At 46.0% G+C, this 576716-nt stretch overlaps 2 protein-coding genes across 2 annotated transcripts; one reads left to right on the top strand and one right to left on the bottom strand.

Moving 5' to 3' along the window:
• Positions 1 to 46213: 46213 nt before the first annotated feature.
• Positions 46214 to 81682, bottom strand: HNRNPU (heterogeneous nuclear ribonucleoprotein U). Its single transcript, XM_078648803.1, has 14 exons — positions 80835 to 81682; positions 80270 to 80381; positions 80108 to 80181; positions 76402 to 76541; positions 75414 to 75513; positions 74862 to 74974; positions 74302 to 74565; positions 54192 to 54311; positions 53873 to 54001; positions 53453 to 53621; positions 52836 to 53120; positions 52170 to 52387; positions 46990 to 47064; positions 46214 to 46578 (listed from the first exon to the last, which is right to left on the bottom strand). The coding sequence occupies exons 1-14, from the start codon at positions 81328 to 81330 to the stop codon at positions 46525 to 46527; spliced, it is 2349 nt and encodes a 782-aa protein (XP_078504929.1). The 5' UTR covers positions 81331 to 81682; the 3' UTR covers positions 46214 to 46524.
• Positions 81683 to 176866: 95184 nt separating this feature from the next.
• On the top strand, positions 176867 to 562174 carry DRC8 (dynein regulatory complex subunit 8). Its single transcript, XM_078648802.1, has 7 exons — positions 176867 to 177000; positions 304952 to 305036; positions 473366 to 473438; positions 551311 to 551390; positions 558633 to 558675; positions 558763 to 558829; positions 561881 to 562174. The coding sequence occupies exons 1-7, from the start codon at positions 176976 to 176978 to the stop codon at positions 561994 to 561996; spliced, it is 489 nt and encodes a 162-aa protein (XP_078504928.1). The 5' UTR covers positions 176867 to 176975; the 3' UTR covers positions 561997 to 562174.
• The last annotated feature ends 14542 nt before the right edge of the window (positions 562175 to 576716 follow it).

Below are 576716 nucleotides of genomic sequence, written 5' to 3'. Positions count from 1 at the left end.
CCGTTCCTGCGCCGAAGAACGGCGACCCGACGGTGAGCGTTGGCCCCTCGACGTCGAACTGCGCTTCCTCGATGGCGAACGCCTGTCCCTCGACGGCGAACGCTTCCGCCTCGACGGCGACCTCCATCGCCTCGACGTCGATCGCCTTGACGGCTTCCTGTGCCTCCACGGCGATCTCGTCCTCGACGGCGATCTCTTGCGCCTCGACGGCGATCGCCCCCTCGACGCCGAGGATCCCCTCGACGATGTTCTTCTCCTTTTCGCCAACGGCGAACGGCGGTGTCGCCACGACGGCGAGCGCCGACGCCGGGCCACCCGTCGACGCCGACGAGGACGACAACGAAACCGTCACCGGTGATGTCGACGGCGGTCTGTTCAGATCCCTCGACGTCGAACGTCGACGCTGCTTCGACCCAGAGCCCTGGGGAGACGGGGAACAGACTGTAGTCATCCCTCTCAACGCCGTAGTCGGTGCAATCGATGCCGACGGAGAATGGGGACGCTTGCTGGACTTCCTGCCTCTGGGGAGCCCCCCAGAGGCCTCAGCACTGGCAGATGGAACCTGCCCAGACCCACCTCGTGCTTGCTGTCTTCTCTCCTCCATGCCTTGGAGCCTGATCTTCTTTCTGTCTCTCAGGGTCCTGGTGGTAAATCCCTGGCAGATCTCACACTCATCAGGGTTATGAGAGGAGGGAAGGCAGAGGATACACACTTCATGTGGGTCAGTCATGGCCTTCTTCCTGGAACACTCCGGGCATTTGTCTAATAATGCAGGCATATTCGACAAAAAGACTGCCCCAAAAGCACACCAAAGAAGAATTAAACAAAGTACCAAAAAACACTTGAAAAAGTGAGAAATCACAAAAATAAATCCCAAAAGGGAGAGCTCAATGCTCCAGGGTCCTGCTAGCAGGAGCCGTAAAAAAGAACTGAAAGTAAAAGGGACCTGCAGTGCATTCTGGGATACTGTGAAGTTCTGGAAGGTTCTCTTAAAGGCACAGTACCCTGTTTCGAGCCACATAATGGCAGCCTATGGGCTTGTCTGTCCAGGTTTTTCTCTCTATCATTCCAGAGGGTTTTTGCTGTTAAAGCAAGGGAAATCTGGACAGGCTTTGCTGTTTGTGGATTTTTGGTGGAATTTCTAGTGGAAGTACTGGACAGTGTAGCCTGTGGATATAGGCTGCATTATCTGTCTTTAGATTCTCTCTTAAGTGTCTGTGCAGTTCTGCATTTTTCGACACCTTAAGAGATTTTTTTTTTTATTGCTCCGGGGTCCACGCACATGGGCGGGACTATTCACTAGATTATGACTATACACAGAGATCCCCTACTACAGAACCACTACTTCTGTAACGGTGGTCACTCTGCATGATGTGTGGTCTGTTGCTCTTGCGACGAGGAAGCCTCCTGTTAGGCCAGTTGGCGTACTGAGCTTGGTGGCCTAGAACGACCAGATTCCTCCCTCCCGTACCCAGTGCTTTAAATGGGCCGGTATTCACCGGTACTGAGTACCGGCACTTCCGATTTTTTTTGCCCACAGTACCGGCACTTCTCTACAGGTGAGAGTACCGGTACCGTGATGTTGTCATTTGCTGCAAGCAGCATGCTTGTCGTTATTATGGGAGTCAGGGGCTCGGGTATAGGTGTGTCATAATAAGAAGTGTAAGCTGTGTATTTCCATTTCCTGCCAATGCCCACAGTCTGTGTGTGAGGCAGGCTTACACCGACGAAATTGAGTTAAGTGTGGTTAACGCCTCATGCAGTATTTTTTTACGAACGCCCTTTGTTTTCTAGACGCTTCTTTTAAACCGCGAGTTGGCGTCAGCGAGTGGTGGTGCGCTTGTGTATTCCGCTTAGTGCTCTATTGTTTACGGGGATAACCTTTCCCTCCTGGGGTCAAAGTCTGCAAAATGGCAGAACTTGTTTCTAGAGCTAGTACAAAAGAAGCTGAACATTGCAGAGTTATTCTGTCTTCTGTTTTATCTTGCCAGTTGGCACAGGCTCCCAGGTGCTGGTAATGGTAAATCATTTTTTTTGTTCATTGACCAGTCACACCAATGCCCACAGTATATCTAAACGGCAGTTTAGTGCTTTTTTCTCTTTCTTCGCCCAACAAAAAATGGATAAAGAAGGGATTACATTGCAATGTTAGCCGAGATATTGTTCTTTGTAATTTGTTTTGGAAGTTTCAACTCATTTGAAAATACAGGGCTATGCATTTATGTTCAACGACATTTTTAAAGTCATTATATTGCCGAGCACGTAAGATGCCATGAAATCTTTTCCATCAATTTTTTGTTGTGTGGGCTTAGAATCGCATTAAATAAATAAATAAATCCACGGCAGGCGCAGGTTAGGTTTCTCCTGCAGGGCAGATTCCGCTCTGCTTCGGAGGAGCATCATGTGCAATCGGTTAAGCGGTTTTATTGCCATAAACGCATTCCTCGTGTGTTTTGACGTGCTGCAACTGGTACGGAAGTCATTAGGTACGATCATATAGTGCTCTGTGCCCCACCCACCTGCCACGCCTCTATTCTAATGAGTACCTGCACTTATTTTTTCCCATTTAAAGCACTGCCCGTGCCTCTTAACACTTTTACCGGCATGGCTCCACCGAGGTACGATGCAGTGAGGGAGGCGCGGTGGAAGAATAGGGGGTGAGAAGCCCGCACACTGCGACTCAGTACAAAGAGACCGCTGAGGATGTTTCTGCTTCTGATACAGACCTCGAACGGCTGGTCCATGGCAGTTAGATGACGGGATCCAGTGCTCGTGTTGGGAAGCCGATTCTAAGGCATCGCCATTCCGGGAAGGCTGCGGATTCCTGCGCTCACCTGGGGGCCCGGCAGCATTGATGTATGTGCTAGAAGCAGCTGTGGAGAGGGCGGGAACAGATGTTACCGGTCCGGAGGAGACTGAGAGCAAGAACATTGGGGAGAGTGGTGGGGTAGCGGCACAGCTTCGGTGTTTAGGCACAGAGTGCTCTCCAGATGAAGATATGTGTGCAGACGGCGATGTTGCTTCCAGCGGGCCCGGCACTGATGCTTTAGATGTAGTAAACATGGATTCGAGGGCAGCGGCTGAGGCTTGTTGGGACAAACATGGAGGTGAGCTTTCTCTCCTAGTGGGGGCTTTGAATGGAAGACGAGCAGGTTCGGTTTCGCCTGATTTACCTGCCGCAGCCATCGTGGTATCAATGGCTACTCTGATGCAGCCAACTGATAGGGCTAGCAGAGGCCAGGAGGGTGTCACACAAATCAATACCTCATCAGTGATGTTTCAACCGGGGGTCATTTCAAGTCCCACGGCCTCGCAGGGAGGTGGCTTTGACGGACAGATGAGCGAAAAGCAAGTATCACTACAGCCTGATCTACAGCAGGAGGGTAAGGGAGAAGAGAATATAGGCATAAAGCTGAACAAAGCAAAGTCACAGAAGGCTCAAGGAAGAAAAAAGAATGTAGGCTATTGTTGGACTTGGCCCTTTTTGGCAGTTTCATCCCTGAACTTTTTGCTTGAAACTCTGACATGGTGGTAGTGGTTTTAGGCCTCTGGGCACTTTAGCACTGTGACCCTGTGTAAAGTGCGTGCGCTCTCTGTGTACGTGTGCTGAGATGGGCCTGCCCTCCCATCGGAATGCATGGGAATAAGTGTGTCCATGGTAATTCCTGGTGTGAGAGTAGCGCCGGGTCGAGTTTAGTATGTGTGAACTCGTGAAAATAAATGCTGCGCAATGGTGTGCGCAGATTTATGATGACTGGTGGAGAAGGGCCACTTTTAAAAGTTGGCATTTCTGTGTGCTGTGTGTCTGCCTGCCTGATGTGAATTGCATGTCTGGCTTGTGAGTGACAGGAGCTGAGAGGTGTGGGTGGCTCCAGGAGGGGCAGGGTGAGTCAGCGCTGAGCTGAATGGGACACCTGGAGTAAGAGTGGTGGGAGGGGTAACAGTGGTGGGAGGGGTAACCCCCTGACTCTGAATAGGGTGGTGCTTCCCTAGTGAATGCTGGCTCTGCTCCCCTGTGGTGTGTCTCATGGCGAGCCCCTACCTAACAATGGGAAAGAGGAGCACTGTCAACAGAGTGCTCCAATTCCCTCCTGAACCAGTTTCTGCAGGTTTCCCAAGCCCTGTGCTGGTGCAGACACAGGAAAAGGGTGTATAAAAGAAGGGGCTGTGACCCCATGATGTGGTTCAGTTCTGTGGTGCTGATCCTGCAGGCGGGGGGTGTTGCTGCTGGGGTCCAGGGGGGCTGCCAGAAGGGCTTGCCTCCCTGGGCCCTGCATTGCCTCTTTGTCCCTAAGGACTTCCAGGACTCTTGTAGCACCTAGCGCCTGGTGAGCGCTACATTCTTCCCAAGGAGAAGAAGCATGATGGCTCCGCAGCGCTGGGCTGCTCGACTTGATGGGGGGAATCCAGGCATGAGGGATTTCCCCGTAATGCCCCAAGCGGCGGAGCCCACCCGCATTTCTACCTGTTCTGGCGGATGCCCACCCCACCAGGATCTTTGACCACAGGGGGAGCCAACCCCGCGTTTCACCGCCACGGCCGATCGGCCTCACAGGAAGTCAGGCAGCGTGATGCCTGATGTGGGGCAGGACTTCCGCTTCCTCGAGGGAAGCCCCGCGCCCACGGAGGAGCCGGCCGGAACCTTGCGGGTTTCGCAGAGGGGACCCGGGTCCCAGGAGGAGACCCGGGTGAAGGGAGACAAGAAAGAGTCCCCGAGGAGCGGGGACACTCCTGAGTGTGCCAGCAGTAAAGCGGGGCTCCCATGAGGATGGGAGAGCCCCGCGGTGGCAGCCACAATGAAGTCCTGACACCCGCCTGGATCAGATCAGAGGAGTCATTCCCGGTGAGAGGCGCCACAAAGAGGGAGCTTCCCCCACCACGAGGCGGAGCGGAGAAGTGCCTACAAGAGCCCAGTGAGTAGGGGCTTCTCCATTGGGTGGTGCCAGTCAAGGCACAGGCTTTTCCTCAGATTCTGAGTGGCCCCGTCTGGTAGCGGGCCGCTCCGATGAGGCATTTAGTGTTTGGGGGCATACCGAGGCACGCTATCGGTGCATGCCCCATTGTTGTTTCCCCAAGGCACTGAGTTGGTGCCTGAGCTGCCCCGCCAGAGAGCGGGCCGCTCCCACGTTGTTGGGCCTGTTTTGGTGTTCAGAGTCCATGTGGCTCCAACGAGGGCACAGTTGTTTTAGGGCCCCAGTGGAGGGTCCCGAGGGCCCGTGCCCATTTGGCCAAAGTTGGTGATGAGCGTCCCTGAGTGGGACAGGAGGGCACAGTGGTGCCATTTGGTGAGAAGTGTGGCTCACTGGTTAGAGGAGGCAGACCCGGACGCTGAGATCAGACCCGGGACCAGGGTTCAATTCCCGACGCGGCAGGGTCTTGAGCCCAAATGTCCACGGACTCGGTAATTCTCGCTTCGGTGCCTACTCGAATCATGGGTTCACCCTCTGCAACTCTGGGCAATAGCTTGCTTAATCTCCACTACAGCCCCCCGCGGCAGGATGCCTGGCTTTCACCTTGGGGATACCCAGTAGGGGCTATCTCACAGGGAAAAACCAGGACGGGTTCCCAATGCAAAGCGCTTTGAGACCTGGCGGTGATATTGCGCTATATAAAAACCTATGCATCCATCCATCCCTCCCAGCTGCCCAGCAAGTAGTGGGCAGCTGCTACCTTTAGGCCAGGGTGCATGGAGGAGTCCTACGAGGGGACCCAGTACATTGGTGCCCGCGCATTGCGCACTTTTTGCTCCAGCTGCAAGTGGTAGCTTAGCGCCCGGACATTCTGGACATAGGGCATTTGAGCCCTGCGAGAATGCCAGTTGGCCTAGGGTCATAGGTAGGTATGGTGGAAGGGAGCAAGGCCCCCAGGTGATGTATGCACCTGGTAGTGGTGTTACCGCGGTGCACTGCTGAGTTCCTGTCGGAGATGTATTATGTACCAAATGTGATGTATGCACCCTGGTTTATGCCTCTAGTGATGGTTATGTTAATGAGTTTCTTACATAATTAGTTTATGTTGGTGAGGCCTAATGTGTTTATGCTTAGCTGATAAGGTTTAGGCCTACTGTGGGTTTGTCTAATGTGATATAATGCTTAGGTCATTATGGTACCAGTAGTTACTGGTTGTGTTTTGCATTTACTTCCCTGCATTCTGATGGTTCTGACCGTGGCCCGTTCCTCTATATAATCCCCTGTGAATACTGCCCGTGCCAGTTGGCACAATGTAAATGTGTGATTATGTTTCTAACGGATTTATGACAATACAAAGGCTATTTTTTTATATAACCATGTGTGGAGTTCTTTTCTAGTGTGCCTAGTGTGTTGCTGCTGTGTGTGTGTGTGTTGCGCAAACGCTTTACACATTGCCTCCGGGATAAGCCTGACTGCTCCTGCCAAGCTACCAAGTGGGTGAGCAGGGGTTATCTTTGGCATGTAACTCCCTTGCCCTGACTAGAGTGGTGGTTTCTGCCTGGCTTTTGCGCAAGCCTTAGTCAACCAGAAATCCCATTTCTAACAGCTATGATAATGATCAAGATAACTTGGCACTTTCTCTCCTCAAGGGGCAAGCTAAGGAAAGTCCTCTGCAGAAATGGGTAACAGCTAAGGGTGAATATAAGGTTGTAGCTTCTCAACAATCTGGCCTGGAGTCTGCAGTATCTCCTGAACCTCCAGAACCATCTGTTTCGAATTTTGAATGTCCCCCAACTAAAGATACTGACCTCGGACTAGTAGACAATACAAGCACCATCCTGGATGGAAAATCGGGCCTTTGGGGCGGAAGGTTTGCCAGGTCCCTCACCAACTGGGGCAAGCTCCGGCTGTAGTAGTCAGCAGGTCTCCATGGGAGAACCCTCCCTAGCTTCTATCTTCCAATTTTAGCAACAACAACGCTCAGAGGCTCAGGAGCATTGCACACAGGTCAAAGCAGATAATGTAGCGATACAGTCTTCATTAAGTGAGGTATCCAGCAAAGTCATAACATGGTCTTCAGAAGTCACTGAACTTCAGCAGCGGGTAGCAGAGACTGAGGAGGTCTGCTCAGCTGCCATAAAATCGATTGGAAGGGCAACTTGTTTAGTTTCAGAATAAAATAGAGGATATGGAGAATAGGCAAAGGCGTAATCTAAAGGTCTTCGGGATAACAGAAGGAAGGGACGGAAATGATCCCAGGAGTTATAAGTTTATTCGAGCAGGCCTTTCTTTATCGGTCAGACTGGGACTCTCAAATTCAAAGAGCTCAGAGACTACCTCTCTTCAGGCGTCAGACGGCCCATGCCCAGGCAAAATCTCTACAGCCCGCCCCATTCTGATATTAATTGGGAATTTTCAGTTACGGCAGGCCATTTTTATGAAGGCACGACTTGCAGCACCAATCGCAGTCGGATCCCTATCTATCTTTGTTGAGCAGACTTCTGTAAGACTATGATGGATAGGCGCCGGAGGCTGCGTCAAATGATTGATCCTCTGAAGGCCATAGGGGCACTGTTTTTTCTACAAGAACCCGCACTGCGTAAAGTCGTGAAAGATGGGCGATCTCAATTTTTCTGTACTGAGCAGGAAGCTTCATTTGCCCTAGATCAATGGAAAGTTTGTACCTTGTATATATACTGTTCGCCCACTCCAAATCGGACTCTTAAGGATGTCTACCTATCTTCTGCTGATTTTCTTCTTCTAGTCCATAGCTCCATATTCTCTTTAAAAAAAAAAAAATCTGTTCCTTTTGTCTCTTTTGTCTACCAAGGGAAAGCTGGTGGTGGGGGGCTCCCAACTGGCTGTCATTTAATGGGCAGTCAAGGATGGGTTGATTCCTTCTCTAAGAATGGATTAGGGGTGGTAGGGCTAGGAGGGGCTCTAAACTCAGGAAAGCGGCTACGGCAAAAGGGTGGGGAAGCAAAACAGAAAGCAATTAGAATTTGATCCAGCAGTAAAACCTATTGTGAAAGAGGGAAGTGTGGTGCACCAAAGTGCGGGGGATGACTGCATTAAATAACTTATCAAGAATGGGTGCTGTAAAAAATGATGTGCTGGATGTTGCAGGTCTTAATCAGAGTAAGAAAAGACTATTAGTAAAAGAAGAACTGAAAGTATTGAAACCACATATATTGGGGCTAATCGAAACACATCTTGCCTATAAAGACCGGACCTTGCTCAAACAGTTGGGGTATGATGTCATTGTTTGCTCGTCACAATCAATCTCAATTTGGGGAATAGCTTTAATGAAGTTAAAAAAAAAACGTGAAAAATAATTTATTGAAAAGCACAGCGGACCTCAAGGGCGGGTGGGTTATTGCCCAGCTGACATTCATGGGATATGAGGCTACTTTCTGCGTAGTGTTTGGCCCTAATACGGATGACCCCAGTATCTTTGATCAATTAAGTCAGGATTTACTAGACTATATGGGTCAGGCACTAGTAAAGGGCGATTTCAACTGTATAATGGATTATAAGATTGATGCTACTAATTCTAGAGCACAGATACGAATGGCTAAAACTCATGTTTCAATCCTTGAATGCATATTACGAGGTTCCTGTGCATATTTTCGCGTCAACCAGAGACTCGTTAAGGGGCCCCGTTTTACGAAGCTGGCTGGAGGTTTTACTGGACTCTGCGCAAGCAGTTTGTTTTTCCGCCTGAGGTATCGGATTGCTCGAGCCCACCTCTTTAAGCACTGGCCAAGCAAGGGACACGGTCAGCAGGCATCTCGTGACTCCACGAGGTGGTTGGGTTCATTGAAGTCAGCCCATGACCCGGCTGAGCTGTGCCACAGAGGTTGGAAAGTTTGTGGGGACTCCAGGAGGAAATTATTTACACAAGAGACAGCGCGCCCTGTTCTGCAGTACACTATTTCCACATGGATTTTATTTTATCAAGCTTCCCCTTGTACCATCTACCCAGAGAAGATGCATTCTGGGAGCTGTAGGACTTACCGTAATGCAGCAGGTGAACAGGCACATGACAGGGGAGGTGCGCCCTTCCAATGAAGGGAGGACTGCAGATTGATTTAAAAATGGAGGCGTGGGGCGGTTTTCAGTGTGGCGGCGGCATCTGAGGAAGACGATTCTGTTGAAATGCATTATGCTCAAATCCGCTTTTCCAATTAAAGGCTTTCTCTTGTGACCCCTGTGGCCCCTTCCTTCTGCTTCGCTGGAGTTTCCAGTGCATATTTTCGCAACAACCAGAAACGCATTAAGGGGCCCCGTTCTACAAAGCTGGCTGGAGGTTTCTCTGGTGTCTGCGCAACCAGTTTGTTTTTCCATCTGAGGTATTGTATTGCTCTAGCCCACCTCTTTAAGCACTGTCCAAGCAAGAGACACTGTCAGCAGGCAGCTCGTGACTCTACAAGGTGGTTGGGTTAATTGAAGTCAGCCCGGCTGAGCAGTTGGAACATTTGTGGGGACTCGAGGAGGCCAGAAGAAAATATTTACACAAGAGACAGCATGCCCTGTTCTGCAGTATAGTATTTTCACATGGATTTTATTTTATCAAGCTTCCCCTCGTACCATCTACCCAGAGAAGATGCATTCTGGGAGCTGTAGGACTTACCGTAATGCAGCAGGTGAACGAGCACATGACAGGGGAGCTGTGACCTTCCAATCAAGGGAGGACTGCAGATTGAATTAAAAACTGAGGCGTGAGGCTGTTTTCAGTGTGGCGGCGGCGGCATCTGATGAACACGATTCTGTCGAAATGCATTATGCCTACATCCGCATTTCCAATTAAAGGCTTTCTCTTGTGACCCCTTCCACCTGCTTCGCTGGAGGTTACTGTGCATAGATTAGTAGATGTGTGAAGGAGTAGTTTCTGTCCTGTAACTCCAATTCTGTAGTAGGGGTATCTCTGTTATAGTCATAATCTAGTGAATAGTCCCGCCAATGTGCGTGGACCCCGGAGCAATCAAAAATAATCTCTTACAGTGTCAAAAAATGCAGAAATGCATAGACACTTAAGAGAGAATTTAAAGACAGATAATGCAGCCAAAAAAAGGCTACACTGTCCAGTACTTCAACTGGAAATTCCACCACAAAATCCACAAAACAGCAAACGCCTGTACAGATTTCCCTTGCTTAACAGCAAAATCCCTCAGGAATGATAGAGAGAAGAATCTGGACAGACAAGCCCCATAGGCTGCCATTATGTGGCCTAAATAGGATACTGTGCCTTTAAGGAACCTTCCAGAACCTTCTCCCACTATCCCAGAATGCATAGCAGGTCCAACTTAGTTTCAGTTCTTTTTGAAGGCGTAAAAAACGCCAGACCTGTAGCATTATGTACCTGAACAAATCTCCACCGGGGAGGAGGGAGGGCGCTTATGACTATAACAGAGATACCCCTACTACAGAACTGGAGTTACAGGACAGAAACTACTCCTTCTGTAGTAGGGGATCTCTGTGTATAGTCATAATCTAGTGAATAGAATGGCATGCCCATCCCCACATCAAGCGGCGGTGGAGAATATGAAATTACGCCACTATTGTGCGAACAAATTCTGCAGCGAAGCCTGCCCAACCTGAGCGTCTGCCCTGGCATCAGTGTCCAGGCAGTAATGCTTAGCAAAGGTATGGACCGACTTCCAAGTGGCCGCCTTGCAGATCTCTGCAAAGGGAACATTACGAAGCATAGCTGTCGTGGCAGCTTTGCCTCTGGTGGAATGAGCCTTAGGTTTACCCCCAAGGTCTTATTAGCTTTGCAGTAACACAATTGTATGCCGGACACAATCCACCTCGAGATGGACTGTTTATAGGTAGCAAGACCTGTCCTGACTGAGCCATAATTAACGAACAATTGGTCTGACCTACGAATATCTTTAGTCTTATCAAGATAAAACTTCAGCACCCTCCTCACATCCAGGGAATGTAAAGACCTTTCCGCTGGAGATGACGGATTCTGAAAGAACGTAGGCAAAGTGATAGTCTGATTGATATGAAAATCAGAAACAACCTTGGGAAGAAATTTAGGGTGAGTACGCATAACAACCTTAGCAGCATGAAATACAGTATAAGGTTCTTGGCAACACAACGCCTGAATCTCACTCACCCTGCGGGCCGATGTAATGGCCACGAGGAACGCCGCCTTCCAGGACAGGTGCTGTAACGAAGCCTTATGAATGGGTTCAAAAGGCTCCTTCATCAATCTGGACAGCACCACATTCAAGTCCTACGAAGGCGAAGGAAGCCTGACAGGAGGGAACACTTTCTTCAAGCCTTCCAAAAAATCTTTGATCACCGGGATCTGGAAGAAGGAAGTCTGTGAAGGGCCTTTCCTGTAGGCAGTCAAAGCAGCCAGATGAACCTTAATGGAATGGACATTAAGGCCCGACTGCGCCAGATGTAGCAGATATGGAAGGATGACATCTTCCTTGCATGTCGTAGGGTCATAGTTCTTAGACTTGCACCAGATGCAAAACCTCTTCCACTTGTAAGCATAAGAAGTCCTAGTGGAAGGTCGCTTAGCCTCCTTCAGTATGTCCATACAATCCTCTGGGAGATTCAGATGGCCATATTGCACTATTTCAGGAGCCATGCCGCCAAACTCAAAGACGAGAGGTTGGGGTGAACCATCCGCCCCCCGAACTTCGTGAGAAGGTCCGGCCTGCACGGTAGCTTCATGTGAGGAAGGAGAGAGCGGTGAAGTAGGTCCGTGAACCACCACTGTCTGGGCCATTCCGGGGCAATCAGAATCATTCTCGCCCTGGATTGGGACAGCTTGATGAGAACCGCCGGAATCAGGGGAATTGGTGGAAAAGCGTACAGAAAGCTGTTCGACCAGTTGATCCATAACGCGTTCCCCAGCGTCCCCGGCTGGTAGTACCTGGAGGCGAAGCCTCGGCATTTGCTGTTTTCGGCGGTGGCGAACAGATCCACGTCTGGAGTACCCCACCTTGCGAAGACTTCTAGTACTTCGTCGTTTATGACCCATTCGTGGTTTTCCTGAATGAGTCTGCTCAGTTCGTCTGCCTGAACATTCTGCACACCTGGCAGATGGGTGGCCGTTATCGACAGTCCTCGAGCCAGAAGCCAGTGCCAGATCGTCTGCGCCTCCTGCGACAGAGTACGCGATCTCGAGCCCCCCTGCTTGTTGAGGTAATACATCGTTGTCGTGTTGTCTGTCTGAACAAGCAGAGAGTTGGTCTGAAAGGACGGGTGAAAAGCCTTCAGTGCCAAGTGCACAGCCCTGAGTTCCAGGAAATTGATGTGGTACGTGGACTCCATCTGGGACCACGTCCCTTGAATTTGTAGGTCTCCGGAGTGCGCTCCCCAGCCCTGGAGAGAAGCATCCGTCACGATAGTCTGTGTGGGAATGTCCTTGTGGAAGGGAACCCCTCTGAGGAGATTCTCCTTCGAGCACCACAACTGCAGAGACTGAAGAGCATGCAGAGACAGTCGTATCTTGTCGTCCCAAGATCCTTTCCTCTGATCCTTCAAGCACTCCTGCAATGGTCTCATGTGCAGCCGTGCGTGTGGCGTGAGGAAGATACAAGAGGCCATCGACCCCAGTAGAGAAGACACCGTCCTCACTGTTGTAGATGGAGCGGTCATAAGAGCCTGAGCCTTCCGAAGGCGTGATAACTGTCTCTCCTCCGAAGGAGACACGCTTGCTGACAGCGTATTGATGGAGGCTCCCAAGTACTGTATGCACTGGACCGGAGTCGGGACAGACTTGGACATGTTGATGTGCAACCCCAGCTTGTTCAAGAGAACGCACGTCTTCTGGAAGTGCGCTTGAGCTTCCGAGCATGCAGAGACAGTCGTATCTTGTCGTCCCAAGATCCTCTCCTCTGGTCCCATTGATCCTCCAAGCACTCCTGCAGCGGTCTCATGTGCAGCCGCGCATGTGGCGTCAGGAAGATACATGAGGCCATCGATCCCAGCAGAGAAGACACCGTCCTCACTGTCGCGGATGGAGTAGACATGAGAGCCTGAGCCTTCCGAAGGAGTGATAAACGTCGCTCTTCCGAAGGAGACACGCTTGCTGACAGCGTATTGATGGAGGCTCCAAAGTACTGGATGCGCTGGACCGGAATCAGGACCGACTTGGACATGTTGATGTGCAACCCCAGCTTGTTCAAGAGAACGCAAGTCTTCTGGAAGTGTGCTTGAGCTTCCGAGAAGGAGGAGGCCTTGATCAACCAATCGTCCAGGTACGGGTAGACAAACACCTTGTTCTTCCGCAGGTGTGCCGCTACCACTGCCATACATTTCGAGAATGTCCTGGGTGCAGACTTCAGCCCGAAGGGCAGCACCGTGTACTGATAGTGATTGGTGCCGACTTGAAAGCGCAGAAACTTCCTGTGTTTGCATGCAATTGGCACGTGGAAGTATGCGTCCTGTAGATCTATGGCACACATCCAATCTCCTCGTTGCAACTGAGGGTAGATCTGATGCAACGACAGCATGCGAAACTTTTCTCTGCGAATCCACTTGTTTGCCTGTCGCAAATCCAGAATGGGCCTGAACTCGTTTTTGTCCTTCTTGCGGACAAGAAAGAACCGAGAGTAAAGACCTCTTCCTCTTTGAGACAGAGGTACGTCTTCTATCGCCCTTTTCCTTAGCAGGATGTCTGCCTCCGCCTGAAGCTCGCGCAGTTGATACTGCGAGCTGACGGGAGGAATCGATGGGGGAGGGCTGGTGAAACGCAGACTGTATCCATTGCAAACAATATTCAGCACCCACTTGTCCTGAGTAATTTTTCTCCACTCTGCCAGAAAAAATTGAACGCTTCCCCCCACCGGAGCGGGTAACGGACGAGGGGGAAGTAACTGCTCAGGGTCGAGACCCGGCCGGGCCCTTGGAAGCGGTAGAGGACTGCTGTCTACCTCTACCCCCCTGGCGTTTCTGGAAGGGCCTCCTGTACTGCTGCTGCTGTTGCTGCTGCTGATGTTGTCCGGCAGACTGCCCCCTTCCACGACCCTGCGACCCGAACCGCCGTTGGAACTGGCGGTAGGGTTTCTTCTCTTTGGGCTTCTCCAAGCCCACCGCCGTCAGGGTCTCTGCCTCGGCCTTCATCCTGGCCATCTCGTCATCCGCGTGTTTTCCGAAGAGTGTATCTCCGGAAAACGGGAGATTCGCCACACGCTGTTGTGCTTCTGGCTTAAGAGACGTCAACCGGAGCCAAGCATGGCGCCTCTGGTTAATCCCGTGGCAGTATCCGTGCGCAGACAGCAAGGAGATATCCGCCGCGGCGCTAATGGCCTGGTTAGAGACCAGCATCCCCTCCTGGACGATCTCCATGAAGTCCTCTTTGCGGTCTCGAGGAACGAGGTCCGCAAACTGCTCCATTGAGTCCCACAGTGCACGGTCGTATCGTCCCAACAACGCCGAGTCACTGGCAGCCTTCATTGACGAGGAGGATGTACCACACGCTTTTCGCCCATCAGAGTCGATCCAGCGGCTCTCCTTGTCCGGAGGCACCGTGGATGCAGGGGAGGTGGCATGAAGCTTCCGGGCCGCTGTCACAATGACCGAATCTGGCGCCGGGTCCTTGCTCAAGAAGGCTGGGTCCGAGTCCGGAGCTGTGTATTTCTTGAGGAGCCTGGAAGGCGCAGACTTCACTACCGCCGGCGTCAGGAAAAGCTGTTCAGCCGGCTCGAGGAGCCCCGGTACCAAAGGCAGTAGGGGGCGAGACATGTGTTTCTTGTGTAACGTCTCAAAGATGACAGAAGTCGAAGGTGTAGGCGCTTCAACTTTGATCCCCAACTTCGCCGCTCCGCGCAGGAGAACCTCTTGGAATGTGCCGATATCGTCTATCGGGGACACCCTAGTCTCCGGCGAATCAGACAGCGTGGGCGAGTAAGAACGGGTCCCAGATGAGCGAGACCTGGACCGACGCCTCCTATGGCGATGCCTGGATCTCAATGAAGATCCGCGTCCACTCCTAGACTTGTCCCGTCTCCCCGAGCGAGACCTCGATCTCTTGGGCCTGGGACGGTCCGCCGGCCTCCCCGGTTCCGGAGTCCTAGGCTTCGGCTTCAATTTAGGAGTCTTCTTCGGCGGCGTCGGAAACTTGGGCATCGACACCGCCCGCGGTGGAACCGGGGGTGGGGGACTCACTGGAAGCGGGGCCTGCGGAGCCGGACGAGCAGGCAATGGAGGGGGGGTCGGAGCCTTCGGAGGCGGACCCCTTGGTAAAGGAGGCAGAGAAGGAGGCGCTGAAGGCTTCTTCGGGGTATATACCTCGGAATATGCCGTTCCCGGCGAGCCATCATCCTGTCCGGATTGTGGGGAGCCCCCCACAGTCCTGGGCCTGTCTTTTCGACCTCCAGACGCCGAAGATCGGTGCCCAGACGGCGAGCCTGGGTCCCTAGACGTCGAGCGGCCCTTCGGCGTCGACCGTTTCTCACTCCTCGACGTCGAACGGTGTCGACGTCTCGACGTCGACCCCGACCAGATGGACGAGCCACGGAATCTCGACGACGGGCGATGGTGCCTCGACGGCGACCTCCTTGGATCGTCTCGACGTCGACCTCTTGGAACGTCTAGACGTTGAATGTCTCGACGTCGACGTCTTCGGCGCCGGAGACTTCTCCCGTCTCGACGGCGGTCTCGACGACGAGGATCCCCTCAACGACTATGTCCTTGACGGCAAACGGCGGTGTCGCCTCGACGGCGAGCGCCGACGCCGGGTCCTCCGATGTCGACCACTCGACGGCGACGACGAGGAGATCGACGGCGGCCGGAACACGTCCCTCGACGTCGACGGGCGACGTTTTCTCAACCCAGAGCCCTGGGGAGACCGGGAACTGGCCGTGGACCTCCCTCTCGACGTCGTGGTCATCGCAACTAACCCAGACGGAGATCTTGGGCGCGGGCTGGACTTCCTGCCCCTAGGGAGCCCCCCAGAGGCCTCAGCATGGGCAGAAGGAGCCCCTCCTGACCCACCTCGTGCCTTTAATCTTCTTTCTTCAAGTCCCTGAAGTCTGATTTTCTCCTGTCCTTCAGGGTCCTTCCAGAGAAGCCTCTACAGATCACACAGTCCTCAGGGATGTGGGAAGAGGGAAGGCAGAGGATACAGACCTCATGGGGGTCTGACTTGGCCTTCTTCCTGGAGCACTCCGGGCATTTGTCAAATAATGCTGGCATTATGGACAATAAAGAAGTGCAGGAACCCAAGAAGAAAGTCACTAAAGTACTTTAAAAGCACCAAAAATCGAATTTAGTGTAAAAACACCAACAAAACCCTTGAAAAGGGAGAGCTCAATGCTCCAGGGTCCTGCTTGCAGGAGCCGGAAAAAAGAACTGAAACTAAGTTGGACCTGCTATGCATTCTGGGATACTGGGAGAAGGTTCTGGAAGGTTCCTTAAAGGCACAGTATCCTATTTAAGCAACATAATGGCAGCCTATGGGGCTTGTCTGTCCAGGTTCTTCTCTCTATCATTCCTGAGGGATTTTGCTGTTAAGCAAGGGAAATCTGTACAGGCTTTGCTGTTTTGTGGATTTTGTGGTGGAATTTCTAGTTGAAGTACTGGACAGTGTAGCCTTTTTTTTGGCTGCATTATCTGTCTTTAAATTCTCTCTTAAGTGTCTATGCATTTCTGCATTTTTTGACACTGTAAGAGAATATTTTTGATTGCTCCGGGGTCCACGCACATGAGCGGGACTATTCACTAGATTATGACTATACACAGAGATCCCCTACTACAGAACTTTGCATCCAGTTGAACGCGGGTACACGCATTATTCAAACCCCCAGAAACATTCTCGAATTGATATATTTGCTCAACAGCAAATCGTCAAAGAAGCTCAACTCGAGGTTTGTCAGAAGATTATCTCGGATCATAATCCCATTATGCGGACTGTTCATGGTACAAAGGATTGGGGTACAAATCGACATCAATTTACTTTTCCACGATATCTGTAAACCAATAAGAGTATCAATCTTATGTCAGAGGGCTACTAAGAGAATTTCTTTGGATTAACCCCTTGTGTGCTCATTACAAGACCAGGCCGTCATGAGTCACAGTTGAGCTGTGCTCATGATGGCCTGGTCTCGTCATAACGGCGCCGCTCCGCCCACGCGCAGTTAATTCCCTGCCTGTGCGGGAGAATTCATCAGTGGACGGGGTTGTGACAAGACCAGGCCATCATGAGCACAGCTCCACCGTGACTCATGACGACCTGGTCTCGTCACGAGCACCGCACTCACCTCCCCCGCACCGTGGGAGAATTAGCGCCGCAGGCAAGGGGTTTATAAAGGATCTGCCTCGCTGATGGTGGTTTGGAATTGCACGAAGGCATATGTCAGAGGAATAAAATTACAGTTTGCTGCACATTAACAGACAAAGCAGTGGCGGGCAGAATGCCTGGAACTTGAGAAACTTCATGATGTGGCAATTCTAACTCTTGGCTCAAGGGGACAGGAGGTTTATCATAGTTTGATATAACAAAAATTGGCATAGCCAATAGGTCTCGCTTTTGGGACCTTGTAAGTATTTAGTTATGCAGCACAATATCCTTGGTGCAACAACATCAACTGTTGCATGGCTAAACACTTATAAGGTCCCAAAGGTGAGACCTATTGGCTATGGCAATGCTTGCGTTAAAATTGACCAGTACAGTATTTAAAATGTAGAAAGCGGAGTGATGGATCATCTGGTCCGTCAAACCGCGAGCAATTACGGTTTGAAAAGGGATCGACTTTACATAAGTGGAAGTAGTATGTTCAGAACTGTGTAGACTTACCACAGGCAAGGGATATTTCAAATTAGGGGGGGAAGCAGAGGTCAGGTAACATACATCTCTGTTATGGCCGTCAGAGATTTGGGCCCTTGCTGTAGAAGACACTACCACGGTGCCCGCACCGTGATTGCACTGAAAAGCAAACATTGGCAAAGCCAATAGGTCTTGCCTATGCCAGATTTATTGGCTTTGTCAGTGTTTTTAGCCATGGTGTACATGGTTGAAAGTAAGAGAAAAAAGTGATATGGCGTGGCCAGTGTTGGCCGCGTTACAGCACTTTCTTTTTAACTTTCAGCCATGCTACACAGCAGCTACGCTGCTATACAACATGGCTAAAAAAAATTGACAAACTGAGTAGATCTTGCGTAGGAGAGAACTATTGGCTTTGCCAGTGCGTGTTAATTTGTGTGTCCATCCCTCTTTTCTGTTACAGTCCAACTCTGGTGATGACTTGTAGCAACATCTCCGAACTTCATCAAGCACTCCTTATAAATTTTAGAACGAGCAATTGTCCTCGTTTTGAGTCTGACGCATTACTATACTCAATGAGAACGTCAATATGCTTTCATTTAGTCACCTCGAAATTGTATGAGAAAAGTAATTGTAACTTTGCATAAACACAGGAACGAACTCCTCCAGACTTCTCGGCATTTGATTAGTCAGCGAGATTATGCAGTACCCAAACGAACCTACTACTGTGTGCTGATAGAACGGATTTAAAAGAAAACTTTTATCAGCTAATTGCATCAGCTCCCAGCAGTCGTCGCTAGAGATGGGAACGTGGTTTCCCAGGAGGCACGCAAGTGTATGCAAGGAAACCAGTTGCAGCCTTTGAAATTTCACATGAAGGGAGACGCACAGAATGGAAGCAAGAGCCTTTTGGCAATCTAAGAGACAGGCAGCCAGAACAGACTCCAAATATTTATATAAATTAGCACTAAGGAAGGAATTTACAGCAGTTGAGTTGAGCAGCATCCTGGAAAAAAGAGGTAGACACATAGCTGCCCCCTGCCGCGTGAGTTGAAGGATTATTTTTTTTAAAATATATTTTTATTGCAGAATCAGGAAGAAACACAACCAACAAACCAACCCAAGCACCAGCGGGTCCCATCATACAGCACTATAGCAATGCAATACACAGCCGATTAGCCCACATCCCGGAGGCTGGGCGGCGCGTCAATGAAGCAGTTCGCTGGAGGTACCTCGGTGCATGCCCTATGCGGGACACGGGTCAAGTGTAGTACTTCGTTTCTGCTTTTATCCCAAAACAACCAACCGTCTCCTCCCCACCCAATCCCAGGTGTGAGTTGAAGGATTAGAGGAGAACTCAGTGGTCCAGCAGCCCTGATGAGGGTCAGTCCGGCGACCCATCCACCAGCTCATGCGTACCCAGAGGAACTCACCTATATCGTTCGGGACATGCACTGGCCACAAGAAACTGAGAGTAGAATGAAAGTCGCAGGCTCCAGTCCAGCTGCGTAACTTTATTGATGTGAACACAACCTTAGTAATGAGAGAGATGTGAGGTACAAGATTAAATGCAAGCCTGAGACAGAATTTGGAAGGCAGCGCGTAACGCACCAGGATGCATGAGGAATATAGTTAGGTTATGGGAAAACGATTAGCAGAAGATAATCGTTATCTTTTTCTGTATTTCAGATGATCGATACACCCAGGAGTACGAGTAACAACCTGTGCGTGCTATTACAAAGCCAGCTCGCATTCAGGTGGTTTCATGGTTTGTTTGGTGCTGCAGATTTTTAATTAAAGCCTTTTGCAGACTTGGAATGATGACAGCTGATTCCTTCAAGTCAAGTGGGCACGCATTTTGTTCACACACACTCCTTGGTTTTCTCTTGTTGCACTCTGGTCTTAAAACGTCCGTGGTTTGAGAGTGGGTATCGCACAGCCATTGAATTAAAACAAAGACTGGTGGAGTAGGCACTGTCATGATGGCTTCCAGCAGAGGTAAATTGTTGTATGTGGATTCTTACCACCCGAGTTTAGAACCAGCTTCAAGTTCTCTAACTGGCAAAACTTGCACATTTTAAGATCTCTTCAGTTCCCTGTCTCTTGGTTCGCTGGTGTGCCAACATTAGAGAGGGATTATGCAGGAGCGTCACCCCACCAGTGAAATTCGAGCACAAAGAAGACCAGCATTGGCCGCACGGCCGGACCGCGAAATGAAATAAGGATAAAGGGTTACACAATTGCCAAGAAACACGCTGCACACAAAAATTGAGTCGGAAAAAGAAATGGGTAGGAGAAAGCATTCACACGCGCTGGATCAAAGAAGCCGCATGCCAGCTGGGGGTAGGGAAACCATTCACGAGCGCTTCATCACATTCACGCATGCTGGATCAAAGAAGCCGCATGCCAGCTGGGGGTAGGGAAAAGAATTCACGAGCGCTTCATCAAATAAGCCTCGACAGCTGGGCACGTCGAGCGCAATCTTGTGCGCGTTCTAGCAAGCTGATCGCCAGCAAAATAGCATTTCCCAGAGCCCTACTAAATGTCTCCCCCAGAGTAGCGCATGCGCTGGCTCAGGCGAGAGCTTAAAAAAGCCTAAAGCTTAATAGGGGCCTGAATGAGCAAGTAGCTGCTAGTTACCAGATGAATAGAATATATATATTATTATGAATACGGTTGGACATATTTTAGCACATCAAATACCTGACAAAAGGGCACAGAATTGCATTGAGCGTATAAGGGGCGATGATGTGCTTTTTATGGATCCTCTTGATATAGTGGAACTATTTTGGCTGTTTTATCAAGAACTATACAGTCAGCCGTCTGGCTTTAATTCTGACATGCTGACCAATTATCTGATCAGAAGTAATCTACCCTGTTTAGATACCTTGCAGGAAGAGATACTTTAACGAGATATAACCCCCGGTGAGATTGAAGAGGCTATTAATGATCTTGCGGTAGGGAAGGCTCCAAGGGACATGCGATACCACCTGAATTCTAGAAGGTGTTTAAAGGTATTCTAATACCGGAATTCAATTATCCTGGGGCTCGACAAACTTTGTAGATGCTTTATAAAATCCTAGGGCTAAGGTTATTGTTGGGGACACAGCTTCTTCACATTTATAATATACAGAGGCACACGTCAGGGATGCCCATCATCCCCCATACTAGTTGCTTTATACATCGAACCATATATCAGACACCTTCTCGGCAACCATAGTATACAACCAATAAAGTTGAAAGTGGAGCTAAAACTCAAGGCATACATTGACGACATTGCAATATTCACTACCAATCCGTTGGCATCACTACAGAGTATATCATGGGAAGCAGAATCATTCAGCTCCTTCTCCGGATACAAGCTTAATCTATCTCCAGCACAAATTATATTAAACTTTCAAGTACCTTTTCAGTCGCCAATGTTTGTCAAGGCGGCTAATTACTTAGGAGTTTGTCTAAGTGGACTCATGGAAGAGATTATCCCACTTAACTATGAGCTACTGCTGAAACATTTAGCTGGGAAATTATGAGCCTGGCATCAATTACCTCTTAACATCTTGGTGCGGTGTAATGTCATCAAGATTAATCTATTACCAAAATGTTTATATCTATTTCGTACTATACCTTTTCGTGTCCGACACTTTTGTTAATAAGGCTCGAAGGCATAATCAGTAGTTTAATCTGGGGACACAGGAGGGCAAGGCGTGCTATAAAGTTTCTTAAACCACAGCAGGGCTCGACGAATCATAAAAAATGCTCTAGACCTGCAGGTCTAGTAAACTACAAAATCTTCTCGACCTAACTTAAATGAACTTGACCTCAAACTCTGAAAACTGAGCAAATGTGACAAGTTAACAAGATTTAAAAGCATTTTTATTGTTCATTTACTTTGTGAGCAATAAAGATGCCTTTAAATCTTCCTATCTTGTCACATTTCCTCTGCTTTCAGAGGCAGAGGTCAAGTTTGTATTCCTACTCGCCAGAAAGGGCGAGTAGGACCTAAAAACAGCTCGTCCTTAATCAATTTAACTCGCAAATGCGAGCGGTCGAGTGAATTTGTCGAGCCCTGCACAGTATAGGCAAGGGTACTTTAACCTACCGCACTTTAAATTATACTTTTGAGCTGTGTTCGCCGGTAGGATACGGAGGCTTTTGACAAGAATTGGGGCTGGCATAACTATGCTTGAATATCAACTAGCACTTAGCCCAGACATCAGATACACACTCCACCGAAGGACAGACCCTAACTACTTCAAAAGATTTTGGTTCACGGATGTAGATCTAATTTGGTGGGAGATAAGCCTTAGGTACTCGCTCCCTATTCTAAACGTGCTTACTCCCTAATGAACAAATTACTTACCTTCAGTAAAGCTTTTTCTGGTAGATACAGTATCTGACTGTGGATTCCTCACCTTGTGAATATCCCCCTTGCGTCAGCAAAGTTCGGAAAATTCTTTGTAGCACGCTGGCGTAGACGACGTCATAGGAGCACGGCATCGCGCGCGACTCCGTCTGACGTCACTGACTCCTTATTAGGCCCACGTCGGCGTGATGACATCAGTTCCGCCCTTTTTTCCGTGCCTTCGAGGCACCCGGACGGACCAATGACAGCAGATATACATATACATAGTGTACAAAGTACATACAACTCAAAACGGCACATAAAGTGCGTAGCAAAGGTATTAAAAAACCAATATATAAACATACATAAAAATCCATAAACTCAGGTATAGCAGAGTGGACGGGGAGGTGGGTGGGTCAATGAGGAATCCACGGCAGATACTGTATCTACCAGAAAAAGCGTTACGGAAGGAAAGTAACTTGTTCTTCTGATAGATACATCTGCCTTGTGGATTCCTCACCTTGTGAATAGAGTCCCACAGCAGTCCCCACTCCCGGAGGAGGGTGTCCACCCTGCTATACCAGGAAATCCTGGAGGACAGAACGCGCGAAGTGGCCATCCCTCCTCACCTCAGTATCTAAGCAGTAGTGCTTCGCGAAAGTGTGGAGGGAGGCCCAAGTCGCGGCTCTGCAAATGTCCTCAACAGGAACACCTCTAGACAAAGCGGATGTTGCAGACTTTGCTCTAGTTGAATGAGCTCTGATACCCTTAGGAGGGTCCTTACCGGCCAGAGAGTAGCAAATCTTGATGCACAGGATTATCCATCTGGAAAGTGTGCGCTTGTGCACCGCTCTGCCCTTTTTGCAGCCAGCAAAACTCACGAAGAGCTGATCATCCACACGATAGTCTCTAGTCCTATCGAGATAGAAACTGACTGCTCTCTTAGGGTCCAAGCGATGAAGCCTCTCCTCCTTGGAAGGGTGAGGGGGAGGATAAAAGGTAGGAAGGGTAATGGATTGTCCTAGATGGAAGGGAGTTACCACCTTAGGAAGAAAAGCAGCCCTGGTCCTGAGAACCATTCTTTCAGCATGAATGGTCAAGAACGGGGCTTGGAACTAAGAGCCTGAAGCTCACTTACCCTCCTTGCCGAGGTAATTGCAACCAAGAAGACCGTTTTAAAAGAAAGAAGCCTCATGGGACACTTGTGTAAGGGTTCGAAGGGAGAACCCATCAAATAGGTTAACACAAGATTCAAATCCCAATGAGGAACAATAAAAGGAGTAGCAGGGAACTTATTAGTGAGACCCTTCAAAAATCTTAAAACCACAGGAGACTTAAAAAGAGAGGGCTGATCCGGCAAACAGAGAAATGCCGATAAAGCCGAAAGATAACCCCTGACTGTAGCAACAGCAAATCCTTGCTGCGCCAGAGAAAGAGCAAACTGTAAATGTCAGACAAATGAGCCTTTAAAGGGTCAACAGCCCTCTCCCCACACCAAGAGACGAATTTAGACCACCTATAAGAATAGATGGACTTAGTGGAGTCACGCCTGGCAGAAAGAATGACATCCACCACATCGTGAGGGAGAGAAAAAGGATTCAGGTTGCCCCGTTCAATCTCCAGGCATGAAGGTGTAATGTCTGGAGGTGGGGGTGTAGAACCTGCCCCTCCATCTGAGAGAGGAGCTCTGCCCTGAAAGGGAGACGGAGCGGCGGGTGAGAGGAGAGGTGGAGAAGATCCGTGTACCACACCCTTCTTGGCCAATCCGGGGCGACCAATATAACTTGGGCCCGGTCTTGGCGAATCTTCCTCAGAACCCGAGGAATCAAAGGTATGGGAGGAAAAGCGTAAAGGAGTTGTGAGCTCCAACTCAACTGAAACGCGTCCCCCAAGGCTCCTTGCATCGGAAACTGGAGACTGCAGCATGACGGGCAGTGAGCATTCTCGTGAGTAGCGAACAGATCCACCCGAGGAGTTCCCCACATCCAAAAGATGTAGCGAACTACCTCTGGATGGAGCCTCCACTCGTGATCGGCCGAGAACTGCCGACTGAGGCTGTCTGCTCGTACGTTCAGAACTCCGGCCAGGTGATTTGCCATCAGACAAATCTGATGGTCCTGAACCCAGGACCAGAGACGCAGAGCCTCACTGCAAAGACACTGCGACCCCACTCCTCCCTGCTTGTTGACATACCCCATCGCGGTCGTATTGTCCGTCAGAACTTGAACTGACTGACCGCGAAGGGAAGGGAGGAAGGCCTTGAGCGCCAGACGTATTGCCCGCAATTCTAAAAGGTTGATGTGAAGTAACCTTTCCTCTGGAGACCAAAGACCCTTGACCTCCAGATCCCCCAGATGAGCACCCCACCCTAAAGTGGATGCATCCGTTATCACCCTGGCCACCGGAGGAGGTAGATGAAAAGTCTTCCCTTGAGACAGATTGCCTTCCACGCTCCACCAAGACAGATCCGCCGCAGTTTCTCTGGAGATCCTGACTGACTCCCTGAGATCTCCGTTGTGCTGATACCACTGCCTGCGGAGGCACCACTGGAGTGCCCTCATGTGCCAGCGTGCATGGTTAACCAGGAGAATGCAAGAAGCCATCAGACCGAGCAGGCGAAGAACCTTCAGGACTAGAACGACCGCTCCATTGCAAAACAAGGGAATAATTTCCTGAATGTCGCGAATCCTTTGAGGAGGAGGGAATGCACGACACACAGTTGTGTCCAGTACAGCACCTATGAACAGGTTGCGCTGGGAGGGCACCAGGTGAGATTTGGGTACATTTATTGAAATACCCAACCTGTGTAACAACTGAGTTGTCTCCTGCAGATGACTGAGCACTGTCTCTGGAGATTCCGCTTTGATCAGCCAATCGTCCAGGTACGGGAATACTGAAACCCCCGACCTTCTGAGATGTGCAGCCACCACAGCCATCACCTTGGTGAAAACTCGAGGCGCAGTAGTAAGCCCAAAAGGAAGGACCGCAAATTGGTAGTGTTGCGATCCCACCGTAAAACGGAGATACTTTCTGTGCGACTTCAGAATAGGGATGTGAAAATACGCATCCTGCAAGTCGATCAACATCATCCAGCCTTCTTCCATCAGCGCTTGAAGAACTTGTGCAAGTGTGAGCATTTTGAACTTCTCCTGTTTGAGATAGAGGTTCAAAACCCTGAGGTCCAGGATCGGACGTAACCTGCCATCCTTTTTGGGAATAAGAAAATACCGGAAGTAGCACCCCTGACCCCTTTCCTGCTCTGGCACCATCTCTATCGCACCTTTTCTGAACAGTGCCAGGACTCCTTCCTGCAGAAGAAGCAGGTGGTCCTCCAAACAATAACCTTGGCAAGGAGGGTAATTGGGAGGGAACTCCTGAAAAGGAAGAGCATACCCATTTTCTACGAGATTGAGAACCCAAAGATCTGATGTAACCGATTCCCAATCCCGTAGAAAATTAGTAAGCCGACCCCCTACAGGACATGCATGACAATGGCGGATCTAGGGCTGCTTTGCTGCTGCGGGTGGGGGATGATTGTTAGAGGAGGAAGTAGAGGAGGAGGAGGCTTGGCGTCCACGAGCACGACTCCTTTGTCTACCTCTGTATGACTTATACAATGGGTTCTGCTGTTGCTGCTGCTGGCCTTGTTTATAGGGACGAAAAGTGGATCTACCAAATTCCCTAAACTTCCTGGTGGTAGAGCCTCTAGCCTGCAGGCCCAAAGACCTTGCCGTCGCCCGGCTATCTTTGAACCTCTCCAAAGCTACATCTGCTTTTTTCCCTAAGAGGCCAGTTCCGTCAAATGGTAAGTCCATTAAAGTAGACTGTACATCTGCTGAAAATTCAGAAGACTTAAGCCATGCGGCCCTTCTTGTGGCAACAGTAGAACCTATTATCCTGGCCACAGAGTCCGCCGTGTCCATGCCACTCTGAATTACCTGGCGGGCCGCTGCCTGAGTATGAGAGACCACTTCATTGAAGTTTTTTCTGTCCTCCTCCGGAAGCTTAGTTGACAATTGTTTCACAGAGTCCATCAAAGCATGAACATATCTCCCCAGCAGGCAAGTAGCATTGGTGGATTTAGGTGCCATGCTAGCAGAGGAGAAAATCTTTTTGGAAGACTGGTCCAAATTTTTAGAGTCTTTATCTGCTGGCACCTGTGGAAAAGAACCTGCAGACCTGTTGGAACAAGCGACCTGCACAACCAGACTTTCCGGAGAAGGATGCGAAGAAAGAAAGTCAGGGTCACCAGGTGCCACCCTATAACGTCTTGCCACCGACCTGGACACCGCAGGTGCAGTCAATGGTCTCTTCCAGACTTCCATTATTGGCTCAGTCAAAGCCTCAGTGAATGGAAGTGTAGGCTCTATAATAGAGGAAGGCGAATGCAAAATCCTCCGTGAGGATGTTAGGCTTGAACTCAACGGTAGGCAAAGACAGATTGAGCAGCTCCGCAGCCTTCTTAATGACAACATGGTAGGGTGCCACGTCCTTAGATGGTGTATCAGAAGCTGATGGCAAACCCCACTCAGGAGAGAGTTCCAGGCCACTAGCACTATGCAGGTCCTCAAAACACTCCCCTTGATCCAGAAGTTCTACTTCCTCTACTTCCGGATCTTCGTACACTTTTTCCTCCAGAAGGCGTTGAGCTCTGCGCCTCGACCACTCCAGACGAACCGAAGTCGTCGGATCCAGTAACGACTCCGACAGAGCCGAAGCCGGCGTCGAACGAGGAGCCGGGACAGCTGGAGGACGAGAATCTCGAACAGGCGCCGTACCACGATCCAATTCTCGAGGTCGCTCCGGAGTCGACGAAGCCGTGCACGGAGTCAATGACCTCGGCGGCGCCTTACCGAGCGAAGGTGTATAAGGCGTCGGCATAAAAGGTGCCGGAGCGTAAGCTTGGGGGACACCCAAGTTAAAAGACAACAGACCCATAGGACCAGCCGGTGCACCAGCGGGGTACATTGCCCTTGAATAAACTCCAAACATGGCATTAAGAAAATGCGAGGGGTCCTGTCCAGGACCAGGAAAGGGAGGGTACGAACCCATCGGCTGCTCCGAAGGAGGCTGCTCCAGCATTGGTTCTTCCTGACCCTCTGGGTTTTCCACCGGAGTCGGTGCCCGAGGAATCTCCACGTCTTCCTCATGCTCCGAAGAATGACGCAAATCCGGATTCGGTTCTTGCTCCGGATCCGGGGAAACCTTACGAGATCGCTCAGGTGAAGGTGACACGAAGTCCTTGTGATGTTTTCGTGATGAAGACTTCCTTGTCTAGATGTTGACCTTGAAGACCTACCAGCTTCTTTTCCTTTCACCTTGGCCAGCAGACGTTTCGCCTCACGTTCTCGTAGAGCCTTAGGGCAGTGGTTCCCAAACTTTTGACTCCTGAGGACCCCCATTGAGTCACCACTGGAAGCCGGGGACCCCCAAGCAATTTGAAGGATTTCAATTTCAAACATTAAAACAGTGATTCAAAAAAGATTAACACACGCGTGCACACAAAACAAATACTCTAATTACTAATGATTTTAGGGGCATATTTACAAACCATGCGAACATCACTTTTTGCGACATTCCCGTGGTGATCGATGCTTTGCCTTATTTACAAGGTAGCGTTAAGCCACTTAACATGGCTTAACGGTGCCTTGTAAATAAGACCCCCTTTCACCCAATGCTTAGCGTGAAAGGGGTGGGCAGTGGGTGTTGCGGTGGGCATTTCCCCTGCAACACCCATTGATTTTGACACTGCCCCCTATTTACAAGGGCAGCGTAAATGGGAGGCAGTGCCAAAATTAAGACCAGGGAAAACCTGGTCTTAACTTGGCAAAACAAGGAGAAGTGCTTTCATTCTCCTTTCATTCTTCTTCTTGGATTGTTTATGTTCTGGAAGGTGACCCTTCCTGCACATCAACAATATTTTAAAAAAAACCATTTCAAGATTGTTTATGTGCAGGAAGGGGAACCTTCCTTTACATAAACAATCTTCCCCTGTTAAGTGTAGCGCCAGCGCAGGGGAAACGTACGGCTGCACCATATTCTTGTAAATATGGTGCAGCCCTGTGTTTCTGAAGTGGCGGAGTGTGTTATTAAGCCAAGGAGGCCAACAACACTCTCCGCCACTTCTGTTGTATTTCATCTTGAAGAATTTGCAAGAAAGCGAAAAAATATAATGGGAAGGTTGGTGCTGCATCTCCGTGACTAACTCTTCAATGGTTGGTTTTATATCGCAGTACAAGGCTCCTGCTCCTGCCAGGGCCAGACTGGAAACCCAAAGCAGCCCTGGCAAATGATTTCAGACCAGTCTCCATATGGTGCACACCAAGTGCAGTGAGTGAGCCTGACCACTACAAAGGGGGCTTTGGGAGGCTCCCAAAAAAATGTAGGAATCAATGGTGCAGTCTACAACACATTTATCATTATATATTGACTTGTATTAGCTTTTAAAGAATAGTAAATGAAGACCTGGCTATGCACCATAATACGACAATCTTTCTGGGGGTTCTTCAATGATTCCCCCACTATCACCCTCCAACAGTAATTCATACGTGTAAATCAGTGTATAGAAAATATAACATAAGGCAAGGGGGACTACAAGGTGTAGAATTCACATGTCATTCATACTGGCAGGCATTTTTAAAGAGTGTTTGGTCTGGAGAAGCACAAACTCAAGATTCAGAACATAACAAAGTGGTTAGCATTGACTTTAACAATAAAAATGTATTTCCACCCAAATAAACCTTTTTAGCAGCATCAGGATAATGAAAGACTAGGGAAAAAACAAGTCACTAGCTTGTACCTTGAAGTTTGCAAGCAGCTGTTTGATGACAGTTTATAGGTGAATATGCTAGATCACAATTGTCACTTATGAACTGCACAGTAACAAAAGAATCTCTCTGACAAAAGCAGTAACCCACTGACCTAATAAATGCATTTAAAATCCTGTTTTTTTTTTTTAAATGCATGGTACACGTTCTTTGCAGTAGGCATATTAACCCTCAGTGCTACATTAGATAAGTCAAAGCTGCCACTGGACAAAACTCTCATCTCTCTCCGGCAAGGACATTCATCACTGGTGTTATTTTGACATTTTTATTGTTCTTTGAAAATTGCTAATTATACCAGATACTTTGCAGTGCTTTTAGAACGGCTGCCTGCGGACCCCCTGGGAATGTGTCAGGGACCCCTGGGGGTCCGCGGACCACAGTTTGGGAAACACTGCCTTAGGGTTCATCTTGAAGCAGGATCGGCAGTTTTTGACATCATGGTCCGAACCAAGACACCACAAACAATCGTCGTGCGGATCGGTAATAGACATCATCCGGGCACACGATCTGCACTGTTTGAACCCCGTCTTCCTCGACGAAGAAAAGACACTCGACAGAGAAACAGTAACACAAAATAGCAACAAGTTACTTTCTAAATCACAGAAGATACCAGAAACTGTTAGCGTCGACGACGCGGAAAAAAGGGAACTAATGTCATCACGCCGACGTGGGCCTAATAAGGAGTCAGTGACGTCAGACGGAGTCGCGCGCAATTCCGTGCTCCTATGACGTCGTCTACGCCAGAGTGCTAAAAAGAATTGTCCGAACGTTGCGGATGCAAGGGGGATATTCACAAGGTGAGGAATCCACAAGGCAGATGTATCTATCAGTAGTTTAAATCCTTTATTTCAAGATATCTTCCATGATTCAGTCATAAAGGCGTGGTTGCAAAAGGGGTTAAATAAGCTTGGTCAACTGTATGATTCGAAATTCTAACTCATCTATACTCTTTATCTAATACAGTTAATCAGAAATAACTTTTGAATGCCTTGAAGGATAGCCTGAGAACCGCTTCAAATTTGGACTCAATTCCTGACAACCGAAGTATCTGTCAGATTCAGGAGGCTCTAGAGATAATGGATCAAGGAGTGGTATCAGTCAACCTCAAGTTACAGCAATTTAAAACTATTTTTATGATCTATAACACATCCAGTCGTATTTTTAAATGGACACTCAAGCTACGGAGAAAGTATTCTGTCCTAAGTGTCATCTTCTAGCTGCTGATCTTACTCATATGCTTGTCGAGTGGCCTAAGATCACAATTTACTGGGATGAGGTGATTTGAACATTAACAGCTCGGCTCGGGTGAGATCTCGGACTAGAAGGAAAAAAAATTAAAAATCTGCTCTTGGGATATAAAGGTCAGGAGAGACATCTTAGCGCCCTACTTACAATTAGAATTGTGTGTGCCAGATTATGCATCACTCGTGCTTGGATTGATTCGTATCCACCAGAGGTAAGCAACTGGTGGGCATCTCTACGATAAATACAGTGAGAACTTGCTTAAAGTTAGGGCCTGGCATTCAGAAATTGAGAAGATCTGGACTCGATTCTAGTGAAGTGATTAAGTCCTGCTGTAAATCTAATTAGTACTATCATGGGCTCTATTCATTTAATAGTTATTCAGTTCACAATTTCAGTCAACTTTTCTTCTTTTCCTCCTTGGAAATGATGTGTCGTTTTTCTCTTTGATCATCATTTATGTATTCTGAATCAGACTGCTGTGTTGAGAAAATAGGATATTCAGGGAAGCAAAGGAGTCTGGACAACCCTAGGAAAAAAATCCCATAAGATTTGTGTTTAAGGTTCAACTGCAACCCTCTCAGGGTGACAAAACCACACTACGGAGAAACTGGGCCACCCTCCCTAGTTCTTATCCAACTTCCTTGGAGTATCTTAGGAATCAGACATGGGAAGGCAGTGTGAGAAGTTGGCCTGGCATATGCTGTCCACTATTCTGGAGGACAGCTTGCACGAGTCCAAACAACCCTTATTGATCATAGGTTTAAGACCTCCTTTATTGAAAGTTATCCTAGTGGTAGCTATGGAGAGCAGCCTTCAGGCTAAGTCTTGAAGGAGTGTAAAGCAGCTTCGTTTACCAGACCTCTTGAATGTCTAAATGAAAAGAGACCCACACAAGATATATATCTAAAATATATGTATTTATTTCTAAACACTCTCTGGTAATCTCTCTCGGAGATTACAGAGCAAAGTACACACTTTAAATGCAATAGAACTTCAGTAAATAGCGTAATATACACTGGGCCCGGGGGGGGGGGGGGGGACCAAACCATAAATTGAGAAAGTAGTATAAGAACCACAACTTGACTAGACACAAGGCTCAGAGCCTGTAGAATCGCTGGGACCACAAGGTAGTGACACAGGGGACCTACGGGGGACACGTGCAGAGTGAGAACACCGCCGAGGGACGCCATTAGCTTCTATGGGGGAAGTCACGGTTCGAAATTTAAAGATTAAGGACACTTAGGAGAGGACTTTGAGCAAACCCCTGCAGACTTAAGGGGTTCAAGGGCCACCACCCAAGGGAGCACCGTAGTACTTGTGTTACCTCACCCAGGGAAGCCTGGTGCATCGGTGTCTAGAATCGTTGTTGATTTCAATGGCAATCTGCAGCAAAGTGCTTTTGTCGCGGAGAAGTGTCTGGTGTGATCCAAGCCTGGATCGAAGATGTGAGGAACCTTAAAGCAGAGGGGACAGTCTGGGTCACTTGCCAGTGACCAGGGGCACGATAGACGAATGCCCACCGATGTTGGGCGGTTCAGGTGTGAAGAGGTGACGCTTGACTGCAGCCACGAGGACCAGGAGGCGTCAACAACAACCAGGAGCTAGATTCGAGTTGTCCCACGAAGGATGTAGAGTGCTGCAGTGTCGGTGCCTGGATTGGACCCAACAAGCCTTGGCGGCAGCAACCCACACAGGAAGCGAAAAGATGGGGAGTTCCCCAGACCTTGCTCGTCCGCACCGAAGCAAGTGGTGGAGAGTCAGGGCACGTCTGGACAACCAGGGAAGCCCAAGGAAAGTCAAAGTTGCCTTCTCAGGGACCCACCAGTCGACAGACCAGGGATCACGAAGGTACCTCGAGCAAAAACACAAAGGGCCGGCTCACGGAACACTTGTGGAGTGTGGGCCAGCAATCTTCGGTGGGAAAGGTGCTTGGGTCTGGGCTACAAGTAACCCAATGCACAGCCTCAAGGAACTTCGAGAAGCTGATGCACTTGCAAATGTGCACGTGTCCAGGGGTTCCGGTTCCACGGTACTCACAAGGGCTGCAGGTCTCAGCTTTGCTGGGGACTCAGGTCGGCCTCAGACAAGTCTGGAAATCCACCTCCTGTGTTGCAAATACTTTGGAGTCCGGCGGGAGCTTCAGAGATGCAAACCAGTTAGATGAGTCTTTGGTGCCTGCCACACAGGGGAGTAACTCCTTTACTCCAAGGGAGATTCTTCAGTCATCCAGCTTTGTGCAGATCGTCAAAATTCCAGGATTCAGTATCAGAGTATCGTCCAGGTGTTATCTAAAGTCCTGTTGCCAGGGGTTCCTATCTTATACCCAAGGAAGTTGTGGGACAAACTCTGGGGACCCACCAATGGGAGGGTTTGGAAAGAGGAGTGGCTACACCAATTTCCTTTGTCCAATTTCACACCAGAGCAGGGGCTGGTAGCCCTGGCAACCGTTTTGAACTGGGCTATGCGCAGACACACCAAATGTGCCCCCAGTGCTGACTTCAAAGCACTCTTGGAGTGCACCCACCCAGCCCCCATACACTAGAGCCTGTTTGGTAGGTGGAGACACCTCCCTGTGACAGAAAACCTATTGTATAGGCCTCCCCTGCCAAGAGGTTATAATGCACATAAGAGTATATGGTCTGGCTGCATCACAGGACAACCCAGGAGAATAAATTCTGATGGGTGCAAAGGGGCCCTGCTCATGCATGGGCACCCTTTCACACAAAACCCAGCACCCTGTCTTCAGAAAGGATAAGGCCTGCCATAGGGGTGACCGATAGGTTTATATGTGTAGTGATTTAAGGTAGATATAGGTAACCTATATCTCAGTAAGGGGTGCATACATCACCTTACCCAGGCTGCAGTAGCAGAACTGTGGTGTCATTTTGGAAAGCTTTCCAGGGGTGGCAGAATACATGCTTCAGCCTCTGGGGTACCTATGCCCTGGGTACATAGTATACCATATACTAGGGACTTATAAGTGTATCCCATAATCCAATCTGGAGTGTACCTAAGCGAGAAAGTAATATGCTACTTACCAGTATGCACCTGTTCTTGGCATGTAGAGCTGCAGAGTTGTACACTTAGCAATAGATCGCCACCTGGTGTTGGGCTCGGATGATTGCAGGTTGTTGTCTTGGAAGAAGTCTTTGTAGTCACAAGATAGGCGACTCCTCCCTTGGACAATACTGCGCATGGTCATAGACTCCATCCTCAGATTGTTTTTCGCCATGATGGGAAATGATGGAGTTAGAAGAAGTAAAGAAAAAGGATGTCCATGCATGTGCATCTAAGTAAGATGAGTACTGGAACGGATACAAGTCCCAGGGAGGCGGGAGGGCGTGTACAACTCTGCAGCTCTACATGCCAAGAACAGATGCATACTGGTAAGTAGCATATTCTGTTCGAGGCATATGAGCTGCAGATTGTACACTTAGCAACGATTGTGCAGCAGTGTCTGAAATAGTGTTTTAAGGACAGCTGGCCACCAGAGTGGTTCATATATGGGGCTCTTGCTTTTATGGTATTTATTTTTTCAGCATTTCCATCGGTATTTATCCATATTTATTTTTTTGCTCTGTATTTATCCATTTTTATTTTGCTTTTCTGTATAAATGAAGCTACAATGGTTACATTTTCACATTTAACTGATAAATGTATTCTCACATTGAAATGTCCAAAAGGTTTCAGCAGTATACAGTGCAATCGCATTTCAAAAAAAACAAAAAAAAACACTTGCATTGTAAAATAGCTCAAAACTGAAGATCTGCACTTAATTTGGAAATTATTGTCTTATTTCATCAGCCCTACATCTCAATCTGTACACCTAGGGACTTGGTCAATATCTTTTCACATGAGTCCAAACTCAAAGCCTCATTTAGTGTCCATTTCCATTTTGTTATACTGAAAATCCCTCAATCATAAAGAAAGATTGATAATTTACAGTTGCTCTGTAACTCAGTTTTGGTCCACTACATCAATGACCTGCTTGTGAAATCTAGGACTGCAGGTTAGATGTGATTGCACTTTTGAACCATCTTGTTCACAATGATCATAAGGTTTCACCTGCAAAAGATGCAGTACTGTGTAAAAAAAAAAAAAGTGATTTAGCTTGGTCATCATATTGGAGAGAAAGGTACATCTCAAAAGACCACATTAATGCTATCTTGAATATGAATCGCCATACCATAGGGAGATGAGGATGTTCTTGGGAATAAATGCCTACTTACTGTTGTCAGTTAATTTCAAACATTTGCCCAACTGATATCACTGCGAGTTAACCTTAATAAAGGCTTCAATGATCCTGTGGCATTTCATGACAAATGTATGATGGCCTTCCATGAATTAAGGGAAAATGTGTGCAACTGACCTGCCCTCAGATTGTCAAATTATGAGTTTTTCCTTTTTCTGCCATAAGAGTAGGGGCATAGTTTGTACTCAAAATCCTGAATGGGTTATGAGAACTGTAGCATATTTTTCTGCTGTGTTGGATCTAGTAACACTAGTTCTTCTAGGTTGTCTGAAGGCATTAGCAGCACATCATTCTGTTAAGATTTTGTTGACCAGCACCCGACCTCAGCACGACAGACAGGTGTCGCGTCATGAGATATGAGCAAATCAAAATGGTCAACTGAAAACATGTTAATCAGGTGTAATTTTCTAAATCCTCCTACGTTGCTACCAGTTTCAGACTGCAATGAAGACAAAAGCAATGACAATTGATCCAGAACATGACTCAATTGCAGTTTTATGCTCCAAGACAAAGAAATTACTCTTGAAATGGCTGATCTGACTTAGTGGATAGTTCTTGTGGGACCATTGTGTAATACTGGTCTATTCCATTTGTGAAATTAATGAAGAAGCATATCTGCCTAACAAATTCAGCAGAGTCAACTGCATTGACAAGCATGTTTTCTTGCAAACGAAATGAATGTAACAATATACACAGAATGACAGCATCAATTTGTGGGGTTTCATCATTTTAGGGAGTTGTGGTCACAAGGGGGCTTTATGACATTTTCTATTACTTCCTTCAGGAATGGTTCTTATATTCTGGATTTGTTGAAAGTAATAAAACCACCAAGAGATTCCAGTGGTCAAGTGAGCATCCCAGAAGGCTGGTGGTCACATTGGAAAATAAATACGCTGATCAAGTGGCAAGTTATTGTGAAATTGAAAATGCACCTGCAAGATCAAATGAGCGATTAACCGTGCATTCATTTTATTTCATAAACTTTTATCCGGTTACCACTTATTTTGCAACCATAAAAAGTACATAGGTAAAACAATCAGTTAAAAAGGAAAATTACAGCGAAATACGAATCAAAAAGTAAAAGTAAATCCACCCAATATGTAAAAGGACAAAAAAGATATTACTAGCAAAATCAAAAGCGGAAAACTATCTTGCATAGAAATAAAGAGTACATGTAAAAGAATTAATCAATCAATCAATCAAGAGCATGACGTATCTTAATACTAGCTTTTAAAAAGGTAGCTATGCACTTTGCAAAATGTACCAAGAGCTGTAAGGAGATAAATGCTGGGTGACACCTGCTTAGGCCAGTTGAGCGAAGGAGTGGTAAGATCCAGGTTTTTCGAGGTAATTTATAAAATATACAAAAGAAAATAATATGAATTGTTGACTGGATGGATACACCGTCACAAGGACAGGTAATGAAGTCATTCAACCAGTTCTGTATTTGAGGAAAGGAAACTAGACGATAAAATGAGTTGAAACGGAATCTTGTCAGAAGATATTTCTCATAGTTGGACAGATAAAACGTCAAATATGGTTGCATACCTTTATCTGTCTGAACTGCACAAACTTGGGAGTTAGAGGGTTTTAAGATCTCAATTGAGCCACAAAGTTCTCTTAGATGACTCAGACAAATCCTTTTTAGCTCCTTTCTCGAGATGTCCTACATGCTGGGTGGGTCATCGAAGAAGGAGCTACGTCCAAGGTCCCTAAAAAAGTTCCCCACATAAACCAGCCATGGAATCCAATCTGTTAAATCCATACAGTCCTTAATCAGAGAACGTGTTAAATGGCACTCAGCTTTTGACCATATTTGGTGCCATAAAAGGATCGGTTGAGATCGTATGGAGTCGGTGATGTAGTCCATGCCTAGCTCATTATGGGAAGCGTAAGTCGGGGCGCTTTGTGGGAGTGCCAGCAGATACTTGACGAACCCATTCTCTATCGTCTGGATTGGATCTATAGGACCATAGCCCCAAACTCCCGCACCATAGGTGGCCACACTGTGGCACTTTGCGTAGTAAATCTTGAGCAGTTCCGTGGGTGCAGGTTTTCCAAGTTTCCTAGAAAAGGAGACCAGAGCCGTTGTTGTTCGCTGGAAGAGAAGTTTTCTACTAGCCGTGGCCTGTCGCCAGCTTAAGGAGTCGTCCACCAATATACCTAAATACAAGTTAGCAGAAGTTTTTTCCAGCCTCGTCTGTTCGACAAAAATTGGTTTGGGATTCTTGACCTTGGGGCCAATATGCATAGTAAAGGTCTTTTTTTATGTTGACTTTGAGGCCAAGAGAACCCATAAAAGAGCAATATTTATTAAGTTGCTTTTGAAGTTGATTCAGTGTCCTGGCAAGGATGACCGAGTCATCTGCATATAGCAGTGTTGGTATTGGGCGGTGGTTTATCTGGGGTAAATCCTGGCTCCCTTCTAGCAAGGCCAGCTCAAGACCGTTGGTGTAAAGATTAAACAGGAAGGGAGCCAGTACATAACCCTGCCTTACCCCCTTTCCGATGGAAAAAGGCGAAAGGTCGCCGTTAACTCCAAATCTGATGCATGCCAGTGCGTCAGAATAAAGTTCTCGAAGGAAAACAATCAGGGCAGGGTCGACCCCAAGGTCCCTAAGGATAGCCCAGAGTTTGCAATGCAGGACACAGTCAAACGCTGCACTGAGGTCAACATAAACGAGAAAGATATTGCCTCCTTTGGCTCCCACATACTTCCCGATCAGAAGGGCAAGATTCAGGGCCTGCTCCACAGTCCCAAGGCCCTTCTGGAAACCATATTGCAGGTCGGTCATGATGTTATTGGTTTGGGCCCAAGCTTGAAGTCGATCCAATACCACCCGACCCGCAACTTTGCCCATGGAGTCCAGAAGGGAGATAGGCCTGTAGCAGGTGGGGTCATTGCGGTTGCCTTTTTTAAAAATGGGGAGCAAGATCGATGTCGACCATGAATCTATCAGCCCAATTGTTGTTGCTGCAGCCAAGACCTGATTAAGAAGTGAAGTGGAGACCACAGTTCAAAGTTGTGAAGGAAAAAGTCCAGCGGAACACCATCCGGCCCAGGTGCTTTGCCGGGTTTAGACGCTTTGAGAGCTTTAGCGACCTCCGCATGGTTGAAGTAGATGTTAATCGGGAAGCTGTTACTCTCCGAGTTACTACCTCCGCTCTGATCTTCCCCAGGGGAAACTACTTGGGAATTCCCAAAGATTTTGGAGAAATAGGAGACCCATTCATCTGCTGTCACTGCAACATCTAAATGCTGCCCCGTCGAAGAGTCAGCCAAGGAGGGAGATCTAATTACTCGCCAAAAGAGGGCGCTGTCTTTTTTATGGCAGCTATCATGTAACTGTGACCAGAGATTTTGCTGGATTTCTCTCCTGCGTTCCACTCTGGCTATGTTGTAAAGTTTCCCGTTAACCGTGCAAGAAACAGAACAAAATGGAGTGAAGGTTCCTTTGAAAGTGAAATTAATGTAAATTGTTGTCCAGTTAAATCCAATACAGCCCTAATTAAGCTAATTGAGGGATCTCCAAGAGGTATCAGAAAATGAACAGTTGTAAGAAGAATATTTGAATTAGTCCTAAATAAAGAAATAGGGTCTCCTGACTCAATGCTACATACCATGACCAATTATTTACACTGCCAAAAACATAAGGGAAGTACAACAAGCACTGTTTGTGCTTGAACGTTCTCATGCTGGTGTTTTTTTATCAAAATAGGTTGATGCTTCCCCTACTCAAGATGTGACCGAATGACAGTTTCCCACACTTGGGTGAATGATTTCCACATTTTAGCCTGTCAACTCGAGTCAAACCTGGAGCTCAATTTAACAAGCATTGGCATAGCCAATATGTCTCATCTTTGGGACCTTATAAGTGTTTAGCCATGCAACAGTTGATGTTGCACCAAGGATATTGTGCTGCATAACCTAATACTTAAAAATCCCAAAGGTGAGACCTTACAGGCTGGCTATTGCTCTCGGATGCGCTACGCCACAGCTACTATCCAATCAAGCGCCAGGATGCAGTGCCTGAGCTGCAGTTCTAGGACGCACAATGTAGCATGCACATTCTAGAAACACTGCTGCTGTACAGGTGTTACTCTACAATACAAAAGTATTTTAATGTTTATAATTCTATACTTCAAGTATTCATTGCAGACAGTATGTTAGAATGTAGCTGATGCCCACTAGGAAGGTCCAGGATATAGCCCAATCTTGTGAGGTGGTACACTGTAGCCACTGCCCTGTGGTATGCTGCCACATAGCCAATGCCCTGTGGTATGCTGCCACATAGCCACTGCAATGTGCTGCGATTCTTGTGTCATGCCAGAAAGAAGCCACTGCCTTGTGATGTGCTGCATTGTAGCACTGTTATGTGATATGCTGTAGAGCAGTCCAGTTCTGTGCTACAAGCACCCACTGATGTGCTACAAGATCCCAGTACCGCTGTGGTTTGCTGTAAGTAGCCCAGTCCTGTGTCTGAGGCGCGCAGAGGGATCAGAGGAGCAGCAAGGACCGGGGGCAGTACTGTGTAGAGAGGAGAGGAGACAGGGGTCTGCAGACGGAAGGCAGCAGAAGTGTGTAAAGGAATGGGACAGTGATGGAGGAGAGGTGCATTGTTCTGTAGAGATATGGGGAGGGGCAGAGGAGTAGGCTATGACCGAAAGGAGAGACGTTTGTAAGTGGAGAACCCTGTTTAAGCTCTCTGCTCCTCTCAAACAAGCATTGGCCGCACGGCCGAAAAAGTAACGCCTCACGGCTGTGAAAGTCATCGCAATCACAGCAAAAGTGATCACACTTTGATTGCAGAGGTGGAGCGAGGCGCACACGATTGTGCGCATAACCGAAAGCTGGTGGCCGACAACAGCCTTTGGAAGCATTTCCAAAAGCCACACTGACTATTTCACAAACCAGCGTATGCGCAGACTCAACAAGACCCAAAAATGACATCCGTAGATTGATTTGTACATCACTTCAGATTGATCAGGCATTCCCGTTGGAGTTCTCGTCCTCCATCATCTGCCAGTGTAAAGATTAATGACACCATTAAAAACAAGCTGGCTAAGTTGTGGGCATCCACTAATTTGAAATGGTATGATTATTATCCTCTAGTTCTCATGAGATTTAGAAGTATCCTAGACTAAAAGACTCAACTTTCGTCCAATGAAGTGTTAAAATGACAGGGCCATAGAGGGAGGGGGAGAAAGAGTATGTGTGTGTGTGTATATATATATATATACACACACATACATACATACACACCATCACAACATATGGCTGTGTAGTTTTGCAGCTTGAAGACTTTCTGGATTCACTATGCTGTGCATTATTCCACCATCTAATGGTTGGGTCCGGAATTGTAGTCTTTTCTCTTTTTTTTCTTTCATGGCCCAGGTGGGCGTCGACATCCCACCATTTGGTGTCTTTCGTGATATCTGCACGGTTCCGGCAGAAGCTCCACCTTTGGTTGCAAGCTTCAGATTCTTTTTCCCCTTCCTCATCTTTCTGGTGGGGGAGGGTGGGTTCACTAGTGAATCCAGAAAGTCTTCAAGCTGCAAAACACTGACAGGTAAGAAACTATACGTTTTGCAGCATGCATCTTTCTGGATTCACTATGCTGTGCATAGACTTTGTAGCGGTTTGTCCTTATTGTGGTGGCTGGGTGGTAGATGAGCACTGGTTTCTGAAAATGTGCTGTAAGATCATCTGTCCCACTTGCACTTCCTTGTGCTTTTGAATTTCCACACAATAGTGCTTTGTGAACGTGTGCACTGAAGACCATGTTGCAGCATGGCAAATATCTTGAATTGCTATTAGCTTGAAACTCAATTGTTGCGCCTTTCTTCTTCGTTGCATGAGCTGCTCCTTCTAACTGTTGCCCAGCTGGTTTGTAGTATGGTTTGTGCAAACCATCGTGCAATGGTATTCTTGGTAACAGGTCATCCCAAGAAACTGCTTGCGAAGGAAACAAAGCTGCTTTGTCTTTCTGCACTCCTTTGTTCTATGTAGTGCATCACTGCCCTTCGGGCGTCCGATGTATGCAGCGCTCTCTCTGTGGAGGGGAACTAGGTATTTGGATTGTTTGGCTGATGTGGAACCGGAACACCACCTTTGGCATGAAGTGTGGGTCTGTTCACATTACAATCCTATCATTGTGTATCTGCAGATAGTGTTCTTGTAGTGTTAGCGCCAGCAACTGAGCATGTGCAGTGAGTGTAACCTTGTGCATGGGCTCGGATGGTGCCTTCATCAATTGTGTCAGTACTACATTGAGGTTCCGTGCTGGCATTCTGTTTGGCAGTGCGATCCTTTTCACCCCTTCGCAAAATCTTTTTACGACTTGGGAGGTGAAGCTCTTTCCCGTTTCTCTAGTATAAACCACAATCGCTGCTAAATGTACTCTTACGGCTGTGTAGCTTAGTTTGCTTTGCAGCAGAAGCGTCGAGTATTTTAGCACGGTTGACACCCTTGTGATTTTTCTTTGCAAATCCTCCTTAATGCACCATTCTGAGAATCTCTTCCACTTTGCTACGTAGCATTTCCTTGTGGTAGGCCTTCTTGCCTCCCTGAGCACTGCCATTGTGCTTGCCGGTGGGTGGGGGGGTGACAGCATGGGGGAGAATATGCAAAGGTCTTTGACCAAATGTCATAGCGCATTCCCTTGAGACCGATGGTCTGGTTGTCTGGAATGCGAAGTGTTGGCATTTTGCAGTGTTGCAAATAGGTCTATTTGCAGTGTACCCCACTTTCAGAATACCTTCTGTAACTCCTGTTGGTTGATCTCCCATTCGTGTGAAGCTGACTTCTGCAGAGTCTGACTGTCTCCACGTTGACCTTCCCAAGGAGATGTATGGCTAGTAGGTTTATCCTTAGTGGAATGGCCCATATCTCCTGTGCTAGCCTAGATAGCCCTACTGACTGTGTCCCTCCCTGCTTGTTGATGTAGACCATGCTTGTGGTGTTGTCTTTTTGGATCAACACCCTGTTTCCGCACAGCTTCTTCTAAAAAGCTTTCAGGGCTAGAAACACTGTCTTTAGTTCCAGGTAGTCGATGAGCTTGATCACATCCTGTTGTGACCATAGCCACCTCACCTTTAGTCTGTTTGCGTGCGCACCCCACCCCAGCTGGGAGGCATCCGTTGTGATGGTCACTGTTGGGAGTTGGTTGGGTGAATGGTTTCCCCGGTGATGTTTTGTTTGTTCCACCACACTATTTCCTGGTGAACTGCATGTGTGACAACCACTAGATCTTCCTAACTTCCTGTTGCTTGTGACCATTGCTGCTGTATCCATTCCTGGAATCGCCTCATGTGTCGAATATGTTGTACTAGGTGAATGCAAGACACCATCATTCCCATCAGCTTGCTCACGGTCTTCACTTGCCCCTTGCAGTAATGAAGTGTTTCCTTCAGTATCACCGAAGTTCTCTTCCTGCTGGGGAAACAATTTGGCCTGTGATTTCTGCCCCTAAGAATATCTTGGTTTGCACTGTTGACGAGATCTCCCAAGCCCAGCTCTTTCAGTGTTAGTCTGACCTGCTGGATGTGTAGTTTGCATTGATCGTACAAACTTGCCTTTACGAGACAGTCAGAGATAGGGGTATACATGCATCTCCTGCCTTCGTAAGTGTGCTGCGACAGCTGCTAGGCATTTTGTAAACAGCCTTGGTGCAGATTTCAGTCTGAATGCCAGTACTGTGAACTGGTAGTGGCTATGGTTGATCACAAACCTTAGGAGCTGATTGATGGGAATGTGCAAGTACGCATCCTTTAAATCTCTAGTAGCCATGAAGTCTCCTTGCTGTATTTGTGGTATTACCTCTTTTAGGAAGGTAATCTTGAATTTGAGTCCTCATGAATTTGTTCAGGAACCTCAGATCTAGGATAGATCTTAGTGTTTCATCCATCTTTGGCACCAGGAAGTAAGTTGAGTAAACCCCCTTGTTCCTTTGGTTTTTCAGTACCACTTCTATTGCCTCCTTGCTGAGCAATTCATGTGCCTCTAGCTGCAAAAGCGAGAACTCCTTTGAGGAGTGTGCCTTTCTTGTTTTTTTATTTGGAGGTTGTCTTTCTAACTATTCAGTATCCGTATATGATGTTTAGGATCAATTTGTCTGATCTGACCTTCCTCCATTCCTGGATGAAGTCTCTTATTTCTCTCCCCCCCACCGATGTGGAGTTAGAGGTACTGTGTCATTGAACATTTGGCACCCTGCAGTGTGGTTAGGGTGGGGACCAGATACAAGGTGGAGTCACTTGGTTGTGGGCTGTTGTCCTCCCCTCTGTCTGCCATGTCCCTTTCCGCACACTCAAAAGGACTTTCCCTGGGGTGGGTACTGCCAGTTCTGCAGCTGACCGTGCTGCTGCTGGCCTGGGTTCTTCCCTTGGTAGCCTTGCTGGAACATTTGGTGCAATGTGGTCAGCACGTTGCCTCCACTTCTCCCACCTGGTCTCCTTGTGGGTGTTACTCTCATCCCCCTGAACTGCAGCACTCCCATGGGCCTTGCTGTTTCATTGTCCTTCTTGAGCTGCGTTAAACTTGTCGTCCACTGGTGTGCCGAACAGTTGCTATCTATTAAGGGGTGTATTTAAGATGTTGCTTTGTACCTCTGGTTTGAATCCTGAAATTCTCAGCCATATTGCCACATTTCTCTCTACCTTTCTGCCCGCGAGATTCATCCTCCTACTCTTGTCTGGAGGAGACTCAGCATTTGTGGGAACATTAGCCATTTTCCTAGCTGTTGCTGCAATTATGGAGTCGGCTGGCACTGACCCCTGGATGTATGCAGGGTCCTTTGAAGAATGTTTGTACTTCTCGGCGCTAGGTGTCACAGCCTTGCATACTGCTGGCTCCTTAAAGGCCTCTTCTTCCCATGTCCAGCACACTAGGAAGCATGGGCAGGAATTGGCTCCTGGTCTGTTTGAAGCAGTTTCCAGGAGGAAACATGCCTTGGGCTTCTCCTCCATTTTCACTGCATAAGTCTGTGCAGCCTTGTGCAGGACCATGTTGTAGAGTGGTGAAGGCCTCAAAGGGTGTCTACGCCCTCTTCCAGCATAGAGATCTTTCCATTCCACATCTTGTGCGTCAGAGGACATGGAGTCCCGGTAGGATTGCAGAGCTTAGTCGCCCCCCCCATTCCTTTGAGGTTTTCTTATGGACCTTGACGACCGTGCAGTCCTCTGGTCCTTCAGTCTCACAGAGATGGAGGTGGCACCTGCATGTGGTGGTTCGCCATGCTCTGCCTCTTCCTTACTCGGAGGGTCTTGGGTGTAAACGCTGAGCAGGTTTCGCAGTCCTCGCTTCTGTGGTCGAGCAGCAGGCAGCGGTTGCAGACTGGGTGCTGGTCCTTTTGGGCGTACTCGCGGTGGCAATTGGTGCAAAACGTGGAACAGTGTTTTGTCCATTCCCGCGCTCAGAGCCCCCTGCGAGCGCATTCTCCGTCGAACGTCTGGGTTTTGTTTGTAAAACTTCTCACTCGTCTCTCAGGGTACCTGACCCGTAGTCCGGTGTAGTTGAAAACTTGATTTGTCGAATATCTTCAATTTTGCGTGAATTACTCTTCCAAAAATCTGGAACTCAGCAACAATCCAGACCCAACTGCAGAAAAAAAAAATCTGAAGATGGCGACCAAAGGTGGGAGCTTCCTCTGGAAGCGCGGCAACGTCACGAAAGACAACAAATAGTGTGGTGAAATCTGACTCATCAGGTGAATTGACACCAGCGTAAGAAAAAGAGTGCCAGCTAAAATAGGAGATAGCATTCTGGTGAAGAAGCATCCCCAATAGAGCGGTCGTGGAACGTTTCAAGTGACCATATCAAGCCGTGCCAGTATTGCACAGTGAATCTAAGCAGCTCACACGAGAAGTGTGAAAATAGCTGATGAAGAGGTGCAGCGTGTATCCAGAGAGATCATGAAAACATTGCAACTGGTGAAGTTGCTTATGATCTTGGTGAAAGTTCAAGTTATCAATTGCAATGCGGATCAGAGTAAAAAACTTTTGCAAAGTCACGAGCACCAGCAAGTAGAATGATTCTCTGATCCGAATACTAGAAAGCTATAGCTGGAAATTCGAGCCACAAGAACCCACACAGGTGACAGTCGGATGACAGGAGTTGCAGATGCTCGGCCAAGTACTAGTTTATCTGTGAGTGAAGACCACTGCAGTAGTTATAAGAAAGATACAAGAGTCATGCCTCATAAGGAGGTGGAAGAGAACTTGTACGAGAAAACACTGGTACAATGAAAGATTAAAATCAGAGAATACCCAAAAGCAGCTGAAATGGTTTCAGAGAATAAGGATAGTGAATTATGTTGCCTAAAGACCAAAAAAAAGAATCCCGATCAGAAAGTTAACTTAACCTGAATGGGTGTATCCCTGAATGGGTGTATCCTACATCTGTCTGAAGAGTTTAATGAGACCTACTACAACTGAACCTATTTTGGATTCCTTTATAAGAACCACCTAGAAATCTTTTTATTTGAAAGTTTTGAACTTCAAAAGAAAGAATTCTGTTGGACACAAGAGTTACTCTAAGTACCGAAAAACGGTTTTGAGAAAGGGACGTTGATCGTTTAAAAAAAATATTAAGGCAATTTGGAGCCCTGAAATGTTGTTCAATAGAAATGGCAACTCGCATACCTACTCACCCATACAATCACTCACACCCACAAACCTCGTCCATACCCATTCGTACACTCAATCACTCCAATCCACTAACCGTACAGCCACACTCTCCAAATAAGATTAAAACCTTGGTTTAAAAAAAAAAAAAACAACGAAGCGTGCCAATTGGAATTCAAATGAACCAAGAAAAAGTACTGATTCAGACCCAAAAGAAACTACTGCTCATAGAACGTACTAATTTTGATGGATGTGCACTTCTCAGAACATATTTTAAGGGGAGAAGTAGAATACTTTTGGGTGAAATAGATTGGCTTGCTGGGTGCAACCAGTATTTTTTGCGCCAGCTTCTGGGGTGCAACCAGTATTTTTTGTACCAGCTTCTGGAGCAGATGCCACCTGATTTGTACCAAGACCTTACAATTAGTTATAATTCTGTTTCGTTACTGGGCTTGCTCCACTAGAAGTATCAGCTATTGGAGAGAAGTATCATCAAGCTCTGCTGGACAATAAACAAGCCCAACCAAGACTTTAGGTTGTACAACTTTAAGCAATGTTTCTGACCCTTCACACTCCCATGCATTTTAAAGACTAAGATTATTGCTACTTAGACGACCAGTTGGGTTTTCCATGCAACAGTAACTTTTGGAAAATGGTGAAAATTCCAAAACTGTGTGATAAAATTATTTTATTGGGAATGCCTAAACTGCTTGTTAAATAGTAGGCATGTACTGCAACATTAAAGAACCAACATGATTTTTTTTAAACTCGATAAATGGGTCACATTTTCATTATTACAACCAGGGTGTCTTAAGCTACAAGCACACAAGGTATACAACCATTTTGGGGATAAATACACAACTATGGTTTAAGATCCCATTAGACAACTCAATTTACAACAACTGTCATTTAATAAGAAACAGGCAGGCAGCCTTTTGTCAGAATCATAGCATACAAATTGAGAAAAAAAAATCCTTCACAAGTTAGAACTGCCACAGTGCTCACACATCACAACCAAGTATATTTAGAGTGCCTCAACCTACACACCACCCTCGCTATTAGCCTGCATTAGTGTTTAGACCGAGCCACTTTATTCTTTAAACTTGCCATGTACTAAAGAGGGGATGGTGTGTATTACTAGTATAGTTCATTTACATTTTTAAAAGGGCCACTACACAATCGCCTACCATCTGGTGACTAGCATACTGTAATTTGCGACAATAGCTCCCGCTGTTCGTTCAATAGATGGGAGTGCTAAATCTCTTAATAAATGACACCAGATACAAAGCAACATTTTTTTTACTTGTGGTAAAAAAATTACATTTTATACAGATAAAATGTAGAACCCTGAAATACTGACACATTCTCTTCCGTGCACAACGCTGAGGTTCTCTTACAAGTTACTTTAAAACGGCAATTAAAAAAATGTACAAAAAAAAAGTAAACTCTGAAGCATCTAAAAAAAAAAAAAAACACGAATAGGAACCCGCAGGCACTTCCTCATGGAATGTTCTTTAAAAAGGACTACTAAAGAAAAGTCGTTTTCTTGTGAAGGATTGTGACATAGGAATCAGTTCATTTTATTTGGGCATTTAGTAATATCCTTGGTGGTATTGCTGACTCCATGGCTTCTGACCCCAGAAATTCTGTATGGAAGAGAGAAAAAAAAAAAATCAATACTCAGCTTTCTTTGGCAAGCCAATAACCAGAACATGTACAAGTTCTAATGGAAGTGTGTTACTTCTACATTTTGACCTCAAGCCCTATAAGGGCAAAATTTAATATTAATTGAGAAATTTTACTAGCAATTAATACAGATGTTGCCTGGTGGAGGAGAAACCCTAGAGTGTAAGAGTTCAGACATGAAGCTGCATACAGTTGGATAAAGTATTTGGTATGACATACATATGCATTTACTGTACTATGCACCCGCTAACAAGCCTTTTTTAGTGAAACCAATATACTAGCATTAGGTTGCTAAATTAACTATGATTTATTATAAAAAAGATTATATATATATATATACACACACACACACACACACACACACAACTTACACCCTGCTGCTGCCACTGATTGTAACCCTGAGATGGATTTTTGTAACCACGGTTATTTCCTCTTCCTCTGTAGTTCTGAAAATGAATAAAAATGTATTTGTGTGACTGTCAGCTTTACAAGAGTTACATAATTGATATTTTAACACCCCCCCCCGCGTCAAACATGCTTACTACTAAACACATTCAGTTGTATACTTACTCCAGTACTTTATGTACAAGCTTTTGAAAACTGTCAGCTGGTTCATAACAATTAAGCCTGCTCATGCAGAAACGGGTTCTTGTAATCTTTACTTTAACAAAATATTACACAACCACTTCCACTAGACAGGTATATATAATAATGAAATAATTTAATTAGAAACTACTGAAGCACCAAATTTTTTTAGCAATTAATGTAGGACCTTTTCCAGAGTTGTGGGTTGACAGAGCAGCAATGTGCGTCTTTAACTGGTTCAGACAATCTACCAGGTGGTCATCCCGGACTTGATATCACAGAATACCGGAATTCTTATGAGTGAAGGTGTATGTATTTACCACCTACAGGGGCAGCCCCATTACCCATATTACCTGAATCAGAGGCAAGGTAAAGACTAGAATCCTAACAAGAGTTAAGTAGTAAATTCCATATAACAAACCACATACAAATATTGAATATAGATGAAATAGAACAAAAACAAACAAGACTCTTAGCAAGTGATACCCCTACACAAATTCTAAAAGATACAAAATGTAATAGGACAATAATATAAAATCAGAAGACAATGGCGCTCTCTAGGTTACACAACAAACCCTAAAGACAAACAGTGTAAACAAACAAGAGGCGGAGGAAAAGGATTACACAAACTAGTTAGACAAAACAAGAAAGAATAGCAAAGATTGAGTCCTCTTCAATCAAGGCTACTGTAGGAGTCTATGGCGTTCGACCACGTTGAACTGGCGTCCAATTGAATACATTTTTCAATCTCCTGATCGAGGAGTCCAAGATCAAATGCTCTGAAAACTGAGTTCCTTCTGATATCACCCCCTGCGAAAATTACCACCACCCAAATCTGGCTCAATCACCTAACAGCATTCAATGTCCGGCCCACCATCGTGGATTCTGCGAAATCCTTAGGTATCACACTTGACGCAAAGCTCAACATGCAACAGCACATTAGCAAAGCAACGAAAGGAGCTAATTTCCAAATCAACACATTGAGGAAACTTAAACCCTTCCTCCCAGCCAAAGACTTCCAAAATGCTGTACAAGCCCTCGCCATCCCACCGCATAGACTATGGAATTGTGACCCTCAGTGGACTCCCTCTAGCAACAACTGCACCCCTAAGAGCCTCCTTGAACGCTGCCGCGAGACTCATTACTGGCTCAAGAAAACACTCTCATATATCCCCTGACCTGAAATCCCTGAAATGGCTGCCCTTTGAAGCCAGAATACAGCTGAAAATTGCTGTTATGACGCACTCGGCCGTACACCACAAGGCACCCAACTACCTCACACAAAAGGTGACTATATCAGGAGGTTCGAGATCCAATAGAAGTACAAAAAATCTACTCCTGAAACCCCGCAGATTCCAGAAGGAAAAAACTTACAAACGCTCCTTCTCAGGAATGGCACCGAGGATCTGGAACGCACTCCCTCCTGAAACCAGGCTTATCTCCTCCACGGCCTTCTTCAAGAAAGAGGTGAAAGCCATGGCTAAGTTCCCCTGAACTTTATTGTTGTTGATCAGAGACTCCGCACCGCTATGGTGTCATTGGCTACCTGATTGTCTAATGCCAAATAATATCATATTCTTCCTGATTGCGATCCTTTTATTCTTCTTGTTTGCCATAATTCTATTATGATTAGTCGATCCTATTATGCTACTCACTAACTACCTATTAGACTATCCACGTTAGCTTGCTGAAACTCTATTTCCCTACCCCTTGTTCTCTGTAACTTTTAGATATTGTCATAAGCCATCCCTTTAGCCTAAACTCTCCTGATTTCTATTGTAGTTGGATCAAAGACTCAGTATCGTCTTATATTATTGTTTATTGATATTTTATCAGCACATGACTAGAATCCGATCAGGATATTGAACTTTATACTGCAGCCAATATTATGTTGCGTTACCCTCCTGCTATCCTCACCCTTGTTTCTGTGAAGCGCTCATATAACTGTAAAGATCTTGTTCGCGCTATATAGAACTGAATAAATAAACATAGTAATAGACTCCAATGGCACGTGGTCCATGAACAATTACGCAATGTAAGATATATATATATATATATATATATATCTATCTCAATATACACTCGAAGATAAAGAGGAATCCAATCCCTCTCCCAAATGGGTCGATTAATGCTTAAACGGTCCCTTTAAAAAGACAGCCGTAACTGCTAAGAACTATGAGCAAGTCATCGCGACGTGAAACCGGAAGTGGAGTATATGGACATGGAAAGTCATGATGAAGGTCACTATTTATGTTAGAGGTACTCAGTAGTTGACGCAATAAAAGGAGAGGTTTGTTGCAAGAACAAAATATATACAAATACATTTATGGAGTAGGTAATAAGGTTTCATTCCACGCACAGAAGCAGCGGATTTCAATTTCAGCGCCCGTGCTACATTACAGCGCGAACTGCATATTTTCTGCACATTGGCAGAACTCCACATAATCTTGCAGTTACATACATATGTAAAGATCTATATACATCTACACCTATATCTCAATATTATAACACATGCTTCTCCAACGAGTAGCTAAGAGCTACATGTAGCTGAGTCAGATACCCATAAGCAGCTCAGCCTACTAAAATAGATATTTGTTTAAATAACTATATTAATACCAAAATTGAAGTGTTTATTTGATACACAATTATTGTATTTTAAGTAATCATGAGCTGGTGATTAGGGAGGCTTTCTACTAAAATTAACTTGGCGCCAGAGATATTCCCCATTGACAAAGCAATTTTACACTCTGCAAAGGAACGATGCCTGATGTACTGGGTGACTACTGCTGGTAATCTAGCATATGGTGGGTACTAATTTAATATTACAACTCTACAAATTAGTAGAGCAGGATTATTTTCATTGAACAAAACTAGCTCTTACTACAGAAAAGGTTGGGGAATGCTACTCGAGTTAATACATTTACGTGAGATTACTTTCGGCACCAAAGCAATTTTGGAATAATTACATTCTTGCAGAAGTGACTAATGTGTCACAACGAGAAAAAGGCGAACATGTAAAGCGATGACCCAAGCCCTACACTAGTTAAGCACAATCATCCACTTTCTAGCCAAAAACACACGTTTATCTACTCCAATACTAAAATGACACCATCTATTAACATTGCTAGAATGGCGGCATTCAGGCCACTCGTGAATTACTAGCAAACAAGTTAAAGTTCCTAAAATATTTTTTTTATTGAATAGAAAGGTGAAATCTGTATTAACAAAAAATGCAAGTGATCTAAAAGATTAGCTTCTAAAAATGCACCTATAATACAATAAGTCTAAATCTTCCCAGACAGCTAGAAATATACAAGGTCAGTGCTCTGCTGAAGAAACCCTTTGCAAACCCGAATGACCACAGCAACTAAAGGTCCATCTTATCTTGCTCCTACCCTTCCCAGTCAAAGGCCTGGTGAAAGATCAACTGCTCTCCGCCCATCTTGAAGAGCACCACTTCCTGGACTCACCCAAGTCAGGGAACTGCAACAACCACAGGACAGTAACACTCCTCATAGCAGTACGACTATATCAGACCTATCATGGACAGGAGAAACCGCTGCACTAATGCTAGATATCTCGGCAGCATGAAACCGTCTCCCTGCCACCCTCATCGCCAGACTTCACAAATCGGAAATTAAAGGGCCAGCCCTAACTTATATCACACCTCCCTTCCTCTTCAACAGGACTCAAAGACCCTCCAGTTTCACTTATGAACACAAGCTAGTCTGGGGAATCCCCCAGGGCTCTCAGTCCAAGCCTGTTTAAAATTTACATAGAACCTCTTGCCCACATAAGAACCTATGACATCAACTCAGTCTTCCAAGCTGATGACCACGGCTCAACCTCTCCCTCACGGAAATGACCACCACCAGAAACTACTTCACTTGCTGCATGTCTGACGTTGCCAACTGGATGGGAAAGAACTGCCTCAAATGCAACATGGACAAAAACAGATCCCGATCCAGAACTCCCCGTGGGATGACTCTTGGTGACTAACCGACTAGAGTCCCAGCCCTCAATAACTAATCACTGGATTAACCACTAGCCTTAAATTCTGGAATAGCTTGCTACTCGCTGCAAAGTACTATGCCTCAGGGATAAGCACTCGATACATTTAAAATATAATACATATTTTTGTACATTAAGACAATTTGCACCGCAAAGCCAGAGAACACTAGCTTTGCAGACCAATTTATCCCTCAACTAACACTGGTTTTCCATTCAGAAGATACAAAAGTAGGAGTAGCTAGCTATTCAAGCCTGGTCCTAAATTCCTTAGCCACTCAGCCCTTTGTTTTTCCGTTAAAAAAAGCTGCAGAAATAACTGGCACCTACAGTCCAATTCACAAACTATGGGCATGGTGCAAGAGCCTACAGCAAATGCCACCATACTCAGAGTAAAAACTAGAGGTCAAGGGTTACATACTGAATGCAAGTGATAGGGAGATTCTAAACCAATAACGTAAGCATGATCTGCCACATTAGTGAAAATCGTAAAACGCGGTACTAGTATAGCAGTGGACGCAAAGGCTTAATAAGCATTGTTGATTTCCCAGCATATAATGGTACCAAATTTAAATGCAGTTTACCCACTATGGGTATGGCACTATACAATTAACCAAAGTTAGGGAAAACGGCACTCTATTGGAGGCCTTTGAACTAGGCATGGGAACAAAGCATTACTGGCCACTGGTGTAATGTAGTAGTTTTAACTAGGAGTGGCTTATGAGGATGATATATCAAGACGTGCAAGAGGAGCAAATATATCTATCCCTGTTCCACTATCATCCATAAATGAATTCTAACATATCCAGTGCATTACCGAGCGACTAATGAGGCAATGATTCTTGTCAGGTATATGTTAAGTTTAGTCAGACACAAATGTTTGTGCAGACTTCAACCTCCAGCTTAAGACGCTTTGTGGACTGTAAAGGGGGCAGTACAATTTTTTTTAGTCCATTACCTGGTTGTAGTTCCCTCTGCTGGGCATTCCTCCGCCTCCTCGGTTGTAGTTTCCTCGACCAGAATATCCACCACCACCTCCACCTCCACCACCTCGGCTAGGGTACACAGGTCCACGAGGGTACGGATACCCAATAGATCCGCCGCCGCCACCACCACCACCACCTCGCTGTGGCAGATTTCCTCGCCGGTTATATCCGCCACCACGGTTACCTGGGACTGATTAATATGGCATTAGGTCAGCATTGCAGGAAGTTTACCTGTATCCAATTTAAAGTAACCGATCTAGCTATTAATGACCGTGTGTGCAAGTAAAATCGTTGTTCCATGAATTGCCAAAACAGTAACCCGCTAAAGAATAAATATGCATCAACTGCCAGGTATGGGAAAATATGCACGTATAACCAGATTAAGTATACCCCTGGCTTCCAACATAAGGTTCTTTTCCTATGCGCACCCACATATCTGTTAACATGCGGTTTCTGTTGTGTTTTCTAACTTTGCTCTCACACCCTAAACAGAAACAGTTAGACCTCAACTTATTCTGATATAAAGTTACAAGTTGAAGACTAGGTCTTAAACGGATTACTTCTATAAACATCCAATTCTTATTAGTGGGAGTATGTTTCACAACTATAAAATCACACTGAACTGTTAAAGTACTTACCACCTCCTCTAAAGTTGCCACGCATATTATACATTCCTCCACCACCTCGTCCTCTATGGCCTTGACCGCCATGACTAGGTCCACCTCCACCTCTGTTGAACGGAGATTTGCCGCCTTTGTTCTTGTTAGTTTTCTTGTTGCCAGTGTTTTGCTTTTTCTCTGGTGGGAGAGACTTCTTGCTTTCTTCTTTATATTCCTCCAAGAGTTTCTGTGCATCTTCCTTTGGCAATTCAACATATATTACTTCATCAAAGCAATCGCCAACTTCAGGAAGAGTGAAGTTACCTAATCGAATGAAGGACGGTAATATGGTTAGCTTATTAGAATCTCTCCACCACCCCAGTGCCTATAGAAGTCAAATTACTAGCTATGGCATTGCTACCTTTCTAGCAAGTAGAAATTACCCAAGAGGTAAGACTTCCTTTTAGGCACGATTATAAACCATTGAAACTGCTTAGTGGGACTGCCACATGCGTGCTTACAACAGCTGATATCGCTGGATCCCAATTCCATCACTGCTCTACCCAATGTCGAAGTTTCTGGTGGCACTTTACACTTCAGTGTATGAGCCAGGTTTAGCAGAATAATGGTTTGTACTTTAGTACAATTATGCACACCTTTCATTTTAAGAACGGCATGTTCAGGAAGATCTTTCCCCTCCACCTCTGCCTTCTTCTGTGTTCTCTGCTTATATTCTTCATCTGTTGGGCATACAACAACTGCTTTGCGTTTGAAGCCTGCAAAGAGGCACATTTTTCTCCTTTGAGCAGCTGCTGACACATTTGTCTGGGGAGGAAAAGAAAGCTTACTGCTTAGCCAGTGACAACAACTTAACACAACTTGTAAGATTTTCATAAACCTAACGTGGCCTTAGCTTACAGACCACATGAAGGCTATTCCCGTAGGGATATACCAATTACTATTTATGTGTCCAACGCAACTTGCGTATGCTTAAACCTCAAATTGCTTATTCTGGCTATAAGAGTATAATTAAAAATGTAACGTTGGCATTAAACATGTACATTTTCTGAAAATACCTGGTCTAGTATGAAGTTCCGCTTCTTACGAGCTGCAATCTCTATAAATTTGCCAAGGCACTGCGGGGCCCTTTGCAGCAATGTATTGAGTTTTCCGGTGCCAGACATTTGTTTTTTGAATCCAGAAACCTGTAAAATTGCATTTTTTGGAAATACACATTATACAGGGTTACAAAAGCATCTGGTCAACACATTCACAGAAGCAGCAGAACGCATCCGAAGCCATTACAGACTGGTGGCAGAGTTCCAAGCGGGATTTATATGCATGAGCTCAGTAAGCAGAAAAGGACAGAATTCATATTAGTGTTTGAAGCCTTACCATCATTTTATCCATAATGGTATTTGTTCCAAGGATGTTGTATTTTCCCGGATTCTCGGTCACATGCTTCGAGACCCATGTACTTTTTCCCGCTCCAGGTAATCCAACAAGCATTATCACCTATCAGAAGCAAACAGTACAATTTCACACGAGGAAACTTATTAAACGCTCCTTTAAACTTGCAGAGGATATTGTTTTTAAAATGCACAATACTTTAGGTTTCGATGCCCCATGGTCTGCATTCTAGACAGCCTCCAAGCAATATTCGGACCAACTGCAGTGGGCTATACAGGGAAGAATCACTTTCCAGCCAATGCGGGCCAGGGTGATGTACTCGCCACAAACTACAATTTAGGAGATCTTTAAAGGAAGGCCCAGTGGTATTTTATGATTTTGTTGGCTGGGGAAGGCATAATCAATGAGGAGTAAGAACCAGACCTCGCCGGGGATCCACACCTTGCATTAACACCCTATGGCATTTTTTTTCAACGTATATAGATAAATGTTATGCCTCTTCTGAGCCCTTACTGATGCATCCCCTCCCGTAACTCTAACATTCATTAATTTCCCTTTGATTAGCTCTCCAATCTAAATTACCTTTAGTGTGCATTAAACTGAACTACATTATAATTAGACCGATTAATAACCGTTACGCCCTGTTTTGTTTAAGCAATTTTTACTCAACATGGTTATTTTCTTAAAAAGATGGCACCAAGGTGCGAAAAGTGCTCCGGGCTTGCTGGGGCATCGCTACACACGGCGATCTGCCCCTGTGAGGCCCACGACGTCCCGGAGAGACAGATCGGGTGAGGTGCACGCGAGGATCGGTGGACCCTGTAACCCCAGAGGAGCGCGGCCCGGGATGAGAGACGAGCACGCGCATGCAGCGGGGCACCAATGAAGAGATCCTGACCTGCAGCTCACGGACGGCACCGGGGGACCTGGGAGCAGGCGGAACAGTGGAGACCGGCACAGCGGACAGAGGGGTGCTGAGGACCGGGCCCTGCATCGCCTGAGCACAGAGGCCCGACAAGAACCCGTGTGGCCCCCACCTCACCGGTCAAAGTGACTGTTTACCTACCAAGGAGAGAGGCCTGGGTGGGAAACGAGGCCGTGACAGCGCCGAGGTATTGAGGGAGGCGGCTTGACCTGCGGCCTGTGAAAGCTACCGTGGCCGCCTGCGGCTGGGGAGGCGGCTGGTCCGTCCCCCCCTGCCTGTTGGCAGGATGGACTAACTTGGGTGTCAAGTAAAGTACAGGCGGCAGAAGAGGTCTAGGGGAGCCCCCGGAGGCATCAACTATCCCTGTGATCAGAGGCCGCAGAGCCAACACTCCCAGGTAGGGCCAGAGCCCGGGCCCTGAACCGGCCAGCCGTGGAGTTGCAGCCTAGGAGGTACTGAAGCTGGTGCAGTCCTGGGACCTGTGGGGGCTGACTCGATTGGCAGACGGTGTAAGGCCCGGCAGGAGATCCGAGCAGGGACATCCCCATATAGTGATGGGCCGTACGAGTGTGGCGCGGAGCATGGCACAAGAGGAGGCCCCATTTGTCTAGTGGGGAATCGCACTGCGCCTAGGGGAACAACCAGAACGCAGGTCTCCAGCGTGGGGCTAGTGAAACTTGTGTCTGGAAATATTCAGAGGTACCGGGAGAAAGACCGTTGGCAGGGCCTGCGAGTTTACAGCCTGCGGCCCTGGGATTTGGGAGCGGCACCATTTTGGATGGGACTGAGGCAGTGTGCCCCAGGAATTTGGAGTTGCACTGCATTGAACGCCTTGAGTGGCCAGGAGCGTCAGGTGTGCTGCTGCTGCGCCCGTCCCACAGCAGCGCTGCAACGGCTGCTGGCTGACAGAGGCGAGAGCGACAGCGCGGCACCTGGCGTAGAAGACTGATGCATTCCCTGGTGCTGTACAGGGTAGGTGCGCTGCAGGCTAACAAAGTCCCAAGAGCCTGTGGGCAATACGGCGCGGTTGGCTCCCTGACAGACGGCGATCACCCAGGAGGGGGTTCCCCTTTGCTGACAGCGCTGCCAAGTGACCGCCACAACAGACCTTCTTGGCACGGAAGAAAGGGAGGGGCCTGGGCTCTGGTGGCTTGCAGCTGATTAAGCTCGCCCTAATCAACGACCGCCTGCGGATGCCAACGGCGCAGCAACTAGTTATGGGCAGGCTGCGGGACAAAGCACAAAATGGGCAGCTGAGGGCTGACAGTTTGGGACCTTCGCTGGGGCGCCAGAGTGGAAGCATGGAGCCCCAAGCGGCAACTCTTGCGGCCAAAATGGAAACTGTGCTGGCAGCGGTGGAACGGATTGGCACCACGCTCGAGCAAACAAAGGAATCCTTAGAGTCAAGGATCGACAGTCATGTCAGACTTCTCCATGCTGATCACCATAAGTTAGCGGAGTCGTTCGCCTTGCAAAACCAGACGCTCCAGGAGATCCACCCTGTGGCGCAAAACCACAGCATAGCGCTTCAAGACACGATTTACCAAGTTCATGCGTGGAAGACTGCATAGAGGATGAGGAAGGACGCTCTTGGCGCAACAAGGTCCGCCTGGTGGGCCTCCCGGAGGGTGAGGAGGGCAGAAACCCGGAGCAGTACGTCGAGACCTGGTTGCGTGACTTCTTGCCCCAGGGGTCCTATCGCCGCAGTTTGTGGTTGAGAGGGCGCAGCAGAGTGCCAGCGCAGAAGCCCAAGCCAGGAGCTCGACCCGACCGTTTTTTCAAACCCAGTGACCAATCAGGACTGAGACATGGTACTCCGCGAAACCAGTAAAGTAGGCGACCTCACTGTGGGAAATGGTCAGGTGATTTTCTTCCCAGACTCCAAAGCAGCAGTTCAGAGACTGAGGAGCACCTACATGGCAGTGAAGCATCAACTGTGGGATCTGGAGTTGCCTTACGCCCCGTCTCGCAGGAGACGACTCGCTTCTTCGATGCCCAATCGGACATTTGGGCCTGGCTAGAGGAAACGGGGCAGTGGAAAGGCCCAAAACCCTCAGGCCCGGAGGATGGTGGCTGGCAGCAGAGGAGATCGAGAAGGTGCAGGCGGAGAGGGGCCTGTTGGGACGCAGGGCCAGGCCCAGTTGCACCCAGCCCGGAGACGATAAGACTGGAACATCAGGAAGCTCTGGAGGCGGTGGCGACCCTTGGGACAGCGAGCAGTCATGGCCGCATGGAGACTCACGGCCGCAGTGACCCGGGAACCAGTGGATCATCTTTGAAGACCAGAGTATGCCAGTGGTGACGCCCCAGACGGCTGACCAGATCATGCGATTCAACGGTGCTGAGTTGTAGCTCTCCATGACTTACAACCATGTGTATATCGCACACTGTTATTCCTTCCACCAGGCCCGCCCTCCTTATATGTTCGCACATTTCAAAAGCATGTGCGAGCTGCGCTTTTGTCAAAGAAATGTAATTCATGTGCGCGACTAAGATGCCTTGCTAGTCGGGGGATAGGACGCGCGGTCGCCTGTTTATATCGCTGTGTCCCACGCCGCTCCTGCGAGATTGACCAATCTATGACACCTCTTGCGAGTACGGGAGGCTTGAGACAGGGGCGTAGAGCAGACTAAATGCTGACCTAACACACACCCCACTAGCCACTGGACTAGCTCTTTACCATTAATGTTCCACTCAAAAGTTTGGACGTATGCCCTTTCGGGGACTCGCCCCATTAGTTGTATTGTTCTAGGTTGTTACTATGTTTAAGTAGCAGCACGCTGATACAATCTCCTTGAACCACGACTCCGGCCCACCCGACGTGACCCCAATGTTTTGCGCTGCAATTACTTACCCAGCCACATGACGCACACTAATGCCGTGACTTGGAACATACGTGGCATGCACACCATCGAAACGCTACTCCATCTTTTCCTACCTGCAGAGGCAGGCAGTGGGGATTGCCCTTCTGCAAGAGACCCACATGACCCAGACAGAGGTTGACAAACTCCGCAGGCGTTGGAGGGGGCGCATTTATGACAATCTTCTCGGCACATGCGCGCGGAACCCTGATCTGGGTGAGGGCGGGCATCCCACTTATATGTGAAGAAACAAAGTTGGATCGAGAGGATAGGGATTCCCTAGTGCGGGGGAAACTGAATGCTCAGGAGGCATTACTAGGATCACTATATGCCCCGAATGTAGATCAGCAATCCTTCCAAGAGCAGATGACCCAGGTCCTCCACCCTTATGTTGGGCTCCCTTGTCGGGGATTTAAACATGGTATTAGACGTGCACCTGGACAAGTCGATGCTCAAAGTGGACTATAAGGTCCTTGCTTAGGTGCTAGCAGTAAGACTGGCGCAGGTGGTCCCGCACTTAATCCACACAGATCAGAACGGGTTTGTCCCAGCAAGATCTACATCATTGAACCTCCGGAGATACTTTAGGGTGGCAGCTGAGGCCGCGCGGAGATACTTTAGGGTGGCAGCTGAGGCCGCGCGGGAGTGGCCCAGGGCAGGATGCCTCATGCTAGATCTAGAGAAGGCGTTTGATTGCCTAGAATGGGGCTACTTATCCGTGGTGTTAGCGAGATACGGGCTAGACGTGGGATCCCTACACATGGTTGGCTTACTTTACAGGAACCCCGTGATTAGGGTGCGATTGGGCCCTTACATTTGGTGGGCCGAGGCACCCGGCAGGGGTGCCCTCTGTCCCCGCTACTGTTCGCACTAGCGATCAAGCCCCTGGCTGTAGCTATACTCTAGGCCCTTGGCGATGGTATCCCGATGGGAGACGCATCCCATCAGGTATTGCTCTATGCGGAGGACCTGCTGGTGTTTGAGAGACGCTTACCCATGCAGCTGGCACAGCTACTGCACACATTTGCTGCCGTCTCTGGGCAAATCCTGCCTTTATGCTTTAAGGGAAGGAACCGAAGACCCGGGATACCATCTCAAGGGTACAAACCATCTCATGGGTACAAGAGTCCAATGGAAAGAGGACACCATCAGATATCTGGGGATACAAATATACTGTAGCCCGGCCAATTTGTTCGACAGGAATCTTGGGAGGGCGGTTGCAGCTATTAGATCGCAGATACGCTTCTGGAGCACAACCCCGCTGACCACCACGTGTAGAGTGGCGCCTGCTAAAATGGTCATGCTTCCCCGCCTCCTGTACTACTTTGCCAGCTTATCGTTATTCATTCCGGCTTCTTTTTTTGCTCTGCTCAATAAGTTATTGCGAGACTTCATATGGGGTACCTCTAGGCAGACTGGCGCTGGCGAAGTGGTTCTTGCCGACGGATCTGGGGGTTTGGCTGCCCCTTGTTTTGAGCACTACTATCTAGCCGAGCAGCTACAATGGGTTGCTCGTTGGCTGGCAGATAGAGGTAGAGATGACAGCCACAGCAATGTCGCCATACCTAGAGAGTATCACCAAACTCTTCCACCCCATCGCAAAGGTCGAACGCCAGGGCACGCTCCTCTTGGAGGTGGCATACAAGTGCTATCGAAGAGCCTTATACCTTGCCCGCGGCACGGTACCTTGCGCGCCTGCCATACCCTTGAGGTCTCGCCTAAAGGTGAGGGGGTGCTCACGTCCTCCATGCTCGTGGAGTGGCGGGAGGCAGACATTCACACGCTCGGCGACTTATATAGGGAAGGGGAGCTCACGGCATGAGACGTTGGTGCCTGAGGAAGGGCTCCCTCCGGGGTGGGGGGTTCTTGATGCAGATCTCTGGTTTGCGGCGTCACTACAGGAGCACGTGGCAATTAGTTTGGACCCCCTTAGAGGCAAGTGGGAGCTGGACCTGGGGCGGTCACTAACAGATAAGGAATGGGAAAAGGTGCGTAAAAGCCTGGGCCGAATCCCCAGAAAGATGCGATTTCGCCAGATTCAGCTCTTTGTTGCTCATACACGTTTTGGAGCTGCCCGGGGCTGGGCACCTATTGGTGAACAGTTTGCGAGCTGTTACTGATCGAACCATACCCTTTGACTGATCAGAGTACATTGTACACCACTTCAAGATATCCCCCAAAGATAAGGTGACATCCCGCTTTCTAGATCCGGGGCTGGTGGTGGCAAAGCGCCTCCTCACAAGGAGTTGGAAGGCGCATGACCCGCCATGTGCACAGGCATGGAACTACTCATTTTGCAGCGTGAATCTTTCTGGATTCACTATGCTGTGCATTATTCCGCGGTCTTGTGGTTGGGTCCGGATTCGTAGTCTTTTCTTTTTTTTTGTAGCCCAGGTGGGCGTCGGCGTCACACCCCCTTGGGTGTATTTCCGGTGACGTCGGCATGCTTCCTGCGGAAGCTCCCACTCTTGGGCGCCATCTTCAGATTCTTTTTTTCCGCGGTCGGGTCTGGATCGTTCCCGTTTGGGCTCCAGACATTTTTGGAGAAAGAAGAAAAGAAAAAAGACAGAAAACACAAGGAGAAGTCATCTGAAGACTCCAGGGGACTTAATCGACGAACAATCAGCAAGGAGAAGGCGTTTTTCATCTAGATCCTCGACGACCGTCGACGAACACGCGACCAGGGAGCCCCTGGACGCTCGATGATTGACAACACGCCGTTCAAGTTCTGCCGTAACTGCCACCACAAGTACGCGCATAAGGACCAGCACCCGGTTTGCAACCTTTGCCTACCGGTGGACCACGAAAGCGGAGACTGCAACGCCTGCTCCGCCTTCTCACGGAAGACCCTCCATGTGAGGGAGAGACAGAGGGTAGCGCACGCCACCCTGCAGGGGAAGGCCCCGACTCCGTCCCTCTACAAACTGGGGATGTCCTCCGAGGAAGAAGACAACGCTGCCGCCGAAGACGACAGCTACACGGTCGTAGAGACCGATTGCACGAAGACTTCTGATAAGGTAGGAGACTCTTCGGCCCCTAATAACCCGAGAGACTCGGAGTCTCGAAAAATCGAGGGCAAGACCCCGAAAGCGCCGACGCCAAAGAAGGCGGCGTCCGCGACTACTCACAGGCCCAGCGGATCTTCCGAGAAGGAGTTCCCGGCGCCGAGAGCTGCTGATCAGCAGAAAACGTCAAAAATCGTCCCCGAAAAGGATCGATCGACGCCGAGGGAGAAAGACCCTAAACTAACGACGGCGACCAGAGAGCCAAAACCCGGTTCGACGGCGAAGACTTCGACACCGAAAAGCTCAGCACCGAAAAGAACGGCTGATCCATCCGACGCGGAAAACGCGGCCGAGATGGAGAAGAAGAGAAGGCGCCTCGAGGCCGAAATGTAGAACATCATGCAGCGGAAGAAAGATTGACGCTAAGATGAAAGCCTTCACGATCCCTCACAAGACCAAGCCACCGGTGGTGGAGGTAGTCGAGGAGGAAGACGAGATCGACGAGGTCGCCGAGGAACAAGACCAGGACGTCGAGGTGGTCAACGACCAAGAAGGGTACGAGAATCCCTACGATAGTTACAACTATGGGGAGGAAGAGGACAGCAGGACTGATGCAGAGTCGGCACCCTCTGACCTACAGGAGGTAGATTACATAGATGTCGACACCGACAGCCCGGAGGAGGCGGTCGACACATACCCCTCGCCGCCGGACGACATCGGGGCCTACAACTCGGTGATAAAATCTGCCGCAGCAGCATTCAAGCTCAAACTCGACGAAGAGAAGCAGAAAGCAGACTTACTTCTAGAGACATTGCTCCCAACACAAACAAGGAGCCAGTACCTTCCAATGCTCAACAGCGTCTTGGCCCAGGGGAAGGAAGCATTCAGGGAACCCGCAACATGCAAGGCAGTAACTCCCAGAACAGAGAAAAAGTACAAACATTCCTCAAAGGACCCAGCCTACATTCAGGGCACGGTCTCCGCAGACTCCATTATCACGGCCACAGCAAGGAAGAGGGCTAACATACCGACTACCTCGGGTCCACCACCGGATAAGGAGAGCAAGAGGATGGATCTGGTGGGCAGAAGTATCGAACGGAATGCCGTGACCCACTGGCGCATGGCTAATTCCAACGCCCTGATAAACAGGCACATGTACCAGATCATGGAGGAGCTGGGGCAGTTGGTGAAGGACCTGCCCCAGGATGCCAAGCAGAAGGCCGCGGCAAATTCTTGCCTTAAGACGGCCCTAGATGGGGCAGACACCGCCAGCAGGCTCATGATGATGGGTGTCACGGAAAGGAGACACGCCTGGCTCAGGATCTCAGGTTTCAAACCGGAGGTGCAACACAGCATCCTGAACACACCGTTCAACGGCGACACGCTTTTCGGAACAGTTGATGAAAAGCTCAGCCAACTAAAGAAAGATAACGAAACAGCAAGATCCATGGGAGCATTGCAGTTCAGAGGCAACAAAAGGGGCACCCCGTCACGGAGGCCCGGCGGGAGAGGTGGAAACCAGCCAGGTACATCACACCAGGCTTTCCAACAAGCGCACCAGGCAGACTCGCAGGCTCAACAGGGGCAGCAGAAGCAGTCCTGGCAGTACCAACAAAAAAGAGGCCAGTCCTTTCGTGGGAGAGGAAATGGACAGAAGAGGGGGACAGGAGCCCGCCTCTAAGTGACTTCAAAAAACTGCGTGCCCGCCCACAAAAAAGATCCTAGGGGGCAGCACGTACAGAGGGGTCAAGACAAACTAGACACTAACAACCACATGACACCGGTGGGAGGAAGATTAAGATTTTACCTCCGAGAGTGGAGAGAAATCACATCAGACAAATGGATCCTCAACATTATCCAATTCGGATACTGCATAGAGTTGGAGGGGAGCCCAACAAGCAGAAAACCAAAAAGAAAAACACAAGCAAGCAGCTGCAGTGTCTTCAGGAGGAGGCAAAGGAACTCCTGCGGCAGCAGGCCATAAGACGGGTACCCTTCAAGGAAAGAAACACAGGAATATACTCAACGTACTTCCTGGTACCAAAGGTAGACTAGACAATGAGACCCATTCTGGACTTACGGTTCCTGAACGAATTCATAAGAACGCAAAAATTCAAAATGACCTCCCTGCAAGAGGTGCTCCCACAATTGCAGACCAGGGACTTCATGGTCACAATAGACCTCAAGGACGCCTACCAGCACATCCCAATGAACAGAAAGCACAAACACATGCTCAGGTTCACCATTGGAGAAAGCCACTACCAGTTCACGACACTGGCCTTCGGGCTAAAATCAGCACCAAGAGTTTTCACAAAGTGTCTCGCAGCGCACCTACGAAGGCAGGGAATACACGTATAACCTTACCTGGACGACTGGCTGGTGAAAGCAAACTCATACCAGAAATGCAAGCAGCACGCACATAGTGACGAGCACGCTCATAAGCCTGGGGTTCTCCATCCATTGGAAGAAATCATCAATGGAGCCGGAACAAGTCAAGATCTTCCTGGGAGCACAGATCAACACCTTACAGGGCAAGGTGTTCCCCAGCGAGAAGAGGGCGAGGGCGCTGGCGAAGGAAACTCTCCTCTACCGGAAGGGACAAACTCGGACAGTGAGGACTGCGAGCAAGATCATGGGCATGATGGCATCATGCATCCACCTGGTACCAAATGTACGACTCCACATGAGACCCATTCAAGAATGGCTACAGGAGCAATGGTCACAAGCTACAGGCGGTTGGGAGGATCTAGTGGTTGTAACGCATGCAGTGCAGAAGGAGATGGCATGGTGGACCATGGAGAACAAACAAGGGGAAAGCCTCCAACGCCAACAGTGACCATCACCACAGACGCATCCCTGAAGGGATGGGGCGCTCACATGGAGGAGCTCAAGGTTAGGGGACTGTGGACGCCAACAGATGCGGCAAAGCACATCAATTACCTAGAACTGAAGACAATCTTCCTTGCACTGAAAGCCTTTGAAACAAGACTGTACAAACACAAGGTGTTGATACAAACAGACAACACCACTGCGATGTTCTACATCAACAAGCAGGGGGGCACACAGTCAGCCCCGCTTTCAACGCTGGCGCAGGAGATATGGAGATGGGCCATCCCTCTCAAGATAGACCTGCTAGCCATACACCTACCAGGGAAGGACAACATACAAGCAGATTGGCTCAGCAGGCAGACATCGGCATCCCACGAGTGGGAGCTCAATGCTCAGGAGACTAGGTACCTGAGACAGATGGGGGACACCATCGGTGGACCCGTTTGACACACGCCAGAATGCAAAATGCCAAAACTTCGCATCCAGGCAGCCCGAGGAGGGGTCACTGGGGAATGCCCTATGGATAGATTGGTCAAGGACATTTGCTTACGCCTTTCCCCCCGATACCACTGATGCAGAGTGCTGAGCAAGTGCAGAGCGAGCAACATGACACTGATACTGGTCGCGCCACAGTGGGCGAGGCAGACATGGTACTCGCAGATCATGGAGATGACAGGGTGCACCCCACAGATTCAGCAGGAGGAAAGACCTACTCCCCATGCAGAACGGGGAGGTACTACATCCAGAGCCAGAGAGCATGAGCCTAGTAGCGTGGCTCCTGAGGACATAGAGTTCGCACATTTGAGACTGCCAGAAAGCACCCCGAGGGTCCTTCGGGAGGCACGAAGGCCCAGCACTCGGAAGTGCTACGTTGCGAAATGGAAAAGATTCACAATATGGTGCAGACAAGAAAGACTTCACAATAAAATGAAGAGGGACTCCACAGTGCCAAGGTACCTGACGCACTTGCTGGAGAAGAACTTAAACTCATCCTCTTTAAGAGTTCACTTGGCAGCGATAGTCGCCTAGACAAGGGGAGAAACGTGCAGGAGTTTCTTCACATCACAGGTGGTGAAGCGATTCCTAGAAGGAGCGAAAAGGATCACACCACCCAAGCGGGTGCCGCCACCTGCATGGAACTTGAACACAGTCCTAACGGAACTCATGAAAGAGCCCTTTGAATCACTTCACAAGGCCTCCCTAAAGATGCTAACTATGAAAACAGCCTTCCTGGTTGCAATAACGTCCTCACGCAGAGTAAGCGAGCTTCATCGCTGACGCTACAAGAACCCTATATACAAATACACAATGATAGGGTTGTGATGAGTACTGACCCACACTTCATGCCGAAGGTGGTATCCAAATTTCACATGAACCAGTCTATACAGATACCGAGTTTTTTCCAAAAACCAACAACTAGCGCAGAGCGAGCTCTGCACACCCTGGACGCCAGAAGGGCAGTCATGCACTACATGGAAAGGACAAAGGGACACAGGAAAACAAAACAGTTCTTTGTGTCATTCGCAAACAGCTTCATGGGAAAAGCAGTAACCAAAAAGACCATTGCACGATGGATCGCACAGACAATTCAACTCTGCCACAAGCGGGCAGGACAAGAGCTGGCAGAGGGGACACGTGCCCACTCCACTAGGAAGAAGGGCGCTACAATAGCCTTCCTGGCTAACACACCCATAGAGGACATATGCCTGGCGGCAACATGGGCTTCGGTGCACACGTTCACGAAGCACTACTGTGTGGATATACAAATGAACAAGGAAGCTCAAGTTGGACAGAAGGTGCTACAGCACATATTTAACACCCAACGCTCATCTTCCACCCAGCCGCCACAGAAATGAGAAACCGCTACAAAATCTATGCACAGCATAGTGAATCCAGAAAGATTCATGCTGCAAAACGAATAGTTTTCTTACCTGTCGGTGTAGTTTTGCAGCTTGAAGATCTTTCTGGATTCACTAGCGAACCCACCCACCTCCGCCAGAAAGATGAGGCTGGAGAGAGAAGAGGTGGTTAACAAAGTGGTAAAATATCACCTAATAGAACATTGCCATTACTTCGGAAACTAAAGAAACACGGAAAAAAAGAACCCGAAGATGGCACCCAAGAGTGGGAGCTTCCGCAGGAAGCATGCCGACGTCACCGGAAATACACCCAAGGGGGTGTGACGCCGACGCCCACCTGGGCTACAAAAAAAGAAAAGACTACGAATCCGGACCCAACCACAAGACCGCGGAATAATGCACAGCATAGTGAATCCAGAGAGATCTTCAAGCTGCAAAACTACACCGACAGGTAAGAAAACTATTCGTTTCAGGCGTGGGCCAGAGCAGAGTGGACCGCCATACGCAGAGGGGAAACTATGGGGCTCAGGAAGGAACCCATAGCGGCACACTGGGAGCGAATGCTTGGTACATTACAACAAACAGACAGGGAGGGAGGCACAGGTGATTGGGGGGTGGAAATCACACGTGGATGCCACAAGCCGCTCTCCTGCCGGGATAGTCAGATATGTTCAACTCCTGCTCCTCTGGGACATAAAGATACACACCAGTGTAGACATTGTCGAGGAGCGCAAGCAAAGGTGGGCAGAGGGTCGGGGCTGGGGAAGTAGTGGGGGGAAGAAAGGGAGTTGGAAGTCTTTGTGAGATAAATAATCATATATCATCCGTTTGCAAGCTAAAGAATAAAGGTCAGCCCTGAACTGCACAGACCATTGAGTGGCCAGCCCTCCGGCTCTTTGGATGGCCTAGGAGTCTTCACGCAGGCAAGCTTTGGTTCAGACTATTTCAGACGAACATCTTATGTATTATTCAGTTCAAAGCTGGTATACTTGTACCATAATGTGTCATGTGCTAATGTACTTACGAAAGTTGTGTATCTGCCATCAAATTTCTATGAGTGACATTTTAATGTAACGAGTGACTTAAATAAAAACAGACGTGGCAAAGAAAAAAAAACAATGGACCATCCCGGCTGCAAAAAGAGGCATGTGGAGCAACCGGGTCAGGCTTAAGGAGGGACTTTGATGCAAATGCTGGTATGGCTGCAACACTGATCGTGTGGGATACAACAAAAGCATACATTTGGGCATTAAGCTCCAATTTACCTTAAAACAAAGCAGGGTTGCATTACAATATGATAATATGCAGGCTATTTCTCAGTTTAAAACATTGCATGCTATGGGGATACTCTAGGGAGGACAGGATGAACAAGCCTTATATCTTAAGCTAATTAGATAAAGATCTCTGCTAGGGCAAAGATAAGATAGCTATTTAAAAAAATGAACTAAAAAAAGCGTTACAATGAGGCTAGGGCAGGGAGAGTTCCGGGCAATCAAATTTCTGACCAGGCAAAAGCCACTACTGAATCTATCAAAAGCATCAATAAGGTTTACTTACTCTCACCATCAGGCCATTATGGAGCATTTTAGTCTGGTTTGATGTAATATATCCGGAGCTGTAGGCTATTCTGTGCAACCTGCATCATGAGGGCCAGGTATCTGTGCTCCAAACAGCTCTTAATATGGATGGATTGGAGGCCACCCTTACCGCCTTGCCTTCGGGCAAAGCAGCAGGCGATGATACCATACCACCAGAGTTCTATAAAGGTGTTCAAGGAGATAAGTCCAGAACTATTCAGGGTGATTAAATATTCAGTGGGTCCCTGCATCTTGGAGTATAACAAATATTGCTGTCTATCTCAAGAAAGGAAAGCTGCCAAAGGATATGGGCTCATTACGACCAATTTCTCAGATTAGTGCTGACACCAAGGTATTCACCAAAATCTGGACCCCACCCTTCTCCTTCCATCGCTCGTCTCAACAGCAAGGCTTTGTGCCATATGAACACAGCAATCGCAGCATTTGAAAGGGCAGAAAAATCTAATACTAGAATAGGTACGATACTATTGGACGCTGAGCAGGCGTTTTAATGCAGAGCATTGGAGTGTGGGCCATGCTAGGGGCTTTTGGTATCAGGGGTGTCGGTTATCTCACCAGAAGCATGCAAAGAGGTGGCAAGACGGCTGCCGGTCACTCGGCTGTGTGAGCTGGCGCTGTGAGCTCTCCGGGCTAATTCCACTCATGCATGTGACCGCTATGAAGGAAAGCGCAGAAGGCAGCGTAAAGTTTAGGTGACATTATCCAAGGTTATGTTTCGGCGATTGACTCCGCTACAGGGAGAACCAATTACAATACGTCTGCCTGCATTGTTCCCAGCTTGGCTTGGTCTCCCTCGGACATCCTGGCATGTGTATATGGCGTATTGGCCCTGAAGGCGCAGCCGAAGATTCTGAAGACCTGCACTGTTACGGCACAGATGGCGAGCCCAGGGAAAGCCCTCAGGAGGCTGCCCGAGGAGCAGACTCCGGTGGTCACAGGAGCTTTGGGTTACATTCAGGCAGCCAGAGCCGGCAAAACAAAGCAGATGCTCCCCTCAATCTACAAGCGGGGAACTTCGGTGAGCGGGGGTCCCGGTAAGCGGCAGCAGGCGGGCTGCTGGGAAAGCGGCAAGTCATAACAAGCTCAACATGATAGCGTGGAGGTTCCCAAGGAAAAGTTTCTCTGTTCCGACTCCGGAGCGGAATGGGTCCCCTCATACTGAGCAGGCTGGGGGCGGTGTATCGGCCAGATAGCGATCTATGGAATTATGGGAGATGCAGTTGACCATTTTTCTGCAGTGCCCATGGGGGACCAGTTAAGTTAACAGAACCTGGAAGCACTTTGCAAGGACCTGTAAGCTAAATTCTTGATCTTCTGCGCTTGCTATACCAATGTCCTTACTGACTGCAGTGGATCGAGTAAAGAGACTGAAGGGGAGATAAATTCTATGCTAGGTCGGATCATACAGGGTCCTTAGACGATGAAGATCACGATAAAGAATGGACGGATGATAGCGATCTAACCGATTGTCAGTTCGGGGAAGAACAAGGGAACTGTTCGAAAATCTATAAGACCTAAACCAATTGATTAAGGGGGGCTTGTATCAAATAAGGTTTCTAGACTAACTGGGATTAGTCGTTCACTACCCAGCCTGGTTCTACCGCCGATGTCTCTAAAGCTTTTGATGCTGCTCAGGGACCACCTGTAGAAATAACACGGTCAACCATATACCAGACCATCATGGCCCATCAGGCAGAGACTCATCAGGAGAGTTCTCGGACAGAGGGGGCGTGTCGCAAGATGCAGAACTCCATCAAGAGAGTGGCCAAAACATGCTCTGATCTAGCCTCTAGAATTGTGGAGGCCGAGGAAAGGATTTCCGCCTTGGAGGAAGACCTGGCAATACAGAAGGGTCTTACAGACATGGTCAAGACACAAAGGGATTACATGATCTGGAAGTTAACGGACCTGGTAAACAGAGCCAGGAGGAACAATTTAAGAATCCTAGGAATTCCGGAAGGCAGTGAGGGGGTCTGATGTTAGTTTGTTGTGGAACTTTCTCTGAAGCATTTACGGACTAAACAGTGGGATTGGCAGTCGGAGGTCCAACAAGCACACGCTTCCCTTTCAAGCAGAAGTCTGGTTCAGTCATGGATAAGCCCCGGGCTATATTGATCTGCCTAAATAACTTTCTAGCTAGGGAGTTTGCAAGTCCAGATGGGAAGAGAGTAGGGAAAGATTGTGAGTTTGTCAGACCAGACTTCTGTCAGGCAACAGTGGAGCAGAGGTGGCAGTTCCCCCAGCTGATAGCAGCATTACAAGCGAAAGGGGCCGAGCTTTTTTGCTTTGTCTATCAAAGTTGAAAATAATCAGGGTCAGACAAGATTTACACTTAGTAACACTCAATCCTGGTTGGCCGTTAATCACCTCAAACTAAATGCTCTGAAAACTGAGTTTCTACTCATCTCACCTCCGGCGAAAATTACCACCACCCAAACCTGGCTCAATAACCTAGCAGCACTCAATGTCCAACCTACCATCGTGGACTCTGCGAAATCCCTAGGCATCACACTCGACGCCAAGCTCAACATGCAACAGCACGTTAGCAAAGCAACAAAACGAGCTAATTTCCAAATCAACACACTGAGGAAACAAACCCTTCCTCCCAGCCAAGGACTTCCAAACGGCTGTACAAGCGTTAGTCATCCCTCGCATAGACTATGGAATTGTGGCCCTCAGCGGACTCCAGTTAGCCACAACAGCACCCCTAAGAGCCTCCCTGAACGCTGCCGCGAGACTCATCACTGGCTCAAGAAAACATTTGCATATATCCCCAGACTTAAAATCTCTAAAATGGCTACCTTTTGAAGCCAGAATACAGCTGAAAATTGCCGTTATGACACATTCGGCCGTGCACCACAAGGCACCCAACTACCTCACTCAAAAGTTGTCTATATCATCAGGTGGCTCGAGATCCAATAGAAGTACAAAAAACCTACTCCTGAAACCTCGTAGATTCCGGAAGGAAAAAAACATACAAGCGCTCCTTTTCAGGAATGGCACCCAGGATCTGGAATGCACTCCCTCCTGAAACCAGGCTTATCTCCTCCACTGCATTCTTTAAGAAAGAGGTGAAAACCATCCTCATGGCCAAGTTCACCTGAACTTTATAGGTGATGGATCAGAGTCTCTGCATCGCTGTGTATTTTTGAACTTTTGATCTCCTGATTGCCTATTGGTACTATATTCTTATTTGATTGTGACACTATTATGCTACTCTCCTACTACCGACCACTATATGATACACTTTAGTTTGTTGAATCACCCTCACGATGCCCCCTTAGAATTTGGTATAAGCCATCCCTACATCCAAAGTTTACCTGAACTCTGTTGTAGCGTCATCAATGATTTTGCGCCGTCTTATACTACTTGTTACCTGGTTGTATATTGGTATGTTCTCTGTACACTACTGTTTTCCTATTATGTTAGTGACTATTATACTGTTTCCTATTAGTTCTGTTCAGTCCTGTTGCACCTACCCCTGTCTCTGTGAAGCGCTCGGATATCTGTAAAGATCTTGTTCGCGCTATATAAAACTTTGAATAAATAAGGGTCTTTCAGGCCCTTCAGACTTTAGTCTGAGCACAGACTCGATGTCTGGCATAGGCACAAAAAAAAGCGTATTACTCCGCCCCTCACAATAAAATGGTGCGGCTGGATTCTTTTTTTTTATGTCTGATCAGCCTTTATCATAACACGGTGATTGTGGAGTATCCGTGGGAGAGGTTGGTTGGAGCCCCTAGACTTTCAAAAGAAAAAAATTTGGATCAGTCTTCGCGGGATCATGACCAAATGGATAGTGGAATTTTTTAATCTAAAGACTGCGTCAGATAGTACACTGTGGGATACCTTTAAAGCCGCGGGGAGAGACAAAGAGCTTCGCAGCCTATCGGTGGAAGACCATTCAGGAACAGATTATGGGCCATGTAGAGCAGTTACGGGTCGCAGAGATTGAGCAGACGCAGAATATCGAGGACGGTGGCTATGGTCAAATCCAAGCTATTGGATTTTTTGGGAAGGACTTGTTTGCAAATATACTCAATATTGTGCGATGTACTAGTGTTTTGGATCAGCATGGCCAGGTTCAGGACACTCAGGAGGGGGTTATGGATGTTTTTGGAAAGTTTTATACGCTGCTCTTTAAGGAAGAGGGCTATGACATCTAGGGAGTCTCTGGTCAAAGGATTCTTGCAGGGTATAGAAACCTCCAAAGTTACAATAGACCAGAATGAAGTTCTCTCAGCCCCAATTGTATGGGAAGAGGTTGAATTGGCCATAAAATGTATGGCTAACAAGAAAGCCAATGGTCCGGATGCTATTCCACTAGAATTTTCTGTTTTTAGGGACGCCCAGAGGGGCAGAATCGTGGAAGCAGACAACCATTGTGCTCTTTAAAAAGAAAGATTCGGCTATGTATTACATCTCAATGGATTAGTCTGGAAGCTCCAACATGCTTTAATTGGAGAGCCAGGATGCTTGCATTGAATAACTTGGAGACATCTGTTTATCTTTCATGGGGGGGAGCGGGGGGGGGGGGGGGGTATCTATTTTGTTTTTTCTCTTCCTTGCATACATACATGCTCGTCATGACCTGTGTTAATGACAATAAAACATTTTTTTAAAGTTTAAAAAAAAACACATAGAGGCACACTGGGGCAGCCAAACATGGTTACCGAGCCACAGGCTTGGTCATCCAGATACCACTGGCACAAAATGAAAACATCTAGTGCAAATAATTCTTGGGACATATTTTCAATTTTGGAGATACAAGTGGAAGGCTTGAACCTTATCACACATGCGACAATTCGGTGATAAATGGGAAAGGAACGGGGTAAGAGAAATGTGACAAATAGGTGGATGCTTTCAGGATTATGACTTGCATCATTGGGGATAAGTTTCTCCCCTGCGCCAGGCATATGGCTGTAAGAGTAAAAAAAAAAAAAAATACATGAGGCGGGGAGGGGGTGGTCGAGGATGGATTATGATAAAGCCTTCAGGCTGAAAATGCAAGCTCACCCAGATATGGAACGGGATGGGATGAGGGAGTGTCTGGGTATATGCAGCTTAAAATGATGCTAACCAGGGAAGCCAGTAACTGGTTGGGGCATGGGGGTGAAGCCATTTAGGGTGGTGGGGGAAAAGGGAGCGAAACACCAACACCAACTGGAAAAGATGCATCAAAATTGTGTCTCAAATACAACATGGACGAGTAAACATGTGGACCAGCATTCACGTTCCGGTATGCGTGTTCCATTTGTGATTTGGGGGAGGGCAGGAGAGAAGACAGGCAGCAGAAGAATGCAGAGATTCAGCTACAACACTCAAGCCCTGGGAGTTTGGGGAGGTGGGCGGTTGGAGTTGGCTAGATTGCCCCGTAAATACCCACAGGCTCAGACAGCTAGCCAATGAGTATGGCAATAAGGAGGATGCAGACATCCGAAAGTACTGGGCAGCACACCTCTCGGCCATTAATCAGGGCATGTACAGTGGTGGAGACGATCGCGGTTATGGGATGGACAGGCTTCTCCCGGGAGGGAATTGAGGCTCCGCTCTACTCCACACATAACAAATATCCCCTCACAGGACTGACAAGGCACTCTGTCCAATTATGGCATTTTGTCAGCCGCACACTGGGGTGGGCAAACAGACTTGATGTTGGCTACCCCGCTCTGGGTTTCCCAAAAATTGGGCACATTGGGACATACAAAGGGGTTACCCAAGTGGGATTGGATAGGGATCTCCCATATAAAAGACCTATGGAGACCCAAGGGAATCGTGACATTTGCTTCACTACAGCAAACGTACGACTTGGCGCACACAGAGTACTTTCGCAATATACAGATCAGACACTCACTCCAGTCAAACATTTCATTTGGAAAGACTCTTGGAGGCCTCCCCTCTAGAGCACTGACTGCTAGATGGCCATCTGCCGGAGAGGGCCATCTCCCTCATATAAATACTCATACACCACACCCCTGACCACACTCAGGAGAAAGTGGGAGACTGGCGGTCTGGAGATTGGCGATGAGGAATGGAGGGAGGCACGCACTTTCCTCCCTTAAGAAAGTAGCGATATCAGCAAAACTAGGCTGATACAATTTAAAATATTGCACCGGACTCGGGCACACGGCTGGTTCTAATGGGCAGAAGCGAGGATGGGCTCTGTGTGGGGAAGTGGGGACGTTCCTTCACATATTATGGGAATGCCCCGTGATACAACACTATTGGAAGCAGGAACACAACTGTATGCGTACTGTCGGAGATGGGGGGCTTGTATTGCGACCCGAAGTGAAGGTGTATCTTGAACATTTGGGAGCCCCCTGACTTGCCCGCAAACGGTAGAATATGGGTGACACCCGGACAGGTAATCCCCATAGCATGTCTATGGGGAGCAGCTGCGTCTCCAAAGGTAAGTGCATGGAAGAACGACATGGACTGCTGCATGTTGCAAGAGAAGACAGTCTGTGTGGCCCGGGGGTGTCCTAGGAAGTGGGGGACAATGTGGTCAAACTAACAAATACCGTGGGAACTTGTGTGAACCCTCTGAGATCCCCTAACGCCGTAATGATCCATGTACCACTACCACCTTATATATGATGATGTATGGGAAAGTATACATGTATAGAAGTCTGCGAATGCAACACTAATGACTGAATCTAGCTGTGTAATGACCACCTTTTTTCTTTTTTGCAAATAAAGTTATTATAAAAAACTGATGCTTGAAGACAGCAGAGCTCTAGTTTCTTACGTCAATTCCCAGCACAGACCAATGACACCATTAAATTCTCTAGGGTAGCAAATATCAGAGCGAAATGCCTATAAAAAGCAAACACCACTTCACAACTATCAGCACAGAAATACCTGCACTGCTGCATAACGAGAACCATGCAAAAATACTGGGAAACTAGGACACAAAAGACCACTAATCAATGTTGATTTCTATTTCAGCTCATCTGTGCCATCCAGTGACAAGAATATTAGTATGAAGTAAGATGTGGCAATTAAAAACAATTCTTACCTCACAGTCTTTCTTACTATCTGGTCCAATGGGCCCGCGGGTGCGCTCTTCCAATGGAACATTCTGGATGAATGTGTATCCTTCAAGAATGGGGAAGTATGGTTCTGCCTTCTGTCCAAAGTTGAACTCAATTGCACAGTTATGGCAAAGGACATGAGGGAAAAGTGGCTCTTGAATGACATCGGCGTCAATTTTGAACGCCACACCCAGGTCCTTACCATTTCTGGTGTAGGAAAGCTCAATTCCGTCATCTCCATCAAAATTCTGTAAAACAGTTATTTATACATGCTTAGGTTATGCATTCAAGGAGACAACTGCAAATATGTACTTGTCAGTATCAATTTGGAAGCAAAACAGCCGATTCCGATCTACTAGGGTGGCGAGTATAACAAAATTGTGCTATATAATGTCAACTAAAACGTAAAGGGGGTCATTCTCGTCCACCTTCGTGGATGCTGAGCCTCCACATCGGTGATTCGAATAATAAAAGCGACCTAACAAACCAAAAGTCAAAAAGTCGCAAGCTAATTTGAAATAGACAATCGTTCACATTAACTTACAACAAAGCATCCGATCACGTCATTTTCATCATACTTCTCGCCATAGTCCTCAGTGGTGCAGTTTATAGTCTTTAGGCCTTTCATTGAGTAACCATAAGAATATTCTTCTTCACCTGCCACACAATAAAAAGTCACGATATTGGTAACTCAACTAACTTTACAGGTGTCAATTATTAACAAATGCTTGCTCACGAGGTACCCCGACCGAAAAAGGTTAGATGGGAGAACTCAAGTACCTAAAAAGGTTTAGGCCCTTGATTATCTCCCTATTAAAGAGAACCAATGGTCTTTTAATGGAAGGAACAAATCTGAGTAAGAAATGCCAATCCCAAGTACAAAAGTTGGCCATCATTCAGGCCATCCGTGTTAAGGCAGATTGCAACCTACAGCCAGAAGTAATGATGCCCTGCCCACCCACCCCCCAACCCCCACACACTATAGCTTACAGAACACGGGTCTATAATAAAGCAATAGCTATAAGTCTGCGATGGCCATTGAGCGACATATGATCACTACATAGAAACACACAGAAATAAGTCACAAATAACTTACCTAGAAGCATTCCACATTTGTTTAAAGACCAGCCAACACGCACTTCGTGTATATCTATATCTTTAGTATACAAGTGTTTAACTGGGATCTTCTCAGTCACCTGGTCAAAAAAATATAAGTAAAGCTTGCTTTAAGTGCAGAATCTGGATTAAATTCAACACTTCACACCATGCCATAAGTTGTCAAAATGGCCCAATCAGCCCCTTAACAGGACGGACGAGATCACCATCCTGATCAGTATCACCCCCGAAACTGATAAAAACGTGCTTAGGTCCCAAAATTATAATATAATTGCCCGCAATCCAGCTGCTGGTTACTCGCGGCAATGGCAAAATGCGAATGATGGCAGCTCCAAAACTCTTCAAAGCAAAGGTAAAACAGCTCATCAGTGGAGCAAGCACGTAGGGGCATTAAAGGATATGCAGAAAACGTGTATGATTGCAAACTGTATATCTACCCTACGCCACAAAGTCAAATCCTCTGGCATGAGTGAGCAATAAGACAAATAATGACAAGTACAGGCCACTCTTTGCCAGTTCAAACATTGCTACTTCACTTCCTTACCACGCAAATACTTACCATGTATAAGTCCGAAAATGAATACAGGCGAAAAAGCACGCATGTCCTCAGAAAGGCGGTAATAAGAGGCCAACTTCAAAGTAGTAGCAGAACTACAAGGTGTATTTTTATATTTGTCGGGTCCTTATACCATAATTGTTCCCAAAACACTAGGCAATTTTACATACCTTAAATGACAAGTATGGTAACAGTGCAATAGCGGCACCGAGTGATCGCGTAATATCCCAGGTACAAAAAGTTGGACAAAACAAACCCGTTGTAATTGCTCCACTATGTGTTGTGCACTGCTCCAAAAGGCATGAAAAAGTGCTTCTACATTAATGCAGCAGACTCCACAGATCACTAACTCAGTCGCTGCGTAGAGCTCCGAGTTAAATATCATTCCACCCAATAAATAAATCAAACTAACCTTCATCTCAAAGCAGACTTTGCCTTTAGAAACTCCATAGGAAGCCCTCCCTCCAGCCCAAAGGAAGGCAAAGCTTTCCATGGTCAGAGAAGAAGCACTTAAGCGATCTCTTGAGATTTTGAAGTGAAGATCACTGTTATCTGTCAAGACAATAAACATGACAGATTATTTGGTCTTAAACCATTCAGATGCCTGGATTATAGTTTACAGAAAGCATCAGTATTTGAAAAGTTCACATGTAACAAGCATATGTCCTAGTAGACTACTGCACAGATTATGCATATTACAGCAAGCAGTCAACAAGGACTGGAACAATCTGATGTTACGCCAACTATGGAATAAAGTAAGTTAGCACAATGTTCGTTTGGTATTCATTGCAACGTTGCTTTTGTGACATTATTGCAAGCGATGTAAAACTTGCAATGCAAATCGGCAAAGTCAGTACATTAAATCTCAAGTGCATTTGATCAAGTAATTTTAAACTGAGCGTATTGGCATTTTGGAAAACGCCTCAATGCAATTAATGGCACACAATGCAATGTGGATGTCAATGGAATATACAAAGCAAGGTCTGAAAAAGGTTGGGAAGTCACTGCAATGTATCCAAGCTTACCATCATATCGTGTTATGAAAATGCACTTTTAGTGCGGTCCCACGCGCAACAAACTACATTACATCACCCAAGACGTGCTCCTGGGTGCAACAACGTTACAGTTGGAACCAACACTATATAGTAGATAAATGCACGCTTCAGTTTAAATCGCAAGACTCATTTGATATTCGTGTCACGGTTAATAAATGCCAACCAGGAATTCATGACCAAGCATAGTAACCTACTGTAGATTTATTTAAGCGTTGAAAACGGGACCAGGACCAATGCCCTGTCAATATTTACTAGGTAGGAAAGGTCCCTATATTTAACTTATTGGCTTTCCAAAAGAAGGACCCAGATCGCACCACCCAATTAAGTGCATTTAAGTGTATTAAAATTGTAAAGTGCTTTGGGTTTCTACTCTGCAATATGGGGTTGCTACCTAGTCTTTTTCAGTATCTAATGCTGACAGATGGGCGCCCTAGAAGTTAAACAAAGTTTAGTTTACAAAATGACATATGCACCAGTTGAAACAAATTGTACTTCCCATAAACCCCAAAACATCAGTTCCGAAACCGTCCTCAAAACAGAAGCCTGGCCCCACACACTATGCGCGAGTCTTTACAATATATTTGCCACTTTTTTGAGTAGGCGATACCGACATTTTCTTCTGAGTACCTATCCAACACGCCCACCCAACCATCCATTGTCATGTTAGGTCCAAGAGTACAGGTGCATATACACACCACAAGCAATGAACATGTGAATGAATAACGCTTGCTACAAGTAAATCAAATGGGCCTTGCACAACTCTGAACTAAGAAATGTTACGGCAACATTAAACGTCATCCAGGGAGTCTAAAGTGCATGAAAGGCAATATCGAAGAAGCTGGCATGACATGCTTCCACTATAATAGACACCGTGTGCAGCTGGTGTCCGCTTCTGACATGATTTAGACCGGCTAACAGGCCGCGATAACCCAGCTACAGGTGGATTATGCTCGGATATCACAGGTCAATCAACAGTAGGTACTTGCATTTGACTTTAACCCCCTGGGCCACAAGATTTGGCTTCGAAAGCGAGGCGGCGTGAGAGGTACGTCGCCCTGTATTTGCAAGCAATCAGGACTCTACAAACAATGCTCATTCAATATATTTCTACACCCCACCGGCAAGCGCGCTAAATACCAGGGATGCTCAAAACGACATTTACATGGGTTTCCCTGCTGAACTGATGCGCCATGCAGCTATTTACTTGAACAAACAATAACATTCAGAAAACTGGTAAGTTATTTACACGTTGCTCACGATGATGAAAGAATCAAAAGGTACCCTGTCATTTCTTCTTAGAAGAACCCTCTTTAAAGGCAACATGTTAAAATGGGTTAGTCCTCAAAATGCAAGAATGAATGTCATTCACATGCAGAATTACATAAGATTATATCGCTGCTTTGATGGGCGTTCATTTTAAGGGATGGGTTTTCATAACATGAATTTAAAAACATGCATGTCTCCCCTGAGATTACGCCATTATTGAACCAAGAGGGAAGTCAGTGATCATGCGAGCACTCTTGATAGTCTAGGACTAGGTTAGTATACATGGAGTTGGGAAGGCGGGACCGATTCAACGTTTTTTGGTTCCACATTATACAATTCATTACAAGTTTGGTATCTCTTCCGTTCTCACTTTACATCATGACTAGTGCTTGTTCTTGGCACCATAAGTTAAAATGTGGATGAAGGCAGAGCCTCAGGACAGGGCCAGAGATTCCAAGAGAATTTCGAGCTAAACCAGATCCAGGCACTTGGCTTGAGCTTTCAGTGGCCTGCCGAGCTCACAAAGGCAATTCACAGGACAAAGGCACAGAAAGTATCACCCAATGTATTGTTTCAGAAATCATGAGACTGGGTGTGCTCTATTACAGTGATAAATCAATGTTTGTTGAATTACAGCCCTGTTATCTTACCAAATACTAGTATTTAGAAAGTGTTTACCCAATAGCAGACAATTAGTCACAGGGTGAGGCCAAGATTAAGAGGTTCCATGGAGTTTATTACACATCTAGGGTACGAGCGGTCCCAATGACACCCGAAGTCTACTCCGACCAAACAAATGTCAATGTGCAATGGAACCGGCAGGGACTACCTTGCAGACCTTTAAAAAATAGCGACTTGAATAATCTACTCAACCTAACTACATGACCTGTAAAGAAACATTTGCTCCATATATAAGAATCTATTCGCATGATCCCCGACTTGCATCTTAGGTAGCTACTAGCAGTCATCAAGGCATGAATGCTTCTCAGCGCCGGTTTAAAAACTCACTTTAATAAATATTACTAAAGCATGATGAGATCCCACGAACATGCAGCTTACACCAAATAAAGTCTCATCAGTTACAAAAATGTGATTTCAAAATTACTGCAATATGTCGTTAAATATCTGTACAGTTCATTTATAAGTCATTTAAATGTTAGAAACAAATCCGGTCATCCTACAGCCCAATTTCACACTCTGTACAGCACTATTGTCAGCTCACTTTACAAAATCCTCTTAACTCTTCAGCAACGTAAGCAGACATTTGACCTCTACCTGAATGCAGAGCAAAGTTGACAAGATACCTAAGATTTAAAGGCATGTAGTGCACATTAACGTGAGAGAACAGAACCCCGGTTCTTCAACCTGCTAGAATGGACCAGTAGGCCCAAAATTAGCTCCCACTGGTCAAAACTGACCCGCAATATAAGTGAGTAGATTTCTCGAAGTCCTTTTCTGACAAAAGAATACACCAAAGATCAAACCAAGTATTATATTGCCACAACTAGAACTATAGACCTCGTGGCTCCTGAGGTTTCCAGAAACGATCGAGAGCATAAGGAGATTGTGAGGCCGAAGATTACTTCACTCCAATAAAAAAAAAAGTTAATTCGTGCGGATACCGTCTAAGTATGCTCCTTATTCAGAGGGCAGTGTAGAAAGAGACCCTCAAAGTACTTCCCCGGCTCACTGTTAAGACATGAACCTAGCTATCTGCACCAGTGTATTCGTTTTGTGATGCTACTTCCTTTCTTAATACTAATAAATTCGGCTACTCGTAAACAAAAACAGACTTACATGCATCGAGAGAAACTGCAGTGTCGTCTAGCTTTTCATCTTCCTCCTCTACTGGTGGCTGTGGTGATTTGGCCCTTAAGTGAAAGTACACAAGATTTAAAATAAAAATAAAACGTGCAACGCACAAAAGGAAAGGCGCTTGTGTTTTTTTATTATCCATACCGACTATACTTGTTTTCCTCGATATACTCATAATATCCACGGCCATGATCTTCACGTGGCCTCTTGACACCCCTCTTCTTGTCGCCCGCCTTCGCGTCGGATTTAGAGTCGCCTGCAAAAAAGTTGGATAACTACTGAGGAATGGTGGTGGAGAGTAACACAAAATATAGCCAAATCAGACTAGTTTCGACTGCGATGTCACAAAGGAGGGGAAAACTGAACTTCATAGTTAACGATCCCTTATAAGCGTCAATAACTCGACACGTTGGTACTGCAGAGGGAGTCCCTAAAATAAACGCATGCATTGCCAGGTCAAGGATGGTAGTTTAAACTTGGCGGTATGAAGAAGAGCCATGTCCACCGCCATAAACACGCCTTCCGGAGACCATGTGCGGTGCACAAAAGCGCGGATACAAAGAGCCCCGCCCTCTATGGCAGCCATTTTCTGCAGCGCCGAACTGGGCGCTCGACTGCAAATGGAGGCGCTGACAGCTGTGTCCCCTCCCCCACTACAGCACCATGCCTACCACCGGCTTATGCACACCATGTATGCCACCGTACTCACCCGCGGTTGCCTGCTCGCTGCCCGCCGCCTTCTTGGTCTCCTTTTTAGCGTCCTTCCCGGAGGCCGAACCGTTTTCACCCTCTTCATCATCGTCCTCGCCCACGGGGATACCTTCGTCTTCCTCCTCTTCCTCGCCCTCCTGAAAGCCCTGGTCATCGCCATTCTCGTCCTCACCGGAGGCCTGAGCTGCGGCGGCGTCCTCTCCTCCTTGTTCCCCCGCATCCTCCTCTTCCTCCATCTCTTCTTCCTCTTCCTCCTCTTCTTCTTCTTCCTCTTCCTCCTCCTCTTCTTCGTCGTCGTCCTCTCCGGGTTTAGTGCTACTCTTGGCCTCCGGCTTAGGCTCGCCCGAGCCTCCGCCGGCCTCCTCCTCGTCCAGAGCAGTTTGCAGGCGTTCCATCAGTTCAGCCTTCAAGCCTTTGTCTGAGAGGTTACGCTTTTTGAGCTCATCTTTAAGCTCGGACACCTTCAGCTTCTTTACGCTAATTGGTGAACTCATTGCACCGCTGGACTGCTGCACCGCGACTGCTCTACCTCTTCAGGTAGCGGCGTGGGAGCCCAAGATGGCGCCACAAAGCTGCTAAGCGCGCTCACTCGGGAGGGGCCGGGCGCGACCAGAGCGACGAACGGTAGCCGATGAAGCACAAAAAAAACGCGAGACCCCGAGAAAAGGTGCACGCGGACAATCGGGGCCACCTGTGGTTGCAGCAGCGCGACAACTCCGAATGCGTCCGGCCCTTCCTGTCCGCGCGCGATAAAGAGGAGAACCGTATCGCGAGCACGCAAGGAAAAGGGTAACCACTCCTAAAGGACGATGTTGCACGTCACTGCGCCGTTACCACGTGACCTGTGTCTTGGCCCCGCCTCCCATCTGTCGTATTCTCTCTACTCTAGGGGACTTTGAGGAAGGCTGCTGGCGGGGTGGTACTAGCATGCAGCGCTGGGCAAAGAAATGCGAAGGGGCTTCAATAGTAAATAATGTAGTGATGGCGAATTAATATTCCATAAGAAGTGTTTCTCTCATGTAACATGTCTGGGGTGTCAATCGTTTATAAAAGCACACAAAGGGTATGGGGTAATGATGACTGCAGCTATTCCCTAATCAGGTTACAGTTGTGTATTTAGCTGCCAGGGATCAGAGATGCAATACCCATACATCCCCTATGGAAGACTCCATTTAAAACAATTTTATACATACAATGATCCAGCACTCCAACAAATAATATAAAATCTTATAACAAACACATTTTCAGGAACAAAGAAATCAGCAGGTCGTAGTGTAACTTCTTTATTCAATGTTCTTTTCTTTAAAAAATACGACACGGGAATCCGGCCGAGACGTTGCTTTCCCACATGGCGCTGTCACACAAATCTGGACTGTTATAGATAAATACTATATCAACACTACATATTGAAGTTTCTCACTGGAGAAAATTGGGGAAAAAAAGGGCCTACTGTTCATATGAAGCCCTGAAGAAGTCCGTATGGACGAAACGCGTTGGCAACCCTGTGTCGTAATTTTTAAAGAAAAGAACATTGAATAAATAAGTTACACTACGACCTGCTGATTTCTTTCTTCCTGAAAATTTGTTTGTTATAAGATTTTATATTATTTGTTGGAGCGCTGGATCATTGTGTGTATAAAAATGGGGTGTCAATCGTCCCCGCATTTTTTTTTTTGCACAACCCTAAGGTATTGAAGCGCTTTACATGAGCACCAGTTACATCACACAAGGAGGCATGTAGTTTGAGTGATTTACCCAGAATCACAGGATGTTGAACCAACACCGAGACTTGAATCTGGTTCCCCATTTTCAAAGTCGGCAACTATGTAGGTTTTAGGCATTCTGTGTTTAGAATGTTGCTTCCCTTGCTGCATCGCAGTTATAGAACATATGTTGCGTCACACAGTAATTAAAATATAGGAATATTGTACACTTATACTATATTGTGGTATACATTTTGTGGATTTCACATAGGTTATGGAGTTCATTGGTAAAGTTCATTTGAGTAACATGCATGCCAATATTTTAGACAAGGAAAGTGGAAGATTTTGAAAAAATAATTGGACAATGTATTTTCCCCATTGACACTTGCTAAAAAAAGCAATTTTCAACATTAAAACACCGCGAGTCTCTCGCCTGAATTGCTTCTATTGGCATGTATTCCTTAATCAACCTCAGTTGCTTACAGTCTCCAAAGACGAGCTGGAAAGTCACTTTGTTCAGTGGTTTGCAGGTAGTCTTCCCAGCCACTGTGTGATTTCGGCTCTTCACCAGGTGACCAGGAGAAGGGAGCCAAAATCGTGTGACACGTGAGTTGGCAGGTTGTTGAAGATAATACGCCAAGTTCTTTATGTAAGTAGTGATCTTTTATTAAAGAGCACAGCAAACGAGGTCCCCATGCCAGCTGACCAAGTCTCCAACTGGCATTCAGAGAATCCTCAATAGAGAACCAAGAATGCGTACAAGCATTCTAGAATATTCAACACTGAAGAAAGATAACATCTTTACAACATACCTTCCTCCATTAGGGAAAAATAGGAAACATATCAAATTAATAATGTACATTGACAACTTATAAGTAAAGAAGGTTAAAAAGTATTACTTGGTAAGAATATTTAAAAATGTAAGATAAGTGGAAAAAACCCACTAGAAACTAACAACAATAATCATTTAAATATGCTGGTGGTCTGCGACACATCAGGATCCTGGAATCAATAGACACAGGAACATACTGTTTGTTTTGTACATTACTAGAATCAGAAGCATCGCCGCCACCAACATTTTGTTTACTGGATGAACTCACAGACGAACTGGAATCTTCACATGTGGAATATATATAGCCACTATTCCCACTGTTAGAAAAAACAAGATGAATAAAATCCTTAGGAACAGTAACATCCTTATAAACAGTATTTTTTTTTGGTATAAAGCCACACGACGAAGGTTCCATTTCTCACCATTAGTTAAAACAATGCAGTGATCATATACTTCTTTTACACAAAATGGACCTTTGAATTTAGATAAACCTCTTGAAATTCTTCCTGACTTTATTTTCACCAAATCTCTTTTTGAGATGCGCGTGGAAACCATAACATTGGCATTAGATGTGTCTGAGGAATTGTAATGATTATAACTCCCATGAGAAACCTACTCTCTAATCCAAGAAGGAGTAAGTTTAGTGCCAGGACATCTTCCACGCATTATTTCAAAAGGTGGCTTTTCATTAATACCATGTACAGTAGTGCGATAAGCCCAGACCATATCACAAACCATGCTTTGATTAAAATTGCCACTGGAGCAAGACATTTGAATTATTCCTGTAACCAGTCTGTTAATTCTCTCACACAAACCATTACTTTGTCTGTTGTATAGCGATGTGTGATGATGTTTGACACCACAATTTGACAAAGATGAACGCATGTTATGAGAAAACAATGTGTGCCATTGTCTGTGACGAGTATGTTGGGGTAGCCTTCCTCCTGGAAAGTGTTTTAAAAAAACTTATGGTTGTGAATTAATTTATCATCTCGCATTAAAACATTTTCACTGATGGGGAAATACTGGCACCCTCCCAGGAGCATATGAATGAAACTCACCAGACATAGCAGGTTTGCTCAGAAACAGAGTGAAATGTATTTTATGGTACCAAAAGCATGCATCATTGCTAATTAGCAAGGAAGAAGTCAGATCTGCCACCTTAGGGGCTCTCAGACCGCTTCTTCCCAGAGTGACAGATTTCTAGGTGTTATATACCTTGAGTAATGCCATATCAGCGGAACTAGAATAAGGCACCAAGCCAAATATGGCTGACATGGATGTGCAATGTCTGCATCATGCAAAACAGCCAGATATGGGCAGACCAGAAAGGCAGGCTCTGCACTGTGTAACACTTGCATATCATGTAGTCAAGACAAGCAAGGAGGGGGCGTGGCTTACGCGCCGGCGTGTGATGGCGCTGCCCGGCTGAGCTCCGTGACAACGCGGGACTCTTTCCAGGCTTCCTGCCGATATACCGCCTACGGACACCGGGAAAAGCTGGTCTTGCACGGCGGAACATGGTCCCCGTGCATTGCGAGCGGAAGCGGCGGTTGAATTTGCTGCTTTGACATCTTTTTGGGCTGCAGCTTCTACTCCGTGATCAGGGACGCGAGCGGCCGCCATTTTGTGATGTCGCGCTCGCGTCCCGTTTTCTGGTGATTTCGGCACTGTCCATGCCCATACATTGCCGCTGAAGATCGCACTCTGCAGAGGTATGTCATAGCTGCTGCAAAATATGTCTCTGCTGCATTTTCTGTGACACTTGGCGCCAGACTCCACCTCAGCTCCTCTGCTGCTACTAGCATTACTTATCGGCTGCCATTTTGAGGAGTTACCTGCGCATTTGATATTTTCCTCCATCTCTGTCACCATTTGCCCTCGGCTGCCTATCGCATACACCACATGGTTTCCATTCCCCATGGACGCTATGCTGCTTGTTCCTACACTTCCGTCCTGGTTGGCTTTTAAGATGTGACCTTTGGATTTTTGTTGCCTCTTGACACCTGTCACGAAGATTGAAGTTGGTGCTTCTCCAGTGTCACCTGATAGCTCGCCCAGGACTTATCTCAACAAGTACTCTTTTCATATATACCTTTAGGGTCTCACAGCTTTTTCTATTTGAATTGACTTCCATTCCTGCGGTCCTCCTAGTCTGCCCCTATATTGGCACCATGTCTCAGGCCGCAGGTCATGCGAAAGCGTCTGTCACCGGTACAAACCCAAAACGCCTCAAGAATGACCCTCCGTCCCCAATTCATACCTCTCAAAACCCAGTGCTGGACTCTATTTTAGAAGAGGTTCGTGGCTTACAACCTTTTATGGTGGCAACAAATGAGAAGCTTAAGCAGATTGAAGACAGATGGGTTGTCATGGAAAACAAAGTCCTACAACTGGAACAACGTATTAGTGATGTCCAAGATGTATCCACAAAAATTCCTATTCTCGAAAAGGAGATACAACAGCTGAAACTTCACACTGAGGACCTTGAAAACCGTAACAGGCGGAACAACCTCCGTATTTATGGTGTACCGGAGTCTCATGGGGAGGGCGACATGGTGACCTTCGTCCGCAAACTCCTATACGAGCTTTTGGGTCTCCAACCAGAATCTGTTCCATTGAACATTCAGCGTGCGCACCGTCTGGGTCGTCCAACGTCCAACCCGACCAAACCCAGAGGTATCATCCTGTTGTTTCTGGAATTCACCGAATTGATGACTGTTCTCAAGGCTGCAAGAGCAAAACGTCGCCTCATATGGTCGGGTCACACCATCTACATATCCCAGGACCTCTCGAATGCTACAAATGCTCGTCGCAAAGAATTCCTTAATCTGCGTCCTCGCATGAGGGATCTCAACATCCAGTATGGAATTCTTCATCCCTGCCTCTGCAAAATAACCCACAATGGCCGTTCCCGCACCTTTGATGATCCTCAGAAGCTCCGTGATTATCTTCTCACCGTCTCTCCACCAACGATGGACACCAATGACTGACACTAACTTTTTTCTAATTGTTGCAATCATTTTTCTAATGTCTTGACGACTGTTGTGGCCTTGTCCCGGTTTCTTTCCTGTCATGTCGTGTTTAAATTTTCCCTTTTTATTGAATATATCTTGCCTATTTTCCCGCGTTTTTCCTTGCTCTGCTGGCTAGGCGCCCGCGTTGGCGTCTCCATGCTTCTGTGGAAAAGTAAATTTTGCCATGTTCTGTGTCCCTACGTGTCATCCATCATATGTTATGTGTGCATGATTAATATGCATATGTTATTTCCCATGTTCGATTAAAAGACGCAATTACAGTTGTGTCCACCTCTAGTATGTCAGTTTCCAGTTCTCGTGAATAATACGAGTATTAGGCCTATGTAAAGTTATGTTGCCACGTTTCTCAGTGTGCACGTTATTTCATTGAAAGTCCCCGTTTCCAGGCCTCAAAAGGGCCTGGACACCAGATTCAGCTCCTGTCTCCTGAAGCCCTCGCTGAGGAGCGACACGGCCCCCACCTGTATCCTCGACCCTTCACTTACTTCCTGCCTCGCAGTGCCCGGTGCAGCCTGGCTCTGCCTCTGAGTCTGCCAAGACTATGTTATGATTCCAGTTATCAGTTCAGCCCTCCTTTCCTGCATTCCTAAAGCTACTGAATCGCATCAATAGTTTCCGTCATTGTCTAGCCTTCAGGGCTCCATGTTAGAGAATACTGTATTTAATGGTCATTTAATATTCTTCATCACGCACTACATGTAGAATAATGCATGCTCCAGTCTTAGAGTCTGTTAGCCTTTCCCCTCTTGATTTCTAGTTTATATCAACATGTTCCCTAAACATCAGATACTAGATAGGGTTTAGGTACATGTCGCTCCGACCCTCCAGACTTCAGTCTCTGCTCCTAGCACAGAGTTCATAGCCCCAGCTTCTCCTAGTAATACGTCATTGCCAGTTTGCGCGCACCACTAGGTTAGAGGTCCCGGCTCCTCAGGTAGCCCCCTCCATGGTTTCCGCCCCATTCATGACATATTCTGTTACGTTTGCATCACATGTCTATGTATACGCCCTGTTACACCTTCTTCTCACCCTTATCTTTCGCGACTGCTACGCGTCACACCTACTGCTCCACCCACTGTTACGCCTATTGCAATGTAATGCTATGTGTTTGCGTTATGTATATATGCTCATGTTTTGTTATTAAAAGTTATCCTTCCCTTGTCCAGATCCTGCCCCCGGCAGCGCTGCCATCCTATTCCTGTGCAGGTTGTCCTGATCCTGTCCTTATGCTGTAATAAACCTGCAAAACTCCCACTACCTCGAATCTTGACTCTTATTTTATTGAGCTATCTGTTATTCATTCATGCACTCAAAAATAGGGTATTATTTATTTATTTACCACATAATGGCGCCCGAATAGGGACCTGCCCTTTCCCCACGCGTCGGTGAAGCCACGCCGACCCCCTGACCCTCTGCAGTCGTGACGGAACTCTCCTGCGCAGTGGCAGATATTTCTGCTCAAGTATCCCTCAGGCCCACGGAGGAGACGGAGGAGGCGGTCCAGCATCCAGACGAGACGGTGGAGGAACGCGGCGAGTCCCGACCAGAGCCCAAGCCAAGAGTCCAAGGTCCGAGGTATCCGGAGGTCCACCCGTAACTGAAGTCCGAAGTCCGAAGTTCGTCGTCCGTCGTCGTAGCAGTCCAGTCCAGTCCGAGGCCTTCCGTTCTTGCTGCCCGGTGAGTACCGTTACTGGGGTGGTATCTAGACAGGGTCAATTTAATTGACTCTGGTCTGTGGGTTGGTGGTACACAGTCCCACAAACGAAGTGTCCACTTCGGTGGATGCGGGTCCTGACGTGTCTCTTTATGAGACCGGTAAGTTTCGTACTGTTTCAGCAGTGCATCTAGTTTCTGTTCTAGTCAGTTCTGTTCTCGAGAAAATTCATGTGTTCTGTTCTCAGTATTTCCAGGTAGTATTCTGTTCGAACTGTTATTTTAAATGTTTTTCATGTATTTCAATGTCGTGGTATGAATGGGGAATAAGTATCGTGTTCATTGTGTATTGTATTGTGTCTAGATTACAGTTCAGTCATGCCCATATTTTCCAAGTTACGTCAGTTAAAAACTAGAAAGGGTCTGCTGGAAGCAGCAGTTCCCGTCCCGCCCAGGGACAGTCCAGGTCACTTTATGTATCAGAAGCATGGCATAAGCGCCATATTGTATCTAGATTTATGGGTAGAGTATACCAAACAGTTAGAAGAAAAGTATAGATGGCCCGTATCGGGTACATGGGATGCTGAGTGCATCATGCGAGTAGAAGAGGCATTATGGAAAAAGAAAGCCAGACAGTCACAGAAAGATGCCATCGAGTTATGGCGCAAAGAAGCTCATAAAAGAACTGAAAAAGAAATCAGAAAATCAGAATTAAGTAGAGAATCCCAAGAGCGAGCCCAAGAAAAAGAATTAATCGAGATAGGTGAACAAGTCAAAACTGAACAGAGAGACAGACAGAGGAATGCCCTTATTAAGGGTATGTACCCTCTTCTTGCCGAGGGCTTGCCAAAAGCGACCCCGGAGGCATCCAGTAATTTTCCGTCACCATTAGTTCCGACCAAGCTACGTCACAAACCGACCGCAGCTGATATTTTTATTTCGTCCTATCTGGACGACACAGTCCCTGAATATGCAAATCCTGTTCGCGCTCCGCCAGTCCCAGTAAATCAGGCACATCCTGCTTCTCCAGACACCGGGGCACCCCATGCAGTACCTGCTACGGTACCCCCGGTCCAGCCAGCATTTCAATTTCCCGCTCCGCCACGAAGAATATCAGTCGACGATTCTAGTCTAGGGGCCGCAGGAGGAGGTCCTCCTCAAACCCCGCCGCCACGCAAGCGTTTATCAGCACTCGAATTACATGCTCAAGCATCACAGCGTACTCCCAAGAGTAATAAGTCTGTTGCAGAAATCAGGCAAGCCCTTGGCGAATGTGCCTATGACCCAGTCCCAGGCGAGAATAATATGGTTTTATATTCAGTACGCGTAAGGAGGGTGACCGAGTATCTAGTCACCCTACCCAATATGAAAGAAGATCTAGACAGAATATATCGTTTCATCCGTACAGGGGATGATCCAGAAAGTATTAGTGATGCCATGTCTCAAAGGAAAGCTGAGATCCAGCGTATGATATTAAAGTTTTTAATTAACTGTCTAATAAGAGAACAAGATTACCCGTCTAAAGATCAGGCTGAAATGAAAACCCTGACAAAGTGGAGTGATAATATAGCCGAGGGTAAGCACAATACCATTAGTGCCATGGAGAGTATGTACAAGAAAATCCGTAGAGAAATCATAAAGATACACGAACAACGTAAAGCAGCACAAGTAAGCGAGAAAGAAAGTAACTCTGATCCTGAAGAGGAAGACGACGAGAATACCGCCAGGATAGCGTATGTAGGAAAATCTAGATTTCCAGATCGCCATTTACGCCTAGAACACAAGTCAATTTTCCATCATTCAGCACCAGAACAAGGTTCCCTAGAACAAGTGTTCCAAGCTACCGATCACATTCTGAAATCACGAATCGGTTACAGTGAATTAAGTACCATGCATGAGCAGGAACTAGCCCGATCAGCAGTCCGATGGATTACTGATTCTACCACTTTTCCAGACGAAATAGTGGCACAAATGTTTCTGAAATTGCCCCCAGCCGAGCAACGACTGGTGGGTATGTATATGATCCAGCACCTCATTACTTTGTATGAGGGTCAGCACTCTGATCCAGGTCCGTTACATGATATCCTGAACGAGTTACTCCAGTATAGATGGAGAGGTCTAGGTACCGATCTAATTAGTGTCATTCTAGAACAGCGTCACAAATATAGAACGTTTCTGAACCCACATTTTGTTCATGTCTCACCCCCAGAAAGTAAACCCTTTTACATAGAAAGACAGAACCCGTTACGAGAAGTGCATCCAGTTAAGACAGAGGACGGTGAAATGCAACGAGTGTTTGTTTACACCCCGATTACAAAGATGGAACTCCTCGAAATGAAGAAATTAATTCCCTGTCATGACAAAGATCCAGCAGGGTTCCATAGAGAATTAAAAGACATGCTCCGTATGGGAGAATACACTTACCCAGATATCATTAAAATGTTAAAGGTCCTGTTGCCCGCAGGGGTGTATGAAAAGCTAAAGGAAAAAGAATGGGAGGTGGGAGAGTTAAAAAGATAGATTGGACAGTTCTAGAAGCAGAAGATAAGTCACGTGTACCAGGTACCGGTCTAGGAGAGAAATGTAAAGAATTACCAGAATTATTGATTCAAGTTTTACCCAGATTATTAACAACGAAAAAGGAAGACTGGGATGCAATCTCAGCCTGTAAACAGAAACAAGAAGAAGACATTAGTGATTTTTATTCTAGGTTTGAAAAATGCTTTAGCATCAATAGTGGCCTCAAGACAAGTAGCGAGTCATACCCTCATCTCTTTGTTACTAAATTAGTCGAGAATTCAAGTCCACAAGTTAAAAATCGAGTTTTGAAAGTCGAAAGTACCTGGCAAGCTAATACCCCGTCCCAGATGCTCCAGATGCTCCAGTACCACCAGAATAGAATCAGGGAAGAGCAAGAACACAAGAGAAAACGTATGAAAGACACGAAAATGAAAGTATTAGTTGCACAATCCGTTCCTCAAGACAGTCAGAAGAGGGGTCCGAATCAAGTCAATCATCCTGCGGCTCCCGTTAAAGGGAACTGCAACTATTGTAAACAGCCAGGTCATTTTATAAACGAGTGTGCAGTTCTGAAACACAACATAGCTACCGGTAAAACAAAAGAAAGACCACGTCCGCCTAGACAAGAGCAAGTTTCACAGACTCCTCAGCCACAGAATGCACAACAGACAGTTACAGTACCGCAGCCTATTGCTGCAACCCAGCATGTCACACAGCAGATGTACCAGTATGCACAGTCTGAGTATCCAGAGTACCAGCAGTATTCATGAAACAGCCTAGAGAGGGAGGTAGGCTTGCCTCTCATCGAGATACCTGTAGATCAAGAAGGTCCCTATGTTCATAGTCAAGTATTAGGGAAAGACAGAAAGTTCTTAATTGATACAGGGGCAAGTAGGACCACAATTAGTCACGCCGAAGTTCCAGGGGCTCCGCTCTCAGGCTCAAGAAATGTTTCCCTTGGATTTTCAGGAAAACCTATCGTAAATGAGATTTCAAAGCCAGTTACTCTAGAAGTAGGTCCATTGTCCCGTACTACTGATCTGTTACTTACTAAGTCATGTCCAGAAAATTTATTAGGCATTAAAACACTGAAAGAGTTAGGTGCAGTTATATGTTGTTCCCCAGAGGGAATACGTATGTTCCTACGTGACTTTAAGGGTCACTATGTTTTACGTGATTTTGATCCCAGATTGTCTAATGTTCCGCAGCATTTATGGGCGCAAGGTCCAACTGATGTAGGGTACATGCAAATCACACCCTATCGTGTGACTCTCAAACCAGGTGTAGTGTTACCACGAATCAGACAGTACAGATTGCCACCTGAGGCTGTAGCAGCCTTATCCAAAATTATTGACGAGCTCATGGCTCAGGGAGTGGTTGTAGAAACTGACTCCAATGTATGTAATTCTCCGATCATTCCAGTCATGAAACGTACTGATCCAAATGCACCCCCAGTATATCGATTAGTGATCGACCTACGAGAACTTAATAAATGTATTATTCCTCAGTACCCAGTTGTCCCAGACATCTCTTCCCTATTGACAGCCATTGATTCCGAAGCCACGTTCTTTACAGTAATCGACCTCAAGAACGCATTTTTTAGTGTTCCTATTCATCCAGACAGCCAGTTTCTTTTCGGATTCTGTTTAAATGGAAGGAGCTATATGTTCACACGCGCTCCTCAAGGTTTCACAGAAAGTCCTAGTATTTACAGTCAAGCACTTAAGAGACAACTTGATAATGTTCACATGCCAACTGACACTGCCCTGCTCCAGTATGTCGATGATCTACTGATCACAGCCCGTTCCGAACGTGACTGCGAGCGAGCGTCACTGACGGCTCTGTATTTCCTAGCCGAGATGGGGCACAAGGTGTCCCCTTCGAAGCTTCAATTCTGTGTCCAGCAAGTGGTCTACTTAGGACACTTACTGTCCAAGAGGGGTAGGCAGTTGACACCAGACCGTATCCAGTTAATAGCGAGTCTTCCTCAGCCCAAGACCCAGAAGGAGGTACGTGCCTTTATCGGCCTTACTTCTTATTGTAGACAATGGATTCCTCAGTATGCATTTCTAGCCAAACCACTGATACAGTTAACGACACAGGAGGCAGCCGCATCGACTGTTCTCCCTTGGACATCTGAACATACACTGAGTTTCCACGAGTTAAAGAAAGCTTTATGCCAAGCTCCAGTTCTAGCCACACCGAACTACAGTAAGCCTTTTACACTTTTTGTCACAGAACGTGAAGGTACAGCATTATCTGTTCTCACACAAGATCAAGCAGGACAAAACAAGCCCTGTGCTTATTTTTCGAGCACATTAGATCCAGTCGCCCAGGCGTTGCCTGCGTGCCTCAAGTCAGTTGCAGCCACAGCACTAGCTATTAGGCAAAGTGATTCCATAGTTTTAGGACACTCCCTGACAGTACAAGTTCCACACTCCGTGGAAGTTCTTTTAAACCGAACACAAACTCAGCACTTGACAATTGCACGTTTAACAGGTTATGAATTGACACTGTTCCAGCCACACATAGAAATCAGACGCTGCAACATTTTAAATCCTGCTACACTGTTACCATCAGTTACTTCGAATCCTGACCCACATGACTGTGTGGAAGTAGTTAACATTATGACAAAGCCAAGACAAGATCTGACAGATATTCCATTACCAGACCCTGACCTGACACTTTATGTGGATGGTTCATGTATGAGAACTAGTACAGGAGAACTAGTCGCCGCGTATGCAGTGACTACTGACACTAAAGTTATTAAAACACACCGTATTGACACTCTGTCCGCTCAAGCAGCAGAGCTAGTTGCTCTGACACAAGCCTGCATACACGCCAAGAACCTGAAAGTTAATATTTACACAGATTCACGCTACGCATTTGGAGTCGTACACGACTTTGGAGTGCTCTGGCAGGAGAGAGGTTTCATGACTTCTCATGGAACCAAGATTCAGCATGGTCTCCTTATTCAAGCTCTGTTAGATGCAATACATTTACCGACATCTATTGCCATCATGAAGTGCAAGGCACACACGAAAGTCACTGACATTATTTCCCAGGGTAACGATCTAGCAGATCGCACAGCCAAGCTTACAGCCCAGACTCCAGACATTCCAGTTAACATGACACATACTCCAGATCCGATTACATGTATGACAGTTAAGGACCCTACTCAAGATGTCATAGATATCCAGTTACATGCTACTCCCGATGAAATCAAGAAATGGTCCGAACAAGGAGGGGTCCAGACAGATCAAGGATGGGTAACGAAGGGTAGAACCACATGGTTTCTCCCCGACTCTATGGTTCAAGTCATTATCAATACCGCACATAGTCCAGCACATTTAGGAGAAAAAGCTATGTTAGATAGTATCCAGAACATTTGGTTCAACAAGCATTTACGAGCTGCAGCTAAGCAGAAAGTCCGTACCTGTATGATATGTTGTCAGTTCAATCCAGGTAAAAGTGTCCCGGTGGAACAAGGTGGTTTCCAGCCCCCTGACCACCCTTTTGAAGTCCTCCAGATGGATTATATTCAGATGGAGCGATGTCGAGGTTTCAAGTATGTCCTTGTAGTTGTATGCGCTTTGTCCAGGTGGACAGAAGCATATCCAGTCCCAGATTACACAGCCGCGACCACTGCCAAGCAGTTGGTTCGTGAATTCTTCCCTCGTTATGGACTCCCTAGAGTCGTATATTCTGATAACGGCCAGCCATTCTCCTCAGAGTTAATGAAGCACGTTTCCCTTTTGTTAGGGTACCAGTGGAAGTTCCATTGTGTACGCCATCCTGAAGCAGCCGGTCTCGTTGAGAGACATAATCAAACCCTGAAAATCCGCATCGCCAAAGTCTGTCAAGAAAAAGGTGTGGACTGGCTAGTAGCTCTGCCAGTTGCTCTATTTTACATGCGCATGGTCGCACATTCCAGATCAGGTCTGTCCCCGTACGAGGTCGTATTCGGCCGCCCCCCAAATATGTGGGGTACTCCTAGACCCCGAAGTATTACCGATGTTTCAAGTAATATGCTGACAGATTACCTAGCTTCCTTGATGTCTGCCCTCAACTCATGTCGTTCACAGGTTGCCGCCGCATTTCCAGACAATACCGAGGTGGCACCGCATGAAATCGTTCCAGGATCCATGGTGATGGTCCGCAACTTTGACAGATCAAGTCCGCTGGAGCCTCGCTGGAAGGAGCCCCGACAAGTCCTCCTCACCACCCGTACAGCCGTGAAGTTGGAAGGACGCAAAGGCTGGGTGCACCTTTCTCATATAAAACTTTTTAATGGACTAAAACCCGTCTTGAAAAACATTTCCCAGGATTTGAAGGATTGCCAAAATATTGTTCTCAAGGACTGTCCCGCAAATGACATTGATTCAAAACCCCCCCCCCTGTTAGAGAAAACTCCGCAGCAGGAGTATAAACAGAAACTCCGGTCTAGTAAATTAAGTCAGCCAGTTTGATTGTCTAAGTCCTCCCCTAGGTGAAACGGTTAGACTGTTTCTGACATGTATAAAATAGACCCCCATAGTGAGAGAGTTAGTCAAAACTCAATCCGATGTATCGTTTTTCTATGTTTCATATTGTTTCTCAGCATTATGATTTCCTGCACCAGTTATGCATTTTATCTGTGTTTCCCAGTTCTTCATGTAAATAAGTCTTCTAATGTTACAGCTGAGCACACGTTTAGTGATCTGCCCCCTCATGAACTCTCTTACCGCCTCGCTATGCGTAATAACTCCTTTATCCGCATGTTACATTACTCACACCAGACCAGCAATGCCACTAATTGTTGGGTATGTGGTCGACTCCCCCCTTTCCAGACACCGAAGGGAGTTCTGCCACTCTTTCCTTATCCTTTTTCACATAATGGTTCGTGTGGGGCATGGTCCACGTTAACGTCATCCTCAACAGATATGTCTTTTCTTAACAGTACATGTTTCCCAGACAAGCAAGGTCTTCCCCACAGAACCGGGTTAGATCTAGAGAATGAAGTTTACAATTTAGGTAATTATTCTTCGAATTTTATGGTCCTGAATGTTCAGTCTGATACTACTCCAGACTTACCTGCTATTTCAGTACTACCAGTCAAAGGCGAATTATGTGTCCGAAATAATGGTTCCATACATGTAGGACATAGTGATTGTACTACTGTTGTCAAGTATAGTGACAGTGGGAAATCTATTTTCAAAGCTTCACGTCATTCATATTTTATTTGTGGTCAGACCGCATATATTCGTCTGCCCCTCGATTGGGAGGGAACCTGTTACATTGCCTTCCTACTGCCACCAGTTTTTCTAGCCCCATCTGATTATCATAGAAACACACGTCTAGTACACATTAGACATAGAAGGGAGTCCCCGATTGTCGATTACACTGAAACTACTCTAGAACAATATACCGATTTCAATAAAGGTTTCTTCTTCTTTATAGGCCCTGTCCAGAATAGTAAGTTAATCCGTAGATTAACAAGAACCCTTGAAGCTGTAGTAAATGAGACTGCCTCTGCTCTAGGTAACCTAACCGAAGAGCAATCTGCTATGAGGTTTGTCGTTTTGCAAAATCGTCTCGTCCTTGACGTCATACTGGCCGATAGGGGCGGGGCCTGTAGAGTCATCGGATCTAGTTGCTGCATTTTCATTCCAAATAATGCGCCGTCTGTCTATTCAGCTATAACCAGACTCCATGAAATTGCCCATCTGATACACCAAGATCCAGGCACCTGGACATGGTCCGGTTGGTTCTGGAATATAATTTCCGCATGGGGATGGAAAATATTGTCCTTTCTAGGTATTGCAGTAGCGATCATATTCAGCTGCTGCCTCTGTATACAATGTGGCCCTGCGATTTGCGGCATTTGTGCTACCTCTTGTATTCCTAGTCCCAAGCCCAGTTCTAAATCCCGTTCCAGGATAATTCGAGATGAGCAAATGATACTGTATGAAATGATAGATGGTATCATGAATATTGATGTTTCCTGATGGAAACGTAGTGACAAGGAGGGAATGTGGAAAAGTAAATTTTGCCATGTTCTGTGTCCCTACGTGTCATCCATCATATGTTATGTGTGCATGATTAATATGCATATGTTATTTCCCATGTTCGATTAAAAGACGCAATTACAGTTGTGTCCACCTCTAGTATGTCAGTTTCCAGTTCTCGTGAATAATACGAGTATTAGGCCTATGTAAAGTTATGTTGCCACGTTTCTCAGTGTGCACGTTATTTCATTGAAAGTCCCCGTTTCCAGGCCTCAAAAGGGCCCGGACACCAGATTCAGCTCCTGTCTCCTGAAGCCCTCGCTGAGGAGCGACACGGCCCCCACCTGTATCCTCGACCCTTCACTTACTTCCTGCCTCGCAGTGCCCGGTGCAGCCTGGCTCTGCCTCTGAGTCTGCCAAGACTATGTTATGATTCCAGTTATCAGTTCAGCCCTCCTTCCCTGCATTCCTAAAGCTACTGAATCGCATCAATAGTTTCCGTCATTGTCTAGCCTTCAGGGCTCCATGTTAGAGAATACTGTATTTAATGGTCATTTAATATTCTTCATCACGCACTACATGTAGAATAATGCATGCTCCAGTCTTAGAGTCTGTTAGCCTTTCCCCTCTTGACTTCTAGTTTATATCAACATGTTCCCTAAACATCAGATACTAGATAGGGTTTAGGTACATGTCGCTCCGACCCTCCAGACTTCAGTCTCTGCTCCTAGCACAGAGTTCATAGCCCCAGCTTCTCCTAGTAATACGTCATTGCCAGTTTGCGCGCACCACTAGGTTAGAGGTCCCGGCTCCTCAGGTAGCCCCCTCCATGGTTTCCGCCCCATTCATGACATATTCTGTTACGTTTGCATCACATGTCTATGTATACGCCCTGTTACACCTTCTTCTCACCCTTATCTTTCGCGACTGCTACGCGTCACACCTACTGCTCCACCCACTGTTACGCCTATTGCAATGTAATGCTATGTGTTTGCGTTATGTATATATGCTCATGTTTTGTTATTAAAAGTTATCCTTCCCTTGTCCAGATCCTGCCCCCGGCAGCGCTGCCATCCTATTCCTGTGCAGGTTGTCCTGATCCTGTCCTTATGCTGTAATAAACCTGCAAAACTCCCACTACCTCGAATCTTGACTCTTATTTTATTGAGCTATCTGTTATTCATTCATGCACTCAAAAATAGGGTATTATTTATTTATTTACCACACTTCCCTTACTTGGTTCTTCTCTTACTTCTCAGGTCTGGTGTTCTTGCCTTGATCTGTTTCTTAGCTGTTTCCTTCTCTTTTCCTCCTTTCTCTTTATTTTCCTTTTCACAGGCCATTGTTGCATATTCCTTGCTCATTCATGTTCAGTTATCTTCTATGTCTCCCCTCTTGTCTTTCTTCTTGTAGTCTCTAGTGTTCCTCATGGTTCTTCTTATTTCGCTATATCAACGGTGTTGTTCCCTCATATTTTGTCTTCCCATTTGTTTCCGATTTATATTGCTAACATGTTGTCTTTCTTGTCTCTCCCATCAGTTCCCTACCTGCAGTGTATTGGACCCAACTGTTACCCTCATCCCATAACTCCCATCATGTGTAACTTCGTAACGTGGAATGTTCGTGGTCTTGGCAACCCAGTTAAGCGTCAAAAGGTATTGTCTCACCTGTCCAAATTGAATGCTCAGATTGCTTTTCTCCAAGAAACCCACTGTACAGATGTTGAATCGCTGAAACTTAAAAGGGCTTGGGTGGGTCAGGTGGTGTTTTCTCCTGCGATTGATAAGAAAGGGGGTGTTGCGATTTTATTCCGTAAAGGTCTCGATGTTCAGATTTTGTCCTCTACATCGGACGATGAGGGTCGTTGGGTTATGTCAAAAGTGTCTATACAAAACAAAACTATGGTGCTCCTCAATATTTATGGTCCTGTCCGTCCTGACCCTAAATTTTGGAATGATATTAAAATCCTCATTTCATCTTTTGATTGCCCTAATATTATCATAGCCGGTGACCTTAACCAATGGTTGGACCCATTCTCAGATAGACTATCCTCCTCCAAATTCCAGCCGGACAAGACTCATAAGGCTTTCCAGTCTGCAATTACCTCCCGCCCTCTGTTTGATGTGTGGAAAACATGTAATCCTGAATCACTCGAATATACATTCTACTCTAGTGTACACCATACCAGGTCCAGAATTGATTATATTATGGCCAGTAAATCTCTTCTCCCTGCTATTCAAAATTCTGAAATTGGTTCTATTTTCCTTTCGGACCATGCACCTGTGTATGCCACTTTTGACCTTTCCCATACTACCACCTCTTTTAATCGCTGGAAATTTAACACTTTCCTTCTCTCTGATTCGGATTTCTTGTCTAAAGTAAAGAGTTTCATTTCTGAGTACTTCTCCCTCAACCTACCCCAAGACACATCAGTCTCAAACAACTGGGATGCTTTTAAAGCTGCACTGCGAGGTTTTACAATTTCCTATGTGTCTAGGAAGAAGAAACTCAACAGGGCCAAATACACTACCCAACTCGCCAACATTAAGACACTAGAACATTCCTACTTCTCTTCCAAGAACCCTGACACCCTCCGTCTCCTTATTAAAGCCAAATCTGAACTTAATCAAATTGCCACAGTTGAAGCTTGCAACACCCTTTTAAAGATCAAATCCAAATTTCATGGGGGTCAGAATAAAGCGGGGAAAATGTTGGCGAATTACCTTAAAATCAAATCTGAACGCAAATCAATTGGCTCAATTCTTAATGAAGACACTAATACGAAGGTATCCTCTGATGAGGATATTGCACAGGTTTTCCATAATTATTATAAACTCTTATATACAGATGACACACGGCCTGGAGATGAGGATCTCTCCCGTTTCTTTGCAGGCCTTCCCCCTCCTCCATCACTTCCTACTGAATTTCTGCAATTAGAAGCTGACATTACCCCTCAGGAAATTCTCAAGGCAATTACCTCCCTTAAGAAAGCAAAAGCTCCTGGTCCAGATGGTCTCCCTATCGAATTTTATGCCAACTTGCATTCCATTTTTGTTCCTCACCTTTTGCAACTTTTTAATTCCTTTATTGCAAATGCCAAAGCATCGGGTTCATTTTTGGATGCCCTTATAATCATCATTCCCAAACCGGACAAGGACCATTCCCTTTGCAAAAATTACCGCCCCATATCCCTTATTAATTACGACTGTAAAATTTTTGCCAAAATCTTAGCTGCCCGTCTAGAATCCCTTATACCTCTATTAATCACAACCGATCAAGTTGGCTTCGTGAAAGGCAGACTTGCTGCAGACAATGCCCGTGTTTTTACCAATATTATTTCCCACAGTAACCGTTTCAAGGCCCCTCTAGCTGCCCTTTCACTAGACGCAGAGAAAGCGTTTGATCGAATTAATTGGAAATTCATGTTTAAGGCGTTACAATGGTTTGGTTTTGGACCCCACTTCATTTCCTTGGTTAGACTCCTTTACTCTGCTCCCCGTGCCAGTGTTTTTGTCAATAATCAATTCTCTAAGTTTTTCCCCTTATCTCGAGGGACAAGACAAGGCTGTCCTCTCTCCCCGTTACTCTTTATTCTGTGTCTTGAACCCTTCCTTATTAAAATCCGCTCCAACCCCCTCATCCAGGGATTCAAACAGTCCTCGATTGAGACAAAAATTTCGGCGTATGCTGATGATGTCTTGGTCTACATGGCCAACCCTGTCTCATCCCTTCCCCCATTCTTAGAAGAGGTCCACCTTTATTCATCTGTCTCTGGCTATAAACTTAATCTCTCCAAAACGGAAGTACTACCCCTTAACTCATCCTGTTATCAATATATGTTTGAATCTACCGACTTTGCATGGTGTCCCTCCAAGATCAAATATTTGGGCATCTGGTTTTCCTCCACCCTGCGTGACACGCTCAAATTGACCTTTACCTCCCTTACTCAAAAACTTCACTCACTCCTCCAAACATGGTCTCCTCTTTTCCTTTCATGGTGGGGGCGTTTAGACACCATCAAAATGATGATCTCTCCCCACATACTATATACTGTTTCCATGCTTCCTATAAAAATTCCTAAATTGTACTTCAATAGACTAAACTCCATCTGCTCTAAATTTCTATGGAACAATAAGCGACCCCGAATTTCCTTACCAAAACTTCTACGCCCTAAATCTGAAGGGGGGGGTTCGCTTCCCTGACTTCCAATCATACCATTCGGCCTTCTTATTAAAACAAGCCTTTTCATTGGCGTTTGATTTTACTGATACCCCATTACCCAGATGGATTGCAGTTGAGAGATCTCTGTTGAAGGATTTCAATTTTCAACAATCCCTTTTTATGTCCAACTGCTCCTTTTTGACACATTATCCTGTGCTGAAATACTCCCATACACTGCTACACAATATTTTTTCAAAAGACTTATCGCCTTTACAAATTTTCCTTTCCTCCAGTATTTGGTACAACAAATATCTTAAATACAAAGGTAAATCTTTCTACTTCAAGTATTGGAAAGAAAAGGATATTATGTTTGTTTACCAATTCTTTTCAGGTTCATCCATTATTTCATTTGATGAAATGCTAACTAAGTTTGACTTATCTGTACAACACCGTTATGAATTTGATATTATTACTAATGCCATTGTGTCTCACTTATCTACCCTCCCTACGTTTGCTATCCTTCCCTCTCTTACTCCTTCCACCCCGCTTTACCCGCTGTTTACTCAGCAAATACCCAAAGCTGCTTTGATTTATAAAATGTTATTGGAGAATGTTGGTCCTAGACCTAAAACTGTTATGGAAGTTGCTTGGGAAACTGATTTCTCTTTATCGTTATCCGTTGATACTTGGGATCGATTATGGTCCAAACTGTTTAAGACTTCGGTTTCGGCCCGTATTACTCAATCACTTTTTTTCATTTACCATAGAGCTTTGTTTACCCCTATAAGCATTACCAAATTCTCCCCTTCCTCCTCTCCCCTTTGTTGGTCTTGTTCATCTCACCCAGGCACACTTAAACACCTTTTATTTGATTGCCCACGAGTTGTCACCTTTTGGGAATCAGTTTGGAAATACTGTATGCGTATTTTTCATTTTTCTGAACCATTTTCATCATTGCATATTTTTTTAGGTTCTGTTTCTGATGTTTTGGACTTACATTCTTATAATGCAAAACTGTTTGACCTATTCGTTGCAACTGCATACAAAGTAATCCTGTCTTGTTGGAAGGATAACTCCAAATTGTCTGTGCAGACATGGTGGAATTTTGTGTGTGATGAGCATAGAATTGCTATTGCTTCTTCTTCTTCTGTCACCTTCAAAATTAAGTCTGATCTTACTTGGCTACCTTTCTCCACCTTCTTATCCTCTTCTCCCCCCCCTTAACCCTCCTTCCTTCATTTCTCTTCCTCTCTTCATCTTTTTCTCTTTTCTTCTTTTTTCTTTTCTTTCTTCTTTCCTCTTTATACGGTTCGCTCCCATTACATGATTTTACTTTACTGTTTCTCTTTCTCTATTTCTCAAAAAAAAAAAAAAAATGTCTTTCATGATTATATCCTACTGACTTTGCGTTATCTTATGTTGTGATATTATGATGTAACATTTTTTTTTCTTTCTGCTCAATAAAACTTTCTTAAACTGAAAAAAAAGACAAGCAAGGAGACCTGTAAGGGTGTACAGAATAGCTTGTTGAAGCTTGTCCAGTCAGGGTCAGATAAGAAGCCATTTTGAGCTCCAGGCCTCATGTTAATGTGATCTTATGTAATCATGAACTCTTTGGAAGTACATGCAAATGAATGTATATGGATATTCATATATATTTTGTAACATTCACCACATATAGATAATTCATCCAGATTTTTAAGAAAGGACGACTAGAGATGTGAGAAGTTGGCCTGATATATAATGTTCACTATTCTAGTGAGCACTCTGTATCAGTCCAAACAACCCTTATTGATGATTGGTTGTAAGTCAACCTTATAGACCAGCTATCCTAGTAGCATGGATACGAGCAGTCTAAGGCTAAGACTCTAGAGGGCGTGTTAAGCCAGCTGTTTTACCATCACATTACCCCTTGAACACCAAGTGAAAGGACACCACACAAGTTGTTATAAAAAAATAAAGTGTATTTATTTATAACAGGACTACCCTGGCTCTTTATGAGACAGGGAGCTAAGCACACAACAAAACTCTTAAAGAAATACTGAAAGTCGCACAATTTACACAAATGCCCGAGGGGCACGAAAAACCATATACACAAGAAGTGGAATGCGAAGTTACTAGCAGGTAAGTAATACTTTTCTAGACTGTAGAAACGCTAGGCCTAAAATGCTGAACCCTTAGATTAGAAGCAGGAGGCCTAGGGACGCCGTGTGCAGAGTGGGAACTCTCACACGTAATGCGGGAACAAGTCTATGGATACTAGCACTTGCAAAGTTACTGTTCTCGGGCGAACCCGACTAGGTGGGTCGAAAACAAGGGTGGATCCGAACACTTAGGGTGTTGGACTATGCTGGAGCACCGGAGTACTCAGTTTACCTAGCCCAGGGGCTGCGGCTGCATAGGGTTCAAGTTGCGTCGGAAACCATCGTTGAAGATCCAGGAGCCTGAAGAAAGAAGTTGCTGGCAGGCGGCCAGTGAAGGAGTTCGTGGTGATCCAAGCCTGCATCAGGGAAGAAGAAACCTGTAAGCAGAGGGGACCAAGTTCTGAATCACTAGCCAGTGATTTAGGTGGGCACCAGGATGGCACCGGACGAAGTCACCTCAGCCAGGTGAGTGGGCGCTGCTGGGCTCTGCAGTCTCTCGGACCAGGAGGCGTTGTCGGCGACCAGGATGGAGGTGCGAGCTGTCCCACGAAGGTACTTGCTGTCGACGTCGCTGGACCCAGGATTGGGGCAACAAGTCTTGGCAAATGCAAGGCCCACGCGGTGGACCTAAAATGGCGTCTTGAGTGGACCAGGAGGGTCCAGGGTACTTCTCTGAAGGAGGGAAGCAAGGGCCAGTCTGGAGCAACCAGACCAGCGGTGTTTGTCGTTAGAGTTCGTCGTCAGAGGGTCACTAGCCAAAGGGCAAGTGACCTGGACAACGCGGTGAGCAGCAAAAAGCAGAAGGGCCCCACGCAGATCTCGTGGATGCAGGGGGGCTGAACTTCGGTGCTGGAGCTGCTCAGGGTCGGGGCTTCTCTTACCCCAAAGCACTCAGTCGAGGGGCACTCGGTGGTCGTGCTGGACAAGCGTCGTGCAGTTCTGAAGATGGCCGGTCCCTCGAGGTCTCGTCGCACCCACGGATCACAGCTGGGCTGATGATGTAGGTTGAGGTCAGAGGTGCCAGGGAAGCCGGTTCTCGTCGTGCTGGAGCAGTCTTGATCCGCAGGAGAGACTGGCAACAAACCGCGATACTTGGTTGGTGCCTGCTGCTGCAGGGTGACTACTCCTTAGTCACAAGGGAGAAATCTTGAGAAGAGTCTTGAGTTCTTCGTGTAGAAGGTCGGTTCAGGATTCAAAGATTGATCTAATTTGGAAGGGGGCCAGTTCCTACCTTTATCCTGCAAAAAGGGGCTGGCACGCGACTAAGTCCTGCCCTATGGGTGGGACTAGGAGGGGGGTGGTTACACCCCTCTCCTTTGGCGGGCTTTCCCCAGATCAGGGGCTGGAGTGCCCCTGGAACTGGTTCAAGCCGCCTATGCACAGTGAGCACCGGGGTGCCACTTGCAGTCACCTTCCTCTAAAGCCCTGCCTACCTAGGATACACAAAATCCTGTCTGGGACGGTGCTGGCACCGCCCCTGGCAGGAAACCCTTTGTCCTTGCCTCCTGGGCTGGGAGGACTCCCAGCAGCAGGAGGGCAGACTTGTGTCTCGGTGGCAGCATCCATTTTGTGGAGCTAAGGCTCTGTCTGACTTTAACCGGGGTTACAGGTTACATACATGTCGTGTCCCTCTAGAAGGGTGGAATGCTAACCCCGTCGCCAGAATTGGCGAGGGGTTAGTATTCCAATTCGTATGACACCTTACTCGACATGTTTTGATAAAGCGATACCAGAGTTGGCATATAACCGCGAGGATTATAATGCACTTAAGAGTATATGGTATGCGATATCATGGAAACGGCTAAGGGATAGATCCCGAAAGCCGCAGACAGGCTCAGCTCATGCCAGAGCAGCATCTCACACGATTCCAAGCACTCTGCCTTCAGGATTGTCAAGGCCTGCAATAGGAGTGACTGATAGGAGATCTGTGTGCCCATTTAGGTTTAGATATAGGAATACTATATCTACAGCAGAGGGTGAGTACACCACTCTGCCCCAGCTGTCAAGCAGCCAGTTGTGTCTGATTTAGTTAGTCAGCCCAGGGGTGGCATAATACATGCTGCAGCCCCTGGGAGACTTCTGGGTGCACCTCAGCCCTGGGTACAGGGACTTGGAGAGGGCCCAGGGCCAATTCAGTACCTGGGTACAATTTGGAGTAGAGAGAACAGCTAGGCTGTGGGTCTGATTAGCAGGCCCACAGCCAGGGAAAGTCGTAAACCAGTGAAGCAAAAAGCAAAAATCTGGGTGATCATAGGATTGCAGACCCTACTCTCCTACATGACCCCCCCCCAAACTGTGGGACAATAAGCTAACCGTGACCAGGTGAGTCTTCTTGCTCTAAGTGGAAATACCTGGAGAGCCCATCAGCATTGCCATGATCAGTACCAGGTCTATGCTCCACTGTAAAATCCATCCCCTGTAGGGAAATGGACCACCTAAGTAGTTTGGGGTTTTCACCCTTCATCTGATTTAGCCATAAGAGGGGCTTGTGGTCGGTCTGAATCTTAAAGTGAGTGCCAAACAAGTATGACCTCAACTTTTTCAGGGCCCACACCACAGCAAAGGCCTCCCTCTCAATAGCTGACCAATTTTTCTCTCTGGGGGTCAGCCTTCTGCTAATAAAAGCAATAGGCTGGTCGTTACCATCAAAATTCAGCTGAGATAGAACAGCTCCCACACCCAATTCAGAAGCATCTGTTTGGACAATGAAGGTCTTGGAGTAATCTGGACTCTTTAGGATAGGTGCTGTGCACATGGCCTGCTTTAGGTCATTGAATGCTTTCTGACAGCTTGCTGTCCACTGAACTTTCTTTGGCATCTTTTTACTTGTCAGGTCATTAAGTGGAGTCACAATGGACCCATAATTCTTGACAAATTTCCTATAGTACCCAGTCAGGCCCAAGAAAGCTCGAACCTGAGTCTGGGTGGTTGGAGGAGCCCAGTCCTTGATGGCCTGTATCTTGCTCTCCAAGGGTTGAACCTGGCCTCCACCTACAAGGTGGCCCAGGTATACAACCTGTGTCTGCCCTATCTGGCACTTGGTGGCCTTGATAGTGAGACCTGCCTTTTGCAGTGCCTCTAACACTTTGCTCAGGTGGACCAGGTGATCCTCCCAGGTGGAACTAAAGACAGCTATATCATCAAGATATGCTGCACAGAAGTCATCCAACCCAGTGAGAACTTGATTCACCAGCCTTTGGAAGGTGGCAGGGGCATTTTTTAAACGAAAGGGCATTACCACAAATTGATAATGCCCACCAGGGGTAGAAAATGCTGTCTTGGGCTTGGCCTCCTCAGCTAACCTGATTTGCCAATACCCAGCTGTCAGGTCAAATGTACTTAAGTAGTTGGCAGAAGCCAATCTATCTATAAGTTCATCTGCTCTTGGTATTGGGTGGGCATCAGTCTTAGTGACTGCATTGAGTCCTCTGTAGTCTACGCAAAACCTCATCTCTTTCTTACCACCCTGGGTGTGAGGCTTTGGCACTAGAACTACTGGGCTAGCCCAAGGGCTATCTGAGGGCTCAATGACTCCCAGCTCCAACATTTTCTGCACTTCTGTCTTGATGCAGTCTCTGACATGATCAGGCTGTCTGTAGATTTTACTCTTGACAGGCAGACTGTCTCCAGTGTCCACTTCATGGGTACACCAATCAGTTTGACTGGGTGTCAGAGAGAACATATGTCTAAAGGATTGCAGAACTTGTCTACAATCCTGTTGCTGATGTTCAGAGAGGCTGCCACAAAAGACAACACCATCTACTGATCCATCATCAGGATTCTGAGTGAGCAGGTCTGGGAGAGGGTCACTCTCTTCCTCCTGTCCCTCATCTGTGGCCATGAGCAAGCTCATGTCCTTCCATTCGACATATGCCTTGAGCCTGTTCACATGGAGCACCCTGAGGGGGCTCCTGGGGGTTCCAAAGTCCACCAGGTAGGTGACCTCTCCCTTTTGCTCAATGATGGTGTGGGGCCCAGACCATTTGTCTTTGAGTGCTGCTGGGGCCACTGGCTCCAGCACCCACACCTTCTGTCCATGCTGGTATACAGTCAGGACAGCCTTCTGGTCATGCCAAGCTTTTTGGAGTTCTTGGCTGGCCTCAAGGTTTTTAGTTGCCTTCTCCATGTATTCAGCCATCCTGGAGCGGAGACCAAGTACATAGTCCACTATGTTGGTTGCAGGCTTTTTGAGAGGTCTCTCCCATCCTTCCTTCACCAAACACAGTGGTCCTCTTACAGGATGCCCATACAGAAGTTCAAAAGGGCTGTAGCCAACCCCCTTCTGTGGGACCTCTCTGTAAGCAAACAAGAGGCAGGGTATCAGGACATCCCATCTACGCCTGAGCTTTTCAGGTAGTCCATGAATCATCCCTTTGAGGGTCCTGTTGAATCTCTCAACAAGCCCATTGCACTGTGGATGATAGGGTGTGGTGAACTTGTAGTTGACACCACATTCCTTCCACATTGCAGTCAGATATCCTGACATGAAGTTTGCACCTCTGTCAGAAACAACCTCCTTAGGGAAGCCCACTCTGGAGAACACTCCAACTAGGGCCCTTGCCACTACAGGTGCTGTAGTGGTCCTAAGTGGAATAGCTTCAGGATACCTGGTGGCATGGTCCACCACCACCAGTATAAACTTGTACCCTGATGCTGTCTGGGGTTCCATTGGACCAACAATGTCAATCCCCACTCTTTCAAAGGGAACCCCCACCACAGGTAGTGGTATGAGGGGGGCCTTTGTTGTGCCACCTGACTTACCACTGGCTTGGCAAGTGACACAGGAGCGACAAAACTCCTTGGTATTCTCACTCATGTGAGGCCAGTGAAAGTGTGAGACAAGCCTGTCACAAGTCTTTGTCTGGCCTAAGTGACCTGCAAGGGGAATCTCATGGGACACGGTGAGAAGGAAACCCCTCTGAGACAAGGGGATGACCAGCCTCCTGGTTGCACCAGGCTTGGGGTCTCTTGACTCAGAGTACAGGAGTCCATCTTCCCAGTATACCCTGTGGGCACCTGTGGCATTCCCTGCAGCCTCAGCAGCAGCCTGCTGTCTGAGGGGTTCAAGGGAAGGGCAGTCTAACTGTGCCTTCCCCACGTCTTCTCTGGAGGGTCCCCCTGAGCCCAGAAACTCAACTTGATCAAGTTCAAGCTCTTTAGGCTCAGTTTCCCTCAGCTCTCTCAGATCAGCCTCCTCAGAGACTTGATCCTCAACCTGGGGCAAGGGGGAAGGCAATGCCTTAACCCTACTGCTCTTCTTCTTGGAAGGTGTCTGGTCCATTCTTCCAGGCTCCAGCACCTGTTCAGTGGGGCATCTTCTGGCCTGTGACCTAGTCACAGCAAGCACATGTGCTGGCAAGCCTAACATTTCCATGTGAGTCCTCTGCTCCACTTCTGACCATAGTGATGACTCCAAATCATTGCCCAACAAACAATCCACTGGGAGGTCTGAACTAACCACAACTTTCTTTTGGCCACTTACCCCTCCCCAGGAGAAAGCAACAATCGCCATACTATGACTGGTAGTGACGTTGCTGGCATTGGTCACCAGGAAATCTGTACCTGGCATGATCTGTCCAGGGTCCACAAAGTTAGGTGTCACCATGGTGACACTGGCACAAGTGTCCCTATAGGCCTGAGCCATTTTGCCATTTATCAAAGGTGTCTGCCTGTATTTGCCCAAAGTATTGGGACTTACATCAGGGGACATATCCATATCCCCTGTACAGACAAGGACAGCCTGAGTGAGTGTGCCAACTAAGTTGTCAGACTCCTCAGTTCCCAAGGTTAACCCAACTAATCCCTTGGGAGGTGCACTACCACTACTGACTGTACTAGGGGGTGCAGTTGCCTTAGGGGCTGTAGTGGCAGGAGTTTGCCCTCCTCTTTTGGTGCACTCACTAAACCAGTGAGACTTACTTTTACAGTACTGGCACCACCTTTTTGACTGGCCTTCTTGAGTCTTCTTTTTCTGCTGTGAAGCCTGACCCCCACCCTCTTTGGTTTGTTGGGGACCTGTTGAAGACTTCTGGTCATTTTGTTCACTCTTGGTATTACCCTTCTGGTCTGCTTTCTTCTGACCACCCTGGTTCTGGTTCTGCTTGATCCTTGTTCTGACCCATTTGTCTGCCTTCTTTCCCAATTCTTGGGGAGAGGTCAGATCTGAATCAACAAGGTGCTGGTGCAACAACTGGTTCTGACAATTATTTAAAATCTGTTCTCTCATCATGAGATTATACAATCCTGTGTAATCAGTAACCTTGCTACCCAGCAACCAGCCCTCCAAAGCCTTAGTGACACAATCCACAAAGTCAGACCAGTCCTGAGACTGAGTTTTCTGGGTGTCTCTGAACAGCAACCTGTACTGCTCAGTGGTTAAACCAAACCCATCAACCAGTGTATTTTTCAGGACCTGGTAATTGTTAGCATCCTCCACTCTTGTAGTGAGGAGCTTATCTCTACCTTTGCCATCAAAGGAGAGCCACAGTATAGCTGCCCACTGACTTTGGGGAATGCCCTGCACAGTGCAGGCCCTCTCCAAAGCAGCCATCCATTTCTGGATGTCATCCCCTTGTTTAAAGGGGGGCACTATCTTTGTCAGGTGTTTAGTATCTAAACCCTTCTCTTTTTCTCTTGGGAGATTGCTGCCACCAGTGGGTACTACCCCACTCATCTGCTGCTCCCTAGCAAAGGCAAGCTTCTCTTTGGCCAGGGCAAGTTCTTCCCTTTCAATCCTCAGATTAGCCTGTCTCATCCTTGCTTCATGCTCTATTCTCTGAGGGGAAGTCAATCTCCTCTGGGGAGAGTTCCTTCTCCTCTGGGAAGAGGCATTAGAGTGCAGAGATCTATTGGAGTCCCTAGAACGAGATCTATCTCTCCTAACTCGAAGGTTAGGCCTCATTAGGGTCAGTACTGGGGGTCCCCCAGATCCTTCCCTAAGTAGGTCTAAGTTGGCCCTAGTAAGTCTGCTGACTAACTCAGACCTCTTGTCTGCCTCATCCCCAGAGAGGTCATCTTGATCCCCCTCCTCAACTCTGTCTTCAGTGTTAAGGAGGTCTGGATCTCCAATGGTACCCTCTAGGGCTGGCATATTCCCATCTAACTGAGAAATCTTTCTCGCATCATATGTCTCTAAGAGACCTATTAGAAAGGGAATGGTGGGGTTAGACCCCTGTTTCAGTTTCCTGGAGGTACACACTTGTCTCATCTCCTGGAAACTGAGAGCTGCATATCTTGACTTGACCTGTGGAGGGTCAATATCCACAAGGGGAGTCTCAGTAGACTCTCCATGGGTAGACATGCTTTTCTAGTGAGGTGTAAGTGGTGCACTTACCTACACTATATGTTTACCTACTGATCCCTTGCTAGAGTTGTAGTTTAGGGTGTGCTAGGCCCTAGGAGCTACAACAGCTGGTTCAGTAGAACTCAGAGTATTCTAAGCTAAGTTATATGTACCTTAGTACTTATGTGATCTTTCAAATGATATTCTTAGGATATGTGTGGTAAAACAACAGCAAGCTCAAATCCCAACCGCTGCTCACCAATGTGAGAAGTTGGCCTGATATATAATGTTCACTATTCTAGTGAGCACTCTGTATCAGTCCAAACAACCCTTATTGATGATTGGTTGTAAGTCAACCTTATAGACCAGCTATCCTAGTAGCATGGATACGAGCAGTCTAAGGCTAAGACTCTAGAGGGCGTGTTAAGCCAGCTGTTTTACCATCACATTACCCCTTGAACACCAAGTGAAAGGACACCACACAAGTTGTTATCAAAAAATAAAGTGTATTTATTTATAACAGGACAACCCTGGCTCTTTATGAGACAGGGAGCTAAGCACACAACAAAACTCTTAAAGAAATACTGAAAGTCGCACAATTTACACAAATGCCCGAGGGGCACGAAAAACCATATACACAAGAAGTGGAATGCGAAGTTACTAGCAGGTAAGTAATACTTTTCTAGACTGTAGAAACGCTAGGCCTACAATGCTGAACCCTTAGATTAGAAGCAGGAGGCCTATGGATACTAGCACTTGCAAAGTTACTGTTCTCGGGCGAACCCGACTAGGTGGGTCGAAAACAAGGGTGGATCCGAACACTTAGGGTGTTGGACTATGCTGGAGCACCGGAGTACTCAGTTTACCTAGCCCAGGGGCTGCGGCTGCATAGGGTTCAAGTTGCGTCGGAAACCCTCGTTGAAGATCCAGGAGCCTGAAGAAAGAAGTTGCTGGCAGGCGGCCAGTGAAGGAGTTCGTGGTGATCCAAGCCTGGATCAGGGAAGAAGAAACCTGTAAGCAGAGGGGACCAAGTTCTGAATCACTAGCCAGTGATTTAGGTGGGCACCAGGATGGCACCGGACGAAGTCACCTCAGCCAGGTGAGTGGGCGCTGCTGGGCTCTGCAGTCTCTCGGACCAGTAGGCGTTGTCGGCGACCAGGATGGAGGTGCGAGCTGTCCCACGAAGGTACTTGCTGTCGACGTCGCTGGACCCAGGATTGGGGCAACAAGTCTTGGCAAATGCAAGGCCCACGCGGTGGACCTAAAATGGCGTCTTGAGTGGACCAGGAGGGTCCAGGGTACTTCTCTGAAGGAGGGAAGCAAGGGCCAGTCTGGAGCAACCAGACCAGCGGTGTTTGTCGTTAGAGTTCGTCGTCAGAGGGTCACTAGCCAACGGGCAAGTGACCTGGACAACACGGTGAGCAGCAAAAAGCAGAAGGGCCCCACGCAGATCTCGTGGATGCAGGGGGGCTGAACTTCGGTGCTGGAGCTGCTCAGGGTCGGGGCTTCTCTTACCCCAAAGCACTCAGTCGAGGGGCACTCGGTGGTCGTGCTGGACAAGCGTCGTGCAGTTCTGAAGATGGCCGGTCCCTCGAGGTCTCGTCGCACCCACGGATCACAGCTGGGCTGATGATGTAGGTTGAGGTCAGAGGTGCCAGGGAAGCCGGTTCTCGTCGTGCTGGAGCAGTCTTGATCCGGAGGAGAGACTGGCAACAAACCGCGATACTTAGTTGGTGCCTGCTGCTGCAGGGTGACTACTCCTTAGTCACAAGGGAGAAATCTTGAGAAGAGTCTTGAGTTCTTCGTGTAGAAGGTCGGTTCAGGATTCAAAGATTGATCTAATTTGGAAGGGGGCCAGTTCCTACCTTTATCCTGCAAAAAGGGGCTGGCACGCGACTAAGTCCTGCCCTATGGGTGGGACTAGGAGGGGGTGGTTACACCCCTCTCCTTTGGCGGGCTTTCCCCAGATCAGGGGCTGGAGTGCCCCTGGAACTGGTTCAAGCCGGCCTATGCACAGTGAGCACCGGGGTGCCACTTGCAGTCACCTTCCTCTAAAGCCCTGCCTACCTAGGATACACAAAATCCTGTCTGGGACGGTGCTGGCACCGCCCCTGGCAGGAAACCCTTTGTCCTTGCTTCCTGGGCTGGGAGGACTCCCAGCAGCAGGAGGGCAGACTTGTGTCTCGGTGGCAGCATCCATTTTGTGGAGCTAAGGCTCTGTCTGACTTTAACCGGGGTTACAGGTTACATACATGTCGTGTCCCTCTAGAAGGGTGGAATGCTAACCCCGTCGCCAGAATTGGCGAGGGGTTAGTATTCCAATTCGTATGACACCTTACTCGACATGTTTTGATAAAGCGATACCAGAGTTGGCATATAACCGCGAGGATTATAATGCACTTAAGAGTATATGGTATGCGATATCATGGAAACGGCTAAGGGATAGATCCCGAAAGCCGCAGACAGGCTCAGCTCATGCCAGAGCACCATCTCACACGATTCCAAGCACTCTGCCTTCAGGATTGTCAAGGCCTGCCATAGGAGTGACTGATAGGAGATCTGTGTGCCCATTTAGGTTTAGATATAGGAATACTATATCTACAGCAGAGGGTGAGTACACCACTCTGCCCCAGCTGTCAAGCAGCCAGTTGTGTCTGATTTAGTTAGTCAGCCCAGGGGTGGCATAATACATGCTGCAGCCCCTGGGAGACTTCTGGGTGCACCTCAGCCCTGGGTACAGGGACTTGGAGAGGGCCCAGGGCCAATTCAGTACCTGGGTACAATTTGGAGTAGAGAGAACAGCTAGGCTGTGGGTCTGATTAGCAGGCCCACAGCCAGGGAAAGTCGTAAACCAGTGAAGCAAAAAGCAAAAATCTGGGTGATCATAGGATTGCAGACCCTACTCTCCTACAGAGATGTCTACGTAACTCTCTCTTCTAGAGCCCAATCTAATAAGGAGAATAACTTCTTTGAGAACATGATCATTGGCCATGGCTTCCCACCATTCTTCACAAGTGAAACTACATTCATTAACCTCTAGAACATCTTGAATAGAGGCAACATATTTCTCATCATTCTCAATGCTAAAAGAGTTATCATCCAGCTCTTCCCACTTAACTGATAGTCTGGAAAGACAATCTGCTTGGATATTTCGCCAACCTTGTATGTGTGAAATTTCATACTGGTAGTCTTGGAGTTTTGAAGCTAACCTAGCTAGTCTTGGAGAAGTCTTGTTCGCACCACCAGGAGATAAGATGTGAACCAACGGTTTGTGAGCAGTTTTTAGCATAAATTTCATTCCCCATAGATAAGAACTGAACACCCCAAGCTGCTGCAAGAGCTTCTTTCTCTATGACAGAATAGTTCTGTTCTGACACAGTAAGTGTGCGTGAAGCAAATGCAATTGTTTGTTCGCCATCACTGTGTTTCTGTGAAAGGACAGCGCCCAAACCAGTGGCACTGGCATCAACCATAAGAACTGATGTGCATTTGGTGTCAAAAGGGGTTAGAACATTCGCCTAAAAAAATTCTTTTTTAATACTCTTAAAAAATTATTTTGATCTGAGCCCCACACAAATTTCGCTCCCTTCTTTAACAAAAGTCTTAGTTGTGCTGTCTTGTCAGAAAAATTCTTTAGGAATTTTGAATAGTATTCTATAAACCCCATGAAAGTTGTTCTTTATCTGATGGACATGGAGCTGAGTGAATGGCTTCCAAAAGATTTTTCTTTGGCTTCACTCCTGAAGCTGTTATTTTGTGACCAAGGTATTCAATTCTTTCAACCAAAAAGGAACATTTGTCCTTGCAAAGGGTCAGACCAGCATCAGAGATTCTGCTGAGAACATTTTCTAATACCGCATAGTGATCTTCAACAGAGTCTCCGAATACCAGAATGTTGTCCTGAAAATAGACTGCCTTGTGAATTCCTCTGAAAATTTCAGTGACCATTCTTTGTAAAAGGCAATCAGCCGAAATCAGGCCAAAGGGAAGACGTGTGAACTGAAAGGTACCCTCTGTAGTTATAAAAGCAGTGAGATGCTTAGATTCATCATGGAGTCTAATCTGGTGATAAGCACTCTTTAGGTCTAATTTTGAGAAGTACTTAGCACCTTGTAGTGTAGTTAACAGCTCGGTTATGTTTGGTAATGGAAAGGTATCTGCCACAACACACTTGTTTAGTGACCATAAATCTACACAAAATCTCAATTTACCGTCCGATTTCTTGGTGATAACCCCCGGAGATACCCAAGAGGATGCCTCCACTGGTTCTATCACACCACTCTGTAGCATCTCGTTTAGCAAAGACTTAACCTGATCTCTCACTGAAAGCGGAATTCTTCGTAGTTTGTGTTGTGTAGGTATACAATTGTCCTTTAGTTGAATAACATATGAATAACCTTTGAGTTCCACCAACTCATCTTTAAACACATCTCTGAACTTTGCTAAAATTTCATCTAAGGACTGGTCATCCACAACCATGACTTGTGAAGGTGCCCTGGGATTGATAATGATGTGCTAGTCATGTTGGTGAACCCAACCTAAAATAGGAGGTCCATCAACAGAGACATAGACCTTACCAAATATAACTCTTTTCTTGAATGTGATGTTAGATTCAAAATAGCCTAAAATGTCTATTGTCTCTCCTTGATACCCCGTTGGATTGATGTCACTCTCTAGTAACACTTTATTGCCCCAATTTTCATGTAAAACAGATTGAGGAATGATGGCGTATCTCGAACCTGTGTCCACCATAAGAGAGACCTCACAACTATCAATTGTGAATTGTGCTTTTGGTCTATTCAGTCTCCTATCATTGTTTACAATAACATCAACATCATCAATTACTAAAAGTTGATCTTTTGGTTTACTAAATTCTCTATTGAAGTCTTCAACCACTGCAACTTTTGGGCGGTTCTTACTTTTACACATTTTTTAAAAGTGACCTAGTCTGCCGCATTTCAAACACTCTTTGTTGAACGCAAAGCAAAATCTTGACTCATCTGTGTGGCCATTGCTACCATAACATGAACAAAGTTTGTTAGTATTCTAGGCTGAAAGACCATTCTTGGTAGAAGAACCTTGTTGCCGAATTCAGTTTTATTCCTTACGACAATCACCGATTCTTCCTCCTCTGAATCACATTCTTCTTTCAAATTGTTCTCAGAAACCTCTGACACTTCCTGTTGAGTACTGGATTTCTTTTGTAATTCTTTCATGCAGCTTTCTGATTCTTCAATTACTTTCGCTAAGTCAATTGCCACTTTTAAAGCGGGATTCTTAGCAGCCCATAGTCGCTCTTGAATCTTTTTGTTGTTTCACTGCACAATTAGTTGATCTCTAGTTAATTCATCACACATAGCACCAAATTTGCACTTGACTGAAAGTTCTCTTAATCGAGCAACAAAGTCATCAATAGATTCTCAGTTTGTTGACGGTGTGTATAGAAATTATAACGATTCATAACTGAGTTCTCTTGCTTTGAAAAACGTGTTTCTAACCTACAAATAGCTTCCTTGTATTCATCAGGTAGAGGCTGACCATTTGCTTGTAGGGCAGGAGGAAGGAATCTGAAGATGCGTTGACCTTCTTTTCCTAAGGTGCTAAGAAGTAGTGCTTTTTTACGCTTCCCTGAAAATTCCTGGCCGTCTAGAGCGGCAAGATAGTTGTCGAAGATGATGATCCAGTCTTCCCATGAAATGGGAGGAGTGCCAAGTTCATTTAAGAAGGGTGGAGGAAGAGTAACTGTTATTTGTTGAGACATGACAAAATGAGGTGTTTTTCCAATTTAAATCAATAGTAAAACTTATTAGAAGCAACATGACTAAACACTCTGTACAAGTGAAAAATATATAAGCTACAATGATTTAAATACAAAACAAACACACTACTTAAATGATAATAAGTGTTGAATTGTCTCGATATTTATGGATGAGTCTGAGAATTTAAAAAATGTAACGCAGAGATGTGTGCATCATGGAGTGAATGGAACACACCAATTGTGGACATAGTTGAAGAGTATTCCAATTTTATAAAATAACATGGAGTGAAAGCTGAGCAGGTGTGCGCATCACCGTAGAGAATAAATGACAGTGTTTCATACAATTACGCCAAGAAATATACAGGTGTGCGCATCACCGTAAACAATTTTTTGAAGCGCTGTTCCCGTTTCCGAAGTTTAAAGCTACTGCCTGTAGCTAGGCAACGGTAAAAACAATAGATCAAAGATGGCCACGAAGACGCTGAATTCCACTGCTGAGGCTTGGAAGGCAGCGTATAGGATGATGGACACTGCGCGATTGCGTGTACACTCAACTAACGTTGCTAGGCAATGTCGCACCAAATGAAACGTGGTAGCCATTCTGGGTGCTAAGCAACAGTGACGTAGGAGAGCTACGCATGCGCCGCTGTTCACTTACAGTTACTTCATGTGACGGGTGACGTCAGCGGGCTCCTCCCAAATATCTTTCGGATAACTCCTCTTACCCGATTGAATGCTGAGGATGATGGAGTCCTGGGTAGACGTGTGGTTACCTCCAATATGAGAAAACAGGAGTGCGAAGTGGATCCGTTATGCGGGCGACGCTCGTAGGCTGTGGCTGGCAGAGTCGGAGGAAATACTTAATTTTCAGTTTTCAGTGATCAGCTGCTCCCTAGATCGTCACCAAAAATTGTTGAAGATGATAAACCAAGCTCTTTAGGTAAGTAGTGATCTTTTATTAAAGAGCACAGCAAACGAGGTCCCCACGCCAGCTGACCAAGTCTCCAACTGGCATTCAGAGAATCCTCAATAGAGAACCAAGAATGCGTACAAGCATTCTAGAATAATCAACACTAAAGAAAGATAACATCTTTACAACACAGGTCTACACCTGGGTGGAGATAAGTGTTAATGATCGAAGCACTTTTATGGCAGTCACTGCAGCTGACAGCAAAGCAAATAAGAAATGTACTTGCCTTAAACTTGACACAAAGCAGTAGGTTCTGAGACAGGAACTAGATATATGTCTAGGGGGGAGGGTGAGTGATGTTATATGGAAATTATGTCCTAAGGTAATAGAAACTGAAACAAGCTTTTTACATTTCTAATTCTGATTGGCTAGCGGAATATGTCTCAGGACGGGGCCAGCCTCAAGCACAACAACAGAGACGAGTAAGAAGGACGTTGAGGTAATGACTGCAGGACTCCAATTTTTGAAATACAGGTTTTGGAAGCTGGCTCTATATATACTATACCAAAGAGAGGTATAGTGTGCACAGAGTCCAGTGGAACCCCAAAGGTAGGCAAAGGTAAAAGTAGATAGCACCCTGCTCTCTATTTGTCGTAGTGTAGTCAAACAGTAAGGCTGTATCAGCGGGAAGTGTTAAGCATTTGTTGTACACACTCAATCAGCAAATGATATCACACACTCAGACTGAACTTCAGACCAATTGGTTTTGTATAAAAATATTCTTTTAGTTATTTTATTTTCTAGAACCAAGCAAGCCTGACACAGGTAAGCAATACATACCTTACAGTAGTAATGCAGTTTGTAAACAGTTTGATTTGCAATTGTATATGCACTTTGATATGATTACAGTAGAGCTACTAGTAATGCAATGCTTTTGATATACTGTACATATACTTGGTATTGGCTTTTTAGTAGAATGTCAAGTAGATTACTTTACAGATTACTTTTCTTACACAGTGCAGTATACCTGGATACAGCACTGGGACATTTCCTGTAAACAGGTAACTAAAAGTGTTTTTGTTATTTAGTTACAGCTTTAAAGGTGTTATCCCATGGAAGAAAATAGTGTTATCTGTTAACAGGTAAGTACTTTGTTGTGGGAGTTGGTACTCTGGGGTAAGACTCAGGGGCCCTCCAGGGTCAAGGATGCACTCTTGTTACACCCTCAGCGGCACTAGGGTGGCCGTGTGCAGAGTGCTGAGGCCCAATGTTATCCAATGAGGGACAGGGGGCCTCCGGTTGGTGGCTGCTGACGAGCAGGCCACTGGGTTATGGGAGCAAAGTTCCTGGACTTAAGGTCAGGGCAAATGGGGTTTTGAGCCAGCACAAAAGATGCAGCCTCAGTGGCACTGGGGCGGCCAGGTGCAGACTGCTGTTTTGGGGCGGGAGCCCAGTAGCTTCGGGGGACCTTCTGGTTTGAGGCTGCGGGCGTCAGCTGGAGGCAGGTCAGGGGTTCCCAGATCCCGGGTCAGGATCACCAGGGAGACCGCCTCTTGGTGTTGGGCCACTCGGGACATGGGCGTCGGGTGCAGAGTGATGCAGACTCACTGACTTTGGCGGACCAGGAGTCTGTTTTTAAACAAATTCGGTGTTCACAGGAGACAGAGTCTTTTCTTTTGAAGGCAGGACAGGTCCTCGGGGTTCATGAGGCTGCTGGCTGCAGGACACACTGGAGTTTTGCTTCTGTAGGTTTGAGGTGGGGACAGGCCGGTAGGCCTGGGGCCATGTCAGTGGGTGTCCTCCTCTTGTAAGCTTCGGCACCACTGTTTGGTCCTTCTTCTTTTCTTCTTCTGGTTTCTTGTCTGAGGAAGCAAGGTGCAGGAGTGCCCCTAAATACTAGATTATGGGGCGTTACAGGTAGGTAAAAAGGTTGGGACAATGGGTCCGTTCCCTGGGGTGGGTTCACCCCCTATTATGCCACCCTCTAGTGGGTGGAGGGCTAAGCCGCACCCTGATTTGCTGGGTCCCCCATCTGCAGGATGGCGGGGACTGAGAGTTGTGCTTCACCTCGCCTGCTCTACCTGAGGGGTGGAGTTGGCAGAGGTGGGCCTCATTAGTTTTTCTCGCCTATTCTCCTGCACAAAGTGGGGGTCAGAACCAGTGGGGACCATTTGCTGAAAGTAGCAAGTGGCCTGGGAAAGCTCACAAAGACGGCAAGCCTTTAAAGCTTCTCCTTCATGGACCCTGACCATCCTGGGTACGAGGCTTGGCACCTCGTCCCAGGATGCGCATTGTTTGAGGCCCCCAAGAGCAGCAGGCTCTCGACCCAGGGGTCCAGAAACATGTCTGGTGGTGGCAGCTGAAAGCAGCCACTCAGCCTGGACACTAGTGGTAGGTCGTGTTTTAGGGGGCATCTCTAAGATGCCCTCTGTGTGTAGTTTTCATTAAATCCCACACTGGCATCAGTGTGGGTTTAATGTGCTGAGAAGTTTGATACCAAACTTCTCAGTTTTCAGTGTAGCCATTATGGTGCTGTGGAGTTCGTAATGACGAAGTAACAGCACCATATACTCTTAATGGCAGCACTGCGCTTACAATGTCTAAGAATGGACTTAGACATTGTAGGGGTACAGGCCTCATGCACCTGTACCCTCATCACTGGTACAGTCCACCCAGCTAGATGGGTGACTGATCCATGCCAGGGCCGTGGGTTGTAGGCATGGTACACAGGGATGTGTGCCATGTCGACTCTCCACTTTGTTCTGCACCAAAATGCATAGCCTGTAAAGGTACAGGGCCTCTAATGGTGGCACAATGAGTGCTGCAGCCCTTATAGGTCTTCCCTGGTCACAGTGCCTTCGGTACCTGTGTTACCATTTACCAGGAGCTGACTTGTGGCCAGAGATGCCAATTGAGTTTTGTTTTCAATGCAGTTATAGGGAAAGAACGTAGGCCCTGGGTATGTGATTGGCAGGAGCCTAGGGCACACTCAGTCAAAACACAGCAGTTCAGCAAAAAGTGGGGGCAACCATGCAGAAAAGGGTTCTTTCTCACAACAGGTCCATAATTTCTCATTAAACACAGCTTTCAGAACATCTTTAGAAATTGCAAGACTAAAATGAACCAGAGAGTGTGCAATTAAACTTTATGATGGTCAGTACTATGGATCATTTATCGATACATATTGCAAACATCTGAAGCTGTCTCTGTGACACTAGTCAGACCCTCCAGCATTTCACGATTTGCAAACAAATCGCGAAATCAGCTGAGGAGCGCTATCATTGAGATATTTCCGTTTTTGGCCGCTAAAAATAGGCCTTCTCAAAATGGTTGCATCTGATTGGCTGTCTAAGCACACGTCACTACGTGATGCCGTACAGCAGTACTTTCTAATTTTCAGATGGTGAGTAAATCAACAAGCCTTGTGGATTCGAGGGGTCGGGACTCAGGAAAGCTCCTGGCTCTGGCGAGACTTTCACATGTGAACGGAGACATAAAAGGGGGAGCTCCTGACATCGAGCCTGAGAGACATTGTCTGTCTCAAGCAAAACGTTGTAATACATCCATCACATCCTCAAACTGGTTTTGTCCAACCCGGAGTGTCCCAATCCAAACATCTTTTTTAAATAGCTTCAGTAATTCTCTCACATTCGCCGGATTGCCATTTGCCAAATATAGAGACTTGCTTCCTAACCCTGAAATTAACAGTAATCAGAAGAAGTCAAAGGTCATGTGTTTTTTGTTGCATGACGTAAACAGGCTACTGGATGAGCATACTGTAAATGAGAGTTTATCTTTCTATGCAAAATTAACGAGGCTTTAACTCTTAAATTGCATATTTGACAAGTCTTGAATTAACTCCACAGGTAGAACTTCTACCTTTTGTTTGAGTCTGTGATGTTTTCGAATCGGAGTCTTCAAGTCAAGGTTTGATGCAAAAGGTTGATAGGCAGGGTCAAAATAAAAGCACAGTGGCCATTCACTTTGTTTATAATGGCCCAACTAAGGAGCAAGAAGGGATTTGAAGAAGGGTCTGTTTATTCATAGATCAAAAACTCTGCTTTCTGCTGTCTATTCTTGAGGTCTCGTGATCAGTTTAATTGTTGAGAAATGAATGTGACGTTCCATAACTTTATTCTAAACTGAAGTAATATTTAGTTGCAAATATGATTTCTAAATGCTTGACCCGGAACACAATATTGAGAGGGGGGACAGGGAGCAGAGTAGAAAGGAGTAGGTCCAAATGCATGACCCATAACCAGGGCCCCTGGAATTATGTGTCATGGGAGGCCCAATTTATGTGGCAAGGTTAACAAAATTATGTGGCAAGAAAATGCAGATTATGCTTCACAATGGGGCACATTTTGTAGTAATATCAGTTCATTTTTGTAATTTTGTAAACATTTTAACACTGTTTAGACAAAGTTGTCACCTCATTATTACTAGTGTAACCCGAAATAATGCAATAAGCAAATGAAAGGTGAAAAGTCTTTGCAAAGTGCCTTTCGCTGCACAGTAACACGTTGCAATATTTTTAGTAAGTTTTGATTAATTTACGGTAAAACTAATTATTTTTGTTAAAATCTGCAACTTATGCAGCAGATGATGGATTATGTGGCAAATGTAGCAAATCCGTAATTAGGCGAAAAATGCAGCAGGCACAGCATCACAAAATTCCATTGGCCTTGTCCACAATAAGGTATAAACTGAACTAATTTTCTATTGTAAGCATTGTTCTAAAATCCTTGATCGATTATTTCATGTTAAAAATAACTGCCAAAGTGAACTTCTCATCTACTTCGGTAATGTTTGGTCACAGTAATGGCTTCAGGAAAATGTTTATTTGATTATTACGTGAACATTAACTCTCTCCTTTTGAAATTACCATTTCACCTTAGTCAATGATTGCAATTAAGCCTTGCCTACTTGACCGCCTATGCTCTCTCTGTTGTAAGATCTTTTGTGGGCTTACCTAGAAAATACAGGGTTTTGGAGCCCTCCCATTGCTTACCATTGGTTGGTTTTCCAGTCACTCTCATTTGCCATCTTCATATTCGTGTCCCAGCTTGTCAATCTAGGTTTTGTGTCCCTCGCTTGGATCATAACCTCTTTACTATCTCTTGATAGGCTAGCCTCCATGCCTCCACTGCTTGCTATTCAAGCACTTCTTTTTTCTTTTGGGTTAGGCACTCTATTGGAGTGCAATGGTGTTCCAGCTGTCACCCTTATGTATTCTCTCCCTGTGCACCCCATGTTGCTCTCTGTCCCCTGTGTCCTTCTCCCCAACCCCACACCATGTTGTGCTCACCCATGTGTACTTCACCCTATTGCTTTTTAGGTCTCGTAGAGAGACCTATTACGGTGTAACCAAAATTTTTAACTAAAGCGGATTTCGGCGAGTGCATGAGTTCTCGTGACCGCGCTTTTATCCGAGCCGCCTGCCTCTGAGAGCTTTAAATTAAAGCCATCTGTCGCTTCCCCAGCGCACTCGGCCTCACTTCTCCTCCCCCTAATTAACACACACTTCTAGCACGGCCGCGAGGCCGTGCTTCAAAGGGATCCGCTCCGGCTTGCCCCACATGGCTGCATGCCCCCCAGAGTGTATGGCTCACGAACTCCTCGAACACTTGACACTTCTGCCCCTGCTTAGTGACGTAGGTTTTACTGGAAATACCCATGTGATTTTTACCAACAGGTAGAGCAACAGGTAGAGCGCAGCACTGCTGAGTCCCGGCCTCTGTCTCATCTCGGACCCCGACCATCGCCAGAGACTCGACCGCTGGCGCACTCACCCGCCTGTCACCTCTGAGTCAGAGCGCACTCTGCTGTCACCGTCCCTGCACTCTCGTCTCAGTATCAGACCTCTCTCACTCTCGTCTCAGTGTGTGTCAGACCTCCCCCCTTACTCTTTGCTCTCATCTCAGTGTCAGACCTCTTTCCCCTCTCACTCTCTGCTCTCTCTTCCCTCACTCTCCGCTCTGTCTCCCCTCTCACTCTCCACTCTCTCTTCCCTCTCTCTGCTCTCTCTCCCCTCTAACTCTCCACTCTCTCTCCCCTCTCACTCTCCACTCTCTCTCCCCTCTCACTCTCCACTCTCTCCTCCCCTCTCTCTCCCCTCTCACTCTCCACTCTCTCTCCCCTCTCACTCTCCGCTCTCTCTCCCCTCTCACTCTCCACTTTCTCTCCCCTCTCCCCTCTCACTCTCCACTCTCTCTTCCCTCTCACTCTCCGCTCTCTCTTCCCTCTCTCCGCTCTCTCTCCCCTGTCTAGGCTGCTCTCTGACTGTCTCCAGTGGCCTCTGTCTGTCTCTGGTCACCCCTCCTCACCATCACACACCCTCACATCCACACACCCTCACCCACCCTCACACCCGCACCCACCCTCACACCCTCACCCACCCACTCATCGTCACCCTCACACCCCCTCACCCTCACACCCCCTCACCCTCACCCACCCTCACACCTCCTCACCATCACATACCCTCACATCCTCTCACCCTCACGCACCCACACACCTTCACACCCTCACCCACCCTCACACCCCTCACCCTCACCCTCACACCCCCTCACCCTCACACCCTCACACCCCCTCACCCTCACACACCCTCACCCTCACACCCCCTCACCCCCCTCACCATCACACACCCTTACCGTCACACCCTCACCCTCAGTCACCCTCACACTCACACCCCCTCACCCTCACACCCTCACCCTCACACCCTCACCCTCACACACCCTCACTCACCCTCACACCCCCTCACCCTCACACCCTCACCCTCACACCCTCACCCACCCTCACTCACCCTCACGACCCTCTCACCCTCACACACCCTCACCCTCACACCCCCTAACCCTCACACACCCTCACTCACCCTCACACACCCTCACCAGCATAGCATAACAAAACCTAGCATAGCATAGCAAAACATAGCATAGCATAACAAAACAAAGCATAGGATAGCAAAACCAAACCTAGCATAACAAAACAAGAAATAGCATAGCAAAACACAACAAAGCATAGCATAGCATAACAAAACACAACAAAACATAGCATAACAAAACATAACAAAGCATAGCAAAACAAAACATAGCATAACACACAACAAAACATATCATAAGATAAAACATAGCATAACATAACAAAACAAAGCATTGCATAACAAAACATAGCAAAACACAAAGCATAGAATAACAAAACACAGCATACATAACAAAACATAGCATAACAAAGCATATCAAAACATAACATAACTTAGCATAACAAAACACAACAAAACATAGCATAACAAAACACAACAAAACATAGCATAACAAAACATAAAGCATAGCAAAACAAAACATAGCATAACACACAACAAAACATATCATAAGATAAAACATAGCATAACATAACAAAACAAAGCATTGCATAACAAAACATAGCAAAACACAAAGCATAGAATAACAAAACACAGCATACATAACAAAACATAGCATAACAAAGCATATCAAAACATAACATAACTTAGCATAACAAAACACAACAAAACATAGCATAACAAAACACAACATAGCATAGCATAACAAAACAAAGCTTAGCATAGCATAACAAAACATAGCATAGCATAGCATTACAAAACATAGCATAACAAAACATAGCATAACAAAACACAACAACACATAGCATAACAAAACATAGCAAAACACAACAAAGCATAGCATAGCATAACAAAACACAACAAAACATAGCATAGCACAACAAAACACAACAAAACATAGCATAACAAAACATAACAAAGCATAGCAAAACAAAGCATAGCATAACAATACACAACAAAACATATAATAAGATAAAACATAGCATAACAAAACAAAGCATTGCATAACAAAACATAGCAAAACACAAAGCATAGTATAACAAAACACAGCATACATAACAAAACATAGCATAACAAAGCATATCAAAACATAACATAACTTAGCATAATAAAACACAACAAAACATAGCATAACAAAACACAACATAACATAGCATAACAAAACACAACATAGCATAGCATAACAAAACAAAGCATAGCATAACAAAACATAGCATAGCATAGCATAACAAAACATAGCATAACAAAATATAGCATAGCAAAACAAAGCATAGCATAATAAAACACAACAAAACATTGCATAGCATAACAAAACATAGCATAGCATAACAAAGCATAGCATAGCAAACCACAACAAAACATAGCATAGCATAAAAAAACAAAGCATAGGATAGCAAAACTAAACATAGCATAGCATTACAAAAAAGCATAGGATAGCAAAACAAACCATAGCATAACATAACATAACATAACAAAACATAGCATAACAAAACACAGCAACACATAGCATAACAAAACATAGCAAAACACAACAAAACAAAACATAGCAAAACACAACAAAACATAGCATAGCATAGCAAAACACAACAAAACATAGCATAGCATAACAAAACAAAGCATAGCAGAGCATAACAAAACAAAGCATAGGATAGCAAAACTAAACATAGCATAGCATTACAAAACCTAGCATAGCATAGCAAAACATAGCATAGCATAACAAAACAAAGCATAGGATAGCAAAACCAAACCTAGCATAACAAAACAAGAAATAGCATAGCAAAACACAACAAAGCATAGCATAGCATAACAAAACACAACAAAACATAGCATAACAAAACATAACAAAGCATAGCAAAACAAAACATAGCATAACACACAACAAAACATATCATAAGATAAAACATAGCATAACATAACAAAACAAAGCATTGCATAACAAAACATAGCAAAACACAAAGCATAGAATAACAAAACACAGCATACATAACAAAACATAGCATAACAAAGCATATCAAAACATAACATAACTTAGCATAACAAAACACAACAAAACATAGCATAACAAAACACAACAAAACATAGCATAACAAAACATAAAGCATAGCAAAACAAAACATAGCATAACACACAACAAAACATATCATAAGATAAAACATAGTATAACATAACAAAACAAAGCATTGCATAACAAAACATAGCAAAACACAAAGCATAGAATAACAAAACACAGCATACATAACAAAACATAGCATAACAAAGCATATCAAAACATAACATAACTTAGCATAACAAAACACAACAAAACATAGCATAACAAAACACAACATAGCATAGCATAACAAAACAAAGCTTAGCATAGCATAACAAAACATAGCATAACATAGCATTACAAAACATAGCATAACAAAACATAGCATAACAAAACACAACAACACATAGCATAACAAAACATAGCAAAACACAACAAAGCATAGCATAACAAAACACAACAAAACATAGCATAGCACAACAAAACACAACAAAACATAGCATAACAAAACATAACAAAGCATAGCAAAACAAAGCATAGCATAACAATACACAACAAAACATATAATAAGATAAAACATAGCATAACAAAACAAAGCATTGCATAACAAAACATAGCAAAACACAAAGCATAGTATAACAAAACACAGCATACATAACAAAACATAGCATAACAAAGCATATCAAAACATAACATAACTTAGCATAACAAAACACAACAAAACATAGCATAACAAAACATAACATAGCATAACAAAACACAACATAGCATAGCATAACAAAACAAAGCATAGCATAACAAAACATAGCATAGCATAGCATAACAAAACATAGCATAACAAAATATAGCATAGCAAAACAAAGCATAGCATAATAAAACACAACAAAACATTGCATAGCATAACAAAACATAGCATAGCATAACAAAGCATAGCATAGCAAACCACAACAAAACATAGCATAACAAAACATAGCATAGCATAAAAAAACAAAGCATAGGATAGCAAAACTAAACATAGCATAGCATTACAAAAAAGCATAGGATAGCAAAACAAACCATAGCATAACATAACATAACAAAACATAGCATAACAAAACACAGCAACACATAGCATAACAAAACATAGCAAAACACAACAAAACAAAACATAGCAAAACACAACAAAACATAGCATAGCATAGCAAAACACAACAAAACATAGCATAGCATAACAAAACAAAGCATAGCAGAGCATAACAAAACAAAGCATAGGATAGCAAAACTAAACATAGCATAGCATTACAAAAAAAAGCATAGGATAGCAAAACAAACCATAGCATAACATAACATAACATAACAAAACATAGCATAACAAAACACAACAACACATAGCATAACAAAACATAGCAAAACACAACAAAACATAGCATAGCATAGCATAACAAAACACAACAAAGCATAGCATAGCATAACAAAACAAAGCATAGCAGAGCATAACAAAACAAAGCATAGGATAGCATATCAAAACAAAGCATAGCAAAACAAAACCGCATAGCATAACAAAACAGCATAGCAAAACAAAGCATAGCATAATAAAACACAACAAAGCATAGCATAGCATAACAAAACATAGCATAACAAAACATAGCATAACAAAGCATAGCAGAGCAAAGCATAGCATAGCATAACAAAACATAGCATAGCATAACAAAGCATAGCCTAGCAAAACACAACAAAACATAGCATAGCATAACAAAACACAACAAAACATAGCATAACAAAAAAAAGCATAGGATAGCAAAACTAAACATAGCATAGCATAACAAAACAAAGCATAGGATAGCAAAACAAAACATAGCATAGCATAACAAATCATAGCATAACATAACAAAACATAGCATAACAAAACACAACAAAACAGCATAGCTGAACAAAACAAAACATAGCATGGCTGAACAAAACATAACAAAACATAATAGCATAGCAAAACACAGCATCGCATACCAACACAACAAAACATAGCATAGCATAACAAAACATAGCATAGCAAAACAAAGCATAGCATAATAAAACACAACAAAACATAGCATAGCATAACAAAGCATAGCAGAGCAAAATATAGCATAGCATAACAAAGCATAGCATAGCATAACAAAACATAGCATAGCATAACATAGCATAGCATAGCAAAACATAGCATAGCATAACAAAACATAGCATAGCATAACAAAACAGCATAGCATAGCATAACAAAACAAAACATAGGATAGCAAAACAAAACATAGCATAGTATACAGCATCACTCAGCACCACCACAGCATCACTCAGTGGCACCACAACATCACTGAGCTCCACCACAGCATCAATCTGTGCAACCATTCAACGACAACTGGTTCAAATATGTTATCTCAATGTTTCAAGCTTTATTACAAATGTAACAAAAAGATGTTAATATTTGACATATGTTCTTGGATTTTCGTCACAATAAAATACACTGAACATAATCTTCACAAATGTTATTTACAAAAGTTTAAGCTATTGCCAACATAAATTTCAATAACTTTTTAAAGTATTAATTAATAAAAAAAATTAAAAAACATTGTTATTTGTAATATCAATACATGTAAGTCACGTAAATACAACACATATTGCATTACAAATGCTATAGGTGTCACATTTGCGAAAGTTATAACTATTGGCATGGTATATGACAAAGCTATTAATTTCGCTATTTTCAAAAACAAAACCTAAATAAAGAATTTGTCATTTACAATACCAATAGCTCAAACTTTCTTAATACGAGACCTATTGCATTGCAAATGCTTGTTTGCCCTTGCTGTCCACGTTGTTCTGTCACATGTTGCTTCTCCTCTCCAACCTTGCCTGCCATGTTACTCTCCACAGCCTCTTCCGTTGGTTCTCCTCCCCACCCCACACTCCATTTTGCTTTCCACGTTCATGCCCTTCTTCTCTCTCGCCTATTGCTTCTCTTCACCACCCCACTCTGTGTTGCTTCCTACCCCTGCATTGCTTCTCCCCTATCTATCCGCACCCTCTGTATTGCTAGAGTTTTTACATTCTCCAGCACTTTAAGCACTTATTGTAACCCTGAATGTATTTTTTATTGAACCTTGTATAATTATATGTAACATCTATATGTTTTTTTTTTTAACACCTGTATATGTTGATGTATGTTTTATGATTAGTGTTTATTGTCATCATATAGTCTAACTTCTGGTCAGTTTCTATATGATTTTTATTATGTCTATTAAAAACATGTTTTTATATAAATTTTATTCGATTGTTCCTTTCACTACTGGGTTTTATTAAATTGTTCACTTATCTAGTGGATGGCCTAGGATTTTTCTACTCACATGTTTGTTACCTTGCCCTAGGAAGCTGTATATTATTACTACCCAGGGGGTCCTTGTTTATCTCATCTACTTGCTTCCATACACCCCAGAATATTTTTCATAAAAATGATTGCTTGCACCATTCAATTGGAGTGCACATGAGTGGTGTACATGCCTACAAAATGATGCAACACTTGTGTCATATCACCACCTTCCCTTTTTTTTTTTAGGTATGCTGCACACCATCAGGGATGTTGTACAACATGGCAAAAAAATACCAGCAAGGTCAAAAGGTCCCAAAGGCGAGACCTATTGGCTTTGTCAAGGCTTGTTTTTACAAAGTGCCTGACTAATACATTTGCTTTCACGAAGCTGAATGTGTTCGCAATACTGAACTCAGTATGTAACACTATTCAATAATACCAGGTAAGATGAGCATATGATCACTTCACCAACATCAGGAACATTTGTTGCTCCAGCCTGTTAATTTTGTCATGATTTTGAAAACCAGAACATAAATTAGCATGCCCCGTCATTCTTTATGGAGTGTCTCCAATTTAAAATACCATTTCAAGTTATATTTTCTTTGGATTTGAATGTTTTCTTGCGTTTCAACATTTAATTAATTGGTCTGTCTATTTTTACACATAACAGAAATACATTTGAATGCACAATCTTTATCATGAACATTGGAGAATTACGTTTTTGTATCTGCGAATTTTGTGAACTTTCTTTGCACCTTTAGACTAGACACATTTTTTTGCAGATTACTGGATGAAGGGCACCTACTATTCTATTAAAAATAGAGCGGCCATCAGACCATCTAGCAAGTATTAACCACTTACTGGCTATTTTTGCAGGAATATCTTAAAGAAGTATTTACACTGTCTCAAGCATATAGATGCCCTTTTCTTGTTTAAGTAAGCTACCGCACAATGAATGTCCTGAACTTGAATTGTACATACAATACTTAATAAGGGTTGTGCCCTTGGGATCTTTAATTACTTGAGGGGAACTATTGGCATTGCTGCTTTTTGGGGTTATTGTCATGTGGTGACATTCTGTGAGCCTTTCCATTTGATTATTTTTTGGATGATATATTTCCATTACTTTTTAGAAGATTGTATCTCTGACTTACTTTGAGGCCTTTCAATCATTTGTTAAACGTTTTGCTAGTTCTCTTGTTTGTGTGGATGTGATGAGTCTTCACATGAGACAATTTCACTTTTATTTCTTACTTTGTGTATTTTAGTTGTCCATAAAGAACATTTTTTTTAACTTTTGATCTTTAGAAATTAGTGGATTAAATGCTTGTCATGTGTCCTCTGGAGAGCATGGGATTTTGAATACCGAAGAATAACATGTATTTTGTTCTGTTAATAATGCTTATGTTTTTAAATCTGTTTTTACATTTATGTAATGATGACTCTCTATATTGTGAAGCAATGAGCAACTGGTTATCAAGGGGACTACAGAGATTGTTAAAGCTGGGGGGGATGTTGCCGTAGCATCTATGATTTTACTTAATACTATCAGTGAAATCAATGGCCTTTGTAAACCAGTTTTCTGAGCAGAGATGAACTCAATATATATTATTTTTTTTAAAGAGGGATGATCTGCCCCAACATTTGAAAGGAATAGATTTTGTTGTGGCTGGGCCCGAGCTCCATGCACCCATGGCAATCCTTTGATCGCAGAGGGAAATATAATGGATAGATCATATAAGTTGCTGTGTCTTGTAGTACAAGACAATTATATTAAACTTAATGGCGCTTTCCTAGAGATTGGCCAGCACAGACTACTTGTGGACATGGCAAGCTGTGGTACGGGTTATGCTGTAAGAACTGACCAAAACCGTGTCTGGTCGTAAAAGTTCTTCATTGAAAATTGCAGGCATATAAGCACGAACCCACGGCAACACAGCAAGCAGGCAGAAGAGTGGAGAGTAACTGACTCTCACTCGTCAACCAGAGGTCCAAGTTCCATGAACCAGAACCCTGAGACAGAAGGGTTCTGAAAGAATTAAAGATACAGAAGCAATAAACACATTTACATAACATACATACCACAATACCCACTGTACCAATAATGTGCCACCCAGCAGGTGTGCAGATCACCGACGTTGGAATGTAACAGAAATGAATACCTGCAGGTAAGGTGTGCCGATCACCGAAGCGTAATAAATGCAATCGAAAATTTTTACGGTTAACAAAAAGGAGAAAGAAATGGCAAAAACAGGTGTGCGGATCACCAAAGCTGCCGCACAGCAGGCGTGCGAATCACCAAAGAAACTGAGTGAGAATAAAGTAAACGGGGTCAGGAAGCTTGACAGCAGGTTCCTCACTCAAGACAGCCCCATACGCGCTATGACAGCATGCACAGTCAATCAGCCAATGAATTCCTAGAAGAAAGGCGTAGCGTGCTGGCTCCCACAGCAGTATGATGACACTAGCTGGAGTGAAGTGAGCGGCTCGATTAAAGACAATGCTCCCACAGGAGCGCGAGGAAGCAGCTCGAGGCAGAACAATGCCGTTCAAGGCCAAGTACGAAGCGCAAGGGCTGGCACATGCAGGCGGCGGTTTGAAGTATGGGGAGAGGAGTTGGCCTAACGGCTAGGGCGGTCGACCTCGAATCTGGGGAACTGGGTTTGAGTGTCGGCAATGACCCTGAACATCCTGTGATTCCAGACAAATCACTTACTCTCCCTGTGCCTAACAAAAATTAATGTGTCCTCGTGTTATGCCAATAATCAAAGAAAATTATTCCCTTTGTGAAATGATTTTAGCCCTACGGTGTCCCACAATGTGTTTCCTCTAATTCACACCTCACTTCTATACACAGGTCACATGGAAAAAACATGGAAAAAACACTATCTCTCTAAACATGTCACCAAAGATCAGAAAGTAGGACCACAAAAAGCACTGTATTATAACAGTAACCAATGATCAATAATTAACTCTAACAGTGTTGTTTACAATTTAACTCTGTTTTATTACAACCATGTGTCAATCATCTTTATAATGTTAAAAACAAGGGATTCGCAGTTGATATCATAAAGTTTTCACAATTTCACAAGCATATATTATCTGGATCCTATTCCTTTAAACAAACCCATCAGACAGTTAAAAACACTAGATTGTTTAACAAAAAATATTTTATATCAACATTTGATGCAAAAAACAGAAATGTGTTGACGCGTTTCGTTGGATCTTGCTTAGTATGCTACACGTTCCTCAGGACAATGCTAAAAACACAATAATCTGTGAATAGAATTAAAACAAAGTGCAAAATGACTAACACATAATGACATAATTTTTTTATATAAATAAAACATTACATACATTGTCAGTGTGAAAACCCTATTTCTGCTGTTTGTAGTAATACTTTCTTTAGAAGGACCAATAGAAAAAGAAAAAGAACGAACAAAGTTTCCATATTTATTCTACAACCTCTCATGCATTCATCCTTCTATGTGAGAATCAGAGCATATTTCAACCCTACAACAGTGCAATTGATAAACCTTATATCATTGCACTGAGATTATGATTATCATTTATTATTATGCTGCCCGCAACTGTCATTCAATTTGCAGTAATTTAATTTATTATTATATGTGCCTACCTTTAATAACAATGTTAGATCCTCCCGCATTCAGTTTGATCAAACGATCCCTCTCTTATTTCTGGAAGGTAAAGCAATTCAAAAAATATAGGGTCTGCCTATTAATTGACTTCATTAATCATTAATTAGAATAATCCTACACTCACCCTAATGTTATTTTAGTGATAAAGTTAAATCCTTGTGTAATGAAACTGCTGCTATGTAAAGAACTCTGATACCCAATTCGGGTCAAGTTTGTGCTATATAAAACTCTGCAAAAAAAATAAAGAAAAAGTACGTAGGAGGCAAATAATTCTTGAAATAAACAAAACGGTCCCACCTGGTTTTCTTGAGAAAAAACATCCAAGGCACACAAAACGATTCCAGGACACAAAGCACAGCCGGTTTGTTCAGGCAACAGGTCCCACAGGAGAACGGAACAATCTTGGTGCAGTCAGAGTTGGGAACAGCTGACCCCACTCCTGGTACCAAAATGCGGTACGGGGTTATGCTGTAAGAACTGATCAAAACCGTTTCTTGCCGTAAAAGTTCTTCATTGAGATTGCAGGCATATAAGCATGAACCCAAGCAACACAGCAAGCAGGCAGACGAGCAGAGAGTAACTGACCCTCACTCGTCAACCAGAGCTCCAAGTGCTATGAACCAGAACCCTGAGACATAAGGGTTCTGAAAGTATTAAAGATACAGAAGCAATAAACAAATTTACATCTCATATAGACCACAACAAGCTTCTAGTGCTGATTGACTACTCTAATATCTAATGAACAGTTTAAAAAACATTTAAGATTTCAACATACTCGTTATGGGTATCAGTGATTACCTCGCCATGATGCTGGCCATTAGGGCACAATACCGAGACAATAGGAAACCAACTGCTGAATTAAACATGGTTTATAATCACACACCCAGGGTTACAATGGCAGATGAAAATATCCAAGTCCTGTTTACAATTAGTATTTATAAAGTTTTAATTACCCAGGATTATATTTGCAATTTTAGAGGGGTACATTTTTGTTGTCCTATTTGAAATCACAAAGCAATCTACGCCCTTTGGAAAACGCTAAAAGCAAAAGATTCCCCTTGGGATGGGTCAATTCAGAATGCCACCTGAAAATAACTGTCCTTAATATGATGCGTCTCAGTTTGATCAATAATAAAAGCGAAGCAGCAAAACAAAAGTCCAATGCAGGGAAAAGAAAATATCATACACTTTTGATAGGAAAGGAACATGATTTTTTTTAAATTTCATTGGAATCAAGTGAAAGAAGCCATATCACAGGCAGGGTAATACTAAAACATTTTTGGGGCTGGTCAATGCAGTTGACTATTTCTACGAGCAACCTGGGAGCACAAGTCAGCAAAGCCAAATGGGTGGGATATATATTACTGATTTATATACAAGTTCCTCCTATCAAGAGATAACTGACCTTAGTGTACAGTTGTCTGAATCTCTACTATACTACAACATCACATGAAATAGGGATTATCACAGACGTAATTGCCAGTATACTAGCCTCCCAGGCAGGTGGTCTGGATTGTCTGCCATATTTAAGGTAGATCCTTTTTGTTGTGCAAGTTTACTCAGCTCATTTTTAGGTCGAGCATTCAAGACCTCTTGTATATACTTTAGTATATACTTATATGTACTTTGTGGGTTCTGGAGATCAGCCCAAGGACTTGTCTCCTTCCACGTAGGGACTTTTTTTCTGTTCAACTGCCTCTATTTAACTGTCTTGATAGAAAACAACCAGTAGAGGTCAGTAAAATACCAGATTTGCTTTCTGCTTGTTCAACTGCCTCTATTTAATTTTCTTGATAGAAAACGACCAGTAGAGGTCAGTAAATACCAGAATTGCTTTTTGCTGAGGGACTTTCTTTTTAAAATGTTTCTGGCAACTGCCTCTATTTAAATTTCTTGATAGAAAACGACCAGCAGAGATCAGTAAACTACCAGAATCACTTTAGCCTTCTCGAGATTCCAGTCCATAGAAATTGTGTTCCACGAGCACCCGTAGACAATAATATTTTTTTCAATCTTGTATTTTCAGTGATATGACCACAGAAGGTCCTGATTTTATATTAAAGACAGAGCTTTGGACTATTTCATTCCCTGCGGAAAGGCAATATTTCTCTCCATGTGTTCTCAGACCTGGCGTGTCATGCAGTTTGGTGCTTACTTTCCCTCCATGTTAAAGAACGGTAGATGTTTCAGCACTCAGGTTAATGTGCTGCATAGCGAAATACATATATGGTCCCAAAGGCAAGACTGATTGCATTGCAAACGCTTGTTTAAGTGGGGTTCATCTAGTGGTAGAAAGGCAGTCGGTGTGAACCTACTAACTGCAGACTGGTTTCTTTACTTGTCACTACCTCAAAGATCTAAGCAAAATCACTTTTAACCCACCTTAAAAATTGGGCATTTACATCAGGAATCATCCCTAGAGAATAGACGGCTTTAGAGAAAACTACTCCACAGTGGATCACTATTTGGCCGTTTAGACGGCAGCAAGGAAGTAAATCCTGTCAACTGGCAAATTATCTGCTGCTTTGCAGACTTCTGAGCCACATTTGATCTGGTCGACTATGAGATACAGTGGAATGAATGAAAGACCTTCAAAATCCCATACAACCTATTATTATTCATGATTCAGCAGTTTCATATGAGAAATTGGGTTCAGGTAGATTTGATTGGACAGGGAACTCAGCAAAAATTCCTGCGCAAAATAGTCTTAGGCAGGGGTGTGTTAAAGCGACCCTCCAATTTAGTCTATTTTTATTTAGCCCAACCACACCACTGTTGGGTTACGGCGTACATTTAATGTACTTATTGCAAATTGTGAAACCAGTAGACATATAATTAATGTAGAAAGGGCTATGGCTTAAATTTTTTCTTAGAGTTTTATGAAGTTTATATGGTTTCCTAATAGAGTTTCATTAGAGCGTGTTAGTGTTTTCAAGTACATAGGTGTAACTTTTTGCAAACTGCTTGGAATGGAATAAACATTGCGGAGTGTTAAAAACCCTGTCAATGGCCAAGCAAATATTCTGAAAAGATTTGATGTATGCTGTGGTGGTTTATCAGTTGATCCACTAATGAAGGCAATTCTTAGTACATTTACTCAGATGCTTTAAGAGCAGAACTACTGTCTTTTGATCAAATAGCACGCTTGATCTATTTGGACTGCATAGGTACCTGGCCCAGTTAAATCACTGGCTAGCAGCAAGCTTATCTGTCTTAGTGCCTTCACAGCAGCAGCAAGCAGTCCTGAGCAGGCAGACACTAAGGACAACTGCATTGCCATTTATTTGCTGTAGCTCCCTGTGCCAGGCCCAGTCTTTACTTATACACAGGGAGCTCAAGAAATAGGTGTGCAAGCACACAACTTTAAAATGCTCAGGCCCTTGCAGAAGAAGCCAGCCTTGGGTCTGGAAAAGATTAGTAATATATCCCCAGAGGCCTCTGGGCAAAGCCTAAGGTATCAACACTGAAATTATGAGTATGTGCAGGAAACCTCTGTAACTTGTGCTGTCCAAGGTCAAGTGCCACCCACGGGTACCCAGAACACAGGGCACAAGTCGAAAGGAAAATAGTGGAAGAGACTGTTTATCGTATGCAATTCACAATGACGTCACTGAAGGTGCCATGCCCTTATAATAATCCTCACTTAAAATATGTATGGCCTATTATACAACTACAACAAATTAACATAACCACAAAGGAATGTGAAAAAAACATGTTTTGGTTTTACTTTTCATATATAGCGTTTGTTTTGGGGTTTTTCCACATATAAATTCGTAACCAAGCTGAGAAAAGACTCATTTAAACACACATGTGAAACTTTGAAATTGCGTTTTTAAACTACATGTAGTAAGTACACAAAATGTGCTGGGTCTATTTTTAAAACACGTATACTTGCTGTTAATGTGCTGGCATTAGTTATCTAGCGTCAAATCACTTCACATTTACAGTTAGGTATGCAACAGAAGGGCTAGCAGTGTGAACGTCTCGGTTCCTTCTCTAAAAAATGATTAAAACATAACCCCTTCGAGGGCCATATTCACAAATAAAGGGGATGCTGCCAGTGGGAAGGTAGATTTAAAAACACCCTGAGGCCTGTTTGTTTACAGGTGTTCGGTATTAGCAAATTCAAGCAGCTTCAGTGCTGGGACACAAGGTAAATACTTCTCAGCATGGGGTTAAGGGGAAGGATGTCCCCTTTCTAAAACGGGTGGGAGACTCTGCACACCTACGTGCACCTCCAAGTTGTATTTGGCAAGCACAACATGTATCCAGGAAGCAGCAAAATACAGCTAAAGCCTCCATTCATTCTGTTCCCAACACTCCACCCTCGATATAGAAGATAGAGGGGATGGCGCCCAGCAAAGTAAAAGTCCAAAATCTAACATGCACTCTGTGAAAGGGTTAATAACACTTGGTAGGAAATAATTACCAACTTTTGCTTGATTCTCCACTTCCCCCAATTTTCACCCTTCCCCCAATTTTCACCCAATCTGCTTTGCTAGATTCAGAAGAATATATGACGTTACAACGAATTCCGTTGCAACGCATGCCTTTACCACGCAGGCGTTACAACGGAATTCGTTTACCACGCATAACATTTACCACAATTACTAGCGTGGTGACGTCATACGTCGTTAAGAGAAAGCGGAAGTTTATTTTCTGTTTTCTCTTAAACGACGCTGATTCCCGACGTGACTTCAGGTGAGTTTCTTTTTTGGGGGGGAGACCCCCCCAAGCCCCCCTTTTTTTACTATTTACCTTTACCACAAATACCTTTACTACAAACCTCGTAGTAAAGGTATGCGTGGTAAAGGCTTTCGTGTTAACCACGCATGCGTTGTACTGCATGCGTGGTTAACGATTTCGTTGTAAAGGCTTCGTTGTAATGGATGTTTCCCGATTCAGAACTCTTTGTGCATTTTACCCCTGCAAAACAGGAGACAAGATCCACTTTAAATATGGTTGAATTTGCTTACCCATAATTGGCTTATGTAACTTTCGTGTAAGGCCATAGTATATGATAAATAAAATACACAAATGGCATGGAAAGTTAAATGCCACTTGTGGACTGCAGCCTTTCTTATGCCATCCCCTAAAGAGGCAGGGAATACATGACTTCAGGACTACCTTGTGTTTGCCAGACTGCTGCAGCCTAAAAGTAGCTTTATAAACCTGTCAAAATAACTATTTTTGACAAACAAGAAACACTGCTTTTACATATTACTAAGACACCCCTAAGTGCGCCTCGTTGCCCACAAGGTAGAGAGCCTGATATTGAAAAGTGGATAATGTGCTGAATTATTATTATTATTATTATTATTATTATTATTATTAATAATGAAAATAGGCATGTTCCTCCAGTGACTAGAACCCAAAAGCTATTTTCACTATAAGGGTGTAGCTGAATACTAGAACATGTCAAATTACAGATTATAAATTTTAATATGTAACTTTGACAGGGGGCAGACCTTACCACCCTTCTGTGGGCAGCACCGCCAAAGAGCTTCCCCAGCCAACCTGCGAAGCACCGGCACCTCCGAGCTCCTACGCCCACCCGAAAACTGCCTGCAGCTGGGGCCCTGATCTCCACAGACCTGGGGGCACATAGCTTGTTCTACTAGGTGGTCTGGAGCAGCAGGCGCGCAACACCCATTGGGCTCACGGGGCTTCAGCCCCCCCGTCGTGTCTGTCAGCCCGAGCGGAGACAGCTTGGCGAGCATCAAATTGCAGCCACACCCGAGTACTTAACAGGTCTTTAAAAGACCATTTAGTTGTAAATGAGGCTTTTGTAGTGTGTTCACCCCTTCCTACAGCCACTTTGTCCGTGGTTGGAAGAATTAGCCCTCCCCAAAATATTTTCCAGCCCAAATTTGGCTCTAGTTGCCCGCCTGGTCTGGAGTGCTGACGACGTTCCAGATGCATTGAGGAGGATTGGAGTCGCCTGTCAAGCTAAGATGGTGGCTCTGATGTGAACGAAGTGGCGCCTACAACTCGCCAGACTGCTACAGCCAGGGCTGCATCGCCCCTGTGGATAGCGGGGAGATAGCTTGCAGTGGGGGCCATCCTCATTCATTGCTCTTTTTTTGCAATGCATCGCGGATCCCGGTGGCTCCGCTTACTGTTGCCGGCACTGGAGTCCGGTGGCCCTGCTTTCTCGCCCGGCGCTAGGCATACCCGAGCAGCCAGGACTGGTCCGCTTAAAGGGTTGGAGGAAGTGCAGGGGCTGGCTGACGGGTGACCACAGAATGAGAAGGGCATTAAGACTGAGGGCACAGCCGTGCTGCATCAGGGGTGATCAAGTCGCCGCCGAGACAAGATGGCTGACCCTAAGAGTTCTTCCCGTGAGGAAGGAATAGATCCATTGGAGCATGGATCCTTGTATGCCAAGCTCACTGCTCTCCCCACATTGGTCGCAGTACCTGAGCAGAAGATGAGGAGACTGCCCTTGGTGGAGTCCACGATTGGCCCTCCCCCCATTTTGTTGGATTGCCTACATCACAGACTTGGTGGCCTCGCCCGCTCGCCTTCGGCGGCATGAGAGCCCGATGGCCCGCTTACTTGTTTCTGCAGATGACTGGCCAAGGATCATCCAGCCAGTGAAGATCTGTAATTCTCGGGGATTCGAGCTATGTGCCGGGCATGGCTGGCGCCTGAATAGCGGCATCAGCATTAAAGTTATATTAGACTCTGGAGCCCAGTGCTTGGGGACCTGCAACACTAGTCCAGTGATGGGGAATTGGGGACCCCACTGGATCTGCTTCTCCCTCCACCTTCCCACCTACTGCACTTGTTTGACATGTATGGCTACCTCCCTTGCCTGGGCACATGGCCAGTATACAATACAGGGCTAAAGAACATACCTGCACAGTGTGGCTGGGGAGGATCTGAGTGTTGCGGGCACCCACCATTGTTCAGTATTCTCTTTTGGATATTATCTGGGAGTACATTTTTTGGGCTGGCAAGACTCTCTCCCCTAAGAACTTTCCGTAACGGAACTGGTTGCCCTTATATAGGGCGTTAGATTATGGCTATTGCCTATTTAAGTCTGGACAGGGTGCACTTTTGTCACAGTCTGAGGAGGGTGATGTGTTTATTTATATGGTTAGTTATGTGTTTCTGTTCCGTTTCTTTCTTTCTGGGTGTGGGCATGGTGGGTGGAGCTGTTGGGAGCAACTGGATGGTGGTGCTGTGGTTGTGCGACTGACAGGGAGAGCGTTTGCACACAGTTCCACACACATTAATGCAGCAATTTCTGACCACATCCGAGTGGTTACCTGCAATGTGCGGAGGCTTAATATGCTGTCAAAGCGGTATACTGTGCTAGCATGCATAAAAAGTAGATAGGAGCAAATAGCTTTTCTACAGGAGACACACTTGACTGACAGTGAGGGCAGGGCTCTTAGGAAGGGGTAGAGGGGGCAACTGTACCACACAGCCTACTCTGCATTTGCATGGGCACCCTGATCTGGATTAGTGCCAAAGTGCCTTTCCAGTTACGTAAAGCTAGGGGGCATTATGTGTTGGTAATGGGAAGATTGGTTGGTAGGGCACTACTGATTGTGTATGCCCCAAATACCGAACATCACGCTTTTCTGGCTGGCCTGACAATCTTGCTCACATCCGTGCTGCATTACCTGAAAATAATTGACAGGGACTGTAATTGTGTGGAGGACCCCCGCCTGGAAAGGTAATACCTTCCAACAACCAACACCTGCCACACAAACCATTTTTATAGCTTTGGTGTCCTCGAACAGTGTGAATTGCCACCCTTGTAGCAGTGTGATGGCTGGTAGTTGTGTAGGTACTGTCACTGGCGGCACAGCAGGTGCAATGTATGGTGCAAGCTGAGGTGACCTCCTGACGAGGGCCCTCGCACTTATTTTGTTGCAAATTAAGCACTGCACACAATACTTCAGATCCGCGATCCATCGGGCTGGGTCGTGTTCTCACAGGTAGAGATTAATGGGGTGTTCACCAAGTATTACCATTGTATGGTGGCTGCAGAGGCGGACATACTGCAGTATATCGCAGACTCACCCTCACTGCCCTGAGCCTCTACACAGGGGAGTGAATAGATGCTGCGATTACTGTACAGAAGGTGAAGGGAGCGATCAAGGAGATGGTACAGGGCAAGCTCCTCGGTTAGACAGGCTCCCCATTGAGTTCTATGCTACATATGTAGGGTCACTTGCCCCATAACTGATGGAAGTCTCTAATGGGGTACTAGCGCAGGGTATGCTCCCCCCATCTCCGCATGATGCAGTAATATTGCCCTTACCCAAAAATGTAATGATGACTCCACCAGGATATCAATTTAAGATGAGAAATTCATTGGAGTAAGCAGGTACATCTGTTTGCTAGCAAGACCACCCTTCAACTGCTTCTCTCACTGACATTCCAAAACGACCAAACGTAAGACAAAGATCTGGGACTGGGAGATTCCTACCGCCGTCTTTCTATTCTCAATGTGGATTACAAGCAAAATACTGGTAACCCGGATTCTACTTCACGTTCGATTGTTGAAACACACGGACCAGACGGGGTTTGTACCTACCTGCAGTGCTATGCCCAATATACTACAATTGATCCAAGTTCTAGATGAAACTTCCCACCGGATTTCCTACTACTAGCAGTGGATAGCCAAAAGGCATTTGGCTCCATCTGCTGGGATTTCCTCTATGCCATCAAGTGCAGGTTGGCTTTAGGCTCCAATTTGTCAAGTGGATGTGTCTGTTATACACGGAGCCGGTGGCAATGGTCGGACAGGGCCTGAGATTTTGGACGCCTACCAGGTCAAGTAGGGTACCACACAGGACTGCCTGCTTTCCCCACAATTAAATGGAGCCGTCAGTGCTGACTATATTGCAGGGGAGACATTATAGGGGGTTGCAGATTGCGACTGACAATCTATATAACTTGTTGCATGGAGACAATTGCACAAGCATCGGGAGGAGTCTGAAGAGGGCACTTGCGCCCCTCTCCACATTTGGGGTGATGTTGGGCCTTTCTGTCAACTGACATAAATCTAGTGCCTCTCGCTATACCCTGGCCTCAAAGAACCACAGAACATGCAGGCCACGCCATCACTGCGTTTTGAGCACACCACCATTAAATACCTGGGCGTGGCGATTTGTAGAACTGTAGAACTATGATTTGAGGGGAATACGGGTAAGGCGCTGACTGCGCTGCGACACTCAGTCCCCTTTTGGAATACCCTCCCCCATCAGTGAGTGGTCTCGAAAATGGTAGTACAGCCGTGCTTTCTATACTTATATTCTGCTCCGCCAGTAGAACTTCCCAGGAGGTTCTTTCGAGAACGAAACAGCATTTTACTAACACTATGTTGGAGCTCATCCAGACATCGAGTAGCCCTGCGGAAGCTGCGGCTCCCGGTGGACAGGGGGGGGGGGGGGAATGGTGGCCCCAGATTTGGAGCTTTACTACCTGGCAGTACAATTGCAATGGGTGTCTAGGTGGTGCGCCTATGTGTGGGAAGCTCTTGGTACAAAATAATGTGGTCTACCGCCCCGGGATCTCCTGACCCGAATCTTGCTGAATCCTACCCCTGCTGTGATGGTACATAACGAGAAAATACTATCTGAACAGCAAGGCATGTTAAGGCCAGGGCACGGTAAAGGACGTGCACCAAAGCCCCTTGTATTTCAGAACTTCCCTTACTGTCCCTTAGATACTGGCCCTCACTGGGGAATTGGGCATGCTTACATGTCTTGACCGAGGTGGGATTCACCATATTAAATGCCCTATACATGGGTGGGTGAACTCCCCCCCCCCCCCCCCCCTGCCCGGAACTACAAGAATCCTATCACCTTCTGGTTGAGTACTTACTTTCATAAGGGGCATTGACCGGCAGGGTGCATGCATGGTGGAGCTCGGAGTCCTCTGAACCTCCGGAACACGAATGCCTTAGTTATTTATTCCTCATAACGGGGAAGATGAGGGCAGTTACCTTTCTTTATAGGACCCTTTTAAAAGGGAACTTGGCAGACTACCCTACACCAGCAGTTGGTGGCAGACATAGTGCCCTCTTGTGATGAAGTGCCTGTAGAAAGATGTTGACCTACACCCCTAAAGTGTGGCACAATGCTAGGTTTAAATTAGTTCACGTTTTTGTTTTGTTGCACAGAGCATATCTTACACTGCTCCAAATGCATGCTCTGTTCCCCTGGGCACCTTCAGCATGCCCCCAATTGGACCTGGGCTGGATCTTGATGGTGGTCTCTGCTGGAGTGAGCCCTGGCCCCTAAGTGCTGTCCATGAGGTACTGGGGGCCATAAAAGTGACCCAGAGAAGCTGCTTGAAAAGCTCTGAAAAGTTGGGACATTAAACGTTTGGATTTCCAAGACCCCTGGAGCTGTTTGTCCACCTCAAGTAATATTCCACTTTATTAAGCTTCTTATGGCCTTAATGAAGTGCCAGGGCAAAATCTTGATTATTATGAATAGATGTATACAGACATGGAAAGGAGGTGATATATTTTATCCCACATGGCCAATGTAGTGCTTATTGGTATGCTTAAGTAGGCATTAAGAGGTCTCAAATCTATGATTAGTCATACAATAGCCTATGGAGCACTTCACATTACCACCTTTTCCATATGGAGCTGTTGGAAAACGAGGCAGCATCTGTGAGGCCTGCACAAATAACATGACACATTTGTCCTTCACTGGGAACCAAACACCCTAGGGCAGCGCCTGACTCTCAGAGGGTAGCGTTGCAGAGCAGTCTGAGGCTTACTCAAGGGAGGTGGTGTGGGCTAGTAATCGCTATTTGCAGGTGTGCAAAACTAACACTCAATAATTGATTGTCCAGTCTGTACTTTGCTTTATAAAAGTAAGAGTACATTTATTAAACACACACACCACTCAATACTATACACCAATTTACAAATATACATAAGCTGATGGAATTACTTTGTGACATTGCATAACCTCTCCACCCCTCCCGCAGGGGGGGGTGGGGTCTAGTACCACCACTCCCGTGTATGCACATCCCAATGCAGTTAATTGGTCTTAACCTGGAGCGAGGGCCCTGCGCACTGGCACCATCCCAGTGGCGACCTCCCCCATTACCTCAACAAGCATTAAACAGGCTACACCTGCCTTGGTGACACATGACCCTGACTGAGCATCTCCTACTGACCATACAGTATGCACCTCTACATCTTAAGGGCTAATAGTCTGGGGTCTTCACCTAAGCGCAACAGCAAGACTACATGTTTACGCACACTTTAGAATGACAGTACTCAGCACATTTGGATATCATTAAAAATGCATTGCAATTACAGCCCCTAAAGGCATCATAGATGATCACAGGATTAAGTTGTAAATACCGTCAAACACCCTAGCAAGAGTGTCTAGCCACTTAAATCCCCTTTGCTTATGACATGACCTTACACCAGTACTTCACATTGAACATCAGTCCCTCTATAAGAAATAACCCTTAATAAATGCATTTCAGTGCAATTACACTCTTCACCTCCAGGGGATGCCCTTCTCCAGACATCACTAACTCAGCCCTTCGCTCCTTGATGCAATTATCAAACCCCCCTCAGCTGAAAAACAAAGTCCCAGCCCAGAAGGTGTTACATGCAGGTTGAGCCTTGGAGCGGTTGATTCCTTTAAATCCCCAAGACACTTGGGGTGGGACTTTTCATCTTCGCGCTGGGGGAGACTGCGTTGCTCCTGGAGCTCACCCGGCACCTTTGCACTCATGTGGTGGTGACCCCGTCCTTCTGGGGCCACCACAAGCAAAGAACATGATGTTATCCTTTGCAGACTGGCCCTGGCCTGCAAGGCATTGTGGGCTTTGTTGCATACTTGATGAGTAGCTCTCCCACCGCTCCGGGGAGAGCCGCGACGTGGGCCTCCGGCTGCTTCTAGGGCCTCGGTGGGGGGCCCGGTCCCACCCGGACCTCAGGTGAGCACAGATGGCTCGGGAAGCCCACCCCGACCGCACCTCCTCTTTTCTGGGGGCCGGTCCCCCCCGGGCCCCTCGCACCGCTGCAGGTCTTCCCTGGGGGGCTCCGGTCCCACCCGGGACCTCCGCTTTCCTCCTTGGTTGGAGGGCAGCCTTGGGAGCCCACCCCCAGTGTCGTGTCCTGGCTCAAGGAAGACAGACACGATTATATATTTTATAAGGAGCTTTATTCACTGCATCCTTCTCTGTCCCTGTCCCTACTCTATCTGGCCCTTTCCTGTCACTGCTCCTCCTCTTCCTCCAACCCCTGGACTCCTCCCATCCCAACTACTAGAACGTGTACATCATCACATCTCCCCCTTTGTTAACAAAATAACTTTAACCATTCCTAATCCATCTCTTCAATCAGTCGCTTTGGCTTGAGTATGTCTCTTCGTGGTCGGAGACGCGTTCCAGCATCTGCAGGCGCATCTTCCTTTGGCCTGTCAAGTCTCAGGGTTGGACTCGGTTGACTCAGTCCGTCAACATCTCGTTGTGCTGACTCCCTATCAAGTGTCTCTTTCATTTTACGGGGAGATTGACTTCTATCAAGTTCATGATTTTCCACTCAGCCCCATGAGTCGGCAGACAGTCTGTTTGGGCCACAGGAATGTGTCTCCATGCATGAGCTCAGATTCAATCCGGTCTTCAAGCATCAGTAATGTTGAATCAGTGACGGACCTGTCCTTGGTCGATCTTTCTGTTGTCTCAACACAAACATCTTTGACCACAGGAGCGCATTCTTGAAAATGTGAGACGTGCATGAACTGCTTGTTCTCCGATTCCACAGTTGTCATGGTTTCTTTTTGCTGTGGGACTACTGATATCTCAGCGCGGTAGTGGCAGTCTGTTCTCCATTGTGACACTTGTTTTTCTAGGCATCCGCTTGTGGTTTCACTTCTTTTACCCATTCGGTCAGGGGCATCAGTGCTCTCGTGTTCCCGGCCCTGCGTTTTGGACGATAGGGCATTGCCTGATAAGACATTGTCTGAACTGAGTGTCCTAGTTCGGTTTTGTGACTCATTTGCGGGCTCTATTTGTCCTATCTGCTCCCACTCGTGTTTGTGAATGTTGAACTCTTTGCGTATGGGGGCATGAGCAAGTACCATTCGCGTCCCCTCTTGTCTTCGTGATGCGGATCCATCTTTGACAACACACCTTGTCTTCTTGACGGAGTGAGGAGACGGTCTTTTCCCACGCCAGTGTATAGTGTCCCATATGATTGTCTTTCTTCTGAAAACCCTTGGAGTCAACCTCGCAAACCCCGTCAGGGGTGACGGTACCCTCCTCAGGTCCGGATATGACTGCAACGGACAGGACAAGTTGCTTGACGGGGTGATCGATTGTTCCGAGCCATCGGCTTGAGATGTGTTGCTTTGGACGGGTGGAACATTTTCTGAGTCCAATGTCCGCTCAGGTGATCGATGCCATGGGGGTTGTCGTAAACTTGATTCCGTTGATCCGAGTGATCGTACTGACATGTCTTTTGAATCAGGGAAGTCTCTTGCTGATTTCCTTCGGGACCCTTCTGTCAAGTGTGTTTTGACTGATATACTTCTTGAACCGGTAGACTGTGACGAACTGCTTTTAGAGTCAGAACTGTCTTTGGGACATTTCTTGTGATACGTCTCTCGACATGTCTTCCACGCTGTTTCCGTGGAAAGATTGTCTGACAACCAAGCGTTTATTTCTTTTGTTCGATCCCAAGGCCTTTTGTCGCTGTCCCTCTCATATAATGTTACTTGTCTCCTCTCAGTTCCCTCATTTTCACGGGTGTCCTGAGTGTGCTTGCCTATCACTTTCTGGTGTCGGAGTGAATCACCCAGTTTTGTGAGGTCTCTTTCTTCTTCTCGCTTGTTGGGGGCCCTGGTGTCTGTGTCCTGGGAGTGGTGTTTTCTTCGGCTACATGTTTCTTCTAACTTGTCTGTGAAGATTGGTGACCCGCGGGTTGCTCGGGTGTGCTTGTGTATCGACTCCCAGAGTTGACATGACTGGTCCGGTGTTCTGTGGCTTGTCTTTCCTTCACACTTGTTGAGCAGGCTGACATCGGTTCCATCCATGTGATCTATCCCACTTGACTCTTCTTCAGAATAGTTTGTACCATTTGTTGAGTGACTCCTTGAAGTTGAATAACTCCCTGAGGTTATGTCGGTGGGGCTGTCATAATCCTGGATCATCCCAGTCTTTTGTCTTCGCGTTGTTGACTCAGAGTATTTCATGTCACTTTGTCTCTCCCGCTGTCTTGTCTCTAGTCTACCTTCGCCCTCCCTCTTTCTGGTTTCGGTTACCGCTTGGATTTTATGCTCTGACATGAGGGATGTCTCCTTTCGCTTATCTTCCTTTCTTGCATTGACATGCGATTCTCTTGACAACTCTCTTGTTTCGGCTCGCTCTCCAGCTGTAGCCCTCCTAATGATTTCCTTTAACGAGAAATGCCTTTGAAGTATCTTGCGCTGTGCGTCTGGTTTTGAACAGCTCTCAATCGCCTGGAGGCGGATCGCTTCCTCATTTGTGAACGTATTGAATTGACAGTATCGTACCAACTTTTGTAACCTCGTTATGAGGTTTGATAATGATTCCCCTGGTTCCCGCCGTGCTGTATTGAAAATGATGCTTTCATGATCGACATCTTCCTTTGTGGTGAAATGAGCACGTATCGTCTTTTTGAGTTTTCTATATGTCCCTGTGTCCTTTGCTGGAAAGGTTCTGATTAGGCGTCGGCCTTCGTGACCCACCAGTTGAAGTAGTAATAGTAGACGTTTGCTATCTCTTCGCTCTCCGGTTACGTCCGGAAATGCATCCAGTGATTCCAACCACCAGTTCCATTTGGGACCCAGACTCTGGTTGCCGGTCTGTGTCACTGGGGGCGGCACTTCAATGCAGGGGTTAGATGTATGTGTTTCTTCTCTCACTAACATGATGGTGGAATGTGGTGGCATGACAATGTCACAGGATTGTTCCCTTTGCTTCCTGTCTTCTTTTGCCGACCCTCCTCGGCCGATAGTCTTTGTTTGGTCATTTTCTTTGATTTTGATAAGATTCGCCGCTCCCGGGTGACTATTGTATGTTGTCTGTTGTATGTATATTGTATGTTGTCCGCCCCTGGCACAACTGTCTCGGTAGGCTTCAGTGAGTTAAGCTTGGATCTCCTGAGGTTAAATGGCCACCATTCAGCTGTACCATGCGCGACGCGTGTCTCTGTGAATTCCCGCGTTCTTTGATGTTGCGTGCTAACTGCAGGTAGCCGGTGTGGCTGTCGCAACGATACATGGCAACGTTGACATCATCTTCTGTCGTTTTGTTCCAGACTAGTGCCGGTTGTCCAGCTACTTGGTTGATGAGGGAAAGCTTCACTGGTGTTTGTTTCTGGTACTATCTTCTGCCCTCTTCGGGGTCCTCTGCACTTCTGCCCTCTTCGGGATCTTTTGCAGGACTGCCCTCTTCCGGGTCTTTCGCAGTACTGCCCTCTTCGGGGTCTTCTGCAGGACTGCCCTCTTCGGGGTCTTTCGCAGGACTGCCCTCTTCGGGGTCTTCTGCAGGACTACCCTCTTCGGGGTCTTTCGCAGGACTGCCCTCTTCGGGGTCTTCTGCACTTCTTGCATTTACTCGTGATTGTTTGTGCCTATTTGCATCATTTGTGCTTGCATGCTTTTGTGTCCATTTATCTTTTGCACTCACCAGTGCTTGTTTGCTTGCATCCGTCACGGCTTGTTTACTGATATAGTCGGGCACTTGCCAACGTTTGTTTACTATTCGCCAATGCTTGTTTGTTGTTTTTACTCTTGACTTGCTCGTGCTTGTTTATCATTTGTTGCTTGCATTTACTTGTGCTTGTTTATTATTCCTTTCTTGCTTTGACATGTGCTTGTTTAGTTTCGACGGTTCATGTGCACCAATGCTTGTTTGTCACTGGAGCGCCTGACCTCAAAATGGCCGCTCCCGAATTGCACAGGGATGTCACTTTAGGCTGCCTGACTCCAAGATGGCCGCTCACTTGAAACTTCCATCCACCACGAGGCTTGAGGCTGCAGTCGATTTCCAGGCTCGCAGGGCTCACACGGCACTCACCGGCAGCCTTCCTGGCAGGCAACAGGTCTCCCTCAGTCTCTCTGGCGCCTCTTGTCCACTTGCACTCTCAGGTAGGCTCGGGGTCAGCTCCCGATTTCTTTTAATTGTCTATATGCCGTTCCTCAAGCATCGGGGGTGAGCTCCGACTTTCGGCAATCTCGGCACGGGGCTTCTAAACTTCCCCACTGCTCTCCTCACCTCTCCAGACGGTCTCAGCCTTCAGGGCTCTTCCGTAAGTCTGGGGTGGGCACCAAGCTTCTTCATTAGCCTCGCACGGCTCCCGGGCTCACTTTCACTTTTGGGCGCCAAACAGCGGCGGGTTTAAAATTTCATTTAGCGCTCGACTGCGCTCCTCTCACACGGCTCCACGCGATCGCTGTATCGCGGAGCTGGGACACTGGCTGCTGGCCTCTTCTTTTGGGCGGCAGTTTCCTCGGGGCACATACGTCGCGACCGCGACTATTCTTCAGACGATGCCCCAGGGACAGGACGCTGTTTCCAGGGTTCTGGGAGAGCAGGCTGCTCATCCCACCCTCGTCGCCAGTTGTCGTGTCCTGGCTCAAGGAAGACAGACACGATTATATATTTTATAAGGAGCTTTATTCACTGCATCCTTCTCTGTCCCTGTCCCTACCCTATCTGGCCCTTTCCTGTCACTGCTCCTCCTCTTCCTCCAACCCCTGGACTCCTCCCATCCCAACTACTAGAACATGTACATCATCACACCCAGCTGCCCCCACTGGCTCCCCGCGCGGCCAGCACTCTTCTGTGCTGCCGCGGGAGCCGGCTGATCCCTTCTGGTCTGCCTGCTCCGGCGGGCAGACGCGAGGACTCCCGCAGTCCTCGCGGGACGTCGGGGGAGTGCGGTGGCACTTGCCCGGCCTCCTCCTCTTCGCTGGGGCCCGGCGATGGCGCTCCCCCCCCATCCTGGCACTTCGGGGCCCAAAGATGGGGTCCCGGGCCCCGCCTCCCATCTTCTTTTCAGGGGGGGCGCGACGGCGCATCCCGCGCCGCCTCCTCACACGGGACCAGGAGTTGGGCTCCTGGGCCCCTGTTCCCGCACCTCTTCACGGGGAGCGCGACGGCGCTCCCCGGCGCAGCTTTCAGCGGGGGCCAGGGTGGGCTCCTGGCACCCCGCGGGGGCAGCATCACAGGGTGCGTGACGGCACACCCCGGCTTTACTTCTTTCGAGGCAGCCACCGGGACCTGACCCACCCCGGGGGCATCTCTGAGACCAGCGGCGGAGCCCCACGCCTTCGCTTTCCAGGTCTCCAAGAGGGTGCATTCTGCAGGGAGCGGTCTTCTCTGGCTCCCTGCGCCAGCCTTTCGCCTGGCTCTCCTCCTGCACCTCTCTTCTCCTTGCGCAGAGGCCACTGCTTCTGCGCACCGGACATGGGATCTTCTTCTGGCGCTGTTAGGGCCAAGGGGGGCAGTCAGGGGGTACCTCCTTCCAACTGCCCATTGCCAGGCTCCAGCACCTTTCGCCTCCACAGACCACACCCCAGAGAGAGCTTCTCTTGCTGTGCAAGTACTTTTTAAAAGTTGAGTAGGGGGCTGGCAGTAAGTCTCTGTGTGTCCTATCAAACAGCGACACATCACTTCCCTGCCCCTGCTCCCTCCTTCTTGTCCAGCCTCTGGGTTTGGTCAAAATGGCGTCGTCCAGTGTCTCTGGCCACATGGCCTCTGAAACCCAACTCCTATCCCCCTCACTGCCTTCACGTAGTTCAGCTTGGTAATTCAGCTTGGTGCCTGGCACCCAGCAACAGCAGTTGATGGATTGTCTTGTAGCTCCACCTATCTTTTCTCCTTGGAGGGAAGATCTTCGCTCTAGGAAGAAAGGTCGTTAATCTAACCTGCCATGGCCAGACCCCAGCCAGGGACTTAGAGAAATATGACATTTCTGGACGACCCAAAAGCAGTACAAATATGACTTTGGACTCTGCAGAATACTCATTTTCACATCCGCTACACTGGACTGTAGTGCGTGTCTGGAATCTGTAGGCTATGTGGAATGCATTTTAGCCATGGGCCCCACATCCCCATAGGGGAATAATGAAGTGAAAACACAGTAAAACACACTGAATTTCCCTGGCATGTTCCTTCCCAGGGTATAAAGCCTATTCCATGTCACCACCCAATTCTGCATAAGTCTTGCCACACCATTCACTCTGTAGCTGCTCTTGGACTGCGCACGCTAGGAATCTCCCCTGCGCAGCCCCTACACGTGTGCACACGCATGTACAACCGTGTCTGCATGTAACCAGCACGGTGTCCCATACTCCAGCTGCTGTGCAGCGGCCTAGTCAAGTCAGGGGTACACCAGTAAAATCTCCATGCAGTCTCCTTCATTATGAGTTCACTGTGGGTGAGTCCCAGATTATGAGGCTCCCCCACAGAAAAAGCTCAACAATTAGGTGCTCAAAAAGCAAAAAATCCGGGCGGCCCATAGTGTCAGAACCACCTTCTCACAGGGGCAAATGTTAGGTCACTCTGTAAGCACTTTTTGTTGTACCCACAGTGACTTGCCCCAAAAAGCTATTTTCACTGTGAAGGACTGTAGCTGTCATATGAGAAAAACTAAAGTTTAGAATAAAATCTTAACTCTGGTTTGGTAAAAGCTACCAGAACAATCCAAACCCTATTATAAATAAAATCCAATTCAATGGTGGAGTCTGATTTTTAATAAGTATTTAGTAAATATGACTTTTAAAAAGTTAAACATTTTCTGCTTGAACCTCCAGCAGGCTGGCCTACTCTCAGATGGCGCTGCCAGTACTTCCCCTTAATGAGGTGTGAAAGCTGCTCCACCAGGAGAAACAATGGCTTTGGCTTTATGGCAGAAGACCTGGTTATGAGGCATATGACATATCAGTTCAGGAAGAGCAGTTGAGGAGGGTTCAGGAACTTCATTATCTTGAAATGGACCAGGGTGAGGTCTGCTCATTCAAAGGTAAGTGTAAAGGCAGACCTGGGGAAGAGAAGCCTTTTATCACCTGGGCTCTCTGTAGCCAGTATGACACCAGCTCAGTGGTTAGGGGACCTGGTCCCACAACCAGTTTGCTGTAGCTGAGGAGGAGGAGGAGAAGGCTTATTTCACTAAACATACCCATGGTTGGCACACAAGCCACCACCAATGGCAGAAAGATAGTGCCACCATGGAATACTTTGCAGAAAGGTAAACAAGAGGTGCTGCAAAAGTGGGATTGGTTGTCCATTGGAACATTTTACTCATTATTTCAGGAGTGTCCAGGAATTACCTCCTCCCACTGGCTACTAAATCAGACAAAAGTGGTACCACGCCCATGGCTATTCAGAACACGTTCTGCACCTGCAGAAGAACAGAGGGAGACTGGACCTGCTGTTTGAGGCTGTTTGGATGCCGGAAGGAATGGGCCGTCCCCCACTTGTACCCAGGAATAAAATGTGTACTCCAGTTGTCAGCTGACTGAAGCTTCAAGAGACCTTTTTCCAGAAGTGTCCAGCTAACCAGTAGCAACTGGACCGGGACTGGATCCTGCTGGTGGCCTCTGCTGAAGTGAGTCCTAGCCCGTAAGCCCTGCTCCTGAGGTCCTGGGAGCCTTATGCGTGACTAAGAGGAGCAGCTCCAGAAAGTCTCAAATGTTAGGCTGTAGCAAATGTTTCGACCTCCGGAGCGTCAGTGGTACATTATGGCAAATGTGTCTGATTTCGAAGGGATACAACTTCATGCCTGCTTTGCTGGAAGATATTGAGCTCCACAAAAAAGAGTAAGGGCCTGATTTAGATCTTGGTCAACAGGTTACTCCGTCACAGCGGTGATGGATATACCGTCCGCTGAAATATGAATCCAATAAAATATAATGGGATTTATATTCTGCGGATGGGATATTCATCACCATTCTGACAAAGTAACTTGTCCGCCAAGATCTATATCAGGCCCTAAGTCTGAAGGTAGACGTCTTGACAGTGTGATCGAGTGAAAAGTATTTAAAGACTTCGCATCTGTGATTTTCAATTCCTCCTACTCTGAGCTTTTCCCGCCTTAACCAATGGCTAAAGCACAACCTGATCCAATGACTATCTGTCTTTGAGAGGACTCTGATTGATACAGTCCGCAACATTCCGCACTGGAGGTTTTCGACTTCCACTTTTGAGTTTAAGCCAGAAGGTAAAGTCTTTGTTGGGATGAACTGGGGCACATCCATTACGACGCAGTGTTTACACCACACTACCATTACAACGCTGGTTTTACAACGCAAGCCATAACCACGACTTGCGCTGGAGGGCGCTCTAGGCTAAGGAATAGTAGATTTACTATTCCAACACCTTCCCTACTGTACGTAGACTGGTGTTGGAATAGTAAATCTTACTATTCCTAAGTCCAGCACCCTACAGCGCAAGTCGTGGTAATTACTTCCGTTGTAAAACCAGCGTTGTAATGGTAGTGCGGTGTAAACACCGTGTTGTATTGACATACAACCGGATGAACTGCTTGGTGTATCCAACATGTGCTCCGTGGCGGGCGGGCGGGCGGCCTGAAATAGTAGCTTGATCCCAGTCAAAAGTGAATAGTGGCTACTGATTAATGCTTTACTTTTTCTTGGCACTTTTTGCCTTAGTTTTTTCAAGTCTCCAGTTCCCCTTATTGGATTTTTGTACCATTTTGCTCATTACATTTTCTCTATTTTTATAAATTGCTTGTGGGATTTGTATTGTGTTATACTTTGACTTTGTTTTTGTTGCTGCAAAATATTTTACACATTTACCTAAGTTAAGCCTGTCAGCTTTGTGCCACAGCCACCAGGAAGTTGAGCCCAGGGTTAAATTATTGATACTCTGTTTCACTCTGACAAGGTTGTGGCTTTATTCCCTGTGGTGGACTCACATTACTTCAATTCATAATCCACATTCTTACACCACTAAATACATTGACTAAGCCAGGAGTTACTTTTATTCCTATCTATCTAATGTGCTTAAAAGCCAAGTAAAATGGATATTTGTTTTGAATGTAACAACATACCACCTGGAAAATACTGTTTGTTATTTTTATGACATTTTATTTCCCCCTACTAGTTATTGAAGGACTTATATAGCTATTCTGAAGCGAAGATCATAATCAACTCCCAAACTGTAGGATCACTACAAATTGGCCAGGGCACTCGACAAGGGCGTCTAATGTCACCAGCGCTCTTTGCATTATTTATAGAGCCTCTTTACTATGACAAGATCCACAAATCAAAGCACTTCAAGCTCAAGCTTTTTGCAGATGACATAATTTTATATCTGGCTGCAGAGAAGAAAAATATCTTGAATGTCTTACATTTTTTTTAAATCTTTTTCAGATTTGGGGGGGTTGGGGGGATTAATCATTCCAAATCCGAGATTTTGCTCTTTAATTGTTCGGACCATTTGATATGCGGAGTCAGGTGTGTACGACCGTCTCAATTAGATATTTAGGGGTATATGTGTAACACGATTCTTCGCACTTATATCAGCTCAATTACGAATCCACAATCTCCAAGGCTAAAAATCTCTTAAAACAGTGGCAGGCCAGAGTTAGAGTGCGATTTGCAGTAAACCTGCTGTTGTGGTCCTTTAACATACTGCTACTATGTATGTATATATACTCCGATATATATGCTGTTGTTTGGCTGAAAAACAATAAAACAGATTTACAAAAAAAACAGTGGCAGGCCTTACCACTCTCTTTGATAGAGAGAATTGCTGTATAGATGTCTTTTTGTTTTTATCTTTTCAAATGTATTTTTAAAGTTTCTTCCAAATTCTTTTACAGTTAGAGCACATATTATGTTTTTGTCTGGCCTGGCAAGAAACTTCGTACAAAACTTGAGACTTTACAGCTATCTATTCAAGAAGGTGGTCTTGCACTTCCCCACTTTAAAAAGTATTATCAGGCAGCGTTTTTTGATTGGTGTACAAGATCAGTCACTAGATGTGACCTCGGAGGCAACTTTCACTTGAAGCAAATGCTTCTAGAATCTGACTCCCAGCTTGTTCCATGTATTAAAATTCCCATGGTCCCTAAGCTTAGCCAATATAAAACACCTCAGATTATTTCTGATAGATTTTTCCAGTTGAAGGGTGAATATCAGTTTATCCCCTTCCATCCTGAAATTTTAATTACACGTAGTGGCGTTATAGGTCCCCACATAAACCAAAAAGATATAACAACTTGGAGAAAGGTGGGGATATATTGCTTTAAGGATTTCCTTATAGAAGGCACAATGAAATCCTGGCATCAAATTAAATTGACTAATCCAGGAACCCCCTCTTCATTACCTTTTTCCTTTTTTCAATTCCAGAATTTCTTAAGCAAATATCAATTCACCCTATATTCTCTCGTAAATCTGATTAGCTTTAACTATTATGTGAAAGAGACCCGAGGGGTAGGAAACTGGTACCCGATTTTGCTGGATCAATTGCATGTAAAAGCTGTTCCACAAGTTCTACAAAAGATTCAAAGTTCTATAGGCTGTAGGGTAGATATGCAAACATGAAGAGCATATAACATCTGGGCGCATAAAGCCATAAGATGGGCCAACTTCGAACGTATGTTTTTTTTTTGCAAGTGGCAACTTTATTATACCCCATCTCGTCTTCATAAAATGTACCCTTCTGTCTCGGGAGCATGCTTTGGATGTAATTGTTACAATGGGGACTTGTTTCATTTTTGCTTTTCATGTCCAGTTTTAATCGAATTTTGAAGCAATCCTTCTATTGGCTTAGCAACAAGCTCCTAATAAACGTAGCCCCTGAACCGGATGTACGTCGTTACAACGCATGCTTTTACAACGCATGCCTTTACGACGCAAGTCTTACAACGCAACTTTATTATACCCCATCTCGTCTTCATAAAATGTACCCTTCTGTCTCGGGAGCATGCTTTGGATGTAATTGTTACAATGGGGACTTGTTTCATTTTTGCTTTTCATGTCCAGTTTTAATCGAATTTTGAAGCAATCCTTCTATTGGCTTAGCAACAAGCTCCTAATAAACGTAGCCCCTGAACCGGATCTACGTCGTTACAACGCATGCTTTTACAACGCATGCCTTTACGACGCAAGTCTTACAACGCAAGTCGTTACAACGACTTGCGTTGGGGGGCGCTGGATAGTGAATAGTTTAATTTACTATTCCAACTCCAGTCCCCGTGGATAGTAGGGAAGGTGTTGGATAGTAAATTAAAACTATTCCCTATCCTAGAGCGCCCCCCAGCGCAAGTCGTTGTAAACGTTGCGTTGTAATGGTTGCGTCGTAAAGGTACTTTGTTGTAAAAGTTGCGTTGTAAACGCTGTTCCCCCCTGAACCGATTACTGTCCTTTTAGGAATTATCGATGCACTTAGAATATCCATTTAACAACAACAGTACATTGTTATTGCATCACTTGTTCCTAAGTCTCTGATCCTGCAAAAATGGAAAATCTCTGAATCCCCAACCTTTTCTCAATGGTCACTTAAGATGTCTCGAATTGAGGAGAAGGAAAAATTATATTCACAAAGAGTAGGAGCTTTAGGCACATTTTTTTAAATCTGGGGTAGGATGTAAGTTTGTGTTTATTAATATCGTTGAAAAGGAAGCCCGGTACAATTAACTGCTAGCAAGGCTATGTTTATATAGGTTTTTATTTAAGTAAAATAGGTGGCTATTTATTATTTTTATGCATATCAATGATATCAGTATTTTGATGAATTGTTTATTTATGTTTGTTTTTACTAACTGCAATAATAAAATTTAAAAAAATACCACCTGGAAGTGTCACATTTAGGATCTCTGATTTATCCATATTAATCTTATACCAATAATCTTTTAATTTCTGGAATTCTGGAGGCGGTTTACTAAAGTAGCAGGAAATGTAGTCAGGAGGGTATTGTCAGCAAAGTATATACCCCAAATATTCCTCTCTTTGCATATTTGACTGGTAAATGGCTCTATACTTAAATCAAATATGAGGTACAAGGGGCGGCCTTGTCTCACAGCTCTTTGCAGTGGTGAAACTACCAAAGTGAATCTGTTCAAGATAATTCTAGATTTGGGATCATGATGATGGGCTAATATCATCTTAATGTATCTCAGTCCCAATCCATAAGCCCTCAGAGAAAAGTGAAAAAAGACGAATCTGTGCAACATCAGGTGACAACAAGACTGACAGAATGTTTTCTTTCTGGCCTTCTCTACCAAATGGGTCACACTTCTCATGTTACCATCTATCCTTGACAATGACGGACTGGTCTGGGTCTATCAAACCGGGAAGCAAATGGTTTAGCATAGTAGTTAAAATGTGTGTGTTTTATTTCGAATCAATATCCGCCCGTACGCTGAGATTGTCTAAAGCGCATGTTACGTGACGAGCTGGGCTCGTCATCAGCGTGCGAGGAGGCTACGCCATGACGAGCCCAGCTCGTCATCAGCATAGAAGGGGTTAATAAGGTAATAGGTTTATAGAAATAACACAGTAATTGATTTTTACCTAGTATGGAAAATTGGGTTGTTGGTTGAGGGGGGAATGAGCTCTTCTCAAGCAACAGCCACAGTCCTTGTCAGGGTGAAGCACAAAAGTCATTAAATTAACCTGTGCTTAACCCTCTGCCGGCTTGGCAAAAAAATCAGTCAGGCTTAACTTAGAGGCAATGTGTAAAGTATTTATGCAGCACATAACAAGTTATAAAGTGAAAACACAACACAAGAAAAATCCCACAGCAATGTGTATGAAGTACACATCTTGCATTGCCAGTCATCGCTGGCGGTCGCTGTAGCACGAAGAGTTGTGTTCACTGGAACTTTGCGTTGGCCGTTGGTACAGGCGACAAGATTATGGCACAAACAGTCCCATTCGCCATCATAAGTAGCCCAAAATGTCAGGATTTCTACTTTGTTTTCAGAGGCGTGGACTCTGAGGCTAACCAGGAGCCCAAGAACCTGGGCGCATCTTGGGGATCAGGGACTCATTTTTGCTTAGGCCATCAGGGCTCAGGCAGGTCCAGTTTGAAGTCCAGGCAGGTCCAGTGCGGCAGGTCAGCTGGGTAGTCACAGGAAGGCCTCTGGAGCTTGCTTTGTCCTTGTAGCTCTTTAGTATCTACCCATCATGTGCTCTTGGGGCGAGAATAATGCCTCTGTAGGCTGCCCACTTCCTCCACACCATGGCATATTTCTGAAGGCAATCCAAGGCCTCATATACTGGGCCCTCTAGATGCATGCATTGATCCAGCCCTTCGCGCCAGGACACTACTGAGAGAGCTTGAGTATCCTTCCAGTGATGGGGTATGTCACGTTTTACACAGATAAAGGCTAACCCCAGCAAAGCCATTGTATATCGATTACTGTCCAGGTCAATATACATATGCAGCTTGGGGTACCTAGGGAACTCCCACCCTAAACCGCACCTCATCATTGACACAACCTCCTCTCAAAACGACTGAAGCACCCCACAATCCCAAACCAAGTGACATAATATCAGCTTAGACACAATGGGGATGCAATCAAGCCCCTCTTCCAGAGCCTAGATATAGTAAAGTAAGTCCGATGTAGGTACTGGAGCTGGATATGGCGGTATTGTAACTCAATGGCTGCTGTTTTAGGTGCTGCCATTGAGTCCCGTCGGCCCGCATCCTCTAAAAGGCCCACATCTACCTCCCACACACCCCAAAGGTGTCAGGGGTATTAACCACCAGGGATTTGTAAATCCAGGATATTTTATGATCCGGCTGTTTGTCCACCAGCAGTTTTGCCACAAGCGGACCATATTCCAGTTGGTCCTTGAGGTTGCTCACATAAGGCAACAACGCATGCCGCAACTGCATATAGCTGAAAACTTTAGCACGATGTAGGTCAAACTCTGCCTGAAGATCCATTAAAGACTTTTTGTCTACGTCGTTCATCATATCTACCAGGTCGAGATATGCCAATCAGATCCCACCGGCAGTAGCTGCTGGCGCTTTTAAAAATCGGTGAGGCATAAAGGTAAATATAAAGTTCAAGGGTGGGGGAGATTGGTGCAAAGAGGATGTGGCCAGGTTCGAGTCTCGGTGTCGGCTCAACATCCTGTGATTCTGGAAAAATCGCGTGGACTCCCAGAGACCACAAAATATGCCCCTGTGTAATGTAACTGCCAACTTGAACTGGTGCTCATGTAAAGTGCTCCAATACCTTCAGGTCGACTTTGAGCTCAATAAAACTCAAAAGGTGCAAATAGGACATGAAGAATTCCTTCATTCTCAAACCTTTTGCAGAAAGACGTAAACCCACCCCGCTGCCAAGAGTAACCTTGCTCTTGACATTGAAAGCCTGATGCGCGCAGGGAGGCATGGATGGGCCTGCACCCTTCTCGATATTACACATTGCCTGCCAACACGTCAAACACGAGTCACAGAACCCCTTCTACATCAGTACAAGTCCATAATGCACAGTTTTCCACTATTTATCCTTTACCTAATACCTGATATTTATACAATAGTCACATAACTGCTATTGGCAAAATTAATATCAGGTTGATGTAATTTGTAACCTGTAACTCGCTGATCCTCTTGTAAAGCATTCTGATACCTCCGGGTCAAGCCAGCGCTATATAAAACTTTGCAAATAAAACATTTTTAAAAGTCTGTATCCGCCTTGCCAATTTTCAAATCTGTTAGCTGCAGCTGACCCCACACAATACATTGTCTAGTTTAGGCACCGAACCTACCGGACTATCTTACAAGCAGACACTGGGCGATTTCTCCTTTATGTCTAATTCCATGTCCGTAGAGATTTACACTTGGCTGTGTTTATGGCTCTATAGTGATGGTGTTTACTTTGGGAAACTGGAAATGCACATTTTTGGATAGAGATGTAACTTAATTCCAGGAGAGCCAGTGTGGTGGGTGTGTGGCTTGGTTTAGGTGGTATGAACAATATTCACAGCTTATCCCCGTAGTTTCCAAAGAAATTTGCCTTCATGGTTGGTTACAATAATAAATAAAGTACCAAGAAAGTTTGGTAACAAGAGTACCAGCACCGGAAATATAGCCTTTCGTCCGTACACGTTAGGTAAAATGAGGACATTAATTTGGATACACTCACGCCTGTTATGGTGCGAAGTGGCAAAGCTGCACTTAAAAGAAGCAAGTATTATAAGTAAGGTTCCCTGTTTTTTAGTTTTTGCTGATTTTTACAGATAAATACAGACAGAAAACATTCATTTTCTTGTTTGTATTTGGTTTAAAATGTGGATATGGTTGCTTTTTGAGTAATTCTAAATACTGTCTGCCATGACTGCCAGGCCAATAGATGTGTGGATTGATAGCTAAGGGGGCTGAAAAAGAAAGGAATGTTAGTAAAGAGGCTTTAACAGCAGTAGATCTGCACATGGGTGATACTGAAATTTTAAATATCTTCACATAAGTGAACTGATATATCTTCTGCGGGTGTTCACAGCATTGAAACCTGGCAGACATTCAAGGATGAGTGCTTATTTATTGGTTAAATAAATGTGGAAATATACACATTTTTCCATAACATCCAAAATAAATATGGATAAATGCAGATAAAATTAGCAAAAAATAAAATGGAAAAATACAGATGGAAATGGCCAAAAAATAAATACCACAAAACTGGGAGCCCTAATTATAAGAGAGGATTCTCGACAGCCGGTGCCTCTCTAAACAATGCAGATCAAGCTAAGATGGAGTCAATTTGGCCGACCGCTCCAGCACTCCCGCCTTCTCAGATCGATGCATGATGTATAACTGGATATGTCACAACTTTCTTGACTTTTACTTTAGAGCCCAACTTGAGCCCACTCCAGCCCCACACATCCTGTTTTTTCAGACAAGACTTTGGTCACAGCCACTAGAACTATGCGACAGGGGAGGACCGAACATATGGCATATGTAGCAACAAAAGGCACATTTTGCAGCTCAATGCGGCACATTTTGTGACTATATCACTGCATTCATTTATATTTTTTACACATGAGCACTATCTAAGCATTGTCATGACTCACTATTCCAAGATCCAGATTGCTTCATATAATCCAATAATATATATCAAAAACAAAAACAGCTACTCACCAGGGCCTAGAAACACACTCTGGGCAGTGGAGACATCACTCATCATGTCACAACACCGCAGCCTGAACTCACTGCTATAAAAACAACCAATCAGTGCCTTGCTCTCATGCTGGTTTTTTCAAATCTTTATTTTTCAGTTTTACAAAACAACACAAAATTAACAAGTCAGCAGACAGACGTTTGCATGATGTAAGGCACAGTACACGTGACACAATGTGATTGTAACACAAATAATTCCAGGGATACAGGACAATCAAAATGCCCAGTTGACAACTAGGTCTCCCACATGTGTGCCATAGAACTCTGTTTTTGCTCATCGTGTTGGGACCACTGTCAGGGTATCAACACATCATCACCCATGACGTAATTGTCCGTTGAGATCGTATCCAAGTCAGGGTCTAGGAGAGAGTCGATCAGGGCCCACCAGTCAGCTAGGTCATCATTCACCTTGTTGTCCTATCTATTGAGTGGGTCTTCTCTGCTGAGGACCATTCCAAAACATTGTTATGCCACAGCACACTTCAGAAGCCTAAAGTATGCATGTCTGGTTTGCCACAGTAACAGACCTGTCTATCCCGACATGCGCACCAGGCTTTAGCTGCTGACAGCAAGATCGACCAAGCACTGTCCTACCCAGACATGGGTAGACATAAAAAATACACAGCGTCTGCGGTAAATAAATAATCTATGGTAATTTTGCATTTTGCAACTGTGACTGCAACAGGGGTGGCTGGGCAATGCTCCCACGCCCTAATGAAGAAACCGCCACTGCCCACAGGTGGAAGTCCAAGAGGGCAGACACCTGAGGGAGGACGATACTGCCCACAGGGGCATCTCGGACATAGGTCTGCCTCCAATCCACTTTGTTTTATTCCACCACAAGGTAAGGACAACCTTAGCCGCAGGAAGGCCCCGTACAACAGGTGGAGCAACAAGGTTTCCCTCATCGCCACTTCTCCAGCGCATAAGTCGAGTCATGCTCTGGGTCAATCCACCACTCATGGACCACCACCAGATGGGCTACACAGTAGCAATTTTGAATGTACGGGGTAGCAATGCCCCCATCATATGTGGATTTATAGCAATTCTGATGGGCTATACAAATGACTTCCCCATCCCACAAGAAACTACACAGAACTGCATTGACTTTCTGCAAAAAGTATTTAGCAAAAGGGAAATTCTGCAGCGTATAAAGCAGGCAATGGCACCATCTTGAATATCGCCAATCTACCCAGCAGGGACAGTGGGAGGGCTGACCAGTATTTCACATCAGCTGTCGCTCTATTGATTTAAGGCTCAACATTCATTGTCCATGGTCTCTGTGGATCTCGAGTGACATCCGCATGGGGTGTGCCCACAAAGAATACAGTAGATTTATGTTCGTTGAAGTGGAGACCTGAAAGCTTACCGAAAGTACGACGGATCTGTTTCAACCATGGCCCGACTTGGTGCAATCACTGAGGTAAATTAAAACATCATCCACTTTGATAGAAAATGATAAGTGAGTGTTTAAATCACAAACAGATTCAGCTAATGTCCAAAGGGAATTTTTTGTTTGATATTTTACTGATTATCTCAGCCCCTTGTGATGATATTAGACAGGGCACGCCCCATTTGTGTTGTTTAACTTTCTAAAAGTGGTATTTTATTTTCAGAAACGTACCTTAAAATCTGTCTTTAACGGAATATACTGGCTGGACATTTGAGAGGGCACTGCTATCAGATAATGAACATGTTGAACATAAGAGAGTTTGGATTAGAGAGTTTTTTGAGAATAACATTGGAAGCGCCCCTTCTGGGATGATGTGGGATGCATTTAAGCCAGCAATGAGAGGGGAGACATTGCAATATAGCCTTACTAAGCAGAAAAAAGGGGCCGCACAAATTAATCATTTTATCAGAAGCTCGCAGATCTAGAAACAGAACTAGTAAGCAAGGTAGCTAAGGGAGAAGATCTTTCCGCAATTTTGATTTCTATTACAGTTATTAAAGCTTGTTTATCTGACTTCAACGCTGAAAAGACAGCAGGGAAATACCAGGCCAAAAGGCAAGACTGCTATGAATTCAGAGAAAATGTTGGTAATTTATTGGCAATCAGGGTCAGGCAACAGGTCGCATTAGGTCATATTGAACGGGTTAAGAACATGAGGGGGGAGGTTGTTACAGACCCTGGGGATATCAGAGAGGCTTTTAGAGAGTTTTATGAGGATTTATACAGCCCCACTTCTTCTGGCACTCTTTTGGAGGAGGATCTTTCAGTATTCCACCCGAGGGGAAAAATATCACCGGAGGAGAGTATACAATTGGGGCTGGCCATCTCGCAAGATGAGTTATTTTGTGCAATTCAATCCTTACCTGCTGGTAAGGCTACCGGCACCGATTGTATCCCTATAGAGTTTTATAAGGTTTTCTCTACAGAGATATGCCAGGCCTTGCTTGGGGTATTTAAAGAGGTTAGGGAGGGAGCTCTACCACCCGGCTCTTGGGGCACAGCTGATATCGTTATATTTTTAAAGAAGGGTTAAGATCCTTTTAGTCTGGGTTCATATAGGCCCATTACGCTGCTTAATAGTGATGCTAAACTATGCTCAAAGATCTTAGCCACCCGGCTGAACTCTGTGATACATCAATTAGTTTCAGTTTGGCAACATGGATTTATACAGGGTAGGAGGACGGAAGATCATGTCAGAAGGCTAATTACACTCTTTGATGCTACTGAAGCCCTCTCCAAGCATATGGGGGTTGCCTTCTTGGATGCAGAGAAGGCATTTGACCGGGTGGCATGGGACTATTTATGGAAGGTCTTGGAGCTTAACGGCCTGGGGGTTTCATTTACTAATGCATTACAGGTTTTGTAAATATACCCCACTGCACGATTAAGATTAATGGGTGAGGTTTCAGCGCCTTTTTTAATTAGAAGGGGGACTAGGCAGGGCTGCCCGTCCTCCCCCTTGCTGTTTGCACTATATATAAACCCCTTTCTTAGGCAGCTAGAGGCCTCGTCTTGCATCATTCCGGTGAGTCTACACGGCTGGAACACCAAGCTCCTGGCCTATGCCGATGATGTGGCTATAATTACCTCTGATCCCGATGGAGCAATGCGAACCATCTAAGATATAGCGGAAGATTTTGGGATCCACTCGGGCTATCTGTTGAATAAAACTAAAACTCAGATCCTAACAAATATATTTGTTCCAGCCTCTGACCCTCGAATCGTTGAGAAAGCTGTCAATTTAGGGGTTTGTATCACAGCAAAGGTTGAGGATATACTTGAGTCAAATATGGCTCCTATCATAAGGAAAATGTAAAATGATCTCCAGCGCTGGGACAATCTGAAGCTGTCAATAAGAGGGAGATGCAATATCATTAAAATGATTGTTCTCCCAAAGCTGTTGTATATTTTTCGCACAATCCCTCTTGAAATACACAATTCTTGGTTTCAATTAATAGCGAGGGAAGTAGCGAGATTTATTTGGTCGTACGGCAGAACAAGGAGAGCTAATGCATTCCTATCTCTCCCAAGGGAGAGAGGGGGATGGGGACTCTCACATTTTAAATTATATTATCTAGCTGCTGGTCTGCAATATTATGGATCTCTCTTCGAAGTTAAAGTTAGAGGTAGAAATGATCCTAGCTATGTCCCCTTAATATTTGAAATCTTGATGGATACTCGGGCTAATGGATGCCTTTTACATTTTTATGAACCTAGTTACTTTGATAAACAAACAGATTCAAGGTTTTAATAGCTTCTTTTCGCAACTGGGCTGGTATAAGGAAAAATTGGGAGTGGGTAGATATAACAGGTATACCCCCCTGATTGGGAATGCCCAGCTCCCTACTGCCCTACAAGATGAGACTTTGGCAAGATGGGGCAGGAGCGGCTTTTTTAGGATCGCTGATTTTTTGGAAGGGGATCACATAGCTTCCTTTGATATAATTTGTGAATGATTTAGCATAGGCCCCATGACTTTTTAAAATATTTACAGTTAAAGGATTTCCTTCTTAAAAAAGCGGGTGGTGCTGCAGGTTTTGGAAAAGTTGCATCAGCTGAATTGCTGACTCATAGTTCGGGTTCCTCTATCTGACAACTTTATAGCTGTCTATTGGAGATAAACATAGGCAAAGATGGCAGGATAAATTAGGGATTTTGGACTCTCGTTTCTTGGAGTCAATCGAATTGGGGAACTCTGTGATGTGTGCAGCCAATTTGAAATCACAACATTTTAAGACCTTGTTTGACTAATACATCACGCCTGGGGAGGTGTGGAAGGAACCCATTGCTTTAGGTGCAAGGCACAGGCTGCGGATATAACACACATCTTTTCCACATGCCCTTGCATTGAGCCACTTGGTCAAGAAATTGCAGGGTTTCTTCAGCTTGTTTTAAAAGAGGAGGTTCCCCTTTCACCACATCTTATGTTATTGGGGGTGAGAAAACCAACAGGGAAGAAGGGAGAAGAGTTGGCTTTTATCGCAATGGCAGTTCTAAGACTTTGTGTTGCCTCTGCCTGGTTGGATCCACAACCTCCCACTTTTCAACAGTGGAAAAGCCGTTTTTCACATATTTATAACTTAGAAAAAGCGCTCTATGAACAGAGAGGAAAAAAGGGCAGGATAAAAGGAAATAAGATTTGGGGTTTGTTTACAAATTGGATTACTCCATTTATCCAGTCAGAATGAACTGTATGGTTATAATTGTTAAAAAAGGCTGTGCCTATATCTGTATTTTATCCCTTTATTGTTTTAGCTCTGCTTGCTATAAAAGCCAATCGCAAATGTCTTAAATCTTTTTTTAAAAATATCCTATTGCCTGTATATAGACCTCATGCTGTCTGGGGTTTTATCCTAGTATTTGGTTTTAGCTGATAATGGTATTTATATACTATATATAGACACTTATCCACTGTATTACAAGTATGGAGAATTTAAGCCTCAGCTGTACTTTCTGTTGTGATGAAATAAAAATTTGAAATATAAAAAAAAAAATCTGTCTTTAACATTAAAGAAGGCTACCCTCAATGTTAATTAGCCGTGCTATACAATGCATCTGAATTAGATTCTGGATTGGAGTTTGGGTTAAGAGATTGTATAACGCGTACAACATCAAAGTCTATCATGGGGGCACCCAAAAGCTCAATGTGCATTGTGGGAGTTCGGAGAGGTTTACCGCTTCAAAATAATTTCTTTCATTCTGTGCGGAGCAAGAGTCCACAAAGTACAGCTCTACATAAAATGTGTGACACTCTTCTACCTTATCCTTTCTTCCATAAAGTTTGTTCCTGTACGAGATAAAATTTCCTTGACCTACAGCATTTCTGTTTTTCGTCTAAGTCGTCAATCAGGCTTGTGCCACTTTATTGCTGACTTCATAACATTACCTTTCAAGGTGTAGGGTGGCTAATATTTCTTCGTTGTTGCAAATTGTTTTTAGTTGACCCTTCAGGTGTCATTTGTCGAAGGTGTTTGAGTATTGCAAACACGTGTAATCCTGTTCTACACTTTTAAGTTTCCTCCCAAATATCTGTATTTTCAGGGTTTGCATCCTATCAAGCTCTGCCATCATGGCAAAAACGTCCTAATAGTACAGCTCTAAATGCATCCTATATTCCCTGTGGTCCATTTTCATTAAGTATTAATATTCTTTAATTTCCCCGGAATTTGATTTTGGAGCAGTGTGGGATGGAGCTGCTATTTCCTCCGTTTTAGTTAATCCTGTTGCAGGTCCAGCTGAATCTTTGCTTGTTGTATTCATAGGATTGTTAGACCTGTAAGCTTTAGGGTGACATTCCTCCCAACTTTTTGCAGTCACTATCCTATTTTTCCTAATTTTATATGTTTGCCTTGGGGCTCTGTCCACCTTGCCACTGCTAAACAGTGCTATAGTGTCTGTGCTCACTTCCTAAATATGGTAACATTTACTTACACCTGATTGCCATATTTAACTTACTTATAAGTCCCTAGTTAAGTGGTTGTTAAAATGATGACATGCACACACAGGCCACTCCTGTGAAAAGATACATCATTTTTTCATCACCAGCAAACCTGTCCGTCTACAGGAGCGTTTCTCTGGAATTGGGGGACACGTTGCAGCACGGCCTGCGCTATATTCCCTTGACCTGGCCTCTCAGCGGGTCGACACATCTGGTGTTTGAAAGGTTGAGAGAAAGCAGAAGATATCTGACAAATCCCTTCGGCCTGGAAATGGGAGTTTGGACTCTGCAGAATACTCATTTTCACATCTGCTACACTGCTACACTGGACATTAGTGCGTGTCTGGAATCTATAGGGTTTGTGGAAGTCATTTTAGCCATGGGCCCCCCATCTCCATAGGGAAATAATGAAGTGAAAAGACAGTAAGACACACTGACTTTCCCTGGCATGTTCCTTTCCAGTGTATAAAGCCTATTCCATGTCACCACCCAATTCTGCCTAAGTCCTGCCACACCATTCACTCTGTAGCTGCTCCTGGACTGCGCACGCTAGGAATCTCCCCTGCGCAGCCCCTACACATGTGCACATGCATGTACACCCGTGTCTGCATGTAACCAGCACGGTGTCCCATACTCCAGCTGCTGCGCAGCGGCCTAGTCAAGCCAGGGGTACACCAGTAAAATCTCCATGCACTCTCCTTCATTATGAGTTCACTGAGGGTGAGTCCCAGATTATGAGGCTCCCCCACAGTAAAAGCTCAACAATTATGTGCTCAAAAAGTGAAAAATCCGGGCGGCTCATAGTGTCAGAACCACCTTCTAACATATGTATGTATATATATATATATATATATATATATATATATATATATATATATATATATATATATATATATATATCAAACACACAGTTCTTGGCGTGCTCAAGCCGCTTTACCAGCGGGCTCACGGCGGGGTCGCTGCCCCCTCAAAATTGCTCACACTCCTGGTGCAGATAGTTCGTGTTACAATGGAAAGACCAGAACCGGAGCCCAAATATCTTTCAGTGCTATATTTATTGGCACACGGATAAACAAACCCTACGCGTTTCGAAGCGTTAAGCTTCTTGCTCACGGGTACATTTGTTAAAGCGACCATTCTATTTAAAGTGACAGATTTCAAAACATTTGGTGCACGTGATTACAATGACATAGAAGAGTTACTCTGTAGCGACTGCAATTCAAATTATTTTAGCAATGTTGCTTTTCAGAGAATAAATAATATCTTCTCAGTTCTCACTCTCAAAAAATAAATAAGGCTGACAGCGTTCATTATATATATATATATCCTCGTGTTTTTTGTCCCAATAAAGTACGCTCTCAGTAAAAGATCTATAATCCAAGGGTGTTTATTCCAAGAAACTTGGTATAAACACCCTTGGATTATAGATCTCACCACGCGACGTTTTTACTGAGAGCGTACTTTATTGGGCCAAAAAACACGAGGATTGATTATCGGCGTGATCCGCCGAGAGTGTACGCCAATTCCCTTGGGGCCACAGGAAGTCAGAAGGAGCGACTTGTTGTATATATATATATATGTGTATATATATATATATATATATATATATATATATATATTACCTACTGGCGGTCGCCAGTAGGTAGTTATAGTTAGGATCGTTTTCCATAGGAAATCCGCAACATTCTATTGGGAATAACTTTGGCGCCGAATGAGGGATCTGCCTGTAATTTTCCTTAACTTTGCCTCGCTGCGCTCCGCTCCTTCCCTGAAAGTTTCGGGGGGATCCGTCAAGCGGGGGCCGAGATAAAAGGGGGGTCCCAAAACATGTTTTCCCCATGTTAATTTCCATAGGGCGGTTGGACTCACTTTTAGCCCGAACGGCTGAATGGATTTCCACCAAACTTGGCAAAATTGTAGGGACTGGTACCCCGATGTGCCTTTGCTATGTCTCAAGATATATGCTCCAGTGGTTTTTACGAAAATTAACTTTGAAAAAATATATATTGGGCTACATTGGGCTATATATATGTTAGAGCCCAAATGTAGCCCAATGTAGCCCAAAGATGGCCACCAGAGACAAAAAAAACAAATGTAGCCCAAATATCAGCCAGATGTAGCCCAACTATAGCCCAATGACAGAATGTCCCAGAGTGTTCTAAAGAACAACTAGAGCACTAACAGTCTTACTTATGACAAAAGTATGGCACACCTGAAGTCATCTTGATTGGAATAAAGTGTTAACACTTAAAACATTTAATTTGCAAAGGAACAAAATGAGGGGGTTCATTTTGCCATAGAAATTATGATTAGTGCTGAAGAAAGAAAAATTAGGGCACATTTTGGGTGACTTCTCAAATCCTCTTATATTTCATTAAAAAAATTCTGATATGCAGTCTTCCAAGATGGCCACCAGAGACAAAAGAGCCCAAATGTAGCCCAAATATCAGCCAGATGTAGCCCAACTATAGCCCAATGACAGAATGTCCCAGAGTGTTCTAAAGAACAACTAGAACGCTAACAGTCTTACTTATGACAAAAGTATGGCACACCTGAAGTCATCTTGATTGGAATAAAGTGGTAACACTTAATACATTTAATTTGAAAAGGAACAAAATGAGGGGTTTCAATTTGCCATAGAAATTTTATATAAAAAAACGTCTTAACTGCAATCTTGGCAATAGACAAGACGAATCCAATGCTGGTGCAATATTTTTATTGAAGCCCAAACACCACACCGACCTTAACGCGTTTCAGCCCACAAAGGGCCTTGATCACATGACATATATATATATTACCTACTGGCGGTCGCCAGTAGGTAGTTATAGTTAGGATCGTTTTCCATAGGAAATCCGCAACATTCTATTGGGAATAACTTTGGCGCCGAATGAGGGATCTGCCTGTAATTTTCCTTAACTTTGCCTCTCTGCGCTCCGCTCCTTCCCTGAAAGTTTCGGGGGGATCCGTCAAGCGGGGGCCGAGATAAAAGGGGGGTCCCAAAACGTGTTTTCCCCATGTTAATTTCCATAGGGTGGTTGGACTCACTTTTAGCCCGAACGGCTGAATGGATTTCCACCAAACTTGGCAAAAACTTTAGGGACTGGGACCCCGATGTGCTTTTGCTATGTCTCAAGATATATGCTCCAGTGGTTTTTACGAAAATTAACTTTGAAAAAATATATATTGGGCTACATTGGGCTATATATATGTTAGAACCCAAATGTAGCCCAATGTAGCCCAATGTAGCCCAAAGATGGCCACCAGAGACAAAAAAAAAACAAATGTAGCCCAAATATCAGCCAGATGTAGCCCAACTATAGCCCAATGACAGAATGTCCCAGAGTGTTCTAAAGAACAACTAGAGCGCTAACAGTCTTACTTATGACAAAAGTATGGCACACCTGAAGTCATCTTGATTGGAATAAAGTGTTAACACTTAAAACATTTAATTTGCAAAGGAACAAAATGAGGGGGTTCATTTTGCCATAGAAATTATGATTAGTGCTGAACAAAGAAAAATTAGGGCACATTTTGAGTGACTTCTCAAATCCTCTTATATTTCATTAAAAAAATTCTGATATGCAGTCTCCCAAGATGGCCACCAGAGACAAAAGAGCCCAAATGTAGCCCAAATATCAGCCAGATGTAGCCCAACTATAGCCCAATGACAGAATGTCCCAGAGTGTTCTAGAGAACAACTAGAACGCTAACAGTCTTACTTACGACAAAAGTATGGCACACCTGAAGTCATCTTGATTGGAATAAAGTGGTAACACTTAATACATTTAATTTATAAAGGAACAAAATGAGGGGTTTCATTTTGCCATAGAAATTTTATATATATATATATATATATATATATATATATATATATAAAAATTCACTGAAAAAACCATAGGTTATAGACCATATATAGTTAGGAATTAGCATTTAAAAAACCTTATTTTACTCACACAAAACCATTGAAATTCCATATATAGTTAGTTGTACTAACTATATATCGCGCACCCGCAATCCACTGCTGATGATGTCACATATTACATCATTCATGACATGGTCAGTGACATCACTGATGACATCACTGATGACATCTCAAATGACATCACTGATGACATCACTGATGACATCTCAAATGACATCACTGATGACATCATCTAGTGTCTGTGTGTTTTTGTAAAGTTTAAATATGTTTTACATATTGAAGAATGAGTGGATGTATGGAAGACTGAGTGTGTGTGTGGCTGGCTGGGAGGTGTGTGACTCTGTGCATATCAATGTGTACTTGTATCAGTGATTGTATAAGAGAGTAAGTATGTGTTAGTATATGTGTGAAAAGTATGGTGTTCTGTGTTTAACTGTATAGATGAGGAAATCGAAGTGTGATTGATTCTTCACAGGACTGACTAGGTGTATGAGTGCATATGATAGTGTTGTAATAATGAGTGACTGTATGTATGAGTGATTGTATGGGTGAATGAGTGAATGTGTGTGTAGACGTAGGAATCAGTGAGTGCGTATGTAGTAACTGGTATTGGTGTGTCATGATGTCATCAGTGATGTCATTTGAGATGTCATCAGTGATGTCATTTGAGATGTCATCAGTGATGTCATCAGTGATGTCACTGAAGTATGGTGTTCTGTGTTTAACTGTATAGATGAGGAAATGGAAGTGTGATTGATTCTTTACAGGACTGACTAGGTGTGTGAGTAACTCCATGGATGAGTGGCAGTGTGTGAGTGTCTGCATAGGTGTATGAGTGCATATGATAGTGTTGTAATAATGAGTGACTGTATGTATAAAGTAAAGTAAAGTCCACATTTGTAAAGCGCACAATCACCCGTAAGGGTCTCTAGGCGCTGGGAGTGATTGTATGGGTGAATGAGTGAATGTGTGTGTAGACGTAGGAATCAGTGAGTGCGTATGTAGTAACTGGTATTGGTGTGTCATGATGTCATCAATGATGTCATTTGAGATGTCATCAGTGATGTCATCAGTGATGTCATTTGAGATGTCATCAGTGATGTCATCAGTGATGTCACTGACCATGTCATGAATGATGTAATATGTGACATCATCAGCAGTGGATTGCGGGTGCGCGATATATAGTTAGTACAACTAACTATATATGGAATTTCAATGGTTTTGTGTGAGTAAAATAAGGTTTTTTAAATGCTAATTCCTAACTATATATGGTCTATAACCTATGGTTTTTTCAGTGAATTTTCAAGGTTTTGTAAATGCTAATTCCTAACTATATATGGTCTATAACCTATGGTTTTTTCAGTGAATTTCATAGGTTTTTTAATAGCAAATCTTTATAAAAATAATACATTTTAAATCTAATTTTATATTTTATAATTTTTTTATTTTTTTTTAATATTATTTTTAGTGCGCTCCCGGGGCGCGGACAGGTGAACGTACGGGTAAGCGCAATCTTGCGGCGTGCCCCAGGGCGCGTACTAATGCGCGTCCCGGAAGCGCTATTGCCGAGAACGAAAACAACATTGTGACGTATCGCGTAGCCGCCACGCATTGCGTCATAAGACACGTATCGCGTAGCCGCGAGATGCGTCTTATGACGCACCGCGTAAGCGCACCCGGAAGCGCATACGATCGCGCAACGTAAGCGCCCCGATGCGCTTACGATACACGCCCGGGACGCGCCCCGGGGCGCGTAGCGTAAGCGCGTCAAACCATGTGACTTTAAAATAACACTTTTCATTGGTTCAGAACTTTTTTTTTTCCAAATTGTGTGAAACCCACCCATTTCTCTCACTATTGCTTTGTACTTGGAGAGAGCAAGAGCTGTTGTGTCTACTCTATCTCCTACTTTTCTGATCTCCAGCAATGGCTGCAAGAGAGTCATCCAGCAGTGATTCAGAGGGATTTTTAGATGAGGACCCTCCTCAGCAAAAGAAAAAAACCCATTTCATCTGGAAATTTTACGAAATCCCAGAAGGACAGAAAAAAGTCAACGCTCCCAAAGTAACATGCAAAATATGTGGGAGTAGTTTATCCAGAGGCAATCCTCTGAAAAAATATAGTTTTGGGAATGCTAATTTGATCCGGCATGTGAAAAGAAGACACCCTAACAACTTTGCCAGGGAGAGTGTCAGAGAGCTGGCACGGAATGTACCCACAGATGGCGGCAGCACCTCCACTGGTGGAGCAACACCTTCGGGACCACCCCGTGGAAGAATGGTCCCTAACATTCAGCCGGTGTTTGCGGGCATCAAATTTTCGTGCACAGATTGTGACGAACTGCTCTGCTATGGGGAGCAGAGTGTTGAACTGATTGCCCTAAAGAAACAGCAACACCGCTGCTCTTCCAGTCCCTAAATGTTCAAATTTTTTTGCTCCTGTTGAGCAGTTTTGGAATCCTTGTTTTTGTTTTTCCCTTGAAAAAAAATCCCCAAAAAATATAAAATTGTTTTAAAAAGTCTAAAAAAATATAAAACAACAAAAACAAAAAAAATATATAAAACAACAAAATCAAAAAAAAAAGTTCTTTTCAGAACTACCTCCAATTTTTAAAAAGAAGATTTTTTTTTTTAAAAGTCTGTCATTTTTAATCTCCATGGTACGCTCCCCCGTACGCTCCCCGGTGCGCGTACCGGGCGCTCACCCCCGCGAAAATCGATTTTTAAAAAAAAATTTTTTTTCACCCGCGGGAGCCTTTTATGGCCCCCACATGAAACCTAGGGGGTCAGGGGGTGTGTACCCTGCCCCCTCTTGCTCATTTCCCCCTTTGATTTTTGCCACCTCTTGTGTCTCAATCCTACCGAGACACAAGATGGCGGCCGCTGCGGACTGTTTCGAATGTTTACAGACACCCGAGAACCAATCAGCTTGCCGTGCGCAAGTCGCGTTGCGCGCCTGGAGCGCTCCCCGGTACGCGTACGGAGGAGCGCTCCAGGCGCGGCTCTAGATATATATCTTTTTTTGAACGTTAATTTCTCAAAATCCACTGTAGCACATATATTGAGACCTACAAAAGGCACATCGGGCTACCAGTCCCTACAATTTTGCCAAGTTTCGTGCAAATCCATTCAGCCTATCGGGCTAAAAGTGAGGCCAACCGCCCTATGGAAAACTCAATGTTAAAAACACGTTTTGGGACCCCCCTTTTTTCTCGGCCCCCCCTTGACGAAACCCCCCCAAATTTTCAGGGGCTGCTCAGAAACAAAATGTTCCATTTTCCTGAAAATTTCAGCCAATTCCGTCTACAAACGCCAAAGTTATTAGACATAGAATTTTCAAAAATCCCATAGGGAAAAAATCCTAACTATATATACCTACTGGCGACCGCCAGTAGGTAATATATATATATATATATATATGTTCACTGAAAAAACCATAGGTTTCACACCAGTTATAGTTAGGAATTAGCATTTAAAAAACCTATTAAATTCACTGAAAAAAACATAGGTTTCACACCAGTTATAGTTAGGTGGAAATTTTACTCGCATAAAACCATTGAAATTCCCACGTTATAGTTAGTTGGACTCACTATAACTTGCGCGTGCAATGCACTGCTGATGACGTCACATATTACATCACTCATGACATGGTCAGTGACATCACTCATGACATCACTGATGACATCTCAAATGACATCACTGATGACATCATCCAGTGAATGTGTATCTTTCTGAAAAATAAATATTTTTTATATATGTATATCTAAAGGTTGATGGAAGAATAAATGGGTAAATAAATGTCTAAATGGATGTTTTTTGTGTAAAATTGATTGGTTAACTGACTTATTAAATGTATCTTAGTGAATACATATATTAGCGAGTAATGTTTAAATATTTAAATATCTGTATCTGTGTCTCACTTTGTGTATAAGGGGCTGCATGGGTTGGTGAGTAGCTACATGAGTGTGTATATGGGTTATTAGTTGTTTTTTTGAGTATCAGTATCAGTGTCTGTATGGTTCGGTGGGGGATATTACTTAGAGCACAGATGCATGAATGAGTGACTCACTATTTGTATGTATTTTGAAGACAGCATGTGTGCAAGACTGTATGGGTGGATGATTGTGTGTATGGGTGGGTTAGTGAGTATGTGTTTTTATAATTGATTGTTTAAGAGAGTAAATATGTTTCAGTTTCTGTAGAAGTATGTTTAGTGGTGTGTATATAGCAGTATAATCAAGTAAATGTTTTTTTGATAGTTTATTTGCATGTGTGAATTTGTGTGTGAGTAACTATATGGATGAGTATTAGTGTGTAACAGGATGTATAGGTGTATGAGTACATATGATGAGTAAGTACATGCATGAGTGACTATATAGAACTGTTGGTGAATGAGTGGATGTGTATGTAGATGTTGGAATTACCTAATAAGTTGTTGTAATTGGTATTGGTTTCTCCTTTTTTAAGAAAATGTTAGTTTCTATTTTTGAATGTGTGTGTCAAAGGTTATTTTATGCTGATAGGAGGTCTGCCACTTTGTCACAAGGATGTTGTCATCAGTGATGTCATTTGAGATGTCATCAGTGATGTCACTGACCATGTCATGTGATGTCATCAGCAGTGCATTGCACGCACAAGTTATAGTGAGTCCAACTAACTATAACGTGGGAATTTCATTGGTTTTATGCGAGTAAAATTTCCACCTAACTATAACTGGTGTGAAACCTATGGTTTTTTCAGTGAATATATATATATATGTATTTAATTGCATAGATGAAAAGACGGTATATGGTTGTCTGTACAAAAAAAAAAAGATCAGTTCTGAAGATTTGGCAAAAAGCTGATGGGCCTCTTACAAATAAAACAAGAGAGAATTCCAGTGACTGCAACTTTAAATATTATATTAAATAGCTCCGCATGTCGGGCCTCTAGGCGCACCGTGCACGTTACCGCTAGGGGAGAGGACTATGGCAATCAGGGCACTGACATGGCCTTATCCTTGGTCCTTATAACTTACTTTCCAGGCGCTGGCCTCTGTCTCGCTGAGTTTGAGCTGTGTCTCCCTTTTTGTGTGAGTTCACATACATGTCCAGAAAGATGCATTCGCTCTGATTTCAAGGCCTGCTCTAGTCTTTAAGGATTAATTTCTTTAAATTCCCAGGAGTCCTCTAAAAAGTTTCTAAAAACTGAACATTGGAAAACAAGCATTGGCATAGCAATAGGTCTTGCATTTTCGAAACTTAAACATATTAGTATTGTAAATGACAATGTCTTTTATTATTGCAGGTTTTTTAAACAAATAAATAAAAGACATTGCCATTTACAATGCCAATAGCTCAAAATGTCGCAAGTACGAAACCCATTGGATTGCAAATGCTTGTGTACCCTTCCTCTTAGTGAAAGGGCCAGTACCATTTACAATACCGATAACTCACACTAGTACAAATGCAATGCAATAGATTCCGCAGTTACAAAAAAGTTAGCTATTGCCATTTTGCATTAGAGCATTTTCTTTGTTTTTTACAAAGGAAAAAAAATTAATTTACAATGCCAATAGCTCAAAATAATGTCATTGCGAGACCTATTGCATTGTAAATGCTTGTTCCTATCTATGGCTGTATAGCTTTTGGGCTCTGAGAGTGTTCTATGCCCACCATGAATGTTCTCACAAAAAGAGATCCTCTGCCGCCTGCTGTCGTGCTATGGTCATACAGGACCATCCTGAGGGCAGTGATCCTGTGGACAGCTCCCCTACGAGCGCCTTACTCTTCTTTAAAGCTCATCTGGAATCTTCCAGAACTCTTGCAGTTACTCGCTTCAGTGGACGTGCACCCCAAACCACTTCCTGCAGGCAGACAATAATTTAATCTAGGCGTTGGCATCCATGCCCGGTTATCACATCTTTGCATTACTTCCATGATGACGACATGCTGGTTGAGCTTGAAGTTTCTATTAATATACAATGCAGGAGATTACTATTTTCAAGTGAGAGTTTAATGCGGGTCACAAGCCTCTCAAATGAAATACATGATTGGATAGGATCATTAATTTGTCGGAGACTAGATACAATTTCCACTTTCCCCATAGTACAGGCCAACTAGCTCTAAAATCTGTGAGATCGTTATTTATACTTGTGCGGACCTGCGGCTGAAAGAGATGATACGGCACCGACACGTACTTTGTCTCATGTAACCGTAGTGTTTTGGAACGTTTCCGCGTTTTAAAAGGCGCGAGGAGACGAACTTGCGCGCGCAGCCACCATATCTATGTTTACACTCGAAGGCTGCGGCTTCCCTTCACCATAGCAACACATTGCTTTCTCCCAGCACACGGCCGCAAAACACAAGCAACATGGCGGACGATAAGGATGTGGCTGGTGAGTGGAAAGCCCCCAAGACAGACTAGTATACTGGAACCGCTTCTGGGTGGGGTGCCAGGGTACTGGGCCTTTCCGGGCATTGGCGTGCCTACTGTCGGTTTGAAATGGGAAGTTTCGGTCTGCAGCTACTGTCCGGTAGCTGGCGATCTCGCCCTATCTGGGGGTTGATCGGTGATTGGCGGCTTTTGATTGCTTTTAGTTCTCGCTTCATCGTTTAAACTGAGGAAGAGTTGGTGTGGCGCGAGACCATAACACTGGCACTGGAAAAGTGCGAATAGTAAGCACTCCCAACGACTTTTCAGTTTAATTTCCCATAGATACTTTGATTATGTAGGTAGCAGCGTTGTCCGTTTGAGGGCCGAAAACTCGAACTGAATGTATAGGAGTGCAGTTTTATTTTATTTTATTTAATGCGATTTTAAGTAGCGCGAACTTTACCCGAAGGTGTCAGAGCGCTTTACATAAGAACCAGTTGCAAAACATAAGGACTTAGGATTACATGCATTACATAAAAGATACAAACAGAAAAAATTGCACATGTACAAGATGTAAAGTCACACAAGGAAGAGATACAAACCGAAAGAAAAATTGCAAATGTGCAAGTAGTAAAGTCACTGAAGGAAGAGATACAAATGGATATACTCTAAGAGTCACATAGGAATGGTAGAGAGTACAAAGTTCTAATGCAAACACTAGTGAGTAGAGGTATCTATATACATATATATATACAAATAGTAGATTTTCTCAGGTCAAGACCCAAAAAAAATAAAAATCAGGAGAGCAGAGTTCCATTAAGTGGGGTTGGAGGGGGGATGCAGTCACAGCACCAAGGGAGGGTGGGAGGGATACAAGGGTATGGAGAAAAGGCAAAACAGAAAAGGGAAGAAACATTTGAGGATCGTCAAGGGGGAAACGAGGAAAAAGGGTAAAGGACGAGGGAATGGACAAGATGGCAGGTCAGGGTCCAGAGAAAAGCGTCCGAGAACAGCAGCAAAATGGGGGCCAGGAAAAAAAAAAAGTAAAGAAGTCCATGAGAGTCCGTGGCGGGACAGGCTGCTCCGATGAAGAGTGTTCTCTCGGGCCTGGGGTGGGTATGTTCCGGAAGGGGCTGCGGCGCGCCAAGCAATATAGGTCGGTACTGGAGGGGAGACACGTCCAGGGCCAAATCGCAGGACCGCCATCACTCACTGCAGTCTCCGGTTTCCACAGGCTCCGGTTTCCAGCCATGGATTACACTGGAGCGGTTCCTCACAGGCTACTCGCCGCAATCACCACTCCTCCCGGTCGGAGGGGGGAGAGCCGCCAGCTCAGACTCCACAGCAGCGAGGCATCTCTGCCGAACCAGCGGCCATGTTGGTAAAAGCTCCGTTGGCGCTCCTCCCAGAAACTCGGGAGGGTGCAAGCAAGCCATCCGTATCGCCCCTGGGGACCGCAATTCGAGGATAAATGGGCGAAATCCTTGAGTAGGGTGACGGTCGGATGGGGAGAGCCCCCAGCCCAAACCCTACAGCAGCGAGGCATCTCAGCCGAATTAAGTTTTATCCGGGAGGGAATGTATGCGAATTTAAAATGTGTTGTAAAAAATCGAGTCTCTTGGAGAGGATGTGGAGTTAACGTCTAGAGCTGCTGACTTTGGAACTAGGGAACCAGTTTGACAGCAGTATTATTTATTTATAGGTAACTTATTTCGATGAGGAATAAGTTAACGCTGACGTGAACGTCTTTTTGTGTGTGGTCAGTGTAAAAAGAAGGGGGATTTTCTGTTTTGCACCCCACCGAAGTGGACCTGCAGTAGTGTAAACGTGCAGAGTCTGCTGAGGTCTGTAAGGTATTGGATTTTGTTTTCAAGTGATGCTTTTGGATTCTAGATCCTTTTGTTCTTCCAAGGATAATAAAATTGGTGTTGCTTATTTATTTGCGTTTTGTTTTATACTTCTGTGATAGAATGATACGCCGTTACCAGACTATGGTGAGTTAATAAAGTGATATTTATTATCAGTAAATAAGTAGGTGAAGCAGGCCCATCAGCTTGCCTCCATGCAGTCCAGCAACAACCGTCAACTGCTGTTCGGCCGAATCTTAGAATTAGAACGCATGTATGCAATCAGATGCTCAAAACGCTCACAACATAACATTCTAATGACAATAGAATTGTAGTACTCAATGAGAAATGCATTCAAGATGACATCATCTCCTCTCCTAAAAATAATAAAATACATGTGTACCAAAAACAAACGTCCAATAATAAATGTACAAAACGTGCGCAAAAGCTATTAATAAATGCACTGCATATAGTAACTAATGACTAATGCACAAAGCATGCATATAAAAAGGATGCATCATCTCTTTTCCTAAAATAAAATAGATATTTTTAGATATCAAATTCCTTTAAATATCCTAGTTTTTTGCCCTCACGACCTCATCTGTTAGTGATGACTACATCATTATGATCGTCAACTTCCTCATCGTTCTGATTATGTTTTAAGGACATGTCCTACTGATTAGGCTCAGCACTTACAGGCTAATCTGAAAAAGCTAAGGAAGGTAACAAATTTACCTCTTCTTGGTGAGACACAACACATAACATCAGTATCCTGTGAAACCTCATTTTGCTGCACAACACCAAAAGGAAATAAGCCATCACCTGGAATTCGCAGTTTCAGCATTATAACATATTTTTGAAAATCACAAAGTGGAATTAAATTCCTCTTGGACTACCGTCCATCAACCAACTGTACAGATGTACGAACGACCCTAACCACTTTTAATGGACCATTAAAATGAAATTCAACTTTAGATTTTCTTGAGCTCATATTTTTTAGCATTGCCCAAGTTCTGATAACAATCTTTTTGTTACTTAACGGTCGAGTCTGATCATTGTTCTTTTTCATTTTGTTCTGTGAATCTTCAACTTTTATTCTGAGTTTATCCAGATCTACATGCTCCTGTACACTTTTAGAGGGTACTTTTCCATCCAACCAAGTAGGCAATAAACCAGTAGGAAAAATCCTACCCCTCAGCAACGAGAAAGGAGTACCCCAGTGACCATGTGAGAAGTATTATGATATGCTCACACTTTATTTCTCTGATATTCCTCAATATCCAGACCACAGGTCACAGCCATTTGTATTCCCTCTTTGAGCAATTTATTAATCCTCTCAATAGCTCCATTGACACGAGGAGGGTATAGTGCCACACAGGGGCGGCTCCTCCATTTGAGCGGAAGAGCATTGCCCCACTTAAAAATCATCACAACGATGAAAAATAAAATGGTAATATATTACCAATTTATTTTTCATCCCGAGCCGAGTGTCAGCACGGGGGTGGGGCCTTTGCTGAGTGACAGAAGCATGTCACTCAGCAGGGAGGAGGGTGGGCTGGGATGGCACTGTTTAAAGTGCGCATGTCTTTTTGGCCAACTGTCTTGCAATGGCCAGCCACACATGCGCACTATAAACATCTCTAATCAAGCTGTCTTAAGACAGCTGGGTTAGAGAAAGCCAAAGCCTCCAGAGCGCTGTGGAGCGCTGAGTGAAGCCGCTCCCACCAATCCAAGGGTTGCTCTCATTCTGTTGAGAGCAGCCATAGGATTGGCTGAGGGAGTTGCTGTGAGAAGTTGGCCTGATATGCAGTGCTCACTATTCTAGTGATCACTATGTATCAGTCCAAACAACCCTTATTGATGATTGGTTGTAAGTCAACCTTATAGACCAGCTATCCTAGTAGCATGGATACGAGCAGTCTAAGGCTAAGACTCTAGAGGGCGTGTTAAGCCAGCTGGTTTACCATCACATTACCCCTTGAACACCAAGTGAAAGGACACCACACAAGTTGTTATGAAAATAAACAGATATTTATTTATAACAAGTCTGCCCTGAACTCTTTATGAGTCAGGGAGCTAAGCACACAACAAAACTCTTACGAAAATACTTTAAGTCGCACAATTTACACAAATGCCCTAGGGGCACGAAAAACCATATAACACAGTAAGTGGAATGCGAACTTGCTAGCAGGTAAGTAGTACTTTTCTAGACTCAGGAATCGCTAGGCCTACAATTCTAAACACTGGGATTAGATGCAGGAGGCCTGTGGACGTCGTGTGCAGAGTGGGAACTCTCACGCGTAAGGCGGGAAAAAGTCTATGGAGGCTAGCAGTTGCAAAGTTACTGTTCTCGGGCGAACCCGACTAGGTGGGTCGAAAACAAGAGTGGATCCGAACACTTAGGGTGTTGGACTATGCTGGAGCACCGGAGTACTCAGGTTACCTAGCCCAGGGGCTGCGGCTGCATAGGGTTGAAGTTACGTCGGAAACCCTCGTTGAAGATCCAGGAACCCGAAGAAAGAGTTGCTGGCAGGCGGCCAGTGAAGAAAGTTCGGAGTGATCCAAGCCCTTTATCAGGGAAGAAGAAACCTATAAGCAGAGGGGACCAAGTTCTGAATCACTAGCCAGTGATTTGAGTGGGCACCAGGATGGCACCGGACGAAGTCACCTCAGCCAGGTGAGTGGGCGCTGCTGGGCTCTGCAGTCTCTCGGACCAGGAGGCGTTGTCGGCGACCAGGATGGAGGTGCGAGCTGTCCCACGAAGGTTCTTGCTGTCGACGTCGCTGGACCCAGGATTGGGTAACAAGTCTTGGCAAATGCAAGGCCCACGCGGTGGACCTAAAATGGCGTCTTGAGTGGACCAGGAGGGTCCAGGGTGCTCCTCTGTTGGAGGGGAGCAAGGGCTAGTCTGGAGCAACCAGACCAGCAGTGTTTGTCGTCGTGGAGCGTCGTGAAGGGGTCACTAGCCAAACGGGCAAGCGACCTGGACAACGCGGTTGGCAGCAAAGAGCAGAAGGGCCCCACGCAGATCTCGTGGATGCAGGGGGGCTGAACTTCGGTGCTGGAGCTGCTCAGGGTCGGGGCTTCTCTTACCCCAAAGCACTCAGTCGAGGGTCACTCGGGAGTCGTGCTGGACAAGCGTCGTACAGTTCTGAAGATGGCCGGTCCCTCGAGGTCTCGTCGCACCCACGGATCACAGCTGGGCTGATGATGTAGGTTGAGGTCAGAGGTGCCAGGGAAGCCGGTTCTCGTCGTGCTGGAGTAGTCTTGATCCGAAGGAGAGACTGGCAACAAACCGCGATGCTTGGTTGGTGCCTGCTGCTGCAGGGTGACTACTCCTTAGTCACAAGGGAGAATCTTGGGAAGAAGTCTTGAGTTCCTTTCGTGGAAAGTAGTTTCAGGATTCAAAGATGATCTGATTTGGAAGGGGGCCAGTTCCTACCTTTATCCTGCAAAAAGGGGCTGGCACGCGACTAAGTCCTGCCCTATGGGTGGGACTAGGAGGGGGGTGGTTACACCCCTCTCCTTTGGCGGGCTTTCCCCAGATCAGGGGCTGGAGTGCCCCTGGAACTGGTTCCAGCCGGCCTATGCACAGTGAGCACCGGGGTGCCACTTGCAGTCACCTTCCTCTAAAGCCCTGCCTACCTAGGATACACAAAATCCTGTCTGGGACGGTGCTGGCACCGCCCCTGGCAGGAAACCCTTTGTCCTTGCCTCCTGGGCTGGGAGGACTCCCAGCAGCAGGAGGGCAGACTTGTGTCTCGGTGGCAGCATCCATTTTGTGGAGCTAAGGCTCTGTCTAACTTTAACCGGGGTTACAGGTTACATACATGTCGTGTCCCTCTAGAAGGGTGGGATGCTAACCCCGTCGCCAGAATTGGCGAGGGGTTAGTATTCCAATTCGTATGACACCTTACTCGACATGTTTTGATAAAGCGATACCAGAGTTGGCACATAACCGCGAGGATTATAATGCACATAAGAGTATATGGTATGCGATATCATGGAAACGGCTAAGGGATGGATCCCGAAAGCCGCAGACAGGCTCAGCTCATGCCAGAGCACTATCTCACACGATTCCAAGCACTCTGCCTTCAGGATTGTTAAGGCCTGCCATAGGAGTGACTGATAGGAGATCTGTGTGTCCATTTTAGGGTTAGATATAGGTATACTATATCTAAAGCAAAGGGTGATTACACCACCTTGCCCCAGCTGTCGTGCAGCCAGTTGTGTCAGATCTGGATGGCCAGCCAGGGGTGGCATAATACATGCTGCAGCCCCTGGTAGGCCCTGGGTACACCTATGCCCTGGGTACCTAAGGTACACTGTACAGGGACTGATAAGGTGACTCAGTATCCAATTAGATATGTACCTAGGGTACATGGAATCCATTTTACAGAGAGAGCAGTAGGCCTGGGGTCCTGAATAGCAGGGCCCCAGGTCAACTAAGTCAGAAAACCAGCAAAACACCAGGCAAAAAGTTGGGGGCAACCATAGTCAGGGATCTACCTTCCTACAGTTGCTGCTTCAGGTCTGGAAAGAAGAAGTCGAGAGCAAGGACTTCGCCGAGTTCAGGTACGTTTTATTTTTTTTAAATACGTAATTTTAAGTGCATGCCCCTTCTTCCCCAATAGATGCCCACTTCCGCTGGTGCCACAGTATAATGTTTTATACCTTTGCCACTGCGAAAAGACTATATTTTTTATGAAACCAGTTGTACACCATTATCAGTTACCAAGTCTAAGGAAAAACCTTTCAAAACAAAGACTTTGCTCAAAAGTTCAATTGCTACTTTTGTGCTTATTTCATGTACACATTCATAATAGACCCTTTTGGTAAAATAATCAGTCAGTACTATCATATACTTAGACCCTTCCGATAATTTAGAAATGGGCCCAGAAAAATCTAATGCCAATTTACTCCATGGGCAGTCTGGAAAAGCAGAAGGCACTAATGGAGATTCCTTCATCTTCCAGTGTGTGTTGGAAAGCAAACATCGGTTTTCCGGTGGAACAAATTTACTACACCTGAATAAAATAATAGATTCTATTATCAGCTGAGATGCCATTTGGCATAAATCTCTCCATAATTGCTTAGGTTGTGGCCAACCCTTGCTAACATAATCAAACACTTTCCACAATATACCATCCTCTGTATACACTTTGTTCCACTGCTCCTCACTAATAGTTCCCTGACATGCATCAACTACATCGATCCCAGCTAATGAGCGTTCAGAATCCAAATACACAGACCCTTTTATTTCTTTCCTCAGAGGTGATCTAGACAAAGTCTGCACTGACATTTGTTCCTCCTTGTATGCATCTGATCTCAAAGTTGTATTCTTGCAATTTTTAGAGAATACGTATCAGTCTGGAGGAAGCTGCAGTCCATCCCTTGTCACCTAGTAGATACAACAAGAGCTTATGGTCGGGGAAACAAAAGAAAATTTGTTCTGCAAACGTATGTCTTATACTTTTCAGTAGACCATGCACACGCTAATGCTTCTCTCTCTATCGTGCTGTGTCTTTTTTCCACCTCTGGGAGTACTCTTGAAGCAGAAAGCTATGATATGTTCCTCTGTGCCCACCCTTTGGCAAATAACTTTCCCCAGTCCTAGCACTTGTGTAGTGTAGTTCCTATAGTTCCAATAGGCTCTGCGCATTGGAATAATATCTTCAGTAGTGTAGACGTAGGACTGAGGTTATCTAGGTCTCTACTGACTATATTAGACTTAAGTTTTTTGCCAGCTAGCTCAGAGTTCACTAGAAACTTTCTCGAATAAGCGAGGAGGAGTTTAACCTCCCTGGATAGACAAGAAGGGATTTAGTTTCTGACAACCATAAATAATGACAACTTTGCTCTCCCTGAATAAGAGTATATCTCTAGAGTCGTGTGAAAACAAAAGACAGCTATTTCACTCAGTCAATAAGTGCGTACTTAGTTTCACCAGTTTGCAGAGAAAAAGAGAGACGGGCGTTTTCAATAAAAGGTGTTATTTATTGAGCAGTCTCTTTCCTCATACAAGAGAAATGAATTGCTACAATTGCAATACTTATAGTTAAGTAAAGTGCATACAGTAAAAGCAGGATTATGAAATAATACTGTAAAAGCATTGATATGGTTTCTTAGCCATATGATACTTTAAAATGGATAACATAGATACATACATATATACATTGACTAATCGTACTCAACTGGTGCTTCTAACTATTTCCTACCCTGGTGTACCTGACCTAAGCCTAATACGTGGGAGGGAGTAAGTAAGTAGCAGTTTAAGTTAAGTTTGTTTTGCCAAGAATCTGACTCAATAATTCTCTGTAAGGGTTTAGTCAGTTCAGTACCTGGGTATTAGGAGGCAGGAGGGCTGGTATCTCTCTCTCAGGACTTGGTATCCCAGTCACCCGCAAGGGTAAGCTGGAAACGCCGGAGGCTGGATTTCTCGGCAAGAGAAAAGACAGCGTCTTTCTCAGCGCGTCAAAAGGGAGGGGCAGCGTCCGTGGGCTCTCGCATCAGCTGGGCTCTTCGGAAGTAGATAGCTGCTCTGCTCCAGGATTACCACCGTGTGTTTGCTTAAGGCAACGTTGGTATATTTATACCTGAAAGGTGCCGGGTTTGACGTAAGGCTGGACATAAGACGTCAATAAAGATGTCACTAAGAACTGGTCGTTCTTACAGTGCTTTACAGGAGTTCTCGGACAAAATCAAAACAAAGCAGTGGGGATTTCCCAGGTTGCTGGAGGCTTGGATTTGTTTAAGAACTCGGTGTGCTTTCTAGGGGGCTGGAGGAATAGGCTTGCTTAATGTGACAGCATGCGCTATGACTGAATTAAGAAAAGGGTTTCTATGCCGTTGTAGGGATATTATTGATTTATAACCGGACAAGGGCAAAGAATAGGAATATTGATTCAGGTACCTAGATAAACACACTACACCCACTCCACGAATTCATGTCCATAATTACTAAACTAAGCAATGGTAAACATATCTAACGGTGCATGTGTATACCGATCCACCCCAAAATACATTATTTCGCATCTGAAATGGCATATGCGAAATACACGAAAAATGAGTATAGGTACTGTACGCTTTCAAGCAGTTTAATCATTCATTAAAAAGGATGCATATATATATCAGCATGAATGATTTGCGAAAATTACACATGAAATGGCTCTTAATACAGAAAAGAAAAGTGCGAGACCATTCCATCACATATAAATACAGTTTATTGTAAATATGCTAGAGGCTGAGGTAATATATTGTCTCTAGAGTTCCTAAAAATAGAAGCTCTGTTCTCTAAGAATAGTTCTACTTTAAGCAGAGGATGAGTGCCAAAAAAAGGTAAATATTTTGGAATCGGGAAAAAAAAAATTTCGTTTTTCAAGGGAAGAAGTCAAAACAGTTCCAAATATTTTCATAGGCTTTTGTTTTTCAAAGCTGAAGGCCAAATTCAGAGTTCAGGGAACGCTGAGTGCTCGTTTGCTTAAAAGTTTATTCTTTTTGTTCAGGGGAGAACATCATTTCAGACAGACTTTCAAAAAAGCAGTTTACCGCTTCAGGTGAAAGTTCGACCAAGTTGGAAAATGCCGCAACTGTGCAGTCATGAGAATGATTGCTATCATCTATGACAGGATCAGCAGTGCTCACAGAGGGTCGTACCTGGTTGATGCTGCTCTCATCTTGCACTTCACTACCCTTCAATCGCAGTGGTGAAGTCTCAACGAATGCCGTCATCAGGATGGGTAACCGCTGGGGACAACACGATGCATGAGCCTTTACTGGACTTAACAAAGTATCTGTATCCAATGGTACTTCTGATTGTAGTGTAAGACAGACCTCTAACACGCATTCTTCTCCACACAGCATACATCTTAACACAGGTAAGCTACAGTTCTGCCAGATGGGTCTGAATGAAAGAAACCAGGTCATATTCAGATCCCTTAGCCGGGCTAATCCAAGGACTTTAGTTATGCGGTCCCGATAGCGTATAGCTAGGATCGTTTCTTCCATTGTTGCTGGAGTCTTGTCTGTGACATGGCTTGCCATAACGAAGCAGGAGTATCAAAAATAAAATGCCTGCTACGAGTCCCAACAGGAGTGGAAGGCCGCCAAAGATCGAATGGACAAAATTAGGAAAGATGCCCAGGACTGCTTTGAAAGGTGTCAAAAGTCCCGAAAAAATTGTCTTAAATACACTCACGATACCATTCGTATGAGAAATGTTTAAGATTTCGTTTAGCATTTCTGCGAAGTGTAAGGGGCAATTTGTTGATAAAAGGTTATGTATCTCTGCCGTTGTCCTTGCAACTTGGAGATCATACGTTTCTTTTGATGACGTCAAGGGCACAGGCGTCTGTAGAAGAACAGACTTCATTCTGGTTAAAGTATCAATTCGAATAGAAGAGATTTTCAAACTGGGCCAAATTTTTCCCTCCCTGTCTGGAGTGTCGTTCGGATACAATACTTGCATACAGCAAGTGACCATGGACGAAACGCTTACTAGATAAGCTTTTCCTGGCACCAAGCCACAACATCTGTGGTCCACTATTAGAATGTAGCTCCCGTTCGAAAGCCGTCTAAAGAATGGCTCTATTCGAGTTGCAGGTGTGCCAAGCTGGTGACATGAAAGGTTATTTGAAGTCCCCTCACAGGCCCCATGTAGATTTATACCCTGACACAGAAGTATACCACTTAGTGATTTTTCACAATTATTACCACTAAGAAATACATTCTGTCCTTTTTCACTATAACGTGTGTGTGTAAGGTAATTTCCATGATGACTTAATGTATCCTTTACCCAACCTTTCATACTGGCCTGCCTGTATATACTTTTGGCAGTATCGAAATTGGAAAGTTGTTATCGGAATAGTTATGATTCCGTGTATTATCCATTCAATGACAGGTCGTTCTGACATTGTCAATGATAATCTCTCAAGTTTTTCAATGCTCAGAATTGTATACTCTGCTCCTTTTTGTGCCAAGCTGATTTGTATATCAGTAAGGTTAAAGATAGAGAACAGTGACGTTGTGTTGATTAAACGCCAAGGCACGTAGCCTGAACGCAGATTTTGTAACGTCCAGCCAAGCTGTACAATAGAACGCAATTGGGACTGACCATGTTGTAACATTAGTAAGTCCTGCTCCATTATATCGATTGCAGATGATACAATACTGTCCAGTGAATATATTCTGGAAGACAGAGTCATTAACCCATTGTTCACAACAGAAAGTGATTTTTCTAAATTAATACGGTCAATTTCCCGTATTTTCTCTGCTGTTTCAATTTGAGTTTCTTTCCAAGCTTCGTTATAAGCTGCATATATAGAGGCCGCTATGAAACGTTTTTGACGCTGTTTGCGTGGTCCAATAATGAAATCACGCAAGTCAGCACCTTCTTTAAGTAAAGTTAAGTGTTGCTTAATTTCTGCCAGTGTGGATGTCTGTAGCCATTCGAGGCAGAGTTTTCCTACACCCGGACGTTGTTACTATCCCTGGATGTTGTCTCTGGGAGTATCTAGGGTCTGGCCTGGTCAATTTGAACCCCTGTATTTTGTTCAGGAATCTATCTTGACAGTTATTTGTGTCTGTGGGCCAGATCAACCATTTTTTCCAATCAGGATGTGTTCTGTTTTGGTTTAAAATATGGGATACGTCTATCTCAACATCTGTAGTGCTATTACTGTCAGGTGTTGGCTTTGGAATAGACGGTTTGTTTAAGTCTTTAATTTTGGCTAGGCCAAGACAGGTTGTTTGTTGAATTGTGTCATTCAAAAATATAATTTGTTCTGGGATCATGCAGGCTCTGAATAATGAATCTATACCTTGCACTTGCCAATCTTTAGTACCCCAGATGGTTTTTGTCTCAATGTTATTTTTCCAAAAATCAAAACCAAATGTATTCATTTTTTCAAAAAAAGTTTCTGAATAGATTAATTTTGTATTTGTCAGCATGGTTTTCATTCCTGTCTTATTTAACAGTTTGAAATAAAATGTTTCTGCTTCACTTGTGTTAAACCCTGAGAAGTATGGGAATTTCTCGTAAAATGTTTTTGAACTACCTTTTGGTGGAGTTGCACAATGTTCCCATTGATTATAATTTAAAACATTTCTAGGTTGAGCAGATTTATGCAAATAATGGTTACCATAGTGGTTGTAGCAGTACATCTGATCATAATTCGATGAACCTTGTAAATAATCATGTTCTGTAAATTTTGCTGACATAACTAAGTCTGACATCATATCATTAATACTTTCAAAATCCCAATCATCAGAGAATGTACCCGGTTTTACAAAGTCACTTAATGAAACCTTAAATTGATGAGGATACTTCAAGAGCTCGACCGGGCCATATATATCGTAATCTGTTTTGTCCCATGCTACCCCACCGGGTATCGGATTGGCTGTGAAGTTTACTGAAGAAAGTTCTCTTTTCTCGATGTGTGAAGACTTGTGTGGCTTTAGGACCAGGTTGATATTCTGGCTTGCTGTGTCCATTGTAACATATTTTCCCTCAATGAAGTGTCCCAAGCATAGCACCATGATGAGCCAAAGCAGGAGGAAAAGTACACCTAGCACCACCCAAAATTCAATCCATGGGGAAATCAGATAGGTTTCTTGTAGTTGATGAAAGAGTTCTTTAGTATTGTCTTTAAAAGTTTTTGTTGTTGTTGGCTGTTCCTCAGGTTCGCTTGGATCCTCAGAAAAGTCATCGAAATTGATGAAGTAGCCTGATGCAGTTCTGTCAATTATTGGAATTGCTTCTGGATTTTCTTTGTTTCATTAGCATAGTCTGTGGCTACATCGTTGTAGACAGGTGTTTCTTGACGAATTGTTGCAATTTGGGTTTCAAGAGGTATAAGTTCCATGGCTTTGTTGCATAGTCCTTGTTGATTCACTGTAGGTTTATCAAATGTGATTAGTCTCTCAGTTTGAACCTCTTGATTTGTAGCAAACTTTGGTGTTCTGCTATTTCTTGGGAGTCCACTTGGCCTACTACTTATTATTGGCCACATGATTGTGGTTTAACCAGGTCGATGGATACAACTCGGTTCTCCTTTTTACCAGCAAGGGGCGGTAGTACAACTGATCTTGTTCCGTTGACAGCTAAGACAGGTACTGCTTTTCTGTAAGAAGGCCCAAATTCCTTCTTCACCGCGATATTCTCTCTGACCAGATCCCCAATCTTTGGAATCCAGACAGGCCTTGCTGGGACAGGTGGTTTCTCTTCAGTGGCTGTTGGCTGTTGTTTCAACTTTATGTTGCTTAGGTCTTTTCTTGTTTCATTCAAGTCCTGTAAAATAGCCAAACGATCTTTGATATCAAAGCATTTTCCTTCTACCACTGAAGTCTGACTATCGAGATCCTGGATATGCATTCTAGTCCCGAACAATAGTTCGTACCGCCTGAAACCTTTTAGAGAATTTCTTGGCAGATTGTCAAGACTACGTTGGACACTTATTAAATGTTTGACCCACCCAAACCCCGAACCTAATACCTTTGCCGTTATAGATTGCTTTATGTCTTGGTTTTTTCTTTCCACCATCCCATTTCCCTCAGGAAGGAAGTGATAAGATTCCCGCAATGCAATGCCCATGCTGGTCATGTCCCCCTCATAAGCTCGAGAGCTAAAAAGCAGGACACTGGTCAGAGTGTAGCATGCCACTTGCGTCTATGCCGCTATAGACTCGCAAATCTTTTATAACAGTTCAGACGTCAGCCGAGAGCTGGGGTCTACATTTTAAGTGAATCTAGTCTTAAATAATATATATTGGGACGCATGTTTCCTGTTTAATCATGCGTATAGATCGCCTTATGCTTTCTATTAGGTGTTCTGGCACTATGTCGGCCGGTTCGCCACTGCGATCTCTGTTGCAGTTTTCACAATTTTTTGCAAATTTGTGATTATCCACGCTCATTCCCGGCCACCAGTATTCTGATTGTAATTCTGTCAGAGATTCCTTGATCTTCTGATGCCTTAGTCCTAATCCCATATGTGCTTCTTGTATTAAGAAGCCTCTCCTGTTCGTGTTTGGAATTACCCTATCCCCCACTCCAGGGATTCGATAAAAGGAACGGAGTTTGCATCGATTATGTATGTATAATTGAGTGGATAGTTGACGGGTAGCGCTGCACAGTCGCCTTTTGATGACGTTTTTACCGCCAGCATCGTTTCCCCGTCTATGTATTTTCCTGAATGTTTTTTGTAGCTACGGAAGCCGGCTTAGTTACTTCCGCTGTGGCTGTCTCAGCCAATGAATTCCCTGAAACGTGAACGCCATCACGCTGATGACTCAGTGTATGTATCACGTGAGTCTTTTGTAGTTTCTTTTGTAAAAGAACTACTTGTTCCCAAAGCGATTTTTGCTTTATTGTGGCACCTGTGTCATCTTTGTAACCGTTTTCAACCCATTTCTGCAAGTTTTCGTTGTATGATTTGACGCAGGAATGCGAATCGCACACTATCAGTGTCGGGAATTCGCGATCGTCAATGTCGAGTGCCATTTTTAAAGCTATTAATTCAGTTTGTTGACCTGAATTGTCTTTTACAGATTGTGACATTGTTACCAGTGGCATCAATTTACGTCCGCGCCACCGGCATTTGACAACCTCGCATGTAGCGTTGTAGGCTTGTTTTCCCCAAACTGAGGGTTCTGCATAACTGTTTGTGTATATTACGCAGGCGTAAAGTTGTATGGGCAGAATGTCGCTAGGCAGAGGATATTCTTTCTCATATGTTAGATATTTCAATTTTTTCATTTCCGGGTCAAAATAGTATTTCACTTTTTCTGTAGCAAGAGAATTTTCCCATTGTATCCATTTTGGATTTAATGCCACGGTAGTTAAATTACATGGGCTTGTTAATGACTCGAAGGCTGATTCTGCTGTTAACACAGTAATCCGTCATCCTTCGGCTTGGGCTCTTTCTTTTGCTACAGCTGTTTGAACCGCAATTACAACTTTTTTCGCAAGACTGAATGTTTTTTCAGCTTGTGAGTACAAGTGTGATTTGTATGCTATTGGTACCTTTTCTCCCTCATTAGAGGTCAGGTATGTGAATCCGCATCTTCCTGGGATGACTCGGATTACAAGGTTGCGTGTGTTATCGCGTGTTTGCAATTTTGTTTTAGCTAACATGTCTGTTTGCAATGATCTCAAAATTTCTGTGTGTTTTTGAGTCCAATTGATTGTTTTAAAATCTGGTTTTATTAGTTCATAGAGAGGTTTAACCCTCTCTGCATAATTTAGAATGTATGTTCTTCCGAAATTCAGGAAACCTAGGATTGATTGTAAGTTTTTCAGCGTTCTTGGTGCTTGGATTACAGCACATTTCTCTAAGAAATTGTCTGCCAGGCTTTTGCCTTCACTTGATAATTCATATCCTAAAAACAGGACAGTTAGATGGGCAATTCGTGACTTTTTAAAGTTGAATTTGTAACCCTCTGCTGCGAACCCAAGTATTATGGTGTTCACTCTTTTCAAGTGAGTATCCAAGTCATCATCTGTTAGATAGATGTCATCAGCATAAGATAATGCCTCATCATCATACATCTGTAGTAACTCTGTTACTCTTGCTGAGAATAATCCTGGGCTGTTCTTGAACCCCTGTGGGAGTCGACAGAATTTTCTGCGAGCCCATTATTGAGAAAGCGGTCAAATACCTGCTTTCAGGTGCTATGTTTTGACAAAAGAATCCATTAGAGATGTCTAATGTTGTTTTGTATTTTTTGCGCACGATGTTATTCATTAGTGCTGCACTATGTGAGTTTTGTACTGCAAACGTTTTGCAACATGAGTTAAGGTGTCTGTAGTCCAAAACTAGACGATATGAATCGTCTGGCTTGGAGACAGGAAACAAAGGATTGTTCATTTGTGAGGTGCATGTTTCAATCACCCCCTGGTATTCAAGTTGATCTAAGATCTCCCTGACCTGTTTCTTAGCTTCTTGCTTAATTGGGTACTGCCTCTGTGCAGTTGGTTGACATTTTAACTGGATTTTGTGAGGAGGAGAGTCCTCATCCCATCCAACATGGTTTTTATATAATGCAGGAGCTTGGGCTACTGCCCACTTTCTTGCAAGTGTATATTTTTTATGAATTGGAATGTGATTTGAGAAGGCAGGCATAATCATTTCTTCTCCATGAGGGCACTCTCTGACAAACTCCGGTGGCCAGTCTTTTTCAGCTAAAAGGATGTCATAGCCTTTTGAGAGGTTATCCCAAAATAGACCCCTTATTTTCCTAGTCTCATCTCCCTCTATACGTAATGTTATTTCGTATATTTTATGAGGTTTGCTAACTCTGGTATCTGCAGTTTCCACCTGAATGTATTCATTTGTGTCCACTGTCTCCAGATGATTCATCAGGATCTTGCGAGCTATGCTCACTTCTGCTGCGCTGTCTAGTATTGTCTGAGCCCACTCTCCGTTTTTCAGCTGTGTCCTCAGGATCCTCGGCATGTTTGATTATTTTAATACTGGCTACCTTCTTTTTTGGAAATTGTAATTTTTTACTTTGATGAGCAGGTTCTTTGTCTTTGGTCTTGACGTGCTCTTCCCTGTGTTCTGACCGTCCTCTTCTTTCTGATTTCTGCGAGGAAGTCTGAAAAGATCGAGAGGGACGTGTATCAATATCTTGATATCTATCAGGTTTCTTCAAATTATCCCTATTTCTAAGGTTGTATCTTTTCTCAGAGGGCTCCCTCTGGGGAGACTTGTGTCCTTGGTCCGGAGATCTTTCTCTCCGCCGAGGAGACTTTCCTCTGGACTGGAATTTTTTTTCTTTGGGAGTGGATTGTTTATTTCCATCCCAGCTCTTCTTTGGAGTGTTTAGATTATTTTTAATAAATATCTTTTCAGGATTTTCAGGTAGTTGGGGTTTTACTGGTTTCCCACCCAAACTATCTCTTCCTAGTTCTTCATAGGATTTTTCTATGATTCTGGCAAGTTCAAATGGTTGTTCTGCTATATCTGTTTCTTTCAATTTCTGACGGATCGCCACAGATGCTGCTTCTCCTTTTATGTTGGATAATAATAAAGCTGAGACCCGCTTGAAGTCTTTCAGTAATTTCATACCCAGAGTTAAAGCAGATTCTGGACCGTATTCGTTTTGAATCTGTCTTAGCACATCGGGTATTACCGCCATGGACGGAACACCATGTGTTTTTGTGTAAATGGAAGCAAAGGCTGTGCCCCAAGTGTCAGAGTCCTCCACGTGTGGTGCGATCCCCATTGGAAGGCAGATAGTCAGAATTCTGTGTTTCTCAGTAGGGGTAGTATCCGGAAACACTGCCTCTATTTGAGTGATTTTTGTGCTAACCAGAATGGAATTTGTTCCCGTTTTATGGGTACTTTACCCAGACATGACTGTATGTTCTGTGGTGTAATTTTGTTTGTGTTCCCCTGATGAGGGGTCAGCTATGGAATGTTAATAGCTGGTTGGACTGTTGAAGTCCGCATTACATATTGGACTAATTGTCTATGTATTTTAATCAGTTGTTTTAGCTGTGCTAAAAGTTCTGGTACTGACATTTTTTCAATGTCGGGATGTGGTGTGTAGCTGGCTAGAACCGGCCACGTTGCTCCTGGTCTACCTAGTGGACCGAGCCTGGTGATGTGATTATTATGTTTTAGGGCGCCTTTAAACCAGAGCAGGTGCTGTTGGTATTTTAATGGGATTTCCACCTCCTCGAAAGGAGTGTAGTCATCCGGTGGTTCCTCTATTTTGTAATAGTGGAATTCATGTGTGACAGCGTTTGCTGCTGGAAAGTTTATCCATGAATAGAATACCTCTGTCTGCCGATATTAATGTGCCTCAATTACGAATATGACTGTACCACCTCTCGATGTTAGTCCATTTTCTATAAGTTTAAGAGTTATAGTTTTTCTTATGTTGACCGGAATGAGTATTGCTTCCGGGTCGGTTTGCAGGAGACTATTGTCATCCTCTAGGAGACGAGCTGCTATTCTAGCTGCCTCCCTATCTTCTTCACCGTCTGACATTTTACTGACAGGAAGGTTTTTTGTTGCAGATCAAGTTTCAAGGAAACAAAGATTAGGTGCACAATATTTTGGAACACTGTATCCTACAACGTTGAATAAACCAAAAACTATACATAGAAATCTCTTCCTACTAAGTTCCGGCGGATTTTAACCTTTGGAACACTCCAGACGTCTTTGGAGTATTTACGGGAGAAAGGGTCTGTGTGAAAAAGCACGACTGAGTTACTCTAACGTCTTGCGTTAGATTTATAGCCTTACCAAACGTTGGGCGCCATGTAGTGTAGTTCCTATAGTCTCAATAGGCTCTGCGCATTGGAATAATATCTTCAGTAGTGTAGACGTAGGACTGAGGTTATCTAGGTCTCTACTGACTATATTAGACTTAATTTTTTTGCCAGCTAGCTCAGAGTTCACTAGAAACTTTCTCGAATAAGCGAGGAGGAGTTTAACCTCCCTGGATAGACAAGAAGGGATTTAGTTTCTGACAACCATAAAACATGACAACTTTGCTCTCCCTGAATAAGAGTATATCTCTAGAGTCGTGTGAAAACAAAAGACAGCTATTTCACTCCGTCAATAAGTGCGTACTTAGTTTCACCAGTTTGCAGAGAAAAAGAGAGACGGGCGTTTTCAATAAAAGGTGTTATTTATTGAGCAGTCTCTTTCCTCATACAAGAGAAATGAATTGCTACAATTGCAATACTTATAGTTAAGTAAAGTGCATACAGTAAAAGCAGGATTATGAAATAATACTGTAAAAGCATTGATATGGTTTCTTAGCCATATGATACTTTAAAATGGATAAAATAGATACATACATATATACATTGACTAATCGTACTCAACTGGTGCTTCTAACTATGCCTACCCCGGTGTACCTGACCTAAGCCTAATACGTGGGAGGGAGTAAGTAAGTAGCAGTTTAAGTTAAGTTTGTTTTGCCAAGAATCTGACTCAAGAATTCTCTGTAAGGGTTTAGTCAGTTCAGTACCTGGGTATTAGAAGGCAGGAGGGCTGGTATCTCTCTCTCAGGACTCGGTATCCCAGTCACCCGCAAGGGTAAGTTGGAAACGCCGGAGGCTGGATTTCTCGGCAAGAGAAAAGACAGCGTCTTTCTCAGCGCGTCAAAAGGGAGGGGCAGCGTCCGTGGGCTCTCGCATCAGCTGGGCTCTTCGGAAGTAGATAGCTGCTCTGCTCCAGAATTACCACTGTGTGTTTGCTTAAGGCAACGTTGGTATATTTATACCTGAAAGGTGCCGGGTTTGACGTAAGGCTGGACATAAGACGTCAATAAAGATGTCACTAAGAACTGGTCGTTCTTACAGTGCTTTACAGGAGTTCTCGGACAAAATCAAAACAAAGCAGCGGGGATTTTCCAGGTTGCTGGAGGCTTGGATTTGTTTAAGAACTCTGTGTGCTTTCTAGGGGGCTGGAGGAATAGGCTTGCTTAATGTGACAGCATGCGCTATGACTGAATTATGAAAAGGGTTTCTATGCCGTTGTAGGGATATTATTGATTTATAACCGGACAAGGGCAAAGAATAGGAATATCGATTCAGGTACCTAGATAAACACACTACACTTGCATCAACAGATATAATACACATAGATCCATTGGGAATGGTTTTCAAAGCAGGTACACATGCAAGTATTTTTTTGATATCCTAAAACACTTTTTTGATCACCTCCACAATTATTTTTTCTTAAAAGTTTTTAAGTGCTCCATGAGAGTTGCATACCCATCACAAATTTTAACATAATAGTCGCTTAAACCAATATATAATTTAAGCTCCTCCTTATTTTGAGGGCACTGTGCATTTCTCATTAGTTCTTACCGCTTCTGATGTTATACAGTGACCTAAATATTCAACAAAAGTGGTTAGAAACATGCACCTATCACGTGATACTGTAATACTACGGTCACTTAGAATAGACAGCACTTTATCTAATATACAACTGTGCTGAGCAATGGTTTCAGCAACAATTGAAATATCATCCTGAAAGGTTTGTACCCCATCCTTAAACAAGCAATAAATTAACTTCTGAAAGACGCTAGTGGCAGGCGCTAGGCTGAATGGTAAACGTAAATACTTAAATGCCCCGAATGGAATAATAAATGTAGTCAGTTAGTGAGATTCTTTCTTCAAAAGCACCTGATGATATGCTGCTTTGAAGTCAATATTACTAAAGTACTTTGCACCACCTAAAGTTGTCAAAACCTCATGTATTTTAAGTAGTGGGTGACAGTTCACAACTATGTTTTTATTAGTCCCTTCCATGCTCATGACGGAACGGTTCCATCATGAGCGTCGGTTGGCCTGTGCTCATGACGGAACCGTTACGTCATGAGCCCGTTGGCTCATTAGAACGCTCAGCACAGCGCGAAAATTTGCGCCGCGCTGAAGCGGTTAAACAAACGCAAATCAGCACGCAAACGATTATTGCCATCTTTTTTTTTGCTATCACCACAGCACTTACCCATTCTGCTGCATTCACAGGTTCTATGATCCAAATGTTTCCTCAACTCTTCCCACATCACGTATTTGGCGCCACTGGTATAACATTCTGCTTAAAAATTATCTCATGCTCCAATCCTTTTACATACAACACCTATTTTATCTGCAAAAACTTGGAGGTATTTGTTCAAAATCACATCCACATCATTCACATTGTCATTCTCTCTTTCCAGTAACACAATAGTAACACTTGTGCCCGGTCCTAACACAATACATAATCTGCCTTAATCAATCCACCCCATAATACCCTTGCCCTTTACACCCTCATAAATTTTGGCTTCAATCATTCTGCCACAAAAATGCAATTCATCCACAAAAAATCCCAATGTCTCAATTTCTGTGTCCCCATAAGCCACAGCTCAAATGTCAGCTTTCTTGAGATGCACATTTTCCCACAAAGATCTAAACATTATTTCAGACAACATTGTGTCAGGTGAACCAGAATCCACCATGATTTACAAATCAACCTTACCAATTTTCACAGGACAATATGGTCCATTCTTGCTAGCAACTTTACAAGCATCCTGGTTCACATCCACTGTCGGAATAGTAGTCGCTGAAATAGTGCCAATTTCCTGTTGCTCAGTATTGCCAGTTTCCTGTTGCTCAACCTCCAGATATGCAACTTATTTTAACTCCACTTCTCATACTCTTACAAACTTTCATAAAGTGTCCCACTTTATTACATTTGTTGCATCTTTTTCCTTGCACTGAACATCTTACATTATTAACCAAATGGTTGCACGAGTCACATGTAAAAGACACGCCACTGCATAACTCTGCATTACTGCTTTTATCTGCATGCTGTACTTTCTATCCACACTTACATTAACACTCTGATTTTTCAGACACACACCATTTTCCAATATTTTAACAGATTTAACTGAACGTTCAATACCATTTGCTATTTTTATTGTATCATCCAGTGTGATATTAGTACAGCATAATAAATGCTATTTTACTTTCTTTATATGGCAGTTCAATACAATTTGATCCCTAATATATTGGTCCACAGAGTTTTCAAATTTGTTTGTACTAGCTAGAATTCTTAGGGCAGGAACATATTTAAACAGATTCTCTAGGGTCTTGTTTACGAGAATAGAAATGGAAACACTCTAGTACATGGGTACTCACAAACTTTCTCTCGGGGGGCCAAATTTACAGTGTGGTTTGTGTCCGAGGGCCCCACTGGTGGGGGCGGGGTCAGTGGGGGAGGGGGCGGGGCTAGAGCAACAAAAAACCCTGTGACAATGAGGTTGAACACAGGTCCCTGCAGCGGACGCCTTCGTCCACTGAGCTACCAGACCCAGCACACACACCTCTCTCTCTGTCTCTGTCTCTGTCTCTGTCTCTGTCTCTGTCTCTGTCTGTCTCTGTCTCTGTCTCTCTCTCTGTCTCTCTCTCTCTCTCTCTCTCTCTCTCTCTCTCTCTGTCTCTGTCTCTCTCTCTCTCTGTCTGTCTCTCTCTCTCTCCCTCCATCCCCCCTCTCTCCTTTCTCTCTCTCTCTCTCTCCCTCCATCCCCCATCTCTTCTCTCTCTCTCTCTCTCTCTCTCTCTCTCTCTATATATATATATATATATATATATATATATATATATATCTGTCTCCCTCTCCCTCCCTGTCTCACTCTGACTGTCTCACTCCCTCTCACTCCCTCTCTCTCTCTCTCCCTCACTCTGACTGTCTTACTCCCCCTCGCTCTCTCCTTCCCTCTCCTCCCCTCTCCTCCCCTCCCCTCTCCTTCCCTCTCCTTCCCTCTCCTTCCCTTTCCCTCCCCTCTCCCTCCCTCTCCCTCCCCTCTCCCTCTCCCTCCCCCTCTCCCTCACCCTTCCCTCACCCTTCCCTCTCCCTTCCCTATCCCTTCCCTCTCACTCCCTTCCCTCTCACTCCCTTCCCTCTCACTCCCTTCCCTCTCACTCCCTTCCCTCTCCCTCACCCACCCTCACCCACCCTCTCCCCTTCCCTCACTCCCCTTCCCTCTCTAACTTCCTCCCATTCCCTCTGCCATCCTCACTCCCCCTCCCTCGCCCCCTCCCTCACTCCCCTTCCCTCACCCCCACAGAGCAACAGACTCTCTCTGAGTGTCTCTGCTGCAACCGCGTGTTTGCAGACACTCTTTAAAAATGTTTTTTTAAAACACGGGTACGATGTCTCAAGTTCCGCGGGCCGCCACGGAAGGTTTGCCGGGCCGTACTATGAGTACCTGTGCTCTAGTACAATACTGGGTTCTTCTGAGAAATGCAGTTATTGTCTCTTTTCAGCTTCAATAAAGACATTCCAGTCACCCGAATCCCCTAAATCCTCACTAGGCGGTTGTATCTCTGGTAAATGGTCAAATATTCTCTGTCCTTCATTCCCTAAACAGTTGAACAGTAGGGCTAGTTTCCTAACCGTGAAATAACCACCAGCGTCTATGGGTGTCAAATAGATTTGAAAAGCCCGGAACCATCTTTTCTATTCCAACACAGGTTTCCCAGGATTCATTAAAGAATGTGGAGGTTGTTGTACGTGTTCTCTACAAGCCATAATGACTTTAATATGTTTTACGATGAGTACAAGAGAAAAAAACGATAAAAAGAATAATAGTGCAGTCAAAAATAATTATCTGTACCTGTTTCCCAAGTTTACTAGAATCAATAACCTAGCAAAGACAGCTACTAAAATTCAACGCAGCCAACGATGCAGTTACTGCACATAGTCAACAGACAATAACTATTTGCAAGCGTTATCTTACCAATGAAGCACACACTGCTGCCAAAATCAGTCCACTCACTCATGCGCTCGTGATAAGCACTTGCACTTCACAGATTGAGCTTAATGTTGTTGCAAAATAAAGCCCGTCAAATGATGTGTAATCCAACGCAAACGTGCACCTAACCAAAGGCCAACAATACTTCTAAACAGGCTCCAAAGTGTTGCGTGCATCTCTCCGTCACTCAAACACTGGGCCGTTGCTGCAGACAGCTGGAGCAGCTGCTCCCAAGATGGCCGCCAGCCAGATGATGTTGCCTGACGTGTCCCAGGCACTGCCAGCCAGATGATGTTGCCTGACGTGTCCCAGGCATTGCCTGGTGCCGGGATCAATGCCCTCCCCCAAAACAGAAATAAAAAGTCTAGGAATATGGCTAGACCAGAACCTCACCTGGGTTTTGAAAGGGGCGTGGTTTCGGCGCCGACCGGGATGGCTGCGTGAGCGAGTTGCTCCGCGCCGTGTCCCGTCTCTTCTCCTGCCAAACGTCGCCCCGTGTCGCCTGGTGGTTGGGAATGTGGATCGGAGGGGCCGCTGACCACCTGGAGAGCGTTTTGACCCTGATCGGTGCTCTGGCTGCTGAGTGCGGGAGGAAGTAGTGCTCGGCTTACTCCGGCGAGCAAACAAAGGAAAGATGGCGGCGCCGGCTGCGCGATAGCTCCGGGAGCGGAGCGGTGAGGGGCACTGGAGCAGCTGCGGGCGCCTGTGGAACCCATGAGCGGCGGCGGGTGGAGCGGTGGCCCTTAGGAGCGGGCCCCGAGTTGCGGAGGAGGTCGGAGGGGGCTTGCCGGCGGGAGGGGGCCCCCCTCCCCCACCCGATCCCTCGGTCAGCGCGAAAGCGGAGCCTGGAATTGCGCTGTGCTGGCGGAGGCACTCCTGAACTGTGTGGCTGCTCGTCCACCGGCCGGCCCGCAGTGGGGGCCGACGGCACACGGAGGTGTGCGGCAAGCAGCTGGGGCGCTGGGAGGGGGACCACCCACGGCGCCTGACCTTCCCGGGCACGAGTAGACACGGCGGTGGCCGTGGGCCCGGACCCTGTCAGGGGTCCCGCCCGGTGGGGGGCAAGGTTACGCTGAACTACCAACGAGGTGCTGGGCCCCACCGTGCATGGTGCTTCACGGAACCAGTGTTGCCAGGAGCAGTGTGTTCCATGTGCCCCGGAACCCAGTTAACTCACTGGCAGCCTCTTCAGGGGCATCTGCTCCCCCTAGCCCTGGTGGGCCCAGCGGACGTTCTGTGAGTGGCTGAGGGCAACGTGGCATGCTCCTCCGAATTGGACACTGTCGGATGACCGGGAGTGGGGTGCTGCTGGTGCCGCGAGTTCCCGCTTGACCTGGGGATTGGTGAGCAGCGCTAGTTGGGACACTCCGCTGAGCGTTTCTGGTGAGCCTGGACATTGTCCGAGGGGAGCAGCTTAAGTGGCTGAATACCTGCACACAATATGGCCGCGCAGGGAAATGGCGCCGCCGAACCGCCTGAACGGGGAAGCCGGGGGCCGGAGGATGTGAGTGGCGGTTTCCCAACGGAGGCCTCAACACAGGAAATGAGGCTAAACCTCCGCCTTGATGCTATCTTGGCCGCGATCACTGCTACGAAGGATGAGCTGCACCAAGATATTGCGCAGGTGGCGTCCGGGCTGGGCCTGCTGAGAGCGGACCACGCCAAGCTCTCTGACCGTGTGAAATCCAACGACCAGCTGCTCCAGGAGCTGAAACCGGCGGTGGTCACGGCGGAGCATAAACTTGACGACGTTATCCGTCGACTGGCGAATCTGGAGCGGCGCACAGAGGACGCGGAAGGACGCAACCGCCGGAACAACGTGCGGGTGGTGGGGCTGCCAGAGAAAATTGAGAAGGGTGATGCAGTGGCCTACTTGGAGGACTGGTTCCGCACAGTGGTGGCGCCGGAGGGCCTCTCCCCCTTCTTCTCCCTGGAAAGAGCGCACAGGGTGCCCGCGAAGCCTCCCCTGGAGGGCCGACCGCCCCGACCGATGGTGGCCAGACTGCTGCACTATAAGGACCGAGATCTGCTGATCCAAAGGGCGAGAGATCGTGGACCCTTCCAGGTGGACAACAGTAAGGTGACGATCTTTCCGGACTATACGCAAGAGGTGCAGAGGAGCAGGGCCTCTTTTCTGTCGGTGAAAAAAGAGCTGAGGGAGGAGGGGGTTCAATACTCCTTGCTTTTTCCGGCCAAGCTGCGGATCATCGTTGATGAGAGGACGCACTTTTTCCAAACGCCTGATGAAGCGTGGTCCTGGCTGGAACTATATCGTGCAGGGACGGATCGGACACACAGGCCCGCCAGAGATCGGGAGCAACCGGTCAGGGTCAGGAAGTCGCAGCGCATCTGCTCCCGGAATAGGCGCCAACGGGCCGAGCGTGAGGCGCAAATGCTGGCAGATAGACGGAGTGCGTTGGAGGCCACGGCGAACATCACAGGCTCACAGCGAGATGACGCCTCCAGGGGCTCGGCTTCGGAGGGCGAAGGTGAAGGTGAGAAGACCGGCGATGAAGACTTGGAGGCGGGGGGAGCGCAGGGGCCGGAGGTTACCCCGCAAACATCGGATGGTATCTTTAATGGGTGATGCTCGTGGTTGCTGAACTTTTTATCAGGCCCGGACGCTCCTGACCTCTTTTGGACTACCAGGTATGGGGCTGCATTAGCAGCGTGGGGCTGTGGGCGCGGGGTGGTTGCTCTGTCGTCCTGGTTCGGTGCTCCATAGTCCTCTTTAGACCCTTAAGGTCTTCTGTGGTGTCGACCACAGATTAGTGTGATGTGTTGGGTGTTTGAGGTTTGGAACGGGGCTGAAGCTGGGTTACTAGGCCCTGTCCTGGGGAGGGGGGGAGTGGGAGTTATGGGATGTGTTTTGAAGGGGTTGTTCAATTGCTGCAATGCGGGTCACATTTCTTGGCGAGCGCCACTGTTGGGATTGATGCTCTATGGGGACGTTACCTAATTTGAAATGTGTCACATGGAATGTCCGAGGAATTCGAACTATGGTTAAGCGCCACAAAGTACATGCCTACTTGGTGAGGCGGGGAGTTCAGATTGCGATGCTTCAAGAGACTCACTTGACACAGCAGGAATGTGAGGCGTTACAGAGGAGGTGGCGGGGTCAGGTGTTTGGCACGACTTACTCAGCATTTGCCAGAGGGGTGTTAATATGGATCAGAGCGGGCACGCCATTCCAAGTCACGAGTCAGAAGATTGATCCGGAGGGTCGTTATGTGGTGGTGGAGGGGAGGCTATGTGGTAGGGAAGTGGTGCTGTGTAACATCTATGCCCCCAACGCTGATCAGGCTCATTTCTTTGAGGGATTGTCGCGCTCACTGGCGTACTATTTGGCGGGCCCTATATTGCTGGCGGGGGATTTTAACTCTATTTCGGATGTGCTGTTGGACAGGTCACACCCGCCTTTGGTAGACTCCCCAGTGCGCAGACTTGCGACTCATAGGCGGGACTGGCAGGTGAGGTGGGGCTTAGTGGATGTATGGCGGGCGCAGCACCCCGAAACTCGAGATTACTCCTACTTCTCAGCACTGCATGATCTGCATGTTCGATTGGATTCGGTGCTGTGTTGTGAGTCTCTGGCGCAGGTGGTGACTCACTCCGAGTACTTGTCTAGAACCATCTCGGACCATAACCCACTGCTGATCTCTGTGCAGTGGCAGTTGGCGAGGTCGGCGATCCCCACGTGGAGACTTCGTCCTGAGACGCTGGAGGACCCGGTGTTCTGTGACACGGTCCGACAGGGTATAGACGACTACTTCACGGTCAATGCTGGGTCGACAGCGACTAGAGCGAGTGAATGGGACGCGATGAAAGTGGTGGTGAGGGGGGTATGTATGGGACGGTTTCTGAATGTGAGGGGGACGGTGCTGAATGACCTTGCAAAGGCGGAGGAAGTGCTGAGAGGGGTGGAACGGCGGCGGCCCGAGAAGCCGGAGCTGCAAGACAGCTTGTTGCGTGCCAAGGAGGTGGTGGCGACTGAGACGGAGAGATTGCGGTGCTATGATTATAGGTTGTATGCGGTGAAAGTGCATGAGGAGCGCGATAAAGTGGGCACGCTCCTTGCGAAGCTGGCTGACCCGAACCCTAGAGGTTGTCCGGTAATGAGTGTGCGACTGGAGGATGGGGAGGTGGTCTATTCGCAGTCAGCGGTCCTGGGGCGCTTTCAATCCTACTACACAGGCCTGTACGCCAGCCACCTCGACGTGGATACCACGGACATTAGCGTTTATTTAGATCAGATACCTTTGCCGGTATTGGATGAGGAGGAAGCCCGGGATCTGGGGGGCCCTGTCACCCTGGCAGAAATCAGAGGGGCGATTAGTCATATGGCGCGGAACAAGACCCCTGGGGTTGATGGGTTGCCGATCGAGTTTTATGCCAAATTTATGGAGGTACTGGCGCCCAGACTGCAGGTTGTGTATGCGGAGGCGAAACAATTGGGGCGGTTGCCTGACTCTATGACGGAGGCGCTGGTTGTGCCCCTGCTGAAGCCGGGCAGGGATGCTTTAGAAGTCTCTTCTTATCGTCCGTTGTCTATGCTGACTGTGGACTATAAGATTTTGAGCCGTATCCTAGCCACCCGGCTCTTACCGCTGATGACCTCGTTGGTACATAGGGATCAAGCGGGGTTTATCCCCTCTAGAAGCACCTCGATGAATATCCGTCGGCTGATTGGGGTCATTGATAGTGCTGCCTTGGCAGATCCAGGCCCGGTAGTGCTGTCGGTTGACATTGAAAAGGCGTTTGATAGCTTGGAATGGGATTATTTAGATGGCGTGCTGTTCAAGTTCGGGGTTGGGGAGGGGTTCCGGAGCTGGACGAGAGTGCTCTATTCCGCGGCTAAGGCGCGGGTGCGGCTGGGGACCTTGGTCTCCTCGGTTTATCCAGTCTGTAGGGGCACGAGGCAGGGCTGCTCGCTATCCCCCCTGCTCTTTGCTCTGGCAATGGAGCCACTAGCGGCACAGGCTAGAACGGGAGTTGTGTTCGACGGCATTGCGCAGGGACTTGACTCGCATTATATATCGTTATATGCCGACGACTTGTTACTATACCTGGCGGACGCTGGAGGGGCTCTAGAGGGCGCGGTGGACATGTTGAGCGGGTTCGGGAGGCTCTCAGGCCTCAGGGTGAACTGGACTAAGACTTGTGTGTTTCCGCTGCGGCAGACCACACTCTGCCCGCAGCTCACGAGGCCGGTGGTGTGGGAACCCTCTTGTTTTATTTACCTGGGAGTGCGCATTTACCATGCCGCGGCGGACCTCCTTGAGGGGAATGTGGGGCGCTGCATTAGGGCGCTGAGAGGCAGTATGGCCTTTTGGGCATCTCTTCCACTGTCTATACTGGGCCGTGTGGCGCTGTTGAAAATGGTGGCACTCCCGAGGCTCCTCTACTATTTTAGAACGCTGCCGGTGTGGATCCCGCAGAGTGTCTTTAGGGAACTGAAGTCGTTGGTGACTGGCTTTCTCTGGGGCCACGGTCGCAGACGGGTGGCATTGACCACCCTGCTGAGGCCCAAGTGTGAGGGAGGGATGGCCGTCCCCGACTACGAGTTGTATTATCTGGCAGCGCAGCTCCAGGTCCTGACGCAGAACGTGGCCAGAGAATTCAGGGGGCCTGAAGAAGGCCGGGGGGTCGGCATTCAGAGGCATGTCTTGTCGTCTATTGTGATGCAGCAGAGGCTGGCCAGTAGGGACCTCACGATGGAGGAATGGACATTCAGATTGTGCTGGAACAGGTACATGAAGAGGGCTGGGAAGCGCCGGCCATACGCCCCGGAGATCCCGTTGGGAATGCTCACTGCCTTGCAGGAGACCTCTATGAAGACGGGGCACTGGCCCCGTTCCAGACCTTACAGGAGCAATATGGCTTGCCGAGTGGAACCTTCTTGCTGCATGCAGCGGTTGTCGCGGCTCTGCAGAAGCATTGGGGGGGCGGATTGGCTGAACCGGAGGTGACGGCGGTGTGCCAATATGTGGTGATGGCAGCGGGCACCGTCAAGGCGGTGACCTGCCTCCACAATAGGATGCTTAACGAAGGTCTGGCCCCGTTAGTTGAGTTGAAGTCGCGCTGGGAGGCCAGCATCGGTAGACAAATCCCGGACGCCGTGTGGGGTCAGGTGCTATACAGGACCTGGAAAGGGACGAGGAACGCGAGATTCCAACAGGTGCATTATTTTGTGATCCATAGGGCATATTTGACACCGGAGAGGCTGCGTCGACACTTCCAGGTGCTGGGTGCCATGTGCCCCCGATGTTTGGAACCTGGGGCGGATCTTGACCACATGCTGTGGGGTTGCCCGAAATTAGGGGACTACTGGTCCGCAGTAGGGGACCTCTTGAATGCTGTCACAGATCGGGAGGTGAACTTTGACATGGCCGCATGCCTGCTTCTTTGGTTCCCGCACACCAAAAAGACCAAGGTTACGAGCAAATTCATTGGGTTGGGTCTGATACTGGCGCAGCGCGAGATCACTTGGCACTGGAAGTCTAAAGAGGGGCCGTCTGTACGGAGGTGGCGGAATGAATTGGTGAAGTGGTCGAGCTGTGAGAGTGTGTTACGAATGCGCCAGGCGACTAGAACCAGTAATGAGAAGAGCTTGGATCTGGCACGGTCCTGGGAGTTGGTGGTGCAGGCATTGAGAGACTACTTGACTGAAGGCGAAGAAACTGATCAGTTGTAGATAGGGATTCCGTGTGACTACTTGCTGGCCAGCACTTCCTGACAGCTGTCACCCTGGAGCAGGAGGAGGATGGTGCAACCCGCATTAGCAGCAGTTGGGGGGAGGGTACTGAGAAGGGATCGTGGGTGGGGGTGGATTGCCGGATAGCGGCACCCTCCCAGAACCGGAGGGCCCAGGAAGGTAGTTGTGATGATTTCGTGATTTGACATTGGAGTGGCCTGGGGTTGGATGGGGAGGGTGGGTGGGTTGTTCTGGGGTAAAAGCAGAAACGAAGCACTACATTTGACCTGTGTCCCGAATAGGGTATGCACCGAGGCACCTCTAGTGCACTGATTCATTGATGCGCCGCCCAGCCTCCGGGATGTGGGCTAATCGGCTGTGTATTGTATTAATGTCGCACTGTGTGCTGGGTGCCATTGGTGCAGGGGTTGACGTGTTGGATGGCTCTAATCCTGATTCTGCAATAAAAATATATTTTTAAAAAAAAGACCAGAACCTCACCTTTAAAACCCAGGCAAGAAAGACGGCTGCCGCGTGCTACGGCCTTCTCAGAATTATTCTGGAGGTCCTCCCCCTCTTACCCTCTTTCGCTAAAAGATTAGTCACCCAGGCCCTCATCCTATCTAGATTAGATTATGGCAATGCCCTCTACTTAGGAGCCCCTAATGAGGTAATCTCAAAACTGCAGGTCATACTGAACTGTGCTGCAAGGTTGCTCACTGATACCACCACTCGTTGCTCAGCAAGACCGGCACTTCGCTCGCTCCACTGGCTCCGTGTACAGCAGAGAGTACATTTCAAAGCCCTTTGCATAGCACACAAGTCCAGCAACGATCATGGGCCACCAATCAACAGGGCGATGATTCTACCGTACAGAGCAAATAGGCCACTCCGCACGAATGAACTCCATCTAGCGACTATTCCCAGGACTAAGAAGGCCAGAAGCGGTGGCAGGCTCTTCTCACTCAACGCCTCCAGACTATGAAATGCCCTCCCACTGCATCTATGGAGTGAACCTAACTACCTGAAATTCCGTAAACAACTGAAGACCTTGCTGTTCATCTAGAGCCCTTCCTCCTCCCACTCGTATCCACACAGCGCTGGGATGCCTCCGGGTGGCCATGCGCTATACAAATAACAATAACAATGTCTTGTTTCCACACACGCCAACAGCCTGACGTGTAATGCAGATTGCCAGGGCCAGATATGTCACAGCAGTGTCTGTAATGAGGAAGCCCACATCTGCAGCAATCTAGACATGAAACTCCTCCAGAGAGCTCTGCGGGAACTCCTCTTAAGTATTCCTACAGGTAGTAAGGATTACCGCAACTGTGACTCGAAAGACTGCTTACTCCAGTGAGCCAATGGGCCACTTCTACTACTCACAATGATCATCGTCATTATGTGGTAGAATGATATGCTATTACCAGACAGTAGTGAGTTAATAAAGCAATATTTATTATCAGCTTGCATCCAAGCCGTCCAGCTCCAACCGTCAACTGCTGTTCGTCCGAATCTTAGAGTTAGAACTCATGTATGCAATCGGATGCCGGTATGCTCACAACATAACATTCTAATGACAAGACAAAAGTAGTATTCAATGACGAATGCATTCAAGGTTACAATAACTTTGCGTACTTGCCAAAAAACACTAGAGTGCTTTACAAGAGAGCATGAAGTAAGTTCTGGGCATCATAAAACAACTTATCAGCTCAGGAAAGCAAGGAACAAACAGTACTATCAGGGACATTATAGTAAGAGAAGTAACTAAGTATCATAGTAAATCAGCAGCAAATAATCAAGAGAGCAGAGAGAACAAACATTTTGTAACAGAAAAGGCGGGTCAAGTCATTGTAGGAAATGCGAGAAACAATTCCATCCCCACTTTAACCAAAGTGTCTCTGAAATAGGATGATTTGGAGCTCCCTTTCGAATGTGAGCAGCCTTGGTGTACTCCCCTGAGAATGTCATCTCATGCAGTATCCTTGCCTGAAAGTTCGGTTCGATCTGGAGGGACCCAGTGTTTCTTGATCTTTGTTGAGTTCAAAAAGTTTCAGTTTTCCAACCAGGTAGGTGCGAGTGGAGTTGTGGAGGTAGGCGCAAGTGGAGTCGTGGAGGACTTTATGAATAATGCATACAGTCTTAAATTGGACTCTTGCATCTATCTAGAGACAGATTCTAGCCATTCTTGCATATGGTGGTTGGAAGCTTTGGGGAGATTAGTAAACATTTAGTTTTGGTTGGATTGAGTTTTAAGTGGTGGTTGGTGGAAGTGTCTTCCAGGGCAGATATCATTAGGTAGATCCTGGTTTCATCTGCATATTGATGATTTCAAATTTCAGATTTTCTCAAACTCTCACCAAGAGGTTCAAGATATAAAGGAAACAGGGTTGTGGAGAAGATAGAACCCTGTGGGACCCTTGTTTTAGGTTGGTTTTGTCTAAGACAGATCTCCCTATTTTCACAATTTGTGAACAGTTCGACAAATAGGAGTCAAATTCCTTTACGACTTTTGCATCCCTGTCCATCCTTTTATTCAGGATGCTAATAAGAGTGTGGTGGTTGAGTGTAATGAAGGGAGCCAAAAGGTACAGGAGCAAGAGTAGACAGGCATTCCCTGAGTCCAGGAGACAGAGAGAGTCATACACAATTTGCAGAAGAGCTGTTTCTGTGCTACAACCCTTCCTGAAGCCAGATCAGAAAACACCAAGGAGGTTTTTTGACTGGATGTGGAGTGATAGCTGAGATGCTTTGTTGCTTTTTAGTACTTTCCCTAAAAAGGAAAGTATTAAAATTAGGCAAAAGGTGTTCTGGTCATTAATGTGGGCATTCGGCTTTTTAAGGATGGGTATGACCTGGTTGATTTTCAGACTGTTGGGGAAAAACATGTTGTTTTATTGAATTCATTAGGGAGATCCAGTATGGTAGCAGCATCTTGGCCATTTCCTTGCTGAGTGAGATAGGGAAATTATCAGAAAGGTGATTAACAGGTTTTACCTTAGTTATAGTTTCACGTAACTCTGACTCCGAGATTGTGTCAGAATGGGTATTCAGACAGAATATCGAGTTAGAAATGTCGACTTACACAAATATCGAGTTGGAACATCATGACACCGAAATATCGACAGCAAGAATATCGTGGTCAAGAATATTGAATTTAAGGTAAGAAATATTGTTTAAAAAAATATAGAAGTCATTATTATTGTTTGCAAAAATATACAGCTAGATTCATCATTATCCCGTTTTGCGAGTCCTTAATAGCGATTCATAAGGAATCGCTATTAAGGACTTGCAAAATGGGATTCATGTAGGAATTGCAAGAAATATTGCGATTCCTACATCTTCCTTATTTGCGATTGCTAATCGCAAATAAGGAATAACTCCCCATTCATTCCTATGGGCCATAGGAATGAATGGGGAGTTATTCCTTATTTGCGATTAGCAATTTGCTAATCGCAAATAAGGATGCGATTTCAAGGGTGCCAGGGGTGTCCAAAGGACACCCTGTAGCACCCCTGAAATGCAAATTTACACAGGTGTTGCGCACACACATGTCCAAAGGACATGTGTGTGTGTAACATGCAACTGAGAAAAATGCACTAAAGTGCTTTTTTCTATTTTTTCGCTATTTAACACGAAGTCAGACTTCGTGGTAAATAGCGCCCAAAAATTGCGAATTCGCAATTTAAAAATGGTTAATGAATTGCATTTAAGGAATCTCAAATAGAGATTCCTTAAATGCAATTCCTCGCAAATATGCGATTTCGCAAATAGCGATTTTTGCATTTGGGATGATGAATCCCAAATGCAAAAATTGCCCTCGCAAAGGGCCAGATTCGCAGAATCTGGCCCTTTGCGAGCCGATTTTTCTTTCATGAATCTAGCTGATAGTTTTTACTTAGTGTTATGTATTTTAGTGTATATTTTTATTATTATGTATTACATTTTTAGTAGTTAACAATTTTATTTTAATTTAATGTAGCATTTTTTTAGTTCCGTTGTGAGTTTATAGGGGAATAGGGTGGGAAGTAATTTAGTTATAATAAATTAGGTTTAAAGTATTTTATTCAGCACATCATACAAGGACCAACTTACATCATCATGGGACATTCTGTTCATGCGGATAGAGCCCCAGCTCCAACTGGAACTGTTAGATGCAGTGTATTGTACCAGTCCCCCATTGCTATACCTGGAATGCAGTGTCACAGTATGAGATAACTTTCCATTTCCAACTCCCCCCCAGGACCCCAACAACCCAACTCCCGGATCCCAACCCCCCCCTCCCCCCTCCCCATTCTACGTCCAGTGCACCAACACTATCCAAGGTGGACACCAAAGCTACCTCCTGCAGGGGAAGTGGGTCTCCCCTCAAGTCACGGGGCTTGTGCTGCTGGGCTCGTGAGCCGCATGAGGCGGAGGTACTTGGGACAGGTAATTTCCTTGAATTCGGTTAGCAGCAAAGAATGAAATGGCTGCCAAAGCTCAGAAAATTGCGTTGTATCCCCCGCCACTGTTAGCGACAACTTCCCCATGCCCAACACATGCCACAATCTATGGAGCCAACCCGTGACAGAGGGTATCGTGGCAGTGCGCCAATGTATCAGGATATTTTGAACTGCTGAGCCCAGCGCAATGGCAATCTGCCTACCCCTACGGGATCTAAGGGGGTACATCAGCCCATTCGGGAGCCCTAGCAAGGTGTAAGCGGGGAAGCGCGGCAGTTCAATGCCAAAATGCGTATCAATGTCGTCCAGCACATCCTTCCAGTACGTTTCCAGGAGTGGGCCCATAGAATGTGTGTAAGTGTACCTCGGTGTCCGCACCCTCTCCAACATGTGGCCTCCTTGCTACGGTCAAATTCGTGAACCCGTTCTGGTGTATAGTACCAATAGGTGGAAACCTTAGTCAATGTGTCAGTGAGACCCATATGGTACGCCGAATGCCTTGCTCTATAGGATATGTTCTCCCATTCCTTAGGGCTCAGTGTCCTCCCCAACTCCCTTTCCCATCGTTCTATCCCCGGGTTATAGAAATGTGTGGACGGAGGTTGTAGTAACTTATAAAAGATCTGTAATCAATTTTGAGTCCGAGGTACGCGTAAGCAGCCACTGTTCATAAGGTAAAAAGCGCCTATCCGCTGTCTCCCTCACCTGCGGCTGAAGAGCCCAGTGACGGGCCTGCATATAGCGGTGCCTTTCAGTCTCAGGAAGTGAAAACTCCTGGCGAAACTGCGTGAAGGTGATCACCCCTTCCTGATCGTACAGATGACACAGGGCTCTACATCCTGCCTGTCTCCAGCATGCAAATGCTCCCCTTTCCATACCTGGGGCGAAGTCTGGATTGTCCACCAGCGGCGTGAGCGGCGACGGGAAGGAGGTGAGGCCGCATGTGGTGGCAGTGGCATCCCAGACCCACAGTGGCACTCTCGTAACAAAGGAGGCGTACAAATTCTTGGGCCGGTGAATCCGGCTAAAAAACGGGACCTCCTGCAAAGGCCGCCCCACCACCGCCCGGTCCTGGAAGAGCCAGTGCTTGTCGGACTCCCACCTACTCCATTCCACGAGGTAACGTAACTGCGCCGCCTGGAAATACCTACGAAAGTCCGGTATCCCCAGCCCTCCCGCCGCAGGGGGCAATAATGAGAGGGTTCTACACATTCTGGGTTTCTTCCCCTGCCAGATAAAGCGCGAAACGTCCGCTTGTAGCTGCGGGATCCACCCAACCGGCGGCTGGAGCGGTAGGGCCCGAAACAGATAAAGCACCTGCGGCAGAACCCTCATTTTAACAGCGGCTATCCTGCCCAACCAGGAAAGGGTGACGCGATTCCAACGGCCCAGTTCCTCCTTGATTTTAGCACCCAGTGCCGTGTAGTTGGCCGACACCATGGCCGGTAAGGTGGGGGCTATCTGGATCCCCAGATAGGGTATCGCCGCCGACGACCAAATCATGGGGAATCGGCCCTGCAGGTAGGTCCTAGTGGCTGGTTCAAGGGAGACATCTAGAGCCACCGACTTCCCCATATTCAGTTTAAACCCCGCGACCGCACCAAAGGAGGCCAGCTCCTCGATGCAGGCCGGTAGGGCCGTCCGGGGCTCGTCAAGCGACAGGATGAGATCGTCAGCGTAGAGGCTTATAGCGTGTGTAAAACCTCCCATCCGCACCCCCGCCACCGCTGGGTTGTCCCGCACCCGTTGGGCGAACGGCTCCATATAAAGAGCAAAGAGCAGGGGCAAGAGTGGACATTCCTGCCTAGTGCCCCTTTCGATGTTAAAGTCCCGAGAGGCGTACCCATTCACGCGAACCACTGCAGTCGGCCGTCTGTAGCAGTTGAAGATCATGGAGCGGAATTTGTCCCCTATGCCCGCCTTCACCAGCACTTGTTCGAAGTAAGGCCAGTGCACTCGGTCGAACGCCTTCTCCGCATCCACCGCTAACATCATTCGTTCCCCCGGGATCCGGGAAGCTTTTTCAAGCAGGTGGACGATCCGTTTTGTGTTGTCAACCGTCTGTCTCCCCGGAACAAAACCGGCCTGATCAGGATCAATAAGACCGGATAAGTGAGGGGCCAGGCGAGCGGCTAGGATCCCCGTGTACAATTTTAGATCAACATTCAGAAGAGATATCGGTCTGTAAGATCCACAGTGCTTCGGGTCTTTCCCGGGTTTGGGAATTACCGTGACGGAAGCCCGTAAAAGATCAGGCGGGATGGCCACCGGTGCAGCAAACGAGTTGAAAAGACTAGTAAGGATAGGGGCCAGCGACGTGCAAAACGTTTTGTAGAAGAGCGTGGTATACCCATCCGGGCCTGGCGCTTTGCCATGTTTAAGCCTGGCGATGGCAGAGATCACCTCTTCTATCCTGATATCCCGGTCCAGGTGTTCCGCCTGCCGGGGGTCCAGGGAGGGCAAGGTGACCGAATCTAAATATGCGGTTACAGCCGGTTCATCCAGCGGCTCCCCAGTGTAGAGATCTTCGTAAAACCTGCGGAAAACGGCCGCGATGTGGGCATCCTCCGTCTCCACCGTCCCCGTAGGGCTAGAGATCTCCTTCACTAGCTGATTCTGGCGTGCCACTCGGAGTCTGTTGGCTAGCAACTTGCCACAACGGTCTCCCCCTGTGTAAAAGGTGTGGCGCAGCCGGAGTGCGGCGTACTCAGCTCGGTCCAAGTCCAGAGCCGCTAGGGCCTTTCTTGCCCCTTTGAGCTGCTGCCATATTCTAGGTGCCCCCGTTCTGCGATGGATCTGTTCAAGCTCGCGGACCTTATCGGTGAGTTCTTCCCTCTTAGCCTGCCTCTCTTTATTTTCGGCCGAGGAGATTGCTAAGAATTCCCCCCTAAGGTGTCGTGTATTTCTATAGGTTCTGAATCAGTCCCCCTATTCCTGACCCTATTCTGGTTAAACTAACTATCAAGTTAACTAACAGTCAGCCCATGAGGCAAGAAAACCCCCATGATGCAGATACCGTTATCTGACGCAGTCACACTACGGCACAGGAACGTGTTATCTGATTAGGTCATAACGCTTGAGATCTAATTAGACAAGCGACATTCCTCCAGCCCCTGATAAGGCATACGACGTTCTCATAACAAATCAAACCTATGACAACCTGGAAAATCCGTGCGGCCATTGTTTTGATTTCACAGAGAACTTTTGCAAAAGAATGTGCTAACGAGCAAGTCGTATGACATCTTTATTGACGTACCTATGTCCATCCTTACGTCAATCTCGGCACCTTTAAGGTATAAATATTGCCGACCTTGCCCTATGCAAAGACACGCGTGGTGACAAGACGGAGCAGCCATACTTGCCGAAGCCGAGAGCAGAAGCAGACCCCGCAGGCAGCAGCCCCGCCTTCCTGACGCGCTGAGAGACGCGCTGCTATCTCAAACCGAGAGACCCAGCACCGGCGCTTCTGGGCAGCCCTCGCAGGCAGCCTGGAATATCGAGAGCAGAGAAAGAGATACCATTCCTCATCCATCCTAAATTCCAGGTACAGAACTGAATAACCCCTCACAGAGAATTCTTTAGTTATTCACTTGGCAAAAACGAACTTAACTTAAACTGTAACTTTCTATTCCCGCCCACGCATTAGACTTAGGTCAGGTACACGGGGTAGGCGTATTTAGAAACACCAGTTGAGTACGTTTAGTCAAATGTATATGTGTATGTAAATATATTTTAATCATTTTAAAACATCATATGGCTCAGAAACCATATCAATGTTTTTACAGTATTATTTTATACTATTGCTTCTAATGTATGCACTTTACTTAACTATAAGTATTGCAATAATATCGATCCATTTCTCTTGTACGAGAAAAGAGACTGATCAATAAATAACACCTTTTTATTGAACACGCCCGTCTCTTCCTTTTCTCTACATTCTGATGAGACTAAGAATGCACGTACTGACTGAGTAAAATAATTGCCTTGTGCTCACACGACTCTTGAGATTGACTCTTGATTAGGGGAGAGCAAAGTTGTCATGTTCTATGGTTGTCAGAAACTAAATCCCTTCTTGTCTAATCAGGGGAGTTAATTCCTTCCTTGAACATTCGAGAAAGTTTCTAGCGAACTCTGAGCTTAGCTGGCAAACCCAAAAATTAAGTCTAGTATCGACAGTAGTAGACCTAGTTAACGTCTGGTCTAGGCCTTTACTGCTGTAGGTACTATTCCAATGCGCAGAGCCTATTGGGAAAATAGGAGCTACACTACATGGCGCCCAACGCGCTTGGAAAGGGCGATAAAACTAACGTAAGACATTTAGAGTAACTCAGTCGTGCTTTCTCACTCAGACCCCTTTTCCCAAATACTCCAAAGACATCTGGAGTGGGTGAAAGGTTATTATATCCTCCAAAACCTCGCAGGAGGGAACTCCTATGTATGGTTCTTGGTCTAGTCAACGTTGAAGGATAAAACAGTTCCAGAATATTGTGCATCTAATCTCTGTTTCCATAAGAAACCTGATCTGCAAACAAACATAATACCATCCTTTCTGTAAAATGGCAGAGAGTGATGATGAAAGAGAGGCAATTAGATTAGCTACTGAAATAGCAGATGCTGATGCTACCATGCAAACAGCAGACCCGGATATAATACTCATCCAGGTCGCCAAAAGGAGATCTATAACCTTAAAACTTATAGAAAATGGACTGACACCTAGAGGTGGCACAGTCATATTCGTAATTGAGGCACACGAATATCGGCAGACAGAGGTATACTATACATGGATACATTTTCCAGCAGCGAATGCTGTAACAAAGTACTTCCACTATTACAAAGTAGAGGAACCTCCTGACATTTACACTCCTTTCGAGGAGGTGGAAGTACCACTCAAATTCCAAGAGCATTTGCTCTTATTTGATGGCGCCCTAAAACATAACAATCACATTACAAGGCTCGGTCCTTTAGGAAGACCAGGAGCAACTTGGCCGGTCCTAGCCGGATACACACCACATCCAGACATCGAAAGAATGCCTGCAGCAGAGCTGTTAATACAGCTAAAACAACTACTAAAAATTCACAGACAATTAGTTCAGTATGTAATGCGGACTTCAACAATTCAGCCAGCGATTAAACTACCACAGCTGACCCCTCACCAGGGGAACACAAATAAAATTACACCACAGAACATCCAATCCTGCCTAGGTAAAGTTCCAGCTAAACGGGAACAAATACCATTCTGGTTGGCACAGAAAATTACCCAAATAGAGGCGGTGTTTCCTGACACCACCCCATTAGAAAAACACAGGATTCTGACTATATGTCTCCCAATGGGAATCGCACCACACATTGAGGACTGTGACACTTGGGGTACAGTCTTTGCTTCCATCTATACAAAAACGCACGGTGTTCCATCCATTTCGGTGATACCAGATGTGCTAAAACAAATTCAAGATGAATACGGTCCAGAACCTGCTTTAACTCTTGGTATGAAATTACTGAAAGACTTCAAGCAGGTCTCGGCTATATTACTAGCCAACATAAAAGGTGAAGCAGCAAACGTGGCGATCCGCCAGAGGTTAAAAGAGACAGATATAGCAGACCAACCAGCTGAAATTGCCAGAATCATAGAAAAATCCTATGAAGAACTAGGCAGAGATAGTCTAGGTGGAATACCAGTAAAACCGCAACTGACTACAAGTCCAGAAAAAATATTTTTTAATAATAATAATTCACCGAAAAAGAACTGGGATGGAAACAAACAATCCAATCCCAAAGAAAAGAAATTCCAGTCCAGAGGAAGGTCTCCTAGGCGAAGAGAGAAATCTCCAAACCCGAGACAAAGATCACCCCAGAGTGAACCCTCTGGGAATAGATATAACCTTAGAAATAGGGATAATATTAAAAAACCTGATAGATATCAAGACATTGATACACGTCCCTCTCAATCTTTTCAGAATTCCTCGCAGAAATCGGAAAGAAGAGGACGATCAGAAGAGCACGCCAAGTCCAAAGACAAGGAACCTGCTCAACTGAAAAAGAAATCACAATTTCCAAAAAAGAAGGTAGCTAGTATCAAGGTAGTTAACAATGCCGAGAATACTGAGGACACAACTGAAAAACGGAGAGTGGGCTCAGACAATGCTAGACAGCGCAGCAGAGGTGAGCATAGCTCGCAAAGTCCTTATGAATCATCTGGAGACAGTGGACACGAATGAATATCTTCAAGTGGAAACTGCAGATACCAGAGTTAGCAAGCCCCACAAGATATACGAGATAAGATTATGTATAGAGGGAGATAAGACTAGGAAAATAAGGGGACTATTTTGGGATAACCTCTCCAAGAGTTATGACATCCTTCTAGCTGAAAAAGACTGGCCACCAGAGTTTGTCAGGGAGTGCCCTCATGGCCAAGAAGTAATTATGCCTGCCTTCTCGAATCAAATCCCGATTCATAAAAAATATACACTTGCTAGAAAGTGGGCAGTGGCCTTAGCACCTGCTTTATATAAGAATCATGTAGGATGGGATGAGGATTCTCCTCCTCACAAAATCCAGTTAAAATCACAACCAACTGCACAAAGGCAGTACCCAACTAAGCAAGAAGCTAAAAAACAAGTAAATGAAATACTAGATCAGCTAGAATACCAGGGGGTGATTGAAACTTGCACCTCACAAATGAACAATCCTTTGTTTCCGGTCTCCAAACCAGACAATTCATACCGTCTAGTTTTGGATTACCGACACCTTAACACATGTTGCAAAACTTTTGCAGTGCAAAACTCACACAGTGCTGCACTAATGAATAACATAGTGCGCAAAAAATACAAAACAACCTTGGACATCTCCAATGGATTCTTTTGTCAAAACATAGCACCAGAGAGCAGATATTTAACAGCTTTCTCAGTAAATGGCACTCAAAAACAATTCTGTCGGTTAGCCCAGGGGTACAAGAACAGCCCGGGGGTATTCTCAGCGAGAGTAACAGAATTACTACAACAATATGATGATGAAGCATTATCTTATGTCGATGACATTTACTTAACAGATGATGACTTGGAGACTCACTTGAAAAGAGTGAACACCATAATACTTGGTTTCGCTGCAGAGGGTTACAAATTCAACTTCAAAAAATCCAGAATTGCCCATCTGAAAATCCAGTACGGAGGATATGAATTATCAAGTATTGCCTGGTTGACAGTCTTTTAAGAACTAGAAGAATTAAAAAATCTAAAATATGAAAAGACGTATCCTCTGCCAATCGACATTCTGCCTCTACGACATTACGCCTGTGTAATCTATACAGACGGACATGCTCAACCCTCCGTTTGGGGAGAACATGCATACAATCCCACATGTGAGATTACAAAAGAAGTGTGGCGCGAAGGTAAACTAAAACCTCTATTAACAAAATCACACTCAGTAGAAACTAATTCAGAAATACAAACTGAAATAATAGCTTTGAAAATGGCGCTAGATAATGCGGATCGCGAATTCCCGACACTTATAGTGTCAGATTCATATTTCTGCGTCAAAGCATATAACAAGGATTTGCAGACATGGATTCAGAACGGTTACAAAGATGACACAGATGCACCAATAAAGCAGAGACTTCTCTGGGAACAAGTAGCTCTTTTGAAAAAAGAACTACCAAAGACTCACGTGACTCACTCACTGAGTCATCAGCGTGATGGCGTTCACGTTGTAGGGAATTCATTGGCTGAAACAGCCGCAGCGGCAGCCAGTAAACCGGCTCCCGTAGATCGAAAAAAGCGTACATTAAAATACATTGACGGCGAAACATTGCTGGCGGTGAAAAGGTCATCAAAAGGCGACTGCTCAGCGTTACCGATCAATTATCCACTCAATTATACATACATAATCGATGCAAACTCCGTCCCTTTTGCTCGAATCCCTGGAGTGGGGGATAGAGTGATTCCAAACATGGACAGGAGACACTTGTTAATCGCAGACGCACACATGGGCGAGGGTCTCAGACACCTTAAATTAAAAGATTCTCTGGAAGAATTACAATCACGGTACTGGTGGCCAGGCATGAGCCTGCACTACACCATGTTTGTAAAAAACTGCCCAAACTGCAACAGAGATCGCAGTGGGGAGAGAAGCAGTTTAATACCTCGTCGTATCAAGGCAGATAATATTACCAACAAAAAGAATGGCTTGCGATTAACATACACAGGCTAGTTCCACTTATAATGTAGATCCACAGCACTCGGCTGACGTCCGGACTGTTATACAAGATTTGCGAGTCTAAATGGCATATACGCTAAGAGCATGCTACGTTCGACCATTTTTTTTTTTCCCTCAGGCAATCCAGCCTGGGGGGGGGAAAGAATGGCCAAATGAGCACAGCCCAGCGGGAATCTTCTCACTTCCTTCCTGAGGGTATGGGATGGTGTAAAGAAAAAACCAAGGCAGAAAGCAATCTATAATGGAAAGGACATTAGGTTCGGGAGCTGGGTGGGTCAAACATCTAATAAGTGTCCAACGTAGTCTAAATAACTTGCCAAGAAATTCTCTGAAGGGATTCAGTCCGTACGAATTATTATTCGGAACTAGGATGTTGATCTCTGACCTTGATAGTCAGACTTCAGTGGTAATAGAAAAGACCTTTGATGTCAAAGACCGTTTGGCTATTTTGCAGGACTTAAACAAAACAAGAAAAGACCTGAGCAACATACAGTTGAAACAACAGCCAACAACCACTGAAGAATCACCACCTGTCCCAGCAAGACCTGTCTGGATTCCAAAAGTCGGGGATCTAGTCAGGGAAAAGATCGCGGTAAAGAAGGAATTTGGGCCTTCTTACAGAAAAGCAGTTCCTGTCTTGTCTGTCAACGGGACAAGATCAGTTGTACTACCGCCACTTGCTGGAAAAAAGGAGAACCGAGTTGTATCCATCGACCTGGTAAAACCACAACATGTGGCCGATAACAAACAGTAGGCCAAGTGGACTCCCAATAAGTAGCAGAACACCAAGGTTTGCTACCAGTACAGAGGTCCTAACAAAGAGGCTCATCACATTCGAAACGCCTAAAGAAGAACAACAAGGACTATGCAACAATGCAATAGAACTCAGACCTCTGAAAACCCAAATAAAGACATTTAGCAGAGACACACCAATCTACAATGAAGTTCCAAGTGAAAATGCAAGAAACAAAAATCCTGAACCAATTGGAACAATTGACAGAACTGCATCTGGTTACTTCATCAACTTCGATGATTCCTCTGAAGGTTTCAGCGAACAAAAGACACAGCCATCATCAAAATCCTTTAAAGACAAAGCTAAGGAACTTTTGAAACAACTGAAAGAAACATATCTGGTTACTCCATGGATTGAATTTTGGGTGGGTTTTGGTGCATTTATCCTCATACTTTGGCTCATCATGGTATTTACCTTGGGACGCTTCATTGAGGGAAAATATGCTAAAATGGACACAGCAAGTCAGAACATCAACTTGGTCCTCAAACCACACACATCTTCACACGTCGAGAAACGAGAACTTTCTTCAGAACTTTCTTCAGCCAACTTCACAGCAATTCCAATACCTGGTGGGGTAGCCTGGGACAACACTGACTATGAAATTTATGGTCCGGTCGAGATCCTGAAATATCCACACCAAATCAAGATCTCCTTGAGTGACTTTGCAAAACCAAACTCATTTGCTGATGATTGGGACTTTGAAAGTATAAACAATATGATGTCTGACTTAGTAATGTCTGCTAAATTTACAAAACATGATTATTTGCAAGGTTCTACAAATTATGATAGTATGTATTGCTATAACCATTATGGTAACCATTTCTTGCATAAATCTGCACAACCTAGAAATGTTTTAAATTATAATCAATGGGAACATTGTGCTACACCTCCAAAAGGGAGCTCTAGAACCGTTTATGACAAATATTCATATTTTTCAGGTTTTAACATAACTAATGCTGAAACATTTTATTACAAATTGTCAAACAAGACAGGGATGAAAACCATGATAACCAACACGAAATTGATATATTCAGATTCATTCTTTGAAAAAATGAATACTTTTGGATTTGATTATTGGGACAAAAATGTTGATTTGAAAAGTGTTTGGGGTACAAAAGAATGGCAAGTACAGGGTATAGAAGCTTTGTTTAGAGCCTGCATGATCCCAGAACAAATGATATTTTTAAATGACACTGTTCAACAAACCACCTGTCTTGGCTTAGCCAAAATCAAAGATTTAAATAACCTGTCTATTCCAAAGCCAACAATGTTTAGCAATAACTCTGATACAGATGAAGAAATAGACATAAGCCATATACTTAACCAAAACAGAACACATCCTGATTGGAAACAATGGTTGATCTGGCCCACAGATACAAATAACTGTCAAGATAGATTCCTGAATAAAACACAGGGTTTCAAAATGACCAGGCCAGACCCTAGATATCCTCAAAGACATCACCCAGGGATAATAACAACCTACAGTGTGGGCAAATTATGCCTTCAATGGCTACAAACTTCCACACTGCCTGAAATTAAGCAACACCTAACTTTACTTACTGATGGTGCTGACTTGCGTGATTTCATACTGGGACCACGCAAACAGCGTCAAAAGCGTTTCATAGCAGCCTCTGTATATGCAGCATACAATGAGGCCTGGAAGGTTACTCAAATTGAAACAGCAGAGAGAATACGAGAAATTGACCGTATCAATTTGGAAAAATCACTTTCTGTAGTGGACAATGGGTTAATGACTCTGTCCTCCAGAATATTTTCATTGGACAGCATTGTGTCTTCAGCAATCGATATATTATCGCAAGACTTACTGTTATTACAACATGGTCAGTCACAATTGCGCTCTATTGTACAGCTTGGCTGGACGTTACAAAATCTGCGTTCAGGCTATGTGCCTTGGCGTTTAATCAACACAACGTCACTATTCCAAATCTTTAACCTTACTGATAGACAAATCGGTATGGCGCAGAAGGGTGCTGATTATACAATCTTGAACATTGAAAAACTAGAAAGATTACCAATGACAATGTCAGAACGACCTGTCAGTGAATGGATAATCCACGGAATCATAAATATTCCAATCTCAACCTTCAGGTTTCAATACTGCCAAAAATATATACAGGCTGGCATGTACGAGAAATTGGGAAAGGGGTACCTTAAAACAACTTGGAACCTGCCCTATTCACATGCATGTGTCAGTAACAAAGGACAGAAAGTGTTTCTTAGTGGCAACAATTGTGCTATGTCACTAAGCGGCACGCTTCTGTGTAACGGTATTAGTTTGCACGGAGCCTGTGAAGGGAATTCATACAACCTTTCATGTCACCAGCAAGGCGCACCTGCAACTGAAATAGAACCATTCTTTCAAAGACTCTATAATGGGAGTTACATTCTTATTGTAGACCGCAGATGTTGTAGTCTTATGCCCGGGACTCCTTATCTAGTCACTACAACGGCGAAGGTCAAGTGCTGTGGACGTTCTTTGTTCCCCAGCTCCTTTCCAGACAGGGAGGCAAGGGCATGGCCCGGTTTGAAAATTACTTCTATTCGAATAGATACTTTAAGCAGAATGAAAACAGTGCTTCTCCAGACGCCTACAAGGCTCACGTCATCTAAAGAAACATATGATCTACAAGTCGCAAGGACGACTGCAGAGATACATACATTACTATCAACCAATTCCCCCGTACATTTCGCGGAAATCCTGAGCGAAATCTTAAATATTTCTGATACCACTGGGGTCTCAAAGGTATTTAAGACAGTATTTTCGATGGCATTAACACCATTCAAAGCCATACTGGGTATTTTTCCAGATTTCGTCCATTCGATTTTTGGCGGACTTCCCCTGATCCTGGGACTAATTGCAGGAATCCTATTCCTAGTCCTTATTTTTCGTTATGGCAACCCATGTCACAGATCAAACTCTCGCGACAATGGAAGATACGATCCTAGCCATTGGATACCGGGACCGGATATCAAAAATCCTGGGACTCTCCCGGCTTAGAGACCTAAACATGACTTGGTTTCTATCATTTCGACCAATGTGGCAAAGGTGTGTTTTACCTGTACTAAGGTGTCTGCTATGCGGAGAAGAATGCGTGTTAGACACCTGTCTGACGCTACAATCGGATGCGCCGGTGGATGCAGATACACTGTTGGTTCCTACCAAGGTTCACGCACTGTGCTGCCCTCAAAGGCTGCCAATTCTGATGACGGCATTCCTGGAATCTTCACCACTACGATTGAAGAGTAGTGAAGTTCAAGATGAAAGCAGCATCGAACAGGTACGACCTTCTGTCAGCAATGCAAATCAGAATGTCAATGGAGACAATCATGCGCATGAATGCATGGTTACCCCTATTTCCGACTTAGTGGAACTTTCCCATGAAGCTGTTGACAGTTTTTTCGAAAGCCTGAATGATATGATGTTCTCTCCAGAACAGAAATAGAGACTTTTGAGTAAACTCGCACACGGCGTTCCCTGAATTCGGCCTTCAACTTTAAAAATAAAGTCACATGAACAATTTCACTCCAGTTCACGGACAGCAATTTTTTAGCAAGCCGCTTAAAATATTTTTCTATATATTTTTTTCCCGGGACATTGATCTTCTGCTTAAAGTAAGAAACTATTCCTAGAGAACTAAGATTTCTATTTTAGATACTTTATATAGACTTTAGCTGCCCGCTGGTATGTTCACAAATATTTTATTATGTGATGAAATGGTCTCGAACTTCCTTTCTGTATAGCCATATTGAGAGCCATTTCATGTGTATTTCTCATATACCAATAAGCAATAATGCATAAAAATGCGTGTTTACTTTTGCATTTAATTCATACCTTAAGTGCATACAATATATATGACTGCAATTTTTCAGTATATTTGAAAATTTCGAAATGCATTTATGTATTTTGGGGTGGTAAGGTATACACTATACTCTATAGTATGTTGTACTATGTTATACTATGCATAGATTAGTAGATATGACCATAGTTAGCGTGGAGTGGGTGTCGTGTATTTCTATAGGTTCTGAATCAGTCCCCCTATTCCTGACCCTATTCTGGTTAAACTAACTATCAAGTTAACTAACAGTCAGCCCATGAGGCAAGAAAACCCCCATGATGCAGATACCGTTATCTGACGCAGTCACACTACGGCACAGGAACGTGTTATCTGATTAGGTCATAACGCTTGAGATCTAATTAGACAAGCGACATTCCTCCAGCCCCTGATAAGGCATACGACGTTCTCATAACAAATCAAACCTATGACAACCTGGAAAATCCGTGCGGCCATTGTTTTGATTTCACAGAGAACTTTTGCAAAAGAATGTGCTAACGAGCAAGTCGTATGACATCTTTATTGACGTACCTATGTCCATCCTTACGTCAATCTCGGCACCTTTAAGGTATAAATATTGCCGACCTTGCCCTATGCAAAGACACGCGTGGTGACAAGACGGAGCAGCCATACTTGCCGAAGCCGAGAGCAGAAGCAGACCCCGCAGGCAGCAGCCCCGCCTTCCTGACGCGCTGAGAGACGCGCTGCTATCTCAAACCGAGAGACCCAGCACCGGCGCTTCTGGGCAGCCCTCGCAGGCAGCCTGGAATATCGAGAGCAGAGAAAGAGATACCATTCCTCATCCATCCTAAATTCCAGGTACAGAACTGAATAACCCCTCACAGAGAATTCTTTAGTTATTCACTTGGCAAAAACAAACTTAACTTAAACTGTAACTTTCTATTCCCGCCCACGCATTAGACTTAGGTCAGGTACACGGGGTAGGCGTATTTAGAAACACCAGTTGAGTACGTTTAGTCAAATGTATATGTGTATGTAAATATATTTTAATCATTTTAAAACATCATATGGCTCAGAAACCATATCAATGTTTTTACAGTATTATTTTATACTATTGCTTCTAATGTATGCACTTTACTTAACTATAAGTATTGCAATAATATCGATCCATTTCTCTTGTACGAGAAAAGAGACTGATCAATAAATAACACCTTTTTATTGAACACGCCCGTCTCTTCCTTTTCTCTACATTCTGATGAGACTAAGAATGCACGTACTGACTGAGTAAAATAATTGCCTTGTGCTCACACGACTCTTGAGATTGACTCTTGATTAGGGGAGAGCAAAGTTGTCATGTTCTATGGTTGTCAGAAACTAAATCCCTTCTTGTCTAATCAGGGGAGTTAATTCCTTCCTTGAACATTCGAGAAAGTTTCTAGCGAACTCTGAGCTTAGCTGGCAAACCCAAAAATTAAGTCTAGTATCGACAGTAGTAGACCTAGTTAACGTCTGGTCTAGGCCTTTACTGCTGTAGGTACTATTCCAATGCGCAGAGCCTATTGGGAAAATAGGAGCTACACTACAAAGGACCGCCTTTAGGGCCGCCCACTGGGTAGCCCGGGTGGTGTCAGAGTTGTCATAGTGCGTCAGGTATTCCCGGATTGCGCCCTCAATACGATCCACCACCACCTTCCTGTGCAGCAGGGTGTCACGTAGGCGCCACGTCCGGGGGGGGAGAGCCGCCGGAGGCAAACTCAACGTGGCATCGACCGGCGCATGATCCGATAGGGACAACACTCCCATGTCCGATCCCGAGACTAGCGCCTGCACCGGAGACGTGACCAGCAGGTGGTCTAGCCTCGCGTACGTCTTGTGTACGTGGGAGTAGTACGAATAGTCTCTGTCTGCGGGGTGCAGATGACGCCAGAGGTCAAGGAGACCCTCCTCCGCCAGCCACTCCTTACAATCTGCTGAGAACTCCCCGACCTGCGGATAGCGCTGTGCCGACCTGCCCGTAGCAGAATCAAAGACCATATTAAAGTCTCCTCCGATAATAACATGCCTACCTTGCGAGGCAGTGATATCCTCAACTGCCGATCGTAGGAAACGTTCCTGTCGTTCATTAGGGCTGTACAGGGATCCAATTGTAAAAATAAGACCCCCGATCCTAAACCGATACGCTAACAGTCTACCCTTCTGTTCGGGAGCTTGTGGAGGACCTCCCCTTTAAAGTGACTGGCCACCAGTATTGCCACCCCCGCCGTCTTAGTGGTGCTGGATGAGAAGAACTGTGATGGGAACTTACGGGAACGCAGCCTATGTGTGTCTTGCGGCAGCAGGTGCGTCTCTTGAAGGAGACATATGTCCGCATGTGTATTCTCAAGGAGAGAGAGCACCGCTCGCCGTTTGACAGGATTGTTCAGACCCCTGACGTTCAGGGTAACTACCTTAAAAGTGTTAGGGGGCATAGAGAAAATTAAGGTAGAAGGCATGTGGAACCCGCCCGTAGAAGGCGGGGCGCGTAGGCGCCCAGAACGGTACCAAAGGCAGCAAGGCTAAGAAGGAAATGTATGTGCGCGTGCAGCTTCCTGGCTCATGCAAACTAAGGTGTGTGACCGTAGCAGAAGAGCAGCGACTGGGTAAGGTGTGTGTGATTAGTACACTGGATTTTCCCTCCCCCTCCCCCCCAACATCCCTTGAACAACCCCCAACTCGTGTCCCCAAACATCTGAAACGAAAACCCCCCTTCCCAACAATCCCCACCTCCCTCCCCCCATGCCCTGCAAGGAGTCCCAAGGTCTCATAGTCCCAGTCCGGTCCTTCAAGAACAAGACCGTGGTCGAATTAAGTAGTGGACGTGCAGCCACCGCATTCCCGCCCGCCCCTCCCCCCCCCCCCCCCCCAGAACCCCCAAACCTGCATCATGGTAAGGCTGTATCCATCTCCCCCGGAGACAACTCAAGCCGTCAGCGCGGCAGTGTTGGTGTTCGTGTCCCTGACTGCCTCCTGCACCGCTCTGGCCATGCCGGACCGGATGGTGGGTGAGTCTGGGCGGGTGGAGGAGGCAGAGGGCCGGCGGTCCGGAATTCGTTGCCAGCCGTCTCTGGTGGAGCGTCTGCGACGCGGCGTTGATGGAGGTTCGTCGGACCCGGTGATGCCCAATACCTCGCAGGTGTCCTGGAGGGAGCGGAGCTGATGTAATGTGCCATTCCAGCGAAAGATAAGTCGGAAAGGGTGCCCCCAAACGTATTGCGTATCATGGCTCCTCAGAAAGTCAGTCGCAATTTTAAATGCTTTACGCTTCTGCAGCGTAATCGTCGATAAGTCTTGGAAGAGTGCGATCGGGTGCCCCCGGAAGTGCAGTGATTGGTGCTTCCCCGCTTCTCGGAGAATTCGCTCCTTAAGCGGGTAGTCCGGCAGGAAGGCTAGGATGTCCGGCGTTGGCGCCGAACCTCGGCGTGCCAGACCTACCCTGTGTGCCCTGTCTATTCTGACGGGAAAGTCCTCCGCTTCTCCCAGTATTTCCCTGAACATGCACTGGAGGTACGCAGCGACGTCTTCCCCTTCCTCTTTGGATGGCACTCCTCGGACTCTGATATTATTTCGGCGGGAACGGTTCTCCCGGTCCTCATTGTGTGCCTGCAAGTCCAATTGTTGATCACGCAGGCGGAGGACTTCCTGCTGCAGATGTTCGATCTCCACGTCTCTGGAGTGACCAGTCTCCTCCATCGTAGCTACTCTTTCACCTAGGTTGTCCACCTCCCTCCGCACCTCTCTGACCTCTCCGGCCATTTCTTGCTTCAGCGTTTGAAAGTCATCTCGTAGGGAGCTGAAGAGCGACTCCAAGAAGGATCTGGTGACCGGTGGTTCTCTGTCCTCAGCCTCCTGCGGTGTCCTCGAAGGGCCCGGGGAATGTTGCCCCTTGTCGGGTTTCGACGACCCTCTACTCAGCATCTCAGGCAACGTTCGGTCGCCCTTCTTGGGTCCTCTGTTGCCAGCCATCCTCGAGGGAACTGAGGCGTGAGCGGTATCGTCCCGCCTGCTGGGCCGCGTCTGAGGGCAGACGTGAAGCAAGTAGAGTCCGAGCAGAGTGGGCACGCCCGTAATCGGTGAGGTTCAGAGCGACTCCCTCTTGTGCCGGGTATAGACCCTCCTTCCGGTAGGCCGTTGGTGGTAAGAGCACCGTGGTTCCCCTCCTCCGCTGCACGGACCCTTCAGGCGATGCCCCGTGGTTTCACCACACTCCCGTGGCCGCACGCGCTGGGACCCTGCGCAGTGCGTCTGCACCAAGTGACCGATTCTCTCCACTTGCCCCTCCAAGGTAGGCAGTGGCGTCGCAGGCCCTGTCGATTGCCAATGGTGATCCACGAAGCACACGTGGAGACGGCTTCTCCACTGTGATGCGGGTTGGCGCGACAGCTGGCGAAATTTGACGTGAACCGGTGCCAAATCGTACCTGGTGGTCAGCGGTTCAGGTCCTCCGCTCTGCCACACGATTCCCGTCTGTCCTCTCTTGGGGGCGAAAGTCAGTGCCTCACTGCTCTGGACCAGGGGAACGGCGGCTCCCGTTGTAGGACGTCCCCCGGTCTCTCGGGAGAGTTGCACTTCCGGAGCGGTCAGTCACGCTCCCCTGATTCATCCGGGACAGTTTCTTGCGTCACCCCCGTTAATGGGCTCAGGGCAGAGGCACAGAGTCTATAGGAGGTGCTGTTGCGGGTCCTCCGCCGTCAGGGCGTCTGCCAGATAGTGTGGAGCGGGGGGTAGTCTCCCCCGACCGCAGGCCACGGCCCCGGAGGTGCCGGGAGGCACACCCGGGAAGCGCCCGGTTCACCCCAGTCGCCCACCGATTCTGGCGCCCACCGCCGCCGCGGGGCCCGAAGCGGGAATGCAAGGGTCCGCTGGGTGGAGCGTCCGGATAGAGCAGCGCCTCGGCCCAGCTCTTCAGGCCTCCGGGCTCCGCACCGGCACGGCCTCCAGGGCCTCCCCTCGCTGCTGTGGACGCTGGAATTCAAACGCGGCGTCCCCGCCGCTCGGGCTTCGTTGTGCCCCTCACCACCAGGAGTGCGACGATGATAAGCTGGCGTCGCTGTCTAGTCTGCGGCAGAGGTCCGGAGCGCCACGTCAGCAGGCCGCGTCCCCGGCCTCGCGTGTCGCCTTCCGGTCCAGCAGGACCACGGGCTGGTGTCGCCTTCCACCGCTGGCGACGGTCTCCCAGCCTTCCAGCGCTTGGGTAGGGCAGTCGCTGCGGGCAATTGGCCGTCCGCTGCTCGGCGACCTCAGCCCCGGTCCGCTCCGGGCTCGGATCGGGTCGCCTCACCGGTTGGCCATCCACGAGGCACACGTAATGGCTGCCGTCTGGGAGTCGCCGCTCCCAGGGGTCCTTCAGGTGTCGTGTGGGAGTCGGGAGGACGCCCCCCAGTGAGCCACCGGAGGTCGCGGGGGTCCGTAAGTGCTCAGGTGCGATCCAGGGGAGAGATCAGTGCTTATTCATGAGTTAGGGGCCTGAGGGTGGAGGAGCTCGCAGTGAACGCGTCCGTTCAGCTCGCCATCTTGGCCACGCCCCCACAATCTGGTTTTAGACCAGCTAATTCTACTGAATCAGTCTTAGCTGTCATCTTTGACGATCTATACCAGACAATTGACAAAGGCACCCTTTATTTAATCTATATGTGAGATTCACCAGTTATAATAAATTAAAGGTTATTTGTTATTCATTAATATGTATTTAATTGAGATTTTATAGTGTTGATTGTGGGAAGTAATTTATGAGTAATTAATTATTCATTAGTTGTTAATTATTAATTAATTGGTAATTAATTATGGTAATTGTGTAATTTCTTTGAGATGCGGGTTGTGGGGTTTATAGGGGTAAAGGGTGGGAAGTGATTTATTTGTAATTAATTATTAATTAGTTGTTAATTATTTGGTAATTAAGTATGGTAATTGGTAATACCTGTTTTTAGGTGCGGGTTGTGGGGTTTATAGGGGTAAAGCGTGGGAAGTAATTGATGTATAATTACTTAATAACTAGTTGATCATTAATATTAATTAATTAATTGATATTTAATTAGGATAATTGTTTTATATTTTGTTGTGTGTGGGTTTTCCTTTCATAGGGTTAAAGGGTGAGGAGTAAATTAATTTTACTTACTTTATAATAAGTTGTTCAATACTATTAGTTTATTAATTGTAAATAAGTTTTAATTGTGTAATTAATTTTTACAGTTTAATTTTAGCTGTGGGTTGGTGGGGATTATAGGGGTAAAGTGTGGGAAGTAAATACATTTTTATGAGTTTTAATTTTTTTTAAATTAATATTTCTTTAATTGGTAATTAATTATGGAAGTACTTAAAAAAATATAGATGTGGGTTGTGAATTGTGTGGTAGTATAGGGTAGGAAATAAAAAAGTAAATTTATGTAATACTTGTTTTGTTTCTAAATAAGTTCTAATTGAAAATATTTATTTGAAAATATTTTTTTATTTAATATATTTGTAGGTATTTGTCATATGTGTTGAACATTATATCTTTTTTATTTTTTTTAATATAAAATGTATTTGTATTTTAATTTGTAACATATTTAGATATATTTTATTTCTTTTGTTTTTTACATATTTTTGTTAATATTTTGTTTGTTTTTAATTTTGAACTGACTGGAATGAGAATATAAATTTTTACTCCTCTCCAAACCAACACTTTCCCTACTGTTGCACTTATTGGAGTGGAAATAGTAAATTGTATCCCGCCACTATCCAACACTTTCCCTACTGTTGCACTCACTGGAGTGGGAATAGTCATTTTTACCACTCCGCTATCCAACAGTTTCTCTACTGTTGTACTCATTGGAGTGGGAATAGTAATTTTACCCCTCCGCCATCCAACACTTTCCCTACTGTTACGGTTATTGAAGTGAGAATAGTAATTTTTACTTCTCCGGCATCCAGCAATTTCCCTACTGTTAGAATTATTGGAGTGGAAATGGTAATTTTTACCCCTCTGCAATCCAACAATTTCACTACTGTTGCACTAACTGGAGTGGGAATAGTAATTTTTACCCCTCCACTATCCAACACTTTTTCTACTGTTGCACTGATTGTAGTGGGAATAGTACATTTTATCATGCCACTATCCAACACTTTCCCTACTGTTGCACTCACTGGAGTTGAAATAGTAATTTTTAGGTTTAAATGTGTTTATTGTTGCAGAGATATCATTAAAAACAAAATATTGGTATTGAAGCCGACTCAGCGTCAACATTCGGCCGATGTCAGCGTTGATGCAACTTATTACGTTAAACAAGAACTCAACTTCCACCATCCCTACCCCCACCTGGGTGCCTGCGATTCATACCTTTATTTTCTTTTTTCTTTAGTCCTCATTTGCCTTCTTTCCACCCTTCTTCTAACGTAACCGACCCTGGGTTCCATACCTCATATACTGGGCAGGAATGGAGAGATAGCACAAAGCGAGGCCTCCCACCAAGATGCCTTCGTATTTGTTCAGGGAGACCTCATCCTCTGTTTAACCATCAACCAATCCCCAAGTCTGTCTGCTTACGCAGAGAAGACTAAAGCCAGCTGAGGCGGATGAAAGGCTTAATCATTGAACCATTTTTTTAAAGAAAAAAAAAAGAAGGAAAAAAATCCAACGATCAACCACACCAAGAGGAAAAGGGATTCGAAAAATCATATCTCTTTCTCGTCTGGTCTGAGGTATCCAACTTAGCAATATATTTCATTGATTTCAGCCAGCCACATTCCATTGGGGGAGCAGGAGATACCTACAGTTTACATATCTCTCTACGCGCCAAAAGTAAAGCATTGAATAGTAACTTTGCACCATCTTTAGTAACCCCACCTTGCAGATCCAGTCTCCCAAATATTATTAGCTTAATGCTTACCTTGATCTGAACTTTCAAGATATTGGACTGACAGTTACTCACGGCCTCCCAGAAAGATTGGATCTTCGAACACCATACTAACACATGAAAATCATCTTCATTTGGACTGCCACACTTTGGACACACCACCACTCCTCCTGACCCAAATTTCGACAGCCTCAGCGGGGTCCAATAAGCCCTGTGCAAGATGAAGAAATAGTTCCTTCTGAGGTAGGCAGGTTTGACTACTTTATAAAGCATAGTCATAGATACTTGTTTTTTTTATTTATTTTAAACTCGACCTTTATTGACATCAGTGAGGTAACACAGCCGGGTGCCTACATCCCATCGGGCCGGCACAGAGGTATATGACATTCCATGCATAAGGTAGTGGGGGATGCGTACACAGCAAGTCGCCTACAACCCAGAGGGCCACCCGCGTTAGGTAGACAATCAAAGCAGACAGCAGTCAATTTAGGTCGCATAGTCCTAGATACTTGCCATTGGTCTTCCAGCGTAGTCTTTGGCAAGCATCTTCCCCCACAAATCTTCAGGTAGCGTGAAAGCACTGCCTTCCATCTCGAGCAGCAACCAATACCAAAATGAAATGTATTTTTTAAACATGGAACTGGACAAAAGCTTTTCCTCAAGCTTATTTAAACCACCTATTTCTTCCCCCAACGCCATATACCAGCTCTGGATCTGAAGAAATTTGAATCTTGAAAACCTAAATCTCGACTCCTGCTCGCACCAGGTCCACGAAACTAGATGTTCATCCGGAAACAGCTGCTTCCACCTTAAAAGACCTGCCTCTTTGAGTGGGCGAGCCAAGAGATCCTTAAACCACACTGGAGAGCCTGGCGCATCCCAATTTGGGGCTGACCCACTAAATTACGAGATCTTTAGCAGTTTTCTAATTCTATACCATGTTTCAGCCATGGATTTTAGCACCTTTAATCTAACTTTCTTAAAATACCTCGGATTGGCAAATGTGAACATAAATCCCACTTCTGCTCCCTCTTCTTCTCTCAACATTTCTTTAAACATCCTACCTATCTCTGTATCTGTTGGGGACTCAAATAACATCCTCCCATTCTTCAAAAGAAATGCCCAAGAATAATATAACAGGTCCGGCAATGCTAAGCCCCCCTTAATCAGTCTACTTCTCAATTTTTTCCAAGAGAGCCGTGGTCATTTGGATGCCCAAATAAATGAACTAATTCCACTTTGCAATTTTATGAACCACTCTTTCCAAAAAATTAAGGGGATTGTTTCAAATTAAAAAGTTATCTTCGGCAAAACGCTCATTTTAACTAAATGTACTCGACCAAATAATGTGAGTGGGAGATGCAACCATCCTCGTAAACACGCAGTAATCTCCTTCTTAACTTTATCGAAGTTCACTTTAGTGAGATCTGCAATATTCTGGTTGACCCTAACCCCCAGGTATCTTATCTCTTTTTTTGCATTCCATCCCAAACTCATTTGTTATATCCAACAGACACCCATTGTTTGTTGTAGGTTTGTTGTGAAAATTAAAATCTCGTCGGCATAAAGCCCAATCTTTTTACTCCAGCCATGAAATTCAAAAGGCTGTATACTCTGACTACTCCTGATTTTTCTAGCCAGGGGTTTAATATAAAGGTCAAACAAAAGTGGGGACAACGGGCAACCCTGCCTAGTTCCCCTCTCAATCTGGAATGGTTGTGTCATTATTCCGTTAACTAACACTCTAGCACTCGGAGCCTTATATAAAGTTTTTTAAATTTTACAGAAATTCACATCCAAATTAAGGCACTTTGCCAATGTCTGCAGGTATAACCAGTTTACACGGTTGAATGCCTTAGCAGCGTCTAACGCTATTACTGCCAGAGGAAGATCGTAAGCCGTGGCCATGTCCATAGATCCTATCGGAGAGTATGTCAGCTCCTTCAGAGTTCTACCTCTAATAAATCCCTTCTGATCCTCATGAATTAATTTAGGGATTACCGTATTTAACCTTACTGCCATCACCCTCGTAAAAAGCTTGTAATCGGCATTTAAAAGAGAAATAGGCCGATAAGATTCTAAATTTTTTAATAACTTGCCAGGCTTTGAGATTAGCGTTATATTAGCTTCTTTCCAAGACTCCGGTAATTCAAAATCAAACAAAAAAGCTGCATTAGAAAGCAGATATTAGCTCACTAGCCAGTGCTTTATAAACCTCCACTGGAAGGCCATCCGGACCCGGCGCAATAGCCTCCTCCAATTCCTCATCAGAGATCTCCTTATTCATGGCCCCCATATCTTCATCTGATAACGGTTCCATACCATCTAATCAGTTTAGCACATCCCCCTCCGTGACAGCCTAGTCCTCCTTATATACTTTTCCAAAATACTCTTGAAAGGCTAAAGCTATTCCACTGCGGTCACTTAAAACCACATCTGACCCTTCCTGACTAATTTCTTTAATCAAGTTTCTGACCTGCTCACTTTTTGCCTTCCAGGTTAGTAGTCTGCTACAGCCCTCCCCATATTCGAAATGTGCCAACTGGCTAGCTTCCCATTTCTCCTTGACTCTTTCCTTTAAAACTCCCGACAAACATACTTTCTGATTCATTATTTCCTCTCTCTCCTTCTCACAGCTTTCCTGACTAACTATAGCTACTTCCAATTCCGGATCTGTTCTTCTAAATCTAAACCTTTTCTGTAATATCTTCGTCTCTTTCCTGCTGCTAATGTCCCCAGCCTACCTCTTAAAAACGGCTTATAAGCATCCCAGACAATCCCTATCTTGCATGTGCCCTGATTTGTCTAAAAACAATCCTTGGTTTCCTCCTTTAGCATTTCTATTGTCTCAGAATCACATAAAATCGTGCGATCCAACCTCCATCTTGAGGTAGCCGTACCTTCCTCTACTCTCACACTTAACAAGATAGCTGAATGGTCTGAAAGATGTACCCCAATATATTCCACCTCTACGACAACATCCTGAATCACACGATCCACCAAAAAATAGTCTGCTACTCCACTGTTTAAAGATCTGTCCAAATTATGGTCCATCACTGTATTGAAATCTCCTGCCAAAATAATCTGGCCAGTAAAACCCAACAATTCATTCTCTAGCTCCTCCAGATGACCAGTGTCATCCTGGTTAGGACCATAGTAACCAACCAATATAATACTGTGCCCATTAATCTTTACGTTAACAATTAACCATCTTCCTAAAGTACTTGAGGCACTCCCTTTAATCGAAATACTCATGCTATGTTTTACTAATACTACTACACCCCTAGTGACTACTGTCTGCCTTGTATACATTGCATGTGCAACCCACCTCTGTGCCTTAAAAATCGCCCTACTCTCCTCTTCCGTCAAGTGTGTCTCTTGTAAAATGATTATTTGTGCTAAACAATCCTTCAAATACTGCATTATTCTCTCCCTCCTACCCCTAACTCGAAGCCCATTCACATTCCACGACAGAATTTTCAACTCTTTAGTACTATTCCCTGCCATCCTCTAACCTCCCCCACACAATACCCCCACCAAAAAAAACAGTGGAAAAAAAGACATTTGAAGTAATTTTTTGTTTATTTTTTCCCCAAACCCCCTCCCTAACTTACCCCTCACCACCCCACCCCTGGAAAACCCTAACCATCCTCCCATGGCTGTGAAGCCCTATGAGTACCCCCTTAGGGTGTGGCTAAAAAATAAATCCCTAACTAAAACCTATTATCCATACCCCTCTTTTTAATTTTTTTAAAATTTTTTTATTTTACTGAATGAATGCAGAGAAATTTACCATCTCTATCCCCTTATGAACCTGCTCTTTCCCCGTCTCTGTCTGCGCTATAAACGTATCCACTTCCTCCACAAAGCGAAAAGAACGTATCTTATTATCTAACATAACTTTGAAAAGGGCTAGAAGCTTTAATTGGATCAAAGCACCTAAATTCCTCAGTGGCTCCATTCTTTTGCTTATCTCCCATTGCCTATTAGACGTTGCCACAGAAAAGTCAAATCTTACTTCAATCCTTACTCTGTCTACTTCAAGAACTTTTTTCTTCAAAGACTTGGCCAAGATTTTTTCTTTCAAAGTATAGGTAAGAAAGTTTACTAAAATCCTCCTGGGTTTGGTTCTATTCGCATTTAACCTAAAGGGGTCCCTATCTATCCTGTGAATGTCTCGGGCCAGCTCTTCTTCTGTTTCTTCCAGCTGGAGTTCTCTTCTTATCAACTGGATCACAAATCCTGTAATATCTCCTCCCTCCTTGCCCTCAGGTAGTTTTAAGAGATTCAAGTTATTACTCTTTTGTTAATTCTCTAACCTTTCAACTCTGTCTTCCTGCTCTCTCTCCCTAGATCGCAGGCCCTCAATCTCTTTCCTGTTAATCTGCACTTCATCTCTAAGATCTTTAACTTCTGCTTCAAGTACAAATGTTCTCCTACTCAGGTCATCGATCTTTTTCTCAACCACTTCACATGCAGAGCGAATATCCTTCTGATTCACCACTGATATCTCAAACCTATCTCGCATTTCTCGAGTCAGGGTAGGAGGGCCGTAAACAGGTTACCTATTGAGGGGGCCCCACACTCAGTATTTACCCCCTGATCTAATTGAACTTCAGTTCGCGCCTTAGTCTGCTCCTCTTCAGTATTCAAAGAATTCTTCCCCTCGTCATGATCTCCCCCTCACATTGCCCTCCTAGTTATCTGAAGGATCCACCTCCGGTGTGATATCCTCAACCTCCCCCATGTCTGTGGCTAAAACTTGAAAGCGATTGGGACTCAATTGCACTGTCCAGTCCCCAAGTTCCCCCTACTTTCAATTTGCCCACCCTCCGTTTGGCTGTTCTGTTGGGACTCTACTGCTTCTATCATAGCGTTATTCCTTAGTACAAGGGTTTTAGGTAGCACCTTGAGACGGGGTCACCTTCACTTTAAGGTCTAAAGATTCCCCTTTTAGCAGTTTATTTTGACCTGCAGAATCACTGCTAGACAAACTACTCTTCACCTTTACCACCTTCTTTTTCACCCCACGTACCTTTTCGCACTTAGATGAAAATTCCCACAACTCAGGACACTCTGCTTTTCCCCCTCTTACCTCACTCCTCAGCGTATATCTGAAAACACCACTAGGTCTCCCCCTATTATTCTTGGGAGCACCAGAGTTTCCTCCCTTCTCTACTCTAAAGCCTGCTTTTCTATACCTGCTCCCCACTCCTGAGCAGGTTGTAATGGGGACTGACCCTGTAAACGTCCCTCCGTTTCCTCGGCCCTCTTAAACTGGTCCTCAGAACTCCTGGCGGTTCCCTCGTTCCCAGCCTCGCTCACCCTCGTACCTCTTCATCCGCTCCCACACCCGCTTCCTCGTAATAGGAGCCTGGCAGCAGCTCGGCGGCCCCGCGTAACACCAACGCCGCTCTGACCCACGGCTGCTCTGCCGGTACAGCCCCTCCCCCTGCCAGCTTCGAAGCTCCGAACGCAGCTATAGGATCTCCTGTGCCACTCTGAACTCGTCCCGAAGTAAGTTTTTGCAGTAAAAACTAACCACTCTAATTTCTCTGCCCTATAACTTTTCCGCTCGCATTACTGAAATCCCGAAAATACAATCACTGCCACACGCCACTGGGACATCCGCAACTCGCCGCTAGCCAGCCACCCTGTTTTCCTGTAAACGTGGTGCGGACTACACGTTATCTGTTACAACTTGAGTGTTTGGGTATTCTGTCAGTCGCAGCAATCTGAGGTATCTAGGACAAGTGATCTCAGTAAACGCCTGTGATAGGAGTGATATGAATGGACGCCAGAGCTCTCCGAATGTGTCTCTATCTGTTCTGGGAACTAGGGAGAGCCTCCCATATACGATGTAACCAGGCTAATTTTGTCTGTATCTTATCCGTGCCCCATAGTTCCAATACGGACTGTTGCACTGCCCTAAGTGCGATAGTTATGTGTCCATCTCTCATTGACTTGAGAGGGTATGTGAGCGTTTTGGGGAGGCTAAAGACAACTTAGGTGGGAAATCTGGGAAGCTGAGTATCTAGGTAGGTGTTAATTTCTGCGAGAATCTCGTCACAGAAGTGTGTTAATTAGGGCATTCCCAAAGGATATGGGGTAGTGTCCCAGTGGATTCCCTGCATCTCCAGCACCTGTCCTCTCGTGCTGGATTAATTTTGCACAAGCGCTGAGGGGCCAGATACCAATATGTTATGATCTGTGTTGCTGTCACTGTACTAGCTGTGTTGGAAGCTGAGTGTCTGGCCCTATAATGGATATGCCACCATGCCTTCTGTGTCAATTCTCGCCCTATCTCTTGTTCCCACCGAACCTGCGCTGTTGATTTTGTCCTGGTTCAGGGCCCACCAGTGTCCTATACAGATCCGAAACTAGGCGCTTGTCCGATTCCTTACTCGGAAGCCATCTCGCAAAGTCGGTTAGACAGCGTTGTGTGGCTGTCTTCGTCTCCTGATCCATTACCCAATGTCTAATTTGAGTGTAGCGGAATTGTTCATCTTCCGGGAGTGTGTAGTCCTTTCTCAAGGTGTCGAACGGGATAAGGCCCTCCGCTTCAAATAGATGACCAATAGATCTACAATCAGATCCTTACCAGGCGTTAAATGCCATTCGGTTCATCCCGGAGTAAAATCCGGGTTTTCTACTATTTGGGTCAGTGGGGATGGGAAGAAAGTGAAACGTTTTGTCACTCCCACTGTGTCCCACATTTTGAGTGTGGGCGCCGTGATCGCCGAAAGGTAAAGCTAGGTGGGTGGTGAGCTTTCTTTAGGAACGGGATCTTCCATAGGGATGTGCCCGCCAAATCCCTATCCATAAATAGCCAGGATTTCTCCCATTCTGAACGTGACCATTATACTAGGTATCTAAGTTGGGCTGTCTGGAAGTACCCTGTGATAAATGGAACCCCTAGTCCCCCACTCCCTAGCTGCGCCAGGTTCGATCGCGTCTCATGCAAGGGCGTCTATTTGCCCACATAAAGGCCTGGAAGGCTCTCTGGAGCGTCTGGAGTACCCCTTTTGGAGGCCACAGGGGCAGTGTCAAGAATATGTAAAAAATCCTAGGTAGAACTCTCATTTTCAGTGCCGCTACTTGTCCTAGCCATGACAGAGTGTACGGTTGACAACAAACTAAGTCTGATTTAACTCTGTTGAGTAAGTCTCGAAAGTTAAGTCTCCTGGATCGTTGCAGTCAGAAGGATCCCTAGGTATGCGCAGTTGGTCGCCAGTTAATTGTGTGGGTTTGAGTAAGAAGTTCTCGGGTTGTGTGGGATACTGTTAAGTTCAATGCCTGGGATTTGGCAATATTTAATCTAAACCAAGAGACTGCTCCAAACCTCTCCACCTCTCTCAAGAAGCTAGAGAATGACTCCTTAGGATTGTCCAGGGAGACGATTGCGTTGTCTGCATATAATGTGATGAGATGTTCTTCTTCTCCAAAACAAATTCCCCTCACTTTGGGGTTGTCTCTCACTCTTTGTGCAAAGGTCTCCATATAGAGCGCAAATAAAAGGGGGGGTAGAGGACAACCCTGAGGTGTACCACGTCTGATTGGAAAACGTTTGGAGGTTCTACCATTCACTTAGACCGAAGCTCTAGGTGTCTCGTAGCCACTTAAAACCCAGGAGCAGAAACTATCCCCTAGCCCAAAATGTCTCGGGACCTCTGTCAGGAGGACCAGTGGACTCTATCAAATGCCTTTTCGGCATCTGTGGAGAAGAGCATCAACTCACGTTGAGAGCGAGAAGCCTTATCTATTAAATGAAGAAGTTGTTTGGTATTATCCGAACACTGTCTGTTGGGAATAAAATCAGATTGATCTGGGGCGACCAGTCCTGCCATATATGGGGCAAGTCGCATTACTATAATTCCTGTAAATAATTTGGCATCCACATTTAGGAGCGAAATAGGGTGGTAGGATCTGCATCTCTGCTTATCTTTATCTGGCTTCTCTATGACAGTGATGGAGGCTTCCAGCATTGACGGTGGGAGTGTCTTTGCTTCATTGATTGCATTAAAAACTTTGATGAGAAGGGGGGCGGGCAAGATAGCCGGGAAACCATCAGGGCCTGGTAATTTGTTAGGCTTTAGTCTCGAGATGGCGGATATCAGCTCCTCCGTCCTGATGCTGTTATTTAGGGAGGCCGCCTGTTCTACCAACAGACTGGTCACTTTGGCCTTTTCCAGATTTCTTGTAATTAACTGAGAAAAACAACCCTGAGCTGAGTGTAGGTTTTTATAGAAGGATCCAAATTGAGTGGCTATAGCTTCGTCACCCTCTATGAGTTCTCCTCTGTCTGATAATAGGGACCCTACAGTGTTCGTTTGACACTGAGTCTTGAGTTTGGTGGCAATAGTCACCCACTTTTATTCCCTCCTAGATAGTAAGCGTGTCTGAGGCGGAGGATCGAGTATTCCGCATAGTTCAAGTCTAAGCTTGCCATTTGCTTCCTTACTGTTTCTAACTGTCGCCACACCCAAGGGCCTCTGTGCAGTGATGGATGCACTCCTATTCCCGGACCTGTTGTTGAAGTTGAGTCCGTTTGTTCCTCCTAAGTTTATTGTCTGCAGCTGAAACTGCTATTAACCCCCCCTAATAACTGCTTTCAAGGCATCTGAAACTATCACTGGCGAGGTCTCCGGTAGATCATTAGACACTAGTTAGTCTTTATTCGCTTTCTTCACCTACTCTATAATGTCGGGCCAGTGAAGAAGCGGATCCCTGAGTCGCCACCTACGTGCCTCCCGGGTTTGTGGTGGGAGAATAAGCTCCAGCACCCCCTCATAGTGATCTGATAAGGCTTGTGGCTCCATATCTACGGAGCGCATTGCTACTTGGACCTCCCTAGAGCCCAAGAAATAATCTAATCGCGTATAGGATCTGCGTGCATGTGATTAATAGGTATAGTCTCGAAAATTGGGGTGGCTTCTCTGCCATACTTGCCCCAGGCCCAGTTCCTGCAGGCATCTGATACCCCCAGAGCTAAGCTCACCAGTTATCCATTGCCACTGAGTAGACCGGTCCATGTCATTGTGAAATACTAAATTTAAGTCCCCTCCAATTATCACCCACTTATCTGGTATAGCCATTACTTCCTCTATTGCTTCTTGTATAAACTGCTCCTGTCTCTCATTTAGGGCATAGATAGATTCAACGAGAATAGTGTGAGAGCGAAGTGTATGCATAGCCCAATGAGGCGGCTCTTTATTTCAACCACTTTCATCCTGATTGTTCCCCGGAAGGAGCGAGAGAACAGAATCACCACCCCAGCTGTTTTCTGAGTGATGGAAGAAAGAACTGTTGGGGGAATGCTCAAGACTTGAGTTTATGCCAGTACCTGCATTGTAAATGTGTTTCTTGCAAAAGGCAAATGTCAGTGCTGGAGTTCTCTAGGTAAGAGAGTATTATTCTTCGCTTGACCGGATTATTGAGACCCTTTACATTGAGGGTCAGGACCCTCAGGGATGGAGTTATGGCTGACATTAACTGGTCCCGGGATGTTTCCCCGATTCTCTTGGATATTCTCCCCCCTGTGCCCACCCCATCCCCGGTACCCAACCCTGAAACAAGTACGCAGCGGCATTCTGACTAGCTAACAGGCACCCGAAAACTATCCCCTGACTAAAAAAACATGAACTGAAAGTCCCTTGATTAGGAATGGGCCATCGGCAGCCATCACCTTACCAGTGGTAGAGTGTTGGAATGGGGTTCAAGCCGTGTCCAACGCTCCGGCCTCACCCGCCACCCTTCTCCCACTGTGTGCTGTGTCACCTCATGCCGGCTCGGTGGTCTCGGTAGCCTCCGCCAGTTTGTCCAGGAGGGCTTTTCTTTCGGATGCCATGACTTCAGGGTCAGGGGCTGAGCCTCGAACGCCCATGGGAGGTCTCCGCCATCTCTATCTGTTGTCCAATCTCTGTTTGCCTGACTGCAGTGTGTGTCAGGGATCCTGCTGAGAATCTATCTGGAGAAGGTCACAAGCTTCTGACAAGGATTTGAGTTGTCTGAGCTGGCACTGCCACTGAAATATCAGGCTTAATGGATAGCCCCAGGAGTACAACACTTTTTTATCTTGGAGTAACGTTGTCACTGGGCTAAACTCTCTCCGTTTCTGGAGTGTGGAGCTTGCTAGGTCTTGAAATAGATGTAAGGACTGACCTTTATATTGTATTGTTGGTGTCTCTTGGGCCTTCCTCAGGATCTTTGAGTGTATAGTTATGGTCGCATGTCAAGATGTCTGCCTGCCAACCCCGATGTATGATAGTACAACGCGATCATTTTGATCGCGGTACTTTACATCGCGGATTTTACAACGCAAGTCGTTACAACGACTTGCGTTGAAGGGCGCAGATTGAGGATTATTATGATTTTCTATTCCAACTCCAGCCCACGTAACAGTAGGGAAGGTGTTGGAATAGAAAATCACAATATTCCTTAACCAAGAGCGCCATCAAGCGCAAGTCGTAGTAATGACTTGCGTTGTAATGGCAGCGTGGTAAAGGTCGAGCGGTGTAAGCACCGCGTTGTAAACGACGTTTACCGCCAAGCCTTTTCTGGGCCTCCACGTCTGACCATGTAGATTCTATACATTTAAATTGCCTCTGCGGACGTGTCTCCAAGTATCTGTGCAAACAGTTCAGCTACGTATGTCTGAATATTCCCTTCTTTGGCTTTTCTAAGGGTTCCTCGGATCCGAATATTATCACATCTAGTTAGATTTTCTAATTCCTCCCTCAGCGCTTGGAGATCCAATTGTTGTTCTGATAGGCAGATGATTTCTTGTTGAAGCTGCTCTATTTCTTCTTCACATGCGATTTCTCGACCTTCTAGGGTGTCCACTCTATCCCCTATATCTGTAACATCATTTCGGATCGCATGCATCTCATTCATGAGATCTTGTTTTACTTGCAGGAGATCTTCTCGTAGACCCGAGAACAAGGCCTCGGGGTAGGGGGGTGTGACTGGCCCCTCTGAGTCTTCAGCCTCGGGAGGCTGCTCTGGGCTCCTTTAACCTCTCCCACCTGGGAGCCACCAGCTTTCACGAAGATATCCTTGATGAAGCCCCCCTGCTTAGCCCTCGCAGATGTCATTGTTCACAGAGTGCAGGAGGCACAAAGGTGAGTTGGTTGTGACGCGTGACGCTCTTTATCTCCAGGTACACCTAACACCGTCATTGTCTGGGTCTCCAGATCTGGCAAGCTCCGACCCCTCCTTCGTTCGTATCCTACGTGTCGCGGCCCAAGACCTTGCTACGATGTGGGTAGGGAGAGCTTATTTCCGTTATGGCGTCTCTGGAAGAACCGCAGCCCGGGCTGCCAAGCACGTGGGACTGATATCCTGGTGTCCTTGGTCTCCCCCCAATTCTCCTCTTTAGGTCTTCACTGGATCCGACCCCTTCCCAGAAGACCCGGTGAGTTGGTGTAGATTCAGCGATCTGCTGGCCTCGAACTGGTGGGAAACAGGCCTCCCCGTTCTTCAATCCGCCACAGCCCTCGTGAGTGTCCACGGCTGTTGTCCAACCAGGGCCTGCTCACCTTTCCACTGTTTAGGACCCCTGCCTGTGTCTGTTTTGTTTCAGTAGGCTCGTCTTCAGCCCCCATCTCTCGGGCTGTCCTGGAGACCTTTCCTAGCCTGTAAGTGGCTTCGCTGTGCTCAAGCTCACCACGCCCGGCCTTCTCCCGCTCTCAATTTTACAAGGGCCTAGTCTCCAGGGGAGCCTTCGTTACATCACCCTGCGAAACGCAGAGAGTCGCCCTAGAGTCCACTGTGCTCCTTATGGTATGGAGACTATCAACACTGTAGGCTTCGGGCCCCGTGAGGTCACAACCTCATTCTTGCTGTGTCCCTGAGCTCCTTGATATGGAATCAGCCCTCCCTAGATGTGGCTGCTGTTAATGGCTCCCTGGGGACCCCGTGTGGTCTTCGGATCTCCCCGTATGGGGGGCTCGGCGGATGTTTCACCTCTGTTGTTTCCCCAGCCCGCTGGGCGAAGATAGCAATACTTTGGCACCCAGCGGCGAGTGGGGCTTGCCACGCAGCCAGCAAGCCGCACCCAGACCTAGCCGGGCCGCTTCGGAAGGCCACATGGGGCATGCTCTTCGCGGTGACCGAGAATGGCCTCCGCACTTGCACCGGCGTCCGCATACCACAGGTGCCTCTCCCCATGGACGAGCATGGCAGGCGGGATGAATTCCCCAGGTGCAGGTGTCTCTTCTCTGTTTCTTGGCTGTCGCAGCCCCAGAGCCACTAGCCCATCGCGGCAGTCAGCCCCCGGCCGTAGACCCACGGAGGCCCCAGACCAGCTTGGAATTGGGCGCTGGCCTCCTCCCACCGAGCTCCACCGCCACTCCCGGCATGCTCACCACAGGCCTCGATGCAGGCTGCTGGCCGGGCCTTGGGCCACTGCTTCTCTCGACCACACCTCACTCCCTGACGCTGCGGGTTTCCCGTATCGTCTGTCGGGGGTACCAGGGACTCCCCGGATTTTCCGCTCTCAATTTCGGGCTGAGGCCCTGTTTTATCAGGGCTGGCAGGGGGAAAACGGCATGATGGAGCAACGGAGAGATACGTCTCACTCTGTCACCATCTTGAACACGGCTCTCTGGAACAGTAATTTTTACCCCTCCGCTATCCAACACTTTCCCTACTGTTACACTCACTGGAGTGGGAATAGTAATTGTGACCTCTCTGCTATCCAACACTTTCCCTACTGTTCCACTCACTGGATGGAAATTGTAATTTTTACCCCTCCGCTATCCAACACTTTCCCTACTGTTAGGAGTGAGAATAGCAATTATTCCCTCTCCACTATCCAACACTTATTGGAGTAAGAATAGTAATTTTCACCCTTCCGCTATCCAACACTTTCCTTACTGTTACACTTACTCGATTAGGAATAGTAATTTTTACCCCTCTGCTGTCCAACACTTTCCCTACTGTTGCACTCACTGGAGTGGGAATAGTCATTTTGCCTCCTCCGCTATCCAACACTTTCCCTACTGTTGCACTCACTGGAGAGGGAAATTTAAGGTTAAAGATTTTTAAATAGTTTAATGTTTTTAAAAAAGATGCAAACAATTTTTGCCGATGTATGGTTGCAGTTGCGAGTTTGATGCAGAGAAATTGTCTCAAGCTAAATTTGGACATAACAGAGGTTTTGCTCTCCGGGAAAGAGACCTCCTTTTGGGATGCATCTTGGTGGCCCTCGGAGCTGGGCAATTTTCCTAAGCCAGTGCAGAAGGCAAGAAACTTGGGAGTCATTTCTGACACCAAATTGTGCTTTTCTGCTCAAAATAATGCAGTGACCTCAGGTATTTTTTTATGCTGCGGACACTCGAAAAATCTCTCCCGTTCATTCCGTTTGACCTACAGAAAATGGTAATGCAGTCTTTGCAGAATGCTGTAGCACGAACTCTGCTGAGGGTTCCCAATTTCATACCAGTCTCTCACCTATTACAAGGCCTTTACTGGTTGCCGGTGGAGAAGAGGATCTCCTTGAAGGTTCTGTGTTTATTGCACAAGGCTCTTTATAGTACCGGTCCGTCTTTTTTGCAAGAGTGGTTCTCTTGGTACACGCCTAGCAGACCCCTTAGATCTAGCTCTGCGCATATCATCATGGTCCCAAGAATTAATAGAGCAAATTGGGGCGAAAGAACGCTTGCATACCAGGGGGGAAAAGCTATGGAACTCCCTGCCTCTTGCACTCTGCTCGCAAACCAACCTGCAGCTTTTTAGAAGGCAGTTGAAGACCTGGCTGTTCCCACTCTAAATAACCAAGTCATCCATGCTATTCCCTTAGCTTGGTGCCCCTTTTCGGGTCTTGATCCGTTCCGTTATTGATATCTATCTATCTATCTATCTATCTATCTATCTATCTATCTATCTATCTATCTATCTATCTATCTATCTATCTATCTATCTATCTATCTATCTATCTATCTATAAGCAGCCTCGAGGTGCAGACCGGATGGTGGGGACTGCTCTGTGTGCCCTCTCCGAGCTGAAGGGCAATTGGTGAGAACATTAATTGCACGGCAGTCCTTGCCGTGGGAGAGGAGCACCATTTCCGAAGGTCGAGTTGCAGACCGGATGGCATGTGGCTTGGAAAGGCTTGGAATGCAAACTGTCTTCGTTCCTCAAGCGTGCAGTCCCATGGCTCAAACAGCTTGCAGTCTCTTGATCCTACCTACTATAGGATGAACAATGCTCTCCCTAGATTTGAATAGTTGTCCCTCTTCTTTGAAGAGTATGGACGGTGGCCCGTTTCGCTGCTGCCCTTTTGGTATTTCAGGGGAAGTTTCCCTACAGTTGGGTTTTGTTATTACATGTTTTTTCCCCCCTTTTTAATGTCTTCCTGACCTTTCATGAGTGCGGAGGGGGGGTAGCCGGGGGAGAGCCGGCGGTGGAGATAATGTGAATGGGTGCTGGACTGCAATTGCGGGGGTGGGGAAGGGGAATATACTGATGTACAATGACGACGAACAAAATATGTACCTGGAATATTAGGGGTATGCACACACCAGCACGCCGTTAGCAGATATACTCATACTTGAAAAGACACCAGGTACACATCGCGCTACTGCAGGAGACACACTTGAACAAGGCGGAGGTGGTCGCACTGTGACGTAGATGGAGGGGCAACTGTATGCTACTGAATACTCCTCGTTTGCCCGGGGAGCGCTAATATGGGTAAAGCCAGGTACTCCCTTTGCGATGACTGAAGTACTAACTGATCCGGAGGGCAGGTATGTGCTGGTGAAGGGCCGCATGGATGGGCAATCTATAGTATTAGCGTCCATATACTCTCCGAATACGGACCATGGGGGCTTCCTGGCACGCGTCTCGGAAAAACTGGCACCCTGGCACGGAGTCCCCTGGGTTCTGGGAGGGGATTACAATACGGTATTAGATCCCGCACTGGACCGCTCGGCCCCGCCTAGGCACGATGCCACGTCTCTAGGAGCCATAAAGGCACTCACCCAGTGGGCGGCACAGTGGGACCTGAGGGATGCATGGCGCGCACATCACCCTAACATTAAGATATACTCCTATTACTCAGGGGCACACTCGTTACATGTCCGCCTGGATAGATATATGGTGTCATCAGAACTGTTACCACACATAACTGACTCACAATATCTTGGCCGAACGCACTCTGACCACAACCCACACACGCTGCTCATAGCCTGGGAGCGTCCCCACCCGCCCATCCCCACGTGGCGCTTACAGCCGGCCCTGCTACTAGACGCCCCCTTCCGCGACTCCCTGCAGGCACGCGTGGCAGATTATTTTACTGACAACTCAGGCACGGCGTCCTCCCCGCAGGTCGAGTGGGACGCCTTCAAGGTGGTGATGAGGGGTCACTGCTTGGGAACACAGGGCGGTATACAGAAACAACTAGAGACCGACCTACGCCAGGTGGAGGCTGAATTGCTCTGCCGGGAACAGGAGGCGGTAGAGGGGACAGACACCGGGCTGGATGAGGCCCGCGCGGAACATGAGATGCTACTAGAACGACTGCGTCACGTTAATTATGCGGCGCACTCGGCGCGGACACACCAATACAGCGACAAACCCGGCAGACTGCTAGCCTGGCTAGTCAGACAAGAGAGCCGTACTGAGCCGATATCAGCCATCCGGACGAACATGGGAGACGTAGTGTACACACAGAGTAAGATACATCAGGCCTTTGTGCAGCATTATCAGGCCCTATACAGATCGCAGCTGAGGGTTTCGCCGGCGACCATAGCTGATTATCTAGAGAACATCCCACTACCGTCCCTTACAGAAGCGCAGAGGGGAGACCTGGGGGCGCCTTTCACGCAGGAGGAGTTGCGTGAGGCTATCTTCGCACTATCCAATGGCAAATCACCGGGCCCAGACGGCCTGCCTGCCGAATTCTTTAAAACCTGCTCAGATACACTGATCCCGGAACTGCTCAAAATGTATAATGCTGCGATAGAGGACTCGGCGCTTCCTGCTACGCTAAATGAAGCTAACCTGGTTTCTCTTTTGAAGCCAGGCAGAGACGGAACCAACATGGGCTCCTACAGGCCCCTGGCTATGTTGAACACCGACTATAAGATCTTCACCTCTTTGCTGGCCCGTCGCCTGGCTACAGAGGTCCCTGCCTTGGTTCATACTGACCAAAATGGTTTCGTGCCAGCGAGAAGCACCTCGCGCAATATCCGCCGTCTCTTCCGTGTCCAGGAAACGGCAGTGTCTCACTGGCCGAGATCGGGTTGTCTGGTTCTGGACCTCGAGAAGGCCTTCGACTCGGTGGAGTGGCCTTACTTGGGGGCAGTGCTGGACAGATTTGACCTAGGTGGCGCGTTCGAGGAAATGGTTGATCTCATCTACCAGCGGCCGAGTGTCAGGGTGCGAACGGGCAGGCTACTCTCTGAGGCGGTGCGGGTGCGCAGAGGCACCCGACAAGGTTGCCCACTGTCGCCCCTACTCTTTTCTCTGGCAATTTAACCCCTGGCAGCGCTACTACGATCGCGGGGGGCGGGATGGGGAATCCCGCTGGCTGATGGTACACATATAGTCTCGCTGTACGCGGACGATTTACTTCTGTACGTACGAGACCTCACAGCAGTGCCAGATGAATTGTCGGATATTTTCCAGACATTCGAAACAGTATCGGGACTCAGGGTCAACTGGGCAAAGTCCGGAGTGTACTCCTTCAGCCATGAAACGCAGGAGTGTGACGTGACCCATGGGGGTGTCAGACTGACCTGGTATCCCACCTCCTTTAAGTATCTTGGAGTGCACATATATAGAGACTTGGAGAACATATTGGAGGGTAACCTGGGACGTGCCATGTCCTCTTTACGTGCACAGATGGCTTTCTGGAAGACACTGCCCCTAAATGTACCAAGCAGGATTGCTCTAACCAAAATGATAGCTTTGCCCAGACTGCTCTATCACTTTGCCAACATCCCGTCCTACGTCCCCGCTAAATTCTTCCGGGACCTGGAATCAATGGTCCGCAGCCTGATCTGGAATGGAGGGCGCCCCCGTGTGGCCCTGACGAAATTATACTCCCCAGCAACAGAAGGTGGACTGGCAGTTCCTAATATGGAACTGTATTATCTGGCTGCGCAGCTGCAATGGGTGACGCACTGGCTGAGTGGCACGCACTTGGATGATACGGCCACCTCTACATATATATGGACACATACACAGATATGCACACTGTTCCATCCCTTGACTAAAGGACCGCGCCCGCTGCACCTACATGTGGCTGTGGCCCGTAAGTGTTTCCTCCGCAGTTTAAAACTGACCCGGGAAGTCAAGCCATATGCCCCTGCGATTCCTCTGTTGGGCACACCCAGGAGAGGCGGAACAGTGACGGCGCGCATTCTAGAGTGTTGGTCGGCGGTTGGAGTGGAGACAATGGGCGACCTTTATGCGGACGGAGCTATGCTTCTATTTGAGGAGCTGGCGGAGGGCACAGGTCTGCAGGCAGGGCAGTTCCTGACCCATGCGACTATACTAAGGGCATACACGGACTCTTGGGGGGATGTTAGGGAGGAGCCGCAGATGCATCATGTAATGCAGTACCTACATGTAATGGGCAACGGTACTCACATCATCCATTGGCTGGCACAGGCTCTCCTCCTACACTCACAGCGGTCCACACAGCCGGCGCGGGACAAGTGGGCGGCTCACCGACGAAGGGAATGGATGGATAAGGAATGGTCCATGATCCTAGCATGCCCTATGAACATCCCGCGCAACACCCGCTTCCGAACCATCCAATTTTACATAATACATCAGGCATACTTGTCGCCAGATAGGATCAACAAATACTTCATGATCAACACCGCTGCCTGTCCCAGATGCGACCTGATAGGCGCGGACATTTTGCACATGCTCTGGAATTGCCACATACTGGGGGGAAGGAACGTCTCTCCTAACGCGCAGCGCTGGCCCTGGGCTACCACACACTTGGGAGGCATGCATACTGGGTCTATATGGCAGACATAAACTAAACAAGACACATGCCAGGTTCTGGGATCTAGGCCTCATTACAGCCAAGCGGTTGATCACTAAACATTGGAAAAAGAAGGAGCCGCCGATCCCTAAGTATTGGTGCGCTTCCTTCACTAACTGGGCTAGGGCGGAAAGCGTGGCTTTACATCGGGAGGAGGTTGCGGGCTTGAGGCAGTTCCCCATTGCGCAGATTTGGGACGGTTTTGTGAGATCCCTCCAGCAAGAAGGTGCGACCAGGGGACTCATACAGGGTCCGCAATGAGCGAGATGACACGGACGGAATAGATGAAGGCACGCTCGGTGAATGAATGGTGTTTCCCCCCCCCCCCCTAGCGACATACACACACTGAGGGCGCTGGTCGTGTGGCGTTTCTAAATCAGTGGGGACTGCCGCCCTCCCAGTTGTTCGGAAAGCTGACACTTATACGCACCACATGTCTGGTACACTAACCAATGGATCGGGTAGACATTCACCTGCAGGCACAATGACGTACAGACCGATTACAGTGTCTTATTGACCGCCCCTCGTGGCGTCATTCCCTTTGATGCACTCTCCCTCCCCTACAACCCCCTCCCCCCCCTCCCATACAACCACCCCCGTTTATATGTTATGGACTCTTACCTCCCACACGTAGTTTGTCAACCAGGAAGCACACACAAACACCGACTTGGACGAGGGGACTGGCGCAGGCCACGTCTCTCTCGCTCTACAGCTACATGACAGACTACAGAGCCACCCGCGCGAGTCGCTACACAATGCTGAGTAGAGACGTACGGTTCGGCTATCCCTCGGTGGGTGAGGCGATTCGAAGCGGAGGTAGGCCGCACATATGTCTCATTTGCATCCGCATTATTGACACGCAGCTGAGATCTGCAAGCAATCTTCCTGGGCTCGGGACACAGGGTTGCTGAAATGTTCTCTGATGATACAGCCGACTAAAGGGGACACACCGATGAGAAATGTCCAGTTTACAGAGTTGAAATGTTTACTCATATTTAATAAAACGAGACGTCCATTATAAATATATTGTACGCAGGGGCACCTATAATGAGAAGGTTATTGTTCATGAAAAGCAAAGTTTGGTAGCCGGTACGCGACTGCATACATGTTACTTGTGCTTCTTTGTATTATACATGCATCCTCAAGTTGCTGCCGGCCCTAAGGGATGTAGGCTAAGCTATATGTACTGCATTGTGGAAAATTAATAAACGTCTTTTAAAAAAAAAAAAAAAAAAAAAAATAGGATGAACAATGCTCTTACAGGACACAGATACAATGAGCCTACTATAGGTTTTTTAAGAAATGGTCACCATCGGAACCACAAGTACCAGCATGCCATAAGGCATTTTCTGGTGTGCCACGCCCACTGTGGGCGGAGTTGTCAACAAAATAAAGATTAAAATTCAGACACCACTGGTGAGCCTTCATTGTTCCTGTGCAGTAGCCCATGAAGAAGAGGCGTTTGCCTCGAAACGCGTCGGCAATAAGGATTTGTGAAATGGATACAAAAAACTGCAAGCAGCCTCGAGGTGCAGACCGGATGGTGGGGACTGCTCTGTGTGCCCTCTCCGAGCTGAAGGGCAATTGGTGAGAACATTAATAGCACGGCAGTCCTTGCCGTGGGAGAGGAGCACCATTTCCGAAGGTCGAGTTGCAGACCGGATGGTATGTGGCTTGGAAAGGCTTGGAATGCAAACTGTCTTCGTTCCTCAAGCGTGCAGTCCCATGGCTCAAACAGCTTGCAGTCTCTTGATCCTACCTACTATAGGATGAACAATGCTCTTACAGGACACAGATACAATGAGCCTACTATAGGTTTTTTAAGAAATGGTCACCATCGGAACCACAAGTACCAGCATGCCATAAGGCATTTTCTGGTGTGCCACGCCCACTGTGGGCGGAGTTGTCAACAAAATAAAGATTAAAATTCAGACAACACTGGTGAGCCTTCATTGTTCCTGTGCAGTAGCCCATGAAGAAGAGGCGTTTGCCTCGAAACGCGTCGGCAATAAGGATTTGTGAAATATATCCATAAAACTGCAAGCAGCCTCGAGGTGCAGACCGGATGGTGGGGACTGCTCTGTGTGCCCTCTCCGAGCTGAAGGGCAATTGGTGAGAATATATATATATATATATATATATATATATATATATATATATATGTTTTATAGAGCGCGAACTTGACCCGTGAGGGTATCAGAGCGCTTTACAGGTTCAAGAGTAATACAGAAAGATCGTTTGACAAAATGATAGCGATAAATCGGGGGGGGGTATACAGAAACCGGGGTCATATGGTAGGCAGGGCGTCAAAGGGGTATGTGCAAGGAGGGAGGGAGGGGGTGAAAAGGTATATAGGAACATTTTCCAGAATAAATGGTCATACATTGACACAGTGATCTTTACAGAGTCAAGGATCATACAATAGCACAGGGTATCACAAAGGTAATCAGTCTCTCGGTGCTTGTGGAGCAGGTTAGCCAAGGAATTTGGCCATGAGGAAGAATTTGGCCTCTTTTTTAAAGCGTGCCAAGGAGTGGATACTTCTAATGTCAGACGGGAAGGCTTCCATATTCTTGGAGAGACCCGGTGAAAGAGTGATTGTAGTTTTTTTTTTTTCTTAAAACGTGCAGGCCGAAGTAGGAAGGTATTTGCCGATCGAGAGTTTCTGCTTCCTCCGGATATTGCGAGCTTCTGTGCAAGATACGCAGGGGATTTGGTGTGTAGGGCCTTGTGCATGATGCATGCCAACTTGAGGTGAATCCTAGCCTCGAGAGGGAGCCAGTTCAACGCTTTCAGGTGGGGGGTGATGTGATCACATTTTCTAGCGCCCGTGAGTAGTCTGGCAGCTGCATTGAGGCAGGCTTTAAAGGGTGCCAGAGTGATCTTGGGTAAACCAGAGAGGGTGGATATATATATACACACACATATATGTATGTATTTATAAATTGTTTTAAAGTAAATATATATATTAGTTAATATGTATGTGTCTAACTTTTTAAAATTTGGTTTGTTATATTTGTTAAAATGTATATTAAATCTACTTTTTTAAATATTAATTTTATTATTTAACATATTTAATATGTATTATTTCATTTTATGTATAAATATAAAAATCGATGTTTTGTACAACTATATTTTTCACATTGATATTTTTGTTCTTACCTGTTTAAGTATTGGAAGTTGATATTTTTGCACTCTATGTTTTTTCATCAACGTTTTTTACTTCTATATTTATTACATCGATATTTTGTCAGTGACCCATCACAATGCAACCAGGGACACTGGGCTTTGCAGGTAAGCGTGCAGTAATCTGGGTAAGTGTATTTTTGCTAAATGATTCCTCAATAGACTACTTTCTTTGCAAAGGAAATTGCAAATTCTTCACACTTTAATATTGGTGTGGAGATTGGGTGAATTTTAGTGGCACCAAGCATGGATCTTTATGGCTAGACTTAGCTTTGAAGATGTTCGATTTGTATTTTCTACTGGCAGCCCTAAGAATAGTAAGGTTTGAGGGTGAGGGTGCTTGTCTGTGGATTTAGGTTGTTGACTCTTTCATCTCAGGGGAGCATTTTCCTTCATTAGGTTACCCATGCATTTGTTGTATTCTTCTGTTGTGGAATTGATGTCCCACTGCGGATCGGGGGTGGAAATGATACCCCAAGCTTTGTTAGCTAGGTTGTTGATGTCCATGTTTTTAGTGTCACAGAATTATGATTTTCTCTGTTTAATAAGCCCAAAGTTATTGAGTGGGCATTAGATAACTTAAAAGGAATTTGCAAGTGGTCATACCAATTCATATGAATCAACGTTCAGTAGTACCCTTGGAAATATTTGCCGAAAATAAGAGACCAGTTTTGTTGTTATCTTCACCCCGGTGAAGATTGAAGTCGCCAAGGAAGATGAGGGGCTCAGAGCTTATCAGTTGCGAAGATATTCATTCAAAGCATTCCGCTGCAAACATGTTGTAATTGCCATGAGGGTGGAAAATGAAGTCCATTCTGACATTGGAGGTCATGCAGCTACTGATTTCAGGAGCTAGGTATTGGAAAGAAGGGAGATTAGCATTTTGAAGTAATTTGCAGTGAAGCATGCACCTATTGATCACTGCTACACCACTTAATCTGATTAGACCTGGTCATAGCTGATGATGCAACAATAATGAGGAGGACAGCGTTCGAAGAGTCATTCAGCCAAGTGTCTGTGAGAACCAGGATATCCAGGTTTAAGTATACAATCGTGCCCGATAGCTCCAGGCAGTGTTTAACTGTGGATCTGCAATTTTGTAGCATCCATTGTAGAGTTGAATGAATGGTCTTGCAGACAGGACAGTTTCGGTGTTTAGTGGGAAACTGAATGTTTTTGGTGAGTTCCTTATTCTTGGCATGATAGGGGTGGTCTATGGTTTTGGATGGTTGATATGGATAAGGTGGATCGAGCTCGGTTATGGGTGGGTTTGATGTATACATAAATGTTCCCATAGCCATTGAGTTGGTTGTAACCTAAGTAGGAATAAAAAAAATAAAAAGTCCTCATACAATGTAAAAACCAGCAAGCCAGTCAGCATAGTGGAAGGTGGGAATGTCACTTTTTTGTATAGACTATTATGGCTGCGAGCAGGCTGAGTAGTAAAACATTTCTTTCTTGGAACCTCAATGGAGTTGGGAGCGTGAAGAAACAAGCAAGGGTGTGTGAATTTTTAAAAAACTCAGACGCTTCAGTCTGTTTACTACAGGAAACCCATTTAGAGACAAAGCTGTGTAAACAAGTTTTTAGTAAGTTAGGTTGGGTAGAAGAGGTACTCTGTTCAGGGCAGACTGGGGTAACAAGGGGGTTAGCCATAATAATAAGAGCCAACAAGGGGATAAAAGTCCGGAAATGGGACACGGACCTGTCCGGGAGATGGTTAGTGGCGGCTTTGCTAATAGATAACGTCCCATATACCTGTGCGGTGTATTATGGTCCCAACGAGGATAATTCCAACTTCCTTCTGAAGCTGGAGGGAAGTCTACTACAGTATAATGCGCCAGTAATATTAGGAGGGGACTTTAACTTGGTTTTTGATAGCATGCTGGATCGTACTTCCAGTGCTAAATATTCTACCCCGAAAAACTCCCTCCGAGTCTTAAGAAATATTATGAAAGACTTTAATATCTTAGACGCTTAGAGAGCAAAGTATGGTGCTGTTAAAGAGTATACCTTCTTCAGCAATAAATATAAACATTATTCAAGAATTGATTATTTTTTGTTAGATCGTTCTTTAATCCCCAACTTAGTGTCAGTAACCCATTCACCGCTAGCTATGTTTATGTTTGTTTTACATGTTTATGTTTTATAAGCTTATATAGCGCTATATCACCCAGGGGTATCTAAGCGCTGTCAGCGGATACACAATATCGGTAAGTACAAAAGCTAGATCACAGAGGTCCCCACGCCTCCTCAAAAAGCACCGTCTTCAGCTTTTTCCTGAATAGCAATAAGTTTGTTTCCTTCCTAAGTTCCGCAGGAAGATGGTTCCATGCCAGAGGGACGGTGCTAGAAAAGGCTCTGCCGCCCTTGGATGTAAGGTTGTACCGAGGGCAGAGTAAGTTACATGCCTCAGCCGACCGGAGGGACCTAGTAGGTAGGTACCTAGAGAGCCGGTCTTTGATGTATTTAGGGGCTCAGCCGTAGATAGCTTTGTGTGCGATGCAGAGACTTTTAAATTTGGTTCTTTGGGCAATGGGCAGCCAGTGTAAGCTGCGGAGTAGGGGCGTAGCACGAGTATGCCTAGGTTTCTTAAAGATAAGCCTGGCCGCATCGTTCATTACGGCCTGTAGTCGGGCCAGAAGGTTGTTTGGGAGGCCATAGTAAAGGGAGTTACCATAATCCAGGCGTGCTAGAATTAAGGCGGATACTGCCAACCTCATTGTGGAGAAAGATAGAAATGAGGAGAGTTTCCGCAGCTGGCGAATCAGACTTACACAAATGCCCACCACAGATGACACCTGCTGGGTCATAGATAGTCGGGCATCAATTTTGATGCCAAGACTTTTAACTGCTGGTGCTGGTGCTGGTGCTGGAAGTGGCCCTAGGTCAGTCGGCCAAAACTGGTCACACCAAGGCTTGGCAGCTGTAGTGATTGCCAAGACTTCAGTTTTGTCTGGATTTATTTTTAGGGAGTTATTCGACATCCAGCTGATTGTAAATTTGAGTATGTTCTGCATTCTCAAATGGGCCTGAGCAGTGTCGTCAATCTGAATCAGAATCTGTGTATCGTCTGCATAATTGTAGACTCTGCAGTCCATCCTATTTAGTGACGCAATCAGTGGCTGCAGGTATATATTGAAGAGTAGTGGTGATAGAGCCGAACCTTGGGGCACGCCACAGGTCAATTTTGATGACTTGGACACAAGGTCGGCAAGCTGCACTCGTTGCGCCCTATCTTCAAGGAAGGATGTCAACCAGGCCAGGGCTGTACCCTGGATCCCCAAGTCCTTTATCCGTGATAGAAGCTGGCAGTGATTAACGGTATCAAATGCCGCGGATAAGTCCAAGAGGATAAGGGCACAAGGTCTTTTATTATCATTTACTATCATTATCACTCTGTGATAGACCTTATTTTGAACTTTAGAATTAAGCCCACTGTGGTCAGATGGACCCTGGACAGAACCCTAATGCTGGAAAATCAGATTTTGTCCAAGGTTAAAGAGAGTATATCCGAGTTCTTTCTTTTCAACATAGGTTCCGGTACAGAACAACTCGTCTGGGATTCCTTCAAAGCGTACTTAAGGGGTATTTTGAGCTCCATGATGTCGTTTAAAAGAAAAACATCAAAGATAAGAGAAACTCAAGACCTCGATGGAATCAAAAAGAAGGAACTGGAGCTGCAGTTAGCAGTCCGGATGGACAGGGAATGTATCCCAAGGCTAGAAAAAGAACTTCTGGATCTCCAATCTCAATTTCAGGCAAGAAGTGATAAAGCCATTAAGGACAGATGGGAGGTCAGCAAAATGAAGAATTTTGAATATGGGGAGAAATGTGGAGCCCTTCTTGCCTGGAAAGCGAGAGCAGAGAAGAGTAGGAACAACATAGACGTATTAATGCATCGAGTATCTGGGACTATGTTAACAGGGGATGAACTGATCAGGGAGGAAGCAAGAGGTTTCTTTAAGGACCTTTACCAAGAGGTCGGAGGCATTGAACTAGAGGCAGTTGACTCTTGACTGGGCCGGATAGATCTGCCCCAACTGCCCGAGGAAGCAAAGAGTTTTCTAACCAATGAGATCACAGAAGGGGACGTGAGGGCGCAACTGAAGAAGATGAGTCGGGGGGAAAGCGGCAGGCCCAGATGGCTTACCATCAGAAGTTTACGAAGACAACCTAGAAGCAATCCTGCCCGTCCTCGTATCACTTTTTAACAGGATTCTTCTTCAGGGGAAAAATACACCTACCTCCTGGCTTGAAGCTACTATTGTATTAATAGCAAAACCAAATAAGGACCCCCAGAGGATAGAATCCTACAGGCCGATTTCTCTTTTGAACTCTGATTTGAAAATATACTCCGGGCTACTAGCCTCCAGGCTAGCAAAAGTCATTAAGGCTATAATTCACCATGATCAGAGAGGCTTCATACCAGGTCGACAGCTGAACGAACTTACCTTTCAGGTACTGGGGGCAATAGATCTCGCTGAAGAAAGGCACCTTCCGCTAACATTAGTAGCAATAGATGCCGCTAAGGCGTTCGACCAGGTAAATTGGATTTTTCTCTGGGAGACCATGGCTAAGCTGGGGTTCCCATCCATGTTTATTGAGGGAATTAAATCCCTATATAAGGATCCTCGTGCCAGAGTCTTGATCAATGGGGGCTTGATGGACTGGTTTAACATCTCCAGAGGCACAAGGCAGGGATGTCCCCTGTCTCCCCTGCTGTTCGATGTCTACATCGAGCCCTTTGTGTGTTCCCTGCGATCAGATCCTAACATCCTGCCCTTCAAAAGGGGGGAAGTTGAACTTAAAACCGCATTATATGCAGATGATCTCCTCCTTTATACCACCAACCCTACAGAATCGATCCCCTTATTATTTAAATTATCTGAAGAATTTGGGAGGGTGTTGGGCTACAAAATAAACAAGGAGAAGAACGAAATCATGAGTTGGAACAATTCCCCCCCAGTACAGGGCGCTAAACAAAAAATGAGGTATTTAGGAATACAGCTTACTCAGAAACTAGCAGATACCGCCAAAACCAGCTGGCAGATGGTAGTAAAGGAAGTCAGTAAGCTACTATCAAGGTGGGTGACTCTCCCTCTGAACATCTATGGAAGAGTGAACCTCATAAAAATGACCATTCTCCCTAAAGTTACCTTCCTCTTTAACAACATACCATTATCTTTTGACCACAAGGACATCGCCAAGCTTCAAGGTAAAATAGGTTCATTCATCTGGGCCACAAAATCTCCCAGAATCGCCTGGAGGATAGGCTTGACTCCTCCTCGCATGGTCGCTTATTTCAGGCAATGTTATCTGACCAGTCACTCAGCTCAGACTTTTTTCATTACAAATTTGGCCATCAAAAATTCTACAAAAAGGTCCGCCTGAAAATTCTGCAGGCTGCGTTAAGAACCTGGCTGTATCTCCGGAAAGTCTTCCAAATTCCCTACTATAATATGCACGCTCCCATCTGGGACTCACCTGGTACCCCCGATTGTCTCTTAGATAGATTGGCAATCCCACTGAGAGAGGCAGGGGTAGTAAAGTGGGCAGATCTTTGCACCAACTCCCAACTGCTGGACTGGGATTCATTAGTTAATTTAACTGGGGGGTCCTTAACAAGATTCAAGTTTTATCAGTTGTCCTCATGGTGGGAGAGACAAGATTGGGGGGTGCAGGAGGAGCCTCAAATCTTAGATCTCATTGATAGAGGTAGTGGCTGGAGACGGGAGGTTGCCTATTGGTACAATACTCTGATTGGGGCAAAAGACATGTTAATGTCCGAGATATTCAATCTTTGGAGTGGTGATATAGTAGGGAACTCTGAGGAGATCAGGAAAATCTGGACTGATGCATTTGTTATATCTCAAAAGACAATTAAACCAGCTAACCTTAGAAGGAATCACCTATTTACAACTTACAGGGTGTATTGGACTCCGGCCAAGCTCTCCAGATTGTCAGCAGAGAGATACAGTTGCCCAAGGTGTAAGCTGGAAGCAGCGGATGTTCTGCATATGTTTTTTGAGTGTCCACAAGTCACTAGTTACTGGAGACAGGTGTGTGATTTTTTGGAAGATGTTTTGTCAACTTCAATCACTTGTAGCCCTAGTTTAATTTTTTTCAGCCTCCCCTCGGGATATCTGCTAAACAATCCAGCCACCCAATTTATCTTCTATGTAATTGTGATTGCAAGGAGAGAAATTTGTAGAGGGTGGAAGTCAGAGGCACCCCCAAAATTCGCAGATTGCCTGAGGAATGTCATGATGATAAGTCAGTCGGACATGCTGTGTGGTGGCGAAAGTGCTTGCAAAGTGTGGTCAGCCTTAAGAACTTGCGCCGAAAGATAACCAATGTCCAATGATTATGCCAGTGGTTATTGGCCTGGTCCTCCCAGGTAAGGTAACGTGTCGAAAGGGGAGTTGGACTAAGAAATAGCCTGCCTCTGGGTGATCTCTGTTTACCTTGCACATTCCATCGAGGGCGGAATCCTAGAAAAATAAGAGTGCAAGTGGCATAGAGTGACACCACTTAGAGGTTATATCTGCTGGTGGCATGTATGAGGACAAAAAAAAAAAAAAAGGAATAAAAAAACACAACTTATGCTGTTACTATTTAAATTTCCAGTATGAGATTACATATAGATAGAGTGCTCCCAGACTTCCATATTTACATTTGTATCAGCTGTGCTAGAAAAACCAATTATTTTCCTCTAGATCAACAGGTCAGGTAACTTAAGTTACTACGGGCCAGATGTAGGTAGGCATTTACCCGTCGGTAACGGCCGAATTTGGACGTTACCGACCGGTAAATGGAATTTGAGATGTAGGGGGCATATTTTTACAGAATCTGTAAATTTACCGATCGGTAAATTTACCGATTCTGTAAAATACCGAATCGGTATTTTTACCGATTCGGCAAATTTGATATGCAGGTGGGACTCTTCTGAGTCCCACAAGCCTTACCGAATCGGTATTTTACCATCAAATTCAATTTGATGGTAAAATACCGATTCCGGTGTGCATGCACATGTGTGCATGCACACCTGTGCCATATGACAGGCACATGGCCTCTGCCACATGGTACCCAAACCTGTTTTGGGGGTGCTAGAGGGTGTCAAAGTGACACCCCCTGCACCCTTGTGAAATTCGGTATTTACCGATTCGGTAAATACCGAATCGGTAATGCCCATTCATTCCTATGGGCTTCAAAGCCCATAGGAATGAATGGGCATTACCGGTCGGTATTTACCGAATCGGTAAATACCGACTTTTACAGATTCGGTAAATCCACATCTGGATTTACCTACATCTCCCTCCTTATATTTTACCGATTCATAAATACCGAATCGGTAAAATTCGGTATTTATGAGTCTGTAAAATATATTTACCTACATCTGGCCCTACATCCGTAAGGCCTGGTTTTCCTAAAGTAAAAGTGAAATATGAATTGTAGGTACGTTTTTAGGTCTGGCATTAACCAGGATCTCTTGCTTTTCCTAAAGTATGATGAATATACTTACATATAGGGCTTTCAGCCACCTCTGTGTATTCATTGGTCTATTTTTGTGTCATTCACATTTTCTTTATGTCCACTTACATCATGGGGCAGTAGGTTAGCCTACTTGAGCCACTGGTTAACAGCACTTTGAATGACTGCATTTTGCTCTCTCACAAGGAGCACAGCCACACACAAGCCAGTCCCCTTCAGTGACAGTGTTTTTGTTTTTAATTTATAATTACTTTAGTGTTGCTATTGTGTTTAGATATCAGGGCTCTTTCGATCAGATTGTGTCAATTTGAAACTGTTCTATATTAAATTATTTTCTTTCTTTCTTTTTCTCCTTTCTTTCTTTTTTTCTTTTTCTACTTTCTCAAAGGCAAGAGGCTTGCAGCCATTGCCAGACTGATTGTCTTTATTTAGGTCTTTCTTAGCCAAGATATTTAGATTTTACTAAATTTATGTGTATAATATAATTACTTATATAGGTTTCAGCCAGACTTCATCCATTAGTCTGTGGTTGATGTCATTCACATTTTTCTTTCACCCACAATAGCATGCATTAAGGGTCAGTGTATCAACCCACTTCACTACTAGTTACAGCATGCTTCCTTTTCACAATAAACACATCCACACACAAAGTAGTTCCCTTTAAACAAGGGAGCACTATGGTAATGTGTTTTTTGTTTTTTTAGACCCCAAAAACGTTTTGCCTGTAGCAAATGTTTTTTCTTCCTGCGATTGATGAGTGTCCGACGTACTCAAGCAATAATGTTTTGCAAACACCATGACAAAACAGAACAAGAATTGCCAGGCCTATTGGATTGGCCAGCGCTTGTTTAGTTTGTCACCATTATTGCGTAACTCATTTTCATCAAGTAGTACAATAATGCTGGCACAGAGTCATACACCTATATGAGGGTGTTTGATATATTTTATTTCTATTTAGAAAACTTTATTTCGGTCAAACGATCATAAAAGTGCAGAGTGTAATACAGATCAAATATAAATGCTTTAAATAAGTAAAAAATAAAATACACAGTAAAATTAATTCAAGGAGAAGTGGAACAGGTTTACAATTGGCGTAGTGAACATACCTCGCTAAAAGCCAAATAGGACAGTGGCAACAATAACCTCCAAAGCCATAGGTACTAACAGGGTCTGCAATGTTTACAATATTCTACTATTGCACAGCTGCTACAGATCATTGGATTCGTCCACAAGTAAAATCTTAAAATTATATAAGTTAAACAAATAAAAACTGTTAAGATCGTCATTATCGCAGTTTCTTTAGCTTCCTTCTGATACCCCACATATGGCCCCAATTCTTGGCAACAGAACAAGCAAGCACTTCTCCCCTATATCGCCAAAATAGCGGGAAAATTGGCTAACCAACAACTCTCCGCTTACATCGAAACCCAACAACTTTTACATCCCACTCAGGCAGGCTTCCGCGCTCTCCATTCCACGGAGTCAGCACTACTCCACTCCACGGAGATGCTACGGAAGCATGTGGATGAAGGTCAAACTGCGGCACTGATTCTTTTGGATCTCAGTGCCGCGTTTGACACAGTGGCACATCACACTCTGCTTCAGCGCCTGAGGGAGGGGGGAGTCGCTGGCAAAGCGTGGCAATGGCTGAAGTCCTTTCTCCTTGGACGTAGTTTCTGCGTGGAGCAGGGGCCCCATAGGTCTAGGGCTATTGCCCTGACCCAGGGAGTCCCGCAAGGCTCCAGCCTGAGCCCCACCTTATTCAACCTCTATGTTGCTCCAGTGGCATTAATCATGGAGAAACATGGGGTTGCTGTGGTGACCTATGCTGACGATACTCAGCTGGTTGTGGCTCTTTCACAGCCAGCAGAGCAGGCAGCTAGTCAGTTTGCATCCTGCCTCCAGGACCTGGCCAATTGGATGTCGAATAACTGTCTCAGATTAAACGGAGACAAGACGGAGGTGCTTATTGTAGGCAAGTCTCCGTCTGTTTAGACTTCCGCATGGTGGCCCAGACTCTGGGCCCTTTACCCCAACCTAAAGATCAGGTCAAGAACTTGGGTATTTGGATGGACTCGAAACTATCCTTCGAGTATCATACTAGACGTGAAGCCGGTACTTGCTTTGGCATTCTCCGTTGTTTGAGAAAGACGCTCGATCTGCTCCTGGTGTCAGCTAGGAGGGCCCTGGTCCATGCCCTGGTTACTTCCAGGCTGGACTACGGGAATGCCTTATATTTGGGAGCTAATGCGAGATGTCTCTAAAGATTGCAACATATCCAAAATGCTGCTGCACGCCTAGTATTGACGCTGCCTAAAAGATCCTCCTCCAAAAAGGCCTTGGGGACGCTACATTGGTTGCCGATCAAACAGCGTGTCCAGTTTAAAATCCTGTGTATTGGCCATCGGATCGCTCATGGGAAGGGCCCCAGCTTCCTGCGGAATCTGCTCAAACTGTATAAACCCACAAGGCTGCTCCGGTCTGAGGGTACTGGGTTAATGTGTATCCCTAAGACCAGCAGGGCCAGGATGGGCGGCAGATCCTTCCGCCTCTTGGTGGCCCGGAGTTGGAACACTCTCCCTCTTAGACTCCGGATGGAGCCGTCGGAAAAAGTTTTTCGCAAGGAACTTAAAACACACTTGTTCCCAAAATATTAAACTCCATTAGCTCGTGAGCTGTACTAGGGATCACTTAGGCCACTGAACAGCGCGGGGACACACTGGCTAGTGTAACCAGGCGCTCTATAAACTCAGTATAAATAAATATAAATAAAGGTCTTGGGTCGGATCTAATAATTTGCAGAGCTTCTCCATAGTTACGTCTCCCTAGCAGCTTGCATATTGGCGTAAGCCACGTAGCTCTTGGGCGTGTATAGGCTGGGCAAGCAAATAATACATTGGCAGGTGATTCAAATCCAGTAACACAGATAGAGCAAAACTGTGATGACGCCGGTATGCTGTGCCAAGAGCTTGTGAGGGAATTCAGGGGGAGCGTGCCAGTTCTGAATTGCATGTATAGTTTCCTGTCGTTGTGTACCTGAATGATATCTAGATCGCTTTCTAAAGAGCTGACTGACTTGAAGGCCATAAACTCCATAGTTAGCCGACCCAACGATGGACTAGTGATTTCAGACTCGGTTACCCAATCCCAATATTGTGCTTTGATTAGTTCTTTTGTAGGGAACGATGTTGGATCCTTGTTTTCCCTAAAGCCCTCTATCCAATAGGTGTTTCACGTTTCTTAGCCAGCTATGGAACTTATCAAGAGAGTTAACTTCCTCAAGAGCAGAGGCATATGAGCACAGTTCGGGAGTGGCCCTGATTCTCTGCCAAACCAGCAGCGGCTGAAATTTAGCCTTGGCTAGGATGGGTTTCAATCACAGATCTAGCCTTAAAGGGAGAAGGGGTGTACTCTGGGGTAACAGTACTAAGCTCCTCAGGAGCTTATTCTCTGATCTAGAGAGGTCGTCTATCTTATCAATAATATAATAGCTGAATTGTCCACAAGTTTATTGCCCTTTCAGGTGCAAGACTGGCATATGAATGATATTTCATTAGGTTAGCTGGCTTTTCAGCGAGAGCTCTGATATGCTACCAACTGTACCAAGCAGTACTAAACTTTCAGTGACTGGTCTGAAATGCCGCTAAGCCTCAATCTGCCTTTCAGAGGCAAATCGTTCCTATGACTGATCCATATCCAGCCTTCCTGCTCTTTTACTGGTGATCTAAGTATATAAGTGACGAATCTTCAGTTCTTTCAATCGTTGAAGGTTAATGCTGCAAATGATAGATTTCTGCTCCATGTCTATCCATCTTTTAGAGGTGATCTGACGGGTGTTTGTAATGCTGCTAAATTGCATTATGTAAAGTGTGATATCTTTAGTCAGTCGGATCCTTTTAGCCAGCTGTACCATTTCTGGTAGCTGTAGTTTTTAATTTTTAATTTTTTTTATAAATGTTGGCTTCAAAGTCTCAGCATGTGAATTCATGTTGCTGAAAAAGCCACACTGGCAATGGGTATCGCGCTTGATGTGGAGCAGTGTGGCAGATATGCGATTGATTGTACCATACTAGCTTTTCCTGGGAAAGTTTGTATATTACCGAGGTTCCGTTGCACCTCTTTATTAAAGGTTAGCACATCACTCCATAGAGAATCCTATTTTGTCTTTGAATTAACTTTGGAATCCCTTCACCAGTTTGGATCAAAATGAAAACATGTGTTGCTGTGTCCCCACTTAATGGTAGTGTTCAGCACTAAATTGCCCCAAACTTGGAGGAAACAGTGTTCAAAATCCAGGCCTTGAGTGTGCTAAACTTGTTTGGTCCACAATGAGCTGCTCAGATTTCATAAGGAGGGTCCAAAAACGTTTCACTTCTGAATGTAGAGTGAGGTTTCCCATAGCAAAGCGTTGATTCTCAAAAAATCTGAAACTGCTGGACTAAAATTAACGAATGCAAAAACAACAGTTGATGGACAGAATGCAGAACAATGTCCTACATTCACCCCAGTACAGAGATCTGGGCCTAAATCCGTCGTTTGTTTGCTCACCATGCCATTCCAGTTTGAACCCAGCCATATGCAAATCAGTCTTTGACCCTGTGACCCATGGGAACAGTCTAGCCCGAACTGCCAAGCCAGGTCCTCCCTGGACTGGAAACAAGCATCCTAAGACCGGTTTCGGGCTTGCAGCCCTCATCAGCCAGTATAGCTTGATTCCAGTGGCATGGAGAACACGGGACTCACGTCTGAGCATACCCGTCCCACTCGGGTGACAAATGCAAAAACAACAGATGATGGACTGAATGCAGAACAATGTCATACATTCACCCCAGTACAGAGGTCTGGGCCTAAATCCATCGTTTTTTTTGCAGTTTGTTCTGTCTGTTCCCATGGGGCACAGGGTCAAGACTGATTTGCATATGGCTGGGTCTAAACTGGGGTGGCGTAGTGGGCAAAAGAACAATGGATTTAACCCAGATCTTTTGACTGGGGAGAATGTTTGCGTTGTCAGCATTATGTCCATCATTTGTTTGCTGTAACACTTTTCGCCCTAAGTGGGATAGGTAGGCCCAGACGTGGGTCCCTTCCTCGCTGTGCCACTGGATTCAAGCTAGCCTGGCTGAAGAAGGGAGAAATACCCAGAAACCGGTCCCAGGATGCTTGTTTCTGGTCCAGGGAGGACCTGGCCTGGCAGTTCGGTCTGGACTGTTCCCATGGGGCACAGGGTCAAGACTGATTTGCATATGGCTGGGTCCAATTTGGGCTGGCGTAGTGGGCAAAAGAACGATGGATTTAACCCAGATCTTTTGACTGGGGGACAATGTTTGCATTGTCAGCATTCCGTCCATCATTTGTTTGCTGTAGGACTAAAATTAACATTTTAACAGCAGACTGGCCTTTCCATCATTTTGTGTCTTTTTTTTTACACTCAATACTCCTCAATCTAGTAGTGCGGGGGTTGAGAAGAAAGCGAGCATAGGCCCAGTTACCAGATATGGCTGTAAGTGTTAACACATGCAAACATACAGCAAAGCATTAACCCACAGAGGTATCTGAGTTGTACGTATGAGAAATGTACATATGTTCTTACTTTCGAAATGACATTCCAGTGCTTAGACTTGACTACCGTGCCCACTGTGCCACTAGAACTAAGCTCCACCTGACTGAAGAGGTTCAAATAGGCTGAAACCAGTTTTGAATTGCTTGTGTTCTGGTTCAGAGAGGATCTAGTTTGGTAGTTCAAGATCGACTGTTCCTCCTGGAGCAGGACCAAGGAGGAGTTGCATATGGTTGGGGCTAAAGTGGCATTGTGTGTGTGTGTGTGTGGGGGGGGGGGCGACATGGACTGGGATGGGCCCGAGTGATCTCCATTGGCTGAAATTGCTTCAAGCACTTCATCCATGACCTTGTTGCGAAATGCATTTATGACACTGGATGACACGAAGTGGAATATAATACACCTTCCCAGTGAACTGCAATAAAAAATTATTGATCACGTTTACAGTGATGACTATGTTTTCACCATGAATCATTTTTACAAGCTTCTTGCCACAATCTTGCCACAATCATAAGACCTCACTTTTGTTTACTGGGCAACTTTGATATTTTTCGTTAATTAAAAATTGGACGTAAAACAGTGACAGTTCATGGTCATGCAAATAGCGATGTTTGCCCAAGAGAGTTCAAAAGTCTCCCTATGATTGGAGCAGCTGCCTTCTCTCGAGAGCGTCTCTCAATAAAAAAACAAAAAACCTTGAGAAAGTCAAGATTGTGAAATGCCTTTTGTTTGTGGAAAGCGCCCTATTTGCGTACCAGTAGATTTCCAGCTTCTGTGTGTTACCATGGATCCTGGTACTAATTTCCCAAGCCTATGTTGTGAGTATTTGTTTATGTGGACTGCGTGGTACATGCATTGTTTCTAAGACCAGAGTAATCGAGGCCTGGGAGATCGATTTTGGGATGCATCTGGCTTGACTGCCCTCAAGATGGAGGTGAGGCTGTTTTCCCAAGCAGTAGAAGTGTATTACTAACATTTCTGAAACTGGAGGAAGGAAACTTAGACACTGAAATGGTGAAAGTGGAGATGAAGCTCCTTTGGAAATTTGTTTAGGCATTTGCTGAGAAGGGCTGTTGGTTAGTCTTCCTGTAGCACTGCTATTTGGAAGACGGTGAGGGTGAATGGAGGGACTGCAGTCTCTTGTTGAAGGTGAAAATGGCCCTTTAGTTGCGGCCAGCCTTTTTTATTTCCCCGGATCACTCTTCTGTGTGACTGATGACAGCCAGGTACAGAAAGCTTACACCGCTTTGTGCTTCTGTTGTCAGTGTTCCAGGCTGGAGGCTACCCTGCTGTGAGAAGCATCACTCTACACAACGGTTGTGTTTGGAGAGCAACCTGGAAAGAACCCTTGAAAGAAATACACCCTATACCTGTTCTGAAAGTGGATCCACATCTATGGTTTGTTGGGAATGTATAAAAGTGGCACCCATTGACCCACTTGCTGTTCCAGTTCCAAGTTCTCTATAACCAATGAAGGGAGTGCTCCACAAAGTACTCAGAGGACTGCTGTGCAACCAGAGCTTCCCGCAGGTGAGGGAACATCACCTGAGTCTATCTCTTGCTGGAAGAAGCTGTTCAACTGGCCCGAAGAGCCAGAAGGCAGACTGTCTGCTAAGAGGGGAAGGAGCTTGCCAATCCTGCGGGAGGAGTGACTGTCCAAGAGGACCCAGATATTGCTAGACACTGGTGTTTGTGGGGTCTGCCAGAGGAGGAGAACAGAAGATGGTGATCTGGTTATCCTGGGTGTCAGTGTGTGCTGGACTCGCTGTTCACTGTTCCAGGTGGAAACTGAGAGAAACGCAGCTTTACTTGCGTTGCTGTGTCCATAATTAATATAGTGGCTTGACCTGTGCCTCTGTGACTAGAATAACTATTCAGACGTGACCTGCGCCGCTGTGAACAGATCGAACATCATGGATTTACATGCGCCGCTGTGACTAGATTGCAGCTGAACTATGCCCAAGAGAAAACAGCCTGCAGCACCTTGCCCACTGAAGTGAGGCCTGTGGGTTATCCTGCTGCCCCTGAAGTACTGTAGGCCTGTGTGTGGGGACGTGGAGACCGGTCTGTTCAGAGGGCAATCTGATGTCTCCAAAGACCTCCTCTGCTCCTACTGCTGCACCGTCGGAACCTGAAGTCTAGAAGAAGCTTTATCAGTGACCTGTTTGCATGCCTTCCAAGAAATGGGTGAGAGGTGGTGTAGAGACCACGCCAGAGGCTCCATGAACTTAGCAAGCTAAGCCTCACTAAGTGAGAATTAACCTTGAACTGTGAGAAACTAAAATGCACTTTCAATATAAAGGTGGTGGCAATCTGCACCGAAGCCTAGGCACGTTTTTGTGGCTTGGGGTACTGCCTGGACCAGAAGGGGAAGACCGAAGGAAAGTAGCGGGTTGAAGCGTAGCTAGCCTGAGCCCTCAGGATACCCAAATTGTGCCATTTCAATATTGTGTGTGTAGCATTTAGTTCTAATTTCCTTTTTGAACATAAAGCACTGGGTTGGACAGTCACTTATTGAACTGCTGTGTGATTGCTGAGTCCGGATCTCTACACTGTCTCCCTTAGAAGGCTGTGTCGTAACACTATCTCTGTCACTGAGAGTCAAGTGCTGAAGCGATTGTACTTGGTCCAGGTTTACACAGTAGGATGGACTTGGCACATCTAGGGCAACTAATCCCACCTCCCACAGTTGAGACTCGGTAGCCCATACTTGCCCCATGGCCCCCCAAATGGAGTCTAGTAAAGCCACATGATGAACAATGTTCTGTGCTCATGTGGTAGAGTGCAATGTGACTGATATGTTCGCAGCCTTAACCCGTTGGCTGCTGCCGTAGGCCATTGGCTGACGGCAGCACTACCTTGCTGGTGCTGCCGTCGGCCAATGGCCGACGCGACCGCGCCCGTTTTTTTAAAACGGCCGCACTGCCGCAAAAAAGTGGAAGCAGCCAACGGGTTAAAAGCACAGTATTCAGAACGGTACTGCACCCTATACCACAGTGTTTATATTTACAGAGGTGTTTTTAAAGTTCAGTTCCGCTTTGGTTTATCAGATTAACGTCTATACATGGTGATCTAAATGTACTCAGATGCTCTTACCGATACATATGTCTAAGGACTCTAAGTTGTTCGAAATTTAGAGACTTACAAAGGAATTCTTCTGCTACCCTTTATAACTCTTAAACTCACCTACCATACAGTTTTTCTCCTTAGAATATTTTAATTCTAAGCACGTCTTTGCCTTTACCTGCACTGACAGTCAATATTACCTGATCTAACATGGCATCATTACATTTAGACATATCGTCCTCAATAAGAAGGGATACTGTTTGCATGGTGTTGTCTAGGAGTATATCCTATAATGGCTGTTGCTTTTTTTAAAATGCATACATTACGTGATGCTGGGGCTTCAAAGCACACAAATATTCTATGTATGTGCTGCAATAAAGCCAAGATTTTCTTTTTGAAAAAGCAATCTCTTAAATGTATTTCACCTCAAAATATATAAACACTTGTAAGCACTAAATTTCAAAAGTTGGGAAAGCACTACAGGAATTCATGACAAGTAAACACTGAAGATCGGAAACCCAAATTATACAGCTTTCTTTGTATAGCATGGATATTTGGCTTGAAGCAGGAAAGTTGCAGGATATAAGCAATTCTCTCCTTTGTCAGGGTGGGTTGCTTCTGGAAGTCTGTGCCAGGCATCCTTTTATGTTTTGTGTCGATCTATTTAAGAATCACTCTATCTAAGTCTCACTCTGACACTCGCATGCTTGCTTCTTTTAATTTTCTACAATTCTCTAACGTGATCAGTACATCTCATACCTTGTTTGAAGTCTCTGCATAGATCAGAGTACTACCAATCGCTCAAAACCACCTTGTTGTTTATATATAGTGTTTACAAAAACAGCATCTGTACACAATTCATTCACCTACATATGCCAAAATGTCTAGGGGTGATAAGAAGATGGTACCATCTCAAAGTTGTAGCCATAAAGTTACACAGCTCTGCTTTCTTAAAAACCGGAAAGATATTTTTTCATCCTAGTCCCCACTACTTTTCTTTACCCTTTGTGTGCCTACATGGAAGTTGTAGCAGTATTGCGTGGCTACTCATTGCTGCCTGTTGTTCCAGTTGTCAAGTATGACATATTTACCTAGACATGACCATGAAACGTGTTGTTGGGGAAAAATACTAAAACTAAGCAGACACATTTGAGATGTTGTCCTCTCCCCCTTATGTAGAGTACATTCACTATACATAGGGCGGACAGGAAATCCACCCACATCCGCCAGACTGACTAATATCCGATATTTTGATATCTTTAGCGTTCCGAGTCACTTTGCTCCTGTGTGTGTTTGAGGTGAACAGGTAAAAATAAAAGTAGTACTTGAGGTAAGGAAACATCTCGTCTTCTTGGCTTGTTGCACGAGGGAACTGGGTTCCCTACATCAAGTCTTTGATCTCACAATTTGGGGTAAATGCATTATTCCCACCTGACAGCCCAGCAGTGATCATGTGGCATTTTCCTGAAAGAAGGAACACTACTGAAGAGTTTCTTGTAGGATGCAAACAGGCCTGTTGTGTGCTGACCTTTTAGAGTTCTAAGTGAAGGTAGGCCCGCCATTGCGTTCTGGGGGCCTACACTGATTCATCCTTGTTGGGTCAAACATTTCCTTGTTCTGCCCGTCCTCTTTCTCTTCTCCTCTTGAACACCCTTCTTGATTTTGTCCTATCATTTTATCTTTCCCTTCTAAATTTTGATATTTTTTCCTTGGGAAAACCTCTGGGCTCTTTAAGAATCCCAAAACACAAGAGGAAGTAGAGAGGTGTTGATAGAATCACCCTCCAATCAGATATGCACAAACAAAAGGATTCTATCAATGTGTGTTCGCTAGAGATTTATTTTTATTTTTATATTGTGGTTCTGTGAATAGTAGGATGATTGACTCTCTCTTAGGGTGGTAAAGATGAGAGCACAATGTGCTTGTTAAAATACCCCTCACACACTAAAAAAATCCAATAGTGTCATGCTTCATCATTGGGGTCTTCCCGTCCCTCTACGGGGCGGGGCGTGCTACGACCTGACGTACTACGCGGGAGCACTAGTGATGTGACAAGGCTATGTGATAGTGCAAGGTGGTAAGTGTCAGTGAAGTGTAGGGACCTAATAATATGTGAGATAAAAACAAAAGCTAAAAATCCTCTGGCTAGTGGAAAAAAACAATTTATTCACTTCCCTAGCTGGGGACGTTAAGAAGGGGGTTTTGGGGTAGAGCGATTAGCTACTACCTGGTCAACATGTTTCGTAAGCAGTCCCCTACTGCTTACTCATCAGGACCTTCTAGTGGCCCCTACAAAGAATTAGCTCAGTTGCTAAGTATAGTAAGCCTGTCGTCCTAAAAACTAGCAGTAAAAATCAACTGTTAGTTTTATGCTTCAGGGCATGAGCTGGCCCAGGGGAAGCGTAAAAACTCAAAATTGATGACCTAAATAGGTCTCTGTAAGGAAAAAGGGAAAAAAAGGGAGAGCACAAATTTTACCATTGTAACTGTGATTCATCTATAGACACGACATATAAGTAGCGCCACAAGTCCCACGGGTCATTCACATTATGCCCATTTCATAAAGAATGTAATTAAAGCTTTATGGACAGAGTGATGGTTCAATCTGCCATCCCCTGCACGTTCGTTTGTGTTCCGAACATATTATTGCCCCATAAAATTAAGGGCGGATTCATAGTAACACACATGCACATTCATAACTCGATGCACCCATCGGCACACACACAGGGTTAAAAAGAGGAATCCGTTATTTGTTTTTTTGTTATTTGATATCACAACCGGTAATATTGCCTTCTATTTCAATGTCATACCCGATAATCTTTAAAAACCCATGACGCACACACAGATTGTTATATAGATTGCCATACATACTGCTGAGGACGTTTTGGTGTGCCCCATGAGCTGACAGTCGATAGGTGTGTCAACGCGGTAATCTGGAAGGGGAGAAAACCGCGCCCATAGCGTCAGAACACACACACACATTGCAATGTTATCCCTGTCTCTTGGACCAGGTGTTTAGAGACGTCTGGCAGGGTCTAGTACTTACAGTGGCCGCGTAAGGATACTACCTTACTTCTATCCGTCCTGCCGCTCTGAAGAGTGCTCGCGTCTGGAGACCGGTGAGTATTTAAGCATCACTGGGCGCCGGGCACGCATTTGGAGACTAGCGCGCTAACCCAAAATGGCCGCCCCCGATGGAACACGGGGTGTGCAAATAACGGAAGTATTTTTTCCATGTCTATTTCGTTGCCCCTTCGATATTTTAACAGAATCAACAATGTTTATAATGATTATAAATCAAAGCCAAGAGGTCCTGCCCGGTGGTTTTATATTAATGGACCCTTATTGCTGATAATGCGAGAGGGTTCGCCCAGGGACCGTTATAGACAAATTGACTGCTGTTAAACGTCCTGAGATGCACAGGGATACTTCTTGGTGGCATTGGTCCTGAATATTTCACAATTTATCTTAAAATTATTTTTATTTGTTTAGTGACCACTGAGTCACATTAGCGGCTCCATACCGGTTATCAAGTGATATCACCAAATAGGACTCTGTTATTGGCAGTTAGAGTTTCATGAAAGCCAGACAATTCTGTCCCCCATGAATCTCTATAGGGTGGATACAGATTGTGTGAGTTGCCCTGGGGGGGGGGGTTTGGGGGTTATGGTTCTTTGGTGTTGGGCGACAGGGGATTAAGATGGTCTACAGCTGACCCCACGGTATTTCATCGTTGAGCCCATGTTTGTTTGACTGGACACGAAAAACCCATCTTTGTTCCTTCTCCAGTAGGTATCTCTCGTGATCAATCTGCTCAATCACTGTCCACGCTATATCCTCAGGTTTGTGCCCACTTTCAAGGAAGTGGTTGGTTAGTTTAGTGCTTGACTTTTTGCACTTGATAGTGCTTTTGTGTTCGCCTATTCTTATTTTTACAGCCCTGCTTGTCATGCCAATATACTCGAGACTGCAAGGGCAGGTGATCATGTAGACGACATTCGAACTGTTACAATTGCTGAAACTTCTCTGCTCCCATGTAGTTCCATTTTTGAAAGTCAGTTTCTTGCTTTTTTTAGTAAGACAGCATACCTTGCAACCACCACAGGGATAGTGTCCTTGTACCATGCTGGAGTTGCCTGATGTATTAGCCTCCTTGGGTCTAGTATGTACCAGTATGTCTCTAACACTTTGAGCTCTTTTATGAGAGAACATGGGTTTAGGAATATCGAGGCCGCCACTGTTCAGAATTTTCCAATTCTTGTTGATGATTTTAGAGACTTGGTCAGAGTTGGTGTTATATGTTGTGATACATATTGGTCTCTGTATATCCACTTTTTTTACTTTCTCTTCGAGTAGGCTCTCTCTGCAGTTGTTCCTGGCTCTTTTATATGCTTGATTGATGATCCTTTTTGGATAGTTCCTCCTTTGTAGCTTCTTTTTTAGATCGTTGGATTGAGTTTTGAAATTGTCAATTTCGGTGCAATTCCTGCGGAGACGCAAGAACTGCCCATAGGGAAGATTGTCCCTCAGATGTCTCGGGTGGAAGCTCTGGTACATTAAAAGGCAGTTCTTAGACGTGCTCTTAAAGTGTGTAGTTGTCATAAGTCTGCCAAGTTTTGGAAAGATATTCAGGTCCAGAAATACCAGGTTAGTGTTGGAAGTGACACTGGTGAATTTGAGGAACTCGTCTTGATAATTTAACCACGTGAGGAACTGCTGAGCAGTCCTCTCATCTCCATCCCAGATGATGAGGATATCATCAATGTACCTCTTCCAGGTCAGGATCTTCGATCTGAAGGGGTTGATGGTATTCAATATTTTTGTTTCCTCAAGGTGGTGAACATAGAGACCAGCTATGCTGGGAGCAAATGTGCTTCCCATGCTGGTCCCATGCTTTTGAAGGTAGAGGGTGCCGTTGTGTTCAAAAAAGTTGTCTTTAAGTGCCAATGAACAGCACTCCATCACCACGTTTCGTGGGGTTTGATACTCCCAGTCATCCGTGAAGAGAACATCCTCAATGATTGCCAGCGTTTCATTGTGGGGCAAGCTGGTGTACAGACTTTCTACATCACAGCTAATTAACAGCTGTGTATTGGGATCAAAAGACACTTCCTCCAGTAGATTTAACACATCCTTGGTATCTCTTAGGTAAGTTGATGTTTTTTGTACCAAGGGTCTCAGAAATGCGTCCGCAAATCTAGAGACTGGTTCAAGGACCGACCCGATCCCCGATACGATAGGTCTTCCTGGGGGATTTTCCAGGTCCTTGTGAATCTTCGGTAAGATGTACAGATAGGGGGTTCTAGGGTTCTTTTGACATAAAAACTCCCCTTCTTTGTTGGTAATCCAATTATGGGACAGTGCCTCTTCAACCATCGTTTTGATTTTGGTAGCTATTCTTTCCGTGGGGTTTGTTGGTAGGATCTCATAGTTCCTTTCATCTTGGAGTAACCTAGCACATTCTCTGTCATATTGTTCTTTGTTCAACAACACGGTGGCACCGCCCTTATCCGCTGGTTTTATGACCACTTCTTTTTTGTTACTCAATTCACGAAGTGCTTGTCGTTCACTATTTGACACAATCTGAAAGATTCTTTTCTGATTGGGGTCAAGGGCTTCAAGATCCTTCATGACAGCCTTCTCGAAAGTCAGAAGTTCGATAGGAAGAGTGTTATTCATAGGCGTGAAGGTGGATCGTGGCCTTAACCCTGTGTCGCCTTGTTCATAGTTGTCTTGTTTGTCTTTGAAAAAGACCTGCAATTTAATTCTCCTTATGAATTCCTAGACCTCTTTACACAAGTGGAACTTGTCCATGTTAGCCGTAGGAACATATCCTAGACCCTTTTCAAGTACACTTAGCTGTGAGGCAGATAGCTCTGTGCCTGTTAGGTTTACAACTAAGCTCATTTCTGGTTCTTCGATGCCCCTGTCATACTCCTTGTTGACACTCTCGCGGCCCCTTCTTCTTCGGGTTCCCAGTGTACGGAGTTGCCTCTCCGGTTCCTCCCTTTGTTCTGTCCTCGGCGTGACCCTAAAAAAGGAGCCGAGTTTTCAAAATACCCATAGTCTTGTTGGTATCCCCATGGTGGGAAGGGGCCGTTGGGGTGTTGAAAAGATGGTGGGCCATATTGTTGGGGAGGGTACATCATTTGCTGGGGGTAGCTGTTCCATCCCCGCATGCCACGTTGATTGGGTCGTCGGAAGTTTCTTCGTGTGCCCTGGTACCTTGGGCTTTTGTTGCCACTTGAATTGGAGCTGCTTGATCCTGCTTCTGACGAATCATCGTTTGAAACATTATCACTCGATGGTTTGTAGTTGTCTTTGATGTAGGGGTAGATCTTTTCTTTGCTCCACCTACTGGTGTCTTTTTTGAGTTTCTCATATTTGCTATCTTTGAGGTTCGTTTCAAAATCATTCAGTGTTTTATTCAGCTCATCCAGATATTTCTTAAGATTGGCTGGGGATTCATAGCTTTTCAGACGTATTTCGATAGCTTGTATTTCTACTTTCAGATCACTCGCTAATCTGCTTGCCGTCTTAATGATCAAGACGATCCAGTCTCGTGTGCATCTCCACGAAATCTTAGACCAATCAATTTTGAAAGTCTTATCCTCCAGAAATATGAATGGTTCATTACGAACCACAAGACCAGCTGGAGCAGTGTTAACCTTAAGGTACTCGGACATGAGTAACCCATGGATAGCAGTTTTAATTTGGGTTCTCCTCAGTTCTTCCAGTTCGTCCCAGTCACTATTCTTAGTGGTGGGGCATCCGGAATTCAACCCTTCAAAGGTTCCTAAGGTAGCCATTAGATTGGAAATCTCATCTTCAGTAAAGGCAAGGCCTAGGTCGGCCATTTTCCTGCCAGAGAAACGGAAACTCCTCTATCCTCCCTATGTGAAAAACCTCGGAGTGCAGAATCACAAAGTGATGTGGGTAGTTGAATCCTTGTTGCCTTCCGCAGCTGCACGCTGCCAGTAATTCCAAAACACAGGAGGAAGTAGAGAGGTGTTGATAGAATCACCCTCCAATCAGATATGCACAAACAAAAGGATTCTATCAATGTGTGTTCGCTAGAGATTTATTTTTATTTTTATATTGTGGTTCTGTGAATAGTAGGATGATTGACTCTCTCTTAGGGTGGTAAAGATGAGAGCACAATGTGCTTGTTAAAATACCCCTCACACACTAAAAAAATCCAATAGTGTCATGCTTCATCATTGGGGTCTTCCCGTCCCTCTACGGGGCGGGGCGTGCTACGACCTGACGAACTACGCGGGAGCACTAGTGATGTGACAAGGCTATGTGATAGTGCAAGGTGGTAAGTGTCAGTGAAGTGTAGGGACCTAATAATATGTGAGATAAAAACAAAAGCTAAAAATCCTCTGGCTAGTGGAAAAAAACAATTTATTCACTTCCCTAGCTGGGGACGTTAAGAAGGGGGTTTTGGGGTAGAGCGATTAGCTACTACCTGGTCAACATGTTTCGTAAGCAGTCCCCTACTGCTTACTCATCAGGACCTTCTAGTGGCCCCTACAAAGAATTAGCTCAGTTGCTAAGTATAGTAAGCCTGTCGTCCTAAAAACTAGCAGTAAAAATCAACTGTTAGTTTTATGCTTCAGGGCATGAGCTGGCCCAGGGGAAGCGTAAAAACTCAAAATTGATGACCTAAATAGGTCTCTGTAAGGAAAAAGGGAAAAAAAGGGAGAGCACAAATTTTACCATTGTAACTGTGATTCATCTATAGACACGACATATAAGTAGCGCCACAAGTCCCACGGGTCATTCACATTATGCCCATTTCATAAAGAATGTAATTAAAGCTTTATGGACAGGGTGATGGTTCAATCTGCCATCCCCTGCACGTTCGTTTGTGTTCCGAACATATTATTGCCCCATAAAATTAAGGGCGGATTCATAGTAACACACATGCACATTCATAACTCGATGCACCCATCGGCACACACACAGGGTTAAAAAGAGGAATCCGTTATTTGTTTTTTTGTTATTTGATATCACAACCGGTAATATTGCCTTCTATTTCAATGTCATACCCGATAATCTTTAAAAACCCATGACGCACACACAGATTGTTATATAGATTGCCATACATACTGCTGAGGACGTTTTGGTGTGCCCCATGAGCTGACAGTCGATAGGTGTGTCAACTCGGTAATCTGGAAGGGGAGAAAACCGCGCCCATAGCGTCAGAACACACACACACATTGCAATGTTATCCCTGTCTCTTGGACCAGGTGTTTAGAGACGTCTGGCAGGGTCTAGTACTTACAGTGGCCGCGTAAGGATACTACCTTACTTCTATCCGTCCTGCCGCTCTGAAGAGTGCTCGCGTCTGGAGACCGGTGAGTATTTAAGCATCACTGGGCGCCGGGCACGCATTTGGAGACTAGCGCGCTAACCCAAAATGGCCGCCCCCGATGGAACACGGGGTGTGCAAATAACGGAAGTATTTTTTCCATGTCTATTTCGTTGCCCCTTCGATATTTTAACAGAATCAACAATGTTTATAATTGTTGGACAGGCCACATGAAGGGCTCGCTCCCTCCCCGCAGGACAGGGCCCGGGCCACCGTCAGCACCATTGCCCGGCCCAGCCGCCATCTTGGACACGGCACCACGCGGCCGCGCGGCCTCAGCCCGACCCCAACCCTGGGCCTGGCCAGGCCCCGACATCCCGGCACCACCCTCCACCCAGGAGGTGAACGGACCACTTGGCAGGTCAATGGGAGTAAGAAGTGTCGATGGCTCTCCCCCGCCAGGTGCCGAGCACCCCCAGCCTCCTCGGGCGCTGGCTCCACCCCCCTGCTGGGTGTCTGGACTCCCTCATCCCAGACCTCCCGACCTCCAAGAGCGAGGGTCCGGACATCAAAGGGCGCCAGACCTATAACTGAGGCCGCCCCAGGACAGGAAGGGAGTTGTATCCTGGAGTCGAGAGACACCGCGACGAACTCATCCTTGACGGACTGCTGGCGCTGCCACAGCCCTGCCTTGTGAACTATTGTCCTGCCTGCTGGCGCTGCCGCGGCCCTCTGCAACCTTCATCCTCGTGGGACCTGCTGGCGCTGCCGCGGCCCTCTGCAACCTTCATCCTCGTGGGACCTGCTGGCGCTGCCGCGGCCCGTTGCAACCTGCATTCTCGTGGGACCTGCTGGCGCTGCCGCGGCCCGTTGTAACCTTCATCCTCGTTGGGACCTGCTGGCGCTGCCGCGGCCCGTTGCCATCTACGACCTCTTCGGGACCTGCCGGCGCTGCCGCGGTCTGACCCATCCGAACACCGAGCTCGAGGATTGTGAGCTATCACCGTTACACCTCCGTACCCGTGGGTACCAAGACTGTCCCGCTACCCCCTTCCCTTACTAGAGACTAGAATTGAGAGGATCATCGTGTCCTGATCGCCTTGTATCGTACCACTCTACTACCAGAAGTGCCTATAAAAGGTGTTACCCTGATCTTTGTGTGGTGTCCATCTGTGGGGGGGAAGTTACCTGTCTGTGCGATCACTGTGCTCGGCCGACCCTCCAGGTCCCCGTCTAACATTGGTGGCTAGCGGCGCGATCCGAACCAACGCGTACCGTACAGACAGTAACTCACCCTACGACTAAAACCACAATGACGACCAAAGAGAGCGGATCGGCGGAGAAGTTCCAGATGGAAAAGCTGGAAGAATACAACCACCGAGAGCTCAAACAATTTTGCATGGACTTAGGCATTGCTACCACCGGGCTAAGCACAAAAGAAGACTTCAAAAACGCCCTAGAGGCCTGGACAGAGACAAATACCGCAACCCCCCGGGACCCCGCAGCCCCGGAAGTCAACACCACCCGGACGGAGGAACGGAGAACAGGCCCTTCCCGTGAAGAGATCCAAGAGCGGGAAAAAAATAGATTACACGAGTTAGACTTGGCACGACTCAGATTAGACGGAGAATTGAAACTGGCGGAACAAAAAATAAACTTAGAACACTTACGGCTCAGAGAAGAGCGAGAGGAAAAACAGAGACAGAGAGACCTTGAAGAAAAAAGACTGGCATACGAGCACGAGTGCAAACTAGCGGAGATAGAAATACGCAAACTGAACAAAAACCTAGGGGTGCCCGAGCAACCGCACTCCCCGGGTCCTACCGAGCAGAAGGTCCACATCCCCAAGGATGTGGTCCGAGAATATCACCGGAACGACGACATACAGCAGTGGTTCAAGGCCTATGAGATTGCCATGACCGCCCACCGGGTCGCTCGAAGTGACTGGGGAGCCGGTCTATGGGGGAGATTCGTCAACGAGGGTCGTGATGCCCTGCTGCAGCTTCCGGACCATCAAATGACGTCCTATGACCACATGAAGGCCGCCCTCCTCAGTCGATATGGGCTTACACCCGAAATGTACCGCCAGAGGTTCCGCAACTGCACCCGGATCCCAGGTACAACGTGGTTGGAATACGTGAACTATTTCAGCCGAGCCTTCGAGGGGTGGATCAAGGGTAACAACGTAACCACTTACGAACAACTCTTCAATCTCATTGTGTGGGAGCACCTCTCCAACAACTGCTTCGTCGAGCTCAGGCAGCACCTCCTCGACAGTAAATTGACTGAACCCCGGCAGCTCGCCACCGAGGCTGACCGGTGGGAGAGCATCCGAGTGGCCCGGAGTGGGCCGAATGAGCAGAACAGAACCAACCAAGGTCATCATCGTCCCCGAGGAGGAGGAGGAGGCCCGGGCCGGGGCAGAGACGCCGTCCCGGCCGCGCCCACTAACGCCACCCCGGCCCCAGCAGGCCGGGGAAACCCCCCGATGCGCCCGGGGTTCCGAGCTAACGTGACGTGTCATCGATGCCAGCGAGTCGGCCACTATGCCAGTGACCCGACCTGCCCGAAGAACCAGGTCCCCGGGCCCCGCCAGATGGCGGCCGCCGCCCTGGGAGAAGAACAAGTCTCCGAAGACACGGAGACCTATGAGTCGGAGCAGTTCGAGTGGGAACCCGCCGCCATGACCCTGGCATGCCTGGGAGGAAGAGACATGGTCCCGCGGACTCCCCTGCCCGCCAACACTCGGAAGTACAGCCAATGGGTGAGCATCAATGGGCGCAAGGCCGAGGCCCTGCGTGACACCGGGGCCAGTGTGACGGCTGTCCGTTGTCACCTGGTGACCCCAGAACAAATCCTACCAAACGTACTTTGCCCCGTCCGATCGGCAGATAACTCGGAGAGCCTGTGTCGGATGGCCTGCGTCCCCTTCGAATGGGGAGGAGTGTCCGGCATGCTGAAAGTAACTGTCCGCGACGATGCCCCCGTGGACTGCCTCCTGGGGAACGATCTCGAGAGCTCCCCGTGGGCCGCTGTAGAAAGAAGAGAGCATCTGGGGATGTTGGGTCTCCCGGACTGGGCGTGCGTAACCACCCGGTCCATGGCCACCCGCACCATCCCTAGACCAGAAGAACCAGAATGGGCAGCACCTCCGCCCTCGATCACTCCAGAAGAAGACTTCCTCCAGACCGACCACCCGGACCCCACCACACAGCCCCCCGAGCTTCCCGACCTGGCTCAGTGGCGTCAAGAAGGGGGGCCCACCCAGGAACAATTCCGGCAGGAGCAAAAGACCTGCCCCTCCCTCGAGGGATTGCGACAGCAAGCGCTCGCCCAGAGCCAAGGAGACACCACCGGGGCCCACTGGGTTTATTGGGACAATGATCTCTTGTACAGCGAGCAGAAAATCGCAGAACTGGGGGCCGGGCGAGTGCTGGTGGTGCCCCTCCACTTCAGAGACTTCCTGTTGAACCTAGCCCATGATGTCCCCCTGGCCGGGCACCTGGGCCAAGACAAGACCTACCACCGCCTGGTGACTCACTTTTTTTGGCCCAAAATGAGAAATGACGTCTCCAACCATTGCCGGTCCTGCCCGACCTGCCAGGCCAGCGGGAAGAGCGGCCGCAAACTCAAGGCACCCCTACAACCATTCCCCGTGGTGACCACCCCGTTCGAAAGGGTGGGAATAGACATTGTGGGGCCCCTGGACCCCCGAACAGCACAGGGGCATCGCTTCATCCTGGTCCTGGTGGACCACGCCACCCGCTACCCTGAGGCGGTCCCCCTCCGTACTATAACAGCCCCAGTAGTGGGTCAAGCCTTGATGGGGATCTTCTCTCGAGTGGGCTTCCCCCGGGAAGTCGTCAGCGACAGGGGTACGAACTTTATTTCAAAGTATATGAAATCCCTCTGGCAGCAGTGCGGAGTCACTTACCGCTTCACCACCCCCTATCACCCCCAGGGGAACGGACTGGTCGAGCGGTTCAACCGCACCCTCAAGGGGATGATCATGGGGCTGGAAGAACCCCTACGCCGCCAGTGGGACGTGCTACTACCGTGCCTCCTCTTCGCCTACCGAGAAGTCCCCCAGAAGTCCCTCGGCTTCAGCCCCTTCGAACTCCTGTACGGACACCCCGTTCGCGGGCCTCTCAGCCTAGTGAAGGAGGAATGGGAAATGGCCCCCCTAAAGACCCCTCCGGACGTCTACAAATACCTCCTGACCCTCCGAAATCAGACCCGGAAATTCAGGGAGATCGCTAAAGCCAATCTGGAGGCCAGTCAGGAGGACATGAAGAAGTGGTACGACCAACATGCCTCCTCCATCGAGTTTGAACCGGGTCAGCAGGTATGGGTGATGTCCCCCATCGAACCGTGCGCCTTGCAAGACAAATGGACGGGGCCCTTCAAGGTGATCGAGCGCAGGAGTCCCGTCACCTATCTCATCGACCTGGAGTCCCCCCGGAACCCCCTCCGGGTCCTCCACGCCAACAGGCTCAAACCCCACTTCATGCGCTGAGCTCAGCCTGCTGATGGCGACCGACAGTGGCACAGAAGGAGACTCCGAGCCCCTCCCTGACCTACTGAGGACTCGGGAAAGAGATGGCTCGGTGGACGGGGTCCGACTCTCCGAGGCCCTGACCCCAGAGCAGCGTCAAGATTGCCGGGCCCTCCTGCTGCCGTTCGCAAACCTGTTCTCCCTCGCACCCGGAGTCACCTCCTGGTGCCTGCACGACGTGGACACCGGGGGACAGTCCTCCTGTCCGACACCGGGCGTACCGAGTACCGGATTGGGTACGTACATGCATCCAAGAAGAAGTCTCCAAGATGCTCGCCCTCGGGGTCATCGAGCCTTCGGACAGTCCCTGGGCCAGCCCGGTCGTCCTGGTCCCCAAGGCCGCGGCACCGGGCACCACGCCGGAGCTCCGATTCTGCATCGACTATCGGGGGCTGAACGCGGTCACCCGAACCGACGCTCACCCTATCCCCCGAGCAGATGAACTAGTCGACCGCATGGGGGCAGCCCGCTACCTAAGCATCTTTGACCTGACAGCGGGCTACTGGCAGATCGGCCTCACCCCCAGGGCCCAAGAACGTTCCGCTTTCTCCACCCCGGACGGGCACTACCATTTCAGAGTGATGCCCTTCGGCATGAAGAACGCTCCAGCCACCTTTCAAAGACTGGTGAACCAGGTATTGGCGGGCCTCGAAGAATTCAGCGCCGCCTACCTGGACAACATCGCGGTATACAGCCGCCACTGGGCCGACCACCTCCACCACCTCAGAGCGGTCCTGCAGGCCCTCCAACAGGCCGGCCTCACCATAAAGGCCAGCAAGTGCCAAATCGGCCAGGGGTCCGTGACCTACCTCGGACACCAAGTGGGGAGCGGTCTGGTGGCCCCCCTCCAACTCAAGGTAGCTGCCATCCAGTCCTGGCAACCCCCCGAAACACAAACAGAGGTCCGAGCCTTCCTGGGGCTCACCGGATACTACCGGCGGTTTGTGAGGGACTATGGCAGCATTGTGGGGCCCCTCACGGAACTCACGTCTAAGAACAACCCAAAACGAGTCAACTGGACTCCCGACTGTCACGCGGCCTTCGAGACGCTGAAGGCCGCCATGTGCACCGCTCCGGTGCTCCAGGCCCCCGACTACAGCCGCGAGTTCATTGTGCAGACCGATGCCTCCGACCATGGTATTGGGGCCGTCCTCTCCCAACTGAACCCCGAAGGAGTGGACCAACCCGTGGCCTTCATCAGCAGACGCCTACTGCCCCGAGAACAGCGCTGGAGCACCATTGAGCGAGAGGCCTTCGCAGTGGTATGGGCCCTCAAGAAGCTCCGGCCGTACCTCTTCGGAACCCATTTCCGGGTACAGACAGATCATCGGCCCCTGCAATGGCTCATGCAGATGCGGGGGGAGAACCCCAAACTATTGCGATGGTCCATCTCCCTGCAGGGGATGGACTTCACTGTGGAGCATCGCCCTGGCCAAGACCACGCCAACGCGGATGGCCTGTCCCGCTTTTTCCGCCTCGACGAGGAAAGTCCCCAAGAAGATGGGTGACTCTCCCCGCCTTCAGCTGGGGGGGACGCATGTTGGACAGGCCACATGAAGGGCTCGCTCCCTCCCCGCAGGACAGGGCCCGGGCCACCGTCAGCACCATTGCCCGGCCCAGCCGCCATCTTGGACACGGCACCACGCGGCCGCGCGGCCTCAGCCCGACCCCAACCCTGGGCCTGGCCAGGCCCCGACATCCCGGCACCACCCTCCACCCAGGAGGTGAACGGACCACTTGGCAGGTCAATGGGAGTAAGAAGTGTCGATGGCTCTCCCCCGCCAGGTGCCGAGCACCCCCAGCCTCCTCGGGCGCTGGCTCCACCCCCCTGCTGGGTGTCTGGACTCCCTCATCCCAGACCTCCCGACCTCCAAGAGCGAGGGTCCGGACATCAAAGGGCGCCAGACCTATAACTGAGGCCGCCCCAGGACAGGAAGGGAGTTGTATCCTGGAGTCGAGAGACACCGCGACGAACTCATCCTTGACGGACTGCTGGCGCTGCCACAGCCCTGCCTTGTGAACTATTGTCCTGCCTGCTGGCGCTGCCGCGGCCCTCTGCAACCTTCATCCTCGTGGGACCTGCTGGCGCTGCCGCGGCCCTCTGCAACCTTCATCCTCGTGGGACCTGCTGGCGCTGCCGCGGCCCGTTGTAACCTTCATCCTCGTGGGACCTGCTGGCGCTGCCGCGGCCCGTTGCAACCTGCATTCTCGTGGGACCTGCTGGCGCTGCCGCGGCCCGTTGTAACCTTCATCCTCGTTGGGACCTGCTGGCGCTGCCGCGGCCCGTTGCCATCTACGACCTCTTCGGGACCTGCCGGCGCTGCCGCGGTCTGACCCATCCGAACACCGAGCTCGAGGATTGTGAGCTATCACCGTTACACCTCCGTACCCGTGGGTACCAAGACTGTCCCGCTACCCCCTTCCCTTACTAGAGACTAGAATTGAGAGGATCATCGTGTCCTGATCGCCTTGTATCGTACCACTCTACTACCAGAAGTGCCTATAAAAGGTGTTACCCTGATCTTTGTGTGGTGTCCATCTGTGGGGGGGAAGTTACCTGTCTGTGCGATCACTGTGCTCGGCCGACCCTCCAGGTCCCCGTCTAACAATAATGATTATAAATCAAAGCCAAGAGGTCCTGCCCGGTGGTTTTATATTAATGGACCCTTATTGCTGATAATGCGAGAGGGTTCGCCCAGGGACCGTTATAGACAAATTGACTGCTGTTAAACGTCCTGAGATGCACAGGGATACTTCTTGGTGGCATTGGTCCTGAATATTTCACAATTTATCTTAAAATTATTTTTATTTGTTTAGTGACCACCGAGTCACATTAGCGGCTCCATACCGGTTATCAAGTGATATCACCAAATAGGACTCTGTTATTGGCAGTTAGAGTTTCATGAAAGCCAGACAATTCTGTCCCCCATGAATCTCTATAGGGTGGATACAGATTGTGTGAGTTGCCCTGGGGAGGGGGGTTTGGGGGTTATGGTTCTTTGGTGTTGGGCGCAGGGGATTAAGATGGTCTACAGCTGACCCCACGGTATTTCATCGTTGAGCCCATGTTTGTTTGACTGGACACGAAAAACCCATCTTTGTTCCTTCTCCAGTAGGTATCTCTCGTGATCAATCTGCTCAATCACTGTCCACGCTATATCCTCAGGTTTGTGCCCACTTTCAAGGAAGTGGTTGGTTAGTTTAGTGCTTGACTTTTTGCACTTGATAGTGCTTTTGTGTTCACCTATTCTTATTTTTACAGCCCTGCTTGTCATGCCAATATACTCGAGACTGCAAGGGCAGGTGATCATGTAGACGACATTCGAACTGTTACAATTGCTGAAACTTCTCTGCTCCCATGTAGTTCCATTTTTGAAAGTCAGTTTCTTGCTTTTTTTAGTAAGACAGCATACCTTGCAACCACCACAGGGATAGTGTCCTTGTACCATGCTGGAGTTGCCTGATGTCTTAGCCTCCTTGGGTCTAGTATGTACCAGTATGTCTCTAACACTTTGAGCTCTTTTATGAGAGAACATGGGTTTAGGAATATCGAGGCCGCCACTGTTCAGAATTTTCCAATTCTTGTTGATGATTTTAGAGACTTGGTCAGAGTTGGTGTTATATGTTGTGATACATATTGGTCTCTGTATATCCACTTTTTTTACTTTCTCTTCGAGTAGGCTCTCTCTGCAGTTGTTCCTGGCTCTTTTATATGCTTGATTGATGATCCTTTTTGGATAGTTCCTCCTTTGTAGCTTCTTTTTTAGATCGTTGGATTGAGTTTTGAAATTGTCAATTTCGGTGCAATTCCTGCGGAGACGCAAGAACTGCCCATAGGGAAGATTGTCCCTCAGATGTCTCGGGTGGAAGCTCTGGTACATTAAAAGGCAGTTCTTAGACGTGCTCTTAAAGTGTGTAGTTGTCATAAGTCTGCCAAGTTTTGGAAAGATATTCAGGTCCAGAAATACCAGGTTAGTGTTGGAAGTGACACTGGTGAATTTGAGGAACTCGTCTTGATAATTTAACCACGTGAGGAACTGCTGAGCAGTCCTCTCATCTCCATCCCAGATGATGAGGATATCATCAATGTACCTCTTCCAGGTCAGGATCTTCGATCTGAAGGGGTTGATGGTATTCAATATTTTTGTTTCCTCAAGGTGGTGAACATAGAGACCAGCTATGCTGGGAGCAAATGTGCTTCCCATGCTGGTCCCATGCTTTTGAAGGTAGAGGGTGCCGTTGTGTTCAAAAAAGTTGTCTTTAAGTGCCAATGAACAGCACTCCATCACCACGTTTCGTGGGGTTTGATACTCCCAGTCATCCGTGAAGAGAACATCCTCAATGATTGCCAGCGTTTCATTGTGGGGCAAGCTGGTGTACAGACTTTCTACATCACAGCTAATTAACAGCTGTGTATTGGGATCAAAAGACACTTCCTCCAGTAGATTTAACACATCCTTGGTATCTCTAAGGTAAGTTGATGTTTTTTGTACCAAGGGTCTCAGAAATGCGTCCGCAAATCTAGAGACTGGTTCAAGGACCGACCCGATCCCCGATACGATAGGTCTTCCTGGGGGATTTTCCAGGTCCTTGTGAATCTTCGGTAAGATGTACAGATAGGGGGTTCTAGGGTTCTTTTGACATAAAAACTCCCCTTCTTTGTTGGTAATCCAATTATGGGACAGTGCCTCTTCAACCATCGTTTTGATTTTGGTAGCTATTCTTTCCGTGGGGTTTGTTGGTAGGATCTCATAGTTCCTTTCATCTTGGAGTAACCTAGCACATTCTCTGTCATATTGTTCTTTGTTCAACAACACGGTGGCACCGCCCTTATCCGCTGGTTTTATGACCACTTCTTTTTTGTTACTCAATTCACGAAGTGCTTGTCGTTCACTATTTGACACATTCTGAAAGATTATTTTCTGATTGGGGTCAAGGGCTTCAAGATCCTTCATGACAGGCTTACTATACTTAGCAACTGAGCTAATTCTTTGTAGGGGCCACTAGAAGGTCCTGATGAGTAAGCAGTAGGGGACTGCTTACGAAACATGTTGACCAGGTAGTAGCTAATCGCTCTACCCCAAAACCCCCTTCTTAACGTCCCCAGCTAGGGAAGTGAATAAATTGTTTTTTTCCACTAGCCAGAGGATTTTTAGCTTTTGTTTTTATCTCACATATTATTAGGTCCCTACACTTCACTGACACTTACCACCTTGCACTATCACATAGCCTTGTCACATCACTAGTGCTCCCGCGTAGTTCGTCAGGTCGTAGCACGCCCCGCCCCGTAGAGGGACGGGAAGACCCCAATGATGAAGCATGACACTATTGGATTTTTTTAGTGTGTGAGGGGTATTTTAACAAGCACATTGTGCTCTCATCTTTACCACCCTAAGAGAGAGTCAATCATCCTACTATTCACAGAACCACAATATAAAAATAAAAATAAATCTCTAGCGAACACACATTGATAGAATCCTTTTGTTTGTGCATATCTGATTGGAGGGTGATTCTATCAACACCTCTCTACTTCCTCCTGTGTTTTGGAATTACTGGCAGCGTGCAGCTGCGGAAGGCAACAAGGATTCAACTACCCACATCACTTTGTGATTCTGCACTCCGAGGTTTTTCACATAGGGAGGATAGAGGAGTTTCCGTTTCTCTGGCAGGAAAATGGCCGACCTAGGCCTTGCCTTTACTGAAGATGAGATTTCCAATCTAATGGCTACCTTAGGAACCTTTGAAGGGTTGAATTCCGGATGCCCCACCACTAAGAATAGTGACTGGGACGAACTGGAAGAACTGAGGAGAACCCAAATTAAAACTGCTATCCATGGGTTACTCATGTCCGAGTACCTTAAGGTTAACACTGCTCCAGCTGGTCTTGTGGTTCGTAATGAACCATTCATATTTCTGGAGGATAAGACTTTCAAAATTGATTGGTCTAAGATTTCGTGGAGATGCACACGAGACTGGATCGTCTTGATCATTAAGACGGCAAGCAGATTAGCGAGTGATCTGAAAGTAGAAATACAAGCTATCGAAATACGTCTGAAAAGCTATGAATCCCCAGCCAATCTTAAGAAATATCTGGATGAGCTGAATAAAACACTGAATGATTTTGAAACGAACCTCAAAGATAGCAAATATGAGAAACTCAAAAAAGACACCAGTAGGTGGAGCAAAGAAAAGATCTACCCCTACATCAAAGACAACTACAAACCATCGAGTGATAATGTTTCAAACGATGATTCGTCAGAAGCAGGATCAAGCAGCTCCAATTCAAGTGGCAACAAAAGCCCAAGGTACCAGGGCACACGAAGAAACTTCCGACGACCCAATCAACGTGGCATGCGGGGATGGAACAGCTACCCCCAGCAAATGATGTACCCTCCCCAACAATATGGCCCACTATCTTTTCAACACCCCAACGGCCCCTTCCCGCCATGGGGATACCAACAAGACTATGGGTATTTTGAAAACTCGGCTCCTTTTTTAGGGTCACGCCGAGGACAGAACAAAGGGAGGAACCGGAGAGGCAACTCCGTACACTGGGAACCCGAAGAAGAAGGGGCCGCGAGAGTGTCAACAAGGAGTATGACAGGGGCATCGAAGAACCAGAAATGAGCTTAGTTGTAAACCTAACAGGCACAGAGCTATCTGCCTCACAGCTAAGTGTACTTGAAAAGGGTCTAGGATATGTTCCTACGGCTAACATGGACAAGTTCCACTTGTGTAAAGAGGTCCAGGAATTCATAAGGAGAATTAAATTGCAGGTCTTTTTCAAAGACAAACAAGACAACTATGAACAAGGCGACACAGGGTTAAGGCCACGATCCACCTTCACGCCTATGAATAACACTCTTCCTATCGAACTTCTGACTTTCGAGAAGGCTGTCATGAAGGATCTTGAAGCCCTTGACCCCAATCAGAAAAGAATCTTTCAGAATGTGTCAAATAGTGAACGACAAGCACTTCGTGAATTGAGTAACAAAAAAGAAGTGGTCATAAAACCAGCGGATAAGGGCGGTGCCACCGTGTTGTTGAACAAAGAACAATATGACAGAGAATGTGCTAGGTTACTCCAAGATGAAAGGAACTATGAGATCCTACCAACAAACCCCACGGAAAGAATAGCTACCAAAATCAAAACGATGGTTGAAGAGGCACTGTCCCATAATTGGATTACCAACAAAGAAGGGGAGTTTTTATGTCAAAAGAACCCTAGAACCCCCTATCTGTACATCTTACCGAAGATTCACAAGGACCTGGAAAATCCCCCAGGAAGACCTATCGTATCGGGGATCGGGTCGGTCCTTGAACCAGTCTCTAGATTTGCGGACGCATTTCTGAGACCCTTGGTACAAAAAACATCAACTTACCTTAGAGATACCAAGGATGTGTTAAATCTACTGGAGGAAGTGTCTTTTGATCCCAATACACAGCTGTTAATTAGCTGTGATGTAGAAAGTCTGTACACCAGCTTGCCCCACAATGAAACGCTGGCAATCATTGAGGATGTTCTCTTCACGGATGACTGGGAGTATCAAACCCCACGAAACGTGGTGATGGAGTGCTGTTCATTGGCACTTAAAGACAACTTTTTTGAACACAACGGCACCCTCTACCTTCAAAAGCATGGGACCAGCATGGGAAGCACATTTGCTCCCAGCATAGCTGGTCTCTATGTTCACCACCTTGAGGAAACAAAAATATTGAATACCATCAACCCCTTCAGATCGAAGATCCTGACCTGGAAGAGGTACATTGATGATATCCTCATCATCTGGGATGGAGATGAGAGGACTGCTCAGCAGTTCCTCACGTGGTTAAATTATCAAGACGAGTTCCTCAAATTCACCAGTGTCACTTCCAACACTAACCTGGTATTTCTGGACCTGAATATCTTTCCAAAACTTGGCAGACTTATGACAACTACACACTTTAAGAGCACGTCTAAGAACTGCCTTTTAATGTACCAGAGCTTCCACCCGAGACATCTGAGGGACAATCTTCCCTATGGGCAGTTCTTGCGTCTCCGCAGGAATTGCACCGAAATTGACAATTTCAAAACTCAATCCAACGATCTAAAAAAGAAGCTACAAAGGAGGAACTATCCAAAAAGGATCATCAATCAAGCATATAAAAGAGCCAAGAACAACTGCAGAGAGAGCCTACTCGAAGAGAAAGTAAAAAAAGTGGATATACAGAGACCAATATGTATCACAACATATAACACCAACTCTGACCAAGTCTCTAAAATCATCAACAAGAATTGGAAAATTCTGAACAGTGGCGGCCTCGATATTCCTAAACCCATGTTCTCTCATAAAAGAGCTCAAAGTGTTAGAGACATACTGGTACATACTAGACCCAAGGAGGCTAAGACATCAGGCAACTCCAGCATGGTACAAGGACACTATCCCTGTGGTGGTTGCAAGGTATGCTGTCTTACTAAAAAAAGCAAGAAACTGACTTTCAAAAATGGAACTACATGGGAGCAGAGAAGTTTCAGCAATTGTAACAGTTCGAATGTCGTCTACATGATCACCTGCCCTTGCAGTCTCGAGTATATTGGCATGACAAGCAGGGCTGTAAAAATAAGAATAGGCGAACACAAAAGCACTATCAAGTGCAAAAAGTCAAGCACTAAACTAACCAACCACTTCCTTGAAAGTGGGCACAAACCTGAGGATATAGCGTGGACAGTGATTGAGCAGATTGATCACGAGAGATACCTACTGGAGAAGGAACAAAGATGGGTTTTTCGTGTCCAGTCAAACAAACATGGGCTCAACGATGAAATACCGTGGGGTCAGCTGTAGACCATCTTAATCCCCTGTCGCCCAACACCAAAGAACCATAACCCCCAAACCCCCCCCCCCAGGGCAACTCACACAATCTGTATCCACCCTATAGAGATTCATGGGGGACAGAATTGTCTGGCTTCCATGAAACTCTAACTGCCAATAACAGAGTCCTATTTGGTGATATCACTTGATAACCGGTATGGAGCCGCTAATGTGACTCAGTGGTCACTAAACAAATAAAAATAATTTTAAGATAAATTGTGAAATATTCAGGATCAATGCCACCAAGAAGTATCCCTGTGCATCTCAGGACGTTTAACAGCAGTCAATTTGTCTATAACGGTCCCTGGGCGAACCCTCTCGCATTATCAGCAATAAGGGTCCATTAATATAAAACCACCGGGCAGGACCTCTTGGCTTTGATTTATAATCATTATAAACATTGTTGATTCTGTTAAAATATCGAAGGGGCAACGAAATAGACATGGAAAAAATACTTCCGTTATTTGCACACCCCGTGTTCCATCGAGGGCGGCCATTTTGGGTTAGCGCGCTAGTCTCCAAATGCGTGCCCGGCGCCCAGTGATGCTTAAATACTCACCGGTCTCCAGACGCGAGCACTCTTCAGAGCGGCAGGACGGATAGAAGTAAGGTAGTATCCTTACGCGGCCACTGTAAGTACTAGACCCTGCCAGACGTCTCTAAACACCTGGTCCAAGAGACAGGGATAACATTGCAATGTGTGTGTGTGTTCTGACGCTATGGGCGCGGTTTTCTCCCCTTCCAGATTACCGCGTTGACACACCTATCGACTGTCAGCTCATGGGGCACACCAAAACGTCCTCAGCAGTATGTATGGCAATCTATATAACAATCTGTGTGTGCGTCATGGGTTTTTAAAGTTTATCGGGTATGACATTGAAATAGAAGGCAATATTACCGGTTGTGATATCAAATAACAAAAAAACAAATAACGGATTCCTCTTTTTAACCCTGTGTGTGTGCCGATGGGTGCATCGAGTTATGAATGTGCATGTGTGTTACTATGAATCCGCCCTTAATTTTATGGGGCAATAATATGTTCGGAACACAAACGAACGTGCAGGGGATGGCAGATTGAACCATCACTCTGTCCATAAAGCTTTAATTACATTCTTTATGAAATGGGCATAATGTGAATGACCCGTGGGACTTGTGGCGCTACTTATATGTCGTGTCTATAGATGAATCACAGTTACAATGGTAAAATTTGTGCTTTCCCTTTTTTTCCCTTTTTCCTTACAGAGACCTATTTAGGTCATCAATTTTGAGTTTTTACGCTTCCCCTGGGCCAGCTCATGCCCTGAAGCATAAAACTAACAGTTGATTTTTACTGCTAGTTTTTAGGACGACAGGCTTACTATACTTAGCAACTGAGCTAATTCTTTGTAGGGGCCACTAGAAGGTCCTGATGAGTAAGCAGTAGGGGACTGCTTACGAAACATGTTGACCAGGTAGTAGCTAATCGCTCTACCCCAAAACCCCCTTCTTAACGTCCCCAGCTAGGGAAGTGAATAAATTGTTTTTTTCCACTAGCCAGAGGATTTTTAGCTTTTGTTTTTATCTCACATATTATTAGGTCCCTACACTTCACTGACACTTACCACCTTGCACTATCACATAGCCTTGTCACATCACTAGTGCTCCCGCGTAGTTCGTCAGGTCGTAGCACGCCCCGCCCCGTAGAGGGACGGGAAGACCCCAATGATGAAGCATGACACTATTGGATTTTTTTAGTGTGTGAGGGGTATTTTAACAAGCACATTGTGCTCTCATCTTTACCACCCTAAGAGAGAGTCAATCATCCTACTATTCACAGAACCACAATATAAAAATAAAAATAAATCTCTAGCGAACACACATTGATAGAACTCTTTAAGAATCCCCAGAGACCGCATAATGAGACACCTTTGTGCAAAAAGAAGGAGGTACTAGTGACACCCAGAAATTTACATAATAAATCATGATTATTGTTGCGCATGTGAACCAGACAATGGAGGAAATCTGGTTAATAAAAAATTAACCATACCGAGACCATGGTGTTTCGCTTTGGGCAATGAAGCACATGACAATAGAAAACGTAGGGAGTTTGTCATTTTGTCAAATATCACCCCAATGCTCATTTCAGTTCTTAATGTTTCATATTCTTCTAAATGGATGCATGTGGAGGTTGACCTAACAGACTATCGCTCCCAGAGGATCCGTCTAATAAAGGCCTAAAACATGGTTGTGTCCTGGCATCTGCCTCCTTTGGCCTATATTTCTTCGACATACCATCCAAATTGACATGGATTGAGAGATTCTCTACCAAAATATTTGGCGTTCATGTGTCTTGTTTACTTTATGCAGACAATGTCACGCGTATTCCGTATAGTTCCTCAGGATTGGTTTGTTGCTCATTAGGGTCCACCTCTCAACAGCCTCAATTCTGTTTGCTATGATAGCGCAGAAGATTGAGGTGATCAAGCGAGGGAAGATAAAGAAGGGAACAGCGGGGAAGTAGATCTATAAGAAATAAATACCAACCATCAGAATCTCTGTGATACTTTCTCTCTTTTTCTTTTAATCAACTATATAACTTTACTTCACCTGATTTACCTGTAACAAAAGAACATCTTATTGCAGAATCATTGGAGTAGGCTATAGCAATCATTCATGTCCTTTATTTGCTCCATTGAACGTTTTTCTGCGTTAGCTGGATTAGGAGGAGAGAGTTGCGTACTTCACTGTATATATCTGATATAAACATTCCTTACATGTTGTGCTATGCTATGCCCATACAATACCCACCAGAAAAAGGGAAATGCCTTGATTCACAGGGGGAGAACCAACCCACAGGAACTCTGGAAACTCCTGTTAAATTACAAAATAAGAATTCTAACATGAATACGTTGCATAGGACCATTATGCTTATTCACGGCATAGTGCATAACATTCCATCTCCTCTGGTTCCCCGTACTCCGCGCTATTCATTAGAACATGCTGAAATAAGACACTGCCAGTAAAACTTTTGTTCCAAACAGTGTATTTGAAGAAAATGAAAATACAGCAATCTTCTTATTGGCAATCCACTCTTCCTTCACAGCGTGCTGCTCAATAGGAGAGAATCCAGGAAAGTTTTGAATAAGTTCCAGCTAAAGGGTGCAGCCCTTTGAGAGTCAAACACTCCCACGTCAGCAGTCTAGCTGCTGTTAAGGCTCCAAACGGTATGGCAAGTGACCCAACAGCCTTTTAATCGCCTCCCTCCCAGTGGAAGAACCTAGCAACCTTCATGCCACCTGAACAAACCAGTACCAAAAGTGCAGAATAGCCATAAAACTTTACGACAACGAACTATTGACGTAAACACAGAGATCGCGTGAAATGAATGGTCACACAAAGGGGGTTCGTGTAAGAAAACCTTTACCACGCCGCCAAGAATACCCCCTTGCCTTCTCTCCTCTGAATAAGGGACACGTTGAAATTCAGAATTTCTGCCCTGCGATGGCAGCGGAAATGCCTCTTAAGCCTTTCAGGTCCTGAAATACGTCAATACTGCAATGCAAGCGAGCCAGACGCTCGCTGGTGAACATGGGAATTGTAGTTTTTGGTTGATCATTCCGTTCCTTTCGGTTTGCCACAAAATAAACCAGTTAATACCTCGGGGCAGATTTACGACTTCTGGCGCATCTCTGCTAATCAGCAGGGATGCGCCAGAACAGTTGCGACACGCCAAACCACCCGTGCGCCACCACTGATGCTCCGCATTTACAATGCGGCGCACCGTGGCGCACAGATGGGCAGATACGTGTCGCATTCCCTGGCGCATTGCTGGAGTCGGGTTGCAAGCGTGACGCAGCTCCAGCAAGGTTCGGGGTGCCCCTTTGCCTGACATGCTGCGTCAATCCTTATGCCTGCTTCAAGCAGGCGCAGGGTTTTGACGAAGCATGGCCGTAAAAGTGACTGAGTGAAATCTTGTAGATTTCACTCAGCCACTTTTCCGAGGCGTTCCTGCGCCAGAACCCCACCTCTTGTGCCGGAACGCCATATGTGGCGCAGGGATTTACAACGTGACGGATCTCCCTAGATGCATCACGTTGTAAATACCCCGCAGCATGGCGCTGGCTTTGCGCTGCCACTGCGTCACAAAAGTGACGCAACGGCGGCGCAAATGTGGCGAAAGGGGCTTGTAAATCTGCCCCGTATTGTTTTATTCTTTAGATTTAGGCCCACCACTCTGCCAGGTATTTGTAGAGGTTTATGTATTTTTCCATACCCCCCGTGAATTATACTGATGTCTCTGGTGAACGGGACGGCGTTCAACTTGTTCTGTTGAGTGGCTATAGTACTGGGTGTAACAGACAATATGGTTTTAATGGAATATAACCCTATCTGCCCGAGAAGAAAATTGGCTTCTTTACACAATTAAACTAGCAATGACCAACTCACTGTAAATACTGTAAATGTTGATAAAACAAGACAGGATTTTTTCTTGGCAGTTCGCAAGAAATGGGACGCAGAGTTAACTCATACAACTATTTAGGTTTATCCTTCCCCAGCTCTTTAAACGGGTAGGGCAGTCTCTGCTAGGGCTATGGTCTCTTGGGATTTACCAATGTTGCTGTCTTTTGCATCTACTTTTAAAAGCAAAAATCTTCTATTGATTTGTACGGGGCATAATTATTGGTATGTGACCTCAGAGATTCTTCACAATTTATTGAGAACCGAACCTAGAAACACATATTGAATCTGCCGCCCAATACGATGATACAAGCAGTTTGATGTGAGCTGGAGTTTACATCATGGTACCTTTGGGGGATCCGCTTGATATGATTTATAAAGTCAGGTCTTCAGTGGTCGTATTTAAATTTCTCAACTGTGTTGGAAAGAATTAAAAAGTGAGGCTGGACAGCATTATTATCTTTAAAACTGATACCTGCATTCAAAAGTTTGTGCATCTACTTAGATGGGCTTCAGCAAAAGGAATCTACCTTTTCCATCTAAGTGGGAATTTTAGCGGTCAACCATGCCGATTTTTGGTTTGATACCAGGGGTGCGAGATGGACCTGTTGGGCCGCTTTCACAGGTGTTGCAAGGTGAATGATAGTACAAGATTAGAGCAGCACACCCTTGCCAGGTGACTTGTTACTGATGTTGGATCATAGATACGATGAACATACATCATAGAAATTTCGAGGAGAGGGGAGCTCATTGATTTGTCGGATTTTAGTAAAGGTCTGCCCATTAAGGACAGTCTGGAGCATTCATGCCGAGATAGTGTGTGGGGAATAATCTGAGGCAGATGAGCTGGCCACAGTAAGTCTCTCTAATTCAACAAAATATACCAAAGAGGGAAAGATTCCAGATAACTTCTATTTTAATAGGATTTTATATCGATTCAATACCATCACTTGAGGTTACATGAAAAAATATTGGGAGGACAGAGGTTTGTAGTCCAGAAGAAGATGGTTATTAATAGTGTATACCGAAACGTGTCGACAGATCAGTAAAGCAGCATCTGCAGTGCACAGGGGTTGCTATATGGAATTTAATGTATTAATTGACACCCGTTGACATGATGCTATTCTATGAAGACTAAGTATGGAGTCTCAGTGGTTCTCCCTTTTGTCAATGTATTGTAATGAGAAATGGTTTATATGCACGTGCGTATTAGCCATAAATGTGTTCTTTGATAACAAATGTTAATGTGCCATTATTTTAGAAAACAGGATTAAAGCCATATATACTTTTCAAAACTTCTGTGTTTTTTTGTTTTTGGGGTGTATTTTATTTTATGTAGGCTGACTGTAGAGTGAAGTCTGAGTGCTCTGTGTAAGGCTTATACCGAGGGTAATCTCTTAGAATTTTTGTTTATTGGACCCTGTCCCCTTGGTGTGACGGGTCTCTCTCCCTTGTTTACAATACTATCTAGAGAGGAAGCCTTCCATCCCCCATACAATGAATTACTTGGAGGTCTGTCTACCAGTGATCATATTACAATTTCTCAACTTCGTTGGAAAGAGTTTCAAAAAGAAGATAAGCAATATTAACCTTAAAAAAGATACATTTATACAAAGGTTAGTACGTTTGAGGAAGTGGGCTTCAGCAATAGGAATCTTTCCCATTTAAGCAGGAATTGAATCTATCAGCCATGCAGACCTCTAAAAGAAGAGATCAGGAGTATCTAGAGGGAACACCTTCTATATCCCTTACAATAAATTTGTTGGAGGCTGATGAAGTCTTCCGTATAGAGCCCAATTGTCTCACCGTTCAATAAGGGGCGTTTTGTGTACATTCAAAGGAGGTCTGAATTCCTTATTCTCAGTTCCAGGTGCGCCAACCCAAATTGCAACTAATGAAGAGAAATCCTTATTACTTTAAATCAAGGACGTAGTGAACCACCGCTATACCAGCTTAAGCGGGTTTGCTACTGAGCCAGATTTATTTGTTTTATGGCACTTCGTAACATTTATTTTTGGCTAGCACATCATCGCAAGTTGAAACAAAAAAACTCAATAAGAATAAGCCATAACACAGCTGTATTTTAGGGACCAAACAAAAATAAAGCGGCCTAAAGATAGAGGGAAAGACAAACTATTAAATTAACAAAGAAAAAAAGTTAGAGGCCAATGGAGTGAGACAGTGCAAAGGAAAGCAAGTAAAATGCAAATAATGAAGGAAGCCTGAAGAAAAGAAGGTACAGACGAACACAGAAAATAAGGGAAAGTGTAACAAGAAGAGGAAGGAAGAAAAAAATGAATGAAGAGTGGAAAGAAGAAATGGAAAGATCATTTTTTTTTGTCACAGGTATGTTTATTGACATTTTAAAAAAAAACAAAAACACATGCGACAATCCCGCATATCGTCCCACGCAGGGGGGGTAGCATTGAAATCACAGCCCGGATGCAGCGCGTTAAGCCAGACACAGCTCCCTTTAGTCAGACCCTTAACATACAGAGTAGTTCTCTGGAGATGCAGTTCCCGACATATATTGGGAATACCAAACGGCTTGTAATCTAAGTGGGAGATCAGTGAAAGTTCAGGGCGAAGGTCCTCACAGCGGCTCGGCTGATAACCTATGTACCCCAGGCACGAACTGACAGCCGCCACCTTACGCTGAGTCAATCAGAAAGCTTCTGCGTGCAAGTTCCCTGGCAGGCTTTGTCATAGAGGAAATGATGTTAGGGAAATTGCACTAAGAACAACAAATTACAATAAAACCCCCTCCCTCCCCACAACCCTCCCCCCTCCCCAGTGGTGGTAGCAACTTACAGAGGAAAAAGGGCAAGACGCATAATGTCCGGAGATCACAGTTGAAATAAGTGGAGGGCTCTAACGCTAGCCGGACACACTGCGGACAGAAGACCCTTGGAGAGGAAAGCGACCAGTGGGCCCCAGCGGAATTCAAAGTTCTTAAAATCATCCAGGAAAATGTCAGCCATCCTCTCCAAACTCAATAGCCTCCATAGGCGCGCATGCCAAAGGGAGGTGGCTGTTGCCTCCTTCCTTTTCCACGCCGCAGCGAGGGTGAGCTTGGCCGCCCCGATGCTGAGCCACATAAACCTCTTGTCTGCCTTAGTCTGATGCTCGAGACTGGGATCACGGAGACCTAGTAGGGTAGTGGCCATCCAAGTAGGAATGGGGTATCCCAACATTTCCTTAATTTGGGCAAGAATTTCCTCCCAGAATGGACGGATAATAGGGCAATCCCACCAAATATGCTGGAAGTCCCCTAAAAGCCCACAACCCCTCCAACATCCATCGGAAGTGCCCGGGATTATCTGTCTCAGCTTGGCTGGGTGTAGGTACCAATCCATCATGGTTTTTATGTGCGCCTCCCTAAGATCCACGGAGTGGTTAAACTTGGCTATATCTGACCATAAGTGTGTCCACTCTGCGTCAGAAATGTCCCGTTGAAGGACCCCCTCCCACAGGGACATGTATCGAGGTCTAGGGGAAAGTGCAGTGGAAAGTAGGAACCCATATATAAAAGTGATGACACCTTTCATGGAGGAAGTCTTGGTCAGAAACGCTTCGAACTTCGTGAGGGGCCGTGTAGCTGCATCTCTCACCTGAGGGGACAGCGCCCAGTGAAGTAATTGAACGTGGTGGTATCGTTCATTCTCCTGAATCCCGTAGTCCCTCTTACAGCTGCCAAAAGTGAGCGGATCAGAGATCATTTTTTTTTAAAGATGAAATGAAAGGAAAGAAAGAAGGAACACAGGAAAATATATTGCAACAACAAAGAAGAAATGTGAGATGAAAGGATGGGCAGTTGTAGGAAAAAAGAAAGAAATAATTAACTAATGAAAGGGATACAAAAAGAAAAGATGCAAGTGTGTGAAAGAGTGCAAGGAAAAACATAAGAATGAATGGATAAAAAGAAGGTAGAAAGAAAGGACTGGTGGAATGAGAGAAGAATAGACAAGGAAAGAAAGATTGAAAGAAAGAAAGAATGAGGTACACATAAACCAAAAAAAGATGGTGGAATGAAGGAAAGAACGATGCATAAAAGGAGAGAAAGAAGAGGGAAATTGTGAATCAGAGAAATAGGTAATTACAGGTAAATGTGCAGTTTTTGGTCGAATTCCTTTAAAATCATGCTGTAATAATCATAACTTTGCATCATTTTCTGCAAATATTCCCCCGGGATACAGTTCCTATGACCCTTCATAGGAAGGGTTGGGATTGCTCACTTTACTACGTGCGCATTTATCGCTATGTAAGAGTAAAGTCGTTAAGGAGTGGGCATTTTAATTTTCTGGCTACTCCCTTACCTGAAATTGCAAATGTACATGTTCCCATGTTTTGGTGGCTTGTTTTATATTTATATACTTGCTTGACCAGATTTTAAAACTTATTTGTAAAATATGGTGTATTGTCCCAGTTTTTAGGGCTCGGGCCTACGTCACCACGAAGTGGGGGCGGAGTTTCCGAGCTCTTATGTATTAGGAAAAAAAGAATTCTGAAAGGGGTCCGGGCTGCCACATTCCAGAAAGCGCGCATTTTTTGCGTGTGGTATTTTGCCATGTGCATGGTAATTGGTCCGCACTGCTGTGTTTTTTTTCCCTTCAGCTCTGTGTGCGCGCATGAACAGCCGGCCAGCAATGTAGAGAATCACATGCATCAGATCTGGTTTTTTTAAACAATTGCGATCGCGAAAGTGATCTCTTTCTGTGCTGCTTGTTTAAACAATTGCGATCGCAAAAGTGATGCTTTCTGTGCTGCTTGTTTAAATAATTGCGATCGCGAAAGTGATGCTTTCTGTGCTGCTTGTTTTTCGTATGTAATCTTGTTCTTCTACGAACTCGATGGTAGCGGAGTATCCCATCCTCACCCTCTAGGTCACTTCATTAATTTTCCACGAGTCCGCCGTGTCTGTTGGCGAGTGCAGATTGGTAGTGCAGAGTGCAGAGTGGTAGTGCAGAGTGGTAGTGCAGAGTGGTAGTGCAGAGTGGTAGTGCAGAGTGGTAGTGCAGAGTGGTAGTGCAGAGTGGTAGTGCAGAGTGGTAGTGCAGAGTGGTAGTGCAGAGTGGTAGTGCAGAGTGGTAGTGCAGAGTGGTAGTGCAGAGTGGTCGTGCAGAGTGGTCGTGCAGTTTGGTAGTGCAGAGTGCAGAGCGGTAGTGCAGAGCGGTAGTGCAGAGCGGTAGTGCAGAGCGGTAGTGCAGAGTGGTAGTGCAGAGTGGTAGTGCAGAGTGGTAGTGCAGTTTGGTAGTGCAGAGTGCAGAGCGGTAGTGCAGAGCGGTAGTGCAGATTGGTAGTGCAGATTGGTAGTGCAGAGTGGTAGTGCAGAGTGGTAGTGCAGAGTGCAGAGTGGTAGTGCAGAGTGCAGAGTGGTAGTGCAGAGTGGTAGTGCAGAGTGCAGAGTGGTAGTGCAGAGTGGTAGTGCAGAGTGTAGATTGGTAGTGCAGAGTGGTAGTGCAGAGTGGTAGTGCAGAGTGGTAGTGCAGAGTGCAGAGTGGTAGTGCAGAGTGCAGAGTGGTAGTGCAGAGTGGTAGTGCAGTGTGCAGAGTGGTAGTGCAGAGTGCAGAGTGGTAGTGCAGAGTGCAGATTGGTAGTGCAGAGTGCAGAGTGGTAGTGCAGAGTGCAGATTGGTAGTGCAGAGTGCAGATTGGTAGTGCAGAGTGCAGAGTGGCAGTGCAGAGTGCCTAAAACACATTGCCATTTACAATGCCATTATCTCTAACTTAAAACAAACCAGAGCCCTAATGCATTCCTAATGCTTGTTTTGTAAATGATGGTGTACTGTCCCAGTCAGCTGCCTTGAGTCTTCTAGTAGACATGCATGATGTGGATGTGGCAGCCTAGCGAGGCTACTTTTTAGTTTATGTAAAAAGGTACTGTCTTACTTTAAGATTTTATATTCTGTTTGCATTTATTCATGACATACTACGATGTCTCCGAAAGTTTAATAGACGTTTTGACCAAATAAACTTGCATTTGAATACAGTACAGTAAATCGATCCAATAGAACTGCTCAAACTGATAACCACTAGATATAATGTATGGTATTAAATTCAAAAATAGCGAATTATGAGCCGAATTGATTAGACCTAAATAACTGATTTTCCAGGAGCAGCAAAGGCTAGTCTTCACACGTTGCAAGCTGACATTCGTGAAAAGCTATTTCTGCAAACATGCTCGGCTATATTTTTATATCTATACTTTAAAAAATGAGAATTATGCAGCATATTAGAGGAATAAGTGAGTCCTCCTTGTGTTCCATATTTAGCAGCTGACAGACGTCATGCCACTTGTAAAACTCGAAACAGACTTCATTCAGATTTAACAAAAAAAATCATTCTGTTCTTAAGTGGAGCTGTGAAGCTAGAATGACACATCATCTATAAATAAGTAACTTCGTGTTTGATGGCTACGTAGGACTTTATATTAAAATCTAAGGATGCAAGCCTATGAGCTAGCTCAGTGGGTTAGGGTACCTGCTGCAGACAGTTGTGTGTGGGAGGAGTCCCTCTTGTGCACCAGATTCTGGTCTCTGCGGCGTAGCTTCCGTTTGTGCAGCAGGTACAGTGGCACCGAGGCCCACAGGAGTGAGGGCCCATTCACTGACCTTTATTGTTGTTGCATTTTATAATTCAGAATGCGGTCGGAGGGTCTTATTTTTTGCTCTAAGGGCTTGTGCACTGCCTACGCTACTGTGGTATCTTATGGAAGAAATTCATGGTGCCCGTGAAGGTGCTGCACATTCTAATTTTTGTAGTTTGCCAAATGTCTTCAATGTCTGACAGACCTACCAGAGCAAAGGACTTGCCATTACTTCATTTCTTAGGAGCGCAGACACTGGGAGCTGTTTTCGATTATTTTCCGTTGCTGTTTGCTTCCCTGGAGAAGAGAAACCGTGGGCGGGTACGTGCTTTTTTTTTCAACTGGCCCAGTCGCTTCTTTTTAATGCCAGCTTTTATAATTGGCAAATATTAGAATAAGAACTAGGCAGAAACATTTACATTCACAGCCTCTGCCGTGTTAGGGTTTGCACAAGACATAACACACGCAACCAAAGTCCTCCGGCAATATTTCGCCAAGAGGGGAACGCCATGTTTGTTAAACGCTGCGACGTGTTTCTTTGAGTTGCCACGTTATTGGGCACACTTGAGACTTTAGGACGTTTACTTTGCTAAATCCTTAGCATGTACTTCGATGTATTATTTTCTGTTGCTCTTGATTAATGTAAGTTTAATGCTTTATTAAGGGCGCAACAGTGTTGAACCCAAAGCTTCCTAATGGAACAGCATTCCTGATTAGTGTTTATTGGCAGAGGAAGGGGCATTTGGAAAGTGTGTTTGGCAGGTATTGGGAGGGTGTATTTGTTACAAAAAAAAAGATAAGTGCAGGCTAAATTTCAAATGAGGCCATCGCCCTCGCCTCCTACTGGCACCACCGATTTCCACCATCGGGCCCTCCCATTTCCGGGATTGGCACTTCCTGCATAGACAATAAGCACATCCAATGCAACTAAGGGGACCACCCGTCCGCTATTTACAAGGACAGTAGGCAGGGCTTTAAATGGGCTGGGTCCTGTCGGTACTCAGCACCGGAAGTTCTAAAAAAAAAAAAAAGCTGGTGCTGAGATGGGTCCCTATCGGGCTCTTCATTTCTGCCCTGAAAAAAAATCTTAACTCTGCTGCAGTACTTCACTGCCTTTGATGTAACTTCAAAGAGACTCGTTATAGTTCTTTCACAGCCTCATTTCAAAACAGAGGCATTTTCAATATTCATTGCAATGAAACCATAGTTGTTGCTTATTTATCTTACGCAACTAACAACCACTGACAAAGCCAATAGTCCTGGCTTTTTGTTGGTGTGATGTTACTTTTATGACATATCTGGATGAAGTGACAGAAACAGCAGAATACTAAGCACGTGGCACACTATGCTAAGCACAGAATTTTTTATCTAATTGTAATTGCATTTATATAGGGTTCGAGGCTACCTCTGAGTACACTTACAAAGTGCAAGGGATGGACAATTGTAGTTTAGGCGATTTAAGGTTCAAATGGCATAGCTCCAGGCACACTTAAGGGCAAGAAGTATTTGAAGCTCACTTGCATGTATATGGAGCTCCCTCAAAGTTACACCGGATAACTGAGCAGGACTCAAAGATCACTGGCAAATGCACTGCAATACACACTCAGTGAATACATAAATACAAGTGCTCGTACTCCGAGTGAGAGGTACTCTGTGGTAACAATTTAATCGAGCTGATTGTGCAACGCGTCCCCACACTCACTCACTCTTCGGTGCAGACGGCTTGAGGAAAGGCACGCTGTGGTTAGCTCAAGCACATCCAAGGGGTCTGACACCTCTATACCTGGACAATCACTCACTGTATGTAGTATGTAGTAGCAGCCTCCTCTGGGGAAACGGCCACTACAACGCGGCCGTTTCCACGCACACCATAACCACGCATGCATTACAACGCATGTTAATAATAATAAAATAATAATAAAACCTCCTCTGTTCTCTGGTAATGTTCTGCAGAGCATGTGAAGAACATTGAAGAGGGATTGCATGCACTGAGGAGCGGCACAGACTTTCTGCTCATGAAAGGGGGATGGGATTGGCTACAGGACGGGCTGAGAAGGTACAGTGTTCCATCCTGGTGACTGACTTCACAAGGGAGGAAGTTTAGGATGTCTCTCTAAAGGCAGTTTTGTGTTGAATTTCGCACAGATAAAATGCAAAGAGACTTCCGCGTGGTGGGCGCCAGCACTGAGACTAACCATCCACCTGAGGGTCCTATTGATGCGTGAAATTTTCAGTAGCAAGGCAGTCTCAACTCCAAGATCTGTAGGAGGGGCGTAATGTTTATGTTTCTGATGAAGAAAAACAGATCCGCTTTTGAAGGACGCTTATTTGCGGATTCACTGGATCTTACAGTCTGTATGTTGTGCCGCTGGCAGTCAGACTATAAATTGGATAATTGAACCTATATGATGTCTCTGGTGAAGCTGGCCAACAAGCGAGCTGCCACATTCTGTAGAACCTTTGGGTGCAGGATCCGTTGAAGGAATCCAGCCAGGACAAGATCACATTTAGCAAAGAACAGGGAATTTGAAGGATCACCATTGATTTCACGCATGGGCACATGAATCTTCTGTGAAATAGCATCCAGCGATACCAATAAGTCACTGCATTTTTTCCTCCTATTAATAAAACTGGGCTACAAACATACTTGTCCATAGACACAAACCTATGATCTCTGTGAAAATATACTATAGTAATAGGAACTTTGCATTTCACACGTTACACAATTTACTGAGTATGAGTAGTCATTTTAGCACTCTGCAGACCTTTGATTTGGAGTAGTGGACACTGACTGCGGTTGATGGAAATTTAAGGGGCCACTGATCACCATTTGCAGTGGAGGGCTAGGAAACCATGTTGCATTACGCCACTGATTTTGATCAAGTAAAATCATTTCGTCTAAGTGACTTCAACTTCTAATTCTAAAATGAGTGTCTTCTTTATTGCATACAGCACTTAACTGACACTATTTTATGCACGTTTCCCCTTAACAGAGGCCATGGTAGCAGATTTACACAAAAAGATAACAGAAGCCTTTGATGTGTTTGACCACGAGACCAACAAAACTGTGGATGTCAGGTAGGAGAATGTTCTTGCGAAGCATCCTTTTTGATTGTTTGTCAGACCATGGGTTATGCTGATTGAAGAATGTTTAAAATATGGTTTACTGCGAAAATATATGTAAACTAGAGTACTACTATGTACAACCCGCTATTGCTTATCAAAATTGTCTGTCGTTATACCGATGATGGGTTTCACAATGTAAGTTTTTAGTTCACTTATGTGTGATGTTTCCATATTTTCATGGTACTTATGGGTGTCATTACAATACTTGGTATGACATTTTGAAGGACACTTCATAGCGCATGTTAATAAGCTAAATATCATTAATGGCCTTTGACCCTGTTAGAACTGGCATCCTTGACATGGTTCTCCCCTAACTTTTTGTCTTCTGTTTTGCTGACTTAATTTTTGCTGGTTAGGACTCTGCACACTTTATCACTGATAACCAGAGCTAAAGTGCTTGTCCTCTCTCCTTTAAATATGGCAGAATTGGCTTATACCCAATTGGAACATTTAGTTTACTTGTATGTCCCTAGTAAATTGATACTACATGTGCCCAGAGCCTGTAAATTAAATGCTCTCCGTGTGCCTGCAGCACTTGTTGTACAACCCACTTAAGTAGCCCGTTAAACATGTCTCAGGCCTGTCATCACAGCCTACGTGTGCAGTTTTAAACTGCCATTTTGACCTGGCAAAGTAAACCTAAAAGGCACAACCCTTCCTTTTTAGGTCTCGCCTGAGCAAGCGCGCATGCGCTGCTCTGCGAGGCTTTTAGTGTAAGGTCTTTAACCCCTTGCATGCTCGTGACGGCCAGGAGCCATCATGCGTCTCGGTGGACATGTGTGGAGGACGGCCCCCGGCCGTCCGAATCCCGCCCACTAATAAAAACTCCTGCACAGCGCGAAAATTCGCCACACGCGGAAGGGGTTAAATTCGAAACACACTCTTGTGTGTGTGCTTTTTTTAAATCTCCCACTATTGGCCTTTGCATGCGTCTTTCTGAGAAAGACAGCACGCAATGGCCCAAGGTGGGTGCATGTCCCGCCTTCTCTCTCCCCTGGCCTAGGGTGCTCAGGCGCGAGCAGCAGCGCCATCTGTTTACAATTATCGTGCCCGCGTCTTGCAGTTGCGTTAATTGGAAATAGATGGTGGTCGCGCTGGCCCTGGTGCACTACACCTCCGCATACTACAGCCCGTGCACCCCAAAGCTCATCTGCAGTGCCTGGATAGTACAACAATCTTACTGCAGCACTGTTGTTCCACCGTGTCGCATCACACTGGCCCTTAAAATCGGAGTTCAGCCTAGCCCAGCCCAGCCCAAGCGAGAGGAGGACCACAGGTACTTGGTACGAGAATGTATACATTTCTGTGGAGTCTGACAATTGTGATTTCTCACATAATTACACTCTACTGAATGCAACATACACTCCACACAATACCACTCAGTGCACAAAATGATATGCTACATAATTACACTGCACTTAATGCAAAAACACTTCAAATACCACTCGGTGCCACATAATTACACACCACATAATTGCACTCTACTGAATGCAACATACACTCCACATAATATCCCTTAGTGCCACATATTTATTTGCTACATAATTACACCGCTCTCAATGCAACATACACTCCAAATAATACCACACAGTGCCACATAATTATATGCTACATAATTACACTGCACTCAATGCAAAATACACTCCAAACACCACTCAGTACCACATAATTACACGCCACATAATTACACTCTACTCAATGTAACATAAATACACTCCACATAATACCACACAGTGCCACATACGTATATGCTGCATAATTACACTGCACTCAATGCAACATACACTCCAAGTACCACTCAGTGCCACATAATTACACGCCACATAATTACACGCCACATACTTACACTCTACTCAATGCAACATAAATGCACTCCACATAATACTACACAGTGCCACATAATTATATGCTACATAATTACATTACACTCAATGCAATATACACTCCAAATACCACTCAGTGCCACACAATTACACTCTACTGAATTCAACATACACTCCATACAATACCACTCAGTGCCACATAATTTTTTGCTACATACTTACACTGCACTCAATGCAACATACACTCCAAATAATACCACTCAGTGCCACATATTTACACGCCACATAATTACACTCTACTCAATGTAACATAAATACACACAACATAATACCACACAGTGCCACATACATATATGCTACATAATTACACTGCACTCAATGCAACATACACTCCAAGTACCACTCAGTGCCACATAATTACACGCCACATAATCTACTGAATGCAACATACACTCCACACAATACCACTCAGTGCCATATAATTATATGCTACATAATTACACTGCACTCAATGCAACATACACTCCAAATAATACCACTCAGTGCCACGTAATTACACGCCACATAATTACACTCTACTGAATACAACATAAAATCCCCATAATACCACTCAGTGCCACCTAATTACACGCCACATAATTACACTTTACTCAATGCAACACAAATACACCCCACATAATACCACTCAGTGCCACATAATCATGTGTCACAATTACACTCTATTCAATGCAACATAAATACACTCCACATAATACCACTCACTGCCACATAATTACACACCACATAATTACACTCTACTAAGTGCAACATAAATACAGCCCACTTAATACCACTCAGTATACCACATAATTATACATCACATAATTACACTCTATTCAATGCAACATAAATACCCTCCACATTAGAACATTGTGCCACATAATTACACGCCACATAATTACACTGTACTCAATGCAACATTAATGCACTCCACATAATACCACTCAATGTGACATAGTTACATGCCACATAATTACACTCTACTCAATGCAACATAAATACACTCCACATATTACCACTCAGTGCCACATAATTACACGCCACATACTTACACTCTACTCAATGCAACATAAATGCACTCCACATAATACTACACAGTGCCACATAATTATATGCTACATAATTACATTACACTCAATGCAATATACACTCCAAATACCACTCAGTGCCACATAATTACACTCTACTGAATTCAACATACACTCCACACAATACCACTCAGTGCCACATAAATATTTGCTACATACTTACACTGCACTCAATGCAACATACACTCTAAATAATACCACTCAGGGCCACATATTTACACGCCACATAATTACACTCTACTGAATACAACATCCACTCCCCATAATACCACTCAGTGCCACATAATTACACGCCACTCAATGTAACATAAATACACTCCACATAATACCACACAGTGCCACATACGTATATGCTACATAATTGCTCTGCACTCAATGCAACATACACTCCAAGTACCACTCAGTGCCACATAATTACACGCCACATAATCTACTGAATGCAACATACACTCCACACAATACCACTCAGTGCCATATGATTATATGCTACATAATTACACTGCACTCAATGCAACATACACTCCAAATAATACCACTCAGTTCCACGTACTTACACGCCACATAATTACACTCTACTGAATACAACATAAAATCCCCATAATACCACTCAGTGCCACCTAATTACACGCCACATAATTACACTTTACTCAATGCAACATAAATACACCCCACATAATACCACAGTGCCACATAATCATGTGTCACAATTACACTCTATTCAATACAACATAAATACACTCCACATAATACCACTCACTGCCACATAATTACACACCACATAATTACACTCTACTAAGTGCAACATAAATACAGTCCACATAATACCACTCAGTATACCACATAATTATACATCACATAATTACACTCTATTCAATGCAACATAAATACCCTCCACATAATTACACGCCACATAATTACACTGTACTCAATGCAACATCAATGCACTCCGCATAATACCACTCAATGTGACATAGTTACATGTCACATAATTACACTCTACTCAATGCAACATAAATACACTCCACATATTACCACTCAGTGCCACATTATTACACGCCACATCCCACTCTACGCAACATAAATACACTCCATATAATACCACTTAGTGCCACATAATTACATGCCACATATTTACACTCTACTCAATGAAACATAAATAGAGTCAACACATCACCACTCAGTACCACATAATTACACGTCACATAATTACACTCTATTCAATGCAACAACTCCACATAATACAACTGTGGCACATAGACACTACATAATTACACTCTACTCAATGCAACATAAATACACTCCACAAAATACCACTCAGTGCAACATAGTTACACACCACATAATTACACTCTAGTCAATGCAACATAAATACACTCCACATACCCCTCAGCACCACATAATTACACGCCACATAATTACTCTCTACTCAATGCAACATAAATACACTCCACATAATACCACTCAGTGCCACATAATTACACGCCACATAATTGCACTGTACACAATGCAACATAAATACACTCCCCATAAATGCACTCTATACCACATACCACTAATCAACATAAATGCACTCCACACGAGTTCAAGTTCAAGTTCAAAAATTTATATAGCGCACTACTCACCCAGAGGGTCTCAAGGCGCTTGAGGAAGGGGGGTGCTTTACTTATCGAATATCCAAGTTTTGAATTGCTTTCTGAAGGAAAGGTGGTTCTGTGTAAGGCGGAGGTGGGTGGGGAGGAAATTCCAGGTTTTGGCCGCTAAGTAGGAGAAGGATCTTCCCCCCATGGTGGATCTATGGATGCGAGGAATTGCGGCAAGGGCTTGATTGGACGATCGTAGTTGGCGGGTGGGGGTGTAGAAGGACATTCGCGTGTTGAGGCATTCTGGTCCTAGGTCGTAGAGGGCTTTGTGTGCGTGGGTGAGGAGACGGAACGTTATTCTCTTGTTGACGGGAAGCCAATGGAGGTCTTTCAGATGGCCGGAAATGTGAGCTTGCCGAGGGATGTCCAATATGAGTCTGGCTGAGTAGTTTTGGATGCGTTGGAGTTTTTTCTGTAGTTTGGCTGTGGTTCCGGCATAAAGGGTGTTTCCGTAATCCAGTCGGCTGGTGACCAGTGCGTGAGTGACCGTCTTTCTTGTTTCGTTGGGGATCCAGCGAAAGATTTTTTTGAGCATGCGTAGGATGTTGAAGCAAGATGATGAGACGGCGTTGGCTTGTCTGGTCATCGAGAGGGAGGAGTCCAGGATGAAGCCTAGGTTACGTGCGTGGTCCGTGGGTGTGGGTGCGGTTCCTAGGGCCGGAGGCCACCATGAGTCGTCCCAGGCAGAGGGGGATGATCCTAAGATGAGGACTTCCGTTTTGTCCGAGTTTAGTTTTAAACGGCTGTTCTTCATCCACTCGGCTACTTCTTTCATTCCTTCGTGTAGGTTGGTTTTGGTGGTGTTTGGGTCTTTGGTGAGGGAGAGGATCAGCTGTGTGTCGTCTGCGTAGGAGATGATGTTGAGATTGTGTTGGCGCGCAATGGATGCGAGGGGGCTCATGTATACATTGAAGAGGGTTGGGCTGAGTGATGATCCTTGTGGTACGCCGCAGATGACTTCGGTGGCTACTGATCTAAAAGGGGGGAGACGGACTCTTTGGGTTCTTCCGGCGAGGAACGAGATGATCCAGTCCAATGCTTTACCTTGTATTCCGACGTTGCTGAGGCTTTGTATGAGGGTGCTATGAAAGGCTGCGGAAAGGTCAAGTAGGATGAGGGCAACCGTTTCTCCGTTGTCCAGTAGTGTTCGAATGTCGTCTGTTGCTGCAATGAGGGCGGTTTCGGTGCTGTGTTTGGCTCGGAAACCGGACTGTGAAGGGTCGAGGGATTTGTTGGATTCGAGGAAGGCGGCGAGCTGACTGTTGATGGCTTTCTCAATGACTTTGGCAGGGAATGGGAGGAGCGAGATGGGGCGGTAGTTCTTAAGTTCGGTGGGTCTGCTGTGGGTTTTTTCAGAAGGGCGTTGAGTTCGGCATGTTTCCAGCTTTCCGGGAAGGTAGCGGAGTTGAAGGAACAGTTGATGACATCGCGGAGATGGGGTGCGATGATGCAGTCTGCTTTGTTGAAAATGTGGTGGGGACATGGGTCGGTTGGAGATCCTGAGTGGATGGAGTTCATCAGGCGGATGGTGTCTTCGGTGGTGATTGGGTTCCAGGCGCAAAGGTTGTTAGAGTGCGGTTTTGGTTCGGAGGTGGGTGGAGTGGACTGGTCTTCGGACTGGTTTTCAAAGCTGTTGTGTATTTCGGCGATTTTGTTGTGGAAGAATGAGGATAGAGAGTCGCAGAGGTCTTGGGAGGGAGTGATGTCGTTGGTGCCGGCGGTGGGGTTGGTAAATTCTTTGACGATGTTGAATAGTTCCTTGCTGTTGCGGGCGTTGTTGTCGATTCTTGAATGCTGATTTCTTGGAGGATCGGATCAGTTGGTGGTGTTTGCGGGTGGCGTTCTTGAAGGTGGCCAGGTTGTCAGTGGTTGGGTTTTTTCTCCAGGCTTTCTCGAGAGTACGACAGAGCTTCTTGGATTTCTTAAGGTCATCGTTGAACCAGGGGGCTTTTTTGCTACCTTGCTTGATATGATGTTTTTTCAGGGGTGCTAGTTCGTCGGCGCTGTGGGTGATCCATTGTGCGAGGTTGGAGGCTGCTTGGTTTGGGTCCGACGATTTGGCCGGGAGGTTTTGGTGAAGCGAAGTGAAGAGCTGGTCGGTGGTGATTTTGTTCCAATTTCTTCGAGGGATAGGTTGTGGGGGGTTGTGGGTCGTGGTCTTTTTGTAGTTGAAGTGAACGCAGCTGTGGTCCGTCCAGTGGAGAGCTGTGGTGTGAACGAAGGAGATGTGCTTGCTGGAGGTGAAGATAGGGTCGAGCGTGTGTCCGGCTAGGTGAGTGGGGGTGTCAACAAGTTGTTTGAGTCCAAGATTGGCCAGGTTGTCCAGAAGGGTGGTGGTGTTGCTGTCGTTTTTCTTTTCCAGGTGGAAGTTGAGGTCTCCCAGTAGAATGTAGTTCTCGGAGGGGAGGGCATGTGTGCTGATGAAGTCAGTGATGTCTTCGCTGAATTGTGTGCGGGGTCCTGGAGGTCTGTAAATGAGGGTGCCTCTGAGTGTGGTTTTGGGGTCGGTGTGGATCTGGAAGTGAAGGTGTTCAGCGGTAGCTAGGTAATCGTCGGAGCTGGTTGTGATGCGGATGGTGTTCTTATGGGCGATGGCGATGCCTCCTCCTGTTTGGTTGGTGCGGTCTTTTCGGATGATCTTGTAGGCGTCCGGGATGGCTATGGCGATGTCGGGCGCTGATGAGGCGTTCATCCATGTTTCTGTAAGGAAGGCGACATCCGGCGATGTAGTGTCGAGTAGGTTCCAGAGTTCAATGGAGTGTCTGTGGACCGAGCGGGTGTTGAGCAGGATGCAGTTTAGGTGGTTAGTGTCGGAGCTCTGTTTGGAGTTTGAGGATTTGGTGTGGGTCCTGATGCAGTTGAACTTGCAAGAGTGGCAGGTGAAGGGTCCATGGGTGTGTCCTGGGACCGCTTGGTAGCATTGTGGTGTGCGGCCGGGATTAAGGGCTGAGAGGGTGGCGGCGTCGTATGATATGCGGGTGGGAAGGGATTTGCGGGGACCAGGGGGTCTGGCGCTGGGCGCGATCCAGGCGCGGAAGGGCGTAGACGGCTTACCTTTGGTGCACCTTCGGCGCGATTGGGGCGCGACCGCTGCGCGTGAACGCTGCGCGCAAAAGCATCTGTCATAAGTGGATAGTGGAGGGGGGTGGGGCGAGGGAGGAGCAGCTAGGAGGCGGGAGCGGGGTGGTGAGACGGGCTGTAAGGCACAACAACAACAAAATGGCAGCAACAAAAAGAAAGCGAAACAGGGCTAGACTGGGGCACAAACTGAGGTGACTGTATGGGCAGATGCACAATCGGGCATAAATTACTTTCAAAATCAATGCGAGCAGAGCAATGCGAGCACTACAATTACAATACAGGCAAAGGCAGCAATGCAGAGTAAATATAGTGTTAGGGAATCCCCAACAATCACACTGAGATAGCGCTACAGATATTGGCAGCAGAGCGAGCGGTGGTCTAAATTAGCCTGAAAGCGCTACGATACCACAGAGCCTTGGGAGCAGGTTGAAGCGCTACGATGCCACAGTGCCTTGGGAGCAGCTTGAAGCGCTTCGATGCCACAGAGCCTCGGGAGCAGATTGAAGCGCTACGATGCCACAGAGCTTTGGGAGCGTGGGGAGCGACCTCTTCTGAGCGGGTCAGGAGAGTCACACCATGACACAATTTCACTAAGCATAATTTCACTTAACACCACAGTTCCATCAGGCCACACAATTCAACTCCACACATTTCCAATACACTCTTCATAATTACACACCAAACAACATATTTCAACTCCACAATTCACAACGTACCTCCAATCCACACCATATAGTGTCACCACCTGAACACCAATCATAATTTACCACCACCATTTTGCATCAGCGCACCACCTAAGCATCACGTCAGTCTGCCCTTGGAATCTGGCATCTGTTGATTCTCCCCTAGTGTCCGTCCGCTGCTCGTGTTCTAATTAAATTACTGTTTTACAACCTCCACTCACCTGTTATTTATGTCCCGCTCCCCCATAACATAAAAAATTATAACAAACAAGCATGAGAACAGGCAGGAAGAAGTTGCCAGCAGTGCAAGTACAAAAAAAGTAGAAGACATTTTTTATGTTAACATCTTTTTTTAAATCAGGTTTTTCAGTTGTATATAATGTAGTCTTCGTTTGTATAAAGGTAACAAAAATGCTTAACACTTTTTATTATAACTTTTCAACATAATGCACAGCAGCCACAATGCTCTACAACATAGCCAAAAGTTCTGGCTAAACACATAAGGTCCCAAAGGCGAGACCTATTGGCTATGCCAATGCTTGTTAATACATGTAAGCAACTCCTAGGTTAGGCCATGAACAGCCCAGAGGGCAGAGTGCAGTGTATGTAAAATGTAGGATATGTACTTTGAAGTTTTATTAGATTAGAATTTAGAACACTGTGCCACATAATTACACGCCACATAATTACACTGTACTCAATGCAACATTAATGCACTCCACATAATACCACTCAATGTGACATAGTTACATGCCACATAATTACACTCTACTCAATGCAACATAAATACACTCCACATATTACCACTCAGTGCCACATTATTACACGCCACATAGCACTCTACTCAATGCAACATAAATACACTCCATATAATACCACTTAGTGCCACATAATTACATGCCACATATTTACACTCTACTCAATGAAACATAAATAGAGTCAACACAATACCACTCAGTACCACATAATATATAAAAAATAATAATATAATAATAAAAAAAAATAATAACACAAAAAAAACAAAAAAAAAGAGAGGGACTTTAATAGCGGTATAGCCCAGCTACGAAGGGCTATAAGGCTATTAGAACATTCTGCCACTAGAGGGCAGAATGTTCTAACAAAAAAGAACAAAGCCTTTTGGGAGCATGAGGGGATTGGAATCCCCTCAGGCTCCTTGAAGCCTTTGTTCAAATCCAGAGCTGTGAACAAAGAAACATTGGAATGTTGGAGCTCCAGGCTTATACCAGCCATTATAAGCCCAGAGCACTCCATTGTTTTCGATCGAGCTCCCAACCTTCCAATGTTCTAATAAGCAGTAACTACCAATTGGGAGCAGGTAGACCGGACTAGTTTAGTGTCTAAAGAATTGTAGTTAGCAGCCCTCTTTATTGGTAACGTTGGATTTTTAGTCACAATTCTAAAAATGCCACTTTTAGAAAGTTGAAAAACATGTGTTTGGAGCGTGCACTCCTTCCCTTTCGTTGTTATCCAGATTCCACGAACTTTATTTTGTGTGCAAACAGTGTCCATGGATCGCCACTCACCACGGTCAATACACAAGTATTCAAAAAAAGAGCACTCCTCTCGCGCTTGCACTGCGAGCTTGGGAATCAATCCCACCAATATATGTCATTAAACCAGGTATTCCAATGTAGACACTTTTTACCATATCATTTTTGTCATCCAGTATTATATTCATACTCTTTTAATTTTCATCACAGCGGAGGCAGTGTGATTAATTCTGTAAACTTTATTGATTCTTCCAATACCCAATGCTCGCCAGTCCAGGCTTTAAACAGAGGTACGTCCAAATCAATCACAATTAGAAGTCGACAAGCTGTATATACCCAATGCATTTCGAGCCACCGTGGCTCTTCGTTAGGGGTTGCTTAAACCAATGCAATAAATAACGTAGTCACATATTTCATCATTAGAATAGTGAAAGCAACATAAATTCCACTAAACTCACCCATGTGCTCAAAATATCACAAATTAAAAATGAAAAATGAAAAATTAATACTTAAATGCTGATAAATTCACCTTTGTGTCCCTCCCCTGCTATGCCCAAAACATTGCATATCTTCAATGTGCTAGAGACTCATGAGCGCCTACATATACCCAGCCCTGGTCTAACATAATTAAAAAAAATATTTTGTATTTCACCCAATCCGCCCTGCCTATTGCACCCTGTGCTGTGCCTTTCCTCAGTGCATTAAAACCAACGTGACTGCCTTTACTCAAACTGATCGTCTCCCCTTTACCATCCTCCCATTTTCGTCATCACTCTTGCACTCCTAACCCGGTCCCCTTCTTTTCACCACTCTCGCACTCCTAACCCGGTTCATAACCATGTAGCTTTATCTTGCAACAACCCTCAACTCCAACGCTCTGACGCCTTGTGCTATTCTCCAGTAATGCACTCCTTCCTCCCTCATCCTAGCTGTTAATCCACCTACTCAGCTGCACCCACTCTCACTCTTGAACCCTCGCTGTGCGCACTATCAAATCACGTGACTTCCCTCCCCTACGATTAAGACATCACTCTACCCAACAACTCTCACTCCCATAATGCACCTCCCTCATCACACTACGTCACCCAACAGACTTAAACCCAGTGTATAAAACCTCATTAAACTAACCAAACACCCCCCGTCCCTACTATCATCATAACAAAAGCTTTAATTGAACTCATTTAAATTCATAAAATGACCTCAGGTTTGAGCACCGATGTTCGAAAATACAATTCAGTCAAATACTTTGATGTTTAAAAACTGCGTACTCAATATTTGTGATTTCAAAACTAAATAAACCCCTTATACACATAATTACACTGACAATTCGTGCATAAAAAATCATAATATACGCTCCCTCTACTAACAACCATATATAGTTGCTTTCACTGGCCATCGTGAATGTCCATACGTTTATTGTTAATTCAACTTCATTCCTTCGGACTCCGCGGTGACAAATATATGTTCCATTATGTTATTCTTTTTAATACAGTTGATGTATCAGATAGGGTGCATCCGCTCCATGCGGCGATAAATTGAGAAGCAGAAAAACATGTGTTTGGAGCGTGCACTCCTTCCCTTTAGTTGTTATCCAGATTCCACAAACTTTATTTTGCGTGCAAACAGTGTCCATGGATCGCCACTCACCACGGTCAATACACAAATATTCAAAAAAAGAGCACGGGGAGGAAGAGAATGTCTGACACCTTCCATTCGCTGCCCTGCCCCCGCCTCCCAGCTGCTCCTTCCTCCCACATTTCCTCAGATGGAGGCCGCGCAGCGCCGCTGTCGCTGCGAAGTCAAGCCCGTCTGCACCCGTCCACGCCTGGACCGCGCCTAGCGCCAGGACCCCTGGCCCCCGCAAACGCCACGACACCCGCCTCCGCTACGACTCCAGCACCCTCCACGCACTCAACGGCGGACGATCATGCACTTGCTGCCTGGCCGCCCCAAAGCGCACCCAAGGACCCTTCTCTTGTCAGAACTGCAGCTTCACCAGCTTCCGGGCCCGCCAACCCACCTACTAAAGAACCCAAATACCTCAGATGCATTCTTCTCAACACCCGCTCCGCACGCAAACACGCCCTTGAACTCTGGGACCTACTGGACTCCAACACCCCACACATCGCCTTCCTGACGGAGACCTGGCTGAAGCCCTCCTCGGCACCCGACATCGTCATAGCCATCCCAGAAGGATACAAGATCACCCGCAAGGACCGCACCAACAGAGTAGGAGGAGGAATCGCCATCGTCCAAAGGAACACTCTCAAAATCTCTACAAACACAGACGACACCCTCAGCACCGCCAAAAACCTGCACTTCCACATCCACACTGACCCCAACACCACCCTCAGAGGAACCCTCGTCTACAGACCTCCCGGACCCCGACCACAGTTCAGCGACTCCATCGCCGACTTCGTCCGCACACACGCCCTCGCCTCCACGGACTACATCCTCCTCGACCAGTGACGTCCCACCTCCGCAAAACCTGCGCAACTCGCTGGCCACCTTCTTCCACCGCAAGATCATAGACATCCACGACCGCCCCGGCAACCACCGAGAACCCCGCTCCTCGATCACCACCCGCATCAACCGCCTGTTCTCCTGGACCAACATCAACGACGATGACACAATCAAGATCATGAACTCCGTCCACACCGGATCCCCGTCAGACCCATGCCCACACTACATCTTCAACAAAGCCAGCACCACCATTGCACCCCATCTCCGGAAAGCCATCAACATCTCCTTCGAGACAGCAACCTTCCCGGAGAGCTGGAAACACGCCAAGATCAACGCCGTACTCAAGAAACCTAAGGCGGACCCCAAGGATCTCAAGAACTTCCGACCCATGTCCCTGCTCCTGTTCCCGGCAAAGGTCATCGAAAAGGTCGTCAACAAATAACTGACCAGATTCCTCGAGGAGAACAGCATCCTGGACCCATCCCAGTCCGGGTTCCGCAGCAACCACAGCACCGAAACTGCCCTCATCGCCGCCACCGACGACATCAGGACCCTGCTAGACAACGGAGAAACCGCGGCCTTCATCCTCCGGGACCTGTCAGCCGCCTTCGACGCTGTCTGCCACCGCACACTACCAACACGCCTCCATGATGCCGGGAACCAAGAGAAGGCCCTGGACTGGACCACCTCCTTCCTCTCTGGCAGAACACAGAGTGTCCGCCTCCCCCCTTCCGCTCCGAAGCCACCGAGATCATCTGCGGCGTCCCCCAGGGCTCATCCCTCAGCCTAAAGCTGTTCAACATCTACATGACACTGCTCGCCCACATCGCCCGCCTACAAGACCTCAACATCATCTCCTACGCCGATGACATCCAGCTGATCTTCTCCCTCACCAAAGACCCCCTGACCGCCAAAACTAACCTCCACGAAGGAATGAAGGCCATCGCAGAATGGATGAGAAACAGCCGACTGAAGCTGAACTCTGACAAGACGGAGGTCCTCATCCTCGGATTCACGCCCTCGGCCTGGGATGACTCCTGGTGGCCGACCAAACTAGGAACTGCTCCTACGCCCACCGACCACGCATGCCACCTAAGGGTCATCCTCGACTCAACCCTCTCCATGACGAAGCAGGTCAACGCCGTCTCTTCCTCCTGCTTCAACGCTCTCCGCATGCTCCGCTGGATCTACAAGTGGATCCCCACCGAAACGAGAAGGACGGTCACCCAGTCCCTCGTCAGCAGCAGACTGGACTACGGAAACGTCCTCTACGCAGGAGCATCGGCCAAACTCCTGAAACGGCTCCAACACATCCAGAACGCTTCCGCATGCCTGATACTCGACATCCCTCGCCGCAGCCACATCACACCCCACCTGAGAGACCTGCACTGGCTCCCCGACAACAAGAGGATAACCTTCAAGCTCCTCACACAGGCACTCCACAACACCGGACTAGCGTACCTAAACAGCCGACTCAGCTTCTACGCCCCCACCCGCCAGCTCCGCTCCGCCGACCATGCCCTCGCCACTTTCCCCCGTATCCGAAGAGTGACCGCCAGCGGCAGATCATTCTCCCACCTCGCCGCCAAGACATGGAACACCCTCCCCATCCGCCTACGGCAGACCCAAGACCAACTGACCTTCAGAAGACTCCTCAAGGGTAAGTAGTGCGCTTTACAAATGACTGATTGATTGATTGATTGACACCTCGGGTGGAAACTTCTAGATGCTTTCCCCACTTCAAAGTAGTCACTGTGTATAAATATTGGACCCTTAGACCCAGCTCTTCAGTACACTTTTGAACCTGTGGACTCTGCCTGGAAGAAGGGATGCAGTGCTGCTGAAAGGGCTGCCATGCTTCTGGACTACTGCCTCAAAGGACTGCTGATGTGCTGCTCGGCTGCCCCCTTGCCTAGGTGAGAAGGACTGGACCTGTATCTCTAAGCCCAGAACCCCAGAGTGACTCCATGGGCTAGCTGGCTGGGCTCATGATCAGAAGCCTCAGGGACAGAACAGGCTTTCAAGAACCTTGAACCCATCACTTGGACTCAGCCATCTGTGAGTCTTGCCCTCCCAAATGGTGCCACCACAGTCCTTGAGCCTTCGAAGTGGGCCCGAAGCTGAACTGCCAGCCTCTCAGTGGATTCAGCGGAATCCGCGAATCTCCTCCAAGGCCCGGTGCTTTCCCTGCAGAACCGGCGTATCGCCTGTGCTGCTCAATGCAGAGCCTTCAAAACCAATGCATTGTGTCTGCTGTCGGACTTCCCCAACGCAAATACTTCACATCGCCTATCGCAGTCCATCGGAACCACCCCTGCGCTACGTATCTCTACGCAAGAACATTGCCTTGCCCAACGCAGCTCATGGGCCTAATTGGTTCCCTATAACAGGCCCATGCTCCATCGGGTTTGGCCTGAGCGTGTGACTTTGTACCGGTCCGGCTTGACCAGATAACCACAGTTGGCGCTTTGTGCTGTTTGGCGCTATTTTGACTAATATCTTTATGCTTGCATGTCTTCAGTTCCACTGATTGGATTTTTGTCATTTTGGTCTTGCTTTCTTTACTAAAATTGTCTTTGTTTTTCTAATTTGGTGTGGGATTCTTCTTTTGTTGTGCTTTCACTTTATTACGTTTTGAAGTGTTGCATGAATACTTTGCACATTGCCTCTAAGTTAAGCTTGACTGCTCTGTTCCGAGCTACCAAAGGAATGAGCACAGGTGGTTTATTTGGAGTTTGCGTGTGATTTCACCATGACAAGGATTGTGGTTGCTGCTTGAGTATGGTTTCACCCACCCCTCAATCAATAACCACATTTCCTACAGACCCCTTTTTGCAGACTTTTATGGTCTAGAAAATGCCTTAAAACAGCTGCAACACTACCAAAGTATATATGCTGGGTTACTAACCTCTCACTTTCAAAACATGACATGGAGCGCCTAGCAGCTATGCTACCTCAGTGGTCTTCGTACTTTGAACCTTTAAGCACTGTGATGGCAGAAAACTTCGGACCAGAACTGTTGGTCAGTTGTGTCCTATCTAGAATAAACCCACATTTGCATATAGCCTCCAATCTCCTTAGACTTTCACTGGTTCGGTATCTTTGTGTGGTGAGTACCTTAAACTCCAAATGCTTCTAATTGCTAGCCAGAATACTGAAGAGGCCATGTTTTTACCGTGGGCCTGATTAAGAGCTGAACCAAAACAGAAAAAGTCCTTTAGGAAGTAAAAAAACAGAAGAGAACACATTTCTACTCACTGTCGGATGACTAAGGTGAATGATATTTTCATTAGTAGGTCGTCCGACCCCCAAATCAGCCTCTCCAACAGGAGCATGAGGATTTTTCACCACGCGCCCACTTTTAAATCATGTCCAGGTTGCTGGATACAAAGGGAACTTAGATAGTGCTCAGAGGTTACAAGGTGGTTTCTGATAGATACATCTGCCGTGTGGATTCCTCACCTTGTGATTACCCCCCTTGCGTCAGCAACATTCGAAAATTCTTTTTGTAGCTTCGCGCCGACATGGACTTGGACGTCATAGAGACACGGCATCGCTCGCGACTCCGCTGACGTCACCGATGCCTATATTAGGCCCACGCCGGCGTGATGACATCAGTTCCCTTTTTTCCGCGTCGTCGACGCTAACGGTTTCGGGATACTCAGTAGCTTTTGGTAACTCTGTTACTGTTTTTCTTCGTTTCTCTGTTCTCTTGCCTCTTTGTCTCGTTATTATGTCGACAAAGAAGACGGGTTTTAAACCCTGCAGGGAATGCGGAAAGATGATGTCCGTTACGGACCCACACCAGGACTGTATTTGGTGTTTGAGTTCCGACCACGACGTGGATGGATGTTCGTCGTGTCAAAAAATGAATCCAAAGGCCCTGCGAGAAAGGGAGACCAAGCTTCTTGTGGCAAAACTGAATAAAACTCTGTAAAAATACATTAACAGAATTGTGTTTGTGAGACACAAGCTATCCTATGCCCCCAGGACCCCAGGATCCTATGCTTTGTTATGAAAGATCAGGGAACGTTTGTCACCCTCTATTTCTTTTTTTCTTTTCATCCTTCATTTTGCCTTTGACTTCTTCCTCTCTCCCTTTGTCATTTCCCATCCCATCTCCCTCCACTTTGTCTCACCGAATCTTTTGTTCTCTCCTTTCTCTCACCACCATCTTCTCATTCTAAGCTTTACTTTTTGTGAATCCATGGATAGCTCACCTCTTCTTCACTGCCACATCTCCCGACACTCCTGGATACAGCAGAGTGAAACCTAGCATAGACAATAAATAATCAATGCTGGGCAAGTGATGGCAGCAATATTTATGCAAAGGCAGACAGGCATTCCAGTTGTGTAACTGAGGCTTTTTTTAGAGCGATAATGCAGGTAGAAGCACTGAAAAGCGTTAGTCTAATCCTTACTGCATGCCACTAGACAGCCATGTCTATCCAAGTTTCAAAAAGCTGAATTACTCACAGTACGTGTCAATTGCAGGCATATAAATGATGTTATATCAAATAGAAAAAACAACAGTTGATGGACAGAATGCAGAACAATGTCATACATTCACCCCAGTACAGAGATCTGGGCCTAAATCCATTGTTTTATTCCTCACCATGCCATTCCAGTTTGAAGCCAGCCATATGCAAATCAGTCTAGACCCTGTGTCCCATGGGAACAGTCTAGCCCGACCTGCCAAGCCAGGTTCTCAAATAGACAATTAATCCAAAAAGATGGGCAGAAAGACCGAAATGGTATGTACTAGCGAGGCAGTCACAGATGACTGCTTAGTAAATTACCACAAGTAATCATCTACATATGATGACATAATGCATAGTCAGCCCTGCTCCTCAACCCAAGTGTGATTCCTGTTCAGGGAAGTGGGCTGTATAACAGATGGACCACTTTTATAAATTGCAGGTTATCTGCTAAAGACAAACTAAAAGGTTGGAAAGGACCTGCACAGCTGGTAGGTTAATCCAAATTTGAACCACTTGTGATGGTCTGTGGCGTGCTGCCAGGGATGACGCTGTCTGTGCCGGTCAGCGTGCAGAACAAAAGAGTACTACCCAGATTCCCCAGCTTGGAGGAAGACTCCCCGGTGCACAGCACTCAAATGACACACTGTCTAAATGTTCATATATAGTTCTTCAGAAAGTGAAATCCACACGATTCTGCTGTTTCATATGATTTACTCCAAACTCATTATCTTCATGAGTACTTCACGATGCTTCAGAAATAAATTCCATGTACATATTCCAATGATATAGCATCCAATATTTAACAGTCCCAATGCATTTCGGGCTGAATATAAGCCCTTCCTCAGGGGAATGCTCTACAACAAAAAAGAACCTCCTATCACTAAATACTTCATAATAAAACTTCACAATAATGAATTGCGTCCATACATGCTGGTGCGCACTATGCCGACATGCTAAGAATCTACCTCGTCAAAGTCCCTGATGGTGACGTGCATTAATAAATCAAGGTGTATGTGCTAGGTGCATGAAATTAAACAGGGGTGTGATGGCATTGAAAGGTGCTTAAAATGGACCAAAATAAGCCAGAATTAAACGATAAATCCGTCGCCCAAGTGTGTGTGCTCTGTCGTCTATAACGGGGTGATCCCCATGCCTCACTCGCGTTCATCTGTAACTTGCTCGGCTTACGCGCTGAAACTGAAAACACACGGATGGTGGTAGTGTCCAAATACACTGTCATCAGCAATCAATTCAGAAACATTATAACTAAACATTGGCCTCTACTAAGTCTGGAACCGGATTTTCAGGGAGCGTTTTCACAGCCACCCTTGTTTGCCTATACAAGGGGACGTAACTTGAAGGAGATGTTGTCTAAACCCAAAGATCAGACGAAACTGGAGACATTCAAAGGTCTCAGACCATGCTACAATTGTAGCAATTGTAACAATTGTATACTAGGGAATGTCACGAATCACCCCATGAGGGGTAACCCAATCAAATTACGAGTCAATGCCACATGTAATTCCTCGAACGTCATTTACATGTTGTAAGTCAATGGGTCGCACTCCGACTCCACCCACCAGCGGGTGAACCCCAGGAGCATCATGGTAGATGCAGTTTTGTAGCAAGTGCGCTATTTCAAAAGTTTGTGTGTATAAGCAAGTTTACAGCACCAACTCTGGACACCGGTGTTTCGGAATTATTGTTCCTCGTCAGCAGAGTGTAGGTCGGTCAGGGGCTTGCTGTGCAGGCTGCCAAGTGTTCTCAGGTTGATACCTCTCAAGGCGCGGGTGCGGGATCCGAGCTCGTCAGCTCATAGCTCGAGGGAGCCATTTAAGTAAGTCAATGGGTCGCACTCCGACTCCACCCACCAGCGGGTGAACCCCAGGAGCATCATGGTAGATGCAGTTTTGTAGCGAGTGCGCTATTTCGAAAGTTTGTGTGTATAAGCAAGTTTGCAGCACCAACTCTGGACACCGGTGTTTCGGAATTATTGTTCCTCGTCAGCAGAGTGTAGGTCGGTCAGGGGCTTGCTGTGCAGGCTGCCAAGTGTTCTCAGGTTGATACCTCTCAAGGCGCGGGTGCGGGATCCGAGCTCGTCAGCTCATAGCTCGAGGGAGCCATTTAAGTAAGTCAATGGGTCGCACTCCGACTCCACCCACCAGCGGGTGAACCCCAGGAGCATCATGGTAGATGCAGTTTTGTAGCGAGTGCGCTATTTCGAAAGTGTGTGTGTATAAGCAAGTTTGCAGCACCAACTCTGGACACCGGTGTTTCGGAATTATTGTTCCTCGTCAGCAGAGTGTAGGTCGGTCAGGGGCTTGCTGTGCAGGCTGCCAAGTGTTCTCAGGTTGATACCTCTCAAGGCGCGGGTGGGGGATCCGAGCTCGTCAGCTCATAGCTCGAGGGAGCCATTTAAGTAAGTCAATGGGTCGCACTCCGACTCCACCCACCAGCGGGTGAACCCCAGGAGCATCATGGTAGATGCAGTTTTGTAGCGAGTGCGCTATTTCGAAAGTTCGTGTGTATAAGCAAGTTTGCTGCACCAACTCTGGACACCGGTGTTTCGGAATTATTGTTCCTCGTCAGCAGAGTGTAGGTCGGTCAGGGGCTTGCTGTGTAGGCTGCCAAGTGTTCTCAGGTTGATACCTCTCAAGGTGCGGGTGCGGGATCCGAGCTCGTCAGCTCATAGCTCGAGGGAGCTATTTAAGTAAGTCAATGGGTCGCACTCCGACTCCACCCACCAGCGGGTGAACCCCAGGAGCATCATGGTAGATGCAGTTTTGTAGCGAGTGCGCTATTTCGAAAGTTCGTGTGTATAAGCAAGTTTGCAGCACCAACTCTGGACACCGGTGTTTCGGAATTATTGTTCCTCGTCAGCAGAGTGTAGGTCGGTCAGGGGCTTGCTGTGCAGGCTGCCAAGTGTTCTCAGGTTGATACCTCTCAAGGCGCGGGTGCGGGATCCGAGCTCGTCAGCTCATAGCTCGAGGGAGCCATTTAAGTAAGTCAATAGGTCGCACTCCGACTCCACCCACCAGCGGGTGAACCACAGGAGCATCATGGTAGATGCAGTTTTGTAGCGAGTGCGCTATTTCGAAAGTGTGTGTGTATAAGCAAGTTTGCAGCACCAACTCTGGACACCGGTGTTTCGGAATTATTGTTCCTCGTCAGCAGAGTGTAGGTCGGTCAGGGGCTTGCTGTGCAGGCTGCCAAGTGTTCTCAGGTTGATACCTCTCAAGGCGCGGGTGCGGGATCCGAGCTCGTCAGCTCATAGCTCGAGGGAGCCATTTAAGTAAGTCAATGGGTCGCACTCCGACTCCACCCACCAGCGGGTGAACCCCAGGAGCATCATGGTAGATGCAGTTTTGTAGCGAGTGCGCTATTTCGAAAGTTTGTGTGTATAAGCAAGTTTGCAGCACCAACTCTGGACACCGGTGTTTCGGAATTATTGTTCCTCGTCAGCAGAGTGTAGGTCGGTCAGGGGCTTGCTGTGTAGGCTGCCAAGTGTTCTCAGGTTGATACCTCTCAAGGTGCGGGTGCGGGATCCGAGCTCGTCAGCTCATAGCTCGAGGGAGCTATTTAAGTAAGTCAATGGGTCGCACTCCGACTCCACCCACCAGCGGGTGAACCCCAGGAGCATCATGGTAGATGCAGTTTTGTAGCGAGTGCGCTATTTCGAAAGTTCGTGTGTATAAGCAAGTTTGCAGCACCAACTCTGGACACCGGTGTTTCGGAATTATTGTTCCTCGTCAGCAGAGTGTAGGTCGGTCAGGGGCTTGCTATGCAGGCTGCCAAGTGTTCTCAGGTTGATACCTCTCAAGGCGCGGGTGCGGGATCCGAGCTCGTCAGCTCATAGCTCGAGGGAGCCATTTAAGTAAGTCAATGGGTCGCACTCCGACTCCACCCACCAGCGGGTGAACCCAGGAGCATCATGGTAGATGCAGTTTTGTAGCGAGTCCGCTATTTCGAAAGTTCGTGTGTATAAGCAAGTTTGCAGCACCAACTCTGGACACCGGTGTTTCGGAATTATTGTTCCTCGTCAGCAGAGTGTAGTTCGGTCAGGGGCTTGCTGTGCAGGCTGCCAAGTGTTCTCAGGTTGATACCTCTCAAGGCGCGGGTGCGGGATCCGAGCTCGTCAGCTCATAGCTCGAGGGAGCCATTTAAGTAAGTCAATGGGTCGCACTCCGACTCCACCCACCAGCGGGTGAACCCCAGGAGCATCATGGTAGATGCAGTTTTGTAGCGAGTGCGCTATTTCGAAAGTTCGTGTGTATAAGCAAGTTTGCAGCACCAACTCTGGACACTCGCTACAGAACTGCATCTACCGTGATGCTCCTGGGGTTCACCCGCTGGTGGGTGGAGTCGGAGTGCGACCCATTGACTTCTACTTAATGGCTCCCTCGAGTCATGAGCTGACGAGCTCGGATCCCGCACCCGCGCCTTGAGAGGTATCAACCTGAGAACATTTGGCAGCCTCCACAGCAAACCCCTGACCGACCTACACTCTGCTGACGAGGAACAATAATTCCGAAACACCGGTGTCCAGAGTTGGTGCTGCAAACTTGCATATACACACAAACTTTCGAAATAGCGCACTCGCTACAGAACTGCATCTACCGTGATGCTCCTGGGGTTCACCCGCTGGTGGGTGGAGTCGGAGTGCGACCCATTGACTTCTACTTAATGGCTCCCTCGAGTCATGAGCTGACGAGCTCGGATCCCGCACCCGCGCCTTGAGAGGTATCAACCTGAGAACATTTGGCAGCCTGCACAGCAAACCCCTGACCGACCTACACTCTGCTGACGAGGAACAATAATTCCGAAACACCGGTGTCCAGAGTTGGTGCTGCAAACTTGCATATACACACGAACTTTCGAAATAGCGCACTCGCTACAGAACTGCATCTACCGTGATGCTCCTGGGGTTCACCCGCTGGTGGGTGGAGTCGGAGTGCGACCCATTGACTTCTACTTAATGGCTCCCTCGAGTCATGAGCTGACGAGCTCGCATCCCGCACCCGCGCCTTGAGAGGTATCAACCTGAGAACATTTGGCAGCCTGCACAGCAAACCCCTGACCGACCTACACTCTGCTGACGAGGAACAATAATTCCGAAACACCGGTGTCCAGAGTTGGTGCTGCAAACTTGCATATACACACGAACTTTCGAAATAGCGCACTCGCTACAGAACTGCATCTACCGTGATGCTCCTGGGGTTCACCCGCTGGTGGGTGGAGTCGGAGTGCGACCCATTGACTTCTACTTAATGGCTCCCTCGAGTCATGAGCTGACGAGCTCGCATCCCGCACCCGCGCCTTGAGAGGTATCAACCTGAGAACATTTGGCAGCCTGCACAGCAAACCCCTGACCGACCTACACTCTGCTGACGAGGAACAATAATTCCGAAACACCGGTGTCCAGAGTTGGTGCTGCAAACTTGCATATACACACGAACTTTCGAAATAGCGCACTCGCTACAGAACTGCATCTACCGTGATGCTCCTGGGGTTCACCCGCTGGTGGGTGGAGTCTGAGTGCGACCGATTGACTTCTTCTCTCTGTCATTTACATGTTGAAATGTCCATGTGGGAAATGTTATGTTGGTCACACTGAGAGGAAAATACGAGTACGGCTATTGGAACACAAAAGCAACATAAGAACTGGCAACATCAAATCGACAGTAGCCGCTCATTTTCTTGAACATAACCATACAGTAGCCCAGTTAAAATACCTGATATTGGAACAAGTTGCAGTAACTCACAACAACAAGAACACTTTACTGAAAAGAGAGAATTTCTGGATCCGGCTCCTGGCGACGATGCAGCCGCACGGATTAAATGACAGGATGGAATTCCTGTGTTACTTATAGACTGGGCACTAACTGCATATCATCTGAAATTACTGCCACATGTCATTTTAGTTTGCTTTTGATCATTATTTTATTTTAATGTTGATTTGTGCATTCACCCGTTCTTGTGTACAGTATCAACCCGAGTGTTTATTGTTGTTCGTTCTCTTCAATGCACGCATTACAAGCATTGCCTGACCTTTCCAATATGGCGCTAGCTTCACCCGCTCTATAGTCCTCTTTCTATCTTCACGGCACCAGCCGCGCGTTTACTAATCACACCGAGACTCTGGCGGGCACAATCTTCGAACCGGGTAGCACACGGATGATCATTAACAAGTCCAGAAGCGTAAGTACCTCTACCGGGGACCGCTTATTTTGTTGAACATCAAGGCTTGGGCGTAAGCCGAGCAAGTTACAGATGAACGCGAGTGAGGCATGGGGATCACCCCGTTATAGACGACAGAGCACACACACTTGGGCGACGGATTTATCGTTTAATTCTGGCTTATTTTGGTCCATTTTAAGCACCTTTCAATGCCATCACACCCCTGTTTAATTTCATGCACCTAGCACATACACCTTGATTTATTAATGCACGTCACCATCAGGGACTTTGACGAGGTAGATTCTTAGTATGTCGGCATAGTGCGCACCAGCATGTATGGACGCAATTCATTATTGTGAAGTTTTATTATGAAGTTTTTAGTGATAGGAGGTTCTTTTTTGTTGTAGAGCATTCCCCTGAGGAAGGGCTTATATTCAGCCCGGAATGCATTGGGACTGTTAAATATTGGATGCTATATCATTGGAATATGTACATGGAATTTATTTCTGAAGCATCGTGAAGTACTCATGAAGATAATGAGTTTGGAGTAAATCATATGAAACAGCAGAATCGTGTGGATTTCACTTTCTGAAGAACTATATATGAACATTTAGACAGTGTGTCATTTGAGTGCTGTGCACCGGGGAGTCTTCCTCCAAGCTGGGGAAGCTGGGTAGTAGTCTTTTTATCTGCTAAAGACACCTTAGGGACATTCAGAAAGTTGATCTAGGAACGCATTCTGCCCGCTGGGTTGCCATTGGCTTTGTGGTTTGTAACTCATATGTTCTTGCTTTCAATTTGCTGGCTTTATTGGTTTTCTGCTGTCCAACTTGAGTTCATACATTCTCTTGCCCAAACCTCATTTACAGTATCATTCTGAGTAGTCCCTTTTTGTAAAAATCCTCTGAATCTTTTTCTCATCGCATCACATGTGCTGTGCATTCAAAGACCGAGGTCAAATGTCAGGTGCTGTCTTCCGAGGCGCTAGTTTCTTTTTTTTCCTCTAACTTCAAAGTGGCAGAATTTATGTGACGAATTTGCTGGATACTGGGGCTAGGAAATAGTTTTTTCCTAACACGCGACAACATTTAAATGAACTATGTAAGTATTTTAGAACATATCAGAATTAGGAACACACATTTAATTTTCTAGTTATTTCTGAAGGGTGTTTCAAACCAATACGATAAATTGATTAAAATAAACCATTACACTAGCTGATGCAATTTCTACACATTTCAGTATGTCCACTATATAGTTTTATTATTAAACGTGTGTGTCTGTGCAAATGTAATGGTCATTTCATTTGAAAATGTGTTTTCTGTAATGAAAGTGTGCTACCATACCATGAATACTCCGCTCTATGCCTCTCCACTGCACACCACTGAACTCCATGCCTTTCCACTCTACCCTATACCATTCTAGTCTATGGCAATGCACTCTTGGCCACTCTACTCTACACCACTGCACTCTTTGCCACTACACTCTACACCCCTCCAGTCTAGGCCACACCAGTCTACTCTTCACAACTCCACTCTATGCCACTCTGCAATACTGCACTCTACGCCACTGCACTCTATGCCAATACACTCTACGCAAATGAACTTTACTCTGTTAACACTCCGCTCTATGCCCCTGCACTAAGCCAATCCACTGTACACCACTCTAATCTACACTGCATCACTTCACTCTACAAAATGTTACTCTATGCCATTACACTCTTTGCCACTCTACGCAACTGCAATCTATCCGGCACCCCTCCACTGTACACCACTTTACTGTAGTCTGAAACAATCTACTCTACGCCACTACACTTTACTCCACGCTGCGCCACTCCACTGTCACTGCACTCTACGACACTGCACTCTACTATGCACCACTCTAATCTACGCCACTGCATTTACGACGCTGTATTGTACGCCAATGAATTCAATGCCACTCACTGTATGCCACTATACTCTGCAACTCTACACCAGTACACTCTACCCCACCACATTGTATACCCTCTATGCAACTCCACAGTATGCCACTCCAATTAATGCCAATCCTCTCTGCCACACTCTGCTCTTTGCCAATGCGCTATAAAACACTCTACTCCACACTCCTGTGCGCCACTAACTTTTAGCCATGCTGAACAGCAGCAACACTGGTGTACAACATGGCAAAAACATATTGATAAAGCCAATAGCTCTTGCATAGGCGAGTCCTATTGGCTTTGCCAGTGATTGTTGTATGGGAGAGCATGTATATTGCTGTTATACACCCCGGGGAGGACTGCTACGGATGCAAGTCAAACCAGCACAAGTGATCTTGAGCTGCCAAAGACCCCTAACATTTAAAATTGCCCCGTTTTGAAGAAAGCAGTGTTTTATTATGCGGCAATGCTGTATACAAAAGGGTATGCACCCTTGCACACGTTATGCATTATAATATTGTTAAGTAACACTTTACTATATGTTCTTAGGTTTCACTTGCTGTTCCTTTACATCTGATAGAGACTTCTAGCTGCAAATTCCTTACCTTTGATTTCTTAACTTTGATTTTCCCAGGTGTCAGACTGGATCCGGAAACTTTTGCTGAGCAATACCCATTGTGCTCGCCGTCGGGTGTCTCCATTCGGCTCCGTGTGACGTTGTTGGTACAGTCTGTTATGACGTTGCGGACGCCTATATAGGCGCCACTCAGGCATGTGGAGATCAGTTTGTTTCTTTACGCGCCACTTAAGTGCCGTTCCAGGAAGAACTACCCCCTGTCGCTTTTTGACAGGCCTTTTTTGACTTTTTGTCAACTTCAGGATTATTCCAGCTTTGTGTGTGAGGATGTCTTCGAGGAAGACAGGGTTCAAACCGTGCCGTGCCTGTCGCAGCATGATGTCGGTTTCTGACCCCCACCTAGTCTGTCTCTGATGTTTCGAGTGCGACCACGATCAAAGTAGTGCTCGGACTGTCGGGCTATGGCTTCGAAGACTTTGTGGGTGCGGGCTATGAAGCTAATTGCGGCCCAGCAGTCAATACCTTCCAGCAAGACTCCACGTTGGTCCCGGTACCGATCAAAGACGATGAGGTCACAGGAACACTCCCAGAGCCCAAAGTCCTCTTCCTCCCACTCGAGGTCTTCAAACACTCAGAGAAGAGGCATAAGATGAAGTTCAAGCGGACTTCATCTGCGCCCCGAATGTTGCCCCTCGATGAACGAGGTAAGGAGCACCGACGCTCTAGGCAGGGTTGTGCGGAGCTGGAGCCAGGGTCGACTTTGCGGCTGCCTCCCTTTCCGGGAGCCGGAGCGACCCCCGCTTAAATAAAAGAATATTACAAGGCCATGCGCTGCATTTTGAGCGGCCCAACCCCTCTGTTGAGCCTTTGGATTTTGGAGGGAGCCCCATTGGATTTGACACAGTTTGCTCCGGCCACGGTGCTGATGGGGCCTCAGGAATCCGATCCCAAATCCGGGACGACGCCATTCGTGACATCACAACCTCCTCTGGCGACGGAACCAAAGTCTGTGCCTTCGGTGCCACTGGCGGTGTTAGCCCCATCCTTATCCGCCATGACAAGAAGCCGGAACTATGTCGCTTGACGCAATTCCGACATTGATTGAACTCAGGGGTTCTATGTTGTCGCCTGAACATTTTGATATGTTTTAGGCTCGGGAGACGAATGGGAGGGGTCTTTGGACCTTTTGGAACACCACGATGTCTCTGCAGAACAGATGGGATGGCGAACTTGGGGCCAGTCGACTGGACATTTCCCCAGATACTGGCATGCTCTCTCCGCCAACTGTGGCTACAGAGGAGGAGGCTTCTTATGCCATGGTGGTAAGGAGGGCAGCTGAGGTCCTCCGACTGGAGACGCCCTCCGTGCAGGTTAGGACTAATTTCCTGACCAAAGGGCTTCCAACTCGGAAGCAGTTTTGCCCTTCAATAAGGCACTAACTGATGTCCTTCTAGGCACGTAGTCCAAGCCTAACACAGGGGCTCCAGTGAACAGGACAATCACACTCCGCCAGCTCCTGGCAACGCTAAGTCGCTCAGCCAACACCCTACCCCTGATAGGTTTGTGGCGCAGGCTTCCACATCCCAGGGCGCATTCCCTTCTGCCCCTCCGGATAGGGAATCCAAGAGGCTTGATTCACTTGGGAAGATGTTTTCTTCCACCAGCCTAACATTGCGGTCGGGGAAAACCGCATGCTTATTGGCGTATTCCTCCCACTCCCTTTGGGAGACGGTTGCGCAAGTGATGCCACAAGTCCCCCAGGGCAGGGCTGTGCTCTCAGGCGGTTATGGACAAAAGAGATGCAGCAAAATATGCCATAAGTTGTGGCCTTGACACGACCGATTTGATGGGCAGATCGATTTCTTGAACAGTGGCCTTGAGGCGTCACCCCTGGCTTATGACAAGTGGCTTCTCGGGCAATGTCAAGGCAAATTTGATGGACATGCCCTTTGATGTATCTTGTTTTTTTGGTGAGAAGGCAGACATGACCCTAGTGAGGGTTAAGGACTCTCAAGCTACGGCCAGATCCTTGAGCCTCTCTACTGCACCTCCTGGCCAGTCTAGCTTTCGCCCCCTTTGTGGAAACGGAAGGGGTTTCAAGTTGCGTCAGCCCTATCCCAGTCAACGTCCTTGGCAGACTTCCCAAGTTGTGCGAGGACATGGACACGGTTCATTCCAACCAAGGAAAGGAAGCCAGAAGTCGGCAGCCACCCTGCCGTCGGCAGCCGCAGCCTCCAGGCACTCCTAGTTTGACTCTGCAAGACCACACCACTCCAGTTGGTGGCAGAATCCAGCATCATCTCCCCCACTGGAGGTCCATAACATCTGACAAGTGGGTCTTGCAGATCAGTCAGGAAAGCTTTTCTCACCCTTTCCTTTCTTTTCCACCTCCCATTCTGCCATCTCAAGAACGGCTGGGGGAGGATCACTTAAAATTGCTCTAAGTGGAAGTAACAGCTCTCCTGGCCAAGGGAGCTTTAGAGAAGGTCCCAGATTCCGAAGTAGGAAGTGGTTGTTATTCCCGCTACTTTCTGATTCTGAAAAAAAACCAAAGGGTTGCGGTCCATTTTAGATTTTTGGACCAAAGAAGGAGAAGTTCAAGATGCTTACTTTAGCTTAGGGCTTGTCTGCCCTAGACCAAGAAGACTGGATGGTAGCATTGGACCTGCTGGATGCGTATTTTCACATCCCCTTCCTTTCCCAGGTGTTCACCAAGGTGATGGCAGTGGTTGCGGCTCAACTGTGCAGGTTAAAGGTGTCAGTCTTCCCCTACCTCGACGAATGGCTGTTAAAGGCGCCCTCGCCCCAGGCTGTTGTTTCCAACCTTTCGACTATGGCGGACCTCCTGCATGTGCTGGGGTTCTCTATAATTGTGCCAAAGTCACACCTGACTCCTTCTCAGATGCTCCCTTTCATCGGAGCAGTTCAGGGCACAGTGCATTTTCGGGCCTATCCTCCAGAGCAGAGAGTCCAGGATATTCAGGTTATGATTCCAAAGTTTCAGCCTCTATCCTGGATTTCGGTGAGACTGATTCCGAGGCTGTTGGTCCTCATGGCCTCCTGCATCCTGTTGGTAATGCATGACAGGTTGCGTATTTGGGCTCTGCAGTGGGACCTGAAGTTCTAGTGGGCACAGCATCGGGGAAATCTCCTTGATGTGGACAAGATCTTGGAAGGAGCTGCAAGAGATCTGCAGTGGTGGTTGATGAACCGTGATTGGGTCAACGGTAGACCTCTCCCTCTTCCCCAACTAGATATCACAGCTGTGACAGATTGTAGTGTAGTTCCTATCATCCCAATAGGCTCTGCGCATTGGAATAATATCTTCAATAGTATAGACGTAGGACAGAGGTTAACTTGGTCTTCTACTGTCGATATTAGACTTAAAGTTATGTGTGTGCCAGCTAGCTCAGAGTTCACTAGAAACTTTCTCGAATAGACAAGGAGGAGTTTAACTTCCCTGGATAGACAAGAAGGGATTTAGTTTCTGACAACCATAGAACATGACAACTTTGCTCTCCCCTAATCAAGAGTGTATCTCTAGAGTCGTGTGAAAACAAAAGACAACTTATTTTACTCAGTCAGTTCAGTGCATTCTTAGTTTCACCAGATTGTAGAGAAAAGGAAGAGACGGGCGTGTTCAATAAAAAGATGTTATTTATTGATCAGTCTCTTTTCTCATACAAGAGAAATGAATCGCTATTATTGTAATACTTAGAGTTAAGTAAAGTGCATACAGTAATAACAGAATTATAAAATAATACTGTAAAAGCATTGATATGGTTTCTTAGCCATATGATACTTAAAATGGATAAAATAGATACATACATATATACATTGACTAATCGTACTCAACTGGTGCTTCTAACTACGCCTACCCCAATGTACCTGACCTAAGCCTAATACGTGGCGGGAGAAGATAAGTAGCAGTTTAAGTTAAGTTTGCTTTGCCAAGAGTCTGCTTCAAGAATTCTCTACAAAGGATGATTCATTTCAGTACCTGGGAGTTTAGAAGGCTGGAGGGCTGGTATCTCTATCTCAGGTCTTGATATTCCAGCTGCCCGCAAGGGCGGCTTGGAAGCGCCGGAGCTGGATTTCTCGGCAGGAGAAAAGGCAGCGTCTCTCTCTCTCAGCGCGTCAGAAAGGAGGGGCAGCGTCTGTGGGCTTCGCTGTCAGCTGGGCTCCTCGGCAAGTCTCGCTGCTCCAATCTTGTCACCACCTCGTGTGTTTGCTTAAGGCAATGTCGGTATTATTTATACCTGAAAGGTGCCGGGATTGACGTAAGGATGGACATAAATACGTCAATAAGGATGTCATACGAACTGGTCGTTCGCACATTCTTTACTGAAGTTCTCGGCTAAATCAAAACAATGGCTGTGGGGATTTCCCAGGTCGTGGTAGGTTTGATTTGTTTTGAGAACACCGTATGCCTATTAGGGGGCTGGAGGAATAGTGCTTGCCTAATGAGATGGCATGCGCTATGACCTAATCAGATAACGGGCTTCTGTGCCGTTGTGTGGCTAATCAGATAACGGGTTTCTGTGCAGTTGAATGGCTGCTAGTTAATTATTAACCAGACAAGGGTCAGAAATAGGGGGATCGATACAGTACCCATAGTAAATACACCACACCCACTCCACGTAATCTATGTCCATATTTACAAGTCTAGGCATAGTAAACATACTAGTAGTGCATGTGTATATCGAACCACCCCAAAATACAATCAAATGCATTTTGAAATTTGCAAAATGGGAAATACACGAAAAGATGAGTATAGTCACTATATGCACTTTAAGCAGTAAAATAGAGCTAAATCTAAACGTATATTTGGAAATCAGCATGAATGAAATGCGGAAATTACACATGAAATGGCTCTTAATACAGAAGAAAAAAAGTCGAGACCATCTCATCACAAAAATCATAATACTCGTGAACATGCTAGAGGGTAGCTAATGTGTCTTGAGTAGCTAAAGATAGAAATGTTGTTCTCTAAGAATAGTTTTACTTTAAGCAGAAGATAAGTGTCCCAAAAAAAATCGTAAATATTTTGGAATGAAAGGGGAAAAAATGTCTCGCTCACTGTAAAAACTGGTGAGAAAAATTTCTTTTGCTGTATTTTTTAAGTTGAAGGCCAAATACAGGGTGTAGGGAACGCCGTGTGCTAGTTTGTTCAAAGTCATTCTTTCTGCTCTGGTGAAAACATCATATTGTTGAGACTTTCGAAAAAACTGTCAACTGCTTCTTGCAAAAGTTCCACTAGCTCGGATAAATTTTGTAACATGCATTCATGAGCATGATTGCCTTCATAGATGTTTTGTTCAGCATAGCTGACAGAAGGTTGTACCTGATTGATGCTGCTTTCATCTTGTACTTCACAACTCTTCAATCGTAGTGGTGAAGTCTCCACGAATGCCGTCATCAGGATTGGTAGCCGCTGGGGACAGCACAATGCATGAGCCGTTACCGGACCCAACAAAGTCTCTGCGTCCATTGGCACATCCGATTGTAGTGTTAGACAGGTGTCCAACACGCATTCTTCGCCGCATAGCAAGCACCTTAATACAGGCATAACACAACTTTGCCACATCGGTCTGAATGAAAGAAACCAAGTCATATTTAAATCTCGTAGCCTTGCTAGTCCAAGGACTTTAGTTATGCGGTCCCGGTAGCCAATAGCTCGGATTGTTTCTTCCATTATCGCTGGTGTCTTGTCTGTGACGTGGTTTGCCATAGCGAAGTAACAGGATCAAAAATAGGATGCCTGCCACTAGTCCCAAAAGGAGAGGAAGTCCGCCAAAGATGGAATGGACAAAATCGGGAAAAATACCCAGGATGGCTTTGAATGGGGTTAAAGCTCCCGAAAACACTGTCTTAAATACACTCGCGATTCCGCTTGTATCAGAAATATTTAAGATTTCGCTCAGTATTTCTGCGAAATGTATGGGGGAATTGCTTGATAACAGTGAATGAATCTCAGCCGTTGTCCTTGCAACTTGGAGATCATATGTTTCTTTTGATGACGATAACATGGTTGGCGTCTGTAGGAGCACTGTCTTCATTCTGCTTAAAGTATCAATTCGAATAGAAGAAATCTTCAAACTGGGCCACAACCTTGCCTCCCTGTCTCGGGCATCGTTCGGGTACAATACTCGTTCACAGCACATGACCTTTGTAGTCACGGTTATGAGATAAGGTTTTCCGGGCAGCAGACTGCAACATCTGCGATCTACAATTAGAATGTAACTCCCGTTCGAGAGTCTCCTAAAGAATGGTTCTATTTGTGTTGCAGGTGTGCCTAGCTGGTGACATGAAAGGTTATTTGAGTTCCCTTCACATGCTCCATGCAAACTAATACCCTGACACAGAAGTGTACCGCTTAGTGACCTTTCACAATTATTGCCACTAAGGAACACACTTTGTCCTTTATTACTAACACATGCGTGTGTATAGGGCAAGTTCCATGTTGACTTAATGTATCCTTTACCCAACCTTTCATACTGGCCTGCCTGTATATATTTTTGGCAGTATTGAAACTGGAAAGTTGTTATCGGAATATTTATTATCCCGTGTATTATCCATTCAATGACAGGTCGTTCTGACATTGTCAATGGTAATCTCTCAAGTTTTTCAATGCTCAGAATTGTATAGTCAGCGCCCTTCTGTGCCAAACTGATTTGTTTATCAGTAAGGTTAAAGATATTAAATAGTGACGTTGTGTTGATTAAACGCCAAGGCACATAGCCTGAACGCAGATTTTGTAACGTCCAGCCAAGTTGTACAATAGAACGCAATTGGGACTGACCGTGTTGTAACATCAGTAAGTCTTGCGATATTATATCGATTGCTGAAGATACAATACTGTCCAGTGAATATATTCTGGAGGACAGAGTCATTAACCCATTGTCCACAACAGAAAGTGATTTTTCCAAATTAATACGGTCAATTTCCCGTATTTTTTCTGCTGTCTCAATTTGAGTTACTTTCCAAACTTCATTGTAAGCTGCATATATAGAGGCCGCTATGAAACGTTTTTGACGCTGTTTGCGTGGTCCCATAATGAAATCACGCAAGTCAGCACCTTCTTGAAGTAAAGTTAGGTGTTGCTTAATTTCTGCCAGTGTGGATGTTTGTAGCCATTGAAGGCAGAGCTTGCCCACACTGTAAGTAGTTACTATCCCTGGATGTTGTCTTTGGGAATATCTAGGGTCTGGCCTGGTCAATTTGAACCCCTGTGTTTTGTTCAGGAATCTGTCTTGACAGTTATTAGTGTCTGTGGGCCAGATCAACCATTGTTTCCAATCAGGATGTGTTCTGTTTTGGTTTAAAATATGGTTCACGTCTATCTCAACATCTATAGAGCTATTACTGTTCGTTGTTGGCTTTGGAATAGACGGTTTGTTTAAGTCTTTGATTTTGGCTAAGCCAAGACAGGTAGTTTGTTCAATAGTGTCATTCAAAAATATAATTTGTTCTGGGATCATGCAGGCTCTGAACAATGATTCTATACCTTGTACTTGCCAATCTTTTGTACCCCAAACAGTTTTTGTTTCAATGTTACTGTTCCAGAAATCAAAACCAAATGTATTCATTTGCTCAAAAAATGAATCTGAATATATCAATTTTGTGTTTGTAAGCATGGTCTTCATACCTGTCTTATTTGACAATTTGAAATAAAATGTTTCTGCATTACTTGTGTTAAACCCTGAAAAGTATGAATATTTATCAAAAAATGTTTTGGAACTACCCTTTGGAGGAGTAGCACAATGTTCCCATTGGTTATAATTTAAAATATTTCTAGGTTGTGCAGATTTATGGAGATAATGGTTACCATAGTGGTTATAGCAGAACATTTGATCATAATTAGATGAACCCTGTAAATAATCATGTTCTGTAAACTTAGCAGACATTACTAGGTCAGACATCATATCATTAATACTTTCAAAGTACCAATCATCAGCAAATGTGCTTGGTTTTACAAAGTCACTTAACGAGATCTTGAATTGGTGTGGATACTTCAGGATTTCAACCGGGCCATAGATTTCATAATCAGTATTGTCCCATGCTACACCGCCTGGTATAGGGTTGGCTGTGAAGTTCACTGAAGAAAGTTCTCTTTTCTTGACGTGTGAAGACGTGTGTGGTTTAAGGACCAAGTTGATTTTCTGGCTTGCTGTGTCCATTTTAGCATATTTTCCCTCAATGAAATGTCCCAAGCATAGTACCATGATGAGCCAAAGTATGAGGATAAATGCACCTAATGTCACCCATATTTCAATCCATGGAGAAGTCAGATAGGTTCTCTTTAGTTGATGAAAAAGTTCCTTTGCTTTGTCTTTAAAAGTTTTTGTTGATGGCTTTACTTCTGGTTCGCTTTGTTCTTCTGAAGAATCATCGAAGTTGATGAAGTAGCCAGATGCCGTTCTGTCAATTGTTCCAATTGCTTCTGAATTACTTTTTGCTTTTGGCTTTTGCTTTGTTTCATTAGAAGAATCTGTAGTTACATCATCGTAGGTTGTTGTTTCTTGATTAAAAGCTTTTATTTGGGTTTTAAGAGGTTCAAGTTCCATTGCTTTGTTGCATAGTCCTTGTTGTTTCACTGTAGATTTTCCAAATGTGGTCAGTCTTTCAGATTGAACCTCTGTGGATGTAGCAAACTTTGGTGTTCTGCTACTTCTTGGGAGTCCACTTGGCCTACTATTTGTTATCGGCCACATGATTGTGGTTTAACCAGGTCGATGGATATGACTCGGTTCTCCTTTTTACCAGCAAGGGGCGGTAGTACTACTGATCTTGTCCCGTTGATAGACAAGACAGGAACTGCTTTTCTGTAAGAAGGCCCAAATTCCTTCTTTACCGCGATCTTTTCTCTGACCAGATCCCCGACTTTTGGAATCCAGACAGGCCTTGCTGGGACAGGTGGTTTTTCTTCAGTGGTTGTTGGCTGCTGTTTCAACCTTATGTTGCTCAGGTCTTTTCTTGTTTCATTTAAGTCCTGTAAAATAGCCAAGCGATCTTTGATATCAAAGCATTTTTCTTTAACCACTGAAGTCTGACTATCTAAGTCCTGGATTAACATTAGTTCGTACGGACTGAGTCCTTTCAGAGAATTTCTTGGCAGGTTATTTAGACTACGTTGGACACTTATTAAATGTTTGACCCACCCAGCTCCCGAACCTAATACCTTTGCTGTTATAGATTGCTTTATGCCTTGGTTTTTTCTTTACACCGTCCCGTTTCCCTCAGGAAGGAAGTGAGAAGAGTCCCGTAATGCAATGTTAATTCTGGTCAGGCACCCCCCATAAGCTGTTTTTAGAGCTAAAGGAAAGATTTTGGTCAGAACATAACATGCTTCTAGCGTATATGCCATTTTAGACTCGCAAATCTTTGTATAACAGTTCCGATGTCAGCCGAGAGTTGGGGTCTACATTATAAGTGAAAATAGCCTTTACATGTTAATGTGACGCATTATTCATACTGAGTTTCTTTTTTTTTTTTGATACATTCTGGAGTGAAACGCCATGGTAATAAACCGTTTCTCTCGCCACTGCGATCTCTATTGCAGTCTGGGCAGTTTTTTACAAAAATGTGATGATGCAGGCTCATGCCTGGCCACCAGTACACAGATTGTAATTCTTCCAGAGAATCTTTTAGTTTAAGGTGTCTGAGACCCTCACCCATATGTGCGTCTGCTATTAACAAGCCTCTCCTGTCCATGTTTGGAATTACTCTATCCCCCACTCCAGGGATTCGAGCAAAAGGGACTGAGTTTGCATCTATTATGTATGTATAATTGAGTGGGTAATTGATCGGTAGTGCAGAGCAGTCGCCTTTTGATGACGTTTTTACTGCCAGCACAGTTTCACCGTCAATGTATTTTACTGCACGCTTTTTTGTAGCTACGGAAGCCGATTTAGTTGCTACCGCTGTGGCTGTCTCAGCCAATGAATTCCCTGCAACGTGAACGCCATCACGCTGATGACTCAGTGAGTGTATCACGTGAGTTTTTGGTAGTTCTTTCTGTAAAAGAACTACTTGTTCCCAAAGTACTTTTTGCTTTATTGTTGCACCTGTGTCATCTTTGTAACCGTTTTGAATCCATTTCTGTAAATCGTTATTGTATGATTTGACGCAGTAATACGAATCGCACACAATAAGTGTCGGGAATTCGCGATCGGCATTATCTAGCGCCATTTTTAATGCTATTATTTCAGTTTGTTGTTCTGAATTATTTTCCACTGAGTGTGTTTTTGTAAGTGGAGGTCTTAATTTACCTCCGCGCCACACTTCTTTTACAATTTCGCATGTGGCGTTGTAAGCCAGCTCTCCCCAAACTGAGGGTTGAGCATGTCCGTCTGTATATATTATACAGGCGTACTGTCGTAAAGGCAGAATGTCGATTGGCAGAGGGTATTCTCTCTCATATTCTAGATATTTTAATTCTTTCATTTCCGGGTCAAAATAGTATTTTACTTTGTCTGTAGCAACAGAATTTATCCATTGTATCCATTCTGGATTCAGTGCCGTTGTCGGTAAATTACATGGTGTTGTTAATGCCTCAAAAGCTGATTCTGCTGTTCTGACTGTAACCTGTCTACCGTCGGCTTGGTATTTTTCCTTTGCTACAGCTGTTTGAACTGCATGAAAAATGTTTTCCTTAATGCTGAACCTTTTTTCAGCTTCTGTGTACAAATGTGATTTGTATGCAATTGGTACCTTCTCTCCCTCATTAGAGGTCAGGTATGTGAATCCGCATCTTCCTGGGATGTCTCGAATCACAAGGTTGCGTGTGTTGTCACGTGTTTGTAATTTTGTTTTAACTAACATATCTGTTTGTAAAGATCTCAAAATGTCTGTGTGTTTTTGAGTCCAATTGATTCTTTTAAAATCTGGTTTTATAAGGTCATAGAGAGGTTTAACTCTCTCTGCATAATTTATAATGTAAGTTCTTCCGAAATTTAGGAAACCTAGAATTGATTGTAAGTTTTTTAGTGTTCTAGGTGCTTGGATTACAGCACATTTCTCTAGGAAATTGTCAGCCAGGCTTTTGCCTTCACTTGATAGTTCATATCCTAAAAACAGGACAGTTAGATGGGCAATTCTTGACTTTTTAAAGTTGAATTTGTAACCCTCTGCTGCGAACCCAAGTATTATGGTGTTCACTCTCTTCAAGTGAGTATCCAAGTCATCATCTGTTAGATAGATGTCATCGACATAAGATAATGCCTCATCATCATATATTTGTAGTAACTCTGTTACTCTTGCTGAGAATAATCCTGGGCTGTTCTTGAACCCCTGGGGCAAACGACAGAAATTTTTTTGCGCGCCATTTATTGAGAACGCGGTCAAATATCTGCTCTCTGGTGCTATATTTTGACAGAAGAATCCATTAGAGATGTCTAATGTTGTTTTGTATTTTTTGCGCACTATGTTATTCATTAGTGCAGCACTATGTGAGTTTTGTACTGCAAAAGTTTTGCAACATGAGTTAAGGTGTCTGTAGTCCAAAACAAGACGATATGAATTGTCTGGTTTGGAGACAGGAAACAGAGGATTATTCATTTGTGAGGTGCAAGTTTCAATCACCCCCTGGTATTCAAGTTGATCTAGGATCTCTTTTACCCGTTTTTTAGCTTCTTGCTTAATTGGATACTGCCTCTGAGCAGTATGTTGTGATTTTAGCTGGATTTTGTGAGGAGAGTCCTCATCCCATCCCACATGGTTTTTTAGGGCTCGGGGCGGAGCGCCGAGATCCTATTAGTACAGAAAGAAAAAAAAGTGTGTTAAGGGCTCGGGAAAGACACATTCCTTATTTTTTTTATTATCTGAATGGTCATTGGTCTTCGCGGTGATGTATTTTTAGTAGTCTTGATGCTATTGGGCAGTTGTAATTTTCGGGCACCATTTTGGGCATTTTTCGTGCGGTTACGTGCTCGAAAGTGCATTAATCTTAATTAGGAGCTGTCAGGGTGGCCGTGTAATGCATTCCAGATGGTGTGCGCGCGTTCACCATCTAGCAGTGTGTTTGGCGGGCGTTTCATTGCTTGTGTGGTAGGCCCCATGATATACTTTTACCAAGTTGCTAACATAAATTAGAATGTGTTTCATCAGACAATCAATCCCATGTGGCATGCAGCGTTATATGAAGCTCAACAAACCTATCACCTGCAAAAGCGCAAATGTCGAGATTTTCCTACCCCGGTTTATTTACTCTTTAATGCTTAAGATCTACGTAACAACCATATTATGTAAAAATAGTGGTCTACCGGCTTTAGAACCTAGATGCAATTACATTTTAATGCACTTTAAGTAAGATTGTACTAATAATAACGAGTACTATTTGGCGCTGTAAACATACGCACTTCTTTCAAGAATGCACACAGCACATTGGTTAATCAGAGGTGATCCGCTATGCAAATGCAATAAACAAACCACAGTTACTGTCCTAATTCGGGGCTATTATAACTATTTTAGCATTTCTTTCTCATCTCAAAAGCATTTTCTAATTTTTAAAGCAGTTATGAAATAATTAACCTACAAGTTATTTTTTTATCTATCTCTTTTCTGTTTCCTTCGTAGGCTCTGCTAACGTTAGCAAGATATTCCCAAAGTGCCTTTGTAACGCAATCACCTTCTGCCGCCATCAACAATACTAGAATAACGTGTTCAACGCATGAACGCCGTGCCAAGCTTTTTTTACATTTTAGTTTTAGAGTCAGCATTCCCCAAAGTCTATTTTTGCCATGGCAATGAAACAAAGTCAAGCAACGCTGTTTAATGTCAGCTTTCCTCGCGCGCCCATTCGCTCTTTAAACTGCCGCATCCTCTCCAAATGTGCATTTCGTGCCTTTGTTCGAGCCTGGATTCTGTTTCATAGGAAGGAAGGAAGGAAGTGATGATAAACAAATTATAGGACAAAAGCATGCGAGCTCCAGCAGGCCGTTTCAAAGGCACCGGGGAGAATGGCGGCCTATTCAGCGCGAGCGGCCCACTTCAGCAATCTGTCTGTGCCATCAGGAAGCGGGGAAGGAAGGCTTCAATGAGCCCGGCTGAACAAAATACCTCGTGGGAGTAGTGAGTAGAGAGTAGTGAGTAGAGAGTAGAGACTAGAGAGTAGAGAGTAGAGAGTAGAGAGTAGAGAGTAGAGAGTAGAGAGTAGAGAGTAGAGAGTAGAGAGTAGAGAGTAGTGAGTAGTGAGTAGAGTAGTGAGTAGAGTAGTGAGTAGAGTAGTGAGTAGAGTAGTGAGTAGAGTAGTGAGTAGAGTAGTGAGTAGAGTAGTGAGTAGAGTAGTGAGTAGAGAGTAGTGTAGTGAGTAGTGAGTAGTGAGTGCAGAGTAGTGAGTGCAGAGTAGTGAGTGCAGAGTAGTGAGTGCAGAGTAGTGAGTGCAGAGTAGTGAGTGCAGAGTAGTGAGTGCAGAGTAGTGAGTGCAGAGTAGTGAGTAGAGAGTACAGTAGTGAGTACAGTAGTGAGTAGAGAGTAGAGTAGTGAGTACAGTAGGGAGTAGAGTAGTGAGTAGAGTAGTGAGTAGAGTAGTGAGTAGAGTAGTGAGTAGAGTAGTGAGTAGAGTAGTGAGAAGAGTAGTGAGAAGAGTAGTGAGAAGAGTAGTGAGAAGAGTAGTGAGTAGAGTAGTGAGTAGTGAGTAGTGTAGTGAGTAGTGAGTGCAGAGTAGTGAGTAGAGTAGTGAGTAGTGAGTGTAGAGTAGTGAGTAGAGAGTAGTGAGTAGTGAGTAGAGAGTAGTGAGTAGAGAGTAGTGAGTAGAGAGTAGAGAGTAGTGAGTAGAGTAGTGAGTAGAGTAGTGAGTACAGTAGTAAGTACAGTAGTGAGTAGTGTAGTGAGTAGTGAGTAGTGAGTAGAGTAGTGAGTAGTGAGTGTAGAGTAGTGAGTAGAGTAGAGTAGTGAGTGGGACATCACAGGCAGCAGCTGTGCAAGCTTCTTACACTCACAAGGAGACCACAGGCAGCTGAGGTGCAATCTTCTCCCACTCACAAGAACGATATCACAGGCAGCAGCAGTGCAAGCTTCTTACACTCACAAGGAGACCACAGGCAGCAGAGGTGCAAGCTTCTCACACTCACAAGAAGGACATCACAGGCAGTAACGGTGCAATATTCTCACACTCACAAGGAGATCACTGGCAGTACATACCACATGAACACACTCCATAACACATAGCAACAATACATTGGCATTTACAATGCCATTAGCTCAAACTCAAATAAATCCGAGCCCGATTGCATTTCTAATGCTTGTATATAATGCAGGAGCTTGGGTTACTGCCCACTTTCTTGCAAGTGTATATTTTTTATGAATTGGAATATGATTTGAGAAGGCAGGCATAATTATTTCTTCGCCATGAGGGCACTCCCTGACAAACTCTGGTGGCCAGTCTCTTTCAGCTAGAAGGATATCATAGCCTTTGGAGAGATTATCCCAAAAGAGACCCCTTATTTTCCTAGTCTTATCCCCCTCTATACGCAATGTTATTTCATATATTTTATGAGGTTTGCTAACTCTGGTATCTGCAGTTTCCACCTGAATGTATTCATTCGTGTCCACTGTCTCCAGATGATTCATAAGGATCTTGCGAGCTATGCTCACTTCTGCTGCGCTGTCTAGCATTGTCTGAGCCCATTCTCCGTTTTTCAGCTGTGTCCTCAGTATTCTTGGCATGGTTGATTACTTTAATACTGGCTACCTTCTTTTTTGGAAACTGTAATTTTTTATTTTGATGAGCAGGTTCCTTGTCTTTGGACTTGACGTGCTCTTCCCTGTGTTCTGACCGTCCTCTTCTTTCCGATTTCTGCGAGGAAGTCTGAAAAGATTGAGAGGGACGTGTATCAATATCTTGATATCTATCAGGTTTCTTCAGATTATCCCTATTTCTAAGGTTGTATTTTTTCTCAGAGGGCTCCCTCTGGGGAGACTTGTGTCCTTGGTCCGGAGATCTTTCTCTCCGCCGAGGAGACCTTCCTCTGGACTGGAATCTTTTTTCTTTAGGAGTGGATTGTTTATTTCCATCCCAGCTCTTTTTGTGAGTGTTTAGATTATTTTTAATAAATACTTTTTCAGGTTTTTCAATAAGTTGGGGTTTCACCGGTATTCCACCCAAACTATCTCTTCAATCAATCAATCAATCAATCACCGCATTTGTATAGCGCACTACTCACCCGTAGGGTCTCAAGGCGCTGGGGGGAGGGGGTCCGCTACTGCTCGAACAGCCAGGTCTTGAGCTGTTTCCTGAAGGCGAGGTGGTCCTGGGTCAGGCGGAGGTGGATTGGAAGGGAGTTCCAAGTCTTGGCGGCCAGGTAGGAGAAGGACCTTCCTCCAGTGGTGGCTCTTCGGATGCGGGGGACGGTGGCGAGGGCGTGGCTGGTCGATCGAAGCTGGCGTTTGGGAGCGTAGAAGTTGAGGCGGCTGTTGAGGTATCCTGGTCCTTGGTTGTGTAGGGCTTTGTGTGCGTGGGTGAGGAGCCGGAAGGTGATTCTCTTCTTGACCGGGAGCCAGTGCAGGTCTCTCAGGTGTCCGGAGATGTGGCTGCGGCGGGGGATGTCCAGGATGAGTCGTGCTGAGGTGTTCTGGATCCGCTGGAGTCTTTTCTGGAGTTTGGCGGTGGTTCCGGCGTAGAGGGAGTTGCCGTAGTCCAGTCGGCTGGTGACGAGGGCCTGGGTGACCGTCTTCCTGGTCTCGGTGGGGATCCATCGGAAGATCTTGCGTAGCATGCGCAGGATGTTGAAGCACGACGAGGAGACGGCGTTGACTTGTCTGGTCATGGAGAGGGAGGAGTCCAGGATGAAGCCCAGGTTGCGTGCGTGGTCAGTTGGTTTGGGTGCGCTGCCCAGGGCGGAGGGCCACCAGGAGTCGTCCCAGGCGGAGGGTGAGGATCCCAGGATGAGGACTTCCGTCTTGTCTGAGTTCAGTTTCAGGCGGCTGTTCGACATCCATTTGGCTACGTCTGTCATCCCTTCGTGCAGGTTGGCTCTGGCGGTGGCGGGGTCGTTAGTGAGGGAGAGGATCAGCTGGGTGTCGTCGGCGTAGGAGATGATGTTCAGGTTGTGCTGGCGTGCGATGGCTGCCAGGGGGCTCATGTAGACGTTGAAGAGTGTTGGGCTGAGCGAGGAGCCTTGAGGGACGCCGCAGATGACTTCGGTGCCTTCCGATCTGAACGGAGGGAGGCGGACTCTCTGTGTCCTTCCGGCGAGGAAGGAGGTGATCCACTCCAGTGCCTTCTCCTGGATTCCGACGTTGCTGAGGCGCTGTACTAGGGTACGGTGGCAGACAGTGTCGAAGGCCGCGGAGAGGTCCAGGAGGATGAGGGCCGCTGTTTCTCCGTTGTCAAGCAGGGCGCGGATGTCATCTGAAGCTGCGATCAAGGCGGTCTCGGTGCTGTGGTTGGCCCGGAAGCCAGACTGCGAGAGGTCGAGGGAGCCGTTTGTCTCGAGGAAGGCGGCCAGTTGCTTGTTGACGGTCTTCTCGATGACTTTAGCCGGGAACGGGAGCAGCGAGATGGGGCGGTAGTTCTTGAGGTCGGTGGGGTCGGCTGATGGTTTCTTGAGTAGAGCGCTGAGTTCGGCATGCTTCCAGCTCTCCGGGAAGGTAGCGGTGTCGAAGGAGGTGTTGATGATGTCCCGCAGGTGGGGTGCGATGACCGCGTCGGCCTTGTTGAAGACGTGGTGGGGGCAGGGGTCGGTCGGAGATCCGGAGTGGATGGAGTTCATCGTGCGGATGGTGTCTTCGGTGCTGATCGGGGTCCAGGCGCGGAGGGTGGTGGTGGGGGGCGGTGGTTCGGTCGTGGCGTGCGTCGGGTGAGTGCTGAAGCTGTTGTGTATGTCCGCGATCTTGTTGTGGAAGTAGGAGGCGAGGGAGTTGCAGAGGTCTTGCGAAGGGGAGATGTCGTTGTTTCCGGCGTTGGGGTTGGAGAGCTCTTTCACGATGTTGAAGAGTTCCTTGCTGTTGTGTGCGTTGTTGTCCAGACGTTCCTTGAATGCGGTTTTCTTGGTGGCGTGGATCATCTGGTGGTGTTTTCGGGTGGCGAGCTTGAGGGCAGTCATGTTGTCCGGTGTTGGGTCTCTGCGCCAGGTTTTCTCGAGTGCTCTGCAGTTCTTCTTGGAGCTCTTGAGTTCGTCGTTGAACCATGGGGCTTTCTTGCTTCCGGGTCTACTCGGCGGGGTCTTCAGCGGGGCGAGGTCGTCTGCGCAGTCGCTGATCCATTTCGTGAGGTTGGTGGCCGCTTGGCTGGGGTTCGTTGTGCTGGTGGGATGGTTCTTGTTCAGGGAAGTGGCGAGCTGGTCTGCAGTGATCTTGTTCCAGCTTCTGCGGGGAGCCTGTTGCTGGTGATGGTGGAGCATGGTTTTTCTGTAGCTGAAGTGGACGCAGCTGTGGTCCGTCCAGTTGAGTTCCGTGGCGTGGCTGAAGGCGATGTCTTTACTGGAAGAGAAGATCGGGTCGAGTGTGTGTCCGGCGTAGTGGGTGGGGGTGGTCACCAGTTGCTTGAGTCCGAGGTTGGCGAGGTTGTCCAGCAGGGTGGTGGTGTTGCGGTCGTTGTTGTTCTCCAGGTAGTTCTTCATACGATTTTTCTATGATTCTGGCAATTTCAAATGGTTGGTCTGCTATATCTGTCTCTTTCAACCTCTGGCGGATCGCCACATTTGCTGCTTCTCCCTTTATATTTGCTAATAATATTGCCGAGACCTGCTTGAAGTCTTTTAGTAATTTCATACCAAGAGTTAAAGCCGGTTCTGGACCGTATTCATCTTGAATTTGTTTTAGCACATCTAGTATTACTGACATGGATGGAACACCATGTGTTTTTGTGTAAATGGAAGCAAAGACTGTACCCCAAGTGTCACAGTCCTCCACATGTGGTGCGATTCCCATTGGAAGACAGATAGTCAGAATCCTGTGTTTCTCAACCGGGGTGGTATCTGGAAATACCGCCTCTATTTGAGTGATTTTTTGTGCTAACCAGAATGGAATTTGTTCCCGTTTTGCGGGTACTTTACCTAGACAGGACTGTATGTTCTGTGGTGTAATTTTATTTGTGTTTCCCTGGTGAGGGATCAGCTGTGGAATTTTAATAGCTGGTAGGACTGTTGAAGTCCGCATTACATATTGGACTAATTGTCTGTGTATTTTAATTAGTTGTTTTAGCTGTGCTAAAAGTTCTGGTGCAGACATTTCTTCAATGTCTGGATGTGGTGTGTATCCGGATAGGACCGGCCACGTTGCTCCTGGTCTACCTAGTGGACCGAGCCTGGTGATGTGATTATTATGTTTTAGGGCGCCATTAAACCAGAGCAGGTGCTCTTGGTATTTGAGTGGTATTTCCACCTCCTCGAAAGGAGTGTACTCATTTGGAGGTTCCTCTATTTTGTAATAGTGGAAGTTCTTTGTTACAGCGTTTGCTGCTGGAAAGTTTATCCATGAATAGAATACCTCTGTCTGCCGATATTCGTGTGCCTCGATGACGAATATGACTGTACCACCTCTCGGTGTCAGCCCATTTTCTATAAGTTTTAAAGTTATAGATTTTCTTATGTTGACCGGGATGAGTATTGCATCCGGGTCTTGCTGTAGCAGAGTATTGTCAGCTGCTAGGAGTTCAGCTGCTATTCTAACTGTCTCCCTTTCTTCTTCTTCTAGTGACATTCTAATGTCAAGAAGGTTATTTTATTTATTTGCAGATCAGGTTTCTATGGAAACAAAGATTAGATGCACAATATTTTGGAACAGTGTATCCTTCAACGTTGAATAAACCAAGAACCATACATAGGAGTCTCCTCCTACTAAGTTTGGCGGATTTAACCTTTCACCCACTCCAGACGTCTTTGGAGTATTATGGGGAAAAGGGGTCTGTGTGAAAAAGCACGACTGAGTTACTCTAATGTCTTACGTTAGATTTATCGCCCATCCAAACACGTTGGGCGCCATATAGTGTAGTTCCGATCATCCCAATAGGCTCTGCGCATTGGAATAATATCTTCAATAGTATAGACGTAGGACAGAGGTTAACTAGGTCTTCTACTGTCGATATTAGACTTATGTGTGTGCCAGCTAGCTCAGAGTTCACTAGAAACTTTCTCGAATAGACAAGGAGGAGTTTAACTTCCCTGGATAGACAAGAAGGGATTTAGTTTGTGACAACCATAGAACATGACAACTTTGCTCTCCCCTAATCAAGAGTGTATCTCTAGAGTCGTGTGAAAACAAAAGACAACTTATTTTACTCAGTCAGTTCAGTGCATTCTTAGTTTCACCAGATTGTAGAGAAAAGGAAGAGACGGGCGTGTTCAATAAAAAGATGTTATTTATTGATCAGTCTCTTTTCTCATACAAGAGAAATGAATCGCTATTATTGTAATACTTAGAGTTAAGTAAAGTGCATACAGTAATAACAGAATTATAAAATAATACTGTAAAAGCATTGATATGGTTTCTTAGCCATATGATACTTAAAATGGATAAAATAGATACATACATATATACATTGACTAATCGTACTCAACTGGTGCTTCTAACTACGCCTACCCCAATGTACCTGACCTAAGCCTAATACGTGGCGGGAGTAGATAAGTAGCAGTTTAAGTTAAGTTTGCTTTGCCAAGAGTCTGCTTCAAGAATTCTCTACAAAGGATGATTCATTTCAGTACCTGGGAGTTTAGAAGGCTGGAGGGCTGGTATCTCTATCTCAGGTCTTGATATTCCAGCTGCCCGCAAGGGCGGCTTGGAAGCGCCGGAGCTGGATTTCTCGGCAGGAGAAAAGGCAGCGTCTCTCTCTCAGCGCGTCAGAAAAGAGGGGCAGCGTCTGTGGGCTTCGCTGTCAGCTGGGCTCCTCGGCAAGTCTCGCTGCTCCAATCTTGTCACCACCTCGTGTGTTTGCTTAAGGCAATGTCGGTATTATTTATACCTGAAAGGTGCCGGGATTGACGTAAGGATGGACATAAATACGTCAATAAGGATGTCATACGAACTGGCCGTTCGCACATTCTTTACTGAAGTTCTCGGCTAAATCAAAACAATGGCTGTGGGGATTTCCCAGGTCGTGGTAGGTTTGATTTGTTTTGAGAACACCGTATGCCTATTAGGGGGCTGGAGGAATAGTGCTTGCCTAATGAGATGGCATGCGCTATGACCTAATCAGATAACGGGCTTCTGTGCCGTTGTGTGGCTAATCAGATAACGGGTTTCTGTGCAGTTGAATGGCTGCTAGTTAATTATTAACCGGACAAGGGTCAGAAATAGGGGGATCGATACAGTACCCATAGTAAATACACCACAAGATGTGTCACTTCTGGGATGGGGTGGCCATCTGGGAGAGGTGGAGACTCCAACTTCACCAGAGGTCTCTGCTGGAGCTGGGGCTCCACATCAACTTGTTGGAGCTTCGAGCGATTCAGTTGGCATTAAAGGCATTTCTTCCCTCTGTCAAGGGGAACTTAGTGCAGGTGTTCACAGACAACACCACTGCCATGTGGTACTGCAACAAGCGGGGCGGGGTTGGGTCATGGACCCTTTGTCGAGAGGGCCTATGTCTCTGGACATGGCTGGAACAGCAGAGCTGTTCAACACCTTGCAGGTTCTCTGAATGCCAGGGTGGACAAACTCAGCCGTCGATGCCTAGTGGATCACGAATGGCGTCTCCAGTCAGAGGTGGCACAAGGTCTCTTTCAGCAGAGTGGAGAACCTTGGTTAGATTTGTTTGCCTCCAAAGAAAGCGTGCAGTGTCAGCATTACTGCGCGCTGGAGTTTCCAAGGTGGTATCGCTTGGCGACGCCTTTCATCGCGAGAGGAGCTCAGGCCTGCTGTACGCCTTTCCGCCCATACCACTCCTACCCAGGGTTCTGAAGAAGATCAGGAGCTTCAGAAAATGAGCATCAATCCTCCGATCAAGCTGCCCCTTCGGGAGGATCTTCTGTCACAGCATCAGGAGCGGGTCAGCCACCCAAACCTGTCAACTCTATGCTTCCATGCGTGGAGATTGAGCAGCGGCAGTTGATGGCTTTTTAACCACCTCCTAAAGTATATAACGTTATTTTGGCGGCCAGACTACCCTCCACTAAGACGGTATATGCCTGCTGTTGGCAGAAATTTGTATTATAATGTAACAAAAGTTTTATTGACCCTCTTTCTTCTTCTATTTCCACTGTTCTTCTGTTCATTATAACCCTTGCCCAACAGGGTTCTGCTTTGGGAACTCTCAAGGTTTAGCTTTCAGCTCTGTCTGCTTTTTTTGTGGCTGCCAGACCAACCCTCTCTCTTTAGGTCTCCCATTGTAAATAGGTTTCTGAAGGGGCTTGCTCACTTGTTTCTGCCCACGCCCTTTGTTGTGCCGCAGTGGGACCTTAATTTGGTCCTCCCTTAATTTAAATGTGTAGCCTTCAAGCCTTTACACAACTGTCCCCTCCGGCTGCTTACCATCAAGACAGCCTTTTTAGTGGCAATTACCTCTGCCCGGAGGGTTAGTGAGTTGCAGTCTCCATCTTGTATGCCTCCTTACGTGATGTATTTTTCAGACAAACACCCGTACTTCATTTTTGCCAAAGATTGTGACCCCTTTCGACCTGGGTCAATAGATCACGCTACCCTCCTTCTTTGCTCCCCCACATTCCTCTAACGAAGAGGAGTGTCTCAACTGCCTGGACCCAAAAAGAGCATTGTCTTTCTACCTTGACCGCAAAAAAGAGTTCCTGGTGGATGACCAACTCTTTGTGGGGTACGTGGGACCTAAGAATGGAAGGGCAGTGCAGTGCAGAAAAGGGCCATCTCTCACTGGGTCATTCTATACATTAAGATCTGCTATGCCCTGGCTAAGAAGCATCCCCGTGAGGGTTTAAGGGCCCATTCACCAGGGAAAAGGCTGTGACTACAGCCTTTGCTCGGGGTGTCCTAGTCCTGCTCATCTGTCAGGCAGCAACATGGGTATCCTTGAACACGTTTGTCAAGCACTACTGCCTGGACAGTCAGGTCCGCAGGGATGGGCATTTTTGCCCGTTCAGTCCCACAGGACTTTCTAAAGTAAGGTATTGGTCCACAGCCAGGATGGTATGGCTTGGGTATCTAATTCAAAGGTAAGGAATCTGCAGCTAGAAGTCTCTATCAGATGAACAAGTTACTTAGCTTCGGTAACGCATTATCTGGTAGAGACTCTATCAAGCTGCAGATTCCTTACAGCCACACCCATGCCCTCCGACTTTGCGGACTGATTTTTTAGGGCTAGGGTTACTCCCCTTTTTTAGGTCCCTAGTTTTGTACACGACTACGTCAGTTACTTCGTGGCTCTCTGCTTCTGGCATGGAACAAACAAAAAGACGTCTGCGCGCCTCGGTGGCGCCTATATAGGCAACGCAACGTCATAACCAACACTGCCGACTACGTCACGCTGAGCCGAATGGAGCCATCCGATGGCACATGCAAGGGCGATTTATCAGCAAAAGTTTCTGGATCCAGTCTGACGCCTGGGAGATTCAAAGGTAAGTAATCAAAGGTAAGGAACCTGCAGGTAGATAGTCTCTACCTTCGACTCACTGGTTCCGTTCCTTGTTGTGTGTCTTTGAACCTGAAGATTAAATCCACTTTTTTCATTTGAATTTCTCTGTGTTCTTCCACACAACAGTGACCTACAAATTATAGTGTCTGGGTCGAAATGTTTCATGCCTATTCTATCCCCATGTGGTTCTGTGGCACTTAATCGAGACTGGGTGCTCTCTAAAATCTCGACTTCCTACCTGTTGTTGTATATCAAATTGTTTAGAGTGGCAGGTGTAGAGAGGCCTAGTATACTTGCCTTAACCCTTTTGAATATATATAGGCACCTCCGTCAGGCTAGTTGTATCCAGTAAGATTAAGTTCCTGCATTTTCTTTTGGCCTGCTATTGGCACACTGTACCATAAGCTGTGCTCGTGTCATTGATTAACCATGTTCTCTAAGTTGCTCCTTCAGACTCTCCATGTTGACAGCCTTGGCAAAAGGTTTCTCCAGCCCTTTCACCGTTCACCAATACACATCAGTAATAAGTGCCATTTGAGAATCTGCTGGTGGTATAAATCTGAAGTGCTTCGGTATCATTCTCAAATGCGTCTCATTCTACTTCTGCTCCTGGAGATCCAAAAGTTGATCTCCAAGAGTAGATAGCTTAATTGAAAAACTGCTTGTACCTTTACATCACTTGAAAAACAAAGGATGGCAGAGCAAATAAAGGTTAGTAGGATCCGACCTAAAACCAATGCACAAAGATGGCATGTTCTGAGGATTGTGAGGCGGGGTGGGGGACACATAAAAAAAATGCACTTACCTTTTCGACGAGCGCAACGCCCTCCTCGATCCTTCTCTCCTCGAGGCTGGCAGGCTTCTGACTCCCAAGCCAATCCTGGCGCTGCTCTCATGGAGCATGAGAGCAGCTCTAGGGTTTGCCGGAGCCTCTATCAGCGCTCACAGGAGCACTAAAGGTCTTTGCTTTCTCTAACCCAGCTGTTTTAAGGCAGCTGGGTCAGAGGTTTAAAATGCGCATTCCTGGCGGGCCGTCGCAAGATGGTCAGCCAAACACACATGCGCATTTTAAACTGGAGAGCACAAAGCTCCCTGCTGCCACTCAGCAGCAATGGCCTCTCCACATCTTGGTATTCAGTTCGGGATGGGTCGGCTACTGAAAAATAAAATGGTAATAAATACATTTTATCATCATTTTATTTTTCAACTTTGGCCTGGGACTTTTGTTTGTGGGACGGACCCGCCCTGGTCACAAGTGGTGTACGCAGAAAAGTTTATTGCGCAAAGTGAAGCGCACACTCATACAATACCATGCATGCTCTCACTCACATGTGCACAAAGCAGCACAGTGTAGATAAAATACTCACTGTGCTGAAAATATTTTGTTGTGCCACTTGTGGCACCCAACCAAGATGACACTGGTCTGCTCAAAACCAACAAAGCCAAGTGCCTCTGAGGAGATTCTTTTAGCAGTGCCCCGGTGTGTCACGTAGAACCCCATGTCATAGTTAGTTTGCCATAGTTGGTGCAGTGTGCCTGGTTGCCAAAATGTAGTCAGGATACAGCTAGGCAAGTTATTAAATAGAGGGTATTATTCCAACCTTACTAGCTACCAACTGATCAGACTGGAGCCACTATGGAACATTCCATATACAAACCATGAAACCTAAAATGCACATGCATAGGATAATGTCTCAGCTAAATGGTCTTAAAGAAAATCTAGAAGAACAGGTTGTAGAAGACCTATTGTGAACTTACAGCCCACCCTTTGCTTACCATTGGTTGGTGTTATTGTCATAATCATTTGCTTGCTTCTTATTCTATGGCTGGTCATCCTCATCTTGTGTTTGTCCGTCCCCTGGAGCATAGCCTCTTTCCTTTTGATTAGCTAACTTGTATCCTTCCACTGCTCACATTAAGGAAAGTATTTTTTATTATTATTTTCATTCAGCACTCCATGAGAGTGCTTTGGTTTTTATCTTTCTTTCTTGTGTGTTGTTTTCTCCCTGAAATGCCCCCATTGTGCACTGTGTCACTCTCCACCTCTCCCAGTGTGTCTGTAAAAAGCACAGCAAGAAGAAGAATTTTGCTGGGGAGTGTTTGAAGAGCAGACTTTAATAGTTGTATTTTCTTATCTCCTACATTCCACAGATTGCATAAAAGCACAAACTTTGGCACAAAAATACTTTTATGATGCTGGGTGAAAGGCTACCTGCTGCACTTGCTCAGGTGTTGTCTGCGGCAGAATGTGTACTTAGCATGATATTTCTCCTGAGTGTCCATCGTCTGCTCCCTGGGCTAATATAGAGGATCAAATGGCTGAATGCTGTGGCATCTAACTTCTACTCCATTTTCCTGAGTGAAATTTTTTTTAATCAATATTTCATTGCATTTATAAGGGCGGAAAACATTGAATTTAATAAGGTGCAATGACATATAGGTTTGCTTGTTCTCCTCTGAAATATGTTTTATTTGGCCTTTTTAAAATAATACATGGGAAAAGCCAACACCTCGGCACTCACATTATAAAAGCAAGACTTGTTGGCCTTGCCAATGCTTCTTTAAGAATGGTAAGTTAATACTAGATCCGTGTGAGGAAATTCACTTGTGTTACCATTAGTTCTAGAACAGTTCACTCAATACAATACGCATTGTATTGTGTTAAAGACTGAACGGTGACTCCACCACAGCAGGACGTTTTATAAGGCTTTGATTGTGAAAATCTAAGCAGCAAAAAAAAAACCTGCAAAACCAGCTTGTTGTGTTTTTTATGGAACGAACTTGACACTGGCTGACAGGTTAGAACACTCTTAGCACTTCAAGTAAGCAAACATTTCAAAACAAAAATAGGACTGAGTTACAGCAAAGTGAGCTAGCATTGTATATCAAAGTGTACTGTCCCTCAAAGGGCAAACGTCGTGTGATACTTAAACATGCCACCTTTTGAGCCCGTGGACCCTGGTGTTCATAAAAGAAATAACTAGTATTTTGAATGAGTTGTCTTGTAGAAAATGAGTACACACTCAGGTAAGGATATGTTTTAGACTGCAGGCCCTATGCTGAGTTCAGTGCCATAAATCCTGTCTCTGGGTAGCTCCCAGTTGCTACAAACATGTTTAGGAGGTGCCTATGACGTGGGTAAATGGCCACTCCTATGCCAATGCTTGCTCTCTCCGAGCATTATCTGTAAAACTCTTTTCTATACAACCTCTTTCTTTGGGCTGCGGTAACATTCCTCTTGCCCAGAGTATATACATATATAGCATAACATAATGTGTATTTGTAGAGAGTACATCCACCTTTCGGTGTCTTGACACTGAACAGATGTTTATTGATACCCAACTCAGTGCTGGGGAAGGAACTAAATCATAGAATTTGGACTTCCAAAAAAGTGAGTATATAGGTAAAATGTTGGACCCAAGGCGAACCCGAGTACTTCACAGTTCTTTAAAAGACCATTTGCATGTTAATGATTCTTTGTCGTTTTTTCACCCCTTCTTAGAGCCCCTGCATCTCCACACTTCCTACTACTGTGCCCACGGGCGTTTTGTTCAACAGTGCAAATGCTCCCTCCTCCACTTCGTTGCCCCGTGGGTATGCCAGTGGGTGCTTGTCGCCAGGACACTGAATAGGCCCCTCTGTGACTTTAACACTGGTGGTAAACACGCTGAGAGGCCTGTGGTGTTCCAAACAACTGGGTGATACTGCAGGCCAGCGCCGCAGCGCACGAAATCAGCCTGCTGTTCTCACACTTGCCAAATAGGGCTGTCACATCCTCGTTATGATGCGGCCACCTAAAATTTCCTTCTGTGCAAACACGTTTGTATTATTTCACGTCTAACTTTTGTTTCACTGGACTTTTACAAGCAAATTTCCCATGATCAGCAGTAAAGAAGAGATATCAAAATGTAGGCAGTTTCTCACACGAAGTGGTTTAAGCTGCTAAATGATCCCACTTGAGTTACCATTGATCGACGCTGCTAAATGATCCCACTTGAGTTACCATTGATCGACACAATGGTGCAATGAAAGCACACTACCAAGGAGTTGTGGGCACTCTAGTTGCGCCTCTGATCGAGCTGGTGTGGGGATGCCAGAGGTACTGGGAGCGCATTAGCTTGATTTGCTTAAGCAGTGCGCGTGCATGCTCACCCGAAACACCAACAAACACCAGGATGTCTGGTCACTCTACCTTTGACCATTGAGGCCTGAAAATAGAGCCCCCTAGAGACCCCTTTCGAGGCCCTCCCAAAAAACTGGGTTGCTCAGACCCCCACAGACCCCCCCCCCCCTTTAAAGCCCTGTCAACAGCTGAGTGCGGGGAGAACGGCTGCACGGAGCGCGACAATCTGTGACACACCTGTGTTCGGTGCCTGCATCATGCAAACTTTCTTTGGCACGTCCGATGTGCCTGCAGCCTCTGAATCCCAGCAGCTATGCTGGGATTCGTAGTTTCTAGCGGGCCAGTGCCGTTTCGAACTGAGAGTGTGGGGCTCGCAGAATTGAAGGGGCTATCAGTGAAAAGAAATGGAAGATACGGGCACCCATAATAGTGGCCTTGATTTTTTTAAACAGAGTTTCTCGTGTTTGTCTATATATCTGAACACAATATTATAAAAAAGTGCGGGAACTAATGGATCCTTAGAAATTTCAAATGATCCGTAGAAATATAAAATTGGCAACTAAGGCCAAAGAAAAGGGTAGTTCCCTAGATATTACATGAATGGGAAATTTACAAAGGAGAGCTTGTTTTTTTCAGAGCGAGGGGCAAGTAGTATATTGGCCATTCTTTTGAACAGTCCCTCCTCGCTTTCCACTTTGTTCCTGTGATGATATAGTTACTGATTACTGATGTTAGAGTGTCCTCTCTCGCAACAACCATTCATTCATTGTTTCTAATTTTACTAGATACAATGGGAGCGTTTTAGAGACGGCCTATGGCGGTATAGAAGGCCCTTTCATTCTTTTTTAGTTTCCTAACACCCAGGATTGTCTTATCTACCCAAGGACCCCCAAAGGATGTCATCGTTGAGTCCCTGGGTGTCCATGTGTAGCCTAAACAACCATCACTGCACATATTTGAGGAGTGCTTTGTGCGTAATTGTTGAGTATTTCTATTACATATCACTCTATGCTGTCCGCAGTGTGTTTACAGTCACTGAAGTGTCTGGTGAGTTTGGTGTTGTCTCTTGCACCTTATTGTGCTTCTGTGTTCTGTTATTCGTGTATACACTTTTCTGGTTGCCATTCCAATGTACAACAGGTTGCCGGGGCATTTTGGCACATAGATAGATGGAGTTACTGTTCATGAGGTGTTTTAACACCCATGGAGTGGTTAGTCCCAGGTCTACAGTTTTGCATTTGTTTGTGAATTGTCATACCCCACAGTTCCCACATGGTTGGTGGCCCTTGGGGTGGCTGTATTCCATAGCATAGTTTGTGTGTGTGCTGTCTGTTTCTTAGGGCGTGTGGGTATTAACATGACCCTGAGATTTTGACTTCTCTCAAATGAGAACATAGGTTGTTCAATTTCGAGTTTTCCTGTGTACTCCAATGTTTTTTCACTAGTTTTGTGACCATGTTTGAACTGGGACAGAAAGCTGTCACACATATTGATCTGGGTGTCTATGTTTTTTTTATAGGTGCCCAGAAGCGCCTCACGATCATTTTTTCTAAGCATCTTTTTTACTCTATTAATGATTTTCCTGGGTAATGAAAAATTTCCTAGCTAACGTAATAGAAAGTTTCAATTCTATTAAGGACTCGAAGGCGAGGATTATGCTATCACTTTCTATGCTTTATTGCACAGCAGCCATTTTAAAACTTAAATATAGACCACATTTCCCAAACACCCTTGGGAAAAAATGTTCAGAAACAAAACAAAGAAGGGACCAACATATCCCTCATTCCATTATGGCCAATCATAGTCCAGGGACCCTCTCCTCGTCCGTCCTCACTGCCCTGCTCATCCTCTTTCTTTGCGACGAAGCGCCGTCTTCCAGTTCAAGTGTCCTGTTTTCTAGAATCTGTTCCTGGAAAAAAATCAAAGAACACATGAGGACCTAAGCCCAGAGAGGTCAAGCAAGTCAGCTATCAGAGGATACAATGCAACAACTGTAAATTAGCAAAACATGCCAAACTATCATAATCCTGAACAGGTTTAAGAATCAGTGTCAGAATACTGCAGTAGGGAAAAGCAAAACAATACTACAGAAGTAAAAATCAAACGAAAAGCACATACTTACTCCCAACGGGGAGGGATCTCGAGGAGATCTGCGGTGCTATAATCGTCGCCTCTGAGTCCTTAATAAAATTGAAACTTTCCGTTACTTTAGCTAGGAAATTTTTTATTCTATGTCAGGACCGGAGGCTTCGGATTATGCTGCTTCAAAGCTTACTTACCACCAAATGGGCCATATCAATGACCGGCTTAAAGTAGAATCTTTTAACAGTTGAATCTGACGACCAGTCTGCTGCATTCAATCAATCAATCAATCAATCACGACATTTCTAGAGCGCACTACTCACCCGTAGGGTCTCAAGGCGCTAGGAGGGGGGGGTGCCGTTACTGCTCGAACAGCCAGGTCTTGAGCTTCTTCCTGAAGGCGAGGTGGTCTTGGGTCAGGCGCAGGTCAGTCGGGAGGGAGTTCCAGGTCTTGGCGGCCAGGTAGGAGAAGGACCTTCCTCCTGTTGTCGCTCTTCTGATGCGGGGGACGGCGGCGAGGGCGTGGCTGGTTGATCTGAGGTGGCGCTTGGGAGCGTAGAAGTTGATTAGGTTGTTGAGGTAGCTCGGGCCTTGGTCGTGTAGGGCTTTGTGTGCGTGGGTGAGGAGACGGAAGGTGATTCTTTTCTTGACGGGGAGCCAGTGCAGGTCTCTCAGATGTCCGGAGATGTGGCTGTTTCGTGGGAGGTCGAGGATGAGTCTGGCTGAGGCGTTCTGGATCCGCTGGAGTCTCTTCTGGAGCTTGGCGGTGGTTCCGGCGTAGAGAGCGTTGCCGTAGTCCAGTCGGCTGGTGACGAGGGCCTGGGTGACGGTCTTCCTGGTCTCGGTGGGGATCCACCAGAAGATCTTCCGTAGCATGCGTAGGATGTTGAAGCATGATGAGGAGACGGCGTTGACTTGTCTGGTCATGGAGAGGGAGGAGTCCAGGATGAAGCCCAGGTTGCGTGCGTGGTCCGTCGGTTTGGGTGCGGTGCCCAGGGTGGGGGGCCACCAGGAGTCGTCCTAGGCGGAGGGCGAGGAGCCCAGGATGAGGACCTCCGTCTTGTCTGAGTTCAGTTTCAGGCGGCTGGTCGTCATCCACTCGGCTACATCTCTCATCCCTTCGTGCAGGTTGGTTCTGGCGGCGGCGGGGTCGTTGGTCAGGGAGAGGATCAGCTGGGTGTCGTCGGCGTAGGAGATTATGTTGAGGTTGTGTTTGCGTGCGATGGCCGCGAGGGGGCTCATGTAGACGTTGAAGAGAGTGGGACTCAGCGAGGATCCTTGGGGGACGCCGCAGATGACTTCGGTGGCCTCTGACTTGTACGGTGGTAGGCGGACTCTCTGTGTTCTTCCGTCGAGGAAGGAGGTGATCCATTCCAGTGCCTTCTCCTGGATTCCGATGTTGCCGAGGCGCTGTACTAGGGTGCGGTGGCAGACAGTGTCGAATGCCGCGGAGAGGTCTAGGAGGATGAGGGCCGCTGTTTCTCCGTTGTCCATCAGGGTTCGGATGTCATCGGTGGCAGCGATGAGGGCGGTCTCGGTGCTGTGGTTGGCTCGGAAGCCAGACTGTGAGGGGTCGAGGGATCCATTTGTCTCGAGGAAGGCGGCCAGCTGTTTGTTGACGGTCTTTTCGATGACTTTGGCCGGGAACGGGAGGAGCGAGATGGGACGGTAATTCTTGAGTTCGGTGGGGTCCGCTGTAGGTTTCTTGAGTAGAGCGCTGAGTTCTGCGTGCTTCCAGCTCTCCGGGAAGGTGGCGGTGTCGAAGGAGGTGTTGATAATGTCCCGCAGGTGGGGTGCAATGACCACGTCGGCCTTGTTGAAGACGTGGTGAGGGCAGGGGTCGGTTGGAGATCCGGAGTGGATGGAGTTCATTGTGCGGATGGTGTCTTCGGTGCTGATCGGAGTCCAGGCGCGGAGAGTGGTGGTGGGTGGCGTTGCTGTGGTCGTGGCGTGCGTCGGTTGGATGCTGAAGCTGTTGTGTATGTCCGTGATCTTGTTGTGGAAGAAGGAGGCGAGGGAGTTGCAGAGGTCTTGCGACGGGGTGATGTCGTTGTTTCCGGCGTTGGGGTTGGAGAGCTCTTTTACGATGCTGAAGAGTTCCTTGCAGTTGTGTGCGTTGTTGTCAAGCCGGTCCTTGTATGCATTTTTCTTGGTGGCGCGGATCAGTTGGTGGTGTTTCCGGGTGGCGAGCTTGAGGGTAGCCATGTTGTTGGTTCCCTTCTCCACACTTTCTCGAGGGCTCGGCAGTTCTTCTTGGAGCTCTTGAGTTCGTCGGTGAACCATGGGGTTTTTCTGCTGCTGGGTCTGCTGGGCGGGGTCCTCAGAGGGGCGAGTTCGTCCGCGCTGTTGCTGATCCACTTAGTGAGGTTGTCGGCGGCCTGGCTGGGGTTCGTTGAGCCTGCGGGAGGGTGCTGGCTCAGGGAGGCGGTGAGCTGGTCGGCTGTGATCTTGTTCCAGCTTCTTCGGGCAACCTGTTGCTGGTGGTGGTGGATCGTCGTTCTTTTGAAGGTGAAGTGGACGCAGCTGTGGTCCGTCCAGTGGAGTCCTGTTGCGTGGCTGAAGGCGATGTCTTTGCTGGATGAGAAGACGGCGTCGAGTGTGTGTCCGGCGACATTCATAATGTCGTCTAAACGGGCTCCCAGTGAAAAGGCTTTCGAGGCCATAGCACCTCTTGCCGAGTGAGCCCCAAATTGTTGTAGGCTAATGCCTGCCTCCTGCATAACCCAACGTGCGATAGTGGGTGATGAAACTGCCTTGTGTGGCTTTTTAAGCGCAATTAAGAGCTGACGCGCTCTCCAGGAGGACGGAGTCCATCAGACATCTCCTCATACGCCCTCAGACAACGCACAACACAAAGCTTAGGAGAGTCTGGGAATGCTGGGTACTCAATAGTTTGTGTATGCGTCTTAGTCCTGCGACTAACAGTGAAAGAAACCCCTGAAGGAGAGAAAATTCTGCCTGTGATGTCCAGCGCTCGCACATCCGAAACTCTGTGGCATGAAATCAAACAAAGAAGCATAACCGGCTTTGCAGACAGTTCCTTGCGGGAAAGAAATTTGTTGTGCTGCCACGAAAGAAACAGATTAAGCACTCTGTTGACATCCCAGAGCTCCGAGTACCTGGGTTCCGGTGGAAGCGATAAACGGAGACCTCTCAAGAGCCTGCAAACAAAGGTATGTTCTCCCACTGGTTTGCCATCCAGTGGGGAACGCCCGGCTGAGATTGCCAAACAAAAGGTGTTGACCAACCGGTAAGTGAGACCCTGCTGAGCTAGGTGTGCCAAGAAATTAAAAATGTGGACCCCGTCGGTGCCCACGGGATCACAACCCCGTCGCACACACCAATGACACCATCTTGTCTAGGCCGAACGATAATGCTTGACGGTACTATCTGACCAGGCCCTGGACAAGAGGCTCTCAGCGAACTATGAAAGGCCTGGGAGCGGCCATCGTCCCCTGTAATCCTCCATGCCATGAGGTGGAGAGAGCCTTTGAGACCATCTGATAAGGAACCCCATCGGATTGAGGAGAAGCTCTGGAAAGCGGGAGAGTGGGATTGGAGAATCCCAAGAAAGTTCCAGAAGAACCGGAAATCCCACTTGAGACCTCCAAATGGGCGTGATGAGAACCATGCAGGCTCGTTGTCGCCGGATCTGGGCAGACACCCTTGTGATCATGGCGAAAAGAGGGAACGCACACGGTTCCTCCTGCGTCCAATCTTGCAGGAACGCATCCGTGGCTGCCGCCAGGTGGTCCGGCCTCCAGCTGAAGAAACGAGGAAGCTGGTGATCCAACCTGGAAGCAAAAAGATCCACAGAAAAAGGACCCCAAAGGGCCTGCACCCGAGAAAAAATGTCCGGATGCAACTTCCACAGACTGGAATGCCTGAAATGGCGTGACTGCCAGTCACCCTCCAGATTCTCCCGGCCTGGGAGATACTCCGCCATCAAGGAGATCCGATTGTCGAGGCAAAACTGCCAGAGATTCGCTGCCTGGTCTGAAAGCACCTTTGAACGAGTACCTCCTTGGTGGTTTATATACCTGACCGCCAAGACGTTGTCCATTTTTAAAAGGACGCAAGACTGAAACCTTTCCTTGGTCCAACAGAACAAGTTACTTACCTTCAGTAACGATATATCTGTAAGAAACATTAGTTAGTTAGATTCCTTACCTTAGAATAACCCCTAGGCATCAGACTGGATCTGGAAAATTTTGCGTAGCAGTACCCTTGCGCGTCGGTAGGCGTCGTCTGCGGCTCCGCATCCGTCGTCGGCGTCGTTGGCGCCGGGATGACGTCGGAGTACTTAGACACCGCCCTCGTGCGCTGACGTCAGTTCTTATACACAGTTTTTCCGCGCCAGAAACGCAGAGCCATGATAAAAACCGACACTGGTGCCATGAAACTAGGGCTCTGAAAGGGATGACCTTAACCCTAGATATCGGTTCGCAGAACGGGGTGGATGGGTGGGGCGGTAAGGAATCTAAATAACTAATGTTTCTTACAGATATATCGTTACCGAAGGTAAGTAACTTGTTCATCTGAAAGAAACATGTTCGTCAGATTCCTTACCTTAGAATAGATACCCCAGCAATACCAACCCCGGTGGTGGGTCTGCTAACCAAGATCACACCAGAAAGTCCTGGAGAACGGAACGGCCAAAGAAGCCATCCCTCCGGACTTGGCTGTCCAGGCAGTAGTGTCTTGCGAACGTGTGCAGCGAGGCCCACGTAGCTGCCTGGCAGATGTCCTGCAAGGGGACTCCCTGGCCCAGGGCAGTAGTAGCCGCCGTGGCCCGAGTGGAATGGGCCCTCAGCCCAACAGGAGGCTCCTTCTTAGCCAAAGAGTAGCATGCCTTGATGCACAACATGACCTACCGAGAAATGGTCCGTTTGTGCACCGCCCGCCCCTTCTTAGCGCCCATGTAACCAACAAAGAGTTGGTCATCCACCGGGAACTTGCGTGTGCGATCCAGATAGTATGACATCGCACGTTTTGGGTCCAGACGGTGGAGCCGCTCTTCCTCTTTAGAGGGATGCGGAGGCGGAAAGAAGGTGGGCAAGGTGATGGACTGCCCGATGTGGAAGGCTGTGACTACCTTGGGCAGGAAAAAGGGTCTTGTCCGCAACACAACCTTGTCTGGATGGACAGAAAGGAAAGGAGGTTTAGAGAAAAGAGCCTGGAGCTCACTCACTCTCCTGGCAGAGGTGATGGCAACCAGGAAAGCAGTCTTAAGTGTAAGAAGACGGAGAGTACAGTTATGAAGCGGCTCAAAAAGAGCGCACATCAGGTAAGTCAGAACCAGGTTCAAGTCCCACTGGGGCATCACGAAAGGAACAGGGGGGAACATATGAGTGATGCCCTTCAAGAATCTGTTAACAATTGGGGACTTGAACAAAGAAGGCTGATCAGGTAGCCTCAAGAAGGCGAAAAGGGCAGAAAGGTAGCCCTTGATACTGCCCAGAGCAGAGCCCTGCTGGGCAAGAGAAAGAAGGAAGAGGAGAACCTCAGAAAGGGGGTCAGAGAGTGGATCCACAGCCTTTGCTGTGCACCATGCCACAAATTTGTTCCACCTGCAGGTGTATACCGATTTTGTGGAGGGACGCCTGGCTGCCAGAATTACATCGCAGACTTCAGGAGGCAAGACAAATGGCCTCAACTGTCGCTGCTCAATCTCCACGCATGCAGGTGGAGACTGGACAGGTTTGGGTGGAGGACCGTCCCCTGCTGCTGCGACAGAAGGTCCTCCTGAAGAGGCAGACGAATCGGGGGATCGACTGACATGCTGAGTAGCTCGGGATACCAGTATCTTCGTGCCCAGTCCGGAGCCACAAGGATGACTTGGGCTCAGTCGCGCCTGATCTTCTTCAGCACTCTGGGCAGAAGTGGTATAGGCGGAAAGGCGTACAAACAAACCGCAACTCCACTCGCGACGAAAAGCGTCTCCGAGCGAGTGCCGCATTAGAAATTCCAGCGCGCAGAACTAATGACATTGCGCTTTCTCTTCTGTGGCGAATAGATCTAACCAAGGCTCTCCCCACTGCTGAAAGAGACCTTGCGCCACGTCTGAGTTCAGACGCCATTCGTGATCCATCATGCATCAACAGCTGAGTTTGTCCGCCCTGGCGTTCAGGGAACCTGCCAGGTGTTGAACCACCAGGGTCACGCCCTGATGTTCCAGCCACTGCCAGAGGCGCAGAGCTTCCTGGCATAGGGTCCACGACCCCACCCCTCCCTGTTTGTTGGAGTACCACATGGCGGTGGTGTGGTCCGTGAACACTTGCGCTACACTTCCCCGGACAGAGGGAAGGAATGCCTTCAGTGCAAGCCGGATCGCCCGCAGCTCCAGAAGGTTGCTGTGAAGCCGGAACTCCGCCGGAGACCAGAGTCCTCTGATCTCCGCCTCTCCCAGGTGGCCCCCCCAGCCCAGGAGGGATGCATCCGTCACAACTACATGCTCCGGTTGGGGAAGGGAGAGGGATCTGCCGCTGACCCAATCGCGGTCCGTGAGTCACCACTGCAACTGTCTCGCAGTGCCCTCCGAGATCCGGACATGGTCGGACAGGTTTCCCTGATGCTGGGCCCACTGAAACTTCAGGTCCCGCTGCAGAGGCCGCATCCGCCACCTGGCGTGATTCACCAGAAGGATGCAGGAGGCCATCAGCCCCAGAAGCCGCAGCGTCAACCTGACCGAGACTCGGGATAAAGGCTGAAAGATCGGAATCAGAGCCTGAATATCCCAAACCTGCTGTTAGGGAGGATAAACCCGAAACTGCCCCGAATCCAGAACCGCTCCGATGAAGAGGAGCCTTTGAGAGGGACACAGGTGTGACTTCCGCACATTGATGGAAAACCCCAGCAAGTGCAGGAGGTCGGCCGTAGTCTGAAGGTGGCTGGCGACTGTCTGGGGCGAGCCCGCCTTCAACAACCAGTCATCGAGGTAGGGGAATACTGACACCCCTAACCTGCGCAGATGAGCTGCGACCACAGCCATCACTTTCGTGAACACCTGTGGGGCACTGGTAAGGCCAAAGGGGAGCACGGTGAACTGGTAGTGCTCGTGGTCTACCATGAACCGCAGGTAACGCCGGTGGGCCGGCAGGACGGGGATGTGGAAATACGCGTCCTGCAAGTCCAACGCTACCATCCAGTCTCCGGGGTCCAGGGCAGCTAAGACCTGAGCCAGAATCAGCATCTTGAACTTCTCCTTCCGGAGGAAGCCGTTGACGTTCCGTAGGTTCAAGATAGGGCTTAGGCCCCCTTTGCTCTTCTTGGGAACCATAAAGTAGTGGGAATAGCAACCACGTCCTACTTCTGGCCCAGGAACGCGCTCGATGGCCACCTTGGCCAAGAGGACCGACACTTCCTCTTGCAGAAGTTGCAAGTGATCCCCCGACACGCGGTGGTACTGCGGTGGCATGACTGGAGGGGTCGCCTCGAAGGGGAGGGAGTAGCCCCTTCGGACGATTTGCTGCACCCACCTGTCCGAAGTGATGGAGCGCCAGTGGAGGAGGTGATGGCGGACCCTGCCCCCCACTGGCGTCAAATGGGCCTGAAAGCTCAGACTAGGAGGGCTTTGAGGCGGATGCTGCGGGGGTGGATGTGGACTGGCCGCGCGTTGTCCCCTGGCACCGCCACGGCGGTTACCGCGTCCGCCGCCACGCTGGATGTTAGACTGCGGCCCGTGGCTGGCAGGATGTGAAGGGGCGCCCCTTCCTTGGCCGCGAAAGGCAGACTGCTGCTGTCGCTGGCCCGAGAGGCCCAAGGACTTGGCCGTAGCCCTGGAGTCCTTGAGTCCTTGAAGTGTTCAAGCGCATGATCTGCCTTGCCACCAAAGAGGTGGCTGCCATCAAACGGCATGTCCATGAGGATGTTCTGGACATCGGCCGAGAAGTTGGCGGACCTCAGTCAGGTGTGGCGGCGAACCGCCACCGTCGTTGACATCGCCCTGCCCAGCGAGTCCATGGTATCCCGCCCACATCTTATGGAATACCGAGCTGCGTCTCGTCACTCCGCGAGGACTTGAGCGAGCTTCGCCTGGGCCTCCTCTGGGCACTCTGGCAGCACAGCCGCAACCGTATCCCACAGAGAGTGGGTATAACGGCCCAAAATGCAAGCGGTGTTGACTGACCGCAACCCACAACTGAGGGATGAGAACAGTTTCTTACCAAACTGTTCATACCTTTTGGATTCCCGATCTGGGGGTGCAGTCGGGAATGCGGATTGGGAAGTAGAGGCCTGGATAAACAGGCTCTCGGGGGTGGGGTGGGTGGACAGGAAGCTAGGGTCGCCCGGAGCTGGGCGGTGGCGCCTGGCGATGTTTCTATCTACAGGGGGGGCCTGTAGCGGGCCTGGACCAGGTGCCCAACAGGACGTCCATGAGAGCCTCATTAAACGGCAGCAGAGGCTCCGGAGCGCCTGTCTGCGGTTTAAGGACCTCAGTGAGGATGTTATACCTCACAATAGCGATGGGGAGCGTAAGCGCCAAGGCCTTGGCTGCCCGCGTCAGCACCACACTATAAGCAGCCCCCTCCTCCGTAGCCACGGTAGGAGGGGAGACCAAGCCAGTGTCAGGGGAAGTGTTAAGACCACTGGCCTCCCCTAGCTTCTCTGTCCAGTCCTGAAAGGACTGACACTCACGTGTCAGAATGTTCGTCAGACCCCTCCCAATCCCCCTCGTCCTCCATCTCCTGAAATTCAGGGTCAAAGGATGGAGCAGGATCAAAGAAGAAATGCTCTTCAGCCGGCGTCAAATGCGGCGGCAGTCGATGCCGGATCCGGACCGAGGGAGGGATCAGGGGCGGCGCCGCGCGGGGGCGACACCCTGGGGGTCGACGCCGGCGGGTTCGTGAGGTCGACCAGCGGCGATCCGGAACCGGATCCAGCGGGAGCCTGCGGCGTTGGGACCTAAGTCGCCGACGGCGCCAAAGCATCTGACGGCGCCGGGGCCGAAGCACCCGGCCCGCCTGGACTCCCAGTCAGGGCCGTGGGGCCCGAGGAAACGCGGGATCCGACGGGGGATAGAGGGAACTCATGGCCATGAGGAAAGCCTCTATCTCCTCCGGCGTCGCGTTCAGCCCAGGGACCGGCAGGTATGGAGCTGGCCGCTGCACCTGCAGCTCCGGCGGAGCCGGTGTCGCCCGAACCCCCGGCCGCGTCGTGTGAGCGTCTGGGGGAGTCGGAAGAGCAATGTCGTCTCTTCGACTTCTTGTGCCTCTTACCTGAGGACTTGGAGCCCGACGAATGGTGGCGACTCGCCGAGCTTCGATGACTGTGGCCCCGCGACTGGTCCCTCGTCCCCTCCTGGACCGGGACCTTAAGCGGCGCGGGGCTGACTGCTGGAGCTCGAGGCGCTTACGGGACCGCTCTCATCTAGGCTTCGACGTCAAGGCCCGGCAGTCGGGGCACGACCGGTCGTCGTGGTCGGACCCAAGGCAATACAGGCACCGGCGGTGGGGATTTTAGTAACCGACATCAGTCGGGCGCCGTCGGTACAGGCTTGAACCCGGGCATCCCTACCGGCACCGAGAGTTGTGAAGACTCGAGAAGAGATCAAAAATTATCAAAAAAGTTTTAGTCAAAAAGTGACTAAGGTACTGCTTTCTCCGATCCTGTGCTTGCTGGTGCGGAAAAAAGAAGAACTGACGTCAGCGCGCGAGGGCGGCGTCTAAGTACTCCGACGACGTTATCCCGGTGCCAATGAAGTCGACGACGGATGCGAAGCCGCAGACGACGCCTACCGGCACGCAAGGGTACTTCTACGCAAAATTTTCCGGATCCAGTCTGACGTCTGGCGGTTATTCTAAGGTACGGAATCTAGCTAACGTGTTTCTTTCAGATACACACAGTGAAATAGCCTGCCAAAAGCTCTAGGCAGATGATATGAAGCTCTTGTTCCTGTGGAGAAGTCCCCGCACTTGGCGCCCCAGTCCGACCTGCCCGCGTCGGACTCTATGATCAGGTCAGGGGCGGATCCAAAGATCGCTCTCCCGTTCCATGCTTCCATGTGGGAGAGCCACCAATGAATCTCTTCCACAGCTTCCCCCGAAAGGGAGACTGGATGGGAGTAAGGGAGCCCTTTTCGTAAGTGCTTGGCTTTGAGCCGCTGCAAGGCCCGATAGTGAAGGGGCCCCGGGAAGATAGCCTGGATCGAGGCTGACAACAACCCTACGATGCGTGCTATCTGCCGCAGGGGAACCGTGCCCTTGACCAAAGTCCGCAGCAAATTTTTGCCACCTTCCGCGAGAAAAGACTGAGAGTTGCTGTCGTGGAGTCGACCACAAAACCTAAACAAGCATTTGCAATGCAATAGGTCTCGCATTAGGAAAGTTTGAGCTATTGGTATTGTAAATCACAAATCTTTTTTTTATGTTTTGGTTTTGAAAATAGCTAAATTAATAGCTTTGTCATTTACAATGCCAATAGTTTTAACTTTCGCAACTGTGACACCTATAGCATTTGTAATGCAATATGTGTTGTATTTACGTGACTTAGATGTATTGATATTACAAATAACAATGGCTTAATAATTCATACTTAAGTGAAAGTTATTGTAATTTATAATGGCAATAGCTTAAACTTTTGTAAATAACTTTCCAAAAACCTGGTGAAAGCAAAAAATCTGGGTGGATTAAAAGGATGGAACCCATTTGCATTATGACGTAGTAACAGTTGTTCCTTAGTTTTGTCCTATATACTGTCTAGGTGGTGGTGAAGTTAGCACATCAACATGAATTTGACACTGATTCGACATTGACTGAACTAAACCTCAAGAACTACGGCTTTTAAAAAGTTGTAAGAGTAGGATAGCACAAAGGAGTGATAAAGTTGTGAGACCTTATCCAGGGCAGTGAATAAGTGTGCACTTGAAATACCAAGGACCCACTGAATTCAGAAAAGAAAATCAAAATTCAACAAAGAAGTACCTTCCATCAAATTTTCAAAGCACTTTACAGGTAGGAACAGCAGGCATTATCAACATGTAGGCCGTGCCCTAAACAAAAGAGGGAATGCCCTCTGATGATAGCACTGTTTCTAATTGTGCGCCAGTGCTAGCTGTATTACAGAATGGGCCACTAAAGGATCTGCGGCCTCTTTTATATTACCAAAAGTGCCTCAGGGCTGCGCAAAGCGAGAGCGAAAACATATTTTCCCCCCACCAGGGCTCTGTGTATAATACGACTCCAGTTGTTCAAGTGTGGCATGAGCATGTTATCTCTACCATTGACCATGACTGGTGTTATTGTAATGCTGTTGTTCACTTTCTGATAGATACATCTGCCGTGTGGATTCCTCACCTTGTGAATATCCCCCTTGCGCCAGCAACGTTCGGAAATTTTCTTCGTAGTACGCCGACGTGGGCGACGTCACAGGAGCACGGCATCGCGCGCGACTCCGTCTGACGTCACCGACCCCATATCAGGCCCACGCCGGCGTGATGACGTCAGTTCCCTTTTTTCCGCGTCTTCGACGCTAACGGTTTTCGGGATCTTCTGCGATACTTAGTATCTTTCTGTTAATTAATTGCCACTGTTTCTCTCTTACGACTTGATTCTTCCCCGAAGATGTCGTCGAGGAAAACAGGCTTTAAGCCGTGTAGGTCTTGTGCCCGCACGATGTCCATCACTGACCCACATAAGGACTGTTTGTGGTGTCTTGGTTCGAGTCACGACGTCAAGAACTGCAATTCCTGTTTTAAGATGAATCCGAAAGCACTTCGAGAACGTGAAGCTAAATTACTTTTAGCGAAGGTAAAACAGGATTCTGGACGTTATTCAAGATCGACGTCACGGAGATCGAAGTCGAAGCAAAGGTCTCGATCGAAGTCGGTATCGGCGTCGAGATCCAGAGCGGGTTCGAGATCTGGTGAGGATACGAGATCTAAAGAGAAATCGAAATCCAGGGAAAGATCGAGGTCTAGATCTAAATCGGCTTCCGGTCACGCTTCGAGCTCCTCGAGGAGAAAGCATAAGAGGAGGAAGCACAGTTCGAAACATCATTCAGAGAAGGAATCCTCTGACTCGAAGAGAAGGTCTCATAAACATCGTAAAGACTTTGTCTCTCCTTCGCCTGCTTTATCGAAAGAAGGTTCTCCGGCCCCGGAGCCAGAACCGGAGCCGGATCCGGATCCGATGTCCTCGGAACATGAAGAGGAAGAAGAAGTGATTCCTCAAGAACCGACTCCAGCGGAGACTCCTGCGGATCCGGAAGGTCAGAGTGAGGGTGTGTCGGGGCGACCTCCATTGGATCCGGTAGGTCTGTACCCTCCCTTTCCTGGTCCTGGACAGGATCCCTCGCATTTTTTAAATGCAGTGTTCGGAGTATATTCCAGGGCAATGTACCCCACTGGAGCACCTGTTGGTCCCATGGGTCCATTATCATACAATCTGGGTATTCCTCAGTCGTACGCCCCAGCTCCATTTATGCCGTTCATGCCGGCGCCTCTTCCACCATGGCTCGGTACGGCTCCACCGAGGTCTTCGACTCCGCATGCGGCTTCGCCGACTCCGGATCGACCTCGCAGTCGAGATCGAGGTACCACACCTGTTCATGACTCTCGTCCTGCTCCGGCTCCTCGATCGACGTCGGAACCGGCTCCGTCGGAGTCGTTACCGGATCCGTCGACGTCGATTCGATTGGAGTGGTCGAGGCGAAGAGCTCAGCGTCTTCTAGAACAAAAAGATGATGAGAGTTCTGATGTGGAAGAAGGCGAGCTTCCTGATCATGACGATGATTTCGATGAGCTTCGGGATGCTAGTGGTCTAGAACTCTCTCCTGAGTGGGTTCTGCCTTCAGCTTCTGATGCCCCATCTAGGGACGTGGCACCCTATCACGTGGTCATTAGGAAGGCTGCTGACCTTCTTAATTTAAAGCTGCCCACAGTGGAGTACAAACCCAACATCCTCACTGAAGTCTTACATTCTCCTTCTTCAATTGTGGAACCTACACTGCCGTTTACTGATGCCTTGACGGATCCAATAAAGGAGATTTGGAAGAAGCCCTTATCTGCTCCTGCAGTTTCAAGAGTTATTGCAAGACGCTATAGGGTGGCTCCTGATGACCCTGCATTTCTTTCTACGCATCCATCTCCGGAAAGTCTTGTGGTTCAGGCGGCTTGCTCTAATAGGGCTGCTGGCTCCTTCCCTCAAGTGCCAGCTGACAAAGAGTCTAAAAAATTAGATCTGTCTGCGAAGAAAACTTTCTCTTCTGGGAGCATGGCTCTTAAATCATCAAATGCTACTTGCCTTTTAGGTAGATACGTGCATGCGCTAATGGACTCAGTGAAGCAATTATCATCAAAACTTCCTGAGGATGATAAGAAGAACTTTAATGAGGTTGTCTCTGACACTCAGGCTGCTGCCCGCATGGTCATTCAAAGCGGTATGGACACTGTGGATTCTGTTGCTAGAATTATGGGTTCATCCATTGCGACCAGGAGAGCCGCATGGCTAAAGTCTTCAGATTTCTCTGCGGATGTGCAATCTACATTGCTGGACTTACCCTTTGATGGAACTGGCCTTTTCGGTAAGAAGGCTGATGTAGCCTTGGAAAGGTTTAAGGACAGCCGTGCCACCGCTAGATCTTTGGGTCTGCAGATGAGAGGGTCGACGACTAAAAAGTTCAAAGGATTTGGCAGATCTTCTTTTCGTCCCTTCAAGCAGGGCCAACAACAACAACAGCAACAGCAGCAAAACCCTCTATATAGATCCTATAGAGGTAAACAGAGGGGTCGTGGACGTGGACGTCAAGTCTCCTCTTCCTCCACTTCCTCCAATAATGCCCAACCCCCACCCGCATCAGCAAAGCAGCCCTAGATCCACCATTCTGGATCATGTAGGGCCAGTAGGGGGTCGGCTTACTCATTTTCTACGAGATTGGGAATCGGTTACATCAGATCTTTGGGTTCTCAATCTCGTAGAGAATGGGTATGCACTTCCTTTTCAGGAATTCCCTCCCAATTACCCTCCTTGCCAAGGTTATTGTTCGGAGGACCACCTGCTTCTCCTGCAGGAGGAAGTCCTGGCACTGTTTCGAAAGGGTGCGATAGAGGTGGTTCCAGAGCAGGAGAAGGGTCAAGGGTGCTACTCCCGGTATTTCTTGATTCCCAAGAAGGATGGCAGGCTTCGGCCTATCCTGTATCTCAGGGTTTTGAACCTCTATCTCAAACAGGAGAAGTTCAAAATGCTCACCCTTGCTCAGGTTCTTCTGGCGCTGATGGAAGAAGACTGGATGGTGTCGATCGACTTGCAGGATGCGTATTTTCACATCCCAATCCTGAAGTCGCACAGGAGGTATCTCCGTTTTACGGTGGGATCGCAACACTACCAGTTTGCGGTCCTTCCCTTTGGACTTACTACTGCGCCTCGAGTCTTCACCAAGGTGATGGCAGTGGTGGCTGCACATCTCAGAAGGTCGGGGATTCCTGTATTCCCTTATCTAGACGACTGGCTGATCAAAGCAGAGTCGCCGGAGATGGTGCTCCATCATCTGCAGGAGACAACTCAGTTGTTACACAGGTTGGGTTTTTCGATAAATGTACCCAAGTCTCACCTGGTGCCCTCCCAGCGCAACCTGTTCATAGGTGCGGTACTGGACACTTCTGTATGTCGTGCATTCCCTCCACCTCAAAGAATTCACGACATTCAGGAGATGATTCCTTTATTCTACAATGGAGCGGTTGTTCCGGTCCTGAAGGTCCTTCGTCTGCTCGGTCTGATGGCTTCTTGCATTCTGTTGGTCAGTCATGCACGCTGGCACATGAGGGCACTCCAGTGGTGCCTCCGCAGGCAGTGGTATCAGCACAACGGAGATCTCAGGGAGTCAGTGAAGATCTCCAGAGAAGCTGCAGCGGATCTGTCTTGGTGGAGCGTGGAAGGCAATCTGTCACAAGGAAAGCCTTTTCAGCTTCCTCCATCAGTGGCCACAGTGATTTCGGATGCATCCACTCTCTGGTGGGGTGCTCATCTGGGAGACCTGGAGGTCAAAGGTTTTTGGTCTCCGGAAGAAAGGTTGTTTCACATCAACCTTCTGGAATTGAGGGCGATACGTTTGGCACTCAAGGCCTTCCTCCCTTCCCTTCGCGGTCGTTCGGTTCAAGTCCTGACGGACAACACGACTGCGATGTGGTACATCAACAAGCAGGGAGGAGTAGGGTCGCAGTGTCTCTGCAGAGAGGCTCTGCGTCTCTGGTCCTGGGTTCAGGACCATCAGATTTGTCTGGTGGCAAATCATCTGGCCGGAGTTCTGAACGTTCGTGCAGACAGTCTCAGTCGGCAGTTCTCTGCCGACCACGAGTGGAGGCTTCACCCAGAGGTTGTTCACGACATCTTTCGGATGTGGGGGACTCCTCGGGTGGATCTATTCGCCACTCGCGAGAATGCTCACTGCCTTTCGTTCTGCAGTCTCCAGTATCCGATGCAAGGAGCATTGGGGGACACGTTTCAGCTGAGTTGGGGAGATCAACTCCTTTACGCGTTTCCTCCCATACCTTTGATTCCTCGGGTTCTGAGGAAGATTCGTCAAGACCGGGCCCAAGTCATATTGGTCGCCCCGGATTGGCCAAGAAGGGTGTGGTACTCAGACCTTCTCCGCCTCTCCTCTCACCCGCCGCTCCGTCTCCCTCACAGGGCAGACCTCCTCTCTCAGATGGAGGGGCAGGTTTTACACCCCTACCTCCAGACATTACACCTTCATGCCTGGAGATTGAACGGGGCAACTTGAGTTCTTTTTCTCTCCCTCACGAGGTGGTGGATGTCATTCTTTCTGCCAGGCGTGACACCACTAAGTCCATTTACTCCTATAGGTGGTCAAAATTTGTTTCTTGGTGCAGGGAGAGAGATGTTGACCCTTTGAAGGCTCATTTGTCTAATATTTTACAATTTGCCCTTTATCTGGCGCAGCAAGGTTTGGCTGTGGCCACGGTCAAGGGGTATCTTTCTGCCTTATCGGCATTTCTATGTTTGCCGGATCAGCCATCTCTTTTTAAATCTCCGGTGGTTTTGAGATTCTTGAGGGGTCTCATAAATATGTTCCCTCCTACTCCTTTTGTTGTTCCTCATTGGGATTTGAATCTTGTGCTGACCTTCTTAATGGGTTCTCCCTTCGAGCCCTTGCATAAGTGTCCATTGAGGCTTCTCTCTTTTAAAACGATCTTCCTCGTTGCAATCACCTCGGCAAGGAGGGTAAGTGAGCTTCAAGCTCTAAGTTCCAAACCCCCATTCCTGACCATTCATGCTGAAAGGATGGTTCTCAGGACCAGGGCTGCTTTTCTGCCTAAGGTGGTGACTCCTTTCCATCTTGGGCAGTCCATTACCCTTCCTACCTTCTATCCTCCCCCTCACCCGTTTAAGGAGGAAGAGAGACTGCACCGTCTGGACCCTAAGAGGGCGGTGTCGTTCTATCTGGACAGGACTAAAGACTTCCGGATGGATGACCAGCTGTTTGTTGGTTTTGCTGGCTGCAAGAAGGGCAGAGCGGTGCACAAGCGCACACTTTCCAGGTGGATAATCCTGTGCATCAAGATCTGCTACTCTCTTGCTGGTAAGGACCCTCCTGAGGGTATTAGAGCACATTCTACTAGAGCAAAGTCTGCAACATCTGCTTTGTCTAGGGGTGTACCTGTTGAGGATATTTGCAAGGCCGCGACTTGGGCCTCCCCCCACACTTTCGCAAAGCATTACTGCTTGGATGCCGAGGTGAGGAGGGATGGCCACTTCGCGCGCTCTGTCCTCCAAGACTTCCTGGTGTAGCAGAGTGGGCACCCTCCTCCGGGAGTGGGGACTGCTGTGGGAATCTATTCACAAGGTGAGGAATCCACACGGCAGATGTATCTATCAGAAGAACAAGTTACTTACCTTCGGTAACGCTTTTTCTGGTAGATACTATATCTGCCTGTGGATTCCTCACTGACCCACCCGCCTCCCCGTTGTCCACTCTGCTATACCTGGTCTTTCTGTATATATGTTTATACTATTGATTTAGTCTATGTGTACTGTGTACATTGTATATTTGCATATTTGCTGTCGTTGGTCCGTCCGTGTGCCTCGAAGGCACGGAAAAAAGGGCGGAACTGACGTTATCACGCCGGCGTGGGCCTGATATGGGGTCGGTGACGTCAGACGGAGTCGCGCGCGATGCCGTGCTCCTGTGACGTCGCCCACGTCGGCGTACTACGAAGAAAATTTCCGAACGTTGCTGGCGCAAGGGGGATATTCACAAGGTGAGGAATCCACAGGCAGATATAGTATCTACCAGAAAAAGCGTTACCGAAGGTAAGTAACTTGTTCTTTAGAATGGCTGAATGTGTCATTCCACATGTGAGTGCGCACTTATTAGCTGGATTGTGGTGCCTGGCCCCAAAGGATAAACTTCTTTCAACACCAATAGAAGAAGTCTGTGTGATCTATTGCCATCACATAACATTAGGTAATACTTCAGCTATTAGCATGCTTGCTCTACTCCTTGTTCTCTGCAGCATCTAAAGATGTCCACAAACAGTTCTGAACATTTGCATGTACAAGCATTGCTTCCGTTGAAACGCTTGGAGGTGTGCAAAAACTGATGAAGAACACTACAGAATCCTTATAATAATAATTCATGCCATGTTTAATCACGTGACTGTGCTTTGCAGTTCTTGATGGACCAACATGCATCACCGGGGAAAGTCAATAGATGTAAAGTAGTAAGCAAAAATTTATACATTTAGCATTTTATTTTTTTAGGGCTGGTCGTTTGTTTAGTCTTAATGTACTGGAAATGTACTCATATTTAATATCATCAAGACTCATGACTTTAGGCTGCTTTGCTGAATATTTCTCTTTTGACCTTAATAGAAATGCTGTAATGAATGTTTATATATTATCCATTTACACGTTCAATGTTTTCTTTCATGGGTATGAAAATCCGAATAAAGAATATTTGACTGACTCACTGACTCCAAGAAACCTATGATTAATCTTGGCTTCCTCAGCTCAGTTGAACAAACTGTGTGACCCTAAGCAATATTTAATTTTACTGAACCTCCTTTCCTTTTCCTTCATCAGTGCATTTGGCAGCACCTTGAACTACCTTGGTTTAGGATAAGTGGTCAATAAAATCCTCTCTTGTACGTTGGTTAGATATAGAAGGCAGATAGATGCCACCTGCCTTTTTGACTTCGTTCTCTACTGGCATCGTCATCAGGGCATGGCAGTGGGTGGCATGAATGCTTCTAAATTCATGTTAACAAATTACCGTTTATAACAAATTACAACAAGGAAATGTTTTGGAAATGTGAAACTTCTGTTTTTTTCTGTGTTTAAATGATGCTCGTTGCACGATTGACTTGCCAATATTTTCCTAGCTCGGCTCGTGCTAGAGTGAAAAAAAATGCATAAATACATGAATAAATAAATACCGCCTTCGGGTAAAGTCCGCGCTATATAAAAATGCATAAATACATAAATAAATAAATACCGCCTTCGGGTAAAGTCCGCGCTATATAAAAATGCATAAATAACTAAATAAATAAATACCGCAAATCACCGCCGTCACTCTGCCGGCCTGCGACCAGGAAGTCAGGCAGGCCGGCGCGACAACCGGAAACAGGAAGTAGGAGGGCGGGAGCCTACCCCGCCTCCCACGGAAGAGCCGGAAGAGCCGCGATTGGTTGCAGCACCGGAGCAGGCAGGAGCCTACCCTGCGCCCCGGTGCCGAAGAATGGAGGAAGAGTCCTGCTGCCGGTGAGTGGGGCTTCGCTTTGTGGCTGGCCTGCGAGGGCGGGGCATGTGTAGGCGCGCGCGTGGCGGCGGGCTGTGTATGTGTGTGAGCGTGCGTGTGTCTTGGAGTCTGTGTGTGTGCGTGTGTGACTGTGGGGGAGGAGGAGGGGGTTGCCTGTCTGGGTGCCTGCGTGTCTGTGTAAGTGTAAGTGCGTGTGCGCGTGTGTGTGTGTGTGTGCGTCTGTCTGTCTGTGTGCATGCGCGCGCGTTAGGCTGGGAGTATGGGAGGGCGGCGCAGGACGGAACGTGCGCGTTCGCGCACACGAATCCAGAAAGAAAAGCTCGTGCACCCTCTTGTCCTCCTTCCCCCCAGAGTGATCGCTATTGGTCTCCAGCTGGACAAATGCATCCTTGCGGATGCATTGCCAGCGAGACCCAAAAAGTGATGCGCTGAGCTGGTACCAAGAGGGACTTTTTTGCGTTTATGACAAAGCCTAAGCTCTCTAACAGAGTCACGGCCTGCTGAAGCTGGTCCCGAAGTGTTCCCGGATCTTGGGCCAGCAAGAGCATATCGACCAAGTAAGTGATGAGTTGCATGCCTCTCGCCCCGAGGTAATCCACCACCGGTTTGAGAACCTTGTTGAAGAACCAGGGGGTGGAGGCGAGCCCGAAAGGAAGGGTGGTGAAGTGGTATGCCTGACCGTGCCTGAGGAATTGCATACACTGCCTGTGAGGAGGGAAAATAGGGATGGCTAAGTAAGCATCTTTTAAATCCAACCGGGCCATCCAATCCACCGGCCTGAGCACATCCCGGAGGAGGTGAATACCCTCCATCTTGAAATGGCGGTAAACCAGCCATTTGTTGAAATCGTGCAGATTGAGAACCGGACGTTGCCCCCCATCCGTCTTGTCCACCACGAACATGTTGCTGAGGAACCCGCGAGGATCTAAGACTGTGCGGCAAATAGCACCTTTGTCTAAGAGAGCGGAGATTTCCGCGTCTATCAGGACCTCTTCTGGTCAGGAAAACCAAATGGGGTTGGGTGAGAAGGTCTGTCTGGTTTCGCCACAGAAATCTATCTGAAATCCCTGCACGGTCTGCAGGACCTAAGCGTCGGACGTGAGCGACCTCCACACACTCAGAAAGCGGGCCAAGCGACCCCCCCACTCTCACCATGGAAAGGGAAGAGACACTTACCGGTATTAGCGGCGTTGTCCCCGCCGCGGAAACCGCTTCCCAGATACGTCTGCCGCGGGACGGGTAAAAGTTGGAGTACCGTGAACGTTTGGTACTGCCCTTGTATGGAGACCTGGCCGATCGAGCGGCCCCTTCCTCGACCGGCCCCACAGAAAAACCGTGAGGAAAATATCTTTTTGATAGATGATTGGGCCCGGTCTGGGACGTGAAAGTATTAACAAACTTCCGAATTATTTTATGAACGGTTCTCCAAACAAACCTCCCTGATCAACCGCTCCAGCCTCCGAATCCGCCAATTCTCTCAACTTTGGGTCCACTTTATTCAGAAATGACCTCCTGCGTTCTGTGGAGAGCGCACAATTTGCATTTCCTAAGAATACTATTGCTCTTTGCACCCACCCAGAGAAGGCCTCAGGTGAAATCAGGGATCCCGGATTCTTGGCATCCTCAGCCATATCTAATATATTGGTCCGAGGGCGTCCAGGAGTTTATCCTGGCACGCCCTCCAGCAGGGCTCGAAAAATTCACTCGACCGCTCGCATTTGCGAGTCAGATTGATTCAGGACGAGCTATTTTTAGGTCCTACTCGCCCTTTCTGGCGAGTAGGAAGACAAACTTGACACTTGACCTCTGATTCTGAAAGCAGAGGAAATATGACAAGATAGCAAGACTTAAAGGCATCTTTATTGATCAAAAAGTAAACGAGCAATAAAAATGCTATTAAGTCTTCAGAGTCGGAGGTCAAGTGCATTTCAGTTAGGTCGAGGAGATTTTGTAGGTTATTAGACCTGCAGGTCTAGTGCATTTTTTATGATTTTTCTAGCCCTGTCCAGGAACGGTCTATCCCTTTCTTGGGGTCCTTAATGAATTTAGCGAGAAAAGTCACCATTCTCGGGTCGAGCTCAGGTGTTTGAGCGACTTTCCCGTCAAGGGAGGGGCAAGGGCATTGGGACCGTAGGCGACTGCGAGCATCCTTGCCCATTGGCGTGCAGATCCTACTGGCCAAATAACCGGCCACCTTAACAGAATGTGTCCATTCCGAGGACTGTGGATGCATCAAGAGTTCTGGGTCTAACCTATCCTAACCTCCCGAAGGAGCCTGAGTGTCCGAGGGGGGCGGTGATGTGGCAGGACGCCACAGCCTGGAAGGTCCTGGCTCATCATCTGTATCCCCATGGTCATCATCACCCGTGTCCTGAGCGGGGCTGGGTGGATCAGTGGGCGCTGCAGGGGGAGAAGGGATTACAGGAGGGGGATGCGGTGCTTTGTGGGCCATGAAGGCTTCACGCAGGCGCTCAAAGGCATCCTGATCGACACCGTCCACCCTGGGGCGTTTTGCGGGTACCGGGTCGCTATTAGAGACTGCTTGCTGGGTAGAAGGCACAGTTATTGTCTCCCTGTTGGGACATGTAAAAATGCCCAAATCGACCACTGAATAGAGCCCAGGAAAAAAACAATGGCACCCCCTCACAAGCCTTTCAGGCAGCGGAGCCGCGTAAGCCCAAATCCGGACCCGCTGGACCACGAGGAAAGGAAAAATTAGCCAGAGCTCAAACAACAACCCCCATACACGCCACGCTGAGAAAGTCCTGAGGCGTGGGGACAGCGGGAGCACGTTGAAGCGCTCACTCGACCAGGCCGACTTCACGCCTGAGGTGAGACGCCGCAACGCGCTAGGGCTGCGCAAAAGATTCGGCACAATATGGCAATATGTATGAAACAATGCGCATGCAAAAGAGGCAGGCGCTGGACATTGAATGCAGTCCCGCGGCCGCCTTACAAATATATAAATTGAAGAACAGTCAAGAGAAAACTGAAAACACTCATCTGAGGCTGCTGAGCAGCAAAGAAAGAGAGGGCAGCGAGGACGGACTAGGAGAGGGTCCCTGGACTGTAATTGGCCATAATTGACTGAGGATATGTTGGCCCCTTCTTTGTTTTATTTCTGACCATTTTTTCCCAAGGGTGTTTGGGAAATGTGGTCTAAGTTTACGTTTTAAAATGGCTGCTGTGTAATAAAGCATAAAAAGTGAGAGCATAATCCGAAGCCTCTGGTCCTGACATAGAATTTTTCTCTCTCGGTTTGTTGCTCAATTTCTTGACATGTTTCCTGAATGTATCGGCCTCCATGCAATTTCGTCTCAATCTGAGAAACTGACTTATTGGAAGGCCTACCCTTAGAGATCTGGGTGGAAACTCTTATAGCGTATCAGGTTATTTTTATCCTTTGGCTTGTAGTAAACTTCAGTTTTTAGAATCCCATCTGTTGAGTTTATACTAAGGTCTAGGAATGGGATTGCAGTTTTACTCAAACTCCTAGTGAATCTAAGGATGTGTTGAAGAATGTTTACCCACGCAGGGGACTCAGTTGCCTCCTCTTTAGTACCCCTCCATATGACCAGGATGTCATTGATATACCTCTTCCAGAGTCTCATTTTTTCCAGAAAAGGATTGTCTTCACTGTAGACGTACTGTATCTCCAAGTTGTTCACATATAAACAGGCCTAACTAAGGGCATGGGTACTACCCATGGAGGTGCTGTGGGTGTGTAGGTAGAAGGTACCCTCGTCCTGTAACAAAATTCTGGTCAGTACCTTGTGTGCACAGCCTAGGATAAAGTCAGCTGCAGTCATTTCGTTTTCCTGTATAGCTTCAGAAGTTCTTCAATCACCTTTTAGTGTGGATTCCTGAGGAATGTTTGTATATAATGATTCCACATTTAGTGTGAGAAGGAGTTCCACATTAGGGTTGAAAGGCAAATCTCTACATGTATTTAAAACGTCTTTTGTGTCCTTCAGATACAAGGGCTTTTGGCTCACTAATGGTTTGTGAAAAAAAAATCGCTAAACTATGAGAGGGGTTCAACACTGAACCAATACTATTGGGTGGCCAGGTGGTGAGTGTGTATTCTTGTGTACCTTGGAGACGATGTAGAAATATGGCATTTTAGGTTCTTTCTCAGAGAGGAATTCCACCTCTTTCTCAGTTACCCAGCAGTTTTTCTAAGGCTCCTTTGACCAGAAAAAAAAAATCTCCTCCATGATTTCAGGGGTAGGATCTTTTTTCAGATTTTTTATAACGTAGTTGGTTCCTCAAGAGTCTAAGGCATTCTATATGGTATATTTCCCTAGGAAGTATTAGAATGCCAGCCCCTTGTCCGCTGGTTTTATGACGATCAAGTTGTCTTTTTTTAGAAATACAATTGCCTCTCTTTCGAATTTACTAAAGTTTTGGAAGGTGCTCCTTCTTTTTTTTTTTTAGAGTGTCTAGGATTAAATTAATGGCCTGTTTGAAAGCTGCAACCTCAGGAGGTAGTTGATGGATCATACATAAAGGCAGACTTAATGTGAAGATCTGTGTTGGTATTCTTGTCTCTCTCTGTGTTATCCCAGTCTTTGGGGTAAAAGTAGAAATGTAGTCTGATTTTTTCTGAAAACTCTAGCCATTTCTATTTTTAGCTTTAAGGAGTCATTCCTGGGAGTGGGGACAAAACCTAAGCCCATGTTAATCACATTATTTAGGGTGTCAGTGAGTGTCTTGTCACATAAGTTGATTATGTTGTTACTTATGTTCTGCTGGTCCCTGGTTGGACATATTTGTGGTTTCTTGATTTCTGTTCTAGATCTGTTTCTTTCATGGTATCCTGTGATCCTTTGTTTCTCCATGTTTCCCTCCCACCCACCTGTTGCTAAGAAAAGGAGGTGGTATTGGTTGCCTGGATAGACCTTGTTGGGGTAGTAGATCTGTCCCTGAATGTAAAGATAAAAACGTAGACTGGGAGGACCTGCTTGCTGCTTTCAATCCCTGCTCCATCTTGGTTGGCATGAAACGATGCCTAGGTCCCAGTCAACTGTATCGAGTGACTTAATTAGTGCTTTACTTTTTCTTGGTGCTTTTTGCTTTAAAACTTTAATAAGTCATATCTCCGGTCGGTTCCCCTTAATCTATTTTAATAATCTTGGTGTGTTTTTGCTCATTAAATTGCACTTCATGCCTTTGAATTGTTTTTCAAATGTTATTGTGTAGCGTTCCTTCAATTTGTTGCAACTTCTTGAACTTATCACGTACTACTCTGGGAATTGCCTGCTGCTTGTACAATAGCTACCAAGGGTTGAGTAGAGAGTGTCTCAGAACTTTGCTTTGACCAAACCAGGGTAGATTTATGAAATTGGTAGGGGACGTTTAGTCAGAATATCATTGATAAAAGTTTTTGTTGCTTCTAATGGCCCCTCTATTATCCCTAGATTTCACTGCCATTGTCCCCGCTACCTTTATACCTTTCTCTAGGCAAAGTAGTTGTTCTTCCTCTGTCTTAAAGAAGATGAAAGCAAGCCTGATAATTATAGACTGAGGCACCAATTGAAAGGCCAGAATCATGTTGTGCCATCTTACTAATTAGGTAATGGAAGCAAATATCTTGGATCCCTTCCCAGAGGGACTTCAGAAAGCCTGTTCTGCTGTACATAGCTGGCTGGATATTATTTGACAAGCAAAATAGCCAAATCATAGGACAGGCTGCCTATAGGTCGTGGTTTATTTATTTATTTATTTATTTTAAGAGGTTGGCGCTGCTGAAAGCTCAGGCCAAGGCCTGGATCTGATGCCTGCCTCTGGCTCAGCTTGAGGTCCTGTTGAAAGCTCAAGCCCATAATGAGACAAGTTTTCATGTGGCATCTGTCTGCCACCCTTGCTCTATCCTCCGGCACAAAGAGGTAGAAACAAAGCATTAACACTTGAAGTGAAAATGAGAGACAAGTGGATGCCAATTAATGGCTGATTTGTACAAAGTGAACTAGAAAGCCGGGATTCATTGCTGCTTCCACGCCTAACCAAAATGTGTGATCTTAGGCAAAGATTTCATCTCACTGATTCTCCTGTTTCTTCATTATCCCATATGATAACACTTCAGATACGTGAGTTCAGAATACCAGCTGTATAAAAAACTATTCTTTTTGATTTAATACACTATAGTGTTGCCCTAGCTATAAGAAGCTGGGACACATAAGGGGTTCATATGACAACTGTTGTGCTCCAAGTTCACTAACCGCACTGCCACCAGGGATATGGCAGAGCCAGGAACAGTTCTAAGGGCCTGATTACGATGCCGGTCGGATCGTGGCAGAAGCAGGACCGCCTGACTAGAAGCCGGCAGTCCCACTGCCCACAGGCGGTCGCAATGTGTATACTTTGCATTTCGGCATATGCTGCGGGCTGCTGCACACGCCGCGGTACAAAATATACTCATTTAAAACATCTGTGCATTATGTGGCAGGCACCATGAAATGCCTGCCACATGGTGAAGGATGTTTAGGGGGCACCGCAGGTGCACTCCAGGGCCCATAGCGGAGGGCCAAGAGGGAAGGGGGCCCTGCTAGGGGCCCCAAAAGTCACTGTCTAACTGCCTTTTCATGGTGGGTTAACCGCCATGAAAGGGCAGGTGAAAAGGGACATCCTAATCTCCACGGCGGTGCCTGAGCAGGCACTGCCCCATTGTAGGGAATAGGAGCCAGACCACTGCACTGATGGGATCCTTGATCCTGTTGGACACTGCGGTCTTTCCCCCCACCAGCCAAGATCCGACCGCCTTCGACAGCCTGACGGTGGCCTTACCACCGCCATCGTAAACGGTCCCAAAGTTCTTATTTAAAAACTATTATTTTTAATAAGTACTTTTCAGTACAGTGCAGACGTCACATATTCATGTCAAAGCTTCCATATGTTAAATGCACTCTTTACACTTTTGAAGAGACTTCAGCATATTTTACGTGATGTTTATTGTATAATTTATATGGCAAACATTTACAGGGCTCAGCTCGTGCATGGGCTCTAAGAGCCAAGCCAGATGTCTGGCTTGGCCCCGACTCGGCTCACCTTGTGAATTTGTTGGCTCACCCAACTCCAGTTTTTATTAATTGCTTAAATTATAATAAATTCTGAACAAGGAAACCCGCCTCCAAAGTACTCCCTAAAGTAAAGTCAGGTACGTACACAGGCCACATAAACCAATTGTACATAAATAATTATTTCCAATGTTGTTATTTTTATATTAAATTATTAATTTTTCCATATTTTCTTCTTTTACCAAGAAGCCAATTAATACAAAAATGTAGTCAAACACATTTTCCACAACAACATAAATGTATTACATTAACCTCCCACCCATCTCATACATATCATTCAAGCACACAACCTAAACAGTACCATTCATACCTACTCACTCATTAATTCATACTGTAAAGATAAAACGTGGCTTTTCTTGTTCAATTATTTGGTTTTCTTCCCTAACCTCTTCCTTTTATTAGCAGCTTTGGGAACCCCCTTTTTCTCATATATTATATTACACAAATGCCTTTTAAGAAGTTAGGTTGTATAGCCTAAGGAATAAACATGCAGAATGATGCAAGAACTCTCTCTAATTTATGTATTTTCTAAATATAATGAGGGTAGACTGTTGCGATTGTGCCATGTTATTACATTTAACTGAATACTACAGGGAGGTTTGTGAGAAGGATATTGGCCTTGACAAAAGCCACTGTGCTTCATAGTTTCTCGATAATTATGAATTTTGTGAACACCCAAATATTGACACAGCAGCTCAGTTTGAGAGTTTTGTTTAGAAACTCTGAAGCCAAAGCTGGCTTGCACAGTGTACTATATTAAGGAACATGCTTCCTGCCAACTTCTTCTTAACGATTGTTTCATAACTTGGACTCAAGCCCTGGGCTCTGTTGCTTCCCAGCTCCATTGAGGCATTATTTATCGCCTACAATAAATAACGATGCCACAGGTTTTGTTATTTATCGTGCGCAAATAATAACACCTATCACGAGTTTGTGGGGAATAACATGCAAATGTTGGTGCATGGTACGGTAAATATCGTACAATTTTTCCTGTTAAATTTCGGTAAGTTTAACCTGCGGACGTTTCATGACAGCTGAGGTATTTAACGCATCCGATAATTATCCGATGCGTTAAATACCGGCAAGCTCGTTAATCTGACCCATGCGTAAATAAGGGCTTACGCAGGGGTCGGAGTTTATTGGCACACTCGTAATCAGGGCCTTCATTTTCACTATACAAATGTTGTGACACAGGAGCATTTTAATGACCACTGGGGTTACCCGGAGGAAACTGATCATACTTTTTTTTTTAACCCCTCCGCTGCGCTGAACGTTCCTCGCTGGTGCGGAACGTTCTATTTCGCGGGCGGGGCCGCGATGTTCAGCGGACGTGCGCAGCACTACCAAGGCGGTGCACCCGACGTCCGCTGAACGTGCGCAGCACTTAACGGGTTAATATATATTTCTTTATTGACATGTCAAATGACATTGTAGTATATAACTTACAGTACCATAGTCGAGCATTGCCAAACCGAAGGCGGTCACATTTGCCCACTCAGTGAAACTGCAAAGAATTAGAAAACAGACCATTATACAGTGGGTGAAAGAAACTGTTATTCCGAATACGAACGGTTTAGGGGTAATCCATAACCTTCCAAGGGACAACGATGTCCGGCCCGCTAGCATTCGAACGAAAATATATTAAGGCATGGCAATCGAAAGTCCACACAACAACAAAATCAATTTGACAGCAAATATAGCATATAAGATCCCTCCCTCCCTAAGCTAAAAACTCATCATACTTCTTTGTTTTCCTGTCTCTGCGGTTTCTTTTTCTGGGTTAAAAAACAGGTTTTCAAAAGTTATTGAACTGTTTGCACTGCATATGTAGCCTCCTAGCGTTCGCCTAACCATTGCTTGGGTATTAGGATGTTTGGGGTTCTTCAGAGAGTGGTAGATTCACTTAACAATGCCACCATGCCTTATCGAAAGGAAGTTGTTATGATGCCCCATTTACGATACGCTCTGGTGCTTACAGTGGTAGGGGTCTGATTTAATCACATTATTATAAAAAATATAGGTTTTGTGAAATTAATGCCACAGATATAATGTATTTGCACCCCCAGAAGACGTTAACAAGCATTTGCAATGCATTAGGTCTCACACTTGCGAGAGTTTAAGCTATTAGTATTGTAATTGATAATGCCTTTTATTTAAGTTTTAAAACCCAAAACATAAATAAAAGGCATTGTCATTTACAATGCTAAAAGCTTAAACTCGCATGAATGCGAGACCTACTGCGTTGCAAATTCTTGTTTAATGGCCTATATACTTCCACGGCTCACATCAAGGAACGAACAACATCTGCAAAAGCATAGGCAAAGCCTAAAAGTGAGACCCATTGGCTTTGCCAGTGCTTGCCATATGTAGCCCTCAATACTTGGTCTATGCGCTTTCCTAGTTCTTCCAACGTTTTGCAGATAAGAAAACTAGGCGAATAGAGAGAGAATTATTTGTCCAGGAGCGCCTGGTGCACTACAAATCCCACGGCGCACTGGAGAGCCAGGAAGCTGACGTATGTCGACCCCAGAAAGGTTCACCCATGCCACTGAAGGTCACGCTAAGTAGTGGGCCTCAGACATGCACACCCATTTGTCGGGTGTCTCAGAATTCAGCTGGTACAGTTACAAACATGCAACACAAGGGCTGAGGGTGGAGACAGCTGCACCTTCCCCCCTCCCGCATAATCGCACTATGACCTGTCACGCCGATTAGTGCCAATCATGAGGAAACCTAGTTTATTAACATGGACGCAGTGGAGGCATGAACATGTAATCTCGAGTACACAGAGTGAGGAAATTATGTCTAGTTGGCAACCCTGGAGGCTAAGAAGGGCACACTGTGCCAGAAACTTCAAAGCTTGCGACTGACTCTACTCAACCCTTCCAGCCTCCATGACACTGACCCCAGATAGCACTGTGCATCAGCTCTGCAAGGGGTAACCAGTTTCAAATAGACACACTGAATGCTTCAGATAATACGGAGGCAGATTTCCCTGAAATGACGTGTTTTACAAAAAAAGCCTCGGGATGTGAAATATACAAGCCACAAAGAGGAACCACTTAAAACATCAGATGCGCACAGGCGACACACAACTCTGCAAACAAACAACCCAATGAAATCCTTGGAAGAGAGAAGACACACCACTCGAGACATACCACTGTGACTTACACCACCCACCTAACAAGCTGAACAACGGATGCAACATCGCGGGGCGCACTCCCTGCCTCCGATGCAGATGGTGGCGAAACCGGAAATCAGGCAGCTTACGTTGGGACGTGGGCGGGGCCCGCCAAAGAAACAGGAAGGAACCGCCGGAGAGGACGTCCGGAACCCTGCCGGCTCCATGCTGAAGTCCCGGCCCCTTCAGAGGGACCGACGAAGGGCGAGGCAGAATGCATGGCACCAGAGGCAAGACGGGGCTCCCGAATGGTGAGGAGAGCCCCATGGCGTGCCAAGAGACGGCCAGGGAACCTGCAGCCCATGCCGGTGAGTGAGGGCTTGGCTGGGTGCATTGCCGGCGCCCATTCTCTTAGCGGACCCATGTCTGTAGGGCGCACGCTGAAGGACACGCCATAAGCGTGCACATCGGCTGTCTGAAAGAGACGTCTTGAGCGTGCATATGGAATGTTCGGGTGCCATGAGATGTGCACATGTATGGTGCGAGCAGGAGTTGTGATAACGCTGCGAGCCAAGCCGTACGCGTGCACATCTCCTGTCTTGCCATACTCAAGCACATGTCCTGTCCCCCTTCCAAACTAAAGTCGGCAACAATAGATCTCGCTTAGCGAGCAACTTCGCTGCGTCGCTAGGCGAGACCTAAAAGTGAATTTGGCATATAGTAATTTACTGCCAAATTTCTCGATAATATTGCCCAGTAATTTTATTAAAACACTGAGGTCTTAATGACAATGCCGAAGTGCCACTCAGAAAATATTCCAATAATTAATAATCTGCCGTGAAACTTTCTCTTCCTTATGGGCGTTCAAGGACATCCTTCTACGGGAAAAATTGGATAAATGGTGCATTTTATGGCGTAATTTCTTTAGGAAATTGTTGAAAGAGACAGACAATTCAAATAATCTGGGTATGCAGTATGACACGGCGTTCTATCATTTTAAGAAAACTATACTGCCTGCATACAACTTCTCTTACTCCCTTCTTGTACATTCTTGATGTCACACACTCAGGTTTCAGATAACAGAGTTCTATACGAGGGTAAACAGATCTGGCAGGCTTCAACAGCAGAGTTCCCGCTCAGGTTACACTAACCTTCACGGTTCACATACGAGGCATATATATGCCTTAGGTTACACTGATCTCGCAGACATCACTTATATATAGTGATAATAATTACATAGAAAGTTATACATGTAGAGAAGATGAACTACCTCGTTGGAAGTCACAAAATTAATGCAATATCAGCAAGCAAGTGCCTTTTGGTACCAAGAAAATGATTTTTTTCAATGCAACCATTTTGTCCCCAAACATCAGTTTATCATCCTCTGAAAATGCAGTCATGTTGCCTTTAAATACCAGAATCTCCTTTTCAGTAAATTAAGCAATTTTCGCCAAACACCTGATTTCCATTGTCAGAAAGTACACAAGTTTTACCCTTAAATATCAAACTTTTTTTGCAAACAAAGGATTTTTATACAAACAAAACATTGCTATTTTCTGATTTCATAAAAGCTTTATCCTTGAAAACCGGCTTTTCAACTAATTGTCTACAGATATTTAATTGTATTCTCTAAGAAATAATTGACAAATTGATCATCAAATACCAACCTTTCATTTTTTGCTGATACTCATTTCAGCTTAAAACATTTTCTAACAATGCTACTATCTTACCATTAAAAACAGATGTTTATTGTTTAGTCCCCAGATATCAACTTGACAGTTTATCGGTACCACAGTTTAAATGGAAATATGAGACAGCATGGATCCACAATCAATAGTACTAATCTGTGGTCCTTAAAAATATTGGCAAGCTTATATATTTGGGGACTAAATAAATTGTAAGGAAATGTTTTAGGCTCAAATGCAATTTCTTTCAAAAAGTAGTGTGCGTCCTGGTAGTGCTGCTCTGTCTTTATGTAGCGTATTATATTTTGGAGTGAATAAAGTACTTTTCTTAAAAGAAACACGCAAGGCCGGACATTTGCTTTTTGTGCCTATTGTTTGATAGCTTGAGTTTATGTTTATGTTTGGCGGTTTTATAAAGCGCGTAGCTGCCCAAGGGCTTCCCAGCACTGGCAGAGAGAGATGCTGGCGACGGTACAAATCGGGTAATCATCATGGGACAAAACCATGCCTTGAGTTTCTTCCTGAAGCTGAGTTCTTCTTCCAGCAACCTCAGTTCCCTGGTCATGGAATTCCACAACTTCGGGGCCAAGAATGAAAAAGATCTCCTTCCCCATCTTAATCTCTGGACTCTCCGTGTCTCTATGAGGCGGTGTTGGGATGACCTGAGGTACCTCTTTGGTACATATGGTGAAATTAGTTCTTAGCCCCTACATAACTCCTTGAACTGCTCACCTTTGTTACCCTGAGAGTAAAGTGCAGTAGTGGTGTATTTAGCTTAGTTTGGAGTGCTATAGTAGGACCGACCTCCAGTGATAAATGGACCCAACCACCTTGATGGTCAAGTAACTCCTGGTTGCCCCATTGAAATGGGATCAAATAATCTCTTTTGTGTATTGCAGCTCGCCTCCCTTCAACTTGTGACATCTTTACCTGAACCTATTTCTGACAAAAGACAGTCACTGGCTGCAATTAATGAGAGAATTTGTCAGTGCACTCTCTTCATTCACTACTAACTACGGGGAACGTTTCTGGGCCTTAGTGCGAAATAATAGTGATGATGGATCAGACCAACTACCCAACCACATCATGGATGGGGGTTGGTATGAGCACTTCAGGAAACTGTATGCAGGGGTAGGGGGTCCCCGAGAATTCCGATGTAACAGCTGAATACTCACCACTCCTCCATGATATACCCCCATTCATGGACCAAATAGGGCAGAGGGAGGTAGAATCAGCAATTAGTAAAATCGTCCAAGGCAAGGCACCGGGCCAGGATGGCATTCCTGCCGATCTGTTTCGTGCCAGCCCCAAGCAATGGTCCAAATTCTTCTCCTTTTTGACCAATGCCCTCCTGCTAGGGTCTCCAGTCCCAAACTCCTGGAAGGGAGCAGAAGTGATCCCTATATATAAGAAGGGGTCAAGGGGTGACCCTGCCAACTATCGGCCGATCAGTCTAATCGACGCCGGTCAGAAGGTGGTTGGCAGAGTCCTCCTTGAAAGGATCCTATCCTGGGCAGAGGAGAATAGCATTATCTCCCCCTTCCAGGCGGGGTTTAGGGCTTGTACAAGTACTGTTGACCAGTCTTTCAGACTGTTATTACTGTATTGGAAGACAGTCTCGATTAGCAAGGGTGGTCTGTTCTTGGCCTTCATCGATTTGAAGACCGCGTTCGATCTGGTCCCCCGAGGGCGGTTGTGGGCGGTCCTTCACAAGATGGGGTACCCTCCGCCCATCCTGCATTTGTTGGCCCGCATGCACGATGGAACCTACGCACGTATTCGGTGGGGCACGAAGGAGCAGTTAACAGAAAAAATTCCGGTGAACAGAGGTGTCCGCCAAGGATGTGTTCTGGCGCCGACCCCCTTTTCCCTATTTGTTAATGGGGTGGTTTCTTTTTTAACTGACATCGATGCTGACGCCCCTAGTCTGGCTGGTGTGAAGGTCCCCGCCATGCTCTTTGCCGACGACACATTATTAGTTTCCAAAACGCCCATGGGGCTCCGAAAATTATTAGACCGATTTTGTGACTTCTGTAAATTAAGGGGCTTGGTCATCAATACTTGTAAAACAAAGCTCCTTTATTTTAATCCCAGCAGAAAAGCTAATCGCACGCTCACTCTCAATGAAGAGCCGCTAGAGCGGGTCAAAACGTTCGGTTATCTTGGGATTAGGATATCTGACCAACTCAAGTGGAAGCCCCACATTGAAAAGATGGCCTTAAACCATAAACGGGTCGTGGGTGCCATAAGGAGGGAGCATAGATCTTCAGTTTCCAGACCCATATCCCCTGCCCTTGAGATCTATGCAGCAAAAGCAGTAGGCAGTGCATTGTATGGGGCAGAGCTCTGGGGCTTTTGTAATGTTGACTTGCTAGTAAAGGCTGAAAAACAATTTTATAAAGAGCTGCTGTCCATCCCTAGGAGTTCCCCAAGCAAGCCCATACAATACGATCTTGGACGCAGATCTATCAAAGATCTTATAACACTGCGTCCGTTTCTCTATTGGGCTCGTCTATGGCGTACTCCAGAGCTAGAGAGCTACGTAGACGGCCTTAAAGAAATCATGAGCTTGCAGGGGTCTTATAAAATAGCTTGGCTTTCAAAAATAAAGGAACTCCTGATGGCCATCGGTCTTTGAGAGGATTCGGGGTCCGGTGCTTCATTGTCCAAACTAGAGGTCAAGCGGGCTTACTGGGGGTGGGTCGATGCCCAGGAATCTAGAGCGGATAACCTGGGCAGGCTCACCGACGAGTTTCGACTGCACAAAACTGTTCCCTTTCTTGAACCCTACATGGACTTCATAAGAAAACCAAGAGATAGGGCATTGTATGTGCAGTTTAGAATAGGAACCCTACCAGTCCGTGAACGCACCTCTAAATGGAAACCCCCGCACCAGACGCCTGCCACCTGCCCGTACTGCAGCACCGAATTGGAAACTATCCCACATGTTTTCTTTGTCTGTAGTGCTTATAATAAGCCCAGATCTAAATGGTTAAAACCTGTTTGTCTCCTCCTTGAGACCAGACGTCACGCCCCAGCCCTAAGAATCTTGCAATCTGATCCTAACACAGTACTGGCGTGTGGGGTAGCCAAATTTCTTGGTTGGGCGTGGGTGATCAGATGCAAAGCTATGTGACGAACCCCCTCTTAGGCAATCCCTGGTTCCTTGTTCCTTTTTTAAACTCAAAGCTGTAAATTGTTTAATACTGTTTTAAACTGTCTTTTTAATTATTTATTGAGTGTTTTTAATAATATGAATTGTTTTCTAATTGTTAATTGCTTTTAAGATATCAATATATCGAAATAAAGCTTTGTGGACATCTACTTAAGGCTGTTTTTCACAGCATGAAGCAGGCCGTGTAATGCATTGCGTAGCCTAAAGAAGCAGGCAACGAAGGCTTGCAGCGTTATTTTTACACTATGGGTCTTGTAGCCTCCACCAACCCCAACATGCAGAGCACCCCATGAAGCACACACTCCTGTTGAAAAACAATTACTTCAGTACTATTTTACTTTTTATTTTATATTGCTCAAATTTTTTTTATATAAATATTTTTTGTTGTTTTTATGGTAAACTTTAACATAAACTTGTATAGCGCCCAGGGTCAAGTACACATCATGTTAGGATTACACACTCCGCCACAAATTCCACCTCAGTCCAGCCCATCAAAGTCCCATAATTTTCCCCAGATTCTTTTATGCTTATGTGGACAGCCTCTTGCGACATATATAGGTTCCTGCATTTTGGCGCACCAGTCCATCGCCTTGCGCCAGGCGGCTATCATCGGAGGGGTAGCAGAGTTCTGTTGTCAAGAATTGTCTCTTCTTGCTATAATCGGTCTAATTCTGACCAATGCCTGCTCTCCCCTGTTTCCCCCCCCAGGTCCTCCAGTAGACCCAGGAGTGCAATACATGTAGAATTTTCAATAGGGTGTTCCAATAAGGACTAGGAGAATGGATTCCCAGTATTTCGTTACTACAAGGCATGTCCACACCATGTGGAAGAAGGGCACTTCCCTCTCCCCACACCTCGCAAAGGCATGCGTCAATTGTTTTTTGGACCTGCTAGAGCATCATCGGTGACATGTAAGTAGAAAGCAGATAATTCAATTAGATCTAGTGAAGTTTGGAAGATATTGCTAACTCTCTTGGGACCATTATCACCTCTACTCACTCACTATCATCTACAGCACCTAACCATGATTCCTTTTTGGTCCTCAGTGTCCAGAATCGATTAGGCAAGTTAGTATCTAGTGATCTGTACACCTGAGATATGCTACCCTGCTCCAGCAGCCCCATCAGTAGCTGGCTTCCACAGGACTGAATTCCGATGTCTTCCTGATAAGATCCCCATGGGCTAATAATGCATACCGGATTTGGAAATATTGATATAATTGGGACTGAAGTAAATTGTAACCTGTCCATAGGTCCTGAAAAGATTCAATGTGGGAGCCTTGCCATATATCTCTGAGCCGAAAAATGCAAAGAAGGTCCCACTTTACGAACCCTTCCAACTGAGCAACGTGGCCCAGTCATCTCCCTGTCCATAGTGTGGTTTGTAGGATAATCTTCCTATCCCACCTTGTTTATTTATTTATTGTTTATTTATTTATACCATTTTTAAAGCGCGCTGTTACCGGGCGGTGTCCTGGCGCTGAAATGATATGATTTCTCCCATAAGATGGTCATTGATCTTAAAGGTCAAAAAGCCAAGTCTTAATGTTTTTCCTGAACGTCATCAGGTTGGTACTTTGTTTCAAGACCAGGGGCAATTTATTCCAGATGGAAGTGGCTCCGGATATAAAACTGCGTCCTCCCCATCGTGCTTTCCTGATCCGATGAGTCTTAACTAATCCTTTGTTTGCTGATCTCAGCTGTCTACCTGGTGTGTACAGTTGGAAATGATGTTGAAGAAAGGATGGACCAATTCCATTCACTGCTTTGAACACCATACATAATGCTTTAAACATTATGCGTTTGCGTATGGGGAGCCAGTGCAATTTCATCAATTCGTGTGAGACCGAAGCAAACTTAGGCAGGCCAATGATTAGTCGAACAGCTGCATTTTGCAACATTTGCAGCTTGTTAAGAATCCCTTGCTGGGCTTGCAAGAAAAGACTGTTGCAGAAATCAAGGCGGGACAGCACAAGTGCCGTCACCACTGTTTTCCTGCTACTGTCTGATAAAAAAGGGACAATTTTCCTGATGGTTTTCATAATCCAATAAATGGAGGATGTTAAAGCATTGACTTGTGGCTTGAAGGATAGTTGACTATCAATGAGAACACCTAAGTTCTTTACTTTCATTGCCGGAATGGGTGGGTCTCCCATGTCATGGGGCCACCATTTGGGGCTCCAAAAACTAACATCGGCACCGAAAAGCAGCACCTCAGTTTTAGAGGAATTCAGCTTAAGGCAATTGCCAGCCATCCATGAGCTCACAGCTGTCATACAGTCCTGAAATCTCGCCGCTATTCCTTCTTCTCTTCCCGGGAGCAGAGATACCACAATTTGTGTATCATCTGCGTAAGATGTTAATTCGAAACCAAATGACCGAATCACCGGGGCGAGGGAGGAGACGTAGATATTGAATAATGTGGGGCTTAGGGAGGAGCCCTGAGGGACCCCCCCTGGGAGTTTGAAAGGTCTAGATTCAAATTCTCCCAAGGCCACCACCTGTACCCTGTCAGCTAGGAAGGATTTCAGCATCCTCAAGGCTGTTCCTTCGATTCCGTAGCCTTCTAAACGGTCCACCAATATACTATGGTGGACCGTGTCGAAGGCCGCGGAGAGATCGAGGAGTACCAGAGCTGCACGTCCTCCTGCATCCATCACCCTCCTAATCTCTTCCGTAGACTTGATAAGGGCAGTCTCAGTGCTGTGGCCTTCCCTAAACCCATATTAGGCTGTGTCCAGGCATTAAGAGGACCTGAGAAAGTCACATAGCTGTGCATTCATAACTTTCTCAATGAGTTTGGCCGGTAGTGGTAGCCTGGCTATAGGCCGATAACTATTAGGGTCTGAGATGTCAAGAGTTGTTTTTTTAAGCAGAGGAGCAATTGACACTCGTTTCCAGCATGTTGGGTATTCTCCGAGGTCAAACATCCCATTAAATAGCTCCGTCAGAACGCATGAAATGGGAGTGGCTGCCAATTGTGCCACAGAGGCTGGGCAGGGATCTTGAGGCGAGCCCGATTTAGTTGCCAGAAGCAGCTTTTTATCTCTTCCGGATTCACCGGACAGAACTCAGAGAGTTTCGCCGTGTGTGGATTAATCAGAGTGGCCCTGTGTGTTCCTTCAAGGAGAGATGACTCCACTTGGTGTTCTAACTCTGAGAAAATCAGTTCCACTTTGTTTAAAAAGAATTTAGCGAGAGTCTCGCACAGTCCAGAACTTGGGGGGATGATAACTGATTTAGGGGTAACAAGACTGGCAACTGTATCGAAGAGTTCTCTAGTTGAGTTTTTGGCTCCCTCGATGCGGGCAGTAAAGTACATACTTTTGGCCTTTTTAATCATATCTTTGTATGTTTTTTGGCTGTCTTTAAGTTTGATTTTGTCTTCCTGTAGATATTCTGCACGCCATACGCGCTCAAGTTTTTTACATGTCACCTTATAGTCTCGTAACTCCTGGGTATACCATGGAGCAGATGGTACTATGCGAGTAGGGCGACAGAGTTTGGGCTGCGCTAAAGTCGTACATGCTTTATCTATCCAGTTTGTGTACTTTTCGGCAGCTTCATTTACATCTGTCGGTAGTAAAGTATAGAAGATGTGAGCTGATCCTCCAGTGCCCTTCCATCCAGTTCCTTCCAGGGTCTATACAGCTTGACTGGTTTCCTATCTTGTCTAATCCCAACCCGCTGGGGTATATGAATATCAAAAAGCACCACTGAATGATCTGACCAGACCATAGGTTCTACTTGGCTGAAGAGTAAATCTGGGTTGTTTGTAAAAATACCATCAAGAGTGTGCCCCATTGTGTGTGTGGCTCCTCTAGCGACCTGAGTCAGTCCAGCCGTCTGCATTACATCAACCAGAGCTAACGTATCAGGGTCTGAATCAACTTCTAAATGAAAATTAAAATCGCCTAAAACGGTGAAGGACTTGGTACAAAGGGCTTCTTCCAAAAAAGTACCCACCGTATCGAGGAACTGAGACCTAGATCTGGGTGGTCTATATATAAGGCAACCCTGAAAGGTGTAGTGATTGGATATGGAAAGCTTAAAACCCAAAGCCTCGTGGGTCAGTGAGGACGCCGCCTGAAAAGTTCCTTGTATCGAGGCATGGTAAATAATAGCGAGCCCGCCTCCTCTTTTACCCGTTCTATCAAGCACACGGCTGCAGTAGCCTGGAGGTGTTGCAATGACCAAGTCCGGTCCCGACGCTGCATCTGTCCAGGTCTCCGTGACAAATGCGATTTTGGCCTTTTTTCCCTGAATCAATTCTGCACATTCTGTACTGTGTTTAACCAGAGACCTGGTATTAATGAGTATGCAATTAATTGTATTCTCCTCCCTGAAAAGATGGGACCTGATAAGACCCTTGATTGGAGAACATAAAATGTCAGGTAGACGAGAGTAACAGGCTGGGCAAACCTTCGGTTCTGTGGACATTTTTTTGTCAGGTATTATACAGGTACAATCATCCTCCACCCTTCCCCTCAGGCTCAGTAACATGTCGCGATTATAAGCTTGCTTGGGCTGGGAGTTTAGGGAAAAATGACCAGGGGTCCTAGCGCTTGGCGCTGTACTGGCGCGGACGGGCGCAGACGGGCTTGCCTTTGGCGCGCCCACTGCGCCCGCCCGCTGCGCGGACGAGTGATTGTGGTCATTTATAGGGAGGTGAAAAGAGTGGGAGGGATCCAGCAGCTAGAACGCTGACCCTGGCGTCCACGTAAAATGGCGTCCGCCCTGTCTCCTAACGCGTGAGCACGTAGTCTGCTACGCGAGGAGCGGGGTTCGAAATGGGGCAGATTCAATTTCAGCAGCAGGTAAGTTTTAAAATGAGGATTCTACAAATCACATATAAAATAAAACGCTACGTTTTAAAATCCTAGCAATGTTCAAGTGCCTGTCCCCCGGCTTCCGCCTCAGGGGAGATACCATAAAGATTGTCCAGCGCAAAGCTGATATTCCTGTTGGGACCATCACTTTTGACTGCTTCGGCAGGGAGGCCTGGAGCCATGCCCCATAGAGCATATTTAGCACATTATCAATACCTATATACGCCAACTCAGTTCTAAAGGTCACATCATCCCACCTTCCATGGAGCCACTCACTGAGCACAACAAGCGGGGCGGTCCAATAATAGAGCCATTGGTCCGTTTCTGCCATGCCCCCATCAAATGTGGATTAGGTACATTTCTCAAACGTGATGCATAGGAACCCACTTAATCCATATTAATGCTCTTATTTAAGCTTGGAGTGCGCTAAACCATCGCTATGGGAAGGTCTACAGCAAATAGAGGAATCCAGGCAGGATTAACATCTTAAAGAGCGCTACTCTGCCAATAATATTGAGAGGGAGTTTTGCCACTTTTTGAAGTCCGACTGCAGCCTGCGTACCAGACTTTGAGATTCAGGTACCTGGCCAAATCTGGCAGCAATGTTAGTTAGACACCGAGATACCTGAAGCTCAGTCTGCGCACAGGGATTGGTTGCTGCCAACTCATTGCTTCCGTTTCAGCCTTCACAGACACCAGGAACGATTTTGTCCAGTTCACGTGTAGGATTGATGCCTACCCATATAAGGTAAGCATTTGATATGCGGACCAGAGGTCTCTAGTCGGGAAACAACAGTACATAATCTGCGTAAAAAGCTATGCGAGCTTCTATTCCACTCCTCCAACAAAACCCCTCAATTTGTCAGTCACACCTAACCCATGTTGCCAAAGGTTCCATGGCTAGGTGGACCAGTATGGAAAACTGTTCCACCAAGCAACTGAAAACTGGAGTGCATTCCGGTCTAGTGCCCCTCTCTATGGAGAAGGAACACAATAAGGCTCCATTTGCCATTACTTGTGCATTGGGATTCATATATAGTAAACGCACCAATTAGGTGTATCTAGGCCCAAAACACATGCTGTGACGGATGTCCCACTCAAAGTCCTAGTCTAGAGTATCAAATTCTTTTTGAAAATCTATAAGGAGGAACACGCTATCCCAAATTAAGTGATCCCTGTATGCTACTGCCATTTGTACCCTATGAATGCAATGTCTGGTGCTGCAGTGAGGCATGAAGCTGCACTGATCTGTGTGCACAAACTTGGGGATAACTCAAAGTAGTATGTTGTTTGTTTGCAGTTTCGCATATATATTGAGTTCACGGTTAATGAGTGAAATTGGACGGAATGATGCGCATACTTCGGGTGGCCTCATTTCCTAGTGCAGTTCAGCTGTGGTCACCAGGTGTAGCCCGTCAGTTAGCTGCTGCTTAGTGAGGGCTTCATTGTACATGTTAAGTAGATGCGGCTTACAGGAATTCCTGATACATTGGTAATACTCTACAGGGTATCCAACAGGACCTGGTGTCTTACTGGTCTGCATGTCTGAGAGTGCAGTTTCAAGCTCCTCTACTGTAAAGGATGATCAAGATCCCTCCTGTCTGTCAGACTTAAACAGGCACGGCAGAGGCAGGTATGCAACGAGGAGACGCAAAGTCTCCCTATTTGGCTCCTTCCTCCCATATATGACTTTGTTTTAGCCAGTGAATGCGTTTGCAACCTAGCGTGCTCCCACTGCCATATGCACAGTTGGTTCAAAAACGCAGGGACAGTTGCCTCAGTTTTTTCTTTATTCCCCTATCTCTACAGCTGGAGTATGCATGCTTCTAGATCTGTTACTCTTTGTGTCAATTGTTGGTCTTGATCCCGGAAGTGTGACCTCTCCACCCCCTGCATGTAAGCCTTGGACACCCCCCACAGGGTGCCAGGGAACTCCACAGAGAGCCCTTGCTTAGTTCTAGGAATGTGTTTAATTCATGTGACAAATGGTGTACCACGTCTCTGTTCATGAGGCACCAGGTACCAATTCTCCACCTTGGTTTATGTATGGGGCTGGGGTAACATTACCGGGGAGTGGTCTGAGATCACAACCACAAACGAACCCCAGGATCTACAAGAGGATAAGCAGGAAAGAGTGTTAAAGGGGTGTCACTTTTAAAGGACTGTTTCCCTCACCCATCCAAAGGTGGCAGGCTTCATTATAGGGTAACCTCCTCTCTTTATGCTTTATGAACCTAGTCATAAAGCGGGCTACAGCCCCCTCTCTGAGAAAGAGGAGCTCAAGGATTTTTTTTTAGAAGAGAGGTATACTAATTACCTTAGATGACATAAGTGTAGTGAGGGGTGTAGAGCAAAATGTGACTGTGTGAAGTCTATGCTGTAGTTCCACAGTGCTCACCCCATGCCCTTTCTGTTTTATAAACATATTTTATAAGTATCAAATACAGTGCAGAGCTCTGCAACCCAGAAGCTATCTGCTACAGTTTAAAGTACAAAAGATTGGCATTGACATTTAAAACATATATTTTTCCCCCTAAAAAGAAAAAGAAGACAATCAAACATAACCAATATAACACCCCTCCATTGCACTCATTGCACTGTCTTAGCACTGCATCTCATGCACCACGTCCACTGCCACCATCTAAGTAACAATTCACACTTAAACACTGGTCTCCTGTACCTCAGTCCTGTGCAATCATCCCGTGACTGTAACATCTCCAGCGGAAAAAGGCTCCAAGTATAGGCCTCTATAATCTGCCCATCGCTTCCAGATCTTTGGATGCTTTTGCGGGTAGCCCCGAGCTTTAAAGATAGGAATCTCCAACCCCATGTTAAAATCAAGACCATTTTTCCATGCTGACAAGGAGGGAGGGACCTCTGTCTTCCACTTTCGTGCAATATCTCGTTTCGCTAGTATAAATCCCAAAAGCGGTAGATGGCGCTTATAGATATTTCCTCCAAACCCCTCCATGATATGCAGAAGCACTAATTTTGGCGAGAAGGGGAGCACCCACCCCAACACCTCCGCAAGACAGGCCAACACCCCAGCCAGAACTTTGCTAGCGCTGTGCACTGCCATAACTTGTGTAATAAAGTGCCCTCCTCCTAACCGCATTGTAAACACGTTTGGAGATGCCACAAGGCCATCCCTCCACAACCTGATCCTAGTATAATACACCCGGAGTAGGTAATTAAATTGAACTAGCCTGAGCCGCATTGTAATCACAGCCTCCCGTGGGGATGCCGACGCATCATTCCAATCGTCTCCATCTAATGGGCCGAGGTCTCCCTCCCACGCCAGCCTAAGTTTATCCAGTGTAGTGGGACAATTTGTTACGAGAGACTGATAGATTTTGTGGTCCTGCAGGTCTCCCATGAACAGTTTAGCTTCAATCGGGCTAAATTCGGGGAGGGGCTCCATGCCCACAACACTAGTTAGTATGGCATGCCTGAATTGAAGATACTTATAAAATTGGGTCTTTGGCATCTTGTACTCCTGTTGGAGGTCTTGAAAAGACTTCAGAACTGTGCCACACATCACATCTCCTAAGGTGGAAATCCCTATATTATCCCAGCCCCGGAAGCCCGCTAGTACCGCCAATTGTGGCAATCTCCCATTTGACCATAGTGGAGTCTCTTTCGTCAGTCTGCCCCACCACCCCATCTTCCACAGAGCCTGCTTCCACACCTGGAAGACTACCCTTGTGGTCAGCGGCAGTGCATTACGCAGAGAGGCAGAATATAGAATAGTATGTACAGTGGCAGTCCCCATGCATCATCTGTCCACCACATATGCGGGATCCCTCCTATCCCCATACCACCAGTCATTCAAGATCAATAAGTGCGAGGCCATGTAATACGATTGGACATCCGAGGTGGCCAACCCTCCACAGTATGTTGACTGGAAGCAAGTCCACAATGCTACTCTGGGTGCCCTTCCTGCCCACAGAAACTGACCAAGGGCCGAATTGACCTGGCAAAACTACGATGGGGGGACGGGGTAGGGATGATTTTGCAATTAATAGAGCAGCCGTGGTAACAATACCATCTTGAAGATGGTTGGTCGACTGACCTAGAATGGAAAGGGGCATATGAGACTAGGCCCTCCGCTCCTAGCGCACATACTGGCACAATGTTACGATCCCAGAACACAATTGCTGAGTTGGACAGGAAGACTCCCAGGTATTTTATTCCCACTGTAGTAACCTGTACCACCGAGGCCCAGGTGCCTAGTTCCTTTTGTTTCCCCACTATCCACAAAGTGGATTTACAGGGATTCATGAACAAACCCGACGTTTCCCCAAAAATGTGCATCATACGAAGCAGCCTCGGCCCTGTCCTGTTAATATCTGTCAAAAAGAAGAGGACGTCATCGGCATATAATTCAATGCGGTCCGAGAGTCCCTGGGCCCATTCAAAACCTGTCACCTGCGCATCCATCCGCACCCATGCCGCCAAGGGCTCCACCGCGAAGGTAAACAGAAATGGCGACAATGGTTACCCCAGAAATGGCGACAATGGGTACCCCATCTAATAGAGAAGGTGAAAGAAGTAGACCCCGAGATCCGGACCGAGATAGGACAAGCGTGGTTCGAAATGTAGGCAATCTAGCAGGGCAAATAAATACGTCTAGCTAAGGGAATCAAATGCCCTATTCTATATCTGCAAATAGGAACGCAGCCGGCTCATCCAAACCCCGAATAGTGGTGACGGCAATATGCGCTCGACGAATATTGTGTTGGGTCGCTCTCTGAGGCATGAAACCTGCCTGGTCTGGATGGATCAGGGAAGTAATATGGGATTGGGGGCTTGTTGGCGAAAGCATTAGCCAAGATTTTAGCCTCTATATTCAATAAGGAAATAGGGTGATATGTAGCGTGTTGGTCCGGGGGTCGGCCTGGTTTATGAAACACGACCACCCCCATGCCCTTTCGTGGCAGTTGTGCAAGGCCTACCTTCTGGGCTGCCGTGACCAATTGCACTGCCCCTTATGGGTCCCAGGGGTCAGGTGCACACTTGCTGCTCTCTGAATCTGGCACACAATCGCAGCCGCCGTGTATGCCTCCAACCAGGTTACGACGCCCTCAGTCGTGTCTCTGCTCCAACAGGCAATGAATCACTTGTCTTGCTACAGGAGCCCCTGCCTGCCCGGGGTGCTTTTTCCACACCTGCTAGAACAGAGCTTTCTAGGGAGGGGCTTCTCAGTTACTTTGCTGCATGTCAGCCCGGCTGCCTTATCTGCTGATCATCCAATGCGCCAATCGCAGTCATTCCACCTTGCCATCAGACTGTTTGTGTCCTGTTCGGGTCACCGCCTTACTACCCCGAATGACAATACCGATGGTGTGAACCTTTCAGTGACATAGTGCTCTACCAGCAACAGGATCTGCTGATCCTCCAATACACTCCAGCCGCAGTCATTCTGCCTCGCCACCAGACTGTTTGTGTCCTGTTCGGGTTACCACCTTACTGCCCCGGGTGACGTTACCGACGGTGTGAACGTTTCAGTGACATAGTGCCCTGCCAGCAACAGGACTGAACTAATCAGAGCTAGGGAACCAGCAGCTCACCAGGTGACGTCCGCCATCTTGGTCTTCCCAGCCACGCCCTTCACATTTCTCCAATATTTTAATGTAACAGGATTTCCGCTCACACTCAGTCTTAAGTGTTTTTTCCCCTTTTTTTCTTACCCTTTGAAATCCTTGACAAGTTTTCTTTATTTTTGTTTGATTTGATTTACAAAACATTTAGCTTTTTACTTAAAACTGGAACCTTTTTTCATTTTTTAATGGGATAAGTTATAAATTTCCGCATTACACTTAGAACTGCACACATTTTCATTGAGGTCTGTTTCACTGCTATGGCCTAGCTGCCAAATATGAGCCTAGAAATCTTTTGGAAAGCTCCCAGGGCTGGATTACTGGACATCCTTAGGCATGGGTGTATCCACCAATAAAGTCCTGAATTGGTTGCCTGTCGTTGCAGTGACAGGGCCGTCTGCAGCCACTGCTAATATTCTCCTCCGGCCATGATCTGCACCACCCAACCAGCAATCCATTTTATCGTTTGAGTCACAGGTTAGTGAGGTAAAGCAGTCAAAATCTTACTCAGAGAAGTGTTGTGGACTAGAGCGTCAACTCAGCAACACAACATATAACACCCAACAAATCTGTGTCCAGTCAGTGTTTTTTATTCTATTAAATAGGAAAACTGAATACTAAGCACACATCCAGATATGTACAGGATAGAAAGTTGAAATACCAGTCCCAGTGGGAACACCCTTGAGAGGCTCCGCAAAAGTACAGGGGATGCACACCAAGGAAAGGTCACAGTCCCCAACTAACCCCCTGGAGTCTAAACCCCGTTGGCAGAAGCACCTTTAACCGTTTGCATGCCAGCTAAAAGTAGGATACCTCTATATATGTATTTAACAGATGTGGCATACAATCATAAGAAGTCAGGCCTGCTGGCTTTGTCAAGTATCACCATACATTCAATGATAAAAATACATCGATCTAATCAATCTTGCAGGTTGTTAGTCCAGATATGCACATCCTTTGACTTTTACTGAGCACACTCCATATCTACTGTCTTTTTGCATACTTTTAGTAGTAACCAATACAAAACAGTGATATTTAGATTAAAGTAATATGTCACCAATAAAACAAGATTGCCCGCAACCACATAGGCCTTAGAAAATCAGTGGATCCATGCCTTCCAGAGCCTCATGGAAAAGATCTGCCATGGTGTACATGGAAATCCTAGCGTCCCTGTCCTTAGACTCTGGGACACTTAAGGTGCTGCTTTTTCAAAATCAGGGTGAGTGCTCTGGTGGTGCCTGATGCACTTGTGGCAGTTTTTGGAACCCAACAGCGATTTGTGGTGGTGCCCGTACCACTAGCTGTGATGAAATGGCTTTTTGCAGGTTCACCCCCACTTTTTGAATATTAGGTACAGGTGAAATATCTCTGAGAATGCACAGAGGCCTGCTAAACAGACATCCGTGCCAGTGCTATGACCCTTAAAAGTATGTGTTGAACTGACTTATCCTCAATTGGCATAAGTTAACTTACTCATAAGTCCCATGTATATGGTACTAAGGGTACCAAGCGTACTCAGGGTCTATAAGTTAAAGGGCCCTTCGTGTACCACAGAACATATTGTGCCACAACGAGTGTGAGAAAGTAAAACACATTTTACTGCCTGCCACAGCAGACTGGAGGACCTATTGTATAGTGCTAACTGGACTTTAACATTAAATTAAGAAAAAAGCTTAGACCTCCCTTTTTAATCTATATAAGTCAACCCTAAGGTAGGCCTGTTAAGCTATAAGGCAGGTACATTAAAAAGTAGGACATGTGTTTTTATATGTTCTAACAGTAAAAGCCTCAAATTGTCATTTTTACTTTGGAAAGGTTAGTAGCGCTATTGGCGAGTGCAGGGTTACACTTTGACATCTCAGCTGTGCTGACTTCTGAATGAGACTAGTAAATTTGGTACTTCAAGGTATCTTAAGAATCATGACATTAAATCCAAGTGAATGCCCAAGTCGAATTTATGCTAACTTTTAAGTAAAGGCAACTTTAGAAAGTTGCCACTCTGTTGCCCACCTTTTTCAGTGGCCATTTGCAGATGCTGGCCACAAGATAGCCTTGTCCTTTCCTTGGGGAAGCGTGTGAATGGCTCCCAAGAAAGGCAAAACTGGACGCCTGCCATTTAAAGAGGTGCTACCTCTTCCTGGCAGGAAGCCATCCAGGGTTTGGGCCTAAAAGGCAAGCTTCAATGGGGAATGTAAAGAATCATGACATTAAATCAAACTGAATGCCCAAGTCGAATTTAATGAAACATTAAAGTAAAAGGCAACTTTAGAAAGTTGCCACTCTGTTGCCCACCTTTTCCAGTGGCCATTTGCAGATGCTGGCCACAAGCTAGCCTCCTGGCCTCCTGGGGAAATGTGTGAATGGCTCCCATGAAAGGCAAAAATGGAGGCCTGCTGTTTAAAGAGGTGTTACCTTTACCGTGGCTGGAAGCCACAAATGGTTTTGAGTCCAGAAGGCAAGCTTCAAACGGGATGCTGCCTTTTTAGGGCACGTTTTGGACACTCACAAGAGAGGCTGCTCTTTTCTCATGGTAGACAGGTTGATGTCGGGGACAGAGAGGGGAAACAATTGCCAAACCGATTGTCCCATGGGCGTGTAGCCCTTGGGAAGCCACACCTCTAGGGTGGGCTACCAAGCTCCATACACCGAGGTAGGGATTCCACCATCTTTGGAGTGGGCAGATTATTGCATCCTGGGACTGCTAAATGCCACATGTTGCAGGAAGTTGTCATCAGGCCGGAGGGATCCATGTAGCCCATTGGCTAGTGATTGCCGCATCACCCGAGGGCACTTTCTGGGCATAAATATGGCACTGCTGTCATCCAGAGCTCAGATCACGTCTGTACTGGAGATAGGACCAAAGAAGCCTGCTGTTCCTGGGACCTGGCAAAGAGAGGCTCCACCAAAGACTGGACTGCATATGCTTCTCCTGGGTTAACAAAGAGAGGACTGTGCCTGTGGTGCCTGGCATGAGGAAAAGTCGTCCCTGAGCCCTAGACAGAAGAGGTGAACTTTAAGAGTCAGTAGGCTGATATACTGTTACAACTTCAGGACGACAGAAGATGCTGTCTTGGCTAAGTTGGTAGCCACAATCGCCTGATTGCCGAAGTGCAGCCCAGGAGACAGTCCTCACACTCAAATGTGGCTCCTGAGTCTGCTGGACCCAAGAGAGTCCTGGGAATGCTGTTTGGTCATCCAAGAAGGATACTAACCTCCACCAAAGGGAACCGCTGGTTTTGTGTTACCGGAGACCAGTATTCCAATGGCAACTGAACTTTTGCTGGATTTCACCAGGACTTCGATGGGCGTCGACCCTTGTGGCCATAGTTGTCTCATAGAGAACCTGGACCGGGAGTATCCCCAGGAAGCCCCCGTTGACCGCACAACAACCTAAAGCATCTTCAGCATCCTGTATCCCTTGCATCAGGATCAATCAGTTGATGTCTAAGGCGGGTACACCCGTAGAGCCTGGAACTGGGCCAGAGACTGCTTTGGTGATAAGTTAACTGTGCTACACGTCTTTCCTGATTCCCTTGACTTGCTCCCTGACAGAAGAGTTTGTCACCCAAACCTGACCAGAGTACCCAAAGAAAACTTTATAAACGTTATACAGAGTTTCCATAGTCTCTGTTAACTGCGATAGTTGCCAATGCTAAAATACATTTTGAGTGAAAAGCAGTGATTTATGTTGTACTTAAAAATCCATATCTCTAGAATCCTCCAGTGGATTTTGTTCTTTTTGTTGTCTAAAAATTCATAAAAGGATATATTTGTATAAATGATTTCTTTCATGTGGTGCGACTTTCTTATTAAGTTATTTTGGTACTTCTAAAATGCTTTACACTTGGTTCTTTGTTTAACCCTGACTGCTTGAAGCAACAGCTACCCAGGGTTCAGCTAAGGTTTTTTACACATGAGCCAGAATGGACCCAAAACGGTACTGTGAATGTATTAAACAGTGAGGTCGAACAACCACATCAATTAAAATAAGCATTTGCAATGCAATAGGTCTCGCATTTGCGGGAGTTTGAGCTATTGACATTGTAAATGACAGTGCCTTTTATTTATGTGTTGGGTTTTAAAACATAACTAAAAAGCATTGTGATTTGTGCTTGTTTTATTTTAACCTGAATTTTTGCCTACTGAATTTTTAGATCTCGCTTCTGACCAACTGGGATAGTTTGAAAATTGGCACATTATAAAAGGGAAAACGAGTATTAGAGCTCATGTGGCACTTAAGTATAAATGTGTGTGAAATAATTGTGTTTCACTTTTCTGATAGATACATCTGCCGTGTGGATTCCTCACCTTGTGAATACCCCTTTGCGTCAGCAACATTCGGAAATTCTTTTTTCGTAGCCTCGCGCCGACGTGGAGTCCTGACGTCATAGAGACACGACCTCGCTCGCGACTCCGCTGACGTCACCGACGCCTATAATAGGCCCACGCCGGCGTGATGACATCAGTTCCCTTTTTTCCGCGTCGTCGACGCTAACGGTTTCGGGATACTCTGTAGCCTTAGTACATTGTTACTTCGTTTCTTCGATTCTCCATTCTCAGATATTTCTGTTCTACTGTCATGTCGACAAAGAAGACCGGTTTTAAGCCTTGCAGAGAATGCGGGAAGATGATGTCCGTTACGGACCTTCACCAAGACTGTATCTGGTGTTTAAGCTCGGATCATGACGTCGATGGTTGTTCATCATGTCAAAAGATGAATCCGAAGGCTCTTCGTGAGAGGGAATCTAAACTTCTTGTTGCCAAACTTAAAGCAAGTAAGGGTAAAAGATCCTCGAAGCATCCGAAGAAGTCGAGGTCGAGATCCAGGTCAAGGTCTCGTGAGGCGTCGGCCTCGAAGTCATCATCCGGTCATGCTTCCGGTTCCCACAAGAAGCATAAGAAGAGGAGACACGGATCCGTCATCATTCCAGATCGAAGTCTCCCAAAAGGATGAAGTCGAAAGTGATTCCTCCTCATGAGTCGGATCGAGAAGGTGAGGCTTCGCCTTCGGAGTCGATGGTCCATTCTCCGACTCCAGTTCCGGCTCCGACTCCGACTCCGACTCCGGCTCCGTCTCCGGCTCCATCTCCGGCTCCGGAGGACACCGATGGAGTTCCTGTTGAGGAAGGGGTTTCGAATCCTGTTGAGGAAACAGATTCTAATGTGCCTCGAGGTCAGCCTGAGCATCCACCATTCCCGACTCCAGGTCAGGACCCTTCTGCGTTTTTAAACGCGATGTATGGTGTTTTCTCGAGGTCGTGGTACCCCTCTGGAGCGCCTTCGGGTCCCATGGGTCCTATGGCTTTCAATTTGGGTGTTCCTCACTCTTATGCTCCAGCACCCTTCATGCCATATATGCCGGCTCCGACTCCACTGTGGCAATACCAGGTTCCACCAAGATCGACGCCGATATCGACACCGGCTCGGCCGAAGTCGACGACCCCGGTTCCGGCGTCACCGACTCCCTTGGATTCTATGAGGCAGCCTTCCAAGCCCTCGGATTCGATTCCGAAGTCGGCTCCGACGCCGTCGAATTCGGCGTTGGATTCGACTGCACTTCGAGTCAAAATGAGATCTCGTAGAGAAGCTCAACGACTTCTGGAGGAGCAGAGAGTTAATGATTCATCTTCTGAGGTGGAGGAAGGTGAACTGGAAGGGGATTGTTTCGAAGACCTGGCGGATGCTAGTGGTCTTGAGTTTTCTCCGGAGTGGTCTTTGCCTTCTGGACCTGATGCTCCCTCCAGGGATGTTCAACCTTATCATGTTGTCATGAAGAAGGCAGCAGGACTTTTAGGTCTGACTTTGCCCTCTGTCGAGTTTAAATCGAATTTGTTGACAGAGGTCCTCCATTCTCCTAGTTCGTCAGTAGAACCTTTGCTCCCATTTAACGATGCCTTAAAGGATCCTATAATGGAAGTTTGGAAGAAGCCTTTTTCTGCTCCTGCAGTTTCAAAAAGTGTGGCTAGGAGGTATAGAGTGGCTCCTGAGGATCCTGCTTTCTTATCTTCGCATCCTTCCCCTGAAAGTTTGGTAATTCAGGCCGCTTGCTCTAAAAAGTCGGTTGGGGCTTTTCCGCAGGTGCCTGGCGACAAAGAGGCCAAGAAACAAGATCAGGTCGCGAAGAAGATTTTTTCTTCGTCTAGCATGGCTTTGAAGTCTTCTAACGCCACTTGCCTCATGGGAAGATACATCCATGCTCTTATGGACTCTATAAGTTCTTTGGTCCCTAAGGTTCCTGAGGCTAGTAGAAAGGACTTTGAAGAAGCTTTATCTGACACTCAGGCAGCGGCTCGTCAGGTCATCCAAAGTGGACTTGATACAACAGATTCTGTGGCAAGGATCATGGGCACGGCGGTTGCCACGAGGCGTTCAGCCTGGTTGAAGTCATCTGACTTTTCAGCGGATGTGCAGTCTGCATTATTGGATTTGCCTTTCGATGGCGAGGGGCTTTTTGGGAAGAAGGCAGACGCGGCCTTGGAGAGATTCAAGGACAGCAGGGCAACTGCTAGATCTCTTGGCCTTCAGGTCAGGGGTTCTACGACCAGAAAGTTTAGGGGGTTTGGTCGCTCTTCCTTTCGGTCGTATAGACCTGCTCAGCAGCAGCAGCAACAACAGCAGCAGCAGAATACCTTGTATAGGTCTTACAGAGGGAAGCAGAGAACACGTCCTCGAGGTCGTCAAGTCTCTTCCTCCTCCACCTCCTCCAACCCCCCAGCCACAGAGAAGCAGCGCTAGATCCTCCATTCGGGATCATGTAGGCCCAGTGGGGGGTCGGCTTACCTACTTTCTACGAGATTGGGAATCGGTTACATCAGATCTTTGGGTTCTCAATCTCGTAGAAAATGGGTATGCCCTTCCCTTTCGGGAATTCCCTCCCAATTACCCTCCTTGCCAGGGATATTGCTCAGAGGAACATCTGTTACTCCTACAGGAGGAAGTCCAAACACTTTTGAGAAAAGGTGCGATAGAGGTGGTTCCAGAGCAGGAAAGGGGTCAGGGATGCTACTCCCGGTATTTCCTGATTCCCAAGAAGGATGGCAGGCTTCGTCCGATCCTGGATCTCAGGATCTTGAATTTTTATCTGAAGCAGGAGAAATTCAAGATGCTCACCCTTGCTCAGGTTCTTCAGGCTCTGCTGGAAGAAGACTGGATGGTGTCACTCGACTTGCAGGATGCGTACTTTCACATCCCAATCCTGAAGTCGCACAGGAGGTATCTACGTTTTACGGTTGGGTCACAACACTACCAGTTTGCGGTCCTTCCGTTTGGACTTACTACTGCACCTCGGGTCTTCACCAAGGTGATGGCAGTGGTGGCGGCGCATCTCAGAAGATCGGGGATTCCGGTATTCCCGTATCTAGACGATTGGCTGATCAAAGCGGAGTCGTCAGAGACTGTGCTTCATCATCTGCAGGAGACAACCCAGTTGTTGTACAGGTTGGGTTTTTCGATAAACGTGCCCAAATCTCACCTGGTGCCCTCCCAGCGCAACCTGTTCATAGGTGCGGTACTGGACACTACTGTATGTCGTGCATTCCCTCCTCCTCAAAGGATTCTCGACATACGGGAGATGATTCCTTTATTTTACAATGGAGCGGTCGTTCCAGTCCTGAAGGTCCTTCGCCTGCTCGGTCTGATGGCTTCATGCATTCTGTTGGTCAACCACGCACGCTGGCACATGAGGGCACTCCAGTGGTGCCTCCGCAGACAGTGGTATCAGCACAATGGAGATCTCAGGGAGTCAGTGAGGATCTCCAGAGAAGCTGCAGCAGATCTGTCTTGGTGGGGCGTGGAAGGCAATCTGTCCCAAGGAAAGCCTTTTCATCTTCCCCCATCGGTGGCCACGGTGATAACGGATGCATCCACTCTCGGGTGGGGTGCTCAACTGGGGGATCTGGAGGTCAAGGGTCTTTGGTCTCCAGAGGAAAGGTTGCTTCACATCAACCTTCTAGAATTGCGGGCGATACGTTTGGCGCTCAAGGCCTTCCTCCCTTCCCTTCGCGGTCGGTCTGTTCAGGTCCTAACGGACAACACGACTGCGATGTGGTACATCTACAAGCAGGGAGGGGTAGGGTCGCAGTGTCTCTGCAGAGAGGCTCTGCGTCTCTGGTCCTGGGTTCAGGACCATCAGATTTGTCTGATGGCGAATCATCTGGCCGGAGTGTTGAACGTTCGTGCAGACAGTCTCAGTCGGCAGTTCTCTGCCGACCACGAGTGGAGGCTTCACCCGGAGGTGGTTCACGACATCTTTCGGATGTGGGGGACTCCTCGGGTGGACCTGTTCGCCACTCGCGAGAATGCGCACTGCCTGTCATTCTGCAGTCTCCAGTATCCGATGCAAGGAGCCTTGGGGGATGCGTTTCAGTTGAGTTGGAGGGGTCAACTCCTTTACGCGTTTCCCCCATACCTTTGATTCCTCGGGTTCTGAGGAAGATTCGCCAAGACCGGGCCCAAGTCATATTGGTCGCCCCGGATTGGCCAAGAAGGGTGTGGTATACAGATCTACTCCACCTCTCCTCTCACCCGCCGCTCCGTCTCCCTCTCAGGGCAGACCTCCTCTCTCAGATGGAGGGGCAGGTTCTACACCCCCACCTCCAGACATTACACCTTCATGCCTGGAGATTGAACGGGGCAACCTGATTTCTTTTTCCCTCTCACCTGACGTTGTGGATGTCATCTTGTCAGCCAGGCGTGACTCCACTAAGTCTGTCTATTCTTATAGGTGGGCGAAATTTGTCTCGTGGTGTGGGGAAAAGTCTATTGACCCTTTGAAAGCTCATCTGTCTGACCTTCTCCAATTTGCCCTTTCTCTGGCGCAACATGGGCTTGCTGTTGCCACGGTGAAAGGTTATCTTTCAGCGCTGTCGGCATTTCTCTGTTTGCCTGACCAGCCCTCTCTTTTTAAATCACCGGTTGTTTTAAGGTTTTTGAAGGGCCTCACGAATAAGTTCCCTCCTACTCCTTTTATTGTGCCTCAGTGGGACTTGAATCTTGTGTTGACTTTTTTGATGGGTGCTCCCTTTGAGCCTCTCCACAAATGTCCCATGAGGCTTCTTACCCTTAAAACAGTCTTCCTCGTTGCAATAACTTCGGCAAGGAGGGTAAGTGAGCTTCAAGCTCTTAGTCATAAGCCCCCTTTCTTGACCATTCATGCTGATCGAATGGTTCTTAGGACCAGGGCTGCTTTTCTGCCTAAGGTGGTAACTCCCTTCCATCTAGGGCAGGCCATTACCCTACCTTCTTTTTATCCTCCCCCTCACCCTTCTAAGGAGGAAGAGAGACTGCACCGTCTGGACCCTAAGAGGGCGGTGTCCTTTTACTTGGACAGATCCAAGGACTTTCGTTTGGAAGACCAGCTCTTTGTTGGATTTGCTGGCTGCAAGAAAGGAAGGGCGGTCCATAAGAGAACTTTATCGAGATGGATTGTCCTCTGCATAAAGATCTGCTACTCTTTGGCCGGTAAGGAACCACCAGAGGGTATAAGGGGTCATTCAACTAGAGCTAAGTCTTCGACCTCAGCATTGGCTAGAGGTGTGCCTGTTGAGGATATTTGTAGAGCGGCAACTTGGTCTTCCCTCCACACTTTCGGGAAGCATTACTGCTTGGATTCCGAAGTGAGGAGGGAGGGTCACTTTGCGCACTCTGTCCTTCAGGATTTCCTGGTTTAGAAGACTGGACACCCTCCTCCGGGAGTGGGGACTGCTGTGGGACTCTATTCACAAGGTGAGGAATCCACACGGCAGATGTATCTATCAGAAGAACAAGTTACTTACCTTCGGTAACGCTTTTTCTGGTAGATACTATATCTGCCTGTGGATTCCTCACTGACCCACCCGCCTCCCCGTTGTCCACTCTTCTGTGCCAGAGTTACTGTTATGTAATGTGTATATATATATATATATATTGTTGTCAGGGAAATGTTTCATTTTCTTTCCTGCATTTACTTTGCACTGTGTGTATTTGCCATTTCTATTGTGTACTGCGTATACTGTATGCTTTTCTACTGTCATTGGTCCGTCCGTGTGCCTCGATGGCACGGAAAAAAGGGCGGAACTGATGTCATCACGCCGGCGTGGGCCTATTATAGGCGTCGGTGACGTCAGCGGAGTCGCGAGCGAGGTCGTGTCTCTATGACGTCAGGACTCCACGTCGGCGCGAGGCTACGAAAAAAGAATTTCCGAATGTTGCTGACGCAAAGGGGTATTCACAAGGTGAGGAATCCACAGGCAGATATAGTATCTACCAGAAAAAGCGTTACCGAAGGTAAGTAACTTGTTCATCAACGCTAGATTCTCTCTAACACACTTGTACATATGATGGCTAAACTTATAGATTGTTCAGTCTTTTAAGAAGCTGTGACTGACTTGTGACGGTGGGTGTCATGGAGGAGTTGCACCCCTACTGGGTCATCTAGAAAGGGGCCAAAAGTCCAAAAGACGGGGTTTTATAGCAGGGAGCCCTGAAGTATGGCATATTCATAAATGCTAATAAATTAGGCAGCAGACGAAATCCCGATTTGCCCAAGACCACACATGCTTGTCCTGTGCCTATGGACTTTCATTAACAAAGTCTACGCAGTATCCAATACACCATAAAACTGCAAAGACATAATATAACAAGTTACGTTGATTATTGTTTGCTGGTTTAAGGTGCACAAACAGTGCTGTACGCGTGCTAGCAAAAAACAACAAGCGCGCTAATACGGTGGCAGTCATGCTCGCGCATATTTCTGTTCATGGCGTTTTGCTAATAATGCCATACGCGTGCACAATGTGGGTGCGTACGCATGGATATGCTAGCATGTTGCGGAGAGCCGAGCAGCTTTGGAGGAGATTCCAATCGAACTAAAACTGTAAGTTTGCTAAACAATAATGTGTAAATGTGGGGTTTGTATTACGGAAAGGTTTTTAATCGTTATAAATTTGGAGCGTTTTATTATTGGGTGGGTTTGGAGGCAGTAATATTGAGGTTAGTTGAAAGTGGCATTTGCTATAGCAACTGTGTGAACCGCACTAGTGAGTTTTTAGTTTGGGAACTGGAAACATAGGCATTTAATGTATTGTGGCCACGCTTAACAGCGGATAAGATCTCAGGGTATAATAAGACGTATGAAATGTGTGGTATGCGTTTTAACTAAGTATCGCGTTGCATATGTTGTGATAGCAGGCTAACTTGTTCAGTTGGAAAAGTGTTACTGGTGGTAGGCAGTGTATTTGATAGGTGAGTAAAGTTAGGCAGAATGCAAGAACAGTTTAAAAGTAGTTAGAGGGCTGGCAAAGAGTTTGGCAAGATTTGGGTGTTAGCAATAGGGCGTGTATGTGGACGGCTTTAAAAGTGAACGCATTGCAATAAAGCCCATGTTTGTAAAACCACAGTTGGGGATATGAGCTGTAGCATAACAATGGCTCTTACTAGGATAAGAAAACAAGGAAACTGCGTATCAGCAAGTTGTTAAACAATAGCGCAACGTAAGTCTAATTGTACTATATCATAAAGGAACAACAAGCACATAAAAAGCGGGATAATGGCAAAATATAAGATGCTACAATGTGATGTAACATTGTGAGGCGCACAGACGTAAATATATATATTTTTTAAAGCGTTAGACAACTTATAAATCATTTACACTGTGCAAGTTGTACATTGCGATACGCATGCCAAGAAGCAACTTAGGCCTGTTTAACCGCCGCAACCTGTACGTGTACAGCTTTTTGCTACTGTCACGTTCGGAGGGGCAAGAATGTGTTTTTTTTGGTGAGATCAGGTGACTAATGTAAAGCAAAAGATATCATGGAACTGCAGCATAAAATGTTTGTGAAGTAACAAATTTTGAGTTGTAACAACAGTCATTAAAAAAGCAGAAAACAATGTGTACATGCTGAAAAAAGAAGTATACGAAGAACCCCAAAACCTTGTTTTTTACTTGTTTAGCAGTAAAACAGAAGCAGGAGATATATAAACATGCTGCAAGGTGTAAGCTGGCGCGTGCATATCTCCTGTCATTTTTTACGAGGAAGCCCACACCTTCAATGCCATACAGGCTGCTGCGTGCACATGTGAAATCATCTTAAACAACAAGGAAGCAAGAAACGTATTAACATGGCGTCAGTGGGATGCCCTCTCCTGGGAGTTGTTGAACAAGGTAGCAGGGTGCGCGTAAACGTGGCGCCAGCTGTACACGTGCACATATCCTGTTCTGCTAGTTGAGGTAACACCGCATGGTATAAGCGGGCACGTGCACATCTGTTTTTGTTACCAAGTTTGTTTAGCAAGGAAGCCCACACCAGCAACGCCATATAGTGTGCCGCATGTGGCATTGTGTATAAATAAATACGTTTATAAAATCGTAATCTTGAGGTGCGTTGAAATAATTGCAAAACATTATAAAGAACAACCGATGTATTGAAGGTGCCTTGAAGTCTGTTTGTTTTTTTTGCTTGCAATTAACATGGACGCTTTTAGAAGAAAAAAAAATGCAAATCTTAATCTCAAAGCAACTTAGAGCTGTTTAGCCGCTGCAACCCGTACGCGTACAGCTTTTCGTAACTGCTCAGTTCGGATGGGCAAGAATGTGTTTTTTGGGTGAGGTGAGCTGACTAATGTACAGCAAAAGATATTGTGGAACTGCCGATGTATTGAAGGCGCCTTGTAGTCTGTTTGGTTCTTGTTTTGCTTGCAATTGACATGGAAGCTTTTAGAAAAAATGCTTTCCTCACTATTACAAAGCAGAAGGTGAAAATGCAGGCAGTGCCAGTTGTCACTTTGTAACAGGAGTCTTTCACGGGCGAATGCGGGCAGAGGTAAGGACCATTAAGGAACATATCAAACAAGAGTGAGGCTCATCCCAAAAACAGACACAGTCACGGGCGCGTACACAGACTCTCACACACGCAAACCAATAAGCATCTGACACAAACACGCACACATGGAAACCAATAAGCATCAGACACCACGCACACACAAAAACCCACTATACAGTAATGCAACTGATTCAAAAAGTGTGATTAATTAACAACCTGTGAACTTACAAAGTGCAGGCGGATTTGTGCCATGGCGGAGTGGGGAGAACTCTGGGGGTGGAGGGAGGAGGTCCGGCAGAGCAGCAAATGCTGCGGAGGGGGAGTGAGTATTGAAGAGCCGTTTCCGATGCATTAGGGAAAGGTTTTGTTTGTGGCGAATGGGAGTGGGGGGGGGGGAGAGACTCTTAATGCGAAGCAGAAGAGGGAAAGCAAACAGAATTTTAACAAGGGATTCAAAGTGAAAACGCCGTTGTGTGCGCCCATGCTGTGTTGGAGGTGGGAGGGTGGTGCTTAATAATGATAGCGGGCGCCGTGGCACCCATGCATATTGAGGGCAAAACAGGCATGAAGAGGACGAAACCGCAAACCCAAGAGCAAGAGGACGAGAGAGTACAAGCGATGCACGCTCTGTGCTGGGGGAAGGCCATTAGCCTGTGAGAACTCGTGGTGGAGATCAAAGGAAGGGTGGGAGGGACATTGGCGAGCGAGGGGTGAGGGGGTGTGCAGCCTGGTGAGCTGAAGTGGCAGCAGAGGCGGAGCGCTGTGCGCGTGCACGAAGTGTCTGGTAGCAAATGGCAGCTGTTCACAATGTGCGTGGTTGTACTCACATGCACTGTATCCGATCCGCACTTTGGGTACTCTTTTGAAAGCCTTACTATAATCTCACCAGACCTGAAAACTCTTTCCTTACAGTAGCCAAATATGCATTTTCCTTTAAGGCCCTAGTGCCTTTTGTGGCATCACCGATGGGCTTCCCTTTGATACATCTGCCATGGATGTAAACTTCCTTTTCAGTTTATTTTTATTTGTTGCACATGGCGGGGCTGAAATGGATTTTCTTGTCCTTGTGGGGCACCCATGCACTAAGGTTGTGTGCCACTGAGCTAGTGGACCATGTTGAAGCAACAAAGACATTGCAGTCAGGCGTGCTCCTCGTCTGCCCAGTACACTGCTCACTTGTGCAGGCAAAGGAGGCAGCTCCTTCTTGCACTGCTTTCCCCACAGATGGGGAAGCAGGCTGCTTTCTGCTCTTCTGCTGGCATTAAGCGGTGCCCCCAGCATTAACGACGCACCAGTCTTTCTTTACCAGGGGGTCGGGGTGATTGAGAGGTTTACCCCTTAGGGGACAGAAGTTCCACTAGCATCAGGGATTAAAGTTTAATAAAGAAAGAATGGGGTGAGGGCAGTTCTCCCTGGTATCTATCCTAACCCCAACCCCTAAAGACCTCAACAGTCATTCTGCTGCTTTGGGGGCTGGGGCAGATTAGGGAAATTTACCACCAATCTGCCCTTCCCTGGGTGGTGGAGCATAAAGCCCATGAGCCACCAGTAAATGCATATTTTATTTCAAATGGATTAGGGTAACCTGTCCTGGCATCAGGATGTGCAAACACTTCAAAATGGCCCCAACAGTCTTCCTGTCCTCCTAGAGGGCAAATTTGAATGCTTATTCCTAACCTGCCTGCCCCAGGGGGCAGGAATCCCAGTAGGCACCATGGCTTAGAGTTATAAAAAAATGAGTGTTGGCGTCCCTCCCTGGCAACCAACCTGATCCCTACCACAAAAGACCTTTCTGTCCCAGGGGTGGAGATTGGGGGGCTTATGCCCAACCTGCCCTACACAAGTGGCGGGGTAAGCTAACTAGACATAAAGGAATTAATTTTTTTTATGGTTTAGGGACTGTCCACTGTGGCTTTAGGCCATGCCCACTCCCTATTATGGCCCCAATAGTCTTTCTGTACCCCAGTGGCTGATTGGGGGATTTAGGTGCAGATTGAGGGATTTGCCTCCAATCTGTCCTTCACCAGAGGGGCAGAAAGCCCAAAATACACTACGGATTAAATTTAAAAAAATGCTCAATACTTTTTAGTGCTATTTTCATATTTAAACGGTAAAATTCATTACTCTAGTTTCCTTTATTGGATTTTCGTTATTTTGGTGTCATTTTATTTATTAAACTTTACTTTCTTTTTTTTCAAAATTGGTTTGGGATTTTTCTTGTGTTATGTTTTGATTTTGTTACTGTTTTGGTATTGCATATATACTGTACACATTGCCTCTAAGTTAAGCCTGTCTGCCCCCATGGTATAGCTGCCAGGGGGTTGAGCTCAGGTTTTTGTAGTGACTCTAGTGGCTCAACCGAATAAAGATTGTGAGGCCCCTGTTGAAGTGAGTCTAGTCCCCAAGTACTGTCCCGCAGAAAGGTCAAAGGCAGGCCCTTTTGGAACGGGTCAGTTGTAGGAATTGTTAACTGTAACCATGTGAAGACCTCATTGACACCACATTAACTTCAAACATTCCAGGTTTTCACCGGTTTCCACTCTGGGTGACTTGCCCATCCACACAAATAGAAGACTGTTTTTATTGCAAGAGTGATGGAAGTAGAAAGTGTTTGTAGGAATGTTGTCGTTCTCTGCAAATTTAATAATTTCCCTCACTGAAATATTAGGAAAATTCATGATTGTTGCCAAAGTTTGACATTCGCAGTGCATTATGCGAAAGAGAATGCAGTTGGATCCATGCAACTCACACCACCCCGGACTCCCCTGGGTGTCTATTGCTCAGAAATGTCTGGGTTTTAGTAGGTTTCCCTGGGTCACAGCCAGGCACGGGACACAATACCCTACCTACCCACATATCCCTGATGGGTCAAATTTTCAAGACAAAATCTTGAGGTCTCCAGGTTGCCTTTTGGGGCCTTTCCTGTCGCCGGAGGAATGTCCAGCCATGCAAGTGGGATACCACTGTTACTAAGTGGAATGTGGAAATGCTGGGTGATAGGAATTTTGTTGATCCCCCACTTATTCCAGAACTTTGCCTCACAGAAAAATGAGGAAAAGGTGTGATTTTTGCCAGAGTTTGTAATTTGCTTGGGAATCTGTTTAAGAAAATTACATGGAATCCATTCAAGCCACATCACCCTAGACTCCACTGTGTGTCTAGTTTTCAGAAATGTCTAGGTTTAATAGGTTTCCTCAAGCGGCGGCCGAGCCAGGAACTAAATGTCGCACCTACACACATCGCAATCATTTTTCCATTTTAAGGTGAAATCGTCACTTATTTCCATTTGTTTCCTTCTTAGTTTCATACTTTATTATTTCTATGATTAGTTTATTTCTGAAAACCATGAGCCATCTATTTAAATGACCCCTTGCTGAATTCCGGATTTTGTCTGCTTTTAGAAATGTACAGCTTTCCAGGCTCACACATGGAGTTCACACCTATTTCTACCACAAACTACAAAGCACAAAAATAGGAAACATTGTCTACCACTTAGAAAAGTGGAACAACTGATTTTTTCAAATCTGCCTGTTCCTGAAAGCTGGAAAGAGGGTGAGCTTAGCACAGCAAAACTTTTAGTGGATGCCATTTTTATGGACATTCACCTTCATCTAGAGCAAGCACTCTTTCCCCCTATTGCAAAAATACACCATGTGTGACAGGGTGCCTGCCCAGGCGAGGTCGCCCCCACTCCGCTGCTCCTGCCCGCCTACTGCCTGACTGCCTGAGCTCTGCTCTGCTACCTCGTTGCTGCCGCCTGTTCACTCTTCCCCCCTCCTGCTGCCTCGTTATTGCCTTCTGCTAACTTTCCCCCCCTTCTGCTGCCTCGTTGTATTATTTTTCCCCTCTGCTGCTGCATTCGTTTTTCCCTTCTGTTTTGCCTTTTTTCCTTCAGTGTACCCCTTTCCCCCCTTCTGCTGCCCTCCCCCTTCCTTGTGTGCTGCTCCCTTTCGCCGGACGACCCAGCCGCGGCTGAGCCGCCCTCAGACCAACTTCCCGCCACAGACCTCCGCCGACTCCGCCCCCCTCCACCCCATTGGCCGCCCCGCCACCCAGCTGACCCGACCTCCCGGCTCCTTACTTATGACGCCCCCTGAGCGACCGCGCAGCGGACGCGCGCAGCGGGAGCACCGATTGAGCGCCGAAGGTGCGCCAAAGGTAAGCCCGTCTGCGCCTGGACCGCGCCCAGCGCCAGGACCCCTGGACCTCCCCGCCAATGCAAGACAACCCGACTGACCTACGACGGCCCCACTCTCAACGCACTCAATGCCGGCCGGTCCCACGCCTGCTGCCGAGCCACCCCGAGACGCACCCACGGACCCTTCACCTGCTGCACCTGCAAGTTCACCTGCCTCCGAACCTGCCCCGCACCCGCCAAGACAAGCACCAGCAGCAACCACCTCAAGTGCATCCTGCTCAACACCCGCTCCGTCCACAGACACGCCGTGGAACTCTGGAACCTCCTCGACGCTACATCACCGGACGTCGCCTTCCTTGCGGAAACCTGGATTAACGCCTCCTCTGCACCCGACATCGCCATCGCCATCCCGGACGGGTACAAGATCATCAGGAGGGACCGCATCAACCAGACCGGAGGAGGCATCGCCATCGTCCACAAGAACACCATCCGCATCACGACCGACGCCAACGACTCCTTCGCCGCAGCCGAACATCTCCACTTCCAGATTCACACCGACCCAAAGACGACCCTCAGAGGCACCCTCGTCTACAGACCCCCGGGACCATGCACACAATTCAGCGAAGACATCACAGACTTCATCAGCCCACACGCCCTCCCCTCCGCTGACTACATCCTCCTAGGGGACCTCAACTTCCACCTGGAGAACAACAAGGACCGCAACACCACCGCCCTGCTGGAAAACCTCGCCAACCTCGGACTCAAGCAACTGGTCAACACCCCCACCCACTACGCCGGCCACACGCTTGATCCCGTCTTCTCTTCCAGCAAGTACATCACCTTCAGCCACGCCACCGGACTCCACTGGACCGACCACAGCTGCGTCCACTTCAGCTTCAAAAGAACCACGACCCACCACCACCCGCAACATGTACCTCACAGGAATTGGAGCAAGATCACCGCGGACCAGTTCACCACCTCCCTCAGCCAAAGCCCACCCGCCAACACAACGGACCCCAACGAAGCAGCCCGCAACTTCACACAGTAGCTTACCGCCTGCGCCGACGACCTCGCGCCACTAAAGAACCCTCCCAGCAGACCCAGAAGCAAGAAGGCATCCTGGTTCACCGACGAACTCAAGGACTCCAAGAAGACCTGCCGCACCCTCGAGAAAGCCTGGCTCCTCAACCGGACCACCGACAACATGACTGCCCTCAAACACGCTACCCGCAAGCACCACCAGCTCATCCGCACCACCAAGAAGAAATCCCTGAAGGAACGACTGGACAACAACGCCCACGACAGCAAGGAACTCTTCACCATGGTCAAGGAGTTCTCCAACCCCAGCACCGGCACCAACGACATCACTCCGTCACAAGACCTCTGCGACTCCCTCGCCTCGTTCTTCCACCGCAAGATCACCGACATCCACAACAGCTTTGGCGCACCACCCACGCACCCAACCGTCGAACCCACGCCCCCCACCGCCACCCTTCGCACCTGGACCACGGTGACCACCGAAGACACAACCCGCACGATGAACACCATCCACTCCGGATCACCAACCGACCCCTGCCCACACCACGTCTTCAACAAGGCCGACTCCACCATCGCACCCCAACTCCGGAACATCATCAACACCTCCTTCAACACCGCCACCTTCCCGGAGAGCTGGAAGCATGCCGAGCTCAGCGCCCTCCTGAAGAAATCTACAGCGGACCCCACTGACCTCAAAAACTTCAGCCCCATCTCGCTCCTCCCTTTTCCTGCTAAAGTCATCGAGAAGATCGTCAACAGACAGCTGACCGCCTTCCTCGAGACGAACGGATCCCTCGACCCCTCGCAGTTCGGCTTCAGAGCCAACCACAGCACCGAGACCGCCCTCATCGCAGCCACCGACGACATCCGGACCCTGCTCGACAAGGGGGAAACAGTGGCCCTCATCCTCCTGGACCTCTCCGCTGCGTTCGACACTGTCTGCCACCGCACCCTAGTCCAGCGCCTCAGCAACATCGGTGTCCAAGAGAAGGCACTGGAGTGGATCATCTCGTTCCTCGCCGGAAGAACACAAAGAGTCCGCCTCCCCCCGTTTCGCTCCGAGGCCACCGAAGTCATCTGCGGCGTCCCGCAAGGATCTTCCCTCAGCCCCACCCTCTTCAACGTCTACACGAGACCTCTTGCAGCCATCGCACGCCAGCACAACCTCAACATCATCTCTTACGCCGACGACACCCAGCTGATCCTCTCCCTCACCAGAGACCCCGACGCCGCCAGAACCTGCCTACACGAAGGGATGAAAGACGTCGCCGAGTGGATGAAGGACAGCCGCCTGAAACTAAACTCGGACAAGACGGGAGTCCTCATCCTGGGATCTTCGCCCTCCGCCTGGGACGACTCCTGGTGGCCCCCAGCCCTGGGCACCGCACCCAAGCCAACCGACCACGCACGCAACCTGGGCTTCATCTTGGACTCCTCCCTCTCGATGACCAGACAAGTCAACGCCGTCTCCTCATCGTGCTTCAACACCCTACGTATGCTTCGCAAGATCTTCCGCTGGATCCCGACCGAGACCAGGAAGACTGTCACCCAGGCACTCGTCACCAGCCGACTGGACTACGGAAACGCCCTCTACGCCGGAACCACAGCCAAGCTACAGAAAAGACTCCAGCGCATCCAGAACACCTCCGCCCGACTCATCCTGGATGTCCCCCGACGCAGCCACATCTCCAGCCACCTGAGGAACCTGCACTGGCTTCCCGTCGACAAGAGGATCACGTTCCGGCTCCTCACCCACGCACACAAGTCTCTCCACGACCTGGGCCCCAAGTACCTCAACGACCGCCTGACCTTCTACACGCCCACCCGCCAGCTACGGTCCACCAGCCTCGCCCTCGCAGCCGTACCACGCATCCGAAGAGCCACTGCCGGAGGAAGATCCTTCTCTTACCTGGCTGCCAAGACATGGAACTCCCTCCCCATCCACCTTCGGCTGACTCAGGACCATCTCGCCTTCAGGAAACAACTCAAGACCTGGCTGTTCGAGCAGTAGCATACCCCTTCCCCCAAGCGCCTTGAGACCCTCCCGGGTGAGTAGTGCGCTATACAAATGGTATGATTGATTGATTGATTGAGGGTCACCTCACTGCATTTATTAAGTCAGTCACTCCTAAGTTACGCCTCCTTTAGCCCAGGAGGCAGGGTGCATGCTATTTTATGTGTGGAAGTATATGCGCAAGAATATATTACCTTGAGATAGCATTCTGAACGTAATTTTGCTGCAGGTGACCAACTCTCCATAGGATAAAATGGACTGGACACTGGACATACCTCAGACATCCAGTCCCATTATGGAATGATTGTTTCCTTTCATGTTTGGTGTCAAACACTGTGCTTTTTAACCCCTGACACGATGGCGGTGTCGAGATGTGAGCATTATGTACCTAGGTGGCACTTTAGACAGTTCCCACCAAGGTAACCCAGTGTTCTTGTGCTTTGTCGGGCTTTCCCGAGGGTTTGATGCCAATTCAGAGATCTTACCTCAGGCTGGGCAGTGTGTGCCACTCCCAGAGGCCAGAGAGAAAGACATGTGTGTGCAAGAGGTGACAACTTCGCCCACACAGGATGGCTAGTGAATGGGCCATCATGACGGTGAGCCTCAAAGGCTTTATTGGCGCTGGTGGACAAAAGAACTTGTCCGTCACTCAAGGACATAGCCACCCCCTGCCCCAGGCACTGTTTTTCACAGATAGGCGGGAAAAGTAGCTTTTCAGGAGGCGTACACCTCTACAAGGCTGACCACACTCCTAGGGTTTTGCAGCTGAAGTGTACAATCGAGGATGGTTTTGGCCTTCTTTAGTTTAGGCTAGAAAGCAGGTTCTGACTAGTTTTAGTGACATACACTCAACAGATGTAGTCACTACAGGGGCGTATTAGCCGCAGGACGAGATGCCCATTGGAGTCCTCACATTCACTAACACCCCCTAAATCCAGGATTTAAGGGGCATCTTTGACACCAGAATCTCAGGTTCAACTGATAACAAGAAGAGACCTATTCCCACGACAAGGCAGGACTACACGAAGAGAGATGCTAAGCTCTGCAGCTGTGGCAGACCCCCTGCACCTTCTGGATTTTGACTCGACTAAGGCAAGAGGCCGGTTCCAAAAGGAAGGTGAATCCTTCTGCACACTCCAGACTTCACAAGAACTCCCTTGGGCTAGGGAACTAGTCCCCTGCAGTTAAAAGGCACAAACCGCAAAATCCACGACCTTGAAGTACTGCCCACCGAGCTGTCTGGAGTGGCCGCTTTAAAACACTGGGAAGGTGGCTTCTGGGAACTGTAGTCCCGATCCTCAGAGGCTCAGCTTTCTACACCGTTCCCTGGTCCTCTGTAAGAAGATTTCTTCAACTGCAGTGCTTGTAGGTACCAAGACCTGTTGGTAGTCAGCCAGACTACTTCTTGCTTTACTCGACGCTCCAAGAGGAGAGGTCCATCTGCACAAACAACCATCCACCCCTGTGGCTCTATTGTAAAGATCCTGCATTTGTTTTCACCCTATCTTGGCACGCATGCCAGCACCTGTTGCCGCGGATCCTGTTCAGCACCACTGATAGCCAGAAGCACCTCTGCACCAGAGTCATCCGATCCAGGTAGAGCGGATCTGCCTGGAGACTACTGGTCTAAGGCCAGCTCCTTGCTTAAGTTCCAAAGGGTTTGGTCCCGCAAGTACCTTTTTGCTAGCATAGCCATTTAAAGACTGCAAGCCTGATTGACAGCCCTGTTTGACAGCTAAAGTGCACCTCTGCACCCCGCTCCCCTGAGCCAGGTAAAATTGTGCTCGCTCCTGTGAACTGGTCTAGGGACTCACAAGTGGGTTCCGTGGAACTCGCTCTCTAAGTAACCAATTGTATGTATGTGTTTTTCTCATTGTCTTCAACGTTAATGTTTTACCCTGCTAAAGAACTGATTTATTTAATGATTTACAATTAATAACTCTGGTTATCCTGTATGTATCGATTTCATTTTGGTTTCTAAAAACATATAAAAATCAGCATTATTTCTATAAATTGGTTTCCGATTTCTCTCGAGTTGTGTGAATTACGTATTGTCCATGTTGGTGATGTTAAATGCTTAAAATATGCTCCTCTAAGTAGCCTGTTTGCTCTTTGCCACTCTACCAGGACTGAGAAAAGGCAACAAGAGAGAACCCAGGGTCCATCTTTGTGTATTGTGCTAATATTACATGGTAAAGCAATCCTGCTATATTGCATATTACTTTCACCTTGCATCAGCTAAATTGTCCTGATTCTCTTCAGGGGGATCCACAGACATCGGGTACCTCTAGAGTCCCCACCATGTGGAAACAAGCATTTACAATGCAATGGTTTTGCCTTTGTTAAAGTTAGAGCTATTGGCATTGCTCTTGACATTATATTTATTTATGTTTTTTTAACATAAATAAATGGCATTGCCATTTACAATGCCACTAGCTTTATCTCTCGCAAATGACACACACAAACACACACAGAGCCCCCCCACACACACACCCATACAGAGCCCCCCCACACACACCCACACAGCCCCCCACACACACAGCCACACAAAGCTTCCCACACACACAGCCACACAAAGCTTCCCACACACACAGCTACACAGAGCCCTCCACACACACCCACACAGCACAAGCAGGCAACAGGGGCACACGGAGGCACAAGCAGTGGGTGCATCGGTGGAGCTGAGTGGTGGGTGCATCGGTGGAGCTGTGTCGGTGGAGCTGTGTGGTGGGTGCATCGGTGGAGCTGTGTGGTGGGTGCATCGGTGGAACTGTGTGGTGGGTGCATCGGTGGAACTGTGTCGGTGGAGCTGTGTGGTGGGTGCATCGGTGGAGCTGGGTGGTGGGTGCATCGGTGGAGCTGTGTCGGTGGAGCTGTGTGGTGGCTGCATCGGTGGAGCTGTGTGGTGGGTGCATCGGTGGAGCTGGGTGGTGGGAGCATCGGTGGAGCTGTGTCGGTGGAGCTGTGTGGTGGCTGCATCGGTGGAGCTGTGTGGTGGTTGCATCGGTGAAGCTGTGTGGTGGTTGCATCGGTGGAGCTGTGTCGGTGGAGCTGTGTGGTGGCTGCATCGGTGGAGCTGGGTGGTGGGTGCATCGGTGGAGCTGTGTGGTGGGTGCATCGGTGGAGCTCTGTGGTGGGTGCATCTGTAGGGCTGTGTGGTGGGTGCCTCGGTGGAGCTGTGTGGTGGGTGCCTCAGTGGAGCTGTGTGGTGGGTGCATCGGTGGTGCTGTGTCGGTGGAGCTGTGTGGTGGGTGCATCAGTGGAGCTGTGTGGTGGGTGCATCTGTGGAGCTGTGTGGTGGGGGCATTGTAGAGCTGTGTGGTGGGGGCATGGTAGAGCTGTGTGGTGGGTGCCTCGGTGGAGCTGTGTGGTGGGTGCCTCGGTGGAGCTGTGTGGTGGGTGCCTCGGTGGAGCTGTGTCGGTGGAGCTGTGTGGTGGGTGCATCGGTGGAGCTGGGTGGTGGGTGCATCGGTGGAGCTGTGTCGGTGGAGCTGTGTGGTGGCTGCATCGGTGGAGCTGTGTGGTGGCTGCATCGGTGGAGCTGTGTGGTGGCTGCATCGGTGGAGCTGTGCGGTGGGTGCATCGGTGGAGCTGTGCGGTGGGTGCATCGGTGGAGCTGTGCGGTGGGTGCATCGGTGGAGCTGTGCGGTGGGTGCATCGGTGGAGCTGTGTGATGGCTGTGGAGTGAAAACTGGAATGTTGCTTCTCTTGTGAACTGGCTTTAATTTCCATCTTTGTTCTACGTGTTACAACTTGAGGCATATTTAAATCAGTTGTGCTAATGTCCGATCCCGGAAACTGCATTGTGCACACTTCTAATTTCAGGGCCTCAAGTAGCAGTCACTGTGTTTTATTTGGGAACAACTCGTCTCTGGTGGTTGTTCTCTAGGAAGATAATGCAGAGGTGCGAATGGAGATGTCTGGAGTGAATGGGACGAAGGGCTGTTTTTTTTTTCTTCTTCAATTTGCATCACGGGACCTGTGTATTAATGTCAACCTTTTTGTTGCCTCGCGAATGAGGTTGATTTCATCACATACATTCAATGAGGACTAAACCTCTTTAGGAAGGTGTTGCAGGTTTGCAAAAATGGTGTTTGACACAGGACTCTATTTTCACCCCAATATATCAGCAGTTATGCTAATTTTTAGTTAATCAACCCCAATGTTAAACAAAATAAGCACCAATTTGCCAGAAGACTCAGCCTGACACTTGACTTCTGTCTTTGAGGTACAGCAAATGTGGGAAGATGGATACAGAATCTAAAAGAACCTTTATTTATTGATTGCACTTATGCGATCCACCAAAATTCGGCTCACAACCGACCAATGGGTCGCCACCCACAGATTGCCAAACACTGGTCTAATCCTCAATCCTGCTGCAATGCCAATAAAATTATACAAGACATACTTTGCTCCAAGTCTGCCCGTATCTTAGAGATGACTCTAATGCTATCATGTTGTGCCACGTTATGTAGCGCACTCAACGAGGCCAGGCTTTATAGCCAGCAGTGGTCTGTCTTCTGAGACTTGTAGGTTTATTATTTTTTTTTTTAGGTCTCGCTTATCAACACCTTCAGCTGACTGGTGTAAAAAACCTGCTGTGAATTATATAACAGTCGGCTTAGCCACTCACTCATGATCGGATGGCTTTATCGTCCATCTCCCTTTCGTGCTTCTGATTCCCAAGGCTTTCCTCACTAGTCATATGTTTGTCCTGCAAATAAGCATTTCAGAGTCACAGGGTTTAGATTGGATGGAAGGTATCCTTCCACTGCCGACATCAGACTGAAGTGCATATCAGGAACTATTGTGCTTCCCTACTGCCCCTAGTTCCCCAGCCCTTCGCTTTAATAAACCTTTTCAGTCCTCCCAATCCCTTTATTTATTAGAACCCCCTTTACCTGTGGCCAATTGCACCAGCACCCTCGAGCTTTGAGTGCTACCTCCTGCACCATCAGTAGCAGACATATTAAAATGGCACAGATGGTCGCTTTGGATCAGCCAATCTGTGGTGGACATTTTTGAGTTTCTTAAAGCATAAGAAAATTAATTCAAAGATAACCATCAAGGATGCGCTCGCCATCGCGGATCCATCTGGGAGAGAGAAAAAACCATTGGCAAAGTCCAACAGATTTCACAAGCAAGACCTACGGGCTTTGTCAATGCCTGTTGACAGAAATATAGGCTTTGAAGTCAAGACATGTTAAATGATGTTGGTTTATAAACCAGTTCTGAGTGTAACATACTTGACTTGGGACCACTTAGCAGAGTTGTAACTAACTGCTCCCCTACCCAACATATGTCAGAGGCAAGTTATACATCGGTAGTCTTAAATGTAATAAATACAAAGTTTGATAATGGCAATATCATACTGGAAAATGTGGACTAAATAACAATACGGATTACTAAATTAAAACACCAAAGCTTTTATTGGCAGTTTATTTCCTTGAAGTTTGTCCACATCTGATTTACTTCCTTACAAGCACTTTAAATGAACTCACCTACAAACGGTCTGGAGAAGGTCTTTAACAATAGTGCTCTCAAGGATGCAGCGTTTCTATAGGTTCAAAGGGACACAGTTACTGACAACTGAGTGAAGTAAAGACGACGGCAAGCGTTTCAACATTGACTTCATTCTGGTTGCCAATGACAAGGAAAATTTTCAAGGCCTGCCTCTGCATAATGTGATCAGGTCCTGACAACGTTTTCCATACAACTCACCATTTATAGAACGGACACACAGAGACATAAGACCAGAGGATGAGTGTAACCCGCAAAACACTTGTAAAGTGTTGTCGTGGAAATGAATGAAAGTAATTGGGCGACCAAAAGAAAATAAAATACAAAGTATGTCATTGATAATGTTCTTTTGATGCGGGTTCTACCGGAATAGAAATTCTTAAGGATTTGTTGAGAGCAAGAGCACGAGGAATCTTCACAGACGGAATGTCCATTCTAAACATGCAAAGGGTGCTTCCATTAACTCCAGCACATGCTTTGCAAAACTTTAAAGCAGAAGCTCCAACTCGCAAGCATAGAGTTTCACTTTTACCTCTGCCCCTCCTTGCTCAATGACAATCAACGCTCTCTAAAGTCAGCCTGCTTAAACCGAAGTACGGCCGCCGGGGTCAGGTCTGCGGGAGGACATGACGAGCGACGAGTGAAGGTAGGAGACAGGGGGAGAGAGGTTGGGGCAGGAAGGCAGGGGAAGAGAGGAGGGAAAAAAAAAAAAAAACAAATCGACTCACCTGCACCTTGCGACGGCGGCACTTCTCCGGTCTCCCTCTTCGGCATGGGAGACCGGCAACGTCGACAATCTCTCTGGCACTTCTCCGGTCTCCCTCTTCGGCATGGGAGACCGGCAACGTCCTCCGCATCTCCCGGGGTTCCCTCCAGGCCACGGGAGCCCCGCGGGCGCCGCCATACTTCTTGCCGTCTTCCTTCTTCCCCCGGGCTGCGGGGGGCGGGCACTTCCGGCCGGCCGCGCTAGGATTGGCCGGCCGGCCAGTCACGGGGCGGGAAACGGGGGAGGAGAGACGCAGAAGTGCCGGCAATGCCGGACCAGACTCGGGGGCGTTCCCGGCGTCGCGTGACGTCGGCAAAAGCCAAAGAATGTCAGGAACGCCCCCGTGTCTGGTCCGGCATTGACGGACAGGCCCCTCATCCAATGGCTAGGCTCCATTTACGGAGCCAGCCAATGAATGACGAGGGCCGACCCAAAGCACACTACAGTTCTCATCAGGTTTTCGCCTGCGCGAAAAAGATGCGCAGAGCGCATCTTTTTGGCGAGGCAAAACCTAAAAAGGATGCCAATTAGAACTGCATACATTTTGAGGACAAAAGTTATAAAAAAGCTTTAGCACAATGTGCTCCAAACATTTAAAAAGACTCAGCACTGGGTTTGGGAAACCTCGGAGGTTAATGGGTTAACTATGCATGTCTGGGTTAAATATATGAGAACAAAACACAAGGAGATGATGGACGGAATGCAGAAGCATTTCAGACACTCACCCCCAGTCACAGATCTGGGTTCAATCCATCATCGTTCTTTAGCCCACTTTGCCACCCCAGTTCAGACCCAGCTCTGTACAAATCAGTCTTGACCCTGGGCCTCATGGGAACAGTCTAGCCCGTCCTGCCAAGCCAGGTCTTTCCTGGACCAGAAACAAGCATCCTGGGACTGGTTTCGGGGTAACACCCCTCATCAGCCAGGCTAGCTTGAATTCAGTGGCAAAGTCAGCCAATTACTTGTTGAGGTGGAGTAGTATCCAGAGGGCATAAATATAAAGGGAGTAAGGCAAATTTTGTTGCAAGTGTTCCATTACAGAAACAGTCACCTTGGATGTGCTTCCAAAGAAGAGATGGGAAGTAGATCGATCACGCTACATCAGATAATGTCTTGGACCTGTTGTGACTAAAAATAATTTTTTTGTGGTTAATGTCACTACAACTTATGTACATTCCAATTCTTTGCGTGTAAAGTTTAAAATTCTTTAAGACTTTTTTGTAGTGCATCTATAGGATGCCTAGCTTAAACCGACTTGACTCTTGTTGAAAAAAAAAACCAGTCAAGGTACTACCATTTGTGCAGTAATTTGCTCCGATGTAGTTCTAAAAGAAGGTCTATGGTGAATTTCTTAAAACACTTCCATTTAAGACTTTTTAAGAAATGATCTCTAGCTCTTTAAGAATAATGCACAAATGAGAATGTTGGCACCTTGAATGGATGCATTCTTATGGGGTCCAAATTAATTCCTTACTCTGCATTCCACTGTTTCCGGGAAAGCTGGCTAAACATTTTACTACTACTCTATATTGTGAACATGGAAAGATTATTTGCCAGCAGAGAACAATGCCATTGTAACTTATTCTTCTCCTTCAACTTGTGCTCATTCTTGTGAAAGGACTTAGGGTGCTTTGGATGTGCACTGGCAAATGTATTTTCACTTAGATTTACATAGATTTTTTTGTTTTGCTTCCAGATGAACTATTGGCTATGGACAGCTTGGCCAATGGCTGGCTTGTCAACTCACAAAAGGATGTGGTATCCAGTTAGCAACAAAAGGAGCCACCCCTTGTCTGTGTTGCTGGTGTGCTAGGAGTCTGCGAGCAGTTCAGATTCAGTCTCTGCTTACAGAACATCTTCAGATTCAGTCTCTGCTTACAGAACATCTCAGGAAATAAGAGCGCATTTTACCAATGCCTCGTGGCTCCTTCAATGTCTGAAACGTTTGTTCCATTCTTGATTCTGGAAAATCTTTGTCCAAAAGAAAACAAGATGTCATGTGTTTGGAGAAAGATGAAACCACTTGCACCTTTGAAGTGCCTATTGCTATCTCTTTCTCTCTCTCTCTCTCTCTGATCAAGCATCAGTGGTGTTTGGAAATGATGAAGGGGGTCACATTTTGATCTCCACCAGCAAGAACTGTCTTCTGAAATGCTGCTGCTTCCTCCTGGTTCCTCCTCCCCAAATGAGATGTAAGCTGATGAATCCTGTAAAATGTTCCTGTGTCATACTTCAGTACCACAAGTTGGCATCTGTTACCTGGGTGTGCTTGGTGTTAGCTTGTCTCAGAGATGGCAGAAACTGATTGATAATATCTGGTGCAGCAAACGATGCGGGCTGTGTAAAGAACAGATCCTTCATAGATCCAGTGGTAGAGAAAGCATGCTGTGGAATCCAGTTGTTGAGGCATACACTATAGAACAACCATTGGCAAAACGGGTATGTTTCACTGTTGCGAGCTATTGGCTTTGTTACGCAGTTCTAGCCATACTGTACAGCAACCATGATGCTGTGAAGCAGTGCAGCATAGCTTTTGAAAGTTTTTTTTAAAAGCCTATCAGTAGACCGGCCGCGTCATTTTACAGTCTCGCGCACTAAGCACGCGTACAACCACGTAATGCCAGGAGCTTTTTTTTTTTACATTTTTGTTTGCTGATGCAAGTTGGATCGGTAAACAAAAAGAAAAAAAAGAAGAGCAGGTGGAAGGAAGAAACTCTTAGAGAAAGTCGTTCACACACACATTCCTGTACATTCTTTGTGTCATGTTTTATTTATTTATTTTTTCAATGAGGAAGCCCTTGCACTCTCTTGGTGCTCTTAATCTTAGTCACCATCTTTTACCCCAAGTGCTCCACCACCATCCCAGCTTGCGCCTGTTTTTTTTAAACTAATGTATGTATTTTCCTTTTCATGGGCTCTGCAGCTGCTGGGTGCTACTGCACCTTTCGCTTTCTTCTTTTTTCACTTCCAATATAATTAGCTGTCCATGTGAACAAGCAATGTTTTGTGGCGGGAGGAGTTTAATAAGGAAAATGGTCTTTCTTATTGGCCTGTTTTACGTTTTTTTGCTCACCCGCCCTGCTCCCGCCTCACTTTTATGATGAGATCACAAATCCTTTTAATATGCATTCTTTTAATATTATGAAATTTTATTTATTTTGTATTGCAAAGGTTTTTATAATCAAGCAATTAAGAACTTACACTCCTGTGTACATTAAAGTTGTTTTAGGTCTCGCCTAAGACATTGCATGCCCTGTCAGTTACAAGACATTTTGTTAGTTTACAGTGGGCTAGAGCCCACTCATTGTTTACCATTGGTTCGCCTAATTGTCACTCTCATTTGCTTGCTTCTTATTTGATAGCTTGTGTGGGCCCAACTTTCCCCTCGTTAGTTTGTCCCTTCTCTGGAGCTTGGATGCATTACTTTGTCTTTACCTGCTTGCTTTTTTTCCTTTTTAGGTCTCGCCCTGGAATTCGCATCCGAAGGATGCGTCCAGGGCTGGAGACTTATAGCGAGCTGACACGGGGGAATGACGGACAAAAAACTGTCACGCGCTTCTCCCCGGCTGGATTCAGCTGCTTGCACGCGCACGTCGGCTCCGTCCACATTCACAAGAATTCCCGCGCCGTGCACATCCCCACACATACACACATGCATGCATGCGCATACACACACAGAGACACTCGCTCGCACACACTCTCTCCCTCCCCCCCCGCAGTCATCACACACGCATACACACACGCACGCATACACACAGACTCCAAGACACATACACACACGCACGCTCACACACATACAGAGCCCCCCGCCGCCCCACGCACACACACATGCCCCCGCCCTCGCAGCTCAGTAAAGGCTCAGTAAAGGCCCCCACTCACCGGTACTTGTCTTCAGGCGAGGGCTCGTTGCAGGCGGCGGCGGTCTCTTCCTTCTGTGCGTGCGAGGCTCTCTCACCTCACGGGAGCCCGCCCGGGCTTCCGGTGTGTCTTCACGTCCCGCCCCCGGCCTGCCTGACTTCCGCCCGGGATTGAAAGCCTTGTTCTCATATTAATAATCACTCGCGCTTCATTCGCGGGTGAGTCTTAATGTGTGTTGTTGAAGTGTGTAACCTCATTCTCTTGTATGTACAGCGCACAGACACCCTCTCCTGGTGTTGAAATTCACCAACCACGAGAAACGGACACAGGAAATATAATTCACCGCAGGCTGGAATACTTCAAAATGTATTTATTTTCATTCCATCAGCGCAACATGCAGGACGGGATGACGCGTTTCGGCCAGCAGGGTGGCCTTGCTCACATAATTGCGTTGTTGGCTAAACCTGATTAAATACACCTGAGTGCCTATCACGTGATAGTGCAAGAACTACAAATTAAGTAAACCGTGAAAACATACTACTGGCATACATCCCTCAAAATTGTACGTCTAGTATTAAAATCCGTCACAAATTTAATCTTGTTGCATAGTGGGTAACTAAACAGCATTTAAAAAAATAATTACAACAAAATGTAAGTTATTTACAATGATTTGCAATCGAGGCACACAACTCAGTGCTGATGAGCAACAGTTAGGCGCTTGAGCCCCATTGCCGACTGTCGCCCATTACCAAAGCTCTTGTTCACTATAAAAAATATAGGCGTGTGTGAACAGCACAGTGTAAATAGTGCAGTGACAGGTATACATATCCAAAGTGAAGCAAAACAAAGCAAAGGCTGAAGAATATTGCACACTGCTGACAGCGTCAGTTGATAATAATACTTTTATGGAACACATATCATGTACGCTCAAATACGGATCGAATATGTGCAGCTACAAAACTTGGCACCACGGGAAAATACATAGCTTCACAGATAAAACATGAACAACATCCGCACAAATGCAAAATTAAGGAACCTCCGTATTACTCAAGGTGGCTCTAACTGCTCAAATGCGCTACTCAATGCTGTTGTTTGCCTTCCACCATGTAAGTACAGTACCCATGTACTTATAGTCCAAGTAGCTCTCCATGGTTGGTTCTGTGTATATTTCCCAAAGGCGCAGCGCCAAATTAACTCAACCCCCCGGGAATATCAGTTTTGATACGTGTGTCTGTCTCTCACTCCGCCCATGCCGATATGCTGATTACATCTATCATCTGCAAATCGCCTATGTGTGCCTCTGACCCACTAGTTGTCACAACTAGATGGAAACTATAGATGAAGCCAACAGTAGTATGTGTAAAGTGCATATGCTAAAATAATAAGGTGACAATAATCTAACTAAATCATCTCTCCCAATGGAGCACGAGAGAGGACTATTGACCTGAATCCCAAATCCGATATTTACTAGCAAGTGATTTACATCTACTATGGTGGCCAGATCCCCTTCAATTAACTGTCATTTAATTCATATATAATTCCTAATGGGAATGGACTGATGGCCAGTAAAATGTAGCATACTATTATGCACACGTGTACCCCAATTGGGAAAATCAAGGAGAAGAAGAAGAGGAAAGCAAGAAAGGCTCGAAGCCCCCAACAATGGCAGAAAAAATATACTAAACAAAGCATATATATCCGTGACTCTATTTATGATATTACAGATTCATGTAACAACGAAACAGACGGTGGAAAAACTGCATGAAACGCCAAGCACAGCTACCCTGAAACCCAGGGCTGGAGACTTATAGCGAGCTGACACGGGGGAATGACGGACAAAAAACTGTCACGCGCTTCTCCCCGGCTGGATTCAGCTGCTTGCATGCGCACATCACAGGCACACGCATACACAGCACTCACGCATGCGCACATACACACGCATACACAGGCACACCCCCCGTCGCCGCCGCCGCACCTACACGCATACACAGAGACCCCTTCACACACACCAGCCCCTCTCCTCCCGGCTCCACTCACCGGTGTCTGGCGGGCGCTCCCCGGGTCTCCAGGCTCCTTCCCTTCATCCGCAGCTGCAGGCTCTCTCTCCGCATGGGAGCCCCGCCTCCTCAGTGCGCCCGCTTCGCCCCGCGGGTCTTCACCCGGTCCCCCATCTCGGGACCGGGACTTTAAGGGAAACAGTATCCAGGGCTCCTTTCTGGTCACGGGAGCCCCGGGGCCGCAAAGCTCACGCCACTTCCTGCTGCCGGCTCCTCTTCCTGCACGTCAGGTCCCGGGCCAGCAGCCAATCAGAGCGCGGCCCGGGAATGACGTCACAGAGGTGTCCCGCAGTACCGCCCCCGGCCTGCCTGACTTCCTGGTCGCAGGACAATTCTACTGCTGAACTGGGTGACGAGCCCACAATCACACACCTCTCTGAGCGCTTCGCGCACAGCAGTCACGAACTGGAGCCTGGAGGTCCGATGATTAATGGGCCTGCCTCTGCGCAGCCGCAGGCACATGATTACCCCGCCCACCCCTCGAGCTGAAGGCAGCCAGGTCTGTACCGTCTCTGTGTGGCACGCATCCATCACTGATTGTGGCCTGCCAATGTGGGGGGACCAGGGGGGCTGCCCGTGATTCGTGTAGCATGCATCTCAGGAGCGGCAAGCAAAGAACTGGTCGGTGCCCGATCGTGCAGCCTGCTTCTGTTGCGGAGGTTCTTCAGGTGCCAGTGTATTCAGGTATGATTAATTTCATTTTGAAGTCCGCTTTTCCTCATCTGCCGTTGTCAGCTGCCCCGTCTCTTTCTGTCTCTCTTGCTGAAACGGTGCTTTTTCCAGGAAGGTATTTTTTTTTCCAGGCAGCATATCACTCTTGTGCATAATTTGAATTGAGCTGCATCCAGGTATATATAGCCGGGCACAACTGGGTTGTAGCTGAAGGCAGTGTGGGTGTCTCAGTGGGATAGTATGGTGTGAAACAAATGTAAAGGGTGTATTTTTTTATTGTTCCTCTTGTTGAGTGCTTCATTAATATTTTAATGTAGCAAATTAAAAACACAACCGCTAAATTCAAGAAATTCAGACGGACGGAAAAGATCTCCAGGTGTTTTCAGGTTTGCAGCCGGCATGCAGAAGCAGCAATTACTGAGCAAGGAGCAGTAGAAATCTGGTTAGAGCCACTTCAGTCTGCCCTGGCCGGGGGGACCAGTTACACAGAAAATACCACTTTGTTTAGGATCAGTGCAAGCTCGCCAATAACAGCGGCTTTCCAGTAAGAACTGGACGCCGTGGGAAGCTTCTTGAATCCACCACGGTGACGCAGGCACATAAGTGACTGTGGTCTCCTTTCGTGTGCTAGAAATTAAAACGATTTACTAAGGGATACCACAAATTGCCCGGAGTTCCACTGGGAAGGGCGTGAGGACAGGGGTCATAGGCGCAAAAGGGGGTGGGGCCAAATAGAGTCAGCCTGTTGTTCGCTGTTAAATTGCAAGTATGTTGTTTTGGAAAAAGTGTCCACAAATAATTTGAAACATGAAAAAATATGATTGTTAGGATGTTCTGGCCCGAGGTCCTCCTTCATTTTTCAGATCCCCCCCCCCCCCCCCACCCCATCCGTTTGCAAATAGAATGTACATATAAAAATTATTTAGGCACATCATTAAAATGTTTAACTTTTCTACAAGAAATATTGTATATGTACTTTTTTATGCAAAGAAAATGTAAATACTGCATAAATGACTTTTCTACAACACATATATTTTATATGTACCTTTTTATGCAAAGAAAATTAAAATAGCGCATAAATAAAAATAAAAACATTGCCATTTACAGTACTAGTAGCTCAAACTTAAATAATGTGAGACCTATTGCATTGCAAATGCTTGTTAGCTAAGCACGCTACAGGAGTGTGTGTGTTTTCCAGCGGTCTCCCCTGTGCTTCTCTGCCGACCCATTCTCCGTGTTGCTCTGTCTCATTGTGTGCTTTCCTGGCCCTGCCTCTGTCTTGCCCTGTCTCAACGTGTGCTTCTGGGCTTTTTTCCATCATTCCGGTGTTTCTCTGTCTCGCTGAGGTTTCTCTGTCCCAGTCCACAGGATTCATATTGCTTGTCACGCTGTGTGCTTCTGTGCTATCTCCCCCACCCCACCAGTATTCTCAGTGTTGCTGTCTCCCCGTGTGCTTCTCTGTCCCTCTCCTGTTGTTTCTGTCCCCCGTGCTGCCTCCACCACCGTCTCCATCTTTCTCTAGTTCACCGTTTCCTTCAGTGCTCCGCCTGTGTTGCTTTGTCTCGATATGTGTTTCTCTGCTACTCCTGTGTTCCTTTTGTCCTCCATGTTGCTTGCCCCTGTACCCCATTTCGCTTCCCCATCCATCTGCGGGCCCCGTTTTGCTAATGTGCTTCTTCAACTCTGGTCACTAACTAAAAATAGAAAAAAACATCTGCATTATTTTGTTGGTGCCCACATGCGTGGAGCTTGCGCCTGCAAAACGGTGAGCCCGTCTGCACCCAAAGCTTTTTTTATTTGTATTCTTTGGCCATGCTGTGTACACCATCAGGGATGTTATGCAGTGGGGCTAAAATACATTGGCAAACAAGCATTGGAAATGCAATAGGTCTCGCAGCATTAGAGTTAGTGCTTTTAGAATTGTTTATGGGTTTTTTTTGTAAATCTTTAGCATTTTTGTTTCCTGTAGGCAATGCTAAAGAATTACAAAGAAAAAAAGCCATAAACAAATGTAAAAGCTCTAACTCAAATGCTCCGAGACCTATTGCACTGTGTGAGGGTGAGGGGTTGAGGGTGAGTGAGGGTGAGGGTGAGTGAGAGTGAGGGTGAGTGAGGGTGAGGGTGGGTGAGGGTGAGTGAGGGTGAGTGAGTGAGGGTGAGTGAGGGGTTGAGGGTGAGTGAGAGTGAGGGTGAGTGAGGGTGAGTGAGAGTGAGGGTGAGTGAGGGTGAGTGAGGGTGAGGGTGAGTGAGGGTGAGTGTGAGTTAGGGTGAGGGGTTGAGGGTGGGTGAGGGTGAGGGGTTGAGGGTGAGTGAGGGTGAGGGGTTGAGGGTGAGTGAGAGTGAGGGTGAGTGAGGTTGAGGTGTTGAGGGTGAGTGAGGGTGAGGGCGAGTGAGGTGTTGAGGGTGAGTGAGGGTGAGGGTGAGTGGTTGAGGGTGAGGGGTTGAGGGTGAGTGAGGGTGAGGGTGAGTGAGTGTGATGCTGAGGGGTTGAGGGTGAGTGAGGGTGAGTGAGAGTGAGGGTGAGGGTGAGTGAGGGTTTGAGGGTGAAGGGTTGAGGGTAAGTGAGGGTGAGGGTGAGTGAGGGTGAGGGGTTGAGGGTGAGTGAGGGTGAGGCGTTGAGGGTGAGTGAGGGTGAGTGTGAGTGAGGGTGAGGGGTTGAGGGTGAGTGAGGGTGAGTGAGGGTGAGGGGTTGAGGGTGAGTGAGGGTGAGTGAGGGTGAGTGTGGGTGAGGGTGAGTGAGGGTGAGGGTGAGTGAGGGTGAGGGGTTGAGGGTGAGTGAGGGTGAGGGTGAGTGAGGGTGTGTGAGGATGAGGGGGTGAGGATGTGAAGGCGCGTTTGGCAGTGTATGTTTTAACGCTCGGAATATCATAATGAACCCAGACATGACAGTCTCCAGCCAACAGCTGTAAATAGTTAGTCAAGTAAGCTCCAGTGGCCCTGCCAAAAGGGCGTGTTTTTTTCGTGTAAAGTTTCTTATGTTCTTGTGAGATAATCAGCCACCCTAAGTTCTAGGCCTCTGTGCAATGACAGAAGTTACAATTCTTGACCAGAGGCCCCAGTTGGCACACATGCAAATCAGAACCAAACTTTCCTCTAAAAGGAAACTCAATCCGCAACACAAGACCTGTAGTGCCGATAATGGTATGATACGGATATAGTGCTTTATACTTCCGATGGCGCTGAAGCTACATTAGAAATGTCACCGTGCGTAAGGAATTAGACTTAGCCATGCTGATTAACACCCAGCTATCATGCGGTAATGAAGGTCATGCTTTTGATACAAACTACTATTTTTGTACTCGTCTGTCCTGCTGGATCTGTTCCACGAGGAATAGAGTATTGCACTTGATGCCTTCCAGGAGACACGGAAACTTGCGTTGCGACAGCCACGCTGAGCCGGTTTTGTAAGGCAGCAAAGCCTTCAATGCTGCTGCCCAATTTGTAAGTGTCCAGTGATCGGGAAAGCCCGTGCTGCTAAAATGGCGACACCCCGCAGATTGCTCTCCAGATTGCTCTCCTGAAGCTGGCTGCCTGATGGAGTGGAGAGCGGGCGGGCAGAGAGAGTGAGGGGGCGGAGCGGGGGTGTGGGAGGAGTGCGGCTGGCTGCCTGATAGAGTGGAGAGCGGGCGGGCAGACACCACAGACAGTATGCGGTCAATAGGCTTGTGTGGTACCATCATTTTTCAGGGCTATAGGGTCAGGATGTGGTCCAAAGCACCAGAGGGCGGACAATAACTTGCGGACGATATCAACTCGCTGGACAATCGCACTGAACTGCCCACGTCATCTGTTTGTTTACCCAGCCTGTTTTGCAAACCTGCAAGTGACTGTGGTTGCAATGATCCGGGAAGGCGTCAGTCAGGGGAAGCAATTAGAAAACACAAATGCATTCTCTCCAAAGAGCGTGGGGAGAAAAGATGGCATTAAAAAACAAGCTCTCGGCATTGCGTGGCGGGAGGGGGCGGGGGGAACGTCGAGTCGGAACAAAAAACAAGTGAAAGCGGGATGTAAGTAGGGGGGAGGAGAAGTCTGGGCAGGCAGGATGACTCAGGGGAGGGGGCGGAGCGGGGCAGAGCGGCATGTGGGTGTGAAGAAGCCGGGCCTTTGAAGTGAAGCTAAGCTTCACTTCAAAGGTGTCGGAGGAATGCGGGCGGCTGTGCACGCGCTTTTAAGCTCAATGCACATGCGCATTGAGCTTAAAAGTCACGGGCACTGCAAGGAATCGCCACGATTCCTTGCAAGTTAGATAAAGAGTCGATGAGCCCCTATAGTCTCGCTTGCTCGATGCGCATGCGCATCGACAGGCGAGACCTAAAAAGCATGACTAATTGGCTTTGCCAGTGTTTCTTTTTATTCCACTGTTCTAACATGGCCCTCAGTTCTTGTTGGAGGGATTAAAATGGCCAAAATTGCTGCCCCTGATGAATCCACATGCTGTGCGCCCGTGTGACAGCGCAGGCACACACACATCGCCCCCTTGGAATTAAGCCATTCTTTTATGGCCACATTGTACTCGCATGCGCGCGTATGCTTTCGATGCGTGGGCAATGCATCCCGTATGGCTCCGGCCGCTAATGTGGCGGTTACTGTTCCAACATGGCCATTTCAGAACGGCAAAATAAAAAGTATTGACGAAGTCAATATGTCAACACTGGCCTGGAGCAGACCTGTCGGCTCTGCCAGTGCTTGTTATTCTTGTTGTCATGCCTTATGGAAAATACTTTAGTTTCTTAGTCATTGGGGCTGGTGGCTTAGTGGAGTTAATACGTCCACTGTAGGGGCCTGTTTTTGACCTCATGGCCTCAGGTTGAAATCCCGGCGGGCATTTCATCATTCTGAGGTCGATAAAATGTGTACCACCGAGTTGGGTAACCATAAACGTCTGTTATTCAGCACCAATAGGCCTTTCTGAGTGAACGTGAGCTTTACAAGCAGGTTATGTTAGCAGAAATTGAACCTGCTATTTTTTTTAAAGGCTTTATTCAATGCAGTTGATTGGGCTTCCGTGCACGGAAAGAGAGGGCGGACACCGAAATATGGTTAATATTAGAAAGTGTTTCATACAGTAGTGTGCTACTGAAACAGACGGGACCTGAAATAACTGCAACTCCAATGTGACTCCTTTGAAATATGTTTTAAAACAGGCTTGCTGATGTTCCTGTCTATCGCAATAATATGTATGTTGTCGACTCTGGGAGGATTAAAGGCTGATGTGGACCTCCTGTTTTAGTAACCCCTGGTGGTCTCCAGCTTACATTGTCTCTCTCCCTCGTGTCGCTGGTAAAAAGAAAAGCTTCACTATCGAAAGCCTGCAGTATCCGAACGGTCACAGAGTTTTGGACAGATCACGCGTCTGATGGACACATGAGCTCACCTATATATCTGAAGATTCCCACACGCTGGGATTTATTATATGAGGCAGGAACGGGCCGAGTGGCCTCGGCAGGAAGCCCCTCGCCCAGCCTGCACACTGTCGGCCTGAACTGAGGTAAAATGACTCAAGAGGCCAACGTTTGTTTACACTGGAGCCCTGGCGTCTGGCCAGCTGCAGTTAAAAGGTACAACACACAGGGGCGCTTTAGAAACACCAGTATCTTCAGTGATGCAAATGGGGAAGAGTGGACAGTCTGCCCCAGAAATTAGCCCCCTTTTTAGACCAGGAAGAGTCAATTTGCAGTGCTTAACAGTAAAATGGCGCTTAACTGTCTGCCTTTGGGCGCCCTTTGTCCTTGGCGCACTCTCCTGCTGGGACGGCGCCTTCGTGAGTGGAGCACTTCCTGAAGAAACGATTACATCTGCAGATGGGAGAAAATGGTCGGTTAGAAAGAGGCGGAGGATCACCCGACGTGCTAATCGATCCTGTGCGAGAACCAATCACGCGCTTCGTCAGGGGCAGTAAGCGCTTTGTAAAGGCAATTGGAACAATTACAGCACCAAACTGTTCCCTGTAGGGGGTCATCAACTCTTATTCCCCGTTTCTTGCCAAATACATTTTGAAGTCAACCCCCCCCCCCTCCCCACCAATTTACGAAGAAGGAACAAGAAACGTTCCCTACGCACCATGTTTACTCACGAGTGGGCTCCAGAAAATAGTTTTTATTTCAAACCTGCGAATGTTCGATTTATGATTTTTGCAGTTTTATATAGCGCGAACTCGACCCGAAGGTATCAGAGCGCTTTATGTGAGCACCAGTTACGTTACAGACGGACACATTCTTTTTTATGCTCGGGGAGATTTGCCAAGAATCACAGGATGTTTGAGCCTCCCGCCAGACTCGAAACTGGTTCCCCAGCTTCAAAGTAGCCGCTCTCGCCGTTAAGCCACATCCACGTGCAGTTCTTGATTCAACCCCTTTGTTCAGTGTGCACCTGATAGGTATCTCTGATGCACTTCAGATAAAAGCACATATAGAGTATTTTTGGGAGATATGTCTTTTTATTGTTATTGCTTCATCACGATCGTCCGTGACATTGTCGGCCCCTGTTTAATAACATAACTCATTGTCGGTCAGAGCAACAAGAAAGGGCTGAAGAAAGAAGGTGTGTTGAGTGGATAAATACACCAGCTGCAATGATTTGTACGCCCATCTGACAAGGTCGATAAAGTAATTCATACTCCCGAGTGCATATGATAATGATGAAAATAAAAACATGCTGGCAGATGCATCAAAGTAAATACCGGGAGCAAATGGGCAGATTCTCAGAATCTGCACTTTTGCTCCTGGTATTTTTGCATTTGGGATGCATCATCCCAAATGCAAAAATCGCAATTTAAGGAATCTCTAAATTGAGATTCCTTAAATTGCGATTGCATTTAAGGAATCCCAAATTGAGATTCCTTAAATGCAATGCATGAAAGTAAAAAAAATAGCGAATTCGCTAATAGGGGGAGCAAATTACCATGAAGTTGGACTTCATGGTAATTTACTAAAACTTTGAAAAAAGCACTTTTTTGCATTTTTCTAAGCTTCATGTTGCGCATATACATGCCCTTAGGGCATGTGTGTGTGCAACATATGTGCATAGATCAATTTCAGGGGTTCAACAGGGTGTCATTTTGACACCCTTAAACCCTTGAAATTGCATGAGCAATTTGCGAGTACCTACTGGTACTCGCTAATTGCTCATGCAATCTCCAATACATTCCGATGGGCCAGTAGGCCCATAGGAATGAATGGTACAGCATTCCTTAATTGCGACTAGCAATTTGCGAGTAGCAATTAAGGAATGTTAAGGAATCGCTATTTTAATAGCGATTCCTACATGCATAGGCTTTTGCTATTCCTAAATAGCGATTCCTTAAAAATCGCTATTTAGGAATAGCAAAAGGCTACGTTGATGCATCTGCCAGTACATGTATACATCGAGATGTGTGCAGTGAGCACATTGATTCCCGAGAGTCAGTCACTGCACGTGTATGTTATGTTAGACTAGGGTGACCAGAATTTTAATGCCCAAAATTGGGACATTTCACAAAAATAGAAGGACTACAATTTTACTTCAAGCGATGAGACTGCTCCTCAGCAGAGAATTACAGAACAGGCAGTAAGAACATACATAAAATGCAATTTTTAAGCCCAGTAGCTTGCCTGTTAATTAAATTGCTTTCTTGAAACAACTGCTCAGTATCCCTGCTTTGAAAAACATAAAAAAACACCTCCCATCATTTTCAGTCGACCCTCTTCAAAAACGGGGACAAGAGCTAAATTTCCTGAAATTTGCTGGGACAGATGGTTAAAAACAGGGACCGTCCTGGCACAACAGGGACGCCTGGTCACCCTATGTTAGACCTATTTCTATGGCGTACATTCTACCATAGTATTTCAGTTTATTTGTTGCAGCATATGAGGCTGCTGATTCACACGCAGATTAGATGGTTGTGTACAATGACCCTCATGCGGAGAGGGGAGGAGAAAGCAAGAGCTCATTGAATGAGTTCGGGCTCCTAAGAAAGAACACAGTGTACATTATGGTTTGTAGCAGACCATGTTATAGTATTATGGACCACCAGGGTGGTCTTACTTCCTCTATCCATCGCTGGTGTTTCCGTCTTATTCCATCTTTCATTCTTGGAGGCAGGCTGTGCTTGACTTCCTGTCTGTACTGGTGGTGTGGCCTGCCCAATAGACAGTGGGTCAGTTTTCTGTTTTTTTTATTTTCGTTTATGGTATTAGGGACCGCTTTCCTGTTCTTGTATCAGTGGTAGAAGGGGTTACCCTCCTCATCTTTTATTAGCAATGATAACTTCTTTATATAGCGTTTCAATGCTGTTGTTTCTATATGATGTGAACAACCGGTGTTATTACTGCCCAGTTCAATGGCGCTCAGTGTACCCACCTCCGAAGCATAGGAATCGGAGTTGGCCTTGCAGGGCTCAATGTTATGACCCACAGATCACAGAAGATGATCATGTAATTACTGACCTGTATTGCAGGTTAACATTAGTGGGGTGGGTCCCCAATTCCTTCCTTGTTAATAGCAGGGTCTTCATCGCCCTCCTTCATTTTCGTATCCTGTAAAAGATTCTGCATTCCACCTCCTTCATAAGTGACAGCCAGACCTGCCTCTCTCTTCTATCCCGAGGGGTAGTGGTAGCGGTGTCTGTCTCCCTCTCCCTTCATTAGAGGTAGCAGGGTCTCTCTTCCTTCATTACTGGTAGCAGGGTCTGCCTCCATCTCTCTCTTCATTCCTGGAGGCACGGTCATTTTACCTCTTCTTTCATTTCAGATAGCGGGGTATGTCTCTTTTCTTGTTTATTACTGACAGCTCTCTATTCCTCCTTCTTCCATCCTTTGTGTGCTGGGGGGTTTCTGTTCTCTTCTTTCTTTGGTGATGGCGGGGTATGTCTCGCCCCTCCTTTAGTATTAGCAGGGCCCGTCTCCCCTCTCCCTTCATTAGTGGTAGCAGAGTCTTTATTCCTCCATTAGCGGTAGCAGGGTCTGCCTCCCTCTCCCTCCCTTAGTCATGGCAGGGTCTTTCTTCCTTCATTAGCTGTAGCAGGGTCTGCCTCCCTCTCCCTTCATTATTCATAGCCGGGTATTTCTTCCTTCTTTAGCGGTAACAGGGTCTGTTTCCCTCTCCCTTCATTAGTCATAGCAGGGTCTTTCTTCCTTCATTAATGGTGGTAGGGTCTGTCTCCGCTCTCCCTTCATTAGTGGTGGCAGGGTCTTTCTTCCTTCTTTAGTCGTAGCAGGATCTTTCTTCCTTCATTAGGGGTAGGAGGGTCTGTCTCCCCTCTCCCTTCATTAGTGGTAGCAGGGTCTGCCTCCCTCTCCCTCCCTTAGTCATGGCAGGGTCTTTCTTCCTTCATTAGCTGTAGCAGGGTCTGCCTCCCTCTCCCTTCATTATTCATAGCAGGGTATTTCTTCCTTCTTTAGCGGTAACAGGGTCTGTTTCCCTCTCCCTTCATTAGTCATAGCAGGGTCTTTCTTCCTTCATTTTTTTCAGTTTAAGAATTTTTTATTTTGTTTAAATAAAATGCAATACAAAGGTAATACAATATTACATTAGAACCAAAATACATAAATGAGGCAAAGGAAAAACTATGAAATGAACGGTTCATTGGAGGATAGTAAATGAAAAAGAAAGGTAGAGCAATAAGAGAGAAGGAAGAAGGGAAAAAAGAGGAGAGAGAAAAAAAGAGAAAAGAAGAAAGAAGAAAGAAGAAGAGAGGGTAGATACAATATATATATATAGGCTCAGCTATCAAGGAGAGGGGGATGATGAAAGATAAGTGGAGAAGGGGAGCCAAAGAAGATCGGATTTAACTTTAGAGGAGACAGAAGAGGAGGAAGCGATAGCAATCCTATGTTCATCGCATATGAAGTTCCACCATGTAAGAACAGATATTTTAGAATTATCCTTCCAACAAGATAGAATTACTTTAAATGCAACCGCAATAAAAAGATCCAGTAATCGAACACTAGAAGGATCAATGTCAACAGAAACAGAACCTAAAAACACGGTCAAGAATGATAAGGGAACAGAGCATTGAAATATACGCATGCAAGTGTCCCAAACTGAGTTCCAAAAAGCTAAAACAGGGGGACATTCATAAAGTTGATGTTTGAGGGTACCAGGGAGTGAAGAACATGACCAGCATAGAGTAGAGGAAGAAGGTGAGAACTTGGCAATACTGAGAGGAGTGAGAATGGATCTATGATAAATGAAATATAATGATTGGGTAATACGGGCTGCAACAGAGGTCTTAAACAATTTACTCCAAATACCATCCCAATCATCAACAGATAAAGAGACAGACAAATCAGATTCCCAAGCGAGCTCAGTAGCTGATTTAGGCCGCACACCAACATTTGAAGACAATATTCTATAAACAAGGGCAGCCGTGGGTTGCTGAAGGGAAAATATAGGATAAAGAGGGGAAGAAGGAGAGAAGGTAGGTAGAGTGAGAAAGGAAGGAAATGTTGATAAGTATGAAGAGATAGCAGAAGTAATAATCAAATATTCATTAAGAAAAGACAATGGTAAGTTATATAAAACTTGTAACTCAGGAAAAGAAATAATGGCATTATTGGCAAAGAACTGATGCACAAAAACAATATCCTTTTCTTTCCAGTATTTGTAATAGAAAGACCTGGCCTTATATTTGAGAAATTTGTTGTACCAGACACAAGAGGACAAAAAACATTGGATTGGAGATAAATCCTTAGCAAATATATCATGCAATAACGTTTGTGAATATTTTAACACTGTGTGCTTTGATAAAAACGAACAGTTAGACATAAAGACAGTATGTTGAAATGAAAAACCTTGTAACAATGATCGTTCAAAGGTAACCCATTTAGGAATCGGGGTGTCATGAAAATCAAAAGCTAAAGAAAAGGATTGCTTAATGAGGAAGGCTGAGTGGTAGACTTTAAAATTAGGGAAGCGAACCCCGCCTTCCGATTTAGGGCGTATAAGCTTACGTAAGGCAATGCGAGGATGTTTGTTGTTCCATAAAAATTTGGAACAAATGGAATTTAAGCGAGTAAAATAAAGGTTTGGAATTTTCATGGGAAGCATTGATACAGTATATAATATATGGGGCGTAATCATCATTTTGATGGTATCGAGTCTACCCCACCATGATAAGAATAAAGGGGACCAACTTTGAAGAAGAGATTGGACTTTCTGAGTAAGGGACATGAATGTGGCTTTAAGAGTCTCAGTAAGGGAAGGGGAGAACCAAATGCCCAGGTATTTAATTTTGGAGGGACACCATGTAAAGTCAGTAGAGGTAAACATGTATTGGTAACAGATAGAGTTTAATGGTAGAACTTCAGTTTTAGATAAATTGAGTTTATACCCAGAGATTGAGGAGTAAAGGAGGACTTCGTTTAGAAAAGGAGGCAGGGACGTGACAGGGTTAGACATGTACACTAAAATATCATCAGCATAGGCAGATAATTTAGTTTCAACAGAGGAAATTTTAAAACCAGTGATCTGGGGATTAGAACGAATTCGTTCGAGAAAGGGTTCAAGGCAGAGTATGAAAAGTAACGGGGATAAGGGACAACCTTGTCTCGTTCCTCTGCCCAGTGGAAAGAATCTAGAAAATTGGTTATTGACAAAAATGCTGGCACAGGGAGCAGAGTAGAGGAGTTTGACCAAGGAAATAAAAGAGGGACCAAAACCAAACCAATGCAAGGTACGAAACATAAATTGCCAGTTAATGCAATCGAAAGCCTTTTCCGCATCTAGGGATAAGGCAGCTAGAGGGGCTTTAAATTGTTTACTATGGGAAATGACATTAGCAAACATACGAGCATTATCAGCTGCAAGTCGGCCTTTAACAAAACCAACTTGATCCGTTTTAACTAGAAGGGGGATGACAGAGTCAAGGCGGGATGCGAGGATTTTGGGGAAAATTTTACAATCATAGTTAATCAAGGAAATAGGGCGATAGTTTTTACATTGGGAATGATCCTTATCTGGTTTAGGAATTATGACAATGAGGGCATCTAAGAAAGATCCAGAGGCCTTAGCATCAGCAATAAAAGAGTTAAACAATTGTAACAATTTAGGCACAAAAATAGTATGGAGGGCAGAATAAAACTCAATTGGCAAACCATCAGGGCCGGGGGCCTTTGATTTTTTGAGGGAGTTAATGGCCATGAGAAGTTCTTGGGATGTAATATCCTTTTCCAATGGTGCAAATTCATCAGGGAGCGTAGGGGGTGGAGGGAGGTTGTCAAAAAAAGAGGATAAATTCTGATCATTGGGGTGAGTATCGTCAGTATAAAGATTATGATAATAGGTATGAAAGACCTCTGCAATATCTTCGTCAGAGGTAACCAATGAGTTTGTAGAATCATTCATAATAGGGCCTACAGCTTTACGCTCAGATTTAATTTATAGGTAGTTTGCCAACATTTTGCCAGCCTTATTCTGACCTCCATGGAACTTAGACTTAATCTTCAATAAAGTATTACATGCTTCAGTCGTGGCTATTTTATTCAGTTCAGATTTCGCTTTGATAAGATTATGAAGGGAGCCAGAGTCTTTAGATGAGAAATACAAATGCTCCAGCTGCTTAATGGAGGTAAGTTGTTCCAAGTATTTAGATGTATTAAGTTTTTTCTTTTTGGAAACATATGAGATTGTAAAAGCTCTCAAAGCCGCCTTGAAGGCATCCCAATTGTTAGGAACTGATGTGTCCGAAGGAACATTAAAAGTAAAAAATTCAGCTATACATTTTTGAACTTCCTTTATAAAGACAGCATCTGACAAAAGAAAGGTGTTGAATTTCCAACGGCTGAATTTGGAAGATGTGAGAGTAAGATCAAGGGTTGCAAAAACGGGGGCATGGTCAGAGATAAAAATAGAACCAATTTCAGATTTATGCAATGTGGGGAGGAGGGATTTGCTTACTAAAATATAATCAATCCTAGATCTAGTGTGATGCACATTGGAGTAAAATGTGTATTCCAAAGTATCAGGATTACAAGTTTTCCACACATCATATAAGGGACGTGAGGCTATGGCAGATTGGAAAGATTTATGGGTTTTGTCAGGACGAAATTTAGTAGAGGAGAGTCTGTCAGAGAAGGGATCCAACCATTGGTTAAAATCACCAGAAATAACAATATTGGGACAGTCAATAGAGGAAATGAGAACTTTGACTTCATTCCAAAATTCAGGAGAGGGCGTGAGTAGGGCCATAGATGTTAAGTAAAACCAGTGTTTTGTTTTGGACAATAACCTTAGCCATAACCCAGCGACCTTCAGTATCTGCTTTGGAAGAGAGAATTTGGGCACATAAACTTTTGTGAAATAAAATTGCAACACCTCCCTTATTGTTCACAGCCGGAGAATATACTACTTGGCCCACCCATTGTCTCTTGAGTTTGGAGGATTCAGAATCCGTACAATGGGTCTCTTGAAGGAAGGCAACCTGTGAATGAAGCTTAGATAAATGAGACAATACCTTTTGACGCTTGACAGGGTGACCCAGACCACGAACGTTCCATGAGACAAAATTACACATGGAGGGAGGTGAGGAGGGGGGTAAACATCCGGGGCGAACACACTGCAGGAGGCTGACTAAAATAAAAGAAATGAGAAATACAAATATTAGAGAGAACAACAACATTCAAGAAAAGTACATTAGGTCGAAAAAACATGCCAAAGAATGCCAAATACGAACTAGCAAGGAAAAGAAAGCAAAAGTCAAGGAATAGAACAAGCAAGAAAGAAAGGGAAGACAGAAAGATGACGAAGAAAAATACATACTGGTAGAACAAAAAAAGAGATACTGGAAAGAGGACAGAAAAGAGATAGAAAAAGGATAAGGAAAAAGAAGACAGATCAAGGCAAGAGTACCAGATCTGAGAAGAATGCAAACACCAATACATCAGGAGCAAGGAGACGCCGAAGGAGGGGCGAAATCCCAAGAGCGTCAAGAGAGAAAGAAAGAAAAGCTAGGGACGGCTCAACAGAATAAGGGAAACCACGTTGAGGCTAGAAACAGTACAACATTACAACCAAGAGTTGTCAGCAAAGGTGAAAACAAAAGATGCCTATAGGGGCATCAGGTGGTAACATCCATTGTGGGAGTAGACGCAAATTGCAGATATTCGTGCAGCTTCTGAGGATCATCAAAGGTACGAGTACGACCATTATGAGTTATTTTACATAAGCACGGGTGTAGGATTCCATATTGAATGTTTAACTGTCTCATCTGAGGGCGGAGGTTCAAGAATTCCTTTCGTCGAGCATTGGTGGTATTTGACAGGTCTTGAGAGATATAGATGTTGTGGCCCGACCACACAAGGCGACGTTTGAGCCTGGCAGCTTTTAGAACAGACATTAATTCAGTGAACTCGAGGAAAAGAAGGATGATACCCCGAGGCCTTGAGGAATTAGATGTAGGACGACCAAGACGATGAGCACGCTGGATGTTTAGTGGATGAGCATTAGGTTGAAGGTCCAGCAGTTCATGCAGGAGTCGACGAATGAAAGACACCATGTCTGCCCCCTCAAGATTCTCCGGAACTCCGTAAATACGTAGGTTGTTTCTACGATTACGATTTTCAAGGTCCTCTGTGTGTAGTTTGAGCTGCTGTATTTCCTTTTCTAGAAGGGGTATCTTATTAGAGACATCCTGAATATCGCTAACACGTTGTTCCAGATTCAAGACCTTGCCTTCCATAACGACCCACCTCTCTTCAATCTGCTTGAGTGTCTCATTGGTAGCAGACATAAAGGGTTGTAGCCCCCGAACTTCCTCTAAGATGGAGTCCAGAATAGGATTCGGAGAGGTGCGAATCGGAGAAGGGGGATCATTCTTGAGGCGCTTGGGTGTGGTTCCTGTGTTTGACGACTTCAAGTTGGCCGGTGCGTGCGTCATTTTGTCAAGATAGGGGCACACCAATAACACAGAAGAAATTGAAGAAAACAGGATATTAATTTCGAAGAGGTATTCCAAAAAAGCCACCAAGCGTGAAGAAAAACTGTAGAAATGAAGGGTAAACTCAGATACCCTACTTCAGAACCTCAGGGTAAAACCTCATATGAAGTATAAATGTAAATATTTAATGCAGTCAGACTCCGCAAAATGAGAAGATGAAGGAATCCACAAGGAAATGAGAGAACATAATAACCGCAAGGCGTTCATGAAAAAACTGTGTGGCAAGAAATAATATTGAGGAGCCCCATTGCGGCGGTGAAAGAAGTATGTAGTCAAAATGCCTTCGCAACACAATTCAGGCAATGGCGGTCGTCACTCAAGCAGGTGGGAAGCCACATGTAGAAAAAAAGAAGAAAAAAAGTCTGTCAGAGAAGGAGAAGCCATTAGCTAAAAAACGCCATACCTTGTGAGTGATATCCAATAATTTGAGGCATAAAGCAGGACCAGTGCCGGGCGCCGCCTGAGGAAACGGTAATTATCTGAGGAGAGACGCGTTCGCGGCAGCTCAAAATGGCGGCCGCCCGCGTCCCGTCCTCGGCATAGGAGACAGGGCTCACAGGACTGCATAAACACCGTGTAGAGCCTCCACCTTAAAAGCAAACGTCGCCGTAGAGGTTCCGCCGCATCAGCAGATAAAATTCCGGCCTCTTACGTGCTGAAAGCCGTCCAGAATCCCTTCGGGAGTTAGCAGCTCTCCGGAGCTCACGGGAAAGCCGCCATGTCGCTTCGGCGCGTAAGCCACGCCCCTCCAAAAATCCTTTCTTCCTTCATTAATGGTGGTAGGGTCTGTCTCCGCTCTCCCTTCATTAGTGGTGGCAGGGTCTTTCTTCCTTCTTTAGTCGTAGCAGGATCTTTCTTCCTTCATTAGGGGTAGGAGGGTCTGTCTCCCCTCTCCCTTCATTAGTGGTAGCAGGGTCTGCCTCCCTCTCCCTTCATTATTCATAGCAGGGTATTTCTTCCTTCATTAGCGGTAGCAGGGTCTGCCTCCGTCTCCCTTCATTATTCATAGCAGGGTCTTTCTTCCTTCTTTAGCGGTAACAGGGTCTGTTTCCCTCTCCCTTCATTAGTCATAGCAGGGTCTTTCTTCCTTCATTAATGGTGGTAGGGTCTGTCTCCGCTCTCCCTTCATTAGTGGTGGCAGGGTCTTTCTTCCTTCTTTAGTCGTAGCAGGATCTTTCTTCCTTCATTAGGGGTAGGAGGGTCTGTCTCCCCTCTCCCTTCATTAGTGGTAGCAGGGTCTGCCTCCCTCTTCCTTCATTATTCATAGCAGGGTATTTCTTCCTTCATTAGCGGTAGCAGGGTCTGCCTCCCTCTCCCTTCATTATTCATAGCAGGGTCTTTCTTCCTTCTTTAGCGGTAACAGGGTCTGTTTCCCTCTCCCTTCATTAGTCATAGCATGGCCTTTCTTCCTTCATTAATGGTGGTAGAATCTGTCTCCGCTCTCCCTTCATTAGTGGTGGCAGGGTCTTTCTTCCTTCTTTAGTGGTAGCAGGGTCATTCTTCCTTCATTAGGGGGAGGAGGGTCTGTCTCCCCTCTCCCTTCATTAGTGGTAGCAGGGTCTGTCTCCCTCTCACTTCATTATTCATAGCAGGGTCTTTCTTCCTTCATTAGCGGTAGCAGGGTCTGTCTCTCTCTCTCCCTTCATTAGTCATGGCAGGGTCTTTCTTCCTTCTTTAGCGGTAACAGGGTCTGTTTCCCTCTCCCTTCATTAGTCATAGCATGGTCTTTCTTCCTTCATTAATGGTGGTAGGGTCTGTCTCCGCTCTCCCTTCATTAGTGGTGGCAGGGTCTTTCTTCCTTCTTTAGTCGTAGCAGGATCTTTCTTCCTTCATTAGGGGTAGGAGGGTCTGTCTCCCCTCTCCCTTCATTAGTGGTAGCAGGGTCTGCCTCCCTCTCCCTCCCTTAGTCATGGCAGGGTCTTTCTTCCTTCATTAGCTGTAGCAGGGTCTGCCTCCCTCTCCCTTCATTATTCATAGCAGGGTATTTCTTCCTTCTTTAGCGGTAACAGGGTCTGTTTCCCTCTCCCTTCATTAGTCATAGCAGGGTCTTTCTTCCTTCATTAATGGTGGTAGGGTCTGTCTCCGCTCTCCCTTCAATAGTCATGGCAGGTTGTCTCCCTCTCCCTTCATTAGTCATGGCAGGGTCTTTCTTCCTTCATTAGCGGTAGCAGGGTCTGTCTCCCTCTCCCTTCATTAGTCATGGCAGGGTCTGTCTCCCTCTCCCTTCATTAGTCATGGCAAGGTCTTTCTTCCTTCATTAGCGGTAGCAGGGTCTGCCTCCCTCTCTCTTCATTAGTCATAGCAGGGTCTTTCTTCCTTAATTAGTTATAGCAGTGTCTTTCTACCTTCATTAGAGTGAGCAGGGCTGTCTCCCTCTCCCTTCATTAGTCATAGCAGGGTCTTTCTTCCTTAATTAGTTATAGCAGTGTCTTTCTACCTTCATTAGAGTGAGCAGGGCTGTCTCCCTCTCCCTTCATTAGTCATAGCAGGGTCTTTCTTCCTTAATTAGTGGTAGCAGGGTCTGCATCCCTCTTCCTTTATTAGTCATAGCAGGGTCTTTGTTCCTTCGTTAGTGGCCTTCATTAGCGGTAGGAGGGTCTGTCTCCCTCTTCCTTCATTAGCGGTAGCAGGGTCTGTCTCCCTCTTCTGTCAGTGATAGCAGGGTCTGTCTCCCTCTCCCATCATCAGTCATAGCAGGGTCCCAGACTTTCTTCCTTCATTAGTGGTAGCAGTGTCTGTCTCCCTCTTCCTTTATTTGAGGTAGCAGGATAGGGTGACCAGAATTTTAAAGCTCAAAACCTGGACATTTTCCAAAAATAGAAGGACTACAATTTTACTTAAACCCAGCGTACAGAATGACAGTGCTCCTTAGCAGAGAATTACAGAAGAGGCAGTAAGAACATACATAAAATGCAATTTTTAGAGCCAGTAGCATGCCTGTTAATTAAATTGCTTTCTTATAACAGCTGCTAGCTATTCCTGCTGTGGAAAACATAAAAAGATACCTCTCACTGTTTTCAGACGACCCTCTCTAAAAACCGGGACAGGAGCTTAATTTCCTGAAATCTGCCGGGACAGCTGGCAAAAAACCGGGAATGTCCGGGCAAATCTGGGATGCCTGGTCACCCTCTAGCAGGATCGGTCTCCCTCCTTCATTAGTGGTAGCATGACCTGCCTCCCTTTTCTCTTCTTAGTGTGATGGGGCTCTGCTGGCCTTTTCTTTCCTTGGAGATGGCAGGGCCTGCCCCCCTCGTCTTTCATTAGTGGTAGCACTATGTATCTCCTTCTTCTCTCCTTAGTTTGACTGCAGTAGCAGCTGGTGCTGTGGATGAGTGGCGGGCGGGGATGGGGGGTGAAAAGGGGTCGGGGGACAAAATATATTATTTAAAAACTAATTTACTGCCAGCCAAGTCGCACTTTTCTGCTCCTCTTCGCACAGGTTCCCAGACTCCACTGCAGCCAATCCTGATGCTGCTCTCATGTCAAGAGAGCAACGTCAGGATTGACCTGAGTGCTTAGGATTTGCGCTCCCAGGGAGACTGGGAGCCTGTGCCTGCTGTCTCTGACCCAGCAATACAGCTGGGTTGGAGGCAGCTTCAGTGCGCATGATGGTTTGACTGGCCTGAGACCGCTAGCCAAACAGTCATGCGCACTGATCACAGTACACTACCACTCCTCCGGCGACTGTCGTCCCCCATGGCCCTGCCTCCAAAGAATTGGCAGGAAAGGAAAAATAAAATGATAATACAAAAGTGTTTATTATTGTTTTATGTTTCCTTCCCTGCAGTTTTGAGGTGGGGGTGGCGACACTGTAGCATAGGAGCCGCAACTGTTTGATTGAGCCCTTCTGTACTTTGATTGTGTTAGCGATGGAAGGGTCTGTCACATTCCTCCTTCATAAGTAGTAGGAGGGAGTCTCTTCAGTTTTGTTTTTCAGTTTGTGGTCTGTCTCTCTACTTTCCATAGTGGTAGCAAGAGGATTGGATGTCTGTTTTTATGGTTTATCATTCTTTTCCTTTTTCTTTTGTCCTTAGCGGGGCCTTCTTCCTGGTTTTCAAAAGTGGTAGGGTGTTATCTCCCTCATCCTTCATTAGTGATAGCAGGGCCTGCCTCCCTATTCTCGCCTTACTGTGACAAGGGTCTTCTGTTTTCTTCTTTACTTGGTGATAGCAGTCTGAATCCCTCCTCCTTTATTAAAGTGTGCAAGGTCTGGCTCTCCGGTCTGTCTCACTCTTCCTTCATTAAAGGTAGCAGGGTCCGTTTCTCGGTTATGTCTCTCTCTTCCTTCATTAGAGGTAGCAGGGTCTGTCTCTCTCTTCCTTCATTAGAGGTAGCAGGGTCCGTTTCTCGGTTATGTCTCTCTCTTCAATCATTAGAGGTAGCAGGGTCTTTCTCCCTCTCCCTTCATGAGAGGAAGCAGGGTCTGTTTCTCTTCCTTCATTAGAGGTAGCAGGGTCTGTCTCTCCGGTCTGTCTCTCTCTTCCTTCATTAGAGGTAGCAGGGTCTGTCTCTCCGGTCTGTCTCTCTCTTCCTTCATTAGAGGTAGCAGGGTCTGTCTCTGGTCTGTCTCTCTCTTCCTTCATTAGAGGTAGCAGGGTCTGTCTCCCTCTCCATTCATTAGAGGAAGCAGGGTCTGTCTCTCCAGTCTGTCTCTCTCTTACTTCATTAGAGGTAGCAGGGTCTTTCTCCCTCTCCCTTCATGAGAGGAAGCAGGCTCTGTTTCTCTTCCTTCATTAGAGGTAGCAGGGTCTGTCTCGCCGGTCTGTCTCTCTCTTCCTTCATTAGTGGTAGCAGGGTCTGTCTCCCACTCCCTTCATTAGAGGTAGCAGGGTCTGTCTCTCTCTTCCTTCATTAGAGGTAGCAGGGTCTGTCTCTCCAGTCTAGCAGGGTCTGTCTCTCCAGTCTGTCTTCCTCTTCCTTCATTAGAGATAGCAGGGCTCTCTCTCTCTCTTCCTTCATTAGAGGTAGCAGGGTCTGTCTCACTCTCCCTTCATTAGAGGAAGCAGGGTCTTAAGCGCGTTGACACGAACCACATAGCTGTAGGGACGCTGGGTGTATGAATAGGTGTTCTCTCCCCCCCACCCCCCCCACCCCCCTCGTCATACACACATTGAAGGTACTGGTGGTGTGGCGTCTCTTGACCAATGGGGACTGCCGCCTTCCCAGTTGTTTAGCCAGCAGGCACTTGTGAGCACCTCATGTCCAATAAGCTAATCGATGGTCTGGATAGTCATTCACACGCAGACGCATAACAGTACAGGCCTGTTGCGATGTCTCGCAGACCGCTCTCCGTGAAGTCGCTCCCTTTAACGCGCCCGCTCTCCCCGCGGCCTAACCCCCCCCCCCCCCCCCACACACAACCACCCCCGTTTATATGTTCTGGACTCTTACCTCCCACACGTAGTCTGTCAGCTAGGATGCGCACGCGACCACAGACTTAGGAGAGGGGACTGGCGCAGGCCACGTCTCTCTCACCAGCTGCATGTCAGTCTATAGAGCCACCCGCACGAGTCGCTGCACGAAGTAGAGATGGGAAGGAAAGCTCTGCTATTACTTGGTAGGTGGAGCGATTCGCAGCGCAGGTAGGCCGCACAAGTGCCTCATCCGCATCCACATTATTGACACGCAGCTGAGGTCAGCGAGAACTCCTCCTGGGCTTGGTACCGAGGATGCGGTAATGTTCGCTGAAGATACAGCCGACAGAATGGGACACACAGATGAGACTTGTCCAGTTTCCTAAGTTGCAATGTTTTTGCTTATATATACATAATAAAAATAAAAAATGACGTTCATTTTACACATGTTGTGCGCAGGGGCACCTATGCCGTGAAAGATATTGTGCATTACATGCAGTGATTGGTGGCCGGCACGAAATTGCATGCTTTTTGCTTGTGCTCATTTATCTCGTACATGCCTCCTCAAGTTGCGGCCGGCCCTCAGGGTTGTAGGCTGCGCCAACTGTACTGTGCTATGAAAAATTAATAAACGTCTTTAAAAAAAATAAAAAAAATTAGAGGAAGCAGGGTCTGTCTCTCCGGTCTGTCTCTCTCTTCCTTTTTTAGAGGTAGCAGGGTCTGTCTCTCCGGTCTGTCTCTCTCTTCCTTCATTAGAGTTTGCAGGGTCTGTCTCTCTCTTCCTTCATTAGAGGTAGCAGGGTCTTTCTCTCCCTTCATTAGAGGTAGCAGTGTTATTCTCTCTGGAATGTCTCTCTCTTCCTTCATTAGAGGTTGCAGGGTCTGACTCGCCCTTCATTAGAGGTAGCGGCGCATGTCTCTCGGGTATGTCTTTCTCTTCCTTCATTAGAGGCAGCTGGGTCTAACTCTCTCTTCCTTCATTAGAGGTAGCAGGGTGTACCGCCCTCCTCTTTCAGTTTGACAGGACCCTGCTATACTTAGTTTTTATTAGCGATGCAGAGGTCTGTCTCACTTTTACTTCATAATTAGTATGAGGGCCTCTTGCCCTCTTCTTTTCTTAGTTTGTGGTCTGCTTCCTTCCAAAGCTTTCTCCCACCTCACCCCGCGCTACTGGAACCAACTCCCCATCCAGTTGCGCCAATGTACCAACTTCCTGGCCTCCAGAAAGCTGCTGAAAAACTACACTGTTCTGAATCATCTTCGTAGGCTGGTCACTTGCAGTCACATGCCGGAGATACCCCGATGGGGGTGATTTGGGTGCTTTACAAATTAATTAAATAAATAAATAAATAAATAGCAGTAGTAGGAGGATTGTGTTTTTTTCATAGTTTGTAGGACTTTTCCATCGCATCGATATGGTCTGGGCATCAGATAGAGTAATGAGAAACAGCACCATCGAACTCTGCCCTAGAATTAATTCAGATCACAACCCTATTTTATTTACTTTTGATACTGATAAGAGCTATATAACACCCCGAACATTTTCATTTCCTAGGCACTTATTCACCAATATCTTATTTATTTCACAACTCAAGTAACACATTGCAGACTTTATCAAGATTAATCTTAACTCTACGACATGTTTAATGGTATGGGACTCTTGCAAGGCGAGTATCTGGGGCTTTACTCAGCAATATCTATTTCATCAAAATTCCGAGCGGTTTAAAAAGGACAGGGCGTTTGTTAACGATATACTTTCTACTGAACTGTTACTAGCGGAGGCTCTTCGTCGACAAGCCACGAATATAACAGAATTGGAACTACAATTAGGACGACTGAAATCTGCCCTAAAAACCATCTTCTGGGATAAGAGTAGCATTAAATTACACAAATTTCAAGTGACACAGTATGAGAGCGGCGATAAAGTCGGAAAGTTATTAGCCTATAAAATAGCTGATGAACGAGCTAATACTCTTATTAAGAATTTAAAGAGCCCCAATAATAATATAATTGATCAACCCATTCAAATTTTAGAACACTTCGCTGCATTTTATAAAAACTATACACTCCAGAAAATCAACCGACAGAGGTGGATATTCAGAAATATCTGGACGAGTTTCAGGAGAAATCTGACTCCCTTGAGTTGGAACAACTATCTAACCCCATTAGTCCATGTGAAATAAGTAAGGCCATCTCTTCCTTACCAGCTGGAAAGGCATCCGGAGAAGATACGATCCCACTAGAAATTTATAAAGGGTGTGCAGAAGAACTTATACCTCTCCTCTCCCAAGTTATTAATTATATTGGGGAAAACTAGGTAGCCCCGAAATCCTGGAATAAGGTAAAACTAGTCTTTTTTTAAAAAAAGGGAAAAACACCTGATCAGTGCGGCTCGTACCGCCCCATCTCGTTAATTAACGCGGATGCTAAAATATTTGCTAAAGTGTTAGCCACTCGATTAGCCCCTATAATACCAAAAATAGTAAGTCCAAACCAACATGGGTTTGTAATTGGTAGGGATACTACCGCACATATCAATCTGGCTGTTACAGCCTTTGATATAGCTGAAAAGGAATCCACCCCACTCGGTATGATTATGCTTGACGCAGAAAAGGCTTTTGACCGAGTGGGGTGGGATTATTTGTGGCTAGTTATGACTGGTCTTGGTTTTGGGGGCAAATTTTTTAACTGGATACAGTCACTGTATGATAATCCCATGGCTAGGATCAGCTATGCTGGTCTATTATCAGCTTCGTTTACTATTGCTCGGGGAACCCGCCAGGGGTGTCCCCTATCACCTCTCTTATTTGCCTTATCAATAGAACCATTTCTTTACGGTTTACATATACAACCACTCATTACCCCTTTTAAGTTCGGTCCTCACTTATTGAATCTTACAGCTTATGCTGACGACGTCGCCATATATTCAACCGATATTGGTGAGGCGATGCAGGGCATCATACCAGAAGCCAATAGATTTGGGGACGTCTCTGGCTATAAGCTAAATCTAAACAAAACCCAAATAATTGCTAATTACAAACCAGAAGGACTAACTATTGGACTGAGCTCAGCAGCTACTTACTTAGGGGTCAAACTATCTGCAAATATTAAGGATTTAATTAAATTAAATTACGATGACCTAGTTAAAAATACAGTAATTTTGCTAAATAAATGGCATAAACTTTGTTTAAATATCATTGGCAGAATTAACTTGATCCGTATGATAATTTTACCTAAATTTCTGTACTTTTTTCGCTCTATTCCTTTGGCATTATGTAATTCCTTTTTTAAAAAATTAGACGGGGTATTCAGTAGTTTCATTTGGGGATATCGCAAAGCCCGCAGATCGATGACACTATTAAAAGGCGCTATCGATATGGGAGGGCTGAACTTCCCGGACTTTAAGTTGTACTTCTGGGCAGCATTTGTTGGACGCTGCGATACTTAATTAACTCTGAAGGTACAGAAAAGCAACCTTATTTCCTTACATTTATGTTTGATCTAGATGCTAAAATGTTCTTATGGAGAATTAATGACCCCAACTACTACAAAAGAGTTCGTTTTAAGATAGCGAGGGATCTAGTTAAAATTTGGCGTAACATCCAGGCCTCCTGTAACTTGAACTTTTTCCATCCTAATTTGATTTTGTGGGGAAACCCCGGCTTACCGGGAATATTCAATGATGGATTAACTAACATATGGGGAACACATGGAATAAAAAAGTTAGGGGATCTGTACGGAGCACAAGGGCTCCTAAGTTTTGAAACACTTAAAATATTATATAATATCCCTGACTCAACGAAGTTCAAGTACCTGCAGCTATTCGACTTTTTTTCCCGAAAAATGAACTAAAGAATATTTCTGATTCGAGCATATGGGATAATTTCTATTCACAGGAAACTAAATCATTAATTAGTGGCTGTTATAAATCTCTCAACACTTATAGAAACATGGATTGTAATATAATATCAGAGAAGTAGAGCAGGATGTTAGGGACTAATATTACCCCGGCTGTAATAAGCTCATCTCTACGTAATATTAATAATTTGGTCTCATCGTCAAGTTTAAGATTGCTGCAATTTAAAATAACCTGTATGCTTTACCATACTCCAGAAAGAATAACCAAATGGGCCTCGAATAGCAAATATAGTGAACGAACTAAGTGCCCCAAATGTGCGTTGGTTGCAGCAGATTTGGTGCACATATTTTACACCTGCCCTAAACTTTCAGAGTTTTGGACATCTTTTCAGAATATAATAACCCTGAAATTAGGGAATATACCCCCTTTAGATTCTGCGTTAGTTATGTTAGACACTAACGGTAGGAATATCCAACACAAATCCTTATTTACTATTATGGTAACCTGCGCTAAACTTATAATTGCTCGCGCTTGGATCTCTCCTAAACCCCCACACATAATGGAATGGTGGTCTCTCCTTAATGAAATTCATAGTATGGAATTAGCACTGGCTAGGCTTAGGGGCATCAAATCTCTAGCTAAATTCGATAAGATTTGGAGGTCTCTCATATTTTAGTTTAAAAAATCATGTTTAATCTAGATCATCATTGTCTTCTGCTTTTTATGTGTCAAGATACATGTATATATTTTGTTTGGATCTAACAAGAATTTTGTCAAACGATCTAATGCCAACCTAACGTTAACCTTGTAGACGTCTTGATTATTTTTTCTAATTTGACTCATTTTTGTATACTGTTGGTTCTTGTGTTGCTAATAAAAAAAAAAAGGACTTTTCCTCTCTTACATCAGTATTGGCACATGGGCACCCACCCCTTTTCTTTCCTTACTTGTAGCGCTACCTGTCTCCACCGTCTTCCTTAATTTGCGGCAGCAGGATCCTTGGTATACACAGTGAAATTCGAAGTAGGATTATCAGGTAGCCACGATAAGCTCATTTCCAGTAGAATGGACAGCACTGCTGCCCTAACTGTGACCACTGTAGGTGGGTAGTACTGTAGGTATAAGAAATCAGATTTGGGAAAATACATATAGTTGAGCAGGAACGTCTTGGAACTATTCTTCTAAGCCTGGCCATCTTCCTGCCCTGCTCCAGTGTCTCATGCTTCTTCACAGTGTTACATAGCTGAAATAAGGACTCCATGCAATCTTCTTCTCTGAATTAAGGACTCCATCTCATCTTCTCCTTGATGTGAAATTGTCCTACTCAAGAGCAAACAAAAAGCTGCAGCTCGTTGAAATCTTGTATTTACAATTGTGGCTTAAGAAGTTTGCTGTGTGCCAACACAACATCTCAGAGGTCCTGTTGAATGTTAGGCAGAAGCCAGCATAAAGTCCATAAAAAAATGTTAGCAAAACCCTAGCAAGTCAGACTTGACCACCGTGGCCGGTTCTCGGGCCAGACTATCAATTACGATTTTACCTAAAAAATCAGGTGAAAAGTGGGTACCTACTAATTGGCACAAGTGCCTGGCGTGCACATTAGTGGGTTCGCATTTTGCGCCCTTTTTCAGTTTCTGCATCTAGAAACAGGTAATCACATTCAAAGCTCATGATTCGATGTATTAGGTGCGCAGTGTGACATTTTTGTACAATATGTTCTGTGATGTTTATTTTCCTGCTGTAAGTCTCAGAGAAAGCTCCAGCAATTTGCACCCCAACTGTAATCCCATTTTGGGCGTGTGAGAAATTGGGTTGCTACTTGAAGGGGTGTGAAATCCTTCTCAAGCAGCAGCCACAAACCTTGTCGGTGAACCACAAAAGGTCACAAAATTCAGGCTTAACTTGAAGGTAATGTGTAAAGTATTTATGCAGCACGCAAACAGTAACAAAGTGAAACACATCACAAGAAAAATCCAAAACCAATTAGAAAAACAGAGTAAATTCTAAAAAATCATTTGACACCAAAATAACAAAAATCCAATCAGTATAAACGGAGTTATGAATTTTTAAAGTTTAGGGTAAAAACTGCTGCCTAAAAAAATCAAAGCACCAACCATGGACATCTAGTGGTGCAAGACTGGGGCAAAGTCGAAAGTCATGGCTGACTGCGATGGAGCGTGGTTCAGATACATGCTTACCTTCATACTTAGAAGGAATTTCAAGGAAAATTGCCTGGGAAAGTAAAGGTTAGTGAGGCAAGGCAGCTGGTGGTTTCCAAGGAGGAGACAACAGCGTCCGGGAGCTGTTGTGCTAAGCCATGGTGAACAATCCTTCATAAGGGCTTAGTCTCTTTCTTGGAAGTCGAAAATCTCCAATTGGAGGAAGCTGCAGGCTGTAGCTAACGAGGCTTCCACAAAGCCGGATACCCCTTCTGCGAGGTACTGTTGAACAGGATTTGCTGCTGTGGAGAAGAACGTAGCCGTAGCTGCCGCAAAGTCAGGCCCACTGACGATGCACTTTGAGCGGAATGACAAACATATAGGTGCCAGTCTCCTCTCCGTTCTCTTTTTGGCCAACATTTCTAATGTCCCAAGTTTTGTATTTGGGCTATCTGGGTACTTTTAGTACTGCTTCCAGGGATCCAAGACTTGAGAGGCACCACTTGGAAGTTCAGGACTCACTCAGGGAGCTTCCAGATGTGGGTTCAGGATGGTTGGAGCGTTTTCTGTCTCTGAGGCTCCGATCAGGAGGCCTGCCAACTAGCCCTTGGAGTCACTCTGGAAGTCCTGGGTTCTAGGTGAAATGCAGGGCTCATGCAGCAGGGAAGACATCTGGAGTGAAAGACAGGCTGCAAGCTGCAAAACAGCCCTTCTTGGTGCAGCAAAGCAGTCTTGAAGTACACAGCAGGCCACAGTATTAGGCCATTCTCTCAGGGTCCTACCGCAGGTTCATAAAGTGAACTGAAGAGTGGGTTTGAGGATCCTATTTTTCTACCTGGCGTCTCCTTCGAAGTAGGAGAAGTTTCTTGAAGTTCCCCTTTCAAAAGTGCTTGGAATTTCCTGCCTCTCTGCCCTGCCTACAGCCTGGATATAAGCACAAATGACTAGTGTAAAGTTATTTGTTTGAAGGCAGGGCACAGCCTATTGACCTGCTCATATAAGCTCTCATGCTTATGCCAATACCTTCGGGTAGAGTTTGCCTATATAAAACTGCAAGAAAAAAAATGTGCCTCAGTTGTGGTGGCTGGGGTCATTTATCTCTGATGTCCCGGGCTCTGCCCTATTATAGCTCTGCAAATTGGACCAAGTACAACCCCTCAAGCACATGACTTTCAGTTGTAGTGATCGCAATCAGTCACAAGCTTTTTGGGAAAGTAGCATGGGGTGCTTTAAGCTCAGAACTGACCAATCACCCAGCAATGTAATAACAGATAGCCCAACCCAGTGCTTGTATTTGTTAAAAGAAATTACTTTAATACACACAGAAAACTCAACACTAGACATTACAGGATATAAACGTGGATGCCTCACTGGCACGTGGCAACTGTGCTTGGCATGGGCAATCTCTTTGCCTCTCCCCCTCACTTTCTCTGTTCTCCTAGGGTCCAGATCTGTCTTGGACAGGTTTCAGGAACAGGTGTAGTGTTATTAAGTGTGTGCTCTCAGTTACTCCTATTAGTTCCAATTGTCATCACTGCAGAGTTTTGTCTGCTCTCCGGAGAGACAGACGGGACCTGCAGAACTCATCTGGCTCTTTCTCCATCTTCCGTGATGAGACGCACTGGCTGTGAGTGCTCTGTGACTCAGGTGAAGTCAAGAGAAGGCAGCTTTGGAGGCTACCTTCCAGAACCTTTGCAGGCTCTAATTTCGTCACATGTCTCCGGCTGGTTACTAGCCCACTTCCGGGCTTCAAGTGAGTTGGGGTGGTAGCTTCATGATGTAACAGTGGCACAATCTGATCAGACATAAATTCATGATGTCCAGAGGCACAGTCTGCTCGGTCTCAATTTTGCGATGTCACTTCCGCACGATCCACTTGAGCACAACTTCACAATGTTGTCTCTGTGCTGGCTTCTTATGGAGATAGACTGTATTTCAAAACCTGGAGTACGCAGATATCCCTCCTTTGTCTTTCTGGTGGGTGGAACCTCAAGTTCCGGGGTTAGCTGCTTCTGGTTCTTCCTGGATAATCACACAATCGCACCTCTTGCAGGTTTGGCACAATCCTTCCCTCTCGCAGTGGGCACATTGGCCTGCAGGCACGTTAGGGCAGGGAGACAGCTTCTTCTTTCCAGTTTAATCTCCCCTCACCTCTGGGTAACTGGCTGTCATGCAGTTCCAAGTTCTGGTTGCAAAGCAGTCTCTGAGTACTCTGTGAAGCACTCCCTTCTTTGGTTGAAGAGAACTTGGAACTTAAGAAGTGGGTCAGTGGCTCCCAGTTTTATATAGTCAGACAGGTATGTTTATACTCAGTGTGTACTTCTAGGACAGGTTTGGGTCAGTTCTTCTTTCACTTGTCTCTCCAGGTTGTTCTACAGATACAGGTTTGTGCAGTGAGGCTCCTCAAAGCAGGGTGGTTTCAGCATGGAGCGCCCACAATAGAGGCACAAAGAGGTGTACGCTTTCTGCATCTAGCTATCAAAAGCCAAACAGAACAGTGATCAGGAAAGAGATGAATGGCTGACCTATCCTAAAGGATCCTTCATGCTCTCAACAACAGAGACTGCAGACACACCCTTCATGCCCACCATCTACCAAGTGGCAGAGCGCAGGAAGACTAATCAGCATCTCCGCTCAGCAACATGATCTAATTGAATTTGAAAAGGTAGCCCTGTCTCCTCTTCCCCTTCTCCTTTCTAGGTCTCCTCCTTCCAGCTTCAGGAATGGTAGCAATACACTTCACTGTATAGGAAAAAAAACACCTCCATCTTGTGCACAAGAACAGGTCAGGGAGTTCCAAAATGGAACCAGCAGGCCTCCATTACTCTGGTTCACTCACCCACAATGTATATACTACACAGGCCCACACATAATGTACCTTTGGGATGTTAGCACTAAGGTGGGTTAACATTATGTGAGCGAGCCAGTAGGCCTTCACTCCAGTCACACAGATAAAAAGGTCTTGTCACAACTACTGATTCACAAAAACACAATTGGCTGCCACCACATATGTACATGCTAAAGCCCTGATAGGGATGGTAGTTCACTATCAGTCAAATGAGGCCATGCTTGGTGTGCCCCTCCATGTTACAGGACATGTCCAGGGCCTCACTCATGCCAAGGGGTAAGCTTTCAAGCTTTAGGCTCCAAATCCTGTGATGCTGGCCATGAAGTAATTGGACACTGTTGGGGCTTTTCATTCACTTTTGATGGTTTGCAGGAGCCCACATTTGACCAGATGGCTATGCAAGAAGTATGTATCCAAACAGAATGATATGATCTAGAACTATCATGTTTATTACTCTAGCACTGGATGGCTTTAGCAGAGACCAGTTTCCTCAGAGCAGAATAAGGTAGACCCGTCTTTTTGAAGAGGTTGCTTTTTTCATGGTTATATGCCACAATTTCCCCACATTTGTTTGTTGTTGCTAGAAGTGAAAAAGGTGCTTCGTAGCGGGTGTGGTAGTAACACCACTTCACTGTTTTTAGTAAATCATCAGGAATTATTCCAGTTGACCCAGGCAAGGCTCCTGGGGGATGGCCACAAGCTGCAGAACGGTTTGTGAAGTGTTTTCAGTACTCCACTAAGTCAGGGAACAGGAATCCAGTGATCTGCCTGCTTTCTTTTACGTCAGAATGTTTCACCTTCCAGGCACCTTCTTGCTCATAAGTCAGGATCTATAGCAGGTTGCAGTCACTGCAGCATACCAGGCTCCTTGATGGTAAGCCAGCACCAGACCTTGGTCTAGCTGGAACACATAAAACACCAGAAAAGCACAAGTAATCTTTTTTCTTCATGTACAAGCATGTACGTTTATCTTCATTTTCTGACATGTACATGGAGAGTGGGTTTAGTACGCAATTAAACGAGCGGCAAGGGTGTCATCGAGGAAACACAAGAGCCAATCCCAACATACACCTAATGTTCCCCACATAGATTTTACCCCAAAAGGGTTGTTTGGTTGCGGAAATCTCTCTAGACATATCCTGTTGAAACAATAGTGGCAGATGCCTCTCTTAGCCATCATCAGTTCTGTCCCCACTCTATGCACTTCAAAGACATTCCAAATCTTCTGGAAGAAAAACGAACTGGAGACTCACCATAGCTAGTTGATCCTCAGAGACCAGAAAAGCCTTTAGTGGACAGTGCGAGAGGAGTGACTAGGTCACCTCATCACACTTTCTTGCCATCCCCGGAAAGAGGCTAAAAATATTCCCAATAGGCAACTTTTGCTGATATCACCATGCAAGAATGAGGTTGTGAAATCAGCTCTCTATACAACTTCAGCGCTAACCTGTTCTCTCTAAAAGGATAATCCTGTACCAGTCGTTTACCCTGTTTGCAGCAATGTTGCATTTCCTGCATCTTTACCTCCAATTGTCCACTTTTTGTGTATCTTATTGTTAATTGTATTATGACTCTGTTCCCTATGACTGCTATTCAAGGTCACAGTGTGTTCCCTGGCTGTAAAATAGTACTTTAGTATTCGTTTTACCTAATTGATGTATATAACTTTCCTGTAAGGCCATGGGAGATGGCAAATACATTTTAGCAGTGGAGATTAAGTTAAATACATATGAAGGCTGCACTGTGGGCTTACACCATTCACATATATATGGCTGTCAAGAGCACCACTGGTCTCTACCGGGTATGTAGTGCAAAAGCACTCCAGTGATACATGAAAAGGCACATTACCTTGTAGGAAAACTATTTTTATCTAGTAATCAGTCACCCCTTAAGTGTGACTTGTAAGCCCATATGGTTGTGTGTCACCCCTTAAGTGAGGCTTGTAGGCCCATATGGTTGTGTGTCAACCCTAAGTGAGGCGTGTAAGCCCATATGTTTGTGTGTTTAATGTGTAATAAAGGGGCACACCACATATTCGGAATAGTGTGCCGTCACAGTGATTATATGTCCTAAAGCTGTTTTTACTGTGTAGGTTCTTCTAGATTTCTCATGAACTGGCTCAAGTAAACTCAAAACCTTTAATTGCAATCTTTGCCTGGAAAAATGCAAGCAAAAGGATTCAAAGTTATTTTTTATTTTTTTCAAATTAGTTAAAAAAAATCAAATGTCAAAGTGTAAGTAGAGCTTTGATAATATTAGTGAAAAAGTAACTATAAAAATGTATTTTGGGCTGCCTGAGCAAAAACTGATTTGGAACCAGTTTTGTCACTCACCTTACTTTCAGAGGCCAGTACGTACTCCTAGCTGGAATTAACAACCCTACTCTCCAGAGAAGAGCCTGACTGAATTCCTGGGCCCAAGAATTATAGGGGATTATCAACAGCTGCCCACTTAACATGTATTAGCCGTCTTGGAGGGGCACAAGAATAGCAGGCAGGACAAAGGAAAGTCTTCAGAATATCTCTTTTTATTTGGGGTGGTAAATTGGATTGAAAGGATCTCCTCCCATTAATTCCCAGACTTTTCTTGGCTCTCTGGCTTGTGTCCCAGCAGAGGAAAATACTTTTTGGCCCTGATAGAGGGAGGTGACGTTATCTAAATATGGGTGGGCTTTAGGGAGAGCCATAGACCTTTTCATGCATGAAAGGGTTAGATTCTTAATGTAGAGCCCCAGGAAATTCTTACAGTAAAGCAAAGAGGAAGTGCTCCAGTAGGAGATGGCAATAGGGCAAGAAGGTAGAAGGGATTTGGTAGAAAAAATGTTCAATCACTGGCAAATGCACAGGATAAATCTAACACCTCACAATCACCCCCTCAGAAGACTACACATGGAAAAAAATGAAGAAAGAAGACACAAGTACTCCTGACACTTGCTTGCACTCAGGGACTGGAACTGCTCTCCAAGTGTCAAGTAACTGACCTCCTGGTTGCCTGCACCAGGAACACAAACATTATAGGGTATGTCTGATTTCAATAGGGCCCATATAACCACAGAAACTGCATCCTGCAGGGGCTATGCCTGGGCACAACCGTGTTACCTAGTAGCCTGCACTGAGGCTGCAGGAGTAACCAGGATCAACTTTCCCAGCAATTGGGGAAATAGTTTTTTTTTAATGACTATACAGTATCAGAACAAGGTGCTCAGGCTTCCCAGGCAAGGACAACCAAGGTGGGTGGGAAAATCAGATTTATCCCAATCAGAGTTTTTTGCCATGCTAAAAAAGGTTTCAGCAGGACCTTGCCGAAAAGGTGTTCTGCCTCATGGAGCCCTGCCTGGCAACAGCTTTGAGGGCTTTGGGAACCAGAAAAATGACTAAGGACCTTATTCAGTCCCAGGCGGACGGGATACCCGATCACAAATGTGAAAGATATCCCTTCCACCTTATTTCAAGTGCCTTGGGATATAATGCAATTGTAATAAGGCAGACACAATATCAGTCATGTTTGTGCAGGAGTAACCAGTCTTCTTAACTCCAAATCAGGCCCTAAGTTTAAAGTTTAAAACTCTGACCAGCGATAGACTGCAAATCTATCATAGGGGCAGAGCAAACTTGGCGGCCTTGAAATCCAGCTTTGGCCCCCCAGAGCTTTTGGCACCAAAACCAGTGGCTGCAACCAGAACTCGACACCACGTTTCCGGCTAAGAAGGACCATCACCAACTTCAGCCTTGGACATTTCCTGTCTGGAGCAATCTGACTTCCAAAAGCTAGATTTAGTCAGGAGGCAAACATTTGTACTTGGATGACCTACTTGGTGTGTCTGACCTCTGCTCCATCCTGGATGGTCGGAAATCATGCTTAGGTCCGGGTCTACCACAAGCTGATATTTCTCCATAGTACATTTTGCTTTAAAACTTAAAACATCTTATCTCTGGTTCACCTTATTCAACTTTCGTTTTTGTTTGTCTTTTTTCACATTAAATATTTCTCAATGTTTGGTTTGGAAAATTTTTTGTGTTGTTTTCTCGACTTTCAATTTTTTTGTGCTGTTTGAATTTAACATGCATTTTGTTTGGGAAATGCATGCTTCTTGTCCCATTACTAGCAGGGAATGAGCACAATTTCACTAATACTTGTGTTGAGACCTAGAAACTGTGTGTTTATTAAGATGGAAAAAAAAGGTCCCCCTTCACAAATTAATAGGCCACTACTTGACCCTGCATTACTTTCAGAAGGCAAAGCTGGACATGAAATCCCCCAGAAACCTGAATGACATTTCAGTGTTAAAAAGAGACAATGTAGTGAAGAAAACATAACCCACTACCAATGTTTCTGCTTCAACAGCAGCACACATAGATTTGGTGGTACTAATTTTCTTCAGTCATTGCCCATCTCATCTCTGACCTCTGCGCCTTGTGAAAGGCACCTTTCATATATGTCTCTATAGGTTAGCTTTCATTCCCGTCTTCTCAGTCTGACCCCTTTTCATTTGCCACCCTCCTCCCCATCACCTTTAACAAGAGCCCTTAGAACCAGACAGGTGTCATTTTTGTTTTAGACAAAATCGAATTCAGCCACTCTGAATGCCAGGTCCAGCCAGCAAAGTGTGTTTACGATGAGGACACTGCAGCCCAGGTCTGCCCAATGAGTGAAGCCTTTAGTTGTCTTATTCACTCAAGAACTCTGGCCTTGGGGCCCTGTAGTATTTTTTTAGGGAACATTCATATTACATTTTGCATCTTTAAAGCTGGTTGAAATGTCTTGGGCTACCTTTCCTGATTTCTGACCAGTTGGTCCCATTCTGCTGACCTTTAACATTGCCTGGTATCACAACCTGCTTCCGTGACAGACAACATTCTTTCTCAAGGAGCATTGGTTTATCGGCCCCCAGAATCTGCAGGAGATTTTCTTGCATCCCTCGACCAAGCATTGGCCCTGAAATGCATTTTCTATGGCAATTTCACCATGCTTGGTGACTTTAACATTCATTTAGACAAGGCTAATGACCCTCTAACTATCCGCTTGGTGGACACCTAGCCTCTCTTAATTTTGTGTGAGCCACTACCGGACCCATCCATAGAGCTGGTCATGCTATCAATAGCATACTATTGAATATGTCATTAATATGTGAACTCCCCCGCCAGCCAGTGACATGGCCTGACCATTTCCTATTGCCTTTTTCTTGGCACTTCGATTGCCTAAAGGCATCCTGACCCTCTTTGTCGGATAATGATAGTAGATGTTGGAATAAGGTCTCTATTGCTGATTTAATGAGCACTTTGCTTGACCCCATACTAGTAATCCCAAATTCTACTGGGAAGGGGGACCTTTCCTGACTTAGGAGGGTAGCTGATATTGTAGCTCCTATTACGCCTTCTAAAAAGGCTACTACAACCCCCTCAGCATGCTGATTCCCGCGGGAATTAGCTCCGGAAAGGGCTGTGTGCAAGAAATTTTAAAGAATCTGGTTACGTTACTACATGGAATCAGATAAAGGGCCATGAAAGATTATCATAGAAATCTCAAGAGGTCCCATAGCACCTTTTACCCGCAATGCATTGAGGAGGCTAACTATGACGGGAAGGAGATTTTTAAAGTTGTGGCTACATTTACTTTCTCTAAATTTACATCTCCCTTGCTGGAATCCAGCCAGCCTCTATGAGCTTGTGTTACTGACTATTTTGAGGCTAAAATCCCAAACTTCAGTCTATACTGCACGCTGGAACACCTTAATTAAGAGACTTAGCCGATCCCATTTCACATTCCAAATTGGCGTCTTTCCAGGCCCCATCTTTGGAGGAAGTGAGAGCCCCCTTTGCGAACTGTAAATCCAAATGTCCCATACCTTCTCATACCCTTAGGTCCATATCAGATATTATTGCCCCATTATAACAGGGGTTATTTGCCATCGCTCTTCATTCAGGTATTCTACCTGAGGACTGGAAACAAGCTGATGTAATTCCTCTGCTTAAAAAGGGCACTGCTGACTCGAATTCGCTGGCTAATTTTAGACCAATCTATCTGCTCCCAGTAGCCACAAAGGTTTTAGAAAGGTGGGTGAACCAACAACCTCCCACATTTCTAACTGAGAACAACTTGCTCCATCTTCCCAGTCAGGGTTTAGAGCCTCTCACAGCACTTAGACCACACTATTAGAGGTTTCTGAGTCCATTAAACCCAGTCTGGACTCTGGTGCTGTTGGACCTGTCAGCGCATTTGATATTTTAGATCTTAGTATCTTGCTGCACATGCCAGAACATCTGGGTGTGATAGACTCTGCCCTAAGTTGGCTTGGCTCTTAACCTTGTGAGATGTGAGCAGGTGATTTGGAGGAAACTGGATACCTCAGAAAGAAAAAGATTGAAGTGGGGAGTGCCGCTAAGCTCTCCCTAAGTCCCACACTCTTTAATATTCACATGACTCCTTTGGTATACTTGGTTGAATCATCTAAAATCAAAGTTATCTCATACGCAGATGATATCCAGATCCTTCTCGCACATGATGGGAATTCCATAAATGCAGAGCCCACATTTGTCCACTGTATGATAGCACTGCTCGCCTGGCTGAAGGCCAGTAAATTACAGTGCAATCCTTATAAAACAGAACTTTTGTTGTTTGGACGGAACCCCCTTCAAGGATGGGTAGGAGCTTGGCCCGATACGATTCCTCCTCTGTTGCCTCCAACGGCGGTAGCCACGAATTTGGGAGTCATATTTGATGCCCAACTGTCATTTTCAGCATTCCTTCCATCATTTGATCTTTTTTTGCTTTTGTCGCCGCCCTAAGTGGGAAGGATATGCCCAGACATGGTTCCCATGCTCACTATGCAATTCAATTCAAGCTAGCCTGGCTGATGGGGGTGATACTCCGAAACCGGTCCCTGGATGTTTGTTTCCGGTCTAGGGAGGACCTGGCCTGGTAGTTCGGGCAGGTATCAGAAGCTGTGAAAATGTGCTTCTGGATTTTTCGTTTGTTGAAGTTCCTTTAGTTGCTTCCGCATGATGCCCAAGTTACAGTGGTCAGAGGCATTGATTCTTTCAAAACTGGACTATGTCAATGCGTTCTATTTGGGCCTCCCAGAATATCTGATTCAGCGGTAACAAGTTATGCAGAATATGGCTGTATGTTTTCTGTATAAAATACCAAAATATACATCACTATCATTATTTCGGGAGAGACTTCATTGGCTGCAAGTACGAAAGCTTATAATGTAGTAAGCATTGACCCTGACACATCAAGCCCTCCACAACAAGGGGCCTAGTTACTTTAATAAAATAATGAAGGAATACAGACCTAGAAGAGCCCTGTGTTCAAGCAAAGCTGGAGTAATTGTGGTTCCCCGTTTCAAAAGGCAACAAAGGGACAGCCCTTCCTTCACTGTAAAAGCAGCTGGTATGTGGAATCAGCTGCCTGAACATCTGAGGTCCATTTCGGATGAAGCAACATTTTAAAAAGCACTGGGCACTTTCCTAATCTGGCTTCAGTGGGGATAGATCAGTGGTTCTTGCCCCCGGCCTGCTCCAAGTTGCCTAAACCGCACCGGGACACTCTCTTGAGTAGCCTTGCGTTGTAGAAAAAATCATCATTCATTCAATCAGCATTTGAAGGTTGAAGTCTGGTGAGTCCTTCCAACTGGTAACGTTATGTTCCCTTAACGTTGACTAGAAATGTCTTGGTGGCAGGGTCTTGGCTAGTTAAGTCTGCTGGACATTCAAGTGCTCACCTGCTGCAGAAGGGTGGAACATTTGCCCGCCTTGTTTATCTAGGAACTGTGGTGAAGGAACTGTGGGGGCAAGATCACAGAAAGTATAAAAATATTGATCACTTAAGCATGTTTAATTAAAATGATTTGGAGTATTCCGACAGTCTCTGGAATACCAAATGTAGGGATTACATGCAGACTAATAGAATGTTTGCTTCTTTTTCAGAGAGATCGGTACAATTGTTCGGTCGCTGGGATGCTGTCCAACTGAAGGTGAACTCCATGATTTGCTTGCTGAAGTAAGGAAGAGTTCTTTTGGTCTATGTCTTGAATCATTTTCTGTTTAGTCTCCAATCTATTGCAGATCAGCATTGCTTAATTTGTGCAAGTGTTTGCAGACGGCAGGAATGAGCATTCTTTTTTGACGATCAGAACTTATTTTTTATCATTAGACTTTGATGCCAGAGTAAGAGAGACAGGCAGAAGTGGGAGAAAGAAGGGGGAGTGAAATAGAGGAACATTTTGACAAAGAAAGAAAGTAGTGAGGAGCAGGGGCGCAACTAGGTCTTCATTTCGGGGGGGGCTAACATGGCAAAAGAAGGGGCGTGGCTAATGTTAATCAATGGGGCGGAGCTAAAATGGCAGATAATCAGGATCGGTTAATGCCCCTTCACACCTTAAAACCCATACCCGCCCTGAACTCTAAAATTACCCCCGGCACCCCAAAACCCATACCCATCCTGATCCCTAAAATTATCCCCCCCTGGCACCCCAAAACCCATACTCACCCCACACCCTAAAATTACCCCCTGGCACCCCAAAACCCATTACCACCCTGAACCCTAAAATCACCCCCCTGGAGCCCCAAAGCCCATACCCGCCCTGAACCCTTAAATTACCCCTGGCACCCCAAAACCCATACCCGCAGTGATCCCTAAAATTACACCCTTGCCCCCCAAAACCCATACTCACCCTGAATCTTAAAATTACCCCTGACACACCAAAACACATACCCACGCTGAACCCTAACATTAACCCCCTCACACCCTAAAACCCATACCCGCCCTGAACCCTAAAATTACCCCTGGCACCCCAAAACCCATACCGATCCCTAAAATTATCCACCCGGCACCCCAAGATCCATACCCACCCCACACCCTAAAATTACCCCCTGGCACCCCAAAACCCATTACCATCCTGAACCCTAAAATCACCCCCTGGCACCCCAAAACCCATACCCACCCTGAACCCTAAAATGACCTCTGGCACCCCAAAACCCATACCCGCAGTGATCCCTAAAATTACACCCTTGCCCCCCAAAACCCATACTCACCCTGAATCTTAAAATTACCCCTGACACACCAAAACACATACCCACGCTGAACCCTAACATTAACCCCCTCACACCCTAAAACCCATACCCGCCCTGAACCCTAAAATTACCCCTGGCACCCCAAAACCTATACCAATCCCTAAAATTATCCCCCCGGCACCCCAAGACCCATACCCACCCCACACCCTAAAATTACCCCCTGGCACCCCAAAACCCATTACCACCCTGAATCCTAAAATCACCCCCCTGAAGCCCCAAAACCCATACCCGCCCTGAACCCTAAATTTACCCCTGGCACCCCAAAACCCATTCCCATGCTGAACCATAAATTCCCCCCGGCACCCCATAACCCATACCCAACCTGAACCCTAAAATTGCCCCCTGACACTCCAAAACCCATTACCACCCTGAACCCTAAAATCACCCCCCTGGAGCCCCAAAACCCATACCCACGCCGAACCCTAAAATTAATCCCATGGCACCCCAAAACCCACACCCACCCTGAACCCTAAAAGTATCCCCCCCTGGCACCCCAAAACCCATACCCACCCCACACCCTAAAATTACCCCCTGGCACCCCAAAACCCATACCCATGCTGAACCATAAATACCCCCGGCACCCCATAATCCATACCCACCCTGAACCCTAAAATTGCCCCCTGACACCCCAAAACCCATTACCACCCTGAACCCTAAAATCACCCCCCTGGAGCCCCAAAACCCATACCCGCCCTGAACCCTAAATTTACCCCTGGCACCCCAAAACCCATACCCATCCTGATCCTTAAAATTACCCCCCCCCCCCGCGCGGCACCCCAAAACCCATACCCACCCCACACCCTAAAATTACCCCCTGGCACCCCAAAACCCATTACCACCCTGAACCTTAAATTACCCCTGGCACCCCAGAAACCATACCCATGCTGAACCATAAATTCCCCCCTTGCCCCCCAAAACCCATACCCACCCCACACCCTAAAATTACCCTCTGGCACCCAAAAACCCATACCCATGCTGAACCATAAATTCCCCCGGCACCCCATAACCCATACCCACCCTGAACCCTAAAATTGCCCGCTGACACCCCAAAACCCACACCTTCCCTGAACCCTAAAATTACCCCTGGCACACCAAAACACATAGCCACGCTGAACCCTAATATGACCCCTGGCACCCCAAAACCCATACCCACCCTAAACCCTAAAATTGCCCCTGGAACCCCAAAACCCATACCCGCTCAGAACCCTAAAATTAAACCCTGGCACCCCAATTTGTAACCCACCATGAACCATAAAATTACTCACTGGCTCCCTAAAACCCACACCCACTCTGAACTCTAAAGTTACCCACTAGCACCCCCAAAAGGTAATGATGTGCTGAAAAATGCATTAACGTTACTGGAACTTACATAAACAAGCATTAGAAATGCAATCGGGCTCGGATTTATTTGAGTTTGAGCTAATGGCATTGTAAATGCCAATGTATTGTTGCTATGTGTTATGGAGTGTGTTCATGTGGTGTGTACTGCTAGGGATCTCCTTGTGAATGTGCCAATATTGCACCACTTGCCTGTGATGTCCGTCTTATGTGTGAGAAGCTTGCACCTCTGCTGCCTGTGGTCTCCTTGTGAGTGTAAGAAGCTTGCACTGCTGCTGCCTGTGATGTCGTTCTTGTGAGTGGGTGAAGATTGCACCTCAGCTGGTTGTGGTCTCCTTGTGAGTGTATGCACTGTCATTGCTAGCCTGTAGATATGCACTATCATCGCTAGCCTGTAGATATGCATTGCCTTCACTAGCCTGTAGGTATGCACCGTCATCGCTAGCCTGTAGATATGCGCTGTCGTAGCTAGCCTGTAGATATGCATTGTCATCGCTAGCTTGTAGGTATGCACTGTCATCGCTAGCCTGTAGATATGCACTGTCATCGCTAGCCTGTAGATATGCATTGGCTTCACTAGCCTGTAGATATGCACCGTCATCGCTAGCCTGTAGATATGCACCGTCATCGCTAGCCTGTAGATATGCACCGTCATCGCTAGCCTGTAGATATGCGCCGTCATCGCTAGCCTGTAGATATGCGCCGTCATCGCTAGCCTGTAGATATGCATTGGCTTCACTAGCCTGTAGGTATGCACCGTCATCGCTAGCCTGTAGATATGCACTGTCATCGCTAGCCTGTAGATATGCACTGTCATCGCTATCCTGTAGATATGCACTGTCGTAGCTAGCCTGTAGATATGCATTATCATCGCTAGCTTGTAGGTATGCACTGTCATCGCTAGCCTGTAGATATGCATTGGCTTCACTAGCCTGTAGATATGCACCGTCATCGCTAGCCTGTAGATATGCACCGTCATCGCTAGCCTGTAGATATGCGCTGTCATCGCTATCCTGTAGATATGCGCTGTCGTAGCTAGCCTGTAGATATGCACTGTCATCGCTAGCCTGTAGATATGCATTGGCTTCACTAGCCTGTAGATATGCACCGTCATCGCTAGCCTGTAGATATGCGCCGTCATCGCTATCCTGTAGATATGCGCCGTCGTAGCTAGCCTGTAGATATGCATTATCATCGCTAGCTTGTAGGTATGCACTGTCATCGCTAGCCTGTAGATATGCACTGTCATCGCTAGCCTGTAGATATGCATTGGCTTCACTAGCCTGTAGATATGCACCGTCATCGCTAGCCTGTAGATATGCACCGTCATCGCTAGCCTGTAGATATGCACCGTCATCGCTAGCCTGTAGATATGCACCGTCATCACTAGCCTGTAGATATGCATTGGCTTCACTAGCCTGTAGATATGCGCTGTCATCGCTATCCTGTAGATATGCGCTGTCGTAGCTAGCCTGTAGATATGCACTGTCATCGCTAGCCTGTAGATATGCATTGGCTTCACTAGCCTGTAGATATGCGCCGTCATCGCTATCCTGTAGATATGCGCCGTCATCGCTATCCTGTAGATATGCGCCGTCGTAGCTAGCCTGTAGATATGCATTATCATCGCTAGCTTGTAGGTATGCACTGTCATCGCTAGCCTGTAGATATGCACTGTCATCGCTAGCCTGTAGATATGCATTGGCTTCACTAGCCTGTAGATATGCACCGTCATCGCTAGCCTGTAGATATGCACCGTCATCGCTAGCCTGTAGATATGCATTGGCTTCACTAGCCTGTAGATATGCATTGGCTTCACTAGCCTGTAGATATGCATTGGCTTCACTAGCCTGTAGATATGCATTGGCTTCACTAGCCTGTAGATATGCATTGGCTTCACTAGCCTGTAGATATGCGCTGTCATCGCTATCCTGTAGATATGCGCTGTCGTAGCTAGCCTGTAGGTATGCGCTGTCATCGCTAGCCTGTAGATATGCACTGTCATCGCTAGCCTGTAGATATGCACTGTCATCGCTAGCCTGTAGATATGCGCCGTCATCGCTAGCCTGTAGATATGCGCCGTCATCGCTAGCCTGTAGATATGCGCCGTCATCGCTAGCCTGTAGATATGCACCGTCATCGCTAGCCTGTAGATATGCGCCGTCATCGCTAGCCTGTAGATATGCGCCGTCGTAGCTAGCCTGTAGATATGCATTGGCTTCACTAGCCTGTAGTTATGCTCTGTCGTCGCTAGCCTGTAGATATGCTCTGTCGTCGCTAGCCTGTAGATATGCGCTGTCGTCGCTAGCCTGTAGATATGCACTGGCTTCACTAGCCTGTAGATATGCACCGTCATCGCTAGCCTGTAGATATGCACCGTCATCGCTAGCCTGTAGATATGCACCGTCATCGCTAGCCTGTAGATATGCACCGTCATCGCTAGCCTGTAGATATGCACCGTCATCGCTAGCCTGTAGATATGCATTGGCTTCACTAGCCTGTAGGTATGCACCGTCGTCGCTAGCCTGTAGATATGCGCCGTCGTCGCTAGCCTGTAGATATGCGCCGTCGTCGCTATCCTGTAGATATGCGCCGTCGTCGCTAGCCTGTAGATATGCATTGTCATCGCTAGCTTGTAGGTATGCACTGTCATCGCTAGCCTGTAGATATGCACTGTCATCGCTAGCCTGTAGATATGCATTGGCTTCACTAGCCTGTAGATATGCGCCGTCATCGCTAGCCTGTAGATATGCATTGGCTTCACTAGCCTGTAGATATGCACTGTCATCGCTAGCCTGTAGATATGCATTGGCTTCACTAGCCTGTAGATATGCACCGTCATCGCTAGCCTGTAGATATGCACCGTCATCGCTAGCCTGTAGATATGCACCGTCATCGCTAGCCTGTAGATATGCACCGTCATCGCTAGCCTGTAGATATGCACTGTCATCGCTAGCCTGTAGATATGCATTGGCTTCACTAGCCTGTAGGTATGCACCGTCATATGCACCGTCATCGCTAGCCTGTAGATATGCACCATCATTGCTAGCCTGTAGGTATGCGCCGTCATCGCTAGCCTGTAGATATGCGCCGTCATCGCTAGCCTGTAGATATGCGCCGTCATCGCTAGCCTGTAGATATGCACCGGCTTCACTAGCCTGTAGATATGCATTGGCTTCACTAGCCTGTAGATATGCACCACCACTCTGCACCACCACTCTGCACCACCACTCTGCACCACCACTCTGCACCACCACTCTGCACCACCACTCTGCACCACCACTCTGCACCACCACTCTGCACCACCACTCTGCACCTGCACTCTGCACCTGCACTCTGCACTAGATGGTATCGGATATTGCTTGTTTTACCTTTGGTCAGAAATCTATAATTTTTTTCCCTTCTGGCTCTTTTTTGTTGTTGTTTTTGTTTTGTTTTCAAACCAGTACTGTGGGAGTTTGAAATGCGCAAACTTTTCCCCATTGCCAGCTTACATGTGACAGTTTCCTGCAAGGTCCTACTATTCTCGTCTCACACATCGAATCCTTTTGTACCTGGTTTCCACTGTTGCATTCAAAACAAAATATTAGAGCGATTATCTTTGCTGTAAAATTGGTTTCTGTAATACTGCATATGATCATAAAGTTGTCCATGGAATCTCCAATTGACAGATGACCAAGTAGTTGAGGCACTTGGTGCCATCAAGTGTGATTTAAAGCGCGGGGCATGCCTTATGATCTATGTGCTCTCTTGAAGGCGTTTATATTGCTATTCAGGCTTGCAATGTAACTTAGAAAATCGATTTTAAAATGTGACTTTGAGAAAATGTAACACTGGTCTACGGCACCCGATTGATTAGTCTTTGCAGCATCTTAGGGTCTTCTATGCACTGCATGTATGTCATACTGAAAACATCACTCCATGCGAATAAATCTGACCTGAATTGTATGTTTACATCCGTTCTCTTATATGTGCTGGATTGCTTAGTGTGTTCTGCTGTTGAAGGAACACTTGTGCTTTTTTATGCTAATGTAGTGAGGGCGCGCGCAGTCCACTGTCTGTCAGGAGCGCCTCTGGGAAACGAACATACACGGGAACTTAAATGTTAAAAGCGGCACCATCTGGATTGCATTACACGGCCACTCTGACAGCTCCTAATTAAGATTAATCACTCAGCCGTGCTCGTTCGCGCACACAATATGCCACATCGGCCACGCGTAAATTACTTATAGCCTATCAGGTCAAGGCTACAAAAAAAACAGAACAGCGAAGACGAATCACTAGGCAGATGCCATAAAAATCTAAGGAATGTGCCTGGAAAGAGCCCTTTCTGAATTCCTTCTTCTTTTGATAGCATAAGATCTCGGGAAGCTCCGCCTCCCCACTTCGTGGAGGCGGAGGCCCGAGCCCTAAAAACTTCTGACTGCTCCTCTGATACTATACTGTGGAGTCGGGCTGATCAGCAGCACTGCGTCCTGGCATCCAGCCCCTCGAAGGTCTCAGAGTAGATAGGTCTCCTGGATTCTCCTTGCCTGGGTCCCCTCTGCTTCTTCGCTGCTGCCCTTGGATGCGAAAATAGAAAGATCCATGGCCCTGTTCACCATTTATCTGGTGAGCAGTGCGGTGGATGTGAATTCCATCCAAGTGCACAGACAGCAGGGTGAAAGGGATGGCAGTGCAGGTGATGCTTTTCCTTTGAAAATTAATTTCTGCTGGTGTCTTAGCCCAGGGTTTGCTGTCTGTGCACTTGTATGGAATACACATCCTTACAAGTGCACAGACAGCACACCCTGGGCTATGACGCCAGCAGAAATTCCCATACAAAAGAAAAGCGTCACCTGCACTGGCCATGCCTTCCTCCCTGCTGTGCACTTCACACCCCATGCTTATAACCCATCAAGTGCTTAGGTGAATCCCTGCCTTCAGGCAAGGATTTCACCTCTGCGCCACTCTAAAGGAAAACAAGAGGTCAGGGCAGGGGGGTTCACTCGAGGAAACTGTTCAGAGGCTGGCTGTCTGCTCCGGCTGCTGGGCCTCTCAGAATGCATAATAAAAATCACATTCTCGGCTCCGATGCGCAGCGTTAGTTAATGATTTCAGTGCGTGTCATCTTAGCCCAGGCAGAGGAGGCGATGGGGGGGGGGGGGGCTGAAGCCCGGTGAGCCCAATGGGTGTTGCGCGCCTGGTGAGGAGAGACCCTGCAAGAGTGAGTTAAAGAGACCAGAAGTGTACAAAGGTGGAGGAAAGAGCCATTAAGTGAAATACAGATGAGGCAGCCTTGGTATTTAACAATCATAGCATTCAGCAGCACCGCCGGCAAGCTGATATAAAAAATGTGGTCCGTAAACTTTTTTTAAACAAACTAAGCACTGAAGTCTGTAGTTTGTTTTATTAGCCTGAACTTATTCAAGTATGACTACCCTTTTTAAAAAAACTTTGGAGGATATGAAGAAAAAGAGTCCGACTTGCATTCTCTGGGATTTGCAAACGTTTTTAAAAATCAGTCATATTTTTACAGTAAAAAGGTACTCTGTCCAATTTGTAAAATAGAGTTCTTAATCTGTCCTTGTTTTACCTAGAATTGACTGGAACTCTTGATACAACTATGACATAAAGCATTTAAAACTTGTGAGGCCTTTTCTTGTGGTCCTGTAGTTATTGATGGTTACTGGATAGATTCTCATGTCGGTACTTTTTTTTACCATTGGTACGCCATTGTCTCCAATTCTATTGTACTTTGTTGGAGTGCCAAGGTGCCTCTTTTGGACCCTTGACTTTGTATAACAATGGCAAGCATACTGCAGGTCACAGCACATAACATTTTCCAAATTTGATGTGCAGTGACTGCTATAACTTCAAAGAATAATAGACTTTTATTTGTAAATGAACATTTAAAAATAAGATACACACAAAAAACTAGAGGTAACTAGAACCTTTTCAGTCTGAGATACAACCCCATATGTGTTTTTCACTCCGTAGTGCTAACCAGCATTTTTAGGTCTCGTCCAGGCAGCGCTTGCACTGTCTCTTCGAGACATGCTGTATTCAGATATGGACTTTAAGCTCTGCCATTTTCAGCCCATCTTTTCAATTGGCCCGTATTACTGTCCTTTGTAAATTGTGGCTTTTGATTTGTATTAGACTTAGCAGTCTCTCCTTAGTACCTCCTTTTCTCCTGTTGGAACCTCATATGAGAACTGTCCCTGGTATGCTTTAATTACAGTATGTGAATACTATTTTCTTAAGACTTTCTCCTGCTTGCTGTTGCAGGCAGGACACACTCTCCAACAACCGCTCTTTAACTTGTGTTTTTGGGCTTCAGCTGCAATAATGGCAACCCACCTTTCTTTTGTGTGCGGCTCGCAGAACTTGATGCTGAAACTACCCACAGCATAATATATATTTTTTAAAGCAGCATGGCACACCACTCTTTTTTTAAAGCAGCGCGGCACAACACACATTTTTTTTTTCAGCCACTCATAATGTTTTCATTTCAGCAATGCAGTACACTGCCAGTGGCTGCCAGTAACTTTAGGAGGGAGGGGGCGGACGGGACACAAGCACACATACACATACACACCACACTCACAGCCTGAATTCAAACATGCGCACACCCACACAAACACATCCATTCACCACACTCATTTACAAACATTTAATACATACACGCAGCTTATGCACCAATCATTAGTTTAAAAAAACACACACTTACCTGCAGCTCTGACTCGCCGGTCCCAGGAGGCTTGGGTCTGCTACCGTCCCTAGGTCAGCCAATGAGGGAAGGCAGCAGTCCCAACGTCATCACAGAGTGGGATGGGGTCAGTGACACTGTTGACCCCCCCCACTCTGTGATGAAGTGTCACTGATTGGCACTCGGCCCTAGGAGCTTCAGGGCTTAAAACTGAAGCACCCAGGTGCAAGACAATCAGTGACACTACCCCTTGTCACTGAGGGGAGGGCCAGACGTTTACTGAGCTGAGGAGGTCACACCCACAGGAGCTGTAACTTCCTCAGTCCAGCAAAGTTCTGCTCAGGCAGCCAGGAGCCTGCGCATTTAGCACATGTCTGGCTCCTGGTTGCCTGTCCTGATAATAAACAGTGTCTGTCAGGCTGACCTTTGTTCAGCCTGACAGACACTGTTCGTGAGGGGAAAAAGGTGGGGGGGGACACGGCTCCTCAGCCACAATGGACCGGCCGTGGCTACACGCCGCACTTCCACTTCAACAATAGCGGCTGCACCTAAATGACTTGTGTCTGTAAAAACGCCAAATCATAGGATTCCCCACCATTATATTTATGGAATACGTCCGAACACCACTAAGAAAATGTAACCATTCCAACATGGCGCAGTTGTTTGAGCAGTGTTGCATAACCAGGATGAGCAGTTTCAGTTCTTCTTTTATTGCCTACTGACACCGCTTGATTTCACTGGTTTACTATGTAGGGCTCGGCGTGGGCATGTCTGTGCTAGAGGCTCTCTTCCGTGCTTGCGGCCGGTGCTGCGTGGCCATGTCTGCGGCTTCTTCCGCCATATTGTTTTGGTTCTGAGTTAAAGGCAGTCCCGGAGTCTCAGACAGCTAGACAGCTGGAGCGCAGCAGTTGAAAGTACAGGTGCAAGTGGACCAGTGCTTGAGGTACGTTGACAACTTTGGGGCGGAGGGAGTAGCCACAAAGCCTTGTCTAAAACATTTCTCTGTGTTCCGAGGCATGCCATTGCTGCAGACATTTGACAGCAGATCGGCTTGTTAACTGCCACGCCACATCCACCCCACTTTCTTTTATTACTCTAGTCCAAAGCTGGTCACTTCTTTCCTGGTCTTGTCCTTTCACCCTCCCCCCACCAGCCACTTGCCTGGCACCAACCCTATTCCAACTAAGGCTTTTCAATTACTCATGCCACTACAGTTGCCTCAATTCTGTCCCTTGATGTGGCATCCCAATCCCAGGCTGTCAGATCCATATTCTTCTTCTTCAGTGGGGTGTTGTCACTCTTACCTCACATATGAGCTATCACCCTTGAACTGATTAGCTGCCTTTCCTGACTTGCTCCATAGCCACTGTTCTGTTTTGTTACATCTCTGTCCCATAGGCAATGGCCTTTGTTCATCACCAACAAAACAACCCATTTCCCCTTTCCTCATAGCTCTATGGTCTGCCATTGCCATTGCCATCTTTGATCCTCGTATTTCACTGCCACTTCAGGATCTCCCTCCATTTTGTATGACCTACCCCTATTGCACATTTTGTTTGTGCCTCCGCCCAAGCTATATCAGCCAGCGCTGCATCAGTTATCTTTGGTACCACGTTACCGACCCACCTCTTCCCAATGATCTTTATATGTGATGCCCCTGTTTTTTAATACATGTGGGGTAATTAAGTGAGTATAGGTGTGATCACCTTTGACATTACGACCCTAGGGCTTGACACTGCTAGCAACTCAGGACTTGTCCGGCTCCTCTAACCTGAGAAATGCCTAAAGTGCTGTTCCTGCCATTACCCATCCCGTGGTCTTTTGTCCCCCAATGCACCATGTGTGACGTTCAATGCCACTGTTTGTAAGGCAAACGTTGGTTACCTAGAATGCCCTATGTTATCATCATTCCAGTACAAAAGTGTTTGCTTTTAGATGTGTTTTGATTACTAAGAATGTATGATTATGATTGCCACTGTTCTTTGGGCAGTGCTACAGCTGTGTCTCTGTTCATACACCCACTGTACTCCAAACCAAAACACATAGATAAAAAATATTGGTATTTACAATGCTTATAGCTCTACCTCTGACAAATGTGAGACTTATTGCACTGCAAATGCTTGTTTTCATCTGCCCCAAGTACAATGCAGTCGTATGGAGCTGTGGTTAAAAAGTCTCTGTGGGTTTCAAGACTTGGTGGCCTTGTAAGGAATACAGATTTGAGATAGGAATACACGATAAGGTGACTCTGACCAAGTCTTCTTTGAAGTGGTGCAGCTTCAATGCAGCTTAAGCTTACATGGGATTCATGGTTAGCCAAGAGTACACATGTCTAGGCAGGCATTCAGTCTGAAAACCACCCACCAAAAGTAAAGCACTGTTTCACCCAAAATTATGGTGGCGTAGGATGGTAATTGCTACTAGTGCAGTGGAAGTGGAACTCTCTGGCCCAGGTAACTAGTCTTACGCGTGGCAGAGTATCACAGTTCAGCATCCATTTGGGGACCCTCAAAAATGTTTAAACGTTTTTTAAATATTCTTGTTGGAGACAAAGTTATGGATCCATCCCAATACTCAGTCCAAATTTCTGGGGCTTGTTTCTCATGAAATGGATGAACCATGTCAAGATTTTCCAGTGATAGCATGGCACCCATTGAACACCAAGGCTTCATCAGGTTCATCTTGAAAAGGGACTTCTTGGGTAGGGTCCTGCCACCGCAATAAGCAGTGGTATCTTTTGAATTGTAAGGGTTAGAAAGATAATGTAAATGGTTTCAGAATCATCAGGACCACCTAAAGCATGTGGATTCATACCCCACACAGGTGCAGGTGATTGGAAAAGGAACAGGTCTCCTGAGGGTCCTCAGTGTGTCTTTGCTCTTTGTTTCTTCTGGTTAATGGGTTGTTGGGTCTTGCATATCTGGGTCAATCTCAGGACATCACGTGTTCTTTATGTCGATTCTCCAGTCAGCTGGACCATGTGCCGATTTTCCTGAAAGCAGGATGTCTCTTATTCTAGAAGGCGCAGTCCGGCTTGTCTTGCAGACAATTAAGCTTGCCTTCACTTTAAGTGTCACAGCAGCACAGCTTCACGCAATTTAAGGGGAAAGCAACAACCCAGGAAAGGTTCAATTTGTGGTGTTACAATTCCAGTTCATCTGCGCACAGAATACAAGGTTGCCAGTATTTGTAATTGTACGACCCAGTACATAACACCCTGCAATATTTAAAATGTTGTGGCAATACCTGATCTCCTAGAAAGATAGGTATTCCTACAGTAAATCTGTACTGTGCAGGTTCTTAATGGATTACAGGCACAATCCAATGCAAAATGCTATTCCACAGCAGTATTACAACGCTAAAGCGCTACACTCCTTCTGGAGTCCGTAGACTAAAGTTTGAGAATAATAGTCTCATGCTTAACATGAATATGACAGGTGCCTAGATTATCTTTCCACCCCCAAAGTAGGTGACCATTTGGTCATTCTTTAATGTCAGTGTTTGGAAAGTTCTCTTTACCCTTGCCCTTGTTCAACCGGCTCCAAAGGTGGAGCAGTTTCAGCCCTACTTGGACTGCGAATAAAGTTCAGTCTCCACTGGGGTCGCCTCTTGACCTGCCCCTTTTCCTGGGTGTCTTCACTAGTGCCAATGGTAGAGTGGTGAGTCAGGCAAGAAGTGGACACCATAGGTCAGTTTACCATGCAAGCTGGTGCAGCTGGACAGGGTTCTGAGGACGGATGTGCTTCGCTTCGGGATTTTCAACCCAGGTCATTATGAGCAAGGATTTTCCCCACAGGCACATGCATGATGAAGCGGCCCAGCTGTTGTGGGTCTCAACATTGCGGCAGCATGGGCAGTCACACTGTAAAGTGGCACAGCTGCACTGGAGCAAAACACTGTGAGCTGCACATGCAGGTACACAATGAAGTGGCACAGCCCTGTCATGCTGAGCCATAACAAAGTCGGCAGCATAGCCAGTCACGCTAAAAATGACCGTACCACTCTAGGCCTCCATCCATCTGCTAAATGCTACCACACAGGGCAAAAACGTAGTGCCACTGTTTTAGGCGATTTACCACTGCACTGACACAGCAACAGCACACCTCAGTTTTTCTGAATATTCCCCTTCTGTGGTGCCACCAGCACTCCACCACACACCTCACAGACTGGCCCAAGAGTAGGTAATTCTGTCTGAGTTTCTCCTCTCAGAAGACTTTGCAGGGACACACCAGTGCCTCTCTCTCAGCTCAGCAATTCCCTTTCAAAGGCAGATTCTATTCAGGAGGTTTTAGTCTTCTTGGGTCATGGCCTCTCACCCCTTTGGTAAGCTGGCAGTCAGAGCCTTGGATCCCAGAAGACCACCATCACCCTGGTGGGCACAGCTTCCCTTGGTAAAGCGACTCTATATGCAGTTCTTCCAGATAGCCTTGTTGATTTTTTATCTCTGCTCAGAAATGATTTCTAGAGAGTGCCACATTTGGTGTCTTGCCTCACGCCATGTCAGACAGTGTTGTATTTGGTGTCTTGCCTCCCGCCATGTCAGACAGTGTTGGTTCTTTAGGTGATAGCATGAAAGAGGATGGGTCCAAAAAAGCTCTTTCTCAGGGCTATCCAAAACCGTGGCACACAAAGGAGGAGAAATCCGTCACAATTGCCAGTCAGCTAACTTTTGTCTGTAGCACCTTCTGGGGAACAAAAGGCAGGAAATGCCCACGGATCACACTTGCACTTCAAAGATACCACTATCTCTCGTCTTCCTAAACTCAGTTAATTCATTAACTTCAAAATACTATGTCTGAGTCAGGGTTCTCCAATTCACATAGCCCATCAGGAATGTACCCTCCATTTTGTACACAATACCACAGAGTGGAAGCAAAATAGATTCTGTAGTGTTCCTGGACAAACATGGCACGCTTACTCCTTGCAAACTTTTGCCGTATGCTGAAGTTATGAGACCCATGCAAATATAAAGAGCACACAGGGATGTAGACAGGACCCAGTGATACTGAACAAAACAGACAATGTACAAAGCACGGCCAGTAGGCTATTCGCCTCTGTAGATACCAGAAAAGAGTAAGTCCTGCTAATAACAATTCATGCTGCTACCAACACTGTCAGTACCTCCTAGCCAGTGAGGGGACAGTAGTCTTCCTCTGATAAAACCATGCTTGGTGCGTTCCTTAACACCGCAGAGCCACCCTTCTGGGTCACAGCCCTTTACAGTAACTACCTACATTATCTCTGAGAGCACACACAATTGTGGTTTGTGCTGAGACCAAAGTAAAAATGTAAAACTGGACAGAAACTTGCATGCCTGTTCACTCAGGGTAGAAGCTCATGCCCTAAAATCATGCATGGGACAGTCCTGTTCGATGCATATCATCAAGAAAGCAGTGTGGCCCACTTAGCTGCCTTTTTCAATGTCCAAACACTTCCTTCTAATTCAAACAGGGGGAACCTACAGTCAACCCAGTAAGATGATGGATGGAGCGACACTCACCCCCAGTTACTATTAGATCTGGGTTGAATCCATCATCGTTCTTTTGCTCACTTCGGCACCCCAGTTCAGTTTCAGCCATATGCAAATCACTCATGACCCTGTTCCTCTTGGGAACAGTCCAGTCCGAACTGCCAAGCCAGGTCTTCCCTGGACCATAAACAAGCATCCTGGGTCCGGTTTTGGGGTAACACCCCTCATCAGCCAGGCTTGCTTGAATCCAGTGTGAAATTGAGGAAGGGACCTAACCCTGGGCATACCCTGCCAACTTAGGGTGAACAAAGAAAACACAAGATAAAGGACGGACCGCTGAAACTTTTCAGACACTCACCCCCAGTCACTATTAGATCTGGGTTGAACCCTCATCATTCTTTTGCTCACTTCGCCACCCCAGTTCAGACCCAGCCATATGCAAATCATTCTTGACCCTGTTCCTAATGGGAACAGTCCAGACCGAACTGTGTCACCTACACTTTGAGCGGGGTGTTTCTTCCAAATTGCGATTCAGTATGCAATGTATCATTGGTTTGCGACCCCAATTATGATGTCAAATCATTGATCAGTTACCAATACCTCAAAGGCGGTGGTAACAGATTTGCAAAGAGGAAGGGATAACCATGGGACTCCTTCCCCTCTTAGGAATAATGTTGGCAGCCCTCCTGGTAGTGGGCAGTGACCCAGAGGCTCTCTGCGTGGTCTTTTCCCTTAATGTTTTCCCAAGTGGTAAACTTGTTTTTTTAAGTTTTTTTTTTTTTTAAACAGCTCTGTTTCCTCTAAAGAACATTGGCTGCTGCTTAAAAAAAGTTTACCTTTTGGAAATGCAAACTCGGGTATTGTGATCTGCTGTCCCTTGCAAGCCACCATCCCTGCATTTATAGACAATTGCAGAAGGTCACACATTGCAACTTGTCTAATTAATAGTCATAGATTTTGTGATAAACCTATTAATTCATAATTTGTTTCACAAAATCAGAGTCTGTTCTCAAACGACAGTGTGCAACTTGTGAATGGACTCTGTACTTCTGGCACACTCTTTAGTAGCCTGTCAAAGAAGTTAAGATAAGATACAAGCTTTCTAAAGGAGAAACACCCTGGCGGTTTGAAGCCTTCTCATTTTCTATCACAATGAAGCCCTGTGCCTGGATGTGCACTAGGTAAAAGATCATAGTCACAAAGAAAACATTTATGGCACCAATTTAGAGATTAAACACATTCTGCTCGAGGCACTTCTTACGAGTAAATAACTGGATAGTCTAGTTGCACACTTGCAAAATTATATGGCCAGTGCTTTAAATGAAAAAGTGTGTAGCAAGTGGGCTATAGACCCTAATGCAAGCAAGGATTCTGCATCCCCCACCCCTTTACAAGATTGGAGTAGTAAAAGACATCCATAACCATGATGCAGTGGGCCAGGTGCCGACTTTAGGGCAGTGTGACCGGTGCGGCTGCACTGGGCGCTGATCTGTGGCGGGGTGCTGTCCTCGGGGGAGGGAGGAGCGTGTTTTGCAATAACCTGTGACTGGAAAGATGAGGGGCACTTTTGCCCAGTGGTAGACAGAAAATTCGAGGAGGCGGTCATGGAGTGTGGGGGCACCAAAAATTATTGCCGCACAGGGCGCACCCCTTGGCCATCGTGTCACGGTAACCGCTGTGCTATGGAGAACTACGTTACTGGAAAAACAACAGGTTTACTGGACATGCTTTTGTATGACACAGTTTGTACAGTTGAGTTGAGTTGAAAAATATGACACAAGTGTAGGTTCTCAGCCCAATGGTCCCGGAACATTTTGAAGCATTCTAGCGTGAAAATACCATATCCTCTCTTTTTTCGAAATAATAAAAATAACGGGTGTGTTATGAAACCGACTGACCCTTATAAATATCAAGTGCTTCTTTCCAATATCCATAGTTAATTAAAGTACAACTGGAATACTTTTCCTATTTAGCCATTTTAAAAAAACTGAATCCTTTCATATTTGCACATTCCCAAGTTCTAACGCAAACAATCTGTTGTACCTTCCTTCTACTTCACTATGGTTCCTGATTTACTTAATGCAAAACGCTATCGGGCTCCATTTCCTCATAGGGCAATAGTTGCATATTTTGCCTGCTGCCACACTGTACTTTCATACAGAATTAAGATTCTTCCTTACCCACTCACTACTTCACGTGACCTCACCTTTCGAGCATGTTACCTACTAGTATGTTACTAGGATCTAGCAACACTTCTGCATTTCGTCCTCTACCCCAGAATGGCATCTCTTGCATGGCACAACGCTTCGGGTCCCATCTTCTCCAGGCACTCCGTGCCTCATATCACCCAACTGTATATGCTCAGGTCGTTCCACTCGTCCCAATATTCCAACAAAGCCCCAAGGTGGCCTGGTATTTTTCCAAAGCCTCAATAAATGATTCAAACAAAGCCCCCGCCCTCCCCCACTTTGCCTGACCACGATGATTCGTACTGGCATTACGCCGAAATTACAGAGAATATCAAGGATTCCAATTGGTAAAGAACGAAATGTTAAAATTGTATAATCCCATTCCAAACGCCCTGAGGAAGCCCCAGGCCGAATGGCCATGTAAGGGGTGAAACAATGGCCATGTAAGGGGTGAAACACGTGTTGGCTGTTTTTCTGCTCACTATGACGAATATAGTGACACCTATATAAAAACTACAAAATGAATAAATGTTTATTTGGAATGTTTCCATAAAAAACTACAAGAAACAAATCTTGCCCTGACAAACCCTTCGCAAACCTTTCTACATTAGGGGGTTAGGGGTTCCCCTCAGTCAAGGGCAAGCGTACCAAAAAAGAGAGACTTTCTGCTCAATATACGGCCAGTAAGGGATCGGGACCTTTTACCCCTCACTCTCAATAACTCTCCCCCGAGAACATGACAACGCAGTAGGCTGAGCCGCCACCTGCTAAAGGCAGACCTCACTGATATGTATGGCGATACTGATGACTTGTTCCATTTAGCGAAACCACCACTTCCTGCAATAAAGCCTCATCCATGATCATGTGAATCTACTGCTTGGTCACCTTGCGTGACTTGTCTCTCTACGTACTGGCTCCTGTATTTCGGTAAACACTAGATCATGGAGTTGGACTATCATCTAGCCCCACCCAGTTTTCAGCACTGGATCCACCAAAATGTAATCCTAAGGCTGTAACATGACCCTCGTGCCTCATGGTTACTTTACTGCTATCAATCGCACCACTGAGGAACAACAGAGACATTTTATTGTACTTAATGGACCACAGTATACAGACATTCTTTTAATAGAAGTAACTTTTGAAAACCCCACCATGTCCAAATACTGTACACACTGGCACTCGCACTTTGTGTCACCCACTCTGAGCACCACAGCCTCATCAATTCTTTTGGCTCTATAAATGTCAGGCAATACAACTTTTATCGCAAACAACCAGATTGGCTAGTCCTGCTGCCAAACAGGTAGGTACTACGCAGAGGCATTGACCAGATTTAGACAACCAAAACCTGAGGCATTTCTCAAAGGTAGATGTAGGATTACACTTTCTGATCGACCAATTGGCACAGAATGAGTTAAAACAGCACTCACCAACATAGAGAACACAGACTAAGGCACTAAGGGGAATCATTCAAATGTAACTTTATCAGAGTGTCTACTGTGTTAATCTAATTGATTTTCGAAAACGCTAGTAACTTATCCTGCATTGAAACACATAAAATCTTTCCCTCCTTCTTGTTCAATCGACTATGTAAAAAGCCAGGACTTGCAAAATTTAGTGAAATCCACCGGGACAGTTAATGAAAAACCGGACTGTTCTGGCAAATCTTGGGCGCCTGGCTTCCCTACACAGAGGGTAATGGTAAACTCACTAGCTGAGGGTCTCCAGTTTTTATCATCCAGCGTCTTAAGAGAAATTCCCCCATGCTCTGACATGACCAACATGGACGTCATTTAGGGATTGCAACTGCGACCCTTGGTTTGCTCTTTGCTACCCCTGGCACTGCTTTTGCGACCCCTGGACTCAGAGGTGGCAAAATCAGTGCATGGATGCTGGTTGGAGCTCCACTTGCCTGGTTTCTGTCAATTTTGTTATTATACAAATAGTGAATAATAGTATTTAAGAAAAAATAGAGTACATTAGCTGGAATTTGACCCCATCTGGAAGCTACAATAAATACAAAATGCTGTTAAATGTATGTTGTGTATTTATGTGATTGAGTGTGTGTGAATGAGTTAGTATGTGTGTGTGAGTCAAAGTAAAGGTCAAATGGGGTGCGATGTGACTTCTACTACCCCTGGGCGTTTTGGCGAATTAACGTCCATGATGACCAATACATATAACCCACTAGTGATGAACTCGTGTCGGACCTCAGCTGCTTACCTTTGTTTCTAAGGCTGAAGTCTACAGCAGTGGTATTACCAGCTCAAATTGCATCCCATATTTTCCAAAATTGTCATTTTCTCGATATATATGTGAATGATGATACAAACGAGTGCATCAGTTTCAAAATGTTGACAGCTTCGGTGATTTTTCCAGAATGTCTTTCAGAATTTGCCTCCTGGGCTTCCACACGTTCCTTCACATATGTGACAATATTCTTGGCATGCCCCTACTGCCTCTGCCTAACCGGGCCATATCCTGCGGCATCACATAGCTCACTTTCCTCCTTACAGGAAGTTATCTGAATGTGTCCCTGACCTCTCTGACCTTTTTAGGTTTGTGTTCTTTTCAACCAGAGTCCCATCTGTCACAGCCGAAGCCGCTGGTTTCTAGAACATGTCAGCACCCATCAACAAGGTCACCAAAATGAGAAGCTTCTTTGAGTTAATTACAGCACCCCTTTGACTCAAACAGAGCTATTACCACACATTCATTCTCGGGCGACAGGGAAGACTGATTCCCAGATTGGCACGTCATTCATGCCAATGCCATATAGCTGTGCACCTGCACAGGGCCGCCAAACCCCAGGGGCCACCACGCCAATATATAGCCTTAATATAATAATCCTCTGAGGATGGATACATATTTGCGAGGCGGCCCGAGCAGGGATTAGGCGGCCTCCGGCTCTGTTCCACTTCCAAACACCCTGACACCCCCTCTTCACTGGCCTCCGCGCCTGCGTTCCTCCGGGGGCCCCCTGCCTACGCTCCCTGCCCAGGGCCGCCATGAGCCTAGAGCCGCCCCTTCATATAGAACAGGACACAGTAATATTGACTAGTGTTCAACACTGGCATGATGCCACTCACAGAAAGCGCTAACATGGTCTGCTTGAACCAGCTTGACAAAATAACAGAACTCTGAGTACACACCACAATGTACTAAACAATTTGTTTACGGAAGTCACTGCTCAGTTTCCCCAAGCATAATCAGCCACATGAGTTGCTTATGCACGCTGATTTAAAAACATATTTCCAAATGAAAGAGGAGAGCTTATTAAATTGTCTCTGCCTCAATTCAGGGTGAACCTCAAGACCTGGCTCTTTAACTGAACTGCAGACCACCCTCCCTTCACCCCATAGCGCCTTGTGGTGAGTAGTTGCTCTTTACAAGAAACCTGATTGAATGATTGAATTGTGCCACGTTCAGTGATGAGCAAACAACTCTGTTAGTCATTTTCAACATGAATTCCTTGCAGCTCCCAATTAAACCTCCCCTGTAACTACACTCATACCACCTGTTGTAAAAACCAGATGTTGCCAAATCTGTAGGTTATTTCCACTTTCAGTGCATTGGAGGAGAGTGATAACCTCCTCCCGCATAACTGGTATCCTAGGGCTGTTATTTTTCATCACTTACTGGTATAAGACTTTTATGACAAACTACTAGTGCTAACACTTGTTGCATAACAGAATAACGTGACACAAACCAAATACCTTACTTTCTGACTGCATGATATACATGCAAATCTTACTTCAGGTCTTACCACAGTTTCACTAGGAAATCACAGTCATGACTGAAAATCTAATACTAGAAGGTTTCAAAATAATCACACCCCTCACGCTTGGCATCAGCGATTAGACATTGCACACAAAGGCCGCCAAGGCATACTCAACAGCAAATTCTCCTTATGGGAGAAAATATGATTTCTGAGAGTGGCCCCTAGATCAAGGAAGTGGTCTTCAAGTTAACTTCTACGAAACACATTGTGCATAGCCTCCCACCCCCAGTCTCTCACCACCCATCAATACCACCCCAAATTCCAATTTCCCAGTGTTGAAACCTCCGGGTGGACACATTGGACATCTGGAGAACTGGCCGAAGATTAGTGGCGTTCATTGTCCGTCTGCATGATTGATGATTCAGTTACCTGATCTTTTGATCATTGACTTTGTGATTGCTGATACCAACATCCGCATACTTGGCAATATCCACAACAAGCCAATAATAGTGCAGTCAGAAAATGTGTGCCATTATAACAAAATGCTATTATTCCACCATAGCTTCCCATACTGAAAAATCATACCTTACTGGGTCTTAAGTACTAGGGTGAAGTCAGCACACTCTTGCATCAAATCAGCCAGATTTTGAATGTCTTTTAGTAGAGACTGGATGACATAATATGCATAACTCTATGCATTAATTGCAAATGTTTAAGCATAATAGCTCATTTCACTGCCAATTTCAATTTGTATCTACTGCATCAGATAGAGAAGTGTCCTCTGATACTATAGTCCCCTGGGACGCCAGGACAGCCATTAAAGAGCCTACCTTAAGGATTGCGAGAAATTCATCCACAAAGATCTGTAATGGCAGTCATTCTTATGTTTTTTCACAATGCTGCTCTACAACGCATCCAAGAAGCCCCACCCTTTTCTACTAGCTGCGCCTTAGGTATACAGATTTGTTACACTGCATATTTGTTTTGTAGCACTTTGCTGTCACAAGTCGTCTCCTGTCATTTAGGAACTTAAGCCTAATGCATCAAAACATCTCTCTCTTGGGTACTAAGTAGCGATTTTAAGCACAGTCCCACTTCATTTACTGCCTCGTATGTATTCCTCATCTCAGTACTCACCTAATGAGGTGTTTGCCTCCAGCTAAAATGTTGATTGCCTATCCAAATTTAAATATAACCCACAATTCCACTGTGGCTCCTCCTGTTCACATAAACTTTACTGACTTAGAAAAGGAGGAGACCTTCCCTGACCGCTTTCAGTTTCTTGTTAAATGGTGGAGTGTGATAGCTCCCTATCCTCAAGTGGTAAATAACATTACATGTTGAAATATTTTATGTTTTTTCTTACTTTGTGTTGTTGGACACGCTCTAACAGTTCATTTTCATTATGAGCACGGTCATCTGCTCCTTCCTCATTATGGAACTCAACTGTAGCACGTTCAAACAATTGAAATATATATATATATATTTTCATTTAGTGGCTGATTTGTCTTTTAAATCTGCCACTGATCTAGACACTAAACAATTGTAATTTCCCATAGACTCTCGTTTGGTGGGGGCATTACAATACCAGTCAGCCGCCTCATTGCCTGTTCTGCAATGGTGATGATGCGTCAAGTCTTCGGGAGACGCGATATCTTTGCTCCTAGGTAACTGAGCAAACAGGTAATCGCTTGCTCAGACCGCAAGTCAAATACTGGCAATTTAGGTCAAGCCTGGGCAGCGCATGCACCGCTCTGCGAGGTATGCTGTATTCAGGTAGAGACTTGAAGTTCCACCTACTCTCCACCTATATTTTTTATTGGCTTGTGTCATTGTCCATTCTAAACTGTGCCTGTTCATTGGTCAATAGGCTTAGTAGTCCTTCCTACCGCCTTGTCTCATTTTGTAACTTCCCATGGCGACACCCCCTGGTACATATGTTGTTACTCAGTAGGCTTTAATTACAGCCTCAAACCTCCTTCAAAAGCATTATCAGCCCGGTTTTTCCAAGTATTACCGGGAAAGGGGGGGGGGGGGGAGCTGACTCACGCATTTCCTAATCAATTGGAAATGATCAAAAACAGACAATTGGGTGTTACAAGCAACATAAATAGGCTACAACATCTAATTTTCAGATGTTCTGAAGGAATTCTTTTCAACTAACTTCCTTTCTTGCTATGGAGCTTCATCAGCAAGCCCTAATAATTTGAATTCAAATTCTACCAGACCAAGCAGCAATCATTTAAGTTCAGTTGGCTCAGAGAGGAAAATGTTGTTATTCAATTTTTTTCAGTACTAAGGGTTTCAGGAGATTACAGGACCTAAAAACTGTCAACCCGTTTATTCCATATCAGACTTTCAGGATGATGTCGCACAAGGGGAGCCTATCATACATAAAAAGTAGGACTGCTAATGGATCCTTGTAACTGCAGATCCCTCATTTTAAGATACCCCCAGACATCAAGCTGCATTCGGAAGATTTAGAATAGCACCAAATCCACTGTGCGTAGCCAATGGATGGTTATTCAGGCATTCAAAGTCATTGAAGTACAGTTCATTCTTTGGTTCCACCCTTAATTCTACAGGCATTACAGTTATCGCCTTTTAAATCCTTAGAGCTCATTGACCTTAAGTTCTCATCACTCGAAATGTTATTGTTGTTCATTTGCTTTGGAAGGAGAATTGGCAAGTTAGGGGTGTTAATGAGATCTGAACTATTTTTGATATTTTTCCCCCACAGATTGGTTTTAAGGCTCAGTTGTGATTTTACTCCCAAGGTTTCCATCATCTTTTCACTGTAAAAAAATCCTAGTGGTAGCAGTATTTTTCACTTATCCCTACTCTCCATTGTAATCTGTACTTCACCCTCTTTGAGTCCATAGAGCTGGTCTATTTATCTTTTCAGAACAAAGTCTTTCTGAAAAGCAGATGTGTTTTGACACATTTGGAGCTTCTAATCAGAGACTACTTCCTTCCTCCACAACTCCTACTCCTTCCTCCACAACTCCTACACACTAGCTAAAACAGATGTTCATGTTATCCTGTTATAAATCAGGGAGAAATCTTCAAACCACAGTCCACAGTAAATCGACTCGGGGAATGTATACATCGTGGGCAGCATTTTTTGGGGAGGGTTATATCGCGCGAACTCGACCCGAAGGTATAGGAGCACTTTACATGAGCACCAGTTGTATTACAGACGAACACATTAATTTTGTTAGGCACAAGAGATTAAGTAATTTGCCCAGAATCACAGGATGTTGAGCGTCCCTGCCGAGACGCAAACTCAGCTCCTCAGCTTCGAGGTCGACAGTTCTAGCTGTTAGGCCTCCTCTCCCATTCAAAAGAGTTTCTATGCTGGTAATTTTTAATGCAGCAAACTAGCCAACTTCACATATCTTTATCAACAATATAGATTGCTTATTGAGGGATATTTATTTACGAATTGGGTACAAGTGTGTAGGTTGCTTTTAAGACACAATAAATATTAGTGTGAACCTTTTGAAATAAATATACACAGGCTCTTGAGTTTGAAAAGCATATGTATATTGTATTTCTTATTGTATGTTTTCTTGTGGGTCACCAAAACCTTCTGCTTGGTTGTAAACTCATTAGGTGAGGACTGGGACAAGGAAGATGGATAAGGAGGTAATGGCCCAGTTACTTACTGGTAATTTTCATTACTCTGATACCTGGTCTTCCTTGTCAGAGTAGAAGTCTCCATGCTACCTCATTAAACACTATTTTTGTATCCCAATGGATATGGGTTGTCTTGGTATTACAGGAAGTGTTAAAAAAAGACTTCATCCTTTTCTAAGGAAGTGGAGTTCAAATAAATAGGAGAAGCCATATTGGAATGGTGGGTTATTTGGAAACGTGGATAGGTAGTCAGTGCTGTAGATGGAGGCAACTTTCTCTTCAGGTGAGGCCTTTAACGAGGAACACCCAAAAAAATAATAATAAAGCAAGCTCATCCAGAAAAGGGAATATGGAGGCCTCACTGAATATCAGCTTATTTTGCGCTGATCAGATTCTAAACAGTGCGCTCTCAACATGCAGACCGCCAGACAGACACAGAGACAGTGTCTGACCCAGAAGTCATTCAGAGGAGGGAATGCATGAGTTGCGATCAGAAGAGGGTAGCTTTTAATGTGAAAAACAGTCAGGTGTAACAAAATAACAGAATTCCTAAGTAATACAGTTGCAAATACGGGATCATTCAGTTTAAAAAAAGAGCTCAACATTACAGTCCCACAGAAAGAAACACAAAAAACACTTTAAAACATGTTTGAATATATAGATACATTTGTTACATAGCTGATAGATAGACTCCTATTTTCATCCCTCGCAGGGACACAATCATTATACCAAAAATGCACATTCCTTATTCAGGGGCACGCCGATAAATCCATCAGTAGTTGCGGATGCACCACAGCAGAATGGGCAAAAAAATGGTCAGCAAGTAAAGCACCATTCCCAGGGAACCGCATAGCACACAGTTCTGGTCAGGACGTCAGTGACCAAAATAGCCAAATGGATATACCCCACCAGTACCATACCCAAAAGGCAACACTAGAAGTAGAGCTGGAAGGCCCAGTAACATCCAGAGGTCATTCCCCCCTTCACCCAGTGCTGAGCCCAGTGAATCATCTCCCCCATGTAGAGGAAAATAGTGAAATAATAAACTTAATAGGGTAGGCATGTTGATCTTTTTGCAACTTATTGCTTTCTGTCCTCACAAAGTCGGTGGGTGAGTGTTTGTGCGTAGCCCAGATGCCATCAGGCTAGGTAGCAAATAATCTGCCAGCAATCTTCCAGGAGAACAAAGAGGGCCCTCTATCTGCCTCTGCATTTAAATCCATGGGACCCCTGGTTGCCGCAGAATGGTGTCACATTGTCAATCCCTTTCTTACAGCCCCTGGAGGTACCGACACATTATGCCAATAATGTACATTCCCCATGTGAGGCCAGGTACGTAACACTGACAATTGTTCCAAATGCACAACAGCAGAACATGCCAGCAATGAAAATATGAGTAGCCAAGTAGAGCACCCTTCACAGGGATCCACATAATGCACTGTCCTTCCAAGGCATCTGTGACCAAAATGGCCTGGGGAATGGTGTCACCTCCTTGTTCTCCTCTGTAAGCTCTGAACTCTGCCAACGTGAAATGAGATAGGACATCAGCTAAATTGAATTTCACCCTGGGAGAATGTCAAGCAGTAAGAATACGATTCAGGACAGCCATCTTAGGACAAAATGGCTTGGTTTATTAAACTACATAAGAAAAAAATTACCTATGCCTCTAGTGACTTCACAACACTTATTCATATGAAGTAAGATGAACGCAAACTAATACGTTTACCTTAGCAGTAATTTCTGCCTTTTATTTCATTATTTTTTTGAATTAATATCTTTGATCACAAAAAGAACACATAGTCAACTAAACGAAATACCACATTAGTACTTACACAGTGAAAATGAACAACGTGAAAATGTGTTTTGACATACAATTACAAATAAACTCATAATCAAACATCAATACAAACCAATGAAATGTCACAAAGAACAATCAATATATACACAATACGAAATACCAATTCCTCTGAGATATCAGGGACATAAGGGGATGTATTTGCAATATTTAACAAAGGAGTTGAGTTCCTTTGTCTGCCAGACCAAAAGACCAAAAGACTATGGGCCTCGTTTGGAGTTTGATGGACAGGATAATTCTGTCACAAATGTGGCATATAGTCTGTTCTCTGTATCACAAGTCTATTATAGCCTACGGCACTTCTAATACGACAGGCGGGATATTAGCCATGTTTTGATGGTGTATTCTTTCTGCAAATCTCTAAATAAGGTCTTATGTGTTTGTTTGCTAACAGTGGCCTTCAGATCTTCAAGGCTCCACAATGTGTAGAGTTCTAGAAAGGTTATGTGCCAGATGTTATCTGTAGTTACCCATTGCACAAGCCAATGTTACATGCACCATCTACTATCACATATGGCACCAAATACAATACTCACTGTTCCATCAGTATAAAGAGCTAAATCTGCATTGGATTACACTTGTTGGGTCCTGATACCAATGCAATTGAAGTGTTCTAGGAAGTGCACCTATATAACAAGGTCCTCTCTGACTTCCTTCAACCCTCTTGTATGGTGGTGCTTGACCCGAAGGCCAGAAATTGTTCTTACAACGTTCTTGGAGAAGGTCTATCCCATTGTGATTACTCAAATTGTGAAGTTGAGTTGATCCTCCAAGATTCGCAACAGGTGAAGCATGATGTTATGTGACCCCCGGCATGCCCCTAAAGATGGTCTGAAAGCAGACACGTTTGCAAATGGAAATCTACTTAGTCCTGTTACTGAGTTGATGTCAACTCCTTGAAATGACAGCAGAGTTGTGGACCTCTCAGACTTTCTAAAGTTGTGTATGCATAATCAAATGCGGATACATCCCCACGTGTGGCACACCAATTGAAAAATAATTCAATAGTTGGTCATCCAAAATATGGTATTTATTAGAACAACGTTCATCTTCAAAATGTGGTTGATATTGTGTTCATATCAATCAAATGTCGATATGTGTTTCCAAAATGGGGAACAATCAAAATAGACAACTCCAATGCATTTCGGGCGGTGCCCTTTCTCAAGGAGTGCTGTAAAGAAGACAGGAATCGGTAAGGATCAAAATATAAGAAACGCGGTGGCTAACTGAATCAGTTAAGGTGCCGATCAATCGGTGTGTAGGTGCAGGTTTAAAGAAAGGGGCTGGGGGCGTGTGAAGGATTGGGTCAAGTGGTGAACTAAAGACAGTGTGTGATCTTAACAATACACGGACGTGGGTGACAGGCTCTGGGAACGGGGGTGCGGGAAATGACTTACTTCTAATCCAATGTAACGCAGCGCGTTACTGACAGGTTCGGGCCAAGCCGAGAACGCTATGGGAAGGTGCTCGGAATCCCGGAAAAAGAAGAAACTGAGAATGACGAAATCGAAAACGGACTGTAGTAGGGAAGAGGTTAGGGTTAGTGGTCTGGGCGCCATATTGGAGTGATGAGATGGTGATAAAAAGAACTAAGTAAGAGGGTCAAAATGGGAAAGTGAAAGCAGTGAAAAATAAAGTTTTATAAAACACAGGCAATGAGAGACAATGTCAAGAGGTACAATCAGTTACAAATAACAGCTGTATTCAAATCGATCATTGAGGCCAAAAGGCTTCTGTGTCTGTAAGCGGAACATCCATTCTAGTTCTCTTTTTAGAAGAAGTTTGTTGTTATCAGTTCCTTCTTTCTTATTGACAACCTCAAGGATAATGAATTGTAATTGAGCGATGGTGTGACGAGCTTCAAGAAAATGTGTCGCAATGTTAGATTTCTCACTTTTGAGTCGAATGTTGGATTTGTGCTCATTCAAGCGTGTCTTGATTTTCCTTTCTGTTTTTCCAACATATAGTTTGCCACAGGGGCATTTCAAGGCATATATTAGATTGGAGGAGTCACATGTCGCATTGACTTGGAGTTTGATGGCTTTCCCTTTCATTGGGTGGCAGATGGTGTTGCCTTTTATAACACAGTTACAGTGACTGCAATTGAGGCAAGGCTGAGTACCTTTGTAATTTTTGACAATACTGGTAGGTTTAGACAATATTTCTTTGATGTTATTGCTTCTTGTGTGAGCAAACAAAGGTAGAGGTTTGAACATGTCCCCGAAATCTGGTTCAATTTGAAGAATTGGCCAATGTTTGAGTATGATTCTTTTATAGATGTTGCTGACTGTAGAATATTTGGAAACGAGAACGATGCGTTGTTGTTCTTTGGTGGGTTTCTTAGTGAGAGCCTCTTGTCTGGTTATTTGTGCCACACGAGTTTGTGCCTCAGTTAAAACTTGTGTTGGATACCCTCTGTCAAGGAATCGGTTGTGCATTTCATGCATGCGGATTTTTATGGTGTGTTCATCTGAAACTATGCGCTTGACGCGTAATAGTTGGGAGAAAGGCAGGTGTCTTTTAAGTGACTCTTGATGGTAACTGTGATAGTGTAATGTGTTATTGCGATCAGTACTTTTTCTGTGAAGGTCTGTGGTTATGCCATTTGGAGTGATTTTTATGTTGACATCCAAAAATGTGATTTCAGTGTTACTGATCTGCCATGTTAAGTTAATCCGTTCATCCTTTGAATTAAGGTGATGGAGAGATTGTTCGAGAGATTCTTTGGAGTCCGTCCAGACGAAAAATAAATCGTCAATGTATCTGACGTACATTTTTATTTTTTCATGGAAGTTGATGTCACCATATATGTGTGTTTTCTCAAAGTTTTCCATATAGATGTTAGCGTATGTAGGGGCAGCGCAATTTCCCATCGCCATTCCAGAAAGCTGCAGGAACCATTCGCTGTTGACTTGAAAATAGCTGTGATACAAAGTGTATACCATTAATTCCATCAGAAAAGATTGCATGGGAACGTCAATGTCACTGTTTAGTAAAGCTTGCTCGATGGCTTCAATACCTCCCTGATGGGGGATAGATGTATATAAGGAGCTGACATCAGCTGTGCACAGTGTGTATTGGTTGTTGTCATCAACTTGGATCTTGGCCAATTTAAGCAAAAATTCTGTTGTATCCTTGATGTAACTCGCTGCCTTAGTAACGATGGGTTGCAGGTATCTGTCTAACAATTTGCCTGGAGATTCATGAATCGAACCTTTGGTGGACACTATCGGCCGGAAAGGAGGATTTTTGAGATCCTTGTGTATTTTGGGACTCATGTGAATAGTAGGGCTCCTGGGATGTTCAAGCAATAAAAAGTTTTTAGTGCGTTCTTGGATGATGCCACTTTGAAAAGCTCGCATGACAATGTCTTTAAGAATATTCTGAAATTCGCTTGTCGGGTTATTTTCAAGTTGCATGTACAAAGTGGTGTCTCGTATGTGTTCTTGGAGTCGTTGTGTATACAAGGAAGTGTCCAGGATAACCAGAGCTCCTCCCTTATCGGCTTTTATACATCTTATATCCTCTTTGTTGGCCAGAGATTTTAGTGTGTCTCGATCCTTAGTAGTTAGGTTCTGGTTTCTGATGTTTCTATGGAAGTTGATTTTAGATACGTCGTTGCGGACCAATTTTTCAAATAAGTCGATTGACTTATGGCTACTGGGAGCCTGGTATGTGCTTGAAGGTCTGAGGCCTTTGAGTTCATCGGGTTTGTCCCCTGTGGTTGGTGGCAAGATGTTTTCGAAAAAGTGACGTAACCTAAGTTTCCTTACGAATTTGAAGGTGCTCACTTCAAGTTCCAGTTGATTGGTGTGTGCTGTCGGAACAAAGGATGTGCCTCTCTCAAGTAAGTTCATTTGATGTGGAGTAATGGTAGTGTTAGAGATGTTGATAACTAAGTGTTCTTTTTTGGTTTGGGATCCTTCGTGGTAGCTTTGCTCCGTGTGGTTGGGGCGGTTGATTCTTTTTCTTTTGCTCTGGCTCCTCCTGAGTCTTCGATGTTCTCCGTGTCTGACTCTAAAAAATGAACTGCAGAAGTTTGATTTTGTGACGTAGTGGAAGTACTTGCTTGTTCATGAGTTGATCTTGAAGTTGTGTTTTTACGAGGTAGACGGGTTGAGGTATCGCTACCGGAGGATGATGTATCAGTCTGCATGTTAGTGGGTCTATTGCGTCGTCGTTGGGCGTAGATGTCAGCCCAGGAGTAGACTTCGTCGAGCTTGTAGTCAAGCGTATCCCTGCGAAATTTTCTGATTTTTCGCTCGTTAATTTCTTTCGGGTGTTTGTCAAGTGTGGTTTTTAAGTCTTCCAATGTGTTGGACAGTTCTTCTGAAGTCAACATTTCTTTGAGTTCTTTGTCAATATCTTTGATTTCCTGTTCAAGTTCTTTTAAGATGCCAGAGAGTTCTTCAACAATTAGGAGAATGAGGTCCAGGCTACATTTATTCAATATTCCATCCCATTTGTCTTTAAATGTCTTTGAATTCTTGCACAGGGAGGGTTTCAAAGCGATCCTTAAACCGCGAGGGATTCTGAGTGCCCGATGGTATTTGAGTAACGTGCTCGCGTGGAGCTTCTGATTAATGTGTCTCTTGGATAGGTATAGTAGTTGTCTTATGCATTGCTCTTTATTGCGAGTGGTGGAGGCTGGGGTAATGTCTTCCTCGATCAGGGAATAAATGCGTTGACGTTCCTCATCGTCATACGCTAAGGTGTGTGCTCGAGCTTCGGTACTTCGGCTAATTTCTTCAAATTGCATGATGAGGCGTGCTAACCACCAAAGGCGGATATCAAAGGATAATCGAAAGGTAGTAGGTGGTGCACAGCGAATGTTGAACAGTTTAAACTGAGGTTGAAAAATATAGTGGGTGCACTTGTGGGTAGTGTCCCGTCCGAAACACTAGTAGAAACCGTCTAAAGTTGTGTATGCATAATCAAATGCGGATACATCCCCACGTGTGGCACACCAATTGAAAAATAATTCAATAGTTGGTCATCCAAAATATGGTATTTATTAGAACAACGTTCATCTTCAAAATGTGGTTGATATTGTGTTCATATCAATCAAATGTCGATATGTGTTTCCAAAATGAGGAACAATCAAAATAGACAACTCCAATGCATTTCGGGCGGTGCCCTTTCTCAAGGAGTGCTGTAAAGAAGACAGGAATCGGTAAGGATCAAAATATAAGAAACGCGGTGGCTAACTGAATCAGTTAAGGTGCCGATCAATCGGTGTGTAGGTGCAGGTTTAAAGAAAGGGGCTGGGGGCGTGTGAAGGATTGTGTCAAGTGGTGAACTAAAGACAGTGTGTGATCTTAACAATACACGGACGTGGGTGACAGGCTCTGGGAACGGCGGTGCGGGAAATGACTTACTTCTAATCCAATGTAACGCAGCGCGTTACTGACAGGTTCGGGGCCAAGCCGAGAACGCTATGGGAAGGTGCTCGGAATCCCGGAAAAAGAAGAAACTGAGAATGACGAAATCGAAAACGGACTGTAGTAGGGAAGAGGTTAGGGTTAGTGGTCTGGGCGCCATATTGGAGTGATGAGATGGTGATAAAAAGAACTAAGTAAGAGGGTCAAAATGGGAAAGTGAAAGCAGTGAAAAATAAAGTTTTATAAAACACAGGCAATGAGAGACAATGTCAAGAGGTACAACCAGTTACAAATAACAGCTGTATTCAAATCGATCATTGAGGCCAAAAGGCTTCTGTGTCTGTAAGCGGAACATCCATTCTAGTTCTCTTTTTAGAAGAAGTTTGTTGTTATCAGTTCCTTCTTTCTTATTGACAACCTCAAGGATAATGAATTGTAATTGAGCGATGGTGTGACGAGCTTCAAGAAAATGTGTCGCAATGTTAGATTTCTCACTTTTGAGTCGAATGTTGGATTTGTGCTCATTCAAGCGTGTCTTGATTTTCCTTTCTGTTTTTCCAACATATAGTTTGCCACAGGGGCATTTCAAGGCATATATTAGATTGGAGGAGTCACATGTCGCATTGACTTGGAGTTTGATGGCTTTCCCTTTCATTGGGTGGCAGATGGTGTTGCCTTTTATAACACAGTTACAGTGACTGCAATTGAGGCAAGGCTGAGTACCTTTGTAATTTTTGACAATACTGGTAGGTTTAGACAATATTTCTTTGATGTTATTGCTTCTTGTGTGAGCAAACAAAGGTAGAGGTTTGAACATGTCCCCGAAATCTGGTTCAATTTGAAGAATTGGCCAATGTTTGAGTATGATTCTTTTATAGATGTTGCTGACTGTAGAATATTTGGAAACGAGAACGATGCGTTGTTGTTCTTTGGTGGGTTTCTTAGTGAGAGCCTCTTGTCTGGTTATTTGTGCCACACGAGTTTGTGCCTCAGTTAAAACTTGTGTTGGATACCCTCTGTCAAGGAATCGGTTGTGCATTTCATGCATGCAGATTTTTATGGTGTGTTCATCTGAAACTATGCGCTTGACGCGTAATAGTTGGGAGAAAGGCAGGTGTCTTTTAAGTGACTCTTGATGGTAACTGTGATAGTGTAATGTGTTATTGCGATCAGTACTTTTTCTGTGAAGGTCTGTGGTTATGCCATTTGGAGTGATTTTTATGTTGACATCAAAAAATGTGATTTCAGTGTTACTGATCTGCCATGTTAAGTTAATCCGTTCATCCTTTGAATTAAGGTGATGGAGAGATTGTTCGAGAGATTCTTTGGAGTCCGTCCAGACGAAAAATAAATCGTCAATGTATCTGACGTACATTTTTATTTTTTCATGGAAGTTGATGTCACCATATATGTGTGTTTTCTCAAAGTTTTCCATATAGATGTTAGCGTATGTAGGGGCAGCGCAATTTCCCATCGCCATTCCAGAAAGCTGCAGGAACCATTCGCTGTTGACTTGAAAATAGCTGTGATACAAAGTGTATACCATTAATTCCATCAGAAAAGATTGCATGGGAACGTCAATGTCACTGTTTAGTAAAGCTTGCTCGATGGCTTCAATACCTCCCTGATGGGGGATAGATGTATATAAGGAGCTGACATCAGCTGTGCACAGTGTGTATTGGTTGTTGTCATCAACTTGGATCTTGGCCAATTTAAGCAAAAATTCTGTTGTATCCTTGATGTAACTCGCTGCCTTAGTAACGATGGGTTGCAGGTATCTGTCTAACAATTTGCCTGGAGATTCATGAATCGAACCTTTGGTGGACACTATCGGCCGGAAAGGAGGATTTTTGAGATCCTTGTGTATTTTGGGACTCATGTGAATAGTAGGGCTCCTGGGATGTTCAAGCAATAAAAAGTTTTTAGTGCGTTCTTGGATGATGCCACTTTGAAAAGCTCGCATGACAATGTCTTTAAGAATATTCTGAAATTCGCTTGTCGGGTTATTTTCAAGTTGCATGTACAAAGTGGTGTCTCGTATGTGTTCTTGGAGTCGTTGTGTATACAAGGAAGTGTCCAGGATAACCAGAGCTCCTCCCTTATCGGCTTTTATACATCTTATATCCTCTTTGTTGGCCAGAGATTTTAGGGTGTCTCGATCCTTAGTAGTTAGGTTCTGGTTTCTGATGTTTCTATGGAAGTTGATTTTAGATACGTCGTTGCGGACCAATTTTTCAAATAAGTCGATTGATTTATGGCTACTGGGAGCCTGGTATGTGCTTGAAGGTCTGAGGCCTTTGAGTTCATCGGGTTTGTCCCCTGTGGTTGGTGGCAAGATGTTTTCGAAAAAGTGACGTAACCTAAGTTTCCTTACGAATTTGAAGGTGCTCACTTCAAGTTCCAGTTTATTGGTGTGTGCTGTCGGAACGAAGGATGTGCCTCTCTCAAGTAAGTTCATTTGATGTGGAGTAATGGTAGTGTTAGAGATGTTGATAACTAAGTGTTCTTTTTTGGTTTGGGATCCTTCGTGGTAGCTTTGCTCCGTGTGGTTGGGGCGGTTGATTCTTTTTCTTTTGCTCTGGCTCCTCCTGAGTCTTCGATGTTCTCCGTGTCTGACTCTAAAAAATGAACCGCAGAAGTTTGATTTTGTGACGTAGTGGAAGTACTTGCTTGTTCATGAGTTGATCTTGAAGTTGTGTTTTTACGAGGTAGACGGGTTGAGGTATCGCTACCGGAGGATGATGTATCAGTCTGCATGTTAGTGGGTCTATTGCGTCGTCGTTGGGCGTAGATGTCAGCCCAGGAGTAGACTTCGTCGAGCTTGTAGTCAAGCGTATCCCTGCGAAATTTTCTGATTTTTCGCTCGTTAATTTCTTTCTGGTGTTTGTCAAGTGTGGTTTTTAAGTCTTCCAATGTGTTGGACAGTTCTTCTGAAGTCAACATTTCTTTGAGTTCTTTGTCAATATCTTTGATTTCCTGTTCAAGTTCTTTTAAGATGCCAGAGAGTTCTTCAACAATTAGGAGAATGAGGTCCAGGCTACATTTATTCAATATTCCATCACATTTGTCTTTAAATGTCTTTGAATTCTTGCACAGGGAGGGTTTCAAAGCGATCCTTAAACCGCGAGGGATTCTGAGTGCCCGATGGTATTTGAGTAACGTGCTCGCGTGGAGCTTCTGATTAATGTGTCTCTTGGATAGGTATAGTAGTTGTCTTATGCATTGCTCTTTATTGCGAGTGGTGGAGGCTGGGGTAATGTCTTCCTCGATCAGGGAATAAATGCGTTGACGTTCCTCATCGTCATACGCTAAGGTGTGTGCTCGAGCTTCGGTACTTCGGCTAATTTCTTCAAATTGCATGATGAGGCGTGCTAACCACCAAAGGCGGATATCAAAGGATAATCGAAAGGTAGTAGGTGGTGCACAGCGAATGTTGAACAGTTTAAACTGAGGTTGAAAAATATAGTGGGTGCACTTGTGGGTAGTGTCTCCGTCCGAAACACTAGTAGAAACCGTCTAAAGTTGTGTATGCATAATCAAATGCGGATACATCCCCACGTGTGGCACACCAATTGAAAAATAATTCAATAGTTGGTCATCCAAAATATGGTATTTATTAGAACAACGTTCATCTTCAAAATGTGGTTGATATTGTGTTCATATCAATCAAATGTCGATATGTGTTTCCAAAATGAGGAACAATCAAAATAGACAACTCCAATGCATTTCGGGCGGTGCCCTTTCTCAAGGAGTGCTGTAAAGAAGACAGGAATCGGTAAGGATCAAAATATAAGAAACGCGGTGGCTAACTGAATCAGTTAAGGTGCCGATCAATCGGTGTGTAGGTGCAGGTTTAAAGAAAGGGGCTGGGGGCGTGTGAAGGATTGTGTCAAGTGGTGAACTAAAGACAGTGTGTGATCTTAACAATACACGGACGTGGGTGACAGGCTCTGGGAACGGGGGTGCGGGAAATGACTTACTTCTAATCCAATGTAACGCAGCGCGTTACTGACAGGTTCGGGGCCAAGCCGAGAACGCTATGGGAAGGTGCTCGGAATCCCGGAAAAAGAAGAAACTGAGAATGACGAAATCGAAAACTGACTGTAGTAGGGAAGAGGTTAGGGTTAGTGGTCTGGGCGCCATATTGGAGTGATGAGATGGTGATAAAAAGAACTAAGTAAGAGGGTCAAAATGGGAAAGTGAAAGCAGTGAAAAATAAAGTTTTATAAAACACAGGAAATGAGAGACAATGTCAAGAGGTACAATCAGTTACAAATAACAGCTGTATTCAAATCGATCATTGAGGCCAAAAGGCTTCTGTGTCTGTAAGCGGAACATCCATTCTAGTTCTCTTTTTAGAAGAAGTTTGTTGTTATCAGTTCCTTCTTTCTTATTGACAACCTCAAGGATAATGAATTGTAATTGAGCGATGGTGTGACGAGCTTCAAGAAAATGTGTCGCAATGTTAGATTTCTCACTTTTGAGTCGAATGTTGGATTTGTGCTCATTCAAGCGTGTCTTGATTTTCCTTTCTGTTTTTCCAACATATAGTTTGCCACAGGGGCATTTCAAGGCATATATTAGATTGGAGGAGTCACATGTCGCATTGACTTGGAGTTTGATGGCTTTCCCTTTCATTGGGTGGCAGATGGTGTTGCCTTTTATAACACAGTTACAGTGACTGCAATTGAGGCAAGGCTTCAATTGCAGTCACTGTAACTGTGTTATAAAAGGCAACACCATCTGCCACCCAATGAAAGGGAAAGCCATCAAACTCCAAGTCAATGCGACATGTGACTCCTCCAATCTAATATATGCCTTGAAATGCCCCTGTGGCAAACTATATGTTGGAAAAACAGAAAGGAAAATCAAGACACGCTTGAATGAGCACAAATCCAACATTCGACTCAAAAGTGAGAAATCTAACATTGCGACACATTTTCTTGAAGCTCGTCACACCATCGCTCAATTACAATTCATTATCCTTGAGGTTGTCAATAAGAAAGAAGGAACTGATAACAACAAACTTCTTCTAAAAAGAGAACTAGAATGGATGTTCCGCTCACACACAGAAGCCTTTTGGCCTCAATGATCGATTTGAATACAGCTGTTATTTGTAACTGATTGTACCTCTTGACATTGTCTCTCATTGCCTGTGTTTTATAAAACTTTATTTTTCACTGCTTTCACTTTCCCATTTTGACCCTCTTACTTAGTTCTTTTTATCACCATCTCATCACTCCAATATGGCGCCCAGACCACTAACCCTAACCTCTTCCCTACTACAGTCCGTTTTCGATTTCGTCATTCTCAGTTTCTTCTTTTTCCGGGATTCCGAGCACCTTCCCATAGCGTTCTCGGCTTGGCCCCGAACCTGTCAGTAACGCGCTGCGTTACATTGGATTAGAAGTAAGTCATTTCCCGCACCCCCGTTCCCAGAGCCTGTCACCCACGTCCGTGTATTGTTAAGATCACACACTGTCTTTAGTTCACCACTTGACCCAATCCTTCACACGCCCCCAGCCCCTTTCTTTAAACCTGCACCTACACACCGATTGATCGGCACCTTAACTGATTCAGTTAGCCACCGCGTTTCTTATATTTTGATCCTTACCGATTCCTGTCTTCTTTACAGCACTCCTTGAGAAAGGGCACCGCCCGAAATGCATTGGAGTTGTCTATTTTGATTGTTCCTCATTTTGGAAACACATATCGACATTTGATTGATATGAACACAATATCAACCACATTTTGAAGATGAACGTTGTTCTAATAAATACCATATTTTGGATGACCAACTATTGAATTATTTTTCAATTGGTGTGCCACACGTGGGGATGTATCCGCATTTGATTATGCATACACAACTTTAGACGGTTTCTACTAGTGTTTCGGACGGAGACACTACCCACAAGTGCACCCACTATATTTTTCAACCTCAGTTTAAACTGTTCAACATTCGCTGTGCACCACCTACTACCTTTCGATTATCCTTTGATATCCACCTTTGGTGGTTAGCACGCCTCATCATGCAATTTTAAGAAATTAGCCGAAGTACCGAAGCTCGAGCACACACCTTAGCGTATGACGATGAGGAACGTCAACGCATTTATTCCCTGATCGAGGAAGACATTACCCCAGCCTCCACCACTCGCAATAAAGAGCAATGCATAAGACAACTACTATACCTATCCAAGAGACACATTAATCAGAAGCTCCACGCGAGCACGTTACTCAAATACCATCGGGCACTCAGAATCCCTCGCGGTTTAAGGATCGCTTTGAAACCCTCCCTGTGCAAGAATTCAAAGACATTTAAAGACAAATGGGATGGAATATTGAATAAATGTAGCCTGGACCTCATTCTCCTAATTGTTGAAGAACTCTCTGGCATCTTAAAAGAACTTGAACAGGAAATCAAAGATATTGACAAAGAACTCAAAGAAATGTTGACTTCAGAAGAACTGTCCAACACATTGGAAGACTTAAAAACCACACTTGACAAACACCAGAAAGAAATTAACGAGCGAAAAATCAGAAAATTTCGCAGGGATACGCTTGACTACAAGCTCGACGAAGTCTACTCCTGAGCTGACATCTACGCCCAACGACGACGCAATAGACCCACTAACATGCAGACTGATACATCATCCTCCGGTAGCGATACATCAACCCGTCTACCTCGTAAAAACACAACTTCAAGATCAACTCATGAACAAGCAAGTACTTCCACTACGTCACAAAATCAAACTTCTGCAGTTCATTTTTTAGAGTCAGACACGGAGAACATCGAAGACTCAGGAGGAGCCAGAGCAAAAGAAAAAGAATCAACCGCCCCAACCACACGGAGCAAAGCTACCACGAAGGATCCCAAACCAAAAAAGAACACTTAGTTATCAACATCTCTAACACTACCATTACTCCACATCAAATGAACTTACTTGAGAGAGGCACATCCTTCGTTCCGACAGCACACACCAATCAACTGGAACTTGAAGTGAGCACCTTCAAATTCGTAAGGAAACTTAGGTTACGTCACTTTTTCGAAAACATCTTGCCACCAACCACAGGGGACAAACCCGATGAACTCAAAGGCCTCAGACCTTCAAGCACATACCAGGCTCCCAGTAGCCATAAGTCAATCGACTTATTTGAAAAATTGGTCCGCAACGACGTATCTAAAATCAACTTCCATAGAAACATCAGAAACCAGAACCGAACTACTAAGGATCGAGACACCCTAAAATCTCTGGCCAACAAAGAGGATATAAGATGTATAAAAGCCGATAAGGGAGGAGCTCTGGTTATCCTGGACACTTCCTTGTATACACAACGACTCCAAGAACACATACGAGACACCACTTTGTACATGCAACTTGAAAATAACCCGACAAGCGAATTTCAGAATATTCTTAAAGACATTGTCATGCGAGCTTTTCAAAGTGGCATCATCCAAGAACGCACTAAAAACTTTTTATTGCTTGAACATCCCAGGAGCCCTACTATTCACATGAGTCCCAAAATACACAAGGATCTCAAAAATCCTCCTTTCCGGCCGATAGTGTCCACCAAAGGTTCGATTCATGAATCTCCAGGCAAATTGTTAGACAGATACCTGCAACCCATCGTTACTAAGGCAGCGAGTTACATCAAGGATACAACAGAATTTTTGCTTAAATTGGCCAAGATCCAAGTTGATGACAACAACCAATACACACTGTGCACAGCTGATGTCAGCTCCTTATATACATCTATCCCCCATCAGGGAGGTATTGAAGCCATCGAGCAAGCTTTACTAAACAGTGACATTGACGTTCCCATGCAATCTTTTCTGATGGAATTAATGGTATACACTTTGTATCACAGCTATTTTCAAGTCAACAGCGAATGGTTCCTGCAGCTTTATGGAATGGCGATGGGAAATTGCGCTGCCCCTACATACGCTAACATCTATATGGAAAACTTTGAGAAAACACACATATATGGTGACATCAACTTCCATGAAAAAATAAAAATGTACGTCAGATACATTGACGATTTATTTTTCGTCTGGACGGACTCCAAAGAATCTCTCGAACAATCTCTCCATCACCTTAATTCAAAGGATGAACGGATTAACTTAACATGGCAGATCAGTAACACTGAAATCACATTTTTGGATGTCAACATAAAAATCACTCCAAATGGCATAACCACAGACCTTCACAGAAAAAGTACTGATCGCAATAACACATTACACTATCACAGTTACCATCAAGAGTCACTTAAAAGACACCTGCCTTTCTCCCAACTATTACGCGTCAAGCGCATAGTTTCAGATGAACACACCATGAAAATCCGCATGCATGAAATGCATAACCGATTCCTTGACAGAGGGTATCCAACACAAGTTTTAACTGAGGCACAAACTCGTGTGGCACAAATAACCAGACAAGAGGCTCTCACTAAGAAACCCACCAAAGAACAACAACGCATCGTTCTCGTTTCCAAATATTCTACAGTCAGCAACATCTATAAAAGAATCATACTCAAACATTGGCCAATTCTTCAAATTGAACCAGATTTCGGGGACATGTTCAAACCTCTACCTTTGTTTGCTCACACAAGAAGCAATAACATCAAAGAAATATTGTCTAAACCTACCAGTATTGTCAAAAATTACAAAGGTACTCAGCCTTGCCTCAATTGCAGTCACTGTAACTGTGTTATAAAAGGCAACACCATCTGCCACCCAATGAAAGGGAAAGCCATCAAACTCCAAGTCAATGCGACATGTGACTCCTCCAATCTAATATATGCCTTGAAATGCCCCTGTGGCAAACTATATGTTGGAAAAACAGAAAGGAAAATCAAGACACGCTTGAATGAGCACAAATCCAACATTCGACTCAAAAGTGAGAAATCTAACATTGCAACACATTTTCTTGAAGCTCGTCACACCATCGCTCAATTACAATTCATTATCCTTGAGGTTGTCAATAAGAAAGAAGGAACTGATAACAACAAACTTCTTCTAAAAAGAGAACTAGAATGGATGTTCCGCTTACAGACACAGAAGCCTTTTGGCCTCAATGATCGATTTGAATACAGCTGTTATTTGTAACTGATTGTACCTCTTGACATTGTCTCTCATTGCCTGTGTTTTATAAAACTTTATTTTTCACTGCTTTCTCTTTCCCATTTTGACCCTCTTACTTAGTTCTTTTTATCACCATCTCATCACTCCAATATGGCGCCCAGACCACTAACCCTAACCTCTTCCTTACTACAGTCCGTTTTCGATTTCGTCATTCTCAGTTTCTTCTTTTTCCGGGATTCCGAGCACCTTCCCATAGCGTTCTCGGCTTGGCCCCGAACCTGTCAGTAACGCGCTGCGTTACATTGGATTAGAAGTAAGTCATTTCCTGCACCCCCGTTCCCAGAGCCTGTCACCCACGTCCGTGTATTGTTAAGATCACACACTGTCTTTAGTTCACCACTTGACACAATCCTTCACACGCCCCCAGCCCCTTTCTTTAAACCTGCACCTACACACCGATTGATCGGCACCTTAACTGATTCAGTTAGCCACCGCGTGTCTTATATTTTGATCCTTACCGATTCCTGTCTTCTTTACAGCACTCCTTGAGAAAGGGCACCGCCCGAAATGCATTGGAGTTGTCTATTTTGATTGTTCCTCATTTTGGAAACACATATCGACATTTGATTGATATGAACACAATATCAACCACATTTTGAAGATGAACGTTGTTCTAATAAATACCATATTTTGGATGACCAACTATTGAATTATTTTTCAATTGGTGTGCCACACGTGGGGATGTATCCGCATTTGATTATGCATACACAACTTTAGACGGTTTCTACTAGTGTTTCGGACGGAGACACTACCCACAAGTGCACCCACTATATTTTTCAACCTCAGTTTAAACTGTTCAACATTCGCTGTGCACCACCTACTACCTTTCGACCTCTCAGACTTGCCATTAGTTAGTGGCTCTCCAAGACTTGGGTGAGCTTGATAAAACCCTATGGTGCCCTGTTGTAAGCTCTGGGGCTTAAGGTAGTCCATAAACTAGAAGTTGCATTATTCACTTCAGGCAATGCTATTACAACACATTTGCAATTCTTCACACTAACAGGCCACTCCAAGAAGTGTCTGAAAGTCTCAAAATTGACCCAGGCAATAGAGCGGCCATGAGCATTCAACCGTCTGCATAGTACTTTCCTTCACATGTGAAACCCAAAAGGCAAGTATTAGTCGAACGTAATGGTAGGAGGTGAAACATGACCTAAAGTCGGATTTCGCCACCAGGTACCCCGGGCTCAGTTACTGTATTTTATCTGTGGCTTTGTCAAAGGAGATATACCATACCATGCAGTACTCCGATACTGGAAGGAGACCAGCGGCCTTCACATTAATTAACTGCCCTGCTGGGAAGGAGAGGTAGTGAATTAGGGTGCGCTTGCCTGGTTCCTTTTTCAGTATTAGTGTAAGTGGTGAACTCACCTCTCTAGCACAGGGTTATCAGAAAGAGTTTATCATGCATTTTGAAACACTTTGTCTTAGGGTGTCCTTGAATGCCGCAGAATGAGAATCTGTTTAAACTTGCAGGCAGCTCCTTTCTGGCACTCTACCCTGTCGTACTCCCAGCAGGCAGCTTTCTTGTCTCCACCCGCCCTTTCTGCTAGAAAGGAATGAGGATGTTTCAGTGATGGTTTGCCTATGTAAAATTCAACATGCCTAATTTAAATCTTGTCTTTGAGTCCACACCTCCTATGGCCCTAATTATCTTCATCTACCTGAATTTTACATCCCATCCCGGGACCCCAGGAAGTCAAAAGTGGCCCTATGGATCAAGGACATGTAGTCGAATGATTGAGTAACTAGGGAGGGGAATAACTCAGTCAGCATTGCTGAGTTAGTGGAAAATCCTTTACTGGCCCTCAACCCATACCTACTTAGGCTTTGACATCCTTCCTCAATTTTCCTTTCTCGGCAGCTGTGGCCCATGCAGGTAAGATCGGTGGGGCCGGGTGGGGGGGATTTTGAGAGACGACCACAAAGGAAAATTAAATAAATAATTATTTTTTCCCTCGTGGTCGTCTCTCGAAATCCCCCCCCACCTGGCCTCACCGCTCTTACTTGCACAGGCCACAGCTGTATCTCAGGGACCACCCCAGTAGCTGAAAAAATCATACATGTCATTCCCCAATCCATGCAGAGACATGCCAACTCATTGCTGACGGAGGGGCCGTTGTAGGTGAACTACTGCCAAACAGCATCAGGACTCCAATTCCCCCCCTCTCCCCCACTCTCCGGTAACTGCCCCAGGGAATACTGTCACCGGGCCTGGCCTTCCCAGCTGATATCTCTATGTCTCTACCCTGAACAGCTGGTGCGGGATACCCCACTTCCACCATACCACTAAATGTGCGTGCAGAGTACATCGGTGTTAGTACCTACAGTGGACTCTTGAACATTAGTGGTTGTAGCCTGCATTGCTGGGTTGCTATCATTCTAAGGGGTAGGCTTTATTACAACATGACTTTGATCCAACACACCAACATGGACATTATCAATGGCCCATGGCCACTAGTGGGAAGTGCTGGCAGTTGACCAGCAACCAATTTACCCTCCATATTTGGAGTTACTGGTGCTAGAGACGTTGTGCCAGTCACAACTCTACCAGGTGCCAGAGTGGAATTTCTGCAGTGTGCAGGTGCTTTTCATTGTCTCTTGGGCAGATTCCTGGCTGCCTGCAGTTTAATTCCTGCTTCCGGGTCCTTGGACACCTTATGTAATCCAATTGATCCCGTCAGTTTTTGCTGCTTCCTTTTGCTCCTTACAGGTACGCAGTTCTGCTTGGGCGTCCGATTTGCTTGTGGCGTTACCCACTTGCTGGGGAAGCATGCTATCCAGAAAGAGATATAAATTAGTGCAAGCCCAGTCACTGCCCATAAGTTGCCCGTTCAGTCCTTCCGGGTTACATGACTTCCCCTCTCAAGCTTATAAACCAAATTTTTTCCAAGCAACCGGTCTAAAATTAAATCACACATGTGGGAAAGTGGTTTAATGGTTGGGGTTGACTGATGTCCACAACAAGTAATAAAACCACCGCCTTGTTAGGTCCAGTCAAAGTTTTCTGTTATTTAAACCTGAGATGAACCCTTGTTAGCTATGCCAGAGAGCAGATTGGCTTCACTTATAGAAAATGTGTAAAGTGTTCGTAAATACAAAAATAGTTTAACCCATTCGCTGCGCCTGTTGGCCAACGGCTGTCGCAAGCACTACCTCCATAGAGCTGCGCACGTCTGTTGGCTGATGCGGCCCTGCCCACTTATTCAAACCGCGGCGGAATTCGCGCCGCGGTTTAAAAAAGTTGAAAACACAATAAAAATACTACTCCAGTTCATAAGATTTTATAAACAAAATGACACCAAACGAAAAAATTCCAGTAAGGGGAACAGGAGAAATGAATGTTTAAAGATTTAAGTGAAAAGAATGTTAAAAAGCGCTAAGTGCAAATGGTAGACTGCGTTCTTGTAGTGAGTTGAGGTTGACTGCAATGGAGCTCGGCTCAGATGCACCAAGTAGATGGGTCAAGCAGAAGGCTGCAGGTAGACCAGTTTAAAAAAAATCAGTCACAATCCAAAAAGTGACTTTGTTGTTTTTCCAAAGGACAACTCTTCTTGGTACAGGACAAAGCTGAAATTGTAGCCGCCACCATGGAAGTAAATGTCGGATACGCAAAGCAGGTTGGTCCCTCTAGAACTTTTGTGGTTTTGAAAAAGTGTCTAAGTCCCAACACAGGGAGGGACTTTGTTGCTTTTCAGAGGTGTGGAGATCTTCAAGCGGGACAACCATGAAATTCAATCAGATGACTTGGAACTGCTGTTGGATTCTTTCTGCAGCAGGTCTCCTTGACACTCTAGAGCAAACGTTTTTCAAAAGTTTCCAGGCTTTTTTGTGGGTCCAAACAACCACAGGAGTAAACTATTAAGGCTTCCAGGACCTCAACGTGGTACTTAAAGACTCTCACAGTGTCAGGTAAAAGCCACCAGCAACGTCCAGTCCAAGTTCCAGATGCGACTGCTCAGCTGGAAGTTTTTAGGAAAAGTCCTCTTGCAGTTTGTTGTGTTCTTGTATTCATATAGGTGGTCAGCCAAATGACCCTTGGAGCCAACTTCTTTGTCCTGGATACCAAGGTAGCAGGCCCAATCCTTCAGGGCTTCAGGTGACAGACAGAAGATTCAGACTTCTTCTGTTCTTACGCAGGTCGAGGAAGTGTTCTCAGGAAGGTAGCTTTGTAGGGGTCACCAGTCTATGGAAGGGGAACCCTCTAAGACAATCTTAGTCCCTCTCTGACCAGTGGAGTAAATGTACCCGGGCCTGAGACACTGTATTGTTATGATGAGACTGTTTATTAATACTCTTGTGAAAATAGAAATGCAGAAGCGATAGCTGGTCGCATTGTGAAAATTACCCTTGTTTGCTGCCCTGAAGAGGTTGCATAGCGTTCAGAGAAACAAAATGTATTGGTTGTTAATGGGGGATTTGTTTGATATTTGAGAACAAATTAAGAGGCCTTTGTTATAGGACACTTGAATCTTTGTCACCTAATTGCGCTTCCTTCTAATTCTATCAGTGTTTTTTCTCTGCGTAAGGTTGCAGCGGTGCCCATAGCAGCTGCATACTGGGAGGACGAGCACCCACGGATAAAGTCACACTAAGGACTAATCGGGGGCATGCTAGGTTTATGTTTGCCACAGCTTCTTTGAGAGAAATTGAGTTGTTGGTTGACAGGGTTGTGAGTCCTGGTCAAGACACAGTAAGAATCCCTGGCAAGGTGAACCAAAAAAAGCCACTAAATTAACCTTTGCTTAACCCTGGGCAGCATGGCACAAACTACAGCCAGGCTTAACTCAGAGGCAATGTGTAAAGTATATATGCAGTACACAAACAGTAATAAAGTGAAAACACAAAAAAATTCCAAACTAATTTAGAAAATAGATTACATATAATTATTTAACACCAAAACAATAAAAATCAAATCGGTAGAACTCGAGTTAATATTTTTATTTCATTTTATGTGAAATCTAGCGCTTAAAAGATGAAAGCACCAAACTCGGACATCTAGTCGTGCAAGACCGGGTCAAAGTCAAAAGTTAAGGCCAACCGTAATAGAGTGCAGTTCAGTACAAGACCATGATAAATTTGTGGAGAAAAATGTCCGAGTAGGGAGTGTAGTCGTTGGATGGCCTTGGGTGGAAACCATGGTGCAGATTTCTACGTTCAGACTTAGTTGCCTAAATCGAAGTTCAGAAACTCCAGCGGGGCAAAGCAGAGGCTGTAGCCAAAGACAGTTCCACGACGTCGGATGCCCCTTTATTGAAGGACCGCTGAAACAAAGTGAGCAAGGGACCCACGTCTGGGCATACCCTGCCAACTTTGGGCAAACACATAACACATAATGATAGATTAAACCCAGATCTGTGACTGCAGGTGACTCTTTGGCAATGTTAAACATTCCGTTCCTTATCTTTTTGTGTTGCAATTTCACCCTAAGTGGGAGGGTATGTGTTCCCTGACGGGGGTCCCGTGCTCACTATGCCACCGGTTTGAAGCTAGCCTGGCTGATGAGGGGTGATGCCCCGAAACCGGTCCCAGGTACGCATAATTTTGCCATTTTTTTCATAATTATGCACAAGCAAATTACATGAATTTCGCACAGCCGTATATTGATACCTATGTAATTACGCTCAGAAGTTGCAGTAAGGTGATACATTGTGTTTAATAAACCACTCACTTCATAAATAAATACGAACTTGAGAATATCAAATGCCATTTTGGGAGTGTAGGAGTTACTTACCTGTTGCCTCTAGCATCGCTGCTAAAGAAATCCAAAACTACTGATGGACATTAGATTACAATGTTTATTTTATTTTATTTATTTATTTATAACTCGGGAGGAAACTAAATCTCTGCTATAGTTAATAGCTAAGCTCTTTAAAATAACGCTTGAGGAATTTAAAAAACGCTCTCGTCTACGGGGCCTTCTTTGAAAGCGCTGTTACTTAGTGTTTTGGCTCCACCACGTGACTAAATTGTGTACTTCCAGCTTAAACCGGATTAATTCGGAAAAAAGTTTATTCAATTCAATACAACTGCCTTTCTTTAAAATTTGGACGTTTCGATTGATTAAATTATCTCACAGCATTGAGTGTAATTTCTTAAAAGTGCAAATTTCTACCCATGAGCATTGAAAAATTGACGACACAGTGTTGTACGTCCTTAGAGTAATACTATTATTGTTGTTATAGACGGATCAGCATTATTGTATATTATCCCATCTACAGTGCTTTAAATGGAAAAAAAATAAGTGCAGGCACTCATTAAATGGAGTTCGGGGCGTGGCTAGTGGGCGGGGTGAGACATGATGATAGAAAATACTTCATTTGTGTATTCATTTTGCCCTTGATTTACCCTTGACAGTTGTCTCAAATTTTCCATATGTGCAGATTAACAGGTACATATGCTAATAAAGGGTAGTGTGAAGTACTTCTGGGAACGAGCTTCTAACCCCTAAATGCAGCCATCAACAGTACTATTAGCACTTTCAGGCTAAGCATCAATGTGCACCAGGACGAGAGACTGGCATAGCATCATTAATAACAAGCAGTAGACACATTTATTTTCAACTACCTCCTGGGTGTCCTGATTCTCTTCCTCTCTGATTTAGTTTCTCTCCCACACGCAAACATACACACAACCAGGCAAACACACACAAAGAAGCAGACAAATACTCTCTATCAGTCTTCACATCTCTAATCTCTCGATCCCTCCCCCACTCACTTCTCTCCCATTTGTATCCATTTCTTTCGCTGCCCAACTCTCTTTACCCCAAAGGTATCCTATAATCCTCTGCTATCACTCTTTTTATTTCTAATCTGCCATCTCCGTGCCTCTCTTACTCTTTCCATAGCGGTCTCAATGTCTTCCCCATCTCTGTCTGGGCTTACCAAGTCAGTCTCTACAGGAAAAACAGAAAAAGTGGCAAAGCTTTCTTGCGCACAGAATACAATTGGTACTCCCCAAATCAGCGTCAATTAACAATCACAGTGTGCTTCCAAGGACAGGGACAGCCACTTGTATCCCCAGATAAGAACCAGTAAACCAGTCCAAACTCAATGTTAGAACAAAAATGTCCTGAGCACAACTTCACCACGAGTATAAAGAAGTCCAGTCAATCTTCTCTTATGATGATTTTATTCTTCAAATCAGATAAAATCTTCTTGTCAGTCACATATGGAGATCTTCAAATCATCCAAAGCCAAATCATCCAAAGCCAGCACGTGTTTCGTCAGTAACGATGCCTCTGTATATCTGACTTCTTCAGGGCTATCAGGATATTTATCCAAATCCAATATTACCAACCACTCCACAGTACAGGTAGAAATCTCGCTTTTTCCAAATTGTATTCAGCTCGCTCAATATTCCATTCAACGTCCAAGTCAAACATTTTTTTGACATTCACACGATCTGTTGTCAAAGGCCCGAGTCACGGAGAGTACTCCTCTCAACATCCGACTGGCGTTCAGAGTAAGCTTACTTACAGGAGCAAGTGAGTCAGGCCTCAGTGGGAGGCCAAGCGGTTAAAATGGTACGGTCACTAATGCAGGCTCTCTTCCCTCCCACCCATTCAGGCTGCACACATCATTGTGCACCTGGCAGCCGATGTCCAAAACACTAACAAGACAACCCAGCATGGAGGCCCTCAGGGGGCAGTTGAGGACAATGAGAGCTTCCATCTAGAAGCAGAGGCCCACTTGCCCCCGCGGCAGGCCTCCAGCAGGCCGTTCAGCTGAATGATACAGACAATGATACAGCCAACATGCTGCCAAATAAACTGGCCACAGCTGGCCCTCAGGCATCGGCCCAGTGCCCACTGTATGAATCCGAGTACCGGTACTCTTGTTGGCACTGGAGAAGTGGAGGTGCTCAGCTTGGTTAAAAACAAGAAGTGCCGCTACTCAGTACCTGTGAGTACCGGCCCATTTAAAGCACTGACCAAATACACAGGACGTTTTGTACGTTCACTCCCTGAACGGAGTTTTTTTAAGGTGCCCTCAAACATGAAGATAAATGAAAATTAGACGCCGTGATGTAGTAATTTGACGAAGATCACTGAAATTGATCAAACCTGGAAGCTATCTACCTAATTACACATTGTGAAACGAGGTCGCCAAATTGTTATATTCTTCTCTACCCCGTTAACATGCGAGGTGTGAAGAATGCTCCGTCAGTCGAGAAAAGCACTCACCTTGGGACAAGAAGAGCTTCTCCCTTTTGCACTCAGTGTGATGTTCAATTCTTTAATCCACTGGTAAAAAACACTTTTCTTTTCAAACTTCAGGTGTAGTCAATTGTTTATTTTTTTATTTTCTTTTCAAATTGTTCTTTTGTGGTAAATAAATAAATAATACCCTATTTTTGACTAGACTTATAGCATAACAGATAGCTCAATAAAATAAGAGTCAAGATTCGAGGTAGTAGGAGTTTCTGCAGGTTTATTACAGCATAAGGACAGAATCAGGACAACCTGCATGGGAATAGGACAATAAGGCCCGGCAGCTGCCGGGGCTGGGTCTGGGATGAGCGCGCTAACATTCAATAACAAAACACAGGCATATATACATAGCGCAAACACATAGCATTACATTGCAGTAGGCGTAGCAGTGGGTGGAGCAGAAGACGTGACGCGTAGCAGTCGCGAGAGATAACAGTAAAAAGAGGTGTAACTGGGAGTATACATAGACATGTGATGCAAACGTAACAGAATATGTCATGAATGGGCGGAAACTTTGGAGGGGGCTACCTAAGGAGCCGGGACCTCTAACCTAATGGTGCGCGAAAACTGGCAATGACGTGTTACTAGGAGAAGCTGGGGGCTATGAACTCTGTGCTAGGAGCAGAGACTAGAGTCTGAAGGGTCGGAGCGACATGTACCTAAACCCTATCTGGTATCTGATGTTTAGGGAACATATTGATATAAACTAGAAGTCATGAGGGGAAAAGCTAACTTGATTCTAAGACTGGACCATGCATTATTCTACATGTAGTGCGTGATGAAGAATATTAAATGACCATTAAATACAGTATTTCTCTAACGTGGAGACGAGAAGGCTAGACAATGACGGAAACTATTGATGCAGTTCAGTAGCTTAGGAATGCAGAGGAGGAGGACTGAACTGATAACTGGAACTATAACATACTTTTGGCAGACTCAGAGGCAGGGCCAAGCTGCACCGGGCACTGCGAGGCAGGAAGTAAGTGAAGGGTCGAGGATACAGGTGGGGGCTGTATCGCTCCTCAGCGAGGCTTTCAGGAGACAGGAGCTGAATCTGTGGTCCGGGCCCTTTTGAGGCCTGGAAACGGGGATTTTATAATGGAATAACGTGCACACTAAGAAACGTGGCAACATTACTTTACATAGGCCTAATATTCGTAGTATTCACGAGGACTGGAAACTAACATACTAGAGGTGGACACAACTGGAATTGCGTCATTAATCAGGCATGGGGAATAACATATGCATATTGGTCATGCACACATAACATATGATGGATGAAGCGTAGGGACACAGAACATGGCAAAATTTACTTTTCCACATTCCCTCCTTGTCACTACGTTTCCATCAGGAAACATCAATTTTCATGATACCATCTATCATTTCATACAGTATCATTTGCTCGTCTCGAATTGTCTTGGAACGGGATTTAGAACGGGGCTTGGGACTAGGAATACAAGAGGTAGCACACATGCTGCAAATCGCAGGGCCACATTGTATACAGAGGCAGCAGCTAAATATGATCGCTACTGCAATACCTAAAAAGGACAGGACTTTCCATCCCCATGCGGAAATTACATTCCAGAACCAACCGGACCATGTCCAGGTGCCTGGATCTTGGTGTAACAGATGGGCAATTTTATGGAGTCTGGTTATAGCTGAATAAACAGACGGCGCGTTATTTGGAATAAAAATGCAACAACTGGATCCGAGGACTCTACAGGCCCCGCCCCTATCGGCCAGTATGACGTCAAGGACGAGACGATTTTGCAAAACGACAAATCTCATAGCAGATTGCTCTTCGGTTAAGTTACCTAGAGCGGAGGCAGTCTCATCTACTACTGCTTCAAGGGTTCTTGTTAACCTACGGATTAGCTTACTGTTTACAACTGTGCCTAAATAAGGGAACACACCTTTATCAATATCAATGAATTGCTCTGCAGCAGTTTCAGTATAATCGACAATCGGGAGATTTCTCTTGTGTCTGGTATGTACTAGGAAGGGATTCCTATGATAGTCAGGTGGGGCTAGGAAAACAGGTGGCAGTAGGAAGGCAATGTAACAGGTTCCCTCCCAATCGAGGGGCAGACGGACATATGCAGTTTGACCACAAATAAAATAAGAATGACGTGAAGCTTTGAAAATAGATTTCCCACTGTCACTATACTTGATAACAGTAGTACATTCACTATGACCTATGTGTACAGAACCATAACTACGGACACATAATTCGCCTTTGACTGGTAGTACTGAAATAGCAGGTAAGTCTGGAGTAGTATCAGACTGAACATTCAGGACCATGAAATTCGACGAATAATTACCTAAATTATAAACTTCATTTTCTAGATCTAAACCTGTTCTGTGGGGGAGACCTTGCTTGTCTGGAAAACATGTACTGTTAAGAAAAGACATATCTGTTGAGGATGACGTTAACGTGGACCATGCTCCACACGAACCATTGTGTGAGAATGGATAAGGAAAAAGTGGCAGAACTCCCTTCGGTGTCTGGAAAGGGGGGAGTCGACCACACACCCAACAATTAGTGGCATTGCTGGTCTGGTGTGAATAATGTAACATACGGATAAATGTGTTGTTGCGCATAGCGAGGCGGTAAGAATATTCGTGAGGAGGCAGATCACTAAACGTGTGCTCTACTGTAACATTAGTAGACATATTTACATGAGGGACTGGAAAACACAGGAAAAGTGCGTAGCTGGTGCAGGAAATCATTATGCTGAGAAATAATACGAAACTCAGAAAAACGATACATTTGATTGAACTTTGACTGACTCTCTCACTATGGGGGTCTATTTTATACATGTCAGAAACAATTTAACCGTTTCACCTAGGGGAGGACTTATACAATCAAACTGACTGACTTATTTTACTAGACCTGAGCTTCAACTTATACTCCTGTTGCGGAGTTTTCTCTAACAAGGGAGGGGTTGTAATAATGTCTTGTGCGGGACAGTCCTTTAAAACAATGTTCTGGCAGTCCTTTGAATCCTGGAAATCCTTGGAAATGTTTTTGGAGACTGATTTCAATGGATTGAAAAGTTTTACATGAGAAAGGTGGACCCACCCCTTCCTGCCTTCCAACTTGACGGCAGTACGGGTGGTCAAGAGGACCTGACGTGGCTCCTTCCAACGTGGTTCCAGCGGACTTGATCTGTCGAAATTTCTGATCATCACAAGGGAGCCTGGAACGATCTCGTGCGGTGCCACCTCGGTATTGTCTGGAAATGCGGCGGCAACCTGTGAACGACATGAGTTGAGGGCAGACATCAAGGAAGCTAGGTAATCTGTCAGCATATTACATGAAACATCGGTAATACTTCGGGGTCTAGGAGTACCCCACATGTTAGGGGGGCGGCCGAATACGACCTCATACGGGGACAGACCTGATCTGGAATGTGCGACCATACGCATATAAAATAAAGCGACTGGCAGAGCTATTAACCAGTCCACACCTTTGTCCTTACAGACTTTTGCAATGCGGATTTTCAGAGTCTGATTATGCCTTTCGACTAGTCCAGCTGCTTCTGGATGGCGTACACAATGAAACTTCCACTGGTACCCTAACAACAGGGAAACGTGCTTCATTAACTCTGAGGAGAATGGCTGACCGTTATCAGAATATACGACTCTAGGGAGTCCGTATCTAGGGAAAAATTCACGAACCAACTGCTTGGCAGTGGTCGCGGCTGTGTAATCTGGGACTGGATATGCTTCTGTCCACCTGGACAAAGCGCATACTACTACAAGGACATACTTGAAACCTCGACATCGCTCCATCTGAATATAATCCATCTGGAGGACCTCAAAAGGGTGGTCAGGGGGCTGGAAACCACCTTGTTCCACCGGGACACTTTTACCTGGATTAAACTGACAACATATCATACAGGTACGGACTTTCTGCTTGGCTGCAGCTCGTAAATGCTTGTTGAACCAAATGTTCTGGATACTGTCTAACATAGCTTTTTCTCCTAAATGTGCTGGACTATGTGCGGTATTGATAATGACTTGAACCATAGAATCGGGGAGAAACCATGTGGCTCTACCCTTCGTTAACCATCCTTGATCTGTCTGAACCCCTCCTTGTTCGGACCATTTCTTGATTTCATCGGGAGTAGCATGTAACTGTATATCTATGACATCTTGTGTAGGGTCCTTAACTGTCATGCATGTAATCGGATCTGGAGTATGTGTCAGATTAACTGGAATGTCTGGAGTCTGTGCTGTAAGCTTGGCTGTGCGGTCTGCTAGATCATTACCTTGGGAAATAATGTCAGTGACTTTCGTATGTGCTTTGCATTTCATGATAGCAATAGATGTCGGTAAATGTATGGCATCTAACAGGGCTTGAATAAGGAGACCATGCTGAATCTTGGTTCCGTGAGAAGTCATGAAACCTCTCTCCTGCCAGAGCACTCCGAAGTCGTGTACAACTCCGAATGCGTAACGTGAATCTGTGTAAACATTAACTTTCTGGTTCTTGGCGTGTATACAGGCTTGTGTCAGAGCGACTAGCTCTGCTGCTTGAGCGGACAGGGTGTCAATACGGTGTGTCTTGATAACTTCAGTGTCGGTAGTCACTGCATACGCGGCGACTAGTTCTCCTGTACTAGTTCTCATACATGAACCATCTACATAAAGTGTCAGGTCAGGATCTGGTAACGGAATGTCTGTCAGGTCTTGTCTTGGCTTCGTCGTAATGTTAACTACTTCCACACAATCATGTGGGTCTAGATTTGAATTAACTGATGGTAACAGTGTAGCAGGATTCAGAACGTTGCAGCGTCTGATTTCTATGTGTGGCTGGAACAGTGTCAATTCATAACCTGTTAAACGTGCAATTGTCAAGTGCTGAGTTTGTGTTCGGTTTAAAAGAACTTCTACTGAATGTGGGACTTGTACTGTCAGGGAATGTCCTAAAACTATGGAATCACTTTGTCTGATAGCTAGTGCTGTGGCTGCAACTGACTTGAGGCACGCAGGCAACGCCTGGGCGACTGGATCTAATGTGCTCGAAAAATAAGCACAGGGCTTGTATTGACCTGCTTGATCTTGTGTGAGAACAGATAATGCTGTACCTTTCCGTTCAGTAACGAAAAGTGTAAAAGGCTTACTGTAGTTCGGTGTAGCTAGAACTGGAGCTTGGCATAAAGCTTTCTTTAACTCGTTAAAACTAAGTGTATGTCCAGATGTCCAAGGGAGGACAGTCGATACGGCTGTCTCCTGTGTCGTTAACTGTATCAGTGGCTTGGCTAGAAATGCATACTGGGGAATCCATTGTCTACAATAAGAAGTAAGGCCGATAAAAGCACGTACCTCCTTCTGGGTTCTGGGCTGGGGAAGACTCGCTATTAACTGGATACGGTCGGGTGTCAACTGCCTACCCCTCTTGGACAGCAAGTGTCCTAAGTATACCACTTGCTGGACACAGAATTGAAGCTTCGAAGGTGACACCTTGTGCCCCATCTCAGCTAGAAAATACAGAACTGTAAGGGATGCTCGCTCGCAAGCACGTTCAGAACGGGCTGTGATCAGTAGATCATCGACATACTGGAGCAGGGCAGTGTCAGTTGGCATGTGAATATTGTCTAGTTGTCTCTTGAGTGCCTGACTGTAAATACTAGGACTTTCTGTGAAACCTTGAGGAGCGCGTGTGAACATATAGCTCCTTCCATTTAAACAAAATCCAAAAAGAAACTGGCTGTCTGGATGAATTGGAACACTAAAAAATGCATTCTTGAGGTCTATGACAGTGAAAAACATGGCTTCGGAATCAATGGCTGTTAACAGGGAAGAAATGTCTGGAACAACTGGGTACTGAGGAATAATACATTTATTAAGCTCTCGTAAATCAATCACTAATCGATATACTGGGGGTGCATTCGGATCAGTACGTTTCATGACTGGAATGATCGGAGAATTACATACATTGGAGTCAGTTTCTACAACTACTCCTTGAGCCATGAGCTCGTCAATAATTTTGGATAAGGCTGCTACAGCCTCAGGTGGCAATCTGTACTGTCTGATTCGGGGTAACACTACACCTGGTTTGAGAGTCACACGATGGGGTGTGATTTGCATGTAACCTACATCAGTTGGACCTTGCGCCCATAAATGCTGTGGAACATTAGACAATCTTGAATCAAAATCTCGTAACACATAGTGACCCTTAAAGTCACGTAGGAACAGACGTATTCCCTCTGGGGAACAGCAAATAACTGCACCTAACTCTTTCAGTGTCTTAATACCTAATAGATTTTCTGGACATGACTTAGTAAGTAACAGATCAGTAGTACGGGACAATGGACCTACTTCTAGAGTAACTGGCTTAGATATTTCATTAACTATTGGCTTTCCTGAAAATCCAAGGGAAACATTTCTTGAGCCTGAGAGTGGAGCCCCTGGAACTTCGGCATGACTAATTGTGGTCCTACTTGCCCCTGTATCGATCAAAAACTTTCTGTCTTTCCCCAATACTTGACTGTGAACATAGGGACCTTCTTGATCTACAGGTATCTCGATGAGAGGCAAGCCTACCTCCCTCTCTAGGCTGTTTCATGAATATGACTGGTACTCTGGATACTCAGACTGTGCATACTGGTACATCTGCGATGTAACATGCTGTGTTGCAGCAATGGGCTGCGGTACTGTAACTGTCTGTTGTGCATTCTGTGACTGCGGAGTCTGTGAAACTTGTTCTTGTCTAGGCGGACGTGGTCTTTCTTTAGTCTTACCAGTAGCTATGTTGTGTTTCAGAACTGCACACTCGTTTATAAAATGACCTGGCTGTTTACAATAATTGCAGTTCCCTTTAACGGGAGCTGCAGGATGACTGGCTTGATTCGGACCCCTCTTCTGACTGTCTTGAGGAACAGATTGTGCAACTAGCACTTTCATTTTCGTGTCTTTCATACGTTTTCTCTCGTGTTCTTGCTCTTCCCTGATTCTATTCTGGTGGTACTGGAGCATCTGGAGCATCTGGGACGGAGTATTTGCTTGCCAGGTGCTTTCGACTTTCAAAACTCGATTTTTAATTTGTGGACTTGAATTCTCAACTAATTTGGTGACGAAAAGATGAGGGTATGACTCACTACTTGTCTTGAGACCACTGTTGATACTGAAACATTTTTCAAATCTAGAATAAAAATCACTAATATCCTCGTCTTGCTTCTGTTTACAGGCTGAGATTGCATCCCAGTCTTCTTTCCTTGTTGTCAATAATCTGGGTAAAACCTGAATCAATAATTCTGGTAATTCTTTACATTTATCTCCGAGACCAGTACCTGGTACTCGTGCCTTGTCTTCAGCTTCTAGAGCTGTCCAATCGATCTTTTTCTCTCCCACCTCCCATTCTTTTTCCTTTAACTTTTCATACACCCCTGCGGGTAACAGGACCTTTAACATTTTAATGATATCTGGGTAAGTGTATTCTCCCATACGGAGCATGTCTTTTAATTCTCTATGGAACCCTGCTGGATCTTTGTCATGACAGGGAATTAATTTCTTCATTTCAAGAAGTTCCATCTTTGAAATCGGAGTGTATACAAACACTCGTTGCATTACGCCACCCGCCCCTTGGACTGGGTGGACTTCTCGTAACGGATTCTGTCTGTCTATGTAGAATGATTTACTTTCTGGGGGTGAGACATGAACAAAATGCGGGTTCAAAAACGTTCTATACTTGTGACGCTGTTCTAGAATGACACTAACTAAATCGGTACCTAGACCTCTCCATCTATACTGGAGTAACTCGTTCAGGATATCGTGCAACGGGCCTGGATCAGAATGTTGACCCTCATACTGAGTAATGAGGTGCTGGATCATATACATACCCACCAGTCGTTGCTCGGCTGGGGGCAATTTCAGAAACATTTGTGCCACTATTTCGTCTGGAAAAGTGGTAGAATCAGTAATCCATCGGACTGCTGATCGGGCTAGTTCTTGTTCATGCATAGTACTTAGTTCACTGTAACCGACTCGTGATTTCAGAATGTGATCGGTAGCTTGAAATACTTGTTCTAGGGAACCTTGTTCTGGTGCTAGATGTTGAAAAATAGACTTGGGTTCTAGACGTAAATGGCGATCTGGAAATCTAGATTTTCCTACATACGCTATTCTGGCGGGATTCTCGTTCTCTTCCTCTTCAGGATCAGAGATACTTTCTTTCTCGCTTACTTGTGCTGCTTTACGTGGTTCGTGTAACCTTATTATTTCTTTACGAATTTTCTTGTACATACTCTCCATGGCACTGACGGTCTTGTGCTTACCCTCGGCTATATTATCACTCCACCTTGTCAGGATTCTCATTTCGGCGGGATCTTTAGACGGGTAATCTTGTTCTCTTATTAAACAATTGATCAGGAACTTTAATATCATGAGCTGAATCTCGGCTTTCCTTTGAGACATAATCTCGCCAATACTTTCTGGATCATCCCCTGTACGGATGAAACGATATATTCTGTCTAGATCTTCTTTCATATTCGGCAAGGTGACTAGATACTCGGTCACTCTCCTTACACGTAAGGAATATAAAACCATAGTATATTCGCCTAGGACTGGATCATAGACACATTCGTTAAGGGCTTGTCTGATTTCTGTAACAGACTTATTACTTTTAGGAGTACGCTGTGATGCTTGAGCATGTAATTCGAGTGCTGATAAACGCTTGTGTGGCGGCGGGGTTTGAGGAGTAGCTCCTCCTGCGGCCCCTAGACTGGAGTCGTCTACTGAGGCTCTACGTCCTGGCAGAGTGGGAAATGGAACTATAGGCTGGACCGGGGGTACCGTAACAGGTACTCCGGTGTCTGGAGGAACATGAATTACCTGGTTTACAGGGACTGGCGGAGCGCGAACAGGATTGGCATATTCGGGGACTGTGTCGTCCAAATAGGACGAAATAAAAATATCAGCTGCGGTCGGTTTGTGACGTGGCTTGGTCGGAACTAATGGTGGCGGGAAATTACTAGATGCCTCTGGGGTCGCTTTTGGCACTCCTTCGGCAAGAAGAGGATACATACCCTTAATAAGGGCATGCCTCTGTCTGTCTGACTGTTCGGCTTTGACTTGTTCACCTATCTCGATTAATTCTCTTTCTTGAGCTCGTTCTTGGGATTCTCTACTTAACTCTGACTTTCTGACTTCCTTTTCCGTTCTTCTATGAGCTTCCTTGCGCCATAACTCGATGGCATCTTTCTGTGACTGTCTGGCTTTCTTTTTCCATAATGCTTCTTCTACTCGCATGATACATTCGGCATCCCACGTACCCGATACGGGCCATCTATACTTTTCTTCTAACTGTTTGGTATACTCTACCCATAAATCTAGATACATTATGGCGCTTATGCCATGTTTCTGATACATAAAATGACCTGGACTGTCCCTAGGCGGGACAGGAACTGCTTCCTCTAACAGACCCTTTCTAGTTTTTAACTGACGTAACTTGGAAAAGAGCGGCATTCTAAACTTGAATCGGAACACAATACAATACACAAAAAACAATAACAATTGGGAAAACAATTCAGGCATACCACGACATTGGAAATACACTAAACAATATCATAACATAACAGTTCGAACAGAATACTACCTGAAAATACTGAAAACAGAAACAGAACAGAATTCTCGAGAACGGAACAGACTAGAGTTACTGGATGCACTGGTGTAACAGTACGGAACATACCGGTCCCATAAAGGAACGCATCAAGACCCGTATCCACCTAGGTGAACACTTCGTTTGTGGGCTTGGATACCACCAACCCACGGACCAGGAGTCAATTTAGATTGGTCCTGTCTAGATACTACCCCAGCAATGGTACTCACCGGGCAGCACGGAACGGAAAGCCTCGGACGGGACTGGACTACGACGGACTTCGGACTTCGGACTTCAGTTATGGGTGGGCCTCCGGATACCTCGGACCTTGGACTCTCGGCTTGGGCTCTGGTCGGGACTCGCCGCGTTCCTCCACCGTCTCGTTTGGATGCTGGACCGCCTCCTCCGTCTCCTCCGTGGGCCTGAGGGATACTTGGAGCAGAAATATCTGCCAGTGCACGGTATGGTTCCGTCACGACTGCAGAGGGTCAGGGGGTCGGCGTGGCTTCACCGACGCGTGGGGAAAGGGCAAGTCCCTATTCGGGCGCCATTATGTGGTAAATAAATAAATAATACCCTATTTTTGACTAGACTTATAGCATAACAGATAGCTCAATAAAATAAGAGTCAAGATTCGAGGTAGTAGGAGTTTCTGCAGGTTTATTACAGCATAAGGACAGAATCAGGACAACCTGCATGGGAATAGGACAATAAGGCCCGGCAGCTGCCGGGGCTGGGTCTGGGATGAGCGCGCTAACATTCAATAACAAAACACAGGCATATATACATAGCGCAAACACATAGCATTACATTGCAGTAGGCGTAGCAGTGGGTGGAGCAGAAGACGTGACGCGTAGCAGTCGCGAGAGATAACAGTAAAAAGAGGTGTAACTGGGAGTATACATAGACATGTGATGCAAACGTAACAGAATATGTCATGAATGGGCGGAAACTTTGGAGGGGGCTACCTAAGGAGCCGGGACCTCTAACCTAATGGTGCGCGAAAACTGGCAATGACGTGTTACTAGGAGAAGCTGGGGGCTATGAACTCTGTGCTAGGAGCAGAGACTAGAGTCTGAAGGGTCGGAGCGACATGTACCTAAACCCTATCTGGTATCTGATGTTTAGGGAACATATTGATATAAACTAGAAGTCATGAGGGGAAAAGCTAACTTGATTCTAAGACTGGACCATGCATTATTCTACATGTAGTGCGTGATGAAGAATATTAAATGACCATTAAATACAGTATTTCTCTAACGTGGAGACGAGAAGGCTAGACAATGACGGAAACTATTGATGCAGTTCAGTAGCTTAGGAATGCAGAGGAGGAGGACTGAACTGATAACTGGAACTATAACATACTTTTGGCAGACTCAGAGGCAGGGCCAAGCTGCACCGGGCACTGCGAGGCAGGAAGTAAGTGAAGGGTCGAGGATACAGGTGGGGGCTGTATCGCTCCTCAGCGAGGCTTTCAGGAGACAGGAGCTGAATCTGTGGTCCGGGCCCTTTTGAGGCCTGGAAACGGGGATTTTATAATGGAATAACGTGCACACTAAGAAACGTGGCAACATTACTTTACATAGGCCTAATATTCGTAGTATTCACGAGGACTGGAAACTAACATACTAGAGGTGGACACAACTGGAATTGCGTCATTAATCAGGCATGGGGAATAACATATGCATATTGGTCATGCACACATAACATATGATGGATGAAGCGTAGGGACACAGAACATGGCAAAATTTACTTTTCCACATTTTGGATAGTCATCAACTCTGTTATTATTGCATCATAATAACTGGACGAGTAAACCATACAAATTCTTTATGCCTTATGCATTGTGGGCACAGATGCCCTTCTTCAGGGGCTGTGCAGTGTAAGGTAGAAGAAACTGTGTATCAGCACAAAACACTGAATGGTAATAACGAAGATTACTATGGGTGACAATCACCAGGTTGTGTGCCAGGATTTTGGCTGCACTTTAGATGTCTGAGATATATTCTGCTGGGTGGCGGTTAATAGAACATGCAAATTGAAAATGAATAAACATGTGCGTTAAGTCGGTGTGACCGTCGTTAATAAATGAGGACCGGAGATGTGCTGATATGTGATCTGGGCGGGGTTCATGCAACAAAAGTGGCGGTACCTAGTGCGTGCGTGACAATTAAACGGGCTCATAGCAAAACTCGCCTTGCTGTAAAAGTCTGGCGCTTAAAAATAATGTGTACGTCAAAACCGGTTTACCCATAAGTAAAAACTGGAGCATGAATAGTTATAGAAACATGAAATAGACAAAGTGTCTAGTGCAAAGTTAATAAGGATGTGCGTAAAACTGGATCTTGATAGTAGCGTAACTTGCGTAACATTCGACTTTTAAACTGGGTGCTGCGGACCAGACATAAAACAAGTTAGTTGCAATCCTCTAATGGATCACGTCAAGCCGAAAAGTGAAAGGCTGCGTGCCCAGGAGCACTTACTTGTCGCCGAGGAGATTCTGTGTGCCTCGAGGTCTGTGAGCACTCTGTAGTGTATTGCCTGCTTGGAGCCTCATTTGGAGATTGAAATCTGCGTGGGACTTCTGCAAGCGCCGGAGGACGGGACTGCGAGGCCCATCAGGCTGTGCGAGTCCCACCAAGCACACCTGTTGCCTCTTCCCGTGTCTCCGCCCCCCTGCTTGCCTTTACACTCCTCGCGGCCCCCCCTCCGCGGGTGCCGCTCGCCGAGGAGATTCTGTGTGCCTCGAGGTCTGTGAGCACTCTGTAGTGTATTGCCTGCTTGGAGCCTCATTTGGAGATTAAAATCTGCGTGGGACTTCTGCAAGCGCCGGAGGACGGGACTGCGAGGCCCATCAGGCTGTGCGAGTCCCACCAAGCACACCTGTTGCCTCTTCCCGTGTCTCCGCCCCCCTGCTTGCCTTTATACTCCTCGCGGCCCCCCCTCCGCGGGTGCCGCTCGCCGAGGAGATTCTGTGTGCCTCGAGGTCTGTGAGCACTCTGTAGTGCATTGCCTGCTTGGAGCCTCATTTGGAGATTGAAATCTGCGTGGGACTTCTGCAAGCGCCGGAGGACGGGACTGCGAGGCCCATCAGGCTGTGCGAGTCCCACCAAGCACACCTGTTGCCTCTTCCCGTGTCTCCGCCCCCCTGCTTGCCTTTATACTCCTCGCGGCCCCCGCTCCGCGGGAGCCGCTCGCCGAGGAGATTCTGTGTGCCTCGAGGTCTGTGAGCACTCTGTAGTGTATTGCCTGCTTGGAGCCTCATTTGGAGATTGAAATCTGCGTGGGACTTCTGCAAGCGCCGGAGGACGGGACTGCGAGGCCCATCAGGCTGTGCGAGTCCCACCAAGCACACCTGTTGCCTCTTCCCGTGTCTCCGCCCCCCTGCTTGCCTTTATACTCCTCGCGGCCCCCGCTCCGCGGGAGCCGCTCGCCGAGGAGATTCTGTGTGCCTCGAGGTCTGTGAGCACTCTGTAGTGTATTGCCTGCTTGGAGCCTCATTTGGAGATTGAAATCTGCGTGGGACTTCTGCAAGCGCCGGAGGACGGGACTGCGAGGCCCATCAGGCTGTGCGAGTCCCACCAAGCACACCTGTTGCCTCTTCCCGTGTCTCCGCCCCCCTGCTTGCCTTTATACTCCTCGCGGCCCCCGCTCCGCGGGAGCCGCTCGCCGAGGAGATTCTGTGTGCCTCGAGGTCTGTGAGCACTCTGTAGTGCATTGCCTGCTTGGAGCCTCATTTGGAGATTGAAATCTGCGTGGGACTTCTGCAAGCGCCGGAGGACGGGACTGCGAGGCCCATCAGGCTGTGCGAGTCCCACCAAGCACACCTGTTGCCTCTTCCCGTGTCTCCGCCCCCCTGCTTGCCTTTATACTCCTCGCGGCCCCCGCTCCGCGGGAGCCGCTCGCCGAGGAGATTCTGTGTGCCTCGAGGTCTGTGAGCACTCTGTAGTGCATTGCCTGCTTGGAGCCTCATTTGGAGATTGAAATCTGCGTGGGACTTCTGCAAGCGCCGGAGTACGGGACTGCGAGGCCCATCAGGCTGTGCGAGTCCCACCAAGCACACCTGTTGCCTCTTCCTGTGTCTCCGCCCCCCTGCTTGCCTTTATACTCCTCGCGGCCCCCGCTCCGCGGGTGCCGCTCGCCGAGGAGATTCTGTGTGCCTCGAGGTCTGTGAGCACTCTGTAGTGCATTGCCTGCTTGGAGCCTCATTTGGAGATTGAAATCTGCGTGGGACTTCTGCAAGCGCCGGAGGACGGGACTGCGAGGCCCATCAGGCTGTGCGAGTCCCACCAAGCACACCTGTTGCCTCTTCCTGTGTCTCCGCCCCCTATACCTGGTATCGCATTTAACCTGGGCGGACCACGCGTTAGCGGGACGCGTGTGCGGGACAGATCCCGGGACAAAGCCCGGACTAAGGGCGGACCCTCTGTGGCCCTCAGTGGCCGAGGTAGGCTGGGCTGGGCCCGGTTATTTGCTTCGCAAGTGTTGTGCTAATTGCATTTTTCTTTTGCCTTTGGGATATACACCTGACTGTTGGAGGAAATAACTATCCAGTGTGACTATTCTGTGGCCTCCCCGGTTTTTTCCGCTGGGCCGCCACCGTCGTATCTCCCGGACTATATTTTGCCCTTTTAGGTGTATTGTATTATTGACTGTTTATTACTCATCTGGAGGATATTTTCTTTTTCGTTTTTTTAAATATAATCTAGTGGATATATTTGAATAGAAGATGGTTAAGAAACTGCGTTCTGGTAGGGAAGTGGGTGGTATTTCTGGTGTAAATAAAGATATTACTCGTATAAGAAATAATTCTGTAAATAACCCCCCGTTGAAGGGCCAATGCCAACTATTCGAGCTTTGGGATTTGCCCTCCCCTAAGAACGCTAATATATTTACAAATAAAGGTTCCGGTGCCATGGCTGTAGGGGTCAATGTTCACGCTTCTACATCTATGCCGCCCCCTCATGAGAAGCCGGTATTACAACATTCTGTGCCAGGGGTGTCCCCTCCCCGTGTCCTTTCGGAAGGGAAAGATGAGAGTGTGTTCGCCTCTTCAATACTTGAGAGGGAACACACTCACCTTCCATCTAATTTATCACCGGCATCCAAAACCCCGCCGAAGGATCAGCTGGGTGGTGACTCGTCACCTTTATCCATTGATTTTGATCTTTGCAGCCGCTATGTAAGTACAGGGAAAGTGGAGTCTCTGGCCCCTATCAAATCTTCGGAGGGTGCTACTCCTTCTGGACTATTGTTGTATAGTAGTACCCCCTCGTTGAATGGTCAGGATATGTCTGATTTGTTAAACGCCTCTGGGCCCCCGGGTCTTGACCTATCTGGTATTTGCCGGCCAGTGGAAGCATGTGAAAAACCTATCTCTGAATCTATGATTGCTCTGGAGCAATTACTAGCTTCTATTTTGTCTCTCTTAGGGAAATTTGTTGGTAACTCGGATTGTATTTTAGAGTCTGTCACCCAAATACTAAAGGCCTTGTTACAGAAATCACCTGATATGAGAAGTGTTCCCTCACCTATGATTAAACATAGCTTGTCCTTGAGGGAAACAGATGTGGCTTCAGTGGAAACTGACAGGAAAACTGGGACATTGGCCCTGATATCAAACACTGTAGCTATTCCCCAATCTGCAGTGCCCAACTGTATTAATAACTCTGTTCTTGAGATTATTGAGGAAGGTAAATCCATATCTGGCCTCAAAGCGGCTCAAGACCTCTTTCCCATTTTCACGTTTGAAAATAACAAAGAACCTATCGATGATAAACAGGAGGTAAAGGTAAAAAATGGTAAACTTAGAAACAATAAAGGGAATAAAAAGAAACCAATTAGAAAATACAAGAAGAAAAGGCAGCGTCGGATACTCTTTCAAAATTCTCTGACAACACTGGAGAATGAAGTGATCACTTTGGATCCTTCTCCTATATCGGCAAAGGTGGATATTGATAATGAAGTGAATCCCCCCATTTCTACTTTTTTTAAGGTAGAAGGTGAATTGTGCCCGTCATCATCTCTGGAAGCTATCCCACAAACGGGGGGTCCCCTCCCAAGTCTTTCTCTAGCTACTGTGACTGGAGGTCCAATTCAATATCATCCAGGGTCCCTTAATCCTTTGGCTTCTCCTTTCCGTGTAGTCTCAGAGAGGGGAGATTGCCATCCTTCGGATCGCCCCTTAGCAGTTCTAAAAGCTCCAGTGGAAACCCTTGTGTTAGACTTTTTACCCCTATTTGATGTGGACTTGCCCTTAAATAGAGCTTGGCTCCTTAAGCGCTTTAGTGAGATAGAAAGTCTCCGTCATATTCAAACTAGGGACATTGAGTTAGTTTCCCTGTTTGGTGAAGTCAAGGTAACGAGTATAAGGGTTAAATTTTATTCCCCTATTATTGTAAATCTGATATTGCAGCAAGCAGAGAATTTTCAACGTACAGGAATTGATATTCTTCCGATTTTTAACCTCGGTAAGATAAACCTGGTCTCTGGGGAGGCATGTAGAGGGGAGGAGCTAAATGGGGTAGCCTCTCCTCATAGAGACCTGAGGATTTGGGTATCTAAGGGAAAACGCTCGGTCTCTCAAGTGAAGCCACTTCCGCTGACGCTGAACTCCTCCTTTTCAGAGGATAATATGCGGTGGAGCTGGTTGCCAAGTGCCTTATCTACTAAAACAAAAGATAACCCCAGATTGTTTCAACATCTTTAACCCCACATTAAATATAATTTCCTGGAACGCGGCAGGGATACACAGTAGCCCAGAGAAATTTGAATTTTTATTCTCACTAGGAGCTAACGTGATCTGTTTACAGGAAACGTGGTGTATCAATACGTTGAATGTTCCTAAGGACTACTATGTCCTGGAAGTGCCTGCTATCCCTTCTAAGAAAGGTCACGCCAGGGGGGGTATTGCTTGTTTACTATCTAACAAATTGCAATGGAGATTTTCCCATTATATTGATCCTAGTAAATTTTTCCATGCAATAACCATTAATAACCTGTTTAATAACGGCATAAAGTCCAAAATGGTAGTTTTGAATGTTTATATTCCTCCAGAGGAGTGTTTTAATGTGATATTAAAGCAGATATTTCTATATATTGATCTAATTAAAAACGTCCCATCCCCACCGGAAATTATACTTGTGGGAGACTTGAATAGCAAAATCTCCAATGTTAGTTTGGAACTCTTTAGGAATAAACCTAAGGAAGAGGCACATAGTATTCCCCAGTCACTCTTCCCTGTTAAATCAGTGACAAATAAACGAGGGAAGGTCTTGCTTAAAGAATTGGCAGCCGTCGATGGTCTTATATTAAATGGGAGATTTCCGTCTGATGTGCCTGCAAAATTTACTCACAAGTCTCCCTTTGGGTCTTCTATCTTAGATTATGTAATCACCGACTATGGCTTGTTTCCATTTATTCAGGACCTCAAGGTCATAGCTACACTGTTGAGTGATCACAACATATTGTTAGTAACTATTTCTTTAAATCCTTTGTCAATCGCACCTTGGTCTATGCACGGCAGTGATGCTGCCTTCCACGCTTCTTCTGGAAGGTGCTTTTGGAATCCTACGGCCATCAATGGGGTACAGGATTTTCTATCCAATACCCTATTAGTTTTAAATGAGTGGCGCGGGAATGAAATAGTTTATTTTATAGAATTTGTGCGAAAGATCACCTTGTATGCTAAAAAAATTCCACGACCCAAGAATGGAGTGGTGGTTCCACGTTTTTTGCGTAGCCTGAATAAGGAAATTAACAAATTAGTCCGTGAACAATATCTTGACAGAGTCCTGGAACGCGGAAAAGAAATTTCCAGGTTAAAAAGAAAGAGAAGTAGACTCCAGCAAAAAATAAAAAAGGAACGGGAGTATAATGTCTGGATCAGCTTGAGGGAAGCTGTTGTTCATGGCAGGATTCGAGAATTCTGGGCAATAATAGGCAGAGGGTGCGGTTCTAGAGTAAGCCCATCACCTATCCCTATAGCGGAAGAGGTATGGACTTCCTATATCCGGGATCTTTATGCAGGGAACGGGAGTTTAAATGATGTTAGTGCCACCGGTGCTAGTCTGAGTAATGATTCTGACATTAGCGGCACCTCTGTGGGTTTCATTAATTATCCCGCAGAAAAAGAAATCGAGATGGCTATAAAAAATATGCGTGCTTCGGGGGCAATGGGCCCTGATGAACTCCCCATGACGGTCTTGAAATCTGATCCTGTAAGGTGGAGTAAAATCCTGTATCCCCTGTATAGAGCCTGTTTTCTGTCTAGAACTGTACCTGCCTCCTGGAGGGGAAGTATCTTGGTCCCTATTTTTAAGAAGGGAACTAGGGATAGTCCTAGTAACTATCGTCTGATTGCTCTCCTCGACTCTACCGGAAAGGTTTTTGCGAAATGTCTTTTAAAATCCCTTTCCGTTTGGGTCGAGGAGAATAATATTTTGCCACTTGCAAAGACCGGTTTCCGTAGGAACCACGGTACGCTAGATAACCTGACGGCTTTACATGTGGTCACAGATAAGTATGTTCAGGTGAGAGGTGGGGTGGTGTATGCCGCCTTTATTGATTTCTCCACAGCGTTTGACAAAGTTGATCGTGGAACGCTGTGGAGAAAATTGGCGGCGCTCGGGCTCCCACTCTATTTGTTGGAGCTGGTGAGGGCTTTACACACAGAGACTTGGTCTAGGGTCCTGTTGGGGGGCGAAAGGGGGCTATCTGATACAATCTCAACTTCGAATGGCCTTAAACAAGGCTGCTTATTGGCCCCCCTTTTGTTCTCCTTATACACGGCAGACCTTCCCGCCGCCTTGGCTGCCAGAGAGGGCATTGCCCCGGTGGTGGGGGGGGCACCGATTTCCTGTCTGATGTATGCCGACGATGTACTCATCCTCGACTTAACTCCTAAAGGACTAGCTAATCGGCTTCATGCTCTGCACTCCTTTGCGGGTGCTCATGGCATGAAGATCAATATTACTAAAAGTAAAATCATGTGTATTGCTGGCAAGAAGAGGTGCCGATTTGTAGATTATGGTTGGTTTATCGGGGATCAAAAACTAGAGGTGGTAAAGTCCTATACGTTTTTAGGGAAAATTGTTACGGCAAACCTGAGTGAGAAGCTCCATATAGAGCATTGTTCACGCAAAGCTACTGCCCACGGCAAAGGTCTAAGTTCCTTATACCAGGCAACGGGGAAACGGCACTTTTCGAGTCTATTGGAAGTTTATAGATCTAAAATCCCCGCAACAATACTGTATGGTATCGAACTTATTGAAATTAAGAAATGGGATTTTTGCCATAAGATTGAGGGGAAGCTCTTAAGATCTCTTATGTCCCTAAATACTGCGTGCTCGCTGGCAGCCTGTAGGCTTGACCTTGGCCTTAGAAGTAGTTGGGTCCAGGGACTATGTGCCGTTGTAAGATGGGTGGCTTGCCTTGCAAGAGCAGAAGTAGGGACAATGAGAGCCCTCCTCAGAAATGAATTGTTGGGTAGTTTTAATGAGTTTTCTCAACTTGTTTACAATTTTAGAAAAGCTGTAAATTTACTGAAACTTGATGAAGCTGCTCTTTTTCTGTACTCACCTTTACAGTTAAAATCGGTTTTGAAAGCAGCTTCATGGGACCTATGTTTCCAATCTGATAAAAAATTAATCAGTGAAAAAAGGAATGTAGATCTTCTCCTTGATTCTTATAAGATGAAACTACCACAACCCTATGCTTTATGGACCCTTCCGCATGGTATACGTAGATTTTGGTTTCTTCTACGTTACGGTTTAATACCTCTAAATCGATTGTTATCTAAATGGTACGGCTCCTCTCCTTTATGCAATTTATGCAAAGAGAACGTCCAGGACTGTATGCATGTGTTATTGATATGCCCCGCGCTTCGTAAATTGCGCTCTAGATGGCTAAAAGCTATCTGTCTACGCCTTGGCATTGTCACCTTGAATGGCTTCCTCTCTGCACTTTATTCTCCTCCCAATGGAATGTTCTGCTTTCATATTTTTTACTTTTTTAAAGGTTTTCTGGCTATTTATTGATATGCTCTGGGAGATGTTTTGACGTTTTGACTTTTTTATAATTTTGCTCCATATGTCAGTATTGTATTTATCCTAGGTATTATATATGATATATGTGTTGTTTTCCTGTTCGTAATGTATTTGCTTTGTGTTGTAGTGTGCATACTTTTATGTGGCCCCCTTTTGAGAGCCAAAACATAATAAATAAAAATTGAAATTGTGAGTGGATAGCTCAGTGGGTTACTTCTTTTGTTACTTGCAGTTCATAAATTACAATCCCACAGTGACCTATGAACTGTCATCAAATAGCTGCATGCAAACTGTAAGGAATAGGGGTGAACCCTTATATTTTCTCCCAGTCTTTCATTATCCTAATGTTGCTAAAAAGGGTTTGGTCAGGCAGAAATACATTCTAATTAGTAAAGCCAATCCCAGCCACTGTGGTACGTTTTAAATCCAGAATTTGTGCTTTTCCACACCTTAAAATATACTGCCTACCAGTATGAATGACATGGGACTCCCACACCTTGTAATCCTCATTGTCTTATGTAGCATTGTTATAGAATGAGTTACACACTTATGATGATTCACTGTCTCCATATGGGAGTAATGTAAAGTTCTCCAACACCCTACACTGGTATGAGTAGCACTATTAAACACATGAAATGCAGGTGAGAGAGGAGCTATAGAGGGAGCTATGGAGGGATGAGGGGCAATGTTGGAGGGTGATAGTGAAGAATCAGTGGAGTAGGTCATTGGTGGGGCACCAACGAAGACTGTCGCACCAGGCGCCACCTGTGCTAAAGCCAGACCTGTGGCACTGATGTTTCTCTTCCAGGGGATCCTCATCAATAGTCATAAGCATTAGAATATTCCCGCCCATGTGCGGGACCCCGGAAACACTATATTATATGTGCCCCACATATATATACTCATATATATATAAATACATATATATATATAACATGCAATAGCAGCCAATAGAATCAGAGCTGAAATATGCTGTGTAGAATTTCCACCATACATGTAATAATAATAAGCATTAGAAACATGAGAAACAACAAAAAAGTTTGTTTAGAAACTGTTTTAATGCTCAGAAAGCAGTAGAAATTCTTATAACTCACTGGAAGCATAGAAAGCTCCCAGGCTGCATTGCAAACACACAGTCTAAAAAGACTGAAAAGCTAACCTGTAGCTGCATAGCAATAAACTGACACCGTGCCTTTAAGGCACTCATGACCCCCAGTATCCCATCATGCCTCAGGGGTGACAGTTAGGTCAGTTGTTCTTTCCGGCTACTTCAGAGAAGGACCCTGGTTACACAGCTCCACTAATTTTCCTGTTTTTTGACAGAAAAACTCTTCACTTTTGACAATTTTTTTGTTCTTACTCGACATTTAACATCTAGTCAAGTAAGATACTGTCTTTTTCAGTCAATTTGGTGAGCATTTTTTCCAGAAAATGCCTTCACTCTTTGACAAATGCCCTTCTTGTGGCAACAAGAAGGCCAAGTCAGACAACCACGACGTCTGTATCCTGTGTCTGCCTGAGGAACATGATCCAGGCACCTGTCCTCATTGTGAACACCTGTCAGGAAGAACTTTAAAAGACCGGGAGAGGATTCGCATTTATGGCCTAGCTCATAGGTCATCAAGAGGAAGATCTCCGGTGAGGAAGGGCTCCAAGAAGACTCATTCATCTTCCAGAAAGAAGTCTTCACACCCCTCACCCTCAGCGTCGGGCTCGGCGCTGAGAAAAGAACCACCGGTGGATCATTCATCGTCTAAACTACAGTCGACGGCGGGCTCGCCGTCGAAGAGAAGACCAGGTACGTCGACGACGTCGAAGGATCCAGTTCCATCGTCGAAATCCCCTCCGCCGGCGTCAACTGGGCGGCGTCCGACGTCGAGGAAGGGAACTCCGCCGCCGTCAACCGGGCGACGGTCGGCGTCGAGATCCAGGACCCCTCCGCCGTCGTCAACCAGGCGACGACCGGCGTCGAGGGAGGTCACGCCGTCGTCATCCAGACGTCGACCGGCGTCGAGAAGTGTGACACCTCCACCGTCGTCGAAGAAGCGACGTTCGGCGTCGAGGACCAAGACCCCTCCGCCGTCGACAGGGAAAAGTCGATCGGCGTCGAGGAGGCAGTCTCCGTCAGTGTCTCGTCAGCTCTCGGCGTCGAGGGTGTCCAATACCCCTCCGCCGTCGTCGCACAGACATTCGACGTCGAGGCAGAAAACTCCGTCGACGGCTGATCATCACCGTTCGACGTCGAGAGAAAGACCTCCGTCGACGACAGGACATCGTCGTTCGACGTCGAGACTTCCGTCGACGACTGGGCATCGTCGTTCGACGTCGAGACTTCCGTCGACGACTGGGCATCGTCGTTCAAAGTTGAGAGAGAGGGCTCCGTCGACGGCCGGTACTCACCGTTCGACGTCGAGACATGGAACTCCGTCGGCGGCTGCTCATCGCCGCTCGACGTTGAGAGACCATACATCCTCGCATAGACAATCACAAACAAGATTGTTTGATCCGCCGACTCCGCGAAAGCATTCGACTACGAGGGAAGATCGCTCGACGTCGAGATGTTCAGATGTGGTGATGGTAACGGAGTCAGCTTCCCGTCATTCCACCTCAAGGTCCTCTGGCTCCTCAACTGCATCTTCAAAGTCCAGAAGTCCGGTACGCAAATCTCCTGAGCGTCGGACGGACCCATGGGCGGATAAAGTCAGACTGTCACCTAGATGGTACAGGTCTTTGGACCATTGGAGAGATTCTGGGGCTGCTAAACGTATGCAAGACTATGCCAGCTTGCAGCACAGGTCTCCTCTTCAGGATCTGGTGGAGGAGATGGACAAGCATAGCCCTCCCAGGCGCAAATCTCCTGTGAGAACACCAACCAGATCTCCCAGAAGGCCCCGATCTCTCAGAAAAGAACCAGAGGAGCGGGTCAGGTCTCACTCTCCCAGACGAGAAGAGCGTTCGAAACGATCAAAAGAGAGGAGGCACAGTGTTCACCATAGACGTCGACGAACTCCGTCTACTTCATCTACCTCTTCTACCAGATCTTCCAAGAGGGACTACTCCCCTACTTTGACGGACAGTCCTACGTCCCGATCCTCCCCAGTGGATGACATTGGCACGTATCTGGATGTCTTGCAAAGAGGAGCTCAGAAACTGAGCATTGAAATGTCTGTCCCTCAGGTTACAACGACAGTCATTTTTGAGACTTTACACAAAAAAGCGATCACCCGGCCTCTACTACCATTAGTCCCGGGGATTATGGATCCTGTTAAGGAGGTATTCCTAACTCCGGCGGCTATCAGAGCTGTGCCAGCCCGCATTCAGAAGAAATACAAACCGGCCTCTTCTGACCCGGTTTTTGTAAGATCTGACCCTCCAGCAGACTCTGTTATTGTGGCGGCAGCGAGGAAGACACACGCAGTTGCCGGTTCTTCTTCAGTCCCACCAGACAAGGACAGCAAGTCTCAAGACTCCTGGGGTCGCAAAGTTTGCAACTCAGCTGCGTCGACTCTTAAGGTTTCTAGTGCGGCTGCACTTCTGGGTCGATACGACAGAGCCTTATGGGACTCTATGGAAAGGTTCAAAGCCAAGCTGCCAAAAGAAGACCAGCAGGACTTTGAAGAGACCGTGACTGAAGGATGTCTGGTGGCGAATCAGATGATAAGCACGGCTGCGGATGGTGCTGTCCTGGCGGCGCACTCCTATTCGCATGGGGTTTGTGCCAGGAGATCGGCATGGTTGCGCCTGACAGGCCTGAAGCCGGATGCTCAACATCGCATCCTTAATCTCCCTTTTTCGGGTTCCGCTCTCTTCGGGGAGCATGCTGACGAAGAAATGACCCGAATGAAGACGGAACTAGACACAGTAAAAGCGGTGGGCTTGGAAAAGAAGAAAGAGTTCAAGCGCCGTTTCAAGCCCAACAGGGGGAGAGGGGCTCAACAGAGGGTTCAAACCCCTCAATGGTCCCAAAGTAAAACCCAAGGGAAACCCCAGTTTCGAGGTAAACCTGGCAGAGGTAGAGGAGGTCATCAGCAATCCTCTAACACCACAAGAGGAGGAAAAGCCTGATAAGTGGCTTCCTCTGGCGCCGTTGCCCACTCCAGTGGGAGGAAGTGCTTCACAACACCTGGCAGAGTGGGTCAGCATCACCAAGGATCAGTGGGTGCTGAATATACTGCGCAATGGATACAGGCTACGTTTCCGTGCCCCTCCAAAGAGCATTCCTCCAAAGAGCGCTTACCCTCATCAACTAAGCTTGCTCCGAAGAGAGGTAAAAGTCCTTCTACAAAAAAGAGCGATAGAGGAGGTTCCTCTCGCTCAAAGAGGAAAGGGAGTTTACTCCAGGTACTTTCTTGTCCCCAAAAAAGACCAGGAGGACAAGTTCAGACCAATACTCGATCTACGACTTCTAAACAAGGTCATCGTCAGAGAAAAGTTTCGCATGTTGGCACTTCACCAAATATGCCCACATCTTCAAGTCGGAGATTGGATGTGTTCGGTGGACCTACAAGATGCGTACTTTCACATCCCTATTGCTCTACAACATCGCAAGTACTTAAGGTTTGTCGTAGGGAACAAACACTATCAGTACACAGTGCTACCCTTCGGTCTCAAGTCCGCATCACGAGTCTTCACCAAATGCATGGCAGTGGTGGCGGCTTTTCTTCACAAGAAGGGGCTCTTCATCTACCCGTACCTGGACGACTGGCTCCTGAAAGGTCCATCTCCAGTGCAGGTAAAGCACGATCTACATCTGTGTCTACTCCAGTTGCACAGGCTCGGCCTCCATGTGAACGTTGAGAAGTCAGTCCAGCGGCCTACTCAATCAATCCACTACCTAGGCTCCGTTCTGGACACAAAAGTGGGAAAAGCGTTTCCTTCGGAGGAGAGACTTTTTTCCATGAGCCAGAAATGTGGAATCCTGCTGAAATCTCGGCTTCCAACAGCCCGACAAGTAGCATCCCTGCTAGGTTCCATGGCGTCCTGCATCTTTCTCATCCCAAACGCCAGGCTGAGAATGCGTCCTCTACAGCAGGCTCTGGAGGATCAATGGGACCAGGCGACAGATCTTTGGGAGGATCGCATCAAACTCTCCCAAGCGACAAAAGATGCCATCAAGTGGTGGACACGGAGAAAGAATCTGCTGGTGGGGGTTCGGTTTCACCAGCCTCTTCCAACCCAGTCGATAGTGACGGATGCCTCTCTGCAAGGTTGGGGAGCACATATGGGTCCACTTCAGATTCAAGGCCTGTGGTCTGCGCAGGAGCAGACATACCACATCAATATGCTGGAACTCAGAGCGGTATTCCTGGCTCTCAAAGCTTTTTTACCAGCGATAGAGTCCAACTCAGTCCTAGTTCAGACGGACAACACGACCACCATGTTCTATCTGAACAAACAAGGAGGCACAAGGTCTTGCCCTCTGTCTCCAGAGGCTCAGGCAATCTGGCATTGGCTCCTCTCTCGAGGCCTCACGATAGTGGCTGTGCACCTTCCAGGCGAGTTGAACGTAAAAGCAGACGCACTCAGCAGGCACTTCGAAGATCAGCCAGACTGGGTGCTAAACTACGAAGTAGTGGAAGAGCTTTTTCGTTGCTGGGGTCGTCCAACCATAGATTTGTTTGCAGACGACGAAAACTCCAAATGCCACGCCTTCGCGTCCAGGTTCCACCGGCCAGGGACTCAGGGGAATGCTCTGCTGATGGATTGGTCAGGGACGTTCGCTTATGCGTTTCCTCCCCTGACTCTGATTCCGAGAGTAGTTTCCAAGCTCTGCAGGTCGAACATGGAAATGATCCTGATAGCTCCGGATTGGCCGCGGCAGTGGTGGTACCCGGACCTTCTACATCTGTCTGTGTGTCCACACAGACGACTCCCTTGCAGGCCGGACCTGTTGAGCAAAATGAACGGGAGGATAATGCATCCCAACCTCCCATCATTGAACCTAACAGCATGGCTCCTGAGGTCCTGCAATATGGACATTTGAACTTGCCTCCTGAGTGCATGAACATTTTAAAGGAGGCTAAGAGACCTTCCACGAGAACGTCCTATGCGTTTAAGTGGAAGCGGTTTTTCCTATGGTGTAGGGATCATCACCTTGATCCGACTAAAGGGCAGGAGGACGTCATCTTGCCATACCTCCTTTCCCTAGCTACTGCTGGTTTAAAATACGCTTCTATTAGGGTGCATTTGTCAGCCATAGTAGCATACAGAAAATCACCAGATCAGGTTTCTTTTTTTCAGGTTCCAGTGGTTAAGGACTTCCTCCAGGGGTTGAAGAAAGTGTATCCCCCTGTGCGAAGTCCTTCTCCTCCATGGGAATTGAACCTGGTGCTATCCAGGTTAATGTCACCACCTTTTGAGCCCATCCACAAGGCCTCTTTGCAACATCTCTCTTGGAAGGCGGCCTTTTTGGTGGCGATTACCTCTGCTCGCAGAGTCAGCGAGATTCAAGCTCTCTGTGCGAAAGAACCATACACTATCTTTCATCACAATAGGGTAGTCCTAAGGGCTCATCCAGCTTTCTTACCTAAAGTCATCTCTGATTTTCATATAAATCAGTCCATTTCCCTCCCTTCATTTTTTCCAAATCCTACGACCCCAGCCGAGCGGTCACTGCACTCCTTAGATCTTAAAAGAGTGCTCAAGTTCTATTTGGAAATGACCAAAGGGATTAGGAAAACGGATCAACTGTTTGTGAACTATGGTTCAATGCGAACAGGTTTTCCAGCGGCCAAGAGGTCCATCGCGAGATGGATTGTCTCTTGCATTAAATTGGCTTATCAGCTTGCAGGCAAGCCTTTGTTGCAGTCACCCAAAGCGCATTCCACTAGAGGGAAGGCCGCTACAGTAGCCTTCTTGCACGACATTCCAATGTCAGAGATATGCAAGGCTGCGACTTGGAAATCAGTTCATACCTTTACGAGACATTACTGTCTCGAGTCTGATTCCAGGGCCGATACTCAAGTAGGACAAGCCTCTTTGAGGAATCTATTTGGGTAGCCTACGGCCTGTACAAGCTTAGTAAATACTAGGCTTAATATGGTTTATTACTGTATTGTTACACCTTTGCCCGCAGGGAGATGAGGTGAGGCTCGCTATTCTATTCTAATGCTTATGACTATTGATGAGGATCCCCTGGAAGAGAAGGATTAGTTACTTACCTGTAATCCTAGTTCTCTTCCATGGGTATCCTCATCAAAGTCATAAGCAACCCTCCCGCCTCCCCGGGCAAAGGACATTCTTTAATAAGGAGATATTGTTAACCTATTTGTTATTGGGTTTATTTTCAGTCTCCGAAAAGAACAACTGACCTGTCACCCCTGAGGCATGATGGGATACTGGGGGTCATGAGTGCCTTAAAGGCACGGTGTCAGTTTACTGCTATGCAGCTACAGGTTAGCTTTTCAGTCTTTTTAGACTGTGTGTTTGCAATGCAGCCTGGGAGCTTTCTATGCTTCCAGTGAGTTATAAGAATTTCTACTGCTTTCTGAGCATTAAAACAGTTTCTAAACAAACTTTTTTGTTGTTTCTCATGTTTCTAATGCTTATTATTATTACATGTATGGTGGAAATTCTACACAGCATATTTCAGCTCTGATTCTATTGGCTGCTATTGCATGTTATATATATATATGTATTTATATATATATGAGTATATATATATGTGGGGCACATATAATATAGTGTTTCCGGGGCCCCGCACATGGGCGGGAATATTCTAATGCTTATGACTTTGATGAGGATACCCCTGGAAGAGAACTAGGATTACAGGTAAGTAACTAATCCATCACTTCCCCACCAGGATTTCATAAATGAGGTGGATAGGGTAATTTAGGTGGCGTGATGTGTTTCTCAACTGAAGACGCCTCTTATCAACTTTACTTTATGCTGATTCAGCTATCATGCATTTTCAAGACCTTGTTATAAAGGGTTTAAAATGCTAAAGTAGGTGGGGGTCTTCTTTATCGAAAGAGTGTGTTAGGCTATGACGCCACACCCTCCTGTTAATCATCAAGACCTTAACTACATGGACCGAGACATTGTTTTGATAGTGACACAAAGACATGCCCAGTTGATGCACGAGGCATCTAAAGTTATGGCATTTCCAAGCTACACAACTTGTGTGGAAGCGGCGTAATCATTGAAAGATGTAAAAAAAAAAACTGCGTCATGAAACTTGACAACATACAGCAATCCAAGGTATACATAGTCATTTTCCAGAGCATCAAACTACTTATTATTTGGATTTACCCGTAAACTGACATTATCATGCACTTTGCTCATGGTTGTTCAGAATACTAAACAAGCTGATTTGCAGTGTTTCCTGCTGCCACATCTTTAATGCAATTGTTGTACTATTGTTGAAATTGTCCATAAAGTTAGTTTTCAAAGAAGTGATAAAAGATGTGCACGAACTCCTGATAACAGGCAATTTTATGGAAATAAAGAATTACTATTAAGATCACTGCATGCAAATTTGCTGAGAAGGATTTTTATTGAGCCCACAGCAATGGGAAACATCCATCTATTTTATGGAAAGTCAGCAACAGATCTCTCTCACATAAACACAAACATTGCACCTCTATATTGCTTTAAAGGTTTTAATGACATAGACTAAAAGACAGTCCACAACACTTACATAATTGATCAACTGTAATAAGTAGAAGACAAAATGAAGGCAATACAAAAATACCTTAGAACAAGAAATGTTTGCTACACATGTAAACTAATAACAACACTTTCCCTTTGTTCAGGTGTCCTTTGATAAATTAAAGGTATATTGGAGACTCATTTTTGAGAAAACACTCCACCAAGAAGTTTCTTAATTAATTTATGAGAGAATGAGGGGCTACAAGGCTGCTTTACATTTTGTGAAATTTTCAATAATACTAAGGAAATCAATTATTAATCTAGGGTACTGTTACATCCTGAATGATGACGGGTGCTATTTAATGTTTTTACAGAAACCTCAGTCATACAGGCGCTAGAGAAGGTCTATGTATTCACAAATGCGACGTAAAGTGGAGAAATGTGTATTTTTTCGCTTCACCTTTTCAGATTCCTTCTTATATGATATCTATTTGTAGTGCTTATTTGATTTTTATTGAAGTTTACACTCTATCAAAACAAAATAAAAAATAGTCGAGAAAACTAATGCTCAAGTGCCGAAATTTTCCAAATTTGAAACCAGATACATTTGAGTCAAAGACAGTGAAGAAGATGATGGCTTTTTAAAGAATCGCTTTTACATTTTCTTTCCTATAGCTCATACTTGAAATCTGTCATAGGCATCGATTTTACATTGATTCGGTTTTCCTCTTTCGCTGTTTCACTTCCCGTTGCGGTCAATGCCAAGCCTTTCTGGAATATCAGAAATGTAAATAGCGTAATGCTGTGGTGTATTTTATATGCGCAATGTCTATAGATGCCATGGGCTCTTGACCAAGATTATCAGGATGCCAGCTGATAGAAATTATATGTTTTATTGGTCCTCATTAAAGAGCTTTTTCTTTCTCAGGTTGAAGAGGAAGAGCCTACTGGTTTCATCCGTTTTGAAAAATTTCTTCCAACGATGACGAAAGTGTTGTTAGAAAGAAGGTACATTTCAAAAACATACATTTATTCATTTAGGGAGCTGTGCCTGAAAGAAGATACAAAATGAAAAAACACATCAAAAACCCTGAAACTTGCTTTCCACTGATGTACCTAGACAAAGATATCATTAAAATGAATAAACAAGGTTAATATATAAAAGAATAGCGACCTTGCTTGACATACAGACTTCCACTTATGAAGTTGATACAAAATCATTGCTTGAGTCATGCAAGTGTTACCACAATTAGAAAAAGACCGTAACCCCAATTTACAAAGACTTTGCATTGTAATTTGCTGTTCTTGACGAACGTGTTGTGTTGTGATTTACAATCGCGATTTGCATTGGATTTCATTATTTTTTTTTAATTGACCTTTCTTCATACACCACACCATATACAGTTTACTGGAGTGCACATTACCTAATGCCGTTGTAAAATTGCTGTTATGGTGACAACATATGCAGTGTAAAATAAAACACTAACGTATGCAGCACAGCATCCGCTTAGTGCAGTCCAAGATACCATTATAATAACAATGTCTCAAACTGTAACCTAAACCCTCCCCACCCTGTCCGTACTCCTGTCTGTGCGTCTAGTTGCCTTAGCCAGACGACTACCATCATTGACCTTCATATTGTCCCCATGTAGACACATCCAGGCATTCCCTCACCCATAGGTGCCACCTGATCCTCCCAACGCGTGGCCTCATCGCTCTTCATTTGCCACTAGTTGACTCTTTTGTCCAGTGGGCCCTTCATGGGGGTCTGGCATCTGGAGGGTCCTTTAAAGCCTGTATCATGGCTCTCCAAGAGATTAGGTCCTCTACCAGCTTCACATCCTGTTGAATCTTCCTCATACGCACTTTCTCCGCTCCTGCCCACTCTAGTAAATTCCTTTGGCATTCCTGCACTAGCGGGAGTTGGGGTCTCAGCCATTTAATGACAATGCATCTTTTAGCTAGTATTAAGCCGAGCAGCGCAAACTTCCTACTGAGTTTCTTCTTACTCTTACAAGGGAGTACATACATTGCTTAATCGGAAGGGGGATGGCCCAGCCTGCTGCCCCGTTGATTTGAGTCAGCACCTCTTCCTAATATCTTGTGATAACTGGTTAGTTCCACACCACATGAAATCAGCAGCCTCACTCTCGCATTGCACACATCTCGGCCCCTGGCTGGATATATCTTATTTAGTAGCCTGGGGAGAGGTAAGCCCAGTGTATGACATTATACTGCACCAACTTGAATCTTGCATTTATCAACACCTCACAGACTCCACCATGTATTTTATACCATTCCTTAGATATAATAGGGTCATTCCTAACGCGTCAGCGGCACCACTCGTTTATCCGTTCTGAGGGCCCTATACAATTGTGTGATAAGCTTCGGACCCCCAGCCATCGTAAGCATGGTGACCATGGTTTGTGTGGGTTCAAGGGCCTGAGGTAACGAAGGCCAGATTTCCCTGGCTGTGGCTGCTATTTTTGTGCACTGCGAAAACTGCGCAGGGCCCAACCCAAACACCTTGAATGTGTTTTGCATAGTGATAAATCTGGCTGCAGGATTTTGGTCGGACAGCACTGTAGACCCACCGTCTGGCCAGCGGCCGACAGCCATTGTCTGAGCTATAGATGTGCTGCTAGATAGAAAAGTTCAAGGTCGGATACCTCTATCCCCCCCTTTTTCAATTTCAGCTTGAGTGTGTTCAGTGCCACCTTGTATCTCTTCCCGGCCCAGAAAAGTTCCACCAATAGGCGATCCAATTCTCGGAACGCACACCTCAGAATCTCAAATAGGATGCCCTGGAGCAAATACAGGCATGTGGGTAGAACCACCAATTTGGCAGGCACAATTTGCCCCATCAGGGATAATTTTAGCGAATTCCAGAAGGCTCTGGAGGGTTGGGATTATGGACAACTTTCCCCAGATTCAGATCATGGCACTGTTGCACCCCTTGAGCTATGTGCATTCCCAGATATTTAACGCCTTCAACTATCCAGGCTTTCCCCGACTCCGGGACAGATTCGTGGGGTATCCCTGTTAGCTGCCCCAGTCGGAACAAGGCTGATTTTGAGTGATTACCATGGAGTCCCGATATTTTATTGAATTCCCGCATGGCATTCAGCAGGATCAGGATGGATGTGGCTGGCTCTCACAAGTATATCAATGCATCGTCACGCGTAGATCGACAGTACATAAACTGTCCGTCCCACTGGGATTCCCCATCCATTCAGGACCCAACGGAGCTGACCGTGAATGGCCCCATCGCCAGGGCAATCAACAGGGGAAACAGTGAGACCCCTGCCGTGTATCCCTCATGGATGAAACTCATTTGCAAGTTTGAACAAACACCATCGGCCTCGTGTAGAGCAATTTGATCCACTGAATGAAGTTGTTTCCCAGCCCCATTCTCCCCAGTACTATCCAGACCTACTCCCAACTCACAGAATCAAAGGCCTGTTCTATATCTAGGATGGCTAGTGCATACTGTTCGCCCTCTAAGCAAGGGGTGTGAATGAATCTTGACTGGTCCACATTGACCAGATGTGGTAAGTACATCAGCAGGCACGCTGCTAAGATTTTTCTGAGGATCTTCTGATCCACCTTCAGCATTGAGAGTGGGCGGTAGGAGGCCGCCGCTGTCGGATTCTTTTCTGGTTTTGGCACCAAGACTATGAGGGCTTCTCTTATGGAGCCCAGGAGTAGTCCCCCTCTCCAGAGCCTTTGCATAGACCAGCAACAGCTTATCTATCAGGTCGCCAGCAAAGGCTTTATAGAATTCAGGTGGGAGGCCATCCCATCCCAGTGCCCTGGCAGTTGTTTGGGAGTTTACCGCTCAGAGGAGTTCCTGTTTGGTCATTAGCTGAATCCTTGTTCTGAGGGCTCTTAATCTCTGTGGCTGCCTCCAGTGACTCGAAGACAGTTCTCTAACCTAGAAATTGGTGCTGGCTGTGAGTGCACTACAGTGCTTGTGGGTTGCAGTTGGTGATAAGACCACATAAGTGTGTCTCTGTGGGATGATGACTGGGTCTGATTGTAACAGGGCTGTCCTCTTTCTGTCTAGTGATTGGATTGTTTGGTACAGGTGGCATGGACACATAGTCACCCCATCGCTAAGATGGTCTAAAATCCTCCAGTATGGTGGCACTAAGGTATGGACAGCAGGCCTCGGTGCACTTTCAAACTATAAAAAACAGCTGCTAATAGTTCAATATGGCAAAACTTGGGGGGAAACCTGCCCACAGCCTGGTTCCTTACAGAAGGACCCTCTTGTAGGCTGAATAGTGCACTTCCTGTATGTCTAATCTGGGACAGTCTCCTTTCAATTTCATTTCTATGCCCTTTTTAGGGCTCCATTGCTGCCAAGAATATGGAGAGGCATCTATCCAGGGCGTAGTAGGGGATGGTCCATAGCTCAAGCCAACATACAGTGTGTGTGGCCCAGTGGCTCCATACTTTTTCAATAGCATAATAAAAACTAGGGCTACCCTAACCAAGGGATTGGGTATTAGCACATTATATGAAGTTGTTACTAGGTAAGGATTTCATAGATTATTTCGAACCAACAATGGGGCCTATTCATAAAGGTAAATGTTCACTTGAGTAAATCTACACATTTAGATGTACTCTTACACTTTAAAGTAGCATTACTACTTTTGGCTACTCACTATTTAAAAGTGTAAAGGTACTAAAAAGTGCAGACTTGCATCCCCCCACTTCCTGAAATAGGGGGTTGAATGAGTGTACCTCTCCCCCAACACATCATAAACGACTGTAAAGTTACTACTAGTGGTGACTTGACGACGATATTTGACCGCCTGCACCCTTAGTTGAATAACAGCTTGCCCATATCAAATACACTGGTGTCCTGATAGGGAAAATAACCTTGATTAAAATGGTGGCTGTTTGTATGTCTTGCATGGAACCATGTATAAAAATACCTGAATTGTTTTCCGCGAACTAGACCGTCTCCTGCTGGAGCTACTGTGGGGTAGGCATGGTCACATGGAGATATCAGGTCTCGAGATGTACTGTCTGGCATCCCAATTACAACACATTGTCCATTGGTTCAATGTTGAACAAAACTGGAAGACATCACTACTGTCGGGAACTTACAGTGATGCAGATAAAGGATTCCTATTACTCTGCGATGACAGAATGCCTGGGATTCTACCTCATGTGATCAAACTGGTTTGCAGGCTCTGGGAACGGGCAGTGCTCGGGTGCTCCATAGATCGCCTTACGCACCGGACCTCGAGGTCTGGAAGATCCACCCTTTCGCACAAATAGCGCTGTTGATGGCTGGGCCGATTTTTTACATTACCCAACGCAATTGAAGCTTTTAATTTGGAAAGCGGCCGGTTCCTTCAATATGCCAAAATAGAAGCTCCTCCATGGGAGATATGGCCGGGATTCCCTGAGGCCCAGGAATCCACACAAATAGTTGTTACTTTACTGACAATGAAGAGAAGCCAGAGGCTCATCACCCACCTATACAGTGCCCGAATAGACTGGCCACAACACCCCCTAAAGATCGAAGGCAAGTGGCTCCAGATGTGCGAATTCCCCATCACGTCTTCGGAATGAATTAAGATACACGGAGGGTAAAGGAAGTTTCTGTAAATTCGCAGTTCAAACGTATCCAATATAACATCCATATTGTGTACCTCTCCCCCAACACCTACCTGCTATCTACCCAGACAGGGACTCCGGGTGCCTGCGCTGCAGACACAAATCCTATGACTTTTTCCATGTCATATAAGAGTTGTCCTCAACTCGCCACCTATTGAGAGGAGGTATTACAACATCTACATAGGGCCCTGGGCTGGAAGATCCAGAGAGAACTAAAACAATGTCTACTGGGACAGGTCCCCACAGCCAAAAGCAGTAAAGTTAGCAGGCGATTTGTACTGCTTGGGTTAACATTGGCCAAACGTCGCATAGCTGTTAGATGGCTGAGCCCTAGACCTCCCCTGACAGCTGACTGGTTGCGGGATATAACGGAATGGGCTTGAGCGTGAGAAAATCACAAGAAGTTGAGACGTGGTGGTAGATTGGCAGATGACCTACTTGCATGGAGGGCCATGAGCCACGACTTACTGATGATAACCCCGACGCCCCCTCTGCTATAGGGAACACACCTGAGGATTAAGCTCCTGTAGTTGCTGATCCACATACGCAGTGATCGGAATGCTTGAGAATTAGACTGGACTGAATGGCCCGCCAGAGGTGATGAGGGTTCTCATCTCTCCTCTTATTCCCTGACATTAACACACTGAGATGATGTGTTGCAGTTGAGGGTGCTAGATCGCAGCAAATAGAGCAGGGGCCTTCAAGCTGGGGAGTGGACTCCCCTAGGGGGGGCTCAAGTGGTCTCAGGGGGTGCGCCAGGCTCTGGCCAAAAGAAGCATTGTACTGATAGCAGTACTTTGTTTTAAGATGATAAAAATGAGCCACACCAAGCAGCTCTGTAATGGGCCATAACTAACATCTTTTGCTATTTATGTCCTAGCTGGGAGAAGGTGTCAAAAGGGTAGGGACTCCAAATATTCTTCAAACCCCACTTCTAATAGTCACACTGTGGATACTTGTGCTTGTTAGTAAAGCCAGCCTGACCAGAACAGTATGTTTGGCAATCATGTATTTGCTTGCATTCTTAAAAGAGTAACAGAAAGTAACTGCAGTGTTGAAATATATATAGACATATTCAAACATTGCCAATTTAATAAAATAATTGTGAAAAATTCTGAGGGGGTCCCGATGATTTTTTTTCTTCCCACTGGGGTGGGGTTGTGCAGAATAAAAAAGTTTGAAGACCACTGGCATAGAGGTTGGAGATAGGTTAATAGTTTCTTAACAATCAGCTTATTTTCTTGAGTACTTTACTGCACTTTGTTGAATTACATAGCCGCTGCCTCCCCAATTTGGATTGTTTATATTGCTGAACTGTGGGGTTGACTGGAAACCCTGTGATTCCCATGACTGTTATATTGTTAAAATGCCAATAAAATGTATTTTAAAAAAAATCAAGCACACTTGAGTAAAGGACTGAGAGCTGGCAGCCAAAGATTGCTCTCTTGGCGGGTAATAACAGTAGTTATAGCACACAAAGGGAGCATTATGGTTCCCTGACCACCATCAGATATTCTAATCCAGTGCTAGTATGAATTATTCTGCCTGTAGTACACAATAACATGCAGACCATTTTTTAGTGGTTCAAACAATGCATTCAGATATCTATTACAGATGATTCCCACTCCTATTTACCACTTTCTTTTAGCGGTGGTAAATGGAAGCATGGGGGCAGGGTGTTGTCCATGGCAGGGAGATGTGTTGGTAGTCATCGGGGATGCTCACTGCTGAATGGGGATTCTGTAGGAGAGAGCCGGGTGGGAGTCGTGCTGCTCTAATGCCCACAGCGCCTCCTCAGATTCATTCTCAATTTTACTTGGTATATTTTTTGGAAAAATAGGGCCAATGTTTCCAAACTCATTACTCCAAAGCAGGGCAGGCAAAAGTGCCCCGCATCTCTCCAATCATAAGCTATTGCTAAACACATCGGCCCCCTCCCCACCAGGTTAGCACTGCATGCGGCCGCAGTGGTCGCACTGGCCTAAAGCCGGGGGAAACATCCTTTACGACGCAACTTTTACCACGCAGTGCCTTTACAACGCAGGTTTTTCAACGCAAGTCATTACAACGAATTGCACTGGGGGGCGCTCTAGGATAGGTAATAGTTTAATTTACTATCCAACACCTTCCCTACTATCCACGGGGACTGGAGTTGGAATAGTAAATTAAACTATTCACTATCCAGCACCCCCCAACGCAAGTCGTTGTAACGACTTGCATTGAAAAACCTGCGTTGTAAAAGCATGCGTGGTAAAAGCATGCGTTGTAACAACGTACATCCAAAGCCGGCCCTGTTTCCAAGTGCAGCTACTGTGGACCACTTGTGATCCGCTAAAGCGGTGTCCCTCATGGAGATACTGCTCTAGCTCGATTTGTAATCGAGTCTTAAGAGTGATAGAGTGACCATAACATTAACTTTATGGTTTTCAACCTTGACTTCATACTTTTCCCCAGAGCTAAAAGGTTGGCTACCCAATCACTAGAACCCTAAACAAATATTGGATTTTCTTCTTTCATGTATTTGAGTCGTATTTATTAAATTGTTCATCACTGAATGAAAACTTGTTTTCAAATAAATCAGTGTATTAAATCAAATCCTTTCTTTCAATATTTCAGATACAGGCCAGTTTCAGAAGATGTTCTTATCCGAGCATTTGAGGTTTGCATACACTGATATATAATCTCATTGAATTTAGAGTTGTTATCGTTATTGCAATGTCTTTACAGTACATATCACTTTTTTAAGGTTTTGGATCAACAAAAAAAGGGATTCCTTACCAGAGAGGAGCTAACTAAATATATGACTCAGGAAGGTAAGAGTTTGAAACTAATTAGAGAGCACCTTTTTTATGTTTGCTTTATTTTTCTGGGAAGTATAAATACAATGCTTTTTAAAATTGGAACCCTTAGTCCCCCCCCCCATCACAAGTGTCCTGTTAATTCCGATAGGCCCAGTGACGGGAGTTACTGGGACCATCAGAATTATGAGTATAGCAGGGACACTGGTGCTCTTCTTTTTTACACTCAGAGATTCCACCTGAGATTCCACCAAGCAGGCAAAGTCTCTGTGGGGGGGTGCAACAAGATGATATGCAGAAATTAGCACTTTAAGCCTGAGTGCTGCGAGTAGTTCCCCGAAAACGCAATCCCAGTTATTTCCTCCCTCAAACATTACCAGGACCCTGCTAATGGTAAATTCTGAGAAAAAAAGGAAATTTACTGGTCACTCTCAATGAGGGCATAAGTACCAGAGGTCCCGCAATACTCATATAGTCTTAGAAAAATTCGATTTTGTATGGGCAATTCTTGGAAATGGTTCCCAGAAAAATAATGGTCAGAAAACTATGACTCAGACTCCGACCCTGAAAACTTTAACATGTCTGTTAACAACACTGGATGAAAAGTGAAATAGTATTTTTATTTGTGTGAGAATTGTTAATTGCACTTCACCTTGGATTGAAGGTCAGTTCAGAGGTCCAAGGACGTTTCTTCATAAGAAACCTAGCAGTCATTATGCTATTATTATGGCTCATGCCACAGCAGCCATGCACTGAGCGAAAAAGCATGGCTATCCCTCACTTAGATCTTATATAACTCTAGATTTCCCAAAATTTACGTGACCAAGCATTTCCAGGCCTAGAAGCCTCTGGATAAACTGATGGGCTGTTGCAAGTGTCAGCAAATATCCTCCACTAACCCTGTTGAGGAACCTTTATACGTAGGGATTCCGGTTATCGGTTTAAACTGATAAAACGTGTTAAAAGTCCAAAAACAAAACATTTTCTAGTTCTGTTTCAACTGGAGTCCACCGGGTTTCAGGTTCCAAACATAATAAACCGACAAACAACACAATGAATCATTTTCTGACTCTCAAACCCCTCTATTTATGCTTATTGCGAAGAGGGTTCCAACAGTGGGGGAGACGGACGGTGAGCATCAGTCTCAATCGTGCCTGCCTTGCTCTAACTTGAAAATCCAGCATATCTTCTTGCAAGTGGGCCTCAGAGTCATAGACCCCTGAATCCTGTCCAGGCAGAAAGGGGGTTTGACACATTCCATGAGGCTAAATGTTCTGCTAACAGGTAACAGAAGACATGGCCTACAAGGTTGCCACCTGAGCGGAGGCTCACAACATGCACCATCTTCCAGTAGATCGCCTCCAACACCTTTCACTTTTAGAACGCCTGTAGAGTCGTCACATTTTAAAGACCGCTGATATCCATCCGCACAGGGCTTCTTTGACTATTAATGGAGTCTTGGAATGTCCCACTCCTGCTGACATGGCACTGAAAAGAAGCCTGGGTGCAGAGGCTTAATAGGTGTCTGTGCTTGGTGAGGAGGTGGAACACTGGACTGGCCTTCAAAAAAGTAAAATTGGGGATGGGTTACTAAGCGTAGGCGTGCATGAAACGTTATTACAGCAAGACCACCATTAAGCCATGTTTTCTAGTTTTACATAATTACTGTGATCTTCTCCTGCCCCAGGAACATTTGCCTACCTGATCTAAAGTGCCTTAGATCCCATACGACCACGAGGGCACCACATACATTGCAGTCTCTAACAAGTCTCGTCAATCGGAAAAATCATTCTCAACAGCTTCTATCTTGTCTGTCCCTAAAAGGAAGTCGTCTGTACCAGAGGCTGGTCTGTATCCTCTATCTTCAAGCAGAAAGTACTCGCACACAAATTCCCATTGCCAGAACGTAGTCTGTGTGGCGCATCACTACCCATTGTGATGCCTGCATGTCACAATGAGTAATCTTACAGCATTCAGTGTCTTAGGCATGGTGTCAACACCATAATGTCAATTAAAAAATAAAATGCACAGGAAAGGGACTGAGGTCACTAAAATGTGTTAACGTAGTAATCAGAACATTCTGTAGTCAAGTTGATGATTTGGACCTCTGTGCAGGGCCTGGTTTAGAATTAGTTGCTACGGGAAGACCATCAGATGTGTTCTGGAGACGGTAAATCCTCTGTTGAAGGATCTTCCAGTGTTGGGAATCCTTCAGGAAGATTTACCACTTCTTTCACCAACCTGCTGGAATTTTCCAATTCCTTCTCCAGATCCAGAATTGTGGAAATGTCCATGCTAACAAATCTGCATTTTGTTCCTCTGCAATCAGCCGGCACTCAGTGCAGTTTTCTTAATTCGTCATATGCAGCCCGTGCAGGTAAGAGCATTGGACTGGTGGGGCCGAGTTGGGGGGGGGGGGGGATTTAGACAGACGACGAGGGAAAAGAAATGATTTATTTAATTTTCCTCATGGTCGTCTGTCGATTCCCTCCCAACCCAGCCCCACCGCTCTTACCTGCACGGGCCGCAGCTGTAATTTGTACAATTCGAAATATATTGGGTCCTATGTTTTTCAAGTACTAACAGTAGAGCTTTTGTAGTACTCTTATACATGCTCTTACATGCCTTTGTGAATTGACTGATAATATGTAAAATGCAAATACAATGGAAGCACTCATGGAAACTTCATATACAAGTAATACAAGTAGAAAGAACTGTGCCCTCTTTGAACATTTACTAATAGGGTGTTGGACGCTTCGGGGATTCACAAAGACATGAACAAGACTGTTTAAAAAAAGACTCCTGTAGTACAACTTTGCATACTCACAAAAGTTTTTGTGCTTCAGCTCCTTGTGTTATACAAATGTTTAGTGGCAATTGATGTTAATTTAAAAACTCTGCTCGTGAAAATCCAAATTTGAGGATAGCTATTCACATGGTGCATTATACAGACCTTTTCCTCTGCCATGTTATGATGCAATGTGTTGCAACGAGTTACGCCTGCAGAACAGGTTCCAAAGAACCACATTGTGTAGACAATGACGCAACCTTTCTGCCTTTTTGCAGGGGAGCCTTTCACCCAGGAGGAGATGGAAGAGATGATTTCTGCTGCTGTTGATCCCGAAAAAAGCGTTGTTCTCTACAAGGAGTACGTTTCCACGCTGGTGGTGGAGCAGCGTTAGACGGACTGTACCATTTAATTGTGAAAAGGGCGGTGCGCGTAAAACTGGAGGTGTTTACCATGGGCTTGTTGTTTTAAGCAGCTTGAGTCTGTATCGCCATGAGAGCGTCTGGTTGGGAAACCCAGCAGGAGAGGGTTTGCACAGCTGCTCGATGAAACCTCCGGGTAATTAAATATTAGGAGAAACAAAAGTTGTATTGTAAAGCTTGTGTTTGCAGTCACGTGACTGTTACCTCAGACAGGCAAACAACAGTTGGAAGTGCCAGGTACTAGGACACATGCCTAGTTTTCCGCATCTACATCTGTAGTGGAGAAAGGATGCAATGGGCCCTGGTGAAAGCAGCGCAAATTGACCCTTTGACTGTTGTTGCGGTAGTAAAAACACTGATTAGCCAGTGGCGGCTGGTGACATTTGAAAGTGGTGGGCGTAAAGGTTTGTGACGAGTGCCCTGGGGTGAGCAAGCATAGCGAGAGAGCCTGAGTGTCATGAGGAAGGTTCAGAGGGGTTCTACCCTTGGGAAATTTTTGACAAGGGGGGGGGGTGGTTCTACCAGGGCTCTGGGCCCGGTGCCACTGCACCTGCTGCACCAATGGCAGCTACGCCCCGATTTACTTGTACCGTGCCCTCCTATTCCCCTGAAAGAATTCCACTGTTGTATACCAAAAATTTTTTACCAAAATGTCAAACAAATCGCTCTGACTTGCATTCATGTTGCAACCCTGTTGCTGTATCACCATCTAGCCATAAAAAGTCAGATCTCTTTTATTATGAGCTGCGCTACGAGAACCATCACATTGATTGGCGTGTGTGGTGGCACTCCTATAAACAGCACAATTAAATCATATTAGTAAGGCAACAACACGTTTTTATAAAAATGTGATTGCTGTATGCTCATCCATATGTAGGTATTAGGGGGCATTTTTGTAAGACCAGCGGTGGGCTAGTGCTGAAGGGAGTTGCCTATTTCTGATTGCCCCAACCTTCTGCTTTTGACTCACTGGGTGTGTCAGGCCAGGGGTTTGATGTGTAATGAGGTATCTCTTCGTGTCTGTGGCATGACCAACTTCTAAGGCATACCGGAACAAAGGAGAGGACATGGTTCAACAAGAAGAGATAAATGGCCCCTAGCTCTTTGCATCCAGAGCCGGCCTTTGCTCAGATTGTGCCCTGGCGCAACAAATTTGTGCCCCCTCCTACTCCCCATCTTTAATTGTCCATTACTGAAAGATTGGGCGAGTAGGAGGAAGGTGAGGGAGGGAGATTAAGAAGTGCCATGAAAAGAAAGACAAAGAAAATCAGAGAGGGCACCAGCAGCCTTAAGAATTAGGGTTTGAACACACTTTTCTTTGGACCTAAGTTGTGGGGAGACTGCTGCGGGGAGCTCTGGCACCCCTCTTGAGGTCAGTGACCTAGTCTTGGGCCCAGCTCACACATGCTAAAGGCCGGCCATGCTTTCACCCACGGGGGTCAGCAGACAATGGCTTCCCAATGAAGTTCCAGGGTAGGGCGCGATCAGTCCCTGCCTGTGCTTGGGCAGATGTTTGCGGGCGTGGACTGCCTCAGATTTCGCTATTCACCTATGCCAGGGGAAGTCTAGGTTGCTGCAGCAGCACTATGCCTGTGCTTGTGGAATCTGTCACAACCACCTGGAGGTTTAGGTGGTGGGGACTGATGAGTTCTCCCACTGCCAGGAACATTCCTGTTGTAAAACCTGATGGCTATGTGTGGCAGGTCATTTTGAGAGCAGGGCCCAATGATATGCTTGACCTTTACTTGTATAGTTTGGCCTATGTAAAATAGCATCCAACTTGCCTAACCACTTGAAAACCAGAAATGGGTTCCCCACATCATGTGTTTCTCACATGCTTTTACCGTTTCACCATTTAACCTCGTTCTCAAGAAATGAGAGGTATACATGTCTGGAGACCTTTACATTGGTCTCCGAGTAGCCCTCCCGTGTGAATTTTGTGTAATATGAAAGTGCTCTGAAACGATTTCTTCTGGGCATTATTGAGGTATTTGCCACAGCAATGGCCCAGCCAACTCACTTGTTTTTATCTAAAAGAGCGTTGTTGTGGAGTGTGCGTTGCTGTGATACCAGTAACTGTGAGTCTTTGATTCTAAGATAATTATTCAAATCCTAAACTACCAATGATGCTTGTACCTCAGGTCCTCCCACCTCACTTCTGCAGAGATGGCACAAGTCAGATTTTTTCAGTGTGTGCTTGTGCCTAGCGGCACCTTGCTAAGGGGGGAGTAACTGGAGAGCAGGGGTTGAGTTGAGATTTTAGGAAAACTACTGATATGCAATTGTTATCCATATAAGTAATATGTAGTCCATTCATAAGCTAACCTAACCACTGTTCCGCATTATTGAATATTACTTGCGATATGTGCTTACACATTTTATGTGTGCATGTAACATCAGCAGTTGAGCGGGATGGTGTCTCCAAGAATGACTGACTACCAGATAGTGTGTAAAAGGCCACTTTAGTGTAACAGGCGCACAAAATGACAATAACCAGTGCCTGGCTCTATGCCATACATACTAATCATGAACATGAACCTCACTATACATTTGATTTACTATCCAAAAACACCTCCCCCTTCTGCTAAGCAACCCTTCCCAAACCATAACAACCAAAATCCATTCATACCCTCATCTCCCAGAAATCCCAGAATCAATCCGTTGTGCATACCACACTGTTGTCCTCTTATTCTCCCTCTCCCATCCCCCAAAATTCAACTAGGTCTCAACTTGAGCAATGTTTCTTTAATAAACCTCTCAACTCTTGTAGGAAACCGCTACCAGAAAAACCCCAGAGTTTTTCTGTCCTTCCCAATCTAGGAACCAACTGCATCCCTACTGGCAAATGCATCATTTCTGCTAGCACATTCCTGACCTGCATCAAATTCAACTCACCCCATAAGTGGATAAATGGACTCCATCAGCTTGGAAAAATTAAATTGCCTCATAGTTGATTTCACTGTGCTACAGGAAAACAAACCCCTCTAATCTGCAAAATTTTTGAATTTCCCTGTTTCTTTTTCGCTGTGTCCGATCAATGCCTCCTGTTTTTTTGGCCCCTCATGCTCTCCGTGGCATCAGCTCGTTAAATACCAGCGTTGTGCCTTGATCTCTAGCAAGTCCTGCTTGACCGCTTTTATTAGTGCCAGTCCCTTCAATATCACTAAGTCATTTTCTCCTAGGTGCACCAGTAATATGTCTGGGTAAGGGGAACCTTTTATCAATGTATTAAATGTTGGCAACAGCACATGCCATCGCATGCCTCCCTTTCCAAACCATCTCAACTGTACTTCTGTATGAGGTAGCCCTAGCTGTCTTCCTCCTCCCCTGGACTCTGAAATGCGTGCCGCCCATTTAAAAAAAGAGTGCCCACAGATCCAAACCTCAATGTGGCCTCTTTGTGGGCCCACAATGCAACCTAGGGGAAAACACACTCAAGTTAGTGGTGATCTTGCAAAACCCAGCTTAGACGCAGGTAGCACTGATAGCACTCTGAGCACCAACGCCCCGTATGCTTAATCTCTGCTGCCGTCCAACCCCTACCCTTGTGCTCACTAGCCTCCCCAATTTGAAAAGAATGTGTCCCAAAAGTCGTAGCCCAACAATCTCAATGTCTTTCTCTAAAACCCCATCACCTGCGGGGCCGTAAAACAAGCCCCATTTTCATGTTGAAACACTTCCCCACTCTGTGTTCCTTGCTAACTCAAAGACACCCACCTAACAATGGGGCATACTGACGCATCCGGATAAACTTATGAAAACACACTCATTCCCCTCCCTGACCCGTCTGTCTTAGTCTTTGGGATTCACACCTGAACCGCCCCTTCCAGCAATCTAACATTGCACCACTGAATCCCCTTGTGTGCTGAAGCCCCCACAACCTCTGTGACCCGGAACGCACCAAAGAATAACCACACCATAATGACAGAAAACCGAAGTGTCTCCCATTCTCCCCGACATACCCCCGGAAGTGCCCCAACCACCTGCTTCGGAATTGTAAGTGTGATAGGACGCTGCAACCTCTTCCCAGTACCACTCTACCTGGACCACTCTTCCAAAATGCACCTCCCCACATCGCCCTCCGATGGCTCGTATCCCCACCGCAGCTTTCTGGAAAATGGATCACCTACTAGCTATTGTCACAGCCGACAAGACCTTTTCAATAAGAGACATGAGATACGTTTACCACTTCCTCCCGTCGTGCTTGCCAGCCATCCCCGTTTCTGTGTCACACTGCCTCGACTATAGAAACTCGTCCCATGCCAACCCATATGATTTGCAAGTCGATCCCGATAACGAGCCATGGATCAGCTGGATCACGCGCTCTCGCCTACTGCCCTCAAGTGAGCTGGCATTGCTGTCTTCATCTTGTCCGCCCTTGGTGTCAACCCACGGAACCTAGTCCACTGAAAACGAGAAAGAGCGTCAGCAATGACATTGAGTACTCCCAGAATGTGGCAAGCCTTGTAAGTAACATTTGTGCATAAACACTCCAACACAAAAACTCTCATCAACTACCACACCTTGGGTTTCCTTGCTACCTGGCTGTTAACCATGTTCACCACTGTCATGTTGTCAACATTGAAAAGGAGTATTTTGTTAGCAGAGAGTTGGCCCCACAAACATACAGCCACCACTAAAGGAAACATTTCAAGGAAAGCGATGCTGTTCCTCACCCCATGTCAAAACCCCCGCCTTCCCGCACCACAGCCTCTGCCAAAACAGACTGACGCCATTACCAACCGCGGCATCGGATAACATCTCAATTGACCATTCCATCTGTTCCCCAAGTCCTGCCATGGCAATCCCATTGCTTTTACTCAAAAACAAACACCAAAGCCTAAAATTCCTCTCTCAACCCTGCCTTGAGCCACATCTTGTAATATGGGAGAGAAGTATCTGTCAATGCCCATTCCAACCTTGTACAAAAAGTAGTCCCAGCCCTGCCAGCAAACTTCAGGTGACTCAGCAAAATCTGGATGTCCTTCAGCTGCACCATAGCTCTGACCAAAATTGTGTCCAAAAGCTCCCAAAAACTTTTCAGCTTCTCCTCAGGCAATTAAAACTTCATCCTGTTTGAATCTAACTCAATACCCAAAAATGTAATCCTGCTGTCTTTTCTGGTACCAACGGGACGCCCAAGTCCTGTATCAAATCCTGAAACAGCATCAAACTCTCCTGAAATTCCCCTGAACAGCAAGCATCCACAGTGAAAAAATCATCCAAGTAATGGGTCATAACTTCTTTCCCGGCCGCATGCACAATCCTTTTTGCAATAGGGAACTGAAAGCTTCAGGGAGCAAGAGACCTTCGGGCACATGCATCATTGTGAATTGCATTCGCAAACGGTGCGAATCGCAATTTTCGGCCGTTTGCGAATGCAATTCACAGAATTGGGATGCATCATGTTTTTCGCAATTTTAGGAATTGCAATCATGTTGCGATTTCTAAAATTGCGATTGCATTTAAGAAATCACAATTTTAGATTTCTTAAATGCAATGCATGACAATTTTAAATTTGCGAATTCGCAAATAGGGAGAGGTAAATTACCATGAAGTTGACCTTCATGGTAATTTATGAAAACTTTCAAAAATGCACAAAAGTGCATTTTTGAAAGTTTCATTTTACGCACACACATGCCCTTGGGGCATGTGTGTGTGAAAAATGCACTTAAAGTTATATTTCAGGGGTGCACGGGGGGTCCTTTGGACCCCCCCTGCACCCTTGAAATTGCATTCTCAATTTGCGATTCGCAAATTGCTAATTGCAAATTGAGAATGACTTCCCATTAATTCCTATGGGCCTCTAGGCCCATAGGAATCAATGGGAAGGGATTCCTTAATTGGGATTCGCAAATTGTGAATCGCAATTAAGGAATTTTAAGAAATCGCAAAATAAATTGCGATTTCTTAATGCATAGCCTTTTGCGATTTCTTAAATGCGAATCCTTAATATTCGCAATTAAGAAATCGCAAACGGCAAGAATGATGCATGTGGCCGCTTGTCCACAGAAAACTGTCCCCCAAACTGAATGCCCAACAACCCATGGTCCGCAGGGTGAACTAGAAGCAAACAAAAAGCCGATTTGACATCACACTTCACCATCATGGCTCCTCTACCCACTTCATTGACCAGCTGAACTGCCGTATCAACAGAGACAGACACCCATAAAAAAAAAAGTAATTAACTGACTGCCGTTCCGGCCACTAGAGGTGATAGATGAGCTGAAACTCACCCGGGTCCTTCTTCTGTGACCCTCGCAATTGGCGAAATCCTCAAATTCTCCAGCGGCCAAACTGAAAATGGCCCTTCCATTCTCTCTTATGTCACCTACTTCAACAACTTTCTCCAAGCCAACTCTTCCTGCCCTTTCACAGATTGCGAATTCTCTGTCCGCTGCCTCACCCTGGGGCAATCAGAACAAACGAAAACCAAACTGTTTCTCCCTGTCAGACCCCAAAGTGTCAATCCAGTATTACAAACGTTCCATCCTAACTGGCAAACGTGCTTTTCCCCATGGAATTCTGGCTTTCTCTCCCCCAGGACCGGTCACTGTAACCGGTCCACTAGCTCCCGGTCCACCCAATTGTCCAGTAAATCCCCCTGGATACCACACTGGGTAAGCATGTGCTTTCCGACACATTTGGAGCACTCATGTCGGTAATTGCCATATTTCCATAAACACTGCCCCAGTTAAAGGACCAACATGCAGCTGCTATCTCTGTCTGCCCACCTCCTGCTGTGCCCACCCCTGTCTGGGTGGTATGCCCGAAAGGGCCTGTAAATACCAAGCCAGCCACTCGCCTTATAAGCCGATGGGGCTGGCCGCTCCGGCATCATCATTTGCATAAACAGTTTGTTGTCCAGCTGTCCCCACACCCCATTTTCTTCCCCACAAGCCGAGCTTGGAATTCCTCGTCATAGTGTAAACATGCCCAGCCCCCCAAAGTCACCTGTGCCTTGTGCACCACATCCAGAGATATAAACAATGCGACGTACCTCTCAGGGTACCTCCCGCAATAAACACTTGTGTGTATAAGAAAGATAGCTGTCCAATTTTCGATGTTGACTGACACCCTGGGCCTACGGGACGACTCATATTCTTCTTGTTTGGACCATTCCTTTGCCCTGGCTTCACGGTGTAGTAGCTTAATCTTGTCTTTCACATACTCCCCTTTCCACATACACTCTTTAGTGGCTGCCATTAAACGCGCACCCAAGGGCTTTGTAATCTCCATGTATGGCAGCCTTTTCTACTTTACCTCCTTACTGTCCTTCTTCTCTACAGCACCTACCCCCTCCCCCACTTGGAGACTTCTCTGTTGCATGCGATTTCTTAAGCAAACCGCCCGTCCCCTCCTCCCTCTCCCCCGCCTCCTCCATGCCGGTCATTGGTCCTGCACATACTTACCCTTCACCAACCTGGGACCACCAACACCCTGCGCTTGCGCTTCCATCCCTGCTGCCTGCCACACACTTCCACCACCCCTGGAATTCTGCCTGCGTGACACTCCCGACCTGTCTTCAAGGTTGGGCCCGTCCCAAAGCCGTCCATCCTGATGCTGACTTCCTTCCCCATTTGACTAGACGTCATCTTTCATTGTTACTTCCTGTAAAACACCAAAACTGTCCTTCTGATAAGTCACATCCTATTCCCTTTGACGCTCAGGAGGTGCCGCCCGCCACTCACTCTCACGATCACCATTGTCCACAGTCTTACCATCCTCCAATTGCTCCTCATCATAACCCAACTCCTAATCATCTTACCCAAGCACCGCCCCACAATCCGCGATTGTGCCTGGCACCTCCCCATTGCCATCCACTACTCGACAATATCCAAATCGCTCCTCAAACTAATCCCTTGAACGGGTCATAATCCAAGAAGGAGGAAGCACAGTCCTGTCCTTACTTCTCCAACGTCTAGTCCAATGTCACCCCAAAGCGGGCCGCAAAGACACACGCTCTATCTTTGGACCGGGGTAGACAGGCCACATCAGACCCTCTCAGCTGTCCATAAAGCAACACCGTCACTGAGCCTGCCTTAGGCCCCCGGTTCACGCTAAACTGTCCCTGACCTGCTTCTGCAGAAGACCTGTGGGCACTAGTGTGACACCACACCCATCTGCCGGACCCCCTTCGTGAAAGGCCTTACCCCCAGCCATACCATGTAGCGCGAGGGCGGGGCCAGCCACAAGAAACCGTTGCCAGCACCCCCATAGTAAACCTGACCACCATGCCCTAACAGCCCAATGGTCCCCTTTGCAGCCTGTGATAGCAAACTCCCCCAGTGCTCCAAGGTCACGCACCCCACTGCACAAAAAGCCTCTTGAATTTCTTGCGCCAATACCATGCCTCTGTCCTGTGCAGTACCTCCCTCGCCCCCCAGCATGTGCTATGTCTCCAGCCTTCCTCCACTCCTCATTTACCCGCAAAACATTATTGGAGCTGACGGGTGCCGTATCAGATGGCTGCCTCGCTTCCCATCCTGCCCTTGAGTCCACTTCCTGATAAGTCCAGCGGCAGGCCTAGAGACATGTTGGCTCCGCCCACAGTATCGTCAGTGCTGCTTGCCCTTGCATGGACAAGAGGTGTCACTGCACCGCACCCTCTCGCTGCGCACACACCGGGATGCCCTGCACCAGTGGTGGGGCTAATCTCCTGAACTCGGGCCCCCACTGCTGCACTACCAGGCACCTGAACAAAGACAAAAGGTAATGCTATGCAGCTCAGCTGAACCTTACACAAAATCACCTCTACTAAAAGCTCTAACTGTCTCTATGCCAAACTGGGGCGTACCCAAACAAAATGACGGAATACCACACTATAAAAACCTATGAGACCCTGCCTCCACACCCCCAGGATCAATCGCTATGCCCCTCAACTTCGGACCCCACCGCCCACCCGAAAATTCCAGGAGGGTAGGGCATTCTGACCACCCCAACCACCATAAAAATGTGAAACTATTAATGTAGTGGTGCAATGCCTATGTCGGATTTTACAATGTTCAGGCGTAACATCATAGATATCCTGTAAGTTAGTTGCAAGGATGACATATTGTGATTATTCGTTGCTTTTCTAAAGGCAGTTTATATATGCTGTCTGTGCCATAGTGCTGATTATCAAAGATATACTTGCAGTCTTGTCTTCCCGTGGCATTTTAACAATGGTATTTACCTGTAAGTGCACTATTTATATTTAATTGACTGTTTTTTCTATGTATTTCATGGCAAATACACATTGTAAATTGGGAATACATTGAATAAACCATTATCATTTGTTTCTATCCACTCTGTATTACTGTGTTTTTTTAAATTAATCAACAGAGACATATTTTGATTAGTGTTTACTTTTTCGTTAATTCATTCAAGGAAGGTAAGAAATTCACTTGTTAGCTCGGGAGTGGAAAGCGTCTACAGACATTAGTATCATATAGTTGATTCCCACAACACCTTCAACTTTAGTTTCGCCTCATGCTAAGGGTACTCTTAGTATTTTGTGGTGCAGGAGTGCATCAATAGAAAGAACAATGCAGTTAAAGAATAAATAATCTAACGCTCAACCCAGTTTGTAAAAAATGAAAGTGAACTAATTAACCAATAGCCACAAAGACGATAAAGTTTAATGGAAAAAGATGAGTTTGGGTGGTTTAGGAAGGTGGAGTATTATTTGGCGACGCTGGTTCGGCTTCACCATGCAATACTCTCAAAGAGCCCAAAGATGGTCCTCGGATTCACTATAAATAATCCTTAGCTCAGTACTGGTAGAGTGGCAAAGAGCAGTCAGACTTTACTAGAGGAACATGTGTTAAGCATTTCAGAGTGCCAACATGGACAATAAGTAATTGACGTGACTTGAAAGAAATCCGACACCAATTTACAAAAAGAAAGCTGATTTTTATCTTAATTTAGACACCAAAATGAACGTGATCAGATACCTATAACCGGAGTAATAGATTTTAGAAAAAACATAAATCACAGCAATTCAATACTGCAGAACTTTTGCATTGCGGTCAATGGGAAAAAGTGGTAGTGACAACCGGTCCCTTGCAGGTCAACTTGCGTGGAACCCAAGGAGGATCAAGGTGATGCGAGTCCCAGGACCAAGCCATGACGGTCCATTAAATTTTACCTGGCTTATGGAACCCGGGTGCAGAGTTGTCCTCGCTTTCCCTGGTGCTTAATGGGAGACGCAGGAGAGCTGCTTTTACCTCTTACACGGGGCTGCGGGCCAACAGGGTGCAACATCTCAACAACTGGTGCTGATGTCGAATGAAAGTTGTATGGAATTTCCTCTAGATGAGGCGCCGAGTGAAGGGGTCTCTTGCTGGACTGGCTGCCAACAGGTCTTGGTAGCACTAAGTACAGTAGATAGGTACTTTGATGTCTGGAGGTCCCGGGTAACACGGTAGCTGCCTGAAACTTTGTGGAGGGCAGGACTACAGTCCCGATAATGCACTAGGCCATCTTGATTTGAGCGATCTCTCAGAGGGTGCGATGGCCAGCGATTCTTCGAATCCAGAGCGTTGCTTTACCTGCAGTTTGCAGGGGACTAATGCCACTAATCCAAGGGAGTCTGGGATTGCTTCTGGCTCTCACAGGGGTCCCTCTGTCATTTGGGGGAACTAATCTTTAACCTAGGACTAGTCTTGGTTTCGCAGTTCCAAGAGTGTTGCCCAAGGTGCAGAGTATCCCTCTTTTGATTATGCAAGTCCTGTTGTCACAGACGCAGGTCTCCTCTTTGTCCTCTTTGATGCATGTTGGTTCAGAACTGAGGTTCTGGTGTCAATGATAGCCCTTAAATCCTAGATTTAGGGGAGTTAGCAGCTAATCCGCCCCTGAAGTGACCACGTTTGGTGTGTAGGTCACCTTTTCTACCCAGAATCCACTATTCTACCACTTTTAATAATGGCAGAAGTCTTCCACAGCTGTACAGACCAGACAGTTCACATCAAGAGATAGAGGGCCGTGAAAGGATGACACAAGGGAGTCACCAGGAGCAGGAAGGATTTACATACTGTTAGTTTTAAACCGCTCGTAAATGGGGTGTGTCGCATCGTGGATGTAATCCGGGCACGGTATAGGGGCCCATCCTGTCCTTTTAAAGTCTTGTTGGATGCTGCTTTCATAATAATCCGAGATGAGAAACTGGCGTTTTTGACATTGCTAGGAAGGATTTTTTTTTTGCTCCTTGCCATGTGTCTGTTTTTGTTGTGGCAGTGTTAAAAGACATTCAGTCTTTACAGAAATCTTTTGAGTTTACGCCAGTATTGGAACTTTCATAGATTCCCATGCTTGTGTCATTTCCCGTCGTCTGAATGGGAGTCCCCGGTATACATAAAATAGCAATAGAAACCATTACCAAAACAGAACCTAGGCCTAGCCCCAATCTTGTTTTGCAACCAATCCACCTCCTTTTGTAAAAGAGACCCCAAAAAAATGAACAACCAATCAGATTAGCTTCACCCCTTAGAACCCTTCTGAGCAAAGCTCAGTACCTCAGATTTTCTACCCCACGTTGTGTAAGGCAGGCTCAGTTTTTTTTCTACAACTCTAATTCTACAACCTTTTCACCAGTTTTTCTTCAACAACTTCTTCAGGATGCCGGATAAGGAGAAGAAGGCCTTCTTTAAGGCTTGTGCTACTTGTGCTAAAAAGAGGTTATATGTTGAGGATAAGCACAAAGATTGTATTTACTGTCTGTACCCAGACCATAAGGTTGCAGACTGTAAAATATGTCGCACCTTCTCCACCAAGACTCTGCAAGACCGTGAGGGGCGTCTTTTAACCTGGCTGCAGAAGCTTAAATCAAGGAAGGAACCAGTCCTCCAGTGACAGCGACAAAGCATCTTCTGCAACATCTTCCAGAAGATCTGTAAAAAGGGGTAGAGCTACTCCTTCACCTTCTGAAAAAAGACCTCTCATAGGTCTGAAGGGCTTAGTCCTGTCGAACCTCCTCACCAAGGTCTAAAAGAGAGGGAAGGACTGTCAAAAGTAGTAATACCTGAGAGGAAATCCAGCTCTGTTCCTCCAAGTTCTTCTCCTGCGGCTCCAAAGACCTTCAAAAAGCCCTCATCTTTATCTTCTGAGGTAAAATCCACGAAAAAGGCGCACTCATCGACAACGTGGTCAACGACTCCGTCGACGAAAGCATCAAAGGTACAGTCTTCTTCATCTCTGGTCCTGTTTCCTCGTCTCCGGCACTGACACAGATGGGTTCTGCGTCCACGTTTTCGACATTGGTGGTGATTGTATTGTCGACGAGGATGTCGACAACGAGTGTGATGACGGCTACTACGTCGACGACGGCTGGCATGACGACGGTGTCGATGATGTCCATTTCTTCGCCGATGTCCATTTCTTCGTTGATGATTCTCTCCTCATTGTTGACGGTCTCGTCGACGACCTCGTCAACGGTGGAAAAAAGTTCTATTTCACTCAGAAAATGCCAAATTACACAGTAGATGACTTCCCCCAGGAGGGAGACTCCTTTACCTCCTGCACTCGTCCTCGAAGAGGAGGAATCGGAAGAGGAGGATGGACCTTTTGGGTATGCTGATATCCCTTCTCAACTACACGTTAAGTGCCAGGACACAGATTCTGAGGGGGAATATGAAGATTATGAGCAGTTTGGTCCTTCCTCACAATATCAAGAGGACTGCCAACAGGAGATGATCTCTATGCCCTCCTCCTTGCTAATAGATGTGCAAGCTATGCTTTTGGACTATAGAAAGAGGTTCGCAACACAACCTCCAGTTCCAGTCATGGTGCCTGTTACTACCTTTCCTCCTGCTCGTCTTGTTACCCCTCAATTACCACCACCTCAGCCAATACTTGAAGTGCAAGATGCACCACCTGTTATGCCCGCAGCTCAGGATGACACCTCTGATGACGACCAGGGCACCGTCACGATTCTGGATCCAGATGCAGAGTGAGATGACTATGTCATTCCAGATCCAGCTTCTCCTGCTCCGGCACCTGTTGATTCCTCCCTGCAGACATCGGGGGTTTTCATAACTTGATGGAGAGAGCTGCTAAACGATTTGACCTGCCCATGACCCAGGTGTAATCTGATTGCTTCCTTTACGACTTTAAGGAACCTTACAAGAAGTCGATCCAATCAATACCTATTGTTGGTCATGTCTGGGATGAAGGATTAAAGGTAATGCAAAATCCAGCTATGGTCATTCCAGTTCTACCTCACCTGGAAAAAAAGTAAAAGGCTTCGGATGATAGCCCAGCCGGTTTGACCAGCCAACCTAAACCGGACTCAGTCATCTCGCAAGCTGCCCAGAGGAAGTCCAGAAATCCTTCGGCTCCCCTAACCGCTCCTCCGGATAAAGAGGGCAGGCGTCTTGATAATGCAGGCAAGCGGTTTTTATCTATGTACAGCCTGTTAGTCAGAGCTAGTAACGCCTTGGCTATACTCGGTCGATACGATCACCAAATGTGGTGCAACCTCTCCCCCTATCTAGACCAGTTGCCGTGGGAAGGAAAGAAGGAAGCAAAAAGGATTCTGCAAGAGGGCGAGATAACATCTGCAGAAATCCTTGACTGTGCAATGGATATTGCAACAACTGCTTTCCGCTCCTTGGCTGGCGCGGCTGTCCTTCGTCGACAAGGCTGGTTGCGGGTTACTTGGTTCCATCCAGAGGTCCCAAAAAAAATCTTGGATCTGCCTTTTGATGGGGAAGCGCTTCTTGGAAAGCATGTAGATGATGCGCTCTAGGATATTAAAAAGGATATGGAAACTGCTAAATCCTTAGGGACTCTGCAGAACTGCAAGGTTCCATTCCGAGGAGCAAGAGGAAGAGGTAACATTCCATACACGGGAGGATATCAACAGCAGCGATATTCCTCTTACGGTTCCCAGTCACAATCCTACAGGCCGAACTACAATCAGCGTCAGAATCAATCCTCTTCTTTCTCTCGCTCGAACAACAGGGGAAGACAGGGACACCAAGGCAGAGACACCTCAAAGCGTCAATAGCGGCTTGCTGGCTCTGACTACTGTCCCTTCTCCTCCTGTGACATCAGTGGGAGGCTGAATTTCTTATTACCTCCGCAACTGGCAACAAATAGCATCGGACCGTTGGGTGCTGAACATCATTCACTGCGGCCATACTCTGGAGTTTGTCCAAGCACCACCATCCAAGCCCTCTCGCGCCACTGTATCAAAACATCTCCGTCTTCTTCGGTGGGAGTTCCATCAAATGCTCCTCAAAGGAGCGATAGAACCAGTCCCTATCTCTCAGCGGGGAAAGAGTTTCTACTCCCGGTTCTTCCTGGTCCAGAAGACTTTAGAAAAGTGACGCCCTATTCTAGATCTGAGGGAGCTCAACAACTATCTCATCTAACAATCTTTTCGGATGGTTTCTCTACAAGACATCCTTTGACTTCTCAACTCAGGGGATTACATGGCCACATTGGATCTAGAGGACACTTATTTTCACGTACCCATACATCCGGCTCACAGGAGGATTCTTTGTTCTGGTGTCAATGATAGCCCTTAAATCCTAGATTTAGGGGAGTTAGCAGCTAATCCGCCCCTGAAGTGACCACGTTTGGTGTGTAGGTCACCTTTTCTACCCAGAATCCACTATTCTACCACTTTTAATAATGGCAGAAGTCTTCCACAGCTGTACAGACCAGACAGTTCACATCAAGAGATAGAGGGCCGTGAAAGGATGACACA

Source organism: Lissotriton helveticus, chromosome 6 (assembly GCF_964261635.1).
Source record: "Lissotriton helveticus chromosome 6, aLisHel1.1, whole genome shotgun sequence".
In the NCBI taxonomy this organism is placed as follows: domain Eukaryota; kingdom Metazoa; phylum Chordata; class Amphibia; order Caudata; family Salamandridae; genus Lissotriton; species Lissotriton helveticus.
The sequence above is the reverse complement of the archived record's forward strand: the minus strand, read 5'-3'. Positions and strand labels throughout refer to the sequence as shown.

Coding starts and splice junctions, on each gene's coding strand:
- HNRNPU (XM_078648803.1), bottom strand. CDS start 81,330: ATGAGTTCACCAATTAGCGTAAAGAAGCTGAAGGTGTCCGAGCTTAAA. Junction 76,542..80,107: donor TGCAGTTTCTCTCGATGCAT/GTAAGTCTGTTT, acceptor TTGTCTTGACAG/ATAACAGTGATCTTCACTTC. Junction 75,514..76,401: donor AAGTCTGCTTTGAGATGAAG/GTTAGTTTGATT, acceptor TTTTTTGACCAG/GTGACTGAGAAGATCCCAGT.
- DRC8 (XM_078648802.1), top strand. CDS start 176,976: ATGGCGGACGATAAGGATGTGGCTG. Junction 558,676..558,762: donor TTCTTATCCGAGCATTTGAG/GTTTGCATACAC, acceptor CACTTTTTTAAG/GTTTTGGATCAACAAAAAAA. Junction 558,830..561,880: donor TAAATATATGACTCAGGAAG/GTAAGAGTTTGA, acceptor GCCTTTTTGCAG/GGGAGCCTTTCACCCAGGAG.